Source organism: Sebastes fasciatus, chromosome 4 (assembly GCF_043250625.1).
Source record: "Sebastes fasciatus isolate fSebFas1 chromosome 4, fSebFas1.pri, whole genome shotgun sequence".
Classification (NCBI taxonomy): Eukaryota; Metazoa; Chordata; class Actinopteri; order Perciformes; family Sebastidae; genus Sebastes; species Sebastes fasciatus.
Window position 1 is genome coordinate 33,747,676 of NC_133798.1, and position 576,716 is coordinate 34,324,391.

General features: G+C 40.6%; 18 protein-coding genes, 1 long non-coding RNA gene and 2 other non-coding genes across 57 annotated transcripts; 10 read left to right on the top strand and 11 right to left on the bottom strand.

Moving 5' to 3' along the window:
- The first annotated feature begins 1,455 nt into the window (after positions 1–1,455).
- On the top strand, positions 1,456–38,111 carry LOC141766706 (ethanolamine kinase 1). Of its 3 annotated transcripts, XM_074633771.1 has the most exons (11): positions 1,456–1,486; positions 1,599–1,727; positions 2,454–4,182; positions 9,942–10,204; positions 11,775–11,927; positions 19,689–19,837; positions 20,376–20,459; positions 22,492–22,652; positions 27,262–27,335; positions 37,063–37,175; positions 37,919–38,111. In XM_074633771.1, the coding sequence occupies exons 3-11, from the start codon at positions 4,039–4,041 to the stop codon at positions 37,975–37,977; spliced, it is 1,200 nt and encodes a 399-aa protein (XP_074489872.1). In that variant the 5' UTR covers positions 1,456–1,486; positions 1,599–1,727; positions 2,454–4,038; the 3' UTR covers positions 37,978–38,111. The 3 variants fall into 3 exon arrangements, with proteins under 3 accessions (XP_074489872.1, XP_074489874.1, XP_074489875.1); XM_074633773.1 differs by lacking the exon at positions 37,063–37,175; XM_074633774.1 differs by lacking the exons at positions 27,262–27,335; positions 37,063–37,175.
- A 15,097-nt stretch (positions 38,112–53,208) lies between these two features.
- Positions 53,209–182,860, bottom strand: LOC141766709 (transcription factor SOX-6-like). Of its 4 annotated transcripts, XM_074633778.1 has the most exons (17): positions 182,492–182,845; positions 162,672–162,741; positions 159,447–159,529; positions 135,390–135,609; positions 130,830–131,040; positions 110,471–110,560; positions 98,768–98,940; positions 95,701–95,769; positions 86,339–86,459; positions 84,939–85,018; positions 76,250–76,399; positions 73,744–73,921; positions 70,747–70,967; positions 61,369–61,477; positions 60,014–60,184; positions 56,513–56,726; positions 53,924–54,414 (listed from the first exon to the last, which is right to left on the bottom strand). In XM_074633778.1, exons 3-17 carry the CDS (start codon positions 159,449–159,451, stop codon positions 54,060–54,062), a joined length of 2,367 nt encoding a protein of 788 aa, XP_074489879.1. In that variant the 5' UTR covers positions 159,452–159,529; positions 162,672–162,741; positions 182,492–182,845; the 3' UTR covers positions 53,924–54,059. The 4 variants fall into 4 exon arrangements, with proteins under 4 accessions (XP_074489880.1, XP_074489881.1, XP_074489879.1 ...); XM_074633779.1 differs by lacking the exon at positions 159,447–159,529 and having other exon boundaries at positions 53,209–54,414; positions 182,492–182,860; XM_074633780.1 differs by lacking the exons at positions 159,447–159,529; positions 182,492–182,845 and adding an exon at positions 181,162–181,475 and having other exon boundaries at positions 53,209–54,414.
- A 5,811-nt stretch (positions 182,861–188,671) lies between these two features.
- c4h11orf58 (chromosome 4 C11orf58 homolog) lies at positions 188,672–193,132 on the top strand. The gene is made up of 5 exons (XM_074633775.1): positions 188,672–188,831; positions 190,847–190,930; positions 191,385–191,445; positions 191,670–191,779; positions 192,522–193,132. The coding sequence occupies exons 1-5, from the start codon at positions 188,775–188,777 to the stop codon at positions 192,744–192,746; spliced, it is 537 nt and encodes a 178-aa protein (XP_074489876.1). The 5' UTR covers positions 188,672–188,774; the 3' UTR covers positions 192,747–193,132.
- Positions 193,133–194,698: 1,566 nt separating this feature from the next.
- LOC141766708 (NLR family CARD domain-containing protein 3-like) lies at positions 194,699–202,010 on the top strand. Of its 2 annotated transcripts, XM_074633777.1 has the most exons (11): positions 194,699–194,856; positions 195,730–195,784; positions 196,007–196,149; positions 196,296–196,403; positions 196,885–196,939; positions 197,110–197,335; positions 197,693–199,511; positions 200,448–200,615; positions 200,854–201,021; positions 201,120–201,166; positions 201,352–202,010. In XM_074633777.1, the coding sequence occupies exons 3-11, from the start codon at positions 196,022–196,024 to the stop codon at positions 201,888–201,890; spliced, it is 3,258 nt and encodes a 1,085-aa protein (XP_074489878.1). In that variant the 5' UTR covers positions 194,699–194,856; positions 195,730–195,784; positions 196,007–196,021; the 3' UTR covers positions 201,891–202,010. The 2 variants fall into 2 exon arrangements, with proteins under 2 accessions (XP_074489878.1, XP_074489877.1); XM_074633776.1 differs by lacking the exon at positions 194,699–194,856 and having other exon boundaries at positions 195,690–195,784; positions 201,352–202,007.
- Positions 202,011–203,353: 1,343 nt separating this feature from the next.
- On the bottom strand, positions 203,354–390,675 carry LOC141766710 (pleckstrin homology domain-containing family A member 7-like). Of its 20 annotated transcripts, none has more exons than XM_074633786.1 (30): positions 390,494–390,675; positions 390,292–390,368; positions 390,119–390,176; positions 291,371–291,454; positions 264,007–264,124; positions 253,799–253,894; positions 251,582–251,654; positions 247,538–247,638; positions 236,870–236,991; positions 233,169–233,720; positions 231,531–232,077; positions 228,637–228,720; positions 227,976–228,209; positions 225,840–225,893; positions 225,480–225,563; positions 223,114–223,179; positions 221,063–221,143; positions 219,662–219,811; positions 218,806–218,907; positions 217,887–217,998; positions 216,939–217,069; positions 216,614–216,808; positions 216,329–216,425; positions 214,751–214,842; positions 213,579–213,842; positions 207,489–207,668; positions 206,071–206,204; positions 205,685–205,818; positions 205,362–205,402; positions 203,354–203,920 (listed from the first exon to the last, which is right to left on the bottom strand). In XM_074633786.1, exons 1-29 carry the CDS (start codon positions 390,574–390,576, stop codon positions 205,377–205,379), a joined length of 4,131 nt encoding a protein of 1,376 aa, XP_074489887.1. In that variant the 5' UTR covers positions 390,577–390,675; the 3' UTR covers positions 203,354–203,920; positions 205,362–205,376. The 20 variants fall into 20 exon arrangements, with proteins under 20 accessions (XP_074489887.1, XP_074489886.1, XP_074489884.1 ...); XM_074633785.1 differs by having other exon boundaries at positions 217,887–217,995; positions 236,870–237,051; XM_074633783.1 differs by having other exon boundaries at positions 236,870–237,051; positions 390,494–390,674.
- Positions 390,676–402,732: 12,057 nt separating this feature from the next.
- On the bottom strand, positions 402,733–408,614 carry LOC141767121 (uncharacterized). 2 transcript variants are annotated; one of them, XR_012593780.1, is made up of 2 exons: positions 408,234–408,614; positions 402,733–402,926 (listed from the first exon to the last, which is right to left on the bottom strand). It is a non-coding gene; the product is annotated as an uncharacterized LOC141767121 (long non-coding RNA). The 2 variants fall into 2 exon arrangements; XR_012593781.1 differs by lacking the exon at positions 408,234–408,614 and adding an exon at positions 403,233–403,327.
- Positions 408,615–410,965: 2,351 nt separating this feature from the next.
- On the bottom strand, positions 410,966–415,691 carry LOC141766712 (uncharacterized). Its single transcript, XM_074633804.1, has 3 exons — positions 415,230–415,691; positions 412,748–414,051; positions 410,966–411,901 (listed from the first exon to the last, which is right to left on the bottom strand). The coding sequence occupies exons 1-3, from the start codon at positions 415,393–415,395 to the stop codon at positions 411,692–411,694; spliced, it is 1,680 nt and encodes a 559-aa protein (XP_074489905.1). The 5' UTR covers positions 415,396–415,691; the 3' UTR covers positions 410,966–411,691.
- A 659-nt stretch (positions 415,692–416,350) lies between these two features.
- Positions 416,351–422,152, bottom strand: rps13 (ribosomal protein S13). The gene is made up of 6 exons (XM_074633814.1): positions 422,043–422,152; positions 421,429–421,477; positions 421,244–421,322; positions 418,005–418,174; positions 416,969–417,069; positions 416,351–416,426 (listed from the first exon to the last, which is right to left on the bottom strand). The coding sequence occupies exons 1-6, from the start codon at positions 422,063–422,065 to the stop codon at positions 416,393–416,395; spliced, it is 456 nt and encodes a 151-aa protein (XP_074489915.1). The 5' UTR covers positions 422,066–422,152; the 3' UTR covers positions 416,351–416,392.
- Positions 416,693–416,823, bottom strand: LOC141767159 (small nucleolar RNA SNORA19). Its single transcript, XR_012593812.1, has one exon. It is a non-coding gene; the product is annotated as a small nucleolar RNA SNORA19 (small nucleolar RNA).
- On the bottom strand, positions 418,678–418,808 carry LOC141767160 (small nucleolar RNA SNORA19). Its single transcript, XR_012593813.1, has one exon. It is a non-coding gene; the product is annotated as a small nucleolar RNA SNORA19 (small nucleolar RNA).
- Positions 422,153–423,742: 1,590 nt separating the features above from the next.
- On the bottom strand, positions 423,743–480,108 carry pik3c2a (phosphatidylinositol-4-phosphate 3-kinase, catalytic subunit type 2 alpha). Of its 2 annotated transcripts, XM_074633805.1 has the most exons (33): positions 479,978–480,108; positions 472,239–473,469; positions 458,942–459,039; positions 456,650–456,810; positions 451,000–451,120; positions 448,947–449,058; positions 448,598–448,677; positions 447,723–447,786; positions 445,925–446,071; positions 445,790–445,823; positions 445,347–445,587; positions 442,553–442,675; positions 442,156–442,323; positions 441,743–441,860; positions 440,990–441,132; positions 438,740–438,931; positions 437,568–437,661; positions 437,328–437,422; positions 436,244–436,424; positions 436,014–436,118; positions 435,103–435,195; positions 434,648–434,777; positions 433,304–433,440; positions 432,546–432,715; positions 431,339–431,495; positions 429,829–429,938; positions 428,966–429,173; positions 428,731–428,855; positions 427,548–427,665; positions 427,373–427,445; positions 427,050–427,156; positions 426,801–426,926; positions 423,743–425,853 (listed from the first exon to the last, which is right to left on the bottom strand). In XM_074633805.1, the coding sequence occupies exons 2-33, from the start codon at positions 473,385–473,387 to the stop codon at positions 425,671–425,673; spliced, it is 5,163 nt and encodes a 1,720-aa protein (XP_074489906.1). In that variant the 5' UTR covers positions 473,388–473,469; positions 479,978–480,108; the 3' UTR covers positions 423,743–425,670. The 2 variants fall into 2 exon arrangements, with proteins under 2 accessions (XP_074489906.1, XP_074489907.1); XM_074633806.1 differs by lacking the exon at positions 472,239–473,469 and having other exon boundaries at positions 479,978–480,058.
- A 1,716-nt stretch (positions 480,109–481,824) lies between these two features.
- Positions 481,825–492,663, top strand: LOC141766717 (nucleobindin-2-like). Its single transcript, XM_074633813.1, has 13 exons — positions 481,825–481,985; positions 483,480–483,617; positions 483,968–484,075; positions 484,176–484,308; positions 484,927–485,030; positions 486,765–486,950; positions 487,226–487,316; positions 487,884–487,942; positions 488,037–488,129; positions 488,834–488,923; positions 489,270–489,440; positions 489,890–489,929; positions 491,292–492,663. The coding sequence occupies exons 2-13, from the start codon at positions 483,480–483,482 to the stop codon at positions 491,402–491,404; spliced, it is 1,326 nt and encodes a 441-aa protein (XP_074489914.1). The 5' UTR covers positions 481,825–481,985; the 3' UTR covers positions 491,405–492,663.
- On the bottom strand, positions 491,815–497,712 carry LOC141766903 (uncharacterized). Its single transcript, XM_074634073.1, has 6 exons — positions 497,416–497,712; positions 496,412–496,536; positions 496,256–496,322; positions 494,389–494,602; positions 494,006–494,076; positions 491,815–493,011 (listed from the first exon to the last, which is right to left on the bottom strand). Exons 1-6 carry the CDS (start codon positions 497,566–497,568, stop codon positions 492,841–492,843), a joined length of 801 nt encoding a protein of 266 aa, XP_074490174.1. The 5' UTR covers positions 497,569–497,712; the 3' UTR covers positions 491,815–492,840.
- A 31-nt stretch (positions 497,713–497,743) lies between these two features.
- Positions 497,744–504,556, top strand: LOC141766714 (patatin-like phospholipase domain-containing protein 2). The gene is made up of 9 exons (XM_074633808.1): positions 497,744–498,042; positions 498,904–499,136; positions 499,568–499,633; positions 500,252–500,461; positions 502,129–502,189; positions 502,311–502,517; positions 502,632–502,773; positions 503,814–503,921; positions 504,142–504,556. Exons 1-9 carry the CDS (start codon positions 497,856–497,858, stop codon positions 504,488–504,490), a joined length of 1,563 nt encoding a protein of 520 aa, XP_074489909.1. The 5' UTR covers positions 497,744–497,855; the 3' UTR covers positions 504,491–504,556.
- A 1,069-nt stretch (positions 504,557–505,625) lies between these two features.
- LOC141766715 (patatin-like phospholipase domain-containing protein 2) lies at positions 505,626–516,462 on the top strand. Of its 2 annotated transcripts, none has more exons than XM_074633810.1 (9): positions 505,626–506,058; positions 508,865–509,097; positions 509,190–509,255; positions 510,577–510,786; positions 510,970–511,027; positions 511,111–511,305; positions 511,662–511,803; positions 511,896–511,973; positions 512,175–516,462. In XM_074633810.1, the coding sequence occupies exons 1-9, from the start codon at positions 505,854–505,856 to the stop codon at positions 512,446–512,448; spliced, it is 1,461 nt and encodes a 486-aa protein (XP_074489911.1). In that variant the 5' UTR covers positions 505,626–505,853; the 3' UTR covers positions 512,449–516,462. The 2 variants fall into 2 exon arrangements, with proteins under 2 accessions (XP_074489911.1, XP_074489910.1); XM_074633809.1 differs by having other exon boundaries at positions 505,628–506,058; positions 510,967–511,027.
- LOC141766716 (G/T mismatch-specific thymine DNA glycosylase-like) lies at positions 513,861–521,215 on the bottom strand. Of its 2 annotated transcripts, XM_074633811.1 has the most exons (11): positions 521,084–521,215; positions 519,059–519,130; positions 517,644–517,810; positions 516,909–517,210; positions 516,735–516,804; positions 516,327–516,462; positions 516,008–516,090; positions 515,827–515,921; positions 515,378–515,549; positions 514,982–515,134; positions 513,861–514,657 (listed from the first exon to the last, which is right to left on the bottom strand). In XM_074633811.1, exons 2-11 carry the CDS (start codon positions 519,112–519,114, stop codon positions 514,530–514,532), a joined length of 1,362 nt encoding a protein of 453 aa, XP_074489912.1. In that variant the 5' UTR covers positions 519,115–519,130; positions 521,084–521,215; the 3' UTR covers positions 513,861–514,529. The 2 variants fall into 2 exon arrangements, with proteins under 2 accessions (XP_074489912.1, XP_074489913.1); XM_074633812.1 differs by lacking the exon at positions 519,059–519,130.
- A 1,920-nt stretch (positions 521,216–523,135) lies between these two features.
- Positions 523,136–530,516, bottom strand: tdg.2 (thymine DNA glycosylase, tandem duplicate 2). Of its 4 annotated transcripts, none has more exons than XR_012593680.1 (10): positions 530,026–530,163; positions 528,020–528,339; positions 527,726–527,925; positions 527,468–527,537; positions 525,960–526,095; positions 525,670–525,752; positions 525,466–525,560; positions 525,212–525,386; positions 524,852–525,011; positions 523,136–523,568 (listed from the first exon to the last, which is right to left on the bottom strand). XR_012593680.1 is itself a non-coding variant. In XM_074633876.1 (10 exons), the coding sequence occupies exons 2-10, from the start codon at positions 530,079–530,081 to the stop codon at positions 524,905–524,907; spliced, it is 1,242 nt and encodes a 413-aa protein (XP_074489977.1). In that variant the 5' UTR covers positions 530,082–530,096; positions 530,372–530,430; the 3' UTR covers positions 523,136–524,904. The 4 variants fall into 4 exon arrangements, 3 of the variants coding, with proteins under 3 accessions (XP_074489977.1, XP_074489978.1, XP_074489979.1); XM_074633876.1 differs by adding an exon at positions 530,372–530,430 and having other exon boundaries at positions 523,136–525,011; positions 530,026–530,096; XM_074633877.1 differs by lacking the exon at positions 530,026–530,163 and adding an exon at positions 530,372–530,516 and having other exon boundaries at positions 523,136–525,011.
- Positions 530,220–534,452, top strand: uqcc6 (ubiquinol-cytochrome c reductase complex assembly factor 6). 3 transcript variants are annotated; one of them, XM_074633885.1, is made up of 3 exons: positions 530,220–530,349; positions 532,791–532,910; positions 533,904–534,452. In XM_074633885.1, exons 2-3 carry the CDS (start codon positions 532,803–532,805, stop codon positions 534,024–534,026), a joined length of 231 nt encoding a protein of 76 aa, XP_074489986.1. In that variant the 5' UTR covers positions 530,220–530,349; positions 532,791–532,802; the 3' UTR covers positions 534,027–534,452. The 3 variants fall into 3 exon arrangements, with proteins under 3 accessions (XP_074489986.1, XP_074489984.1, XP_074489985.1); XM_074633883.1 differs by lacking the exon at positions 530,220–530,349 and adding an exon at positions 531,538–531,688; XM_074633884.1 differs by lacking the exon at positions 530,220–530,349 and adding an exon at positions 531,543–531,688 and having other exon boundaries at positions 532,794–532,910.
- A 1,158-nt stretch (positions 534,453–535,610) lies between these two features.
- On the top strand, positions 535,611–538,051 carry efcab10 (EF-hand calcium binding domain 10). The gene is made up of 4 exons (XM_074634359.1): positions 535,611–535,758; positions 537,133–537,297; positions 537,638–537,728; positions 537,837–538,051. Exons 1-4 carry the CDS (start codon positions 535,656–535,658, stop codon positions 537,880–537,882), a joined length of 405 nt encoding a protein of 134 aa, XP_074490460.1. The 5' UTR covers positions 535,611–535,655; the 3' UTR covers positions 537,883–538,051.
- A 1,007-nt stretch (positions 538,052–539,058) lies between these two features.
- samm50 (SAMM50 sorting and assembly machinery component) lies at positions 539,059–545,938 on the top strand. Of its 2 annotated transcripts, none has more exons than XM_074633816.1 (15): positions 539,059–539,221; positions 540,849–540,959; positions 541,264–541,365; positions 541,452–541,539; positions 541,705–541,811; positions 542,123–542,253; positions 542,569–542,656; positions 543,314–543,442; positions 543,717–543,788; positions 543,884–543,970; positions 544,237–544,307; positions 544,867–544,934; positions 545,027–545,173; positions 545,329–545,470; positions 545,755–545,938. In XM_074633816.1, exons 1-15 carry the CDS (start codon positions 539,201–539,203, stop codon positions 545,798–545,800), a joined length of 1,410 nt encoding a protein of 469 aa, XP_074489917.1. In that variant the 5' UTR covers positions 539,059–539,200; the 3' UTR covers positions 545,801–545,938. The 2 variants fall into 2 exon arrangements, with proteins under 2 accessions (XP_074489917.1, XP_074489916.1); XM_074633815.1 differs by having other exon boundaries at positions 544,867–544,933; positions 545,017–545,173.
- Positions 545,939–550,836: 4,898 nt separating this feature from the next.
- api5 (apoptosis inhibitor 5) lies at positions 550,837–559,700 on the top strand. 2 transcript variants are annotated; one of them, XM_074633817.1, is made up of 14 exons: positions 550,837–551,129; positions 552,679–552,840; positions 552,988–553,081; positions 553,405–553,470; positions 554,077–554,228; positions 554,749–554,955; positions 555,441–555,545; positions 556,233–556,322; positions 556,907–557,088; positions 557,241–557,334; positions 558,046–558,102; positions 558,366–558,445; positions 558,559–558,701; positions 559,051–559,700. In XM_074633817.1, exons 1-14 carry the CDS (start codon positions 551,058–551,060, stop codon positions 559,128–559,130), a joined length of 1,584 nt encoding a protein of 527 aa, XP_074489918.1. In that variant the 5' UTR covers positions 550,837–551,057; the 3' UTR covers positions 559,131–559,700. The 2 variants fall into 2 exon arrangements, with proteins under 2 accessions (XP_074489918.1, XP_074489919.1); XM_074633818.1 differs by having other exon boundaries at positions 550,845–551,129; positions 558,559–558,665.
- The last annotated feature ends 17,016 nt before the right edge of the window (positions 559,701–576,716 follow it).

Below are 576,716 nucleotides of genomic sequence, written 5' to 3' on the forward strand. Positions count from 1 at the left end.
TAACAAATATATTTTATTTTCCCCACAAAAACAATGTACACAGTGTACATCCCAACCAACACAAAGTTGCACATACAGTGGTCTACATACAAAACAACAGAATAATTTACTGTATACAGTTACAGTAAAAAAAAACGAGAAAAAAAACTATGCTGCATCCTCTCTTCTGTTTCGGTCTGGCCACAGCACCTCATCCACATCACAAGCAATGTTTTCCCTGGCCAAGCAGTGGGGGAAATATCGCTTAGCATGTCGAATCCAGCCATGAAAAGCATCAACTGTTTGCTAATTGTAACACTGTGTGACAGGTGTTTGCCCATGTGATGAGTCAGTGTGCATAGTAGGGCAATTGTCTTTAGAATTTTGAATGACAGTGTGTTCCTTGTGAAAACGAGATTTTCTTCATGAAAATTGTGCCAAATGCAGAGAATTGTGTGTAGTGTTTTGAAAAAAGTGTGTTTTAGAACTGCAATTTGAGTGTAAAGCAGGAATTGTGCTTGTAGTTTAGCAGAATTGGTTCAGGGGGTTGGTGCATGAGTTACATGTTGTGGTCATTGTGTGTCAAGTACCAGTATTTGTGTGTAAACAATTGAGAAAAACTGTAATACACTGTCAGGAGCCTCAGTAGCAGTGGAAGATCCATACGCAGCCACAACAGCCTGGCACCTCCTCCTCATGCTGGTCACCAACCTGGTCACATGTTGCTGTGAGATGGCGTTCCATTCCTCAACCAGGATTCGTTGCAGGTCAGCCAGCGTGGTTGTGTTGGTCACTCTAACACGTACAGCATGCCCAAGCTGATCCCACAAGTGTTGAATTGAACTCCATAAAAGAAAGAAAATAAATAGTAAATATATAAAGACATACAAATTAATTAAAAATATAATAACAAACAAGAAACAAAGAGGATGCAGATTGTAGGAGACAGGGTTGGACAATATGCCATTGTTCTCAGAGGATGAATCATATTGACTTTTCCTCTATAGTCGACACATTCTCAACCCGTATTGAGACCGGGTTTCTAGTGACACCATGAGGTCCACATTTATGGTTTCGAGTCAAATGTCTCCATGAAATCGATTCTTTATCCAGAAATCTTGGAAAGTGCTTTGTAGCAGTTTCCATAAGAAGGAAAAGTGAAGATCCTTTATCAGCAACAAAATATCTGTCAACAATGAAATCTTCCGAGATCCTCTCCTCCACTATTCTCCATCGACTCATTTTGTTTCCGCGTTTTGCCGACTAGACAGAGCTCATGATTCCATTGCTTAAAGGACTTGAAAAAGACTAATGTCAAGAAGTCCAACTTCCAGCAACATTAACTCAGTTTTGGTGCTCTTTCATACTGTCTTCAACAACAACTGGTGCTTTGTTGATCCTTTCATAAATGATTAATTTTCAAGGCTCAAATGCCCAAATGTTAATGTTATTATTCTACGTTTTAACAATCACAAGGAACAAGAAAGAAAGAGGAGCCAGACATACAGTAAGTGAATCTGTCTGAAAAGTGTCATTACAGTATTTGTGTGCATGCCTGGGTTATTGTGTGTGTCATCTCTTTTTTTTTAAGCAGCCCCTCTTGTTCATCTGTACTTCAGGAGCTGCACGCAGTAACACAAACACCGACTCCACTACTCCATTCTACCGCCTGACCCTTACATTTTTAATCGAGACACTCATCTCTCTTTCAATACACAACATCTTTGATGATGAGACGCTCTTTGATGGCAAGTGAATTTCATTTTCGTCTAAAAGCTTGCAAAGTATTCGGTTCAAGATGATCACCACATTCGTGACTTCTAGGCAATTACTGTAATGATGCAAAATGGTAAACATTGGCCCAACATCTAAATAATTTAACAGACTGAAAACATGCTGCTCCAATGTTTATGAAACTCGTTTTTGTGTTTACAGAGTGATCATGTTGAAATGTTCCATGGCATTGAGCTTGTATGGAAGGTCATGTTTGAATGAACTAATTCTATGATATTTAAATGGCTCCTCTAGATTACACAGTGACTCAGGGCAGACAATAGACTCCACCCGTTTAAAGTGGGTGCTGGTGCGGCCAAATGTAATGCATCTGAAAATTATTATTATCAGAGAGAGCTGTGCTGAAATTGACTGCAAAGAGAGCTCCGTTTATTTGGAGAGAAAATATGCCGAGCTCAATTTGGACACAAGTGTCGCGTCTTTGTGGCTGACGGCGCAGACTGACTTCTGATTTGAATGGATTACAGACATCCCATAATGAAAAGTTAATTAATTCCAGGCCTTTATTCTTGTGTTGCCTGGACACTTGAATAATGTTTTTTATTTATTTAAAGTTACTGTGAGGAACTTTTAACTGGTTACAGTCTCATGTAATACTGATGCCTCTCTGTGACCTACATAAGTAAACAAGACCATCAGCGAGAAGATTGAGTTATTCTTAATGCTTGTCATCGGTGCAGGTTCACCAGAAACTCCTTCAGCTCAGACTCCGGCAGCAACCAGCCCACCGCGGACAGACCGAGATCCGGCTTCGCTGCGGCCTTCGACCTGCAGTCGGAGCTCCGGCGGCAGGTGGAGACCTCTGCGCACGGCAGAAGCGTCTCCTTCCACGGCTAGGAGCAGAGCTTCGCCTCGCTGCTCTGCCTGACAAGACTAAGCTGCTGGAGGACGAGGCCATATTGCTGGGTTTGCCAAAGCAGCCCGTTCTCATTCCCAGGGTGTCAAATACCGAGGCTTTGTCACAGCCATCGGCGTTCGGTACCGTTGCGCAAGGCACCCCTTAGTGCCAGTATGAAACACTAAACACTCTAGAAAAAGTGCGCGGGGAGTGTGGTGACGTAGTTTAAAGAGCAAAAAGAGACACACCGCGTGGGCGGAAGGGGAGGTGGATGGGTCCAACAAACATCCACGCTTTCATCCAGGAGACCACCTCTGTTCGTGTCCCGTGTTCACATTGTTCAGTTTCATTTTCACTGCACAAACATAGCAGTTTTAAGCCCAACCATGTAGTTCTTTCCTAAACCTAACTATAGTGGTTTTGTTGCCTAAACCTCAAATGACTCCAAGGGTAACCGTAGTGGTTTTGATGCCGAAATTATAGTGACGCTAAGGGGTGTGACAAAGCGGCGATATGTGACGAGCTGGGATGAGAAGGTGTTGGCTGGAGGGCAGGGAGGTATGGGAGAACCAGAACCAGGACATGCGGGGCAGACTGTCAGACCTGCTGCAGTAAAGTTTTCAAAAGGGACTCTGGTGCTATGAAAAACTACTGCTTTCGTCCACAGAGACCGCCAAAATCACCGCAAAATAAAGTTCCTCGTAGTAGCTTTAAGTAACATTTTCAAGTACAGTGAAAGGGATTTTTTTTTTTTCAGTGACTTATTTACATCTTTCAGTAAATTTTAGTTTTTATTATATTATTATATTAAGTTCTATTTGCAGGCATATTTCTAATAGCTGTGCCTCTGAAAGACTCGGATGCAGCATGGTTTAATGAGTAAGTGCATAAAAGTAAAAGAGGTTTGCTGAAGCACAAACTTAACATCACAGCGTTTCAAAATCAACATCTGTTTATCCCAATGACTTTTCTCATTGAATTCTGTTTAACACGACATGTGCCTGCTGCAGAGTTCCAAGCACCAGTGGTTAATGTATAAACTGTGCAGGAGTGGGGATGAAGATGCCCATAGGAACATTGGCCCCTGATTAACAAGCTGGACTGCTGAGTCACTGGACACACAAGTGGACAATTTCAGTGACCGGCAAATACCGCCGATGGCTCTCGAGTCGTTGTGACAGAAGAAGACGTTAGAGCTCTGTTGTGGATTGCATCACCATCATTAAGACTTTTCTACCTCATTCAAGTTTGTTTTGTTTATTTTTTTGTCTTGTTTCAAGATTAAGCTCACATGGCCCTTGTTTGGAGGTCGTTTTGATGGTCTTCCAAAAGAGTAGGACTCTGGTCCAAAAGTTTTTGAACAAGTTCTAGACCTCTAACTTTTTGAGGGAAACATCTTTTAGGATTTTACATCTGCTTTTTTGAAAATGGACAGTAGGTGTTCTGGTGCTGGGAACCACCAGCTTCTCCATGTGGACCTCCTTATTGATGAGTATGAACCTCGTAGAGGAATCCTGGATCTCCTCAGCAGACTCCGTCCTCTTTGGAAGTCACAGGACGTTCAGATGAAGGCAAGTGAATGTTTGTGTCTCAGTGATTCAATAATGAGCATTTTATCTCAATATACAGTATTATGTGTTCAAGATTGTATCTTGCTTGTTGGGTAGGTTGGTTGTCTGAAGCTTGGTTGTTCAGATAAACATTTATTTTGTCTATTCCTGTGACTTGTTCACCTTGTATTATACTGATTGAGCATTCAGTCCGTTCGCACAAAAAGGGGTATGAATGCCACGATAATACGCAAGACGTTTAGCGCGCAATAAGTACGCCTTTGTTGATTTCCGCATGTCATTTGTACGCCATGTATCCTGTATTGACTACAATGTAAACGCATCCGCGTATACATGCTATGTTAAGAGTTAGTGATGTAGCATAAAAAGTGAGAAAGACCACTTATGATGGGATGACCTCCAGTAGAGACATGTTCGAGACCATTGTTGACCGGTGTTTTGTGTTGTAAGTTATGTTAGTGACGTTTGTCACGTGTTTTTTAGTGACTTTTGTGACATGGTTTCCGTAGTTGCGTTACATTGTTTCTGTATGTATTTTACTTATTTCAATACTTATTTTAAGCCCAAACGTGACGTTTTTCCTTAACTAAACTTGCCTGAACCTAATTGCAAATGTTTGAGTGGCATGCAAATAGACACACTAAAGACACACATCGGGCGGGTGGGAGGAGAGGTGAATGGGTCCATCAAGGCTTTCATCCAGGAGACCGCTGTTTGGTTCCCGTGCGTCACGTTACAATCAGCTGTTCATTCGTGTCCCGTGTTCACAACATTAAGTCACATTTTTAAGGTACAAACATAATAATTTTAAGCTAAACCATGTTGTTTTTTCCTAAACAACTAAACAAGTGGGTTTGTTGCCTAAACCTAAGTAAGTGTTTTTGTTTAATTCCGAAACATTAAGCACGTGTTTACTGTGACCGAAAGTGACACCGAGGGGTCAGTATGTGACCAGTTGGGATTACAACGTGCTCGTGGGTGGACACAGGTAAACAACAGGGTTACATAAATGGGAGAGGAATGACCTGGACTTCTGCAGAAGTCTGATGTTTGATTGACTTCTAGGAATATACAGAATATGATAAATAAAGTCCACAAAAATAGTGACGTTTATAAAGTCATTCGAGATAAACTGGAGAGGGGATTCGTGCGCACAGTAGATCAGTGCCTAGTCAAAGTGAAACAACTCTGACAACAATATCTTAAAGTCCGCGATTCCCTGCATAGAAGTGGCAACACGATGAAGAAGATCAATTCGCTGCTTCGTACACAACCCCTCAGCAAATAGATTTTTTTATTTGGTCAGCTTTAATTTGTGCACTGTCAGACCGAACCAAACTAAATAGAAAACTGAAAAAGTATAAATTTCACTCTGATTCAGACTAGACAAAACGGACCGTGGCTCGTAAAAGTGCCCTTAGATGTTGATATTGAATGCCACATTAGACCTGTCATTGACATTGTCACTACATCATGGATGTCACTGTGACACTTGTAAATAGATTTAGTGTGTTTGCTTAGTTATCTTCGGGCAAAAAGCTGCATGGATGAAAGAGAAGAAAAACTATGTGGAGAGACAAACTTTCTACACTCTTTTACATAAAACATCCAATTTGTAAAAGTGTAGACTTTTGATGAGGTTCTTGTGTTCACAGGGGATATAAAACTGAATTCATGCTGTTTCACCCTTTGTGGTACTGCAATTTGAATCGTTCCACAGCGCAATTTCCCCTCATGGCTGCTATCAAAGATCCTTCATAAACTGTTGGGGAACTTGTTTTATTATTATTGGAGGAGCATGTTACAAACTGCAGTCTTGACTGAGATTGCTGCGATATAAAACTGAACTTCGCTGCAGATCAGACAGACTGTATTGTCTATATTGTCTAGACACCCACAGCCCTATATTTTTCCTGTTACTTTAAGTGCATAAAGGAGCCTTAATGCTGCCTTTCTGTTTTAGTCAACATTGTTAAGGATGCAGTTGTTGTCTTGTTTGAAGTGGCCGGTCAGTTGATCCGTACAATGAGCTGTAGAAAGGCTGATTAAATGTGTAGAGTGAGTTAACAAAACATACAAGATTATAAAAAGTGTCTGCTTTAGTATAAACCCACACCTGCAAGTGTTCGTGTACTAACTCACCGCAGGTGTTTTCAGTTACAGGCTGAGTCAACCAGTTTGCACTGACCAGGCTTCATTGATGCACCTAGTCAGCAGATTCCTCCTCTGTGATTGGCTGTGCTCAAATTGTTATTTTCAGACCACAATAATTGTGATGTTTGATTTTCAGTTTCAGCTTAAAGCAGCAGTAGTCAGTATATTTTTGGCATCATTGGGCAAAAATTCCATAATAACCTTTCAGCATATTGTAATTCAAGTGTTCTGAGAGAAAACTAGACTTCTGCAAATCATCATGGCTCTGTTTTCAGGCTTTAAAAAATCTACGGGAGACTTTGACCAATCACAGGTCATTTCATTGAGAGAGCGTTCCTATTGGCTGTGCTCCGGTCATGTGACCGGAACTTGGCGATCCTTCAACAGATTTCACAATGGCTGCCGGGTCACAAACTTTCTCATTTCACAGCTAAACCGTGCACTACAAGATGATTCTGAAAACATTTGAGGAGAGAAATAGGCATTAACGTAACATAATATTGATTCATATTTGATCAGCGCTACCTAGTTTGACCGATTGGTCGGAGTTCGCGAGTGATTGACAGATCAGCTCTTACTGCTTGTTTTCCTCCGGTCTGTGAAATCTTGCAGATGCCGTTAGGAGCACCAAAGGACACCAGAAGACACATAGGCACCTGATATTTTACAGGTTACCTGTTTCATGTACTACTGTTACACTATATCGACCGTTTTATAAAAATAACTTATTTTTAATCATATTTGCTCCAATCGTGCCTACTTTAGCATTAAGTGTAAGTGTACAACCTGCTGACAACCTACATGTTTTATTTTTTTAATATTTTTAAATAAAAAAAACTTTATGAAATATATGAATAAAAAGCACACACGGTGATAAAAAGTAACACAAAACTGAAATGTCTCATCTTCTGCAGAAATGGCACTATATAGAAAGACAAGTGTACAAAACCAGCAGAAAAGCCAAGGTAACCGGACAACAAAAGTAGACGATTTTATTTTATTAACCCTGAGAACAGATGCGTATAGTGTTGTCAGAGCATCTGTTCAGAACAGGATAATCCCACTCTGGTCCCATGTGCAAACACAAGGTCCAATCTTTCAGAGAAATAGGGTTTATGTTTGTTAGGTGACAGCACACTGGGTGGGTGACCTCTCAATCTACACCAGGTCCACTAGTGTACACAAAGGAGTCGATGTTTCCCTTCAGCCTCAGACCCCAACAGTCCCTTTAATGATACATTGTGTTCATCTGTTGGAATATACAGACTATACAGGGGTAGGACATACATGTTACACCTGTGCTTTTAACTGTGTTGTATGTGACAGTTTTTCTTTCAAACTACTTTCTGTTATATCTTGTCTTTCATCTTTGTGTCTATTTTACTACTCTTGTTTTTATTCCTTCCAGTACACCCTTTGTAATCTTTCTTGACAAATTAAACAGTAGATCAAACTCAAGGCAGTTTGGGTACTTTGCATGCACTTTAACTACAAAAGAAATTGAAATAAAAAAGAGTACAAAAAAAAAATTGAAAGAGACAATGTCAAAGCTTCACATAAAATAAATAATTAAAATGAATTTAAAAGTGACAAAAAAAGAACAACAGATTTAGAGGCAACCCTGAGTATTTGAATGGCTTGTTTTAGCACTTGTATAAAAGCCGTTTGAGTACACATGCTGTAATCTACATTTCTGTGTACAGAAATGACAAATAGTGAGTTTTCGTTTTCAAATGACAATGAATGAACAACACAGTCTCACGGCAGTTCGTGAAATAGTCACGAAATTTATTCTATTTGATTTGTGTACATCAAACACGAATTTCCCTTTTTTTTCGTGACGCTCAGCATGACTTTCAACAACATGTTTTTTGCGTTCTCCTACGAATGTCCAGAAAACATGTGAAAAAAATAAATAAAACTACTTATCTAGGTTTAGGAAATTATTGACTTGGTTAGGTTTAGGCAACACAACTACATAGGTTTAGGAAAAGATCACAGTTTGGGTTTAAATAACACCAGAAAACGAAACTTAAGTAGCCTACAGAAGTCACGTGACAAAAACTACTAAGTTAGCTCTAGGAAAAGATCGCGGTTTGAACTTAAATACGGAAGTTACGTGACAAATAAATCAACTTTGACTTTTGGTTTCACACAGGATATGAACACCGGTCTCCTGAGCGCAAGTTCTGTGGTTTTGACCCACCAATCCAGCCCGACCTCCTCATATATATATCTCTTATATTTCCTGGTTCACAATTACGTGGATTACATATGAATTGATTTCGTACTGACCCTCACGAAAAAAAAATTTAAATTCGTGTCTACGTACACAAATCAATACTTTACATTTGGGACTATTTCACGAACAGCTGTGCGACTGAGCTGGAATTAATTATATCAAATAAAACACATAAATCACAAAACTTGACTAACTTTCATGTAAAGATAACATGCAAATCAGACACAAAGGGACTTTGATAACAATGTAAAAGCTAGAGGAAAGTGTAACCAAGTGGCCCTCTGTCCACTATATAAATACTTGATAGGATGTCAAGGTGGCCATGTTTGTTCACTTTCCATCTAGATGAAAACCTGTTGTGTGCAGGGCCCCGTCTGAGGCTCAGAAAATGCCGTGGAGACTGGCAGAGAATGAGAGACTTTGAGAAACCACTGAATGACAACAAATGTCCCATAGGGCCTTTCTAGGCAAACAGTGGTCACTGTGGTATTGTTGTGTACACATACAGAGAAGTACAGGCTGTGCTGGAAGTGTGATTTCTAACGTCAACAAGTTGAGACTGCAGCTCTCTACAGCTCAGTCCTTTTACCTATACTGTTGGATGTAAACCTGTATCTGTCTTTCTGCCAGTTTAATTCTACATTCAATTATATTTGGTTGTTTTTTGACACACAGTCCCTCTACAAGACAGGGCCACAACATGCAGGACCCACCTTGGTTAATATTGTACATTAATGCAATTAATTAACATTAACATTACTTTCACCTCACACTAATCAATAAATATAGTGGGCTATATTTATCAGTGAGGGGATGCATTTACTTACTTATTTTAATGTTATGCTACTTTATACTTTGACTCCATCTCATTTCAGAGGAAAATTGTACATTTTATTCAACTAAATGTATTTTCCAGTCATAGTTACCAGTCACTTTTCATATTATATTTGCCATGTAAAAGACTGATCAGTTCCAGGTCAGTCAGACTGATTGCCGGAGTTAGAACAGGTGAGCAGGAGGTGAGGCCACTGCAGGGCTAACGAGGAACAGGTGAATCTAATCAGGGCGGGGCAGTTCAATCAAAACTGACGGGAAAACACACAAAGGCAGGAAGTGATGTGATCTGAAACAAGAGGAGAGATTTAACAAAATAAAACAGGAAACTACATGTCTTCATAGGAAAATGCTCATTTTGGAATAAGGCCTAATAGTGAAATATATGTTAACATGCTACCATTGTTATCTGTAAAGTTACACAATTTATAATATTGTAGAAAGTCAGTGTTGATTTATGTTATAATGTTGATAAGCTGATATTATATTTTTCTGTGTTCATTTCCCTTTTGACTTCCCGTCCGTCCAGAAATTCACAGAAGGCATCACCAACCAGCTGATTGGCTGCCACGTGGCGTCTCTCCAGGAGCCCGGTTGTGTCCTGGTGCGACTCTACGGCAGAATGACGGAGCTCTTTGTGAACAGGGACCGCGAGGTGGAGATGTTCCAGGTCTTCCACGCCCACGGGTGTGGTCCTCAGATCTACTGCAGCTTCCAGAACGGCATCTGCTACGAGTTTGTTAGAGGAACGGTGCTGGACGACGAGCTGCTCCGGCAACCCTCCATCTACAGGTCTCTGCCAGAACAGCTTTCACATTTTCAGTCATTTCTTTTGTACAGTTGATTTGATCAGAGACGGTGTGCTGAGAGCATGTGTGTGGTTTTTGGGGAATGTCCTAATTCACATTTACCACATTTGACATATGATCAAACATGTATGTTTTTGGCTTAAAACAACTACGTTAAGTGAAAATGGACCTTAAGGCTTGTGAACATAAACACAAGTACAAGTTGTTGGTTTCACAAGGGGTGCAAACACCAGCCTCATGGGTGAAAACCCTGTGTTTTGTGTCTCATCCATCGCCACCGACCTTTTCATGCTCTCTATACTACAGCACCCGACTTCCGCTTCTGCTCCTGCCATGACTACTACGGTCGCTAAAGGTCGCTGTCGTGTTCTTTTATACTTTCTTTCAGTGATTAACCATGTGAATAGATGATAAAACCTAATACTGGTTGTAGTAGGCCCTTATTGGCCCACATCTATGGTGCTTATAGCAACTGATGGTCAGATATCTTCGACAGAGATAAAACAAAACATTAATTTTGGACCCGCCAAATTTTTTTAAATGATAAATTCACATTAACGCCTATTTAATAGTCGGACAACAGTCTAATCAGCTGCTATGGAAAAGGTAAATTACAACTACACGATAAATAAAAAAAAAAAAAGGACAAATTTGAACATTCATTGACACTTTATACTATTTAAAATATGTATTTATTTTGAAATGTCTTGTTGTAAAAATTTCCTTCATTCAAATGCGTATTAATTTCTGTTGTAGGAAACAACCATTTGCAAAATCATGAATGAGTTATTATTACATCAATATATAAAAAAAGTATAAAAGTCATAATTACTGTAATGATATAGCATAACATTGGCTATTTATTTGAGTTAAAACATAATATGGCAGTTTAAAATATCAGTTACCACGGCTGCATTTAGTGTGAAGGCTGGCCATACAATGAAAAAGCTACTTAATGTCGATAGCTATTAATTCCACGTCCATTCAGTGGGGAAAGTGTATAAATTCAACAGGTTTATTGAGAGTAATGGGAAACCTTGACCATTTGTTTTCTAAGAAAACAGCCAGTTGTTTGATGGGGGTCATGTGTGTGTGTATATATGTCGAGCATTTCAATTGTGCTGATGCAGGTGTTTTTAAATAATTTAAGTTGTGTTTCATGTTGAGCGATGTTGTTTAGTCATGCCCCCGGTTTCATTCATCATTCTCATGATAACAGGCCAGCATCATTATTCTCACCACAGGACAGTAGGACACAACACAGCCAGCCAAGGCTGAACGGCCAGGGCCACGATACACATCAATCAGCCTTGCTCTGCCTGATACCCTCAATGGGGAATACCAAGAAAACTTTCTGTCACCGCTAAGATGCCTCGAGAACGAGCACTCAAGTAGTTAAAAGGTCACGAATGCAACAAGGCCCATTTATTGAAAAGAAGAACAAGATAAGAAGCGCTAAATGGAAAGGGAGTTATGTTTCTACTCTGATAATGGTTGTTTGTGCAATAACAGCGTCAGCCAGGCTCATCTGAGAAAATGTTTTCACTCCGCAGATTGATCGCAGCGGAGATGGGGAGAATCCACTCCATCCAGCCAGAATGTGGTCGGCCTGTTGAACCTCTTCTCTGGACAAAAATGTCCCACTTTCTCACACTGATGCAGAGCAGTATCAGCAGCAGCCCAGCCGAGCAGCGCTGCACAAAGAGGTACAACTCTTGACAAAATCATCTCAATGTATTTTAGATATCATACAATAGTCATTTCAACACATATGCTCAAGTCAAGAGCACCTCAGCAGTAGCTTTGCTCAGCCACACTTCATCTTGTAAGCTCGTTTTTTCTCTATAAAATTAAGTCCGTAGAATGAATTTGTTGTTGGTGACTTGTTGGGCTCAATCAGCAAATTGGTGGTTGCTTGGCCAAGGGATGTTTAGTTGATGATACGACCCGTCACCTTAAACCTTAACAACTGTTTTAGTGTGCATAGATATGAAATGGAGCATGGGCCAAGCTAATTATCCGAGCTATTTAGCACCGTTAGATTTATTGACAAGAAGATTTTGATGGGCAGTGGAAATCTCTCTGAGGTGTCGGACCACATGTATGTTAAGGGTTTGTCTTTAGGTTCAGGGGTTTACTTTGCCCCACAATCACAACAGACAGATGAAGATGAAGATGAACTTCAAATTTGGAAATGTTTCCAATGTTTTTACTAGTTCGAAAATCAAAATCAAAAACCAAGAACAGCCCAGCTAATTGACTGTTGACCGTTATTGTCCAATTGGGCTTGGTATCTTAAAAATGACGATGCCAGCACCAATACCAGTACCCTTAAAGTGATACAAATACCAACAGAGCACCTTATTTGATTCCCATCATGTGAATGGAAGCTGTGTCCGACTGGCTAGCTAATCGCTGCCGCAGCGATCATACAGTTGGATTTTTCTGAGCTTTTGCACCGAGAATAAAGGCATCAACCAATCATGTTGTGTGGAACGGGATGAGTTGCGCCTCTATTTATAAGGATTATTAAACAACAATATGAAGGCTCTGTAGTCCGAACGGCGAACATTATTACTCAGACCAGATCCACTCCTTTCATTCTTACCTTTCACAGTAAAAGCCCTAGAGATATAATATTTGCAGGCGATGAATTCACATTTTCGTGTTGTTTATTCGTCACGCCCCCCGGTGTGTAATGGCTTTTAAACTCACGATATAATGTATGTAGCCATCAGGGGCATATTTAAGATCCTTTTTGAAGATTCTTGTATTAAAACGAGCTGTAGACTATTTACTGTTGATAGAAATCTGCCTACAACAGCTGTCATTTCTGTCGGCAAAATCAATGGTCGCCAACAATAAATGAGAAGTGTTCTTTTGTCTACCTCTGTCTGAAATCAAGAACGCATTGTTGCAGAAATTACTACGAGTCATTATCTGCCACCATTAACACTGGAAACTGCAGGTGAGCAACAGTAACTAAGGGGGGTGTAGGTGTCCTACCAGGTGCAGGACGGGTTTAAACGAATCTAGTAATACGAGTGAGAGAAGAGAGCCGTCAGTTACATCAGTTTTAAACAAATACCTATTGAGCTGGCCCTGGCAGGCTACCTCAGTGGTAAAATACCTCAGTCATAGATTTTTGCAGTCATCCCTTTGATAGAAACCAGCAACATTTTCCACATCTTTATCTTTTAGGCAGCAGCACTTCCACTGATGCCTTATCATTTTCTCACATGCCAAATGTACATTTCTCAAACCTGCCCTCAGTGCTCCTCTCCACCCATACAGTATATTGTCTTTTAAATAGCTGAACAGTCAGTGCTCAAATAACACATCCACCTCGCTCACTATGCGGATAGAGGACGTCTCCGTGAGCTGTCATTGGTCAGAGGGACGAGGCGGGGGGAGGGGCCTCCGTGGCAGTGACATTGCATTATCTCTGACAGGGGTCACGGGGTGAGAGGTGAGAGGGGCCTTCCAGACACTACAAAGAAACAGACGCTCGGCCACGAGCTTCCTGCAGAGCTCTCCCTTATCGGTCAAACGTTCAACTTTGTTTATGTGTGCGGCGGAGGGGTCGGGAGTCCACGCAAACTGAAGCTGGAAGGCTCGGCGTCTCTGAGTCGCTTTTAAACAACATTGAGTTTCTTATTTGAGTTTTTTAGCACAAGCCGTTTGGTTCCAGAGTGAGTCATCCATTAAAGAAGAGGACTGTGGAGGAGACTGTTATGATGAGGAGTTTTAGCTTCCTGGATTCAGAAAGACGGTTCCATGAAAATCTAAGAGACAGCCAGCGTGACTCAACTTCTTTTTCATCAGGAAGACAAGACCCAGAAAACTTTTCTCACTCTAAGTCCAAACCATTTCTGGTTCGTCTACTATTTCATAATAAATCTATTAATTTTAGAGCACTGCCATTACAGAGCCCGTAAGAAATCGACTGATTCTTTTTGTTATTTTCTGCTGTGGTCCAGGAGGAAATCATGTAGAACTCAAAGTGTAGTTTTTTTTGTTTTGTTTTTGTTAAATCATAGACAGTATCTATTTAAAATAACTAAGGTTTTTGCTTTTAGAAAATATGACCACCTCAAGCAAACATAAAGAAATATAGATTTAGTCTAGTTATTGAATTTGAATTTGACATTTTTTAATCTCATCACCAAGAGTTAAGTGAACATTTAAAATGAACAAACTATTGTACAACTTTTAAAATAGCAATCTCTGCAGCATAATGATGTACTTACACTGCACTTTAGAAATCTGATTTCAAAACCAGACACGGCATAGTCTGCACTATCAAAGCTGCAAAGGTTTGATCTGACAGTCACCACACGGAATAAAAGAATACCCGTATGAATCACAGGACCTGTAATACTCTAGTAATACATCGTTAATTTATACAGGGTCTTAAAAGTCTTGAAAATGTTCCAGTAAAGGACTATTAACGTCTCAAGAGATAATGAGGAGTTGTATTTTATAAACCATTGTTGAATCTTGCATTTAACTCTTTGTTCAGTTTTAAATAGAACAGAACAGTTTATGAGTATCACATTTTGCTATAAAACTCCTTATTTGTACAATGGATGATTTACAACAAGTACCAAAAGTGATTCTGTGAGTGAGTGTATGGATGAACCAGGATATTGCTCCCTGTAACATTCATCTACAGCAGCAGGCTGCACCACATTTCGAGGCCCAATAGATGGTGCTATATTGTGAGACATTTGTGTGACTGAGGGGCTTGACACAGTACACTGCTGCTCAAACACTATACAGACGCACAGAAGAACTAAAAAATGATCAGGAAAATATCAATAATTAGGATATGTTATAAGGACGATAAAGTGAAATGGAAGGATTTCTACAGCATAGTTTATGAGATTTGAGATTCAAGAGGTTAATTTATGGTTAAAACTCATGTCTGTGGTGCGTGTGTGTGTCTGTTTGCATATTCAGTCTCTTGAATGTGATAACTGTGACATGACACACACACACACATAAAAGCAGAGACAGAGAAGAGCAAGAATAAAAAATAAAAAAAGTGATTTTAAACAGGCATCAGAGAAACTTTTGTACTTGAGAATGTACGAGTGCTGGTATGAATGTGATCTTCAGAGGAAATGGTAAAAGAAAAGCAGAGGAGAGAGAGCAGGAAGAGGCTGCACCTGCAGAGGAGGTCTTCAGCTCTCAAGCCACCCGCTGTGCAAAGAGAGAGACAGATAGAGAGAAGAAGAGAGAGAGAGAGAGAGCGAAAGAGACTGCAGCAGCTGCAAGGTTCGGAGAGGGAGTGCACAGTAGAAGTCAGAGATGGGAGAGAAAAGCAATGGAAAGCAAGAGTGCAACCTCTTCCTCTCCCAAAGGCCCCCCGCTACGTCTCCCGTTTTGCACTCCCACCATTCGCATAAAACTGCAAATGGAAAAAAAAGAAAAGAAAAAAATCAGTGCTCGGCTGGTGTTTGAAATCATATGTAAATAAGGCACATTGATAATGAAGCGCCAGAGGAGGAAATTCCACTAATTACCTTACAGAGACTTGACAAGGAGCAGGAGGCGAACGTACTTGACGAACTGTTTCGCATGAAAAGGACAGAAAAGAGAGAGGAAAAGATCTGATGGCAAGACGACAGGTTTCCATTTAAAGTCAATGGAAGTCTTTCATTTAGCTTTTGACTCCGAGTAATCGCTGGTTTTGTATGGTAAAGTCAGTTTGTTAAGTTAAAGCAATGGATGAGTTGAAAAGGAATCAGTGTGATTCACCATCCAACTGTGTGTGTTTTAATTCATATTAGAGAGGAGATAGATAAATTATGCATGTCAGACGGGGGTCGACTTTAAATAACAGAAAGATTTCACAGGCGAGTGGATGTGAATCAAACAGCTATATTCTAGGTCTTATAGAAAATGTTATTTGGATTTAAGATTTACAGTATTTTCACTCAGTTGACAATAAATCAAATATAAAAAAGATCCAAACTCAGGCAGCTTCTTTTTAAAAAAAGAATCTATATGTTTTCATACACTTTCTTTCAGGTACAATAGGTCTCAACGTGTTTTTATTCACTCAATCCATCCTTGATCTCTCTGTCCACAGCATGAAGGAGGGCTGAATGAAGGCTAATACACAAAAATGACTTGTGTTGTTGAGGATGTGTAGGAGGACTTGTATAAGGCAGCAGAAGCCTCTGTGTCATGACTATAAACAAGGCTCTGCTCCTCTGCTTTTATTGTGCGTTCCTAACAGGCCTCACTAAATTACGTCCACAAGTGTGTATAATACCAGAGCATCTGTTTGTTCCCCCCTCGAATAAATAGGTAGTGTTTAAATTACACTGTTTAAATTACCCTCTTATCGTGGCCCGAGGACTGAAAAGGAAACACGAAAAAAATTAATTAGGAGACGGATGCTTGCGCAGCATTTCTTCCAGGTGCATTTTGCACTGACGTCCAAGGACATTAGTGGCTTCTTTGATAGATCGAGCCATCAACGGAGTGAAAACAAGGCATGTAACCTCTCAATGAGGCACGCCGAACTGCTTCAGTTTACAAACATGTTGTTCCCGGAAGAAAAGTGTTGAACAAAGTCGGTTTGACTAACTTTCTTGCTCCCTCCGACAACTGCGCCATAAAAGTCTTGTTTTCCCTTCATTTATGCAAGTTTAGTTCCGATTTGTTTCCCTCACACACACTTTGTTTATATAATGTGTCAAAAAACTCTATCAACCCAAGAGGAATGACAATATTTCAGCCGATTAAACTGTTGTCAGGCTATTAAATCAGTGGCTATCTAATCTTAAAACTGACCCGTTCCTCTATTCTCCACTTTTAACTTGAAATATTTTGTCTATAATTTGATTCATCCTATTTCGACACTTTTAATCGCATGTTTCTTGTATAAATTGTCTTAACATTGCATTGGGATTGTTTTACCCATTGTGTGTAGAACCTTGAGATTTCACTGTATTTTAAAGTGGTATATAAATTAAATGCATTATAATCATTATCATTATTATAGGCCCTATAGATGTGGGTCAGTAGGGCCCTGTTGCACCCAATATTAGTTGTTATCATCTATTCACATGATAGATCAGCAAAAGAAGTTTTAAAAGAAGACAAGAACATGCAGTGATGTTATTTTATGTTTTTCTCTAAATTTAACCAACTGTTTTTGTTGCCTAAACCTGTAGTTGTAGTTCTGTTACCTAAACCTATAGTTGTAGTTTTGTTGCCTAAACCTAAAGTAGTTGTAGTTTTGTTACCTAAACCTAAAGTAGTTGAAGTTTTGTTACCTAAACCTAAAGTAGTTGTAGTTTTGTTGCCTAAACCTAAAGTAGTTGTAGTTTTGTTGCCTAAACCTAAAGTAGTTGTAGTTTTTGTTACCTAAACCTAAAGTAGTTGAAGTTTTGTTACCTAAACCTAAAGTAGTTGAAGTTTTGTTACCTAAACCTAAAGTAGTTGTAGTTTTGTTACCTAAACCTAAAGTAGAAGTTGATTTGTTTGTGTTGAAAACGTAACGGTTCATTCAGTTTTACAACGTATTAGAGTGTTTCTTTTTTGCTATCACTTTTACAACACAGTACAGCCTTAATGACCCACATCCATGGTAAACATTGGCTCACTGAAATATGTGGGTGATAACAGCCTTGTGAACCTACTATTAGTTTAGTAGGCCCCTACTAGCCTACAAACTTGAGACAGATGTTTATCAATAACACCTATTCAATAGCCTGATAACAGTCAGATCGGGTGCATATTTTAAGACTCATGTAACTAACATAGTTTTTGCAAGCAGTCTGTGTTTTTCCATGCTCGGTACAGTAGACAACGGGACACCAACACACTGCTGAGATCCAGACAATTCAAATTCTTTTAGGGTGAACAATTCTTAAAGGCAGGTGAGTCACCATGTGTAAGGGGAAATTCTGGGTTAAATTGAGCCTTTACAATAACAATTGAAGAAGAAGTTAGAAAAAAAACATTCACTTTAGTCACATGAGGCATGCTCACAAAATCTTACAAATGTCTTTCTAGTTACTTTACTTGTTAAGAATGTCTTTTGTTCTCCGTCTCGTCAGCTTGTTATTAAAAAGGATGTCCCATAGTGCTAAAGACTATCCATGCTCAGTGGTGGAATGTAACATGTGTATTTACTGAGTACTGTACTTAAGTACAATTTCGAGGAACTTGCACTCTACTTCTTCAAGGGCTTCTATTTTCAGTTGTACTTTACTACATTTCAGAGCAAAAATATTGTACGTTTTACTGTCAAAACAAAACACACAATCATCTTATGTCTTATTATTTGACATATTGTTACAGGCTAAACTACCAAACAGTTAAAATGAGCTCCAGCTCGACCAACCACAACAACTAAATGTTACTTAATGCATCAGTAATAATATTCCAATCATATAATATTAATGTAACAAGGGATACTTATTTTTACTTTTGACACTTTAAATACATTCTGCTGATAATACTTCTGTATTTTTACTAAGCAAAACTTTGAATACAGTATTTGCACTTGTAATGGAGCATTTTTACACTGTTGTAGTGCTACTTTTATGCAAGGCAAAGATTGGAAAACTTCTTCCACCACTGCCAATAATGTGTGAAAGCCAACACTTCACAGTACAATAAACCATCAGGGCTGCAGTTACAAACTAGATACGTTCTGTAAGTAATCAGAGGATGTTCACACAAACATAGATATTCTTCCATCAAATGTGGAAACCTTGTTAAAGGGGACATATCATGCTCATTTTCAGGTTCATACTTGTGTTTTGGGTTTCTACTGGAACATGTTTACATGCTTTAATGTAAAAAAAAAACATTATTTTTCTCATAGTGTCTGTCTGAATATACCTGTATTCACCCTCCGTCTGAAACGCTCCGTTTTAGCGCCTGTCTCTTTAAGACCCCCTCCTGGAAAAGCCCAGTCTGCTCTGTTTGGCTTTTGAGAAAAATATGGTGCACCTTTGCAAAGGTAGTTCTCAAGCTGTGGGCGATATATTCTAATGAGCCTGCATGTGACATAGGAAGGGGAGTCAAATCTGAATGACTTGTTGAATCACATGTTTTCTGAAATAGGCAGCCCACAAAAAAAACTGCCTGGGTTGTCTTATTTCACAGATTGGTTTTTTTTCATGATATCTCCCCTTTAACCTGCCTTTTATTTAACCCCTTTAATGGATTTCTGTAAAGTTGTAAATCGTAAAATATTGTGTGAGATGAAACTCACTGGTGGTGTATTTTTCAGCTTCAGTGATTCAACTAAAAGCTGAAGCTCTTTGGTATAAAGCATCACACACTGGCAGAGTTGGTAATCATGAATGTTGAACTGGGCCACCGTCACTGTGCCCAATCAAAGACACCCCTCTTTCATGAAACATTCCTCACAGACAATCTCGCCTTACCCATTGCAAAAAAAAAAGAAGTAATTTCATTGGTTTTGCCTCTTACAGTCCCATGGCTCTACGAGAGGTGCCCAGCTTTGAGATTTTGTCAGCTGAAATGGAGTCGTTGAAGAGACACCTTTCGCAGATTGACTCGCCGACTGTCCTCTGCCACAACGACCTTCTGACAAAAAACATTATCTACAACCACAAAGAGGGTGAGGAGCAGCCGTGCACATCGCCGACAGCAGAAAACACGGTTCATATAATACTGAAATAAGATAGAGTGGCAGATCATCAATCAGTAGCAATAAAAGCAATTGAAAACTAAGAATATATGCCTGACTTGTGCTAAACTCTTTAATTGTAGCTCTACGATTGAGCGTCTTGTCACTGAAGCTAATGTAAAAATAGATGATTTCTTTTCATCAGTTGAAATAATGCAGCTCTTCCCCTTTACTTTACATAGAAGCAAACCTTTGCACCACTGAAAAATGTGTTCCCACTTTATGAAATGTCCTTACCTTATTTTGTAGTATCCTCTTCTTGTGATTTTATTTCTCTCACATATTTTACAAGGATACCCAGGGTGACTCTGAGTCAAAAGAGACTCCTTGTTCCTTTGACTCCCACAAGGTTCTGTACTTTGAATAAAAGGAGGGAGAGTCGTCAGTTATACAACCTTACCTAAGACGGGTTTGTCATGTTGTCCTGGTAACCGCTGCTTCTTTTCCTTTCCCTCTCCTCCTCCATCAGGAATGGTGAAATTCATTGACTACGAGTACGCCGATTACAACTACCAGGCCTTCGATATTGGCAATCACTTCAATGAATTTGCCGGTAGGTCTGTGTTGCGATGAAAAGAAGTTCAATTTGCCTCCAAATCTGTGTCATGTCCAGAACATATGAGATAGCCTTAATGTGGAATATTGAGTGAAGCAGAAGTTGTGTATACAGTAAGTGGTATGCAGAATCATTGTCCAGTTTGCGCTGTCTCTTTGACTATGATATCACTTTATCTTTCTGCCATATTATGTACCATGAAACTGTTCTTCTTCTGATGCTGCCAAGACAAATTGCAGTATTCAGTGTGTATTCTGCGTGCCGATAAAAGTGGCTTTGATGTACCAGCTGTGTCACAGCAAAGCTTGACGGGGTTCATTCGAACATTTGTGGAACAATCATCAATTCATCACTTTTAAGATATAGTTTGCGAAGAAGCATATCGCCGCGTCAGTTTTCATGTCAACACTCGCCAACCGTGCAAACTCAGTCCAACTCTTTAAATTATCATGATGCCAAATTGTGGCTGGAATGACCCAAATGTCAATTGTTCATATGTTGGGGCTCTTTAAAAGACAGCGTATGAATCCCTTTTTCATTTCCTGTTAATAAAGAGACAATACAGCTAAAATATAGTCAATTATTAAAACTGCAAAACTACTTTTCCTTCATTTGCACCGCAAAGATCCCTCTAAGACTTTCAAATCAGTTTTCATCTGAAAACGTTTTACATGTCATCCAATTTCCACGCTTCTTACTTTCTGGTACTGTGTGCAATTTAATTTAGAGTATGCAGTGGTGGAGGAGGTATTCAGGGCCTTTACTTAAGTAAAAGTAGTAGCACCAAACTAAGAATACTCTGTTACAAGGGAAAGTCCTGTGTTAAAAATCATAATTAGTAAAATTATGTAAATATTATCTGCAAAATCTACTAAATGTATGAAAATTAAAAGTACTTAATGCAGAACAATGGCCCCTGTGAGTGTTAGTGTGAGTACTATTTTATTGATAGATTGTTATTGCTTATATATAAGTAGCATTAAACTGCTGCAGTTTGACATGGAGCTCATCTTAACTATTTTATATACTGTGGAGTAATTTTATCTGTAATAATACATCATATTCTCTAAGGTTATCATATGATTCCTATGTAAACTCTTGATTTTAAAGTAACTATATCTGTCAAGTAAATGTAGTGGAGTAAAAAGTACAATATTTTCTTCTGAAATGTAGTAGAGTAGTAAAGTGGCATAAAAAGGAAATACTCAAATAAAATAAAAGATCCTCAAGTAGTAATCAATCAATCAATCAATCAATCAATCAAACTTTATTTGTATAACACTATTTCATACAGGTTAGTGCTGTTCAAAGTGCTTCACAGATGACCGACAAGCCGAAAATCAGGCAGAACAAGTGTGGACCGTGAAAATAAGAGAAAAGACTAAAACAATTTAACAATTTGACAATGTGAGACCAATGCATGTGAGAAATGAATGAAATATAATAAAATACAATTAAAAGCTATAATAACAGTAAAACAATGTGAAATAAAAACTAGATTAATAAGAAAATATGTGTAATAAAAAAGTACAATAAGCACAATAATAATAAAAGAATGTACTTAGTCACATTACACAGCTGACAGTATGTTTGTATTTGACATTTTTTACTATTTATTGCCATTTTTAATCCAACAGATTCATTGCAAAAATGCTTGACAAAGTAAAATGAAAACAGTCATTAGCTGGAGTCCTTTTTCCTTTCTATCAGAACTGGCACAATGACAATTGCGTCCACAAAATTTTGGACTATTCATTTGCACCACATCGACCTCACTAAGATTTTAAAATCGGTGTTGAGCTGAAGCTGCTGTCGTCCAGTTCCCGTGCTTCTTTGTTGCACCTTAAGTGCACAGATGGGGACAAATAACTGAAACGATTTATGTGGAACTGACAAGTGTTAGCTGGAGAGTGGAGCTGATGTAGCTCCCTGGCAAAGCTTCAAAACTATCAGTTAGTTTAGGCTTTGTGTTGAATTGTAACACCGACAGTAGTTCCACTGACGTGTGCATATGTGTTTTGTGTCGGAGGTGTGAATGATGTGAACTACAGCCTCTACCCGAGCCGGGAGCTGCAGATGGACTGGCTGACGGCCTATCTGGAGAGTTACAAGCACAGCTCGGGACATGAGGTCACTGTTACAGAGGCAGAAGTTACGCAGCTCTACGTTCAAGTCTGCAAATTCTCACTGGTAAGTGTCTGCTCCCGCCGACTTTGTTGAAATGTTGAAATGTGTCATTATGTAGTGCCTCAACACTTTGGAAAGACTTTGGAAAGTGACAAATCTCTCAACAGTTATTTCCTTTTTTTAAGTTCTGGTTTTGGAAAGACTCAAATATCTCAATATTATGAGATTAGTGTGTGCATTTCAACAATATCCATATGTGTGCAGACCTCTGAAATGACAGGGCGGCAACACCTCACCATCACATTTTAACAATTTACTTTTCCAGCTCCCAGAGAGAAAAAAAAAACTCCCCAAAGAAAACCAAACCCGATCCACGGTTGACCCACCACTGTTCAAAGTTTGATGGACTCCATCTGAGTTGATTAGAAACTGCCGCAGGGAAAAATGAAAGACAGCAGCCAAAATTATTTTTCGTATGACCACAATTTTCATTCTTTGGTGGCTCAAGTGGTGCTGGACTATCTGTGTAAAAATGCTTTCACAGCTCAACACAATATGCAGAATTGTCCCAAGCAATTTTGGGGTGGTGTGAATGTCTCTTGAAATAGCCCCAGAAATGATGAGGAAGCATATTACTTTTTTAAAATAACTTGTGCCAAAAGACGGAGAGGGAGAAGTGCGAGCGGGGGGAAAGAAATGAAGCCTGGAATGGAGCGAGAGAGGCGATAACATCGTGCTGATTGAAATCAGATTTTCTATGACAAACCGAGGAGGACTCTTGACTCGAGGGAAGTGGGAGAAATTGATCACTGACGCTTAACAAGCCAAGTTTCCAACTCGACTTGTTTTGACAAGCCGTGTGTCAAAATGAGGGATACTGAGCCTGATAACAGAAAATCACAGGGTCTATTTTTCATAATTTCGAGGAATTGAGCTGAAACTTCTCCATTTAAAAATATCCACAAATAGTGGCATTTTACCCGCTAAATGTTGTGTTTATGTTCAATACTTCACTTCATTAACTTTTATACTCAGAGCCTTTCATCACTGGTTTTCCTTCATCACGAGACAAAACAAATGGTATAAACAAAATATCCAATAGTTCCCTGTTTATAATATGAAACATATAAAATGATTCCTATTAAAGCAGAGAGGATTAGTGCAACGATGTTGCAATTAATTGTTTATTGTTTTAAGCAGAAATGCCAAAGATTTACTCATTACAGCCTCTCAAAATGTGATATTTGCTGGTTTTCTAATAATAATGATAATAGGCTTTATTGTCCACAAATGAAGAAATTTGCCTTCAGCTTCACAGGTTGGTTAAAACACATCACAGTAAATCACAATACATACAATAAATAGCACAACATGCACAACCTATGATAGTAAATTAAATGATTTGGGGATTTTTTTTGACAATTTTGTGTGATAAACCAATAATTTCATCTTGGACTCTGAAAAATTGTGATAGGGATTTTTATATCATGACATTTTATAGATCAAGAAATCTTTTGTTATTTGCTAATAAAAAAAAAAAAAATTGTTATTTGCATCCCTTTTCCATCACAGACAATTTTCAACCATTTATTTGCACCATGCAGATCTCACTAAGGTTTTACTGTTTCTCATCACATCTGGTAAAACCAGATGACGATTCGGTCTGATGACTTTTAATATTTTTTTATTTTGTTTTCCTTTTTTACGAGTTGTATTAAATGCATTTTTAACCTTTTGTATCACTTTCATACCGCTTGGTAATTGCTTGGAATAATCAAACTACATTGAATTCACACTATAGCTGAGTCTCAGTAGATGAGAATACAGATGAATAGTCAAAAACCAAGGAAACCAGTCTGCACTGGGGGAAGCTGTGTTGCTCCGCTGTGTGGCATCGACAACGCCTGGCCAGTTGCCAAAGCTCTGCGGCGTGAAGCTGCCTCTTTCGGATCTTAATCCCCTGGCAAACTGTGCCAAGACGCGGTGGGGTCTTTACGACTCGCCTCCTCCGCAGGGATCCCCCCGTGATGTCGAGGCTAAAGCCTGCGGCTCTGTGATGTCACTCTGCCCACACGTCTCTCATCTCCGTTTTTCTCAATGGCTCCCTGTCACTGACGGTCTCTGCTTAGTGTTAGACTAATGCTCTCTTAATGGAGAGCAGTTATTAATCATAATGGAAACACACTCAATCTCTCTCTCCAACTCAAGACAGAGATTAGAGATGAAAATCTGCCAGGGAGGGAAAAAAAAGCCGAGGGGGAAACCGCACATTGCTCTTCAAGTATTTCATTCCACCCTTTATTTGATTATCAAATAAAAATGTGATTATATCACTGGGCCACAGAACAGAGGCCTGTCTGGATCTTATTAGGACTTGCTATTAGTGGTCCTACCATGAAGATTTACAATAAGGGTGGAGAACAACAGAAATTTATGGAGGCATGGAAGTCCGCAAGCCTAAGTGAGCAAAGCCATTAAGGAGGGAACCATTCAATACGGAGGTTTGTCATTCTGACTGAGCAGCGTGCAGCTGGCATGCAGCAGCAGCAGCAGCAGCAGTTATGGGAGCAGTTATAACACGACAACTGGAGGTCACTGAAGTGTGTTTTTACAGTTCTGCTCTATGGCACGGGGAAATGTAGCAAAGCATCAAAGAAAAGCAGAGTTGGTGAAACCGTACAGCACCTGTGATGTTTGATTTAGAACAATCAGCACCGCATATTTTCACAAGTGTGCAAATACCACAAATATAATCCAGATTTAAGCTCTTTTGAAACATGTTCCAGTCCTACAGGGGTATCATGGACTTATAGCTGCGTGTAGTTAATGAGTCTGTCTGTCATTCAGTTAGTTGGCACCAATTCATTCTCTGTCAGCCAGCATTTGCTGTGCTGAAGACTCTGACATCTGACCCTGCTGTGACCTGCCTGCAGGAAGGAAAGAAGAAGTGTGCTTCTGAAGCTTTAATTGGATCATAAAAAGGATGCATGATAACTGCATGTCAGTCACACGTTCCTGCTGCCATTCCTTTAAAGACAAGATCAAGTATTGTAATGAGCATGCAAACACATCACAATGTTTTTGGAAAAAAAACAATATTCCTACTAAGCTGTTTACATGGCTAATGAAAATGAATATTCCACTAATATTCCAACGGTTTGTTTGATATCTTACGAAATTTTTTTCCTCTTTTTTCGTTCATTTTGTTACGAATGTCCAGCAATGCGTGTCTATTTCCGCTCGTTACATGCATACAGACTTTTCAAAATAAACTTCTGTCTTCACAGGGAACAACTTTTTAAGGTTTAGGCAAGAAAACTACTGTTAGGTTTAGGAAAAGATCGTGGTTTGGCTTAAAATAACTCCGGAAGTGGCGTTACTTCAGTACGTAACTTACGTGGCAAATAAATCAACGTTGACTTCTGGTTTCACACGGAAAAAACAGCGGTCTCCTGGGTATAAGTCTGGTATTTTTTGACCCACCCATCCACCACGACCTCTTCCCTACACGTTGTTCACTGCTAATTATATTTCCTGGTTCACGATTACATTAGTTACACATTAAATGATTTTGTGGTATATACACAAATTACAGTGCCTTACTTTTCAAAGGGAATAGCTATGAGTCTATGAGACCAGCCTGGATATTCCTGTTATGCAGCCGTGCAAACCCCGATTAAGGTAACCGGTGGCGGACGTGTTTGACCGTGTGAACACAGCCTCCCTCTTTCATTCTTCCACCTACCTTCTTGAAAAGGTCGGCGTTGTGATATTTGCACACATCCAAAAACCTGTTGATATCCAAATCTTTCATAATGTTTAAAAGTAGGTGTGTTTCTCCTTCCGACCAGAAATGTGGACTTTTGTATTTGGCATGCATGTCTGCAAACTGTCGGCTAGCTGGTTTGTGTGCAACGCACAGAGCTGGCCGTAAACATGGAAGAGGCTGCGTGTCGCAAGCTGCCGTAAAAAAATCCAATTGAGTCGCATAATCCGAATGCGCTGTATGCATGTCCGATGAAAGCTCCTAAAACCAGAATAACATATCTCACGTGTCTTAATCACTAATGCTCCATTCTGAATAAGGCCTCGGAATATCCAAACAGAATATGTTGTTTACATGAACCGTATCAAATTCGGGATATTGTCATATAGTTGAATATTAGTGTGCATGTAAACAAAGTCAGTGACCATGTTTACATGTATCCTACATGTCTTAATCGGAAAATGCTCCATTTGTAATAAGGCCTAATTCATAATATCTAAACAGAATATGTTGTTTACATGACCCGTATAAAATTCAGAACATTGTCACATTTGGAAAAATAGTGGAATATTTGTGTGCATGTAATATAGTCACTGTGTTCTTTAATGTTACTGAACCACACACACAACCACACACACAGACACACACACGTTTTATTGTGCTTTAATTCAATGATTTGTTTAACTTCTTCAGCTGCATTACTCATCAACTTTGACAACAATAAAAGCAGGCATGATGTTCACTATTATTTTAAAATAAATGAAAACTAATGGCTGCCTGGAACTGCAACATTTAAATAATTAAAACACTACAACATGCTTTGAAAACTAGTCAGCAATAAATAGTCTAAAGCATGTAAACCTACTGGTATGACCCTTCAGTGCTCTACTCTTTCTCTTTCACCAGGCATCCAACTTCTTCTGGGGTCTTTGGGCCATCCTGCAATCACGGTTCTCCTCGATTGACTTTGACTTCCAAAGGTTTGTGTTTCTGATGGAGGCGGCTTTAAGGCCCCATGAAGTAGAAAGAAAAAAAGCTTTTTCCATGTGGTTACTTTGTAGGCACAGTTGGAGGAGTGTGTCTGGGTGTCACTTTGTATAAACACGGTTCTCGTTTCCTAAAGCGCTCTGGTTGTTGTACATTAAATGCTGCACAAAATAGACACGTTACAAATTGTTCAAATTGAAATCGACGTCCTCCTCACATCCACCACCACCTTCACATTAACACCATACACCTCAGCAACGGTTTAATGTAGAAACAAAACAAACCAAAAAGACCACTTTATTACTTAACATCATCATACATCACTTAAATACTCACAATTGGAAAATATATGTCTTGCACATTGAATTCAAGCACTCACTATTTTATTGCTGTTTTGTAGACAAACAGGATCTTCATTAGGATTACCGGACAAATAATTTGTTGGCAGAGAAATTGGAGTAAAGGAACTTGAGTGTGGAAATATGACATTTTTTTCCCCACCAAGACTTTGTGTATCTAGAATCTGGCATAAAACAGGACATGCACACTTCTTCTTGTCACTTCTAAAAGCAGACAAACTTTATTTACACATGAACTTCTCTGCCTTTCTTCACTCTTAAACCACAAATCACTAAAAGAAGAAAAGCTCAGATTTCACAAAGAGTTTCTAAAGAAATCATAACTAATTTATTTTTATTTCTAAATGTCCTGTGTTGTGATCCACGTAGTTATCTTTAAACAAGTCCAGGAGACATTCCTCACTACCAGCAACCAGACAATAAAGTTCAGGAGGGCGAAATGTTCCCCTTCACCCCCCCCCACTCTTTCTTCCCTCTCTCTGTGTGCCCCACACCCGCCACAGTTGTGATCGTGATCCTAATCACTATTGACATACGGCACCCTCCCCTCTGTGTGGCTTTCTCCGCTCGCTTGCTAGATCAGCGACAGGGCCCCCGCCTCATTTCGATCTGGACCTCGGAGGAAATGTGATCCAGAGGGGTGCCGAGGCACAGAGGCACTATTGTTCCCGTGCCGTCGGTCCTCCCTTACATATACGTCTCTCATCCCTGGCTGGGCCACATGCGCCTGCTAGACGTCTGCTCCTCTAAGCCGCCGGCTGAGGTTGTCCTAAAGTGCATGGCGAGGGTCGGGTTACCTTTCTTTAACTGGAGGGTTAGACTTAAATGAGCTCGGAGAGCAACAGTAACGATGGGGAACCAGGTTTAAAGGCATCACTGGCCTGCCTCTGTCCCCCAACACACATATATAGTATATATCCTAACTCCCTCTGTCAACACGACTTTCAGGATTCTTAATCATTCATGCTGTAAAGAAAGAGCAGCCCATTCTCATTCCCAGGCCGTCAAATACTGTCTGTTTTTACTGTACTCAAATGTGACAATTGTTGCTTTCCTTGGTCTGAATATTTTGGAGCTTTGGTATGTTGGTCTGACAAAACAAGACACTTAGTGATGTCACCCTGTGCTCTGGGGTATTGTGATGTAGCAGCCCGTTCTCATTTCCAAGGCGTCACGGCCGTCGCCGTTAGATACTGACGCCTAAGGCACCCTTTAGCGTAGGTATGAGACACACCGGGCTTTCTATTAACTACAACATAAACTCATCTGCGTCAATGCGAAACACTCAGGGAAAGTGTGCCGGGAGTGTGGTGACGTAGCTTTAAGAGCGAAAAGACACACACACGGGCGGGTGGAAGAGGAGGAGGTAGATGGGTCCAACAAACACAAGGCTTTCATCCAGGAGATCGTTGTTCATGTCACTGTTTTTTCACGTCCCCGTTCACAACGTTCAGGGTCATTTTCATTGTACAAACGTAGTAGTTTTAAGCCCAACCATGCAGTTCTTTCCTAAACCTAGTGGCTTTATTGTCTGAACCTAAACAAGTGTTTTTGTTTACTTGGCAACATTAAGCACGTGTTTACTGCGACCGAGGGGTCTGACAAAGCGATGATGATTTGAGATGTGAACGCGTTGTAAAGAAACAATGTGGATGGCAACGGTCAGCTTTGCCCTCGCTTTCATCTTTTCATTTATTTACTTTTATACACGGAGAGTGAGCACATACCACAGTCATAACCTTATGAGACTGTCCTTGCCATTTGTTTAAATAGCCTATGAAACAACCTTCAATTACATTCAATAGCAGAGCAGTAATTAATGTCTTTGTGACTTTCGTTTTTTTTTTTTTGCTGCAAAAATCTTGCAGAGGAGGTTGAATAGGAGGATGAACAATATATATCATATTTGTAAGACTTCTTTCTCCAATGCCTGTGCGAATGTGTCTCCATGCTGTGTAGCGAGATGAGCCTCTTGAATTTGCACACAAAATGTTTTCTAAACTTTCATTTATTGCCAACGCAGCCTCCGTAATTCTTGACCGGGAAAGAGGCAAAAAATAGGCGCAGCAAAAACAAAAAAAATATTATTTGAGGTGGAATTTTTCCAAACGGACATGGCAGATTCACACGGGATTAAGATCACAGACAACAACCACAATTTACTAGAGGTCTCCAGGTAATAGTCCCGTGCGAATAGAGCTTTACTGATCTTTCTTAAACTCTTGTTTTGATGTTGATTTTTTTATTTTTTTGCTATTAGGGGACTACTTCTCCAAAACAAGCCGAAACACACTATTAAGTACCTGTCTCTTTAGATGCCCGACTTCCTTCATGAGCTAGCCACTAACTTCGCGAGGCAGTTGGCGTACAGTGTTCCAGTGTATCAAAGCCTCTTCGCTGAAAAGCAGAGTTGGGACATAATTCTGTGTGGGTTAATTACTGCTGACATTCTCCACATTAAATTTAGTCAATAGAATTGGTTTAAAATATAATGATGAATGCAGCTTTAACTTGTCATGACCACGACCTTATACCCTCAGCTTCACAAAGCAGTTTTAACTTGAGAGAGAGAGAGCACACGATGCACTGCTGCTTAAGGCTTTTGTGATAAACAAATTATTTTTGAGAAAAAGAGATAGGAAGTTTGAGTTAAACCATGAATGTGTGTGTGTGTGTGTGTGTGTGTGTGTGTGTGTGTTTCCTCCCACTGTTATCCCCCTGAGCCAAATCTCTGCAGACTTCCCAACGAGTGACAGGCGTCGCCCGGGCCTTGTGCTTTAACCAGGCCCAGATGTAGATGTGACAATAGGGAGCCACAAGGGGAATGCAAACCCGCCCTCCCTCTACCGTCCGTATTTACTTATATGATTTTATTCATGTGTTGAAAGTGTCTGCGAGTCAGCGGTTTAGATTTGCGGACGCGTTGGCAAGGTGAGCCGTTATTTGACAAAGACATTATTATGAGGAAATGAACGAGGAGGAGGCCCACTGTTTGGAAAAGCCTGACTGCAAAATTGAGGGAATTGTGCACAAAAGCACATTGTGAAACGGAATACCTGCTTTTGGAGGGAGTTCATTTTCCCCTACTTCTGCTAAATAGAAAAACGTCTCAGTTTCATCTCTGATGATGATAAATGTTAAGCACGCTAGTTTAAGGTGTCAGCTTTAATAAAAATAGGGATGAATGGGATCACCTGTGAAGGTTGCTGTTCTTTTAAATGGGTATACTCAAATGTAATTCGACTTATGAAGGGTGTGAGTGTGACGGGTAATTAGATTAACGGAACAAAAGTGCTATGACCAGTGATTTTTTTTAAATATTTTTTTTTGGACAAGCTGACATTGAAGCTCTTATCACTTTTTAATTTAACCAACTGAATGTCCATTTAATGGCTTTTTGAGATTTACCAAGTGGTATTTAATTGTTTTTCACCTTTCTAGTATAAAAATGTCAGTGTCAGTAGACAGTGGCTGTTTAAATGTAGTAGTCTTTATGGTATTTCTCATGAAGTAAGGAAGCAATCTTTTATTCACAACATTTAGGGGAAGTCTTGCCTTCTTAACTATAAAAGCAGATGATTATCTGACATCCATATATATAGTTAATATGACTATTTTTGACTTTGTCCAGATACTGAAGGTCCCAGCTCATGGGCAACTGTTGAAATTGACGTGATTAGATAGAAAGAAGACATATCACTCTGTTGAAGTTGTTGGAACTACAAAAACAGTCCACTCACAATTGTACAATAGTGTAACATTGTGGAGTTAATTACCTCACAAATGCCCTTCAGCCAACTACAGACACACAAACCCAACAACAGCAAAGTTTAATGTTATTTAGCGATGGGCGACATGATGACTGGCCACCTTTGTCATTTTGACCAGCGAACGCCACTGTCTGGATTAACATGAGAAGCTAATACCTGCTGCTCTTCTTTTAAAAGAATGCGAGAGGAGAGATGCTGCAAAAGATTCAATTAAGGATCCGGTGGCTTTGTGAATCTGTGTATTTCGTTAATCTAATGTAGGTGTCAGAACTCAGAGTCGTAAAAATTGCACAACATTTTAAGGACATTCTGCGTGCCATGATAACGCTTTTTAGCCTTTTTGTGTGTACGTCACATCGTTACCGGGTGTTAGGGACCAAGCAGTGAGGCAACGAGGAAACTTAAGTTGTTGAAGTAACTGGGAATTTTATTTACCCAAAAAATAACAAAACATTATAAACCAAGAATTTAATAACTGGGTCTATAAAAGAAGTTAAAGCAGCACAACTATACCACAACCAAACAAGGTGTTGACTGAACAAAACTGACCTCACACAGTGACACATGAGGGCACATTTGGGCTTGGCCAAACCAAATAGCACGCAAAGAGATGGACACTAACTATAACTAAGTACAAAGCAAAACTAACTAAACCCAAATCCCCCCATGACATGGCAGCACATGGTTTGGCCCAATGAGCTGACTCCAGGATTTAAGAGTCTTCAGCCTTTGGCCACACCTTTTTCCTCCAACAGGAAGTTACCTCCCCCAACAGCCAAGGTAACTCAGAACAAAGAAACCAATGATTAATATAACAAATAGTAGTATGTGTAACCCTACAGTGTTAATGTGTGCATCTAAACCATGTAAGGTTTAACGCAAATAAACAAATTCCGAATCAAGACCACTATGTGATGTTAATTGTTCAGCTGTGGTTGGCTGCAAATTAAATTAACCTGTTTAGGTAGCAAACTAATAAGTTAAGAGAGTGTGAACTGGAATGATATTACCCCATGTAAACTAAGTAAAATATGTAAGTAAACATTGCATCATAAGTAAGTAAAACATGTCTCAAATGTCACTAACGTAACTTCAAAATAACTCAACAACACTTTGGGACACAAACTCCGGTCTCCTGGTTGAAAGTCCTGTGTTTGTTGGACCCATCCAGCTCCCCTCACGCCAACCATAAGCAGTTTTTCTCACTTTTTATTCTTTGTCACAAGCTCTGAGCATAGCATATTCACATGGATGAGTTTACATGGCAGTTAGTACAGACCACATGGCATGAAATGACATGCCTAAAGCCACGACATTGTTTTTGCTCGTGAAACGACTCAAATCAACGTGTCATTCATTCGCCATTTGGGCTCTCATAAACAAGAGTACAGTAAAGAAAGGATTATTATTTTAGTCGATAAAGATCTATTAAAAAATGCCTAAATGGGCCCTGATGCCAATCCTTAGGTTTGGCTTGGGACATCTCTAACTGAACTTTATCATCAGCCCGGTCACGCTAAATTGCATATGAATGACGCATGATGCAAATCATTTTGCGTGCAATAAGAATGCTGCTTTGCTTTAGGCGTGTCATTTGTACCTCATGTAGTCTGTACTGACTGCAATGTAAATGCATCCATGTGAATATGCTACAGTACAGAGCCAGTGACGTAGAGTAAAAAGTCAGAAAGACTGCTTGTGGCAGGCAGGAGGGGAGCTGGATGGGTCCAACAAACACAGGACTTTAAACCAGGACACCGGTGATCGAGACCGGTATTCATGCCCCAAAGTGTTGAGTTATTTTGAAGTTTGTTGCTTAAAACTGTGACCGTTATCGTACATTTGCTGGTGGCGTAAAAATAACACGCAAAAAGACTAAAATGCATTCTCTTGACGCAATGATTACGATGTAATGTCGTGCTATTTATTAGTATTATTTATACGTGATGCTTAGACCGTCTTTTGCCTAACAATTAACAGGACTGTCAAGGAGAAGTTTGCAGCCAAAGAGCCACCATATTATTAATTTTTTCTGTTTGAAAAGCAAAGATTTGACACAGTGACAATCAGGTTTTGCTTTCACCCAATCAGGTTCAGGAAGGCTTCATGTTGCTGTGTGAGGGAATGAGAGAACTGTCAATCATCCACCGTAGCACACGGTTTATTTAAAATTAAGTCTGACCAGAGAAAATGCCTTTTGAGTGTCGCAAAACCACAATGAGGTGAAAATTGTGTGCTGGCTCTACCCGGCCAACACCAGTGATTTCTTTTTCTTCACAAGTATTTATCAACTACTTTCCAGAGGCAAAGGTTAGAAATACTGGACCACGTATCTCTATCAACAAGCTACAGGTTTTTTATCTAAAGTTGACCCATAAGTGAAGCAAAGAAATTACAAGAAAGAAAGAACTCTAAGAAAAATTGCAAAGAGCAGACAACAGAGGTCCGACTCTGACACAATAATTAGAGAGCAGTTTTACCCAGAGATACAGGTGGGGGGGCAGATTGATGGAATACAAGTAACTAAAAGGCATGTGTCTGAATTATGTTTTTGTCTCACCGAGCAATAAAAGGGAGAAAACGGATTCGGCATTGAGGAGTTCAGTGAAAGCACTGATTAAAGGACAAACTCCTCTCTGTGCCTTCATTTTCTGTGCTTTTGAAACTTCACTTAATTTCAAAGGGTATAGTATAATGGCCAAGGGCAACAGCATACTCAGACATCAGATTTATTGAAGCGTTCGATAATATGGTTTGAACAAATACAAAACCACTTTTCTCGCAGTTAAGTTCTGAGGCTTTGGCACAGCTTTCAGACTCGGTGCTTTATTGAATAGAGACTTGATGCTGTATTGTTATGCAAGTTTTCGCAAACAAAAAACATAGTGCCCACCTTGAGCGACAAGCAGGGCCTGCAGGTGACCTGTAACGAACACTGGACAAACACATTATTGTATAGTCACCTCAGAGTCTATATCTTTCAAGATTAAAGTGGCAGTAGGCAGTATATGTTTGGCATCATTGGGCAAAACTTACATAATAACCTTTCAGCATATTGTAATTCAAGTGTTCTGAGAGAAAACTAGACTTCTGCTCCTCCTCATGGCTCTGTTTTCAGGCTTTAGAAATCTAGCTTGTGACGGAAGACTTTGACCAATCACAGGTCATTTCATTGAGAGAGCATTCCTATTGGCTGTGCTCTGGTCATGTGACCGGTACTTGGCTGGAACTTCACCAGATTTCACAATGGCGGCGGCGTCACAAACTTTCTTATTTTACAGCTAAAGTGTGCACTACAAGATGATTCTGAAAACATTTGAGGAGAGAAATAGGCATTAACTTAACATAATATTGATTCATGATACATGATTTTTTTCAGGTTACCTGTTTCATGTACTACTGTCACGATATAGCGACCGTTTTATAAAAACAACTTTTTTTAATCATATTTGCTCCAATCTCACCTACTTCAGCTTTATTGCCATGTTTGTTTTACATCTTTTATATATTACGTACACTGAGGGTTGTTATGCAGACACAACATGTGATGCGTGTCATGAGCCTGATGCTTATAAATAGCATTACAAGTATGTTCTAGCTCAGTGAATGAAAAGCTCTGAAGGCCAATGTCAAAGAGAATTCGAGTAGTTTAAATATCCGCAACAAACAACAAATACAGACTGAATATTTGATTAAGGTAATTATTATTATTACATAAACTACATTTAATATTCTAGCATTATTAGTATTTGTAAAGTGTATTAAGACACATATGATGATGTACTTTAGAGGAGCACTCCCCCCAGACTGATCTCACAGAAATATGTTTTAATGACTACAACCTTGCATTACGTTGTGGTGGTGGCACGTAATGTTTTAAAATTACGTACCGGTCCCACATTAATAATGCAAATGAAAATCCAATTAGGATTCTTTGTTGTGGAGGACACACAAATTCCCAGGTTCAACAGAAATACGTTTTAATCAAAGTCCACTTAGGGATGAGGTTGGGGTGGATGGACGGGTCAAACATAACATTTTCATCCAGGAGAAAAGTGTTCGTGTCCAGTGTGAAACCAAAAGCTAACATTGACTTATTTTAAATTATGTAGGCTACGTAAGTTACGTAACCTTTTATCCTTTATTTCCTAAACCTAACAAAGTATAGTGGTCGCATATCTACGGGTCAAATTGATCACTATAAGTGGATGATCATTATAACCAAATTTGTTGTTGTGCATCATTCCTCATGCAGATTACCATCTAATTAACATTTGTACTGTATATTTATTACATGAATACAAATTAATGAAATAGACCGCTTTGCTATTTACTGTCTCTTTGCCAGTTCTTCTGCCTTTTGGCCCCTTTGCTGGGGCTCCTCCTTCTCTCACTTAGTAGCGGCATGGAGGGAGACGGGCACCGCTGGTCTGCATGAGTGCCGCAGAGCCGGTTGAGGATCGGCAAAGTTTCACTTTGGAGGCATTACGTGACATTATCAATCCACTTGAATCAATCCAAAACAAAACAAAAGTCAATTAGCGTTTGTCTAATGTTTTTCAATATGTTGTCATGAATGAAAACTGAAAATGAACACTGTGAGCGAACTACTTGATTTCTATAAGTGAATTATTTAAACAGCATTTGTATAGGAATGATTCTGTCCCAAGCTTTTTGATCCCTGTAACCATGGTCGCCATAAGCGTCTTGGTGAATAACAAGCCGTAAAAGTATTTGATATTTTCTGTGGCTCTGCAGGAGCTTTGTGAAGTCTGAGAAAATAACCCGTATGATGTCATAATGATGTCATCAGGGTCATCTCAGCTTGAGCTTGAGACTTCAAGATTTCTTGAATATTCTTGAGACTTTGACATTTTTAACATGATTCCCTTGATTTTGACCATTATAATTTGTTTTTAAATCTGTGGTTCACATGTCAACTAACTTTATGAAAGTGCAATATTATATTGTTGTAGTACGCCTTTAAATAAAATTTCTTCACCAGTCACTAGGTGACACCAGTTCTTTTGAGAAAAAGTGATGAAGATACCTGCATTTATTCAGACGAAAATCTACAAACAGGACTGAAAGTGTGCAGATCAAATAATAAATAAAGGTACTCTTATGTCCTCACACTCAGGAGATCAGGGTAAAAATGAGCATTACTCCAATGATCTTACAGGTACAGACAAGAGAGCCTTATTTATGTTGCATACTTAGCTGAAAATGTTTGAACATGACCATGTTGAGTTATTTTATTGTTATTAATGTGTTGACATGTATTGAATATTGTTTTAACCATATGTTTTTATTTGATGATGGAAAGTTATTTTATATGTTTGTGGTGGGATATTTAAACCAAATATACAATGATGTTTATTGTTACACTTTATTTATAGTACACCTTTGATAGTACACCTTTGATACTGGGCTTCCTCCAATATCAAGTAACGACAGTTTGGTTTTAGAAATCAACTGATTTTCAAGTAATTAAGTGTGCAGTGTGCACTTGGTTAAACTGTCTTGGTTAAAGCCTTCCAGCTTGTAAGTGTTGTTCTGCATCAATCTAATTATAATATTTGTGTCTTCAGAAAAAAAACAACCCATCCTCGTCCATTCATCCATCCGTTCTCTTTACCCGCCTCAGGGTCACAGGTGTTTAACCCAGAACACACTGGCCAAAAGACTACATCCTCATATTTCGGTGAAAATAATAACATTTGAATTGCTTCTCTAAATTGCTATCTTTTGATATGTACCGAGTATTTTATTAGGCATTCACGAGGGAAGATCTCAATTCATTTCCACAACATGATACACAGCCCGACAACCAAATCTGACACAGAAAAGATGACGATGAAAGATTATTGAATTATTGGGTTGAAACTCTTTTGCTCCAACTCCATTTCTTTCGCCTAAACATTGGTGAAGTTAAATGGTGATTCAGTTAATACTTCCATTTATGTCCTCTAAACATAATGAATACAAAGTGTTGTATGCCAGAGAATGGACAGAGATTTACTTTTGTGTCATTCACATGATGAAAACATTTTTGAAATCATGTGAGGACAACGCACATGACAAAAAGGCCATCCAAATAAAAGTGTATTTGCTGAGGAACATTGCTTTAGTTCACGCAAGCATTTTACTTTTTGTATGAAAATAAACTTTAACATGCTGGTTGTCTAGACTAGGTTGTCACAGACATAGAAAAAATTGATTTAGTAAAACCCGAGAAGAAAGAGACAAATCAGAAAGGAAGATTACAGTATAAGCAGCAAAAGTCCTGGGTCACATTTGTAGCTGTTACATTGTGATCATGCACCATGAACATCCAAGGACAGCGGATCGTGTATAGATTTTACAACATTTACTAAGAGCTTTGTAGAAAAATCATTTGTGTTCTCTGATCAGTTTTTTTTTCCCTATTCTCTGCTCTCCTCCCAGATATGCCGCGGCACGGCTCAACTACTACTTTGAGAAGAAAGAGGAATATTTTGGATTGACAATAAGCTAGAAACAGAGGACAAAGAACCAGTATTTCAGACCTGCTCTGTGAGTCCAATAAGAGTGATCAATATCCTTCTTTGTATCGTACAATAATGTAAATCCACGGTGGAAATAAAGGCATATAAGGAAATGTGCTCCCCATTGTTATTGTTATTTCAGGCTGTAGTGTGAGATAATATGTTTTGCTATCACTGTGATTTTTAAAATATTTGTTTTACCACAGTCAGTACGCCGATAAGCCTTTTTGGCAAATTGAGATGAAGATCGTGCCAGAAACACATTAATTGTTCCCACATTTAGCCGAGTCGCATAAAGCCACAAAAACTGAGTCTGATCATAAAACCCATAAGAGGTTATTTGCATGCTTATTCAGTGTGCACCGCAGTTCTGAAGGAAAACAAGTTTCCATTTCTTATGTACTGTACCAAGTAGTGCAAAATCTTTATCTCCAGGACTATTGTTGTAAAGCTGCCTTTTTACCTTCAATCATATAGTATACTGCAAATTTGAAAATGTTTTTCAAATTCATATGCATTTCAAGTGCCATGTAAAGACAGTGTAAAACAGTATTTGATTCTGAATAAGGTTTGTGGAGCAATATACAAATCATGTCGTAAATTGGTCCTAATGCTCAGAGAGCCATTTGTCCAAATTATATAAATATTCCCTGTACGAAGCATCTCTGAAAGTGCTGTTACTACACTTCTGTTTCATTGCACCTCCAACGGACCCTTTTCACAGTGCCATATTAAGGCAAACACAACTGCAGCTTATAGAATTAATAATGGGTAGGTTTGATTTACTGGTGCTACTTAATTATATTGTCGACTATTATCAATGCTTTTACAACTAAATTAAACTCACACTTTCACTTAATGAGCTGCGGCTGCTTTTGATATCATAATTCTCTGAAAAGGTTTCCTTGAAGGACAATGTAACTGCATTGTGTACATACTGTACATGTGCTTTTTCACTACATTTTGCTCTGTAACGTATACTATGAGGACATACTGTATCATTTGCCCCCCTTTGATACCTGTTGCATGTCATTAACTTGTCCCAAATATCAGATCAGTAGCCAGTAAGTGTTTAAAATGCAGATAAATGCATAATGCTATAATGGACAATGTACAGTATGCTGTACTTTTTTTTCTTATTAAATATATAAGTTTAAAATTTAAAGTATTAAAGTTAAAACTCTCCAGAGACCTTTCTTTTTTGTAGTTAAAAAAAACATGATTGAAACTTGCTGTGTGCAATAAATGTTAAGATAAGTCATAGTTTCTTCCTTTCAGAATTTATGCAAACCACGATGAAGGTTAGTATCGCATTCAGTCCCTACCCCTAATTTCATAAGGTCACTGGCAGCAGCCTTGCATGTTGTCCATCCATCCATCTTCAACCGCTTATCCGGGATCGGGTCGCGGGGGCAACAGCTCCAGCAGGGGACCCCAAACTTCCCTTTCCCGGGCCACATTAACCAGCTCTGACTGGGGGATCCCGAGGCGTTCCCAGGCCAGAGTAGAGATATAATCTCTCCATCTAGTCCTGGGTCTTCCCCGTGGTCTCCTCCCAGCTGGTCGTGCCTGGAACACCTCCCAAGGGAGGCGCCCAGGAGGCATCCGTGCTAGATGCCCGAACCACCTCAACTGGCTCCTTTCGACGCAAAGGAGCAAGGACTCTACTCCGAGTCCCTCACGGATGACTGAGCTTCTTACCCTATCTCTAAGGGAGACGCCAGCCACCCTCCTGAGGAAACCCATTTCGGCCGCTTGCACCCGCGACCTCGTTCTTTCGGTCATGACCCAACCCTCATGACCATAGGTGAGAGTAGGAACGAAGATTGAACGGTAGATCGAGAGCTTTGCCTTCCGGCTCAGCTCTCTTTTCGTCACAACGGTGCGGTAAAGCGAATGCAATACCGCCCCTGCTGCTCCGATTCTCCGACCAATCTCACGTTCCATCGTCCCCTCACTCGCGAACAAGACCCCGAGATACTTAAACTCCTTCACTTGGGGTAAGGACTCATTCCCTACCCGGAGTAGGCAAACCACCGGTTTCCTGCTGAGAACCATGGCCTCAGATTTAGAGGTGCTGATTCTCATCCCGACTGCGTCACACTCGGCTGCGAACCGATCCAGTGAGTGCTGGAGGTCGCAGACCGATGATGCCAACAGGACCACATCATCTGCAAAAAGCAGCGATGAGATCCTCAGCACACCGATCTGCAAACCCTCCTCCACCCGACTACGCCTCGATATCCTGTCCATGAATATCACGAACAGGATTGGTGACAAAGCGCAGCCCTGGCGGAGGCCAACCCCCACCGGAAACGAGTCCGACTTATTGCCGAGGATCCGAACACAGCTCTCGCTTTGGGCGTACAGGGATTGGATGGCCCTGAGAAGTGCCCCCCTCACCCCATACTCCCGCAGCACCCCCCACAGTATCTCCCGGGGGACCCGGTCATATGCCTTCTCCAAGTCCACAAAACACATGTAGACTGGATGGGCATACTCCCAGGCCCCCTCCAGGATCCTTGCGAGAGTGAAAAGCTGGTCCGTTGTTCCACGGCCAGGACGGAATCCGCATTGTTCCTCTTCGATCTGAGGTTCGACTATCGGCCGAACCCTCCTTTCCAGCACCTTGGAGTAGACTTTACCAGGGAGGCTGAGCAGTGTGATACCCCTGTAATTGGCACACACTCTCTGGTCCCCCTTTTTGAAAAGGGGAACCACCACCCCGGTCTGCCACTCCTTAGGCACTGTCACCGACTTCCACGCGGTGTTGAAGAGACGTGTCATCCAAGACAGCCCCTCCCCACCCAGAGCCTTCAGCATTTCTGGGCGGATCTCATCAACCCCCGGGGCTTTGCCACTGTGGAGTTGTTTGACTACCTCAGTGACTTCCACCAGGGTAATTGATGATGGTCCCCCATCAGCTTCCAGCTCTGCCTCTACCATAGAGGGCGTATTGGTCGGATTCAGAAGTTCCTCAAAGTGCTCCTTCCACCGCCCGATTACCTCCTCAGTTGAGGTCAACAGTGTCCCATCCTTACTGTACACAGCTTGGATGGTTCCCCGTTTCCCCCTCCTAAGGTGCCGGATGGTTTTCCAGAAGCACTTTGGTGCCGACCGAAAGTCCTTCTCCATGGCTGCTCCGAACTCCTCCCACACCCGCTGCTTTGCCTCCGTCACGGCAGTGGCTGCTGCTCTTCGGGCCCGTCGGTACCCTGCAACTGCCTCCGGAGACCTCCGAGATAACATATCCCGGAAGGCCTCCTTCTTCAGTCGGACGGCTTCCCTGACCACCGGTGTCCACCACAGTGTTCGAGGGTTGCCGCCCCTTGAGGCACCTAAGACCTTAAAACCACAGCTCACCGCCGCAGCTTCAGCAATGGAAGCTTTGAACATCGTCCACTCGGGTTCAATGCCCCCAACCTCCACAGGGATGCCAGAAAAGCTCCGCCGGAGGTGTGAGTTGAAGATCTCTCGGACAGGGGCCTCCTCCAGACGTTCCCAGTTCACCCTCACTACGCGTTTGGGCTTACCAGGTCTGTCCAGAGTCTTCCCCCACCCTCTGACCCAACTCACCACCAGATGGTGATCAGTTGACAGCTCCGCCCCTCTCTTCACCCGAGTGTCCAAAACATGCGGCCTCAGATCAGATGATACGATTACAAAATCGATCATCGACCTTCGGCCTAGGGTGCTCTGGTACCACGTACACTTATGAGCATCCTTATGTTCGAACATGGTGTTCGTTATGGACAATCCATGACTAGCACAGAAGTCCAACAACAAACGACCACTCGGGTTTAGATCAGGGAGGCCGTTCCTCCCAATCACGCCACTCCAGGTGTCTCCATCGTTGCCCACGTGCGCGTTGAAGTCTCCCAGGAGAACTATGGAGTCCCCTACTGGAGCCCCATACAGGACTCCATTCAGGGTCTCCAAGAAGGCCGAATACTCCGAACTGCTGTTTGGTGCATACGCACAAACAACAGTCAGAGTTTTCCCCCCCATAACCCGAAGGCGTAGGGAGGCGACCCTCTCGTCCACCGGGGTAAACTCCAACGTAGCGGCACTCAGCCGGGGATTTGTGAGTATCCCCACACCCGCCCGGCGCCTCACACCATGGGCAACTCCAGAGAAGAATAGAGTCCAACCCCTATCCAAGAGTACGGTTCCAGAACCGAGGCTGTGCGTAGAGGTAAGCCCTACCAGATCCAACTGGTAGCGCTCCACCTCCCGCACAAGCTCCGGCTCCTTCCCCCACAGAGAGGTGACGTTCCACGTCCCCAGAGCCAGCCTCTGCCGCCCGGGTCCAGTCCGTCGAGGTCCCTGGCCTTCACTGCCACCCGTGTGGCAGCGCACCCGACCCAAGCGGTTCTTCCCGCAGGTGGTGAGCCCACAGGATGGAGAGGAGGGGGGTGCCACGTTCCTTTTTCGGGGTATCCCCGGCCGGGCTCCGTGGCAAGCCCGGCCACCAGACGCTCGTTGACGGGCCCTCCGTCTGGGCCTGGCTCCAGACGTGGGCCCCGGGCTTCCTCCGGGCCGGGTAACTCCTCCTCTGCCTCGTGTCGTCATTGGGTTTTTTGTGAACCATTCTTAGTCCGGCCCCTCACCTAAGACCAATTTGCCATGGGAGACCCTACCAGGAGCACGAGGCTCCAGACAACACAGCCCTCAGGGTCATAGGGACACACAAACCTCTCCACCACGTTAAGGTGATGGTTCCCGGAGAGATTGCATGTTGTGTTTGCATTATATGCAGTTTTAGTCTTTGTGACAAATGAAGGACTAACTTTTAAATCTGAGAAAAATGTGAATGGAAAGCAAATCTGTCCGTAATCTGTTGATTCAACATAATATCTGAATTTTAATGAATTTACGTCAGTTGGTTTTACATGAGAGAATACTTTGAACTGGCTCAGGGGGTAGAGCAGGTCGTCCACCAATCGGAAGGTTGGTGGTTCGATCCCCGGTTCCTCCGGTCACATGTCGAAGTGTCCTCAAGCAAGACACTTAAAGCGCTATATAAATGCAAGTTACCATTACCATTCATTAAACTTTAGTTCAGTTAACCATCTTTTTTGAGGCAGCAGGAAAAATTTCTGTTTGATGTTGAACCGGTTTAAAATTATTTGAGAGTGAGGAGGCCTTTTCCACAGCAGACTTGTCTTAGCAAGTGTAACTAATAACATTTATGGTGTTCCATAGGTTCCTTTATGTATGCTAGGAAGGCAGCATGCATTCCTGGGCCCTATAACTGAAATACATTTATAGAACGTACTGTAGCCACAATTAATATAATTCTTTATACATAAACTGTATAAAATATGGACGTAGTCTCCGTGACTTCAACCATAGGTTTCTGAAGAGCTGCTGTGAAGCTCAAAGTGGGTGGCTCCGGCCGTCGCTATCTTGGCAGTGACGACACAGTCTAATCCGAAAATGGGCAAAGAGGTGTATCGTCAGTGGAGCTGAGGCGGTGACGCAGCAGAGCGGACAGCCAGCAGCTAGCGACCTGAGATGGCACTCAAAGCAACTGTTTCAATTATGCCTAAAAAACTGCCTAAAAGCCTATTTTTTTTCTACCGGACATTTTTATTTCTGCTGTAAAGTTGTACATTTTAACATGGGGGGGTCTATGGGGATTAACTCACTTTTGGAGCCAGCCTCAAGTGGCCATCTGAAGTTGCCGCATGAGTTTTACCCGTGCTTTTCCCGTAATGATAAATCAAAGTATTTGTCATGAAAAAGGCCTAGTGTCAGTTAATCAGAAAAGTGGCAGATTAATATTTCTATTCCGACCACACCTCCACCATTTGGAATGACGCCAGAAAGAGATCATGATCATGCATGAAAACTGCTGCTGGATGAGATCCAGTACACGGCATTAGCGTTTGAGCAAGCACATGTAAGCGGTTCAAACTCAGCAGAGTAAAATCACGTGGAGGTGTCCTAGATGAACATAAAGCACATAGATCCACACCATGCCACTAATATAGTAAACATCATATGACTCATGTTGTAGCTGAATGTATACAATGCTCCATTTGTTACTGGAATGCAGTTAGGTCATTTATCTTTTAAATGAATTGGCTGCAAATGAATCATGTTTTGATTTATGACAGAAGAGGCCATACTCCTTGAATCTTACGGTATGTATCTAATCCAATCTCCAGGTAGTGACTCTAAGATTTGACAGCAGGACCAATACATCCCCAAACTTCTTGTTGACCAACACCAACTGATGTTTTAGTAAGACGGTTGTGTAATATTATACCGGTATTGATAGTTGATTTATTCCTGGGATTATTATATCATCCTATTAATTAATAATAAATAATCCTATTAAGTGCTCCTCATGAGCTGCTCTCCAAAACCAGAGGTCAAAAAACATGATCCGTCTTCATCTGAAACGATAACAAAATAGATACTGCAACCAAACTTTCTCCCTCTCTTCTGTAAGTAGTGCTCATCAGAAATGCTTTTATGCTTCAAACACACATAAAAGTAAGATTAGAAACAAAACAATATCAGAGACAGAGACATAAATGAGCAGTGTAATTAATAGGTTCCACACTTGTCAAATTGAACCTTTTTACTGGGTGATCTGAAGCTAGGAAGGTATTTAAAGATGAAAAGCTTCTTCTTTGTCTTTGTTTGAAGGTGGCTCAAAGTGATCAAAGTTGTTTCTAATGTGGTTAATGTGACTAATCCCACCTTGGGTATTTTCAAATGAGGCCGAAGGAAAGGTGATTTATACTGACACAATAAAATAAAGGTCACACTTACTGTAGTACAAAGCTGACATTACTGTAACGCAGCCTTGTCTCCTGCAAATGATGTTTATACAGACCGAATTTGCATTACCAAATACATTCTGCAGGAAATGCCACCTGGATTATGTTCGCTGGCGACATGTTGCTCCAATGCAAAGTAGTGCGACCGTGTAATGCTGCAGCGAGCTTTGGATGGCAGAGCGCACAATGCTCATTAGTTCAACTCTCTAATCCTTCAAATCCGCATTGACTTTTTCAATATTGAACCAAAACCGCAAACCTTCTCAAAAGTTAACCAAGTGATTTAGTTGCCTACCCTTGTGATGTATTTGCCATTACCACAATATTTCCAGAACCTTCACCAAGTGCTCGGAGTTGCCCAAACGTAATAATGAAGCCCTTAATCATGCTTTAGTTGCCAGGAGCAGATACTGCAGGGGAAACGAGTGAAAAACTTTGAGAGTTAAAGTTGAACAATCTCACCACAGGGTCCAAGGTTTAGTAGCTCTGCTCTGGAGCTCTTTCACATTACTGTCATTAGAAGATTGCTCGTTTGAAATTGAATTATATGCTCAAATCCTGAAAGCTTTAGGGACTTCTCATTCATTTTGGCTGGACTTTAGTAACAGCAGTTAAAAAAACAACTGAGTGATGATTTTGCATCAAAATCATACATAATCAATGCGTCATTGTGTTTCCTCCATTACATATTAACATTAAACATATTCCATAGCAGATAAACTGCGCGCCACAAAATCAGATAACTCAAACAGAAAGTGTTTATAGGAGAAAAATGCCAAAGCAGGTAAAGAAGTCAGTCAAAATTGTATAGCCTACATAGGGCTACACTATTAGAGATAGCTTCAAAGGTCGAGAGGTTAAAACAGACCGGCTGGGGTGGTGTAAAAGGGGAAGTGACCACATAATCTATAGAGATTAAAGCATGAAATACAGTATATATTTACTGAAATGTTACATTATTTTTACCTCCTTGCATGTAATTGAAGTAAATTCAAACTTTGCCAGTGAGCACTGTTTGATCGTAAACTTTTGTCTTAACCCAAGGCTGTAGTGCGTCATACCATTTTCAATAGTGAACAATACGTTGGTGCGTAGTCAATGAAACAAACACATCAGACTGTGAAAAATGGAGGCAACATGCTCGGATATGTCAATGAGTCCCCTCCTCTGCATAACTGCGTTTTAGTGTTTTTATCTGTGAAGGAAGCACAAAAGGGAATGTGATTGTAAAATCAGTAGAAAGGATTATGGCGGTTGAAATGAGGGGAGGACTGGCAACAATGACGTTCTTTACCTCCTCATGGTCGCACACAGTTCCACTCATCAAGGCTGCAGCCGTGTCTTTGAGTCAAACAATCCAGCTGCTTTCAAAGTGCATTTTTCGTTAAACATATAATATTTAATTAGCGGACTAATGCACTTAAAAAGACCCAAGGACTCTCCCTCAAAAAGGAAAAATTGGCCTTTTGTCCATTGCCCATCCAAAAAGTGCTGTAGATTTTTTCTTTTACTTCTAATTGCATTAAAAAAAAGAAGTATAGGCCTTTATGCAATGTTTCAAAGACATTGAAACACAAACGCAGCTAAAGCAACTCCTTTCAAAGCTTTTTTGTGTGTATGATTTCCTTTTATACAGATATTACATTTAGCTTTTTAGTTATTGTTGAAGGCCGTCCAAGGCAGCTGACCCTTGGAATTCTAATAAGACCCCCTCCCAATTTACGATTGTTATCAATTTTCATTTGCTAAAAACATTGCGACAATGTATTCAAGGGAAGGTTTTACATTACACTAGCTAATGCAGCATATTATATTAGTATATTAGTATAGTATATTAGTATGCAGTATATTACAACATATTTTTAAAAAATTATAATTTTCTTTAATATTGACAACCCTACTTAAAAGACCGCCTATTCAGTTTGTGAGAATCTGAAAGATAATTGAAGTGCTGATGTTATCTGTTCATTCAGACTCATTTCTAATTACCCAGTACATATTGTCTTTATTCTGTAGGAGCTACCAGTGAGGCTTTGGGAAATATAAAATGTATCATGTATCATAAAATGTACTTTTAGCTACGCAAGCTTTATGATCCAGAGATGGCAGAGTTTGTCTGTCTGTCGGCCTTTGTAGATATTCATGGTCCTCAGAGGATGAATCTTCCTGACTTTTCCTTTAGCCATAAGGTTGACAATTGTGATTTTGAGCGAAATGTCTCAAGGACTATTGGATGGATTGCCACGAAATTTGGTGTAGACATTCATGTTCCCTTTGGGATGAAGTGTAATCAAAATCACAATGTGCCTGACCTCACTTAACTATAACCATTCAATGAACTTCATTTTGATTAGCATATCCAGGTTGTCGGTTACAGCTACAGTTACATGTAACCTTAAAAAAAACATAAAAACATTCACTCTTCAAACTCTTCAATTAATAACTTTTTACATGCAAAATGACACAAACTGTGCCTATTGTGAAACAGGGTCAGCTCAATGGAAGAGCGAGGGTCAATTATACACCTTTTGAATCAAGATTAAGCATCATTAGCCCTTAAAGAAGACGGTTGTGTACTACAGCACCGGTACCATTCTGTGCACTTTAATGAGTAGTGGAGCCTCCATGATCATAAACAGGGTGGCTTTGATGCCTCATTGAAATGGCCTACACAACACATCTGAAGGGGACTCCTCTTTTGTAATAACAATTTATAATTCTCTTCATCTTAAGGGCCTGACTGGTGAGGAGGAAAACAGAAAGGATTTTGTTCTCTCTACTCTTCAAGATGTTTTTTATAAAATCAAAAAGTAAATTTGCAGAGAGGGCCTATCCGAGACCAGCCTTTCATGAAGATAGCGTGTTATTATGCCTAATCATCCCCACACGAAATCAAACACATTAGAAGAGAAAGGTGCATTCAAAGTCTGCATTAATATGCCATAAAAAAGTAATAGTTGTAAAAAGTCATAAAACATAAAAATGTGTACACAGCATTGCTTACTGTAAAAAAAAAAACTCATAGCATAGAATGTAATGAAAATGTCATTGATAGTAGAAAAATGTTGTCAAAAAGGTCATAGTGTTGTGTGTCGAAAAATGACCTGAAAAAAGTCATTGTATATTATGTCGAAAAATTTCATTTTTCACATGAAGTCTTTTCATGTCAAAAGACTTCATGAAAAAGAGTCATAGTATGTTGAAAAACGTCATACTGCTACTAGTACTCTTTATTTGACCTGCTATACTATAGCAGGTCAAATAGTTGTGAAATAACTCAGTGTGGTCTGGTTGGAATACTGGAGGTTGTGAGTTCAATCCTTATTCGACACACCGAGTTTTGAGGGCTAACTTCAAATGAAGAAGTCAAATACAAAAGGAAACATTACATGAGTCTATACACAGATAGCTCAGTGTGGTAGATATCTAGTTGGAATACTGGAGGTTGTGGGTTCGATCCTTATGTGACACAGTCTGTTTTCAGTTCTAACTTCTAATGACAAAGTCAAATAAACGAAGAGAACAGTTCCATGTGTGTGTGGCATTGGTGGCTTGGCTGCTTAGTTCCCGGTTCTGTGTGTGGCAGAGCAGCGTTCGATCCCCACCCTCACATTGATGCCAGGTGCCTGACAGTGGAGTGAGACGAGTGTGTCCTCCCAGGGTTTTGGAGAAAACAAGAAATCGTAACAAATTTTACTGCGTATAACATTTATTTAAACTATATTGTATTTAAATTATGTATTTTATTAGCTTGCAAGAGATAATATATTACACATTTATATGAATGGGGAATGGGGCTTCTCTTCAGCCTTGAGGAATGGGATGGTGGTGGCGCCAGCGGTAACGTCCATCGTCAAAGGCTTTAGGGCTGCCGAGGAGATGTTGAAGGAGATGTTGAAGGGATCCTCTACCATCACACAATATATTAGAAAAATAAATAAAGGGTTAGGGTATATATGTTAAGGGTATATATTATATAGGATAGGGTTAGCTTACCCTTATATATTATTATAGGTTAAGGATTATATTTTTATTGTAACAACTCATTGAAAATTGTTACAATTTTCTGTTTTTCTGTTGCATAACCTCCCAGTTGTATGTCTCAGAAACCCTGGGAGGAGACACTCATCTCACTCCACTGTCAGGCACCGGGCATCGATGTGAGGGTGGGGATCGAACCCTGCTCTGCCGCAGCCAGAACCGGGAACTAAGCAGCCAAGCCACCAATGCCACACGCACTTGGAACTGTTCTCTTCGTTTATTTGACTTTGTCATTAGAAGTTAGAACTGAAAACAGACTGTGCCACATAAGGATCGAACCCACAACCTCCAGTATTCAAACCACATATCTACCACACTGCGCTATCTGACCAGATACGCTTATATAGTGTTTGTTATTGTATTTGACTTAGTCATTAAAAGTTAGAACTGAAAACAGACTGTGTCACATATGGATTGAACCCACAACCTCCAGTATTCCAACCAAATATCAACCACACTGAGCTATCTGTAGATACACTCAATGTAATGTTTCCTTTTGTATTTGACTTCTTCATTTGAAGTTAGAACTGAAAACAGACTGTGTCACATAAGGATCGAACCCACAACCTCCAGTATTTCAAACAGATATATACCACCCTGAGCTATTTCACAAATCATAACATGGCATGTCAAAAAAAGAGTACAAAAAAGTCATAGTATAGTTTGTCGAAAAAATTCATGAAAACAGTCATAGTATAGTATGTTGAAAAATGTCACCAAAAAGTGTCATAGTATAGTATGTTGAAAAAATGTCATGAAAATGTTTCATAGTTTAATATAAGGAAAAATTTCACCAAAAAGAATGATAGTATAGTATGTCAAAAAAATTCGTGAAAACAGTCAGATTCTTTTTCATGAAGTTTTTAGACATACTATACTATGACTCTCTTTGGTGAAATTTTTCATAAAAAAGTCATAGTACATCATGTATAGTATGTAAAAAAAAATACAATAACATTTGCCAGAAAAATAAACCCACTACGGTATGTCACAGAAAATGTATGTGCAGAGTTTGATAGCACAATATTTTCTCATTCATCTGCGGAGGTTGTAAAACTTCTTTGCTCTCATCTTAAATGTCAGTTTGAAATGTATACGTACCAGCATGATTTTTGTGACATCACAACTAGTTTGGGAGCTGGTTGTGGTCCAATATGCAATTGAAACAAGTGTGATGTGGGAAAATTAAAATCTCTAAGTCACATACACTGAGAGTGGACTTTCCTCTGAAGTAGGAGACATCTTTTTTCTGGCAATTAAACTTTTCAATAAGCGAGATAATATAACATAATTCATAATTTTTAACTTTTTTCTGTGGAAAAAACATATTTAAGCAGAATATTTTTATACGTGGTAAAAAACCTGTCTGGAGGGGACCTCTTAGGACATCAGTGGGACAACTGATATAGTGTATCAGTTGAATTACCATAGAAAACTAGTCTCTCAATTTGATTTTTGTGACTCTTTTTCAGATGTATCAAGCCCCACCCAGCTCTCATACTCCATGCACAAATTCTCGGTCCCATTTGAATTTTTTATGTTTTTCTGAGTGCTAATCTCTTTACATTTAGCTACCAGTAGCTTTAACAACTGGGCAATCATGCAAACTGAATGGAAAATTCTGGATTACGTCAGTTTCCTCCGGGGATATATGAAGTTTGTATATATGAGTGTATGTATCAAGCTTTGAAACTATGACTGCACTGAAATGAACTACGCTCTCATTTGTTAAGGCGCTGAAAGCTTTACATACGCTCACACAACCATGCACACACAGAAACAAATCTGTCAACTTGCAAACAGCTAAATGTTCATCCTGCAGAAAGGAAAAAGGAAGTGTAAATTATGATGACTTATTTAACGAGATTAGCATGGCAACAGGACAAGTATGATTTCAAACACCCCTCCCAACTAAGAGTTATAAGCACGCACACACACACAAGTGCACACAAAAGAGTGTGTGACAAACTTGCCGGCGCCCCTCGTAGGGTGACGCTACAGTTGATTTGGGAATTACAATTAGATTTATGATGTGGCTGCATATGGCTGAGCTCTCTGTTTCTCTCTCTGAAATGCTGGGATTGGCTGCAGCGAGCACCGGCGCCGTGGCGTATACACCACAGCACAGTCAGAATGTGTGGCGTTACCTCACACACATACACACACACACACACACACATGCACTATGGAACAATAGGCCACATTTGACTGTAATGGGCCACCAAAATATAAAGACCAAGTGGAATAGCTCGACTTTGGAAACAGAAAGCCTTGTGTTGGAAATTATTAGATGCCTGGAAAGTAAGAGCACTCTTTAGAGTAATGGAAATATAAATTCATGCAGCACTACCTGTAACTCGTGCACAGTGCTCGCACACACACAACACAATAGGTGTGAGTGCTTTTCTGTAAATGAACAGTTTTGCAAAAAATATGCAACTCTTACCTTTCCACAAAAGTCAAAGAAAACACTTGAAAAGCAATGATGGAGTGACATGTTTGTAAGGAAAATCTCAAGTCTTTACTTTTTATTTATTTATTTTTTTTGATTGTCTTTCTCACCAAGTTGTACTGACACTTTTTAGAGCCAAAGCTGGCTAATAAATACAATGAAATGTTAAAACGCACAATTGAATTTCAAATACAATACTCATCACAAAATGTATGTGACCAGGAACCTTGTGTTCTGCTTCTGCAGGTCACAACTGACAAGAGCATGAGGTTTCTAAAGAGATCAGAGGCGATGTAACCCCTTTAGGCGGCACTAGAGCTGCAGCAACAAAACGTGCTTCAATAAATGAAATTTTTCTAAAGAAATGGCAATTTTACTTGTGTCTGGCATGTACGAGGCTTCCTATAGAGTCCAAACATGTGACTTTTTGACTGTTCTAATTTATCATGTTGAAAATCAAACAACAACTTCACATTAGTCAATACTAAAAAAAAAAAAAAAAAAAGAAAGAAACATAGAATTTATATCCAGTGCTTAGGATGCGTATGACACTAACAGAAATGTCTATGCATGAGGCTTTTTTTTTTTTACTGTGATGCAAGCAAAAACCAATGTTCAGTCCCAGCTTGTGAAGCTTTCCCAAGTAAAAACTGCCAGAAATATGGAGCCGTGACGATGTGTGAAACAGCTTATGGCTAAACAGAAAGCACCCAGAAATCACCCTAAGGTCACAGGTGTTGAAAATGTTAAAAATGCAGAGTGTGGTGAAAAGAGACATAGAAATAATAGCATGTGTCTTCAGAGAAAGAATGTGACATTTGAGTAAAATAGAGGAAAAAGCGTGCTCACACAGCATGGTGCTGACCACTGACTGGGCCGCACCAAGACCAAAGAGGAACATCTCGGTTCAGACTGTGGAAAAAAAACTTTTCTCTGACTGGGCTTGTTTGACTGAGAAGCTGTTTGAGAACAATGCACCATTTTTTCCTCCATTTTTCTCATAATAATTTACTCATCTTCAAAATATACATGCAACGTAGAAAAAAGGTACCCTTTTTGAAATAACAGACCTCTTAAACCCATTTTTTTGCAACTATATAAATTCTTTTTTTTTTTAAAACACAAGTTTGGTGTATCTCTCCCACGTGATGCTGAGAAGACATTTACAAATATTAACAGGCTAATAAAAATAGTAACATTTTTGTACACTTTTGTACCGATTCAAAACACAATTCAAAATACAGTGAAGGGATCCAGAATATTAGAAACTCTTATCCTACAGTAGGGTAATTCTGGGGCTGCTCGTGCCCCTGTCCTACGACGCTGAATGAACAGAGTTAAAGGGACACTTTTAAGACTTGTGAACTCTTAAAGTGTCTTGGCAGAAATTAAGCCAAAAAATGTCTATACCTTTGGCCAGATTGAAAGGGGACAGACTCAAATACTAAATGTCAGCGTTTGGTTACACCGTGCTGCACTTACAGCACAATGTGCTAAGTGTTTGGCCTCAAGGAACTATGGGCAATGTGGTTCATGAAAGCACCAAATGCAGTGGAATTGAAGAACAGACTCTTCTTACTACATCTCAAAGCTTAGAGGGGCTGCCAGAGATTGAAGTGTGTGTGACTGAGCAAGCGTGATGAAAACACATCCTCCCTGAGCTCTACCTGTGATTGGGCCAGGAGGGGAGCCAGCAGTTACCGAGTACGAACTCATCTAATAGATAGAGATAGAAAAAGCTGATTGTATAAGACTTTTTTGCAGCATTGGAAGTTAAGACTACAACATCCCGAGTGAATGTGAATGTAGGTTTGGCACATTTGAAGTAAATCTGTACAATGACTGGGTACTTACTTACTTACGTAATAATAATAATAATAATAATAATAATAATAATAATAATAATAATAATAATAATGTAATATAAGGGATTTTGCTCCCTTTATTTCATTGACAGTCTAATAAGTCCTACCACTCTTTTTGTATGAAAACAAACAAAACAAAAAAAAACACATTCACAAGCTGGCACATCATACCTGAGCTGGGATATAAAAAAAAAAAAAACTAACAGTAATGTAAATGTAAGCAGTTTGTCAGAAAACAAGATGTAGATGCACTGTATTCGTAAGAAACAAAAGTAAGACTATAAGATTACAATAGCTAGGATTTATATTAAAACTTTTCAAATTTCAAGTTCCGACAGTCCAGAGTTTGTACAGGCAGTGACCTGTCAGAAAAAAAAGTCTGTAGAACAAAAAAACAAAAACACAAAAAAAGTAAATACATAAGGATAAAAACTAAATCACTCCTTAAACATTTAAGACCAAATAGCTGTTGAAGACCAATTCCTGATGCTTCACAATCCATGCATGCTCTTTACAAACCACACAGTAATGTGTTCGTCGCTCATTTGTCCTTTGTCCCATTCTCCCTCATTCTCTCTCTCTCTCTCCTCTATCTCTTATTCGCTCCGGTTAAGATTGTCAAAGTGTAGGATACTGAAGTTCATTGTCAGTTGGTTGTCTGAATGTCTGTTTTCTTGGGTCACATTTTCTTCTTCAAATGGACGTCCGTCGAGAAACTGTCCAAGAACTCTCTGAGCATGTCCGCTGAGTTTGAATCCTGTCCGGGCATGCTCAGTGCACGACGCGACACGTCCTGAAAGTTTGCCTGAAGGTCTCTATAATAAACTGTGTTTTTAAAAAGTGTCTCTGAGTATAACGGGAGTCTTTTTTTCTCTTCTCTTTTTTTACAACCGACACCCTGAGGCACGCTCAGTTGGCGCTGACGGCCTCCCGTGTCTCGTGGTCGCTGCTATAGTCTGACTTGGGCTCCTCCTCAAAGTCCTCGTACATGTCTATGTCGTCGTCTCCGTTGGTGGGGTCTCTGGGCAGAGTCAAGGCTCCGACCACACTGCCGTTGCTGCCTCCGCCGCCTCCGCCGCCGGGCTCGGACTTCAACCCGTACGTGCTCTGTATGACGGGGATGGCGGGTTCGGGGCTGGCTGAGTTGCTGGAGCAGTCTGAGGTCAGGTGTGGGGACGGCGTGGCCGTCGTCGCCATGGTTATGGCGCCCGGGTAAACTCCTACTCCGCCCGGGCTGTTGCCGAGAGGCATCGTTGGCTGAGGCCTGAGAAACGAGGAAAGAAGAGAAGGAAGGAAGGAAGAGAAAAGTGTTAAACAGAGGTTTATAATACACACATTTCATTTATAATACATGTCATACTAGCTCGTGAAGGAGGTTAAATAACGCTCCAAACTTACGCTAATTTTGGCGAGGAAAAACTAGCGATTTTCAAAGGGGTCGCTTGACCTCTGACCTCAAGATATGTGAATGAAAATGGGTTGTATGGGTACCCACGAGTCTCCCCTTTACAGACATGCCTACTTTATGATAATCACATGCAGTTTGGGGCAAGTCATAGTCAAGTCAGCACACTGACACACTGACAGCTGTTGTTGCCTGTTGGGCTGCAGTTTGCCATATTATGATTTGAGCATGTTTTTTATGCTAAATGCAGTACCTGTGAGGGTTTCTGGACAATATTTGTCATTGTTTTGTGTAATTAATTGATTTCCAATAATAAATATATACATACATTTGCATAGAGCAGCATATGTGTCCACTCAATTAGGTCATAGCAACAGTTAACACATCAACTGTACAAGGTGGACGGATCGGCGTTTGATCAGATACTGATTCATTAGAACCTTTGAGCAAACTGCTTTGAACAAAACATTAATTCTGAGACCACTTAAGTTAAAACAGCAGCGCTTCTCATCTGGTCGGGCACGTCCTAACACGGAGCTCTCCCTGCCAACTCACAGCAGCAGCAGCTAAATAACCTGTTAAGATATAGATGGAATGAGAGTAAACGCACATCACTCACGCAGGCCCCTCTGGCTCCTCAAATGAGCCACATAAAGCAGGAAAATCGCTGTCACTTTTCTCACCTAACAGTTTTCCCTCCTCTGTCTCCTGAAACAATTACCGACGTGCGCTCCGACAGACTCATTCTCACATGAAACGCTTTAAAACAACACTAGTTTAGTTATATGGAATGTGCCAGAAACTGGTTGTGTACTGGCTCCCAGTATGGTTATTTGATTTTGATTGAAAGACCAGGCCTGGAGAATCATAAGCTTTTTTTTTTTTTTTGCATTTACTTGACCACACACAGTAAATGTGGCATTCAGCCCGTGACGTCTGCCTCGCTCTCGTTCCCTCTCAAACATCTGCTTACATTTCATATTCCACTATGTCTGTCTGTGTCCAATTTCACTGCCCGCAAGCGCCCAGCATTGTCCTAATTTAATAAATGACAAGCTATTAAAAATCGCTCCTATTCAAAGCCGTGGCCTCTGGTAAATCCATCTCAAGCACAGGCCACTGTGATGGCTTTAAACACATCCATGGCTGGTTCCTATTAAGACAATGCCACTGTTTTTCCTCTCTCAGCACTGACTACAACTCTAAAAAAAATATAATGCTATTCAGCGAATGTTTAAAGGATTTTGCAGATACAACCAGGAGGTTCCAAGAAGAAACCTTGCATGAATGGTCCATAAACCCTGATGGTCACCCCACAAACCTCTAGCGAATGGATGTACTTTAAAATATTTTTTTTTATATTCATACTGTGACACATTAAGAAAAAAAAAAGTCCTTATATATAAAGTGCTAAGAAACAAACAAAAAAATACCTTGATTGAAATGAAACGTGGGTGCTTTATCTTTTATCTAGCTAATTAGTTTTTCTAAATAGTCGGGCCAAGGTGGCTAACAGGATGGCGTGTTCATTAAAGAGCCAACTGAACTGAAAGGTCACAGGTGCAACAGTAAATTAGTCAAAGTGTTCTTGAGCAAGACACAAAGCCCGTGTGTGACCCGAGGCTTGTGGCTGTCAATGCACAATGACCCCTCTTAAGAAATGTGCAGAATTCCTTCTAACATTGTATGTAACGCAAAGACGGAGTGAAAAAATGTGTTGGACAAGCTTTTTTTCTGTGGAATTATACCTTGTAATTAGAAAGAATTCCATGGCAAACTGTACATGAGACACTGTGCAGTCATTGTAGTTCTACACATGAAACTGTCAGGGTGAGTTTGAAACATCTTCTTCATCTTCCACACAAAGGATTCACAGCAGCTTTCTGGGGAGCACTTTCACAGAAAGCTAACAGTGATGATGTTCAGGGACAGCGTCTCTGCTGACCCTGGCACTCACCCCACAAAGAACTGCCTCATCTCCTGACGTCGTGACCGCATCATCTGCTTGTACTCTCCGATGCGGAGCTTCTTGCCGTCGATGATGCAGGTCCTCTTGGGCCGCGGCTTGTACTTGTAGTTGGGATATTTTTCCAGATGGATCTTGCTCAGGCGGGCCTGCTCCTCGTAGTACGGCTGCTTCTCCTGGTTGGTCATGCCTTTCCAGCGAGAGCCTGGGGAAAATGTTTGAGATTTTAGGTTTTTTTTATTGGTGCAATAACATTACAAAAAGACATAGGACAGTAGACCCGCAGTTAAGGGCTGTAAAGCAGGGTTCACCATGGTTTTATTATGGGGCTGTCAATCGCGCATTTTTTATCTATTCAAAATGTACCTTAAAAGAGAGATTTGTCAAGTATTTAATACTCTTGTCAACATGGGATTGGACAAATATGCTTGCTTTATGCAAATGTATGTATATATTTATTATTGGAAATCAATTAACAACACAAAGCAATGACAAATATTGTCCAGAAACCCTCACAGGTACTGCATTTAGCATAAAAAATATGCTCAAATCATAACATGGCAAACTGCAGCCCAACAGGCAACAACAGCTGTCAGTGTGTCAGTGTGCTGACTTGACTATGACTTGCCCCAAACTGCATGTGATTATCATAAAGTGGGCATGTCTGTAAAGGGGAGACTCGTGGGTACCCAGAGAACACATTTACATTTACATATCTTGAGGGACCCCTTTGAAAATGGACATGCCAGTTTTTCCTCGCTTTCTTTTTTTCCTCTCTTACTTTCCAATTCTTTAATTTAGTATATCCATCCAACTAGCCCAGTCTCTATCCTTATTATTTAATTTAATTTAATTTAATAATTTCCACCTCTGGTTTGGGAAGCCTTCCGCCCCGACACCACCGTGCCGGCCTAGCCCACAGACACATGGCCACTAGACAGGGTCCTTTACATCAGCCGCTGCGAAACTTGACTGTTTACATTATTAATAAATATTTTACATTATTAATTAATTGTGTTTCTAATATTATTTGGATATGTTATTAGGATATTCCACCACCATCATCAAATTAATTTGCATTATTATGAAATTGCTAGTAGCCTTTTAAACCAAATTAAAAAAAGAGATTTTGGTTTAGTCTATTTTTTATTTTTTTTTCCGTTTTAATTAGCTTTGTCATAAAACATATATGTATCTTATGAAATCAACATTACAGATTTTAGGGAGTGAAACATATGAGGAATTTTAGGGAGTGAGGAAATTGAAACTTCCTTACATTTAGGGACTTTAGGGAGTGATATGACATGCTTTTCTAAACTGCTTCCATGATACTGGTTGAGCACAGAGTTTGTGGTAAAACAAATAATGAGCACTGAATCAGTGATCAGACCAAGCGGCACGTTAAATCAATCTTACCAAAGAGTCACAGAATCTTGGTTAACTACATAAAAACTTCAGCATTTCTGTTTTTTTTAAGGTTGGATGTTGTCATGTGAACAGACAGCATCAAGTCTTTAACCAAGGAGGCTGTTTAAAATCAGGAGTGGATTACACTCTGCTCCCTCTTGGCTCAAGAAGAATGATACATTGTGTACTTCGTATTTTCCCCGGTAAGAGGACCTTCTGAACAAGTGGACAGGGCCATTACCGCAGGAACGCAGCACATCTGCAAAGCACTCTTGATTATACACACCCCGCCTCGCTTCTCTGTTTATCAAGGTTTATCACAAACTAGTCTTGTACTTTTGTGACACAGGAAACAGAGAGGAGGGTTTTTGTTTTTTTAAGCCTGCCACCCACTCCCCGAAGTCCAGCTGTGTTATTACGTTGGAGAGACGTGCATTGTACACAAACACAAATTCTGCTTTTTGTTCCTATATCGCTAAAGAGGCTTGATAAATTACTGAAAAAATAGGATGGTACTATTCATATTTCACTGCAAACAACTTTTAAATCAAATTATTTCACTATGAAAATTCATCAAAGTGAGGAAATATATATCTGACTTAAATTTAGATTCTCTCAGTGAAACTTCTGCACAAATAATACATCATATAAATGCAGGAAGCTTTTCGTGAAACACAAAATGCCCCTTTATTAGAGCTCCAAGTCAGGAACACAGACCCACTTAAGAAAATTGGTTAATATTGCTCAGGAGGAGCATTCAGCGACCCCTCGAGCTCACGAGAGCCCGTCGCGTCGGACAGTGGAGGTCTTCAGAACATTTCGCGAAACAACCGCCGTGCTGAGCGCCGCGTGAATGGCTATCTGTGTCGAGGAGGTTAGTATCAACACCGCTACTTTATAACTGAATGCATCCATCACACTAGTCAGGCTGACACAGTGGAGCTCTGTGTGTGAAGTGTTCCAGGTTTAAAAGCACACTAGTCCTTCTTATAGTCCGCAGCCTGCTGGTAATAGACCCTGTGAACTGTAGAAAATACAGGCAGAGGAACCTAAAGAGCGCAGAGGCTGACATGAAGAAAACCGTACCATCAACTGTTAAATACTGTCTTTGAACAAGATAGTTCAAGGAGGCAGAAACACTTTTGTAGCCTTAAACATTTTTTTGTCGTGACTTTTGTGTTTGTAAAGTGTTGATGCACACATTTTTTCACTAAATAATACACAGATTTCTTTAAAGATTAGTTTAAACTGATTTTCACCCAGATTTTTTGTTCCAACGCATCATCCAAAAGGTGATGAGTTTTCTGGGAAACAAACTGATTGTTGAGGTTTATAGTACATGAGGTTCTCCTGTGGCAAGAACAGTAAAGTCGAGAGTAAAATGGGGGGAGCACATGAAAATAAACTGCTGATTATCTGCTCAGGTCTCTCTAAGTTACTACAAAAAGTCATTTTATTTTCATACTATTTCTTCCATTTTCTAATATTTAACACAAACACTGATTACTACAGATTTTTTTGTGGGAAAATGAAAACCAAAAATACTCCACCCCAACTACATATGAGGGCGGCACGGTGGTGCAGTTAGCACTGCTGCCTCACAGCAAGAGGGTCGTAGGATCAAACCCGGCTTGGGGCACTTCTGTGAGCATATTCTCCTCCGTGTTCTCTAGCTTCCTCCCACAGTCCAAAGACATGTGGGTTAGGTTAATTGTTGACTCTAAATTGCCCGTAGGTGTTAATGTGAGCGTGAATGGTCGTCTGTCTCTATGTGTCAACCCTGTGATAGTCTGGCGACCTGTCCAAGGTGTACCCGGCCTTTGCCCAATGTCAGCTTGGATTGGCTTGGTGTTCCTGAAATCTCGAGATCTAGAACAATCACGCGATCATGAGAATGGGACGAACAGACGGACCACATGAAAACATAATGCCTCCGACCAAGGCTGTCGTCGGTGCAGCAAAAAATAGGGACAATCCTCCAAAAGCAGAATTTAAAGTAGAAGATTCATGCCTGGAATTTGTAGGAGTTTCGGGTTCATGTTGAACTCTGTCTCTCCTGTCAAAGATAAATCTGCGATATCTCACCTAGGATCTTGCTGATGTTGGAGTTGTGCATGTCGGGGAAGGTCTGCAGGATCTTCCTCCTCTCGTCTTTGGCCCACACCATGAAGGCGTTCATGGGCCTCTTGATGTGAGGCTCGGCGTTGTTCCTGCCCCGAGCCTCCCTGAACACTCGCGCCTCCGTGATATTATTACCTACACACAGGACACAAAGGAATGACATTTATCTTCTCTGTATGCCCGTCCGTCATTGACACATTCATCTTTCATACTTTCACGCTTGAAATGCAGGATACATGCACTGACGTGGATGAGCACTTCCTGTTTGTTTCTTCAGTCCTTGATCCTCGGGAGAGGATGTATAACAAAAGTATAACAAAAATGTGATGGGGGTCTCGCTGGGATGCCCTCACACAGACACACATGAGCTGTACACACCGTAGTCAGTTTGCTTCCGCCTGATAGTATCTCAGTGACGATGCTGCTGCGTTTAGTCATCTGATTCTAAACTAAACCACAATGAGAACTCTTCAACTCCTCATCGCCTGTAAACACCGGTGTTTTATGAGTAACAGGTGGGTTGGGAGAAAAAAAGTCAGTGACTTCATCCAGAGAAGGTTATTTTTTGCAACAGTATCTGCCACCTGCGTGCAACACACGGTACGGGAAGTCCTGTCATCATTCATTAAATAATTGCAAATTCTTATTTGCAGTAAACTTCATTGACCATTTACCACAACAGACTCTTCGCCCGCTTTTGTTTGCATACTTGTACTGGGTGGGATCTTGTGTCACAAACACTCGTCGTGGAAAAAAAGGAGGAGAATTCAGCCTCTTGTCATGTTCTTGCAGGAATAATAACAGTGGAAATATGTTCAAGAGCGTAAAATGTTGACATTGAGCGCTCTGTTTAGCTGTTGAGGGTGTCCTTCACCGTGGCTTCCTGAGGAGCACAATAAATATTTGTACTCCCTGAATACCTGCATGTTCTGGCTTTCTGGAAGATGCCTTCTTCTTTATTGTGGATTTTCTGAGACGACAGAACACCAGAAGTAGGGCCTCTTCTGTGTGGGGCCCACGCAGTTAAGGGTCACTGGTATCAATTTAGTCTGAACAGGATGTGACTGCTTCTGACTGAGCTTCTGCTTCTCAAAACTCATGCAACTCCTTGCTTTGATATCCCTCAAGCCTCCCGTTCTCTATCGTGTCTTTTGCGCATCCACGTACATTTCTGGATTACAAAGATTATAAGCAACCAAAGAACGAGGAGTGCGAGAATCAGGGAAGTAGGAAAAACACAACAACTTCAAGAAAAGCAAAAAAAGGGAAGAAGAATAAGGCACAAAAACAGCACAGAGACAGACTGCGGAGGCGCTTACCATCCAGATCTTCTGGTCTCGTCAGGTCGATGACTCGATGGACCATCTTCCCGGCATCCTCCCCGAGCTTCCCCAGGTGCTGGCTCAGCGTCTCATAATGCAGCCGCTCCTGCAACACAAGAAACAAGAATCGGTCAAAACTGAGTATATGGCTGGACCGTGTATGGTCAGTCTGTGAATTTGTGGCTAAATTGTTACACAAATAGTCAGTGGTCATGTATATAATGTTAAATCCTGTGATACATGTCCCCCAGGTCCGGCGAGGACACTAGGGGACGCGCTGCTCCACTCAACTGGCCGTTCAAGCCAGTTGCATTTTTTTTGCTCGCCGTTTCAAACAGGACACAACATGGCACGTAAACTTTCTGTTATTCCGTCTAAACAATCCACCAAAATCTACTCTACTAGTGAGAAATAGGCGATGCCATTGCGGAGTTTCGTTTCATTTTAGAACTAGATCGCCTAGTTTGACAGCTTTGTCCAAGTTTCGTTGGCCGGATGCGTCGCGCTGGATGGGCTCATTTGCATTAAAAGGACCGTTCCCCACCTTTTCATTTTGAAAGAGCAACGGCCAATGAGGAAACTCGAACACTTGGCCGACCAATCGTGTAACTCCATCGCTCAGTCAGTCACTCAGTGACAGACTTTTGCGTCTGCAGGGCTGGCCCTCTGCGGTAATGAAAGGTTATTCGAAGCAAGCTGCAAATAAATATGATGCGGCTGCAGCATTGCTGAAGTTTGAGCTGCCAAAGAAAAAAAAAGTTTTCAATTCCAATGCAGTCTTTATTATTTAATTGCTGGATCAAGTCCCTGTGTATGCCTGGCATCTTTTAAATTGGGTCACTGGGGATGGCTGTGATGGTAATGACAATAAAACTAATGGCTGGGTTGAGCTGGCATGGAGGGAAGTCCAGCACGGCCTCCAAAATATGGGCAGTTTATGCAGCTTTCTTTACAGTATCCGAGGGAAATGAGTCATGATGTTGGTTATGCGATAACAGACCAGTCAAAGCCCCTTGAGGGCCGTGCTAATCAAATGTCTTCCACAACCTCCCATCATCATGCGCTCTCTCTTGACTCTGCCTCCTGCCTGCCACTCCACTTCTGAGACAAATAACTTCTACAAGCAGCCCGCTTTGGGGCCTTCCAGCTAAAATTACCCCACCACGCTCCCAAACCGTGGTGGAAAACATCGAACCCTCCGCACAGCTACCGCACATCTACACTCCTCCTCTCCTCTCCTCTCCTCTCCTCTCCCCTGCCTTCCCTCCCTCCCTCTCGGCTCTCCTCCTTTTTCTGGTGACAGAGGCATTTTGTTTGACGCAAGGAATGGTTGCCGGGTGAAGTCATGCCGCGGTAGCCGCTGGCAGAGTTGGTGGAACTTAGGGGCCGGCTTGTATGTGTGCATACGTGTGTGTGTGTGTGTGTGTGTGTGTGTGTGTGTGTGTGTGTGTGTGTGTGTGTGTGTGTTTATAGATGAGGAGTCGGCGCGGGCCAATGTCAGCACTACGGCAGGGCTGTAATCAGGCCCACCACAGAACATGTGCCTGGGCAGTGCCATGCTCACCGCAGGAAGCAACCGCCTAACAAAGGACTAAAGAAAAGAGAGAAAGAGGGAGAGACAGAGGGAGATAGAGAGAGAAAAAGGAACAGGAGTGGAAAACTGAAGACAGGAATAAGGGCTTGAGACCACTGAGATGTTCTTTTTGTAGTGCTAAACAATAGCCTGCACGGGGAACGCAGCCATTGTTCATGATGATGCTTTCATACTTATGGAAGTTTAAGCTGTAAACATTAAAAGTTAACATTGATTGACTTTATAGTTCCGAAAAGATGCTAAACATGCTCTATCAGATGCACTGTACTGATTTCTAAACATCCTAAATAGTTAGAGACGTAAAAATGTTCCTGGTAAATGGGAGGAGACCGATGGAAAACTATCGCACAGTAGAGTTAGGCTTTTTCGGAAAATGGACTAAGACAGCATCAATAGAGGTCGACTGATCCAAAATGCGGCTTAACAGCAGACCTGGGTCAAAATTTGCAAATATTCCCTGCGGTTGGTCTACTTTTGGTCTACTTGAAAGTTCTTGTGGCAAATGCAATAAGGAGCTGTCTTTGCTTTGTTTAGTCAAGATTGAAATAGGTTTGGCCCGCACGCCTGCTGGTTTGATACTGGACTGCTGCCTTCTGGAGCAGCATTATAGACTTTCTTTTCTTTTCTCTTTCATGAGACTCCATATTGCATTGTGTGTACACGGCCGGATTGCGCTCCTCTAAATGCTTTTTGTCTTCATCACAGAGGGATTATCTGGTTGAGAACAGTCAATGTGAGAGGTCCTGCATGTTCAGTGCAATTACAGTGCAGAGGACGCACACTTTACAGGGAAGACTTGTATGTGTATCTGAATGGCTTTGAGACAGTAAAACCCACCCATCACCTACCGTGCTTGATATTACTATTTAACACAGGTCTGAATCGGAGCAAAAGAGAGTAGCACTTGACTCCGAAGCCGACAAATCAAGGACTAAATTAATTACACACAATGAGGTGGCAGTGGCAGAGATAAATGAAACCAAGCAGAAGATTAATTAAATATGTCCAAGTTAAATAACAAAAACAGCAGGGAAGAGGAGCGCAACGTTCACTTTAAAACCAAAAAACAAGCACCGGAGGAACAAATCACATGTGTGTATTTTAACACATAGGGGTCTGCAGCCTAATATTGCCGCTGAATGTATATTTCTACATTTAAGAGACACCCGACTCTTTTTGTTCCGCCTGATCTCTCCTCTTCTTGGCGTTTTTGCGTCTCTCCACCGTTGCTAGGTAACGCTCCAAACATCACTGTTTTTTTTTGTTTTTTTTATCCACACCGTATTGAGCTCATTACCACAGTTACAACTCGCCTACCGCCAGCACGGCCTGCCTCCAGCTGACCCGCAACCGTTTACTGTCTCCTCCCGGACCAATCAAGTTTGGCAACCTCCTCAGTCCCGCTCTCCCAGCGCTCCCTCCCTCTCTTCCTATTTTCTTCATCCTCCATGCTCTCTTTCCTTCTTCAGACTTCACTGTGTGCCGATAGAGCTGTCAGTCAGCCCTGTTCTGTTCCCCCCTCCACCCACCCACCCACCCTCCTTCTCCTTTTCACCATTCCTCCTATTCATAGCCCTTAACACCACCACCACCACCGCCACCAGCCCTCCACCCCTCGAGGCTCCAACCCCAAAGAAGTAGACACTCAACAGTCTATTTGCAGGTGCCAGACTCAGCTTTGTAGTATACATTATTATAATGTATATCATTCAGGCTTCAAATACAGCAACATTACGGCGACCTTTAATCAAGACTTGGAACCGTCTGAGCTGTCGGTTTAACAGGCTCACTTCCTACAAAGACCAAACTCAACCGGCAGAGCCAATATAAACTTCTATACAACCATTTCCTCCCTTCCTCGCCTTCCTCCAGTCTCACTCTGCTACTACCAACAGAAAACTGTGAGCACGCCGGCCCACTTCATTCAACAGGGTACAGGCAAAATACATTTCTCTATAATGGGCCTCATTAAATTAAAAGACCCTAACATTTAGAGATCTGGTCAATTTCAAAAACCCTGCATAAGTTAAGAATAAGTCTGAGAGAAATGTATGTTTAAGAAGCGACAGATGAAGGCGATTAATATGACGAACTCTGTAAGTTAAACTCTTAAAACACTTTCATTACCATGTATGATTTATAAATAGTGTGGTAAGGACAATATAACTTCTGTTCACTCTGACGCCTGATGGCAAGTTTTGTATTGCGAGGTAGAAGCTCTAGTTTCAACCTTCACTTTTTTAGTCAGTGACATTTTGTGTCGATTGTGTCAATTCATTTATACAAAAAGCTTTCTTTTTTTTTTATGTGTTGAAGGTTTTTCCTTAATTTCTTACAGATTTCAAATTTCTGGTAAAGCGTCCAAAAATCCAAACACACTTTTTTGTAGCTGCTGAAGGATCTGCTGACAGCTTTAGGATGAAACAGCTGCGATTCAGCCCTTCGGTCAACTTAAAGCTAGGGTCGGCAATGTTGAGAAAGAGTATGCTAGATTTTAAAAATGATCCACCAGAAAAATCCCAGCCCAGTGTTGCCAACTCTTCTCCAATGAAAGTATCTAGCAGCACTAGCTCCAAAAGTCCCTAAATCTAGAGAGAAAGTCGCCAAGTCAGCAACACCGACAGTCCGTCCCTTTAGGCCTCTCTCTCCAAAGCCACTCCCCCAAAATGATCATTATGGACGTAAACAACAAACATGGTTATTTTTAGTACTAACAGCTGTCAAGCTAGCAGCTTATGGAAGTGCTTGTGGAGTGTGCGCAGGTGGGCTTATTACAGTCCAACCACAGATACTGGATTTTTTTTTTTGTCAGAACATATGATTTATTGATTGCTGTCGGGATGTAACGAAAATTTCAACAAATATAACCAAAAATATTTTTGAAGAAGATTACCAACCCTAGCTTTAACTGTTTAAATTTCGTGAGCACAGACACCAAAAACATCCCCGTCATTTAATGTTTGAAATTTTAGAATCGGCTGTCGAGTGATTGTTTGCATACCCGGCATTGCCCAAAGTGGGAAAACAGATCTTGCAGTGATAAAAAAACAGAAGTTTGTGTTCCTGCTTATGTGGCCTATACATTTACCTGCACTCAGTCTGCCATCACCCACCATGTTCACCTCCTATGGAAACAGGAAACGTGTTCCCCTCGTGGCTCAAAGCAGTGTATTATTTTTCATCGAAACTTTACGAAGCTCCCGTGCAGAGCTGTCCCACTTTTTAAGATAACTAAGAATACCACGCAGACTTCTACATGTTGTGACGTTTGTATTTTAATTAGTTAGAGCCCAAGTGAACAACCTACCGGGGACACATGATTGATTTTGGTGTTTTCATCCACAACATGTCAGCTGAGTAATGCACCAATCTCTCAAAAAGTTGGTGTTTTCCTTTAAGTGGCTTTAGGGAGTGTTTTGTGGCTGTTTAGATGAAAAAAAAGGGCACAAGCTTTTTACGCACACACACACACACACACACACACACACAAACATACATGCACACGCCCCCACACAGTCATACGCGGCGGCTATTTCAGTGAGCTTTGGCAGCCGCAGGCCAGCTGGAAGCAACGTAAGCGTAAGGTGATACTCAACAATGCCACTAACTGGCCAGGCCTCTCGTCTGTACACCAGCTATAATGACATTAACATGGCCAAGGCCAACGCAGAGCCAGGACACACACACACACACACACACACACACACACACACACGCACACACACACACACACACACACACACACACACAGACACACAAAAGGAGCCCAGGATCACTTTCAGCTCTCAGCGAAATGTCTATGTCGTCTATGCTTGAAATGAATGCTGCGGGACAAAAATACACAAACAGAAAGCGGAATAAACGCAAACACACACATACTCGGACGTCACCGCGACGAGTCGAATCAGCGCAGGCAATAAATAGCTCACTATTACACTGAGATACCGTTTACAGCAGTTGTCTCATTCCCTCCAAAGAGGCCTAATATGCTGCGTTAGTACAATGCCATAAAACAAAAAAAGGCTTGGCCAGAGCTTCAAAGTTTTTGAGGATTAGTGTAACAAATTTGTTCGACGAACAGAAAACAACACACAAATCCAAGGTAAAGAAAAAGAGCCGGTCTCGCTGCCTCCCGAGGTGGAGCGGGTGAGTCACACTCTCAGCATCCAGCAAGTTCCATCCATGAATTGTTTAAGACAGAGCAAAGCCTTTGAGTGCTTTAGAAAAAAAAACACGCACACACACACACACAAAAAAAAGTTCTCCATCCCAAAGAAAAAATTATGTATTTAAAGCTAAGAGAAAGAATCTTTGAGCTGCTGTTGTTAGGTAACGAATAACAAACTGACAACAAACACCAAGGCCTGCTGTCGTCCTCGAACCGGAAACAATTACTTTGAGACTTTCCAAATGAGCTTTTTATTAGGAGGCATGGAGCTATAAACCAAATTACTGCATTGCTTTGGTTTTGTTCTTATAAAGTTGGAAAATATAGAGCTTGAGAAGCACACGGGGCTCTCCCTGCAACACCTTAATCTGCCATCATTTCAAAGTTAAAGGCACGGTGGGCGATCTGGAGAAACCAGCAAGAGTACAGTAGATTTTTAAAAACGATCCAGCCGAAATGAGCCGGTTGCCAACTCTTTTTCAATGAAAGTAGCTAGTAGCATTAGCTGCTAACTAGCTCCAAAAGTCCCGAAAGTATAGAGAGAAAGTCGCTTAGTCAGCAACACTGAGAGTCCGTCCCTTCAGGTCTCCCTCCAAAGCCACTCCCCCAAAATTATCATTATGAACATAAACATATTACTCCAGTGACGTGCAATTAGTGTACGGGCAGAGTGTGCATAGTCAGGTAGACAGTTTACCTTAGCTTAGCTTGGCTTATTACAGTCCTGCGACAGCCGCAGATACCAGATCTTTTTCTTTTTTTTGTCAGAGCATTTGATTTATTGATTGTTGTCTGGATTTAATAAAAAATTCAACTAATATAACAAAATATGTTTCTCAAATCTTCCCCAACCCGACTTTTAACTTTGTGTAAAAAGCTCTTTTAAGCTCAAACTTATTTGGGAACATTTGTGGTATTTTTCTCCAGCAGACCTGCAGCAGACAACTCAAATTAAATCTTAATAAACAATTTATTAGTATAAGCTGTTGTATAATTTATATTTATGAGCTTCTCAGTGTTTACTAGCATAATCACTTATAAAAAAAAAAAAAAAAGTCAACTTGGGACTGTAGATAAGTACAGCGGAGATATATATTTTGCCCGATTTTAGGATGTTTTCCTCCTGAAGATGCGAGGCAAACAAGTCCAAAAAAAAAATTCAAAACAGCCTATCCTTGGAGTGCACCGATCGTGACCTACTTGGGGGTTGGTGGGTTCAAAGTCTCCACCCCTAAAATATTCATGAGTTCCTCTCCTCCTCCTTCTCCTCATCCCGGCGAGCAGCATGGGATCAATTGCGCAGGAGAGCCGGTCTAATCATGTTCCCTATTTTAGTGAATGTCTGATCCCTGGAATCTGTGATTGGCTGATCAGGCTGATTGAAGATGTTTTGGAATATGGATGTCCCTCTGGATATGAGATCCTGCTACAAAGGCCCTGTCTCCTTCAGCCCAAGGGGGGAGAGATGAGCGGGGGAAGAGGTGAGCGTGGAGGGGGGGAGGTCCCTTCCCAGAGAAAGGCCCTTTAATTGGGCTAAAACCCCGAGGCCGGGATCCCCCCTCCAGGGCAAGTGGAGAGCTGGACTCCATTATACACACACACACTAATGTTAACACCATCTCTTCTCCCAAAAAAACACCCACTCAGTCTCAGTCAAGGCAGGCACACAAACACACACACACACACATACGCTCACACGCCAAAACCATCACTTGTCATTGGCCCAGCTGCTCCCTCTTCAAAGCTGTTGGCTTCTGGGTGGCCGTGGAGATGAGAGGAGAAAAGAGAAGTCCTCAAGAGCTGCAGCCCGAGCCAAACAACGCCAAATATCATCCATGAATATTCTTCAGGCTCATGCACAAGAAACCTTGAACACTCGGCCAACAAAATACTGGAGAAAATAAGACATAGAAGCGAGGAGATCTACAGATGTGTGTCTGTGTGTCGGTGTGTGTGCAAAGGAGCAAAAGAGAATATTAGGTGGATCTGAAGGCTTTATAGGGATAAATGCAAAAGAGATCATCTTCCATTTTCTCCTCCCCACATCACTCTGCATGCTCCTCTAGCTGCGGGCAGTTTAGACGATGTGTGCACATCTTTTACTGAAGGAAAAGTAGTGATACTACATTGTAAAAATACACAAAGTAGCATTCAAAAGTTTACTTATATTTAGAAATATGTAGAAAGAGTACTGCCCAGGTGCTCAAGTATAAGCAACTAAGAGGGTGATATTCTTTAGGAAATGTACAACGGCTTTATATATATACTGTATATATATATATTTATATATCGATTATTTGACATTTTGTTGTGTACTTTTACTTATTTTTTTTTCAGGGCTGTCAAAGTTAAAGCGATAATTACACGTTAACGCAAATTAATTTTAACACCACTAATTTCTTTAACGCATTAACACAACTTGTGATTTTTAGGTTGTAGCGGGCTCAGTTATAAAGCTAGAGTGAAGATACCAGCACCATATAATACTATATAAACCCAATGAATCCATTGGTACCGACCATGTCATAATAGCTTGTCACGAAGGACGCTCAATAACGCTCAATAACGCTCAATAACGCTCAATAACGCTCAATAACGCACCAAACTAACTCAAAATTTTGGCGAGGAAAAACTGTCATGGCCCTTTTCAAAGGGGTCCCTTGACCTTTGACCTCAAGATATGTGAATGAAAATGGGTCCTATGGGTACCCACGAGTCTCCCCTTTACAGACATGCCCACTTTATGATAATCACATGCAGTTTGGGGCAAGTCATAGTCAAGTCAGCACACTGAAACACTGACAGCTGTTGTTGCCTGTTGGGCTGCAGTTTGCCATGTTATGATTTGAGCATATTTGTTTATGCTAAATGCAGTACCTGTGAGGGTTTCTGGACAATATTTGTCATTGTTTTGTGTTGTTAATTGATTTCCAATAATAAATATATACATACATTTGCATAAAGCAGCATATTTTCCCACTCCCATGTTGATAAGAGTATTAAATACTTGACGAATCTCCCTTTAAGATACATTTTGAACTGATAAAAAATGTGCGATTAATCACCATTAACTATGGACAATCATGCGATTAATCGTGATTACTACTACTACTCGTTAACTATTTTATTCGATTGACAGCCCTAGTACTTTACTTATATTTTTTTTATGTTGGAGGTACAGCTTCCTTTAAAGGCTGGTAAATAAAAACTCTAAATATGTTGGTTAAATAAAGTGCAGACAAATATTGTTGCTGAGTTTTTCCTCCACAGTTAAGCAAAAAGACAAAGAAACAAAGTTGCTTAAGATAGAAAAAGAAAACTCTTGAAATTGTACCTCAACAAAGTACAGTGCTTGTGTAAATGTCACTTTCCCCCACTGCCTGCTGGTGTGTGTCACATGAACCGTAACGTTACAGTACATGTGTCTTTGCATTTGTGTAGTGTACTGTATGTTCGTGTCTGCATGTTTGAACCCGAATTCTTTCTTCACATGAAAGAAAATGCCTTTGAAAACCGCATTTACACCATGTGATTCTTATAGACCTTATCAGTGAAGTGTGTCTGTGTGTCTGAGAACCTTTTTTTCTGTAGCCACATGTGATTCCTCTCTAACCTTGTTGCCGTTGTTGAGGGTCATGCCGCTGAGGGCCGACAGTTTGGCCTCCAGACTGTGGTGTCCCGGCTGCTGCTGCTGCTGCTGCTGCTGCTGCTGCTGCTGGTGGTGGAGCTGCTCCCTCTGGATCTGCTCCCTCATGCTCCGGGCCTCCTGGATGGCCTTCATCACCGCGTCCTGGTCCCCAAACAGCGCCGTGGAGTTGAGGCTGGACAGGATGTCTGGGGGAGGGGAGGGGAGGACGGAATAGGAGAGGGGGGACAACTGTCTGTCACTTTGACTGGCAGGAAAGCAAAGAGGCTTCAATACGAGAGGTCAGGGTTAATTTCTGTCTTCCTTTAATGATGCCTTTTTCATCAACATCAAATATGAACGACTAAAGAGTGAATAATTAAAGTTTAAGAAAAAAAAAAACAATCTCAGCTATATTTACTGACTCAAAAAGCAGTTTTTGACCTTCTCTATTAAAAGGGATATTTTTGAAGTTTGGTTGTATGAGGTACTTATCCATAGTCTGTGTATTATCTACAGTAGAAGGCTGTTGGCTCGCCCCCATTTTAGAGAAACAAACAGGAGTACCGACACCGGAGCAAAGCAATGTACTGCTGTGGACGGGGACGAGCAAAACGTATTTTAGCCTCCTTTAAACGCCCACCTAAAAAAATCAATATCAGTTTAAGTGTACGCTATATTTAGAATATTTTCACAGCTTTATCTTGCCATCAGACAGCCCTTCCTTCTCCTTTCCAACGGTGAACTGAACTGAAAGTGAAACTTATCTACACTTATCTCTCTCCAAAGCCAGCGGGCTTAAATGGCAAAAACAGTATAAATACGTTTCACTTTCAGTTCAGTTCGTCGTCAGAAAATATTCTAAATCTAGCATACACTTGAACCGATATAGATTTTTTCTAGGTGAGCCTTTCTTTTAGGTGGCTAAAAAACATTTTTCTACCGCCCCCGTCCACAGCACTGTATTGCTTTGCTCCTGTGCCGGTACTCCTGTCTGTTTCCCCATACTAGGGGGCGTGCCAACTGTCATCTACTGTATGTAATACACTGACTATGCATAAATACCTCACACAGCCCCACTATAATAAGTTGTTTGATCAGATTTGATTGAAAATAGCAAGGCAACATGAGCAAACAACCCCGACTGTCATCAGATTCCGATTCAAAAGCTCTGATTGGCGTTCGTGTATGTGACATCACTTTTTCCCCCAACAAAGCCACTTCAAACTAGTGAGAAGAGAACAGAGAAACCCACAAATAAAGAAACCTCATGTGAAATGACAAAAATCATTCCAACTTTGGCAGTAAAAATTATATGTAAATGTAGAACCCTATCTCTCATACTAAAGCTGAGAATATTTAGGCATCTAACAAATCAGTTCAGGTACCAGGACTTACTGAAATTAAAAAAGTTATGTTATGTTATGAATCCCATTGTAGTCTTTACAAAACAAGTACCAGTTCTTCTAATGGTTCTTGAGACGTCAGAAAAGTGCTATATGGCACCATTGTAAATAAGTTTAATATTTGAACAATGCTTTTATGCTCCAAGTCTGCAGTTCATCTGTATAGCAAAACTCGCTTTTCCAGTGCTTGTGCACATGCATTTGGGTATCTGGAGCGTTTACAGTACCAACCCACAAACTGTGAAATAAGACAACCCAGTCAGTTTTTTGTGGGTTGTCTAGATCAGAAAACATGTGATTCAACAAACCATTCAGACATTCAGACAGAGAGTGAATACAGGTATATTCAGACAGACTTTAGGAGAAAAATAATTTGAACATTAAAGCTAGTATGTTCTAGTAGAAACCTAAAATACAAGTATGAACCTGAAAATGAGCATAACATGTCGTCTTTAAAAAAAAAGAGGGTTTTGATTCGCATGCTGTTGAACCACAACTCTAACCCAGTTTGGTGCACGTGTGTGGTTAAATGCTACTTCATGTGCTGAGAACCAAAAAATTTCAGAATGGCTGCATACAAATTCCTATGAAATAATATTTAAACATCTGTATAAAAAATGGGATATTTTTCCAAACTCTTATTGGGTCCAAATGTTGCTATAAAGTTGTTTTCCGGTCCACTTGTGTCTAAACACGACAGAACCTCCTCCCCCTTGTTTATGTGCCGCGCTTCACACTTTTTGAAACCGATGCACACTTGAAGAATGAGAGAAAAAAATAAATAAATAAAAGGGATGCAAAGTTTCCGTCGCCCTCCTCGTTTAATTAGCAGACAAGTAGGAAGCACTGTATGCTTGGGTGGCCGTTAAAATGGGCAAAAAATAACTTTGCAGGGAACACGAGCGTCGCGTCCTCAAAGCCACTCCAGAGGAGCTGGCGAAATTGTTTTCTGGGGGGATATAATGAGAGGGTTTAGATTGGCCTTAATAACAGATAGCAGAGGTAGGGGCATAAAAGGTCTAGCGCGGGCAGACAATGATGTGAGGAAGCTCTTAAAAACCAAATAACGTGTGCTGGGTTTCACTGCTTCCGCTGCTGGGGTTTTCATTGGGGCTAAATACAGGGCTTTGGACTCCTGTAAAACACAAACACACACACACACACAAACACACACACACACACAGGTCTCCTCGTGGGGTTGAGGTGTCTGCAGTCTATCAGACTCATGCGACGCTGCCTGGTTTGTCTGTGTGTGGCGGGGAGGAGGGAGGTGTTTGGGTGGGTGATGTTTTTGTTTTTCCGGTTGAGGGGAAGACACAGTTTAACGCTGGAGCGAGGACATGTTTGCTCTGGATGGATGTACAGTACAGATGTGAACAATACGCTGGTGTCTTGAGTGTTTGTTTGTGTGCGGGACGGCATGTATATGTAGTCACTGTTTCCCCTCAGATTAGTTTTCTTGGCATGGCGAAGCAGCTTTTAGACCATGTGATTCTTATTGAACATGTCAGTAAAGTCAATTCTAATGTATTTATTCTAGGCAAGGAAACGCTGGTGTAAAAGTGTGTTTGTTACCTACCCAGAGAGGTGTTCCTGCCCATGCTGCTGAGGGGGCTTGGGATGCGGCCCTTGCCCATGCCTGAAGGGCTGGTCTTGTTTCCGGAGTACAGACTGTGCGTCGGGGACGTCGGGGAGCGAAGAGGCTCGGCTGTCTTGGGTCTGGCTGAGAGGTTCAATGGCTGTGTGGATCCTTCCTCCTGTTAGTAAAAAAGGACGCAACAGAGTTTAATATATCAGGATCTGTATCAGAACTGTGGCACAATATCAGATTTTCACACATGATTATTGTGGCCAAAAGAATTAACGATAACAATTAAAAAAAATGAATCTTTAACTTTGATTATTTTGTGTTTTGTCTCTTTTTTAGCAAATAATTTACACTCAAAATACTAGTGTAGGGAAGTGGAGAGTGAGTCTGAAACCATAACTATAAAATGATTTAAGAGGCTCTGCATTATTTACATATTATATGTGTATTATTAACATGATATCAATTTTTCATCTCAAAATAAAATTGATTTAATTTCATTCTTAAAAATGCTGTCAATATCTGTACATTGCAACACCCCTAATCAGAATGTAACTTAAAGAATCCATATCAACAAGCAATGGGTCACAATTTTTTTTATTTTTTTTTGTGAGTGTTTTTGTGCGTGTGTGTGTGTGTGTCATTAGTATGTGGTCCTGCTTATAATTCAGTGTCACTAAGACTTGTTTATACCCTGTGGAGTCTTTGACCACTAGTAGCGCAGTGAGGCAATGTTTTGAAGAGTGTTGTCGGTATGTCGCACATGCATGCAGGTTCGCGATACGCAGGCCTGCCTATGGTTTCCGCTCTATTCCATTGATCAACATCTAGTCACTAATTCACCAAGAAACGTGGTAAGGTCAGACACAGTGGGTTTAAGCACTTTTTGTTTGGGTTGCACACAGTTCATGTTTTGTATCAAAGGTGCCGTTAGCACTCACTTGGTGGTTGCCTAGCAACAATATAAAATAAAAAGATAAAGCAAACTGCAAAAAAAACGCTCTGTGTGATCGGGGGAAAAAAAGGCGCTGCGGTGCGCCGCGAGTTTTGTCCACCTGCAAAACGTGTACTGTGTGATCATCAGGGCCTAATGCAGCAACAAAGGCGAGGAAGACGAAGAAGACTGCTAGCAAACAAACATTCAAATCAAATTCTTCCAAAAATCTACTTTGCAAATGTTTTATGCAGGAAAAAAATGCAGTCAACACATCCATAGGCACGGTAAGCTTTGGGTGGTATATAGTGCAACATTTTGGTAAAACTATATGTTTCTGCTGTGGAAATGGGTCGCCATTGGAAGTGTAATTGATTCAATTTAAAATGACCACAGCCGCTGATTTTCAATTTTGTCCAAAGTATCCCTTGAAGTGCTTAAGTGATGCTCCCACTCACTGATCAGTCATCCCTATCACGTTTTTGCCCTTCAATAAATGAATTCCACTGCTAACCTCTGTGAACCTGACAAGGGGGGAAAAAAACGTTGCCGTGTACCTTCTAATCTAAACAATGGCACCTTTGTGCAATTCCTCTATTCCTAATCAAAGCTTCACGACCACATTGATCCTCACGAGGAATCCCCTGGAAAAGGAAAAAGTGGTGTAACGCACGTCAACGCGGCCTGACTGCGGCTCTGTGTGTTGGCAGCGAACGCTTAATGAACGTGGATCTAATTTGGAGCTGCAGCTTCCGCTGAGGGAAGCGTTGAGAAGGAGAGGAGTTTAGGACGGGCTTGGCTAGGAAGGAGGGAGATGTGGTGGTGGTGGGGGGGTGGGGGATTAGGCTGCGGGTGGCATGCCAAAGTCGGGGGTGGGCTGAGCGTGTGTTCGGGGGTTAGCAGCGGAGGGCGGGGAGCTCGGAGGGGCACGGCACTACTGTTTGAGTGCGGTGAGCTCTGACGCCGGTCTATTGTGACGCCGGTTGCAGCTGTGCCCCACACACACACACATGGCTTCCATTACTGCCTCGTCGTCGAGTAAAGATGAGGCGTACGCTCTCTCCAGTGAAGGGCTCTGGGCTCCTGCCAAACAGCAGCCAGCGCCAGTGTCAGTTTGTGAGTTTGTGTGTGTGTGTGTGTGTGTATTAGTGTGTGACTTTTAAATAAGCTGTTTCTAATTGTCGCTGAAAAGCACGGGGCCACGCGCAGTTTGTTGTTTCAACAACTTCCAAATTTCCAGCCTCTCACTTTTACTTGAACCGATCATTATTATTCTTGTGTGTTTTCCTATCATATATATTCTGGAACTCACTCTTTCCTTTGACTTGTTGTTTGTTACTTTACACCATAGAGACTGCTTTTTCTCCCATGCGTAGCCCTTATACACTCATCTAATTCCCAGCTGCTTGTTTAGTATTATATAGTCAACACGGTGCTGTTGTCTTTGCTGCTTCTTGATCCGTCCTGAATTGCGATCACAAATGCGTCCACCTGGCTCGTGTGAAATCCTGTTGAATCATATAAACAACTTCCACATGAACCATTTTACAACAACGGACTCACCTTGATGTGAGCGACGGGACTGGATGATCGCTTCTCGCTCTTCAGGGCGGAGGGGGAAAGGGGACCGGAGGAGTTGGGAGCCTGCGGGAGGGGAGCCATCTTGGCTCCTGGTGAGATCTGCATGCTTGCCAGCTGGGCGGCATACAGCTGCTGCAAAAAGGGAAGAAACCAGCAAAACCGACAGGCTATTAACATCGCTCGCCAGCAGCTAGTCAGTGGCTTTCCTCTTTTATTCTCTTCTTCTGTGCCCCCCCCCCCAAACCCTTGATCCTGTTGTGTGTTTTTTTCCCGCTGTATCCTCTTGATGGGTGTGTTTTCTGAGCCAAACACACACGAAACTCACACACACCTAGATCTGACAGGAGCGTCCCACACAAATGGAAGATTTGTTTAAGGGGGCGAGTGTTTATCAGGGAGGCAATCCAGTAAAACATTCTTTTTATTTTAAATAAATTAACTACGATCCATCTCTGACACTTATTCTTTGAGCAGATGCCGGGAGCAGCTTGTATATCGATTTGCATCTAGAAATATATCCAGACAATAGCTACAAAAAAACTTTGGAATGCTTCGCTTGAATCCTCCTTAAGTTTAATATTGACTAACTATAAAATTGGATATATATTACTCGGTTCTGCACAAATATGAGCGTGCATGGAAATTAGCTTTTTTAGACAATGCCTGGCTCAGTGCTGCTCACAATTAAAGGCTTTATTTTTCAAAAAACAATGTGAACCACAAATGGAAATCAGCCATGGGGCTGTTTTTGTTATTCTGACTATATAACCTTTTTAGAGTCTTGGCTTTCACAGCAGAGCTGTAATTGTAAATGTTAATAGTCAAATAAAAATAGGATCGCAAACAATACTTTATAAGTCTCAAAAACGCTCAAGACTAATCTTGTCTCATACGGTTAGTCATTGCATTAAGTTTCTTCACTAACATTAATCCAAAAGACAAATAGTGAACAATCATTTTTTAAGTAGGTGTAGTCATACTGCTATTACATCTTGGTCATGAGTCAATTGAAAATAATGTAAAAATAATAGAAAAAAAAAGACTTGGAAAGTATAAGCCATCTGCCTTCGGGGTTGGAGGATAACATTAAATGTTACAAAAAAAAAAACCTGTACTGATTTTCCATCCAACAAAAATCAAAGAGTCAAATGCTCGGCCCGCAGTCCAGGGTCTTCTAAATCAAAGCTAGCTAGCCAGACAAACCGCTGCTTGAAACCACTGTCAACCCCTGTCTAAATGCATTGGAGTGTGAGTGCTGGAGTATCAAAGAGCCTGTCCTCAGGAAAACCACCCAGACGTGGCTGGCCTTCACTTCCCTCCTCTCCGTCTTTCTCTTTCTGCTTTCCTCTCATTTCGTTACTCTCACCTCATCTATACTCTCCCCCCTCGTTTCTGTCTTCCTTTTGTCCTGTCTTTTGATCTCCCGCTGACTCTCTCCCTTTTTTCCTCTGTCTCTCATTTTTGTTCCAAGATGAACTCATATTATCTTCTCCACCATCTCCATCTCCAGCTCCATCTTTCGCTCTCTCTGTTTTTACTCTCTGCCCCCTCAGCCTAAACCGCCCCCAGTGTTGTGAGATCTGATTTCCCTGCAGTCAAAACTGCAAAGCCTCCTGGGACCAGAGATCCAAAAGCAAAGAGTGCTCAATAGAGAAAGAGAGAGAGAGAGAGAGAGAGGGGGATAGAGAGTGTTGCGCTGCAGACACACGAGACCACCGTCGCTTCCCCGCCGAAGCGCCAGGCTCAGCGGTTGGGGCCAGAGAAGAAATTGGCTGGCCCTCTTTCCACTTCTCTCGGAGCGATATTAAACACAAACAGAAGGGGCCTCGCCGTTGAAACAAAGCCCTGATGTCACGCCGCTTATTTTCCTTGGAAGGCACCAGGAGTGCTCGGGCCAACCCTTGGCGATATGAGATCCCCGTAAGAATGTGCCTTGAATGGCTGGTGGTGAGGCCTCTCGCGTCAATCAAGCCGACCGCAGAGTTACTTCTGGTGATGCCTGATATTCTTACAGCTCTGAGGAGAGCAGGGGGCCGGGTGCAGACACACGAGTCTTTGAGGTAAAACACACAGTTAGGATCTCACACTCGTGCCTTCACAAACACACACACACACACACACACTGAGGGTGTTCTGCTGTTAGCAGCGATTCCGTCAGCGATTCCAAATCAGACGAGGGAACTGTTGAACAAACAAAAGACTGAGAATAAGAGCTGGTGCTTTATTTTTTTTCTCTGTTTCTTAAAGACACTCTTGAGATTGATTGGCGACTGGGGAGGCCAATGTGCTGCGTAAACAACCCCAACCAGAGCTCTCGCCGTTCAGTCAACCCTCGAGGGAAGACAATGCCGCAATTTCCTAAATTACAAATTGACAAAGAGGGCCTCGGACCGCGGCGCAGCTGTCCAGACTATCTGACGTTAGTGCTAATTTGACTAAAATCCAAATGATTAGTCTGTCATCTTTGGCCCTCCTGATCATCAGCAGGTTTTTGTTCAATAGCCTGAGCCTACTTTGGCATTAAGAAGAGCAGAGAGAAGGTGATGTTGTTGTGGTCTGGGTGTGGGCAGCACTGTCCAGACTGCTGTATTGTAGCCTGCCAACAGCCTCCTCTATGCTCAGACCGGCCCGTCCCATTAGGACTGAGTGGAGAATCCCTTTCGCTGGCCTCTCTTAGTGTCGAGCTGCTATCGATCCCAGGAGCGCGCAAAACAAATGAGGTTTTGTCTTTTTCAGCAGGTTTGCAGGGGGAGGAGGAGGAGGGTGAAATGGATCGACTGCCACTGAGCTGGACCGCACAGAGGACGGAGACTAAATATTGCACTTGGAGGGTTAGCAGCATCCAAGACAGTGAAAGAGATACACAGCAGAGAGGCCGGCTGCATAAAGACAACCATTATTTCACTTCCAGCTCCCTTTTACGGAGCAGATGCTTCGTTTTTTTTAAGTCGAGACAAACCAAATCTTTCCGATCATTGTCCTCATTTTACGACAAAGAAAGCCATTCTGGCGTAATCAGTGTTTGGGGCGGAAATCATGACTCCGGGGCACAAAAGTTTACTCCAGACACAGAAAACAGAAATAGGCCGACAGACGGCAAGAGATGTCTTATGATTTCAACAAGAATGTCTGCTAAGCAACTGTATTTCACTCGCATTAGCCGCGACAAAGGGGGCCTTTCTTCAGCAGGAATCCACTGTTTGTGAAGGGGTCTACTCTGAGGCTCTGGAAACAATTGGCCCGATCGAGTTCCCACGCCGATAGCACGACACTGTGCTATCAAAACTTGTAGGTCAGGTCATGACGAGTCAAACACAATATGGACAGCTTTGGCCAAATATTTCCTGATTAGTTATCCTGCTTGAGATTTCATAGGTTTCTTCAATTGAAGACAAAAGGAAATGATTATTGCTGTTCTGATTTGGAGATAAACCTCTCGTAGCTTGTGCAGGTTTATTTTCACTCCCTGACATTACCGTATGCTCTTTCTGTATGCCAGTCTATGCCCACTTGACCATCAGTGCCAGCCGGCTGTCTGAAGGCTCGCTACGGGGCACAACATCTGGATGAGTCTGGCTACAACATCTGTCCATCCTGTGCTGAGCACAGATCTGGCATTAAAAGGGTCTGATGCCAGCTGGTGTGTTCTTGACTACAGTATGTAGCAGAGGAGACTGCTAACGTAGAACTAACATGGTGTAAGTGTGTATTTACAATGCCTTTTTTTTGATAGGCTAATGCACAGTTTCACACACTGGCGTTTTGTGAAGTGTAGCGTAACCGAGACTAATAACCAAAAAACACTTAAAAACAGACAAGATCTCAGTGTGTGTCGTGACATCACTGACGCCTTTACAGTAGCGCCTTGTTTAAATCCCAACTGACAGACTCACCAAAAGACGCATTAGTTTGCTGAACAAACAGCGAAGGAAAAAAAAAACGCATTCTATTGATTACAAATGATGATTAATGACCCATTAGTGCATGCAACTACATAAATTGCACCATACCTCACGCTATGATGCGCATTCCATATTGTATCCTGTAAGTGCACGCCTTTTAATGAGTGCAACAGTGCCTCAGTTCACACATCACCGACATGACAAGCTACAAGCAGCACAGAGTCAAAGGGGTCAAGGCTGGAGGCAAAGGCCAGAGACAGTTCTCATGCGTGATTAATACGTTAGCAAGGTTCAGGGTAAAAAAAACATCCACTAACAATAATTTCCGATGCTGTCGTTGTCCCTCAACTCCAGAAAGGCAGAGCCCATAAGGAAAGCAGAGCCAGAGAAAGAGAAAGAGAGAGAAACGCTGTGGCACTATAGCGTAACCACAATGGCGAAATGAAGGCCAAAGTGGCTTATAGTAGTGCGGGATGTTTCTGTTCATATCAGAATCACGTTAATTCAGGGTTTCCTGCAGAATTTTGTAGCAGATGTAGACCACCTAACCTGATATAAAGACCTCCGCTAACATTAGGAGAAAACACAGCAAAGGCCATGTCTGTAATGAGTTAGGAGTTTAGACAACTATACAGTGACCAAATTGAGATGAGATGCATCCATGGAAGCATAAAAGACAACTGGATAAAGTTGGAGGCGTCCATTATGAGAGTTGCTCATTGGCCAATGAAGCCAAAATGGCCCCGACTGCGAGTGATAAAATACTGGGATCATCCGGCGATCTTCCGCCTCCATTGGGCTCATTGAGCAGGCGCAGTAGTGTTTCCTTTAACTCCACCTCCCAGAGGTCCAGCCTCAGTCTGGGGCTCTTTCACATGAACGGAGGAAAGAAAAAAGACTCTGGATTTGGCTATTAGTGCATTTTACAACTTTTAGGACCTAATGATTTAAATAGAGGCTATTCAAGTGTTCGTACTGGGAAATTGATTTACCAAAAAAAAAAATGTGCCGCTGAGTTACAGACGTCTCTTTTCCAATGTAAGTCTATGGGAAAAAGTATTTTTGGGCCCAACGGCATCACGTGACGGACACGGAGGTTGTAATTCCACCATTTGGCCACTATGAAAAGCCTGGGGGCTTGGATGTATCAGGATCAGGGTCATTGATGGATCATCATATGTTCGCTGTATGGTAATTGGCTCAATTACTATAAAAGATTCTGGGGGAAACCCTGTAGTTGTCGTGCTTTCCAACACACAAACACACAGCAAAGACACTCCAAAAAGATGCAACCAATATAATACAATGATACGTCTCCATGCAAGAATACAGGGGTTAATTCAATTCAAGCAGCAGAACCATATCAACTTCACAAAGTAAGCATTCATTGCAAGGTTGTCAGATTGCAAAGCAGCGGTACACTATGCAGGTGTTTTTATTGTATCCATCCAATGTATATTCAAGCGCTACTGTACCCCAGCACAAAGAGCGCTACTGGCACATTTTTGGAGATGAAGATACATAACTAAACAAGCACATCTCATAAATCTCATCGTGATTGCTTTTGGCTTAGGCATTGTTGTCAAAACAATGTCCAAACATGTGCTGGAAGCCAGCGCCTCCGTCTCACAAACATTCCTCAGATAATCACACGTTTTTTTCTCTTCTCTCTATCTCGTGAAACACTTCCCCACGCTCTCTGTCTTCCTCCCTTCTCCCATGTCTCCTACTCGATTTCAGCCAACGCCGCGATGAGAAGCTTCCTCTTTCATTCAGGTTCCTCTCTGCCTCTCATTCTCCACGTCTCAGGCAGTGTTTAAATGTGAATGAGTATGCATCTCCGACACCATTCATCCTCTTACCTCTCACTCGTGCGAGAGGTAAGAGACTCTTTTGATCATTTCAAAGCCAAGAGTGGAGATATGCTTGCGCTGCGCCTCGGCGCCAATCCCCTTGGCGCAGCACGGCGCTTCGCTAAGTCAATAGCGGCTAATGAGGGCCTCGATAAGCGTAAAACCACAATACAGATTGAATAAATTGAGATAAGGATTCTTGTAACATCCAAAAGCCACGCCATGGTAATGACTGACATGATGAAGCAATATTGTTTGCCAGTGAAAAAGCTTTTGAGGGCTTTTGTTCTTTTCACTGATACAGCAGGAGGGGTGACGGGGTCGTGTTGTGAAATTCCAAACCGCCTTTAGGGAATAGCGATTTCATTTTTCCTTTCTTTTTTTTTTGTTTTTGTTTCGCTTTTTTTTTTTTTCTTTGCAAATATGTTCTATGATAACCATTATGGATAAGTGCTATTCTCAAACCACAGGTGTCAAGCAGCAATAAAATATTTGATGAATTGCCTGGGCCAGGTGTTGTGCTGGTGGGGCGGAATTCCTCTGTGATTCATCATAACAGCTTTTGTCTGACACAGCTGACAGGCACCAGATAAGCTGGATAGCATGTTAGCGTCGGCTTATAGAGCTTCATCTTTAAAGCGTCATGTTGTTTTATTGAAAGAAGTTCACTCCATTAAAATTCATTAAGAAATAAGCTTGTGATCTGAGGCGGTTAATGCATGCTGGGCCTCCTCCAGCTTCCATTTCTATTTCACATTGTCATTCTGCTCGTATGGATGTTTTGGGGGGTTATTTATGAACATATACTGCAACATGGAGCAGCTGAGACTATTGGGTAATCGTACAAAGAACCAAAGTCAGGAAATAATAGCAGGCACTTTAGTGGCAATTTTTTTTTCAGCTTTTATTTTGGTGGTTTTATCTTTTCAAAATAAACTTCCGTTTTCACAGGAAACAGGTTGGTTAAGTTTAGGCAAAAAAACTACTTGGTTAGGTTTAGGAAAAGATTGTGGTTTGGGTTAAAATAACTAAGGAAGTGGCGTTACTTAAAGAGGACCTATTATGCTTATTTTGAGGTTCATACTTTTTGTATTTTGGGTTTCTACTAGAACATGTTTACATGCTTTAATGTTCAAATAACGCTTTACTTTTCTCATACTGGCTGTGCTGCAGCATTTCTTTTCACCTTCTGCCTGAAACGCTCTGTCTGAGCCCCCCCATTCCCCTCTTGAAAAGCCCACTCTGCTCTGATTGGTCAGCTGGCTCACTCTGTTGTGATTGGTCAACCGAACCAAACTCTTCGGACTCTGCTCCAGCTCTGCTCAAACTAGCTTTGTTTGAGGGCGTGCCAAACTAGCCGTTATGCAAATGTATTACTTGATGACATCACCACGTTACAGAAGAAAAGGCGGGACTTCAAGCAAGGCGTTTCAGTGTTTCTGTTGGGGAGAATAACTCCCTTTGGCGTGGACTATGGGCTTTATATATGCACAAAAAACTATATAACACTCTAAAGGAAAGGGAAAAAGCACTGTTGCTCGATACGCGGATTGCATACAAATTGATTTTGTGGGATATATACAAATTCTAGTGCATTATAGGTAGGTATAGCTACGAACGGTGTATGAAAACAGCCTGCAGTCACACAGGGTGGCATTACTTCCTTTGATTTTTCTGTTGTTGCAGTCATGACGCTATCATTTCTCATGTAAAATAGCTAGTTCTTCTTCTTTTGTGTTGCCGATGTTTTTCCCCCACGTTAAATCTTCCAGACACTCAGCAGGTCTCATAGAAGCCTTGACCTCCAGAGCTCATATACAAACTATAAAAGGTTTCATGCATCAGGTAAAGATTAAATCACAATTACAGTATGTAGTTGAGTCAGTGGATAATGGAGCATTGAAAAAGTGTTTTTATTTATGAAAGTGTTGCAGGTTTTTGTACACACTTGAACTCGGGGCAAGGTTAGAACATGTAGGAGTTTCATTTAGTTTGCCAATGTTCCTTATCTTTACTGTCTTTTTCTATTTATTTACACACTTATGTACAATTGTCTTGGGTTCTGGTGGGCTGGTTACACCCTCAGGATTAGATACATATACTTTCATAGTCTTTGTTCCTGTTGCTGCTCTGAAACTCTGCTTCTGCTACTGTTGTTTATTTGGTTGTGAAACACTCACTTGAGTTATCATAGATATTGAAGAGGCACTTCTTTAGTTTGCTTTGCTGGCTTTTGCTCAACATGATGTAACTTCTATTTTTTCCCAACACTATGAAAGGATAACAATAAGTTGGACACTTTCTTTAGTCTAGGTTTCAGTAGGTTAAACAGTTTTGTTTAGGTAGTAATAAAGGCAGGTTTTTAGTCATGGCTAAATGTGAAAATATTTTGCGGAAAAAAAAAAAAAGTAATTTTGCTTTTGTTCAAAGATTTTACGAGTTGAGAAGTGAATGCAGGTGACACTGAAGCATATCTCTCACATGAATAGACACACACACACACCCACACCAACCTCCACACCCTTTTTCAACACTTCATTGTCAAACAGTCTGTTCCTACTCTTATCTCCAACGTCTGATCCTTTTGTTGTGTTCATTTTAAAAGGTCGGTTCACACCCAATTACGAAAAAATGCATTTTTTTTACTCCCTTAGTGGTGTTGCAAAACATTCACACTCCCAACTCGTCAATAAACCTCCAATAGTTTTTAGGTTTGACTTATGCAACAAAACTGGGTTTGGCTTAGGAAAAGATCGTGGTTTGGGTGTCAGACGCCGAGGGGCCCTGACCAAGCGTCGGTATTTGACGAGTTTGGAGTGAGAGCGGGTTGTAGCGGCAGCTATATAGGTTCTGGTTTCGTTAGGATATCGTGGTGATTATGATGGAATTTCAGGAGAGCAGGAGTTTTCTTCTTACCTGTAGTTGTAACGGGCTGAGTCCAGATGCTGCTGCAGCTGCCATTGTAGATGGAATGAACTGCATGGGGTAATTCTCACCTGTTGCAAACAGAAATAAAACATATGATGAAGAAAAAAGTGGCGGGGAGGCAGTTTACTGCACAAGAACTAACCTGCTCTTTACTTCCAGCCAGCTTCTGTCCATCTGTCTCGCCCTTTGTCTGCTTTTCTCTTGCTCTCATGTTTTTATTCATGGAAACACCAAGGGTCACAAGTGTTTTATTCAAAGGTTAATAGCGCTCATTGTCGGTACACACGGGTGCTTGAGACTCGGGCGATCAGAGTTCAAGTCCAGCGCGGCCTCATTGGGATGCACTCATAAATGCATATACGAGTACCGTGTACAACCCCCGCTGTTTGTCCCTAAAAGGCTTTCCATGTCCGAGCCTTTGTTGAAAACAGACCAATGTCAAAGGAGAGCGTAGAATAATGGCTTTCTGATTCCCTTTCTTCATCTCGGCCTCTCTTTGCGGTCTCGCGGGAGTGTATGCTCACGCAGTAGGAGTAAACATGGATTACTGTGTATGAAGCACGGAGGACCGGTGGTGCGCGGCGTCAGGCGAGCACCTGGAGGAATGCATGGAAGACAGGAATGTGCGAAGGACGAGGAAAGAGGAAGAAAGCAGGTGGTGCCGCCGCCGATCCTACAATAAGAAGACTGTACTTGAACTGTTCTGCTTGTGTGTTTTCGAGAGGTTTAGTTGAGACTGTTTGTGCAAAATCCTTGTGGATTGCTGGAAACATGTAACAAGCATGCAATCCTTTAAGTGTGTTTTGGGTGAAAGCATGCGTTTGGTCTGTCTGCGTCATCCTTATGTGTACATTGTTGGGTCGGTGCGTACCAGGAGAACATGCTTAAGAGTGTGTGTGTGTGTGTGTGTGTGTGTGTGTGTGTGTGTGTGAGAAAGTGTGAAATTCCATGTTGCAGATGTGTTGTGCAACTGACATGCTTTCAGCACGCCATAAAAGAGACATTCCAGTCCTTGCTGTGTCCAATGTATTGTTCCTGACGTGAACAAGCAGAGCTTGTAAATCTCTCCGCTCATTTCCAGAACATTCCTCACCTGACACACCTCATTAACATAGACTGGGATTCTAGTGTGTGTGTGTGTGTGTGTGTGTGTGTGTGTGTGTGTGTGTGTGTGTGTGTGTGTGTGTGCGCGTGTGTGTGTGTGTGTGTGTGTGTGTGTGTATATGTGTGTGAGAGAGAGAGAGAAATAGAGACTCGCTGTTTCTTTTTTAGTTAACGAGAACCATCAGAGTCGTAGAGCTTTTGTGTGAGCGGGGATTAATGTTTATCCAGACGTATATTTCCTTAACACTCGCCAGTGCGTGCAATTGTTCAGTGTGTTTGTATACCTGGCTTGTAGGACATGCTCGGTGGGAAGAGGAAGCCCTGCTGTGCAGCAGCGGCAGCAGCCAGAGACCGCTGGTCGTGAGGAAACACTGGGATCATCAGAGGAGGCATGTGACCCTGGACCTGAGAGAGAGAAGAGAGAGACGTCGACAACGAGAAAGAGAGGGAGGAGAGAGATGTTTGAAGTCCTTACATGAAACGTGTCATAAAGATAGAACAAGATGACTAAAATCACCTTGACGAACACACAAGCACTCCTGTCTACACACGACGCACAAAAGAGAAAGATGAAACCAGAAAAAAACAGTGAAAAAATATGGAAGGATGGAAAGGAAGGGCTGAAAAGAAAAAGTGAAGGGAAGAAGCACAGAAGAAAGAAAGAATGATGAAAAATAAAAAAAGGGGAAAAGAGTGAATAAAGATGGAAAGAGATGGTCACGATTCAGAAATACTGCTGACACAAACTAAACACGTCTCAAATACAGTAGAAAGACAAAAACATTCACTTCAAGAACGAAATGATCAGCAGGGTTGAAGAGCGAAGACCAGGCAACAAATAAAGACGCACACTCTTTGAGAGACAAGTGTAAAAATGTGAAACAAAATGCCTTTAAAAACAACAGAGAGGCTAACAGCTGCCTTTCATGTCGGCTTGAAAGACTCTTAAAAAGTGTGGGTTCGACTGAGTTAAGGCGCTGAGGGCTCCGACTGAGGAGAGCATATCAAAGATGAGCCTGCGGGAATCTATTAGGGTCGGCTGTACGTAACCACCGGACCGTCTCACTCTCTTTCCCTTCCATCTCGCCGCCTTTATCTCATCACTTTAATATTTTTTTTCTGTCTTGTAATATTGTTTGTGTCTTTCCTCCTCATGCCTCCGTCCGTCCGTCCGTCTGTCTTTCTGTGCTTCCTTTTTCTTTCTTCTCGCTCGTTAAGTTCCAATCTCAAAGTTAGGAACATTTTGTTAAAGTCATTAAAAATCAAATGCAAATTAAGTGCTATTAACCCATTAACTCCCAGAAAAAAAGGATTGACTAATATTTGGATATTCTTGATCGTAGCTAAAACATCTACAAAAAAATATTTTATTCCCTCAGCGATCATCACTTTGAATAAATTTAAATAGTATTGAATTAATCTATCTATCTTGTATCAGTCATATTTCATGCTTGCTGAAAAAATTTACTTTCAGGGAGGACATTTTTTTAATTTAATTTTTGCATTCATATAGCACTTTGCTTTCTTTATTTCTTTATGGATTAGTTATACATAAAATTGTTTTAAAATCTGCAATTTGTATTGATATTTTATAACTGTCCGGCTCACTTTTTCTTTCACTCTTTAGCATTTTCTTGTTTTTATTGGCCTCCTGTTATCTCTTCTCTGTTTCAACTTTTGAGAATAATACTGTTCTTTTCTTGTCTCTCATCACGTCTGAATGTTTATTATTTTATTTTTTTTAATTCTTGACAGTCTCCCTTTCTCTTCTCATCCCTTTCTGTCTCATTGTGCTTCCCATTTTATTTATTTTTTTAGAGTTAAGATTCACCCTCTCACTCCTTCCTCTGTCTTTTCAGCTAATCACACTATCATCTCGGCGTTTAAGTCTTCTTTCTTTCATTATCCATTTCTTATTTTTGTTTCTGCGTCTCTCCAATCCCCTCTTAACCCTTTCCTCTCATTTCACATCTTCTCTTCAAGCTCGTCTTCCTCCCATCTCTTCCTCTCTTTTCTTCTTTTTCTTTCCCGTGTTCCCACTCTTTGAGATGAACGCTTGTTGACACCTCTCTCTCTCTTTCTCCCTCCGCTTCCCTCCTTACCTCCGTTCAATGCCATCTACCTCCATTCATCTCCTTTACTACCAATACATTAACCACGCTGACCCCTCCTACTGTCCCCCCCTGGGACAGTTCATCATTAGAGACTAAATTTACACCATCAGCATGTTGCATGTGGTTACTTCTTTGCATTTGTAGTTGCAGGGTTACGTGGTTGAATTAGATGACCGTCCTCTGGGATGTTTGTGGAGTGTGTGAGGGAGGGAGGGAGGGAGGATTTGTGGTGGGGAGGTTCAAAGAGCATGGCTAAATAGAGAGAGAGAGAGGGAGCGATGAACAGGACTATCTTTGCCTCGCATGTGTTTGCTGAAGGGCTGGAAAGATTAGTCGATCAATGAGGAGATAAACAGAAAAGTAATTTTGATTGATTTGATCAATTTGATAATTGATTAGTCATGGAAAGCATTTAGCAAGCATCTCAAATGTGAGGATTTACTGCTTTTGATTAATTGTAAATTGAATATCTCATCTAGGTCGTGTGTGTGTACGAGCACACATCTGTGCAACAACAGGGCATCAGACATCTGTGTCGCCCACAGTTAACGGGAAGCGTGCAGTTACATGTGTTCGTCACCTGACCAGCTCTTCAGACAAGGTTGTTTAGGTCACACTCCAAAAAGGGCCTGATAGCTTGGGAGGCCCTCATCACACACACACACACACACACACACACACACACACACACACACACACACACACACACAGAAGCTGTCTGACGTCTTGTGACACGGAGAAAAGGGAATGAAGAGAGAATAAAAACGAGTCTGTCCGTCTGAATCGCTAAAAAAAAAAAAAGAAGAAGAAGAAGAAGAAGAGAGAAGTGGGGGATGAGGGGGGGTGGAAGTTATAGAGTGGGACAAAATGCTCCCATTCATTGTATTCCTTTGGGAACACTGGGACTGACTGGGGCTGCTTCACCAGCGCAAACACACAAAGATCTTCTTTTACCGAGGGGAGGGTGGTGGGGTGGTGGGGTGTGGGGGGGTGGATGAATGGACTGGGGAAGGTGGTGCTGAGGGGGCCCCCGCTCTGCTCAGCCCCTAAGAAAACACCAGGCCCCCTTCCTCTAACTGCCCACCAGACACATCGCCATACACACCTACATGTAGGCACAAGGAACATGTGTACACGCGCAGACACACACACAGTCAGAATTAATGGTCCTCTTGTGTACGGGCAGCAGGGTTAGGGGGCAATGAGTACGTATGTGGTGCGTCTGTGTGTCGGTGTGTTTGAGAAGGAGAAAGAAAGAGTAGTAGTAGTCTGGTTATGCAGGTATGCACACGACACTTGAGGTAACAATCTGCAGATTCATACAGGTGAATTATGCTTTGTTAGCCTCAACTGGAAAAAGAAAATCAAAAATATTTGTCCTTCTAGTGACTTGTTCCATGAAAAAACTGAATAGTAATAATATTATATAAATATATCAATTCTATAAATGAAATTCTAGTTAAAAAATTTGCAAAGATAAAACTGTTATTGTTATTAACAAGTGATCTCTGGAAGCACGATTTGGCACTATGGATGGCAATAAAATCTCTATTCTGATTAGTTCTGTCTTTCTCTCTTAAGGCGTTTCCAGACCTAGTTTAATTGCTTTGTTCCAGTCTAGGGACTAATTTGACGCAATTGCATTTGCCCCTCAGTTCATTTGTGTTCACACGACAACGTTCAAGAGCGGCCCCGAAAGTTGTAAACAAATACCACGGTTTAGAAATATTACCAGGAAGATTTGCCTCAAAACTCTCCCTCTTCATCATGAAGCACCAGCAGCGTGTATTGATAATTTAGTTTATATGGTTAATGTAACAGTGTTCATTAAGTGAACAGAACACACCAGACAATAGTTCTTCAGATGCAGCATCAGGTAAACTTGATTAGATTATCTTTATAACCCGGCGTGTTCGTCATCATGATGTATAGTTGAGTATCACAGCTCTCATATAAAACTGTAGGCAACAGCTTCCACAAAAAAAAAGCTCAAACAAGGCAAATATGAGATGAAGTAACATTAAACGAGTAACTATTGAAGAAAGCAATCTACCTGACAGATATATTTTTTTCCCAGGAGTTAAAGGTCCAGTGTGTAGGATCTGGCGGTATCTAGCGGTGAGGAGACTGCAACCAACTGAAGCCTCTCCCGCGTGCCAAGTGTGTTGGAGAGCTACGGTGGCCGATGTGAAAACACAAACGTCCCTCTCTAGAGCCAGTGCGTAGAGTGTGTGTGTGTTCATGCGAAGTGAGTGGTGAAGCAAGAGAGAGAGCGAACGGCGACGACGGGAGCGAGTAACGTTATCGACTCCGACTAAAGTAAAACAAACTAAAGTACAGCTGGGTTCTTTTAGTCTGTTGTAGTGAACCTTTGCCCCCTAGTGGTCAGACTGTGCTTAATGCACCTTTAAGAACGCAATATATATACCTACAAATAATTACATTGCTCAGTTTGTTCTCGCTATACCCATGAGAGCACAACGAAGACGCTAGAGGTGATTTTAAATTGAAGCACACAGAGTTACTGTATGCTTGTAGCATTTTTCTATAGGCTAACACACAGGTTAATTCACTGGAGGGAGGGCCATTGTAAAGTCAAAAGTTAGCCATTCTCCATAGCTGGTGAGTCCAATCCACGTTATGGGCCTTCCATGGCTTTCCGAGTCATTGTGTCTGAAGCGGTATATGCTGACGTAGGTGCTGCTGTCTTTCTAACAGCCATTTGCCTGCTCCATTAGTTCTTATGCATGTGTGTGTACTGTATATGTGGGTGTGTGTGTGTGTGTGTAGATTATTGTGCCTGTTTGTCTTAACACAGGTTTTGCAACCCAGAATATTCAGAACCGCCGCCTCAACGTCAGCACTTTATTGACTAGAAAAAAACTTCCAGCTTTGATTCAGACTAACAGTGATGGGGTGAGAACAAGGGCGCTGTAATTTATCGATACAATATTCATGTTCTTTTTATAAAATAAATATAACCTTTCTTATTTGTGAACAAATATAATTAATGAAACATTATTTAAAAGTGTTTCTGAATCTCTTCTGTTGATTTACAGAACAGTATTTAATTATAACAGCGCAAACATTGACGGAAGAATTAAATGTTCAGATGAAGGCTGTGATATGTGTAAATAATATAATAATTATTGAACTAAAGCATTATCTATAGTGATAATTATGGTCCAAAATGATGTGAAATTGCATAGTTTTAAGTCAAATCTTGTCAAACCCAATATCTCCTGGTATAATAATGACTTTATGAAGGACACAAGGAGAAGGCGTATAGCAGGGTTATGTGGTTGAATAGCGTGTATAAGTAAAAACAGACAATATATACAAAAATAAAATAAAAAATACATAATAAAAAGCAGCTCCCACATGGAAATACATAAGCAGCTGCTTTATATCAAGAATTATTTGACAACCTTTGATGAAATTAAATGAAATATTTTTACTATCTAACTATCAATAGCTATTATATACAGTAGGAACTCTTGGGCGAGGTTATATTTTCTTTTTTTCTTATATTTTCTGTAACATTTTCAGTATCTTTTATTCACTGTAGAAATTCAGAAAGTAATAATGATTGCTGATACCGAGGAGTACTGGCACTTGTTTTGTTTTTTTTTCATTTCAAGGACAAATGACTGTTGAAACCAGAGTTCTATGTCAAAAACTCAGATTATGAAAGTTGGTCAAAACCATATCTTTACCTTAATTAGTCACAGCGTAAAAACACCCAAACCAGTGGGCTAATGGTGTTTCAACAGGGGGCAGCATACTGTAATCATCCACAGAAGAAAATAACACAAGATGAAATTGAAAAGTAAAAACAATCAGAGAACAACAAGAACTCAAAGAGAGAGAGGAGGGGAGGGTAGGGGAAGGAGGGCGGGCGAAGGAGGAGACAGAGGAGTTATAAACTAAGAACAGAGAGAGGGAGGAGGAGGAGGAGTGCGGCTTTGCAGTCATTAATTAGCCCGTTAGCTAGGGCCCGGGCGGTGCGGTTAGGGCCTGTGCCTTTTGTGGGCCCGAAGGAAATGGGCCACATATGAGAGCCATTATAGGGACTGACTTAACAAAGACACATGCCTGTCAGCCACCAGATTGGGCTGGGCCGCTCTGCCTGTATACGGCACACAAAGGGCCCCACCACCACCACCGCCACCGTGTGTGTTAGCATGTGCGTGGGCCCTATATGTGTGTTTTTTGCACGTGCGTCAGGGGAATATATACGAACCGTCCACATGTGTGCAGCAATATCAGCTGTCTGCACTTTAAGTTAATATCAGTTGCCTGTTTATGTGTAATATGTAGTGTGTGAGCTTGCATGCATGTATGTACATTTTAAGTATTAATATCAGCTGTTTCTTCACGTGTCGGTGTGTGCATGCGTGTCTGTACGTGTGTGTGTGTGTAACCATATCTATCAGAATGGGGCCTTTCGGAAGCGTTTCTTTAACCCGTGGACATCCCCCGCTGGCTCTCCACACCATTTAAAACCACATGACAGGAAACCTGGGTCACTTTGAACTACAGCGCGCTCCCCCACCCCCCTCTCCTTCAACACCACAATCGCTGACAAACACACTGACACCATGCGAGGAAGACGGAACGATGAGAGGCAGAAATGGAAAAAACAGCTCCCCACTTTATTGTCTCCGTTCATAAATCAGACTCAGAGAAGACTCAGTTTCGATGCCAATCTATAAAACATTCAAAATGTATGATAATAAGTCATAAAATTAATGCTAATTAATCACCGAAGGTCGGTTAACTTTATTTGATGATGCAACAGCTGGCGCGTGTGCGGCGAACACATCGGGGAGTTGCTGCAACGGCTCCACGTTTTTCCTTCAAAAAACTTCTTTTTTCGGTTCCTTATTTTTTCCATCTGGACAACATTTAGTGTTTCAAATTAAGATATGAACAACAAGCGGCACTTCTAAAAAAAGTGGCTTTACCACACTGAGGCCTTTTCTTTTCAGCTGAAACAGTAGCATTTGGTCAGCTCCTCAGAGTATTGGCCTGAGAGGAGCTCAGGTCTGGATTTGATAAGTGGAAACAGACCGGTGCAGCGCTGCCTGTGTGTTTAAAGCCAACACAGCGTAAACAGCCCGTACTCCAGTGACTAAGCCCTGGAGCTTAGCCACAATAATTCTAAACCTCTGTACAGTAGATAGGCCATATGCTCCTTACTAAGCTGGGTTTGTTCCCCCCAAGAAATGCCATTGTTTTAAAAACAACAAGACGCACACCCAGCTGTGATGCATATAACATTTAAAATGAAAACAAATTCTTTGTTTTGGGTCCCTCTGTGCCTTTTCTAAACAGCAGATTGAAGTAATTCGGCCCACTTTGAATTAAATTGAACATAGAAAATAAGCGTGACACAAAGACGCAGCGGAATACGTTTCACCTGGATTCCAAGCAGATGCTTCTGAAGCTCTCTACATGATAACACGCTGCTCTCAAGAGCTATTTTCTGCACGTCCCCTTCATCCTCTAAACCAAACATGACACAGTATCCGTGCTTCACAGCGTGGAAGAGGATCCGAGCAGGAGCTGGGTTTTTATGGGCTCGCTCTCCCCTGGGGCTCAGAGGCCTAATGAAGTCCGATCCGAGCTTTATTAAGATCCAAGGGTGGGGCCTCGTAATAAAAGAGCAGAAGAAGAAGAGGGGGTGGGGCGGGGGGAACAAGCTCTCGTTAACTAGATCACACCTCCGGAGCACAGGGAGATCCAAAGCTCGGGACCGATGGGGGGTAAACGGGGCGTACTGGCCGAGACTGAACCGGTCGTAGCAGATTCAGATTGTCTCACGAGCCGATTTAATTCAGCAGCAATAGAACCACTTAAAAAAAACATAAACTGATGAAATACAAGCTGGTTAACTTCCCACATGGCCGTCAGCCACAGCGCGCAAACTTTACCAGCATTTGGCTCCCAGCTGGTGGTCATTTGACACGTTATGATTGGAGCATATTGTTTATGCTAAATGCAGTACCTGTGAGGGTTTCTGGACAATATTTGTCATTGTTTTGTGTTGGTAATTGATTTCCAATAATAAATATATACATATATTTGCATAAAGCAGCATATTTCCCCATCACTCCCATGTTGATAAGAGTATTAAATACTTGACAAATCTCCTTAAAGGTACATTTTCAACTGGTAAAAAATCTGCGATTAATTAGTGATTAGGGATGCTAATTTTGAAAAATGTTCTTAACCGATAACCGATCCTCGTTAACCGATTATTAACCGACAAGATTTGTGCCTCGCATGCAGCGGTGCGCCAGTTGCAGTGTATGAGCACAACAGACAACGGAGTCTCCAGTTCACCCATACGGGAGTGTATGCTGCGTTCACTGTCTCCAGTTCACCGTGTTAACTTAGCAGATAGATAACTTAGATGCTGCGTGTCGCGTACATGCAGCCAGTAAAAGTCTCCAGCGCACATTTAGTTTAGTTTAGCAGGTTGTCCGCTGTGTGTCTGCCCGGCGTAACGACACTCTGTCCCGGATTAACGATAACGATTGTCCGACTATTGTGCTATGTTAGCAGCTGTAGCTCTGCTGGTAGCTTCGTGCCCGCTGTAGTCACACACACATACGCTCTGTCAGCGCGGCGAAACTTCAGATAGTTCCCGACAGACCGTGTGTGTGTGGCGTTCTAGCTGTGAACGTAGGTGTAGCAGACAGTGTGTGTACACTTTATTTGTCAGTGAATAAATACTACGAGGCTACAACTCCTCCGCTCAAGCGAGCTCAAGACCCGAGCCAACTTCCTGTATCTGTAACGCCGGCTCAGACGCTCTTAAGGTGGACCAGCTTTTCCCCTTAAAGTGATGAGTTTTTCTCAGCTTTTTAATGAATTATTAACATTTCTTTTAACGGTTTTCACCGATAGTGCTCGATTTATGAAAGCTGCAAAAAGAGTAAACAGAAAGAGAGCTGAGAGGAACATAACACGTTTGGTTGAAACAGACAGAGAGACAGAGGAGTGCACGTCGGGGTGAAGAGAGTAAACACATGTTGATAAATAGACAACTGGAGAGAGAGAGAGAAAGAGTAGGTGGAAGCCCGTAAAGGATGCTGGGATATCGATTGCTGACTGATCAATGCAGCAGTAAATGATCCGGCCATAACCAGGGCAATTACTGGGTCACCACTGTGTGTTATTGTGTGTGTGTGTGTCTCCGTTGGTGTAACTGTCGTATCTCTCAATAGCAGGCAAAACTTAAAAGAAAAGGTCACGACCTCTCGCGCTATTGTTGTTTTCCAATCACACGTGACTCAATAATAGTGGAGCAGGAGGAAAATGGACACTCCAGATCATCAAGACGGCGGACAAAAGGCAAAACACTAACAGCGTCCTCGCAGAGACGGACACAGCAAAGAAGAGACGAGGGGCGTCTGCAGAGGGCAGGAGTCAACTCAAAAATGTGAGGAATGAACGGAAGAAGAGTGTGTTTGTGAGAGTGTGTGTGTGAGTTGGTAGTTGGGAAGGCGTGTCCGCCTGCTAACCTGGATCTGTTGTTGGAGAATGTTTATCTTGTGCTGCTGCTGCAGGAGCTGCTGCTGTTGTCTGGCGATCTGCACACACACATACGCACACAAAGAGAGAGAGGGGAAATGTTCATTAAGCAATAATGTCTTCAATAATGCTTAAGAAGATGAAGAATAAGTTATTTTGTTTTGTTTTTAAAATTAGGCAAAAAATATTATGTTTTTGTTCTGTTTTTTTCTTTTATACTTCTTAATAGAAAAATCTGTGTGAAAATCAGATTATTCATAGAAAGCGTGCATGCACACAGAACTAACGACACCAGACAGCTGTAATGTTTTGTCATTAAATCTTCAACAGGCATACCCCACATGTGCTGTACTTTAACCCAGTGATTCTCAAAGTGAGGTCCAGGGACCCCCAGTGGTCCCTGGACCTCTGCCAGGGGGGTCAGCGAAATTATTTGTTATAAATTATAAAATTGTGCTTTATCATTAAAACGTGCAAAACAACCATATAATGACCATTACTCCCACCTACGTTAGCTTTGGACCAATAGAAACTTTGATATGATTTGTGACGCACAGCAATAAGTCCATTATTATCCCTGGCCCCAGAAAGTTTGAGAACCCCTGCTTTAACCAGCTGTTACTGTTTCATTATTTTTGATAAACCTTGGTCTGATCTGTGTTGAATTGCTGAATGAACTTTTGGATGCATGGGGACATAAAATCTGTTCCAACCGATCTGTGTCTTTTAAAAACTTGCTCATTTTTGGGGTAAAAATTTGTAAAAACACAAATAATGTGTTTTAATATTGAGTGAGAGAGTGAGAAAGACTAGAACATAATGCATACATGCATACATGCTTTATTAATAAAGGCACAAATGTTCAACAACGCTGAAAAAAAAATGATTCTGACATGTGGTGCAGCAGGTTAATGGTCGTGCTGCATTCAAGATCAACATTTTTTTTTAGCAACGTGAAGAGTTTCTGAATAAATCTCTTAACTGACACTGAATTTGTGAGATTGACATGTTTACTAAGAAACCAACAACACCCAGCATGCCTCTGGAACCCCCCCACACACCCATCAACGCTCATCAACAGGAGTGGCGATCATAGTTATTTCTTCCTCTGTTGTTTGTGTGATAAAAGAAAAACGTCAAATGGGCTGAGTCTCCAGCCAGTGACGGGCAACCGGTACCGGCCAGTGGCGTGAGGTTAAAAATCCTTAAAGGGGCAGCACGTCAACTATTTGATCCCGCCCACTCTGCGTCAGGAAAGTAAAGCATCTGCCCTCTCTTTCTTCTGGAGGAGTCATTTAGTATATTTATTCTGAAATGTAATTACAGGCTGCTGAATGGGAGGCGGCGCCCCATTTGCACACATGTCATATTTCATTAAAGGCAGATTTCTCAGGGTTTGTCTGTAGGGCATTATCCTATCAAGTCTCAACAGCCAAATGACTGGCTGATATTGGAATCTGTCTTTCTTTTCACTCTCTCCATCTTCCCCGTTCCTTTGTGGAGCCGTGAAAGGTGGAATGTGTTGTGATGGGAGGTGTGGACTTGTCCAAACAGAGCCTGTCGTATGTCGACCTACAGTAACATGTCGGCAAACAGCGAAAAACAAAGAGCAGCTCACCTAAACACCTCTCTGCTTAGGTTCTCTCTCTTTCTCTGTCACATACTAATGTTTCTACGTCTGACACCTGAAGTCACGCAGCAGCTTCTGGAACTAAGCGTTTGACGCCACACAAACATACAGATACACACAAACAACACAAATCTTGTTGGGTCTTATCTTGGAAGTTTTTGCTGTCATTACTTTTAGTTATGATGACATTTTGCAAACCAACTTCCCCCTGGGAACAGAGCAGCATCACTAGAACGAAATCTAAAAAAGACAATGTGAGCAGTCAGAGAGTCATACAGGTTAAACTCAGAGTTTAAGCATCTAAACCAATGTGTGACAAATCTAATGGCCCTGACACACCGAGCTGACGGTCGGCCATCGGACAGTTTGGGGCCATCGGGGGGCGTCTGTCGGCCTAGTGTTTGTCGTGTGTCCCGCACCGCCAGCTCTAATTTGCCCATGTTGGAGGTTTTTCGGCCGATTCAGCATGTTGAATCGGCCATGGAGCCCGTCGGAGAGAGAAATCACCCCGATTGGCTGTTCAGCTTAAACGAATCAGTGCATGAGAAGTGCTCTTCATCTCATCTGATCATTCCAATACGCGGATATTTTCACAACGACACGGTCATCTGGAATGAACCTAAGTGGTGAGTGAGAGTGGTGTGAAAATGGTCGGCTTGCCGCTTAGTTTCATGTACGTATCATAACACCGGCTTGTATAGCCGCAGTCCTCGGTCTTCCGGTTTCCCTTTTTGAATGATAAATGCAGACCACCGCTAAGGAGCAGTAGGGAGAGTTATTTCCTCTCACGCAGACGCAGAACGTACGTGGTAGTCGGTCGTTGGCTGTAGTCTTTGCGAGTGTTCGAGTGCAACTTTTAGGCCAAGACAAAGGCGACGTGGGTCGACGGAACTGGCGGCCTTCGTCGCCAGTTCTTTGATGTCGGCTCGGTGAATTCCACAATGAATGCCGGTGTAGAAAATAGGAAAACATCTAAACTCTGGTTCACAAAATGATGTTTCTTTATCAGGCCTTTCTTTAATCTTTGTTTATTTCTTGCAAAATGCTGTATAAATGTACCTGTTTAGGCTTTCTAAATGTATACAAAGAAAAGAGAACATCACTCGTCGAATGAACTGCTCACCCCTCATAGACCCTTCATAGACCCTTCATAGACGTGTAATCTATGAGGACAGGTCATAAGGAGACACTGCTTTGCGTTAACGGGTTCTTTTTTCTAAATAAACTTGCTAAAAGTTTATCCAACTTGTCTGATCGTCTGACTGCACATGTTTGTTCTTAACCTCGCTGGATTGCATCCCCAAATCTCAGTGATGAAGTTAGTGATTAAATCGTTATCATAAAGTAACGGAATGAAGGAAATAGAATTACGGCAACACCAACAACACAACGCCCCTCCACCACCAACACTCTCACACTCTCCCTACCTGCTCCTGCTGCTGCCTGGCCAGCTCCATCTGTTGTCTCTGCTTCTCCAGCTGTGAGGCGGCCATCTTTTTCTGCTCGTCGTGGGCGGAGAGGAGCTGCTCCCTCAGACTGATCAGCTGACCAATCATGGTGGAAAGTTGGTGCTCCTTCTCCTCCAGCGACTCCGGCGTACCTGGACAGGTAAAAGAGAAGAGACGGGTTATAATGTGACGTTGAAAACAGGAAATGAGCGCTGACACAGCTGGACGTTAATTTAAAAGAAGAGATACATGATGCAGTACTAAGTTAGTGGTAGAAGATGATGGTCTATAGCCAGAAATACGTGTTGCTCAGAGCGTGGAATTAAAGTCATAAAACAACATGAATAAATTTGGTGAAGGTTCCTGATGACGTCCAACATGCTTCTTCCTGAAGAGAGCCACGACTGGAACAAGCTCTCTTTTTTGACTTGAAGTAACCAAACTAAACCAACATCAACAAACCAAAAGCAAATGAAATGTGTTTGGCCAACATGAACTAGACGAGCTTTAGAAAAACGCCCATCTGTAAATTCTCATAAATCACGCGGCTTGTAGTTACATCTCACTACTTATTATCTCCTGTCTTGTCTCTGCATGCCATCCGTGTTTATCACTTAGTGTCTGCACACAAGAACAATAAAAGCACTTTGAGTTAACCTTTGAAAACAAGTAGCTGTCACACGCCTTTGTCAGGTTTATGATGTGAACATTCTTGGGAAGTTTTAGTCAGGCAGGAAGGCTAAACAGACTGAATGTGCTGGATCACACAACCGACAGTGTTGTATAAGCAACTTTTACTTTTTCATCAGCATCAAACTCCCTTTATATTACCTCTGGCTTTACTCGTCAGGTTTTATAAACCTTTACGCCCTGTTTTCTCCCATTAGTTTTTCTTTTGTGCTTCGTAAGGGGAGATTCTAATGCTATTATTCCATCACACACACTGATCGTAAGAATTGCCTGCCTGATTGTAAACAGTGAATTATTGTAAAGGAGACTTAAGCTTCTTGTGTGTTTTAGCCCAAACAGTCTGGAAATAGCTATTAATATTTAAAACCACACCTATCCTGACTCAATCATAATAACCAGAACTTTCCAAAGTAAGTAAAAAATCAAGTTATAGCAAAGCAGAAATGAGGAGACATGTTATGTCATTACAATGTGAATGGAGTGTTTTTCTCACATGGTTCTGTCTATCCTCCTTTTTCCCTCTTTGCACTGACAATCACACGCAAACATGTTGTATTCATCTAGAAAATGACACAATTATAATCAGCAACACATAAAGTGTCTGGAGCCTTCATGTCCCAGAGGAAGTCGTTGCTCTCCAGAAGTTAATGTTTTTGGCATAAAGCTGATTAGATCAGCCCCAAAGTAACTGAATTTAATGCTATATATATATTTATGTAAAATATCTCACGTTCATAACAAACCAAATTTCATGAAAATCGGTTCATAAGTTATGGTCGATTCTTGTAGAGAAGATTACATCTTGTTTAACTTACCAACTGATCGAGACCTCCAACATGGAGACCAAGCAGAAGCATATCTGCGTTACTGTGTTTGTCATAATTACAAGTAAACAATTCAGATTGCATTGTCTAACGTTGGCCTACAATTTACTGGTGTATTTAATTTAAAATCTGCACCAGCATGAGATTCACTACCTGCTTCTTCTTCTTCTGTTGTGTACCTGGAGGACTACCAACGTCAGAGGTGAATGACTCCACCTACTGTACCGGAGTGCGTCACAACGTGACTTCATAAAGAACATTAAACCTGTTAAATAAAGCCCTTTGGACCTGTGGGCTGATTGTTCGCTAAATCTAACGTTAGAGGGCTAAACATTATTTCAGAAACTAATAATAATAGGCCTAATAATAGTATAATTATTTTAATGCCTTCTGCCTTCAGGTGCTTTGTCTGTCAAAGCACTTTTTTATTTTATTTTATTTTTATTTTTATTTTTATTTTTATTTTTATTTTTATTTTTATTTTTATTTTTATTTTTATTTTATTTTAACTATGACTATTTTATTTTATTTGTATATTTGTGTGTATTTATTTATCTATTTATTTTTGTACACTTGTTTTCCCTTTAGTTGAGTGCCCTCTGGGTATTGTCATGGGTGGGATATCTATCAGTCCAAACAAGTTTGTACATTGGCTTGTCAGAGTTGTATTAATAAAATTCAGAAATAAACTCTGTTAAAAAAAAAGAACCTTGTAAACTCTGCTTTTAAAGGTGCTTTATACATATAGTTATTATTATAGGTGTGAGGCCACACTGAATATTTGTATTATTCTGATTGGGTGTAACTAGTCAGCTTATAGCCACACAGCTGAGCCAATGATTGTGAATCAGGAACGTCTTACTGTTAAAAAGCTAAGTTACTTTGAGTTGCGTTGCTGCTTGTGACTGGAAAATAAAAGCATATCCTATTATTTTTGTATTTGTTGCATTTCAGCCATATAACTGGCCAATAATGTGTTTTTGGCCGCTCTAGCAGGGCATGGGTAGACCTACGCTTCAGCCACAAACGTCTGCACATCGGAAAACTCCTTTTACCTTGAATCCGTGTTGAATGAAGGGAGATTAATTCTCCAGCAACATCCTTTAAGCTCTCTGGGGGATACACATCAACCCTGCCTGAACCTGGAGCTACTGTTGTTATATTTCTCATAGTCTTCTTGTTTAGTGGATGCAAACCACTCACAGAACAACACGATGATGAGCTCGTGATTTTCTATGTCAGTGTGTTTTCTTCTTGTTTGTGAGAGTGTGTGTGAGTGAAACATAAACTTGTACACATCCACACTGAAGTTTATCTTGTTTAGAAGTTCTTGCTCTTGTGTGTGTGTGTGTGTGTGTGTGTGTGTGTGTGTGTGTGTGTGTGTGTGTGTGTGTGTGTGTGTGTGTGTGTGTGTGTGTAAGGTCTTGCCCTGGGGCCATGTAGGGAGATTGCAGGGTGGCCCCAACACTACCTGCATACTAACAGAGTCTCCATTGTAGTCCTGTCAGGCCCCTATTGTACCCCAGACCGGCCCCACACACACACTCACACACTCACACACTCACTCACACACTCACACACACACACTCACAGAAATTACCCCTCAGCACCCCTGTATCAAAGGCAACATTCTCCTCTTCTTGTCTCCCTTTTTTCATGCTTTCATTCTTTCTTTTCTCGGTTTTCCCCAAACGACCTCCCCATCAGTCACTCCACTTCCAAGTCCACGTTCTCCCTGTGGCCTTTCCTCTCCTCTCCTCCTTTTTCCTCTCCTCTCCTCTCCTCTCCTCTCCTCTCCTCTCCTCTCCTCTCCTCTCTTCTCCTCATTTCCATTCCTACCCACCTCCTTTCCTTTCCTCTCCTCTCCTTATTCCTTTCCTACTCACATCTCCTCCTCTCCTCCTCTATCCTCTCCTCTCCTCTCCTCATTTACATTCCTATTCTCCTCACCTCCTTTCCTTTCCTCTCCTCTCTTTATTCCTTTCCTACTCACATCTTCTCCCCTCCTCTCCTCATTTCCATTCCTCCTCACCTCCATTCATTTCCTCTACTCTCCTTATTCCTTTCCTCCTCTCCTCTCCTCATCTCTCCTCTCCTCTCCTCTCCTCATTTCAATTCCAACTCTCCTCACCTCCTTTTGTTTCCTCTCCTCTCCTTATTCCTTTCCTACTCACATCTCCTCCTCTCTTCTCCTCTTTTCTCTTCTCTTCTCTTCTCTCCTCCTCTCCTCTCCCTATGCCTTTCCTACTCACCTATCCTCCTCTCCTCTCCTTATTTCTTTCCTACCCTCCTCACTTCCTTTCCTTTTCTCTCCTTTCCTCTCCACTCCTTGTTCTTTCATTACTGTCCTCTCCTCCTTTTCTCTCATCCGTTCCTTTCTTTTTCTCTCCTCTCCTATCCTCTCCTTATTCCTTTACTCCTCTCCTTCTCTCACTTTTCATCTCCTCATCTCTGCTCTCGTGATCCTTCCTCTCATCCTCCTCTCTCCTACCTTTTCTCTCTTCTCCTCTCCTCCTGCTCTTCTCATCACCTCCACCCGTACCATGATACTTCTTCTCTCTTTACTCGCTCATCTGTCTTTTCTCCCTCTCTCGGCTCATCACTTCCTTCTATCTCCTCTCCTCCCATGTTTTCTCATCAGCTCTCTCAATCAGCCGTCCTGCCCTTTTCCCCTCTTCATCACCTCCTCCTCCCTCGTCCCCTCTTATCTACGCTCTTATCCTCCCTTTTTCACCCCTCCCTACCTCCCCTTCGGCCAGTTCAGTCTTGCAACACTGATGGACATTTTGTAACGCTGCCATGCTCTTACAGTAAAACACACACAGACTTCTTCCTATTCCTCTACATTCCTCTCAGTGAAGTTAAGCCTATTGTGTAATCGCAACAACTGCGATTACAGATCCATGATGATTCATCCTGGTGGATTATGGGTTGTGCATTCCAAACGCGGCGTCTCGCGTTCCTTCAACGCTTCTGGCACCAATAATCATCTCAAGACGTTTTCCTTTTTCCATCCATCAGGATTACTCTCGACACCTGCCGAGGGCCGCGGCCAAAACAGAAAGCCATTAAGTGTTTTCTCACTCTGTTTGGATGATCTGTCTCTGAACCAACGCTGGAGCACCATGTCAAAACTCTTACTGCCGCATGAGCCCTTTGTTAGTTCTCACTGGTTACACAGTGTTTGGATTCATGGGAATCAAATCCAGCTTTTTGTTTTATTGTAACTTATTATAATAATACAAGAGAAATGAATGTATAAATGCAAATGCAATGACATTGTTAGTAATCCAGAATTTTCTTACACCTCTGCACCGACCGATGCATGTATAAAATTGTACATTATGTATTTTTATAAACTCCACATTTGCATTTTATTTTACATTTGTATTTTATTGTATTCATTTTAATTGACTTTATTTTACTTGTATTTACTTTCTCTATAGTTTTACTTGAGTTACTGTGAATCTTCCCAGTTTGTTTCTTTAGCATAAGCCAGAAAGAGTTAATATCCTTAGAAAATCTCAAAAATATCAACTTTTCATGAGCTTAAGAAAATGTTTTGTGACAAAACAAGTGTTTTTATACAGTTCATTTGGCTAAAGATGTAGAGAAACGCTTCCTCTTTTAGTTGATCTGAAACATTTAATTTTTTTAAATTACCAAATTACACCTTATTTGTTTATCTATTTTTATTATAATTATTATTTTTAGTGTGTGTCAGTTTGTATTTACATGCTTGCTATGTGAATGTGTGAGTCATTTTACAGAAAAAAAATGTTATAAAATAAATATTTTATTACTATTATTATTATTTTTTATTATTAAATTTTATGTTAATGTGGAGTCACACAATATATATTATAACATTGTCCCAACCACTTCCACTTCAGCCACAAACACACCTAATGACACACACATGCCATGATACAAACGTACAAACCATCACACACACACACTAACTCACGTCACGACGGCCCCAGACTCCTTGGGCTTTCTGCCAAACCATCACGTTTCATCTGTGTGCCAAACTCCCAGCATTCCTTTGGATGACTAAACCTTCTCTCGTCTCAGTGTCACACCACAACAAACACTCTGACACTTGACTTCCCATCAGCCGACAGGCCCCAAGACAAACACGATCGCTACATTTGGTCAAAACAAGTGTCATGATCTCCCCAGGGCTCGCTGGGTACAACGATATCACAGTTGATCTGCACACATTCACTTTTACTGTAAACAGCTCACTTCTCCAGACAGTCAGCAGCGTATACATGAAAATAAAAAAAAGTTGCAATGGGTAAGACGCCTGATTTAAGTGACTTGCAGTGTGATTATTGCGGCCAGATGTGCCAGCTGACAGTATAATCAGACACTTCCAATCCATCTGTTCTTATAAGCTTTTTGACTTATAAAAGCAAGAAATTAAAAAATACCCAAATGTGTTTAAAAGATTGCACGCTTGGCTGTCGGGGATGAGTTTCACCAAGCGGCGTGATAGTAATAGCTGCTGGAAAATCGATAAAAGCATCTGCACACTCATCTCTATTGTAAATACATAATATGTTATCTAAGTTTTTTTGTAACAGATTGAAGCGGAGATAAGTGTTTGGATAATTTCATCTTTTGTCATTGCTGTTTTGGAAAGTTTTGCTAATATTAGCTAATGATGATGTTGTGCCTGTACTTCCTCTTGTTTTATCATTATTATCTAAAATATACATCACACGAAAAGGCGTATAAATGCCACAATAACGCGCAAGGCGTTTAGCATGCAATAAGTACGCCTTTCTTGATTTCCGTAATGTCATTTGTACTCCATGTATCCTGTACTGACTGCAATGTAAACACATCCACCTATAAATGCTACGGTAAGAATTAGAGACGTAGCATAAAAAGCGAGAAAGACCACTTATGGTGAGCTGGTGGGGAGGTGGATGGGCCCAACATACTGACTTTTAGCCAGTAGAGCGGTGTTCAAGAACGTCGTTGACCGGCGTTTTTAGTGACGGAATGACAAACGTCACGTTTTTTATTGATATTTGTGACGTGTTTTCCGTAGTTGCGTTACGTTGTTTCCGTATGTGTTTTGCAATAGTTTACGTACTTATTTTAAGCCTAATCATGACGTTTTCCCTAATCCTAACTAGGAAGTTTTCTTGCCTGAACCTAACTGCAGATGTTTGCGTAACGTACAAATGCCACGCGTAAATGCGTACTCATGACACGCGGAATGTCAGTGTAATGTCGTGGTATTTATAGGCTACGCCTTGCCATGAGAGTGGGCTGCATAAAAAGGAAAACAGATTAAATGCTACCAGATCCATTTGGACAGAAGAACCAAATAAATTCATGAACATAACATAAATACATGTAACTGTAAATGGGAAGCAGCTATGAACTTTCATGATTTCTTAGAGTTGCTGCTTCTCTTTTAGTTTTGCATCCTCTTGACAATATTTGCAATATTTGATGCGCTATATTTTTTTCCGGCTCAGCGCACAGTGGGTTGCCGTAGAGGAGTGAAGTCATTCTGGGCACATTCCCAGATGTGTTTGTGTAAAGTAAAGATTTAAAAAAACAAAAAACATAGTATATGCTGTACATTGGAAGCATGTGGCAGTGCGTTCGTGAGCGCGAATGAATGTTCCGAGTGGAAAAAAAAAAGGAGGTCATCGCTTTTCTTCACCCTAAAAATAGCTGCGACTGAACAAATAGATTCAGGTTGTTGTTGTGTGAGGAGACACAGAGCAACAGTTGTGTTTGTGTATTTAGGTCAGCCGGACTGGCTTCATGTCAGCCATCGAGAAATAAAAGACTCCGACGCTTCAATTCAATCGGAGCGTTTCTTTGGTCAGGACACAGCTGGACGAACAGAGACGTCTGTGTGATCCTTTATGTACATGCATGTACTGGTACATGCTATATTTATGCGTGTTATTAGTGTCTTCAACTAACACACAGGAAATTGATATACTGCACATTCCAGCTTTATGTATAGGACAAGCACGCTGTTGTCTCGGTTCTGGTTGCCTCTGAGATCATAACAGGGTTTTCTGTCACACAAGTAAAAGAAAAAGTAATGTCATACTAACGTTTAACCGTCAGCAACACTCGATTACACGAAGAGATGCATGAAGTCACGATTTACCACAATAAAAAAAAAATGATCTTGCATCTTGCTAGCCGGTAAAATATGAGCCTTTAATGTCAGCTATTAATATTGTCTGTTAAAGGCTCCCTGGTTAGTGGGTCCCCGTTTTGTTTATCTTGTGCACGTGCACGGGAACATACTTGCTCGTGCATGCACGCAGACAACCAGTGCTGCCAGTGTCTAAACAATGTAATCCAGTCGGTATTATGTTTCCCTCGAAACATATTGCTGTTGCAAATTAGCTGTATATAAACCTAATATCTAGGAGACAGGGTTGCCTGCACACATGCTTCACCAGTCAAAGTAGTGTGTTAAGATATTAAAATGTACTGTATGTAAAGTTAGACATATAGACAATAGGTGGAGTTCTGATGTGCCACTCCCTGTGCAGCGGTTGGAAGTACTGCCTGAGAGGCTGACCTCAGGGCAGCAAGTGCCCTCTATAAAAAAAATTCCCTGTTAATGCAGTGTTAGTCTTTCTCCTTTTTAAGACACGTAAAAGCTTCAAAATTCACAAGTGGGGTATTCATTGATGTATTTTATGTGGTAGAGCAAAACTTTAAAATCTCTTCAGCTTCTGTTAACCACAGACCTTACTTCAGGCATCTAACTAAAAACCCATTGACTTTCAGATGAGGGAACCGGAAGTGCTTAAATGCTCACTCATTTCTGGGTTTTAGGACTCGTTCCTGTAGCTCTTTATAATGTTATAACTTAACTAGCGTGAATAAATAACAACCGCCCTTAGCAGACTTTCTTACTTAACGTCGCATAACAAGCACAAGTCAAAGTTTCCTTTTGGTTTCAGACGGAACACGTACAGCGGTGTCCTGGGTGAAAGTCCTGTGTTTGTTTGACCCATCAACCACCTTTACCTCCAACCCTTAGTGGACTTTCTCACTTGTTATACTCGTTATTATACCACGTAACGTTCAATAACTGTCGCTCGATATACTACCTCGATATACTGCTCAGACCGAATGCAAAAATCTTCAACATTCAATGTACCCGTGGTTTAAAAAACATACAATACCAACATTTTTTCCAGGTCGACTGGGCTAGATTTGAGAGAGGAGAATATTTTCAGAGAGGGAACAAATAACAGGACCTCTGTAAGTGGAATGAAAGGTTCAAAATGTGAGCCGTGAGAAGTGAGAACTAATTAACAGACCTAAAAGAACAGTTTCATTGAAAAACAACTTTTAAGTATCGGATGATCAACACTGTAGTCCATTGTCAAAGCAAAAACACAAACCAGCTGAGTGACATAAGTTTAGCTTTAAAAAGTTGACAGTGTAACGCAGTGGTTCTCAAACTTTTTTTGTCATTCCCACCTTTCGAGGGAGAAATACTTTCTTTTGATTACCGTCAGATTGTCTTTTTCGTCTCAGAAGCATCTTTTTCTTATTGTCCCTATCAAATATCTGTCCATTCTGGAGACCTACCTGTCTGAATGAACACTTTTCCGCCGTGAAAAAGATTACAACGTCAAACCATTAATTGCGCATCACATTTTACCTCGGTCACGTGGCGCGCCCCGCAGTTTGAGAACCATCGGTGTAACCCAACAACAGAGCTTTATTATGATAAAGTCTACGTCTTCATGTAAAATACATCGAAATATAACAGAAAAGGAAACTTGAAGATGTAAAGGTCTGCGAGGAGAGCGATTGAGCACTTGACAAACATATCACTCCTCGGGGAAAACAGACAATCATCCAAAGAGAAGATATTCTCCAAGTGGAAATTATACGACTGACTTTTAAATGAAAAGAAGTCATGTGAAGTGAATTTTCAACTTAATAGTGTAATAGCGTCTGACAAAGCTTTCTTTACATTTCTGTATTTATCAGGCGCTCTAATGCAGACTGTCTCTTGATGAGTGGTCAGGTAGATGCTTAGGTTACGAGCGATGCTTTGCAAACGATGTTTAAGTAGAAATGTATAGTTTCTGTGTATGCATAGTGTGTGTGTATGCAGATGGAGGATGTTAGTACAGAGAGAGAGAGAGAGTCAGATCTCTGTCTTGGAGTGAAAGTCAATGTCGGCGCTGTTCTGCTTTAGAAGGCTCTCTGTCGTCCCTTTTTTTTCTACTTTCCACAGAGGAAATGCTTGCCATTTCAACGGGCGACGATCACAAACGGTTTCTCTCACTGAGCGGAGCTTCGACTGCAGAGCCGTCAGCGACCGACGTTACGGCACACAAACCGAATTCGCTGCAGGAGATGGAAAGTATTTCTATGAAGATGTATCACTTATCCAAAGCTACGTGTTATCTACCAACATCTATTACGTTTCTTTCATTCAACTGGTGGGTTCAAATAATTTTTATCACAATGTTGTGACATTTCAAAACTGAGGAAATTCTCGTGACTGAAGTTATAAATCTGGTCAGTCATGGTTACAAAAACATGAGTGTGACATTTTGGTCCAAGCAGTGAAAGGTTAGAGGGATATCAAACAGATATTGTTCTCTCATTTCTAAAAGCCAGAGAGCATCGCAGGACATTTTTATCCAATTCTTCATCAAAACATACAATACACAAGAATCAAGCTGATTTTGTCCCGATACCTCCCCCCCCCCCCCCATAATCGTCAGCAAAGCTCTATATTTTGACGGTTCTAGAGATTATCTTTACAGATGTTCCTGTGGTGTGACGTTTGTTTGGAACGTTTTTTACACCCCCAATCAGCTCGGAAGTCCATCCGGGCCGCACTGATTTCAAATCGTAAATATTAAACATGTTCAATATTTACATGTTCAATGATCGGATCTTCTGTTGTGTGTGGGGAACCCCGAGGACTATAGCCAATAGAGAACCAAGCTGACTGAAGAAGGAAGGACAACCACCGTCATGGCGGCCGCGGCTAATGCATGAGCTAGTGCAAAAACGCAAAGCATAAAGTAGTAGTAAGATGGACCTCAGAGGTGGAGGACCAACTTGTTGATTCGTGGCAACAACACCAATGTTTTTTTTTATGTGTCTCCATGACTTCATCCATCCTTTGCGAATTTTCAGTACAAAGTAGAGCAAAAACTAACATTGCTAATTCTTCCTGCCCGTCGCCCGCCATGTTTGTTTACACTAAAGTCACGTTTGATCGCGAGAGATTTTGCGAGATTTCCGTTTTTTTTAGTTGGGACTCTTGTCTGTTTATGAATGTAGTCTGTTATTGTGTGGTGTTCTGGCTGTTTTGGCCAAATCGATGTTCTCCACACACTATAGGAACAAAACTGTTAAAGTTATCATCACATGTCGTCATGTGTGGGGTCTCTCACATTTTCAAATTCTGTTAAGATTTGAACTATCGTTTAGTGTGGGCCAGCCTTAAGACAGGAAATATGCTAATTTCTTGGTCAAATCGTTAAAAATGCCTTCTTTGCTTTCCGTCCTGCTGCAGCCGCTGGATGAGACTTTAACATAATATCCCCCACGATGTAACGCTGCTATTTTCACATTTAGATACCAGAGCAGGTCGAGAATACATCTTCCTCAGTGTGATTTATAGCTTCATGAATGTGCAGCCTCTCTCTTCATACACACCCTTTAATCAAAGTTACAGTTATAACCTGTACTGTCTAAACCAGCCTTCACTAGTGACAGGTAGACCTGCTGACCACTTACTCTTACGCTTTAATACGCAGAAGCATGCTGAACGTATACACACGGAGGAGAGAGTTACAGCATGTTTGACCGTTTCTTATCCTTGAAGTTAGTTTTTTGCAAAATGGTGTCCTTTTTTCGTCCATTTGCCTGTTTTGTAACAAGATTCAAAGGATCTGAAGGTTTCAGAAATGTTCGACTTATTGTAAAAAAAATAGAAAAGAAAAGGACTTTTTCTTTCTTTCTTTTTCATACACACCTCCTCTTCCCTCGTGTATTGTTGTGCCACCTGTTGCCAGAAGGCCACAGTGAAGCACAGACAGAGTTAGTCTGCGTCCCTTGACATCTCACTGTTTGCGGGTGTGAAAGTGAATGTAGATTTTAGTCGCCTTGATGTGGACGCTCTTACCTTTGACCTCCCCCAGCAGTTCGCTGGCATTCAGGCGGTCAACGCGCTCCTTCCAGTCCTTTGAGAGGAGCCTCTCCATGCAAGTTGGTTCTACAAAAAAGACGGAAAAAACTTCACTTTTGATGTTTTTTTATAACAGCCCACCACTCAGACACGACCAAGAAGTTCAACATCAACCAAAAAATGCTAAAAAAAAGATCACATTGTCATATTGTTGAGTTGACAATGACAGATTTCTGGGTCGTATTTTGAAAAACGATGCATGTAACACCACATGGGATAAAATTGTTCGCTAAAGGATATTCAGTGTAACCCCACAAACATAAACTGTGACATACATACCAAGAAAAGAAAAGAAAAGAAAAGGAGGAAAAAGAAGAGACAGAGGGAAAAGGACAAGAGAGAAAATAAACCATTCCTATGAAGTGTGAAATGTCAAATAATGAGATAAGGAACCATTTCAAATAATTAAAAACAAAAATTCGCAGCAGCCATCCAGCTGAGCAGTTGAGAATGTCCGCATTGTTCGGAGACGGAGTGGCTGTCCTCTTTCTCACAATGTGTCTCATAGCCTCAGGATAATACACATCAGAGACACGTGGTCTCCAGATTCATAAGGTCTCATTTGTTCAATTGGAGTCCTGCTGTGAACTTTACTTAGACAATGGGAACTTTTCAATTCTTCGTCAGGCGGAGAGCAGAGAGAGAGACAGATATCTGCACATGTGCAAGCATGAGTGTTTGGGTGTGACTCTTCCATGAAAGAAAGAGAGAAATAAACACAGTAAAGTATGCGCGCTGTCAGGTATCAGTGGGGCAGACTGTTCTCATACACTGTGTGGAGCTATACATACGAAACGTAGTGCAATATATCGCACAAAATCTTTTCTAATGTAATCCATGTAATCAAACACAATCAGTTTATAATATATGATGTAGGGCTGTCAATCAATTTAAATATTTAATCACATTCTTTATCTGTTCAAAATGTACCTTAAAGGGAGATTTGTCAAGTATTTAATACTCTTATCAACATGGGAGTGAACAAATATGCTTGCTTTATGCAAATGTATGTAAATATTTATTACTGGAAATAAATGAACAACACAAAACAATGACAAATATTGTCCAGAAACCCTCACAGGTACTGCATTTAGCATAAAACAATATGCTCCAATCATAACATGACAAACTGCAGCCCAACAGGCAACAACAGCTGTCAGTGTGTCAGTGTGCTGACTTGACTATGACTTGCCCCAAAACTGTATGTGATTATCATAAAGTGGGCATGTCTGTAAAGGGGAGACTCGTGGGTACCCATAGAACCCGTTTACATTCACATATCTTGAGGTCAGAGGTCAAGGGACCCCTTTGAAAATGGCCATGCCAGTTTTTCCTCTCTGAAATTTAGCGTAAGTTTGGAGCGTTAATTAGCCTCCTTTGTGACAAGCTAGTATAACATTGTTGGTACCGATGGATTCTTTAGGTTTTCTAGTTTAATAAGATGCCAGCATCTTCAGTTTCTTCTTCTTCTTCTTCTAGCTTTAAAACTGAGCCCGCTACAACCTAAAAATCGCAAGTTATGTTTGTGCATTAAAAGAATTAGTGGCGTTAAAACAAATTTGCGTTAATGCGTTATTATTGTTCTTATTATCTTTGACAGCTCTCATATGATGCATTATTATATTACTTTTAAACTAACCATCTGTTTATGGTCATCAGCTCCATCTCAACTTCAAATGTATCTATATATGTCAGTAATAACCCTCATATACTGTAAAAAGATAACAATGACAGGATTGTTTTGCTTCTAACACTGTGTACTTTTACACAGTCAATACTTCTCCTCCGCCACTCCCAGGTATACAACACCTGTGTGAGTGTGCATGTGAAAACTGCTCCCTTGTTCATATACTGTACATGTCCACACACTCCTTCAACCGTCCCGAGTTTGTGTGTATGCTCTGGTTTTCGTGCCAGCGGACGCACCACAGATGGTGTCACGGTCACGCAGGGCCCCATGCCGGAGCCTCAGTCGCCAAGGACGTCAAAAACACACACACACACACACACACACACGCACACGCACACACACAAAAAGGAGACATTCTTGGGCGCTGTGTGGAAAACATGCGCCTGAGGGCTTGCCTGATTTAGAATGGTTAAATCAGACAATAGCTCATTTGTGGTGCCTTTATCCTGACAAAAGGCGCTATAGGCATTCATAAGGGCACATGGCCTATTGTGAATGGCTTAATGTTTAGTTTGTGCGTATGGGACCATTGTGCGGTCAAGAGATGCCGTCCGCCGGCCGAGCACAGCTTCCTCGTTGAGTCCATTAAAGCCTTGCGTGTTTACAGTCAGATTATGATTGTTGTAAATAAGCTAATGCAGCCGCTCAGATCACATGGGATCAATGTAAACAGGGGGGGGGGGACAATGGCAGCGAGGGAGGGAGGGTGGCAGACAGCTACAACACAAAGAAACAACTTTAAAACTACAGTAATAATGGTGATTTCCCAATATTTGGGAAAATAAGAGCGGGTATTTCCAGACAGATGGTCCACATCGCAGCAAAATAAGGTAATTAACACAATTTCCCCACCCTCGGGACAAAGAAATCCACCCAATCTGTCATAGATTTATTGGACAAGTGGCTCCACTGGATTGTGTACATTCGGTTCAACGGGTGATATTTACAGCCGGTAAAGGGGGAAAGCTGGTCAGGATGTTTTTTTTTTTCCTCATCACAAGACCGAAAGACGCCGACGTGCTCTCGTTCTTATAAAACAAAATTAGGGAGTGCAATTTATGGGAGCACTTAGGGAGGAAAATACAACCTGTAACTCCGAGATACATCTGCATAAGTCAACCGTGTGTGTACTCTGATGCACAATTTATACCCCCCGTACCGATAAACAGATCGGACGCAGAGACAGTGGGGGGTGGGAGGGATGAGCTGTAAGTGGGGAGGAAATGAGGAAGAGGAGAGGAAGAGAGGGATGAGAGGGAGATGTTTTACCCTAGATGGCTCTCTATCTGTCCCCGCGACCGAGTCGGGGATCAAGTGCTGTTTAGATTGGAGGGTGGATAAAAATTCCTCGCCGTCCGAACACCGACTCCTTTATCAAGTGGAGGAGAAATGCGGAAGATGGATGGTTTGAAGGAGAGGAGGGAGGGGGAGAGAGGAGGATGGATGGGGTGAGGAGAGAAGGAAGGGTAGATGAAAAGAAAAAGAGAGGAGGGGAAGTGGGACAGACGGCGTCTCCGGGGGGAAGGTGAGATGAGGAGCAAGATGATGAAGATGCTTGTTTCATTTCATCTCTTAATACAGAGCGTTGAATGAGTTTGAACGGAGGGATGAGAGAGAGGAATGTGAGGAAGTAGGGATATAAGAACATGAAGAGGATAGAGAGCTTGAAAAGTAAGGAGAAAATGGATATATGCTGATGATAAAAGCGTTTTATTTCTATTATTTTAAACTGTCGTATTAGACGTGATACTTTTTCTAACCCTTCGCCCTGAGATTAGAGTTTCTAATTGGTTGTAAAAAACAGACGATTTCAACACCAACAGGGAGGAGAGACAGAGAGAAGGGATGAGTGAGCAATAAAACAAAGTGAAGGAGAGACAGAAGGAAGGTGAAGTTGATAAGAAGTGGATAAAGAGAGAGAGAACGAGAGAGAGAGAGTCGTAGTAAATCAGCGCCGAGGCAGCCAGTGAGCCGGCGAGTGTTTAGGGTAAACACACTTTTATCACCTGTCCCCACGCCAACCTGCCAAGAGACAGTGTTTGGGGTGTTTTACACGAGCCACAGGCAACTCACTGTGTGTGTTACTGTGTGTTTGTGTGTGTATGCGGCAGGCAAGCGTCAACACTCCCAAACAGCCGATGCCAAGAACAACACCGTGTGCCACAGGCTTCCACTCAGACTGAGTCTCCCTCTGTTTCCCTTCTTTCTGTCTTTTACTCTCTCGGTTTCTGCGTGTTTTAACGTTTCTCATGGAATGAACTTTTCAATAAAATGTCCTTAATAGAGCACAGTGGGAGTGTTTTCCCATTTACATCCTCATTGTTTCGTAATAAAGAAACACAGGAGTGTACTGGATAAGTAGGTAACCAGATTTACGTTATGGCCTCCACCGCTTTTACTTATCTTAAACCCCGCCTCTTGCTTGATTTGATTGGCTGTGTGACATCGACGAGTGGTCCGACTCCAGCGCTGAAAAGTTGCGAATCTTGAACTTTCATGCATGTCTAAAAAAACGCTACAAAAAACGTGACGCACTGCGCAAGAGAGGAGCGCACACCAGCCGTAGCTACCGTGGGAAAACAATGGTTTTATCGGCATTTCTAGCGACACGTATCCGTCTGATCAGGGCCTTAGATGTGAAGATTGATACCACTGTCATGCCTTCACGGATACTGATGATTCAACAGTTAGTTGTCCTACTGTCCGTCACCTAATGTCGTCTCATAAAAACTCTAGAAATATGTCATCACATCATCTGTGAAATATGTTACATGTTGTTTCTTTAGTCAAATCTCCATCATGGTTGTATGAGCATTAGTTAGATATATTTTTTTCAGATTTTCTTCAGGTGAATGTGTGAAATTTGGTCATAATTTAAATACATAACGGAACAGTAACAATTCTCGAGAGAAACTTTCCATTTGTTTCCCAACATGCAGTTCATGGGTCTCCATTCGAGAAAGCCAGTTTGTTTGCTTTATAGATTTGCATTTTATATTTGATGACATTTCAAACGTTCCCTTATAATTCACTTGACATTTTGGATGGAAACACAGCGTCTCTTTCACTCTTTCTCACACACACACACACACACACACAATGTAGAGTTGCCAAAGCTCAGGGACTTCTAAGTCTGCAGTGAAAACGCCAAGGTAAAGAGAAAAAAAAAAACATTAATCTGAAAAATTAGTTAATGTTAAAAATAACAAAGAGCGATGCTTTAGAGGGTGCCTGATGTTTGTGTAACGCACCCACGGCTGAGAGAAAAAAAACATTTTGTGTCTCAACTTCGCTACCGAACGTGTGTAAATGGAAGCTGACAGCTACACTTTGCACTTCCAAATTTATGTCAGTGGTGCGACTTCAGCTGCAGACCCCACAGCATCAGAGAGGGAGGAGGAGAGAGAGAAAGAGCGGGATAGAGAGCTACTGAGAGGACGGAAAGATAAATAATACAGGAAGAACGACAGCGATATTAAAGGGGGAAAAAAAGGGAAGAGAAGAGAGGCCGACCGACAGAAACAGACAGATAGGAAGAAAGATAGAGAGAGACAGAGCGAGAGCGAATACAGCGAGAGAGGCACAGAGAGAGCAGCTGTCCTAACAGCTGGCCAGCAGGATTGATGTCTCAGTGAAATAAAACTCAACATATGTCCAAACATGAGGAGACAGGCCGGCCAAGAGGAGGAAAAAGATACACACACATACTCACACACACACACACACTGATATGAGAACACTGTGAAGCACTTGAACATACATGCACACACCACACGCACTGATTAAAGAATGCCAGCACACTGCTGAGACGTTTAATTGCACAGAGACTTTCTAACACACACACACACACACACGTTCAATGGGCTATCACTGCTCGCTCCGTGTTGTAAAACCATTAAACTGCAGAGTGGTTAGCCTGGCTGCGTGTTAGCACGGTGTCCATTTCACACACACTATTTTCATCTGTCAGATGACACCCAGACTCTCTTGTCGCAGAACATGGCCTGAGAAAGCAGCCGGGCCTCCCGGCTGAGGGTGGATGGGGGGGTAGCCCTGTGTAACCCTCTTTTCATACATCACCCCCCTCACACACACTCACACTCACACACACTCACACACACGCACACTCACACACACACTCACACACATTCTTTTGCCTTTGCTGCCCAGTGATATGACCGAGCTACTCCAACAGAGCAGCCACCTGTAGGAGCCACATGTTAGCTCTGCGTGCACCGCAGCCATAATTTTTGATCTAATCCAGGTTGATTTATGACGACGGCACCCAGAGAATAAACTTTAATTCTTCAATTAAAAATAAAAATGAAATATGTTTGTTTTTTTATCAGAATAGATGCAACAAAACGTTCCTGTGAATTAAGATTATGTTATAAAAGTGAGAGCAGCAGCTATTTTTGTAAACTGATGGGCTGCAACTAACTATTCTTTTCATTATAGTTTTTTCAATCTGGCGGTGAGTTAAATGCCACCCCGTCACTACTATATCATCTCTATATCATAATCCCACCCCTTACCTATAACCCATTTTACACCGTTTCAAAATAAAATAATTAAATTAAAAATGTAATTAATTATCAATTAATCTGCTGATTATTTTCTTGGTTTAATCAGTTGGTTGGTTGGTGATAAATTCCCATCACAATTATGCAAAGACAAAAACAACATATTTAAATTGCTTGTTATGTCCGGCGAACAGTCCAAAGATATTCAGTTTACTATAGATGACAATTATTTACATCGGAGAAGCTGGAAACAAGCAATAATGGATGATCAAAATTGTTATTGTTATTGTTTAGGTGTAGATACAAACATGTTGGAGGGAGTTCATGCAATTCAGGTTTCCGCTGCATGTTTGCCTCCTGTCCTCCTGACTAAAACTGTGATGCAAAAGCAGCCTGTCGATCATACAAAAGCATTTGGGTATGAATTTGGTTGATATGAAATCTACAAAATGTCAGTACTACAGTACTGCTCAGAGACGGAATTGTAACAAAATGAATGTTAATTCCTAATTTCTGAAAAAAACAACAGCATGCACATATTCATCTATAGTTTTATCACAATAGAAGTAAAACAAATTATACTCTTAAGAATGTGTTATAAAAAGCACTCAACCCTGAGAAAATGATTTCAGCATTTTGTTTTCCTCTTCAGACAAAAAAGAAACAATTCAGATGCAGGCTGATGATCACCTAATAGCGTTTATGGGTATACATTTACATGGCACACAACCTAAACGCTTGCTCTGACCTGTGAACTTTAACACCTACAGAAGTGAATGACTATATTTCACTTCACTCCCTCCCGGCAGTGTAAAGAACTCAATGTGATATAAGGTGGCAGCGCCGCCAAAGGCGCCGGGTGGAAACCCTGCGGCCCTGAATTAGATAGTGTTTCTACTGGAGGTGTGAGATTAATACTAGAAAAGCCCGGCTGCTGATCCCCGCTGTGCAGCCGGAGAGGTCAGGTCTGTCCTGCATTACAGCTCTGATATCAACAACTACCGCAGTCTGTAAGTTAGGAAATCAGGTTGGTCCGCCGAGGAAAGGTGCGGTGTTAAAAATGACACTCTGCTGCAATAATGGAGGTGCAGGAATTAAAGGTAAAAATCTCAGACTTTAAAAACCCAGACGAGGATGCTCCAACTACCTCGAGACGCCTTTGGCAACACTTGGACAGATGGCACATCTTATTACTGGCTGATTTAATTTCTTACAGTAACTATTACTCATTTTAAGAAGGAATAAAAGCCCCAATTTCTCCAACTTCTTAATATGTAAATATCAGGGCTGTCAAAGTTAACGCGATAATAACGCATTAATGCAAATTCATTTTAACACCACTTATTTCTTTAACACATTGACACAACTTGCCATTTTTAGGTTGTAGGAGGCTCAGTTTTAAAGCTAGAGTGAAGATACTGTGATCATATGAAACTAGAAGACCTAAGGAATACGGATATATAGACAGAATAAAGATAAATAACGCTCCAAACCTTTGTTAAATTTTGGCGAGAAAAACCGACATGCCATTTTCAAAGGGGTCCCTTGACCTCTGACCTCAAGATATGTGAATGAAAATGGGTTCTATGGGTACCCACGAGTCTCCCCTTTACAGACATGCCCACTTTATGATAATCACATGCAGTTTGGGGCAAGTCATAGTCAAGTCAGCACACTGACACACTGACAGCTGTTGTTGCCTGTTGGGCTGCAGTTTGCCATGTTATGATTTGAGCATATTTGTTATGCTAAATGCAGTACCTGTGAGGGTTTCTGGACAATATCTGTCATTGTTTTGTGTTGTTAATTGATTTACAGTAATAGATATATACATACATTTGCATAAAGCAGCATATTTGCCCACTCCCATGTTGATAAGAGTGTTAAATACTTGACAAATCTCCCTTTAAGGTACATTTTGAACTGATAAAAACGTGCGATTAACTATTTTAATTGATTACATATCATCTGTCACTGTCAATATAAATCCTACACGCTGTATATACAGTAAATAGGCATCTTTACATGTACACATACTGTACATAATCATCCAGTCCATTTATATCCATTCAGTGTTTACTTCTTTGCACTATTTGTATCGTTTACAACTCACACTTGACTTATATGTAGACATTTTATTTTATTGTTGGTCATTGGTGCTTTTTATATATATTTATATATAATATCTATAGACACACCATTGACATTTTTTCACTACTTGTGTACATAACAGTCCTGTCTATTCTTTACTTTTATTTGCGCGGCATTGTTGTCCTTGTCCCTAGCTGCTATTTCTATTTCCGTGTAAATACATCGAGAGAGAAAGAGGAGAAAAAGAAACGGACAAATTCCTTGTAAGTGCGCATGCATACTTGGCCAATAAATGTGATTCAGACTCTGTAGGCTCTTTGTGTGAGAGGTGGAGAACAATCAAGCAAGAGTGAGTGATGAGCTTTAAAAACTGCACAAGCTCAGGCGTATGATGCACCGCAGCAGCAACAAGGTCACTTTGGATTTAATTAATTCAAAATGTAAAGTAAAACATCTATTCACTGGTTAATGACAGTGCTTTCATATTTAATTTCTCCTCTCGCATTTTTCAGGGTTTCATTTTTTTCTTCTTTTTTTTTTTAATATATAAACGGAAATGGTCTGTTTATGAATAGAAGTGACCTTTTTCTCTAAGAACAAAGTTTTGTGGGGTTTTTTTAATACAAAGAGAATCCATTTTGTGAAATCCTTGTATTTAGATTGAATGGAACAAAACTTGGTGGCATGTTGGAATTTGTGATGAAAATAAAGCAAAATCGGTGAACTTGGACGCACTTGGGTCTTCAGCTTTTAACATATTGGTGTCGTTTTAGGCTATACAAATTGTAAAGTTTCTACTTTGAGATAAAGTAAAACAACTGGAACTTGAATACACTCACGTCCACGGTGCAAAATTGCTTCTTTGTCAAACGCACGCTTCCAAAACACCAGTTCAAGACCCGAGCTTCTGGTTCCACTTTAGGCATGATATATGAAACCCTACCCTACTTAGCACACACACACACACACACACCGACACACACATACACACAGCGCGATGTGTGGTTCAGACACAATAGAAGCGTTGTTTTGGGTCGGGCCCTCAGGGGAGCTGATGGGCGGACCCTGTGGTTTAGGTCACAGAGGAGAGATGGGGGGGTCAGGGAGCCAAATATCAGCAAAGGGGGGGCCTGGTGGTGAGTCTGGACCGAGTCGACAACCGCTCCGCAGCTGACCAGAGAGGAGAAAGTGGATCCAACATGGCTGCCTGAACCCCCAACCGCCCCAATCCCGATCTTGGCAACACCTCCGTATCAGAAATGCAGGCAGGATGAGATGGGAAAAGAAGCTTCGGTGACTACGTTTACAAAATAGTGTCATTATTCCAAAAAAGACATTGTAAGCCAAAAACCTGTAGACCAGAAATGTGAGCTTTTCTTTTGGGCATGCGTCTCTGCAAACTGTCGGCTAGTTGTTTTGTGTAAAACGCACAGAGGTGGCCGTAAACAGACGCAAACTGCCGTAAAAACCCCAGTTGAGACGCATATTCTGAATGAGCTGTATTCATGTCCCAAAAAAATGCTCCTAAAACCTGAATAATATCGGCATATCCCATATGTCTTAATCGGAAAATGCTCTATTCGGAATAAGGCCTTATTTGGGAATATCCAAACGGAATATGTTGTTTACATGACTCGCATCACATTTGGAATAATAGTGGAATAAATTAGTGTGCACGTAAACGTAGTCGTTGACACAGCTGCTCCTTATATCATCAGTGATAGGAGCTAAAATCAAACGCAATACACTATCAGACACCATACAGACCTAATGCACTTTTTAGGACTGGCCTGTCCATAAAATAGTGTTGCAAAAGGAAAAGTCATAAACACAACAGAAAACATTGATAGTTTGCCGTCAGTTGGAATGAGACAATGCAACTTTTCCTTTTTGCAACTGACCTGTTTTCAGACTTTTATTAGGCCTTCAAAAATACCAACATTTTTAAGGAAAAAAACATTTAGAGCGAAAATCCAAATGTTGCTTTTCCCTGCATCCAGATGACAATGTTCACCATAGTTTACAGTAAAGCTGGGTCTCCAGTTCAGAGCATTCTTCCACTATACAAGAGTGAAGAGAAAAGATGCAAACAAGGTTTCGATTATCCAGCAGAGGCCTTCAGATTAATTTATAAAAGAAATATTATTTGTGCTGCTAATAGCATTTTTTTATATATTTTTGTATTATCTATATTATTTTATTTTTATTTTTAATATCTAAAATAAATAAAGATAAAGTCATTGATTTTTTTTATTATTATATCAATAAATATTGACCCCTAACTTTTCAAGAAAATTTTAAAAAATATCAAAAATCGAATTATGTTGTAAACAAGTGCATGTTTTTAACCAGTTTTGGCATGTTTGTCTTACTTGTTTTAGAAAAAAACAACATTTTGGAACAACTTAATTAGAGATGCAGTATACTGTATATCAAAGCCATGTGTGTGACAGTTCAATAGAGACAAACCGTTCTCCTCACATCTATGGAGAGCCGTGTCAAACACGCTCCACTGGCTTCAAACATGATCTGTCTTGGCTCTGGCACAGGCAGTTTTTTCATTCTAGTTATATCACGTCGGCCTTCGCCAGATGCTAAATTATCAGGTGAACAATTTGGCATTTAACTGAAACCCTAGTAAAAAAAAAAAAAAAGGAGGACTTGATAAAATCACTATTTAATCTGATTCTTTTGGACGACATTCAAAACTGTTCCGGCAAACCACATTGCATGCGCCCGTACCATATGCTGGCTGGCCTGCAGCCAAGCTGAGCAGGAGAGGGCAACCAGGCATAATATCCCACTGACTGTATTTGTAGTTAAGAGCCACAGGCTGTGGCTGATCATTAGTAAAGAGATCCCTATCAATTACAGAGGAAGAGATTGAAACCAACCACAAGGAGTCCAGGGGGAGTCGGCCTGTTGGCAGAGCCGAGGAGAGCAGCACTGACCACCAAACACAGGCATTTATTAAAGCAGATTAAAGAGGACCTATTATCCTTATTTCCAGGTGTATACTTGTATTTTGGGTTTCTACTAGAACATGTTTACATGCTTTAATTGAACACTCTACTTTTCTCGTGCAGGCTGTGCTTCAGCACTTCTTTTCACAGTCTGTCTGAAAAGCCCAGTCTGCTCTGATTGGTCAGCTGGCCCACCGTTGTGATTGGTCAACAGAACCAAACTCTTCAGACTCTGCTCCAGCTCCGCTCTAACTAGCTTTATTTGTGGGCTAGAGCGAAGCAGGTATTATGCAAATGTGTTACTTGGTGACATCACCACGCTACGGAAGAAAAGTCCTGCCTTTTCTTCTGTTACTTGGTGACATCACCATGTTACAGAAGAGAAGTCCTGCCTTTTCTTCTGTTACTTGGTGACATCACCATGTTACAGAAGAGAAGTCCTGCCTTTTCTTCTGTTACTTGGTGACATCACCACGTTACAGAAGAAAAGGCGGGACTTTTACATGCACAAAAAAAACTATATAGCATACTAAAGGAAAAGGGAAAAGCACAAAAGCATCAAAGGTCCTCTTTAAAATCTCAAGATTTTAAAATTAAGTTTATGTTTGGAACAAAAACAGTGCTGCCCTGTTGCTCCTAATATGGCAAATTGGGACAGTGTTTTATACACTAGTGTCCCAAATGCTAATCCACACACACAGAGAGAGACAAAGTTCATACCTGCACACAATCACAGTCTCAAGCTGCCAATCCCATAGAGGAAGGCAAACATAGCGCCAGAGCCAAGACCTTGTTAATTAGCCAATAAGCTTAACTCTCGGGGCCGAGCCCACTCGCCTGTTAAGCTGTCATCACGACTACTTCCACCTGAGTGTATGAATCCATAAGCCCCTCGCACACACAATCACACACAAACGGGTCAGGCTCCACAGAAGTTCTGAGTTTTGGTCATGCTCAATAGCTTCGTGTGCAGCTTAGTTAAACAAGCCTACAGATGATTTAACCTTCAAACAGAGTTACTGACAGGCCGGGGCTAGTCACTAAGCTGTTAACTGGAGGAAAGATTAATTTGCTCCCCTGTAACAAAAGGAATCTCACAGGTAATGTTTTATTTCAGGTGAGGTGTCACTGAGCATTTGCAGCACAGGTGTTGAAGCTGAATACACAGAGGCACACTAGTCGAGGTTGCACATGATTACACATCACTCCCAACCCGCCAGCTAACCAGACCCCCTCTAGAAGAGGACATACTTTCCACAGTTTGAGTGGCGGTAACAGCAGAGATGTTGAAACAGGCTTTCAGCATGCGAGAGAGAACAAAGCGTAAGAAGCCTGGCAGAATGTCTCTATTGTCACGGAGGAGCAGGGTTAGAGGAAGGCTTGGCCTCGCTCTGACCTCCTCCTCCAGCTGGGGAAGCCATTATATGGGTGGTTGGGTGCCTAGCTCTGGCCTGGCCTCCACTCAAGACACAGTGCAGACTCCTCGCAACTGGACAACACAGGCTTAAACACATGGTACAAGGGAAAAGGCTCATAAAACAGCTGCTGCACAAGAAGCTGCAAGAGGTCACAAGACAGTGTTGGTTGTGGAGGATACAGGCAGTCAAATGTGTTTCCCTTTACGGTATATTGAGGGACTTTTGTCCCCTGCAGGTGAGCTCGTCGATCGCTTTCTTTTTTATTCACTTTAATCCCTCCTCTGAACGCAGAGGAAACTTTTCTTGGACGTTTCTTAGGATTTTCCGCCACACTCTTAGCTGCTGCTGCTCCGTCGCTATGGTCTCTCCCCACTTCCTGCCCCCTTTAGCTCCGACTGGTTGACGTAAAACACATCACCGGTGTGCCAGCGCGGGAAAGTCACCACAGACAGACACCACAACTCCGGTATATTGCGAAATAAAGGCTCAAGCATTGTGTGAACTCGTTTGGCAAGAGCTTGAATGCAACGGACCGTCATTTATATGTAAAAGTCCCACATTCCAGCTTTAACTTGCAATGGTTTTGAAAGTAAACTTCAAGGTTTTAACTTTTTTATCTCGATAACTTTAAATATTTATGACTAATTAGTAACAATAGCATTTAAAATTTTGAAAAAAAACTACAATCTTAAAGCGTTTAACACTTAAAAATCTCATCTCATGTGTCATTAGGACAGTGTGTGTGTGTGTGTGTGTGTGTGTGTGTGTGTGTGTCATCAGATTTTGATTAAAATATTGCTGAGCTCTGATTGGTGGCTTTTTATGTGACCCCATTTCTCATCATAAGAGGCTGATTGAGAAAACTTGTTTTCAGGACCTTTTAAAATGGAAAATGGCTTAAGGTTTTGCACCTAATTTTGAGTTTCAGTCAGTTTTCCGCAATAAAATAAATAATCAATTCAAGAAGAGAGTCATGATGACTTGCAAAAAGAAAGCCGGGTTTGTTGAATCACAGAAAAGCACCGTCACATCGCGTTGCCACTGATGCCGGACTGGAGGTTGTGGTGTTTCCTATTTCCATATGACGGGAGGGACAGTTGGTGGTGTTCACAAATAGGAAACAGTATCATTGGTCGGGGGTTTTATGAACACCTAGTGTGTGCCTTGAGGTACCAACTAAATCTTCTGTTTTCTTTTAACAACTGTATGCTTTGTGATCTATAAGAGGTATAAAAAAATATATATATGGAGCTGTGGTTTTAATGCAATGAATTCAATTCATTTTTTTAAAATATATTGTGTACAAATCTCTGAGAGGAATGCCTCTTCAGACTGATGGGTGACTGTCAAATAGTCTCTGACTGCCTGTCAACACCGTAGTGATCATGAAAAAACATGAGGGAGCAATGTCCCGTCAAATCTATGAGTTGTACACTGATTGACTTGAAGCCTCAGTCAGTCTTTCAGTTGTGTTGTTCTTATATCATCCGTAGCACTCAGGAGAAGATATCTCCTGCAGACTTAGTGGTCCCATATTGTAGAAAGTGAGTTTCTGTGTCTTTTTTAATTTTAAAGCAGGTGTAGGTGCTATATAAATACTGTCGAAACGCTCAATCCACGGAGAAATGCACACAGAAACGGTGCCATTAAACGAGCTGTCAGGACTTCGTAAGGTTGTGATGTCACAACTGTACATTCATCAGTAGAAGTGACGCTAAACTCTAAACTAGTTGACACATACAGTGACAGCGACAGAGCAGATGTGGAACACCGGAAAACGCTGACCAATCAGACAAGAGCAGACTTGGCTTTAACGGGAGGTAGCTCTTAAAGAGACAGGCGCTAAAACGGAGTGTTTCAGACAGAGGGTGAATACAGGTATATTCAGACAGACAGTATGAGAAAAATAATATGTTTTTTGAACATTAAAGCATGTAAACATGTTCTAGTAGAAACCCAAAATACAAGTATGAACCCTTAAAATGAGCAGGATATGTCCCCTTTAACTCCGTTTAAGTATTTTAGTTGAATTCATAAATTAGTCACACAGGTGTCGATTTTATATCCCCTCTGCAGCAGTACAGTGCAGCAGTAATTGAGCCCGATCTCATTTGCAAATTAAACACACGAATTGTACAGTAATTCATACGGGCTCGGGCGTAAGCAGGGATTAGAGTGATGTTAAGTGTTTGCCAGGCGCCAGAGCTGCTCTGGGCACATTAGATGGCTGACTAAGTTGGCACGAGGGCACCGTGCCCATGCCAGGCCACCGCAAACAGAGGGTCGGCCCCCGGGAGGCACAACAATACAGATAATGATAATTCAGTCATCAAAACTGGGGGAGCTTGATTGCACACTTCACTGGGTTTAATGTCCGTCGGGCAGCATCCCAGAACGGTTTGGCATTCAGATAAATACGTCCGCATACGAATGATTTTTCCCTTTTTGGTATTGAGGGGCTCAAGGAGACAAGGTGAATTCAGATTAATTATTGCTAAAGAGGCACCCATCAGTGTTAAGAGACGGGTTATTGTTTGGGTTATTCCTCTGTATATTACAGGCTTTTATTTCCCATCCTCTCTGTCTCTTATTTTAGCTACAAAATGACAGAGGATGGAGGAGCGTTTCCATTCCACAGCATATCTCGTGCCCACATTTTTCCTTCTGATGTTCCCTCATACTGGCTTTGTACATTTTATTCAGTAACCAGCCTACCAGTTTAATAAATACTAAGTGCTTTAACAGTATAGAAAAAGCCTTTTGTGCGCAGCGAGTCTTTGTACCTAAACCTTCACACAATGCAGGCGCGACTCAACATAAATGCAAAATTGTCAAGAAAATGTCGGACCTTCGCCCTCTTGGCTCGTACGTTGTGAAAGTCCGGGCAGAAAGGACGCATTTGCAGCAACCAGCTGTGTGGTAATACAGCTAGCTGACACAATCTTAAAGTCTTCTTGATAAAGCTTTTAAGAGCTGAGGCGGCAGTTGGGTGAAAAAAAAAAAAATCCCACATTGCAGAGCGAGGCCATGTCTATTCATTAGAACTGTCACAGGCACTTAGGGCACCTCTGAGTAGCGGACAGCTAACAGCGTGCCGACAGGGGGTGAGCGCAGCGCGAAGGCTAACAACGACATCATCCACACTTTAGCTCAGGGCTACAGTGCACGGAGGGGTCAGCCATGTTAGGCTAAGTGAGCGCTCAGTGGCTAATAGGCTCTGTTCCATTTGATCATACAGCCAATCCAACCTGGGAGAGCTCAACTCACTGAACTCCTTTCAGCGGGAGGTGGAGTACGAGGCAAGGGACGGCATTGTTCGGGCTTTAATGTGCTCGCCATTTGAGTGCGGATGATCAAATCTGGTAAGAGGATTTCTGAACAAAATCATGTTTTAAGTGAAGAGAGGAGAAAAAAAAGAGACTTGGAACAAACGCAAGATAAACCTGTGGAGCTTCCTGCCGTGCAACGTTTGAAACACAAAGTGATCTGTCATCTGTGCCACACCAGGAATCCATATACAAGCCTATTTACCAGGTTGGCCTTGCACTCCTGTCTGCATTACATTCCTTTAACAAAACCAAAAAACAATCTGACAGCTTATGAATTTGGAACGCTTTACCAGTGACACACGACAAAAGCTTTAAATCAGCAAGGTTGCCCGTTGAAGAGGGATGCCAAAAAATGTGCCGAAAGTGATTTCAAAGGTTCAAAGGAAACAGCGATCCCGTCGTCATAAAGTGAAGGAGAGAAAGTTGTAATGAAGCAAAGAAGCATTATTTCAACAAAATTAACAAATGAGGAATAGGAAAAAAAAGGGTGTGCGACGCTTTATCGCTCAACAGTTTTGACTGTAACCGTTTGCCACTGAAGGAGAACTCACTTAATGAAGCAGCCATCTATTGATCACCTCCTCTCATTTCAACTAAACTCATTAGAGGAAAAAAAAAAAAAAGCTGTCAATCTGCGTATGTAAGGGTTACAATAGGCTCAAAATGAAACGCATTACCACAGCAGAGCATGAAAGACATTTTTACAATGCATCTTCAAGGACCACGGGCAATTCACATGAAGGTTTACAAGGCCCAGAGTTATCATTCATGCCAACGCTGTATGATTCAGTGTGCCTGGTTATATTGCACATGTTAATCTCGTTTGTTTTTGTCTTTGCTAAGTGTTTGCAATCAATGCCACTAGTCCTCGGGGACAGCAGCTCCGCTAATTAGCAAAGGAAGAAACAAAGTCAATAGCAAGCTGTGTTTTTTTTTTCCCCAAAGAAGAGGAAACATGTGCCGGGAATCTGAGTCATTTTGGGGGCATCAATGGATGAAATATTTTCAGTATGTATTTACAACAGAACCGTCGTGCCGCTGATGTGAAATCCACTACTGACCTGTTTGTCTTTAAGCATAACTAGAGCGTTTCTGTTCAGACACTAGACGGCAAAGACTCCAATGAAAAGTGAATGCATTTTTTGGTAACACTTTCTATGATGCCCGTGATGTACTTATAATGCGTTATCTGCTTATAGCACTACTACTACTATAGCACAGTATAGTATAAGCACTCATAAATCTTAATAATGCTTTATAACAATAATCATAACACAATACTAATTTTATTATCATAATACTTAATAAGTGACTTTTTGTGTGTATTATAATTTCCAGAGTTGTAATACATTATAATCTTTTAATCATGCATTATAATGTGATTATAAGTTACTCTGGTCATTGTTTGTATGTTGTTCTTGCATAGATTTCATATTTTTTTCACTTTACTTAAAGCAAATAATGACCACTTAGAGTAATTTATAATTTATAATGCATTATAAAAAAATAAAATAAAATGTATTACAACTATGGGAATTATAATATACTATGAAAAGAAAAAAATCAGTGACCAGAAATTCTGAAGTATTATGATACTTGACCATATAAGTCATTATAAAATGCTTTATAATGTCTTGTGATTATTGTTATAAAGCATTATGTGTTCATAATGCTTTTTTTTTTAATAAGTATAAGCAGATAGGATAACGCATAATAAGTATGTTTATAATGCATTATAGACATGGGTGTCATAGAAAGTGTTTTTTCAAATTATTTGTATGTTTTATTATAGTGTTTACAGTTATATTTTAGTTTTTTTGTGACCTCAAAGCTGTACCCTTAATCATCAATAATGGAACCTCCAACTGAACTTCATGCTCATCCTTAATTTTTGCCACACAGTGAATATTTAATAAATAGTCTCTTTGTGTGCTATTTATGACCAAAACCACTTCCAATTCTGATTACAATGTTTTAATGAATACTGTGTTAATAACAAACACATAACACGTACTCTAAAATAAGCCAAGAATCACATGATCACAAAGGATATTGAGAATAGGAAACATGTTGTCGACCATTTTTGTTTAGAATACGACATGTACAGTGTGCATTGGTTTTGCTCATCCAATTAAAAAGCATAAAATATTCAATAAGAGACCTGAAAACATTTGCAATTAAATAACAAAAAAAAAATGAAAAACCTTCAGAAAAATAAATTACGTTTTTGTTCATGTTAACTGTGATGGATTATTTTGGAACAAACTGCAGCAGACAGGAACATTTGTGTGCGGTAACCGGCCGTAAGATTGAAAAGAAGCAGATTCAGAAGCTTAGAAGGGTTAAGTCCGGTTAGTAGTTTGATGGGAAACCCATAGCCTACATGTGATGGAAAACAAAATGAGAAGAAGACACACACTTTAAGTTGTCCCTCAGCATTTCCTTCCACTCATGTCCCCTTTGATTTGACAGGAAGATGTCACAACACTTTTGAACACACACACACACACACAAGTTTCTCCTTTCAAACCCGTTTCCGTACAGTAGATAAGAGGCAACGCTACCGGTCTTTCAACTAAAGACACTGTGTATTCCGCCTGCGGCTGTCCCATTCTGGCCCACTTAACAAAGTAAAACCTTTAAATGAGAGAGATAAAGCACTCCTCTGATATCATCATGATTACTATGTGCACATATAACAGTAAAGAGGGGTGTTAGATCTGGCTTGCTGTGGGGTGAGAAGGGGCGAGTTGAGGCATGCTGGGAGACTGCAGCGCTTTCCTGTGTTAGTGGTGCAGATCAGAGGAGAAAGGGAAACCTGTGTTTTCACTGATTGATATTGTGATCTAACGAGCAAAAGGATCCGTCAGTTGTAATTTTAGATGTTCAAAGATCCTCTGGAGAGGATGTGTTCAGAAAGGGAAAACAAAGTACAGGTAAGGCCGCTCTCGCTTTATGTGTGAGTGAAGGGTAAATCAGCGACAACAGCTTCCTGCCTATCAAATGTGAGGGATTAAGCTGTGATCTGACACTGTTTTAAAAAGCCCATCAGTCCCTTTATATCCACAGCAACACTGTCACTGTTGAAAACCAACAATGTGACAAGCAGTTACAATTAATACCATTATTTCTTATTCAGTCAGAATGCTTTAGCTTTCTGGCTGATGATGCAAATAAAGTCAGTTCAAACCAGAGCTATTGTATGCAAAATTACGTAAACATAAATAAGAGAGAGTGAACTACCTCAATATCACAACATATTCGTCATCCTATGTTACTTTCGAGTGTAAATGTATCACTTCAATCAAAGATGTTGGTAGGTTGAGGATGTATCAATGAATCACACAACAACATGAGATGATATTACAAGCACTGTCCTGGTGCCATCTTTGTTGTAGTTCCAACATCAGCTCAATAATAGATTTCAGCTGTAACACTTAGGTGTGTATTTTCAAACTGCTGCGCTAGTTATTTTAGCCGTACAACAGGACAAAAAGATCTTTGTCCAGCAATTACAAAAAACTGAAGAATCGATCATTCTGAAAAGCACACGACTACTGGTTGGTTGCTCTTTTATTGAACTATTAAACAGTAATTTACTCTGCTTAAAATGTAAAAGTGAATATGCAGAAATGGGCGTTTGAATTAAAGGTATATCCTGTTCCAGTAAGGGCGATCCAAATGGCTAACATGAATGATCACAGTAACATAACTCTTTTATTCAGCATCAAGTCACCCTTGAATAAAGCATTTAGCCTCAAACTACTGCTATCCAGTGAGAACCTTGTATGTCCTATTTAAACATCCTCACCCAACGGTTCATATGATATCTTAGGAAAAGTTATTCCTCATTTTTCGTTCGTTTTCCTATGAATGTCCAGCAACACGTGTCAATTTCCGCTTGTTACATGCATATAGTCTTTTCAAAATAAGTTTGAAGATTATATGGGTTTATATCTTCTTCTTTTTTCCTCCATATGAGCTACCATGATAAAATGTATTCTCGCCAAGCCGTTTAGAGAATGACAAAAATGCACTGAAATTCAACCAAAACAAAAGCCTGTTTTTCTTAGATCTTGTTGAGTTAATACTTTGGAGTTACAAGATGTTCACATAACAACAAATACTTCAGTTCCTAAGTGGAAGAGTGGCCGTGCTTTGCAGCGTCCAGGTCTGAGCTGTTATAAATGTGTGAATGTTAAGTCCACTTTCCTTGGAGCCATTACAGTTAAAACAATACGAATGCACGTGCACACGCATTAAGCTGAAGACTTTGGCCTACCGTCTTGTTCTGTCTTGGTCAGCTCCACGAGTTTCTTCTGTTTCAGTGTGTCCACCACGTCTGCCAGGCTTCCTTTGCGGCGCTCCGGCGTCCCAAAGGCGAGGCCGATCATTGGCTCCCCGCGGTCCCTGGAACACTCCTCTGGCTTGGGTGGAGAGGTAGAGTTAGTCCGGTAGGAGTAGACTGAGCAGCCTTTACTGCTTTCATTGTCCTGGGAAGAGACAGCAAACAAGAGAACCAAGGTTACAACTTGTGGAATATATCGGCACTGATGCAGGTTTGATTCATTGACTTATGTTTGGTTTAGAAAAATACATCCCACAGCTCAGCTCCCACTGTATATGCTTACATTATTATTTGGAATGCTTGCTTAGCAGTGCTTTACCTGGCATGGGCTGGCTGGCGTGACACGGGGAAAGGTACATTTTTGGATTGCATTTTGCTACTGAAAGAATTTCATGTACCGGATCTATCCGTCATTGGGAGCCATGCAATGTCACCCCATTACATTCCTTTAAGTTAGTCTGGTCTACTCTATTATTGTACTGTTAACAGTGTGTACATTGTATGTTGCAATTGAAGGTTGGGGGGGGCCCCTTTGTTGTAAGTTATTACCAATCTCGGTCCGCGTTTCCTGTCATCTCTCTGCTGTCAACCCTCTAATAAAGGTATAAAAGGTCCATCACAAAGAAGTGACCACAAATATTGTGAATCTCAGCAAACCATAGACTGTTTATAAGAAGTGGGCGTACATTTTGCCCGTCGCCACCCTGGGTTTATGGTTGTCACCAACTTGGTTTTTTTGCAACCAGAAGTGACACGAGAGGGTGAAGCTCAGTACAACCGAACGCTGAATAAGACATTTTTAAGCAACTAAAATGTTACAATTAACTTTCATGAACTGAAAACACATTGTGAAAGGGTTAAAGTTCTAAGACCGAAAAAACAGACAACACCCAGACCGGACAACAACGTGGTAGCGACCTGTCAATCACAAGGTAGCCCCGCCCTAAAGCATCCCCTGCTTTATGGTCTATTTGACTCTAAATGGGACCATAATTTACTAAATGGACATCATGCTGTATTGAAGAAGACTTGAAACTAGCGATTGAGACCATAAACTCATGTTTACAATGTTTACTGAGGTAATAAATCAAGTGAGAAATAGGCTCATTTTCTCATAGACTTCTATACAATCAGACTTCTTTTTGCAACCAGAGGAGTCGCCCCCTGCTGGCTGTTAGAGAGAATGCAAGTTTAAGGCACTTCAGCATTTGCTTCACTTTCAGACCCCTGAAATTAGTGAAAATGAAAACACTGATTTGTAGATTCATCTTAAGTTCTGTAAATTTTGTTTTTCTTAATTTCTGACAGCCTGGACTTCTGTCATTCTTAAACTCAAAACATTACACAGCTGTAATTAGAACTGATATTGTATTTGTTGTCATATGATCCTGGGATAATTATGGAATCACAGTCTACCAAAGTTTAAACGGGCACAAAGTTCCACAAATCAACAAAAAACCTTCATGTTGGCATAGTTATCACCAACTCGGCTCTGGCTCTACATTTACAGACCGTTGTCTGAGGTAGTGCTAACTTACTAACTAACTAAATTGATGGGCCTTTCTATTTCCTGCTACATGACCAGAGTGTTCCTGTCCCTCTGCTGTTTTGCTCTGCTGGGTTATGAGTTAAGTGAGAGGCACAAGGAGTCTATATTTACCGAGAAGATAAGCCCTTCAAGACGACCACATTGTCCCACACAACAGACACTTTAGCACAGGTGTTCTAACACCGGGGCTATTCTTGGACGCTTTCTCCTCCCCTTACAGAGTGGGGGGATCTCCGAGAACTTTAGCAGGCTTATGTTTCAAAGACAAGTGGCTTTAACTAACAGCGGGATCTTAAGACGCCCTTGAAATGGCTCCCGGAGGCCCTGTTGTGCACTTTGTCTTTAAGCGGAAGATGCCTCTGTAATAAGGATTAGGAGATAGTGTGTCACTCGTGGATCGTTCAGGTGTGTTTTTTCAGGTCCGTTCATAATGCTGCCAAGGACTTATACAAGCAGAGTGGTGGAGGCAGGAAGGCCTGATGATCAGATCATATTAAAAACCAAAAGGTCACACGTTCAGCCTCTGCAGCAGACAATGCATGTCCATGACTGACGACGACTGAAACTTGTCCTTGAGCAAGGCATTCACCTGAGATACAACGGTATTATTCTCAAATGTGAAAAATAAAATATTTGACGAAACGGATCAAAAGCTTGGGTCAATTCATGAACCTACAAAAGCTTTTCAAAAGTGTGTTACACACAATTGAAGATGTTGTGTATAAAACTTTCTTAACATTGAGGACTTTTGTAATGCAAGACACTTTTAGGAGAAAGCTATAAAAAATAAATAAATTGTCCTTCACTTATTATCCTACTTGTTCCACAAATAAATTGTCCCTCCCTGTTGGAGGCTGGGGGCAAGAAGAAGAGAAGCAGGATAGATGTTTTCGATCCTCAGCCAACACATTCTGACTCCCAAGTCGTCAAATACCGCCGCTTGGTCGGTACCCCTCGGCATCGGAGGCCGACGCAGGGCAACTCTTTTTGAGTTACTTTTGGACAGACCATGGAGTGCGTGTCAATATATGCTCATTACATGCATAGTGTCCTTCCAGGCAACCACTAAGTTATGGTACGTGTCCACAGGCTGCGTCATTTCCACGCTCCCCATTCATTGTCTATGTAAGCAGCCGCGCAATGCATTCTGGTAGCTTGGCATCGCGATTCGAGAGACTAGGCGTCACAACGCCCGCTCCTCATTTGCATAAAGTTGAGGGCTCGTCTACTTTATGTAAATCACGGGCGTCCGACGCGACTCGCCGCCCCTAGAAACTCCCGAGGATCTTTTAAAATAAACGTTGTCGATCCAAAATAAAGACAGATTCATCAACTGCATGGATTATTTCTCGCCTCAAATGTTTTCAGAAACACATTTCAGTGAACTATTTACGTGAAATAAGAGAAGAAAGTTTCCAAACGAGCCTCCATACTGGTTCCGGTTTGAAAGCTGGGAGCAGCAGCCAACGGCGGGAAAGCGTTCGTCCAATCAGGAGCCGAGTGCCTTGTTTCTAGGGACAGCACACCAAGCGTCCAATGTTGGGAAGCGTCGCGTCCCCTTGCGATAAAAAACGCCCCTGTGGACACGTACCATTAGGGTTAGGAAACAGTCGTGGTTGACTTTGACTTCACCGACTAGCAACTCACGTGACTCACAGGACTGACTATACCGACGACTGACGTGACAAAATAAGATGACGTTACTTTTTCTTTTCACAGGGGACACAAACGCTGGTTTCCTGGTTGAAAGTTCTGTGTTTGTTTGACCCGTCCACCATTCTTCCTGCCCGCCCTGCCCGCCCACTAACGGATGACTCTGTGCGTTAGTTTCCGATGCCGAGGTACACTGACCATACGGCGGTATTTGACGAGTTGGGAGTGAGACTTGGTTGCCTCAGCTTGTCCATATTCCATATTATTGTTATTCATTTGATGATATTTTGTGTGGTGTTTATCCTCTTGCTAACTTTTTTGGAGCCAACATTTTTCATTCTTTCAACAGCAGACAAAATCAACATTTTCTCCTTTTCTTCTTCTAATTCGGAACACATTAGATATATACAAAAAAAAAAGCAACTTCTGAAAGCACTTCTTTATTATTGGTTCTTATCAGACTCCTGTGGTTACCCATGGGGAGAATAGTCACATTCACAAGTGTAGACACTATGTGACAACTTAACAAGCTTCAAGTATTCAGGATTTTTTTTTGCCTCAAGGCCACTTTGAACTGAAAGTCAAGTCTTTTATAATATCTAATTGCCTTTAAAGTTCTTATTATGCGCTGAGAATGGTTATGATCTCCAGATAACAACAGAAAATAATTATGTTTTAGTAAAATCAGATAATCCAAAATGAAAATTCCTTTAATAAAGTATGAATAGGACTTTTGTTTGGGAAATGTGAAATGAATTCTGCCACAACATAAGGAAACTTTATTCTCAGAACTTTCCACTTTCCTCAGAGGCTGAAGTCAAACACGCCTCGTCCATTAGGGACCAACAGAACCTGAAGCCAAGTAACCAACACCTCAACGCATACATACACACTCTTTCTCACACACACACACACACATATACATGAAAACAGACGGTGGAGATGAGAAGAACCAAGGGCTATAACTCTCTGGAGGAGAAGCCTCACTGGGCTGCCTACAGCACTGCCTGCAGCACACAGACCAGAGAGGACCACTGGTGTGTGTGTGTGTGTGTGTGTGTGTGTGTATGCATGCTTTCACGTCAATTGTGCACAATCATCATTATGCATGAGAATATGCACACCCTCTGTACTCCCTGCATGTATTTCATGAGTGTTTTATGAGCCATGTGAGAGTGTGTCCACTGTGTACACACACTAACCACGTTTGTTTTATAGATTTGAGTTATGGCAACATATCTCAAGATAAGATATGGTCAATTTCTCAGCTCCGCGCGTAATTCACGTCTCACCATCGCAGCAGGCACCATGTTCTCCCACTCAGCATCCGTCAGCTTCTCCCTGATTGGCTGCAGCTCATCCGGGTGGGGTCGGTCGTGCGAAGAGGGAGATGGAGTCTCCTTCGGGCCCTCTCGCTCGTCGCCGGCCCACGTCGCGTTGTCCTGACCCATCGCTTCCTCTTCCTCAGACGGTGGGTGGAAGGGAGGCGTTGCTCGCATGGAAGACATCATTCTGGGAAGGAGAAGAGGAAGTGGTTTTAATTTTGCGGGCACAGTTTGTACCGGTGCATTACTAATACGAGAGGAGAGGAGAGGAGAGGAGAGGAGAGGAGAGGAGAGGAGAGGAGAGGAGAGGAGAGGAGAGGAGAGGAGAGCTCCAGTGATCCCTGACATGCTGATGGTCTAAACTTGTGCTGCTGATCTCATAAAATAGAGTGAAAGATATTGATCACCAGTGAGACTGTAAACAAAAACCTACTGGGAACATTGGTGAGGTTGCAAACACCCCGGGTGAAAAATAACCACTTTTCCATACATAACATTCCTCTATCATTTTACAGTGAACATATATTTTGGAGAGTTATTTACTTTCTGCAATTATTAAAGGAAACATACATATTTACCTTTAAGTACTTATTAATTGTTTCCTATATTTATTTTAGGTATCCTTCTTAATTTGCTTAGGTGTATTTATCAAATACGTGTTGGTTCTACTGTTTCAGTATATTGTCATTAATTGTATTTTTAGTGATATCATTTCAGAAAAGTACCCTAAAATGTAATGTACTTTGGTGCATTTTTATTTATTATTATTGTATTATTGAACATTTTCTGATCATTTCCTACAAATAATTGCTACAGTGTGCTCATGCCACTTCTAATAACTGAATAGATGGATGGACTTTACAATTATTTCAGATGCTTCAAATATCATCATAGCATTAGGGCTGCAACTAACGATTATTTTTATTGTCGATTAATCTGTTGATTATTTTCTTATTAATCGATTTGGTCTATAAAATGTCAGAAAATGGGGGAAAATCTGTGTTTCCCAAAGCCCAAGATGACGTCCTCAAATGTCTTGTTTTGGCCAGAACTCAAAGATATTCAGTTTACTGTCATAGTGGAGTAAAGAAACCAGAAAATATTCACATTTAAGAAGCTGGAATCAGAGGATTTTGACTTTTTTTCATCTTAAAATCGATCGACAAGCATCATATCCATATGAGGCTTAATAAATTGTGGTCCATGGTAATGTACACTGAACAGTTTCCATCGCTGCAGCCGGGATCATGTAAATCAATATCATACAAAACAAAAAATGCCGGATGCTCTACTTTATGCATGTCAAATAAAAATAAATAAAAATGTGTCCACTGCTGACTACATATTGAAGCCACAAAAAAAAACATTGGATATGTCTGAACAATGCATTTGAATAGTTAATTCAGAGCCATAACATTATTTAAAATGCAGACACATGAATACGACAGTAAAGATGGAATTACAGCTCACTCACACACCAGCAATTTAAAGTACACATGATATTTTTGGCTTGTATCGCTTATTCTGAGAAATGTACAATGACTGCAATACATTCATGCTGAATGTTCCTCTAACACACACACACACACACACACACACACACACACACACACACACACACACACACTAAGCGCATGGGGATAATCTATTAATCTATTAAGCAGCATCAAGGCCACTCATCACCTCAGAGCTGTTAAAATAAAGCAGACGCTGTGCTACTGCGCTTCAGTGGAAAAAATCTCTCTTTTTTTTCTAATGTAAGCCTCCGGCTGGGAGAGTCATTAGGCTAATACATCATTTACTGTAATGACTTCCCTTTGTTGCTCTATACTTATGAGGACTTTCATTGACCACATTTATTCCCTTAACCCTCCTCTCCTGCAGCCTAATCTCAGCCCCAAATTCTTATTTTTAAATCTAAATACAGGCACACTTTCCACATTTTTTCCACATCTTCTTGTCCTTACGTGGCTAATTTGTCTTTGTAAGCAATAATATACACACACACACACACTTGTACAATTCCACAGAGACAAACACACCCACACAAAATTACAAGGTGATAAGTGACAATGCAACTTCCAGCAGAAAGCGCGTCAGAATTATTTTTCCCTCCACTTCGCACACCAGTCACACACACACACAACTTCTGTGAAGTAAAACAGATTGCCACTTCAGTGTTAGCGCTCAGTAAATCACAGCGGGCTGTCCATCTCTGAAATACGCAGCCTCCTGGGTGCCCTTACACGTAAATCTGACCCTCGGTCATACGTCTGAATTGAAAGAGCGCGGGCTATAGAGTGCATGTGTGTGGAGGCAGCAAAAGGTGAAAACACATCATTTACACAGGGAGACTGATAAGATAACACCAAGTGTCAGTGTGAGATAGAACGAGAGGAAGGAGATTAAAAGATGGAGAAAATGTGTAACAAAACATGAATAAAGCAGGAATTGCGTGCGTGCGTGGGTCTGGATGTATATCTGCAACGCTGAAAGAGCTCCTTCCCATGTGGGTTTGACTATACGGTAAAGTGATTCTGAGGGTCATGACGTTCTGTGCATGTCATCTTTTACTACTTGTGTCAGCTTCCACTGACTCCGTTGTGCAGGTTAAATCAGAGGAGGGCTGGATAGTGTCGCGGCATGAAAACCGAGACTCGCTCAACTCTGACCTGAAGATGCTGGAGAACCATGAATAGTACGCCGTCGTAACTTACATCACTTTCTGCTGTAGTTCGCAAACCAACTGCAATACTTAAATCAGATTTGACTTTTCTCTTATTCATGCTCAATATCACATTTTGTTTTCTCTCTCTAACATCATCTTTTCAGGCTCTCTGGATTACTGTGATTCTGACCTTTGCATGCTACACTCTTCCCAAAGATGATAATAAGGGAATTGAAGCTTATTCTAGCATTACCTCACTGTAAGTCGGTCCAGATGAGAGCGCAAGCTAAATCATCTCACTCACAGGGCGTCAAATACCGATGCTTTGTCACGGCCGTCTGCATTCGATACCGCCGCAATACGCACCCTTTAGCGTCGATATGAGACGCACCGGGCTTTCCGTTAACTACAATGTAAACCCATTTGCAGCAACAGTAAACGCTCAGGGAGAGAGCGCCGGTGATGTAGTTTAAGAGCGAAAGAGACACACCGGGCGGACGGGAGGGGAGGTGGATGGATCCAACAAACACAAAGCTTTCAACCACAATGTTCAGTCACATTTTCACTGTAAGAAATGTAGTAATTTTAAGGCCAATGTTGTTTTTTCCTAAACATAACTAAGTGGTTTTGTGGCCTAAACTTAAGCAAGTGTTTTTGTTTAATTCACAACATTAAGCACGTGTTTACTGCGACCGAAAAGGGACACCGAGGGGTCTGACAATGGATCAAATGTCTACTTGTATGTGAAAAGTTGTGAGGACAAATCCACAGATAATTATCACTGAAGTTCCTCTCGGCTCTCAGGAACATTTTAGCATCTTTTAGCAACATCCCTTTTGGTTCACTCTTATGAGTGTCATTTTCAGACACAGCAGGCAGCTGTTTTTAGCTAAGAAGCTCTACAACAGCTCTGTATGCTACCTGCCCAGCACCAAACGACAGTTAGACAAAGTTAACGACTAGCTGGAGAAGAAAGTGCAACATTTAGCAGCTTAAGCGCCAGATATTTCCATGACAGGTTGATGCTCACGTAAAACAGAGCTTCATAATTCACCACTAAGACTGCAAAAGCTAGTAGCCCTCTGCCAGTCTTGGGAATGATAACAAATTGTTACAGTCATTTAGGTGAAGTTTTAGTTATTTTTACAACTTGCCACCGGTACCACGCTCCACATATCGCCTGATTCGCCTGATTGGAATAGCGACAGCTGTTAGCCGGTGGTTTAAATTTCTCCACACCTCCGTTGTTTCACGCAGCGGTGTGAGTACATGAGATTATAAGACCCCAGACAACCAGCAAACAGCAAATCACTAATCCACGATCAACTGCTGCAATCCACACTGGAGCGATGAGAGAGCGATGAGAGAGCGATGGGGGAACCAGCCGGGGGGAGGGAGAAGGCCGAGGAGGGGAGCCTATATTTAGCTGACAATATTGCTGGTGCTGTGTTTATAGGGGGCGCTTAAGACTTAGTTTCTTGGAACTGGTGTCTCATATGGCCAGGAATGCCCAGCCCCATAACTCGCTGCCACTGATATGGTATCATCACGCAACAGTACGGGGGTTTTGTTGGTAAGCATGCCACAAGGCCTTTTGTGATTGGTCGGGGCAGGAAAACAGTATACTTCATGAGCTCATCATCAGGCAGAGATTCACATTACCAGTGTTTAGATGACTCCATTGTTTAACTAACACGGCAAATGTTAACCTCTACTGATTCATTGCTGTGGAATGAGTTTAGGAGCTACTGTAGGTTTGTTTGCCACATGATTTGTTAGATTTAGGATGAATGGTGATTTGTTTTCAATACAGCAAACATGTATTTTCTGCTAAAATTGTCTGTCTTTTTTTTTGCACTGTTTAACCAAATTACAGATGATTTTAAAATAATTTCTCTGCATGTTCATGTATTTTTTGCTACCTTCAAAAGTTGTAAAATTATGGGCATTTACTGTAGTTCACCAACATTGTTGATGGTTGATGATATGATTTACAAAATGTTAAATAAACATGACTTGTTAAATATGACTTTTTTTTCTATACTTTTTTTCAACATCAGATGGGCAACAGAACTGTTGACAGACATGAAAAACTACTTAAAGAGGACATATCATGAAAAAAAAAAAAAGTTCAGTGCTTGTGCACGTACATTTCAGCTCTGTCGCACAGCATTTTGTGAAATAGTCACACAATTTAAAGTATTGATTCATGTACATTGACGCAAATTTTACATTTTTTTCGTGATGGTCAGCACAAAATCAATTCATATGTAATCCACGTAATTGTGAACCGGGAAGTATAAACAGCAGCGAACGCCGCATAGGGAGGAGGACAGGGCAGATGCTCAGGAGACTGGTGTTTGTGTCCCGTGTGAAACCAGAAGTCAAAGGTGATTTATTTGTCACGTAACTTCCGTACTTAAGTTTTGCCACTTCTGGTGTTATTTAAACTCAAACCGCAACCTTTTCCTAAACCTAACTAAGTAGTTTTGTTGCCTAAAACTAACCAAGTCGATCTTTACCTAAACCTAACTAAGTAGTTTTATTTTGAAAAGACTGGAGCTGAAATTGAACACATGAACATTTGTAGGAAAACGCACAGAAAAAATGTTGTTTAAAAATCGTGCTGAACGTCACGAAAAAAGGGGAAATTGGTGTCTTTGTTTTAAATTGCATGACTATTTCACAAACTGCAGTGAGACTGTGCACATACATTTGGGTATCTGGAGTTCCTACCAACCCACAAACTGTGAAATAAGACAATCCGGTCAGGTTTTTTGTTGGCTGCCTAGATCAGAAAACATGTGATTCAACAAGCCATTCAGATTTAACTCCACTTCCTATGTCACATGCAGGCTCATTAGAGAACTACCTTCAGAGCAGACTGGGCTTTTTTCCGTGTTTTCTGAACATTAAAGCATGTAAATATGTTCTAGTACAAGTATGAACCTAGAAATGAGCATGATATGTCCCCTTTAAGAAACTCCATTCACTACAACACACACAGTGCCAGAATAAAGTGCCAAACATCAGGTATAATAATAATGGGTTACAGCGTTCTGTGCAATATCAAACAATAAATCAACGAAATAAGAAGAAGAAATAGAGGAAGAAGTCAAATCCAGCCCGTTTATGTGTTGACAACAGCCTGCAGCTGCTTCTGTCATGACATGAAGAAAAACAGAGATACTGTGTTGGGATGTCAGCCATGACTGCTTTCGCAGAAAAACTGTAACTATTCAGATGGGAAGTTTAAACAGCCTTTTATAAGATAACACTGCACTAAAAAAAATATGAAAACATAAGTATTTATTTGTCTTAATGTCTAAATTAAAAACATTTTTAGGAGATGTGGGCTTTTCCTCCAACCGCAGCTCTTATGCGTGTCAATATCAGGTCCTTCCCTTCTGGGACGTAGGAAGAAATTGAGTGATTATAGCTGAAGGAGCAACCTTCTCCCAACGAGACCAACAATAGAATGAGTTTGGCTACGTGGAAACACTCTCAGGAAACAGTAATATGACGATAATGTTACACTGATAGCTGGAAAAAGAAAATTAATTTTGCACACACATTGCCTTGAGGCTGTCCGAAAAGCCTTTTCATATTGTCAGACATCTAGAAAAACATCAGCTCTTTCCCCTGAAAGCAGTTCTCCTATCTAAAATATTTCTCGGAAAGTGATACTGGTGAGATTGCCTGCTCGAAAACTAAACAGAGCACGCACTGTTGAGTGAAGTGTTTTAATTTTTTGTCGTCATGCATTGTAGAGGGTTGTTTTTATGAGCATGAAGTCAGGTTGGTTAGATCATCCCGCGAGTTGGGTTAACATCTCAGTTGCATAACAGGCCTACAGGCTATACAACTTATGTAATTAATAATCAGAATGAAGGTTTGCTCAGCAATGTTACTTACTGTTCTCTTTGAGCATTTTGGTTTAAGTTCCCTTCCCTCCTTTGTTGCCTTTGGACATTCTTACAGCCTTTAGCTCAGAGGCACATTCAACAAACAAACTGTTGCTGGTGGACAGCTATAGCTAGGTCTCCTTCTAAAACGTGGACAGTAACTTAGAATCCCTTTGTGAGCGGAAGAAAAACGAAAACCGGGGTCGGAATTTGGCAGGAAAGCGTTGTTCAGATCTGGCCTGGAACCTGGCGACTTGGCAGAAACAATCAGGCATTGTGGAGCGTGGACGGAGAGGGACCTGTGACAGATGAGAGCAGGAGAGAGTGGGCCCCCTCTTAGAAAAACAGTACACAAAGCGCCATTCACAACCCAGGTCCCTTCTGCCACTTGTAGAGCGAGAGAAGGGCTCCGACAAAGGCCTTCGACTCGACCAATTGGGTGTAAAATCTCCAGCCGTCCCAGCTGGATAGAACTGAGGAAGTGGGAAATACCAAAGAGAAGGCGAGACAAAAAAAGGAGAGCAGAGAAAGAAATCTGAGGACTTTCCTTGGAATTGTTTGTCTGCTGGACAGTCCCAACACGAAAACACAGGGGCAGGAAAGCACAAGGAAACGGTTTAAATAGAAAAACAGAGCAGTCCTCTGTTTTAGCAACCAGAAACTGTAGAGCTAAATCACGTCTTCATTTTGTTTTGATGTTCCTCTCATCACTTGCTTTCATAACAAACTGAAATGATGGTCAAACCTACAGAAATAAGTTGTTATAAATCGAAATTAATCTTTAAAGGTCACCCGATTGGACTGTTATCAAGCCATTAAACAGGCGTTTTCAGTCGCTATAAGCACCATAGATGTGGGTCATTTGGGGTCTACTACACCTACTACATTGTAAAAGTGAAAGTGAAACTTAAAAGCAACACGTTCTAAGACGTAAAACTGAATAAAGCGTCACTTTTTGAACAAAAGCAGACAGGCTTCTTAAGGTTTAAACAACACAACTACAACTTGTTTAGGTTTTGGCAAAAACTTAGCTAAGTTTAGGGAAAAACATTGTGTTTTTGCGTTAAAATAACTACGAATAAAACCAAACTACACATTGTTGGTTTCACCCATGCAAATTCTGGTTTACTGGGTGAAAACCCTGTGTTTTGTGTCCAATCCATCGTACCCAACCTCATCTGTTGTGTTCTTTTATACCTTCTTTTGGTGATCTACCATGCGAATAAATGATAAAACGTACTAGTGGGTGTAGTAGGCCCCTACTGACCCACATCTATGGGGCTTATAGCGACTGATAACGCCTATTTAATAGCCTGACAACAGTCTGATTGGCTGTAAAGGGATACTCCAGCAATTTTGTGTTGCACTTCCATAAAGTTGAGAAACTCATAAGAGAAAGACTCTCTTGAATAGGTCGTATTAAAAAAGAAATGCTAGATCCTACACTTCCCACAATGCAACTTGATAGCATCTATCATTAGACCCCCCCTGCCTCCTAAATGCTCACGTCTTTCAAGCCCTGAAGTTCATCAGTAAAAGTCTGCGGTCGTACCAGGCAACTCCCAGGTGTGACTGAGCAGCAGGTCATTACTATAAAGAACATGTGTGCTCAGTTACTCTCCCTGGATAAATAAATGAAAAAAAAGAAGAGAATTGGCCTTGTATGAGAACGACTCCTAAATCTTCTGGTCTGTCTGGACGCTCATTAGATCATCGCAGAGCGCTGCACACAGAGGGCACTGTCATAGGTCAGACATGTGGAATGTGAACACACACACACGCTGCCCTGTTTTCTCCCAGAGATTCCCCCCCGTCCCGACTCTTTTAGCCCAAAATAGAAACGTTCAATAGCAGCGCCAGTTACCCCCTGAACCCTGCCCATTTTCGTCAAAGCCTTAATAGCAAGAAAAGCAGTTTTGTTTTCTGAAATTCCGACCCATTAACATGGATTCCGCTGTAAGAGGCGGCTCTGTTGACATCCAGCAGAGCCAACAAGTAGCTGCTCTATTTCAAAGCGCTTATCGCTTGTGACTGCAGGTCTTCTCTGACCTTTTCATGACTGAAGTGAAACAATGAAGGGAGGTGAGCAGAAGGCGGATGCTTTGGTTGAGTTAAAACAGCGTGTACATCAATCAGCCGTCACAACTAAACTCTCAGGTAAACAGAAGTCATTGTGCGACCATGCTTGCTCTATGTATTTACCTCGTTAGAAAGTATTTACAACCACAAGGCGCTCAGAGGGGATGGGCAGAGGCAGCATTCAGGCACGGTACAACTGAATTAACTCGTATTGAACCGAGTGATTAACAACGGTGAAAATATACTGCAGTTTCATGAGAAAAACTTTAGTCATTATTCTGTTTAGTCTGTATTAGCCACTGACAAACATTGCAATTTGGTTATTTTATTAACAATTTCTCAATTAAATTTTCAAAATACATAAAAAATGTATTAAAGTTACATAACAATTTCCATCTGTTTGACCTAGATCAGAAGAAAATGATATCACAGCACCACCCGCACTGTTTGATTGGGCGTTGCAGAGTATAAACACACCACATAGTAGGTCAGTGGTACAGCCACATTGCACTAGATCACACAGGAAGATGGCGCCGAGGAGCGAGGAACAAGCCGGTTTGTTAACGGCTCATTGATATTCCGTGGTAATCAGTTTGGTGATGTCGCTGTCCAACACGTTCTCATCCCAACTTGTCACACTCTGCCGCTTCGTCACTACCCTCGGCGTCACTTTAGGTTTAGGCAACAAAACCACCATAGTTAGGTTTAGGAAGAAACAACATGGTTGGGCTTAAAACTATGTGTAAAGTGAAAATGAAACTGAACGTTGTGAACACGGGACACGAACGAACAGCTGATTGCAACCTGAAAGTGAAACTTTACACCAAGGACATGAACAGCAATCTCCATGAAAGCCTTTTGTTTGTTGAGCCCATCTCTGTGTCTTTTCGGTCTTTAAACAACGTCACCATAGTCACTCCCGGCGCACTTTCTTACCGCGTTTACTGTTGCCACGGATGGGTTTACATTGCAGTTAATGGAAAGCCAGATGCATTTCATTTTACTGGTGCTAAAGGGTGCTAAAGGGTGACTTGTGCGGCGGTATCACACGCCAATGGCCGTGACAAAGCTTTGGTATTTGACGCCCTGGGAATGAGAACGGGCTGTGCTGTCAGCCTAGTTCAGAATATCAGGTCAGAAAGCCTCTAACGCTATGTGAAAGATGAAGCTGGTCGAAAATCTATTCACCAATCATCGGAAAAGCAAAAGAACGAGATTGATTGCGTTACTGGACAGAAGACCTGATGGAAATCATTTGTAGCAGAATCGCATAAATGAAAGTATACTTAGTAATTACCAAATTCATCATTGGCATATAAAAACATTTCAAAAGATGAATACAAATAGTCCTTAAGATTATTTTGTTTTGAAATAAATCTCTTCAAATATAAATTGTCAAACATTTTCCCTCTCTGTTCCATGGAGGAAAATGTGGAGAGACATTCACTGTATCCAGTGTCCACAGAGTATTTCAATACTCACAAACAAACATTGCAATTTAAGGATTTTGTCTCTCATCAGTTGGACACCTGGAGCAAACACAGGGTTTGATGTCTCCATTAATCCCGCTGATGGAAAATCTCAATCAAACCAATGATGGAACACTCAGAAACAGATGAATGCGTCGTTTGTACGGCGGGCGTAAACATGCACTACTATGCCGGGTCTCTGTGTTCAGGGACCCGGACCAAAACCGCAGACCCCAAGAAATCCAGAAGTGCCCTTATTGACCAACACCCTCGCTTGTGCTTGTTATTTTTCCTGGCACGCGAACACACCCCTCGCTAACACAAATACAGTACACATATGCATTTATCTGCTTCATGGCAACGATACAGAGTAAACCATTGAAGAAACCATTGAAGACCAAAGTCAACACTCGGCGGCTCAAAAGGACTGTTTGTCTACTACCTCCCGCCCGAGGTAGTTAGAAGACCTGGTCAGTGTGAACATTTTGTCTCTTGATCCGTAAAGTAGACCACATTGTCCAGGTAGCTACGCCAACATAAAAACAGACAAATTATGCCCATAAAACAGCCGACTTCGTTCAGAAACAAACAATTAAAGCAGAACTAGACATCTGTGTGTATATATATATATATATATATATATATATATATATATAAAACAAAAATAATTATACAGAGCTGACCCTGACCAATTTGGTGCCCATGGCAAGATTTTATCTGGTGCCACCCTATCTCTTTTGGCACACACATATATTAAATCAGACTACATATAGCCTTATTAACAGGTTTTGCTTGAGGCCCAAAGACTATCTTTGGTTTTATCAGCCGTTAACATCATACATGTATGGACAGATATACTTATATACATCAATATTGCAATTGGAAATTACTTGGCCAAGCGTTAGTATGCAGGTTGAAAACGGGAATAAAACAGAACCAGTAAAGAATAGAAGAGGACCAACACTAGAACCCTGAGGAACCCCACAAGTAACTGTAAATAAATGTGCATTAAAAGACAAATTTAACGCTACATCACTATGATAAGAGGTATCAAAGCCAACAGAAAGTGATGGCTCAACATTACATCGGTTAAAATATAACTAATGACACTTAATGGTGCAATTTCTCCGCTACGTATAGACCACTGCCAAACCTTGGCCAGAAAGGTTTCCTAAGAAAGGTCTGAAAAATAGCTGAACTAAAATGTAACCTTTGAGGATAAAGAACTATAAAGGAGGAAATTTATCATGCAGTAAAATATTTCATACATCTTACAAGGGCTGACCTCCCCTTACAAAGATTCCTTTAATCAATTAGTCGTTTTTTATGCTTTAAGCCCTATATCTTATTGAGAGAAGGTAGCTTTAATTCCGTCAAGAATCTCTGGACGCCTGTGAACAGTCAACATCAATTGTTATGCATCGTCTTCCATCTTTTAAATCTCTACACCGACACTCACTCTGCTATCTTTCCCTCTATCATCTCTCTTTCTCCTCACCTCTTTTCACCTCTGATCTATATCAGCTTAAAGCGCAAACAGCCGACCGTTTGACAAACACCTGACTTACAGGAGGTAATACTCTGTTTATCAGCAACCGCACATGTCCTCTCACTTCAAGCCACTCTCCTTATTATTACACCGATTACCTTTGACCTCGATCATGATGCTACTGTGATGCACTAATAAACCTGTTACACAAGTTTTAAGCCTTGTTGTGCTTCATCCTCTCCATATAGTTGACAGAAACTGTAAACAAGCGGAAATCCTATTATCTTAAGAATATAGATGAAGACTATGGATGCACTTTTTCCAAGGATGAAAGACATCATGAAACCATCCCTCTGTATATAAAAAGATCTAATCTTGTTCCAAAACGTTGACGCAACTGGATATTTCCATAACGTACCCAAAGGAACGCAAAAATGTTTACTATGCTTTTGCGTCAAAGCAATTAAGCAGATTAAGCAATCAAAGCGGGTTAATTTTCCATAGGGTTAAGTTTCAAAAGTATCATTGGCGGTTAAGTCTATTTCAGGGTGACATCAACAGTAGAAAGTCATGATAGAAGCCCGTGGCAATACGACAGCTGCCCTCACACATTTTTCAGAGTGATTGCATTAGCCCTGAGGCTAGCAGCAGAGGAAAAAACAGTGAGCTTCAATAAGTCATTACAGAACTCAAGGGTCTCACCGCAACTAAGAACAATCTTCAACATCCATGTTTACTGTTTTTAATGTTGTTAATTTACTTCAGTTGTCCGTTCCCGGTACACGTTTATAATTCAGTAAATGTTGATCTGAGAGGACATGACGGCACAGAGGGACGCAATCGCTCTAAGAACACAAAAGTGAAGGACAATTATGTTAATTGTTAATTAGTTTCAGTTGTTTATTTGGTGACAGACAATGCACATGTTCTTACTTAGAATAAAAATCACCGCAGATAGACAGATAACCTTAAAGAAAAGAAGTTTACTCAAGTGTGCTATTACTATACTTCTTCTTAACTTATAACAAGGTAGTATACTTTCAGTTGACTTTTTATGTAATCATCAGAGATATACTTAACAAAAGTATACTTAAGTATACTGACAAGTATACAGAAAAGTCTGAGTAAATTTGGCTTACAGGCCTACTTGTACTTAATCTTTTGATCGATATATATATACTGTATATATAAAGTGTAATTAAGTATTCTTGCCTTACAGTCCTAGAGAAAGGTTTACTTGGGTTGTAGTGGTGCTTACTTTTTCATAGAGTAACCTATTATAGTGTGTGAGTGTTTGTAAAAGAATATTTTGATATGAATTTACTTCAATTCATCAAGAATTTTCTGAATTTCTTGGATTATCCGTTCACCGTGGAGGAATGAAGAACAACACATTTTATCTAATTTTTTAAATCTCATCACAAATCATAATGTCAAATAGCAAAAGGAGCAAGTCTCTTTATGTAATACGTAAATCATTGGCTAAATGCCATAAATTAAAGTATAAAAAGTGTACTTTCATGAACTAAAAATGACATTTTTGCGAGTCCAAGTCAAGTTTTTTTTTTTTTAAACTTTAAAAGTGGTTCAATTTAGTCCCAATAAGTATTAAAGCAGTATTCTTACAAGTATACAACTAGTACATTGATATTAGTATACTTACTACATAAAGTATTGGGAAATATATACTTGAACTTTACTTAAGTATACTTCATAAAATAAACTTGAAGTACTTTTTTGTAAGGGTATGGTGGACTGAATTAATACATAACTTTTATTTTAGCTAATTCAAATTAATGTTATATTTGTAAACTATATTTGATATGATTGTATCCTCATCATGAAAACACAAACTAATTTAAAACTTTGATGTAAACAAAAGAATTCCAATCAGACGAGGCGCTCTAGAGTGTAACATCATCTGCAGGGGGTGTCCAAACAGGTGGCTTTTAGAGCGCCCAGGAGGCGCGAAAGCCTGCTAATCCCAGATTAGGACTGACAAGTCGTTTCACTGGATGCCCCCATTGTAATCCCAGTTGCCTCTCTATCCTCTGACAATGAGCTTTGTTCCCTATCTCAGAAAGAGCTTTGAGGATTTCCACAGCTTTGTTAGCATGAAATGGCTGCATTATTCAGAGGCATGCTACTCTCAGCCGCTCGCAAACAACATATTTATATTCAATTATTGAGCGTCCTGCATGCGTAATGTGTACAGATGGTTCTAACAAGTCATCTGTGCTCACAACACAGGATTTAATTGATACTCATTTTGGCAGTGCATAACGCTGTCACATATACAGACATGATGTCATGGGAACGAGCGGAGATGTGTAGGAATGTTATTACATATTTTCATGTGACAGTCTGATCCACATGGTCGTAGGGTGAGTGCAACACTATGAACATGAACTCTGTTACTATATTTTATAGCATATGAGTTACAGTATATGTATTTATGGCATATGTAACTTTTCTTTTTAGGATTAGTTATTAGTTATTATTAGATAGGAACAGTGTGTAGCATTTCAGCGGATCTATTGGCAGAAGTATTTAATACTAACATGGGAGTGGACAAATATGTGTGCTTTATGCAAATGTATGTATATATGTATTATTGTAAATCAATTAACAACACAAAACAATGACAAATATTGTCCAGAAACCCTCACAGGTACTGCATTTAGCATAAACAAAATGCTCTTATCATAACATGGTAAACTGCAGCCCAACAGGCAACAACAGCTGTCAGTGTGTCAGTGTGCTGACTTGACTATGACTTGCACTAAACTGCATGTGATTATCATAAAGTGGGCATGTCTGTAAAGGGGAGACTCGTGGGTACCCATAGAACCCATTTTCACTCACATATCTTGAGGTCAGAGGTCAAGGGACCACTTTGAAAATGGCCATGACAGTTTTTCTTCGCCAAAATTTAGTGTACGTTTTGGGCGTTAATTAGCCTCCTTCACGACAAGCTAGTATGACATGGTTGGCACCAATGGATTCCTTAGGTTTTCTAGTTTCATATGATGCCAGTATCTTCACACTAGCTTTAAAACTGAGCCCGCTACAACCTAAAAGTTGCAAGTTGTGTTAAAGAAATTAGCACTGTTAAAAATGAATTTGCATTAGCGCATTATTATTGCGTTAATTAAATCCTACACACTGCACCTTTAAGACAAATGAGCCAAGAATGGACAATAAAACGATCTTAACTGATGCTGCAACAAAGAAAACCAATAACAAACAAATCAGAACACTGATTATCGTAATCTATCTAAAACATGAAAGAATCAAAAGCGCCGAACTTCCCCTCATCAACTCTGGACGAGAAAGTCTAATAAAGTAAAAGTAAAACAGGAATTTGAGTTGCACAATAGATTTTTTTTATCTACATAACAAGTAAGGGTGTAAGAAAATATCAAAATATCCAGTAACACGATATTATGTTTTATGATACTGTATCGTTTCTCAAAAACACTGTTTCGATTTTTAATTAATAGTTCACGTTCAACGATCAACTCAGTCAATACTTTATTAGATTTGCAAAGAGATGCGTCCTCTCAAAGTAGTGCTATGATGTTGGATGTTACAGGGACTGTGATAATGCAGGTCCAGCTGTTCTGATTGCATAAAAAAAATATTTTAATCCGATTTTATGCATATGGTGGTGTGTGGCAGTTTTCCTATTAGATTTAAAAAATCACAATATATCGCCTTGCTTACAGTATCGCAATATATTGAATCGTAACCGCTGTATCATGATACGTATCGTATCGCCAGATTCCTGCCAATACACAGCCCTAATGACTTGACCGCAGTGTAAAGAAGGTAGAGGAGAAGTGAGGGATGTAATGCTGAACCAGCACCGTGAAAACGTCTTCTCCTCTCCAGGAGCAGTTGTCTAGTTTGGCGGTCGGAGGCACGTCAGTGTCCCCCGGCATGTGGAGCTGTCACAATCCAGACTAATCCTTCCCCCTTCCAATCCTGTGTCCCCTGGTCTGGCTGAAGCCACTTGCCATAGAGAGAGTGTGTGATTAGCTGTATGTGTGTATTATGGGAAACAGGCTGGGTGATTTGAAACAGTTATGTGTGAGTCGATGAGACACATCTGATACCGCGGACGAGCGGCCGATGTACAATGAACACATGTAGGGTAGATATAGAGGCTGCTCTGTGGTCAAAAACTGGGCGAGGAAAGTGAATAAGTCACGCTCCACCTCACCTTTCTCTGCAATATGAACATAAGCGAGATGTAAAAACACATGTACACAGTCACATTCTTGAGTGTACAGAGGTGTGAGTGTGTGCCGCAAGGTCAGAGCTACTACACAAGGTATCCATTGTCCTTTAGCAGCCCAAAGCGAATATACATTGTTCACGGTGCACAGGGCCTCACTTCAAACCATGTAGGGTATTAATCCAGCCAATCACAGCCGCCGTTATTCACACGGACTTAAGCCCCAGAATCAGGGCAAATATATAAGACTCAGGTGGGGTTGTTCAGTCCAACATGCAAACTTTCCAACCTGGAGACCTTAAAAATAGGGAGAATTTGAAAACCAACAGGGGTCCTCCCCCAGAAAGAGTTTCAGAGACTTAGTTTCCTGCATTCTGGTGACTTTTAAAGAATGAAAATAACAAATAGAAGTTAAATAGACTGACTTTTAAATTGACTTTAATTCTAAGGAAAGAAAACTAAATAATCGGCCCCTCTGACGTGAACTTCTTATTGATCAGTTTTATTCTTTTATTTATCTTTTGCTTGAGTATTTATTTCTCTTATACTCTCCATTTCTCTCTCCTCTCACTCACTGAAGGTCCTTTCAGACGCAACGCGACAACGGCACTTCTGCGCTCTGAAACCCGTCATTTCCAACGGCTCGTGCCACGCCGCGCCAGCTTTGCTGTGATGCTGAGATCTGTGGCGAGCGCAAGCAGCTCTCCTCTGGCGGGAAAAGACATTTTAGTGTAGCTCTATTGCCGTCCGGCTGGAAACAGTAAAGCTTATGACTTATACGCGCTGTGCAGTGTCAGAAAACAGGTTGAGATAATGAAAAGGAAAAAAACAAATGTGTGAAAAATTGCCATAAATCAGGAGAAATATGGGAGAATTGTGGAGGAAACCGGGGGAGGGCGATGAAAAATGGGAGTCTGCCCCGGGAAAATCGGGAGGGTTGGCAAATGTGCGGACGTGACTGACGTCAAGCATGGAAAGTCTGGCATTTGTGCAACAGTCAGTAAACATTTCATATCAATTATATTCTGCTGCTTAGTTTCAATTAAAATAACGCAGAAGCATTTAAAACAGAAGTGATTCTATTGTGCAGACGGTTCATAAAAGCTTTTATGTTTGTTGTTCTGAGGAGCTGATGCTGGACGGTCTTTAATGAGAGAAACATTCTGGCGCAGAAGCAACGTGCCGCATGTTTTCAGTTAGTCGGGAATAAATAGGATCAGAATTGTTTAGCAACAAAAATAGAGCACCACAAACAGAAACATCAACGACGACCAAAGACACAGAGCTGCTGGGAATAAATTTGAAAAATTTGAAAACTTGAACCGGGTAGATTATTCATTTAAAGTGAATATATAAATATCCCCCTCTCTTCTCTGTGTTGTCGGTTGGACCGTGAGTGGAACGGCTACTCGTCCAGCTGTTCAGATTTTTATCGCAGTAAGAATCATATCTTGACAAACCTCTCATGAGACTCACGCAAGAATTTCACAGTTGCTGGAAGGGAGCAGCGCTTTTTAATAAAGCCTCTTTTTTTTTGCCCGGTGCTCCGCTGGACTACGAAACTCTGACTGCTCTCTCTCTCTCTCTCTCTCTCTCTCTCTCTCTCTCTCTCTCTTTTCAGCCATTTCTCTCTCCATCACATCGCTGGGCTTGCAGGCTGTAAATCACAATTAGGGGCTTCATTAGATATGGTTGATTTATTAAGACCGAGGGCTTGTCTCTGGGCCTTTCGGCCATATATTAGCTGACTACAAGATCTCATACATAGTTATGAGACATGCTGTTTACTGTATGGCTTATAGGGTCATATGCCAATAGACATTAATTATTGAGTAAGACTCTATAGGTTAAATTAATAGCGTCCAGATGATAAATCATTTGTGTATTTCATCTTCAGCGATGCCTGTATACGCAGCACTTTTGACTGCACATCCAAACGCGCATCTTTTAATAACGACAGATTGGCAACGGCATCAAAAATCTGTCTCTATTATCAGCGAGTGATCCAGGATTTGAAAGGGAGCCAAGCATTTTGGAGCCTCATCCAAAGGCTTTGACAAACATACTCCGGAGCTGCTTGCCCTCTTGAACACACATAAAATTGGCTCGTGTTCATATCACAGTTACTCCAGTCTTAAGTGTCCCTGGCTCACATAATACGGCATTGTTTCCCCCGTAAATCAAAGTGCATTTATCGCGCCGCGTATCAGCTACTGTCAACAGTCGCCTGTAAACACAGGGACCCAGATAAGGTGATGTATATATACGCTGTGTGCAAATACGCCCTTTTTTTCTGACCTGCTGTTCCTGTTCTGCCAAAGCTGAATGATTGATTTCAATAAAGTACATTAACATCAGAGATGCAAAGTAAAAACATCCACAAACTGCAATCAACAAGCTTTTGATTTTCCAAAACGGCCCCTTCACGAACTGGGCCGGCGTCCAAAACCATTAGTTCCTTTCTCTCCAACATACCAGCATGCCTGCTCATCCCTTGGCACCTCGTGGAGCCGGATCATTGAACCTCAAGGGGAACTATAGAAATAGTTCTGGATTAGTTACAGCTTGAACAGGTGAGCTACGACTTGTTCAGGCCCACGTATTTATAGTGAGTGTGCAATCCCATTGTTAGCACAGATAGGAGGTTTTACAGATGGGAAGAGAGACAGAGTCAGTCCAAACCCTTCCTGTTCTTAATCTAGACACTGATCTGTTCGTTGGAGAGATCAATTAGACCTCGTCTAATGACATGTACATGCCTGTGAAGATAAACATCACATGTAAAATCTGCCTCATGTGTGTGTTTTTTGCCTTCTTGTAAGCATTTTGTGGTTTACACTACGCTTTACAAAACGTTTTATTAGCCTTTTCATCATCGAATTTTTTCAATTTACAGAGAAGCGTGAACTATAACATCCTTCAACAGAATTTAAAACAACATAACATGAATTCAATCACCAAAATTCGGTAAGTTACAGTGTGAGATTTTCACCTGCTGCAGAGAGACTCAGATTAGGGCTGCACCTAACAACTATTTTCATTATCGATTCATCCGCCAAATTATTTTGTTAAGTAATTGATTAATCATTTGGTTCATAGAAAGTGGGTTGAAAAAGGTCCATGAATTATTTTTTTTGTCCAATCAACCAGCCTGGTCTCACCAAATGGTGTATGAATGGCACGCTGATATCTTAAGTCATTTTGCGTGCAATCACAACACCGGTCTTGCTTTGCCGTGTCATTTTACGCCATTTAGTTTGTACTGACGGCGAAATAAACTCATCCGTGTGTATATGCTACACTCAGAGCTAGTGATGTAGAATAACTACAGCGACGCAGATAGCAAGTGACGTAATATAAAAAGCCAGAAAGACTACTTCCGGTGGGCGTTTGGACGGGTGAAACAAACACAGGACTTTCACCCAGGAGACCGTGTTTGTGTCCCGTCTGAAACCAAAAAGTCTCGTTGACCTATTTACATTAGTGATGTTGGTGACATGTTTTCTGTACTTATGTTACGTTCTTTACATACGTAATTTACACAGTTTACTTATTTCAAGCCAAACCATGATGTTTTTCCTAACCCTTAGTTTAGTTGCCTAAACATAACCGCGACTGCTTTACGGTTAAATGGTACATGAAAAGCTTTTTCACAACGTTAACCCTGTGGTGTGAAATGTAGGGCTGTCCTCAACCAAAGAAATTCTAAGTCGAAAAACACTCTATTGTCGACTAATCGATTAGTTGATTTAATCGAAAGGTCTGTGAGTTTCTCCATAAAAAATAAACACAAAAGCATCACTTTAAGTCTTGTGTTTACCGGAGATGTGCTCACACATTTCTTCAAAGTAAGTCATCCAGCAGGAAAAAAGCATAAAAAAACTATTAATCGACTAAAGAAATCTTAGTCGACTAAGACCAAAATGACCAATTAGTCGACTAATCGACTAAGAGGGAGCAGCCCCACTGAAATGATGAGCTAAAAGCACGTCGTCAAAGTGGCGTGCTATTCATATGCCTTCCCATGAGATCACATTGAACCAACAGTCCAATGATCACAGAGGACTATATGAAAACCCACAAATATTCACATTGGATGAGCTGGAAATGTATTTTTGGGCACTTTTGCTTAACGATTAATCCCTCATCAAAATAGTTTGCATGTTAATTGTCCGTCTATCAACTAATAATTTCAGCTCTAACTCACATGCAACAGATGCAACCAACTTCTCAGACACATAAATGCATACATCAGTTAACAGTAAGTGTAATTAAAGTTTTCAAGTACAGGCATGTATCCTCTCTCACACTCACACTAAACACACGCACACACAGAGACACTTTCCTCTGGCTGACTCCTGGTACATGACTAATTGATGGTGACACAGAACAAAGGAGGAGATTAGGGGGATTGAGTGTGTGACACACAGCCACAGGTCAGAAGGCGGTTTAGTCTCTTGCGGTGATTATGGACGGGCAGGTGTCACCGCAGGACGCAGCCAAAGCCGATACCTCTGCACCCTGCTGGGCCGCTCGCTCCTGTCCCAGTAGGTCAGGGCTGCTGAGCGCATGATGTTCGTCTAGTGTAAAACACTGACACGCCATCACGACTGATTCAGGTGTATATGCTAAGCAGACAAAAGCGCTGCGTTGAGCTTTAGTGTAGAAGGGTCAACAGGCCCCTGCTTGATAAATCTAACTAAATACACATTTAAATCCAATCAAAACCCAAGCACCATATCTCATCGCCTTTATTCCATTTTGAATGAAAAGATTATTGTTAATTAAAAAGCATGTTAATTGTTAAAGTGAAAGAAAAGCCTTGAACTTAAGTCCATGGAAGTGATTCTCATTTCTAAGCCTTTACTAAAAGGTTAGTGCCTTAACAAAAAGGTAATTTGTGATATGAATCACCGCTCAATTGTCCACTTGTGAGCTCTGAGAAACATTGTATCGTTCGTTTACTTAGTTGTCCTGCCTCTTTATCAGCGCAGCGTCTAATTGCCCGGCGGCTCGGCTGATTTTGAAGCTAACCAGGAGCGATGTCATCCCTCCGCTCTCCCCACAATGGGCCTCATTGGATTAAGTTCGAGCAGGCTTTGTTAAAAGCTGGTGCAAATCTAATCAAGGAAGAGACCTCAATTATGCTAGCATGTACTTAAACGATCAGATCGCTAAAAAAAGGAGGAGGGGGGTTGGCCGGTGTAGGAATGCAATCAGCAGCCATTAAGGCCAGTTCATTTTGGCTGATGGCAGCTTTAAAATGAGATGCAGGATTTTTACTGTAATGAGAAAGCTGTAATTATGAGGATGTGATGTTGCTGGTGTTTGGTAGTGAGCTGAACTCAGCGTCAGGAAAATAGCGTTAAACATAAGAGGAGGCTCTCTCAGGAACAGGTGTTAGCACTGCAGCGGTGACATTGTTGCATAGGTGGCGCTTTGTGTCGCGACCTTCCCTCTTTCTACCGACACTGCAGTCAAACACGAGCTATTAAAAAAAAACCTCTGTTTTGTAATGAGGTGTTGAAGGAAGCCAAACAGCTGAAAGTGACCTGTTTTTTTCCACCTATGGCGTGTTGAAGAATGTGAAAAAGGTGTAGAAGCATATTGTTTAGAGAGAATAATGTGTTGGATCGTCCATGATCTAAAGACCAGGTGGCGTCCCCCGTAGCCCCGAGAACAACAGCTGAGATTGACCCTGACCCCTGACCTCCACGACCCATGACAGTTAAAACAGGAAGCAATTATCCTGAATGTCAGCACTGTCTGGTGGCATTCCTCAACGGGAGGCCAGAAGTCCGAGCAGAAAACAGTTGTCACCGCAGAGATGAGGAAAAAAAGACACATGGAGAGACTGTCAGCGTCGCTGAATACACACTCACACACTTACACACTCACACACGCTCGCTTGGTTTCTGTACAACGTTTTTTTTTGTCAATTGTAAAAAGCTATGTGAAAACGTGTCTTTTCCACAATCTATGATGAAATGTAGAGTATCTTCATCTCACAATAAGATTTGGACATCCGGAAATGATGAAATATTGTTAAAATGTTTACAAAATGTTGTTTAATCGAACCGATTTGATATCAATTTCTTATTGTTTCTGTCGAAGTGATGTCTGTCATTCAGAAAAACTTAATTGCTAAAGGATGAGCATCAAAATACAATTGTTTATAGTAGGGCTTTCAAAGTTATTGCGACAATAACGCATTAACGCAAATTCATTTTGACGCCACTAACTTCTTTAACGCATCTACGCAATTTGCAACTTTTAGGTTGTAGAGGTTGTAACGCTCAAAACTTGCGCAAAATTTTGCGAGGGAAAACTGGCATGGCCAATTTCAAAGAGGTCTCTTGACCTCTGACCTCGAGATATGTGAATGAAAATGGGTTCTATGTGTACTTACGAGTCTCCCCTTTACAGACATGCCCACTTTATGATAATCACATGCAGTTTGGGGCAAGTCATAGTCAAGTTAGCACACTGACACACTGACAGCTGTTGTTGCCTGTTGGGCTGCAGTTTGCCATGTTATGATTTGAGCATATTTTTTCTGCTAAATGCAGTATAATAATAATATAAATAATACATTTGCATAATGAGCAAATGTTGATAAGAATATTAAATACTTGACATATCAACAAAAATGTGTGATTAATTTGTGATTAATCGCAATTAACTATGGACCATCATGTGATTAATCCTGATGAAATATTTTAATTGATTGACAGCCCTAGTTTATAATCATTTATCATAGTAGGTGACACAAAACAGCAAAACTTTCCAGAAAAAACTTTAACCCGTCGCTAAGAGTCCAGTGTCACCGTAAGAAAGAATTCAAGAAGCACATTTACTCTCATTTCACTTCTACAATTTTCCCCCGCTCTCCTCCAGTTTCAGTCTTGCCAACTCCCTGTGTAGCTACTACAGTTCACTCCACCGCCAACTCCTTCTCTTGGCCTGGGCTGCGTGCGTGTCGTGTGTTTTATCTGAAGCATCGGCACCAGTGATGAAGCCGCCAGTCGCTTATTTTCATCAGAAGGTTAAAAACTCCAGCAAAAGCTTGTCGTGTGAGGAGTTGATTTTATGTCCCGTTAAGGGAGAATACTCTCATGACAGGCAGAGGAGGGAAACTGACTCTCTGGGCGTCACTTTAGGTTTAGGCAACAAAACCACTACAGTAAGGTTTAGGAAAGAACCACATGGTTGGGCTTAAAACTACTACGTTCCAACAGTGAAAATGACGCTGAACGTTGTGAACACGGGACACGAACGAACGGCTGATTGTAACGTGACACGCGGGACACAAACAGCTCTCCTGGATGAAAACCTTCACCTCCCCTCCCGCCTGCTCTGTGTGTCTCTTATCACGCATTAAACTACGTCACCACACTCCCGGCGCTCTTTCTCGGAGCATTTACTGTTGCCGCGGATGGGTTTACATTGTAATTAATTGAAAGCCCGGTGCATTTCACACAGGTGCCAAAGGGTGCTTTGTGCGGTGGTACCAAACACCGACGGCTGTGATAAGGCCTCTGTATTTGACCCCCTGGATATGAGAACAGGCTCAAACTGATGCAGACACGCTGACCTTTAGGATGATAATCTGGTCTATTACACTCTCGCACTCATATAGAGTCAAGTAGATGTTTCAGAGCAACTTTACATCAGAGACAAAGACATGGAATAAATCAAACTTCACTACTTTGACTATCTTAACCAGGCACCTCGACTATAATCACAGAGAGCAACACAAACAGGGATGTTCCCCCTTCCTGTCTTCCCACTCCTTTTACCCTCAAAGTAACAGACACCATAATGCCCTAAAAGTATATAATTTCTTCTCATTAAAATAGTTGCTGGTCGGAAAACAAAGTCACCTGGGAAAATCTTTACATAAAGGAATAATGATTTCCTCCTCCCTCAACCGTTGACTCATCGCTGGAGAAGACCAGCAGGCACCAGTTGATAACTAGTTGCACTGGCCACCTCCGAGTAGGTGTGGACGTGTACAGTGGCCTCCATGTGGAGCAGGGTGTTGCTGAAAAGGAGCATACATCACCCATAAAGTACCCTTTCCCTGGATAAATCAAAAGCTTCAAATATAGATCCAGAGGCTCCTTCACCTCCCTCCTCTCTCACTCTGCCTCCTCATCTAGCCCGTGCATTACCTCATCAGAGGAGGATCTGCCTAAAGCCGCAGCGGTCACACAACAGACAAAAGCGCTCATCTCCAGGAAGCCGCTGCCGCTGCCTGTGGTTTTGGAGAGAGGAGAAGAGAGGGGAAAAAGTGACTCAGCCGCACGGCTCCTTTCTTCTCTCTGCCGACTTAGGGATAAACGGAGGGATAAAGCACAGGGGGAGATAATATTTAGAGCAGGCCCCATTTCAAGGGCAATAGAAGAGAGAAAGTGGGGTATGAGCTTGGGTGGTTTGGGAAGTAGCCACGAGGGTCGGCCTATACTGTTTCTGGCAGAGGGCCTCGCACCGTGGATTTATGTGTAAGTGGGGAGGAACCGCCGCTGGCCCGGCCCTGCCTTAAAGCCCCGGCCGCCGCCGCTCCACGAGCCTCTTCAAAGCCGACCAGATGGGCCTCAGACGGGATGTTGATGAGGCATGAGTGTGCAAAACACAAACACGCATGCGAGCACAAACACAAATAAATTGATGCAGATGCAGCCTGGAAAACAACTAAATACATAACGCACAAACATATGTATACTCGTCGAACATGTGCTGCCGGCGAGCCGGCATGCATGAACGAATGTGCTGACTGGAAGCGTGGCCGTGGCAGATCGCTGTAGTCCAGCTCTCTTTTCCCACCGTTAAAGGACGTCCCTTATGCCGCAAACTCGCAAGGCATTCTGTCCACTAAGTGGACATTTCATATGTGTGGACAAATCAGATCAATTAAGTAAATGTCCAAAGCTCAAGAGGACATAATAGCTCACTGTAAACATAAGGTTAAGTACTGAGAAACTACAGTAAATGTTGTTAGACGCTGCCCATTAGCACCGGTGATTCGTCTTACACTGTAACGCAGTGAAGTTCACGTACAAAGCTGAAGCAAAATGCAGAGACGGACATTGTGTTTTTTGGAGGAAGCCAAACAGGTAACCTCAGTGAGTTCATTAGCTCATTAGCTCATTAGCTTACCACAAATCAGCCCAACAGCTGCTCGCTGTCTGGTAACTTTTCTAACTCTTTGCAAATGACTGCCATTACAGGAAGCATGCGTAACAACAAAGCTCCGCAAATAGGCCTGTCATGATGCATGAAGCGGCTGAAATCTTTTCTCAAAGTCTTTCTCACTGCTGCTTTACAGACTGCGGCTTTGCAGGTTCAGCATTCCTACATCTATAAATGCCACGCAGCACAGCTAACACACAGCTAAATGGTCTATGATCTGATTTTTCCTTATCGAGCACTAAACCGATTTTGGACGCACAAATAAAAATCTGGATGTGGTTCTCCACGCTCTGACGATAAACACCGTGTAACCAATATAAACCTGTTTCGAGACAGATTTTGTGAAATGTCCAGCGATGTCGGATCATCTAAAACATTAGTCATAGACACACCCGGCTCCTCCGATCAAAGCCATTAGATACAGTACGTACAGTATACAAACCCTCCAACACACAGCGCCCACTTCCTTCCAAAGTCTTACAGTATAACACAAAGATTTGTTCCTGTCACGACACGATCTGCACCCTGTAAAGACTGTAATTTTGTTAGGAGGGTCCACTTGTCATCTTACCGCCATGTAATTAGATTACATTTTAAAAAGACACAATAATGTGATTTCAAGTTTCCAGATGAATTGATGAAATTAAGGGGCGTTTGATGGAATTAAAAGCGGCCTAAGTGGTCCGGTTGTACCCAATAACGACACAATTCATTTCGTCAAATGCAGGGCAATTAGGCAGAGGAAATAAATGTACGAGGCCTCGATTAATTATTGTGATGTTTGTATTGTTTTATTGAGGTTTTTCTCATAATCTGAGCCAGAAATCTACACAAACTTTCCAGTTTCATTCCTATCTATATTCTGAAGGTTTTTAGAGAGGAGTTTGTTCATACATCATCCATAGCCTGATTTATAGAACCTTTTAAAGATCAGACATGCCAGTACTGAGTACCAGCCCATGTCAGGCACTGATACAAAGAGATATCCAAAATTCCCTCTGTTAAAACCTTTGACTCTAATTTGTCAAGAATTTTGAACCCAGCTTTATCCAATGTTCTGATTTCTGTTCTGGAAATGTATGCAAATTAGCACATATTTGATAAGATAATGCATCATTTGCATATTTAATCATAACATCTCAGCTGTCTTAATATAAGTAATCAACTGGGGAAGTTTAACGATGGTATCTATTAGTTAAACATTTGACCCTATAATCTTAAAATGTGTGTAACGAAGCTACGTCTACTTGTAACATCTTGGCACAGGTTGCATCGGTCAGTATAACCCCTTAATAGGGTCTCGATCCCCCTGGGTGGGAACCATGGCTCTAGTTTGCGATACAACACGATTTACACGAGCCATAAATCAAGCCTTTGAAACTGAACTCCTCGACCAACCAGCAGGACACAGATTATCACCCACGGCAGAACACTGAAGCTCGTCTGTCCAGCAGCGAGGACACTTGTTGACCCAGCAGTGACACGGCTCAAGGGCCACTAGAGAGGGCCTTAATAAGTATTCTTAAACAGGGGGGATTAGCCAGATGGTCAGATCGCTCTTTTCTCCAACCTCTCCCATCTGTACATTTCATACGTCTCCCGCCTCTGCTGAAGCCATCAAGATCGGCCACTGCGACCTCACCAGCTTAATTTGGGCTAGTGTTACCTACAGCACTATTTGACTCCAGATATAATCTTTATTGCTCACAGGGAGAAAGTCCATTAAAAGGCATACTGTAGGTCCCGGCGCTGAAAGCTTCCTGGAGTGATGCCTGTGAGAGTCTTTAAAAGACCCCTTTCTTCACCCAAGTGAAAGCAGCTATTGAGGGCGCGCAGGGCAGAATACTAACCGGAGTGGAGGTCTGCATTTGCTGCGAAACAAATCAAAAGCGTTCTGTATGTGCCGATGGAGGGGAGAGAGGCAGTGGACTAGCACAGAGTCAGCTAACATGGACTAACACACACACACACACACACACTTTGCGTGCAGCTCTGCTAACACAACGTGGTGTGTTCAAACACCAGCGCACACAAGTGTTGCTCCGTTCTGCTTCGAGGACACAATCATGTGTTCTCCCTGAAAGCTTATTATCTGCCATTTGGTGGAAGCAATCATCCAAAATAGTGCGCGGCACAAACGCACACGCGAGCTGGCAGCGTTACAGCAAAAGGCAATAAATATCAATCAATTAGAAATGTGAACTTACAGAAATAAGAGACTTCAACTCCGACACCCTCTTCTCACTTGTGGATGACTTTAAAATTCATGAACGTCACCTGGAAAAGAGGGAAACAGAAGAAAATGATCATTGGCGTGGTTATTTCACAACAACTTTTTTTGTAGCAACATCATCATCTACCTAACCACACAGATGTTTTCATTCATTTGTCCAGGTTGCCAAGAAAGCTGTTTCTCAGGTGAAAAGAATTTCATTTTATAGTGACAGTTTTCACTATAACTAGGCCTACAGTACCTTCTACCAAAGAAAGAGCAGGGACACAGTTTCTGGATGGTTTGGGGGGATGTTGCTGGGTTTTTTTTATGGTTATGGGGTGTCAAAACGTCCTCATCCCAACTTGTGACATACTGACACTTTGTCAGGACCCCTTAAAAACTTAAACTTTAATCTTACACAAGCAGCAACCTCCTGGATGAAAGCCCTGTGTTTGTTGGACCCATCCACCCCCCCTCCCACCTGCCCATGTGTGTTTTTTTGCTCTTTAAACTACGTCACAATGCACACTCCCCGACCACTTTCTCTGAGCGTTTAATAAAGACGTAGATGAGTTTACATTGTAGTTACTTGAAAGCCAGGTGCGTCTCATGCAAACCCTCAAGGGTGCCTTGTGCATGACAAAGCATCTGCATTTAACGCCCCAGGAATGAGAACGGGCTGGGGGGCGGCGGCAGATAACTCTGAGACAGATATGTTAAAGCCTGGGCAAGTAAAACCAAAAACGATCTGCATGGCTACATGCCACGAGAGGTAATTTTGGGGTGAACCAACCCTTTAAAGGAAGAGTGTGTTACCTTACACACTGAGGTTTGACAAAGTATGAAAATTTGGATTGGAAAGTGTTTTTGGAGCCCTGTGAACGCTCTCTGGACCCACCTGAGGTCCCTCTGTAGCGGACGTTCAGGACAGAACAGTGGTCCTGTGTGAAGCGTCAGCAGAGCCAACAGAGCATCAGTGTATTTCTCACACAGCGCTTTCACTGCACAAACAACGACACACACACAACGCAGCCACGCAAAGCCTAACGAACGACAAACAGCGCGATTCCTTTACGGAGCTTTGAAGTAAAAAAAAATCGGTCTTAATGCAGTTAGTGATGACAGATATTTTCTTTCAAAAATTGATTCCAATGAGATCAGGAAAAAAACTTTATCAAGTGGACAGCTAATCGTTCCTGGGCTGACTGGCTTTAATAGACCACTCTGACTGGAAAAGCTAACCTGGGGTCAGCCTTATTATAGCCTCACACGCACACAAGCACACACTACAAACAGCCATTTGCTAGACCAGGGGGTCACAGAGAAGAAATACTAACATCAAAAGAGGTCAAACTGCCGACGGAGGGCTTTGAAGGCACCGTGTTGAGGATGGGACCGCCCAGAGAGGGCCCCAAATTGAGAGAGGATAGGAACGTCTTAATTGAGAATGGGAGGCGGCTAATTGAAGAAAGAACTGGATACGAAGAGGACGAGTTCACACGGACAGGCAACAGAACATCCCGCAGCAGCATTTCTCTGACATCATGACGCCGCCTTAACGCAGCATCTAAGTTGTACAAAGAGCGCAACACAAACGCGCCTTTGATTCCACAATTTGAGGCTAATTGAGAACAATGAAGAAGAAAGCAAACACTGGCCATGTATGATCTTTTATTCATGTCTTTAATCAACCAAATGATTCTCTCTTGGATCTCCGTTTCTTCCTCTCAGGGCACAATTAAGGGCAATTCTGACTAGAACAACTCAAAGGCTTGTGCACTAAGAAGTTCTTGCGATAATAATAATGATAACAAATAGTCGGCAAAAACACACTCGTGCGAAACACCCGTGTAAACATTTCTGTTAGATGCAACTTCTTTCTTTCTTTTCTTTTTTTTTTTTTCGTCGAAGAAGCAGTATTACTCAATAAACATTGAAAAGCCAAGGACTCTAAAAGCCACCTTTTCAATCGAGCGCTGACCCGTCTGAACACGTTCCAGATGTCTGCAGAACCAGTTATTCTGTTTCCTGTACTCCTTTTTTTTTTTTTTAACCCCCCCTCTCTTTCCCTCCATTCCTCCACTCTCCACACGCCCTGCCACTCATCTGCAGATGGCAGATCTGACACCTGGAGGATGCTGGGTAATCAGAGAGACAGCTGGCTGCCCAGTAGAGGAGAGCTGCTGCAGAACGCACATGCTTTCTCTCTCTCTCTCACACACACACACACATACACTCACATTCACACTAACATACATGCATTTTGCACAAAACAGCCCATGCATTTCTGCATACACTGACATGCACTGTATGTGAATACTGTATATACACACCATAATGTATTTAAATGTGCACTTCCACTTTGTTAATATGTTGAATTAAAGTGTGGTGCAGGGGAAATGAGGAAAACTCAATCTTAAGTAATAAGATGTTTTGTCAGTTATTGTAACTAACTGTGTGCAGCAACATCCATACATATGAAATGAAGCGACCATAAATTCCGAGTTGTCATCTTTGGGCTTTAAAGGGGACATATCATTAAAAACAAAAAACACTTTTTCAGTGCTTGTACACATACATTTGGGTATCCGGAGTTCCTACCAACCCACAAACTCTGAAATAAGACAACCCAGTCAGTTTTTTTGTGGGCTAACTAGATCAGAAAACATGTGATTCAACAAGCTATTTCGATTTGGCTCCCCTTCCAATGTCAGAACTAACTTTTTTTGAAGACTCCGATGCCACACAGTAAACTTATTTGTTCAGACATCATCGTCTCATCGTGTTTTTTTGGAGTTTTTTTCCGTGAATAAAACACAATACTTTCTTATTCAAACATATGTAGCCTATATAGGAAATATGAAATTGATTAAAATAATTAATTAAACAATAATAAATAAATGGAATCAGAATATGATCATGTTGTGCTGTTTTTTTACAAAATTCAGTCGTTCAGATTAATGACTCCAGCGAACTGCAATAACAAAGTAAGCTGTAAAAGTTGTTGTTTTTTTCTGATGTAAAACATGCAACACACAACTGTGAAACACGGTTTGTGAACTGAATATCACTGTCCTCACACTACAGCCTGTCTGTCCATTCTATGTAATAATGTGATTTTGCCATATTGTCAGATACATTCTCATCCACTTCTGAGGGAAGCTGACATAAGGGACTCATCCCAGGCTCCTCCTGACAACTGCAGGAAGTAACAGCTACCTTTTCTTGGCCCACTGTTCAACTGCTGTAAAATGGCACATGTTACTGTACCGTTGAGCCAGCGGCAAAAAAAGCACCTGTTTGGAAAAGAAACTTAGAGCAGCAGCAAAGCGAAAGGCCCGAGTCTCGCTTTTGGCAAAAGCAAAAGCCGTGACATCACAGCATTACAGATAGTAACAGGAGAGGTAAGAGATATGTTGCACGACAAGGAGATACACTGTCTTACACTGAGAGCGACGCCTGCACCTGCACAATGAATGCACGCATTCACGCAACAAAATATGCGCGGTCCCAAATGTTGTCTTGTTGCAGCTGTCAATGCCACTTGTGCGGACGCGGACACACTGGAGTAAGAACAATGGAACTCTATGAGACAGGAGCTCTCTCTCAATGAGCTTTGCACCACATGAGGCTCTGTGCTGCCACTTCCATGTCTGCACCATAGGAAACGGAGTATGGTTCCAACCAATCATATGGGCAATTAAACCACAATGAGGTTCACTTGACCCATAAACGATGAGCTTATAGCACACGTTGACTGTCTGGCCACGTTTACAGGCCTCGTAATGTTTCTGTTGTTATTTGTGTTAATTTCTCTCGAGGGCTGAAACTCATCTTCCTATTAGCACTGAGCTGTTATTTTACAATATTTCCCACTTCCATCTATCTCTTCAATCACTCTGACTGATAGATTATCAAAACTGAGACTTCTGAGGTTTCACACTATATCTAATGTTTTTGCACTTTGATCAGATTAGGCAGATATCAAGCCTATTACTACAAACAAAAATGTTTATTTTGTTCTCATTTGCTTTGCCAAATATGTTCTGGAGAACATGTAACTGCTGTCTTGATTACATTCACTGGCAATGCTTTTATCAATCCCGACTGAGTGACATCCCAAAGGCCATGGGTGTGTTTGAAACACATACAATGTGCAGTCCGACCACATTTAAAGGAAAAGAAGTTGTTTCTATTTTTTCCTAAACGGCCACACTCAAAAGTTGGGGCCAAGAGCATAACATCATAGAGACGGGCCAGATGCAATGATCAGTCAAATGGGAGAACTCTTTAGGACAGTCTTCCCAAAGTCATTCATGGTGTTACTCTCAGAAATGCAGAAGTGCCTTAAACTTGCATTCTTTCTAACAGCCAGCAGGGGGCGACTCCTCTGGTTGCAAAAAGAAGTCTGATTGTATAGAAGTCTTTGAGAAATAAGTCTACTTCTCGCTTGATTTATTACCTCAGTAAACATTGTAAACATGAGTTTATGGTCTCAATCGCTAGTTTCAAGTCTTCTTCAACACAGCATGATGTTCATTTAGTAAATTATGGTCCCATTTAGAGTCAAATAGACCATAAAGCAGGGGATGCTTTAGGGCGTGGCTACCTTGTGATTGATAGGTCGCTACCACGGCGTTGTCCGGTTTGGGAGTTGTGCGTGTTTTAGACTTACAACTTTAATCCTTTCACACCCTTTTTGTTTTCAGTTCATGAAAGTTAATTGTAACATTTTGGTCGCCTAAAAGTGTTTGGTTGTACTTAGCTCCACCATCTCGTGTCACTTCTGGTTGCAAAAAAATAAGATGACTGACTAAAATGCCGAACTCGAGGCTTCAAAACGGCAGTCCACAAACCAATGGGTGATGTCACGGTGACTACGTCCACTTATATACAGTCTATGGCTGCACTCCAGGGACAGTAGTTGTGTGAAGAATGGAAAAAGAGCAGCTTGAGAGAGAAGTTAAAACATGCCTACTTCCCTCACCTGGTCTAACTCGGTAAGAAGTGGGAGTGACTGTCAGATGCAGCCCCTCAATTCTGATGTCGGAGAGGTGTACACTGTTTGATAATCCAACAAGCATACTGGGTTTGAGACCTCTGTATACTGGACAGAGGTGGAAGGGTTTCTGATTGGTTGGGTGTACATACAGCACAGAACTTTGATCCCATGTGTGGTTGGCTTTAGGCTGATAAAACACTTGCTTAAGGTGGGGGAAAGATAATGTTTCAATATAAATGTTTTGTGGTTATGTTGATAAAAAAAAAAAAAGGACAGGGTTGCAGATATGCATGTGGGTGGGCAAACTGCTACTCAGAACGAGGGAAGGGGATGTTTGCATGAGTGAAAAGCCTTTGTGTTCCCTTCACAAAAGACCTAGGTGAACATTAGAGAGGCTTAAGTGACAACATGTATTCTCTCCCAAGTCGCTGTTAACATGAAATATTGCTAAAGTAAAGGGCAGAGGGGAGGGAGAGGGTTGGTAGGGGCAAGCGCCAGCACATACGTCTAAACCTCGCCCCTCTGCTCACTACTCTTAGGAGATTACATTATGGCGCTCGCCATTGTCCCGCTTCTTCAAGACAAAGCCTGTTCCACTGTGCAAACAGCGCGCCTTGGAAAGATTGTAAAAACAAGAGGTGAATGTCAAAGGCATGAAGTGAATAGGATCTCTCCCTTCTTTTGTCAGGCTGGTAAGGTATGCACAAACACATCGCTGCGTGACAGAGAAGAAAGGAGGGCCTTGTGAGGGAAGGAGCCGGAAAAAGTTGGAGCGTCTTCGCATGAAAAGGCCAATACCGTGAGAAGTCGCCTGCCTGACTCCTGGGTCTATAGAAAAACCCCTCCACAAGTATTTGGATGAAAGACCCCCAAAACACACAGAGGGCATTACGCTAAAGACAAAACACAAGGCCTGGAATGATGACCTATGGCTGCGGAGAGAAACGTTTTTTTTGGAATATATAAGGTCGCAAAACGTTTTTTCTTTCTAGTGAGAAAAAAAAAAAATCAATAGTGCAAAATAACATATTCATCAAGAAAGTAAATTTCCTTCATTTACTGCAAAGTGATATCAGATGTATGAAGACCAGCCAACCACTGCTGAGCTTCCACTGTCCCAGCCTGAAGTCAACCTTGTCACGACCCAAACAAGGCTTTAACTGTCAGGGGCAATAATGAGGCCGACCTCGGCTCCCTCTAATTTACAAGGCCAGCGCCAGCCTGTAATTAATTGCTGCGTGCATAAATGTAAATGAGTCCACTGGGGAAGCAGAGGGAGGGGGAAAAAAAAGAAAACGGCTGTCAGGCCAATATTCCAGCAGGGAGCAATCTGCGAGAGAGGGAAATGATTTAGAGGACAGCGCACAAATCTGCTGCTCCGTAAAACACGGAGAGGCTGAATGTTGAGGGGAGGCTCGTCGAGATGGAGGAGGTGGTCGTCAGAAAAAAAAAAACAGTGGTGGCAATAAATATCAAATGTTTTATTTCAATCTTCTCCTCCCACATATGTCTCCAATTTGTATTCATAAGAGGAATCAAACATAGAGTTTATCTGATCTGCCAGACCCAAAGTCCTCCACCCGACACTGCTCTTACTTGCTGCACTGAGGTGACATGTTTTTATAAAGAATTAATGCACATATTTCATTTTAAAAGCATGAAACGTTTACAGAGGAGGACGACTTTTTCCTTTACTTAATTTTTCCACATTTTTTTATATATATATAAGTGCATTTTTGTTGCTCTGTCCAAGGCTGAAACAGACTCAGTCTGAGTGAGTGATTACATGGCTAACAGTTATTGATCTGATATCTACTACGCTGCATTATGCTACTCACACTCTCAATCTGGAGCTGTTTATCATGAAAGGTTATTATTTTTAAGCTTAAATAATGTTGTTGGAGTGTGTATAATATTTTAAAGAGGATCTATTATGCTCATTTTCAGGTGCATACTTGTATTTTGGGTTTCTATGAGAACATGTTTACATGTTTTAATGTTAAAAAAAAAAACGCTTTACTCTTCTCAGCTGCAGCATCTCTTTTCCCCCTCTGTCTGAAACGCTCTATTTGAGCTCAGTCTGCTCTGATTGGTCAGCTGGCCCACTCTGTTGTGATTGATTAATCGAACCAAACTCTTCGGACTCCCCTCCAGCTCCGCTCTAAACTAGCTTTGTTTGAGGGCGTGCCGAATTAGCCGCTAGGCAGGTATTATGCAAATGTGTTACTTGGTGACATCACCTGGTTACGGAAGAAAAGGCAGGACTTCAAGCAAGGTGTTTCAGGCAGTTCAGGAGCAGAGTTTCTCTGGGGGGAGTGTAACTCTCTTTGGCGTGGACTTTAGGCGTTGTAACTTTGCAGAACTACACAACACATACTAAAGGAAAGGGAAAAGGCACAGAGCGTAATAGCAACACTGACACGATTACAGACATTTGCAGCCAGACATGTACAAGAACGACCCTGAAACAACTCTACAGGTGGGACCGGGCAGATTTTAATTAGTCGGATGACAAGAAAGTTTCGTGGGTACCGACTCAATTTGTATAAATCAAGCAAGTCTCTTAATACATCATTCCTTTAAGTGTTTGGGTTATGTCAGATTGGTCGGATGTTAAGTTCTCTTCTACACACCATGACTCCCTCCATCATCACCATCATTATCTTGTACCTTATCCTCCACCAGCTTAAGTCACGGAGCTGCACGATGACAAAGAGCACATGAAATCAAAGAGAGGCAGGCAGCAGAAATATGTGATCACTTATGACAGCTACAATAGCAGCTCTCATTCATAAAAGTCCTGCACAAAAGCCCGCCGCTTAACTCCCTTTTGTGTGCACCACGAACAAACAGGCACAGGAAACCATTGTCCATTGAAACCTGCAGAAATGTGAGGGAAACACACGTGAAATCCACAATGTGTGAGTCAAAGTAGTGACACTTTAAGACACACACACACGGCGGGCCCCGTAGCAGCCACAATAGCGTCTTTATGACATAAGCTCCTTTTCACTACAGTGCTTTACAAAGGCAAATGAGATTTTTCCTATAGCAGGCCTCCAGCAATAACAATTGACATCACAGGCCGGCCTACGTATGTTTCCCATATTAAACAGGGAGACACAGTGTAAGCTCCTTGAGAATGAGACTAAACAGCTTGCTGAGGCAGCGATTTTCCCTCCTGCAACAGCGGGCCCTCCTACAGGGAACCGTCGACTGGAGGGAGTGTGGCAAAGGGCCATTTTATTCGGTTACACACAGGCTGCGAGCCAAGACAAATTAACTACCTCTAACAATACAGTAGTACCGATTGACCCGATTGGTTGTTTCCAATGTAGTCTGAACGGTAAAACAAAGTTGGCTCCCAAAACATTACATTAGACACACGGAAGAGCCCAACAGGTGGGTCCCACGCACAGTGCTGCCACCATTAAGTGTATCTCGCCTATTCTTGTGTGTGAAACCTTCTGGCACAAATGTCAGCAGGCCACGATGCCGTCGTCCGTCCTACCATCTAAAGTGTGTTGGATTACGTGGCGGAAACCTGAGGTCTGAGCCCAGTCAGCTCGATACCCGAGCCAGTGCCACTCCTCTGCACACCCCGTCATCACTGAACACCACACTCCACACGTCTGCTAATCCAACAGCGTGTACAGAACATAGCATACCATATGAAAAATAGACATGAGCCAGGAGCGTGTCAGGAGCCTGTCATTTATGAATACGTTCCCAGGCGCTATATAGCCCTGGGAACTCCATGACACAAGGAATGAACTTGATGTGTGTATCTCATGGAGACTTTCAGAGCTGCCCGTCAAGCGGTGCGTTTCTATTCTGAGCCCCACAGTCGGTCCCCGGCTCGTTCTCTATTTTTTTGTTTTTTTCACTGTTGCTTCTATCTCTCCACCGCGAGCCAAAACACTCACCACCATCTCATGATGACAACGGCTCGATTAAAGACTTCGTTACGGCCTGGAAACCATGGCAACGCCCTGCGTAGACAAGCTGGACGGCGACCAATTGGATCTGGGCTTCGGTGGGTGGGACCACGCTATCTTGGCCCTCGCTACTCGACCACAGGGTCATTTCTGAGGCCTCGCGCCCCTGAACCCCCCGCTGCCACGCCCCATTACTCCAAACCACTACGAGTGGTGAAGCGAAGGTTAGCCAGCCTGCTTTTAGAGGAGGGTGACGCTTCTGTAGAGGGGAGGAGCAGAATCCAACTGTAAAAACAATGTAAACATGAGCTCAGAGCACACGCATGCCAGGCCTCTTTGCAGTTGTTTTAACTCTAAAGCGATTGTTATTCTATTTCACTTTGTTTTGCCAGGTCAGAACAATGTGAGAACAATGTGAGAACAATGTGAGAACAATGTGAGAACAATGTGAGAACAACGCCATGGACTCGGTTCTGCACCAAATAACCAAAAGATTCCCCTAAAGGCGAGTCCAGGAAAATTGCAGTGCACGTTGTTAAGAGTAGAAACTCTGAACAGCACAGAAGTTAATTTATGCGTAGAGTCTAAGTAGGCCAGACACAGTTTCATAATGAACCACATGGGTTCACGTCTGACAGGTGGATTCAACTCGGCGGGTCAGAGACAACCGCTCGGCGCGGGTGAATCCCCGGCGAGTGCGACTTGGAAAGGCCTGGTGTGAAGGTGACTGAGAGCTTTACTGCACCCCTCACACGGACCTCGTCACGTCCCGGGGCCGTGGTCGGCATCCCACCAACCCCGTCTTGAAACACAGACCCCGTCTCGTTTACCATGCTTTGTGGGTGTGACTTTTGTTGCTGTCATCACCATTCATATCCATACAACCAATGTGTTTATGATTAAATTGTTTACTAGAGCTCTAAATTGTTTATAGATCTTGCCTCTTAATTTTGCTCTCAAAATCCACCAGATTGATGCATTTAACTACGACAACTACTACAACATGTAGGGTGAAAATTCCTGTGTTATATATGTATCTATATAGATTGCAGAAGTCTTTTTTTTCCAATATCGTGCAGCCCTACTGAGTTGCATTATGGGAAATGTAGGTTTGAGCATTTTTGGAGCTTGACCCAAACTAGGGAACTCAACGTTAGGCTATCTGAGTTTCGGCTGCTTCGATTTGGACAATTTGTTTTGTAATATGTCCCTCACAAGAACACTAAATTGCTGGAGTGGCCTTTTTAATGGTATTTTGGCAAGTTTCTTTTCCCACAATGCTTGCATTCTTACAATTAAACAAAACATGATACTGAACATGTCTCCCAGACAACTGTCATTGTGAAGGTTACACACACTCTTTTTCTTATCCAGGCTTTTATTTCTTCCAAATACTTCAAATTACTTTTGAATTAATCTAACCTCGTTTACACAATGCACCGATATCAGGTTGTTTATTGAATTAAATGAGTCATGAAAGCAAAGTAAATCCCTCCTTTGTAAATTTGGAGCTAAGAAAGCCAGCTTCGTGTGAGTGTATACTGTCTGCTGGGTTTCTATGTGTCATGAAATGTGTGTGTTTGTATAGCATGCATGGGAACAGCACAGGTGGCCTTTTCCTCACCACAAACAAAAAATTTTTTTTCTTTTCCATCCTTAAACAGACAAACTTATGGTGGAAGTTCAAAATAAAACTGCAGGTTTGCACTAGTGTGGCACCTGAGAGCAATCGTGCAACATTAACAAGAGACTCCGAATAATATCTTTTGTTTGTTTTAAGCTGCAGGGTTTGGCAGAGGGGTGGGGTTTGTCTGTCATGACAAGGAAAAGTCATCTTGGCTGTCAATAAGACAAAAGATGAGTGAAAGTATCTTCAAACACTTTAATCTGATTGTCAAAACTCCAAGGCATTTACATTGTCTTATGGATCAAACCCCACCCATCTCGTCAAATAAACCAGAAGATATTTGCTAATGACACCCACTGCCCATATTGACTCCCTGTTCCTGTTCTTCTCATTGAAGATAGGAGTCATCTTAGAGCATTTACTTAGAATATTACTGAGGAGAAAATAGTAATAAAACCTTTCTGTAGAGTGAAGAACAATACATCTCCGTCTGAAGAAAGAAAAACAGGGAGGAAAAAGACTGAAAGTCTACAAGCTCCTGGACATGCGGACATGCTGGCATGTGATTTCCCTTCTCTGTAAAATCATCAGGAGCAGTGTAATTGCCAAAGCATCTGCTGCTGCTGCTGCTGCAGCAATCCAAGGCCACAGCTATACTGACTGACAGATAAAGAGCCACTTGAGCACCAGAGTCAGTCACCTGGTCACGCTGTAGTCTTGTTTGAAACAGTCTGCAATCTGATTGGCTGAAACGAAGAGTCCGACCACAACACTTCAATCTGGCAATTTATGTCCACGGATTAGGTGGACATTTTTTCCAGGACTCCTTTTTTTAAACATTTAGTTTTGGCTGCTGTTGCTGGCGAAGCTTAGAGACGCCCGTCAAGTGCAACTGAGAAAAAACAGTCTGAATTATGTCTTTTTACGATGATTCGGCCTCCTGAAAGCGAAACAATAAAGTTACAATGATGGGATTTCCATGACCGAGCAGCAATGAATAATAACCTGTGATGGCTATTCTATTTTCATTCAACATCAGAGAATCTGAAGAGTTGTGATTCTTTGGGGGAAATAATTAGACAAAGGTCAACATTCAGTATTCAGATCAAGAGAACGAAGTACTTTCTATCTTCATTTTATGTTTAATTTAAACACAAAACCGTCATCAGCTTTGTGAATTAAATACTTCACAACTGTTGTCTGTGTGGTAGATTTCATGAAGTGGCTCTTTGTTTGACCTTTTCTCCATTTTAATCTCTGCACTTTCTGATCTCAGTTTCACAAAGCATCTTAACTCTTCATTCCACGACAAGCCAATAGAAAGATTTTTTTTCAGGGCTGTCAAAGTTCACACGATAATAAGGCGTTAATGCAAATTTATTTTAACGCCACTAATTTCTTTAACACATACCACATTCCGGAGATTGTACCGGGCTTTTTTACAGCTAGAGTGAAGACAATGGCATCATATGAAACTAGAAAAAACCTAAGGAATCCATTGGTACCAACCAGGTCATACTAGTTTGAGGTTAAATAACGCTCAAAACTTACGTTACATTTTGGCGAGTAAAAACTGTCATGGCCATTTTCAAAGGGGTCCCTTGACCTCTGACCTCAAGATATGTGAATGAAAATGGGTTCTATGGGTACCCACGAGTCTCCCCTTTACAGACATGCCCACTTTATGATAATCGAATGCAGTTTGGGGCAAGTCATAGTCAAGTCAGCACACTGACACACTGACAGCTGTTGTTGTCTGTTGGGCTGCAGTTTGCCATGTTATGATTTGAGCATATTGTTTAATGCTAAATGCAGTATCTGTGAGGGTTTCTGGACAATATTTGTCATTGTTTTGTGTTGTTAATTGATTTCCAATAATAAATATATACATACATTTGCATAAAGCAAGAATATTTGTCCACTCCCATGTTGACAAGAGTATTAAATACTTGACAAATCTCCCTTTAAGGTACATTTTGAACAGATAAAAAATGTGCGATTAATTTGTGATCAATCGCGATAAAATATTTTAATCGATTGACAGCCCTAATTTTTTTTATAGTGTAATTTTGGGAAACTAATTTAAATCCATATGCTTCCCTCTCTTTTTGTGTCCTATTTGAAAAGGGCAACAGCATCGGTGGAACAGGTCAATGTGCTCCTCAGATCAGCAGAGTCGGATCGATATAAAGTGCTTCAAACACTGAAAGCAGTCAATGTGACTATATGCAATATACTGTAAAGTCATTTAGTTTTTCTTTATCAAAACGACTTCCTTTCAGGAGAACAGACCTTGACCTGACTTCCCAAAAGGGCTTCAGCATTAAAGAAAAATTCCTCCCTTGCAGTACCTTGTACTGAATGTACATACTGTATATGATGAGTTAGAGTGTTCAGCGAATTCCAGGAATTATTTCATTTCAATACAGTTCCTACATTTACAAAACTGACGCTCAACAACCCAGAAAGAGACGGCGGGCGGCCCTTTGTGATGTGCTGCTGCAGAGTGTCATGGTGAGTTTTTCCACTTGAGAAAAAGCGAGAGAGCAGAGAGAGAGAACGATGCTGCGGTTCGCCAAGTTGTTCACAAAACAAGCAGGGGAAAAAAAAAAAAAAAACGACACTCATCGCCGATAATCACAATCTAAGAAAAAAAAGTTAAAGTGGCTTCAGTTTAGTGTGGATTTAAGCCACCCCTTGTTATTTTCTCTCCAGGCAGGAGGCCAGGTTTTGTGACTGTGTTAACAACTGCGGCACTCATTTGTCAAAGGCTCTTGTGTAAACCACACATTTATAAATCTTACTCAATCCTTTTGCAGGTACATAATAGCCATTGTTGTTGCAGCCGTCAGACGGAGGTGACACACACCCTGATGCCTGAAGAAATAAAGAGTCGGAGAGAGAGAAAAGAGCCGAGGAGGAGGAGGATGAACTTCATGAACCTGAGCTGCTCTGTCTATCAGGACGGCCCCAAAAAAAAATACGACAAGGACACGCCACGGTGCTGAACAAAGATGTAAAGACTGTATGTAAAGATGTGATATAAAGAGGAAGGAAGTGAGTGTATGTAGAGGGAATGCTGTTGTCAGTAGGAGCTGGTGTGTCAGGTAAGCTCTTATTCTTGAGTTTTGAAATTGGATGGTGGGGAGCAGGTGCTGGAGGATCAGCGGCAGAAAAGGAAAGGTTAGCCCGACCATTGAGAGAGAGGAGAGAGGAGAGAGGAGAATGGACGCGGCCCCTCGTTATTCTCCGCTCGGTGGTGGGGGGAAGCTGTTTCCAAGGTTATGTGGTGGTGGAGAACAGAGGAGTGATCCACGGAGAAGTACGCCCACCCAGCAGGGCACACACACACACACACACACACACACACAGAGTCAAGAACATACATACATACATAGAGGCAGAGAGCACCCAGTATAGACACACATGTCAAGGGCACATCACAAAACACACAGAGAAATGCTTTTGTATTATACACACCCAAGTGTGCAGAAGGACATGCATGTACACACACACACATACACACACACAAACACTTGTAACACACATACATGCAAAAACACACTGATGTCACATGAGCACACACAGAGGAACATGTGTCAGATTTGTTTACAATCACAAAAGATACAAAAATACATAAACATGAGCACACTAATACAACCACACACACACACACACGCATACTGTATGTGCACACACACCTAAGCTTGCATTGTGGTTGAGAAACTTCTGGGCATCTGCCAGCGTGCTTCAAGTGCTCATTCTCCGGGACCTCAACCTTTCTTTTTCAGCAGCAGCAACACTGCAATTTGGGTGTGCCGTCGGGCCAGAGATAAGTATAGGCTGACTAATATGCACTTAGGACCCAGGGAGAAATACTTAGGGCTTAAATGTTTAATTTGTGTTTGTACAACACATGTCCAATTTGGGGGCTGGTGTCTTTTTCAAAGAGCCCGACAACAAATAATTAGGACTCTCTGGATCGGCCACAGGCTTCAAATGGTGGAGCGAGGGTTTTTTTCCGATGAAGGTGAATATGACATCTTCAAAAAAAAAAACATGTGGAAGCACTTAAATGTGCAACGCCGTGGTCAGATGGGAGACAGGCGTTCTGGGTAAATAAAATAACAGTAAAGGGGTTAAACATGAGGATGCTTCCTTTAATTGTGCACATCAGGGTGTTGTGTGGATGTCTGATCAATTCAAACTCACAACAGTCAAAATCTCAAAATTCAAAGCACTCCTCAGCCTCAATCTCTCCCTTCATCTCACTCTCTCTTTCTCTCTCAGCCGTCAAATCTCTTAATCTTTATCTCTCCAAACCGCTCGTACCCTCTCTCTCTTCACCACTTAAGAGTCCCTCTGGGGCCACACCAGAGGAAAAAGCCTCTCAGAGTCCACCAAATATGTGTGACATATCAGAATAACGTGTGAGCAATGGGTAGAGATTTCTAAGTATGACAATTAGAATCCAAAGTTGGCCTTGAAATGCATTAACAGCAGCGTGCACATTTGTAGGGATTAACGTTGGAGGCAAAAAGAAATAGATTTTTCCAGAGTGGGATTTTTAATAAATGTTTTGTAGTGATTTTTTAATAAACAGATAAACTTGTGCTGAAGCTGGGAAATATCATAAGCACAGTGTGAGTGTGTGTGAGAGATGAAATCAGAAAATGTAATTATCAAATAAGAAAATTAAATAAAGGCCCAAAAATGAAGATGCATTTTATTTTTAACCAAATTATTATTATTATTATTATTATCATTTTTAAACACAAAATGTAACCTGAGAAATGAAAATGTTTTACCAAGAGAAATAATTTTAATTTTTATAAAATTATTTTAATTTATTTAAAATCACAAGTGGAGATTAATTCAAATGTGCCACTGCAGAGATGAGGAGCATTTTACGCACAGTCCATAATAGTGATTTCATGCTGCTGACAGGATCCTAATGGACCACACAGTGACCGGCCGCCTGTTGTCAGCGAGGAGCCCCTCAGAAGGAAAAAAAAGAAAAAGAAAAAAGAAAAGAGCTGCAGGTCTCCCTCAGACAGCAGAGACAGAGGCGACCATGCAGTCCGGGACAATGTGCTGAATTGGCAGCCTATATATAAGTCTGCCATTTGGACGCTCTAATGCCACTTTACCTTATGAGGGAACTTCAACCCAGCAGCACCTGCTCAAAACAAAATGCCATAGGAGATCAACTTCAACGACCCCCCCTTTGCTCGGATTGTTTTTCAGACAGACACTCTCACTTACAAGAGAGAGAGAGAGAGAGAGAGAGTTGGGTGGTGGTGGTCTATAAATTGTTCTGCCAGAGTCCAAACAATTAAACAACTTGTCACTATATGGTGGGCGAATGAGGAAAAAGAACCAAGCAATAATAGATTTTAACAGGTCAAAGATAAGCACAGTTCATAGTAGCTTTGTGTAGGTATGTATAGAGCCTATATTGAATACCCTTTTCCTGCCATTTAGTAAGAGATGTTGTGAATGAGGATATAGAGTGATTTAATATGACATTTGACACTAGTCACAATAGTGATTTACTGCTTGGGCAGGCCGGTGTGGGCACGTCCAAACTGGCAACCCGGAGGATCTGTCAAGCAATTATATAACTCTGAATAGAGGAGTGATTTGATGTGCAAACAAAAAAATGTGGATGCGTAAAACAATTAAAAGCTGCATGCTGGGGAAATTGCGCTAAACTCCAAACGTGATTATTTATTTATTTATTTAATATTTTAATTAAAAGGGACCAGTTTAAAACATAAATGTCACCATTTGATGCACCAGATTACCAGATTATAGCTTTAAACTAATTCACATCTGTAGTCCCCTTGGAAGGTCAAAACAAAGCAACATACTACAGTCATACAAGAAAGAACGTACACAGCTACACACAATAATAGCACATCACAAAGTATGCTTGTCAAGTAAAAGCAAGTCATGAAGACCATGGAATAAAGATCAGTGAGTACAGAGCTGAGCAGCTTTCAGCAGACGTTTTAATTTGGTTTTGAAAATGCTGATAGAGCTGCAGCTCCTCACATCGTCAGGTGGGTGTTCCACTGATTTGTGGCCTTAACAGAAAAGCTGATTGCCCAAATGCCCAAATTAAGATACAACAGCTTTCCCAAATCAAAGGGGACAATTGTGCGTTTCCTCTTCAGCTGTTTTCAGACTCCTTTTTTTTGTCATGCATGCACTGTTAAGAATATCCCAGTAAAATAACAGTAAAGAGCTGGCAGCAGGGTTGCCTTTATGTTACTGTAAAATTAACATTATTAGTCTGTCGCTGAAATTTACAGCTTTGTACTGTTAATGAAAAATACTGTTTTGTTTTTTATTAATTTCACAGTATTTTACAGTTAATTTACTGTTTAAAGATACATTAAATAGCTGTTTTTCACCTTTCTTTTACATTATCTTACTGATTTGTTTTAATGCACTATTTAGGTTGTATTCTTTACATACATTTTAATAAACATTATTTTTTGCCTAGATGAATAGACTTAGTAGGTTACAGACATAGGAATAGAAAATGTATGTCTCTAGCTGGCCACAAGCACAGAATGCAAACCATAATAACATGTGAGTGAAGAACAATAAAGCTAATTCACTGATTTTACAATCATGTACAATGTACAAGCCTCACATGAGCAGATCAGGTCCCAGAATTAAAAAAATACTGCATGAAACTGTTACTGATGATACTTTAGACAGTTGATCAGCAGTAAAGTGATGTTTTTTAAGAATGCATTAGTTAAAAAACGGCCTATGAGCGTAATTTAACAGGTTTTCTTTTGTATTAACAGTAAAGCACTGTTTTTAGCAATAACAGGTTAATACTGTTGAAATCCTGCTGTAAATTAACAACAATTGTCTATAGCATCTGAGATCTCTCCTCCGAGTCGACGCTCTGTTTCTCTAAAAAAGCTCCTTATCTGCAGGCGAGCAGCAGCTTATCTCAGAGGTGTAGTGTGCTTCTAAATGTGGGGAACACCCTGAAGAGAGTCTATCGGTCTCTTCCAGATCCTTGTCCTCCTGTAAACCCGGTCACAACATCACATCCTCACCGTGAACCCTTTCAGATAGACCCCTCTGATTGTCCCCCATGCAGCTTTCAGTTCAGGCTCCTCATTCCGGGACAAATAAAAGAAGTGTCCCTGCGTGCATGGCTCAAGTTCACACTGCCACTATTAACTTCCATCCATAAGCAGAGCTGCCACTGTCACTCTATCACTCTATCAGGCTGCACACAAAGTGAAACTGACACTTTAAAACTTGCAAACTTTGCAAAACTTTTAACAGTTGCATCTTTTGCAGCAGAAGACTTCTTCTACACAAATAAAACTCTTTCTATAGGAACTTTCTTTGACATTTTGATGCACAATTTTCATTTTTTTGGAGCATATTAAATGTATTAGGAGTGTTTTTTCTTTTCTTTTTTTTTTTTACATAAGTTGCACACATTTTTTTCTTTTTTTTAAAAAACATATCTAGGACAAATTGGCATGAAGAGGACAAATCAAAAACCTAATAACCACAAAAACAATTAATCTTTTTGTCAGGGATGGTCAGGACAATAATCATCTGCTTCAACTCCAACTTTCTGATCCACGCCATCAAGTCAACACTCCTAAACTGGAGCAAAGCTGTAATTTCTAAAATGTTCAGTGAGAAATATTCTTCTAAATACTCCCAAAAGGGACTGCACAACAATTATATATTTTCTGCAGAGTATGCATTGCCTCAAATCCACGCAGGCACATCAATGATGGGTAAAAACAAAAGTTAAACTCAATAAAAGCCAGCATGCAAGTGTTTCTTTAAAAACACAGTCTATTTACAAGCCTTATAAAGAAAGTGGAAATCATGTAGGAAAGAGAAAAAAAAAGAAACTTACAGATTCATTTCTCAACTCTGTCGCTGTGCTGAGACACTGTCTTGTTGTCCCTCTCGGTATTGTCTCCTAATGGATCCTTGTTAGGACTCTGTTAGGAGTCTATTTTAATTTATGACTCGCACATTCTTCTAGGGTCAAGCTCCGTGACCTCTGCAGGGAAAGTTAACTTTGGCCCTAAAAGACGCAACACTTTATTTCTCCCCATCCACAGTCTCTATTTCTCTCTATTATATCCCAGTAAACACGCACTGAAATGTGCGCACAGCCTGTCCGGCAGAGCGTCCACGAAACTGGACAGAAAGGCTACCGCTGTGTGGCCGAAGAGGAAACTGAAAGTATCACCAGATTGTATAGTGGGTCTATAATGGGATGACTTCAGGAGTTCATCCGATTTCTTGAAACTAAATTATAAAAAAAAAAAGAAGATGCTTTAAATTAAAGTTCAGTGGCTCTTTAAAAGTTTTTAATTTGTTTTTAAAATCTCCTTTTACGCATGGTGCTTCTCTTACTCTTCCTAAATGTCTCTTAATGGGTTCTGAGCCTATAGAAGCATTTTCTGGTGTAACAGAACCGCTGAACCATACTTCTGTTAATAGTGCATGACACAGTTAAACTGATGCTCTGTTTTTCTTGCGCAATATAGTTGCATCTTTAATGGCTATAATTAACCTAAAATGTTTTATTTGGAATAACAGTTTAAACTTGGAGAGAGAAAAAGATAGAAATGCATTAATTAACACGTGTTTGGAAGTCAGGTTTCTGCTCTTATTTGTGTGGTTTACTGGTGCACAGATTTAATGTTATAATTCTATTTCTTTTTAGCACCTCATCAGCAGCTCTGAGATGAGTCTCAGAGGATGAAAGTGCAAAAATCACAATTCACAACCTTACGGTTATTATAAGCTTAATTGGATATTATAAGGGGGGAAATAACTAATATTTCTAATAAAATAATAAGAATAACAAGTTATTGTTTTATCATGAACTTAGTTACTTTAATGAGTTGTTTTTTTAGAATTAGTCTCATTTATAATTAAGTTATTTATAACATCCATAAATCACTCTATAGAATTTTTTTTTTTCCTACAACACCTTAAAATACAGAACTTTGCTATAATAAAAATGAATTCTGTGAGTTAGTTTTTGCAGGTCATGTCGGGTCGAGCGAGTCTAATCACGGTCCAACTTCAGGTTTAAAGAGCCGCTGCAGCTTTTATCTGCTGCTGTCATCGCTGTTTGTTGTGCAGATAACCGACTGAGTGCGCACCGACTTTGAATAACAAAGTCCCGGTGCTGCTCGTCCACTCTGATGCAACAGGACTTCTCTTACCTGGATTCACTTGATTCTGCATTCGCTGCGTGTTTCTGGCAAAACTTGAAGCTCGTTGTGGATGCTGATGATGATGATGATAAAAGAGTTTCAGAGACCAAAACAAGAGCGTTCAGTTCAAACAGCCTTCAGATCCTCCGTGTGCGTAAAGTCACCATCTCTGGAGCGGAGCGCGTCTGGTAACTTTGGTAACTCCTCTTGTTTGCGCTCCGCAGAGGATCAGAAAGTAGAAGAAGAAAAACACTTCGTCGTCGTCAGAGGAGATTCTGAGCCCGAGGATCTGCCATTCAGAGAAAAAGTGTTTTAAGTTATTTCCCGTCCGACCGGCACTATGTGGAGGTTAAGTGAGAGTGCGGGACAGAGAAGGGTGAAGGGAGAGAAACAGGATAACCCCTCCTCTCTCTCTCTCTCTCTCTCTCTCCCTCTCTCTCTGTTTCTCTCTCTCTCTCTCTCTCTCTCTCTCTCTCTCCCTCTCTCTCTGTTTCTCTCTCTCTCTCTCTCTCTCTCTATATATATATATATATATATATATATATATATCACTCTCTCTCTCTCCCCCTACCTCTCTTTCTCTCTCTCTCTCTCTCTCTCTCTCTCTCTCTCTCTCTCTCTCTCTCTCCCTCTCTCTCTGTTTCTCTCTCTCTCTCTCTCTCTCTCTCTCTCTCACTCTCTCTCTCTCCCCCTACCTCTGTTTCTCTCTCTCTCTCTCTCTCTCTCTTATATATATATATATATATATATATATATATCACTCTCTCTCTCTCCCCCTACCTCTCTTTCTCTCTCTCTCTCTCTCTCTCTCTCTCTCTCTCTCTCTCTCTCTCCCTCTCTCTCTGTTTCTCTCTCTCTCTCTCTCTCTCTCTCTATATATATATATATATATATATATATATATATCACTCTCTCTCTCTCCCCCTACCTCTCTTTCTCTCTCTCTCTCTCTCTCTCTCTCTCTCTCCCTCTCTCTCTCTCTCTCTCTCTTTCTCTCTCTCTCTCTCTCTCTCTCTTTCTCTCTCTCTCTCTCTATATATATATATATCACTCTCTCTCTCTCCCCCTACCTCTCTTTTTCTCTCTCTCTCTGTTTCTCTCTCTCTGTTTCTCTCTCTCTCTCTCTCTGTCTCTCTCTCTCTCTTTCTCTCTCTCTCTCTCTCTCTCTTTCTCTCTCTCCCTCTATCTCTCTCTCTCTCCTTCTCTCTCTCTCTCAATCTATCTCTGTCTCTCTCTCTCTCTATCTCTCTTTCTATCTCTGTCTGTCTTTCTCTCTTTCTATCTCTTCTCTCTCTCTCTCTCTTTCTATCTCTCTCTTTCCCTCCCTCCCTCCCTCTCTTTCTCTGTCTCTCCCTCCCTCTCTCTCTCTCTCTCTGTCTCTCTCTTTCTCTCTCTCTTTCTATCTATCTGTCTCAGTGCGTCTCTGTCTCACTTTCTTTGAGTTGTTTATTAAAACATAAAACAGTTAATTTGCTTCTCCTTTATTCCTCATTATAACTTTCCTCTCATCTTCATCATCCCCTTTTCTCTATGCGTGCATGTTGCCTATATGTGCGTGCGTGCGTGTGTGCACGCGCGTACTGGTCACCTGCTCTTGGCGATAACTTTCAATACAATTTGACTAAATTAGGCCTGTTTGCTTTTTGTTGCTTTTATTTAACCGTAGCCACATTTTTTTTTTATTACAAACACGTTCTGTGCGTCATAAATCACCACAAATCGGAAAGAAGTAGTTATATGTTTGTTTATGTTAATTAAAAATAGCGTGTTTGTGGACAGTTTAAGAAAACAAGTTTTCTCTGTGCTAATATTTTTTGCATAATGTAAATAGGAAATGTATCACCAGTGGTCGTTTATCATTAAAAAACAAATTATTACAGTCAAATTGGGAATACAATTTTAGGAAAAATCTGTGATAAAAAAAACAATCTCCTAATAATCTCCTCTTTTCTCTCCTGTCTTCTCTGCAGCACACCCGATATTGTAAAGTCTTGGAAGTTTTAATATTCCTAATTTTTCTCAAGAAAAAATGCAGTTTATTGAAAATATTAAAGGAATGTATCTGGGCTCACATTAATTTACTATACAAAACGTGTTAATCTTATTAAAAGGGACCACAAGCCCCAAAACCTTTCATTGAATATCTGGATGATTGTGTGTTGCAGAAACTGAGTTGTATCGTCCTGTCAGAGGTGCGAGCGCCTCTGGGTCGCTTCTGTATTACTCTTACTCTTACGCCACCTTTTGGCAGTTTTAATGCAGGTCATCCAATAGAGGGCTCATTTTACACTGTAGCACAAAGTGATGGCTTTGGGAAATGGATTAGAAATAGAATAGAAATAGACTAGATTTAGAAAAGTAAAATAGGCCTATCCAGATTCAAGAATAATATGCTCCAAATTGAAATTGTGCTGCCAGGCTGGGGTGGATTAATGCACAGGGGCCCCATGTTTGCAAGGGCCCCGGATTATTTTGAATTATTTAAATGTACTTTACTTTTTGTTCTTTTTGTTCTTTTTTTGAGTTGATGGAAATAAGGAACTCAAAAGCAAAACTTAAAATGTTATGTTTAATTGCCTAATTTAAAACGTTGCTGGAGTTTGTTGCCTTACAATTTTAAGTTCTGCCCACTTTTTCTTTTTTACACTGTATTGGCCCATAAGAAACATCTTTAAAAATGCAGCTGATTCGTCACTGCTACTGGCGGGAATAGCGACAATATGTCAGAAAGAAAATATGATCAACGGAAAGCACGACAGCCGAAAGAACACCGTGACCAAGATCTACTAAAGAAAATCCCTAAATTGCTCGATATGTCAATGTTTAGAGTAACGGCTGTCTCAGTGGGTGCTCTCCGAGTGTGTACCTGAGGGCCGTGTAATATTCCTATATAGCACACGTTTACACATGGCATGATGAGAAGGGGGCCCCACACAAAGAGTAGCCTATAGGGCCCCTGACCACCTTGATCCGCCGCTGCTGCCAGGCTACTGAATCCTCCACTGAAATGTAATCCAGAACTGGAGGACTTCTGTACATTGGTCAGATAATTGTTCCCAGTCAGAACAAAACATGGTGCAGTTGCTTTTAGTTATCACTGTATGCCGTCCACTGTTGGAACAAATTAAAGGATCTCAGATTTAACTGAATTTACGCTTTATGTTTGTTTATTTATCTAGGTCTCTTTTATTATCATTAGGTCTATAATTATCATATTATTTTAATCTTTTAATTTTTTGTTCTTCCTACCTGTCTTTTTTTTAACCGTCATTATGTAAAGCACCATGAGCTGCCTCTGTGTATGAAATGTGCTATATAAATAAACTTGCGTTGCCTTAGGGATTATTATCAACTAGCTGAGAGTTATTCTTTCCATCCTGAACCTCGGTTGATGAATCTGAGCTATTTCATTGCAAGAATTTGCATTTCTCTAAGACCAGGCTGAATCTATCATTTGAAAAAATTACATTTTAATTTCATAAAAAAGAAAAAAGAAAAATCAGCTTCAGAGATGGTCATTGTGTTTTGAATCACAGATGATTAAATTCCCTCTAGCTCCCCTTTTAAATGCCCCTTGACGTTTACAAGGACGTTCCAACATTTGCCAAATAAAGAATTTCATTAGGCCAATTAGCTTATTTGATTAAATATATCCTACCTGCTGAACGACACAAGGATATCTCTATGTAATCACACATAGCCTATTAATTAAAAAAAAAATCCTCTTATTTGTGGTTTGCTGGGAGTAAGTGCTGCTTTTCCCTCGATAGCCTTCTGAGGACATCTCTAGCCAAAATAGGCTAAATGTCAGTTCAATACACCTCACCTCTAGTTCAATATGCTATATAAGATAAGATAAGATAAGATAAGATGAACCTTTATTAATCCCCGGAGGGAAATTCAGGTGTCAAAGCAGCAACATCAGCAAACAGAGTGAATCACAGGAGAGGTCAAGGTATACAAAAATTATAAAGACAATAATAGAGATATAAAAGATACGGAGTGAATGGGTGAACATAGTGTGTACAGTCCATCAATAAATAAATGTAGTATGTACAATAAATAAATGTAATATGAACATATGTGCACTCTATAAAGTGGTATATAGCTATAAAGTGGTATATAGGATGTGTAGTGTAAAGTAAGTGTAAAGTGCGCCAGTGGTTAGAGTCCAAGGTGGTTACAGATATGTGCATGTTTAAAGATCTTAAGTCCTCATTATATGTGTAGGACCTCCAGTCCTTGTTGCAACAAGGACTGGAGGTCACAACATGATTTTCCCGTGGGTGAAACACCTCCAGTGAAAAGAGCCTTTATTAAAAAAAAAAAACAACGTTATAAACAGACATATAAATGTACTCTGAATCCGTCTCTGTTAATCCCATTCGATACAACATAGCACCATGTGTGATGTGTTTTGTGCAATAATGTTTTAAGTCAACCTAAAAAAAAAAACTTTGTCCATGGGGGCTGAAAACACACAAAACATGTTCAGATTTCAGGATAAAGCTCTAACTAAGCCATTTTAGGCAAAAAAAAAAAAAATCTGTCTGGAGCCACAAAACATATCAGCATTGTGATGAAGGTAACACAGTTTATAGTCGAAGTATATAGTATATAAGTGTAATGCAGTGAGGGCCAAAGAGCAGATGTACTACGGAGTATTAGAGCCACATTGAAGGAAAAACATCTGAGATTTACAGAATAAAGTCGTAATATTATGGGATTACACATAGTGTGTACAGTCTGTCAATAAATAAATAAATAATTCTGTTAGTAGCAGTGTTTCTAACTGGTTTTCTAAATAATATTGTCTCTCATTGAATTCACTTTATTGCTGACTGCACATATGTACATATTACATTTATTTATTTATTTATTGCACATTCTACATTTATTTATTGATGGACTGTACACACTATGTTCACCCATTCACTCTGTATCTTTTATATCTCTATTATTGTCTTTATAATTTTTGTATACCTTTACCTCTCCTGTGATTCAAAACACATCACACATGGTGCTATGTTGTATCAAATGGGATTAACAGAGACGGATTCAGAGTACATTTATATGTCTGTTTATAACGTTGTTGTTTTTTTAATAAAGGCTCTTTTCACTGGAGGTGTTTCACCCACGGGAAAATCATGTTGTGACCTCCAGTCCTTGTTGCAACAAGGACTGGAGGTCCTACACATATAATGAGGACTTAAGATCTTTAAACATGCACATATCTGTAACCACCTTGGACTCTAACCACTGGCGCACTTTACACTTACTTTACACTATACATCCTATATACCACTTTATAGCTATATACCACTTTATAGAGTGCACATATGTTCATATTACATTTATTTATTGTACATACTACATTTATTTATTGATGGACTGTACACACTATGTTCACCCATTCACTCCGTATCTTTTATATCTCTATTATTGTCTTTATAATTTTTGTATACCTTTACCTCTCCTGTGATTCACTCTGTTTGCTGATGCTGCTGCTTTGACACCTGAATTTCCCTCCGGGGATTAATAAAGGTTCATCTTATCTTATCTTATCTTATCTTATATAGCATATTGAACTAGAGGTGAGGTGTATTGAACTGACATTTAGCCTATTTTGGCTAGAGATGTCCTCAGAAGGCTATCGAGGGAAAAGCAGCACTTACTCCCAGCAAACCACAAACAAGAGGATTTTTTTTTTAATTAATAGGCTATGTGTGATTACATAGAGATATCCTTGTGTCGTTCAGCAGGTAGGATATATTTAATCAAATAAGCTAATTGGCCTAATGAAATTCTTTATTTGGCAAATGTTGGAACGTCCTTGTAAACGTCAAGGGGCATTTAAAAGGGGAGCTAGAGGGAATTGCACATTCTACATTTATTTATTGACGGACTGTACACACTATGTTCACCCATTCACTCTGTATCTTTTATATCTCTATTATTGTCTTTATAATTTTTGTATACCTTTACCTCTCCTGTGTTTCACTCTGTTTGCTGATGTTGCTGCTTTGACACCTGAATTTCCCTCCGGGGATTAATAAAGGTTCATCTTATCTTATCTTATCTTAATTAGATGAACATTTACCTATTTGAAGGGTGCTGTAACACAATCCGCCGGCTGGTGGCAGCAGAGAGTTGAGATAACAGACAGCAAAATAAAACGAAGAAGAAGAGGACGGAACCGGAAGTGGCGTCACAGCGGGGGATTGTTGACAAACCCTGCTGCTCTCAGGTCCACATGACATTTCATTGACATTTTATACTAAAGCTTTCCTTCATGATGAGTTATCCAGACGACAGGCATGGGACAAAACGATCAGCGTCTTCAAGTGACGTGAGTAGAATAGTAAACCAGTCTGTAACCTGCAGAGGAAAGCTGTGGGACAGCTGGATGTGTTAGCATGTTAGCCTGTCTGCTAACGGTATTCCTCTTCAACAGCTTTATCCTGAAAGCTGAACACGTTTCTGTGTTTGCAGCTCCAAAACACAAAGTTTACTCTCCTTTTTAGGTTGATTTAAAACGCTATTGCACAAAACATGTCACACGTGGTGCTGTGTTGTATGAAATGGGATCAACAGAGTAGATTAATATGTGTGTTTATAATGTTTTGTTTTGAAATAGAGGCTCTTTTCACTGGAGGTGTTTCACCCAGCAAGGACTGAGGGGTCACAGCTTGATCTGCCTTTTAAAGGGCCACTAACGTTATATTCTCAATTGTAAATAAATTGTTTTTAAACTAAAGTAATAGTACTGTGTAAAAACAAAACGAAAAAAAACAATATGTTTCAAAAACCTGCATTGTGTCCCTTCCTAAAATATCACATCTAAAACAAGTCACCTGTTAGGTTGGGGTATTTCTGTCAGAGAAAAGATAGTGTTTGTTTTGGCTTTTTTTTTTTCTTCAGGTAAAATATAACTGAATATTTTGTGCACAACCAGTGAATGGATTGAGGTTTTGCTGTTGTAAAGATCAAATCATCCTGTTTTGTTGTCTGGGTCCTTTAAAGCTGAAGTAGGCGAGATATGGAGCAAATGTGATTAAAAAAAGTTATTTTTATAAAACGGTTGCTATATCGTGACAGTAGTACATGAAACAGGTAAAAATCATGTGTCCTCCGGTGCTCCTAACGGCATCTGCAAGATTTCACAGACAGAGGAAAACAAGCAGTAAGAGCTGATCTGAGGTCTATGAGAGCCGGCTGTCAATCACTCGCGAACTCCGACCACACGGTCAAACTAGGCAGCACTGAACAAATATGAATCAATATTCTGTTACGTTAATGTCTATTTCTCACCTCTAATGTTTTCAGAATCATCTTGTAGTGCACGGTTTAGCTGTGAAATGAGAAAGTTTGTGACCTGGCAGCCATGTTGAAAATCTCTTGAAGGAACGCCAACTAACGGTCACATGACCGGAGCACAGCCAATAGGAACGCTCTCTCAATGAAATGACCTGTGATTGGTCAAAGTCTCCCGTCACGGGCTAGATTATCTAAAGCCTGAAAACAGAGCCATGAAGTCTAGTTATCTCTCAGAACACTTGAATTACAATATGCTGAAAGGTGATTATGGAATTTTTGCCCAATGATGCCAAATATATATACTGACTACTGCCACTTTAACCTCTCTAGAACAGAAAATCTGCCTCCCCGTTGTTTAAACAACTTTGCAGCACAGAACTTTTAGTGTGTCAGGATTATCTAATTGTAAATTGCATGCTGGTGCTATTTAAAACCATATCTGTTGTTGTATTGGTTAGTGTTGTAGTTTGGGTACACATCCATTTGTGTGGCTGCATTATGTATCTGAGGCTTTGTGCACAGTTTCTTTTAAGTAAAAGCTGCTTAAGTTTTCTCTCTCAGAACACAGCGAACATAACTCCAATGAATCACGTTATGTGGTCCTATGTAGTCATATTACGCCTAATATATTTGACAGTTCCACATATGTAGGGGATCATCTTTGCGATTTCAGTTAGTTTATCAACTTTTAATGGTCTTCTTTCCTCTATCAATTTTACAACCCTGAATGTGTGACTATGCTATACTTACTTCTACAAAAGGCTCACTTAGCCACCAACAAACTCCCAACAGAGAATTCTGAAAATAAACATCATCAAACGTACCTCCAATAGACAGCAGGAATCACTGATCCTTCTGGCTTCAGCGGTGCTTCTCATTCAACCCGACTGTGTGCGTCTTTAGAGGGTGAAGGGATGGCGGCTAGCCCTGTTGGTTAGAAACAGCCTCTAGTGCTCTGTAAAAACAGTCATTGTGTAAATAATCTGGTGACATGAGCATCATGTGTTTTGATATTGATATAATAATAAAAATGTTTTGTCTTTGCAGGATGAGGATACCCAGTGGTCATCAGCTGATCTGGGAAGCAATGAAAGGAAGCAGAAGTTTTTACGTTTGATGGGCGCCGGCAAGGTTTGTTTTCGTGTCTTGTAGATCACGATACTTTCAGTCCACTTTATAGTAGGCCTGTAGGCCGTAGTGTAAAAAGATAAAGAGAAGTTTATATTTGATATTAGGACTGCAACTAATGGTTATTTCATTGATGATTAATCTGTCGATTCTTTTCGCAATTAATTGTTTGATCTATAAAATGTCGGAAAATGGTGAAAAATGTCGATCAGTGTTTCCCAAAGCCCAAGATGACGTCCTCAAATGTCTTGTTTTGTCAACAAGTCAAAAAATATTTAGTTTTCTGTCATAGAGGAGTAAAGAAACCAGAAAATAGTCACTTTTTTTTTCTTAAAAAATTACTCAAACCGCTTTATCGTGTATCAAAATAGTTGCAGATTAATTTGATAGTTGACAGCTAATAGATAAGTCGTTGCAGCTCTATTTGATATAAAATGGGATTGTTTCGGTCTTCCAGAAAGAACCCACCGGACGCCTCGTCATTGGCGACCACAAGTCCACATCCCACTTCCGCAGTGGTAAGCTTCTTCATCTGGTGTTTGTAAAAGGCTGTATTTGTTCTGCTACTGTAAGACAATGTCCAAACTACTGTCCCTTTGCCACTTACCCATGCTGCCTCATCCTTATGCCCAATGCAATTAACCCGGCTTCCCCACTACACATCCGCCGCACAGATCTATCCATGCATGGATAGGCCTGTATTGGCTGGGTGTGCCTGCTGTGACTGGTGTCTCCTCTGCAGGGCAGGAAGATAGGAGGATGAACGAGCAGCTAGAGATGCAGTACCAGCAGAGCATGGATGGGAAGCTGTCAGGCCGGAACCGGAGACACTGCGGCCTGGGTTTCAATGAGGTGAGGGGGTCATCCAGAGCCAGAAGAGGGGATAGACAGATTTTTAAAATCAGATCTTCAATTTATCTTGCCAGACATATTGAACAAGTTTAATAGATTTACCATTGAGGGGTGCATAGACTGCTCACTGTTGGTTACTTACCTGACTTGATTTTGCTGTAGTTTTCTTGTGAAATAGTGTCATTTAATCATAATCCATCATCCCCGGTGGGGCGTTCCGATCGTCATCTACTGTAGGTAATACACTGACTATGGATCAGTACCTCATACAACCAAACTTCAAACCACCCGAACCATCCCTTTAATGTCTTAAACTGTTTGCACAGCGGAGCATGGTGTGGCTGGCACAAAGCACACATATACTGTCATTGTTTCTTATGCAAGTTATAGTCAAACAAAGCGGCAAACTTCTGCCAACACTGAAAAAACGTCCAAGGTGTCATGACATTACTCTCTCTTTAATTTCATAGTCAAATCCATCAGGATCACTACCAACATGTAATCGGTTGTCCTTTAGCCCAAGGCTGAAATATTCACCAAAATCCAGGGACGTTTACTCTATGTTCTTAAGATATCCTGTTGTCAGACAGACGGAAGTATAAGGGTATATATATATATAAAATAGGGCTGTCAAAGTTAACGTGATAATAACGTATAATAAATTAAATATAATTATATATATATAATAAAATGAATATTTTAAGCGATTGACATCCCTAATAAATTGTTCTCTTACTCACAGCCTGACCCGGAGCCAGAGTCGTTGCCCTCAACACCAGTGGACAGTGAGACAAAAGCAACAGATCCGGAGGAGTCCACCAGTGAAGAGGAACCCACAGACGCCCAGGACGAAGACAGCGATCCCAACCCAAAGGACCAGACCTCAGACCAGCCGGAGCCAAGCTCAGATCGTCAGGATAAAGAACGGAAACACGGCAGCAAAGCGGCATTCGTGAAGTCAGCGTAGGGCTGAGGGGCTGTGCGATGGGAGGAATTAGTTTTTGTAATCTCAAATTTGTACATTTTGACGTTTTTTGTTTAATTTCAGTCCTTTTTACTGTGTAGAAACGGGTCCTCTGCACAAGCACTCGACATTGGCCGACATCCTGGAGTGCATGTGGTCAAAGAATTAAGTGTGCAGCTCTTGGTTCATCAAATTGAGATGGCAATTAGTCTCATTTTTATTTAGTTTGAACATTTTAAAAGTCACTGCATTTGCCATGAATTATTATACATGATGATGGGATTGCTTGCCGTTCAGCATGATTGGTATACGCATTGTAAATTTTGTGAATTTTTTTTGAAAACCAATAAAAGAAAGTGTCAGTTTAACATTTGCTGTTCTTAACACTACAGTTGCCCTCAGACAAAGGAGGTGTTTTTTTATACATAAGACTGTTTTTGCATTCTGCATTATGAATCCTTGTGCATACAGAAAAGAAAATTCGCTTTGTGCAGGAAAGCTCTCTGACCAAGGAGGCAAATGCAGAGGATTTGGCCAAAAGATATTCAAACTTTTACAGTTACAGAAACAAGATTCTCTGGTCTGATGAAACCAACATTCAGCCAAGACAGCAGCGCAGGAGTAGTTTGTAGGGTTTTTTAGCGACCTAGCCATCTGCAGAATCTGGGCTTTAACCCAATCAAACATCTCTGCAAAGGCCTGAAATATCTTTCCACCGACAGTCCCCAAACCAACCAGACCCAGAACAAGCCTAAGAGGATCTACTGCAGAAAATCCCCAAATCCATGTTTGCAAAACTTTGAGAGCCGAGGCTGTAATCTCTGACAAAGGTGCTTCAACCAAGTAGGCTACTGAGTCAAGGGTCTGAATACTTAATGCTATACATACACTCAGCAATACTTAGGTGATATTTATTTATCTTCTTTAGTAAATTTGCAAAAAAAAACGTCTAAAATATTGTTTTGGCTTTATTATGGGATAAATTTGCATAAAACTGCTAAAATCCTAATTTGGCTTTATTATTATGGGATAAATTTGCAAAAAACGAATGAAAAAATACCATTTTGGCTTTATCATTATGGGGTAAATTTGCATAAAACTTCTAAAATCCTATTTTGGCTTTATTATGGGGTAAATTTGCATAAAACTTCTAAAATCCTGTTTTGGCTTTATCATTATGGGGTAGCCTACTGAGTGTAGACTGAAGCAGAATTATTTTTTTTTTAAATGATTTCAACATATAACATGAAAAATGAAGGAGCCTGAATGCACTGTAAATATTGTAAATATTGCATTTAGTAAAAACATCTTGTTTATTGAAACCGGTGCTAGATACATTCAGATAGTGTAGCTATTCTGAATAAGTGTGTATATTATATATTATAATTTGCCTCATGGTATTTTTTTATTTTCTTTTAACATTTTCATCTAAAAAAAATAACTTTCTGCGAGAGTTGCAAACCAATTTGTGCATAATATATTCCGATGAAGCCTACATTTTTAAAGCCGAAGAATTGTTTTATGAACCCAGCTGAATGCTGCAGCTGATCAAACAGCTGATTGGCTCTCAGTTTTGACAGCAAACACCACGTGTAGTAGAAAGTCACAACTTCCTGTGTAATAGTAATATTTAACACTAGATTGTATTAGTCTCATGTTGTGCAGTGTTTGTACAGTTTCATCAGTTAACAAACACATCTTGTGTGGTTGATAATAACAATAATTATAATAATGAATATTATCTATATATAACACTTTTCAAAAACGAGTGTTCATTATGTGCTTTACAAAGGCAGACATATAAAATAGTAAAGGATAGAATCAAATATATAATAATATATATATATAATATATAAATAAATCCCAGCGTGGTCTGAAAACTACAAATGGCCTACAGATCGGATCTAACAGGAAGTCACTTTTTTCTGTGACTTCCTGTCATTTCTCCGAAGGCTGCTGGAAACTGTCCGACTGGACCGCAGCTTTCTGTCACCGCCCCCCATGCTGCTGCTGCTGCTGCTGCTGCTGCTGCACGCGAGGCGCACTTCATCTCTAACGAGCCTACAGTATCACTTCAATTCCTGGAAGAAAGCGCACCGCCTTGGCACCGCAGGTAAAGCTCCTTTTCCTGTTTTTGCATAAAGAAATATTACATTTTAATGTTAATTAATTAATCTGGATGGAAATTAGTTTTAAACCAGTTTACTGTGTAGATCAACTAACTAACCGGTGTGGTTATAATAATTAATAGAGAGGCGAACTGTTTTTTATTTGCTGCTTGTTGTCTGAAGTTGCCTAAAACTAGAATACAACATGCTTTATGTGCATTTTCTTTTGAATAGGCTAAACCGGCGAGCAGATTAGATTATACTACCGCCATGTGAACGAAATTATAATGTCGTTCACATGGAGGTAGTATAATCTACAATATATTGTCTACATATTATGTACATTCATTTAATGTATTTATTTATTTATTTGTACATACATAAAACTGCACAAAACAACACTAATGAGAAAACAAAATGAAACTAAACTGAAACTATCAGGCGTCTCCAACGATGTAACGGCTCTGCTGAGATCTAACTAAATATCATGATGTCATGGGTGGATTTAGTTTCTCAGGGTGTGAATTCTGTTATGTTCTATTGATGTGCAACATCAGGTGAACTCGCCTTTTTCCAGTCAAACTGGATTTGGCTTTGCAAAGTTGACTCACGGGTGCCAAAAATGCACTAGAGGTTAGGAAGGTGTGTGGGCAGGGAAATAACTTATCTAACTCTGTCACCATCTTGCAGCTATACAGGTTCCTTCTCTGCTGCTCGTATTGTGCAGCCAAATAAACAGAGTTGGCTGGACAAATGTTCACCTTAGTGTTTTTATTTAGTATAATTATTGTCAACATATATGTTCCTAATAATATAAATTGACACTTTATTGTAGTTTTTTCTGTTCTAATAATGATTTTAATCATCAAATTCTGTAGGCATCCATCCCCCGTTTCCAGATGTAGAAAGTTGATTGTCCTGTTTTGTGAATGGGTGAGTTGAATTTGGAATATTTACATGGTCGATGCAGCTATTTGGGAACATTTTATTCTAATGTTAAGACTTCTAAGTAATAGAGCTCTAATGATTGTTGGTACTATAAGTATTGTGTTACAGAGAAAACAAAAATGTTTCTACATATTGAGCAAAATCAAAATGTAAACTGAACTGAACGACTGTATAAAATATAACTTTTCTCTATAATAAACAAAATAGATATTACCTTCAAAAATGGACGCTGCCGAGGAGACCGAAACGTATCCTGATGGGCCACAGTTGCCTGCGTCATCCTGTTTGTCCATGAAAAGTAACTTCTCCATGGAGATTCGTCATGACTTCACTAAAGAAGTGGCTGACCGGTAGGCTTAGCATAGCTACAATACATATCTTGACAATAATTGACATCAGACTACATTGCCATGAATATTGATGCAGACACCTATTTGTGTCTACATATTGTTTAATGAGAATAAAATACTGTCTTTCTTCTGTCTTTCTTTATCAGCTCGGTTAATGTTGAGAAATCAAACTTACCTACCTCATCCTGTTTGTCAATGAAAAGTGACGTCTCCATGAATATTCGTCATGACTTCACTAAAGAAGACTCTGAGAGGTACATACATGATGTCTGTGTTTTGAGTCATGGTGGTGATGTGGCTCTGGTTTGAATCATATGTGTGTGTGTGTGTGTGTACACATACATGATGTAACAGCTCTGCTATGATCTAACTAAAATATCATGATCTTATAGGTGGATTTAGTTTCTCAGGATGTGAATTTACTCTTGTGTTTTGCAATCAAACCGGATGTGGCTAGTTTTCTCACGGGTGACAAAATGCAGTAGAGTTTAGGAAACTGTGGGCAGGGCAATAACTGTAAATTAGCTCTGTCACAATCTTTGTACCATCTTGCAGCTACAGGCTCCTTCTCTGCAGCTCGTATTATTTAACTGTGTAATCTATCTATCTATCGAGAGAGAAAGATATGTGTGTGTGTATCTATGTGTGTGTATATATACTGTATATATAAAATCAAGCTGTCTGAACTCGACCAGACTTGATTCATCTTAATAATAACTCAATATTTATCTCAAGGGACCAACATGACTGTTCAGAATCGACAGAGATGGATGGCAATGACATATTTAAGGTAGGCTACGTCTGTGTGTAGTCTGTCCATACATCTTCATGCACATAAAGTAACCGTAGTATATATTTTATAGGTTGTTGAGTTTAATTTGTTTTTTTGAGTTGGTCAGAGTATCTTGGATGTGAACCTACTGTATAACAGCTTGAGTCATTCTACTTTCTCCATCGCAGTTGGTGGAAGAACACAGCAAGAACATTTTGCTTAGTGAGCAGAAAAAGTACAAAAGGATGCTGTTTCCTCACCTATCACAATCTGAGAGTGAAAAGCAGGATGAAGACAGTTTGACTACTGCAGATAAAATGCAAGACAATGGTGCCGGTGAGGGCGTTCTGAAGATCACACTACATGTCTTAAAGGAAATGGGCCAAACAGAGCTTGCTGACAAACTGGAGAAACGTGAGTACCAAGAGGAGGAACATGTGCAGTATTTAAAATATGGGTGGTTGTGATGTATTTTTGAAAATGACAATATCTGATATTGTGCTATGTTTAACCAATTTCATGGCGAATTTGAAGAATTTATGTATTTGGTGTCATTATAACTTACTGACAAATGAAATTAAAGCTCGGGGAGGCAGTTTATTTTTTGGTGTTATTGGGCAACAATTCAATAATAAGTCTAGTTATCTCTCAGAACACTTGAATTACAATATGCTGAAAGGTTATTATGGACTTTTTGCCCAATGATGCCAAAAAATATACTGCCTGCCCCCACTTTAATGCACCAACATTTTGTTTTCTTTGTACAACCAGACATTTATGGTGAGCTTGATGTCTGCCAGCGCAAACTCCGACACAAACTGAAAAAGTTTGAATACATTTATGAGGGAGTGGCACAGCATGGGACCCAGACACTTCTCAACAAGGTATACACTGAGCTCTACATCACAGAGGGAGTCAGTGGGACTGTTAATAACGAACACGAGGTCAGGCAGATCGAGGCTGCAACCAGGAGACGAACAACAGAAGACAAGCCAATCAAATGTGAAGACATCTTTAAGCCTCTGCTCGGACAGGACCGATTCATCAGAACCGTGCTGACTAAAGGAATCTCTGGCATTGGAAAAACGATCTCTGTGCAGAAGTTTAATCTGGAATGGGCAGAGGGAAAGGTTAACCAGGAAATCCAACTCCTGATTAATCTTCCGTTTCGGGAGCTGAACCTGATGGAGAGACGCTTAACGCTAACGCAGCTTCTTCACCATTTTCTTGTGGAGGCAAAAGAATCAGGAATTTCAAATTTTGGCAAATACAAGCTCGTGCTGATATTTGATGGGTTGGATGAGTGCCGCCTTCCCCTGGACTTTGACCACAACGAGCCCTGCCACAGTGTCTCAGAACCAGCTTCAGTGGATGAACTACTGACAAATCTCATCCAGGGGAACCTGCTGCCCTTGGCACATATCTGGATTACCTCCAGGCCTGCAGCTGCAAGTCGCATTCCTGTTGATCTCGTTGACCGCGTGACAGAGATACGAGGGTTCAACGACCCCCAGAAGGAGGAGTACTTCAGGAAAAAAATCTCTGATCAAAACATGGCCGGTAGAGTCATCTCGCACGTTAAAGCAACCAGGAGCCTCCATATCATGTGTCACATACCAGTCTTCAGCTGGATATCCGCCACCGTCCTGCAGAGGATTTTAGAAGAAACGGAAAGGAAGAGAATAGAGGAAGATGGGGTCACAGGAGAGATGCCTAAAACTCTGACACAAATGTATGCCAACTTTCTGGTATACAACTCCTTGATCAGAACCCGAAAGTATTCAATAGAAGAAGAGGAAACGCAGCCCCAGGAGAAAGTGGATGAAGAGATGATCTTGAAGCTTGGAAAACTGGCCTTTGAGCACCTGATGAAAGGCAACATGATCTTCTATGAGAGTGAACTGAACGAGTACAACATCAACGTTACTGATGCCGCAATATATTCAGGAGTGTTCACACAGATCTCGGAGAATGACTTCGGATTTCATCTGGCGAAGGTCTACTGCTTCGTGCATCTCAGCATTCAGGAGTTTTTTGCCGCAATGTACGTTCTTCACACATTCATCTGCTTCGGTCAGAACTTGCTGGAACCACAAGAAGCCACCACTGTCCAGGAGGCTGCCAGTGAAGCAACCAACCTTCTCAAGAGTGCAGTGGATAAGGCGTTGCAGAGTGAGAACGGACACCTGGATCTTTTCCTGCGTTTCCTTCTCGGCCTTTCGCAGACCAACAATCAGACATTGCTGAAGAGAGTTCTGACCACAATGGGCAGCAGCTCACCGAGAAATGAGGAGATTGTCGAGCACATCAAGGAGAAGATCAGGCAAAATCTCTCCCCAGAAAGATGCATCAATCTCTTCCACTGCCTCAGTGAGCTGAATGATCAGTCTCTTTTGGAGGAAATCCAGAACTACCTGAGCTCCGGTAGTTTGTCAGAGACCGAACTTTCACCTTCACAGTGGTCTGCTCTGGCCTTTGTGTTGCTGACCTCAAAGGAAGAAATGGATGAGTTTGACTTGAGGAAATATTCAAGATCAGAGGAGGGTCTTCTGAGGCTGCAACCAGTGATCAAAGAATCCAGAGTAGTGTTGTAAGTAAAGAACATATCTTTTTTTTTTACTTTTTAAACCCTTACCATTCTGCCCTCTTTTTTAGAGGGTTGGGGGACAGGGGATGTTCTGGAGGAGATAGCAGGTTAACAGTAGATGTCACATAGAAGTGGTGTACATCATCTGAAAGCTGGGAACCTGAAGATTAATTTGAGATACAGCTCAGCACTGTCAAGTTTTCTAGTCATAAATACGAAATAAAAAAATTATTAATAATTTAATTAGAATAAATTGTGAAAGGGCTAAGAACAGGATAACAGTGATGGTAATTTCCATGCTCTATTGTGGCTCATAAGTTGTCTCAACAATTTGTGGGTTGATACAATTTGTTAGACACATTTGGTGTTACATTTTTACCATTTTTACCAATCAAGAATTGATAAAAATGATCAATAATCCCTCCAATATACCACATTAAGACACCAAGACCTTGAGGAACACCATAGAAAAATCCATGCTGTGATTTGGTATCAAAAACTTTTTGGGGGACATTTGGGGATTTCTGCAAGAATTGCATTTTTCAGCGATTGGATGGCAATAATTCTGTTGTGTAAACTGCTCAGAAACCCCCTTATTGTCAATCTAGCTAGGAATGCCATCCATCCTGTGAGTGCTCTGGGTCTCTAGTTTGTGGTTGTAAAGTTATATTTGCTTTCTCTTTCAACTTCCTGTAGTAGACTAGTGTATCATACACGTTCCATTATTCAGACACTCGTAAGGCTTTGGCTCTTGAGGATTTGTGCTGTAAAGATGTTCTGCAGATTATCCAGTTAAACCTGAACCAGGGAAACCGCAACATAAAAAATAGTGTGCAGGCAGCAGATCTTGTAGGTGATTCTCATTCCTTGTTATGTTTCACAATTAAACATTCAGCAAATTATGCTTATATGTTGAATTCTTTTCTTTTACTTTTGAAGGCTTAAAGAATGCAACCTCACAGAGAAATGCTGCGAAGCGCTTGGAGCCATTCTAAGCAATTCATGTCTGAAAGAGTTGGACCTGAGTGATAATGACCTGCAGGACTCAGGAGTTGAACTTCTGTCTGTTGGACTGGCTAGTCCAACATGTCAGCTGGAAAAATTGAGGTTTGTGAAGATGTGCTGAAGCAGGTTATCTATAAAATCTATTGAAGAACAAAACTGAACTGAACTAGGGATGCACCAATATCGGCCTGTACCCGAAGCCCAGGTATCGCTATCAATATCGGGACTGAAAAAGTTGGATAGGTGCATCCCTAAAGTGAACACATAGCCAATTTGAATCTGCTTTTGGTGAATACCATTCTGTGAATTGCAATAAATGTGTTTAACTCTTCAATTTCAGGCTGCCGTTCTGTGGAATCACAGAGATTGGCTGTGGTTTTTTGGCCAAAGCTCTGAGGACCAACCCCACCCGCCTGAAGGAACTGGATCTGAGTTACAATCATCCGGGGCAACCGGGGATGGAGCTGCTGTCCTGTTTACAGGAAGACATTGAACACCTCACTGTCAGGTATAACTTAGGGTTAAATGTCGTTTTTATTTTGGTTCTGTAAACTATTTTAGAAGACTGTTTACATTTCAAATGTCATCTCTTTAATTGTTCCCCAGCTTGGACGGCAATGCAGAGTGCTACTTAAAATCAGCTCTGAAGAAATGTAAGTCTCTAGTTTTTTTTAACAAACAAATCAATTTTAACGGTCAAGCTGTTCATCCTTAAATATATGAGTATCTGGCTTGAATATTGTGTATATAGGCAAAACTGAAAAATGTTTATGATAACATAATTTTAGGTGCTGGAAAACACAATTTGTAATGTCATTTCCTGTTTGTGTTTCATCAGATGCTCATGAGCTTACTATGGATCTGAATACTGCCCATTCACACTTGTCTTTTTCTGAAGACAACAAAAAAATGATGCGAATGGAAACAGCTCAGCCATATCCTGACACCCCAGAGAGATTTACAGACTGGGGACAAGTTCTTGGTGAAGAGGGTCTGTCTGGTCATTGCTACTGGGAGGTAGAGTGGACTGGGGATTGGATGGGCATAGGAGTGGCTTATAACGGAATCAGCAGGAAAGCAAAAGGCAACGATTGTGTCCTTGGCTACAATGATCAGTCCTGGAGTCTGCGTTACTGTCGCGGCAAATACACGGCCTGGTACAATAAGAGTGATGCAGACATATCTGTCCCCTACTTCAACTCCAAAAGGGTTGGGGTGTTCTTGGACTGGTCAGCTGGCACTCTGTCCTTCTACGCTGTATCCCCAAACGCCATGACGCATCTGCACACGTTCCACGCTAAATTCTCTGAGCCAGTGTACCCGGGTTTCAGGCTGGGGTTTGCAGATTCTTCATTACTTCTGTGCCAGCCAGAATAGCCTTAAATACCCCTAACTATTCAATGTATATGTTCATAAAACATGTGCATAGAATAAATCAAAGGCTGAAAAAAGAATGCTAATTAAGCAAACTTCATGGGGAAAATAAAGGGATGTCAGGTGGCCTTGTTTCTAACATGCTTTTCATCTATATTAACTAAGCTGAGTTCCTGAATCGAGCCAATGTGAGTATGATACATTGTTGACATGTGTGATGTGTTTTCTTACGCTGTGACAAGAGAGTATGGATGAGGCAAAATTGTTAAATTTGATTTTAAACTCCTTTAGCGGCTGGCTTGTTAGTTAGCTAGCTAGCTAGCTAACTAACAAGCTAAGTCCACCATGCTTTCATGCTACACTGGTTACAGAAATTGAGCCAAACAGTGCGCTGGTGGCCAGCGGTGGGGGGGAGATGAAGCCTTTGTTACACTTTTTGCAAGGACGGTCGCACAGACATGAGCTGACGTGGAATCGTGATGAGGAAACATTTTATACTTTTATACTAACGCCCGGGACACACAGGGAACGTCGAGAGTGCGTGGCGTCTGCGTGGCGTGGTGGCTGCGTGATTCATGCATCGGGTGTTCACACCAGCTGCATTTCAGCTGCGTGTCAGCTGCTGCCGTCAGCCCTTTCTACATAGTTTACCTTTTAATGGCCATTTCATTTCATTATAAATGTCATTTATATTTATTTTAGACAGAGAAAGGTTAAGAAACGTGTGGTAATTTGTAAATAGTAGTAATAATCGACAATTAAAACTCCGTACTATATTCATTCATGGAGCTCTACAAGTCACTGCATGCTCTAGAACACTGTCCAGCACACATATTTCAGAATAAAAGCCTTGTGTTAACAAATGAAGGAATTCTGTCCACAGAAAAAACGCTTGAGGGCTTTTATTTTGAAATGAAAGCAGGAAGTGTTGATTTAAAAATAAGTCTTTACTTTTTTCATCTCCGTAACATATTCTATAGATGGACATCGCAAATGTAGTAATCTTGCTGGTATGATGTCAATAGATCACCTTCACTGTCCGTGACATACTCTACAGATGTCTAGACATTGAAACTGTAGTAATATAGCCAGTATGATGTCAATGGATCACTTTCACTGTCTGTTGTTGCTGTGAAACGCACGCGTCAAAAATAGGCGAGACCTCTTTTCTCTAGAAGAGATGCAGCTGAGACGCGCGTCTCACGTGGGCAGTGTGGCTGCTCTAACCTGTTAACACGGACGCCAAAATAAAAAACAACAGGTAATGCAGCCGCCATGCGCTCCTGACGTTCCTGGTGTGTTCCGGGCTTTATACTTGTGCGGGTTTCTCCTTACCGCAAATCAACATTCTCATTATTCTGTTAGTTAAGTTCTAGTTTATTTAGCTTATGACAAATGTTTCGAGTGTATCTGTGAAAAATGGATGTATTACATTTTTGACCTTCAGGAAAACGCACACCAAATAGTAACTTGTTTAAACATTTATTTTCTGTAAATGACTTTACTTTTTTCATGTGTTTTTTTCTTTTTAATTATCAATCATATTCTAATGCATTTTAGTTGATTTGACAGGACCATGATCATTGTTATATAGAAAATATACAGTAGAAGTTGAACAAGCATGTCTAGCCAAACAAGGTAATAAATAAAGGATTCATGTGAAAACATCCCTCCTGTAGTCTGAGTATGTTGGCGTTGGCTTTCTTTTCACTCTTCTTTTATTCACTCATAAAAATACAGACCAAACTACAAAACAGCTAATTGCAGATTTAAAAAAAGAAAAAAGCATTTCACTCGTGTTATAAATTATTGTTGCTTAATTGTGCACAAGCAAGAATTAATTATATTTCTAAACTATGAATCAAAACTACTGAAATGTGTCTTGTTCTCACTCATAATAAACAGATATGTTAGAAGTGAATCAGTTTGTTAACTGCTGAAAAAATGATTAGTTTTCTTCCCCTTCATAAAGAATCTCTTCTGTTTGGTTGTGTTGGCCGTCCCTCTGGGTCAGTGCTCTGCAGCAGCTTTGGCTGAGGAGAAAACACAGGGAAGACATTATTTATTCTTGCTGTCAGGATATCATAAGTGCAAATACACCTTTAAACTAAACACATTTAATTAGCATTTTTGATTTTGTTTTTACGAGGACAAACTGCTCCGAGGAGAAAATGTCTCTTGTAACAGTTTCGTTTTGTGTAGTTTGGCAAATCTGATACCTAAAGGAGACCTGGCTCAAATATTATGTGCAAATATGTGTATTACTTAATATATGTGAACTGACAGCAAAACAAAAAGTAATTTACTACTAAGTGTTTGACCCATGTGATCTAGACTACAGTAAATACTATATTCATGAGGAATACAGGAGCAGCACAAATCAGTAGTATAATAGTGTGTATATATATATACTATAGTATGAATGTCATTCATATGGCAAGAGTTTGATCAGGTTTTTTTTATTTACTTTGAAAACACACACACAACTTGCACCAAAACCCCACACAAAACCACCACATTTCACCAAAACAGCACTTAAGGATACCTGAGCCAAGAAGAAACCTGAAGCTCTTTGGCGAGTATGTCACCCATAACAAATACACCAGGACTGCGCACAGATTTGGTTCAGGGACTTCCAAAACCAAGCTACAAAATGTTCAGTCAAAGGTAAAAGAAGAAGTAAAAGTACAGAAGGTCATCCGCTTTTTTGTTCTCACGGATTAATTTATTTTTCCTGTTCCAACCTCAGATTATGTACAGGAAATATCTGGTTAACTTGCAACCGAAAGTTGCAGGTTCAATCGGGACACAAAAATTCCAACATACTATGTACATCATTTGTAGATTTAAAGGGGACCTATTATGCTTTTTCCCCTTTCCTTTAGTGCGTTACGTAGTTTTTTGTACATGTAAAATGTCTGCAAAGTTGCAAAGCCCAAAGTCCACGCCAAAGGGAGTTACTCTCCCCCACAGAAACACTGCTCCTGTAACGCCCTGCTTGAAGTCGTGCCGTTTCTTCTGTAACGTGGTGATGTCACCAAGTAAAACATTTACATAATACCTGCCTAGCGGCTGGTTTGGCACGCCCTCAAACAAAGCTAGTTCGAGCTGAGCTGGAGTGGAGTTCGAAGAGTTTGGTTCTGTTGACCAATCAGAGCAGACTGGGCTTTCTGAGAGGGGGAAGGCGGGGCAGGTGGCGGGGCAGGAGCTCAAACAGAGCGTTTCAGACAGGTACGAGGTGCTACAGCAGACAAGTAAAGCGTTTTTTTTTTTTAACATTAAAGTATGTAAACATGTTCTAGTAGAAACCCCAAAATACAAGTACGTATGAACCTGGAAATGAGCATAATAGGTCCCCTTTAAAGAGTCCCCTTTGTCACCAATCTGTGCACATTCCTGACCAAAACCAAAATACATATACTGAGAGATACAACACAATGAATTCACACCACCCAAAAGGGAAATGGCAGGTACCTGGACCAGACATGCTCACCGACTCTCCAGCCACTCAGTCCCTGCACACCAGGGACAAATCACATGTTTCTTGTCTGAGATGGCAATCTAAGATGATTTTATTCCTCTGTGTTTTTGTACTTCTATCTTTGTGCGAATTGATTTCAGGTTTACAGGACAGTTCTGTAAATTGAGGACATTTTGGTTGGTCTTTCCTTCATGAGGCTGTTTGACTTGCTTTTCAGGTAAAGGTTAGGATTGTTAAAATTGGAGTATAAGGGTTTAAAGAAAGTCTTAGTGGTGATGGTTGTTGATTATGTTTATTAACGTGTAAGTACACTAACCTGCGACCAGTTTGCTCTTGCGCGAGGCCTCGGAGGCCAGTGCATGGGACACGTTCATGATCCTCTCCTGCTGCTGCAGAGCCGAGTCCAGCTCACCGAAGTCCAGTGATGCAGACGGCTGTATGTTCTGAAAACTGTGAAAGGACACAAATAACTTAAAACCAGTGGATTCATGAATAGCATAGATTACCATTTAGGTTTTAATTTTCTATCTGGGATACAGTAGATTGTACCCCCATGGTGGACATTTTGAACTCGCTGTATGTATATCGGTGCAGAAACAGAATATTTAACTCCAAACATCTTCCGCATACTAACACGGTCCCAGTGTTAAACACCAAAAAATAGAAACCCAACTCCCTTGTCATTATTTGAGTGCCGTCTACCTGGATTTAGCCAGCAGGTTCTTGATGCGCTCGGCCCGGCGGGAGCGTTCCTCCAGCTCCTCTGGACTCAGAGGCTCATCAGGGTCGGACTCTACGTAGCGCTCTGGGATGGGAACTTTTCGCGGTTTGGACAGCTGCGTGTTGGATAGACAGGTAGTCAGTCTTATAGCCCCATAATTTAAAGACAGCCATGGACAGTTTCCTCTAGTTTGTCCATTCCATTGGAGGTATACAACAGGTATTATGTATTTCGCTTGGTAATATGTAGTGTTGGAGCCCTAATGTAGTTGGTTTTTTTTTGGATAACAGAGTGAATGTTCTAGCATTGACCACATGGTGGAACATTATTATATGAAAGTGCATATAGGTAAGCTCTCAGGTGATGAGGATCAGGGGTGTGTAAGACGGGAAGCCAAACAGTTTTTGACCGTGCCGTGTGTAACTTGTTGGCTTGGATTCTGCTGAATGGAAACAGGGGAAGAACAATATGCAGATATCTACATGATTCTATGATGAGATGTGAAACTGTGAATAAATACAACTGATCCAGCGCACTGGACATTGGTTTGTTTTTAGAGCACGCGTCCGAACAAGTTCTCCCGTTCGTCCCTCAGTGGCTTAAAGATATTATTTTGTTGTTAAAAGTCACATGTGGTACCTTTTCCAGAATAACAGTAAAGAATTCCCTCTCAGGTATTATTGGTACATTCATTTTTGTGTTTTATCATTATTTTCCTAATTACCTACTATTACCATCACTATTATTATTTGTCTAATTACTTTTTCTGTATGTGTATATTTGATTTATTTCTGTAATATGTGACCTTGGACGAGAGGATGTGGGAATGTATCGACATGCAAAGATGACTATATTTTGTATAATGAAAAAATACCAATAAAAATAAGTCTAAAAAATACTTTAATCTAAAACTAACCTATGAAAGAACATGAATAGTGTGAATTTAAGTGATGTCAAACCAAACCATTCAAACAATATATCTAACCTGTCATTTTGAAAATTATGCTTTCAAATGAATTTCATTGAATCTTATAATCTTTCATGCAGTGAAATGTGAATGTTTTTATACCAGAAGTGAGCACAAAGTTCATGGCATACCACACATTGGATTTGAAAAAGGCTGCTCATTGATAAAGTCAATGCAGACCTGTTTAAAACCTGACAGCAAATTACTGTTTTCTTTATTTACAGGCCTTGTAAAACAGACAGAGGGGTCTGAGGGTTAAAATGTCACCCTTCAGTCTTTCATGAATAATGCATACTAAAACCTATCTATATTATGAAAGATCATAGAAGGTGTCCAAGATAGACAAGAACTATAAAGTGCAGATTTAACCGGATGGATCAGATCAGTGGAGCCGTTAGACTCTTGTGTTTTTCATGGCTGATGTGCGTCTACCTCTCGGCTGATATCCAGGTCGTAGTCAAGAGGCTCCACATCCGCCTCTCGTATGTGTGTGGTTGTAGTCGTCACCGTCACCCACTCGTCTGATTGGATCCTCCCTCTCTCTCTCATTTGACTCCACCCTTCATCGCTCTGACCCTCAGCAGCGAGTCGCTCCTCCTCCCAATCAAACACCTGGAAACGGCAGGAGTCATGATTACACAGCTAGCTGGTGACTGTCAAAAACAGATTTGCTGCTATCATTTAAGTCTTTAAAAGTTGCAGTGTGTAGGATTTGGCGGCATCTAGCGGTGAGGTTGCAGACTGCAACCAACTGAAACTTAATATTATATTTCATTTCAGCCAATAGACCCCTCTAAATGCTACACACTGGCCCTTTAAGAAAAGTTTATATAAATTAATCACAAAACCTCAGTGTTGTCTGGATATGTGTTTAAAAGGTGTTGGATGTTTTAATATTATTAGGAAAATTAATAAAACAAAAATATTATAGAAAACAATCAAATTAATATTTTTGAGCCATTTATATTATTTCCACAAATTAACCAGATTATTATGAACACAAAATCCTCCAACAGGTTTCTTACACTACTTTCTTTAGAGTGTAAACTATTAGTTGATTTATCAGTTATTCAATTCATTAAATTAATTTGCAATCAATTAATTTTTTCAGCAAAAATGCTAAGAATTTACAGGTTCAGCTTCTCAAATGTGAATATTTGCTGGTGTCCTTCGTCGTCTATGGTAGTAAATTGAATATCTTTGGTTGTTGGGTGTTGATCAGACAAAACAAGAAATGTGAAGAAGTGATCTTGGGCAGACAATTCTCACAGAAAAAGATTAATTGAGAAAAAAACTGGCAGATAAACCAACAGAGGAAGTAATCACCACAGTTACAACCTTAGTATTTTTTATAGATCAGTGAAGGTTAATAAAACATGTTTATACTCTTCAATAAAGTGAAAGAAAAGACAAACCCACACTGGAGCAGTGGGGGGAAGAGCAAAGGAGGGTAGTGACAATTAAATCTCTTTGTGACTCAAAGCAGTGGAGTTTATGGGGAAATATTAAATTGTTGTAAAATGAAAGGGGGCTGTCACCATCGTGGTCTTCCTCGTTTAACAAGGAAATTCTACAATATTGGTGTATAAAACAATGTTATGTCTCTGCAGTGAGTCGTGCCTCAGTTAGAGGGAGACAAACACTAAACTGAAAGAGGAAGACAAATATGAATTTAACATTTCTGTGCAACCAGGAATAATTATAGCAAGAAGTTCATCCAGGGATTTGAAAGGATTATGTTTAGTATCGTTACTAAAGAGGCAGATGATTAGTCTGTGTTTCTGGAAGCTGTAATTAGACACACATACCACATCCTTCTGTCCTACGAACACCAGCACGTTAACATCTACAAAACATACTCTTACACTTTTGCTCTGACAAGTACTAATGTGTGTGTGTGTGCAGCCCAGTCGCACAGTGGTTTGTGAAATAGTTATAAAATTGAATGTATTGATTTGTGCACATAGACACGAGTTTCCCTTTTTTTCCTGTTGGTAAGCACAAAATCAATTTTGTAATCCACATAATCGTGAACCGGTATGTATAAACAGTGGCGAACGCCGCGTAGGGAGGTCGGGGTGGATGGGTGGGTCAAAAAACACCAGGCTTTGCTTATGCCCAGGACACCGGTGGTTGTTTCCCGTGTGAAACCAGAAGTCAACATTGATTTATTTGTCACGTAACTTCCGTACTTACTGTAAGTTATGGTATTTCTGGAGATATTTTAAGCCAAACCGGGATCTTATCCTAAAGCTGAGTAGTTTTGATGCCTAGACCTAACCAAGTCGATCAATTCCTAAACCTAACCAAGTAGTTTTTGTCACATAACTTCTGTACTTAAGTTGCGCCACTTCTGGTGTTATTTTTTAATTTTTATATAAGGTAATGTGAGTAAAGAGATTTTTGTATGTGATGTTTGAATGTATATAATGTGTAAAATTGTGATTTCTGTGTCGGACCCCAGAAAGACTAGCTGGCTTCATGACGTCAGCTAATGGGGATCCTTGTAAACTAAACTAAACCCCACCCGCAACCTTTTCCTAAACCTAACTAAGTAGTTTTGTTGCCTAAACCTAATGAAGTAGTTTTATTTTGAAAAGACTGGAGCGGAAACTGACACGTGCATCAAGTGTTGATGGACATTCATAGGAAAACACACAAACAATACGTTGTTGAAAGGGAAATTTGTCTATGTACACGAATCAAATAGATTCAATTTTGTGACTATTTCACAAACTGCCGTGAGACTGCGTTGGGGTGTGTGTGTGTGTGTGTGTGTGTGTGTGTGGTGAGGGGTACTTGTGAGTAATCATCCAAGGAAGCATCAAAGCCATGCATGCATCCTTCCCACTCCAGTAGCCTGCAGCACGGTCTGATCTGCTGGCGTGTTCACATGCTCTGAGAAAAACACTGCATCCCATGCCTTGTTGTGCTCAGGAGAACCAATCACACACCAAAGAGACAGAGAGAAAGAACACCATGCAGACACAGATTCATCAAACCCCCGACAGATTAGGAAGAACACAGCCCAGAGGAGGTTCAGAAGCAAGAAACTCTTTATTGTCGAGTGCAAATCTCTACATGATAGAAAAAGAAAAGGGAAGAGTTGTGCGTTGCTTCTCGATAACACAGAGTTAGGTGGTGATTAGCAGTTCACTTCTCTAAATTCTCTACTATAGTTCTACTCTTCGACTGAGCGACCTCCTGTAACTATTTTCTCTTTGATCTGATATATTGTACGTATAGCTGTGGAAAGGAAGAAGCAATGTGGCAGAAAAACTCTCGAGATTAATACTGTCAGTCAGAAAAACAAGGAGCGGACAGCAGCGCCAGGAGAACCAAATCTGTGTGACAAGCACGTGGATCTCTGGGTTTTGTGGTTCACAACCTTTGTCCTTAAAGAACCCCTTTTCTACCATTGAGTAAACTGACGACCCCTGACAAAGCGACTTATTTTATTGCTATTTCATATTATATTCAATGCATAAATAACAGTACAGAACAACTGATTAACTGTTGAATAATAGTGAACGCAACAACTGCAGGAAGTTTGTGTAAAACGAGCGATTTGGATGAATTCTGAGCAGATTATTTCCTGTGAATATTGCATCTGAGATGAGTTTTCCTGTTATTTTTAGGAACTTTTAATATAATTCTGTCTATTATTGAATGTATTTTTTTAATTTTTCACAATCATACATACTTAATAAGCTTCTTTTTTGACACATTCAGTGTTTTCTTCTCCCTGACACTTGGCCATTGTTCTATCAGCTCTTTGGTTGATTTCACTGCGTACTTGTCTAATGCAGGACGAGGCTGTTTAGCAGAGAGGAGAGGCTCTGTGAATAGAACTTGTGTTCAGGTTTTCACTGTGCTCTTACAACATCACCTCTATGCTTTAGCTCTGGATTTATCGGCTAAAAACATCATTACATGTTTTAAAAATGCATAAAAACCTGAAAATATTTAACATAAGCACTGCACACACCTGCGTTTACAGTTCACTGGTTATTTTTGGTCATATGCACAGATTCTGTTTACTCATATCCCACAATGCAATGTTACATTGAATGCTAGTTTAATATACATTTAAAAGGGTTAGTGCTTTATGCATATTTTATCTTAAAATGTTTTATACTTCATCATTTGGAAAGACGCATGTAACAATTATAAAGTATTCCTCAAAGGAAATTATTGCACATGTGCAAAATATCCAGTAAAGGCCTGGTAGCAGCTCGGGGTTTTACTCAGCTGCTGACCACCGAGACCACGACCGAGACGTCTTGCCTTCTCTGCACCGATGGTGACTCTTCGGCCAGGAGCAATCTACTTTAACAAAATTGATAATTATCGGTTGCATTTTTTTCGTGCTCATTTGGGCTTTCGGGAATGCATGTCGCTAGCTAACGATAATCGTCATGTGAAATGAATAAATTATTATATATAAATTATTAAGACACAAGAAGCACAACATTTTTTTTAAAAGACATAAATCTCACAATTGTGTGTGTTTCACATTGTGTCTTTGTTCGGTATCCTAAAGTTTAGCTGACTGCGTGTCATCTAAAGACCACAAAACACGTCAACTCGACCATCGTACATGTTGACACTTTGCACGATAAACTAAGTGTGAAGTGAAGCGTTAACTTTACCGTTAATTCAAACTTTTTACAAGTAAACTTTTTTTTCTTTTTGACATTACAGATGCTGTGACGACAGTTTTTGAGGACATCCAAGAGAGACGTGAAGTCTCCAGGATTGGTGGCGGGGGGCTACTGAAGTACTGTACGTTCAAGTACCTTCCCCTCATACAAACATCTATCATACATACTATTCTTCATCTTATACACCTGATGACACACATCTGCCTGCTGTCTTGACCTCATAGTTGCCACAGATGTAGTTAAATACTATCCGGTCCAACGTCTGATAAAGAATTTGGCCACTCTACTGTCCCTTTCTTTCTTTCCACACAGATTTCCCCATGACAAAGTTGTCCGCTCCTTGTTCACACCTATTCGTATCTTTTTTTATTACTTATTTCAGCCCTGTTGCTTGAACCTGTCCTGTATATTTATGATGCATAAAAACAGCACGGCATAGGCCACTTAAAAGTACTCAGATATGAGTACAGATTCTTTCCCCAACTTTAAATGTGGCAATGTAATTATCAACCACTGTCAAACACTAAAAAATAACCTTGTAGTCTGTACAAGAAAAGGCGGTATCAATGAGGATGTTAATTCAAATATAAAATGGCGTAAACATGTTTTATGCTGGTGGAGTAGAGAAAATAAAATATGCTCTGGCGTTTATGGTCGTATGCACTGAGGGTGGATTACATACTATGTATTGCTCACTGTTACGGGGACATTTGAATTCAAGGGTTTATGGGAAATGTAGTCTGATTACAGGCGGATCTCACAGCAGGTGTGTGTTAGTCTGTAATCATAATACCTATCTGGCAGTTATCATGTGTCATGTTCTCTTAATGGAAGACTTTGACATTTTGAATTACTTACTGAATCACTTATTTCACCGAGGCGTGTTAGCATTGTTAGCATTCCATACTGAAACCAAGGGGTATTTAGTTTTAATGTCAAAGTATTCCTTTAGGGGTTAAAACCAGCAGCGTCCCCACATCTCCCTGACTTTCTGCTTCTACACAGAAAAGCAAACTTAAAGCTGACTCCTGCATCATTTCTATGATTCTGAAGTGGAGACGCGTGCTTCAAACAAAAGCACGGTTAATTAAAATATTGATTTAAGGAGGTGCATTTGGGACAAAAGGCAAAAAGATCGTCAGCAAAACAAGGCACTTGAATTTCATTTGAAGAAAAGAAAGCAGGGAGGGTGTGATCATGATTTGTGCCACTAGCATCTGCCTCTTTCTTCATTTCATCAACCTGAATACTTATTTTTCCAACATTTCTCCCACTCCTCTATATGCTCTATATACCAAATCTCTACAAAATATAACTGTACAACTGTATTACTGAAAATATCCCTCAGTAAATAAATAAAAGTGTACAAGTACACGGCGTGTAGATGTACATAAATGGGCTCTTCTCTCTACTTTCTGGTGATTAAAACAGAGAAAGGAAGGCAGAGTGATGCCTTCCATTCCCTCCTTTTCCTCAGTGGATTTACATTCAGAATTGTGTCAGTGAGGTCCCACCAGGGGGCAGTGGTAACAAGGTCAAACCTTTTAAAAAAAATAAAAATAAATAGGGAGCGACTGTCCCAGTCCAAAACTAGCCGAGTATTCGCCTCAACTCCCTGTGCTCATTTTGTCTCCCATTGTTCTTAAAGCATTATCGAGCTAGCTAGCCAGCCATAGTCAGTCCCGCCCTTTTAGCTTGTTAGTGCTGACGTCAACAACCACTGGTTACACAAGGCAGAGAGCGCTAGTGTGTTAGGTTATTATGTGGCCGGGGGCTGGAGGGTGGCATAGCAGCAAGGGTGGTGAAGGTGGTGCTCCCTGTGTCTGCTGCTGCTGCGCGGGGGCGGGGGGTAACGTACGGAGGCCGGAGGCTCGGAGGTGCTGGAGGGCAGTCTGGAGGAGGAGGAGGAGCGCTGGGTGGTGACCGTGGAGGCGGGGAGGCCCGTGCAAGAGCGTTCGCCCTGGCTGAGGTTCCTCTTGCGCTCTCGAACCAGCGCCTTCTGGTGGCGCTTCATCCGCTCCAGCTGCTCCTCCGCGGTCATTCGCCCTCGAGGCTGGCTGCTCGGGAGCGGCAGGGCTTCTGTAGGCGATGACAGACGCTCCAAGGCACTCTTGGGTCTCTCCTGGTGAGACAAGGAAGGAGGAAAGATGCAGGGAGAATTGGACCGAGGACGGGATGGAAATGAGAGAGGTGATGGATAGTTAGTGGGGGAGACAGAGAGTAAAGAACAGAACGAAAGACGGAGGAATATGGAAAGAGAAATAGGCGTCATCTAGCAGTGATGTTGCAGATTGCAACCAACTGAAATTTCTCCCGTGTGCTTCACAGTGTCAACTCCCTCGTCTGCACTTGTAAGACTACAGGTGACTTTCTACCTCATTGTCATCCTCCAGATCATGACTCGACTGATCTGGTCTTTCTGGCCACTCCCTTTCGCTTTTCCACAGGAAACGTGGGCCCTATATCCAGTTCTCACTTTTGATGAAACTCTCAGCTTTCAGACCTCTTGAGGCTTGATCTGCCGGATTCTCAGAGGTGTTGACCTACCTCCATTGATCGTGTTGGCAACAAAGGTTTTGAAACAAGATGTTTACTTCAGTACAGTAGTACTGTCTGTCCAGAAGATTGACTGTTCTAGCTGAACCTGAAGCTCCCTTCTTAGCATCTTGTCGACTTTGACAGCAACAACTGCTGCCGTCAATTCCATTCTGGGGATAGTGATCTGTTTTAGTGGAGCAACTCTGGACTTTCCCATCAGAGAGGAAACGTGTTTTTTCTCTGTCTGTCTGTCTCTCTCTTTTTCTCTCTCTCTCGCTCTCTCTCTCGCTCTCTCTGTCTCCTAAACCTCCTAAACATAAAGACATACATTTTAAAGCACGTGTGAGAGAGAGAAAGCGCTTTGAGTGGTCGGAAGACTAGAAAGGCGTTGTATAAATGCAAATCCATCTATCATTTACCATTATGAGTTGCTACAAGGCTCATACAAACAGCTGATCACAGGGATCAGCAGATGTTGTTATCTGGACTCACCCTGGGTGCGGAGCTCCCGGGGCCTCTCCTCAGGGTGACGTAGGACGCGATGGAGTTGGACTGGTTCAGTCTAGATGAGGGGCCTGACAGACCTAGTTGATAACAACAAGACAAGAATCAGCACTGTTTAGTTTCATCCGCAAAGTGAAAAAGCAGTTAGGTCAAACTATGAAAAACACAGGGACAGAATGCAAAAATAAAAATCTCCGTAAGGGTAAAAAATGTAGAATAAACTTTAGATGAAACAAAAACAGATATTATGCCACATATCAACACTGGTCAAATACATTCCTCAATTTAATTGCTAAACAGTAAACATATTTACAAAATGAGATTCTTTCTTATTAAAAATGTGTCTCAGGATTTAGAAACATTTTAATTAGATTCCAGACGATGGACCGTCTCCTCTTGTGGGTGACAATAAATTCTACTACTGAGGGATCATTTATTAGAAAGATAAGCACAACATTTTCCACATTTTAACGGACGAATCTTCTATTCTGAAAGGATTGGATTTCTAATGAAAATATGTGTCTTACCAAACACAAATACATCTGTCTGTCTATGCATATTCAACGTTTTAATCAAATAAATTAAAGCTTGCTAAGTATTTTTTCTCTACAACAAAACCAAGTTTGTTTCCAATAATGTTGATCTACAGTACGTCCTTCAAGTAATACAAAAATGTGAGCTAAGATGATTGGGTACTTATAATTTATAAATGGTAAATTGATAGGTAATAGACTTAGTTAATAGTTATTTTACTGTTAACAAACAACAAAATGATAATTAATAATGTTTACTAATTATTAATAATGCTTTAATTTATGTTCTTTTATTATCAGTTTGTGTAATATGAAATAATTAGTTTATAAATTTGATATTGTATCATAGCTGATAAGAGCTGATAACGATTACCTTCTGATTACACTAGTTTAGTATTTATTAACAGTTTATTGTTGTACACATTATAACATTTGATATACTATATTAAGCATTTGTTAATGAATACCAAATGATTTGTAAACCTTTAAGAAATCGTTTGTAAATTGTAAATTATTATTAACCATGAATAAAGTATTAGCTATCTATCTAAATAATGTTTATGGACGCTTTACAAAGTATTTATTAACCATTTAACAAGGTATTATAATCATCAGTTGCAACTTGATAATAGCCATCCAAATAATGTTTATAGATGGTTTAAAAAAAACAATTATTAAACATCAACAAAGTGCTACAAATATCTGTATATCTCACAAACAATTTCATAAAGATTTACAAATAATTTTGTAATCATTAACAAATACTTAGATGTATAATATATAAAATGTTGTGTGCAACAATTAACTGTTAAAATAAATTATAGAATTACTAATAATTAGTAAACATTATTAATTATAATGTAATGTGTTAACAGTAAAATAACAACAAAACTGAAATGAACCATCAATTTACCATTTATAAATGGTTATTATTAAGTGTTACCGATGATTGCATTCTATGCTGGGAAATCACTAGTTATAAAAAATAGTCTATTTTCTGTTAAATGTATTTTGCATGTTACTGTTGAGCTACCTTGGCCTTGGAAATACTGGTAGTCAACGTCAGACCCGGTGCTGTGGTGGCTCAGTCCCGGCAGCTCTGGTTCACTCACATATGACCGCAAGTCGGTCTGAAACCAGAAGAGGTAAGACGGAAAATGGTTATTGGTGATTTTGACCAAAACAACTATGGATATGGAAATATGGAAAACATGATGTCTTAATATGAAAATAAACATTAAAATCCCCCCAAACTGCATTCACATGGCTTCATTCCAATAGAATAGCAGGGAGCTGGATTAACTGAAGGTGAGCATACCTTACAGTCTCCATTGACAACATACTGCCCGCTCTCCCGGTCCCTCTTCCTCTCATCTGATTGGCGTTTGAGCCCACGCACCGAAGTGTGGCGGATGACCGAGGCCTCTTTGGGGAGAGGCGGCACCACCGGGGGCGTCTCCTCGTAGTCGTAGAGTCGAGGCAGCGGCGGCCGGGGTGGGGCGGCGTCCTCTGCCTGGACAGCAAACAGACAAGAGTGGGATTCAGTATTTTGTATGTATGAACTCCCAAATGCAATCTGACCAAATCCAGCGATAATTCCTTAAAGTTTAATATGACGTAAACAGCAGAAGGGGGACACTCACCCACTTTGGCACGGTGCTGTGAGGCAAAGTATGGGAGCGGATGCTGGGGATGGAGCTGCGAGGAGGCGGCTGGACCTCCATGCTAAGAGAAGGCACTGCCGGGTCTGACACCGAAGGCACTAATTTCCTCTCTGGTGGAGAAATCAAGGGTTAGCTTTTAAATACAAGCAGTTTTGAAATGGATTTAAAGTCAGAAAGGGGGGAGACATTTCTGACCACATTTACACTGAGAAGAGTACGAACAAATACATGTAGATTTCAATGAATGTAGCCACAACAAGCCATACAATTGCCATTTTCACTCAAAATCTGATCTTTAGAAGCAGAGGTCTAAGTAAGGGATAATGTACAGCGAGCCCGTCATTATTGCAAAATGAAACAGGGTGAGCAGGGGTCTTGAATCAACCTGAAGGGGTTCATTTTGCAATAATGACCAGCTCGCTGTACATTATCCCGCTTATTACACGGCTACTTACTAAAACAAAAATTATAATTTGATGCAGAATATTGATTTAAAAATATAATTTAAATTATTTTATTGCTTCCACTAAAAAAAAATTAGTCCGCTCAGAGCTGCGTCCATAGCAACGGTCTGTTATTCATAGCAACGGTCTGTTATTAATAGCAACGGTCTGCTATAAAAAAAATAATAGACTGTAGAATGCCGTAATTGACCAATCAGAATCAATTATTTAATAAAGCCGTGTAATAAACTGAGATAAGAACTATTAGTGTAAACACAGAGAGTACATTACCCACAACACTGTTAACTGATAATTACACAATATGTGGACAATACAGTGAATATGTATTCAGTAAATGTGTCAGAGTGGTAATTGTTATCGAGTAACGACCTGTATTTCATTGTAAAACTCACTTTTCATTTTGATATTAACTGTAAAATAGATGGTGCAGTTTATTAACTGCTGGGTTGCTGTGGTTACCAACCTGGGTTCTGGACAGAGTCGATGGTGATCTTGTAGTTGGCTTTGCTGGAACTCAGCCCCCCCATCACGTCCTCGATCCTCCACAGCTCGCGCTTCATCTCAGCTTTCTCCTGCTACAGATGAACACATTTGACTCCATTCATATGTTATTTGTTCACTTCTGGTTTGGTTCAGCTTGAGTTTTCAATGTCACAGATTTGGTAATCTATAAAACTGACATTATTAGAAAACTACACTTTTCATATAGAGCAGGTCTACAGAGAGAGAGAGAGATGTGCAGCAACAACAATGATAACACAACAGCTAAAATAATAATAATATAAATATGACTAATAATAATAGTAGCGGTGGCTATAATAGAATAATAATCGCAGTAATAGTAGTAGTAATAATAATAGAAATCCAACTAATATTAATAGCAGCAGTGGATATAATATAAATATGACTAATAATATTAGCAGCAGTGGATATGATGGAATGATAAGAATAGCAGTAATAATATTAGAAATATGACTAATAATGGCAACAGTGGATATAATAGCATGATAATAGCAGTAATGGTAGCAGAAATAATATTAGAAATATAACTAATATTAATAATAGTAGCGGTAGATATAATAGGGTAATTGTAGCAGTAAGAGTAGCAGTAATAATAATATAGATATGACTAATAATAATAGCAGCCGTGGATATAATATAATGATAATAATAGCATTAATAATAATATAACTATTACTAATAATAAATAGTAGCAGAAGATGTGAAGATATATGCAAGATTTGAAATTATCTGAAGGACTTGAGGACCAACTAAATACAGGCTGTTAAAAAGCCACAGATACTGTAAATAAAAGCCAGAAACTAGATGCTTCACGTGGACAAACCAGAGCTGTCAGTTTGATCTGCAGTACCAGGTCTCACCTGAGGGGTGGCGCCGTGGTTCATGTGTGCCTGCAGCGCCGTCCTCAACTGCTCCACTGATCTCTCCAGCCTGCTGTAGTCCTCCCAGGCGAGGGCCATCTCCTGCAGCACACACAGACTTTGGTTACACATACAGTAGAGTTTATAAGATACATGTATAGATGCTTCCTCCAAGAGATCTCTATATGTATACACAAACTTTATTACAGGCATCAGTGCAGTTACACACACGCTCTTTCAAACATGCAGACGTATACTGCACCTGCACAAGTAGCTGTATGCATTCAAACACACATGCATGCCCAGAGACATATACATGCGTTATGTTTCATGAAATTGTGCAGACATTTGCCATTTTGTGACATATACATTGAATACATGTGTGATTTTAAATACATTGATGTATTTTACCGATCCCAAAATGATTGTGTTACAGCAGCAGGTTAACCAGGCAAAGCACCGGAACAGTAAATAAAATGTACATTTCAACACTAAAGATATATATCTATAGAAAACGTAATATTCAGAATATTAGAATAGCAAGAATACACTATACATATACCCGACTAACATAAAAACAAAAATATAAAATATAAACATAGAATAACATACTATATACATTAGCAGAGTGTGCAAGTTAATGTTTTGTTTTTAAATACAAATCAAATGAAGTAGAAAATGTGCAAATGTAGATGTGGGAAATTCAACATATGCAAGGTTATTGCAGGAGCAAAAATGTATTTGTATTTATTTATATATTAGAAAAATATCCTTATTCCTCTAGACTATACATACAGTATGTTGTGCAGAATAAAAAGACACAGACACACACACACTGGCATACATACATACATACCGTGGAGAGGCGTGATATCTGGGCCCGGATGGAGACCAGATCCTCCTGCAGCAGCCTCTGCTGGTAGGCGATCTTGTGGGCGTGGGCCGGCTGCTCCTGGTACTGCTCCATCTGCTGGTGGGACACATCCAGCACACTCTCCAGCTTGTCCTGAAGGGGTGAGAGTCACGCAGCATGAGGTCAAGCAAAGCAACTATTAAGACCTGTTTCCTTCTGATCTGCTCTGAAAATGTGACTCTTCAGCAGATGGCACTCATTCAAAAATGTCTCCAGAGGGCAGCACAATCATGAGCCCCGTAAGATTTAATTCTTACTTAGCTGAGCTGTATATGATCAGACTTTCATTCCAAACTTTATAGTATAATGTATTGCAATTTACTTTACTTCAGATAACTATCTCTTCCAAGAGCCTGGTTACGCTTCCCGTTGACCTTATTATATAGAGAGACAAATTAACCTTCAATTAGTGCATAATTGAAGTCGTTTTGCAGTTTGAGATATTCATATTCCGTCAAACGGGATAATGTGAACATAATTATGAAGTTTCATTTATATAGGATTTTCAAACTCAAAATTTGATTAAAAATATTTAATCGCGATTAATCATTTTCTTATCTGTTCAAAATGTACCTTAAAGGGAGATTTGTCAAGCATTTAATACTCTTATCGACATCTTATCAGTCAATTTAAATTCATGATGATATCGTGAGGCTATTTGAATACATTTAGAATTATATTTGCAGCATAATTATGCTGGTGATTTATCTAGGATTTTCAAACTAAAAATTGCTGCAAAGAAATGAAATACACAAAAATTTGGGTTTGGATAACAGCAGACTAACTGCACCTGACTCCAACGACAAGTCTGGACCACTCGTAAATAAATTAAGAGGAAATTCAAAATATGAGAAAATGTGTGAATGCCTTAAAGCCTTAAAACAGAGTCATGAGGAGGTGCAGAAGTCTGGTTTTCTCTCAGAACACTTGAATTACAATATGCTGAAAGGTTATTATGGTATTTTTGCCCAATGACGCCAAAAATATACTGCCTACTGCCACTTCAACAATGAATCTGCTCGTACGAGTGGTTCTTGCATGAGGCCCAATGAATCTGGAATGAAAACCACTTTGATTCTGACTGACAGTGACGTGTACTGCTATTTACCCTTTGATAGCTGAATCACCCTCTGTTATCAAACTCCACTGTAGCTCAATTGATAGCAGCTCTGTCCTTGAATGTGTCACCATCATGTGTTATTTCTTCTATCTATCTATTCTATTTTCAAACATTTTTTGCCTGCTGACTCATCAGACTGACTGACTGACTGACTGACTGACTGACTGGTAGAATAAGACTAAGGGTGACTGATCGAGAGCCTATATAACTAACAGAGTGTGTACCTTGTCCTCCTTCAGGGAGCTGATCCTGGCCTCCAGATCCTTGAGGATCTTGTCCTGCTCACACAACCGACTCAACTTCACCTGCAGAGGGAGACACAGAGCTGAGTGTGCAGGGAGAGAGAGAGATAAAACACTTCTCTAATGATCACCAAAGTGTGTGTCTGTGTGTTGACCTCTGGTAATTAAGTGGCCCATTTACTTAATTGCAACTTCCCCTTGTCTCTGCAGCTGTAGATGAGTTAGTACGTGTATAAGAAGGTGTGTGTTTGTGAGTATGTATAGTGATGTGTTTGTGCATGTGTTTGTGCATGTGTTTGTGCATGTATACATCTCTCTTTTTAAATGTTTGAGTGCATGTAAGCAGGTTTGTAACACTCCGTATGCACAGTCCCAAAGCTCTGATCTCGTTGGGGTGTAATTACTGTGAGTGAGCCCATTACACAAAGTGGGTGCGACCCACCTGACACTTTTAATTACAGTGCGCGGGAGGCTCTGAGCTCCGTTAATTAATCCCCCATTAAACTCAGCAAACTTCAAGGCAAAGGTTAAATCACTTTATCATCCCGCGGTCAAACAACAACACAACATTCATGTAATGAGGTTGTGACTGAACAGCTTAATGTGCTTCTCCGTATACATTTTCTGCTCTCAACGCTAGTTTTTATATTCCATTAGATAAATTATGAATCCCGTTGTTGTCTCCACGGTGATGTTGTTGTTGGATCTGATCAAATATTCATCGCAGACAACGCTCTCATAAATTGTTTAAACAGCTGCGTATGAAGCTGAACACTGAGAAAGACTTTCACGGGAGAAACGAGAAAAAACGCAGAGAATTATTTGGATTATAAAACTGAAGGAGTTACGGCGTTTACCTATTAACATACTCACATGCTGTTTGCCCCTTGAAGCCAAGAATAATAGTTTATCGTGTCATCCCACACTTTTTCCACAACATCCATATTTTGTTTTGGCTTAATTACCCCTCAACATTTAAGCTGCGCTGGCTGAAAAACACTCCGCTTGTATGATCAACTTATTTTTAGAAATTGGGGCTAAATGAATTGGAAAAAATATCTAATTGCGATAATATGACTGATATTGCAATTGCGATTTGATTTGTTATTTTAGAGGGAATGATAACTTTTACACAGGGCTGTCAATCGATAATTATTATTCGCATGATTGTCCATTGTGTTCCTGATTAATTGCAAATTTTTTATCCATCCAAAATAGATTTGTCAAGTATCTAATACTCTTATCAACATGGGAGTGGGCAAATGTGCTTGCTTTATGCAAATGTATGTATATATTTATTATTGGAAATCAACTAACAACACAAAACAATGACAAATATTGTCCAGAAACCCTCACAGGTACTGCATTTAGCATAAAAAAATATGCTCAAATCATAACATGGCAAACTGCAGCCCAACAGGCAACAACAGCTGTCAGTGTGTCAGTGTGCTGACTTGACTATGACTTGCCCCAAACTGCATGTGATTATCATAAAGTGGGGATGTCTGTAAAGGGGAGACTCGTGGGTACCCGTAGAACCCATTTTCATTCACATATCTTGAGGTCAGAGGTCAAGGGACCCCTTTGAAAATGGACATGACAGTTTTTCCTCTTAACTGTACAGCAGCAGTCAGTGCTGCTCCCCTCAACAAACTAAAATATCATGTTAATAAATTAACTTTTGTTATTTTAATGATAGAAAATGTATAAAAATGCTTGAACTGCATGTGAATATGTATTTGCATCAAACTACATGCAGTAATAGTAAATCGTTGTATACCTTTGCCAGACTTTTCCATTCAAGTAAGCACAGTATATGATGGGGAAATGTGACAAAAACTTTAAAAATGTCCTTCAATTTCTTACCAACAGCTTCACTTTGCACCAAATTCAATGGAAGTTTGTTAACATTCTTTAGATATCCTATTTACCAAAAGAAAACATAACCTCCTTGACAGCGTCAGAAATGGAATTTTAATGCTGCTGTATTTAATGCAGCCAACATTTTAAGAAGCTTTTAAGCTCGTACTTACATCCACGTCACTTTCTGCAACCTTGACAGGTTTCCCTGACTCCTTCAGTGTCTGACTTCCAGCTACCTAGAAAGAGCAAAAAGGAGCATGTCCCGATGTTAGCTGTACGGTTAAACAAAGTGTCTGAGCCGTGGTACAACGGTACTGAAATAAAGGAGATACAGGGAACACAGAGAGCAGCTACAAACTACAGCATTACGAGGCTGAGACACACTATCTATGACACATTCTCTTCACCTCGTCTATATGACAACATGAGTGAGGTTTGGCACACAAAATCAGCTCTTGCCATGAAGAACACAATGGCTATGAACACTTTGAAGCCCTGCACAAATTGACTTATCCATAAAACCTCTATGCAGTACATTATGTATCATACCATAAAGTTGCAGTATTTTTTTTTGTGGAGAGGAAAATATTTGTTTTAGGAACACATGCAGTTCTACGATGGCGTATTAAGGCCATAATAGGTAAAGGGGCTAATATTCTGAGAAAAAAACTCACAATTTCCAAGATTTCAATCGTAAATTTACGGGAAAAAAAAGTTGGATATTCTCTGAGATTAAAATTGCAAATTTACAAAAAAAAAAACACAAATTTGCAAGATTATTAAAACGTAAATTTACAAGAAAACTATTTTCTCTGACATGAAAGTGACAAATTTACGAAAAAAAAAACCTAACAAATAGGCATGATTATAAAGTCGGAAATTTACAAGCAAAAAAATTGGATATTATCTGAGATTAAAGTGGCAAATTTACAAGAAAAAACTCACAAATTTGCGATATTATAAAGTCATAAATTTACAATAATTTTTTTTGGTATTATGTGAGATTAAAGTGTCAAGTTTAAGTGCAAAATCTATTAGATTGTAGCGGACTCTCCATCCATTCATCCATTCTCATCTGTTTATCCGGGGCCGGGTCGCGGGGCAGCAGGCTAAAATTCCAGATGTTCCTCTCAACAGCAAACTCTAACGACATAATTCACCATAATATGTTGTTCAACGCAAGCAGTTATGTTATGTGCCTTTTCTGTGTTGCTTTCCCTTCACCTTGACACAGTGACAGTTGAGCAAGGGTCCCTTAAAAGCATCAGTGTGTTACTATGGTAACGCAGTGTGTTCTGAGTAACGTCTTCTCAACGGTTGTTTTTTACTGTTAGCTGTGCTGAAATAAAAGACACATACCTTCCTGTAGTCAAAGATTGAATTTATTCATCTCTACTTTCCTGTAACTTCTACAATATTAATATCTACTTATGTTCATAAAAAAAAGACAGAAAGAACATGAAAGAAAATGGGTATATGTATCTTTCAGGACCTTCGCCTCGCTCAGAGGCCATTCTCACCATATTAACACTACTTTAGGAGCAATGAAATTCAGACAGCGGCTGGCGTTACCACGGTTTTGCACTATTTTTCTGAGTTTTTGTCTTGTAAATTTACGACTTTATCATCTCGCAAATTTGTGAGTTTTTTTTCCATAAATTTGCCACTTTATTCTCAGAGAATATCCATGTTTTTTTGTCGTAAATTTACAACTTTAATCTCGAAAATTCTGAGTTTTTTCTCAGAATATTACTCCCTCCCGGAGCTCTGTAACTATTTCATTTTCTTACCTACAATGGCCTTATTATGCCGTCGTACAGTTCAGGTGCTCACTTTGAGTTTTACTGGAGTTACTGACAGGGTTCTACAGTGCTACAATAACCTCCTGAAACACTTACGCTAAAAAAAAAACATTTAAATGGAGCACATGTGCAAATTGAACAATGAGAAATTTCCCTGATAAAAGCTCTTTCTTGTGCTTGTAAATGATTAGTTTGGGACCACATGTGCTCCTTTTTGGAATAAAGTAGAGACATGACACAGCAGAGCCCTGTGTTCTTGTCAAGGAGGTGCAGCGTTTCAGAGACGATGGTAGAAGCAGCTGGCTTTTCAACCACCGGGCCACAGCCACAACACATGCACTGCCGAGCCATCCCATGCTCACTTTTCAACAGCATCGTCAACATCACCACGACGGAGGGAGGGAGGGAGGGAGGGAGGGAGGGAGGGAAGGAGGGAGGGAGGAGGAGAGGTCAAAGATCACGTGGAGAGTAGACATTTGATGCCATTCAAGCCGTGAATGCGGTGCCGTAAGCAATGGGATGGTCTCTCTAGAACAAAGTCTCTCTCAAGACGTGAACACACACTCTCACATACAGACTAGACACATGCGTCCCTACTCTGAACACTGGAGAAACATGCACAAGCATACAGTATATGCGCGCGCACACACACACACACACACACACACAGTCACAGACGCACTACGTACAACGTTAAATCTGTTATAACACGCACACAGACACATACAGCTTACGTTCATTAGAGGCCTGAGAGGCCCAGCAGTGCAGTGCAGTAGTAAACTGTGAACTGCGAGGATCAGGGGCTCTAGAGCTCTGATCTGGGAGTCAAAATCACAAAGACACAGAGCCGCAGTCACAAAAAAAGGTGGCTGCTTTTGGTGAGAAGAGTTAGAGGTCTACTGGGGATATTTAGTCTCAACATCTCTAACGCGTGGCCAGAATGTTAAAAGTGGTCGTTAGTAAGAAACACCAAGAGTGTTAGTTTGAGCTAGAGACATTTCAAATCAGAGAAGGCACAGCAGAAACATTGAACACTTGAACTAAAGCAGAAGATTAGTGAAATAACTAACAGGGATCAGGGGATAAACTCTCACCTTCAGGTCCAGATACTCCAAGTCCTTCTTCAGCAGCATATAGGTGTCATCACTCTAGAGGGGGACAAACATGTGAGCGTGGATTATTGATTTGTGTCAACAGGAATTAAATAATTCACTATCTGAATCTAAAGACTGATAATTCATTCAGTAGTGACATTTGCTTGTCGAGTATGAGGTGCGGGCTGCCGTTATGTGTCTGTGCCAACATGCATCACAACACATACAGTACAATCAATTAATTTCTCTACTCAGAGATGCTCCTACTGCAAACAAACAAAACACCAGCCACAAACCAGATCCATTAGAAGCAGCGGATATCGAAACATTGCTGAGTATAATTCAGCTCACATCACTCCACAAAAAAAACAGACTGCCGACAATGGACAGATTCACGGATCAGAAGACCAAAGTGACCGACACATCCACAGCCAGCCGGTTAGCCAAAGCATGGGGATGGCTTTGTGGACGTCGTCGGAAAAGTTAGCAGCACAACATGCTTATGGACAGCATCACTAAGAAGCACGATATGGAAACGGACCAGCCAAGAACAGCACATGGAGGAAAAGAGGCGGATGGTTTCTATGACGACAGCAAGGCCCGGTGTCACACCACTAAAGCACTGGAGCTGCTGGGTAGAGGTTGCCACTGATATACTGGGACTTGGCTATTGACTTGGCTTTTGCTTTATCTATCCTGGGATATAGGTTATTGTTTTTACAGTTGGGAACTACCAAGTGCATGATCAACTATGAGTTACAGGTCTGGCCTAAGAGTGTGTCTGGGGGAGATGTCAGTCTCAGTGAATATGATAACATGTTATAAAACCTTTGTTCAGTGTCTGCTAATAGGAAATATTACAGTGAATTTGTATATATCTCTTATGTGATTAGAGAATCTTTGTGATGACAGTGTTGCTGAAGAAATGAGACAATCACGGTGGAAATTAATGCGGTCCATGTGTTGCTTTCAACTTGGTCAGATCTGTTGGTGGTGGTGGGATGACGGGGGTAAGTGAGGGGCATCAAAGTCAGACTGTTTTAAAGCAATATGTAGCACTGTAGACAGCTAATGTTTAAAATGGGTAACAGCAGTCCAAATTCAAAACGTTGGAGCCGTCGCCCATCGGCTCCTCCGAAGTGACGGATAGCAGTTAGCGCAAATTTCGCAATTTGAGGGTTACCTTATAGACACGGCTGGCTCGGCTATGTCGACAAAGCACAGAGGCTCTCAGACTTCATTCTCTGCTCAGGTAGACATTACTCCTCTATATCTTATCTACATAGCAAATAGTTGTTTGCTGCTAAATAAATGATCTGAATATCGTATTGAGAACCTTAAAGGTATAATAACAGGCATGTCAGATTAGTTTTGAGTTTTGATTTAAAGATATTATATTATATTTTTTATATTTTCAATAGTTTTATGTGCTATTAGGCAGCAAACATTGCTGGTCGTGTGTATGAAATGTTCCTAATTTGAGATCCCAATCCTCCTGCAGACTAGGTGCTGCATGATTAGGTTTGGCAAGACATAGTGATGTACGAACAAGTCGCTTAACAAGTCGCTACAGTTGAAGAATTTAACTGCTTTCACTGGACTTGAAATGTTACTTCATATTTGATTATGGAAATCCATCCGGCATATTTTGAAATATCTTCTGTGCTTGACAACCTGACCTGTTAGTGGCACTAGAGAAAGTGTCAGGAGGTTAAATGTCTTTAGGATTCATCCTCTGACGACTAAAGATTTAGCAAATTTGTAAATCCAGAAATTACTTTTCACAAAATCTTGTTAAAAATTAAAGTGTTGGACAAATTTAAATTGCGATGGTATCCTCAAAAATTAGAATGAGATTAGATAGATAATAGATTAGAATTCCTCAACTGATCAGATATTTCACCCTGGACCAAAATGTTGGACAGACAGATTGACGGAGAGACAAACTGACCAACAAAGAGCCACGAATAATGGACAAAAAGGATTACATTTCCCAATAAAAAAATGTTGAAAATTCATAGTAGATGGTAGATGGTAGATCTGATTTAAGAGTAATGCAGCCCTGCAATATGTTTAGTGGCAACCTCTACGGCCCCTGGTAAAATGAGGGGCGGGCATGCCGCGGTTGGGCCCCACCTGGGTGAAGCAAGGGCCCAGGGTAGCCGAGAGGCTCACAGGTCCGAGGTGGGACACAGGAGAGGGACTGGAGCTGAGGAGGGGACTGGTTCTAGTGGTGAGGAAGTGGTTGTGGTGGTAAGCCTCTTTGGGACCGTTGATCCGCTGGAGCTGGGTAAACGCGTGCTGACGGGCGGAGGCCATCTTGGCCTGATGCCGGCGCAGCTGAATGAGGAGCAGGGTGAGCTCCTCGGGCTGTCGGGCATCACAGGACATTAAATCTGGCATCAAAACTGACCACACCAAACTTCAATGAAACTTCTGTTGAGTTTTAGTAACCTTGCATTCACAGCACTGGGAGCCACTTTGTTGACGGCCAAATTGAACAAGCAGCTAAATTTAGGAGGATTAACGGTGCTGAAACAAAAGGCGGAACTCAACACACATCTACAGCGACACGCTGTAGGTGACAGGCAACGTCTCCCAAATGTTCAGCCACGGCCAACAACAGGCCCGCGCCGACAAAATGTAAATCAAGATTACAGGCCTCTTAAGCCTCCAATCTTTAAGGTTTCTGCTCCAAGTTCCAAATATTGAAATCCATGCCTAATGTAGTGTTTATTAAATATTCTTATTTGCAATACAGTGAAGTATGTTTTATGTTTTTATTTGTAAAACGTACCGTTTTGCCATGAAGGCTGGGTGCACTGACTGTGTGTGTGATGTAGCCAGATGGAGGCATTGACCGTCTCTCGATAGTAGCAGCCTGACAACACATACACAACACATTTTACATACAGTACATACACATATATACACACACACTGGAGCTTAGAATATTAAACAAATCGAATAACAGACAATGGGCCTCACGGAGTAGGAATTGATATAAGAACAAATTTCGTCCTATTTTTGCTCGTATCCATGATTTGTTCTTATTTTTGTTAATACCCATTTTATTTCTGGGATTCACCACAAATGTTTTCTTGTTTTTGCTCTTCTCTCAGGTAAAAGAACATTTTACGAGTGGACGAGAGCACTCTCACCAAGATAAGAGAAAAAACATCTTGTTTTCACAGTCCACAAATTGTCCAACGCAAGGAGACAAAGGTCAATCAAATTTAGATCATTATATGTTTTAGAGTAATTATAAGGATTTTTAAAGACATACTATTGGTCCATTGATCCTAATTAAGATTATAAAAACCCTTAGGTGATATTGTGTGCGTTCAGCTTCTGAATGGCGTACATACTGCTCTTAGATGCTTTTTGATTTTCCAGTAACACCAGTACGGACGCTCTGGAAAATCACATGTTTACTTTGTTTAAGTTTATTTAACAGTGCCTCGATTTCACTACTGCTTAAGTTCTTCTTCTTACAGCCTTTTTTTGGTGGCATCTCTCCAATTCTTGGGAATGTTCCAGAGTATTTGCAAACGCCACAACCCCTGCCCTTATATAGTATATCTGCCACACGCCTCCAATTTATGATCAAGTAGGATTCATCATTCAGCAGCACACCTGGTAAGAGCACATCTGGATGGTTAAGAACTTTTGGTTTATCCGGAGTTGATTTATTCTTATTTTTTCTCTTAAATTTAAGAGAGATTTAAGGGAACGTTGCTGCATGAGGCCCTTTGTGTGTTATAGCAATTACAGAATAAAGACGGTCCTACCACACAAAATAATCTGAATAATGAAGAATCTGCTATCACAACAGAAGTTCACCAACGGCTACAATTCTTCTCCAAGAGGATAAAATGTTTCACATGACCTCGATAATGAAACACTGTATTCTTTATTATCTCTGGGCAAAATGAAGTTGCTGGTGGTTGTGGGAGAGTGGGCGTACATTTGCATATTTGTGTGTTTTTTCACTCAATTTCAGAAATGTGATATGCAAACACTGATGGATTTCTCAGTTTGCATTAAACAGTATATATTAAACAGTATGCATTCATCTTCAGTATAGTTTACAGTTAACAGTTTGGCTGATTGCTGATACAGTTGAGGTAATTTTACCGACTGCTTTAAGCCTTAAGGATATGTCTGCCATTGTGCCCCGAGGCACTGAAACAATTATTCTGTTCAGCGGAGCAGAGTTCCAACATGCAGCCCACGCTGTCAGAATGACTGACACCGTTCTGGATGAGAAACTACTCTATTTGATATTTTGCACTTGGCAGCGGGGAAAAAAAAATTAATGGTCCAATCTCTGGAAGAGCACAAACAACAGGCAACACGGGATCAATCTCATACAACTCCATGCAACAGAGTGCAGTGACAGGAAATAATCTGCTGTCATCCAAAATGCCATTGAATATGTCTAATCTACAATATCTATATACATGCTACCATTACAGGACCCGTCCTTCATACATCACAGCTGCATTCCGTCTCTTTGTCTCTTTTCTTGTATAATTACTTGCTTAAACATTCTGGGGACACTTGAATAATTATTAGTTGATTGATATATGATCGCTGTGGAGCTAGGAACTCGGGTTTACTTTAATTTGAAGTTGTTTTGGATAAGACGGAGTGCGTTTAAGCAGCACGGGGCGGCGTTTTGTAATTTTCATGGAGAGTGAAGCGGTTTGCGAGCCGCTTCTATGTTGCTGAGCATCTCGCGTTTTTTTTCTCATTGCGGGGACTTCTGCTGAATATTCAGAGCTTTATGACTTTACCAACCGTAGTTACCGTGATCTGAACAGAAAACAGCATTAGTGCTGTACGTGAGATTCCAGGCAAGTTGTTTTCATTAACTAGGTACTGTAGGTAGATAGCGTACAGTTCATGGTTTGTATTAAGTAGGGTTGTCGAAGTTAACGTGATAATAAGGAAAATTCGATTTAACGCCACTAATTTCTTTATAGCATTAACACAACTTGCGATTTTTAGGCTTTAGAGGGCTCAGTTTTAAAGCTAGAGTGAAGATACTGGCATATCATGTGAAACTAGAAAAACGAAGGAATCCATTGGTGCGATGTACCGATGTAATGTGCAATTGATTTGCGATTAATCGTGATTAACTATGATGTGATTAATCACTATGATGGGATTAATGTGATTAATGTGAATTAATCACGATTAAATATATTATATATAGACATTATATATCATATATATATTGAATATTATAATCGATTGACAGCCTTAGTATTAAGGTAATGTTAGCATTCATTCTGTGGTTGCCTAGCAACAATAAAAAAGACGCAGCAAATTGAAAAAAGGGGAACAAAAAGCCTCACATTTTCCACCTGCACCTCTGTTTGATCAGGCCATAAGGTAAATATGATACCAAAAACACCAGCCTTGTAAGTTGACTCTCATTCCCCTGATTGAGAACAGTCTAATCTGTCCAATGAAGTTTTAGCGTTGTGTCTGGACACTTCTCTGTGCATAGTAAGAAGAATAGATTACACAATCACTGTCCAGAGAAAGCTGGACTCTGTTTACTGACTGCATTACATCATTACCTATGAAAATAAAAATTAGACTTTCTTTCAGTTAGTTACACCTCCTGTTTACAACAAACATGCAATATTGTTGTTCTACATCTGTCAGACATTATTTTACCTTGAGCATCTGAGATTTGGTCCTGCGGGGGGAAACAGCGAAGGGGATGTCCACCACTGACCTATCACCCACGGGCCTGACTGTCACCCGTTCGGCCGGCGTGTGCGGCCTCTTTGTAGGCGACAGGGTTCTGCTGGAGCCGGGCGGAGGCCCCGGCGGAGGGATGTCTGCAGATGAAGGTGGTACCGACACACAGCGGGGCGCTCCTTCCGACCTGGCTGCTAAGGAGGTGGCAGGCACAGTGGATGGGGGGCGAGGGCCAAACGGGTAGTCCGGGGCCGGAGTGTAGAGCGGCGCCGTGGGGCTGCCGTGACGGAACTGGTGGCGCTGCTGCCACTCGTACAGCTGCCAGACGGTGTTGGGCCCGGGGTCAGGGGTGAGGCGGAAGTGGCTGAGGCGGTCCTGGGCGTACTTGTACTCACCGAATCGGGCGGGCGTGGGGCTCTGGCGAGGGGTCTTTGGCAGGGTCTGATATGCATCTATGGTGGTGAACTTGTGCTGAGTTGGTGGTGTGCGACGAGGGAGAGTGTTCTCTCTGGATGGAGGGCTGTTGAGGAGGAACAGCAGGACACAAAGGCATATTTCTTCATAACCAATTAACAGAATAGAATATAGATTTATCTAATCTTACCTTGAATCTTATTTAATGATTAAATAAGAAGATAAGATGAATGACAAATGAAATTTCTTGAGCTACAAATGGACTTTAAAGGGATACTTCAGTTGTTTTGTAGTGGGGTTGTATGAAGTACTTATCCATAGTTGTGGATAAGTATTAATTAAGTGTATTACTAACAGTAGATGACGGTCGGTACGGACAAGAGTACCGACACCAGAGCAAAGAAATACAGTGCTGTGGACGGGGGCGCTAGAAAAACTTATTTTAGCCACCTAAAAGAAAGGCTCACCTAAAAAAATCAATACCAGTTTAAGTGTACGTTATATTTAGAATATTTTCACTACTTTATCTTGCCGTCAGACGGCCGTTTACTTCTCCTTTCCGACGAGGACCTGAACTACTAGTGAAACTTATCTATGCTCACTCCAAAGCCAGCAGACTCAGATGACAAAAACAGTATAGATAAGTTTCACTTTCAGTTCAGTTTGCTATCGGAAAATATTCTAAATCTAGCGTACACCTAAACAGATATCAATGTTTTAGGTGAGCCTTTCTTTTAGGTGGCTAAAATAAGTTTTTCTGCTGCCCCCGTCCATAGCTCTGTATTGCTTTGCTCCGGTAGTCCTGTCTGTTTCTCCAAACTGGGGTGTGCTGACCGTCATCTACTGTAGGTAATACACTGACTCTGGATAAATACCTCATATAACCCCACTACAAAACAACTGAAGTATCCCTTTAAGTTCACAAGGGAACAGTTTGATCTGTTGTTCCATTTCTAAACAATAACAAGCTCAATATTGTCAGAAATAAAACATTGCGCTGTGCAGACCTGATGTGTTTATGACGGGTTGGTATTCACGTTCATGTTCAATCTGCAAGTAAAGGCCACTATAGGAAATCTACAATAACTGTATGCAGTACATGTGGTGTAAATCTACCCTGTCTGCATGCTGCATAGTCCATACACATAATCATCTGTATTTTCACAAAATAAGATAGGACATATGCCAGTGACGTACCCTTTGTGCTCAGCCTTCTGCACTTTGACCCACTGCTCCACTTGCTCCAGAGTACTTCTCCTGTGCACCTGCTTTTGTGTGTCAGCAGCCGGCTGCGGCGCCGGGGCCCTCTGGTACGTCCCCGCCGCGATCCCGTTGGGCTCCAGGATGGGGCTGGGCGTGGAGACCAGGCCGTTCCTCGTGCAAACGCTGGAGGGCAGGGTGGAGGCGGCTCGCGACGGTGCCCGGGACGGAACCCTGGACACGGGCGCCGAGGCCGACATGTGGTCTAATTGCGGGAGAGCAGAGGGCGCCGGGTTGGAGGGGAGGGACATGTGCGTGTCCATTTCCAGGGCTGTGCTTCCGATGGGGTGCTCCAACATGGGGGTGTCGGGAGAGTCTTTGTGGAAGCTGCAGCGGTCGTCTAGGTCGCGGTGTATGGGCTCCAGGAGGACCTCGTGGACGATGGGTCTCATGAACTCAGAGTCTGGGGTCTTGTGGTGGTTTACGTGGTTCGTCTGCGGGACGGCCTGCTGCTGCAACATGTGAAACGTCTCGAACCTGTCAGATGGTCTGTGGAGAGGAGAGATTACATGAAATGTTAGTATTTTACACTCTTATACTTTTTGTAACTTTCCCTTCAACATTGTGAGAGTTTCATTCCTGAGAGAGACAGGAAAGGAAGGTGAGGAGATAAATCAGACACATCTGTGAGCTGGAAGAGCAACAGAGAGTAAAGTGACACGGGTAAGATTATGATTATTCTCCTGTCTGGCATCCAACTCTTCCTTTCAATAAGGGCTGTCAAAGTTAACGCCATAATAATGCATTAACGCAAACTTAACGCATTAATGCTAGTTGCGATTTTTAGGTTGTAGCAGGCTCTGTTATAAAGCTAGAGTGGAGATACTGCCATCATATGAAGTTAAAAAACCTAATGAATCCATGGATACCAACATGTCAAACTAGCTTGTTGTGTGGGAGGCTAAATATCACTCCAATGTTACACTAAATTTGTGCAAGGAAAAATTGTCATGGCCATTTTCAAAGGGGTCCCGTGACCTCTGACCTTCAGATATGCGAATTAAAATGGGTTCTATGGGTACACACGAGTCTCCCCTTTACAGACATGCCCACTTTATGATAATCACATGCAGTTTGGGGCAAGTCATAGTCAAGTCAGCACACTGACACACTGACAGCTGTTGTTGGCTGTTGGGCTGCAGTTTGCCATGTTATGATTTGAGCATATTGTTTTATGCTAAATGCAGTACCTGTGAGGGTTTCTGGACAATATCTGTCATTTTTTTTTGTTGTTAATAAAGCAGCATATTTGCCCGCTCCCATGTTGATAAGAGTAATAAATAATTGACAAATCTCCCTTTAAGGTACATTTTGAACAAATAAAAAATATGTGAATAATGTGCGTTTGATCGCAATTAAATATTTGAATCGATTGACATCCCTACTTTGAATATTTGGATAAACCTACACTACACAAGAGACCAGATGATAATCAACTACTGCTTTTTCCTCAAACCTCTCCGAGGATTTCAGTGGCTTTTACTCGATAAGCACCAATTCTGTTTCATTTGATCACTTCCCTGATATCCCATGGACGTCGGGTTCCACCATTTCAGTTGTCCTAGTCTTTGTTCTGGTGTGCTGAACTGAATCTGAACTAGACGACTGTCACATAAAAGAGAAAACTTTTAGCCTCACCTCAAACTTTAAGCACAGGGCTAAATACACCACACAGACCACTTTAGAGCAGGGGCAGGTGACAAGCAAAGCCGTGTAACCACAGCTAGAGTTGAAACTCACTAATGAAATCCCCTGTGACAAGAAGCCGGAGGAATAGTCAGGTCTCGGAAAGCCAATGAACCACACACCAAAGTTTACTTTTAGAAAATGAATTAAACAGGTGCTGGCGTGCTCGCTGCCAGCAGCTGAAGATATGCAATATAAATTAGCATTATGATGACTGGTTTGTCCCTATTATATTGTGTTAAATTGAGCATATAAGGCATTATCTTTTAGTTTAAAGGTGCAACGTATAAAATCTGGCGGCATCTAGCGGTGAGGTTACAGATTGCAACCAACTGAAACTTCTTCCGTGTGCCAAGCTTGTAACAGAACTACGGTGGCCAACGCAAAAAACATAAATGGGAACATATGTAGAAATAAACGGCTCATTCTAAGGTGACGAAAATACAACAATTCGTATTTTCAGGTGATTATAGACTAAAGAAAACATGCTTAATAATATTATGTAGCAATTTCTCCCAATAGATCCCCGAAATGCTACTCACTGTTCCTTAAAGAGTAGTGTGTTTCTAGCTATGTAGTCCACCACTCTATAGAAATCTATCTGCATATTGTAAAAGTAACCAAACTCTTGAAAAATGAGTGCAACGTGCCAACAAATAGTAATACTAGTGCTTTAGTTTGTTCAATAAGGAAACGCAGAAACGGGGTGAAAAAGTGGTTTATAAACTTCCGAAGTGGAAGCTGTCTGTCTTCAGTTAGGTTTCCCCCTCCTGTCATTCATTAACAACTAGAGTAGTCTTGTGGGATTTCCCCTTCCAAAAAACTAAAAAAGAAAGCGAAGCAGTACGAGCTGCGGGTGTCTGAGGCTGCCAGTGAATGATGGGACGTATTTGATCTGAGCCACCTCAGTTTACATCAATGTCTGTCCAAAATGTCATCACTTCATCATTTTATCCTGTTAGACATTTGTGTGAAATTGTCATCATTATCATCATAAGAATTCTTGAGTCGTGGCCAAAACTGTGTTTTGTGAGGTCACAGTGACCTTGACCTTTGACCACCAAAATCTTATCATCCTTGAGTCCAAGTAGACATTTGTGTCAAATTATAAGAAATTTGCTCAAGGTGTTCCTGAGATATCGCGTTCACAAGAGTGGGGCGGACGACCAGACAGACGACCAGAAAACGTAATGCGTTCGGCCATGGCTATCGCCGGCACGGAGGCATCAAAAATGAATGAATGTAGTTTTATGTCAGTGAGCAATACAGTGCAACAAAATCTAAATTTATTTATCTAAAAATGCCTCATTTCTAGTTAAACACAGGACAAAGGCCTAAAAGTAAAGAGACTTCTGGTTTATTAACAGGTGATCTCTGGGAAGTGTAGTACAAAAATCGCCACAGTACTGACCGATGAATATGCTTGGCACCGAAGATGAACTGATGGAAGATGACATTTTAAAGGAGCAAGTACATGTGGGTTTGTATGTTTGTGTATATGTGTGTTTTCAGTCAGATCTACACTAGCGATTCCTAGTGTATTCCCAATTAAAGAAGGGACATTAATCGACTTTATATCTCAATGAAAAATACAAAAGATGACTCGAGTTTTCATTTTAAACAACATACTGTATACAGGAATCAAAATACTGGCAGCAAACACAAGGGGGAGCTCATGGCGTAAAGGTGAAGAAATCAATGTTTATCAGTAGAAACAGAAAAAGTAAAGACCTGGAACTTCCTGTACCTACAGAAAGTTTACATTACTTCAGCCTTATTACTGAATAAGTCATGTTTATTGACTGAATGTACTCATGGATCTCTTTACTGTGTTGCTGGCGTTCTACAGCCGCCTGGTTGAAGGGCAATGAATGTTTATAAGGCGTGTGTTCAGTTCAAGTTCAATGAGAGAGAGATACTCCGTGCATGTGTGTGTACGTGTGTGTCCCTACCTGATGAGTGTGTTGCCGTGGTTCTGCATCAGCGTGGCCTGGTTCATGGCCCTCAGCCAGGTGTTCATGTCCTCCTGGGTGTCGGCGCTGAAGTAATACGTCCGCATCCCAGTGTGCTCCGCCTGCGAGCCAATCACAGAGCTCTGCTTGTAAATGTACGAGCGCATACCGGTGTGGCTAGCCTATAGGAAGAAGAGAAGAGGCTCGAGGTCAGCGTCGTGGTTCGCAGAGATCAGCTGACAGCTTCAGCTTTGGTCAAAGAGACAGGGAGGTGTCATGCTGCAGCGTCCAACAAGAGAAACAACATCAACGGGCCACATAAGCATCGACCAATACAGAGAGAGAGAGGCAATGGAGGAAACCACACAATAGAAATACAGACAAAAATGCCAGCCAGTTACGACCAACGAAGCAAAAACTTTTGACCAATGAGAGGAAAGATTCTTCGGTACAATGGAGAATAGAAAATGTGACGAAAAGAACCCCAGAGTCTCCTCACAAACCTGTTTATTTCCTGCTATAGAAACCTACCAAGAACACATAAAAGGGTCAAATGAGAGTTTACAAACATTAACAGTAACGTTATAATAGCTTTTTCATTTATGCTCGCTATATATCTCAACAGTATATGTCGTAAAATGAGGAAGTAACACAGCGGTCTGGCATGGAAAATTAGCTCCGCAAAGAGGCAGAGAGGAATGCAAGCCTGATTAGACACCATGACAAGGTAATTGTACTCTGTGATTTAAGTGCTGAGCTCATGACAGGCATACTTAAACTTGAGATTGATACGTCTTTGTGTGCACAGTAAAAAAGGCTATTAGTCACTGATCTAATACGCTGTTGTTGGTGTGTGACAGTCAAGAGCACATCTGCACCATTTCATCATCAGGGAGGATATAAAAACGCATTGTGTAGTGAATATCAACACTGAATGTACTATACTGAACAAAACATTTGAGGTGTGATGTTGCAGAAAAGCCGACACAGGCGAGACACAATGATACTATAATAATATAAACTGTAGTTTGTGCTCCTGTAGAGGAACTTCTGTTCACACAGTATCTTATTGACTGATAATTGACTGCGTTCTATATGTCAATATTAGAATTTATCAGTTGTTTCTATTTGAAACCCTCCCTGTTGCCCAGTGTGATACATAATCTGTGTTTACATCTGTGTTCAGCGCATTTATTTTGTGCTTTAAAGGGGAAATATCATGGAAAAACTGGAGGGGGGTCTTAAAGAGACAGGCGCTAAAACGGAGCGTTTCAGACAGAGGGTGAATACAGGTATATTCAGACAGACAGGATGAGAAAAATAAAGTGTTTTTTGAACATTAACGCATGTAAACATTTTCTAGTAGAAACCAAAAGTACAAGTAAAATGACTGTTAAAAGTGAAAGGGGTCATTCATAGCGACAAGCCCCCAGAGAATTATCACCCGATTCGGGATAATGTACAGCAAGCCGGTCATTGTTGTGAAACAAACCCTGCCCTGCATCGGGTTGCCGCATCGTCCTGAAGGGGTTTATTTCACAGCAATTACCGGCTAGCTGTACATTTTCCTGCCTATTACACAGCTACTTACTTAAGAAATCAGTAATATGACATAAAAACGGTCCACCAGAGTCCGACATCAGAACTGTGCCCATAGCAACGGTCTGTTATACATAGCAACGGTCTGTTTTACATAGCAACGGTCTGTTATACATAGCAACGGTCTGTTATACATAGCAACGGTCTATTATAAAGAAATAACAGACCGCAGAACGCCGTGATTGACCAATCAGAATCAAGTATTCAACAAAGCTGTGTAATAAAGTTTGTTAATAACGTCTTTCAGCTCCTTGTTCTGATTTCATAGCCCGCAAACTCTCATCAACCTCACTTCCAGCTGCAGCAGGTTGCTGTTCTGGGCAAAAGAGCTCAGATTAACCAGCGTACACTACCTGACAAGCATCAACCTGCCAACTTAGCAACTAGCTGGTGAACATGGACCATAACAAAGCTAAAAAGAGAGTAAATATTGGACTTATTTTCATCAAATGGCCAGGAACATGTCTTCATGTTCATGTTCTGCTGCCCCCAAATGACCAAAAATAAAATCAATGAATGCAGCTTTAACTGATCATTTTTAGAAACTACTTTCTCTCAACAACTCGTCCACCAAAGTGCCTTTCTCTGCATCGACATGAGCAGTAGTTATATATTCAAAAGGTTATTGTGTTTGTGTAGGTGGAGAGAGCAGTAATACTAGCGATAGCACAGTAACTGCAGGAGAGTTTCTTTCCAGATGAAGGAAAACAAGAGCTGCTGCTGCTTCTTTCTCAAAAATCAACATGTTTCTGGCTGCGCTGCATTTTGGTCTACTGAGACTACCATCAGTGGAGACGTTGGCATCTCTCTGCTTCTCCTGCTATGGATTTCTGCCTTTAAGTTTGTGCGAGTCCAGAGAGAAGTCCTTGAGAGGCCGACACCGAGACGTTCGCTGTTTGATAATTCATATAGGCAGAAAATCTTCCTGCGACTGAACTCGTTTCCAGCCGTGCTAAAAATATCTCAACGTGATGTCACTGATATTATAATTGGCTAGCCCATCCACGGGGATGAGAAAACACACCATCAAACAACAGAAATGGCCAAGAAATTCAAGGAACAGTACATCACTAACAGCTGTTTAATTAAAAGCGCGTAAGTGTTTTTGTATCCTTGATGAAGATGTCCTTGCAGTGAAAAGTGGGGTTATTAGAGGCCTTTTTAAAGTGAGTTGCACTCCACTGAGCTCAGATCTATAAATGCCCTACTTTTCCCTTTCCTTCCTTCCCTCCTTCCTTCCTTCATTCAGTGTCTCGGAGGTTGGGATTGGAAGACAAATGAGAGAACCCACTCGACAACAGATGCATGCAAATGAAAAGTAATTAAACGCTAAATCTTCCCTACCCTAATTCATTCACTGAATAATGAATGCAGGATAATAAAGTGTGTGAGGAGTGTTGTGGTGGGATCTTCAGCAGGGCTGCACTCACTTCACTGTGATTTCTTTATTCGGTTTATATTGTGATAAAATCTTGTATGCAGCGTGATGACAGTCGCAAACACCCACTTGCGCAGCTCGATGTACTGTACACACTGAACAACGTTCATGAATAATGCAAACAAAGACTGGCACCCCTGCTGTTCTATCTGTTATTATAAAGTCTGCGCAAACCCCAGCACACAGATGCAGACATGTACACAAACAGACATAAATGCTCCTACATCCCTTCCAGGTTCCTTAACAGCTTGATAAGTCGCCTGCCCTCTGAAAGCACCGCTGCTGAAACAAGCTCATGTTAGTGGCTGCTGCTGTACTAATAAAATGACTTAAAGGGGACACATCCTGCTCATTTCCAGGTTCAACCTTGTAGTTAGGGTTTCTACTAGAACATGTTTACATGCTGTAATGTTCAAAAAACATCTTATTTTTCTCATAGTGTCTGTCTGAATATACCTGTATTCACCCTTGTCTGAAACGCTCTGTTTTAGCGCCTGTCTCTTTAAGAGGAACAGGAGCCAAATCTGAATGGCTTGTTGAATCACATGTTTTCTGATCTAAGCAGCCCACAAAAAACGGACTGGGTCGTCTTATTTCATTATTTTGTTTGTGGGTTGGTAGGCACTCTAGATACACAAATATATGAGCACAAGCACTGAAAGAGTGAGTTTTTCATGATGTGTCCCCTTTAAACTATAATATCTTTCCTCGCTGTGCTTGAGTATCTACTTGATGCTGATGCATATTTAAAGGTCTGAGAGTTGGTTGCACCGCTCACTTGATTCATCCAAGTCCTAATAAACATGAACTAGCTCTTTGGGGATGCTTAAGTAGATGGGGAGTGGGGAGGAGTATGCATGAGTCTTTGTTGTTTAAGGTTATTATAATGTGGAGAGCATGATGGTAAAATGTTTAGTGCCTTTAAATGACTACAATACCACATAATCGACAAAGTGATTTTCCACTGTGAGACACTGCCAAATGGCTGACATTTTCCTCGCTCTGACTGCCGTTACACTCTCCTCTAGCACCGCACTGTTGTTGTTTGCTATCGTCAGGTGACCAGGTGCGATCAGTTCTTCTTCGCTGCTCTAAAACAGTAGTTAACAGTGGCAGCCATGATACACCTAGAGCGACAGCACAGTGAAGGCTACTGTTTTAGAGCAACGAAGAAGAATTGATATCCCGTTAAACAAGTTGATTTTTTTTCTGGGTTTATATATTAAGGTATTGGATCGGTGTATAGACTGGCGTACTCGCCGATACCCGATACCGAATATGGGGCAGTATCGTGCATTTCCGCTACTGGTATTGGTATCGGAACATCTCTACTTGAAATACTAGAAAGACTAGAATGGCACTCGGAGAGCACAGACCTCCGCCAAGGTGCCTGACTTTAAAAACAGATCAGAGCTCAGAGCTCACAGCTGGCGGTACCGTGAGGTGGTCGGCTTATTATTAACACGGTGTGTTTCCGTGTAACGTATCGGTGGATGCCTCTCTCATTCAGAAGCCTTGTTAAGTCTGTATAACGTTACACTACGCTGTCTCTCATCCCGTCATCTACCGCTTTTTTCTTTCTCACCACGGAAGGCCAGCAGCTCCCGCACCTCGATGTCTTGCCACACATCCACACACGTATCTCTCTGCTTTCAGAAGAAGGCTAGGTCAAGCGTCATCAACGCGCCATCAACGCGCCATCAACGCGTCATCAATCCTTAAAAAAATTCCTGAATCAGGATCGTGAGAAGGATCGCCACCAAAATCGCATGAATTGTTCATTGTGCTACACTCCAGCTCGCCAAAAAATGTCATTCAAATCCCTCGTGAACTTTTGGAATAATCCTGCTAACAGACAAACGAACATACAAACCAACGCCGGTGAAAACATAACGGTAATAAATAAAAAAAATTGGTACACTGCAAATCAAATGGTGCTCTCCATCTGTGGGATCATGAGAGAATGTCTGCATGTCCAGTGTTTGTGAACTATATATTTCCTCATAATCATATTATGTGATGTGTGTATCTGCTGTCTTAACACTTGGTGTCTCTCTGAAGGATTTCTGATCAGTTAAATCAGCCAGAGTAATGTTTGGTTAAGATGAACATCTGCGGACTCTTTGACCACAACGCTACCCAAAAGGAAAACAACAGATGTGGACCATACACAGGGCTCCGTCAGCCTGTCACTGTCAGGCATTAGTGTGTGTTTAGAGGACAGGAAACAGACAGGGAAACTATTTAGCAACCACTCATCTTAAAAAACGAACGATAGATGTCTCCGAAAAACGCCCGAATAATCTTGACGAAAGGAATAACAGCATCCTCAGGAAGCAGCTGTCAAAACACGCCTGCTCGCTCACCATCAACATTCTGACAGACGGCCTCTTACAGCTACAACGGGACGGGCTCCTTGATGAGAGACAGAGGACTGCGCCGCTAGTCAGATGTTTTGGGCACGTGCAGCGATATTGGCATGCATGTGTGGTAAACACACACAGTAAGAGAGAGACACAGACACACACTTGTACTGCAAATATGTTGAATAAACTGAATTCAAACCCTAATCTGAATCACAGAAACTTTTTTACTAAAGACTCTAATCTTAACGCCTAATTCTACAATCCTATTCACATTGTGCTTTTCGCCAAAATGTTGCAGACAATGTCACAAGTACACGCCCACGCGACCTCCACCAGACCATACACACATTTAAAAGCCCTGTCGATTTCAATCTCATATCACCAGCCTTGCTTTTTCCCTTTTTTAGTTACATTAGACACACAATAGTGACAAAATCCAACACACACCACCACCAGCCTAAAATAACACTGTGCCTCTCTTTAGCAGGAATGCTGAGTGGGTCATTCAGCTGTGAGTGCGTGACCGATACACCTACACACTGAATTCATGCCCAGCTAAGCCGCTTTTTCTCTTTGTGGTTGGAGTCCGTGTGGGAGTTTTAAGGGTGTTCCTGATTATTTGTTTTCTCCACTATATTGTTTAACGGTGCTTTTATGGAAAAAAATATGAAAAGTCCCTCTCGTTCTGCCCTCGGTTTCACAGCGACTAGCCGTCATGACTTCCTTCCTCTCCGCCTATCGCTTCCTCCCTTTATTCTCCATCCCTAATCACTTCCTTCCCTTTCTGCGTTCTCTCTCTCCTTCAGCCTCTCATTTCTACAAACTGGAAAATATCACTCACTTCTTGCTCTTAGAGGGGCTTACAACGGTGTCGGCTCTTTTACTGTGGACAGACCCAGACAAACACACACACACACAAACACACACACTCTTTGTCACCGCGCTATTTAAAGAGTCATTGTGCTCATAAAGATAAGCCTCAGCAGCCAGAGCACCACAAAGCTCCCGATAAGGTGCGTTCTCCTAAACGTGCAACTGTAGAAATTGAAATTACACTGAAAAACATCCAAATGGAGACAACAATTGCTAGTGGGTGTCGGTTTTAACGCCTGCTTTTAGAAAATCTGTATTTCTACTCTGTTTGTTAAAGAAGCTTGAGTATAAGAGGTTTCTCTGTTTCAAAGTTCCCTTAGGCAGCAGTTGCTTTGGAAAAATCTACAGCCTGCATCTACAGTGAAAGATCTCCTACAGGCAGCGGTTCCCAACCTCGGGTCCGAGCCCAAAGATCACAGGGGGTGTACGCCAGGATTTGTCTTCTCTTGGGTTGTCAAAATTAGATTTACACATGTACTGTACTAAACTAATAATAACACACTTACTGGATAATTTATACAAAAGTCTGTATATAAAACTATTTAAAAGATATATATTTTTGCTACTTAATAGGCGACATTCTGTTTGAACTCGGTATTTCTGCACAGTTGTAGAGAAAGATCAGGCTACACTAATGTTGTTAGTATTATACTATTTCTTGAATTAGATTTCAGTGGTGGTTGCGTAGGATTGTTTCGGACTTGTGTGATCCAAACGTTTCAAATAACTCAGGAGCATTATATAGTATAGTATATAGAAAACAATTCACATGTTTTTATCTAACGAAATATTCTGCTTCAATCCATATTTGTTGGCATTTAGCCTTTCAAAAACAACATTTTCACTTTGGTCAAAAACTGTTTGCTCTCCCGCTTGCTGCAACTGAATTAGCAGGGCGGTGTAGCAGCAATCTAACAACACCATAAATTACATTTATTTTCACAATAACAAAAAAAATCTACTTTGGCCGTAACACTATTATAGTAAATTAATTAAGTCATCAAAAAAATCATAGTATGTATCTGCATTCATTTGGCAAATCCATCAAAATGTCATCACTTTTATTCTGACAAAACTGACGAGTTATATTCATTAAAGAAAGTTGATTTCATAAAAAAAGACAAACTCATTTAATACACTGAATCTCCTTATTCAATTTAAGGATCTTGTTCGAGGATTTGTAACTTTTTTTTTTAAGTGTGACGACATCAGAAAATATGGGAGGGGCTCAGCTTCAAGGAAAATAGGTTGTGGACCACTGTCCTACAGTACATCATTTTTTCTGCTCTTCATTTCTGTAAAAGTAGTGTGAGGTGACGTGAGTTCCAAATAACAGTGAGTGAAGATTTTCTCCACGCCATCAGAAAACTGCATGCCGGTACAGTAGATGTGACAGATGGAGGAGACAGCGAGAGCCAGCACATAGATGAACGATAAGCCCCACGCCAGATAAGCCAAATACAAAGATTCATATTGCGATAAGGAGGATGGAGTGAGAGAGGGGTAATTAAATAAGACAGAGAACACTGAAAGAAAAACACACAACACAACCACGTCAGCCAAAACGGACGTTATTCTCAAAACATGCATCAAAAAACCCAACAGAGGAATATACAAGGTATATTCTGTCATGTTTGGACCCAAAAAGCCACACCAACGGCGGACAACAAGGATATATATATATATATGACGTTGACATCTGGCAGAGTGAGAGGCACGGGAGAGGGTAGAATACCTATTTATGGGAGGGCTGTCACTTGGGCGACGCGACACACTCACAGGGAGAGAGGGAAGTCCCAGTCGGGCAGCCAGCCAATGGGAACAAGAGAGGGGAGAGGATTCAGTGAACAGGGGAAGGGGGGGAGGTGGAGGGTGGGAGGTCGCTTGAAGGTTTCATTTGTGGCGTCATGATGTGTAGCCTACAGGTCCATTTGGTAGTTAATGGGTGCAGCATTCACACAGCAAACCACCGCCATATAATACCCACCCCATCAGGCTGGTGTGGGTTACACACCTGCGTTTAGCAGCATTTTAAATTGTTTTAAATATGAGTTTGTTTGAAACAGTTGGTGTGGTTTAGCAAAAACAAGACTTTAAGCTGCTGTTAAGATGCTCTTTAAAAAGTCTAAACTAAATAAAAAAAGAAGGAGAACATAAACGTACAAGCTTCATAAAGCACAGCCATCATTCACAGCTTCCTGACCATGATGTAAGTACAATATTGTTCATCTTTATTAGTTTATAATAGTTCACTTGGGCTCTGTGAATGGGAAATTGTGATATTTTCCCTCTTCATTCCCTGTCATAATTTCCTTCTTTCCATCGAGGAGAAACGAACTACAATATTTTGACTTATATCATAGCCATGAAGCTACATAGTCTACAATACAGGTTCAACTAGTGCAGCTTTCTAATGAACACTGTGATTTTAGTTTGCACCAGTTGGAGTACTCTTCAGTTATAATGAGGCCTTTAGTCAGGAGCAGACGTCATCAGACGGTGCACAACATTCATAGTGTTTTGACCCTCAAATGTGAGGCAATCCTCGCATGTGCCCCTTTACAACCCTCCTCTCATAGCACTGTAAAGCTCCACCAGGACTATCTTCTGGTCCACAACACAACGTCTGGATGTAGAGAGCTATGGACCACATCTGGATCTGCAGCTTCTGTCTGCAGAATGCTTGTGAAGCTTATCTATATCTATATCTATATCTATATAAGTGCTTGTTGATTGTGATTGGAAGATACCCAACTTGTCCAGTTTGTGGTCACTAAATTAGTGAAAGTCAACATATCTAAAGACCTTTAAGCAGTGAGAAGGTAGTGGATCTGTGTCTTGCTCGAGGATAGATCTGGGGATATGGCGCCGCTGCAGTTATCAAACAAGGCTTTTCTTTAACAACGACGCAAACATGTAATAAACCGTAAAAGTTAAATAAACTTGATGACTTAGTGATGACAAAAAGCAAATGGCTGTGCCTGTGGGACCTGAAAACCTTGTGCGTATATATATACATCTGTTTATTGCATACACATTTTTAATCTATAAATAAAGTGGAAGCCTATTTGCACATGAGGGCAAACACTCGTTATGTACGTTATGCCCGCCTCTTAACTTCACACATGTCGGGCTCGACTCAAAGACTTCACTGCCTCGGGGAACGGAGAAGTTTCATTCCATTCCAGAGGAGCTTGTCTGTCTCAATAAAGACACTGACAGACATTCAGCGGTAATGGACGTCGCTACAACAGGTGCTGAGTGCTGCACAGAGCTGAGGGGTGGCTGGGTGGGTAGGCCGGGGTATGGCTGTGGGAAGATGTTGATCTGTTTTATTAACGGATGTTAAAAAATCATTATAAATATTTCTGTATTTTGACATAATTGCTTTATCAATTAGGCGACTGCTGAAAAACCAATGGTTTGGAGAAGGATTTGTTTTTTTTAAATACTTAATTTAACTGATCTTTGTGACTTCAAGCTGCTTTTTCTGCTTACAGCCTAAATACATGTCATTTCTTGTTGTCTGAGCCCCAGTTATAACAGGCTTGTCTTTAATGGCACACAAATATGTGTTCAAAAGAAATGAACACACAATGTAAAGTTCTATAAGTCATAAATTATGCTTGGAGGTGGCGAATAGTCGCATGCCACCAAACCTGCTGCTCGACATACAGCGCAACAGGTGTGATGGAAGTAATCTGTTGTAAAGAGGCGGCAGGTTTTTCAGTTTTATTATTTCTAATGAACGTCTCTGTCATTAAAAATATGAACCACTTGGTGGAAACTCTCATCAAAAGTGTTTTAAAAAGCATGAAAGGTATACAGTTTTAGCATATGGGCCTAAAGTGGGAATAAAGTATTTCAAAATTTTCCTGAAGTTGGAATTACTTGATGCATCATGTTCAACAGCATCAAATGAAGTGTGCAGGAGAGCTTTGCATTCTCTGCATTGAGTGCACTCGTAGAAGAGTATTAAATACTTGACAAACCTCCCTGTAAGGTACATTTTGAACGGATAAAAAATGTGCAATTAATTTGTGATTAATCACGATTAAATATTTTAATCGACTGAAACAGAAACTTTCATGCTGTCAGGTAAAAAAAACAAAAACAATATTGAACAGCTTTTATTCCTATTCTAGCTTGGATTTTAAGTTTAAAGGGTTGTGTTTGGTCGAATTAGGTGTCATGACCTTCAATCAATCTGTGCTGCAATTCTTCTTCATTTCAGAAGAAATCATTCCTTTCTTTGTTTTTAATCCAAAAGCAGAAATATAGGTGGCTACACACACACACTCCAAACCAAAAAGAAAAACAATCACATCAGAGAAAGTGATTCAAAGACATGAGTCGGCATAAGAGTAGTCTGTAGAACAAAGAGAGGCGTACCTTGAAGGCATACTTGCGGCTGATGTGGTCCTCAGGTCCCACGGGTGAAATGACATAGCTGGGCAGAGGAATACTGCCAAGGACCGCTTCCTCTCTGCTGTCTGGAGAGAGAGAAAGAGAGAGAGAGAAGGAGAGAGAGGGAGGGAGGGAGGGAGTAGATAATCAGGGCGAGGAAGGTGAGAAAGGAATGAGGAGGGAGATATGGAGGAAAGGAAAGAGCGAGAGATTAAATATCACTCATCACCCACTAATTTCATCGCTGCCTGCCACCAGTATCATAACACTCACATAAACACACTCGTATGCCGTCATTCAGACCACGGTGTTGTGCCAAACAGTAAATGACCACTCTGGTATCCCAGTGTCACAGAGTTAAAGCCGGCCTGGTCCAACTGGCAGCCAGCCGCCATTCCTCTGTGTGTCAGCCCCCATCCGGTTCACATGCTGAGATCAGAGCACACACACATTTGTCCTTCTATATTTGTAAGGACCCCTCATCGACAATAATGCAGTCCTCAACCTTCTACCTTAACCTCTGACCCTCCAACAGCTCTGTGAGGAAGAGAGGCCTGCTAAAAATGTCCTCACTTTCCAAAAACATCCTTCAAGGTCTCAAACTCAAATTGCCCCTCACAAAGATATAAAGCACAAACACAAAACACATGCATGCAGCCAGACTATGTCTCATCTTAATTAGTTCACACATCTATGAATTAATATCTAACAGTATTTGTTTTCCACTGAACATCGTGACAGCACGCTAGAATGTGTGCGCGCGTGCGTACGCAGCGATTACCACATCGTAAAAATGTAGTAATGGTATGAAAATATGTGCGCGCGGCACCTGTGCGTTTATGTTTGTCTGAGAGGTGATAAGGCAGCGCTGTGGATTAAAGGGGTAATTGGTTAAAAATAATTCAAGGACCTTTGGAGGAGACATTCCCTAAATGGTGGGCGAGACGGTGAGGTCTTTTTATCTGCTTTGCCCAGTCGGTCTCGCTCACACGTACAAACACACTGAGCCGACCAGACCGTGACAAGTGAAGTTAGATAGCACCCAAACAGCACATGAATGGCAGTATTTTGTCACTCTATTCTGTCCGTTTTGTCCTCAGTTAAAGGGTTTTTTCTTGTATGAATTGAGGGTCTACAGATAGAGGGTGTGTGTATGCTACAGGGCTGTAAAGCAAATAAAATGTCTAAGTCCCCACAACGGACAGACCTCCCTTGGAAAGTTTTGGACCATTGGCAAAAGGAAAAATAAATGTCTGTAAATGTTTAATACTTTATTGAAGGCTGCAACTCATAATTATTTTGATTAATCTGCAGATTTAATTAAGGCCTTTTTGCTTGAAAGATGACTGAGAAGAAATTGAAAGAGTCGCTGATTCTTTGTCTGTCGATCAACTCATCAATTAAAAGACTAAATGTTTCAGCTCTAATTTTATGTATTCAAATAACTCTATAACCCGGCGGCTGAACGGCGGCTGAACGGCGGCTGAACGGCGGCTGAGCGGCGGCTGAGCGGCGGCTGAGCGGCGGCGATGCACTCAGCTGTGTGCAACTCGGGCCCTTGTATTGTGAAAGTGTGAATCACTGCAACCACGAGAGGTCCTTGAGCATGCAGCCTCAAATGAGCACCCAAAATATTCTGCAGTTTGGTGCAGCAGTATGCGAGATTAGCCGCGGACGGACACAGAGATGCACACACACACACGACCGATCTCATTATCTCCTGGTGGAGATAATAAAAATACAGTTTGCAAGTTTTTAATCTTAAAATTAAAACACCAGTTTGCTACAACTCCCAATTTTCTAAAATAATAAACTACAAAAAAAAAAAAACCAAGACATCACCTCTACAGCGCCGACAGGAACTATCAAACAAATGACGGTAATAATAAAAAAACACAGATAGCGATGGGAGGTTTTGTTGTTTGTGTAAGAACATGGGATGAAGGGAGGGGACGAGAGGTGCTGGAGACAGATCAAGTGTTTTCATGTTGAGAGGAGAAACCTTTGAACTGAGAGAGAAAGATGGATAAGAGAGAGAAAAAGAAAGGACAGAGAATTGATTTCCTCCTCGGAGGCAGAGGAGCGCGTCCCAAAAGGTTTCGGTTAAGAATATGGAGATGAAACAGAAAGGCGTGGAGAGGCAGATAAAGACAGCCAGGGCATGGAGACGGATGGCGAGGGAGGCATGGTGAGAGAGGAGAGTGTGTGATGTCGCTGAGTGTGTCTCCATATCTCTCCATGTGTTTGAGCTATAACTCACTGAGAGAGATCAGATTAATGCCGCCCAGATTGAATCACTGGCTCCTTTGTCAGCTGCAGTTCGCTTCAAATCCAGCACCATCAATTCAAACGTTTCAACTTTGTCCAAACCTTTTTTGTTGAAACTGTCACATTTCCAGGACGGACATATATTTTATTCATCTCCAAAGACATATTTCCCCCTGGTAGTCTGCACTTCCCTCAATTTAAAGCCAGAAAAAGAAGAACGTATATATTTATAAAGCTAAGTTTTAGTACGGCAGCGTATTGCAGCCAAGACAGAAAAAGAAAAATGGATCAGCATCACGTTATAACGTGAAAAGTTGGTAACACTTTAAAATAACCATCATTTATAAATGGTAAATTGATACTTAATTAAACTTAGTTAATAGTTATTTTAATGGTAAGTTGTAGTTTAGTTTATTGCTCCACACATTCTAACCATATAAACATTATTTTGGATATTTAATACTTAGTAAACATTATTAATTATCATTTCATTATTATAACAAGATATTCTCACATTACTATGGCAAACAAACTTATCATGTTATAAGAAACTTTTCTTGATATAACAATATACTATTTATCTTGTTATAACGTGAAACATTTCATGTTATACCGTGATGAACAAGGCAAAAGTGAGCATGGCTCACATACCCCCTCTCACTGCTTGACCCCTACTAAAGTAGGGCCAAAGGTTTTGTCCTTTTGAACTAATGGAATGAATGGGCATTAACTAATTAACTAACGGGCACCCTGGACTTTTAAACCCCAAAAGGCACAACTAGACCACAATGTCAACCATCGTACCAAATTTGAAGTTCCTAAGTTAAATAGTTTCCGAGTTCTGCTCCGGAAACGAAAGTGTGACACGCGAACGGACGGAAGGAAGGACGGACACGTGTAGCGCTATATACCGCCCCATAATTATTGTTATATAATAATTGATGTTTTTTATGTGCCGCTTATGCCTTACTTCACTATCTCCACGTGCACACACCTCTACGACGTCAAACTACAACATGGTCAACAATGGAAATAAGTCCTGTGGCCTTTTTTAGTGTTATCCTTGATGTTCTTTTAACTGTGCATGTACATTAGTGTTGTAACAGTGTAAGTGTCTTTTTAAAATTAATTTTCAAATAAACAAAACAAAAAAAGATCAGCTGAAAGGGCTCCAGTGTGGAAGGTTTCACTTTCTAACCAGATAAATAGTTGTTACAACAAGAAAAGCTTCTTGTTATAACGTGATAAGTTTGTATGTCATTATAACGTGAAAATATCTTATTATAATGTGAAAAACATCCTGTAATAACAATAAACTTTTCATGTTATAACATGATACTGATCCAATAGATATGTGTTAACAACTGTAAGATTACTCTAAAGTTAATTCCAATTTAATGGTAGCAAACTTTTGTTGATCTCAGGTGCATCATTTTTTCAAACAACACCAGTGAGACACCTGCAGAACACAATCCAGTCCAACACAATAGCCATTCAATAAATCCAACATGTGAAGCTCATAACATTCAGCCTTTGTTGAGGCTTCCTGAGAGGTGCTGATTGAACGCTGTGGTAATTTTAAAAGCAGTGGAGGTGTTAGCATTTTGAATTGTATTTGATTTTAAGGTGTTCTATGTTATTTCGCTCTTTCCTGAATGAATGATTGCGGGGGAGCAAAAAAACACAAAGAGGCAGGTGGTGGAACAGGTAGTAAGTGGGAATTTAGGTCCGGTCGACATTACACTGCGCATAAAGACTCACCTTTGTAGTAGAACAGGCAGAAATCAGCCAAGACGAACCACTTCCTCTTCCAAAGACGCATCCCAGAGCTGTCCTGCAGAGATAAAGAGGGATAAAGAGTGTAAGTAATGAATGAATGAATAATGAGGCAGAAAGTAGCACAGATTGGAGGAGATAACAAGAAAGAGTAGACTGACATCTTAAATATGAAGAAAGGGGGGGAGGAGAGAAGAAGAGAGGGAGGGAAGGGAGTGATCATTTGTCCTCGTTCACCGGCTCGCTGGGCCTGCCACTGCTGATCCACTGGCCGCTTTGTCTTTAATGGTCCCTGGCTGAAAATGGTGCAGTTTGAGGAGGAGAGGAGATCCAGAAGGGATGAAATCACCACAAACGCAGACGGATACATGTTTCATCTTTGTAACCCCGTATGAGGAGATGTTAGGGAGCAAATGGCTGTCTATTTGTTAGTGATGAAGTGTGTGTGAATATAAGTATACGTGTACATTTGTGTTCATGTGTGTTCCCCTACCACTGCTTTTCTAATTAAAATGTAACTGCACCGCACAAGTAGACTCTATATGTTGTGTGCGCGTTCCCGCCTGTGTGTATTTGTGTGTGTGCGCCTCAGTGTGTGGTCATTAAAGTGTAATTGCTTCGCGGTAACATCACTCGCTGTTTGTCTTGTACCGACGCCAGGCGTCCTCCAGTGGGACGATGCCAACTACAGATATTTTGAGTACGACTTCAGACACTCAGAGTGTCTCCAGTAATAGCCTGTCTGTGATCAACAGCAGGTGCTCTATATTGCCAAAGCAAAAGACATAAATCAAGAAAAAATAGAAGTAGGCCACTGGAGGAAACGTTGCAGGACCATACAAGCTGGATCTCATCCCTGTAGTCGTGTATTAAAGAGACACGAACATCTCAAGACTAAAATTAGCTAATAAACTTACAGTAGTCTATTGCATGTTGCATTGTTGTTTAAATAACTATCCTGTTCATTTTCTATGAAGAAGAGTTCAATTTAGAGTTGAAACTATTAGTTGATTTTTCAAATAGTTGTTCTCTTCTGTTGTTGTTGTTGTTGTTGTTGTTGTTGTTGTTGTTGTTGTTGTTGTTGGTCAACACTTAAACAAGACTTCAAATTCCAGTATACACATATAGAATTGAATTGATTAGGGTAGGGGGGGAGGGTTTGCAGTTCGGTGTGCTGAGGATCTCATCTCTGCTTTTTGCAGATGATGTGATCCTGGTGGCATCATCGGTCTGTGACCTCCAGCACTCACTGGAACGGTTCGCAGCTGAGTGTGAAGCGGCTGGGATGAGGATCAGCACCTCTAAATCTGTGGCCATGGTTCTCAGCAGGAAACCGATGGATTGCCTACTCCGGGTAGGGAATGAGTCCTTATCCCACGTGAAGGAGTTCAAGTACCTCGGGGTCTTGTTCGTGAGTGAGGGGACTATGGAACGTGAGATTGGCCGGAGAATCGGAGCAGCGGGGGCGGTATTGCATTTGCTTTACCGCACCGTTGTGACGAAAAGAGAGCTGAGCCGGAAGGCAAAGCTCTCGATCTACCGGTCAATCTTCGTTCCTACTCTCACCTATGGTCATGAGGGCTGGGTCATGACCCAAAGAACTAGATTGCGGGTACAAGCGGCCAAAATGGGTTTTTCTCAGGATGGTGGCTGGCGTCTCCCTGAGAGATAGGATGAGAAGCTCAGTCATCCGTGAGGATCTCGGAGTAGAGCCGCCAGCTGAGGTGGTTCGGGCATCTGGTAAGGATGCACCCTGGGCGCCTCCCTATGGAGGTGTTCCAGGCACGACCAGCTGGGAGGAGGCCACGGGGGAAGACCCAGGACTAGGTGGAGAGATTATATCTCCACACTGGCCTGGGAACACCTCGGGATCCCCCAGTCAGAGCTGGTTAATGTGGCCCAGGAAAGGGAAGTTTGGGGTCCCTTGCTGGAGCTGCTGCCCCCACGACCCGACCCGGATAAGCGGTTGAAGATGAATAAATGAATGAATGAATGAAAAATGAATAGATTGGTCCCATTGTCACCAATATCCGTTGCCGCTATTTGAGTCGGTATTGACCCGATATCCGTTAATGGTATCGGCGAATTCCTAATGATTTGACTGTACATTATGTTAAAATGAGTGTGTTTCAGTCAGTGTGTGTGTGTGTGTGTGTGTGTGTGTGTGTGTGTGTGTGTGTGTGTGTGTGTGTGTGTCCTGACCTGTTTGTACAGCCATCCTCGGACCACCACGGGGACATTGGGATTCCTTTTAATGGCCTGCTCTCTCTTCCCAAAGCTGTGCACCTTCCGGGAGCCCTGAAACACACACAGACAAGAAGAGAAGGATTTCATTAGATGTAAGAAAATATAATCAAAGTCCTTAGCAATGGCTGATATTGTTACACATGGCATCAACAATTTCATTGCATCTAAAGAATATGGATTACATATAGTTACTGAGAGATGACCGAACACTTGTTTTGCATATTTTTACACATCTAATTTGTTCAGTAGCAAAGTTGTGTGGCATCTCAACATTAGCAATAGCAGAGCTATATCAGCCTGGTTAATTAATAAATATTTAACATGAACATTTATTCTATGTAGCAGAAAAAAGGCTGGGACTAAAAGTGAGACAGTTCTGTGTGTCTCAGTGACGTATTTCTGGAAATAGGCCGTCTGTGCCTCATCAGACCATTCAGTCTGACTTACTACGTTACTGAATGGACCTTCACACACACCATGATTAGCTTCTTTTTTCTGGTACCTTCTTTCTGCTCCAGTTGTTACATAATTACAGCCATTATTTGAGTACAGCCAATTTTCCACTGGACCTCCATGTCAGCCATGGTTGCCATGACATTAGTCAGACACTGACAAAGCCTCTATAGACTATCAGGTAGGAGGTTAGAAAAGTGGGCTTGTGACCTGCAGGTCACCGGTTCGGCTGCCAGACAGACACCTGCTGGAAAGTCTGGCCAGTGAACCTGAACGGCTGCCATCAAAGAGAGGGAGGCAATAACTGCATCTAAGTGTGTACGCTGAAAGCTCAGCATTGCTGATAAGGCGACATGCGACTTTTCCTACATAAAGAAGTCAAGTGAAAGGTTCGTGATAGAAAAGAGGAAACAGTTTGTGCAAAAACACGAGGTGGGCTCCAGTTTCTCAAACTCTCTGTGTACTGTGTATGATTTGTGCATATGTAAGGTACAACGTCATTTAGTGAGTGCACCATGTAAGTATAATATAAACTGAAATAATGAAGGCCTTATGGACAGAAAGGATTTTAACTAAAGGCCCATCTACAAGACGGAGCATTGAGATTATGTAACAATGGAGTTGTTGCCTCAGTGGCCTCTGCTGCCACAAGTGGTAATTACAGGACGCCGGCGCTTTGATTTCTGTTGATGTCTGAGTGGCGAAGGGTACGGCACCATTCTAACAGGAGGGAAACACCATTCAAAAGGGAAACAGACTTCGATACAAGACCATGACTGAGAGGAAAGTAAACATGTCTTCAAGTGAGGTAAAAAACTTTTCATTTTAGTACTGTGACAACCCTTTTCATGCATGTAGCTGATTTGATTGGTGTGATAGAAAACTAGGGCTGCACCCTCTTAGTCGATTAGTCAACTAATCGGTCGTTTTGGTCTTAGTTTAGTTTAGCTTACTTAAGAAGGGACAGTGCAAATAAAAATGCCAGAATTAGCCAAAAGGCTATCACTGGCCAAGGTGTTACAGAAGGCATCCTAAAATCCATCAGAACAAAAACAGGCTATAAGTCATTAGTCTTTTTTTATGCTTTTTTCATGCTGAATGACTTATTTCAAAGAAACTTATGAGCACATCTCTGGTAAACACAAGATTTAAAGTGATGCTTTTGTGTCATTCATTGTGGAAAATCAACTAAGAATTTGTTTGGTCAAGGACAGCCCTACCAAAAGCATCTGAGCAAACAGAAAAAAACATGCAAACTTCACACAGAAAGGCCCCGACCGGCCGGTGGATTAGAATTTACATAACGGTGCATAATTTATTGAAATTGAAAAGTTCTGAACTTGGACAAATATGTGCATACAGATGGACTCTAACTACATCACCGCTGAAACCACACACAATTGAAAATGGACCTGTAAATACAAGAATTGAATCAGTATAACCCAAATATTGATCTCTTGAACCACCGACTTCACATCAATTTCCCCCCTAACTAGTGACAACCAGATTCCTGCCCCATCTTCTAGGTAGCGACTAAGCCTATAACTTATAATTATTTTTGTTAGCTATTAATCTGCTGGCTATTTTTATGGATTAATCAAGTAATCTAAATATGAAGCAAAAAACCTGTCCATCTGTCTGTCTGTCTGTCTGTCTGTCTGTGTGTGTGTCTGTGGGTGTGTCCTTCACATATCTCGAGAACCATCCATCTGAACTACTTCACACTTGGCTGGTGTATTGGTGGGGACCCAAAGCCGTGCAGTGTTGAGGTTGGTGCAATTTGGACCAATGTTCAATATTAATAAACTTTGAATAAACAAGCGATAGCGCTCTATGCAGCAGCGGGCACGGGGCGTTCAGCTCGGCTCTGTGAACTGAAAGTGTCAAAAAATTTGACAAAAGCCTTTAAAGGGTCAATCAGTACACAAATAGGTGAAATTATATTGTAAGGAACCATCTGAGCAGTTTGACTGAACTTGTCCAGCTCAGGTCTATTAGCAGTATTTAACTCTTTGGTAGTATTTACTGTTCCAGCCCATTAAGTTATAATTCTACTGTATAAAAGAACAACATCCGAGGTACTGACGTCAATTCATCGTTCATTGCACACATTAAGGAAATGCATGGGTGCTGGTTGTATATCTCTTTTCCAGCAAACCATGACGTTCTTGCATTATTATTGTGTTTGTGTGTGCGTGCCTGTTGTATAAGCCAGCCAAACATACTTATACACCGTGCCCATATTCATGAAATCTCATTACACCATCCTCTATTCTGAAAGCTCGGAAGGAAGACTACTCCCCATGGCACTGCAAACACACACAAATACCCTGCCACCTTCGTCACACTGTTATTATCATTTAAGAGTTGGTGTGACGGCTGCGTGAGTGTGCATATGAACTGGCAGCAGCACTGGGAGGCATCCACAGCTGGAAAACTGCAAACGTTCTCGCTAATTAGAGGGAGGCTGGTTGGCCAAGCATGATGCAAAGACGCGGAGCGGCTCCAATACTGTCACATTCGAGTCCCCTTATCTGTATCTACAGTATGTGTATGTCCATGCATGTGTAATGTGTTTGTCTCTGCCTGTATGTGTTTGTGTGTGTGAGCATGTGATGCGGTGGTCTATTTTTAGGGCGAGGGTAATTCTGTGGAAAAAGGCTGTGGTCCCTGCTGCAAAGTAGCACTCTGTCTTGTAGGTGAGTGACTCAGGGTGCAGAGCAGCTATTTGTTACATTAATGGAACACGATCAGACAACCTGAAAGCCAAGAGAGACCAGTCGAAGACCTGCAGGCTGCCGGTTCAAATCCCCAGCCAGACAAGAATTACCTGGGCACCTGAAGTAATTTAACATGAGTAGTGCTTTCCCCTCCGTTCAAAAAACCTGGTTGAGGTATATATATACACTAGACACCTAATCCCAATCTGTTCAAGTCGATCTGATCACTGGTTAGCAGCAGCTGAGTGTAGTTGAACATGGCAGCTCCCAATCTGGGTTACTTTTAGCACTGAAACGATTAGCCAATGCGCAAACAGAAAATTTGCATTACAAACATTTGAATGGAGACACACTTAAAGTGATAGTTTGGATGTTTTGTAGCGGGGTTGTATGAGGTACTTATCCATAATCAGTGTATTACATACAGTAGATGACGGTCGGCACACCCCCAGTTTGGAAAAACAGACAGGAGTACCAGCATGGGAGCAAAGCAATGTACTGATGTGGACGGGGACAGCAGTAAAACATATTTTAGACACCTAAAAGAAAGGCCCACTTAAAAAAATCGATATCCGTTTAAGTGTATGTTATATTTAGAATATTTTCACTGGTTTATCTTGCCGTCAGACAGCCCTTTCCCGACGGGGAACTGAACTGAAGGTGAAACTTATCTATGCTCTCTTCAAAGCCACCAGACTCAGTTGACAGCATAGAGAAGTTTCACTTTCAGTTCAGTTCCCCCTTGGAAAATATATTTAATATAGCGTACACTTAAACGGATATCGATATTTTGTAGGTGAGCCTTTCTTTTAGGTGGCTAAAATACGTTTTGCTGCCGGCCCCACAGCAGCACATTGCTTTGCTTCCACGCCGGTACCCTAGTCTGTTTCTCCAAACTGGGAGCATGCTGACCGTCATCTACTGTAGATAATACACTGATTATGGATAAGTACCTCATACAACCCCACTTCAAAACACTGAAACTATCCCTTTAAAGTCAGCTCTTGGAGACTGTGATGGACATTTTGACCATTTTCTTACATTTTACAGACTAAATGGTTCATTAAAAAAAAATGGATGTATATGATAAATTACATCTAGTAATTCACTAAGTGAAACATTTGACCTGCTGGTGATGCTAGATGAAAAGTCAGAGAATCACCAAAGTCATTAGGATTCCTCCTCCGGGCACCATGAATGTCTGTACCAAATACTACCGCAATTCATCCAATAGTTGTTGACATATTTCAGTCTGGACCGAAATGGTGAACCAACCAAAAGACAGACATTTCCAGTCCTAGGACCATGCCACTAGCGTGGCTTAAAAAACGTAATTAAAGAATTTAAAGATTGGGGTCAGGAACAGAAAGTGATATGCCTCAAGCAATGGATTTTCAAATGTGAGCGGCTCAGAGACTCCTTGTGTTGATCTCCACCAGCTTTCCTCTTCTCACAGTGTTTCACTGTGAGAATCTAAACCGCAAAATCACCTAAAGGCATATGGTTAAAAGAATGTGTTGACTGCATTGGGAGTGTTACTTAATGGCAGTAGTTAAGGGGGAGTGTCAGTCAATCTTTTTCCAATTACATTTTTTTGCAGTTAATAAGGCTGCACAATTAAATTAATATTAATCGTGATCATGATTTTGGCAACCCGCAATTTAATGAACATGATCGCATATGATATTGACATTTAAAATGCGTGCTCCTCTCATAGAAATCTCTGCTGTATATCAAATCAAGCGCTTCTTAAACTAGCAGCCAGCCACCAGCCGGCGATCGGGATGTTTTGGCTTCACTCATGGGGAGCTTTCGTCATGCCGCTGAGCAGCCTGTGAAAAACTTTCGTGAATGTTGCGGCTGCAGCTCACAGTACAAGAGCAACATACTGTATATTACTCAGTATATATATAATTTATTAGTCTGCTCTCTTTTGTATTACAGAGAGCAGACAAAGATTTGTAGCACAACATGAAAGTGAAAGCTCTGATGATTTTAATGTGAATAAGTGTGAAAAAGTGCAATAAAAATGTTTTGATCCTAAAATCAATGAATACTCGTGATCTCAAGAGCTATTTTCAAATATGAGGCGGGGAACTGACGAGGCACACAAAGCTGCATAAATTCATAACCGCAAACTGAGAAACGACACGACCTCCTAAATGACATTGACTTTGATAAATCCCAAAGAAGTTGTGCAAACCGGTTATGAACACAACATCACTAAATATGCACCCAGCGACAGGAAAACACAAGCACTCAAAGGAGAAATGTGACACACAACTCGAGGGAGAAACGGGATGATTTCTGTCTCGGCGCTCCCTCTGATGTTTTGTCAGATGCGGAATGGATGTGACTTCTTCAAACTGTGGATTCGTTTCTTGACGGCGGCGTGCTATGCAAGGGGGGACACGAATGACTCATCTCTCCTCTGAGACAACATTCTCTTGTTAAGAGTTTTTCTCATCAGAATGAGGCTTCTGTGCTGTTTCCCTGCTGTTCGATGGCAGGAGGTGATGAGCCAGAGCACCTGGGAGGGCTGCAGGCCAGGAAAACACGGGGCGTGGAAACAGGCGACGGCCGGGCCGTCGTGATAGATACCCTGTCATCTCTGTAACGCACCCGATGACACATGTTCAATCTCAGTCCCGCGGCACCTGTTGATGGGGCAGGATGAGATTTCACGCCATTGTGGAGCTGTGTATATGCGAGCATGCGAATGAGTGAGTGAAAAGGAGTGTAAGATATAGAATGAAAGAGTGAAAAGTGACAGAGTGAGCCAAGGGAAAGAGAGGAAATGAAGAACCAAGACAGCAAGAGAGGCTTCCCAATTCCTACATAGACAACTTTATGTTGCTAAAAAAACAGATAGCAAAGAATGTGACCTCCATTGGATCTGCAGTTGGGATTCGTCAGCATTGATTATGCTGAATCGCTTCAACGAATTCCATCATTTTGGCAGCAACAGCACATTGCCTGAGCCAATGACAGCTTGAAGGACGACCACGCACAAAATTTAATTGTGTCTTGTTTTATTGTTACTCTTCACACGTTTTTCCGGCATCCCTTTCAGTTGATTATTGGTATGTGTGTGGGTTGTATTCAAGAGTAGATGTGAGCAGTGATATAAAGCAAATCTGACATGAACGGCTTTTAAGAATCCAGCATGAAGACCTGCGATGTGAATGGAGCCAAAAAAATCCCACATATATATACAAATACAGTACAAGGCCAGAGAAAAGGTAAAAGAGAGGAACAGAGATGAAGAATTGTACTTTTCTTTTGCTAACTGAGTATACAACAAGGGTCTACAGCCATGAAAGCAGCTCTGTGAGGTTGTATAGCTACTGAGGCACAGCGGTGCTTTGAGCTAAATGCTAACATCTGCATGCTAACATGCTCACAATGACAATACCACCATGGTGATGTTTAGCAGGTATAATGTTAACAAGCAGCAATGCCCGGGTCTGTAAAGTGAAGCCAATGAGGAAGTGTCTTAAACTTGCATTCTCTCTAACAGCCAGCAGGGGGCGACTCCTCTGGTTGCAAAAGAAGTCTGATTGTATAGAAGTCTCAGAGAAAATGAGTCTACTTCTCACTTGATTTATTACCTCAGTAAACATTGTAAACATGAGTTTATGGTTTCAGTCGCTAGTTTCAAGTCTTCAATACAGCATGATGTTCATTTACATAAGTACTCGTTTTAAGCCCTGACGAAGACCTAGTGGTCGAAACATGTTGGCTTTTTTTAATGATTTAGCTGCTATAATAAAGGCTTTTTAATATATTTCCTTTCTCATTTGCTACTTGTTTTAGTATTTTGGAGTGTTTGGAGTGCCTTCCTGTCTATCCTGTGTTTTTTCCATGTTTTCCCGACACGTTTTTGCCTTACGGTTGAGTACACAGAGCAACCAGTTATCTGCCTTTCCATTATATACTTGTTGAGATATTTCAGTCTGCAACAAAAATGGTGGTCCGACCGACCGATTGAATAACAGTCGGATGGACATTGTAATCCCTACAGCTACGCCTCAACCATGGCTAAAAATGTAAGTTGTATTGCTTGTGCATGGTATAAGATATCATGAGAGATTATTCCATTTGTAGTAAGCGGTGTATGTTGTGAATAATATACGAAATTGAGTACTAATCAAGATGGAGTTTAGGCTAATAGTTACTTGAAAGCTGCAGCGACAAGTTGTCAGTTGTTAAGTAGCTGAAAAGGACGAGAGACATACCAAGTTCACTAAATGAATCGCCTAAAACAATGCAGCCTTTTCTGGTAAAAGTGCCCTTCTGTACCCCTTCCTGTAAGACAGACAGGTAGGAGTCAGTTGTAATTACTTCACATCTACCTGCCAGGCTCTGAATCCTGCTTTAATCAAGCCGCTCCACTGCCATCACCATCCCTCCACCTCCTTCTCCTTCTCCAATTAAGCCCCAGGGTTTCATTCCTGTGGGGCCTGTCATGGATATTGGTCAACCGCAGAAGATCTCTGAATCCCCATTCATCATCAGCAACCATCCACAGCTGGCATGAGTCAGCTAAAACAGCTGCTAACCAGGTCAGCAAGTGACCACAAATAAGAGCAATGGCTATAGTACTGCCAATACGACTACTACAACTACTGCTACTGCTACTACTACTAGTACTTTATTCATGTACAGTAGATCTCCGAACATCGGACACAACGAGGAGGAGCAGGAAAAGATAGTTGGACATAATCTTTTCAGCCTATTGTGGTTAAACAAAGGCAAAATAAATGTTAAAATGAATGCAAAACTTTCACAGTGTGAGTCACCTTTTTTTTAAATGTGATAGCGTCTGCCAGCCTAAAGCCTCAGGCGTGACTCCCCACAGTCTGGGGAGGCTGATGGCTAAAGCACACCTGTCAGCTTTAGGACAGAGAGACTGTCAGAAGTGTCTGAAGACCTCAGGCTGTCCTCTGGCTCATAAAGAAAGGACGCTGTGTTCAACATTTTGACAACAGTTACTACATCAGTCCATTTGACTTCACCCATCGAAACAATTAATGTTAGCAAACAAGACCAGTGCCGAGCCGTGTGGGTGTCTACACTGGGTATATTTGTTCTCCTAGAAATACAAATATTTCTTTATGGAGGAAAACAGGAGCTGATCTATCACAGACAGAGCTACGGGTGTCAGAGGTTCCAATAACAGCCAGGGTGGACATATTGAAGACAAGAAGTAAAAAAAATAGACCTCTAAAAAAATGATGTTTCCGACAAAACTTTTAGTCCCTGGAACTACTTTTCAAGGAACTAACAGGTTCCTTCAGCCCACTGTTGTCTGCATTTCCACCGCGGTCTAAAGACCTGCGAAGATCAGGCAAATTAGTCCGCTGACGTGTGAAAAAGCAATATGACATGAGATAAGGGCTGCTGGTGGTCACAGCGGTAAACACACTCTGCAGCCTGTTCAGTGTGTCCGTCTGTTTCATCTGAAAACACGCTGGAAAAAATAACGGTTTTGTCTCTGCGATGACATTTACTGCTGCACGTTGGACGTAATGAATGAAATGCAGAGGAGCGTCTGTCTAAGAGCGTCTGTCTCCACAGTAAATCATCTGTTCGAGTGTTTGATGGTTATCTATTTGTGCTTTAGAACGTTAACACCATTTTCCTTTCTCTCATTCACAGCACCGCCGCGCTACGTATGATCTCTCTCTTTGACTCCATCTTTTTAAAAATGAAAAGGAAGCCGACAACAGAGCCTAACTTTACTTTTAATGTTATCAAACAAACAGAAATGCTCTCCCCTCGTCCTAAAACAGTCCTAAATCAATACTAGAGTACTTCCTTGTTTTACGAATGAAGCGGTACAGTTGGAGCAGCGGCGGAAATGTGTGTTTGACCAATCAGCGACAGTCATCCCTGCAAACAACAGCCCAAAAGTTCCTGTACTTTCAGAAAGTACTACCCCACAACCAGGGCCTTCTGGGAAGGGGGTAAAAAAGGCCCCATAAAATGTCCCAAGCACTTAATTCAGACCCTGGTCCCTGCAGGCAAAACACGATGAGTTCCTCATAAGATTCTTAGTTCCGGGGACAAGTTCCTGCAGTGTAAACGGGGCTTTTGCAACTTTTGACAACTGATTAAGTGTCGAAGCAAAGTTCATTTAGCTTTTGTCATTTACTCTCTTTCCTCTGCTCTCTTCTGTCTTTTTAAACCGAGATGCTAAATGTTTGCCCTATTACTGCGATCTTTATATCCAGCTCAAGAGCTTCTGCTGTGACGTTCTATCTTACATTACTCCCTAGACACTGATATGGCTCTAACCTTTGCACTCCTGCTCGGAGGTTGAGTGTTCTGCTCTTGTAATTTTATGATACTTTGGTAGACATCGACAGCTAACCGACAGAGGTCTGTGTGATAGCCAGGGATGAATGCTGGAGAAGCAGAGGATCAAAACCAGCCAAAACTTTTTAACAACCTGAAACTGTGTTCAATACTTGACGGCTACACTGTCTGCCTTTAAAGAGCTTAGAACTTGTTTCAACTGAGTCCATTTGATCGTTCTCATCACTGGGTAAAGCCATGATCATATGGCAATGATGGAAAGGAGCAGCTGCAGAGAGTTTTCTGATCTTTAGATATATTTTCGCTCTCAATTGGACTGGAATTTGTAAAAAACACACCAGAATAAACTGCAAATGTAAAAGTAAAATGAGCGAGCAACACAGTTTTATGTTTGCTTGTAAATCAAATTGAAACAAAATCAAATATTGATTTGTGAGAAGAATACTGGTTTGTATGCTAAATGGATACAGTGAAAGCAAACCAAGCTACAATGCACTGTTGACTCTGATTTAACAGTAAATTATCAAAATGCACACATTTACACATACTGTACATCTCAGACACACACCTGTGGGTTTAGATGCATCTCTCCCCAACTTGCTGACTGGATTTAAATACAACCACAGCAGAATGACAGTGAACCACACACACACGAGCAAACAGACTGACCTTGGAGGCAGCGGTGGTGTCCACAGTGGAGGAGGTGACGGCAGTGGAGGCCTCGCTGACGGTGGTGCTGGAGAGCTGCTCAGCCACCGATTTGGACATCATGGAAGCACCCTGCGGCCTGGACAAGAACACACACACACACAGAAAGGGTTAACACACCTTTTCCAAATCCAATATACAGTAGTGCTTTTATTAAGGCTGTCAGAGTCAACACAATAATAACACGTCAACACAAATTAGTTTTAACGCTACTAATTTCTTTAACACATTAACACTATTTGGTCTTCCAGAGGTTGTAGCGAACTCCGTTTTAAAGCATCGAGTGAAGATACTGACATCATATGAAATTAGAAAACTTAATGAATCCATAGGTTAAATAACGCTCCAAATTTACACTAAATTTTGGCGAAGAAAAACTGGCATGGCCATTTTCAAAGGGGTCCCTTGACCTCTGACCTCGAGATATGTGAATGAAAATGAGTTCTATGGGTACCCACGAGTCTCCCCTTTACAGACATGCCCACTTTATGATAATCATATACAGTCTGGGGCAAGTCATAGTCAAGTCAGCACACTGACACACTGACAGCTGTTGCTGCCTGTTGGGCTGCAGTTTGCCATGTTATGATTTGAACATATTTTTTTATGCTAAATGCAGTACCTGTGAGGGTTTCTGGTCAATATTTGTCATTGTTTTGTGTTGATTTCCAATAATAAATATATACATACATTTACATAAAACAAGCATTTTTTCCACTCTCATGTTGATAAGAGTATTAAATACTTACATACTTACATACGTACATTTTGAACAACTAAAAAATGATTTTTTGTGATTAAATATTTTAATTGATTGACAGCCCTAGTTTTTATACATCATCTGGAGTGTTTTTAAAGGCTTTTCACTAGTCACTAGTGTCTCACACTCCAAGTTCAAGTCATATACATTTAAATGTACAGATGTACGTCCAGTGTAATGCAATGCATCTGCCCTGGTTCTCTCATCCCTTAAAAACAATATATAAAAGAATAAATAAGAGGCAACAACAATAAGAACAAATTCTACAATAATACATAAATAAATCACCGTGAGTTATTTAAAGTGCCTGCTGTTCAATAGTCAAACCGCCTGGGGGTAAAAACTGTCTTTGAGGCGGCTGGTCCGAGCTCTGAGAGCTGGTTGGCTAAGCCTATTATGCAGCACTACAGCGGGCTGCGGGGACTCTGATATCTGCCTTTATTTCACTTTACTGGACAGTCTATTATTTAGAAAATTACAGAAAGAGAGAGAGAGAGATCCCTTGTGGTCATTAAACTTTTTATATGTGGCTCTAAATTTCCACAATCATCTGCATCTGTACTGTTGGAGAAATCTCAGTCTGACCTTTTCACTCCTTACAAATGGTTTCATGTCACTTTGGTTATTACAGTGTGTAAATTAGAGCTTATTATCATCATCATCATCATCATCATCATCATCATCATCATCATCATCATCATCATCATCAGGTACATTTGTTAGTAAGTATGTAAGGAAAATAAGACATTAAGGAGGGAAGGATGGATGAGGTGCGCTCAAGTGTGACGAGGAAAAATCTGAAGAAAATGTTTCTGGAGATCCTCGAGACCGATGACAGACCTGTGAGTGTGTGTGTGTGTGTGTGTGTGTGTGTGTGTGTGTGTGTTTGTCAGAGAGACAGCAGACATCTAACACTGAGGCCACTGAATGACCTGAAGACAGGATGTCTTAAATTTTCTCCCTCTCTCCACCAAACACACCTTGGAGGGCAATGAATAAAGTCCCTATGTGTGTGTATGTATGTCTGTGTGTGTATGTGTGTGTGTGCGTACACGATCTATTTTCCTTTTGTAGCCTCAGGTTAGCGTAGACCTATTACCTTACACGACCGTTTCACAACAGGAAGCTGATAAATAGACTTACAAACCAGAATCCCAGCAGAAACATAAAAGTGCACACAGCAGCAGGCTGCGTTATGTAACTGTGTACTTCAAGAAGATGAATTAGCACCCGTTCTTAATCCCAATGTAAACTACATAATACAGTCGCAAAGTCTTTGGTAGGATTTTGATGCTTTAAAATGGGATTTGCATTTCCAAATATTTGTATTGGATGTAATCTGTGTCATGTTTTTTAAGATGGGAAATGAAAGCATTTTAATGCATTAAGCCTTTAATGTCTCGAAGAGAGAGAGAGAAACAGAAGATGTGGGGAATTAGAGGGAGAGTTGACTTGTGATGAACCAGAAACATCACAGGGGAACGTTGGGTCAACAGGACAACCCAGAATACCTCATTTTTTAAAGAGATTTGCTGTAATGACCTCAAATAACGGCAGTAAACAAGTTTGATTCTGTATCAAGCACATAACCTTTTTTCAGACTGACCGCTGTGCAATTTAAGGTTATCCAACAGTTTATGTAAAGATTTCATAAGCCAGAAGGACTAAATACTGTTTATCAACCCATTGAAGACCACGTAGCCACGTTAAAATCATAGACCGTATATGATAAATGGACGTACTGTATGTATTCACCGTGATGTCACCCATCGGTTTGTGGACTGCCTTGAGTTCGGCATTTTAGCCGTCGCCATCTTGGTTTCTTGGAACCAGAAGCGTCAAAAGAGGGTGGGGCTAAGTACAACCGAATGCTGAATAAGACATTTTTAGGCGACCAAAATGTTTTAATTAACTTCCATGAACTGAAAACACACTGAAAGGGTTAAAGTCCTAACACAAAAACACGGACAACTCCCAGACCGGACAACGCCGTGGTAGCGACCTGTCAATCACAAGGTAGCCACGCCCTAAAGCATCCCCTGCTTTATGGTCTATTTGACTCTAAATGGGACCATAATTTACTAAATGAACATCATGCTGTATTGAAAAAGACTTGAAACTAGCGATTGAGACCATAAACTCATGTTTACAATGTTTACTGAGGTAATAAATCAAGTGAGAAGTAGGCTCATTTTCTCATAGACTTCTATTCAATCAGACTTCTTTTTGCAACCAGAGGAGTCGTCCCCTGCTGGCTGTTAGAAAGAATGCAAGTTTAAGGCAACTTCAGCGTTGGCTTCTATTTTCAGACCCGGAGATTGCCGCCTGGTTAAAAAAAAAAATTTAAAAACCTGAACCTTTGGCAACAATAGAACAGTGTGAGTCCAGACCAGGCAGGACAAACAGAGCTACAACGTCATCTATGATTTAAAAGGACTGTGAATGAATGAGTCACTATACATAAACTATTCAGGGATCAATAATGACAAAGTGATTTTCACACGAACACCCAGACTTTTCTGAAAACATACAGTACAATGGCTTAATGAATCATGCTCCACTATAAAGAACCACGGAAACACAGGTCACACAGTGCATGTTCTCATTCATACATTGATTTATTTGCACAGCTCACGGCGATCTCCAACAAACTTCACCTTAAAACAGATTCGCTAACCTGCTACTATAAAATATTAAAGACATCTTCTTGTCTGCAGTCTTCTCTGCTGCTTGTTAAGCTTTTGTTGTTTGTGGACACAGATACCGCACGAGGCTTTTAAAAGAACCTTATTTCAATCGTCACATACATACGTGAAATCTGACATCTGCATTTAACCCAATGCAAGCATTTAGGAGCAGTGGGCTGCTGTAAATGTTTGTTTGTTCATGTTTGTTCGTCAATAAAACACTGTATTTTACGGGTTTACTTTTTGGGGCTTTTGGTAATTTTGGTTTTATTTAAATTACTGAGGTTCAGTGTGTACGTAGTGTAACTTCGGCTTTAAGAGAAAATGAACATCAGCATGTGTTAACTAGTTTCTGATAATTGGATTAAATGCCCATTTATTTGTGTATATTTATACTGTTTATACTGTGTGGCTATAACACTAGGAAATGTACAGTATTCTCCCAGCAGCCACTGTGTGTGTGTGAGGGTTTAGACTGGTTCTCATACTTGGATGTGCATTCACCTGCCGATGAGCTGCAGTCATACACAGATCCAGATGACAAGACAAAGACCAGAATTTGTCTGTTGGTCAATGTAGCATCGAAGCACGTCAACACAACTGAAACTACATGTTTGGGTCTCGTGATGGCAGCCACACTAACTGATGAGTCTCTACGTCTAAACGCGACTGAGTGATTTCTTCTGCAGGGCTCATGATGTTTCTGTTAGATTTGACAGTTTTGACAAAAAAAATTTCAGACAGGCTGACATTTTTTGGAACTTGCTGATATAATTCACAGTTTTCACAGTTTTCATCATTTGTTTAGCCAAGAAAATTAATTAGTTATTTGAATTATTCCAGACATGGTTGCAAAAAACATCCCACAATCCTGTCTCCAGTAGTCTCCTGTCTACAGTAAAGGAGTGTTTAAAGGTGCTCTGTACGATATCCAGAGCATTAATATAGCAGCAAACAACTATTTGCTCTATAAAGACATAGAGGAGTAATGTCTCCGCCTGTGTGTGTGTGTGTGTGTGTGTGTGTGTGTGTGTTGTAGTCAGAGCTTCTCTGTGCTTTGTTGACATAGTCGGGCCGGTGCCTTTATAGTGCATGTGAGCGTGCCCCACTGGCTAGCTCACAGCCGCCGCTCTGCACTGCTCTCATACGGCAGTTGCAGCTGATAACGCCGTCCCGACCGACGGCGCTGTCGCGGAAGCGTAGCTCCCGCCCTCCAGTTCCCCCTCAGGTTGTTAGCTGCGAGCCGCCGGCTCAGCCATCGCCATGTTGAGAGCCGTGCGGAGGCAATAGAAACGCTCCCAATCTCGCATTTAGCACCTTTAAAGGCCTCTACAATACTGAAATTGCCTTTAAACACCTAAAGTAGTACTGTATGCATTTATTTATTTCTAATAAAAAAAATAATTGTTCTCTAAAGACCTTCCTCACAAACTTGTCCTTTTGTTTCAGCTTTGTATTATTGTCTGATCTTTTATTAGTTTATTTTATATTTGTCGTTTTCATTTGCAAAATCAGTTCATTTATTTATTAAGTTTACCTTTGCTTGTTAATGTGAATTTTAAATTGCTGTTCATTTTAATCCTTAATTTTCCTTTTTTTATGTGTAACCCTGAAGACCAGCAACAGCTAAGTGGAAGCTACTGAGGATCTAAATAAAGACTAAAGAATAATGAGGAATATACTGCACTGGTAGCAGTTTACTGTGAATGAGATCTACATATTATTATACCTAAAGGTTGACTTTTTATAATGCAGGTTTAAAAAAAAAAAAAAAAAAAAGACTTCACACGCAAATCCCAACACAATGTGAGCGCCTGCTCGCTGGCTCACTCGTGAGTATCTCTTTGCATGATGACAGCCCTGTTATTGCTGCTGTCTCGCCGCGGTGAGACATGTGAGACGTTCCACGCTGGATGTTTTATTGTCAACGGGCTGACACCAGGCGGAGTCTGGGTGTAAATCTGTCTGATTAGTTTCAGAAGGGAAAACACTGGCACTGTAATGCCTTCTTCCATCCAAGAATCCAACCTAATTACCTCACACTATAATTCTCTCTGACAAACACACCACTCTGTCTTTTTCAAATAAATCCATACATTCTTTTTTTTTATTTCCGTGAGGGAGAAGGATTGTTTTAGTGAACATATTATGCTCTAATTTGTTTGAGTTACAAACATTTCTGGAATAAATCTTAATATTGGTCTCCGCTCACATTTTTCTTTCTGCATCTTTGTCTCACTTTTTATCTTTTGATGAAGATTTTGTTTTATTGTTGCTGTCGTCGTTTTCTCCATATTAACAGACTGCACTGCAACACACCAACACAACCACCAGTTTCAGTACATTACCGACTTCTATCTGCAGATGCATAATGTAAATCTCTCGAATGTGGTGTGGGTGGGTTGAGAGAGGGAGAGAGAGAGAGAGAGAGAGAGAGAGAGAGAGAGAGAGAGAGAGAGAGAGAGAGAGACACACATTAGCTGTTTTCATTCTGCCGTCAACAGAATTTCATGCAAACTTTTGAAAGGTCAGGGACTATAAAATGTAAATCAGATGCATTTTCATCAAAGTCAAAGTCAAAATAAAGCATTCACCGGAAAGATTTTAAATGGAACTGATTTTATAATGTGATTTATATCAGGGAAAGTCGTTGTTCTCTGATTAAGAGCTCAGGTTGATTATAATTTAAAAAAAACATGATGGACAGTCACTCAGCTTTTTGTGCTTTTTGTGCAACCTCTCTACTGGCTACTCCACACAAAACTTTTCTTTGCTTACCGTGTATAATAGTCTTTACCCAAACGTCTTTCTTTATGTGTGACTTCTGCTGGATTTTGTCATTGTATTCATCTTTTTGATATACCACCAATTGCAAAGAAGCGAGTGAAGAGCGAGAGAACAATAAGACTGCTTGTAACCTTCGCGTTGAAAGCGAGAAGGAATCAGCAGAGAGAGGTAATAGAAACTGAAATGGAAAGTGAGATGATGTAAAAGACAGAGTCTTTGATTTCTTCACAGAAATATTAAAAAAAACAGACAAATTAAACTATTACTTTCTCTGCTGCGAAGCACACGGGGCTCAATTCTTCTATCGGCCATAAAGGAGACAGATTCTGCCGGGAGTCTCTCTCTATAGGAGTTCGACTTACTTCGCTCAAGTAAAAAAAATAGATCCGAGAGGAGCTCCTGAGTCTTTAGGGGCGCAATTTGCTCGTAACCTTGCTCAGGAGGGCTGGAGAAAGGCACGACCTCTCTTTTCGGTGAATTAATCTATATGTAACAAAGCTCTTGGAGGTCCTCGGGTAACACAACCCACTTATTTACTTCAAATGCCCAAAGACAAAGAGGTCAATGGTGGTAATCTATTTACTTCTCTGCAGCAAACAGAGAGGTAAAAGAGAGAGTGAAACACAAAGGGTCTGAGAGGAAGACAGAAACAGGAGAGACAGAAAAATAGAGTAATCTATAAGACAGAGGAGACAGAGGGCACAGAGAGCGAAAGCAAAATAACATTAAATTCAACTCTCTGTTAAAACGTTGCTTTGTTTACTGATAATTCAGCAGTTCATAATTCATTTATTATCTCCGCTTGTCTGTCTGTCTGTCTGTCCGCGGCTAATCTCGCATACTGCTGGACCCATCCACATAATATGCTTTTTGCTCGTTTATGACTGCATGCTCAAGGACCTGTCGTGGTTGCAGTGATTCACACTTTTATGAAAAACGTATTTTATTAACTGTTTTATACCGTCATTGACTGCTGACTCCTCACTCCTCTTAACCAGCCGGTAGGGGCCGCAAGTGATCAACAACTGCTTCAGTTTGAACTCTTGTTTCTGCTACGGATTACGAATTGTTCCTCTCTTCATTTGCACGCCTGCATGCAAGACAATTGCATTATTGCATGTATGTACTGTATGTATAATAGAGCTGGGACGATACACCTATCTCCCGATTCCATACTATCACGATACTTGCGTGCCGATTTAATATGTATTGCGATTTTTAAGTATTGTGATTCGATATTACGATTAATTGCAATTTTTGTTAACTTTTTTAACACTAGACCATGGGGAAAAGTTGAATCATACACTTCTAGGGACTTTTACTTCGGAAAATATCTAAATTGATACAGTAAAAATGTCCATATATGTATTTTGTTTATACAGTTCCCTTTGTTAACACCTTATTTTGAAAACTGGACGTAGTCACACGTGTATACTTCCGCAAACTTTGCCAAGTCCGGTCTCTTTACTCTGTACATCCATGGTCAGCTCCATCCAAATGTCAGCATATGGGTGCTCTACAGTTGTAGCGTCGGCCGCTTTGACCACGGAGATGAGAGTGATGGCCGGTTTGACTGCACGTTACCGCAATACGATAACATCTCCTGTCCGTAACAGACTTGGCATGCAGCTTTAGCCGTGATGTCCAGCTCTGCTCTTCCTCTCAATGTGTGAAACCCAAAGTGTTTCCATACTCTACTGGGTGTAGTGTTTACCACTTTGGATTTAAAATGTGAGGATGCAGGTCGTATCCAAGTGGACCCTCCGCCGTTTTCTGCTTTGTCGTTTTAGCCGGCTTTGGTTTGTTTTGGTTGACGGATACGGAGCGGATAGGACGTCACGTTACTCTTCGACCTCCGCATAGACTCAAATAAAGCAAATATATTGATTATGGCATTAAAAAATCAATTTCAAAATCGTACAAAAAAAAACCATACATAGGTGAATTGATTTTTTTTCCCAGCCCTAATGTACACCGCTTAGCAAATGACAAACTGAACCGAGATGACCACAATGCAGCACATCTTCTAATGCTGGTAGGAGGAGAGCTAGTTAGCTGTTAAAATGAGAGTGTATCAGTTGCATAAGACATGCGAGTGAAAAATGTGTCTGATACACTCGCGGTCTAGATAGGGGGGCGGTTTGTATTCATTCAATCAAACATTACAGCAGCGGTCATTGCAGACACACCTGGCGGAGCTCTGAACTACTTTAGCATCTTTCTAGTTATCAATGTTTTTGTGGTCTACTTAGAGATTCTCACCAAAACAACAAGCCTCTTTGAATCAAACTGGACTAATCTAATTGAGAGGAGAAACTGAAGAGAAAAAGAGAAAACAGATGAAAGACTGAGTAATTCAAGGGAGACCACATGAAAGGAGACTGTCACACTCCACTAAACATGTTGTCGCTGAAGCTCCATCAGTGCATGTGGTGTCAACAGTAGAGTGCTTTTACTATGAAAGAAGAGCAGATGGAGAAGTGTTAATCTCACTATTGATTTATGGTGATGATTTCATATTTTTTGCACTGTGTAAAAAACATATACCCATAATATTATAATCTGACATTTTATATGATTTGATTTATGGGGTGTGTCTCTTTAAAAAATGCACTGGACATCAATTTCTTAAAGTTTTGGCAGCCTTATTTGCATTAAATGGGCACGTTGCCAACATCAATATAGACATGCTATAGGAGTGTAATTTATTACCATTTAGAGTAGTGTCCCTTCTTGTCTACCGATATATGTTTATTAACTTTTTTTCTTATTTTGGCACACTTAAATGTTATATACTCTTTTGTATGGGTTAGTTTGGGTTGGGAGAGGATTTGAAACTGATTGTGTGAGGTGATCAAATTACGGCTGTCAAAGTTAATGTGATAATAATGCGTTAACGCAAATTTGACTAATTTCTTTAACGCATTACCTGCAACTTGCAATTTTTAGGTTGTAGCGGGCTCAGTTTTAAATCAAGAGTGAAGATACTGGCATCATATTAAACTAGAAAACCAAATTAATCCATTGGTGTCTTACTAGCTAGTCGTGAAGGAGCCTAAATAACGCTCCAAACTTGCATTTAATTTTGGTGAGGAAGAACTGGCATGGCCATTTTCAAAAGGGATCCCTTGACCTCTGACCTCCAGATATGTGAATGAAAATGGGTTCTATGGGTACCCACGAGTCTCCCCTTCACAGACATGCCCACTTTATGATAATCACATGCAGTTTTGGGGACAAGTCATAGTCAAGTCAGCACACTGACACACTGACAGCTGTTGTTGCCTGTTGGGCTGCAGTTTGACATGTTATGATTTGAGCATATCTTTTATGCTAAATGCAGTACCTGTGAGGGTTTCTGGACAATATCTGTCATTGTTTTGTTAATTGATTTCCAATAATAAATATATACATATATTTGCATAAAGCAGCATATTTGCCCACTCCCATGTTGATAAGAGTGTTAAATACTTGACGAATCTCCCTTTAAGGTACATTTTGAACAGACAAAAAATGTGTGATGAATCGCGATTAAATATTTTAATCAATTGACAGCCCTAAAGTTACATTTTGATAATTACACACTTTTAAAAAATATATTAAACATCCTCACCGAAGTTGACTGCCACTACACTTAGGTTTCTTAGTCCCCTACCCTACAGATAAGTATCAATTGAATTTCTTATCACTTCAGTCCACATGTTCTGTGAAGTCCATGTAACAACAAATGCTCCAACACAGGGAATCAAACTGAGTTACTCTCCATCAACTTAGTTTGTCCACATCTGATTTCCAGTAACAATAACTCCCGCAGCTTGCTGTTAGACTGTAAGACATCATTCAATAAGACAACATACAGTAAGCTTTTACACATAGAGCAGCTTTGATTTAAGTGCTCTGCTCAAGGGCAGGGCTGATTGTTGCAGCCGAGGGGGCAAAAGCTTTATTCGCTTCATTTTCCTGCCAAGACTTTCCCAGTCGGTGTTATTATTCAAACTATCAAACATCCCGTCACAATCCAACAATCCTGACCTTAAGGGCATTAGCACAACCACACACAGTTAAACCCAATTTAAACTGATTTGCACTGTTTCTTTCGATGTCATACTGTACATAGAGACATTATTTTGGGCATTGTGCTGTCACTGGTTATTCTTCTTAGAAATCAACAACATCGTCTCTCATCACCCTGAAGGGGATTCTTTCACAACAATGACCCACTAGCTGTACATTATCCCGCTTATTACACGGCTACTTACTGAAGAAATCAATATTTTGACACAAAAACAGTCCGCCAGAGTCCGACATCTGAACTGCACCCATAGCAACAGTCTGCTATACAGAAATTACAGACCGCAGAATGCTGTGATTGACCAATCAGAATCGAGTATTCAACACAGCCGTGTAATAATCTAGAATAATACACCTACATACGACACAATAATCCGCCACTAGCCAAACAGGATTAAGGGCATCAACAAAGCTATGTAAGATTCACCAATTTAATGGCCAAACATCAGTATCGGCCGATTTTCGCCTTGTTGAATGCCATCGGCCTATTGGCAAATAAGCTGATGGCCATGGCCGATCTATCTATTGTGTTGCATTAACTTTGCGCCAGCTAAATGTTGTGTTGGTTATTGGCGGTTGATCTCGGACAACAGTAACCCGCTGCTGATTCAGAGAAGAAGCCACTGGCTGGACACGACTCTGGCATGAAGGCGACTGGCATGACGGCGACTGGCATGACGGCGAGTGCCATGCCCCGTGCGGTTTGTTTACAAATAAAAGTGAAAGAAAAAGTTGGCCGTGTGGGAGGTGAAAGAGGTGAAAAATAGCCCTATTTATGTTTCTAATCGCTTTTACATTTACATTAAATTTAATTTAATTTATGTTTCACAAAACGTATATTATTGTTGGGCTATGCATGTATTGAAACATTCTTGTCATTGAGTAGGTAGTTATATGTTGTTTCTGATTGAATTTGTGCTAATTTAAAGGCAGCGGAATGAAACGCTGAATAACTTTAAAGCAGTCCAGTTGTTTTTCTTTGTTTCCCCGGCACAAAAAGGGGAATAAATAACAACACAAACATTGGCTATCGACACTGATTTGAGTGTCACACTTGACCAATGTTTAAAATTGTTATTTTGAACATCGGTATCAGTATCTGCCCAGAATGTTACGGTCAGTGCATCCTTACACGTAATAAACAGAAATTATCAAGAGGATCAGTAGCCTAATTATAAAAGAAACAAGCTTGGCTGCATCCACTGTGCACAACAATACCAGCAGCAGTGAAGCAGTGAAGCAGGTTTCATTGCTCAGAGCTGAGAGATGTTGGCAAACAGAGAGAAGACACCACTTCTTTCTTTACAAAGTGCTACTGTATATTTCTGTTGTACCTACAAAGCCACCGTCAGCGTCTCACACCTTTTAAATTAAGGGGCACTCCACTGATTTTACACTAAAAGTTCAGTTTACTCGTCACGAGGAGTACTGTTCTACCCAGCTGGTGAAAACTTTTGTATAATATCTTCTGGTGCTGTGGAGGAGCTTTCAAAATTTCACATATTAATTATAATCATTTCATCAAGGAGATCTCAGCTTGGGTTTGACACTTAAAATTCCAAATGCTTCACAAACTGGAGTTGTGAGGTTTGAAGGGGGTGTAATGAAAGATGCAAATGAGTTGTCATCCTGAAGTGTTACTAAAAGGGTACTCTAGTGATTTAGTACTGCTCTCACAATAGGAAGATTAAAAAACAAAATCAGAGCAGCAGATGTCGAGATATCCTGACTTCTAGTCTCTAGTAGGCTATGGGTTATGCTTCAAAAACACTGGATCCTACAATTCCCATAATGCAACTCATTAGCATGTTTCATTACATCACTTTCAAACCCCAACCCCAGGTGTGGGGTGTGGGGTGTGTATATTTTAAACTTGGTCCACTAGAGACTAAAAGTTAGCCGCTTCAATTTGGACAATTATTTATTAATCTGCCTCCTGTGAGTCCCTCAACTTTATCAATAGTGTCCCACCGCAGAGCTCCAGGCTCGGGCCCACCTCCGGCGCTGGGACCATCCTCCATCGCCAGGACCTATGGCGGATGAAATCCACTCGTGTGTAGTATTGTTTACCTTTGTGTTATTGGTGGAGGTTGTGTGGTTTATTCAAACTAATGAACACATGCTATTGTATCCTGATGATCGTCTCTGGCGTACACAATTTCAGACGTCACTTCCTTCTCCAAGCTCGGGACCGGAGAGGGTCAGACGGAGGAGGTAGGCCCGAGCCTGGAGCTCTGCGGCTGGACCCTTCTCAACACTATTTAAGTGTGCCACTAAATCACACTTCACGGACTGATGAATTTTCACCAATGAAAGGAAAGGGTGTCGAGATGGAACCTATACTAATAAGGCAATCATTTCAGAGAAATCAACTTATTTACCCAAAATGCACTGGGCTGTTGTTGCAACCTCAACCCAAAGACAATCCTTTGAAGTGACTTCAAAAGCTAGAGGCTTAAAAATAAACTGAAAGCCTCATACTCACAGCTCATCATTAAAAAATACATGGAAACATGTCATAAAGGATGACGCCTCAAACACAAACACACAACATTCAGCTTCTGTGAAATCTTCCACTGAATGCAAACATGTCATTTTCCTTCTAGCCTTGCTGGAAATATGCCGCACCATTGCTGTTCTCCATCTCTGATGTGAACAGATTATTGTGCGGAGAAGAAGAAAAATGGAAGCGAATAATACTCAAGGACCAACACTTAAGACGGGCACTTAGCCGCCCTGTGAGAGTATGACAGGGCAGCGACACAGATCTAAAGAGAACTGCATATTAATCTCACTCAGCAGCGTTGGCCATGAGTCAAAAGTGAAACTACGGATCGGGCTGGAGGGCATTCATTGGCTGCTCATCAGGAGGAAAAGCAGTTCGCCTCCTCTTGTTATGTCTGTGGGAGTAAAAGGCGGCCATGTTGAGAACAAAGAGGCCACGAAGGAGATTTAATCACACAGGAAAAGTAATTGTCGGAAGGATTCTGACATTTTACCACAAGGCTTTTCCTGCATTTTAATGATACCTCTCACAAGACAACAGGAACAAGTAAGACACTTTAAAACCCCCACCAGCACAGCTAAACACACATACAGCTGCAGCACAATATGTCAAAAATCAACACTCTCTGGCAGCCCACACAGGCACAGCTGACATTTAAACGCACCGCTTGGATTCTGCAGACCAAAATATTCAGAAATGTTAAATTACATGAGAGAAAAACACAGGTACTCTGTCCTCAAACAGAGACTGGAGATGATTATTTCAGCACTGACACATTGTTGAACCCAATTTCTCCCCAATTCTAAGTCAAAACAAAACTTTCTTTTAAATACTGGATGTTGGTGTGGACAGCCAGCGTCTCCATTTCAAAGGAATATTATTGCAATAACGGTTCTCGAAAAAAAATCCTCCTACTGCATCCCTATTTTCCACAACTTTTTTTCCCCCCGACACTTCTGTCTTAACAAATCATTCAGTGTGATCCTCCTCCATGATGCCGATGGGGCTAAATTGTCTTCTGCTGCATGCAACAGAGTCTTTCAGTGAATATATACTTTATATTTGTTTTGCTTGTCAATTGTTTTGCCATTTTTTATTTCAAAAACTTCAGTGTTGATTTGAGCGCCACAGCTGTCAAACTTTTGTGGATTAAAGGAAAAAATTCAACATTTTGCTCCCATTTTCAAAACAGCAGCTCTGCCACAAATTCTACCTTTACGAAGTTTATAATGTTCAGTTTTTCTGTCGGAAATGTGTAAATTCAATTTTATGTTTATCACTGAGGTCATATTTAAAGGTGGTATCGTACTGGACTACATTCTAATGAAGACAGTTTTGTCCGTTCCATTTACGTTCACGAAGGGGGGCAGAATAAAAACACCTGTGAATATAATGTACAACACCATCAATGACCTCTAATGACAATGTCAAACTAGAATTACCGCCTCCGCCAACCAGTCATGTTGCAGTTTACATCCATGTCTGTCCAAAATGTCATCACTTCATCATTTTATCCTGTTAGATATTTGCGTGAAATTGTCATAATTGGCATATGAATTCTCTTCTGAGTTATGGCCAAAAATGTGTTTTGTGAGGTCACAGTGACCTTTGACCACCAAATTCTAATCATCCTTGAGTCCAGGTGGACGTTTGTGCCAAAGTTGCAGACAACCCCTCCAGGCCTTCCTGAGATATTGAGCACAAACATGAGATTCAAATCAATCTTCTTATTTATTAACTGCTGTACCCTCCGTAAGATTATCACAAAAGCAAGAAGCTTAATTAATCCAATTTAAATCTACTGACTGTCTTGGTTACTCAAAATGAGAGCGAATGAGACCACACATTCCAACTGTATCCCCTCCACCCCCCGTTTCCATTCCACACTGCTGCCATGGCAACAGTCAAGCAAAGCATTGCCACGCTGCCCCCCTGGTGAAGCACCATGTGTTCACTCATCACATTGCTGGCGTAGCTTCTCTTAAATCACCAGATCCCATATCAATGAGCAGGGGAAGGGTCAGAGACAAAAAAAAACTATGTGGAGAACAAGACAGAGAACAGAAAAAACACTTCTGGAGAACATGAAGACAGACAGGAAGGGCAAAAAATGGGGGAAGAGTTGAGAGAAACAAATGTGACAAAGGGAAAGGCATGCCGAGTGACAGCCAGGAATTCTGTTTACCTCCATTTATAGAGGGGTGAGTTTTCACCCCGCATGCAAGCTCTGTTTCAGCAAAACTAAGCTTCTATTTGTCCTCAGAATGACAAGTATAGTTAACAAATAGTAACAAGTTGACAAAAAATGTTTTACTCCCCAGATACATTCAACCAGTGAAATGGAAGAGTTTAAAATTACCATAGGATGGGCAATATGGAACTTAATGAGAGAAATAGGATATTGCTCTAAAATTGATCTTGAAACCCAGACGACTGGAGATGAGAGATTTATATCATGTTGTACAACAGCATTGAGCAGTAAATTAAAAAGTCTGGGTAATTTCCTTTATTAGGATTATTGATAAAGCCATGGGATAACACAATTAAAGGGAAAGGGTTATCCCGAACCCAATTTTTAGTGCTTTGAAGCTTCCGTGAGTAATTTCCGAAGCTTTGGGGGATTATTCCTTATTTCATGGGCTATTTTGGGATTTATACTTTATTATTACATACTTATATTTATATAAAAAAAACAAAAAACTAAGCATATGAATACTGATTTGGAGGTTGATTACCATGGCAATGGCCGAAGCTTCGAGTCAGCCCTAAAGGGAACACATTAAAGCTGCTGAATTTGAAATTCAGAGCATATCCGTTGCCTCTCAACGGCTCTCAACATGACGACCGACGGCTGAGCAAGAGGCTCGCAGCTAACGGTGCTATCAACGGCAACAGTGCTGACAGAGCTGACAGTGGCAGCGGACGTGAGCTAGCCAGTGGGGCACGCTCACATGCACAAAAAGGCAGCGGTTGAATGTAGTACATTTACTCAATTGTACTTAAATAAAATTTTCAGGTACTTGAATTTACTTGAGTAAATCGATTTGATGCTACTTTTTACTGATACTCCACTACATCTCACAGGTAAATATTGTACTTTTTACTGCACTACATTTATTTGACAGCTTTAGTTACTTTGCAGATTCAGATTAACACAAAATATAAATAAATAAATAAATGATGATGTGATATTATTGATTAAGTTACCTAGCAGTATTTAAAGTAGCTCAAATCAACCCAGATTTTACCAGCTGTAACATTAAAGTGATGTTCTCATTTAATGCATCACTATTGTAATCCAGTAATATCATATTATTATGTAGTGGGTCTTTCTACATAACAAGAACTTTTACTTTTCATACTTAAAGTATATTTTTATGTTGATTTTGTATTTTCACTTAAGTAAGATTTTGAATGCTGGACTTTTACTTGTAACAGAGTATTTTAACACTGTAATTTTGCTATTTGTACTCGAGTACTTCTGCCACCACTGTTAAAAAGCACGCACGGCCGGCCCGCCTATGTCAACAAAGCACAGAGTAGCTCGGATTACAACAATATAGAGAACCTTTAAGAAAAAATTTAAATTCAACGTATCCAGGAAAACACAACCTTTAAATTCTACTAGTTTCCACGCTACATATTTCCAGGATTTCCATGACCTTAGAGCTGATGACAAGAAGAAGGACGTGGTGCGAATAGACTCAGACACACTTCAGATGCAGACGGATACTGAGACCCAGACAGCAGCAGCCAAGGAAGTTATTCTATCTCTCCTGCTGCCAAAATAAGAGCTGATAAGGCACTCCTAGGAGCTGTAAAGTCCTGACACTTTAGCCACTTTAATCCGCGATAACCCCTGATGAGCAGGCCCGCTGACGCCGGCCGCCACACACACACACACGCGTACACGCCGCACCCTGTTGCTAATAACGCTCTCAGATGGAGTTTCAACTCTGCTTTGATGGGACTGTGAGCTGATTCCTCCATCAAAGTCGGACGTTGACATCAAATAAAAGAATACGGCTGGCGGATGCAGCTCGGAGCCGGAGCTGGAGGTGACAGATATATACACACCAGAGTATGAGCACCAGTGAACTTCCAGCAACTTGTGTGCCAGCATGTGGCGTCGACAGGGTGGCGGTAATCTAAAGGTTAGCTCTGCTCTGGCTGAGAGACTCAGCGGCCGGCAGTAAAAAGGTACGAATGTGTGTGAATGTGAAGCTGAAAAAGAGCAGCTCAGTTCAGCCAAAACTGCATCCTTGGATGAATATAAAAGTTTACAAAAGAGCTCTGGCCTCAGTGAAACCCTCAAGAGCTTCATGCAGGCTGGTAGAAGCCTTAAATAGAACCACAGTGGATAGCGCCGTGGGCAGCAGCTGAAATCCTTTCTCTCGTGTTGTTAGCAGTGGTACGATGGTAATTGGACAATTAGGGTTCACAGCAAACAGAAGGTGGGTACTACATACATTGAAGGTAATTACATAATCTTTGTTTTGAGCGGTACATTGTAATTAGATGAGATGAGAGGAACTGAACATTTACAACCAGACATGTAACTCATGATACTAACATTATCATTACAGCATTTTGAATGGAATTACACAAGCAACGATGATGAGAAAGAGATTTTTTTTATGGTGACGGGCGATTAAAAGTATTAAACTGAAGCCCAACAGCAATAACACACACAAGGTCATTGGACTGAATGGTTATTGGCACCGATGTGCTGTGATTAAAGGAACCAGCCTCTAACAATCTCTGTCTTATTTAACTGATTTATGGCCCCAAATATACTGGACCCTGACATGCTTAAAACTCTAGATACAGTTCTGTATTTTAAGAAAAAATGAAATAATTCCTCTATTGACGCATTTCCACTGCATGGCACGGCACGCCTCTACTCAACTCGACTCGCTCTTTTTTGGTTTTCCATTAGCAAAAGTTGCGGATAGCACCTGCCACTATTTTTGGTATCACTTCAGTCGAGGTTCCAAGCGAGCTGAGCCGATACTAGGAGGTGGAGTTAAAACACCGCAGACCATCGATTGGTCAGAGAGAATCATCACTTGCACGACGCAAGACATCCTGCACAAACATCCTAAGAGGATTCAGCGAGTGTCGCATTGAAGATGATGTCACAGGAGTCTACAAATTAGTACGATCGATTGCAGGTTCTGTTTGACTGGAGAAATTTCGATACCCTTAAAATCACAAATTGTTGTCTTCACATTTCTGTTTGTGTACGAGCAAAACAAATGAGATACTTGTTAGTGAGCTTTAGAGGTTCTGAGAGGCACATCTCTGAACTTTGGTGAGAGCCAGGCTAGCCGATTACAGCCTTTATGCTAAGCTAAGCTAATAGCCATCTGCCTCCAAATCTGTATTTGACACAGAGACATGAAAGTTGTATAAACGCGAATAAGCAAATTTCACAAAATGTCAACTATTCCTTCAGGTACTGACTTGTGTAGAACTCAGTTATTGAAAGTCATCGTCACCCATGATCATGATAATGAGCGACTTTGAAGTCACTTTCATCTGCAGAAAAATATTTTTCTTAAATGTCGACATTCTCAGTGCTGTAACTATGCCGTAAACTTTGTTTTTTTCCAACTCCCCACTCTGCGAGGGCACTTTAAGTTCATTTGAGGTTTACGTCACAGACACTGAAGATAAAATTAGGCTTCTTAAAAAACAAGCTCAGATAACTTTTTTTGGTCCAAGTATCTTATATGAAACAAAGACAACCACGCCATGGGAGTGATCTTAAGATTCTGTTAACCAAAAACCAAGACAACTTTAGAAAAGGGCCAAAAGACAGCCCAAAAGTTGAAGTTAAAAAGAAGCATTGATTTTGTACCCCGAGACAGTTGCTTCAACATCTTCATTAAACATCTTTGAACACATTTTTATATAATAAAAAATAAAATAATAATAGGACCCAGTTAAATATAGACACGTATTTTCAGTCTGATAAATTCTGATTTATGAGTTGCTTTGCAAGTGACCAGGGGATTAGTTAACAATATTTATTTTCCTCTGGCACTTTTTTTCAGTCAGTATTCACGTGTTGGTTTAACTAATCTTCCAGAGCCATAACGTATTACCCCTCGAGGACGTTCTTCACTGCGTGTATGAAGTTCGATGCTGCTGATGGTACTCATCTCTGCGTTGCATAATCACAGCAAAGAATGTCCTCGAGTGTATCACTGCAATAATACACAAAATAATGCAAGTACTCTGCTTCTAAGTGCACATCCTCCATGCACCACTGATTCCTTCCATCTTGTGCAGAATTCACCATCTATTTTCATAACCACACATGTACACACACACACACTAATGGCTGTAGTGCTGTGTGTGTGTGTGTGTGTTGCACTGACACATTATCATAGCAGCTTGGACAGGCCTGCTTCACGCCTACGCAGCTGCTAATAAGACAGATCCATCAGAACATAGCAAGGAAAAATGTAACCTGGTTCCTCCTTGTCTAGAATGGAGAGATGGACTGAAATGAGGGAGAGAGAGAGAGAGAAATACAATGAGGGGGAGTGAGGGGGGGACAAGGAGAAAAAAAGACAGTAAAGAAAGAGAGTGAAGCAGAAATAGAAGAAAAACAAATAAGATAGAGAACATAGTCGGTGCTCAGTGACCAACAGGAGGATATAAAAGACAGAAGGAGGTGTGTATCTGTGTTCAGTGCCAGACAGGAGAGGCTGACGGAAATGCACTTCCTGCCCACATGTGAATATCTTCACTGAGAGAGACTTTAAAGGGAAAATCCTTCAACTTTTATGTGCATGTCAAATCAGTATTGATGGTAAATGTATAATTGAAGCAATACATTCCTCAGTGCGCGTTATATTGCTGAGTTCTCCTGCAAAATCTGTTGTTCTTCCTGCATCCAGCGGCGTCATTTGATGCGACAGTGACGTAGTTGGATGCACGGAAGAAATACCGGCTACTTCAGCTTGGATTTCTAATCTCCACCTCCGGGTAGCACATTCAATCTCGGCGGGTCAGTGCAGCTCTAGTGTCGGCTTGGAAAGGCCCGAATCTAAAATATTATGCCCCAAATGTTGTTTAAATTTATTGAAAATGGTATTAATATCGATATTTTTCAAGGTATTGTATTGAAGTTAGAAATTCCAGTATGGTGACAACACTAATGACTTGGACTTGCAAAAAATGACTCGTGAGCATCTCTGTTCTATAACACATCCATGGCTCTAGATGCTGCTCAAAAACAGAACTTCCTCCTAAACCTGTTGTAGATTAAATTGTGTAAATAAATAAAAAATAAATACAAATAAAAAAACAGAACTTCCTTGTTCTCTTCGCTAGCATTGCAAACTACTTACGTTTCCAACAGTGAAAATGGCATCCCAAAATAAGAGTGCAGAGGATGGTATGGACGGGGATGATATATTTTTTACAGTGTTTTTTGGCTGACTCGGATATTCAGCCGTATTTATTTGTGCGTATTTGTGAGTATACGGTCAAAGAAATGCAGCGGGGCATCAGAAGCTCGCACGCAATGCATCCTGGTACATGTAGTCACTGTCGGCACGGCTCCGTTGACAGGGGAACTCAGTTTCTGGGTCAATATAGCACGAACTGATTGGACATTCACATAAAAAAGGTGGTGAATTTTCCCTTTAAATGCTAAAGATTATATATATGCTAGTATTGCTTCGTTGGCAGCCACACTGGAGTCTGCCACAAAATTAGAAATGATAACATCTGAGCATCGATCATACACATTTCATGCATTTCATTTGCATAATGTTGTATTTTAATCATTTTTTTTAAGTCTTTAAAGTAAGAACTGCTGTTTGTCTCCAACTGCATCCGTCCTTGATTAATTCTCTGAAGTGACAAGTTCACATTTATTGTCTGACAATTTCAAAATTATACAAAAGAGAAAGACAGCAAGAGGCAGGTGTAAGGACAAAAGAAAAAGAGATAAAAGAGTGAAAAGGGGCAAAGGAAAAAGACAGAAGATGAGACGAAATAAAAAATAAAAAAGGAACAGAGGGAATGAGAAAGAGAGAAAATGAAACAAGCAGAGTCCTGAGACAGAAGAAGAAGAAGAAGAAGAAGAAGAAGAAGAAGAAGAAGAAAGAGAAAGCAAAATGGCAGAAGAAAGACAGGATGGGAATAGAGAGAACAGGAAATGGAAAAGAACGGGATGGAGACAGAAACAGAAAAATGAACAGGATGTGAAATGAAAATAGGCTGCTAGAAATGGAGCCAGTGCAGTGAAACTTCATTACATTTTAATGAGTTTCTTCATTACATTAGCAGCTACAAAAGCCCTATTAATTGCTCTTGACTGAATTAGTAGAATTTGTGCAGGAATAATTACAACATGACATGGGTAGTGTTCCAGGATCTCTGCATAAATATATTTTATAAGACAAGGTGAAAAATATTTGACACTAATAATTAAGATGTGAAAAGACAACCAGTATCGTATCTTTGGAAAGGGGGACATATATATGATTAACTGTTCACCAAGAGCTAAACCCTCCTTTAATTGAACTCTGAGGGGGGGATTAGAGTAGAAAAGATTGAAACTCTTTCGTAGAGTCCTTGAGGGGGTCTCTTCAAGAGATGTGGTTTTAAATCAAAGTCGTAGAAGCTATAATGAAAGAAGTGAATCTTGTGACAGAAAAAAAATGCACCTATGAAAGCTGAGTAGTAAAATTTGTCATTTGTTTCCAAAATCCTTTTTTTACGTTGACACTTTAATTTGCTGAGAACCGGATAATACCTTTTAATTCAAGGCAATAAAAGCAACAAGACAATAACCCCCCATTGCTACAAGTAAACAAACCAGCTAATTCCCCCAAGAAATGTGACAAAATCACATCCAAAGGTCATGGTGATGCCTTTTGTTTCCACAATAAACTGACGACTGAACATGTGCATTGAAATAATGTCCAGGGATTGACTGAAAGGGTTGCTGTTTTGAGAAATAGGTAACTAATTATTGGCCTTTAACATATAACATATAAAAATAGCACCTTCAAAACAGCAATTTAAATAAATACATTTTTAATATTTGTTGAATTTTTGATATTTAAATATTGCTCTTATAGTCAGAACCAGAACCACAACGCTGCATGTGAGTTGGTGCGTTTACACAAGCATCTGTTTTAGAGACAATGGTGAAGCTAATTCAGTTGTTTGACTGTGGAGGGAAAAGTTCGACCAACCCGTCAACATCACAAACTAATGTGCAAATTAATTCAACCGACAAAGTACCAGATGAACCTGAGTGAAAAAAACAAAAGGCTAATTTGTGAAGTCTGTGGAGATGGAATTACCGGTATACTGCAAAGCATGTACAACATACACATGACATTTATACATGTCACATTTTCATTATTAAGCTGACGTATAGCTGAATAGTGTATTAAAGCAGCAGAGGGTAGAAATATGATTTAAAAAGTTATTTTAATAAAATGGTCACTATATCCTGACAGTAGTTCATGAGACAGGTAATCTGAAAAAGAAAATCATGTTCCTCAGTGTCCTCCAGGGCTCCTAACGGCTTTTGCAAGATTTCACAGACCGGAGGAAAACAACCAATCAGAGCCGAGCTGGAGCCTTGCCGTCTCTGTGCAGCTGTCAATCACTCGCGGACTCTGATCAAACGGTCAAACTAGGCAGCGCTGATCAAATATGAATCAATATCATGTTGACTATTTCTCACCTCAAATGTGTTCAGAAACATCTTGTAATGTACGGTTTAGCTGTAAAATGAGAAAGTTTGTGACCCGAGCTCTTGGGGAAATACCAAGCACCGCCCACCAGCCGGAGCACAGCCAATAGGAACGCTCTCTCTATGTAATGACCTGTGATTGGTCAAAGTCTCCCGTCACGGACTAGATTTTTTTAAAGCCTGAAAACAGAGCCATGAGGAGGTGCAGAAGTCTAGTTATCTCTCAGAACACTTGAATTACAATATGCTGAAAGGTGATTATGGAATTTTTGCCCAATGATGCCAAAATCAATATGCCTACTGCAGGTTTAATTACTCAAAATGCAACCATATTTCAACATCAACATTAACAGCTGTGAGTTCTATCCAAATAGTAGTGAAGAACATTAACTTCATGAATATGAATGATGAAGACTCATTCATTAAACCTGAAGAGCACTCAGCATATTCACTCTATTGAATGACAAGTTTTGTCGAGGAGTTTAATTTAGTCAAATCAGAAATAGTACTTCAGGTCAGAGCCCTTTAACTATCTGTCAGCTGAAGCTCTGAGGTTGAGTGAAGGACATCAGGCCTTAAATTCAAAGCCAGCAGGTTGATAGCACTGATCTCAGGTCCCTCGGCTCAAGGTGAACTCCTCACAGTCCCCCCCAGCCCCACTTACGGAGCTGTGGGGTTTCAGATCCAGACGGGAGGTGAAGTTAAAAGTTGAAGGAGAGAGTCACATGAAAGCCTCCACTGTCTGACCCTCTTGAATTAAGAGCTATTTGGTCACGGCGGACATACTGTACGTGTTCAGTGTTTCAAGGTCCTGCACACCCACGCACACGTTTTGACTTATTCTGGCTGATAAAACCTTTCCTCAGGTTTTAGAAGAGCGAAGCTGAAAGTGCAGCTTTGCTGAGGTCACCAAACTTCATACACACAAAAGTTGGCGTGCGTCACACATCCACACACACACACACCCACACACACACACACCCGCCCGTTTAAACTAGAGACCATCTTGTGATGGGATCACACCAGCTGCAACAACTAAATCAGACCAGGGGCGTTATGCGTGGAGGGGGCCCTTTGCCCACTTTCCACCCCCCCTACGTCCGGCACCATTGCTCTGACCACACCTATCTTCAAACTTTGACTTCATTTTGATCTCAACCACACACCTGTAAAGTTTCGTAACTGCATCTTGCACGGTTGTGACACTGTCACAGTGACAAAATCTGTCCAGACAGACGGACAGAAATATAAACACCTGGCAAAGTACTTAAAACTTCCTGTGTGGTAGTTCCCGCTACAGTAGGTGTCTCCAGGACCACATTTTACCATGATGATACCACACACATACTCACAAGGTGAAAACAATACCAGCTATACACTGTAATGACTGGTTGAATTAATGGAAGAGGTCATCAAAAGCAGACTGTAACCCTGAGCAGGTCAGGTTAGTGGTGGAGCCAATGGGTGAATACATTTAACATTTAAAATATACAATTCTACTACAATCTGCTTTCACAATTTTCAGTCAGTAATGTAGCAGAGATATAGCAGTCATGATGAGTGTTGTTGTCATGATTTGATGGCAGACCAGGACCATTAAGGAAATAAGTTAACTTTTTGGTGTTTTTAACCCGTGTCATGCACCACTTTTATTCATAACACTTTTATATGTTGTTTACAGTTTGTTTCATTTAGTTTGTTTTGTGTTTCTGTGTGTCAGTCCGTGCTTTACGTTGGTTTGAATCTGAGTGCTTGTTTTACGACAGAATAAAACCAAACCACAGGTATACAAGATGGTATCATCAACATAAAAATGACCATGTCGGAGCCGAGTTGGAACATAAATAGTATTCATGCAAAGGACAGAAATGCACGTTTCCTAAAATTGATCCTTTTGGGATCCCTTTGTCAACATTTGGGGGCTTGATTTGAAACCAAACGCAAGAACAGTTTGAGTCCTACCAAAAAGATAGGAGTTAAAAAAAAAAGGTGTAACCAAATATATTAAAAGCAACTTATCAAACGAAATGCTGTGGTTAATGGTATCATCAAAAGGATTAGACAGATCCACAGCGGGCAACATAATGATGCCTCTTATCAACTACAACCTAAAAAATTATCTTACTTTGACAACAGTACGCAGCTTTAAGACCCAAAATGTGAGGGTCAGAAAAAATACACCATTTTGTTGCCGCTGTTATTTTTGTATCAGACCCATTTTCACGGCACTCTGACCCTTCTATTCCTACAGCAACGATAGCCAAATGTTCAATAGCACCATGACTGCTGCAAAGGAATGAATTCAATTGTGTTTTCATGCTCTCGCCAAATGTATTCTGCAAGCTGACATTCAAATTCAACTTCGCCTCCCTGAGGGTATATGCAGGTAGCTTTTTGAATAGCTGAAAGAAATGGAAGAAGGGGCTGGAATATACAGAGCTGCAGTCTGTTTCTAGACGGCGGACCACAGTACTGAATACATGGGAACACTGTCAATCACTGTGATTTCAGTTCTATTCCACCAAAACTGGTTTACAGTTATTTTTTTCTTATGGGGCTGACAAAGGAACACACCTGCTAGCAAATCAAACCCCCTGTGCAAACGTTCTCTTCTTGTTTTGGATTGTAGTGGAGCGGTCTTCTTCTATATTCAAGCTAGAGGATGTGTTTATGCAAAATTCACAATTTAGGGCAGCAAGAGAAGAGAGTGTCCCGTCTACTGTAACTGAGACCTTAGAGATTGTCTCTATTGTAGTGAAAGTCCGGTGTTGGGTTCAGTCACTGGCAGCAAAGCTCTGCCCACACAAAGCCCTCAGAGTATGATGTCTCCTAAACAGGCAGGAGTGAGTAAGCACTGTGACCTGTTTATTCCAGAGAGACATGCACTTACCAGGTCTCTTAAAAATGATAAAGCATCATCCAAACAAAAAAAAATAGCATCATGACAAATAGTTGTGTTCTTTTTGAGTTGCACACACAATAAGACTTTCTTCAGCTTCTTTCTAAAAGCTGTGGGACTACTGAACTCAGACATCTCCTCAGTCTGACGAGACCGATGTGCTGCCACACTGCACCTTTACTGGACTTTTACTGCTGCTGCTGCTTGCACACTTGTTAGTTGCATTTTATCTAGGGCTGTCGTTTAAGATATTTAATCGTGATTAATCGCGTGATTGTCAAAAGTTAATCGCGATTAATCACAAATGAATCGCACATTTTTTATTTGTTCAAAATGTACCTTAAAGGAAGATTTGTCAAGAATGTAATACTCTTATCAACATGGGAGTGGGCAAATATGCTGCTTTATGCAAATGTATGTATATATTTATTATCAGAAATCAATTAACACAAAACTATGACAAATATTGTCCAGAAACCCTCATAGGTACTGCATTTAGCATAAAACATATAACATAATCATAACATGGCAAACTCAAGCTGTCAGAACAGTGTGTCAGTGTGCTGACTTGACTATGACTTGCCCCAAAACTGCATGTGATTATCATAAAGTGGGCATGTCTGTAAAGGGGAGACTCGTGGGTACCCATAGAACCCATTTTCATTCACATATGAAATACGTGGTACCAATGGATTCCTTAGGTTTTTCTAGTTTCACATGATACAGGTATCTTCACTCTGACAGCCCTAATTTTATCGTTATTGTATTACTCATATTGCTTAGATTTTTTGTACTTATATTGCTCGTGCCTTATTTATTCCTTGTAAATATGTGTGGAGTATTTCATTATAATGCACCATTGGAGGTTGACGCAACTGCAATTTCGTTACATTGCGTTGCATAATGACAATAGTTCTTGTAGTTCAAAGTTCTTGAATTCAGGTTAAAATATAAATTGTGAATATGTTATACTTCCTTCACGGACATACTTACGAACATTGTACCCTTGCACCTTGCACTGTTCCCTCTAGTTTAGGACAAGAGGACTAGTTTGACATTTTGGGAAATACAAGTATTCACTTTCTTGCTGAGGGACAGATGAGAAGATCAACACCACTCTCATATCTGTCCACTAATCATTAACCCGATGAAGGCCACAAGCCTAAACATGTTGGTCTGATAACAAAGTTGCTCTGCATACTACAGGCGTTGCTGGAGTTTGACCTATTCAGACTTTTTTCAGTTTGTCCATGCACCTTAGAAGTTGGTGAAGTTGTGCCGGAAATCCCTAACCTGCTTCCCTCATCATGCAGCTACAGCCAGCAGCCAATGAGCTTAGCTTAGTTAGCCTGAAGACTGGAAACAGCCAGCCTGGCTCTGTCTAAAAGGTAAAGAAATCTGACTACCAGCACCTCTGAAGCTCAGTTTTCTCCTTTCACTTCTCTATTTAAAAAGCAGTGAAATGAAAAGGCCCACATCTTCACTTAAAACAACCCTGAACTTTTCTTGAAAGCTGCCACTCAATAAAGAAGTAAACTTAAAGGGAAAAAAATATGTAAATGATATCTTTAAGGCATGGGTAAGATGTTTTCAAAGTCACAGTCAAATAGAAGGTCAGGCAACTACAAACAACTCTATAACAAACCATCAAACAGTCAGAACTACAAGAGCAGGAAAGAGTTTTCTTTAAATCCTTTCAGATTTGCTTCATTTTCAGCATCATTTCATCACTATAAAATAACTCACAGATGAAAATACCAACAGCTGGAGAAAGTCAATGTATCACAAAGCATCTGACATCAAATCATTATTTCTATTTCAACAGTATATTTACTGTTTGTGTTTGTGGGGCTGCAGAGAAGTAACAAACTCAATCACTCACTGTTCTTGCAGGATAAAATCCATGTTCTCCGGAGAGATCTGTCCGCTCACAGGATGGCGAAACGCCGTGGTCCTCTGGTTATGACTGAAGTGACAGAAGGAGGAGAGAGAGAGAGACAGGAGACAAAATTAGAAACCTGGGCTGCACTGCAAACAGCGTGTGAGGGTATCACCCTGGATTTTCACCCCCGCTGTGTTCACAAGTACAGCGGACACACAAGCCGATCATTCCCCGGAGGAGTAGCGGGCTTGGAAGCTCTGTTCAGCCTCTCCACGCTGATGGGCCCTTCGTCCCTGACTTTCCCAGCCCAGTGTAGAATGTGACCCCACCCCACTAACCCCACCCAAACCGTCCTGTACAGCCAAAGCGTTGGGCTCAGCACAAAATGCTGGACAGTGTGCCGGCCGGGGGCCTCCATCAGTTACAGACTCAGTCAGTCACTCTAAGCCTCAACCGGAGTGTAAAAGCTTTTGACAGGGTAAACAACACGGGGTCGCAGCGTGTGTGTGTGTGTGTGTGTGTGTGTGTGTGTGTGTGTGTGTGTGTGTGTGTGTGTGTGTGTGTGTGTGTGCATGTGGAGCTTGAATGCTTCACAGCAGACAGTTGACAATGACTGCAGTGGTATATTGACTGAAGTTTCAACAGCTTTGAAGTCAATGAACAAAGAGGTTACTGGACTAACTTCAGTGTTCATCTCTAATAAAATGTGACAGCACAGAATTAAAACAAAAAAATACAATGTTTTAAAGGATAATAGGTACAGTATGCTTCCTTGTTCTTGTCTGACAACATGAATTTTGGAAACCTTAATCCTAGCTAGTTTTTGAATATAATAGTGCTGAATATCAATCCTTTAATACGTTTCTTTATTTCACATCATTGTAAATTGCATATCTTTGGATTTTGGACTGTTTGTTTGATGGCTGGTTCAAGCTAAACAATATCAGCCCGGTTATAGCCCGACACGGCCGTTGTAGGGTGTCGGTTCAGATCGGGAACGATAATGATTATTATAATAATTTGTGGGCGGCAATCGATCAATTTATCTTGTCTAATGTGTCATAGTAGACGAGAACTGACGCCGCGTCTGGGACGCCTCATGACAGAAAGTCTAGCATGTTTGATATTTGTTTTTTGCCTTTCACGACATGGTAACAGCCATGAATTTGACCGGCCGAGCACAGGGCTATCTGCAATCCGCAGGCAAGAACAAATCGAAATAGCGGCGAAGCGAAAAAAGGAACAATGTTGGTGCTGTGAGGTTGAATTGTGAAATGGAGGAAAACATTTAAGGAGCTATGGCAACAACACCCCAGCCTTTTAGATGTTCTCTGAGGGACTGCCACAACAGAGGGAAAAAAGCAAAAAAGCTGACATAAAACCGCAGAGGCACTTCAGCCCCCCCGGTGAGTAGGCTACCGCCATAAGCATCAAGCTTCCTTCCTGACGACATCACGCATGTCGTGAAAGACAACTGGCGATGATTGGTGTGGGACCAACGTCTAGTCGGTCATGTTGAGCGGGCAAGTCAAGACAAGAATTGATGACTCTCAATCGCCTAATATGACATAGATAAATATTGTGTAGTCTGAACCAGGCATGAAGAAAACAAGCAATCTGAAGACATCATGTCTTAGAAACTGTGATGCACATTTTTCACTATTTTCTGACATTCTACAGATGAACAGACAAACAAGCAAGCGATTCATCAGAAAAATAAATAGTATTGAAAATAACCCATAGTTTGTTGCTAAATTATAAGGTTATATAAATATGTTTGGGTGAAAAAATATGCCACGTAAACTAATAGCACTTCTCCTGCCAGTTCAATAAATATAAACCCTTTAGATATTAGTATACAGAATAATTCATTCACACCATCGAAAATGTTATATGCAGGGACAACGGGGTGTCGACAACATACAGTATAAGAATAGCGTCAGTGCTGCATGCTGTTTTCCACAGAACTCTGACAGAAACTTCTCGCCCCCGAAGTGCTCCAGCAGAGCTGCTTAGCAGTCTCCTACAGACGCACAGCATTGATGAGAAACACCGTGCACACTCAGCAAACACACCCCGTGTGTGTGTGTGTGTGTGTGTGTGTAAAGGTTCAGAAACCTTTCCCCGTCTCTAACAACAATCAATGCGTAGTAACGCTGCTTTCCATTCTGCAGCGGCTCACATTACTCACGCTGTACAGATTCCTGCTTGATGTAGCAGAAGATCAAACCCTGCAGGACTACAAGGTTTCCCAGAAGACCCGGTGACATGACAGCAGCGGCCCTCCATAACAGTGACTTACAAAGCCAATATTAGCTCTCACAGCAGGAGACCTGGACGCAGGTTGTCACATGGATCTGGTCACATCTAAGTGCACTACCACCTTCTTTTCAGCTCATACTGATGTGTGTTCCCTGCTTTCAGCTTAGCCACCTCTACCACTATTATTACTAGTACTAATAACAGTAATCTTTGTCATTTACTAAAAGGATATATTGCCTTGCAGTTCACGTGTTCATGAATTCACTGCTTGCGACTACCTTATTGTTTTTCCCCAAATTTAGATTTTGGGTTTCATTAAGCGACAGTGAGGCCCAGGAGGAGCTGATGTGGGTGTAATCGACTGACATACTACTCAATCAAATACCCAAGCGTACCACCCGTTGGGCACCGTTAACTTTAAACAGTCTTTAACCAATATGCATTAAAAAACAAGACAAATCTGAAAATTAAAAGCTGAGACCATCATGTGCAATGACTTGTGGTTTCATCAAGTTTTCTTGCAGTCAGAGGCCAAAAGAGGACCTGCAGCTCAACACTTGTGCACTGGATTTTAAATCCAGTCATGCTGGTTTCCTGCATGGATATCATTGAAAAGACATACGGAGCACCAACCAGAAACACAAAATACAAGGTTTAAACCACAGATTGTATATAAGAAGTGGACGTAGTCACCGTGACATCACCCATTGGTTTGTGGACTGCCATTTTGAAGCCTTGAGTTCGGCATTTTGTCCGAAGGTTGACAGGGTTGAAGGGTTGTGTCTAGAAGGTAACCCGCAAATTGCGAAATTTGCAAAAACTTGCAAAACTCTCGCGAGACTCTCTGCCCGACAACCTATCCTAACCTTAACTATTCGAGATCAATGCCTAACCTTAACCATCTCGCGAGAGTTTCCACAACTCGTGGGTTACCTTCTAGACACGACCGTTTTGAAGCTTTAAGTTCAGCATTTTGGCCGTCACCATCTTGGTTTTGTGAAACCAAGAGCGACTTGAGAGGGTGGAGCTAAGTACAATCTAACGCTGAATAAGACATTTTTAGGAGACCAAAATATTAACAACTATAACTTTCATGAACTGAAAACACACTGTGAAAGGGTTAAAGTTGTAAGACGAAAACACAGACAAACTCCCAGACAGGACAACGCCGTCAATAGCGACCTGTCAATCACAAGGTAGCCCCGCCCTAAAGCATCCGCCTGCTTTATGGTCTATTTGACTCTAAATGGGACCATAATTTACTAAATGAACATCATGCTGTATTGAAGAAGACTTGAAACTAGCGATTGAGACCATAAACTGATGTTTACAATGTTTACTGAGGGAATAAATCAAGTGAGAAGTAGGCTCATTTTCTCATAGACTTCTATACAATCAGCCTTGGAGTCGCCCCCTGCTGGCTATTAGAAAGAATGCAAGTTTAAGGCACCTCAGCATTGGCTTCACTTCTCAGACCCAGAGTAGTCCACTGATTTAAACTAAAAAAACATGAAAAATCCCTCTTCATTTTAGTTTCTCCTGTGGTTTGGAGGAGTTTGGCTTTTTCTCTTCCTGCTGTCTGCATAATGTCATTCTCAACTGGTGCCGGCCGTGTGTTCGACTGTCAGGTACCGAGCAAAAAAAGAACATCCGGAACATAATGTAAAGAATTTATAGTTTTCATAAGCCCTGACGAATCACCTGCAGTGGTCCACTGGGGACTGTACTCACATTTACACATGAATGTTTGACAGCTGGCCATAAAACATCGCTACAGAGTGAAACGCATAAAAAAAAGGGTGCTCAGGAGCATGGAGAACCTTTGCACAAGAGAAGAGAGCAGCTCAGTATACTGGAGATAGTGTTAGTCATGCCGTCAGAGTGTGTGTGTTTTACGGGACAAAAAACACCCAGCGCTCCAGATACTAGCTTCGCCTCAGGGGGATACGCTTTCTGTTTCAACATAACAAGGAGCCCTGCAGCCCCGTCTGAGGCGCTTCAAGAATTAATAACTGTCTGAATAGGATGGGATTATAATCGATCAGTTGTAGCACGGAAAGGAAAACAGATCGTCCTGAGAGGCCTACGAGCCGTGACTTATGACTCAGACACAAATTCAACAGCCGATGCTAAACGGCAGCTGCAGTTCGTAAGCGCTGGTTTACCGATACACGACTTCCTGGGTCGATGCAGGTGAAGTCATGTGTGTTACAGATCTGGAGGAAGTCGTTACAACCTGTTGGAGGTAAACCACTGAAGCAAAAACACAGAGTTCATATATTACCATTTTTTGTACCATTGTTAAAACTTTTTCCTTCTTTCTGGCAGAATGTTTGGTGATAACAAACACAAAAAATTAAATACAAATCTATCTATCTATCTATCTATCTATAGTATTTGGCTATGGTGACACTTTTTTAAGATTATTATTTTTGCCTTTATAACATATACAGGATAAATGACAGGGAAAAAAACAGGAAATGAAAGAGAAAGAGGGGACGACATGCAGCCAAGGGCCACGGGTCAGATTGGAACCCCGGGCCGCTGCGGTAAGGACTCAGCCTTGGTACATGAGGTGCCTATTCTAACAGGTGAGCTACCTGGAGCACCCCTGGTGACACACATTTTTAAAAGTTATGAATATGTATGTAAGAGGTCTTTGGTGGATTGTGTAAATGGATTATATTTAAAAAAAAAAAAAAAAAAAACTCAGCTATATGGTCATGAGCTTTGGGTAGTGACCGAAAGAATGGGAACGCTGACAGCCCGTCCCTTTAGGTATCTAAACCCGATTGGACGAGCTTATTGCAGTCCTGCGACAGCCACAAATACCAGATTTTTTTCTTCTTTTTTTTGTCAGAGCATTTGATGTATTGATTGCTGTCGAGACGTAAAGAGAATTTCAACAAATATAACACATTTTTTTTCTAAAAATACATTCACCGTAGCTTTAAATTACATTAATGATACTAACAGGATTAAGACACCATTAACATCATTATTAGTTTAATGGTTTATTATCTTAATGTGAATCAATTCCACTAAAAACAGTGTCATTCAGCGAGGCACTTGTTTTACACTGCTCCGCAGGACAGCGATTATCTACAACTTCAAAGTGTGAATGTGTGAAGCAAAGCATGCTCAAACACCTCTGTTTTAATTAATATCACGCAAAACACCGCGACGTAAATACAATAAATCAAACACGATAAACGTGTTAAGAAATAATGTGAATTACGCCACGATGACAGCCGTAAGACTTCTCTCATTCACACAAATGTGTGAGAACTAATAGATGCATGCAGTATTCATCGAGCGCTTATGAAATTAAATGCAATACGTTAAACCTATTAACTCTGATCTCCTTGCCAGACTATTAAAATGGTATTTATGAGGTATTCATGACCGCTGAGGACACCTCAAATCCTCTCAGTGAGCCAAGCAGTAAATCTCAAGATATTGATCGCAGCAAATTCACACAAAAGGCTTGTTTATGTCTCAGCTGATATGTGAAGCACTCCTCCTGGGAAACTGATAAATCCATGTCTGATTGCTCACACAATATGAATGAGAATAGCATGTCGGTGTCCTGGGAGGTTGTTTATCAGCGGCTGTGATCCCACCTCTGCAGCGAGGTTCAAAAATAGTACGAGATATAATAGACGTGATGGTGTCATTTCAGCGGAGATGAGGCAACGATGACCTGAACTGTGAAGGAAAAACGGATTGAAAGTGGCTCTAAAAGCTTTTTATAAAGCGCCGTTTTAACAATGCCCTTTAATACAGGTAATAAGAGACGTGTTCAGAATGTACCTTACATCTCTGAGTCCATTGTGTCTCATTCTCACAGCGAGAATAGTGCAGCTTCAGTAGCGTTGGATGACACAAAAGTATAAGTGTCTAATACATGAATGGAAACGTCACTTTTTGTGTCAGTTTGCTGCAGATTGAAAGAGCAGAGGGCTTCTACCTGGAGTGACCATTTTTAAACAGTTACTCACGAATAAACGCTGCTAGCACATTGATTGATTTACCCTTTATATATATCTATATATAATTGCTGACTCATAAATTTATCAGAAAAGTTCTGTTTGGTTTTATAACAAGAGTTTCTGTTTGTTCTGACGTGTCCTCTTATGTGGCGTTGTGGGCTGGAGTACCCGGAAAGCTAATACGGTACATTTAACAAGGTGAGAGCTGTGATGAAGTTTGTATAACTCACTGTACACAATCAAAAACTTACAAAAGGCATTCAAAATGTAGCCCATGAAGGTCAGATGAGAATATAAGTGCTCGAAGGCTTTGAATCCAAAAGCTTTCATCGTGTTCATCATGTATTATATCTCACATTATTGTACTATAGCTGACTGAGGCTAAGAGGTCAGTGCACCTGAAACACAGCATCAGCTAAAAGCACACAGTGCAGCTTCCACTCATCCATTCTGTTGTCCCATAAACTTTAATCTGCAAGGACAACTGAGGCACTACTCTACCTTTCCCTGTTAGCTCTCCAGCCATGAGAGACTTACATAACAACCATATATTTATAAAAAAAAAAAAAGCCAAACTCCCACTGATTAGAAAAGAGTTTTGTGCCAATATGAAAATGATACTTTATTCTAAAAACCTTTAATTTTCATTTAACAAAGTAAGACAATGTTCTCAAATGTTAAAGTTAAAGCTGAAGTAGGTGAGATTGGAGAAAAAATATGATTAAAAAAACGTATTTTTATAAAACAATCGCTATATCCTGACAGTAGTACGTGAAACAGGTAACCTGAAAAAAATCATGTGCCTCTGTGTCCTCCGGTGCTCCTAACGGCATCAGCAAGATTTCACAGACCGGAGGAAAACACCCAGTCAGAGCTGATCTGAGGTCTGCTGTCCAGCTGCCGTCTATGAGAGCTGGCTGTCAATCACTCACCAGCTCTGACCAAACGGTCAAACTAGGCAGCGCCGATCAAATATGAATCAATATTATGTTACGTTAATGCCTATTTCTCTCCTCAAGAGTTTTCAGAATCATCTTGTAGTGCACGGTTTAGCTGTAAAATGAGAAAGTTTGTGACGCCGCCGCCATTGTGAAATCTGGTGAAGGAACGCCAAGTACTGGTCACATGACCGGAGCACAGCCAATAGGAACGCTCTCTCAATGAAATAACTGTGATTGGCCAAAGTCTCCCGTCACGGACTAGCTTTTCTAAAGCCTGAAAACAGAGCCATGAGGAGGTGCAGAAGTCTAGTTTTCTCTCAGAACACTTGAATTACAATATGCTGAAAGGTTATTGTGAATTGTTTTGCCCAATGATGCCAAAAATATACTGACTACTGCCACATTAATCCTTAAGATTTTCATGAAATCAAACCTTGTTTTTGAGATGGTTTATGTGTACCTGTCTCTATAGTGGTTTAGTTTTTCTTCTTAGTGGCGGAGTCCGATGTGTTTGACACTGCGATTAGCTCTGCGCTGACAACAATCTTTCATCGAAAATGTGTCTACAAGACAGTACAACTGATTCTACTACAGGGATTCTGATACAGTCCATTATAGGGAAACAGCGGATCAATCAGCTCGTCATTAATAAAAAGATGTCAAGCTTGATGCACTGAAACGTGTTGGCATTAATTATTTGTCTGCAACACATCAATCCAACGAATTAATCAAACTCGCAGAGTCGTTCCTGTCACCATTTAGTGTCAGTTTGAATCCACAAATCTGAAGCCAAACATGTCGGGACAAACTCAGCTCCATCTGCTCCAGCAGGGTTTCTCAGATTCAACTTTCAACCAACACTAGACTGATTGCACCAATCAGCTGAGCTCAGACACGCTGTATACAGGAGCATCGATTTCTTTCTGGGATTCTGGCACCTGTTTCAGCACTGATCCCAGCAGGGAACATATGCCTCCATCAAAACCATCAAAACCATCAAATCCATCGCAGCTTCTCGTCTTGTGTAACTTCTGAGATGTCGACTGAAAAGTCAAAAAATAACTTTTGTTATTGATACAACAGCCTGTGTTATACAAAAGAATCCAGACAAACAGTTCAGATAAAGAGGCTCATCACGTTGACATCTCTCCCTTTCACAGCAGCATCCAGTCTCAGACATTAATTTGGGGTTTTGTGACAATGTAACTGGAAGATCTAAAAGAAGATACGCAACTAGTGATTTCATGCCATGTTATTCTTAACCAAACACAGAAACTCTAACAAGCTGTTCAGACAAAACGGCTAATTTCTTTGTCATCTGAGGAAAAAAGCAGACCACTCTGCCTTTCAAGCCGGTTTAGTCATTTTGTGATTTGTTGGTCTTCTATTGATCACCATTTATCAGTCTAGCTCCCCTGCAGCTCAAGTGGACTTTGTTTCTTCCTCAAAAGGCACGCGTGACATTAGGGAATTAAAACCGAACCTTCCTCTTACAAGACAATATTGACCGTTGACCTGCTGTCAGCTGCTAAGCTCTGGGCCTCTGCGTTTGACTTTTTTGCCCCCGTCGATGTCCGCATGACATTTATGAAGGACGGGGCGGTAAAACCTCCGGGGTTACGTAAACACGCCGCTGTCCATGACAGCCCTCGCACAACACGTCCAACCTCTCATGCAAACACACATGATCACGCATGCACACACATACCACACATGATCTCTCTCATTGGCGTATAGCGCACACACACTGCACCTGCTGTGTCATATGACTTGGGTGCCAGCGTGTCTCTCCAGGAACTCCAGTTGTTTTGCTCCTGTTTGTCCTTGTAGCCAAGTTACAGAAAAAAACTGCTGAAATGATTGATCGACGGACTGAAAAGTCATTTTATTAGAGTATTTATATCACAATAAATTGAATATCTTCACAACACCACCTTGGTTTGATGGACTTGCTCACTATTTTCTGATATTTTATAGACTAAAATCAATGTCAGCTGCTCAGAAAAATAATCAATGGATTAATCAATAATAAAACTAATCATTACTCGCAACTCTAAAACCAAAAAGGCAAAAGTGAACATGGCTCACATACAGTAACCCCGCTCACTGCTTGACCCCTACGAAAGTAGCGCCAAAGGTTTTGCCCTTTTGGAACTAATGGAACTAGACCACACTGTCAACCACCATACCAAATGTGTAGTTCCTCAAGGAAGGACGGACGGAGGGACGGACGGAGGGACGCACGGAGCGTTATGTACCCCCGACTACGTTGTCGCGGGGGTTTAATTGAAAGTCTAATTTGGGTCCATCTTCCTTTTTGTCCTCTTGCCAAAAAGAGTTTCAGAGCCGGAGTGAAACTGTGCCAATAACTTTATAGTCAGACATCAAACTGCCACTGGAGGATTTTCAGACATTTGCTCTGCTGCTAGAGTTCACGCTGAGTCATGATTGGCTGTCAGTGATCTTTGTAATTGCCTATTGATGACCTGATTACCTACAAATTCACTGTTTGATAATGGCTTCCAGCAAAAACCTCAAAGGCCAACGTCTGTTTTCAGCCTTTATTGGTGTGTTGGAAGTAGGGTTGGACGAATATATCAGCTATCGGCTGAGTACATCGCCGGTTGTTCTTTTGTGGGTGATTTTATTTTGCTAATTTAATGGTCTGCCTCCGAAGAACGAGAGAGACGTTACTCAGCAGGCAGAGAGAGAGACAGCAGGGAAGTGTATAGCTGTCACATTTTCACATCTAACTTGATGAATTAAGGGTTTATTTAGACCAAACCAGAGTTGGTGATGGTTGTAACAGTAGAGAGAGTGGTTGTAACAGTGGAGAGAGCCTAACCAGGACGGTTTTGGCAAGTTTTATTTTGTTTCTGTCGAGTTTTAATGGAGTGTGTTTTTTTACGATGCATCTCCTAGCTGAAACTTGGGGGGACGGTTGGTTGATTGTTGAGCTGACGGTGGCCAGTTTTATATTGCCAACCTTAGCTGGCCGATATATTAATAATAAGCGTAAATATAACAAATTTAGAGTTCAAATGGATCTCCAAAATCAGTCACAGTTGCATGAAAGAAACCCTGTTGTTTTTTGACACAATCAGGTTGCTGCTACCTGCTGATGTGTACTTGGATTTATTCTGAAGAGCCTGTGAGATGAAAGGCAGGGAAAGCTCTTGATAGAAGTGTCATCACAGCAAGGTAAACTAACTCAAGGTACAAAAGAAGTCAATAGCGTGTTTTTGGGTCAGCTGCATAAAAGAGGCTCTGACATTTCTCTATATTGATGCTGGACCGATCAATGTGTCACCATCGCCGATAAGCCACACCGCTTCCTGATGGTTTTGCCCACAACTCATATCTCCGATAAAAAAATAGCAGGTATTTGTCTTCGTATCGTTTGCCACCTTGCCCGTGCTTTAACAGATGTGTAGCCGACAGTGTGTTTCTGAATGATTTGGCGAGTGGGTGTTCTCACAGTCAAAGGTCACGTCTATTTAAAGGGTTTTTTCCAGATGAAATGTGTTTGAAGTGCAGCGAGGGAGGGAGAGCGGGCGGGGAGCGGTGCTGCCGGTGCAGTATGGGGAAACACGGCAAGGTCATTGCCATTCAGAGCTCACCGTACATGTTTAACAAAGTATGTGAGTGTGCATATTATGTGTGTGTGTGTACAGTATTACTGTAGGCACGAAGAGAGAGATGCTCGCATTTACAGTATGTGTGGGTGAGGGTGCAAGAGAGCGTAAACTATTAATACTATATTAAAATGTCACAGCACTCTAGGTGAGCAAACATCACCAGTGTTGAAAATCTTTTGTAAAAAAAAAATATTGCTCATAAAAACGTTATTAGAAGTAGAAGTTATTTTGAACACTGTGACCTTTCCAAGTCTGAAAAGCAGAACACCAAGTGCAAACCTTACCTTAATTGGAAAGAAATTACAATAAAAAAGCCAAATGACTCTTCCCTTCTTGGCAAAATGACCCAACACTTCAAAACTCCACATTTGTCCAGTTTAACACGGGCTGGTCTCTAATACAATTCAACTAGAGAGCCAACAAAATGTGCTCTTTGTAAAAAAAATTTAATTTAAAATCCATTGGGGAGCGAGCGCAGACCAGCACCAGTCATTTCCTTTCACTAATCTGATAACAGACTCACATAAACACACACATGAACACACACACACACACACACACGCACACACGCACACACACACACACACACACACACACACACACCTCTGCCAAGAACTAAATGGCACATTGGTGCACGGCCTAATGTTTAAATAAAAACCAGCTAATTGAGTTGCACAATGCCACAGCTGTAAAAAGGGTCCTGATTTGGCCGCAGGACAAAAGGAGGTTAAAACATCATCACGGTTGATTTTTGGCAGCCTGCAGAGCGGCACCGCTGGCACCGCCGCTCTGATTATTTAACAGCCACTGACGGGAAGAAGAGCTCCCTGATGATGCTCTCAGCCTCCAGCTCTCACCGGCAGCATCAACTTTGAGATGGAAATAGTTTTGCAAAGATTCTCAAAGCACAATCTGAATGTATTAGTGCCAATGAGTCGATGCATACTGTAGTTATTTAACAAAACGTAAATGAAAGCCAAACACTGAATGGGACAAACTGCTTGATATTCTCACATTGTAAATTGAATACATACAACTGAGCTCTGGAATCTTTCATTATATTGAATGAAATAGTAGTTTGATTACTGATTATACTACAAGACCAGACATTTTTCAGCTGATCTGTTCCCACAATATAAAATACGACTCAGAGAGGGAATTATGACCTGATGAACTTACTAACACTACCTCTAAGCAGCTTATAATACATATATAAAACAACTAATGCCAAGTTTTTTTTAATCAAAGTAAAGTAAACAAAATAGATGACAAAGTTTCGGGACGGTTGAAATAATTTTTCGGGAGGTGGTGAAAAAAAGTTTGTCTGATGCTTTGCTGTCTATTATAGTTCTTAGAAAGAAAATCAGAATCGGCAGATCAGACTTTTTTAGAAGATCGGAAATCGGAATAGGCCAAGAGAATTGCAATCATGTCTTTACAATATATTTCACTATAAAAAGTAATGAATGTATCTTCTAAAAATGACAGACATTTACAAGACAAATGTGAACAATACTTCATACTGCATTATATGAATTATTAGTCATCCAAACATGCAAACTTTTTATACAAAAAGGGTTATGGTAGATTAAACCCACAAATCACAGCTCAATAGTTTCACAATAGATCAGGCATACTGCCCAAAATTTGCAAAAACAAAAAGAAACTAAAGACCATCTTGCGATGGGATTACACCAGCCGCGACGGCAAATCAGACCAGGGGCGTAAAGAGGAGCCAACGGCCCCTTCGCCACTTCTACTCTCCTACTCACGGTGCCCTCGCTCGGACCACGCCCATCTTCAAACTCTACCTTTATCTTGATCTAAACTTCACACTTGTAAAGTTTCGTGATTGCATCTTGCACAGCTGCGACGCAAATCTGTCAGACAGACATATAAACACCTGACTCAAAACCGCCTCTGTGGTAGTTCCCCCACTACAGCAGGTGTCTCCAGGACCACATTTAGCCATGATGACACACACACAGACTCACAAGGTGAAAACAATACCAGCCACTTTTAATTTAGTCATTTTAGATAGCCAGTGTTTGGTCAGAGCAGGAAAACAAAAAAACTAATGACTTGCCAAAAGAATCATTTGTTCCCTGTTGTAACTAACAGCAAGAAGTACGTGATTTTATGAGAAGCTCATCATTTAGTTGCTGCAGTGCCGGTTGTTTCCCATTTAGTCATTAACAAATCTAGAAATCACAATGTTTTAAAGGTTATTTGACAGAGCAACAAATCAAATCCACTTATCCTCCCACTGACCAGTTGGCGCATTCTGCTGAATTTAAAATAGCACATTAGAGAAGTGGATCATCGGCTCTGGAGGACCACAGTGCTATGTCAAGCTGAAAAGCCCACTATCCTGGACTAGCTGGGCTGCAGAGATACAAAATAAACTTATATTTGCAGAGCTATCAAGCATGCAAGACACTATGTGTTGCACAGCTGGTGGCTGGCAGCAGAGACAGAGCAGCTCAGTAACAGTAGAGCCCACTTCCACCTTGTTCTGCCACTGCAAAAGTAGAACTAGGAAAAGATGCATGAAGTTTCCTCAGCATAACGAAAAGCAGAGAACAGAAAAGCCCCGACTGATTTCTCTATTTATTTTTGTTTACCTGTGTCCACACGGTCACTGCTGCGCCTTCATTACTTTAGCTCCCCTCCGAGCATGTGAATGTGGGCGAACGCTGCAAGAACTCTTCCTGTCTGTAGGAGGAGGGAGCGCCAGCATGCTACTGTAGCTCAGTCCTATAACTGGCCAGGGGGGGTGAAGAGATGGAATACAATCTGACCACTACAAACACACACACATAGACATGCACACACATGCACTCTAGTCGCCCTGCTGAATTCCTCGCAGGCCGCCGCTGCCAATACATTCCTTCCTTGGCCCAGTGAGCATGAGACGGTGACACATTTGGTTCAGCTCCATGCTGCTGCTGCTGCTGCTGCTGCTGCTGCTGCTGCTGCTGCCATCTCTTGTTCAGGTTTCACAGCCATCCGCTACCACCTACCCACCCACACACCCGGCAAACATCACAAACACAAACAGCCTCTTTCATTTGAGTTTCTCACCGTCCATCTCTTTCTCACACTCTCTCGGTCCTCACTCCCACTCAGGCTGGGAAGCATTCAGGATTTGCCCCCCCTTGTTTGATTAAATAAAAGGTGTATAAAAGTCTGCAGAGGTTTTGTCAGGCTAAGTGGTAAAAGACATATCTGCCGCTGTGGCAGAGTGTGAGCTGAATGCTACCTGTGTGACCAAAATCATTGTAATGAGGGTTATTACAAATCTCTTGTGTCCCACCTCAGCCCATCATGCTGACCCATAATGTTTGTCTTTTGTGCCACATTTCCTTTTCAGCGCATGGGGACTGTTGAGCTTTTTTTTATCACAAATCTTAACAGATGTTGAAAATGTGAGAGACCCCACACATAACGACATGTTATGTTAAATTTAACAGTTTTGTTTCTATGCATGGTGAACGATTTAGGGATGCACGATCGTAATTTTTCAGTCCCGATAGCGATACCTGGACATTGGGTATCGGCCGATACCGAGTACTGATTCGATACCGGTGTTGAATTAATAAACTGTATGCCACACTGTGTGAAAGTGACTAGGATCATTTTGTCATGTGTCAGGCTTTACTTATACATCGCTTTCCTAACTTAAAACAAAATGTAACCAATAATTACATAAATATAAATTGACTGAATTGTTATTTAATATTAAAATAATAAATCGTACACCAGGAACATGGCAAAAAAATCTTCAAAATTAACAGGAATTACAATTCAGGTGTAAACCTTTTTAACGCAGCAACAAATTGGTCAAAAGTTAAACAGGAATTACAATTCCAGTATATAATGTTTATGCCTGAGTTGAATAGATCAGCCCAATTGTCACTGATACTCGATCCAGCTTTTTGAGTCAGTATCGGCCCGATATCCGGTCCGGTATCTCATTAACAACAAGAGTCCTGACTCTCCGAAAAAAAAAAAAAATCTCGCAAAGTCTCTTGCAATCAAACGTGAACAAACATGTCGGACAACAGGCAGGAAGAATTAGCGATGTTAGTTTTTGCACTACTTTGTATTGAAAATTAATGAGGAAAAAAGAAGAATCCATTTTACTACTACTTTATGCTTCGCGTTTTGCATCAGCTCATGCATTAGCCGAGGCCGCCGTTAACGGCTGCGGTTGTCCTTCCGCTTCAGTCAGCCTGGTTCTCGTCATCGGCTGTCCTCGGGGTTCCCCGCACACAACAGGATATCCGCTCGATTTGAAATCGGTGCGGCCAGGATGGACTTCTGAGCCGATCGGGGGATGTAAAACACACTCTTAACATACCTCACACAGCAGAGATATCTGGAAAGATAATCTTTAGAACCATCAAAAAAATCGGGGCTTTGCTGACAATTGTCGGGAGGGATTGATTCTTGTGATGTGTGCCCAACATTAGGCGGGAGGGTTGTGCCAATGTAGTTACTAGAAAAAGATACATGCATCACAATGGATCAAATTGGATTTTTTTCCCAGTCTATACAACTGGATCCAGTATCTTAACCAGAGGTGCATCTACAGTTTGCATAATACAGCTTGCTCTTTAGCTCATCACTGACTCATCTCTCACCTATAGCTCCCGTTGTCTCACCTACTGTCGCGGGGTTCTACGTCAAAAACTCCGTGCAACATAAAAACACTGGCGTAGTCGGAAAACGTTGTATTCATCCCCTTTTTATTCTGCCGGCCTCCCAAAGTGCAATCATTGTGGCTATTTACAAAAAGTGCAAAATAGAAAATAAGCTTTGTACAAAACAGTAAATAGTACGGAAATCAAATTCCTTACTAACTCCTTGAGTTCTTTCAGAACAGGCAAAAACAATCCAACTACAATCTATATTTTACCTTCCTGAGTGTCTGAGTGTGACCTTCTCTGTCAACACTTCCAGACCAGACTCCCCCAGGTGGCCAAGATGACCCCCTTTTATACCAATAGCCCCTCCCCTGGGCGTATTCTTTACACAGAAATAACAATTAACATCATCTTTCATCATAACTGATCTCCATAGTCCCTTCAACACAGGCATATCCCACATATAAATGATATATCTCTGTCTAAACATTCCCCCCCCAACCAAAACAAGTTAATTTGCAACATAATCACAATTTCAAAGTTTAAACATATTTAAACTGATCACATGCTCTCAAAACGCGCGAGGGCACCCTTTATAACGGGGGGATTTGTTACGGCCCTGTTTGCTCGTCAATCCCATGAATGGGACATGGCAGGATGGACAGGCAGCGTTTCAGCAACTGGCGAGTGAAAATAATGTTTGTGTAATGTATGCGTATAGGAAACAGCAGAACAACCAAGTGTGCACCTTTGGTCGCACTACTGATAAACAGTTTAGGGGAGAGGGATATGTCGCGATGTGTTTAACTACGGAGTGAATCAGGAAGGGAGCGGAGAAATGTTTGGCGTGTGTGTGTGTGTGTGTGTCTGCGGCGCAGCGGAGAAATGTTGGTGTGTGTGGCCTGAGGTGATGTGTGTGCGCTGCCCACAGTCAGTGACGGCTACTCCGTCACATCATCCCCCTCCTCCCGGAGGTTGGCGATGTGCGGCAACCTGGAAAGGTAATCTGCCACCACATTGGCCTTGCCGGATCGATGTCGGATGGAGAACTTGAAGGGCTGCAGTGAGAGGTACCATCGAGTCAGGCGGCTGTTGTGATCCTTCATGGTGTTTATCCAGGTGAGAGCCCGATGGTCAGTTTCCAGGTCAAACTCTCGGCCAAGCAAGTAGTAACGTAGGCTATCCAGTGCCCACTTGATGGCCAGGCCCTCTTTTTCCACAGTGGAATACCTGGTCTCACGTGGCTGCATCTTGCGGCTGAGGTACAAAATCGGGTGTTCGTCCCCAGGGTCCCCTTGGGCCAGGACTGCTCCAAGGCCGACTGCCGATGCGTCCACCTGTACCAGAAATCTTTTGTTGAAGTCTGGACTCTTGAGGACGGGAGAAGAACACAGGTGTTTTTTCAAGGTGCTGAAGGCTGCTTCACAGTCATCTGACCAAGTTACTGGGTTCCTGTGTTCGTTGCGGGTCAAAGCTGTGAGTGGGGCTGCAATGGTCGCGAACTGTGGCACGAATCGCCTGTACCACCCAATCAATCCCAGGAAGGACCGTACCTCCTTCTTGGTCCGTGGTCGAGGGCAGTTCTGGATAGCTTCCACCTTATCCACTTGTGGCCGTACCTCCCCTCGTCCCAACTGGTAACCAAGGTACCGTGTCTCCTCTCGCGCCCACTCACACTTGGAAAGGTTGAGTGTCAGCCCAGCCTTCTGGATCCTTCCCAGAACAAGTGATAGATGTTGGACATGCTCTACCCAGGTGTTGCTGAAGATCACCACATCATCCAGGTATGCAGCGCTGCAGTTGTCACAACCCTGGAGTACTCTGTTCATCAGTCTCTGGAAGGTGGCTGGTGCTCCGTGTAGTCCAAATGGCATCACTGTAAACTGGTAGAGTCCAGCTGGGGTTCGGAACGCCGTGTAGGGTCTGCTTGTCTCCTCCAGTGGCACCTGCCAATATCCCTTGCAGAGATCAAGGGTGGTGATGTACTTTGCAGCTCCGATCTTCTCCAGCAAGTCCTCGATTCTTGGCATGGGATAGGCGTCAAACTCTGAGATGGCATTGATCTTCCTGAAATCAATGCATATTCGGAGGGAGCCATCCTTCTTGAAGACGATGACCACCGGACTACACCACTCTGAGTTGGATGGTTCAATCACTCCAAGTTTCAACATCTCCTCCACCTCCTGCTGCAGTCTTCCCACCAGCTGCTGCGGAATACGGTAGGGACGTTGACGAATTGGTCGTCCATCTTTGAGGCGAATGACATGCTCCACTAGCGTTGTCTTCCCTGGGCTGGCAGCAAATAAGGACGGCGTCATCTTGAAGACCTGTAGGAGCCGTGCAACTTGTCCTGGTTCAAGATGTGCCAACACAGGATCAGCTGGTGTAGTAAGGGTCTCCAGTCCCATCTCCACCTCTTCTTCACTGTCGACCTTCCTTACCATCAGAACCTCCCCTGGTACCTGGATCAACCGGTCCTTCCACTCTTTCAAGAGATTCACATGGTAGGTCTGCTTGGGTTTCTTCTTGTCTGGGTGATGGACCTCGTAAGTGACCGGACCCATTTTTCGGGTGATGAGGTACGGCCCTTGCCATTTTGCTAGGAGCTTGCTGTTGGATGAAGGGAGAAGCAGCAAAACCTTTTGGCCAGGCTGGAACTCACGGTGCTGGGCCTGTTGGTCATACCAGGTCTTTTGGCTTTTCTGGGCCTCCCGCAGGTTAACCTCTGCCTCCTCCTGGTACCTTGACAGCCGATCCCTCATCTCCAGCACAAACTGCACCACCCCTCTGTCGTCTTGCGAGGTGGAAGGTGTCTCCCATCCTTTGCGGAGCAGATCCAAGGGTCCCTGTACCTCCCAGCCATAAAGCAGCTCGAATGGGGAGAAACCAGTTGATGCCTGGGGAACTTCACGATAGGCGAAGAGCAGGAATGGCAGCCAACGGTCCCAGTCCTTGCCAGTATCATCCACGAACTTCCGCAGCATATTCTTCAATGTCTGGTTGAACCTTTCAACCAGACCATCAGTCTGTGGGTGGTATGGCGTAGTTTTGATTGCTGAGATGCCCAGCTGCTTTTGGAAGAGCTGCATCAACCTGGAGGTGAAGTTCGTTCCCTGATCCGTCAGGATCTCATCAGGTATTCCCACTCTGGAGAACAGTTGCACCAACGCACGCAGCACAGCAGGAGCGGTGATCGTGCGCAGGGGAAAAGCCTCTGGGAAACGAGTAGCATAGTCACACACCACCAATATGTACTCATGTCCACCACTGCTTTTCACCAACGGGCCCACAATATCCATGGCAATCCTGCGGAATGGAGTGGAGATAACAGGTAGTGGCTGCAGAAAAGCTCGGTCAGACTTGCGGGCAATGCATGTTTTTTGACATGTTGGGCATGTGGCACAATATTTCTGAATGTCTGTGTACATGGAGGGCCAATAAAAGCGTGAACTGATGCGCAGATATGTTTTGTTGCGGCCAAGGTGTCCAGACCATGGGAGTGTGTGTGCTAGGTGCATGACGAGTGACCTACAGTTAGCAGGAACTACTAGGCGTTTATGGTCATTATCAACAGTGTACAACACATCCTTTTCCACAATAAACCTTTCCCTTCCCACACAATCTCCCTTTGCTCCCTCCCCCACCTTAGCAAACAAATGTTTCAAAGTTGTATCCCCCCTCTGTAGCACAGAAATATCATCAGGTACTGCCCACATTTCATTTGACAGTGTACTCTTTGTTTTGGGCTCTGCTGACTTCAGCTGCTTCTCAAAGCGGCGTTGGCGACGGGATTTTCTTGGGCCCTTAGTGCCACCATCGAACAGACTACTGTCAAAGTCTGGGAAAGGATGAGCACAAGGTTCCTCTTTTCTTAGCCCCTGAGTGCCACCCTCACACAGACCACGGTGAAGGTCTGGGAGCGGTTGGACCCCAGCTTTCGCCTGGGCACGAGTGATCACAGGACAAGAAACAGTGACATTAACTTCCCCCCTCTGCCCAGTGTCAGTTTCCACTGGCCTGTTCTCCTGCAGCAAGTCCAGAAGTACAGGTAAGTCCCAACCCAGGAGGGCAGCAACAGGTAACTTTGCAACCACCCCAACAGTCAACAAGTAAGACTGTTCATCAATGGTAACAGTTAATTCAGCTGTGGGATAAGGATGCTTATCCCCATGAACACATAGTATGTCCTCTTGTCTGCTGTAATCCACACTGTTTACAGGCACCAGATCCTGCCGCACCAGCGACATGAAGCTACCACTGTCCAAAAGAGCAGTAACCTGCTGGCCATTAACCGTCACAGCTTTGTAGCGTTGTAACCTCACTTCACTATCCTCCACCTCAGGCCGGGGAGCATAGCAAGCGCAGGTGAGTTTAGCTTTGCGTATGGGACACACAGAAGCTTTGTGCCCTGGCTGTTGACAATAAAAACAAACAAAGTCCTTACCGGGTCCTCGTTGGTTTAGGGCCGAGCTGAAGTTACCTGGTGGTTCCTGGCTAAACTCTCTCCTCGTAGGCCGGGGCTGGGGTAACTGAAGTGTAGGTCTGGGGGCTGCACTGTAGGAACGTGCAGCTGGTCCTCCTCTCCGAGCGTTGAGGTACTGTAGCGCCAGCTTGGCAGCGGAGAGTCCACCCTCTGGTTCATGCTCCTTCACCCAGGTCCTCACTTCAGGGGGGAGTATCCGGAGTAGCTGCTCCAGGATAATGGCCTCACCGACCTCCTCCGTGGTGTGCTGCTCTGGCCGAATCCAGCGTCGATAGAGACCCTTCAGGCGGTGGTAGGTCTCTGTGGGGGTTTCACCAGGTGGCACCACTGTGGACCGGAACCGCTGCCGATACGTCTCTGGAGAGATGTCAAACTTGGTCAACAGTGCTCCCTTCAGGTCGTTGTAGCAGTGGGCCCTCTCCTCATCCATCATGGTGTAGGCCTCCAATGCCTTCCCCGACAGCAGTGGAACGAGTCTGCATGCCCACTCATTCTCCGGCCATCTCCATGTTTTGGCAATACGCTCAAAACGTAACAAATAGTTCTCAATATCCTCCCCCATCTGAAACGGGGATAATTTGGGCTCGTTGTAATGTCTCCACCCTGGTCTTGGATGCTCAGGGCTGCTGTTATAGTCTATAGCTGCTGCTATAGGAGAGAACGTCTCTGTTGGTGCCTGCCATTGCCCACGCTGGGGTACTGGCGTCGGCAGATCAATTCTTGGACTGCTTGCTGTCACCGTGCTTGGAGTAGGAGCAGCGTATCTCAGGCCTCGGATCTCTGCTAACAGGCCCTCCTCCCTCCTATTTTGTGCTGTCATAAATTCTCTCATCATTGTCAGTAGTTCTTCTCCTGGCCCCCCAGTTGATGATGGAGCTGCAGGTGCTATGAGATCTTCTCTGTACCTGCTCCCCTCCTCATCTTCCTCTGAGGACGACGTAGTATGATCCGTCTCCCCAGCCGGGTCCATGCTGGCGGCCGCGCCCTCCTCTGACTGCCCTTGCCCTTGGGAACGCAGTCCTGTGCGCTCCTGTGTGGTTATGTCCTTCCGACTAGCCATCCCACTTCTGACACCATATGTCGCGGGGTTCTACGTCAAAAACTCCGTGCAACATAAAAACACTGGCGTAGTCGGAAAACGTTGTATTCATCCCCTTTTTATTCTGCCGGCCTCCCAAAGTGCAATCATTGTGGCTATTTACAAAAAGTGCAAAATAGAAAATAAGCTTTGTACAAAACAGTAAATAGTACGGAAATCAAATTCCTTACTAACTCCTTGAGTTCTTTCAGAACAGGCAAAAACAATCCAACTACAATCTATATTTTACCTTCCTGAGTGTCTGAGTGTGACCTTCTCTGTCAACACTTCCAGACCAGACTCCCCCAGGTGGCCAAGATGACCCCCTTTTATACCAATAGCCCCTCCCCTGGGCGTATTCTTTACACAGAAATAACAATTAACATCATCTTTCATCATAACTGATCTCCATAGTCCCTTCAACACAGGCATATCCCACATATAAATGATATATCTCTGTCTAAACATTCCCCCCCCAACCAAAACAAGTTAATTTGCAACATAATCACAATTTCAAAGTTTAAACATATTTAAACTGATCACATGCTCTCAAAACGCGCGAGGGCACCCTTTATAACGGGGGGATTTGTTACGGCCCTGTTTGCTCGTCAATCCCATGAATGGGACATGGCAGGATGGACAGGCAGCGTTTCAGCAACTGGCGAGTGAAAATAATGTTTGTGTAATGTATGCGTATAGGAAACAGCAGAACAACCAAGTGTGCACCTTTGGTCGCACTACTGATAAACAGTTTAGGGGAGAGGGATATGTCGCGATGTGTTTAACTACGGAGTGAATCAGGAAGGGAGCGGAGAAATGTTTGGCGTGTGTGTGTGTGTGTGTGTCTGCGGCGCAGCGGAGAAATGTTGGTGTGTGTGGCCTGAGGTGATGTGTGTGCGCTGCCCACAGTCAGTGACGGCTACTCCGTCACACCTACTGTTCATTGTTCAGGTATAGGTAAACTGGCACTGCTACAACCCGGCGTATGACCTCAACGCCTTAGGAGCTGATGCACGTAGCATCATTTTGCTCATTACATCACAGCGCTTTTATGTTACCAGGCAGCTCCCCCCTCCCCACCCCCACCCAACACCATCTCTGGTTTCACTGCTGCAACCCAGTAAAATAACCTCGAGCAGCAGCAGCACAGAGGGGATGAGGAGGGGACCGACAGAGCCAGGCCGGTCGCTCAGCGCTGCTGGCAGACGGAGAACGACACGGTGCCAGTAATAACTGTGGCAGACACGAGCATCACTGACATCACTGGCACGGAGACCCTGCTGCCACGCCACGGCCCAGACAGACATACGCTCCGCTCGCCCACCAGTGCCATCTACCAAACAGCAATGTACTACTGGATGACAAAGTATTTAGATATGACCACATGATTACTGTTGACAAGCCACACGTAAGTGAATTAACCCAACTAATGCCAGTTCCACTGCAGCTACTGATAACTGATACTGATACACTGAGAACTAAGAACGATACTGCTGCTGGAAGCAATTATTATGTGTATGGGATGAAAAAGAAAAATTACAAGTCTAGAGGTCTCACGATACGGCTGGAAATCAGAGTGACCGTGTCAACGCAGCATATTAGGGGCATAAATCTTGAAAATGAGTTATTTTTTTAGGGCAATCATTCAATATTAGGCAATAATGCTACTACAGTACAATACTAAATGAAATATGATTCCTCTCACAGTAGTGATAATTGATGAGATCAACATACACTATCAAGCAAACTAATTTTACATTCCTTATTTTTCATAAATTCAAAATGAGATTGCTCGCAAACAATTACTGTATTATGTGACACAACTTCAGTGTTTAAATGACATCTGTAGCTCAAAGTATGTGGAAGCATTTCGAAGGGGAGTTGGTTTGAGAGGATTTGAAGATGTCTCCCACTGACTTACATTGTAAAAGAAATATGGAAAAAGCTTCATAATTTAAAGGAACAGTGTGTGGGATTTAGCGACATCTAGTGGTGAAACCTCTCCCGTGGGCCGACACGAAAATCGTGAATGGTGAATGAGAGTGGCGGCGAATGTGTGAGCGAGCAAGTGAGCTAGTGGAGCAGAAGACAGAGTGAGTTTAGCTCTGAGAATATCAAGTGAATGTTCAGTGGAAGTTGCCGTTTGTGCAGAAATAAATAATGTAGCTCCTCAAGACCATCAGAGGTTTCCTGTGTCTTGTTTCACGGTGGCTGAGGTTAACTCTGGAGCGTGTAATGTTATCGACTCCGGCCCAAGAAGGAAAAGTTAACACAGTGTTTGGTTTGTCTGTTCTGGGCTACAGTAGAAACATGGCGGAGCAGCATGGCAGCTCCGTTAAGAGGACCGAAAAGTATTTTTATTTTCAGGTGATTATACACTAAAGATGAGATACTTATTAATATTATATTCCATTTCTGCCTATGGGTCCCTCTAATAGTTTCACATCGTTCCTTTAAAAAGTATAAGAGTATAAGTGCACACGTGTCCTTAAAGAGCTGAACATTGTGATATTTGAATGGTTTCTGTAGCTGAAGGTACGCAGAAGCAGCAGACGACCAAAAAAACGTACGGAATCTGAAGAATAATAAAGATTTGGATAACAATAAGTCCGTTGACTTCAAATCAAACAGGCAGGATGGAAACTCATACATTTCTTAAAAACTTCATAATACTACTTATTACTCCACGATAATAAAGTTAAATGCATGCAAACCTTTTAGTACTGACAGTGATGATAGTCGGGGATCTATAAACTTGGCAACAGCCAAAGTCAAATCGGTAGAAAAACACTCGTCTCCAGTGAGCAGCTCTCACCCCCCGTGTTGTTGTTGTAATAGTAGCACCTGTCTCACAACATAAACACTTCACCAATATATCCTTCCCTGTGTTGACAGTCGACAAAAAGGTAAAGACTTCACAGAGCTGCTGCCAGAGAAGCCCAGCAGGCTCCCTCAACAGCACCACAACTCCAACGCATCACGTGGAGACAAAACAAGCCCTGGCGCTTTATGAAGGGAGGTTCATGTTTTTATAGCGATGCTATTCGTTATGTGCTGTGATAGTATGCTTAATTGTTCGAGTGATTAACTGCCCACTAGATCATGTAGATGAATTTAGAGCAGCTGAAGAAAAACCATCAAGTTAGCAGAGTTTGAAATAATAAAACTGAAGGACAGTTTGAATGTTCTAATAAATATGTGGAAAAAACAATGTTTCCATTTTTCCTCCGGCGTCCCCCAAAATGGATTTGTAAGATTATCATTCATTATTAAAAACCTCTCAACCTGCGATGGGTGAACAAGCTCGGAGCGAGCAGTGTTCATTACTTTAAATGAGAAATGTTAACAAGCCAGTTTAATTTTCACCTCGCGGTCGCAGACGGCTGGTTTTAGAAAAAATATCTTCAAAGTTCTAAATATCACGGTGCATTTAAGGTCGCAGTGCTTTTCATTTTGGTTATTTACTGCGGCTCTCAGACTTACAGAGTTACAGCTCTCGGGTGTTTTGTTCGAGCTACAAATGTCTCAATACGTCTCGGTCAAATTCAGTTTAGCTTAAACCAGTTTTCTCCCGCTGAATCTCATTTTACAAACTCTGCATTTAATCATGTTGTGTTTTCAAGGTGAACAGATGTGTTTCTAACGTCCTCAGCACTGATTGAGAGCCCTAAAGATGGCTGCAGTGAACAACGGTGTAGACAAACTGTTGGATAGACTGCCGTGATATGTGGTGCAGAAATTCATGTTCCCCTCGGGATGAATTGTAATAACTTGTGTGATTCATCTACAGCAGCATCATCATTAGGTTGAAATTTGTTCATTTGTTTATGCACCACCTGCAAACTGACATCCCCGTTCAGCTCAGCTGTAGTTTGTGTTTAGTGCTAATTAGCAAATGCCAGCATGCTAATGCGCTAAGATGATGAATATGGTAAACATTATTCTTGCTAAATATCATCTTATTAACATTGTCACTGCAAGCGTGTTAGCATTTAGCTCAAAGCCCTAATGTACTGTGATTCGTACAGAACAGTAGGGCTGTAACCGAATGAGAATTTTTTGATTTGACTTGGATTTGTCTGCTCAATACGAAGATTCAGCTACTTGTTATTTATTTTTTCTCTTCATATAGACTATCTGGGCAATCAGAAAATCCAATGGCCTGAGTTTCAGTGATGATTTCGACCACGTTAATGTAGTCAAATGCGGTAAAATGCGGCGATGTCGACAAACCATCCAATCGTCTTGAAACACTGACCCCGTAATTAATCACAAATTAAACGCATATCTTTTATCTGTACAAAATGTGCCTTAAAAGGGAGATTTTTCAAGCAATTTTTCAAGCAATTACCAACACAAAACAATGACAAATATTGTCCAGAAACCCTCACAGGTACTGCATTTAGCATAAAACAATATGCTCAAATCATAACATGGCAAACTGCAGCCCAACAGGCAACAACAGCTGTCAGTGTGTCAGTGTGCTGACTTGACTATGACTTGCCCCAAACTGCATGTGATTATCATAAAGTGGGCATGTCTGTAAAGGGGAGACTCGTGGGTACCCATAGAACCCATTTTCATTCACATATCTGGAGGTCAGAGGTCAAGGGACCCCTTTGAAAATGGCCATGCCAGTTTTTCCTTGCTAAAATTTAGCGTAGGTTTGGAGCGTTATTTAGCCTCTTTCCCGACAAACTAGTATGACATGATTGGTACCAATGGATTCAATAGGTTTTTTCTAGTTTCACATGATGCCAGTATCTTCTCTCTAGCTCTACAACTGAGCTACAACCTCAAAATCGCAAGTCGCATTAATGCTTTAAAGAAATTAGTGCCATTAAATTGAATTTGAGTTAATGCATTATTATTGCATTCACTTAATATCTATACAACCAATGTGTTTATGACGAATTAGATTTTTTAGGACTACTGCAGCTCTCAAGTCTTAAAGATTTACATAAAAACACCACATTCAGAAATGTGGCTGCAACACTAAAGCTGGGTAAAATGCCAGCAGGGTGACATTTACAACGATACGGTATGCATTTATGTTACTATGTACATAGTGAGTTCGCTTGCATCGCAGTCACAAGGTCTCATTCTTCAACATCCATTGTACTTGTGAGAATAAACCCCGTTCTAATTATCCAGACCACATGCAGGAGCATTTCCTGACAGCTCTGTGGAAATCAGATCGCTGCTTGTTCGACACTTGTCCACATTCAAATCAGCTGTGACGTTCAGGCCCCCCCGCCTCACCGCCTGGCTGACTCTAATTATAGCCGCTCTTCAGCAGGCTGAGGAGCAGAGTGCCTGTTAAACGTCTTATTGCAGAGATAATGAAAATATTTGCATTAGCATAAACAGGAATGGCAGCGGAATGGAGCCCTGTGATTCAGAGGAGCATGTAGAGGAGTGAATAATGCTCAGGCTCATTACGGAAGTGCCTGCGCTGACTCAAAATTAGCCCTCACACCCGCAGTTTGTGCCTTCGCAGCAAATAAGATTCATTGCGAGCAAATTGAGAAGCTGCTTGAGAGAGGGAGGATTTTGAGATGCTATTTAGGGGGTTCAGAATGTGTTGCAAAAGTGGATTTTATAATTATAACTACTTATGTATTAGCCAAACATTCTCTCAATTTGGCCTCATTGTTTTGCAGACAATCAGTTACTGGACGAGAACGATGGTTGTAAAGTTGTAGAGGACAAGAATGTAGGACAGAATCAGCATAGCAACAAGGCATCCCATCTGCCGGCTGCTCTTTAGCGGAGGTACAGTAGGGCTACGTGGGCGGGGGTCAACATCAAGAGGTAAAGTGGAGTAAAAATGTGTAACTCAAGCAGTTGTTCCGAGCCTCAAAGCGTCAGGATTTTCTGCCTACGGTGTTCAGGGTTAATAACATAATGTGATACTTTATTGATCCCTGTTGGCAAATTCTCTTTTTGTTTGGACACCTACAGAGGAGCTCTGCTGCAGCGGGCTGGGATTCAGGGATTTGTTGAAGGGTACTTGAACACGGTAATGCTTGCAATAAAATTTAATTAAACTAAAACTTACAGAGAATCAATGCTTAAGACAAACAAGTCCAACTCACACGACACAGAAGATAATCATGTGCCCCGGTGCAGGGTTGTGTGGGAGTGTCACTTAAATGGCCCATTAATGTCGAGTGACTGTACAACGTTAGTACTCCCTCAGGGCTGGGTTGTACAGCTCTGGATCGCCGGTTGCATGATTGGCCACCGCAATGTGACGTTGGGTGCGTTTCTCCAAAAGTTTATTTGATTTTAACTTTTCGCCACAGGCTGGTGTGTTTTTTTCTTTTTTGGCATCCCCTGCGGTCCCCACCGCCGCACCCGAAATGCACGAGCCACATTCAAATGAATAGTAGGACTGGGGTTTTTGCCACAACGCCAGATTTGGTGTGTATGCAGCCTATAGCCCTGTTCAGACCTGGTACTAACATGCGTCCTGAGTGATCGGATCACAAGAGGACAGCTCTAAGTACAGGTGCGATCGCACGGACCACATTTAGAGTTGGTCTGGGTCACATATGATCACATTCTTTTAGCAGTGTTTACGCAAATGTGTCCTGAGCCACATTAAGGACCGCCTACTCAACTGACATCCCGCTGGGATCCGCAGGGTCTCACTGCGCTCCTCAGGTGGATAGACAGGCAGACGTGAGCGTTTGTCTGCTTTGCAGCATGGAAACGGCCTCTGTGCTTTACTGTATCCTGTCGGTACTGTGTATCTTATCTACAGGCTACATAATCTACAGACTATCGGACTAGGCACGCAAAGTGCATTATTATCATACTGTCAGAGATGTGTCGGTGTTTTTGTCACTCAAAACCACTAATATCAACATCAACAAGTCAACAAGTCAGATCACCAAAGACATTTGGACACATCGTCTGGGAATCATCAATGTATGTACGAAATTTAGTGCCAATTCACCAAGTGGATGTTGAGCTATTTCACTGGATAAGTGAAAACTTTGACCTGCTGGTGGCGCTAAAGGAAATGTCAGAGGATCACCAAACTCAGTATGATGCATCATCTGTGAATCATGAATGTTTGCACACAATTTCATGGCAATCCATCCAACAGTTGTTTAGATATAGTGGGCAGACTGATGATAAATAAAAAAATCTATTTTCTGCAATATCCTGCAGCCTTTAACACCAAGGTTGATTTATTATATTATATTATAGTATATCATATACATATTTATAAATGGAGGCAGAATATCTCAAGGTAATGCCGTCTATATGCATTTCTTTTAATGGATCTAAACACGTATTTAATAAGGCTATGGGATAATGTTCTTACAGCTAATTATTTTAAGGCTGGGACAAGCGTGAGCACGGACTACTCTTTAATCCTTTTAATTCTTTTGACGAGCATATTTAATGCTGGCAGAGTACAGGATGTGAGGACAAGGAAGAGAAGAGATATAGAATAATTGATATAGTGAAGTATTTTATTTAAAACACTACCATCATTAAAACTGAAGAGCAGTTTCAGTTTACTTTGATCCCTCCGGAGTGCTGAACCACAACTAAGAGCTTGTTAAGGACTGAATCGGAGCCATCAATCCCGCTGACAGAGCGACAGGTAGCAGTACAGTATCTACTTCCACCATCTCTTATCCTGTCTGTCCTGACAGCGTGTGGACATGAAACAATTCCTCTGTTCACACAAACACGAGGGCTAAGAGTAAACAGAGCGGGACCGGCGGAGCTCAACGCAAATATGCCGACGACAACAAAAAATATAACGGCAGAAAACATAACTGGAGCGGTAGATAAACCGGACTGAATCCCACAAATGATCCTCCCAGTGAGACGTGTATGGTGAGAAGAGTCAGTGCAATTAAATCCGACAAAGTAAGATTAAATAGTAAATAAATGAATAATTCAACACGGAGATTAAAATATTTATAATAGGATAAACAAAGAGAAAAGAAAAATAGAGATATAAAAGTAAACATATTAAAAAATATTCAGTGGTTTTTACTTTGCAAGTCGTTTTAATAAAGCTCAACAGATGAGAGTATCCCAAGGAGAAATGCGTTGGGATTAGTTTTCCGAAATTTTCACTTATGAATAACAGATATTGAAACTTAAGTTGTGTTTTGACTTCCATAAGTGTGAATAGAAAGACAGTCCGTTCTTGATCTTGGAAACAGAACGAATAAAGTGCAAGCTCAACTTTTAAGTCAACATGGACGAGAGGTCCTGGAGCTGCCAAGAATCATAGAAAGATTGAACATCTGAGCGAAGTTTATCTGCTGGTGAAGAATGCATAACAGGGTGGAAAGCTCCAGAGCAAGACCTTGAGTTAAGATCGCTATATTAGATATTTTATGCTGCACTACACTAGCTGAAAACATTATACTTGGTGAACAACACGACACAACCGATCACTGACCAGACTCCATGTGATCTCTAGCTGTCAAACTGACATTGTATTACAATAATGCTGAGAAGTATAAATTAATTTAATATCCGTAATTCCAAATACACTTTTTTTGTGCTGTACATAGTTCTGTTTGGTTCCAGCAATTGATGCCTGCAAAATATGGCATATGGGGAAGGAACCCAATATATTTTCATATGGAAATTTACTGAGTTTTTTTAGAGCCGTCAATCAATTCAATTATTTAGTCGCGATTAATCCCAAATTAATTGCACGTTTTTTTTATTTTTTCAAAATATTCTTTAAAGGGAGATTTGCCAAATATTTAACACTCTTATCAACATGGGAATGGACAAATATGCTGCTTTATGCAAATGTATGTTTATATGTATTACTGGAAATCAATTAACAACAACAAACAATGACAAATATTGTCCAGAAACCCTCACAGGTACTGCATTTTATTTGTGATCCAACTGATCAAAGTGTAAAGGAAAAGTAAAGTAAAAGATTCCCTCAGATAATGGAGATGGCTGTCTTGATGATTAATCTAATGGAAATTGATCTGAACCTGGATGTTCTTTGTTGTTGTTGGTTTGTTTATTTTGGTTCTTTCCTTTAAGCACTTGATTTTGTTGAGATGCATAATTGTCAAAACAGGCATGAGCTGGGGCGGCTGGTTAGCTCAGTCGGTAGAGCGAGCGCCCATGTATTGCCAAGGCTGTGTCCTAGCAGCGGTGGACCAGGGTTCGAATCCGGCCTGTGGTCCTTTCCGTATGTCATTCCTCTCTCTCTCCCCCTTTCCAACACTCTATCCACTGTTCTATCAATAAAATGCTTGAAAAATCTCTCCAAAAAAATAACTAAAAAAAAAAAAAAAAACAGGCGTGAGCTAAAGTATTTGTCTTCTGCCTGCCAATAAAAAACAATATTAAAAAGCTACAAAGAAATCACATACCTTTTTTTTAAGTAAAAAGTATTACCAAGGCTCTGTGGTTCTGAGCTTGAAATAGAAACTTGTGTTCACTGTAAAAACCACATTAATTAAGTCTCATGAGCCACATGAGTCACTGCTGCTGCCCTTCTCTTTGAAGTGATCATATTTTCATTGATTCCAGGAAAATCAACCTTTGTGCCCCTGAAAAGTACATGTATAGGACTATTTATAGAGCTTCCGGCTCGGCTTGGCAAGCTCAGCTACACACAACCTCGCAGCCGTGACCTTTCCTGTCCTTTCATACCTCCCGTCTCCTCTCTATTAGAAACTGAAGTTATACCACTTATGCTCTCTCCAACTCTTTTTGTCTTTGTATCTTCTCTCCATTTCTTCCCACTCTCTACTTTAAAGTCCGTTTTGTCTCTTTCTCATTGCCCGGGTCTGAGTACACTTTTTTTTTCCCCTCCTGCTTTTACAAAAAAACAGTTTGTCTGAATTTAAGATTACATCTTGGACAAACGGCTGCCATCTATTTCATCTTCATCCCAGCTCATGTCCCCTCGTAGCAGCAGCTGCCGCCTCATCCCTCCTCGCCTCCCACCGCGACGCTCCCCCAGACAGACAGCCGGGTCATAAAACGGCCCTGACAGTTAATTGCGGCTCCATCAAGAAGCAAGATTGGGATTCTTCAGCCCTGATGAGCCATTCTGTCTTGATTGTGGCGTTATTTTGGGAGGGTGGGGCGGAGGGACGGTGCTATAATAGAGATGTCCATCACAACCAATCAGAGACAGCAGACCGAGTGGCGTCCACCTCTGTTGCTACTGGCGATGCCACAAGGAAGAGGCAAACTCCCCCCCCACCCACCCCAGCCCTCAAGAGACTGCTTCGGGACATTTTGTTGCTATGGCAACGTCCAGACGGCTTAAATAAGCCCCCACTCTCGTCCATTTTATTGCCAAATAGCGGTGGGATTTTGCAAAAGAAGGAGATTAGAGTGTTTACTGCAAGCAACACCTCTTCTGGAAGTGTGTGTGTGTGTGTGTGTGTGTGTGTGTGTGTGTGTGTATGTGTGTTTGTGTGTGTGTGTGTGTGTGTGTGTGTGTGTGTGTGTGTGTGTGTGTGTGTGTGTGTGTGTGTGTGTGTGTGTGGACGACAGGAGAGCAGCTTTCAGCCGGACAGCGAGGGACTCGGCACGGAGACTGACAGCCTGGCATGCTAATGGAAGACAAGTCTACGCTGCATTCACATTCAAAACACTTCACGGCGTCCTGACGGGCCCCGTCTCACAGAGGGGAAGGGATTTTGTGTGTGTGTGTGTGTGTGTGTGTAAGAATGTGTGAAGGTGTGTGTGTGTGTGTGTGAGTATCAATGGGTGTTGAATCAAAACTGGCAGGAGAGAAAGAAAATGGAGTACATGTAAATGGAATACTGGAAATACGGTTTCTAAAACAGAACGAGAGTTGTTGATAAAAGGTTTAACACCAACTGAAACACACAGTTTATAATGTATAGTTATACAAAATAGTTGTCATTTTGGGGCATCCTGTTGGCCTGGAGCTTTATATTAAGATGCTGACTAATCGCAGTGACCCCAGTTCAGGTCTACGCGAGGATGTTTGTTGATGTCTGTCATCCCACATCTCTCTCCCTTCATTTCTCTTTGACCTCTCTACTATCACTGTCAAATAAACGCAGAAATACTTGTACTACTAATACTACTAATACAGTAAGAATTCTTTACAGTTGAGTCATAGGCGCAGTTTGAATTTTAAGGTTAGGGGGTTCACAAACATAATCTAGAGGGAATGTTATGTGTATATTGCAGAGAGGTCTAATGTATTGGGATGTGTGTAGCCTACATGTTACACCCTCCAAACAGAATGCAACGCAAGTAAGCATCAGGGACAACAAATCAGTTTGATTGCAATTGTCTGACGCCCTGTTTCCATTTATTCTTGTCGCTCGCTTTGAAAGCGCCGCAATGGACGAGGAAAGGCTGATTGGTTAAGTTGAAATGAGGAGTTATCCTTATTTTCACAACCAACACCTAAATAAGGTATACACAGAATAAAACCTGTGTTTCCGGTTTAAAAAAAGCAAACATTGGAAGAGAGCAAGTACTACCCATCTTTTAAGTGGTTACGTCTCCAGTCTGATCTTGACCTCACAGCTGATAGGTACGTGGTTTGTTTACATGACGTAACAGAAGTGCATATTTAACGGTGTGTGGACAGTGTCCAATGTTATTAGGCTATAAGTAAATAAAAAGACCACAAATCTATCTTCTTATCTTGTTGGTTTCTTATTCTGTCAATATGAAGACACAACAAGGTCGATATTATTCATCATTACAATAATGTTGCTACCACGACGGCACCCTCACCGGAGAGACGTCCCACAAGAGGATCCTTCCACAACGAGCGGCCATCCCTGACTCGCCGAATTGAATCCCCCGGGCAGACTGCACGGATCCCAACGGTTGAGGAGTGTAAATATATTTTCGGTTCATTATGAAAGTGTGGCGGAAGATATCTGAATAAGTTACTGTGGTCAAAATCATCACTGAATCTCAGGCCATTGGATTTTCTGATTGCCAGATAGTCGATATTACACAGTGGTTGGACACTCACCAAGTACATTACTTGCCCGGCGCCCCCACCGTCGTTTTGCTTTTTTAACAGAGATAAAACCCATTTAGTTAATTTTGGCGTATCAGCGGCATGTTATCAATAGATAGTCGGACGACCGATGATACAAACTGAAAGTGAAAGTGTCTCATCTCAGAGTAGCAGATGTCACATTTCACACATACGGGACTAGAGAGAGTTGACAGACCGAGAAATTACATAAGATTTCCTCACCGTCACATCCCAAAACATGAGACCCACACCTTTCACTGATTGTAATGTCAACAAGTGAGCAGGTTCCATTAAAGTGCAACATTCAAATGTTTATGTGACTACAAAGCTGCACTGTTTCCCATCTTCAAGTGTAAACTGTACTGTATAACTGAGTTTCTGGTGGAATGACACTAATGAGGGTTAGAAATCTGCTCTGAAAAAGTAGATGAAAGAGAAAATGATTTATTAACAATGATGTTCCCAGAGCTTCGACTGAGATCTAACAGGTCTGTTGCATGTTAGGACCAATGACATGATAGAAACAGACCAAGGTCTGTGTCCTCTGATTGAGACCAGCAGCATCTCCGACAGAGAGATGATGAAGAAACAGAAGGACGATGGAGCAATCTGCTCAGATTTCCTCATTCGCATTTATTCAAATATATCTTCAGCGAGAGTGTTTGATTCATGAGTTTTACCAGATTCAGATAACTGTGAAAGAGATGCATAGATTGTACAGCTTAAGATGCCATGACAGAGTGGTAGAGAGAGACGATGAGCGAGACGGAGATAAAAACAGCACAGTCACAAGGAAGGAGAGAGACACGACCAAGCCCACACAAACACACAGACGTTTCCCACACGAGGCCGACTGACGAGCATCTTATTGATTCAGTTGAGCGTCTAAATGCCGCGCGGCGACACCAAACTGCACCCTGATCTGACACAGCAAGAAAACACATCTCTGAGCATGAACAAATCAAATACACACCTTGGCCCTTGAACATAAGAAGACATTTAGCTCTCTGGGAACAGTTGTGTGAATACAGAGTATATACAGTTAACGTTTCCCCACAGCATAAAGTTAAACCTGCGTAGAGTGGCAATAATAACTCACAACCCCTTTGAGAGAAATTTGAATGTTAAGGTGGATGCTTGAGTGGATTAAATGCTATATGTCAGCAGCCGTGATGGAGTGATGCAGCAGCAGCTTAAGCCAGGCACACGCTGTACGGAAAAACCCATACCGTGGCCGCTCAATTGATCAATGTGAACATAAAAGTTGCAGGTTCTGTCGTGCAGAAAAGCTGATTGCAACGTGTAGTGTGAGTTAACAAAACGTATCAGATTTATAAAGACGCACAGTGTCTTCCCAACAAAAAATGTGTAGGGGATGAGAAAAGACAGCCCACCTTAATGCCAAGTGAGGATGAAAAGGTCCAGGTTCATTCACATTCATCAAAAATGTGATTAAAGCATAGACTGTATATAAGAAGTGGACGAAGTCACCAATCCGTGACGTCATTTAGAGACTGCCGTTTTGAAACCTCGAGTTCACCTTTTTGGCCGTCGCCATCTTGTTTTTTTGCAACCAGAAGTGACTCAAGAGGGTGGAGTTAAGTACAACATCACTGAATAAGAGACTTTTAGGCGACCAAAACGTTACAATTAACTTTCATGAACTGAAAACACACAGGGTTAAAGTTGTAAGACGAAAACACGGACAACTCCCAGACCAGACAACACCGTGGTAGCGATCACAAGGTAGCCCCGCCCTAAAGCATCCCCTGCTTTATGGTCTGTTTGACTCTAAATGGGACCATAATTTACTAAATGAACATCATGCTGTATTGAAGAAGACTTGAAACTAGCGATTGAGACCATAAACTCATGTTTACAATGTTCGCTGAGGTGACAAACAAGTGAGAAGTAGGCTCATTTTCTCATAGACTTCCATGCAATCAGACTTATTTTTGCAACCAGAGGAGTCGCTGTTAGAAAGAATACAAGTTTAAGGCACTTCAGCATTGGCTTCACTTTTCAGAAACGGAGGTTGCCACCTGGATTACATACATTAATGTTCATTGGTGCCACCCAACTGATCACATATAAAGGCTACATCACCATGATTGGTGAGACAAGACAAATATTGTATAATTTGATCCCTGCATAAACATAAATAGAGACCCATATTGTTAATTGTTTCTGGATGACCGTAGCAGCACAACTCCAGTTCTGAGCCTGAACCCGCTGGACTCCGTTGATCTTCCTAAACACAAACGTACTACAAGAAACACTGGAAACATTTCGGACACATTTTTCTGTCCATTAGGAGTCTGTCAGATGGATAAATAAAATACGCTTCCATGTCTCCACCTGTCACTACTCAAGCTTAACCCATGCTTCACCCATTTTTTCCATACGCAACTGCAAACCAAAGCATCTATTTTCACCTCCAGCCCCTTGGTTGAATATTGGGCTGTGAGCTCTGTCGACACGTTTCTGAACTCCGACACCGGCGAAGGACTCGCAGCTGTTGCTGTTGTGCTGCTGACGTGCTTGTGTGCTGTGCAGCCCGTGTCGAGCAAGGCCAGCATTACTCTCCTAACAATCTTGTGAATCACAGTGGGAGGAAAGAGGAAGGCGGAGGAGGAAGCAACAGAATAGGAAATAAATCTCAAGAAATGACTCAACAATTGTAGGATAGTGAGTAAGGCCGGATTCACTGCTTGTGGGCTCTGTGTATCATTCATGACATATTTCTTTTCTCTTCTTTTGTTTTGTTTTGTTTGTTTTTCATGTATTTATTTGTTTTTATTGAATTGTTGTCTATTAATTGGTTCGTTTTTCTGCTTATTTGTGTGCTTTTTGTTGTCATTTATTTTTGCAGAGCTGCCCCCTCTTAGTTGATTAATCAGTCCTTTTTTATCGCTTTTTTCAAGAATGACTTATTTGCAAGAAACTTATGAGCACATCTCTCATCTCACATCTCACATACAAGATTTAAAGTGGTGCTTTTGTGTGATACTTTGTGGAGAAACTCAGTTTTACAGATCTGTCGATTAAATCACCTAATCGGTTAGTCGACATGAGGTCGTAGTTTTTGGAGCCAAAAAAGAAAGATTAAAGGTTAGTGCTCACCTACAATCTGTGATGTTAAAAAGCTCAGACCATGCCAGAAACCTTGGTGTAGTCATGGACTCAGACCTGAGCTCTAACAGCCATATTAAGACAATTACAAAGACAGCCTTCTATCACCTGAAGAATATAAGAAGAATTAGAGGACTGATGTCTCAGCAGGATTTGGAAAAACTAGTCCATGCATTTATCTTCAGCCGACTTGACTACTGTAACGGCGTCTTTACCGGTCTTCCTAAAAAATCGATCAGACAGCTGCAGCTGATTCAGAACGCTGCTGCTAGAGTCCTCACTAAGACCAAGAAAGTGGATCACATCAGTCCAGTTCTGAAGTCTCTACACTGGCTGCCTGTCTCTCAGAGAATTGATTTCAAGGTACTGCTGCTGGTTTACAAAGCACTAAATGGTTTAGGGCCAAAATACATTTCTGATCTTCTGCTGTGTTATGAACCATCCAGACCTCTCAGGTCATCTGGATCAGGTCTGCTTAGTGTCCCCAGAGTCAGAACTAAACATGCAGAAGCAGCGTTCAGTTTTTATGCACCAAATATCTGGAACAAGCTCCCAGAAACCTGCAGGACCGCTCCAACTCTCACTTCTTTTAAAACAAAGCTTAAAACTTTCCTGTTTGCGGGTGCCTTTTATTCTGACACTGCACTATAACTTTTACTCTTTTGAGTTTTATGCAATTTTAGCTTCTATCCTAGCTTTTATTTTTAGCTTGTTTTTATTTTCTAATCTTTAATGTTTTAATGTTTTGTTGAAAACTAGAAAGGAGGAAAGCTGCCTTTTTGGTAAAAGCTAAAAAGAGGAAAGCTGCCCTTTTGGTAAAACTAGAAAGGAGGAAAGCTGCCTTTTTAGTAAAAGCTAAAAAGAGGAAAGCTGCCCTTTTGGTAAAGCTAAAAGGAGGAAAGCTGCCTTTTTAGTAAAAGCTAAAAAGAGGAAAGCTGCCCTTTTGGTGAAACTAAGAGGAGGAAAGCTGCCTTTTTGGTAAAAGCTAAAAAGAGGAAAGCTGCCCTTTTAGTAAAAACTGGATGTTTTGTTGAAAACTAGAAAGGAGGAAAGCTGCCTTTTTGGTAAAAGCTAAAAAGAGGAAAGCTGCCCCTTTTGGTAGAGCTAAAAGGAGGAAAGCTGCCTTTTTAGTAAAACCTAAAAAGAGGAAAGCTGCCCTTTTGGTGAAACTAAGAGGAGGAAAGCTGCCTTTTTGGTAAAAGCTAAAAAGAGGAAAGCTGCCCTTTTAGTAAAAATTGGAAGGAGGAAAGCTGCCCTTTTAGTAAAAACTGGAAGGAGGAAAGCTGCCCTTTTAGTTAGAAAAGCGTTTGGAACGCTGCGCTTGGAGCACTAGAGTAGTGCGCTTGGAGCGCTAGTTGTTAGTAACGTCTGGGACGTTAGAGTTTGAAAAATAGGGGGAGGAAGCTGCCCTTTTGGTAAAGACTAAAAGGAGGAAAGCTGCCCTTTTAGTAAAAACTGAGGGGAGGAAGCTGCCCTTTTGGTAAAGACTAAAAGGAGGAAAGCTGCCCTTTTAGTGAAAACTAGGGGGAGGAAGCTGCCCTTTTGGTAAAGACTGAAAGGAGGAAAGCTGCCCTTTTAGTGAAAACTGAGGGGAGGAAGCTGCCCTTTTAGTAACGAAAACTGAAAAGGAGGAAAGCTGCCCTTTTAGTAAAAACTGAGGGGAGGAAGCTGCCCTTTTGGTAAAGACTAAAAGGAGGAAAGCTGCCCTTTTAGTGAAAACTAGGGGGAGGAAGCTGCCCTTTTGGTAAAGACTGAAAGGAGGAAAGCTGCCCTTTTAGTGAAAACTGAGGGGAGGAAGCTGCCCTTTTAGTAACGAAAACTGAAAAGGAGGAAAGCTGCCCTTTTAGTAACGAAAACTGGAAGGAGGAAAGCTGCCCTTTTAGTAGCGTGTTGAAAACTGAAAGGAGGAAAGCTGCCCTTTTAGTAGCGCAAAGCTTAAAACTTTCCTGTTTGCGGGTGCCTTTTATTCTGACACTGCACTATAACTTTTACTCTTTTGAGTTTTATGCAATTTTAGCTTCTATCCTAGCTTTTATTTTTACCTTGTTCTTATTTTCTAATCCTTAATGTTTTAATGTTTTTAATTATTTCTTAATGTTCTTTTGCATTTTGTCGCAATGTTCTTGAATGTTTCTGTAAAGCACTTTGAATTGCCCTGTTGTTGAAATGTGCTATACAAATAAAGCTGCCTTGCCTTGCCTTGCCTTGCTTTTTGTTGTCATTTATTTTTGCAGAGCTGCCCCCTCTTAGTTGATTAATCAGTCCTTTTTTATCGCTTTTTTCAAGAATGACTTATTTGCAAGAAACTTATGAGCACATCTCTCATCTCACATCTCACATACAAGATTTAAAGTGGTGCTTTTGTGTGATACTTTGTGGAGAAACTCAGTTTTACAGATCTGTCGATTAAATCACCTAATCGGTTAGTCGACATAATTGTATGGTAGTCGTCGTAGAATTTCTTTGGTCAAGGACAGCCCTGTTTTGTTTTTTTTGTATTTTTCTAAATTATGCTAGCTTAGTTTTCTTTTTTTCCCGTATTTTGTCATTGTTTGTTTTTCTCCTTATGTTGAGGGGAAGTCTATCGTATAAACCTGTGGCTTCTTGACCTCTCCTCACATTTTTCCTATTTCTTTCCATCATCTGGATTTTATGAAGTCTTATGTGTATGCAAATAACATGTGTTATCCATGAAAATCACATTAAGAGTCACTCTGGTAACATTTAGGGTATTTAAGTCAATAGTCTATAGTCAGCTGGGCTGGAATTTAAAATAAAACTAGCCTCAAGCCAACAAGACGTAATGAACAAACATAAGCCCCACTCGGCTGGCTTGGTCTCAGAAAACAAAGCAGTGGTGAATTATATATTACAACCCAAATAAGAACCAACATATTAATGCAGACAAGGAAGGATAAAACCCCAAATAAAAAAAGTTAGAGTCAAAAGTTAAAGCCATGCTTCCATAAAATCTCCAAATGAAAACTAACTCAGAAAATCATACTTTCATCAGAGTTAGATTTGCATCGCTGGGTCTGGCCGCCACGGCAACATTTATCACTTCGCTGAAAAGTTGGCTTCAAAGACGTGAACACTTCCTCCCCCACGAGGGACACGCAGATCTGCAGCAGCATTTATTACCCAAGATGCAAATGTGCCTATAAACTAAAACGTTTCAGAACACAGCCGGCAGAGAAAATAATATCCATCCCTGCTTTGAATCTCAAGTTGCACATGTGCTCCTATTTTAATTTACCGGATACAATTGCCTGGATGTATTTATAGGAGCAACTGCTGCTGAAATATTAAAAGTTTGGACCTCTGCGGCCAAACACAGGTATACAATAACACTTTATGCCTCATTAGGAGGTGGAATTCAGTCTACCCACTGACACTGAGGAGAATCACTCTAGTTCTGCTCCGGCCCACGCTTCCCTCGCTGAGTCCACTGAGACCGACGCCAGACAGAGTTTCTTCTTGTTTGGAGTTGCCAATGTGGGAAGTGAAATACATGCCATGGAAATGTGTTTGGGTTGTCCCATTTGTCCTACTTAACTGTTTTCCTCCGCAGCAGATAGTTTCTGCACTTAACGCCTCGCTGCCGTGCCAAACATACTCTACTAGGCTTCACAAAGTCACACATAAAAAGTTACTATTACTATGTGAGTAATGGTTTTGTAGGGTCTCCAAAGCCTTCCAAAATAGACAGTTCGTAGCTATATCTACAAAAACTAGTGCAACACGTAAGTTACGTACTTAAGTAACGCCACTTCCAGAGCTATTTTAAGCCAAACCACAGTCTTTTCCTAAACCTAACTGAGTAGTTTTGTTGACTAAACTTAAAAAAGTTGTTTCCTTTGAAGATGGACATTTATTTTGAAAAGACTGTATGCATGTAACGAGCGTAAATTGACCGACGCTTGGGTTAAACAAACACAGGACTCTCACCCAGGAGACCGCTGTTCGTGTGAAATCAAGTCAACGTTGACTTATTTTACTGTAGTTTTGTTACGCAACACGCATACTTAACTAACGGCAGTTACGTAACAACTGTTTTTTTCACCCAAACCACAATCTTTTCCTAAGTCTAACCACCTACTTTTGTTGCCGTACCTTGGTTGTTTTGTTGCATAAACCTAACCAAGTAATTTTATAGCGTAAATAGACCTAAAAACTACCCTAAAAAAAGTTTTTTTTAAAAGACACATACATGTGACGAGCGGAATCTTACACGCCATCCCTGACTCGTCCAAAACTGAGGCTAGAGGGTTACATAGCTTACACAACTTTCAAATCATCTCAGTGAACTAAAGAAATGTGATCACGTCAGGCAGTAGGTGAGTTTATCTTTGTGATCCAAACCAAAAAGATCCAACAGTTGGGTATAAACTATGCTCTACACCAGTCCTGGACTGGGGTTTCAAATGTCTATATGCATGTCCAGCAAGACAATACCCATCTGTCTCTGGGTTTTGATGGGAACCATATAGTGTGTAACCTGTATCTGTGTGTTTTTTCCATGCACAGCCCCTCCTCCTCATACATGTACAGTGGATGCATTGATTACACACAAAGCTGTCTCAGATTAGACAGGGATTAGAGCTGTGCTGCCCACACGGACTGAGCCAGCTGGGGCGTAATGTGAGACCTGAGAGACTGGCAGAGCTCAAAGGGTTTCAGTGACAGACAGATGGAGAACGGGGAGCAGGCTGATATCAAAATCCTACACATCCAGCTCTGGAATGGAAGTAAGGGGCTTGTTTCTTCTTCCGCAGCCCACATCACCGATAAAGCTGCTACTTAAAACCTGCTGCAGACTCTGTAGACTCAATCCACATTGACGGTGTCTGCAAACAGCACTCACTGTTTAATAAGATAATTACAATAGAAAGAACCAACACAATTTCATCTAATTTCCCCTGAGTGCATCAACACATTATCATCCTGATATGAGGAAGTACTCCGTTATATCATAATGACGTATATAAATAAATAGGAAAGCTCCTGTCCTCCAACCTAATGGCCTTTGGACACGATAAATGTGCATCCAGACTCAGAAATCAGAATGACTCTACAGACCGTTATAAATAGCGAAAACAAATATACCAATTAAATACACTGGATCAGCATCGGTGCCATTTATGACCTTATTAAAAGTTTCAGGTGTCGCCCAGACATGATGACTCAGTCAGGGATGTTATAAAAACAACAACAATTCATAAACCTGCTTGAGCAAAATAAATAAAATTCCCAAAGTTTTAAAAGATATATTGACGTTAAGTTATGTGCAGTTACAGCCTCATGTTATCGCCAACACATTACCCAATTGAGTTTCACACAATGCAATACAAAATATTTTAAATTTAGAAAAAGAAAAAAAAATTCAGATTGGAACTCAGTATTTGCCCAAATCGTGACAGTTATTGGGATCAGTATCAGGAGATAAAGCGTGGGATCAGTGCATCCCTAATACACACTAAAGCCAGACTGATACAGGATTTGTGAGGATGATGCCAGAAGTATCATTTGAGAATAAAAAAAAAAACAAGTACATCGATCAATATTTATTTTTCTTATTTCTTCTTTTTAGGATCCCTTAAATTGTTCTTTCAAATTTGCAATAACTGATTTTTTGGCCACTTCGGGGCAGTGGACACACTGACATATCACCTTTTAGGGTGATATGGTTATACAGTACATCTTAGCTATACATGAAAATCAGAAGTCCTTTTTAAAAAAGATAAAATAACGAAACCATGTGAATGCTATTCCCAACATTTTACATATTAATATCAATCTAGAAGACAACGCATTATTATGAAATTTGTCATATCAGGCTTTCCAAATTGATGAAATTAGAAATGCAGTGTAAATTGCTGTGTTATAAATACACTAACGTACATACAATCACATTTAGTTTTTGTTGATAGAGATCTCATACAGTACTTACTATACAAACATTGTACGTGCATCTTCACTAAAAACAATTTTGTAGAATTTTGTAAAAATATATGTTTTTTATTTATTGTTTTATACAAGAAAAGGTGCTGAGGAGTTTGCGGTATTTTCAGGTCAAAGCACACATAACAAGACCCCCGCTCACTGCTTGACCCCTACTAAAGTAGGCTAAAGGTTTTGCCCTTTTGGAACTAATGGCATTATTCTATTGAGCACAATCTAGCTTGTTATTATCAAAAATGTTGGGCAGCCTTGAGTTCTAACCCCCAAAAGGCACGACTACACCACACTGTTAACCATCATACCAAATTTGAAGTTCCTAAGTGAAATAGTTTGCGAGTTCTTCTCCGGAAATGAGGACGGACACGCGGCGCGCTATATACCCCCAACTACGTCGTCACAGGGATATAACAATCGAAGATAACTCAGATGGGCATATCTTCATTTTTATCACCTCTTCTTCTTTCATCTGGATTTTGACAGCTGGACAGTAAGAGGATATCGTTGAAGAGATTTAAGTGAGTGAATCTAACTGAAACTGTACAACTGATGGGGACAAAAATAGGACATGCACACCCCGTTCCCAGTGGAAATTACACTTTTGATCAAAATATAATATAAGGCTGCAATGCGTCATTTCCTACAGAATACACAGTTATAGAGCCGTGAATGGATGAAATGATATGTGTGGGAATATCTAGCAGTGAGGTTGCAGATTGCAACCAACTGAAAGCTAAGCTTCCGCCATTTTGGACTGAAACCAACGACCGGACGCCAGTAAAACGTCCACTTAAAAAGTGGCGTACAAAAATAATCAAAAAACATGTCTATTCTATTGTTATATTCCACCAAAATGGCATTACAAATATAATAGGTGTTTTCAATCCAAATTGGCGGCAGCGCCTGTTGTCAAAAAAAACACCGGAGTTTCATCTCTTTGCTTCTATACTCTTTGATGTAGATATAAACGGCTCATTCTAAGGTAACGAAAACACAACGATTCTTGTTCTCAGGTTATTATACACTAAAGAAAACATACTTATTAATATTATATTCCATTTCTGCCAATAGATCCTCATAATGCTACACACTGGTCCTTTAACAAATGTGTCTGTCTTCGACCTTTCCACGATACGCCCACTGTCCTCATTCAAGGCTGTTCCTCTGCTCACCTTTTATTGTTACTGCTAACATTTCTTTTACATAATTGTGTGCCATAAAGGCAGAAGAACTAATTTCCAGCAGTGAATGTTGTCTATATAGCACTGTTGTTCAACAATCCAGACTACTGTTACTGTATGCTCATAACACAACACATTCACTGAGACAAGGACAACATCCTGACGTACTCATATTGCTCTTGACAACATAAGTGGCTCTGATTCTCTCCTACCTTCGGAGGCCGAGGCCGGTACAGAAACCCACACTTCCCCAACAAGTGCTCAGCATCTCGTCTCGTCTCCGATTCAGCCAGAATCAACAGAGGTGAAGTCTTTGAAGTCAGCACCCTTCGAGAGGCGCTCTAGGCTGCTGTCCGGTCTCCGCACTGTTTGACTCTAATGAACCCATATCCAGTGAGATTTTAGCAGCAATTTTACGGGATGGTAGAGGTATCTTCTCATCTCGCTGTAATTCAAACTGCTCATGTTCACACAGCTATCCTTCTATCCTCTCAGCCTTGATCCTCTCACTCTCACTGCCACAGCACACACACACACACTAACTATATCTGATGGAACCAACGTTTAAAAACACAGATTACGCTCACCACCAACGGCTTTCTAGGCTGGATTTAGCCTCAACTTTCAGTGAACTCTCCCGTGTCCCCGCTACACAGAGAAAACAACTTTGCTTGTTTTTATTTCCTCCCACTTCTCGTGAATTAAGCAGGTTGAGACAAGGACGCGTCTAGAATTATAAGAAGGGTGACATTTGGACACTGTGAGTGTGTAAAATGTAAAATGAGCTTGTTGGGTGGTGGACATCATACTAATTTACCATCCTGGCCAAGCAGAATATACTGTAGATACTGAGATGAGTTAATCTGGATAAAGAGTTCAGGGACGTTGCTGACATTACAAACAAATCAGCAATGTCTTTTTATTCTGAAATTTGAGTTTGCATTGTTCCCCTATAGGCTGAGACAGTTCTATGGCCCTTTGACTTACATAAAAACAATGCTGTCACTGAAATGTTGACAATCTGGCGACGCAAGCTTTTCAATCCAACAATAACAACATGATGCCATGAAACTATAACACCATTCTGATTTTGCAAAAATGAATTTTCAGACTGAGAGGCTGCTGAACTATCCACATTGTGAAACTAATATAAATCTGCATTGTGTAAATTCACAATCTGACAATATACTGATTAAAATCTCTGCATTGCATCAGTCACTACATTAACATGCACACTAATATTCCACTATTATATTCTGAATTTGATACGGGTCATGTAAACAGCATATTCCGTTTGCATATTCTGAATTAGATCTTATTACGAATGGAGCATTTTCTGATAAAGACTTGTGGGATATGCTGATATTATTCAGGTTTTAGGAGCATTTGTTTGACATGTATACAGCTCATTCAGAATATGCGCCTCAACCGGGTTTTTACGGCCACACGGCCTCTTGCCCGTCAACGGCCAGCGCTGTGCGTTGCACACAAACCAATTAGCCGACAGTTTGCAGAGATGCATGCCTTGGATATTTCTTGACTTGGATTTCAACAGGTTTTGGATATGTGCAAATATCACAACTCCGACCTTTTCAAGAAGGAGGTTGAAGGAATGAAAGAGGGAGGCTGTGTTTGCACGGTTGAACACGTACGTCACCGGTTACGTTAATCGGAGTATGCACGGCTGCATGTAAACAGCTTAGTAGGAATATTGTCTTTTTCAGAATAAGGGCAAAAGAGGGAATATTTTGTGCATGTAAACGTAGTCAGTAATATGGTCATATAATTATGTTGATAATATTTCTGATAATGTATATTTGACTAATGTATGAAAAAATCACATTTAAAAAATCAATATCCACTGTTTCAACTACTTTAGATGACAATTTTTTGTAAAACGATAACATGATTGGAGCTATAACTAACATTTTCATTATTGATTGACTTTTATATATTTTGTATTAAATAAATGAGTTTTAAGTTGTTTTTGTTCTCATTCCCAGAGCCCAAGATGACTTGAATGTGCTCGTTTTGTCTCACAAACAGTTCGAAATATGTGCAATTTACAATTAAATAAAACAAACTCACATTTGTGAAAGTGGAAACATTAAATGTTTGCCATTTTTGCTTGATAAATTACTTGTTTTATCAAAGTTGTTCTGTCGACAGACTAGTCTTTCATCACTAAAAACAGCACAATCATATCCTCCTGTTATGAATCCAATAAAAGACAAACAATAATTGTTACCTTCGATAGAACATACCTCTGTCTGAGCAGTATCTTCTTATAATGTGTTCTGGAGTTGGTTTATCAACTTTTGTTTTCCTGTTCACATAACAAACCAGGATAATTGCTTTCCATGTGGTTTCTATAGTGAAAACTGACATCAACAGTTAACCCACCATCTATGCCACCGACAAACCACAATGTCGAAGAAACCACAGCCATGACAGTTCTCTCTCTCTCTCTCTTTCTCGCTCTCTCTCTTTAGTGTTGATGCAATCCTCATCCAAGTCTGCTGCCGTGACAGCCCGACACTTTATGACATAAGGGCGCCCTCCCTGAGAGTGACTTGTAGGGAATTCATTTTGTCAAAGTGTCAGACGCATCAAACATCCAGCCGCAGCCGGGTGTCAACACTCAGTGGGAGGAGAGGAAAAGCTGCAGAGACTGAATGACAGATTCTCCTGGAGAGTCCCAAGATAAGATGCTGGGTCAGAAGCTGGTACCGTACTGGGCCATTCTCTTTCCACATTTCCTGTGCAATTCTCTGTTTTAATATAAAAACAAACACAAGACGCATTCAAGTGTGCATGTACCAGGTTGGTTAATCAACTTTAGGACACATATAATCAGATTTCTGGTTGATTTTAGAATCTTAAATTAGTTTTATCTCCGTTCTCGGTACTAATAGAAGCTGCATGCAGGGTAATTTCCCTCTTCCTTTGTCCCACAATAATCTATACTCCAACCCTTTCAGTTTATGCAGGCTGGTAATGTGAAGTTGGCACACTCTCTAATGACTGGCTGAGTGGTGCCAACATTTATCTTGCTTCAGGCTATGTATTCAGTTGCTCTCTTATTAATAACTATGCCATTCTTCTTGCCCAAAACACAAGAATATCTCAAGTCAAATACTGTCTTTCAATCACTATACTGTACTGTGCACACTTCAGTACTGCAATAATAAAGCGCAGTTACATTCAAATGGTAAAGCTGCAAGAGGAACTTTAATTTTGTGTTGTTTTTGGCGGTCCCTGTGGACAAAAGCAGTAGTGTTTCCAAACACCAGGGCCCCTTTAGAAAACCTCTAATTTTACTGCAGCAGGGTCTGACAGTCTGCTCCGCTCAGTCCTGGTTCTGGTGCCTCCTTTACCTCCAGCGGGCCCAGCAATACGGCCTGGGTCTCCAGCAGCGTGGTGGGCTGGTTGCCGCTGAAGGAGTTTCTTATGAACCTGCATAATTTTGTCTGATTTCGTGGAGAATCCGACAAGGTGGCACCGATGTCAAGCCTTAAGAATAACCATATAGAATCTTCTCGCTGATCTTCTCGTTTATTTATGTCGGTCATATAGAGGCATCAGTATTAAATCATAACCAGTTAAAAGTTCCTCTTAGTAACATTATTTCACTGAGGCAAAATGTGAAGAGACTGAAATGTTAAAACGAGTCCTCCAAATTATCAGAGGCATCAATTTTACCTTCACAAGACATTTTATGAACTGCCAGGGACATTTTCTTCCTAAGAGTCAATTAAGTTTTTTGCCTCTGAACATACGCAGACGTCTCTTTGCTACTCGCTCACATTATAAACCCTCTTATACCATTACGGTGTCCTTCCCTTTACAGTTATTACCCATCACAGTTATCTCTGCTTTGGCTTCGGATGAAGTTTAAACACTAAAAGCTCATCTTTAGTTCTTCACCAGCAAGGAATCCTTTTTTTACGCAAATGTATTTAATTAGCTAAACTAAAGATGAGGAGAAAAGGACGCCACCGCAATAGATTTTCTTGCCAGGTTTCATTTGTCACACACATTATTCAGTCCACGTTTAGAGATTAGTGGGGCCGTCAGAAACACACACTTCGCCATCTAAATATTTGAGAAAGGTTAAAGGGCAGCTCTTACGTTAATCCAATTATGAGTTGGAAGTTGAATTGAAACGACTGTGTACGGTTTATACAGGTGTAGGAACCAGTGTGGTACAGCACTTTAAATTCCATATGTGTGTGTGTGTGTGTGTGTGTGTGTGTGCGTGTGTAGGTGTGTGTAAGTGTGTAGGGATGAGGCAAAGGCTTTCAGACAATCTGCTCCATTCACCCCCCGCTGGGCCACCAGCCCAAATCCATTTACGTCCCTGAGCTGTTGTGAGGTTGACAGCCCCGCGCACACAAACACACACACACGCACACGCACACGCACACACACAGTACAGTATATAGACAGTGAAATCCTTACATGCAGGTTAAGTGCACACCTCTGTGGTGTCTGTAACTCGGCACATGCAGCGTCGCGAGTGTGAATCTGGGTCGTGACCTTTGTCACACTTCACTCTCTCTCTGTATTTCTTCTGAAAACTCTCCGTAATATGATAATACACAAATAAATATACACTGTCTAACATATTTTATCTCCAACTCATTAAGTCCTTGCACTTGTCAAATATGTTCACCCTATGGACACCTTTTATCAATAGGTCAACGACAGCAGATACGGCCACTCAGAAAACACGACACTCAATTACCAGCCCTCCACGCAGGCAATACCCCACACACACACACACACACACACACACACACACACACACAATCAATACTGTGAGGCAATCACAGGCAGTCCCTCATTAAGCTTTCACGCTCACCTCAAGCCTCGGCGGCTGCTGCCTTATGCTGGATTAGTGGACCAAACAATGGAGTCTGGCTAAGGACTTCCTCAAACAGCGAGTGAGCACCTTGTCATTTGAACGTAAAGAAACGGGATTAAGCAGAGGAGCGGACGGGGGCGGAGCCCAGCGGCCTGTTGACAGGCGAGGGAATCATTAACTGGAGCGGCCTCGGCAAAAGGATCGCTGAACTTCTACTGAGTTCACAGAGCGAGCATCATTATGATGCTTCTGTCTGTCTGATGTGATGTGTTATTTTTCATTTTTATTTCATTATTAAAAAATACATGAGCAGCCGTTTGACAGTTCAGAAGGATGCTCATAAATAAAACGGTTGGAACACTTTATTATTTCATTGGAGTGACAAATGCAATATTGACGCTTTATCACTTCCTCCTCCGAGGAAAAACAAAGATCTAATTTCAGTGCTCTCTGCTTCCTCCTATCCTGCAAAATGTTCCTTTAACACCTTCGCTATAAAACCAAAAAGCCTTTTGCCAGTGAGATGTAGGTGTTAACTTTCATATTTTACTCAGCAGTCAATCTTCCAATAGGGAGGCAGGTGAACAGAAAATCCCTCAGGAGGATTGTAAATCCAAAAAGAGGATTAAAAATCGAGATGAGAAGATGGGGAAACGGGGCACAAGTGACATTGAAGCAACAAGGAGGACGCCGATTTGTTTAGAAAAATAAGCACCAACAAAGAAGAAAAATAAAGCTGAGAGTGAATCTCCTGCAGCTATATACAGTTTGTTTCTCCTGCATCTTAACTAAGCATGTCAAACGTTGCATTTGTAGCAGCAACATGTCAAATTTGACTTGAATACATGGAGGTTATTGGGCAACAGGTGGAATATTCATAGCATGAGTCAGAGCACTTCACCATGAGAGACTAGAGTGGGAGTGAATAGCGATGGTTAGTTTGTTTTGGAGCTCAGGGCTATTTCCTGGATTCCTATGTGTGCTCTCTCTCTCTCTCTCTCTCTCTCTCTTGCTGCTATGAGCCAGCTGATCTGACAGGTCATTGACCTGCCCACTGGTCTGAGGTATGACTCACTCATCAGCTAAATCCCTCTGCCCCCCCGGTGCAGACCACCCCTACCGTTCCTGCTGCTGCTGCTGCACCAACCATAGAAATAAAAGAGGAGAAGAATGGACATTGAACTGTTTTATCTGGTCATTTGACTAGTACAAAAGAAAATGGCGATTGTTGCTAGTTGTTATGGTTACAACACATGTCAGTGGGCATAAAGCGTAAAGTGTGGTCGCAGCTATACGGAGACGGATGGCTGTCTAGTTAGCTAGGTAGCTTGTCCTTCTTCGGAGTGGCGGGGAGTGAGGCGGAGGGATCGTAAGACCAGCCTTGCCGCTGTGCGATTCATTTCCTGTAACCAGTGTAGCATTAAAGCATGGCAAAGTTAGCAAGCGAGCTAATTCGCCAGCTGTCCACTAGTTCAACGTATTCTCATCCAACAGTTCGTATGATATCTTAGGAAAAAGTTATTCCTCCTTTTTTGTTCATTTTCCTACGAATGTCCTGCAACACGTGTCAATTTACGCTCGTTACATGCGTAGTCTTTTCAAAATAAACATACATCTTCAGAGAAAACAACTTTGTTAGGTTCAGGAAAGACAGCTTATTAGCTAGGCTTAGGAAAAGATCCACTTGGTTAGGATTACGCAACAAAACTACTTAGTTAGGTTTAGGAAAAGATCTTGGTTTGGCTTGAAATAAGATACGTAACAAATTAATCAACGTTGACTTCTGGTTTCACATGAGACATGAACGCCGGTCTCCGGTGCGAAAGTCTAGTTTTTTTTTGACCCAGCCATCCACCACGACCTCCTCCCTACACGGCGTTTATTAAACACAAATTTATTTTGTTGGATATACACAAATTACAGTGCATTACTTTCTGTATGTATAGCTACGAACAGTGTCTGAGACCAGCCTGGCTAGTTAGCTTGCTAATTCCACCATGTTTTAATACTACACTGGTTACAGAAAATGAGCCGAACACAGTGGTCACTCATCTGAAGATAGCAATGTGCTTTCCAAGGCTGTGCCAAGAGTGTGTGGATGAAGCATTTTACTAATTTACTCTGGCTCGCTGTGCTTCGTAACATTACTACAAGTTTAGTCGTTACTACAAAACCTCACCTCAGTGGGTTTAGTTTATACGGAAGTCATCCTGCTACAACGGTGGCAAATGGTACATATAAAAGTGGCCGCCGCTCTGACCATCCTGCTACGTTGATTTGAATGGGAATCCACTCTATTCCTATTCTATTTCTGTGGCATCAACACTAGCTACTTCACATCAACTAAATGCACAACATGGAGAGATAACAGCTACTAAGCTTTTATAATGCACTTACACACCCACATACACACTTGCACAGAAGTACAGTTAAGTAATATGTTTATCATTCATCACGCTATTCATTTCTAAAAAATATGTCCTCCTCATTATGCTCAACCACACAGCGATGTTTCATAAATAACTAGTAATGGTGAATCAGTATTCTGCTGGTTGAGCTCCAGCAGCCTTTAGAGGTTAGAGACTATTACACTTTCTGACAGATAAAGAGGCGTAGGCAGGGGTCTGCTCTCCCCTCAGGGAATGAGGATTGATGGTGCTCATTTGAGAGTGGGTCACATCGAAACCTTGTGATAAATGTAATGATGTCATTACTGCTGTGGTGTGGGAGGGGAGGGGGGGACCAGAGAGATAATGGAAGAGGACCAGTAAAATGTTATGTAATCTGTTTTAACCTAGTGTTTTTAAGAGAGAGAAAACAGGTCATTTGTTTGAATACAGACCGGCTAATAAGCTCAACATCCTAACTGTAGGAGTGTTTTTTAGGTAACATGATGACAGCCACTATTGTAACACTGACCAGTAAACCTGCCTATTCACTAACTTCTATTATTCTGCACAGGCAAAACCAGTTTCCTGGTTCTGTTAAAGCCAAACAAATATTCCTGACAAACCAGTTTGGTCACAACCTCAGCTTTGGGAAAGACTAAAACCCCTAACACCTTGGATTACGTTACAATGAACAAGGATGCATTAAATCAGACTCGCTGGATCAACAACTGCATAACAATTTTCCGAAATCCAAAAAAAACCAGCCGGGCCGAGCATCGACCCCTGAGGGACACCGACGAGTGAAGTGATCAGAATCACTTTCATCACACATATTTCTGTCCCAGTGCAAAAACAATAAAAACTTAATGAGACACAACACCTAAAGGCAAGAAGTAAGCAGCGTTAACAAGTCACACAGCGATGGAACTGCACTGAAAGCAGAAGCAGAGTTTGGGTACACGTTCTGGGATGTGATGGCGTACCTGCAGGGTGCATGGTAGAAGGGATATCCATGGTGAGGTATGTGATTGCAGTATCCAGATTGATTCCACATGGTGCTTCTCTTGATGACAGTTCACAAGTGCCGCCGCTGTTTCGTTTTGCTTTCTATTTCTAGTGCGGTGGAATCAGTCGCGGGCTGCTGGGAGTCACATTAATCAGCGTCTCTTCTCTCACCTCTCCAGCGGTTCCATGGGGAGGAAACAAGAGGTGGTGGCGGCGGTGGTGGTGGGTTTGAGAGCTGTGCGTACTGAGAAGATGAGGTGAGAAAATGAGCTGAGGGGCTGAGCTCAAAACAGAGAAGGGATGATGTCAGGTGAGTCAAGTCTGGTGTGGTTTACACACCTGGAAATTAAGTCTTGCTGCTGCTACCGCTGCCACAACTACTCAGCAGAGTCTCAGACGACTGCCCCAGGTGAAGTGTGACATCACGGGTTATTCCTTTAATCCTGCCTCGAGACAGTCGTTTCCCCTCGGGTCTCAGGTGTGATCAGGTATAACAGATGTCGTTGAGGTTAACCTTGCTGAGCGGTGTCTTTTGCCTGTTAAATCACGCGTCCCCACCTCACATCTCAATGATTTAACTTCCAGGGTTTTTCGACCTCTCGGGCGCAGATCTACATCAGACCGTGTTCAAGATTTCAGAGACCTTCGTTCCTCCTGATGACAAACAGGATCTGTTTATGTCTTTTACACGTGAAGTACATTCTCTCCAAAGTTCACGGGCTCCATAAATCCATCTCTTCTTGACATGAGCAGGTTAAAATCCACAGCCCCCCTGGGTGCTTCCGCTCTATCTAGTCTGTCTCCGAGGTAGCCGACTCCAGCACAGGCGCTTATTTTCCCAATCACAGGCTTCCCACCGGCTCTCCACCCTCACGAAACAGCAGCGGTGCACGGCGCTGAATGACTGAGCATACTCACAGAAAGAGAGAGAGAGAGAGAGAGAGATAGAGAGACAGAGGGGGAAGAGGGAGGTGGCAGAGAGAGAGAGAGAGTGGATGTGTCAGGAGTGAGAGAGCAAGAAAACGAGGAAGAGGTAAACAGAGCAGAGCTGCATTCCTTTTCCCGCCTCATGCTCATCTGGCAGGATACACACCGCTGCGAGGACAAGAGAGAAAGAGAGGGACAATGTGTGTGTGTGTGTGTGTGTGTGTGAGAGAGAGAGAGAGAGCGAGAGAGAGAGAGAGAGGGAGGAAGGACGAGTGACAAAGTGAGGAAAGAGGGAGAGACCATGACGTGTTTACATGCATACAAAAAATGTGATTACAGTGTAATTTAATACCTGAATGCGAACCTGGCAGAGCCCGTGTACATAACACCTTTACCTCACCTTTACCTCAGGGCCATTATGATTGTATAGTCAACTGTGGTTGTGTAATCACAGTGAAGTATGTGAGGTACTCTGGTTCTGTAAACAGAGGCCAGAAAGAATATGTATGTATAGCCTTAATTGTATTTCTGCACTGCACTGAGAACAATTCGTGCAGAGCGCTGACATACATCATGTTCTCTCCATCTTAATAAACTCATGTCACGACAGGTATCAAAAAACAATACACAGCTGAGTCTCTACACTACCAAAACAATATTTATTTTTGAATGCCTTACTTTGAGATACATGTACATAAAAACCTTGTTTTCCCAGGAAATTGATGTGTCAAACTTCAAATTTGTTTTAACGCCACTAATTTCTTTAACGCAATCGATCTTTCGGAGGTTGTAGCAGGCTCGTTTTTAAAGCGAGAGTGAAGACCTCATATGAAACCTAAGGAATCCATTAGTACCAACCCTGTCATACTAGCTTGTTGCGAAGGAGGGTAAATAACACTCCAAACTTGTGCTAAATTTTGGCGAGGAAAATCCTGCTTGGCCATTTTCAAAGGGGTCCCTTGACCTCTGACCTCCAGATATGTGAATGTAAATGGGTTCTATGGGTACCCACAAGTCTCCCCTTTACAGACATGCCCACTTTATGATAATCACATGCAGTTTGGGGCAAGTCATAGTCAAGTCAGCACACTGACAGCTGTTGTTGCCTGTTGGGCTGCAATTTACCATGTTATGATTTGAGCATATTTGTTATGCTATATGCAGTACCTGTGAGGGTTTAGGGACAATATTTGTCATTGTTTTGTGTTGTTAATTGATTTCTAATAATAAATATATACATACATTTGCATAAAGTAGCATATTTGCCCACTCCCACGTTGATAAGAGTATTAAATACTTGACAAATCTCCCTTTGAGATACATTTTGAACAGATAAAAAATGTGTGATTAATTTGCAATTAATCCCGATTAACTATTTTAATTGATTGACAGCCCTAAACTATACATAAAACATCTTTCTTATAAGTTTTTTTTCATACATTTTTACAATATTTGCAATAACATCATGATATTGATATTATCCAGCCCTAAAAGCAAGAGGCTCAGCTGCACTGTTAATCAGAGTATTTGCAGGAGTCACATTATTGAGTGCAAGTAAACAGAGCCCATCTGGAAAAGAGTGAAGGATTAAAAGACTGAAGGAAACAGATGAATAGAAAGGAGTGCTAATAGCAGACACAGACAACAACAGCAGGTTGTTCCCAGCAGCCAACAGTCTGACTCAAACCTCCCAATCAGCCCATGAAGCCTGCAGGTGAGAGGTCACCTCTGTGCAGCTAAACAGAGACGTGCTGCTGTCTCCCCCGGAGAGGTGGACTACTCCAGTGCCCTACTAAGCATAGCACAGCCGTGACCCCCGCCGCAAGGACGACTCGGCTGCACCTGGGGAGCGGCTGGTGACACGGCCGCCACCGCCGCGGAGCTGGCAAAGTGACAGCTTCACTCACTGGGGGTCAAAGTCCAGACGTGTAACCTGATATAAAAACAGAGAGTTCCCACAGGGAGGTCGCGGCTTGAAAAGCTAATGAGCCTTTGTTTTCTTTTTGTCTTCACTAAAGGGATTTTTCACTTTCACGCAACCCCTGATAATTCGATGATCAAAGTTGTAAATTGGTGCAGAAGCGTGACATGAACCGTTATCAGATAATACATGGAGAGAGAGAGCGTGTTTACTGGCTGGGCTTTTCCCTTCAGAGCATGTACACTCATTCATTTATGACATCTTACACCCTGTTATGACACTCTTACTATCAGCTTGCATCACTGTCCCGAGTGTGAAGTGAAAATCCCTCAGCCTAATGAGAGAAGATGCTCATTTCACGAGCCTTTGGCGTTCGCGTCTGCTAGAAAACGGTTTCCGATCAGCAGCGGAAAAACACCATCACAGCCTGGGAATGTTTGGTCACGTTTGTTCATGGCATTCATCACCAACTAAACAAACTTATCAGAAAGCATCCTGCTGTTCTGATAAGCGTACACTCCGGGCAGAATTCAAATTTAAATCTAATATAAAAACAGATTGACTGGTGAGGTCCGGTTGCATTTGGAGCTTTCACTCGAGATATTTTGCAGTAACTCGAACCAGACAGAAGTTAAAGTGACAAGAGCAGGATAAGCTCATATCACGCCGGTCAATTTATTAATGTCACAAGCAATTAACAGAAAGGAACACAAAAGGCCAGACTCCTCTTTACATAGTGGCTTCTGACCTAAAGGTCATAAGCTGATTAACAGGATAAGAAAGAACAAAAGAGATCACTCTTTGGGTGGAACTGTTCACAACTCACTTGGTAGCGACCTGTCAATCACAAGGTAGCCACGCCTGAAAGCATCCCCTGCTTTATGGTCTATTTGACTCTAAATAGGACCATAATTTACTAAATGAACATCATGCTGTATTGAAGAAGACTTGAAAGTAGCGATTGAGACCATAAACTCATGTTTACAATGTTTACTGAGGTAATAAATCAAGTGAGAAGTAGGCTCATTTTCTCTGAGACTTCTATACAATCAGACTTCTTTTTGCAACCAGAGGAGTCGCCCCCTGCTGGCTGTTAGAAAGAATGCAAGTTTAAGGCACTTCAGCATTGGCTTCACTTCTTAAACTGTAAGGTAGCACCTGGTGTGATACGGCAGTCGCAAGGAGACGTTGCTTTTAGAGCCAAAAAGATTAGTTGATAGACAGAAAGTTATTCAGGATAATTGACTAATAATGGTTCTCCTCAAATGTGAGGATTTGCTGCTTTTCTTTGTCATATATGATAAATGACAGTAAACAGACCATATTTGGATTTTCAACTGTTGCTCAGACAAACCAAGCAATTTGAAAACATCATTCTGGGCTCATCATTAATTGAACTAATCATCAACAGATTAATTAAATAACTGAGTTACAGCCCTAATTGCTTCTTATAAAAAGGTCAGAACATATTCTGCTAACATCTTGCTTTCACGTATTCATATCATACTACAAACTGGACATTTCATTTTGAGACAGATGTTTGATTAATACCACTGGTAGGGAAGATTAAAGCCAGAAGTGTGGACTGTGGATTTGACTTGACAAAATCAGATAAGATTTGCAATTCTACTTGGACTTTAACACCAATGACTCGTGACTTCACTTGAACTTGAGCCTTTTGACTTAAAAAAACTTGATACCCCCTCTACCCAAGCCCAAAGATTAAAAAGTATGGTATTTTAAAAAGCATCAATCAACTAACATTAACGCTACTCATTCCCAACAAGTTGACACTTAATTCACTTAGTTGTTTTTTTTATGATAATGTTCAGTCACACTTGTTTTAGCAAACTTGATTTACCAAATAAACACACATTTTAAAAAGCATTCATGCTTTTTGTAAATTTTATATATTATTACTCTGTTGTTAAAATGGCATTATATTTGGCGAAGAGCACTTTATGACTTGATTAGGACTCAAAACTCAGAGTGCAAAGACTTGAGAACTACTTGTGACTTGCAAAACAATGACTTCCCACTTCCCACCTCTGGTTAAAGCCTGGTAGCTGCACTAAATCACAAGACACATTTTGCCAAATCATGTGTGGGGTTAGGAGTCGCACATCCCTGCCTGGCGACCTCTGACGTCATACAGACTTGAATCTATTCACACAGCCTGAGGCAACATCATCATGATCTGTGGTTTAATTGGCTGGTTACATCAGGCCTCTTTGCTGCGGCGAGAGCACAGAAAGAGACAAAAAAAAAGGTAGGAAAAGAGAGGAGGAGAGGGAGGGGGTGAGGGATTGGGAGGCATAAGAAGAACAGAGGAGATGGGAGGGAAGAAGGAGGGCCTGCCCGTCTCCCGCTGTTTGTTTTTGTTGTGAAATTTAATTCCAGCACAATCTAATCAGGGCTGGGAAACACAAGGGACCCTGCTCCTTCCTTTTCTCCATCCTCCATCCTCTGTCTCTGTCTTTACTCGCTGTGTTTGAAGAAGCAGGTGGACAGGCTCCACCTTTGCTCGCCTGTCCACCCCCGCAAACACACACACACACACACACACACACACACACGCACACGCACACACAGACCTGAGAGGTGGACAATCTACTGCAGAGCCTCTGACGCACAGATGTGATGTACACATAAAAGATATTTATATACACATTCATGCATACATCCACGGTCAGACGAGAGACACACACACATGGCCATCATACAAATACACAAATATATATATATGGGCGTAATGCACACGCACACACACACACACAGGCAGCGGTTGTCGTCTTGCAGACAGTTGACAGCTGTGTTGAATCATTGTGTCAGTGGGTGAGATGGCAGGAGTGTGATTTGGCCTGCAGCTCGGCTTATCAGGCTTTTACAGCCTAAACCCTTTCATAGTCGCTCGCTTTTTAAATGCACACACACACACAACCTCCTAACACACCGCCGCCGCCTCCTTTTGCCTCCTGTCAAGGTCACATCTGAGCCCATATTTCTGAAAATCCTTGAAAACAACACTCACCAGCACCTTCTCCATCTCTCTCTCAGCAGTGCAAACTGCCCAACAGCACAGACATAATAAACCCAGTTGTTGGTCAATACCATTGATTTCCTCATAACTTGAAATGTCTGGCTTTAAAAATCTAACTCTGCAGCTCCATTCTCTGTTTCAGACGTAAAACCTGCAGGACACCTGCTAACATTTTCACCTCAAGGATGACGCTGAAAATGTTTTCTACCCACAGGAAGGTGACAAATTAAAAAACAAAGCTGTTAGAGAGCACCTCGCCCTTTAAGATACACATAAGTAAACTTCTACACAGTAGTTCCCAACATGGGGTCTGGGTCCCCCTTAGGGAGGCTCCAAAGATCACAGAGGGTTGCGCCAGGATTTGCTCTGAGGTTGTCAAAATTAGATTTGCTCATGTACTGTATAACTACAATCCTAATAAGACACTTACTGAATAATTTATACCAAAAGTCTCCATATAAAACTATTTAAAAAGATACATTTTCTGCTACTTGGTAGCAAAATCTAACAAAATATTCTTCTTCAATCCATATTTGTTGGTGTTTAGCCTTTCAAAAACAACATTTGCTCTCCAGCTTGATGTACACAAAGTGAGGCAGCACCTGTATTAACGGGGCGGACTATCAGCAATCTAACAGCACCATAAATAACATTTAATTAACCACAATAACAAAAAATCTATTTTCGCTCTAATGCTATTATAGTCAATAAATGATCTCATCAAAAAAATATCATATTATGTATCTGCATTGTCTTAGCAAATCTGTCAAGACGTCATCACTTTATTTATGTTGACGAAACTGACGAGTTATATTCATTAAAGAAAGGTAATTTAAAAAAAAAAAAACTAACTCATTTAATACACTGAATCACTTTATTCAAATTGAGGATTTGTCATGTTTTAGGGTGATGATGTTGGGCTCCAAAGAAAATAGGTTGGGAACCTCTGCTCTACTCTATCAGTCTCCTCACCTGCAGCTAAGCTACAACATTTTGCTGAGGTCGGGAAAGTTTTGACAATTATTCTCAGTAACACCTTAAAAGGTTGACAAGTGCAAGTTTAATTTTGGCCCCTTTTTTGTGCACTTTCTCCCACGCACACACTTTCTCTCGTTCTAAAATTAGACACTTCCTCACAATCTCTAGCTCTCTCATTTCCTCCGCCTCGCCTGTTACTGCCTGCTGGGACTCCATATTAGTTTTCTCAGGAGGACTCTATCGATCATACAGCTGGTCGGAAATCAGGGGGAATCAGTAATTCAGAACCAGCAATTGCAAACTGCACGTCTCCAGATGAACTAGAATTATCACCTCGCGGTTGTACGCCTCCGTCAACCAGTCAAGTTGCAGTTTACATCCATGTCTGTCCAAAATGTCATCACTTCCATCACTTTATCCTGTTAGACAAGTGTGTGAGATTGTCATAATTTTGCATATGAATTATTGAGTTATGGCCAAAAATGTGTTTTGTGAGGTCACAGTGACCATATGGAGAATATCACAATATTTTTTACCAAATACCTCACTATGAATATTGCAATGATGTCGTAGAGTTGACCATTAGTGCTTTCACAAAATATTTACACAACAAGATTTCTCATCATCAGTAATGTGGATATAATGACTAAGTGGGTAAAGGCAAATCAGTCTGGTAAGTTCAGAAAATGACATCACTATACTGTAAATGCAGGAAAAGACTTGTCATAATACGATATTATGATATCCAAAATCTAAGACGATATCTAGTCTCGTATCATGATACCGATATAATATCGATATATTGCCCAGCCAAGCGTTCCTGAGATAACGCTTTCGTGAGAAGGGGAGAGACGTAAGTGTCCTTTGACCTTTGACCACCAAAATCTGATCACTTCATCCTCGAGTCCAAGTGGAAAGTTTGTGCCAAATTTTTAAAAAATTGCTCAAGGTGTTCCTGATATATCACAAGAATGGGACGGACGTAAAGTCACAGTGACCTTGACCTTTGACCGCCAAATTCTAATCAGTTCATGCTCGAGTCCAAGTGGATGTTTGTGCCAGATGTAATGAAATTCCCTCTAGGCGTTCCTGAGATATTGCTTTTACGAGAATGGGACGGACGTGAAGTCACAGAGAACTTGACCTTTGACCACCAAAATCGAATCAGTTCAAACCTCGGGACGTTTGTGCCAAATTAAAAAAAAAAATGTCAAGGCGTTCTCAATATATCGAGAGAATGGGACGAATGTAAGGTCACAGTAACCTTTGACCACCAAAATTTGATCACTTCACCCTCGAGTCCAAGTGAACGTTTGTGCCAAATTTGAAGAAATTCCCTCCAGGCGTTCCTGAGATATTACGTTCATGAGAATGGTACGAACGGACGGCCAACCCAGAAACATAGCGTCACGCCTGCAGCCACAGCCGTCGCCGGCGCAGAGGCATAAATATAGACAGATCAGATCAGGAAAAACAGTCAAAACAAATAATCTATGTATGAGTCCATAGAGAGATTGTGGAGACAGGAGCTTTATATACACATTTACATGTATATGTGAATGTTGATGGGGGGTTGCTTGTGTTCTAAGTGAAGACGCTGGATAAACTCCTCTGGTGGGTGTACTATCATCTGGCTCATATGATTCAAGAACGTGCTCGTCTGTCCTGGGAGAAGCTTTGCTGGCTTGAATGACGCAATCACTTCTGTGTGTATCCGTGTGTGTTTGTGTGTGTGTATGTGTGTGTCAATATCCCCGGGGATCTTTTGATCCAGATTCTTCAATCTCCAGTCTCACACACACACACAAACACTCAGTCCTACTATTAATACACCTCCTCCTCTGAGCTCATTCCTTTCATCATGCCTTCAGGCTTCGCATCTCTCCATCTCAGGAGCTACAAAATATGACACCACAATGAGAAGAATTCTTTCATAATCTGGATCAGATCCAGACTTAAGAGGAAAGCAAAGATCCCTTTCTTCAAGGCGTGCTTTGGTGCTGAACAGCAGGAGTCAAACTGAGATTCATCACAGCCCGAGGCGCGTGTCTTTGCATAATCAAATCAAACAGTGAAAGAATATTAAAAGGAAATTTGTCTGCTGGCAATATTTTAGCTACTGCCCTTAATGCCAACTGTCATTAACGGGACCAGGGTAAAGTAGAGCTGAATGGTTTAGGGGAAATACATATTCTGACAAATATGTTTTCAATTCAAATTGTCATCATTTACTGTAATCTAATCGGCTATATAGTCGTCCACATACGGTAATAATGGCAACCTGCTGTTAAGGCTTTGATATCTGACTGATGACAGTTGACAGCTCTATACTTTATAGCTGCTTGAGCTAATGTTAGCTTCACCGACTGACAGGACAGACATCTTCCAGCCACTTCAGAGCTTTTAGGTTAAAAGCTTACAGCCGTAACAGTGGGATTCCCACTACTGCTCACTATCTGCCAACTCTCTGTCAAATTAGTTCAGGCTGTTCTCCAACACCATTCGTAGCTATACCTATGAAAAGTAATGCACTGTTATTCGTATATATATCCCACAAAATCAATTTGTATGAAAGCCAGGAAGTACAAAGAGCGACAAACACCACGTAGGGAGGAGGTCCAGAAGTCAATGTTGATTTATTTGTCATGTAACTTCCGTACTTAAAAGGTATAATATGCAAGAATTTCCTAAAAAATAATGTAGACTAATACAAAAATAGTCCCTCTCAATCATCACTATGATCCACTAGAAGTGTGTTGGTGGTGTCTGTTTCTGCAGAGACCCTGCAGCCCTCTGCCTTAATTTTCTGTCTTCTTCTTATTTTGCTTTGCTTGGGACGCTTCTGGGCATCTGTAAACAGTCTTTGGGCCCCACGTGGGGCCCCAGGTGGTCAAATATCGCTTCTGATACTGACTCACAAGCCCCCCTTTACTCTGTTAGATACAAAGCAGCCGTATTTCTCAGATGAGAACGGGTTGTGTTATGTGCTTGTGTTCCAGTGATCCCCCTGCTCCTCTCTGTGCTGTGAGTGCAGCTATGATCGGTGTGTATCTGTAGTTTGACGAGAGCAGCGCTGAGCCACAGCCAGCAGACAGGAAGCCCGCATTCATTCAAACTCCGGCAACTCTGCACCTTCCCGCAAGGTTATGCAGAGTTATGCGAAGTTAGTTGTGTGTTTATTTGTGTTTCAGAACGTAACCGCCAGGAAACAATCAGAAAATATTTTTTTATTTCTCTGATCCGCTGCTTTGTTCTCACTAACGCCGCTCTCTCTCTTCAGTCACTCTATAGCTAGCTTGAACATCGCTGCTCTCTCTCTCCCTCGCTGCTTGTTGAGCTGTGGGGGTGTGGCCAACTTTGAATGCAGCAACCGACAATAGTTACATACATATTATGACATAGTTGGGTCAGCTTGATTGTTTATCGAAGAAAGACTCTTTTTTATAACCATTTCTTTTGAAATCAAATCAAAATGATGCAGACTTACTCAAGAGAGAGTCTTAAGGAAACAAACTTTGAAACCAGGAACTTTGGTGGAGTCTTTATTTCCGACACCAGCACGCATAAAGCATACTAACCAGAGTTGTATTTTGTAGTTCGTCCAAATCATGATTGATTAAAACTGCAGCTGTTTTGCAATTTTGCTCTTTCACACTGTCATTTTAATTTAAAAAAGATTTATTGTTCAGCTCTAGATTAAAAAGAAACGTAGCTTATCTATTTTGCTTTTTAAAGTTTCATTGTCTCTATAATGTTTTTCTCTGACGGGCAGAACTGACTACAGGCTCTGCTAACACACACACACACACACACACATGCACACACACACACACACTGAAAAGCCCTTTTGGTATGCAAGGCATGCATAATCCACACAGACAGAATGAAACTGTAATGATCCCGTTGCAGCAGTAAATACTAATGACGTACAAGGAGGGAAATTGAATATCAGCAGCAGCGTATCGACCTGTGGGTTATGTAAATGTCTACGAAGGATAATTGTATTACTGACACCGCAAATGTAGACATGTATGTGTGAAAAGGTGTGCTTTATTAGGTATGGACTGTCATAATGAGATCAGCTGCTGGCACAGTAGCAGGCTAATGCGCATCATATTTATCCAGTCCAACACAAAACACAATACTTCACTAAAAAAAAAAAAAAAAAACACATCCCTTTATGCATTGAGAATATAATACACAAAGGAAAGAAGCAGCATTAGTCTCCTCTTTTGTAAATCAAAGCACATAAGCTCATTCTCCGTCTACGGAGAGGCTCAGGTTCAAAGCCGGCAGTTTTTACAGCCTCACAGACAGACGAGAGGATTTCACTTTTTTTACACACCAAAAAAAATCTTTAACTAAAGAATTTTCCATTACACAGAGAAACGTCAATAACGAAGAGCAAAAAAAAGATGAAAGGAGTTACTAAACAATCCTTAAAACTCTCTGAGTTAAGACTCTTTTTCTGTTTTTCTCTGAACGCTGGCTGTCACTCAGAGCTTGACTGACGGGTCGGAGTCTGAAATGACAGGTCGCTAACTGGGCGTCACAAGATCCTGATCATCTGTCTGAAGGCCAAACCCCCAACAGATCTGTCTGTTTCTGAAGATACAATACTAAACCTAAACTACTAAACTTAAATTAAGTCTGAAAATTAAGAACTTGAGAAAATATGAGGAAAGAACTAACACTATATTGATCCTTGTATGAAAGCTCTGGAGCTTGTGGGGAGCTGATAGTGACATTCGGCAGGGGCCAGTCGACACTGCAAACTAATCCTGTTGGAGAAAGACGGACACTTCAAGACACCTAGCACCATTTCTGTCATCTTTTCTTCTAAATACATGCCACATGTATGAATTAAAGTATGGATGATAATAATTAATCCATGATTTTTTTTGTTCCCTTTCAGAATTTGAAGTATTTGTCAGTATTTGCCGATAAAAACTGTAGTGATTAATATCTCGGGCCACAAAAATGTGCAGGTTTCTATCTAACTTTAGGTGACAAATGTTAAATTTGAATCCAAATGGATTAAATAAGAGATATGAAAGAATTCAGATTTAGGAAAAGGATAAGATATTAAATTCAATAAAATGCAGTTTTTGGTATTATATCGATCCTAAGGGTTTGGGATGATAGCGGTGTGTACTGCTGTTAAAGGGACATATCATGCTCATTTCCAGGTTCATACTTATATATGTATATGTATTTTGGGTTTCCACTTGAACATGTTTACATGCTTTAATGTTCAAAAAACACATTATTTTTCTCATAGTGTCTGTCTGAATATACCCGTATTCACCCTCTGTCTGAAACGCTCCATTTTAGCGCCTGTCTCTTTAAGACCCCCCTCCTGAAAAAGCCCAGTCTGCTCTGATTGGCTTGTGAGAAAAATACGGTGCACCTTTGCAAAGGTAGTTCTCCATGGATGTATTAAGAGAACTGGATACAGCGTTCCTATGAAAGTTGCTCAGTGGCGCATGAAGCCTAAATGGCTCGACTTCCGTCTGGAAAAGTACCCGGATCTTGGGCAAATGGGACATGCGCAGTAGCGTCCGCTCGGTCACAGGGTCCCAACGTCACGCCGTCGTCACGGCTTGCGCTCCAGCCTCAGTCTGGATCTCAAGGGAAATAACTCTGGATTTGGCTATTAGTGCGTTTTACAACTTTAAAAACTTAATTTTTTAAATAAGGGCTTTTAAAGTGTTCATACTGGGAAGTTGATTCACCTCAAAAAAAATGATCGACTGAGTTACAGACGTCTCTTTCCCAATGTAAGTCTATGGGAAAAAGTATTTTTGGGCCCAACGGCATCACGTGACTGACACGTCGATGCAGTACCGCCGTTTGGCCACTAAGAAAGTCCGGATCGACGACCGGCGCACTTCCTGGGGGCTTATAGTTCTCATGTGACATAGGAAGGGGAGCCAAATCTGAATGGCTTGTTGAATCACATGTTTTTCTGATCTAGACAGCCCACAAAAAACTAACTGGGTTGTCTTATTTCACAGTTTGTGGGTCGGTAGGAACTCCAGATACCGAAATATATGTGCACAAGCACTGAAAAAGTGAGCTTTTCATATGTCTCCTTTAATCCTACCATTGGCCGGTGCAAAAGTCAGAAATCCAATTCCAATCCAGGCACACGAAATGATAAATAACCAATTTACTTGGGATGTTTTGCAAAAAAACAGCCTCTCAACTTTTTAAATAAAGCTTTAATTGAGGGGGGAAAAAACGTGCATTTTGTATGATTTTAATAACTAATCAAATATAGATCAAAATGGAAATTGCTTAAAACATGCATCCCTTGGTCAAACCACTCTTATTTGGTGAAAAACTTGCAGCCAGCAGTTCTATTTGAGGCCTTGCTCCTTGCAGCGTGACAGTGAAGCTGATGAAAGTAGAGATTTGCAGAGTTTATATGCCTCAGGTGACAGTAAGGGGATGATCATTAGTGCAAGGCTGAACCTCCTAGATATCTACTACCAGGTTCATACATCCCTATCAGACAGTATTTGCTGGTCTGGACTATCTGTAACCCTGTAGTTCTGCTGAAGACGGAGCAGCAGAGTCTCTTTCTATCTTCCATCACTGACTGAAATCTCTTTAAGCACCTCATATCACCCTCTGGCTCATAAATCATTTTCATCCTTATTTCACTCCTCTATTACCTCGAATATGATCTTATCCTGAAGAGAAAAAAAACCTTAAACCACTTAATGTATCATAGCACCTATTTCTAAAAGATATTTTACCAACACTTGGCTTGCATAATAATTCTAATCATACTGCCAGGGAAATTCAGCTCTACTTGCTGCCACTGTCCTGCCAATTTAGTGATAATACTTAAATTAAACTGAAGCTAATCTTATTCTATTGTGGACTGACTAATGCTTATGAGTGTCCACTAATAACTGGAATATGAAAAATCCTTCCTTAAAAAGGTACAGTGTGAAGGATTTGGCAGCATCTAGTGGTGTGGTTGCAGACTGCAACCAACTGAGTACCCCTCCGCTCACTCCTCCCTTTCCAAGACTGCGGTAACGTGAGACGCAGTGCAAAACCGTAGTCACGCCGTACCCCTCGCTCAGAGGCAGCTTCAGCCCGTTTCGTCAGCGTCACCACCATATTGTGGAGGTTAACTGATTTCAATGAGTCGTTTTATATAACAGCTTTGTCTTCAGTTTCTTAAAAACTCGTTACAAGGCTATAATCCCTCAAAAGCATGTGTATCAACGTTAGCTAAGCTTTACGTTACATTAACTGAATTACTTACGTGGTGGAAAATAATTAATTCAACGTTACTGTTCCAAAACCCAAGACATGACATCAGCTTTATTGTTTGCGATATTAGACGCATATCGTAAATTTCAAGATTTGAACACAATATTATGTTAGACATGAAGATCTATAAGCTAACATGATCTTTGGTGGAGGATTAGCTAACAATAACAAACACTGTGTTGTTTTGTAAAGATGCAACTTAAACTGTAATGTCGATGACGTGAAAAATTCTTAACGGAAAATGTGTTATGAGAGTACGACCTTTTAATACCACATCAACAGACAGACCGGCCTGTGATCCATGAACCAGAAGCAGTAACGTAACTGAATCGTTTTTCACCAAAAGTTTATTTTTCTGAGGGTAATCTGACCTACAGTACTCCACGTAAATTATAAACACTTGAATATAAAAATCACTCATTGAAACCAGTTGAGAAATGTCAACGTTATAATGATTCTTAGTTTCAGGTGATTAAACACTAATCAAAACATATTTATTCAATTTCTGCTAATCGATCCCCTGAAATGTTACACACTGTTCCTTCAATAGGAAGCAGACATTCAAATCAGGCTTCCCAAATTATTAACACTAACTGCTGCTTTTCCCACTAATACCAGTGATTGCACGCTGAATATTGGCTCTGCAGGCCCATGGAGAGAAGTTAAGAAAAAAATGAAGATTCATTAGCTCTCGTAATGCTTATTGACTCTGCAGTGGAATCTAAAAAATCATGCCCTGCAGTGTATTTGATCTAAATTGATATAAATTGCAGTCCATTAGCTTTGCCTCTGAACTACTACTACGAGGTATTTCATCGTGTATATATTTATCTCCTCTATTCTGGTTCCTGAACTGGATTCACTTGGATTCTGATTGAAATGGTAATGATCAGTCCCTCGCCGCTTCTCTGTGACTGAGGAATGAGGCCGCTCAACCTCCCCACCCAAAAGTGACCCCTTTCAGTACAGCCTTCAAAGGGCAGTGACGGTGAAAGGGCCGACAGTTACTGCCAGGGAACAGAAGAAGAGCTCACTGTCTGTCCGTCACTGGCGGTGGTGACACCAAGGCAAATTCAAGGTTATGCTTTACTGTTTTTTGCTTGAGTGCAAAAACGTGTCGCTGAAAAGGTCAGAGACGGACAGATGTATACGGGTGTCATCAGATGAATGATAAAACAGGACAATTGAGATTAAAACACAAAGCATGCAGAGAGACAAAATAAAATTAACAAAGCAGATGCATTAAAAATAACTCTAAAAGTGCAAAATGTGCACTCATACACTGACAACTAAGAGGTATTAAATACTTTGCATGTGTCTTAGCTTTTAGTTTCTGTTAAGTGGTCTCATTTTTTTTACTACCATTGAGTGGGTGCTATAATGAGCTTCTTTTTGGGTGGTTGCTGTTGTAATGAGGCATTCAAAATTGCACTACAGTAAGAGAAGGCAGGGAGCGTTCCGCCTGAACAAAGGCTGGGAGTGTTTTTAAGGGCATTCGGGCTCAGCAAAGCCTTTTGCTTTGTGGAGAGAAAAAAAAAGGGAAATTCTCCACATGCTCATCTTTCTGTCATCGCCTTCCCGTTGTTTGGAAATGTCATATGTTCATACAGTGAAGGTCAATAGTTGACTTTTAATCACAGGTAAATTGAAAGAGCACAAGTGCTGAGTGGAAGAGTCTTGGTTCATTGCTTTAAATGTCTCCAACAGTCGCCAAAAGACCAACAGCCCCAAAAGACATCTGTGCGTTCTCTGAAAATGCCAAGGACCGTGACAAACGCGTATCTGTAGCACGCAATACATCATGAAAATGTATTCTGCTTTTTGCTGTATTCAGAGCTAATCAAAAACACCAGCATACATTACACAGAGATACAGGTAGCACATCTGCACCTTCAATTCTTTAAAAGATCTTTAGCTCTAAAATCACATCATACAGACAAAATGTACATAATTTAAAGGGGACATATCATGCTCATCTTCAGGTTCATACTTGTATTTTGGATTTCTACTAGAACATGTTTATATGCGTTAATGTTCAAAAAACACATTATTTTTCTCATACTGTCTGTCTGAATATACCTGTATACACCCTCTATCAGAAACGCTCCGTTTTAGTGCATTTCAACGGAATGGCAACAGAATTGCATTGCTAGGAAACAGCTTGGGTCCATGTTTACTTCCTGTCAGTTGATGTCATTCACTTACACTGCAACAGGAAATAAACTGGGACACATTTAGAATGTTTACGTTTAAAACTGTGAAATTTTCTAAATATTGTAGATTTGTGACATCACAAATGGACAGAAATCCTGACGGCTTGTTTCAAACGCACAGTTTCTGAATACGGGCTGTGTGCGTTTTGATACTTTCACAGTATTTATATATCACTTAAACCTGCTTTATAATATAAAAGACATGAAAATCTCACTTTTTACAATATGGGACCTTTAACAGGCTCACAGTATAAGATAAGCAACATTTAACATTTCTGAAATTTCTGTAAGACTGTGTCGTATGACCAAGAGTTTAATCACATCTTTCTGCGGCTGGGAGGCATGTTCAGGCATTTCAGGGGGGGAAGAAATTCTTCGTAACATAGGTCAACGTGTAACAGGAGTCACAGGATCTGTCTCTGGCCACACGTCGCGGTTACAATTTTAACTTTTCCCAACTTTTGTTAGGTCGTACTTCACTGAAGAAGCCAAAGCTCGCTGAGCTTGGGAGAAGCCGCCGCAGCTTTACTTTGACACTACATGGCAGCTCACCGCAGGCCGCCCTCCGGCGCTGCTCTGGCGTGAATTCGGCACAAGGCTGCCCCATCGTACCGGTAGAGGTTGTTGTCGGGGCTACATGCAGCCTGAAGCAACATTACTCAGGGCTGAATAAAAAGGTAATGCAAGCTTTGTTTTTCGGTTAATATTTTTTATCTACAGCTAATATTCTCCTAAAAAGGCGAGACAAGGCAAGAAAAGGTGCAAACACAACATTATCTACACTATCAAGAATCTATAAAGGAAACTAAAAATGGTTTAGGTTCATGTAGCATTTACATTTTGTGTTATAGAGATAGAGAGAGAGAGTCTATGATGATTTAAACCAAAAGATATCAAAGCCAATCTAATATTGCAGAGTCCAGGTGTCTGAGCATAAATTACTTTCCAGTTTGCCGCCTCCTGTGGGGTGAAGAAGTGACCATAACACACAAGATAGTTTAATTAAGACAAATCAAAGGGTAAATCTCCAGCACCTCAAATCAATCTGAGAAAAGGTTTAGCCTCATATACAATTTCTGTGTAACATCAACAAATTAATACACAATGAACCTGCTAACCCATCTATTACATAATGTCTTTAAACAAAGACTTTCTCTACTGATCTAATTAGGTTTACATGTGAATGAATTGTATGTGCTCCATTGTGCTCATTGAAATGCTGATAAACATTTGGTCACAAAACACAACAGCTGCATAAACCATCTGCATCTATAATCATGATTTGCATATATAACAACCAGTTAGTCAGACACATTATTTCTAGATGACTCCATAGCAGAATAGCAGAGTGAAGGTGGCACCGCCACAAAACTAAAGAGAAAAGATACCTTACATATCCTCAACAGGAAAACTGATGACTCAGACGTGGAGTTAAACAACCATCTACCTTAGATACAACTCTATTTTAGTCATGTGCAATAAACCGATGGTTCATTGTGCCGGTAGTGTCCTGCTGTCCAAGATCTCCGGGTGGGTGCTTATCTCATAAAGAATGTTAAATGATTAACAGCGTGAACTAGATTTGGTATCATTGTGTGTTGGATGAATAGAGGAGCAGGAACATTGCTCTACAGCTGAAACTGTTTGCTGGTGTGTGAGGATTTGCTGCTTTTCTCTGTTTTATATCGTTGTAAACTGAATATCTTTGGGTTTTGGACTGTTTGTCAGATAAATCAATATATTCACCTTGAACGCTTCACAATGTTTGGACATTTTATAGACAGAACAATTGATCAATTAATCTGCAGTTTAAACAATGTTGAAAATGGTCATTAGTTGCAGCGCTACATAGAGTGCTGCAGGAATAAGTCCTAAAATCCTGAAACAAGTCTTTTGCACTTCCGGTTCCCTCCTCTGTAAGTCAATAGATTTTTTTGAGTGGGTTTTTAGTTAGATGCCTGAAATAAGGTCTGTGGTTAACACAAGTTTAAAAGGTACAGTGTGTAGGATTTGCCGGCATCTAGTGGTGTGGTTGCAGATTGCAACCAAATGGGTATCCCTCCGCTCACTCCTCCCTTTCCAAGACTTCGGTAACGTGAGCCGCCAAGCGCCGTTCACCACCATAATAACACAACTTTAGCAGCAACTGAAGTCAAACGGCGGCTGGCGGTACCACGGTTTGAGGCAATGCGGTTCACGTTGCCGCAGTTTCACAAGCGTGTCAGAGAACTATGGTGGCCTGTAAGTAAAGTAAAAATGCAAAATGCTCTCTCTAGAGCCAGTGTTTGTAGATATGAAGGGCTCATTTTCAGCTAATGAAAACACAACGATTCTTAGTTTACACTAATGAAAACATAGTTATGAATATTATATTCCATTTCTGCTGATAGATCCCCCAAAATGTTACACACTGGACCTTTAAGAGATTTTAACGTTTTGTTCTACGACATAAAATACGTCAGTAAATATCCCACTCGTGAATTTAAAAAAGGCGGTTGCTAACAAGCGGCTAAATGACACTACTATACTCGTCCGGCTTTAACTTAGTGGTGGTGACATGAAGTTATGCGACCGTGGTGTAGTTCGTTTATAGCCTAACGTTAGCTTATTACGTCTGGCAATTGCATTTTCTTTGCCACAGAGTTTATTTTCTGCAATAATCCAAAATCCAAAGGAAATGTATGTTTAGGAATGTTACAAGCTGTACAATCAACATGATGAAAACTCATCTTCCAAACATCCTGTTATTGGTCTTGATGATTTCTTAGGTGTAAAAACTATCCACAAAACAGGAGCTTTTTCTTTCTAACTGGCTGCCGCCACAGTGTGAGGTTTATCATTACAATACACCAGGAGGTCGGACAAAAGCAGTCCTTTTACTAATGGACTGCTTTCTACTGCTAACCTGATTCAGTCAAACACACAGGGCTTGGTGGCAACCAAACAGCCAATTCACTACCTGAATACCAAACAGGCTGGCCAATGAGTAGACAGCCTGTCAGGCAAAAAAACACTGACAGAAGCGTGTGACTGAACGTGTCCCAGTGGCTTGGCAGACTATTTTGAACCGCATACATGGACTGAATGCACTGGGTGCTGCAGACGACACCAAAAATATTCCACCATTCTCTGCCAAGACTACAATAATACTGAAACCTCCTCTGCAGATGATGGTGATGAATATAAAACAGATATCTGTTAATCTTCCAGTACCTTCTTAGAAACTTCTAATAGCTGATAAGAGACAGTCATTCAAACTACCATCTTATTAATATCCGTTGTGTGGTAATAACTTACACATCTTTCAAAAATATCTCACAACACTGCAAGAAATCTAATAATGAAATCAGATCTAAGCTCTAATAGCCACATCAATAATAAAGTCTGCCTACTATGATCGATTAAAAGACAGGTGTGTTTCCTCTCGTTGAACTGGGCGCTCTGCTAAAGTGTCAACTTATTAACTAGAACACGGTTAATGTGTGATACACCGGATTGGTAATGGCACCGATACTGACCTCATTAAGTGGATCAGGTATCGGCTATGACGTAACAAATCCACATTACATTCCGTGTTTGTAGGTTTTTTTATCAATTGAATTTTAAATTTATTTATTTTTTTCGTAATCACGACAGGCCACTGACTGTTATTATTGTATTACTGCCGCAGCACCACTGCACACACACGCACCTCTACACACAACAAACAGCGATATCCGTCTGAGAATAACTAATAATACTTCATGTTTAATATTAATAATGTTGTGGGATTATTTCTTATTTCATGGACTATTTTGGGGATTTATATTTTATTATTACATACTTATATATATTTAAATATTTTTTAAAAAACGGAGCATTCGAATACTTTAATTTGAAGGTTGATTACCATGGCAACCGTCGAAGCTTTGAAGCATTCGGGTCAGCCCTATATTATTGGTTACTTTACTCCATTTTATTTTTGTATTATTTTAAATTGTTTGATTGTATTTGCCTCATTGTCCGTTCAGGAAATGTTTTAATCCTGGTTCGACCACTTAAAACCCTTTGTAACTTAGTTTTGCTGTATAAATTATGTGTATGACTCCACTGAATTCTACATAGTGAACAGAGATTTTAAAGAAACAGCGTTTAACATTTAGGGGGATCTATTGACAGAAATTGTAATATAATAAGTACATTTTTTTTAGTGTATAATCACCTGAAACTAAGAATCGTTGTGTTTTTGTTACCTTACACAATGCCCCCTTTATATCTAAATACAGAGTGGGTCCTCTTCACGGAGCGGGCCACCATGTTTCTACAGTAGCCCAGAACGGACAAACCAAACACTGGCTCTAGAGAGGGACATGTGTTTTCACATTGCCCCCCGTAGTTCTCCTACACGCTTGGCACATGGAAGAAGTTTCAGTTGGTTGCAATCTGCAACCTCACCGCTAGATGCCGTCAAATCCTACACACTGTTCCTTTAAAAATGGGGGGAAATAATTGGTACTTAGTTCGGTGCATCCCTAATGACAGCACTCCAAAAACACAAAATATTGCATTTCTTATTGTATGAAATGAAATGGTAAACTGAGGCCATAATATTGAGATTTGTTTTTCTGCCAACTATGATCTTAAAACATATATCAAGGAGGAGGAATCAGGGGATTCACAGCAGAAAAAAAGATAGAAAAATGTATCCACACTTCTATTTTAAGTCAAGACAAAGACAAAATTCGCAGGACTCTACATTGACATCCACTGTGTCAAAACTATTTCTGTTTATGTATCTCTGATTGTCTTCTGCATATGAACCTTCTCAGCCTCTCAGTTCGTCTGGTAGCAGTCTGCTGAACCATACAAAACATCAAGAAGCATCATTTACTTATGAAACACAGCAGGAGCAAACATCTAGAGAATAAAAGTATTGGTCATCTTTAAAAACAGATTTAAAAATATAGGATCTTCAATACTTTTAACTCTGTCTGAAGCATTTGGACCACCCTGCACATGCACTCTCTTTTTATTTCTCTGTGGAGTCTTTAGTCTGTTTAAGTTTACGTTTTGAAAGTCTTTTCTTGTATTAAACATCTTTAATGCAGTATAAACATCACTGAAATGTCTTTGTGTACGAACTGCCTTTGGAGAAATTAGAGAGTGAGCAACTGATCTTCCACAGGAGTTTACCGTTTACGAGACAAGACCACAGGAGTGACTGCATAAACAAAGCTGACATCTAACCAGGTTAAATCCTTCAGGGAGACTTAGTGACAACCGCTTCCCATTTCTGTCACAATTAAATCAATATTATTACCGTGGGTGAGCCAGAAAGGACACCGAGGGGTGGGGGAATGTGAGGAATCGGAAGGCAAGCCCTTCCCATTTTGATTCTGCGGTAATCAACGGTGTCACATCAAGAGAGCATTAAGTAGCTGAATCCTCCTCCTCCTGAATAATTGACTACATCTCTAGATACAAAAGAAACAGCCCTCCGCCCCTGACAGACATTACAACTGACAGAATTAGACGCCTCCAGAGGGATACTCCCAACACCTGTAAACGCACGGAGAACAAAGTGCTTCCAGTGTCAAACATGAAACCATCTTGTAAGAGCAGTTAGTCATATATTCTTATAAGTATTAATACCTTGTGTACTATCAGGGAGTGCTGAGCAAGTTTCCGTAGACCGGTTTGTCAGCTCAACGCCTACAAAGTAAATTGGGTTTGTGTGTGTTTATACAGTATAATATTATAGCAATAATTCCTTCAACACCATGCCAATGCCTCTCTTCTGTTTCTTTCTCCATTGCAGGGTACTACAGCTTCACTGATACTTCAATAATAGAAAGAGGCTGAATAAAACAACAGGAACATTTTACAATCCAATACACGACTCTACAATAACACTTGATTCGTTTATGATGTTCAATTTTTATGGACTGTGCAAGAAAGCTCTGTGATTATGTTTGAGGCAGTGCTTTGTGGTGTTGTTGAACACGTTTGCATTATAGACTTCTGACCACCCCCACCTCACGCCTCAGCACCATGGGAGCCAGGGCATTCAGCTGCTCTGCTCCCAGGTTATGGAACTCACTCCCCCCACACATCCGGCAGTCTGACAATATCACATCTTTCAAATCCCTCCTGAAAACCCACCTGTTTAAACTGGCCTACTCTCTCTAGAACTCATCATCACCCATCCTATGTGTTTGTACAAATATGTCTCTGTCATGTCCTGTTGTTTTTATATTGTTTTTTATCTGTCTATGTTTTAACAGATTTTTGTAAGGTGTCCTTGGGTGTCCAGAAAGGCGCCACTAAATAAAATGTATTATTATTATTATTATTATTATTATTATAGAGGACTATTTCAGCAATTGTAAACATCAAAAAAGAGTTAACTACTCACAGGGAGTACCTATTGTATAACGTCCTCTGTGGCTCTGAAGGGAGCTTTGTTAAGTCTGAAAAAAAAACTGGCTGCTAACCACTATTCCTTGACCTCGATGGAAAATGTCATGAGGTCAAGGAAAGATGAGAAGGAGAATTCAGAAGGACTTAGGGAAAGACAACCGCGGTGTTAAGAAAATCCGACTGCACTTTCACTAGGCTCCGTAACTATGATGCAACGGCGGCGGATGTTAGTGACGCAGGTCTGTTGTGGTGAAACTACAATGTTCTGAAGATGGACTACAAAAGGCGCTTCTCCCCCCGGTCGTCTTAAATAGGTCTTTCGTGTGTTGTTATTATAGAGGTCGGGTGACGTTATTATAGAGGAGGTGGTCGGGGTGGATGTACGGGTAAAAAAAAAAAACATCAGATTTTAACACAGGACACCAGGGTTTTTCCTGGCTCAGAATGGGCCTGTATCCATGGCAAAAAAATCTCCCCTAACATTACCGAAGCAATAAGTTTAACCCTAACCACGGTGTTTCCCCGAACCTAACCTGGGTTGTTTGTGCCTAAACCTAACGTAACCTAACCTTAAGTAACATAAACATTTTGGAAGGCACAGATAAATTATGTCTTCCAGCTGATAGGGGCGTCAGATCACAAAACACTTCTGTCGTTCTAGAAGGCATGGATGGACAAACAATTTTTCTGCTTAATTTGGAGGACATGTTGAGCAAAAGACACTATTGAGTTGCATTGCGGGAAGCTTAAGATCCATAGTATACTAACATCTTAAAATTCTCTCTCTGCTGCATAGGTTTTGACTGTAGAAGTGCAACATTAATTTGCTGGATGTAGGTCTTCCTATAATATTGTCCACCCTCTATGTTAGCGTTGAGATGTTGATAACAGCACATAGTATGAGATGATGTGGAGAAAGCCACCTAGACTTACGGTGGCAGTAGTCAGTATATTTTTTACATCATTGGGCAAAAATTCCATATTAACCTTTCAGCATAATGTAATTCAAGTGTTCTGAGAGATAACTAGACTTCTGCACCTCCACATGGCTCTGTTTACAGGCTTTAAAAAATCTAAGCCCGTGACGAGAGACTTTGACCAATCACAGGTCATTTCAGAGAGAGAGAGCGTTCCTATTGGCTGTGCTCCGGTCTTGTGACCGGCAGTTCCTTCAAGATATCTCATCATGGCTGAAGGGTCACAAACTTTCTCATTTTACAGCTAAACCGTTCACTACAAGATGATTCTGAAAACATCTGAGGAGAGAAATAGGCATTAACGTAACAGAATATTGATTCATCTTTTAACAGCACTGCCTAGTTTGACCGTTTGGTCGAAGTTTGCGAGTGATTGACAGCCGGCTCTTATAGACAGCAGCTGGACAGCAGACCTCAGATCAGCTCTGACTGCTTGTTTTCCTCCAGTCTGCCGGAGGACACAGAAGCACATGATATTTTTCAGGTTACCTGTTTCATGTACTACTGTCAGGATACAGCAACCGTTTTATAAAAATATGTTTTTTTACTCATATCTGCTCCAATCTCGCCTACTTCAGCTTTAAATGTAAAAAAAAAATGTAGTAGTAAAAAATAGTAGTTTAATTCACAAAAGCATATGAAGCCACATTACAAGCGTGTTGAATTCAAAAATGAGCAATTGATGTCATTTCAAGGTCTGAAAAGTTATTACTTCCATCACATATTTTCATTTGGCGTTTGAAACCTGCTTTTGAAATGTGAATCCGCTCCACACCGTGTTTTTCTCAGAGAGAATTTACATGAATCTACCTTTCATATCTGGAGAAAAAAAATAAAAACATTGCAGCTCTCTACCACGCTTTCATTTCCAGCCACGGCGTTTGATTAAGAATAAATAAACACTTGAGTCGGGTCATCAAGCCGGCTGGCATATTTAGCTTCTCAGCCTACATATTTACCATGTTCAGCTCTCTAAATGTAAAATAGTGTTTCTTGGGTTTGATGCAAATCCTCACACAGGTGTATTGAAATTCAAATTGTTTCTGGGGGCACATGTGGATATTTCTAAGATCCCATCCGGCCCACATGTTTGTCTTCAATTGTAGAGCAAGCAGTATCTATTTTTTAAGAAAAACATCCAAGCATTGCAAACAGTAGCAAATACTTTGGGTTTGTGCCAATCTGATGACAGCTCCTGTCTGTATTTAAGAATAAAGTCACAACCACAAGACAACGGGAGATTAATGTAGCAACAGTTTATAATTTCTAGGGACAATAAATCCTCGTCTGTCGCCCCCGTTTCCTCAGCAGGAGGCAATCCAGCTTCTTTATGGTCTGAGCAGCTGAGTGAGGCTGAGGAAAGTGCTGAGCGTGCCGGTAAAACTGTCATACAGCTCTTGTCAAGCCGAATTAATCTCATGTTTGCATTCAGCTGGGGATCAGTGTGTGTTTACAGTAAAACCCCATCGTGCCAGACTCAGCCACAACTGGTGTTCAATGTGTGTGCGTGTGTGTTGTGTACATCTGGAGCCACATAGCGCTCACTAACAGACACACCAACAACTTGCACAGTGTGTGTGTACGTCTACTTTTATGTCCCGTTACAGTCCCATAAAGCTGACAAACTACGCCACACACAAGTTGTTTTACGACGTGCCAGCAGGGCGATGTACTGTACCGGAGGGAGCTGTGTTTTCTCCCGGAAACAAAGAAGCTAACGAGCTGTGATCCACTTCATGCTCCTCAGGCACAGCACAGAAAACTATACCGCCACCATAAAGAACCTCAAACGGACACGACACCACCACGCAGAGGTCAACGCTCAGATGTCGTATTTCACGACGGGCTTACCTTGTGTCACACGTCAGATCCCATGTGGAGAATTCATGATCACCAACGCTGGTGACCACCTTGGTCGTCGCTGGCCAGGCCGAGTGGCGTTTGATAGAAACCAGCTCGTGACCGGCCTCCCGTGTGGGGTCGCGGCTGCAGCAGGTACCCATCCTTCCACGACAAAAGGACCTCTTTGCTGGTTGATTGGAGTCTTTATCTCTCTGAAACCTCACTTGATTTAGCTCCTTTTGACCAGATGCTCGTCTATTGTGAACATCATTCTGCTACAATGTCCTACGACCTTCCACTGCGGTCTCTCTCACTTCTCAAATTTGAAGTTTAGGAGAATCTCACTAAAAAGTCACTGAGAAGGACAAGAGAAAAGCAAAGGTTTCAGACGTTTAAACTTTTCTCTTCATGCACTCCTCTCAGTCCATTGCTCGCCATTGTCCCAACCAGTATCACCCCTTTCTCCCCTTGTCCTCTCCGTCTCCGACCTCCCCGGTGCTCCTCACATGATCTCCCTCTCTCCGAGCTGCATCGCTAATGTTTTGGTGGCCCGGCCCTGGCAGCCTCGCCCTCCCTCCTCACTCTGACAGAAGTGTTACTGTCTCCCACGACCAGCCAGACTTTAAGAGCCACAACATTGTATCAACCATCTTGTTGTTCCTCTCGCTCGCTTGTTTGCATCTGTGTCCTTCAATCCCTCCTTTGTGTCGGTCCTCCTTTGCTCAGCGCTGAACACAGATGGACGCTCTCCCCCCCTGCACTTTCCAAACCCAAGCTTTTCCTTTTGGTCCTCAGACAACAGTCATGTAGAGAAGAGCGAGACGGGCCGGTCCTACGCTGTCGAGATGTGTGGGCTTGTCATGTGGAGAAATTCAACGAGTGCAGCACGCCTTTGGTTCATGTTTCCATTTGTAGGCTCTGCATTTCACGCATTGTTCCATATCTGAAGTTTTAATAGCACGTCATGTGCTGCCATAACACCTCTGATGGAGATGATCTGGTACACACTGTACACATCTAAAATCAATCAAAACACTTTGCAAGATGGATTTTGCATTTTTTTTTATCCTGTGCTGTATATAAAATTTCAGAATTTTGTGCTTTTAAATTAGTTTGCAATTTCTTTAAAAGGTGCTGAATATGGGACTGGAAGCATTTCTATTGCCTCTCAACAGAGCCGGCAGCTCACAGCAAATGGTGCTAACAACGCTAATAACGCTGAAAGGGCAAACAACGCTAACAGGGCAAACAATGCTAACAGAGCAAACAATGCTAACAGAGCAAACAACGGCAAAAGTGCTGACAGAGATAACAGTTTTTACCTGAGGGGGGAACCGGAGGGTGAGCGCTACGCATTCGCAACGAAGCCATCGGTCAGGACGCCGTTATCGGCAGTAACCGTCGTATGAGAGCAGTGCAGAGCGACAGCCGTGAGCTAGCCAGTGGGGCAGCTCACTTGCACAAACATACACTAAAAGCACGCCCGTGGCCGGCCCGGCTTTGTCAACAAAGCACGGAAAAGCACAAATTATAACACACCGAGGGAGAGTGACTTCATTCTCTGCTCAGGTAGACATTACTCCTCTGTATCTTCACATAGCAAATAGTTTTTGCTGCTATATTAATGCTCTGGATATCGAATTTAGCACCTTTAACTTGCTGCCCTTTCCTGCCCATTTTGTGGTTTATAAGAACTGACGACGCTATGCTGTTTCTTGATATGGATTTCTGATTCAGCCATTGACTTTGATTGCATAAATCATGTTGATTTGTCTACCGCCACACTTCCTTCGTGAACTGTGAGCCTGTCTCATGCTCGTCGCTCATAGCGTGACTTGCTATTCTGAGAGCCAGATAAAAGAGGGAAATTGAACCAGGGAAAAATCAAAGGACGGAGGAAAACAGAGCAGTCATTGGTGTGCAAAAGAAGAGGTGTCTTTAATCCCTTAGGAAGTGAGGCTGGGTAGACAAAAGACACTTGGCTGGAGGGGAAGAAAAAAACTCGTACAGGAAGCTCGTTAGAAGATCAATTCCATATTGGCTCTATGTAAGAGTCAATGGTATATGCTGAGGTGGATGTATACCTGATGTATACCACCTGATCTGAATCTCATCCACTGTAGACAGTTTTAGCGATCTCATGTCAGAAGAATAGCATTGCAATCTCTACACGTATACGAAGCCAGTGAGGTTTTTATCTGTTGTCACAACAAGCTCACAATGTTCCCGTAATGCAATAGATTTCCCAGACTCATTGGGATTCTAAGAAGCTCCCCTTTTGCAAGTTTTTGCAAGTTTATGCCCCAGACTGTATATAAAGATGGACGACATGTTAGCAGATGGGACATGAGCCAAACTAAAAAGTCTCCCAAAGATGGTTTCCGTCATTTTAGGCAGTTCTTATCACGCTGATGTACGTTCAAGTGTTCATTTATCTGATAAGTTCAGTTTTAATTAGTTATTTGATGCTATAGTAGTCACGCAGCCGGAGGCTCAGGAATTGTACGAGAGAGGAGATGTAACTTTAACTTTCCATAACATGGTTTATGGTTTTTGCTTTATTTCATCCATTACTGACCGCTAGTTTGCCAGACAACGCATTGGCTACGAAAACATTGGCTACGCTCTGTTTCTCTTCCCGCTTCCAAATGGGCATTGCAAATCTACCTGCAACAGGTGACATGCATCAACGCAGGCAATTGGTTGAGTCAAAGAGAGAGAGACATTATTAGGTAACATTTGAAAATAATCCAACCCGAGCACAAAGTGTTCAAAGTGAAATTTAAGAAAATGACTTAAACTAAACCCTAAAGTGACAAAAATGTGTAAGAGATGGTCTTGAAGGCAATCAGGATTTAAAGAAGAAAAAAAAACAGATTGTATGCTGTTGGTGTTGAGGCAGGCGTAACCATAGCAACCAAACAGGCAGTAGGGCAGGTGTATAGATGGGGGGTAAACCTGTAAAAAGCTCCATCCTTTCATCTCTCCAGATATCTGTGCTTCGTGCTCATGAGCACAATAATAAGTCTGTTTTTTAGTATTGTGAACACGACTGTTTCTTTCACAATCCTGTTTCCAATTTGAAATAAAAGATTAACCACTCACTGCTTCCCGTATGCGCACTCCTAATGTTCTCTGAAATGTAAAATAACTGTAGATAGAGTACAGTGAGGGGGAATGACATGCAGAACTTTCTCCCCTTAATGTGCAGGAAATCAACTGCAGCTGTTCCCACTCCATCAAGAGAAACGCCGTTGAAGATGTGGTTGACATTTTGATAGATGTGTGAGAGAGAAACTTCTCTTTGTGTGGATGTGCAGGAGTGACATTTATTCGAAGTACAATTTGTCACAGAAATTTGACTTCCACTAATATTTAAAGTGGTATGTTTTGTTTTTTTTGTTGTTTTTTTAAACGAGAGAAAGAAGCCACTCAGCTTTTGAACTATTACACATTGATTATGACAAAGAAAAGAGGGACGAGTGAGAAAGGCAAGTGTGTTCAGAACAACAAGTATATTACTGATCACAACAGGATTAGTTCACACACAATACCAGGGTGCTGCCACCCTGCGAAACAGAAGCCTTACATACTGGACACATATCGCCGTTTTACTTGTTGGATTTTCCACTGTGTAATATTGCCAAATGTCTGACATTATCCTCACTCTGACTACTGTTATTGTTACACTCTCCTCTAGCACCGCACTGTTGTTGTTTGCTATCGTCACGTGACAAACTACCTGCGATCAGTTCTTCTTCGCTGCTCTAAAACAGTATTTGCCAGTGGCAGCCATAATACATCCAGAGCGACAGCACAGTGAAGGCTGATGAGCGGCAAAGAGAATTGGTATCCGGTTAAACAAGTTGATTTTTTTTACTGAGTTAATAAATTGTGGTATCGGATCGATGCATAGACTGGAGTACCAAATTTTGGGCATTTCTGATAGTGGTATCGGAATAACTCTGAGGATTACCGTATGAAGCTACAGTAGAAGTTTGGTCATAGTTGGCATAGTTCTGGAGTTGTCTTTTTAAAACTGTTCACATGCACATTAATCCTTTTGCTGTGTTTCTTTTTAATAATGCATTCCTCGGATGAGGCTGGAGGGCTCTTAATTACTTTCTGATTAACTTTTTGGATGCTTTTTTTGTGGCCATTTGTCTAACAACCTCTGTTCATCTATTTGTTCATGAAAAAAAGAGCAAACCCAGCACTTTTACATCCAGTCTGACGCCCTGCTTTGTCTCCGCTTCACATTCCCACGGAGCATCGTAATAAACCTCATATCAGCCTGACAGATCTGTGTTGAGAGACTCTGTGGATTAATACTGCAGCCTCGGGGCAAGGTTAAATATTCAAGACATCCATTTTCAGACTAACTTCAAAGGTGGTATTGAACACACACATACACTGGTGCTGAAATGACACCCAAAGACTAATCTTTGCATCTATTAACAGTGTGGGGAGAGGAAGAGATAGAGGAAGAGGGACAAGACAAGAGGGAGAGATTTCTCCCAAAAATAACATCTCAGTTTGAAGAGGATTAGAGATAAGAGCGATGAATTATCAGCTACTCAGGAGGTGTATGGTTCGGACAAACATCCCTTGATGTGAATGTCAGTGTGTGCAGAGGATCATCTAAAAGTCAGAACAAATGCTCCTAACAAGTGTAGAGAACTAGTACAGGAGTCTTTTATATCAGCACGTTTCCACTTCCACAAAATTAAACATTAAATAGAACCATCTGCACCGAGACACAGACTAACTAACCAGACAAGACTTTAAACACCACACCACTTAGAGCACGGAGCTGAAAAGTAGCAGCTAATCAGTAAAGAAATTAATTGTGGCTGAGAGGAAAAGTCACTGACACAACCCTCCATCCATGAGCTCAATAATTACACCACCTACTCAGGAGAGATTAATCGTGTCCAAGTGGATTTAGAAAAAAGGGGACGGGGGGGACAGTAGAGATTTATCTGACAGTAATAAAAAGTACAAATCAAACTGCAATAATTCCCTCTTAAAGGTACAGTTCGACAATTTGGGGAAAATGTTTATTCACTTTCCTGCTGTGTACTTTTATTGCGATTCTTTTCTTTAATGCAATTGCAGTTTGTCTTTGCACCAACATCGCCAAGATAAAACACTCACAAACACCCTGTACAGAATAATGTGCCATTCTCACCATTGTAGGTCTTCAAACTTAAAGGTCCCATATTATAAAAAAGTGAGATTTTATTATAAAGCAGGCTTGAGTCCTACGTAAATACTGAGAAGGTATGGAAATGCTGTATCCACAGGGAAATACATACTGCCCGTATTCAGAAACTCTGCATTTGAAACAAGTTGTCAGGATTTCTGTCCATTTGTGATGTCACAAATATACAATATTTAGACCCTTTACACAGATTTAAAGGTAAACATTCTAAATGTGTCCCAGTTTATTCCTGGTTTCAGTGTATGTGAATGTTATCAGCTGACAGGAAGTACACATGGACCCAAGCTGTTGCCTAGCAACGCAATTCTGTTGCAATTCCGTCAAAATATGCTAAAACGGAGCGTTTCAGACAGAGGGTGAAAACAGGTATATTCAGACAGACTTTATGAGAAAAATAAAGTTGTTTTTTTTTAACATTACAAAGTAAACATGTTCTAGTAGAAACCCAAAATACAAGTATGAACCTGAAAATGAGCATGATATGTCCCCTTTAATAATACTACTTGAAGAATACTAACTGTGTATTTACATTTCTGCAAAAGCTGAAATACATGTCACAGTTTCGCCTGAATATCAAGATGATTTGTTACAGTACAAATGTGCAGTGTGTGGGATTTGGCGACATCTAGCAGTGAGGTTGCAGATCGCAACCAACTGAAACTTCTCCAGTGTGCCAAACGTGTAGGAGAACAACGGTGGACGACACAAAGACCTGAAAATGCTACAGCTATGTCCGTTCGGGGCTGCTGTAGAAACATGGCAACCGGATCCATCAACAGGATCCGCTCTAGATATAAACGGCTCATTCTAAGATAACAAAAGCACGATTCTTATTTTCAGGTGATTATACACTAAAGAAAACATACTTATTAATATTATATTCTAATTTATGCCAATAGATCCCCCTAAACGTTACACACTGGTCCTTTCAGCGGGGAATAAAAGAGATATTATGCACCTTATAGCGTTACCTTTTATGAAGCTGGTAAAGAAAATGTATGTGATTTTTTTTATGTCAGCTCTGAAGTTAACTTTCAGTGAGTGGAGAGAGAATAAAAGAAGCCTTTCATGTCGAACACTTTCTCTTTTATCTGAGTTTGTCCGGTATTATGAACCAATGAAATAAGAATGTGCTTAAACACACACACACACACACACACACACATTGAGCTGTTGATAATCATTAGCCAGTGGTGATGCTGACTGAGTTCCTGAGGGGGTTTCTGTGTGAATAGAGTGAGTCAGGCATAAACACTGACTCACTGCTCTCATCTCTCTTCTTACCTGACGTCCCTCATTGGTACCTGCAGCTGCAGCTTCAATTCAAATTTGTGATTCATTTTTAGGTGTCTTAGAAACTTTTTCAAAACTTCATTCATACTTCTAAAACATGAATAAACCCAAAGAATCTGATTCTCAGCGATCTGAAAAACACCGTACTTTTGCAATCTTGTTAAAAACCTGTCTGTTTTTGGCCACATTGTCTTCCCCTCACACTCACACTCAATGCTGATATTGTGTCGGACAAGGCTGTTTTTTTTCCTTTATGAATCAATGGCCAAATTGAGCAAGATCAAGATCAAAGATCACTAATTACTCAGCACTTTTTCCTGATATCCAATCAACATGGATTTAAGGACATTTTACTTTATTAGGGCCTCATTATCAAATAATCTTATTATTTTTTCAAGTATCGTTTAGGTTATACAATGTCAAAAAAATTGACCTCTTCTGACGTCTTCAAATGGCACAAAACTCTTCTCGTTAACGTTTTCGGCTATAACCCCGGCCTTCTAAAGGGCGGCAAGTCAGCAGAAAAAGTGGTGAATAAAGCATGGCGTACTATAGAAGTGTTTGTGCATCCATATAGACTATATATAAGAAGTGGACGTAGTCACCGTGACGTCACCCATTGGTTTGTGGACTACGGTTTTGGAGCCTTGAGTTCGGCATTTTGGCGGTCACCATCTTGTTTTTTTGCAACCAGAAGTAAATGGATGAGCGGAGCTAAGTACAACCAAATGCTGAATAAGACATTTTTAGGTGACCAAAATGTTATAATTAACTTTCATGAACTGAAAACACACTGTGAAAGGGTTAAAGTTGTAAGATGAAAACACAACACCACACAGACCGGACAACGCTGTGGTAGCAACCTGTCAATCACAAGGTAGCCGCACCCCTAAAGCATCCCCTGCTTTATGGTCTATTTAACTCTAAATGGGACCATAATTTACTAAATGAACATCATGCTGTATTGAAGAAGACTTGAAACTAGCGATTGAGACCATAAACTCATGTTTACAATGTTTACTGAGGTAATAAATCAAGTGAGAAGTAGGCTCATTTTCTCATAGACTTCTATACAATCAGACTTCTTTTTGCAACCAGAGGAGTCGCCCCCTGCTGGCTATTAGAGAGAATGCAAGTTTAAGGCACTTCAGCATTGGCTTCACTTTTCACAAGGTTGCCGCCTGTGTGCAACGTGTTTTAGTTTTGATGGATTTGTATTGAAGCTCACCAGTGGTCTGCACATTTCTCTCTAACTGTCTCACGTTCTCTTGACCTCTCAGAGAGACACAGAAAAATAAATGAAAAATGGAGGTGGAGGTTGAGAGGTGAAGGTACCGCAAGAGACATAAAACTGGGAGAACGAGAGTGAAAGAACACGACTGACCAAAATCAACTAATCACATCGAGAGAGTGTGAAAAACAGAGAAAGAGTGAGTGAGCGAGAAGCTGCCTCAGCAGATGCTATCTCTTGGGAAGCCTCCCAGATTAGATGAAAATGTACTCATCTTATTTCCAAAGTCATTCACTACAAAAAAAAAGCCCTCATCCTTCAAAAACTTCTACTTTCTTCAACTCACCTTCGGAGGCAAACAAACATGAAATATTCACTCCACTCAAGAGTCGACATTCCTGCAGAGGGTGTTTATTCTTTTGGCTTTATGCAGACCAAAGTGTGCTGGAGAAACTATTCCACCAAGCCAAACCACAACCGAGCTTTAACAACATCAATACACAGCTGTGATTTCTCAATTTGCCAAAACATGTGAAGTGTTTTCCATTAAGTGCACCTGACATCCCAGCTATGCAGCAGGTGACAACCTTCAAGCTCTATCAAGTCACATTTGAACAAAAAAAAGAAATTCTGGCATTGTTTCTGCCAAGGTCTTCCAAAAACGTAAAGCCTTGACATGTGTGAAATGAAACCAGAACAGAGAGAGGAAATGATTTACCTCTAAACACCTCTGGAAGTTACTAATTTACCATCTTAATCTAAAGTCTGCAGAATGACAGTCAAAAGAGGCAAAAGCATGTTAAAGAAAACACTTAATATAATCCTGGCATATGTTGCTGAGCCTTTAGTAGAGAAGCAGGTGTTGGAAGGAAATATCTGGAGGGAACATCATTATACAGCCCGTGAAGACAACATTGGATATTTAAAACGCTGTCCTTGGGCTGACATTTACAAGAAATAATCTTTAACTTTCCTGCTGTTCCCAAAGCAAACACAGAAACTGGTTAGCACCTTCAACCAGAGAAAACAACAGAAAAGCTATTGTTGACAAAGCTTTCTCTTGCAGCCTTTATTTGTCTGCCAGGGAACTGTTGGTTCTTTGGTTTAGCCACGGCGCCACGGCAAAACAAAGCCTCTTTTTCATCTGAGGACAAAGAGCGTCAGACGGCCAGCACAAACCAGCCCTATGTTCTTACGCCTTTAATATGAGCCATCGGTTTTATTAGCAGGTTCGCAAATATTTTTCCATCAAGATGGAAAATACCTTTTGCATGAAGTTGTCCTTTCTGTGTGAGCAAACAACCTCAGAGCAGACATTCAGGTGGATTCCATCTGATGCCGGGTACACACTGCACGAGAATCAAGCCCATTTTGGGCCCGATAACCCCTCCAGACAATCGTTAGCAAAGCCTTGATTTTTTGATGGTTCTATAGATTATCATTCAAGATATTCCTGTGGTGTGAGGTATGTTAAGAGTGTTTTTTACATCACCCGATCCGTTCGTAAGTACATCCTGGCTGCATCGATTTCAAATCAGTGTTCAATATTTACGATTGGATCTCCTGTTGTGTGTAGGTAAAACGTAAAGAAGCAAAGAGACGAAACTCCGTTGTTGTTGGTTTTTTTACAACAGCTGCTGCCGCCTGTTTGGACTGAAAACGCTTATTTGTAATATTTTTATTGTTCATCACAGGCCATTTCGGTAACTTCATTAAATATGACAATAGAAATAATTTTGTTTTACTTTTGTACGGCACTTTGCAGGCGGACGTTTTACTGGAGTCCGGTTGTCAATTTCAGCCCAAAATGGCGGACGCGTATAGCTCTGCTGCTGGGCGCTGATGCTGCAATGGAACGACCAATTGACTTTCACTTCTTGGCAATAATACGTTCTTTGGTGTGGGGATCCCAGAGGACAGCCGATGACGCGTTCACGTGGGAAAGAACGATAGCCAAAGAACAAGAACCAACCTGACTGAAGCGGAAGGACAACCGCCGCATGAGCTAATGCAAAATGCGAAGAAGGGCTGCATGATATGAGAAAATTATGCGATATACGATTACGTTGTTGAATATCGCGATAACAATATTACTTGTGATAAATAAGCAGATATTAAAGTGTCCTTAGTTCTGCCTTCCTGCTTTTTTCAGTATTCTAAAATACAACAAATTGTTTGTTGAATTAGAAGAATTAAAGGAAATTATTTCCAATATTGTTTTATTGAACAAATTGAACATTGAACTGAACACAAAAGACACAAAAAAAGAATGAAAGTTGCATTTTTAAGTGCACTTTTTTCACTGATACTCTCATTCAACTAAAAAAATTCCAGAGTGCAATGTCATAGCGATGTGTTTATTGCGCAAGCTGATATTGCGATGACGATAAATAAAAACAATATATTGTGCATCCCTAATGTGAAGCTTAAAGTAGGAGTAAGATGGACTTCAGAAATGGAGGACCAACTTGTTGATTTGTGACAACAACACAAACGTTTATTTAAAGTGTCTCCATGACTTCATCCATCCATCCTTCATGGATTTTCAGTACAAAGTAGAGCAAAAACTAACGTCGCTAATTCTTCCTGCCCCTCATCCGCCATGTTTACACTAAGATTTTGCAAGATTTACGTTTTTTTTTAGTCAGTATACTCTTGTTGTTCATGAATGAATCTGTTAGTGTGTGATGGCTGTTTTGGCAAAATCATTGCTCACCACACACTATAGGAACAAAACTGTTAAATCTAATATAACATGTCGTTATGTGTGGAGTCTCTCACATTTTCAAAAATCTGTTATGATTTGAAAAGTCTTTTATTGTGTGGGCCAGCCTTTATCTACTGCAGAATGGCCTTCTCTATACACGACATCTATATTTAGGTCCATTCAGTGTTCAACGGCGGACACCTCAAACATTCAAATTTGAGAAAAATAGCCCTTAATACGTCAGCCAGCTCACATCCGTCAGCATCTTTCTGCTGTGATTCATCAGTGGTATTCTTATTCTTCCTGCCGGTGCCTTGCGAGGTTGGTGAAACAGTGATTCAAGGTTGTCCTATACTGTATGTGCACTGAGAAATCAGCTGCTGTATTTCTTCAAAATATTCATGGAAAGGTCTTTTTAACCAAGACGTGTGTCCGTGCTGCTGGGCAGTTTGAACGACGAAAATGTGACAAAAATGTGAACCCGCTCTTCGCTGACAAAGAGCCCACCTGCTCGGCAAACCTTTTAAAAAAGTTTCAACAAAGACATTTATAGAAACATTACAGGACAAAAACTCCTCCAGTGGTCTTGATGGTATCTTCAGTCAGTATATAACACAGAGCCTTAAAGGGTTTAAGTCTTGCAAGGCCATACTCCTGACATTACCGTAAGCTTCTTTGAGATAAGCCTCTTTGTCACGGCTTCGTGATACTATCATTGCGCTTACGCTGCCAATCATGCAGTTCTCAAATCACTGCACAACCAGCAATAACAAGTTTCTGCCAAGAGCATCACCCCCGAGTCCTTCAGCGTCACGGTCATTCATTACGAGCGGAGAGGAGTCAGAATGCTCTAAAACATTATTTTATTGAAGAATCAGAAGCAAGCTGATCTGCTCACTTGATGGATTCACTTTAAGAATTATAACGCACTACATATGTTTTGAGATTCCTTGTATATGTATTGCTGTTTACCAATCTAACATCATCTTTTTTATCTTCCATCTTTCGTGATTCTTGATTATTGTCTTCATATTTTAAATAATTTATAAAAATATATTATAATTGTTTTGTAATATCTACGTTTTATGTTTTTGGGGAGAGATTTCATCTTCCAGTAGAGCCTTATCCTCCCCCCGTTACAGACCATAATACACAGATTAAATAAATTACCTCCTATAAATATTAAAAAGTATTTATGTGGATGCAACCATATCTTGGCGTACGCATATAGATTACATCTGCAGCAAGATACAACAACAACATTTATCATCTTAGGAGACTGAAGTCACAAAGATTCTGTTATTTATCAATGTGCGGTACAATTGTTTTTCTGAGTGTAAAAGTTCATTCTGGACCCTGGAAACAAAAGTTTGACCCAATTAGAATAATGTTTCTGGGGTTTCCAACCACATCTCATCAGTATTGAGTTTGCTCAGTTGTCATGGAGATCACTCAGGTGTGTCATCACATGACCTAAGTATGGCACTTTGGTCATGTGATGACAAGGTGGTTTTATATTAGGGGGAGTCCTAACTCCTGTCTTGGATGTGAATGGCCTCCTTGATCTAATGAAGACCATGAGATGTGGTTGAAAGATCCAGTAAAAAGCTAGTTAAGTAGCTCTTGAGTTTTTTTTACTGTGGCGCAAACTCAACTGCATATACTAAAAGACTGTTGTCTCTCACTGGTAGCTTTACATCGTATCCCTCTCGTGTTTTATTTGGTGATTATCAGCTTTTCCCCAGTAGCAGAGGATTTAAAGACCAACAGGTCGATCCAGCAAACTGTCGAACCAGTACATGAATGAGATGTAGTCGGGGTTTTAAACTGTTGTAATTTGTACCTGTGTATGACACACACTAAATGCACTGGAGCAGTTTTACTGTAATATTGCTCTGTACTAGAAGGATTGTTGTCTGTGTGCATCGCTTCAGAGGAACCTTGTTGCAACTCGTGATTATTTTTTTTTATTACTAATTACTCTGTTGATAATTTTTGTCTATCAATCCTTTATTGTTTAGTCTATAAAATGTTTAAAATAGCGAAGCATACCAAGCACAATTTCCTAGAGCCCAAGTTGACTTCTTCACATTAGGGGATGCACGATTATAGCCAAAATGATAATCACAATTATTTTGATCAATATTGAGATCACGTTTATTTATCACGATTACTCATTGATTTTAATGGGATTTTTTTTGCACTTTCAAATTTAAATAAACAGTACAGCTTTCTCTTCCATGTTGTGCTACATTCCTGCTAATGTACAAATCTTTGCATCAAAATAAGACCGGTCCTTTTGCACAGTGCATCTCTTAGAAGCAAATTGTACCAAAAGTTCTTACCCAAAACTAAATCAACAGATCTTTCACTTTCACGTTGTGCAACATTCCTGCTAATAACAAGTGTTGGCATCAAAATAAGACTTAAGATAAGGTTCTTCTTCACTTGAATTCAGTGCATTTTCGTCCATCTGCTCTACAGTTTATTACTCTTCTACTCTGGACTGCAGAACATTCAGAAAAGTTTTTCACAGGATGCCACTGTAGGGTGTGCGCACGCAGCGGGTACGACAGCTCCTCAAAAGTGAAGCCAAAACATCTCGATCACCGGCTGTTAGTTTGGGAAGCGCTTCATTTAACATGCAGCAGAGTTTTCTACGAGCGGAGCACGCACTTTAAAACGTCAATATCGCAGTTGATCATGTTCATTAAATTGTGGGAAGCCAAAGTCGTGATCGCGATTACTTTTTTAATTACTTGTGCAGCCCTACTTCACATCGCTGGCTTTGTCCGACCAACAGATATTCAATGATATAAAAGAGAAAAGCAGCCAATCCTTACATCTGAGAAGCTGGAACCCAAGAATGTTTGGTATTTTTGCTTGAGAAATGCCTTAAACTACTTCTCAGATATTAAAATAGTTGACAATTTCTTTACATGTCATTTGACTAGCACAAAGTGAAATCTGGTGTAAATGTAAAATAAATGGTTACTACGGTTACAGAAAGTACCTCCAAACAGAGTCAATGGTTCATTCAGCAGTGACTGTGTGTCTCACACCTTTCTAGATTACAGGATAATGACTCCAGACAGGCCAACAGGACTGAACCAGCTGTCTTCTACTACCAACAGACAACACTGACGTCTCTCAGTCTCTCACTTTTTGTGAGAGTGCGTGTCATTCTTTCTCCCTCTCTCGTGCTGCCTTCCTTAAATCCCCTTCACTGAAGCCAGCCATGCAGACGTTTATCCCTGCTCGGATCTGATCGGCTCTGCTCCCCACCTCCCGGTACCAGCAGCACCCTGCTGGGAGTGGCTGCAGGACGGGGAGGAGGAGGAGGAGGAGGAGGAGGAGGACCCATCTGGAGGCCCCTCAGGGTTAAGAGACAATCACACATCATGTCTGTTTGCTTGTGCGTAGGTATGAGTGTGTGCAAACACAGACAGAGACAGACAGAGAGGCACGAATAAGAGAGTTAGAATGCACTTAGACAAACAAACGTCTTACGCACTCTGAGTACTACGTCTGAAGAGAGGTATGGGAGAGTGGGTTTAGCCCTGCGGAGGTGGAAGTCGTCAAACAAACCAAACTCATACTTACGTCCCACTTGTCCGTAAGGGGACATAAAGAGGGATTATAACAGCGAGCCCAGACAGAGAACTACTGAGTGTGAACGTTGGGGACGGACAGGAACAAACAATCTAACTGCTTCTGCTACGTCTACAATGAGCTCATCAACAGGTCTGGTCACATAATGACACTCACGTGGCATATTTAGATGTCATCATTTAGCTGGAAACACATGGTGTCAGTGCCCTTGGGATGTGTTCACAACTCAATGATTCAGACTACCTCAGAGGCTTTTGCCCTTTCTGGGTATCTAGAAGAACTACAGAAGTCATTCCTTTTGATAATTAATCATTTAAGTCATTTATTAAAGAGGTCCAATTATACTTTTGTGCTTTTTCCTTTTCCTTTAGTGTTTTCTATAGTTTTTTGTGCATGTTAAAGGTCTGCAAAGTTACAAAGCTCAAAGTCCAACCAAAGGGAGTTACTCTCCCTCACAGAAACACTTGCTTGAAGTCCTGCCTTTTCTTCTGTAACATGGTGATGTCACCAAGTAATACATTTGCATAATACCTGCCTAACGGCTAGTTTGGCACGCTCTCAAACAAAGCTAGTTAGAGCGAAGCTGGAGCGGAGTCTGAAGAGTTTAGTTCAGGTGACTGATCATAACAGTGAGCCAGCTGACCAATCAGAGCAGACTGGGGGAGCTCAAATGGAGCATTTCAGACAGAGGGTGAAAAGAGGTGCTGCAGCCCAGCCGGTATGAGAAAAATAAAGCATTTTTTGAACATTAAAGCATGCAAGCATGTTCTAGTAGAAACCTAAAATATAAGTATGCACCTGAAAATAATCATAATAGGTCCTCTTTAAGCTAAAATGTCTAACATTCACTGGTTTCGGCTTATCAAATATGACAAATTGCTGCTTTTCTCAGTTTTATATCTCTAGTCAGGTTAACGTCCAAATGTAGCGCAGATTTTAACCAAATTTCCACAAAAGCTGCACAAGCAAATGTGAATTAATGTGCTGTTTTTCTCCCGTCCGGTGCCATTAAACCATTACAGAAGAAGAGGATGCAGTGGAAAACCATGTGGGAAATATGTTGTGAATATGGCATTTATGTTTGTTTCATGTATTCATTTGAGGAACGTCTCCTCATCATCGCTCCACACAGATTTGATGTTTCTTCTACCACTATTCTCTCTAGTCAAGTGGACGCTTGAGTGACAAAATAAGTCACATGTACGTCATTATTTATTCGCCAAGTCTGTTTTCATAGAACTTTTCGTTTGTTGATACACCAGCTATAGCCAAGCGTAAAAAGTACTCAAATTTCCAGCGTTTCCACTCCATTTTTTTATGCACAAATTGAAAATGCATAAAAACAGTTGGATGGAAGAGCACTTGATATATGAACTGCTGCGTATCTTTGGGTTTTTAACTGTCAGACAAAACAAGTAATATGAAAACATCACCTTAAGCTCTGCAAAGTGCTTATTAGAGGCGCCTCGGCTAACGTTAGAAGAATGTGCTACACTTTTATGACATATACTAAGCTGTGGCCACGTATTTAAGAAGTGAGCCAACTGTTTCGACAAACATCAAGCAGGCCAACAATCACGTACGTGCACGAATCAGTGATTGTGATCAGACAGAGAGTTAATCTAAAGAGGAAATCTGCTTCATCTTGTGGCTGAAATCCTCCGCTTAATAATTTCCTGGGGGACACCCGGCACTGAGAAGTTGCGATGGGCAGCTATACCATTTGCTGACATTTTACGTAACAAGTCTCAAAAAATAATTAAGTTTCCCACTCAATCGACTGCAGCACTAACAAGAAGCTGTGCTCCATCTAGTGTCGTCACTTTAACAACAATATATTCCTCTGACGTAAGAGATGAATAAATCTTTCCAGGGGTCCCTGACTTTGATGTGCTGGGTTTGTGTTGGTACTAAGCCACAGAGGATATTTCTGTTAACAGCATTAAAAATGATAAAAAGCAATCCACTGTAAAATACAACATCATAAACAGATACCGTCCCGTTTCAGGAATGAAACTTCTCTTCTCAGAATAAGCTGATGCCAAGAACTCTGTGAGCATCCGGAGACAATGAAAAACACGCAGAGACACAGAGGGAGCCGTGTTGCTCTTTTTGCTCGTAATAAAAAACATGAAAAACATTTTTGGGATAGAAGAGGCTCCAGATCAGACAGTGGTGGAGCCCTGGGGGGCAGTTACATAAACATGGCCTCCAGATAAATAGTTCCCCTCCGATGTGAATAGGATATTGGACTTCAAGGTTGTTATTACTTCACTATATTATTTCTGTTCAAGAAATACCATTCATAGGCCAATTAAAAGTTTGGAGAGAGAGAGACAGAGAATAAACAAACGTCCCACTCTGGCAAAGGAAAAGAGGGTTTTGTCTCTACTCAATGCAGAGACGTTTTCCTTTCACACCTGTGTGATGTGTTGCAGAATAAACCCTTAATGTCAGTTCTACGTTCTTTCTCTTCCATCTTTATTATTTGAACTAAAAGTTTATATCATTAACTATACTATAACTATAACTAACAATCACTTCCTTTTCGATTAATCCGTCAATTACTTTTTCAAATCATCAATTCATATCAAGCAAAAAATACCAAACATTTGTTGGTTCAAGCTTCACACGTGTGGATATATGAAAGTGAATATATTTGATTTTTGGACTGTTGGTCTGATAAAACAAGACATTTGAAGGTGCCCCCTTGGACTGTGGGACATTATAACAAGTATGTTTCACTATGTATGTTTGACATTTTATAGACAAAACAATTAATCAATAATGAAAATGATCATTATTTGTAGTTCAAACCAAAGGATACTTCATTTACAGAGATATCAAAAAAGAAAAAAAAACAGGAAATCCTCACATTTGAGAAGCTCAAACCTGTAAATGTTTGGCATTTTTCCTTAACAAATGCCGCCTAATGTATCCAGGTGGCAACCTCCGGGTCTGAGAAGTGAATCAAATGCTGAAGTGCCTTAAACTTGCATTCTTTCTAACAGCCAGCAGGGGGCGACTCCTCTGGTTGCAAAGAGAAGTCTGATTGTATAGAAGTCTATGAGAAAATGAGCCTACTTCTCACTTGATTTATTACCTCAGTAAACATTGTAAACATGAGTTTATGGTCTCAATCTCTAGTTTCACGTCTTCTTCAATACAGCATGATGTTCATTTAGTAAATTATGGTCCCATTTAGAGTCAAATAGACCATAAAGCAGGGGATGCTTTAGGGCGTGGCTACCTTGTGATTGACAGGTCGCTACCACGGCGTTATCCGGTCTGGGAGTTGTCCGTGTTTTCTTCTTACAACTTTAACCCTTTCAGTGTGTTTTCAGCTCATGAAAGTTAATTGTAACATTTTTGTCGGCTAAAAATGTCTCATTCCACCCTCTTGTGTCACTTCTGGTTGCAAAAAAACAAGATGGCGACAGCAAAAATGCTGAACTCAAGGCTTCAAAACCTCAGTTTACAAACCAATGAGTGACGTCATAGTGACTACGTCCACTTCTATCGTCATATCACAAGCTTATCACCTGCAGTGGGTCTACCTTTAAAGCATAAAGGCTGAAAATGAATATATTTTGGGGAAAATTCTTATTCTTTCCAGCCGAACACAACATTATGTGTGAAACACCAACGACTGTCTGCTAACAGCTTGATAGTCAATTCAAATACTGATTATGTTTGAGTTACAGTTTAAGGCTTGACAAGAGAAAGTGTTGCATAAATTAAAGGTTTTATTTAAAACCAGAAATTCAAAAAACACAGTAATTGGCAGTTTCATGTATTTTTCAATGACTCCATTCAGGATATTTTTTTTAGAGTGCCAGCAAAAAGACACACAGTTTGAGTCTGAGTCACAAATTACTGCAGACAACGACAGCCCATCAAGACTGATTCTGATTCATTCTAATCAGCGTCTAACACAACAAGATATTTTGCAATAAGCCTGAATTCCGACAGCATTTACTCAAAGTCGAAAACAGCTTTCACCAAAAAAAAAAAAAACAGCTGTTTGTGCTGAAGCGATTCCAATTACCAGCAACATAAATGACCTTTGCCCTCTGTTATCTGCAATGCCACTTAAATCTCTGTCAGCACAACAGCTCAGCACAAGTCGTAAAACACTCAATCCCACGGAGAGCATTTTAAAGGAGACTACAAGACCTCAACACAGATGATTACTGACCGACTGAGTCGACAAATCAAACAGTCAGAATGATAATTTGCCAACTCGCATGCGCTTTAGAAGAAGTGCTGTCTGTATATATGAATATTCAACAACCGGAGAAATCAATTATCCACCAAAGAGTCCAAAAAACAACCCACACACAGACAAAAAACATGAACGCCAAGAAGGTATGTCGAGTCCAAATTTATACTGAAAAATATTCAACTCACAGGATCTTTCTGTACCTGTGTTTCCTCTATGATGTGAGACATTTTGGTCACCAATATATAATAATTTATGGTAGTAAACATTAGCCAAATATTGATCGAACAGTGTTCCATCAGCAACCTATGTCCCCTAGATCCTGGAGGAACTAGATTTAGTAGAAGAAATGTTTTAGATTCTAGTAGCAAATGATCTTTACTGTAGATGCAGTTTAGGGATTTCACGAGAAACGATACTTCGGTACCAAGTCAATGCCAAAATTTAGAAAACGTGACGGTACTCGTTTTTCTACAGTACCGCAGGTACCGGGGATCAGGGCCCGGGACTAACGGCGTCTCATCAATAGAAAATGTCCTGATAATACTACACTGTGAACAACAAGTCGGTGTTGAAACCGGCAGGAAGAGAGCTCGTAACGTTAGCTGTTAGCAGCTGGTGGGCCCAGCCTGGATAAATAACGGAGCTAACAGCTAATGTACAGAGGTTGCACTGAGTTACATTATGATGCGTTCAAACTCCATTCAGTAAAAATTCGAGTTTTGGGCAAAGTTAAATTATAACGTTATCATGATGTGTTCAAATGTAATCTTGTAAAATTTAGTTTTTGGCAACAAACTTGAGGCGAATCATCAGAGATTAATAATAAATTTACTAAATCCAGTATGCAAACGGTAATAAAGGAGTGGATGTTGAAGTACATGGGGTTTATTGTTTGTTTTTTGTTTTTACCGTGGTATCAAATTGGGTATCGAGAATCGTGGAATGTCACTGGTATTGGTATCGACTACTACATTTCTGGTATTGTGACATCCTTACGCAGAGAAAGAAATCCACCCAAACACATTTAAATACTGCCGATAGTGTTCCTTCCATTCATATTGTCAGAAGCGAGACAAAGTCATTGTTTTGTCACAAGTGAGTCACAAGTTTTGGCTATGAAGTCTAGAGTCAAGTCCCAACAAGTCAAGACTACAAATACAAAGTCAATTCCAAGTCCCAACACTTGTTTTTCAAGTGCTAAACAAGTGTGTTATAAGTCTGCTGCTCTGCACTGCCAACATGTGACACTAGTCCACACTGTACTGTTGTTGGGTGGTTTATTTGGTGGTGATTCATCATTTTCTTCACTGATATAAAACCTCAAGGTCAAAAAGAAAGAGCTTCTTTGTAAACCGAGCATTGTGCTTACATACTGTATAGAAACTTAGATTAAATGCAGAGAGACAGATGACAGCTTCAATAGACCAGAATGCAATGCAAGACGTTCTGACTTATCTCATAAAATAAAGCAAAGCTCGAGCATCTGATCGTTGGGATTGTGAAATTGTTTCTGTTGCAGCAAAACTCTCAACATGAACATAGATATATTATTTAGTAAAGTGATGAAATTACACAGCTCTTGTTCTGTTCTGTAGCCTGGACAGAAGCAACACGACAAATCTGATCAATATTTGTCAACAGCAGAGTACAGAAAGCATGTTCAACAACAGCAAATGGACAACTGATTATAGATTTTTCACCACATTTACATCATAATGAACCTCAACTCTCCTCTCCATCTATATGCACTCAATTCAAAAGATACACCTCGCTATAACTAATGCGAATATAATACAACAACCGTGCAATCTATCCTATAATGTTCAGTTTTTGTTGAAAGTCACACATAATGGGTTATTAAGGTAGATATATACCAATATTTTTAAGACATATTGACCTTAACTTTGACTATTCTAGTCAAGTCAAGTCTTGTATAGCACGTTTAAAAACAACCAGAGTTAACCAAAATGCTGCACAAGCCAAAGTGAAAAGCGAGTAAAATATCAACAAAACAATAAGTTGCAATGGAAAAATACGAGGCAATATTATAATATGTGCACAAATCTAAAACAGAAACAGAATAAAACTTGTAAGAGCAATTTATCAAAATAACAGTTTATGAAATACTAAAACATTAAATCCGTTAAGAGCTACCAAAGGCCATTGGAAATAAATATGTATTTAAGGTTTGTCTTAAAGGTCCCATATCGTGCTCATTTTCAGGTTCATACTAGTATTTTGTATTTCTACTAGAACATGTTTACATGCTGTAATGTTCAAAAAAACATTTATTTTCCTCATACTGTCAGCCTGAATATACCTGTATTCACCCTCTGTCTGAAACGCTCCGCTTTAGCGCATTTTGACGGAATTGCAACAGAATTGCGTTGCTAGGCAACAGCTTGGGTCCATGTTTACATCCTGTCAGCTGATGTCATTTACATACACTGCAACCAGGAAATAAACTGGGACACATTTATAATGTTTACGTTTAAAATTGTGTCAAGGGTCTAAATAATGTATATTTGTGACATCACGAATGGGCAGTAATCCTGACGGCTTGTTTCAAATGCAGAGTTTCTTAATACGGGCTGTGTGTGTTTATCTGTGAATTGAGCGTTTTGATACTTTCACAGTATTTATATAGGACTTAAACCTGCTTTATAATAAAAAAACATGAAAATCTCACTTTCTTATAATATGGGACCTTTAAAAATATTGGTCAATATCCACCTTAATAGCCCATTATGTGTGACTTTCAACAAAAAACTGAACATTACAGGATAGATTGCACGGTTGTTGTATTATATTGCATTAGTTATAGCGAGGTGTATCTTATGAACATAACAAAAAAACATGAAAATCTCACTTTCTTATAACATGGGACCTTTAAAAGTGTCAATGGAGATGTCTTTTACCTACATAGCCTACATTTTGAATGCAGGACTTCCACCACTGTACATCTCAGTATAGACCTATCACAAATTAAACCTCAAAGAGCACCCAAACAATTTGCATCAATGCAAAATAAAACAGCATATGCAGCCTAAATGCCAAAAGGTCGAAGATGAGAAACACATGTCAGATGTCTGCACCTCAAAACACAGCAACACATGAAAGCAGTGAGGTCACCAGAGGGTCAACAGGTAGATTATAGTTGCAGCAGTCACAACTCCATTTAAATCCATTCTGGGTCATTAGAGAGAGCAGCCATATTAAGCTGCTCGGTAACTTTAAGTAATGCGCAGGTGAGCGTTTAATAAGACAGGTGACAGGTGCTTACTTTATGAAGTAACTGCCTCCTTCGTCTGTAAATCCTTCCTCCCATCCTCGAGGCAGGTCTGTGAAATAAAAACCAAAAACACAGACTTGTTGGTGACACCTGAAAGTTTCCTCCCTCTTAGCAGCAGACACAGTAAAGTCAACAGGTGAACTAGCTCAGTTAGCTATCGTTACCTGAGCGGATCATGTGTCCGGAGTTTACAGGTTCACCTGAGCGCGGATGCAGCCAGGTGGTAGTCTGAAGCTCATCACTGCAGAGAGAGAGAGAGAGAGAAAACACCTGTTACACCACCGGAGAGGAAACAGCAGAGAGACTCCGGTAACTCCCGTTAACCCGGTAGAGACGGAGCTATAACGCGGTTATTCTCTCTCTCACCTGATGAAGAAGACCCGGCCGTCCCCGCAGACTCCGTAAGACCAGTGTTCAGGTAAAGTGTCCCGGCCGAGAGGCGCCGCCATGATCCGGTATGAGTCTCTAGTTCATCTCCTCCTCCTCTCTGTCTCTCTGTGTCTCTCTGTCTCTCTCTCTGTCTCCATGGATCCGTGGATCGGTGACTCTCTGGAGACTCAGCGAGCACCGCTAGGGCCGGCGCTGCCTTCAGGGACTCACTCTCAAGCCCGGAAATATGTGTTACCACCTCACAAGATGAAATGAAAACAACAGGATCTTCTGAGCTTGAAGGAGATTTTTGTATTTTTTTGTTTTTTTATTGCAGACTGCATTGGTCCTGTTACATTTCTGCACTTTTAGGCAAGGCAGGCAAGGCAAGGCAGCTTTATTTGTAGAGCACATATCAGCAACAGGGCAATAAAAAGTGCTTTACATAAACACTCAACAACATTGCGATAAAGTGCAAAAGAACATTAAGACATAATTAAAACAGTTATAAAAACATAAAACATTAAAGATTAGAAAATAAAAACAAGCTTATAATAAAAGCTTTATGAATTATAATGACATAAAGAAGAGGTTTATTATTTAATCATACAACACTCTCTCCCTCACAAAAAGTGCAATAAACAAGTGTAATACTTCAATCAATGAATACATTGATTATATATATATATATATGGGAGCAGTAGAGGTTGCATACTATACAAATATTGCACAGGCATTTTTCTTTTTTTTTAGATTGCACATATTGCATTGATTGAAGTATTACACTTGTTTATTGCACTTTTTGTGAGGGAGAGAGTATATATATATAAATATATATATATATATACGATTGTACTTGTATAACCGGTGTGACAATAAACATCTTGAATCTTGAATCTTGAGGTTATATTTACAATTCCACACATGCTGTATTTTAAGCCTGATTGTATATATATATATTTAAATGGAAGTAATTTTCCACTAGAATTACATACCTGGTACCAGACATTTATAATGTGTCGATATAGAATTTATGGAATATATAATTAAATAGTTAAATTAACTTCTTTATTAAAATACTCAGAATTTGTTATTTTGTTGTTAATTTGTTATCATATTTTATTGTATTAAATGGATATTTTTATTTCTTCTTATATTTTGTTATCACATTTTATTGTATTATATTTTACATGTCCTTGTATATATAAAATATAATACAATAAAATATAATATAATAACAAAATATAAGACGCAATAAAAGTATCATTTTTTTCTTAAATGAATATTTTTATTGCTTCTTATATTTTGTTATCATATTTTATTGTATTATATTTTATACGTCCTTGTACTGTATATGTACTATTTATTTTCTTTCCTTTATGAGCCTCCCAGCAGAAGCATTTCACACGACTGTACTTGTATAACCGGAGTGACATAAAAATATCCATTTAAGAAAATATAATTGAACAGTTGTACTCAGAATTTTTTACATTTTTTTCTTAAATGGATATTTTCATTGCTTCTTATATTTTGTTATCATATTTTATTGTATTATATTTTATATGTCCTTGTATATTTACTATTTATTTTCTTTCCTTTATGGAGCCTCCCAGCAAAAGCATTTCACACGACTGTACTGTATAACCGGAGTGACAATAAACATCTTGAAACATCATCCTGAATTTTAACAAAGTTTGGTTGGTGGCTTGTCAATCATTTCTGCCAGGGGACTAACTTTGTTCTTGTGACCTCAATATGTCTAAAATCCAGGTTACAGCCGTAGTTATGTGAGTGAAAATCTGAATAAGAGACAGTAAAATTTGACAATAGGGGTATACTGGTGGCCTAGGGGTTTGCAGCTTACCCATTTCAAGGCCAGCCAAGGATCTTTGTTGCATGTCATCCCCCATCTCTCTCTTGGTTTTGTTGTACCTGTATCTCAGTATAATAAGGGGAGTGCCCAAAAGCAATAGAAGTAGTAATTTGTTGATATACCCATGTTTGCCTCCAAACCTTCACAGACTGCTCAGGTGGAAGAACAAGTTTTTCGTTAATCACAAGGTTGGGGCATTGACTGCCAAAATTTGCTTGCTCTGTCGTTACTTGATGCAAAAATGCAAAGGTGAAGTTAGATTCAATTATAGGGCAGTTTTCTCACCTTTTAACACCTGTCATACCTGTTTTTTTACATAGTTTTGTAATTTTCACAATATTTTCGAACTATAGTTTGAATGCAGTTACTTTTCATACTGTTCTCTTAGTGCAACTGCATCTCAAAACTGAATTGATATAATTTACATTCAGTTTTGTTTTGTGTTTACACGCTGGATAAATACAATGCATGTCTTCATCTCCATCCAAGTGTAGGCTTCAGTAAATACACATAGTTGACAAATTGAGGGGCTTTCATATATATCAGTGAAACGATACGATACGATACGATACGATACGATAATACTTTTATGGTCAGACATGTCTGAAATTTTTTTTGCATCACAGCAGCTCCATTTGCAACATCACAGAAAGGACAAAAAATCAAGACAAGAAATAAGGATACATACATTTAACATTACAATCACAGAAGACAATATTCAGGGCCCTTCAACGTATATTTTGATATGGGATTGTACGTCGAGAAACACAGTAACACATGTTAAAATTCACCCCCAATCACATCTGTACTAATCCCACCAGTCATGTGTCATATTTTAGGGGTTATTAATGTGTGTGATTCATAGTTACGACATATTTATCAGTTCTTAAAGGCAACATAACAGCCAGCTTCTACAGTGAGAAAGGAGAGGAGGAGAGGAGCTGCTCGGCCAGTGTTTTCCTGCCAGTAATTGGGGTAGAGTGAATGAAAAATGTGCTGATTTCGGACTCTTTAAAATATGTGCCACCTTAGTGTTTAGGTGATTTAACCGGGAAGAGGCTGATTATGAGCTTAAAGACTTCCTTTAACCAATTAGGAATCTCATTAAGAAAAGCTTTGATTTTAATTACTCAACGTACACGTTAATTCTCATCCAAGTCAGCTTGCATTTTGTTGGGCACTTTATTTAGTTGCAGCAGAAGTACTAAGCCCATGTGTGTATGCTGTATATACGACACAAACGGAGACCCATGATGGATGCAGTGCATTATTATTCTTAAGATATTCTTGGGGGGCAAGGGACCAGGTGATGCAACATTAGCCCAACTGGATTTGTGAGGCTGATACTGATAAAATACCAACTACTGACTCAGTTTTTGGATATCAAAACATGTGTAATGATTTTGAACAACACATTTTTACTATCGATATAATATAATAATTGATGGTAATGTGGGGTCCTGATGTATTTCAGATTCTGGCCAAGTGATTGCAATGTTTGAGTGTGAAGATGGGGAACTTTGTTGCATGTCATCTCTTCTCTCACTCCCCCTTATTTCACTACTGTCTGTTATCAAAAATAAATAAACAAAAGGGAAAAAATGCACTAAAAAAATACTTAAAAAAGGTTTAATTTACTTGAAATTCAATCATTACAATATCTAATAATAAAAACAATAAAAGTGATATTTATAAAAACAAAACCGTGAATAAAATAAGGGTCAAAAGTACATAAAAATGCAGACTACGATTGGTAACACTTTAGTACATTATTTCCTAATTCTGTTCTAAGAAGTTTCCATGAAAGAACGATAATGAGATATTAATTATGGAGAAAATGTAGATAAAGTTATTTTAGTTATAGGATTAGTGGGCTACCTGTGGGTCTGTAAAGTGAAGCCAATGCTGAAGTGCCTTAAATTTGCATTCTCTCTAACAGCCAGCAGGGGGCGACTCCTCTGGTTGCAAAAAGAAGTCTGATCGTATAGAAGTCTATGAGAAAATGAGCCTACTTCTCACTTGATTTATTACCTCAGTAAACATTGTAAACATGAGTTTATGGTCTCAATCGCTAGTTTCAAGTCTTCTTCAATACAGCATGATGTTCATTTAGTAAATTATGGTCCCATTTAGAATCAAATAGACCATAAAGCAAGATTAGGATTTAGTTACTTGACTTTATAAGCAGTTGTTGATTTCCAGATAAATATTTATTCATGATTCATTTATTATTGGTAACTATCTCCATATATGATTAGGTCTAATTGTATATGTTGACTGCAGTTAAATATGGCATATTTGCATGTTCTGTTGACCGGCTGTACACTGACTATAGACATTTCATTAACTGATTAATTGGAAGTCTACCAATTGAACACTGTCTCAAGTAATTTCCCTGTAATTAGTACCAAATCACACAGTTCTTTCCAGGAAACTCCAGAGGGCCGTTTGGTCCTTCTGAAGCATAATTATGGGAGTGATAACAACTGATAACGTCCATTTAATTGGCTGATAACATTCGAAGCGGGGGAAATTAAGAGGAAGTTACAGATCTGTGAAATAAAGCATTACCAAAACATTCAGATACTGCAGTTTCTATCTGTCACCGATACTAATATATCTGTGATAAGCCTATATCAAACAATGATATCAGCCTGCTGGTATGTCAGTCAGGCTCTAATGTTTACATGCAGCAAACGTAGTGTTGGTTTTTCTAAATAAGAGTCCCCCGTCAGCTGTCAGACACAGTTTGCTCTGAGTCACTCGTCAGGAAGTCTGAGCCCCCTGGAATTTAGTTTTCCAAAGAGACTCCACATCCAGGAGACGTGTGGTGGCGTGCTTATGACAACATCCTGACACCTTTTCCATGCAGACCTATTATTTTGAAATCCACACTTGGAGGAAAAACAGTTGACCTGAGTTGTTGTTAAGTTCACAGTCGGCAGGAATTTCCTCGCCAAAAACAGTAATTTCCAAAAGGGTGGAGCGCAGTGTGAAGAACACCGTTGTTATGCATCAGCTGTTCTTCATATACCAAACCCCAGAGCATGGGATTTTAATAGAAAGACTCATTTTCTAACACTAAAGCATGTTGAACTTCCCATGGCTTTTTTGTTGTGATTTCCTTGTTATGCAATCATCTCTCAATTCCAACAAGACTCCTGCTTCCAGTGGGCAGCGCTGACAGATTTCTCGACAATCTTGTCATCAGGCTCAATTTGACCGTTTATCCAAAACACTCTGAGTTTGCCAGAGGGGAGCATATTTTTCACATCTGGTGACTTTTGTGTGCATTTGCTCGATTTTCCTCTCAGCCTTGTTTGGTTTCAGTTGGCAGCACTTAGTTTGGAAGCATCTCAACATCAACAAAAGAAATTCCTGACGAGGCAGAAGGAGCTGAAGGGCAGGTAGAGGTCGGCACACACAGCCTCGCCACTTAAAGCCCGGGGGATTTCTCTACCATTTGAGGTGGATTTGTGTGTGAAGATAAAGTGCTCACATAGTAAAAAGAACAGTGAAGACTTTTCCAGCCAAGGTATGATATCACTGGTTAACAGATCAGTAAATCAAAGCTACAGTAATAGTACTGCAATGTGTGTGTGTATGTTCAGGTGCCTGCTGTCCTAAAGCTGAACTTACACACATGCTGCAGATCTGAAACAAAACACTTAAACATGCACACAAAATGCATATGCAATTGTTATACTTAAAGGCACAGCCTGTGATCTGAATCTAAAGAGTACTCTCGCTGTTGGGTGTGGTCAGAAATACGCTCTGTTGCACCTGTAAACACACACAACAGGGATTTCCCACAGTCCTGGAGTACACCCATAGACTGTATATAAGAAGTGGGCGTAGTCACCGTGACGTCACCCATTGGACTGCTTCTGCATATTGTTTTTTTGCAACCAGAAGTGACACGGTAGGGTGGAGCTTAATACGACCGAATGCTGAATAAGACATTTTTAGGCAACTAAAATGTTACAATTAACTTTCATGAATTGAAAACACTCTGTGAAAGGGTTAAAGTTGTAAGACAAAAACACAGACAACTCCCAGACCGGACAACGCCGTGGTAGCAACCTGTCAATCACAAGGTAGCCCCGTCCTAAAGCATCCCCTGCTTTATGGTCTATTTGACTCTAAATGAGACCATAATTTACTAAAACTCATGTTTACAATGTTTACTGAGGTAATAAATCAAATGAGAAGTAGGCTCATTTTCTCATAGACTTCTATACAATCAGACTTCTTTTTGCAACCAGAGGAGTCGCCCCCTGCTGGCAATTAGGAAGAATGCAAGTTTAAGGCACTTCAGCATTGGCTTCACTTTACAGAAGTGGAGTTTTTCCACTGAGTACACCTATACATACATCACTGCAGCAAGGTGCGTCTTGAAAAAACCCACGCTAACACGGGGAGAACATGCAAACTCCACACAGAAGGGCCCCAAGCCGGATTTGAATCTGCGACCGTCTTGCTGTGAGGCGACAGTGCTAACCACTGCACCACCGTGCAGCCAGCAGAACAATCAGTAATAAAGTTATTATAAAGTTTTGGCCTTATTAAGTTATGGCAAACAAGTTAGAAAAGAGTTGCCTATTTACACATCCAGCAGACACACGGCAACATTATCGTCCCATTGGAGTCGTGCTTATGTCCACCTGATTAAGTCCAATAGTCACTCTCGTTTAGCTCTGTTTTGTGTCTCTACCAACTCCTTTTGGCCATATCTGGCTCAACTATGTTCACCAGCTAGTCACTAACTTTGTCTGTCTGCCGTCTGGTGCTGAACATGTACCATATAGTGGATTTATCAGAGCTTTTTCACTGAAAACAGCTGCCTGCTGCATCTGGAATCAACAGTTAACCAAAACAATGAAGTTGGAAAGGGCCGGAAAACCAAAACAATTGGCTGAAAGACACTAAAATGCTCCGTAGACCAGAGGAGAACTGTAGAGTCGGGTGATAAATCTCTGTGGGTTCGTTACTACAAGCAACACCGTTCACATTACACATAGTCATTTGATCCATTGTTAATATAAAATATTGATTAGTGCAGCTTTAAATAATATGTGGGTATGTATGCAGGCACATGCACACTGTTGATGAATGAATAATGTGCACATAACTCAACAGTATCCAGATAGAAATCCTGGATGCAGCATCTTATCTGATTCTCTCTCTCTCTCTCTCTCTCTCTCGCTCTCTCTCTCTCTCTCTCTCTCTCTCTCTCTCTCTCTCCCTCTGCCTCCTTCCTTTCTTTCCTTCTTCGACATAAGAGACACACTCATGATCAAATAATACCATCTCTCACTGATTGCCACACTCACTTCCCCTATGACTTCATTTCCTGGATTAGGGGCTATCTCAATCATGCTGAATTTCATTTGTCAGTTCGTGCTTTTTTATTGTACTGTTTTCCATCATGTTGACATTTTTATTTTACTGTAGACATGTCCGCTGTGTTTGTCCTTGTCGTGTTCAGCCGCTGTAATTTCTTGTTACTTCACACCAAAGTGTGCCAGGAACAACAGTTTGATTCCTTTGCACTTTCACTGATGCTGCGGAAACAAAAAACAAACCAGCAGGACACACAGTGTCTTCAGTTGTGTGTGTGTGAGGAGCTGCTGAAAGACACGAGAGAAAACAAAGAGAAAGCAAACACAGAGGCAAGGAGCAGGATTCAGGATGGAGGATTTAGCCCCGTCCTACCCACTGCAAACACTGTGGGGCCTCTTTTCACAGAACTATAAAAGACAGAACTATAGATGTATGAAACATCTTCTATTTCCTGCTGTATGGACAGGTTCTTGGCCTGACAATAGTCGTGAGAAATGTGCAACAGAGCACAGAAAAGATAATTGACAACAGAAGCAAAATTGACATCTATGATCAGGATTTTTCATGACAATGGGAGCATTCTTCATTAAGCTGTGGACTCTATGAGGGTCTCTCGCTTGAAGAAACAGTGACAAAAGTTACCTTGCAATATCTATATTTCATGCTTTCAATATATCTATTGTATCAAAAAGTTGTAAAACTAAACTCTTATTTTCAATTCAGCGAAGGGCAAATGAAAGTGAGATTTTCAGTGTCATACCCAGAAATTATGGGATGTCAATAACACAAAAAAGAGGCTAAAGAAACCCAGCTTGTCTTTTATGCTTTATACCAGCAAGGTTACCCAGAAGCACCTGGTGCCACGCTCAGTCAATGTCACTAAAACATTTGGACCTTCAAGTCGGGACCTGCATTTCCCGTACAGGCAAGAAGAGAACTACCTACTGCAGTTCTGACATTTCAATTTGGAAATTGTGCCACCTACAGTACATACAATTGATGTTACGACTGTAGTTTTTTTGTCGTTGGATTTAGTCCTTTCTTTGGTGCTGGATACAAAAGGTGCTAAATGCAAGATTGGGAGCATTTCTATTGCCTTTGCACGGCTTTCAACATGACGACGGCTGAGCAGGTGGCTTGCAGCTAACGGTACTAACAGGGAAAACAACGGCAACAGTGCTGACAGAGATAATACCGAACCGGAGGGTGTGTGCTACGCTTCCGCAACGGCCATATGAGCTCAGTGCAGAGTGGCGGCCACGTGCGGCCAGTCCAGCTATGTCAACAAAGCACAGACAAGCTCAGATTACAACACACACAGAGGGAGAGGGACTTCATTCTCTGCTCAGGTAGACATAAATCCTCTACATCTTTACATAGCTAATAGTTGTTTGCTGCTATATTAATGCTCTGAATACCGTATAGTGAACCTTTAATTAGTAGAATAGGTAGCTAGGAACAGGTGACTGTCTATTGGTCAAGTGCCTGAAAACCTTTCATGTTATGTCCAGTTCATTGACTTTAGCTAAAAGAAATAGATCATATTTACAAAAATGTTTTATAGCCACAAGTTCCGTGATGTTACTCATCCATCAATTATTTGATTTTAGCCAACTGGTGGGACAAGTGACCTTTAACTCTCACACAAAGATCCCAGATGTATAAAAAGAAAGCTGCAGTTTTGACAGTAAATGCCAGCAGGAGGCGACATTCGCAGGTCTAAACTGCTGCTGCTGTTATGTTCCTTTCCTATCGGTCACACAGGTTTGCAAGTGTAATGACAAATTCATTACAGGCAGCGGCTCGCAAACATTTTTGTGGAGCCGGGAGGCATGTGTTTCAGGCAATAAGAAATTCTTTGTACCATGGGTCAACATGTCACAGGAGTCACAGGATCTGTTTACTGATTGGCTGCAGGTATTCTCTGGCCGTACTTCGCCACTATAAGTTCAGCTTTTCCCAACTTTTAGTTTGGCTGCACTTAGCGAACGCAGACTACTGAGCTTGGGAGCGGCCGCCGCAGCTTTCCATAGACAATGCAAGGCTGCACTTCGCCGCTACTTTGGTGTGAATTATGCGCAACAACTGCTCCCACAATCACTGAACAGCTCCTTGTTGTGGTTCAACTGCAGCCTGCTAAACGTGAATGAGTGAGTGTATGAGTTAGTAAGAGAGGAATGGCTGCCTAGTTCATATCCCTCTGGACACAACACACGCTGGACACAGTTCAGATTTTCTTTTTAAATTTCAAATAGCCATTTCCTGTTGGCATGGAAGCATCCAAACCAAAGCCAGAATTTCAATTTGGTGAACAGGGTTAATCTGCAAGGCCTCAGTCAGCGGAGGATGTTTTCCTACAATTTGACTTTGTGATTTAGAAGTGTTTTGCATAAATATCTTGCCCTGTCTCCTTTTAACAGCAGTGTAAGGGCTGAGTGTTGGTGTCAAGGCTACCCGGCAAAACCCAGCAGCACAAACAATAATCATTTGAAATAATTATTATTTGCATGCACTGTGTATTGTGGGTCTGCTGCTGTACAATAATAAGGTTTACTGGTTTTCTGGATACATAGAGTTCATGCACTTTTATCCAAATTCTTCCCAATTTCCCACAAAGGGAAGCAGTGATTGCAATATAAACCTCTTAATCGTTATTTCTTGGAGCTCCATATTACGCAGCAGAACTATTTCATCATGGTGAAGGAATTCTGCAGTAATTCACGGCTAATCCGACCTGTGTTTATTTAACAATAGCACAAAGCCCGGTTTGGCTTCAGGCCCTCAGCAAACAGAGACTTCAGATAGAGAGAGAGAGGCAAAAAAGACAAATGTGAACAGCAACAATATCATTATTTATCTGTCTCTGGCTCTCTCTCTCTCTCTCTTGTTGTAATAGGTAACCAAAGCTTTCAGGGATTCACTGAAGAGTCTCAGGGTCTTTGCCCTCATCCAACATCCGTTGGAAAAGCAGCCAAAACCTCAGGTGGCAAAGAAATTCAGAGAAACTCTGACACACGCCGTACGCTAGATATGCACGCACAGCTCAGTCGTACATGTCTGGCACTGTTCGCCCCATTGTGTCTTATGTAAATGTGGGCTGAATAATGCATGGCTCGGCTCCATACGAGAGCTTGTGACTTGTGTAACAGTCTGCAGGCCTGACGGAGCTTCACCCTTCTCTGCTCCTAAATTTAAAAAAACTATATTTATCACCTGAGGGAGACGGGTGGGTTTCAGAGTCCAAGCTTTATACTCCAAATAACAATCAGAGAAAGAAAAACACTACTGCACTAGTGAAGAGTTCTTCTCATCCCAACTTGTCATATACTGACGCTTTGTCAGACCCTTGGCGTCACTTTTCCGTCGCAGTAAACACTTGCCTAGTGTTGTGAATTAAACAAAAACACTTGCTTTGGATTAGGCAACAAAACCACTTAGTTAGGTTTAGGAAAAAACAACATGGTTGGGCTTAAAACTACTGCGTTTGTACGGTGCAAATGTGACTTGACGTTGTGAACGAAGGACACAAACGAACAGCTGATTATAACGTGACGCACGAGACACAAGCAGCAGTCTCCTGGATGAAAGTCCTGTGTTTGTTGGACCCATCCACCTCCTCTCCCACCCACCCGGTGTGTCTCTTTGGCTCTTTAAACTACGTCGCACTTTCCCTATACGTTTACTGTTGCCACGGATGGGTTTACAGCCGAACTTGACAGCCGTGACCAAGCGTTGGTATTTGACGTATTAATGAGAACAAGCTGTACTTTTGTTCGGTGTAGGTTTATTGAGGTGATTAGCTCAACCTCTTCAACCACTTCAATTACTTTCAGCACCTGAAAATGTGGTTAATTGTTGCTGGAACTATTTTAAAGGGGACGTATCATGCTCATTTTCAGGTTCATGTTTGTATTTTGGGTTTCTACTAGAACATGTTTACCTGCTTTAATGTTCAAACAACACATTATTTTCCTCATACTGTCTGTCTGAATATACCTGTATTTACCCTCCTGTCTGAAACACTCCGTTTTAGCACATTTCAACGGAATGGCAACGGAATTACATTTCTAGGAAACAGCTTGGGTCCATGTTTACATCCTGTTAGTTGATGTAATTCACATACACTGCAACAGGAAATAAACTGGGACACATTTAGTATGTTTACGTTTAAAACTGTGAAATGGTCTAAATATTGTAGATTTGTGACATCACAAAGGGACAGAAATCCTAACGGCTTGTTTCAAACGCAGTTTCTGAATACGGACTGTGTGTATTTCTCCATGGATTGAGTGTTTTGATACTTTCACAGTATTTATATATCACTTAAACCTGCTTTATAATATAAAAGACATGAAAATATCACTTTTTACAATATGGGACCTTTAACTTAATTACATGAAATACATGATAAATACTAAATATAAAGGTGAAAATCAGCATATTAATCTTGTGATATACACATGAAAAGAAATGAGAGTACATGTTGAAACCTCAAAGTTCAAGGTCTGCAATTTTGTTATCAAGCGACCAAATGTATGTATTTAGATCAGGTCAGGTGATGACACCTCAGCAAGTTCCATTCACTGAAGAAGGCCAGGGGATATGGTCAAAAGCTCCAGAAAAAGCTTGAAGGTGAGACTATTTCTGTCACAAATATCAGTGTTTCACTGTCAAAGTAATACACATGGAGTTTTCTGTATCCAGCTAAGTCAAGTCAATCGGAAAATGCTTGTTATGTTATTGTCTCTTAACTTTAATTTATACGTCTATTTCTATAGTGAGAGAGATCATCAAGTTGAGCCTCTACAGAAGACTCAAAATCTACAAAACATGTAAGGTATTTTCTGTATTACTCTGTCTCCCTCTGGTGGACACATGATGTCAATTCATCCTCCAGCTGGCTGAGAAACAAAAGTATACAGGACTGATGTTTTTTGTTGCATCAGATTTCAGTTCAGCTGTTCACTACTGGACAACAGCATCAACAAACCAAGACGTAAATAAAATATTTCTTGTCATGGGAAGTGCTGCGTACCAACTGAGTTTTGGAAGCTCATGAAAAGTGCAACATGACCGAGATTTACTGCGCTGGACAGCACAAAAAGTCCATATGATCAAGTGTTTAAAGTCAGTTTTACTTATTGAATTATCCTGATGTCGAAATGCAAACTCTTCCAATGTTGTTGAACCGTCCCAGTAAATCACCTCTGGTCCCTGCGTCACAGGGAAAACACATTCAGATTATCATGTTTCAGGGTTGTCGGAGGAAATCAGAACAACAGGATTATACTATTGTGGATTGTGAATAAATAAAACAAGGAAGAGAAAAAAATGTAAAGTGAAATACATAAATCATTATGGGAAGACAAAACACACAATAAACATATTTGTCTGATCCATATTTACAGACAGTTATGTTGCGATTAGTTGAGATATTAGCTGTAACCTTATCAACACAAATAACACAGTTCTTGATGCTAATTCATGGATCACGTTGTAAACAGTTTATCTGAGAACTACCTTCTAACAAAGTACATCAATGTCTGGACAGAAAAGAGAGAAAGTGTTCTCTACCAGGTCAGTGAATTACTGAGAGCTTCTGTGTTATTGAGCACCGCTAATCAAATGCCACTGAGTTCCTTTGTACTGCGTTGAGCCACAGTCGATATCATCCAGCCTTGGCAAAGAACAACTTAACTGGATGCACCAGATTGAACTCTGGGTGAGCATGAGGGTGAACTTTTTTTCTTTGCAACTGACCTGGAGCACATTGTTTCAGAAAAGAGCTTTTAACAAGGTGCAGCAACAATTGTGTCTCCAAATTGACTGAATTACGATGTGGGTTAAAGGTCACCCACTGAGTCTGAATGGTGAACGTGAGGAACATTATGCAACATAATGAGTGAAGACTGAGGACTGAACTGTTGTCTGCTGGACTTTGAGCTTTAATCATTTGCTGGTTCTCTCCACTCCCAGTCTGATGGATATAGCATGAGGCTGTTTGGTGAATAACATGAGGGCAGACCATGTTAGCATGGACAGCGGTGGAAGAAGTACTCAGATCTTTTACTGAAGTAAAAGAACCAATACCATCAGTGGCAGGTAGTTACAACAAGCATATATATTTAACCAACAATGTGTTGGATTTTACAGAGTTACTCGTGGCCCTTTAAGATAGGACGCTGTGCTCGCTGTTGGGTTCAGCGCACATTGAATAGTTGAACTTTAGGCACATACAGTGCTCGACGAGCGGCGTGCTGCTACCACGCTTCGCTTGACGCAGCGAAAAGCCGTCGTGGCGCAAGCTATTGGAAACAATGGTTTTCAGATCGCAGGGGTGCTGTCGGCGCTTTAGGTTATTGTATAGGGAATAGCTCTCCCCCCCACCCCACGGGCCCCAGTGCAACCGCACGGCCTGCACTGTCGATATTTACGCCCCTGAATACCATGATGTATAAGTACCCCATTACAAGCAAAAAGTCAGTCATTTAAAATCATACTTTAGTAAAAGTACAGAAGTATTATAATTAAAATGTAATGTTCTTTGAATTATACATTATTATATTTTACATGATTAGACTCTTAATTCTAAATAATTGCCCCTCCATAGGGTCACTAGATAATTCTGAGGGGTCGTGAGATTAATAATGAAAGAGGAAAGATGAAACACTGCACACATTTCTATAAATATTTTTATAGAATTTTTTTCTAATCTTTGATTTTTTAGTGAAATATTGGATCATTTGATCTCGCTGGGTTTCAAACATTTATTTAAATGAAACCATCTGAAAAGTTAAGAGACCAACAACTCATAGATATCTAAGACATAATAATGGGGTCCAACTAGACCAGCCATCGGTTTAATCTTTTATATATTGCATTTTATAAATTGATCATATATTGTTTTTTAATATAAAATCTTAATTTGAAAAGTTACTAGTAACTTCAGCTGTCAAATAAATATAGCGAGGTAAAAAGTACTATATTTCCCTCTGAGATGTGGAGGAGTAAAGTAGCATAAAATGTACAGTACTTGAGTAAAAGTATTAAGTTACAGCCCCACTGACAATAGAAAGTGCTACCAGTCTGAGGGTTTAACAGCATCCTAGAGAAACTTTGTTTATTAACACAGACCGATGGGAATATAGCAGTGATGTCACATGGAAAACTAATTTCATTTTGATGATTACACATTCCTCTCTGGGCTGAGAAACCTCGTCAGGATCATTTGTCTAATGAAACACTTTAACATCCCACCAGATAAACTCCTGAATGCATCTTAGTTTCTGAAAAGCAACAAGGATTTTTTTTTTTTTTAAAGAGCAGCAGGTTTAATGCCTCGTCCTCCCAGATCACCCCAGGAAGTTCAGAAACTTAAACGTATAAAGCATTGTGATCATAAGCTCAGTTCCTCAATAAGAAGACCACTGCTGATGCTCCATCAGCCGGATCAGAGACATGAATCCCCCTAAAGCAGCTTAGCGGATGATTGGATTACAGTGTAATTGTTGTTCTGCTTCAATACGAAGATGATTTCCCTGTTTACCTTATTTTTGACCTTATCTAAATGTTGTTTTCCCCCTTTTCAGTACTGTAATCGTTGCATACACAGAGGAAGCCAGATGCTTTGAAGCTGATTGTATATTATCGTTATATCACCTCATTTCTCTGAATGCATCTACGTCACCAGGAGATCTGTGAGTGTTGAAGCCGTTGTGCAAGTTGTAAAATATTTTTTTATTTAAATGTTTATATGACAATATCTTATTTATTTTGTTATTTTGCACCCTGTTTCCTCTTTTTAAATAAATATCTGTCTACTCTGTTGTCTCTAACAGACACAGGTAAATAATCAAGAGGATGAAAAGCTTTCACTGGAGCTGCTTCTGTTGTTTTTCTTACTCTAAAAGGGCTGAATTGAAGGTACAAATGACCAGTAAATAACTGAAAACCTTGATGTTGTCAATTTTACCACATGAGGGCAGCAGAGTTACAGCTCAGTGGCTAGACTGGTTTTTGTTTTTTTACTTGTCTGAGAGACTTGTATGACACATTATGTCCTAATATGGTCCTCTGGGTGTGGAAGGAAGCTCCAAATACTTCCCACACTCTGTTACAGTAAATGAGGTTATTCTGATGCCATGGTAACGAGGAGCTGCATTTTTCTCAAAGACCAAAACAAGCCTCCTGTTTTCATTTTCACAGCCACAACAAATGTAGTAAACCTATTTATATATTTATGAATCATCTGTTTTATCACTGTTGAGTTACAGATGAACATTTCAACTAAGCATGAAACTGTTTCTGGTTTTGATACCACTTTAATCAGTGGTGGAAAGTTACTATGTACAATTTTGAGGTATTTATACTTTACTTTTGTATTTCCATTTTATGCTTTATACTTCTACTCCTCTACAATTCAGAGGCAAATGTTGTACTTTTTATTCCACTACATTTATGTGATATCTATTAGTTACTTTGCATGTTCATATTAATGACAAAATATAATCAACAAACAGATTATGTCATATTATAGGTTAAGATAAGTTACTTTATTGATCCGCGAGGGTAGATTCACAAACTACCCAGAAGTATATAAAGTGATTAAAATGAGCTCCACCTTTCAGCTGTACCATTAGTAATGTACACATTATCAATAATAGCAATCAAATATTATAATATGATAATATATAATATAATATCCAAATCCGAATTTCACCTAGGGCTTCAAAAGGCCTATTAAATTCATAGAGAACAGTTGTTCTAATGATCCCTGGGGTAGCCGACAGACATTTGTGTAATAAAATCCCACAGACTCACGCAGTCGCGCATGTGGAACAAATAGATAAAACAGAACTGTTGAAATGGGCCAATCTGCATAATGAGTACTTTCACTTTTGGTACTTTCAGTATATTTTAATGCTAAAACATTTGTACTTGTAAGTAAGAGTTTGAGAACTTTTACTTGTTAGAGAGTATTTTTATACTGTGGTGTTGCTACTTTTACTTAAGTAAAAATATTACTTTCTTCCACCACTAATGTAATCAGATATTTAGGACATGTTAAGACAGTTATTATTATTATTATTATTATTATAATTTTAACATATTAACTGTTTATATTTTAGACAGTGACACCTTTTACTTGAATATTAATTAAAATACAATAATTCGGACTCTAATACGATCACCTGTTTTTTTAATGGAAAAAGTTGACAATGATTATTGTTGATTATTATTTTGACTTACTTACTTATTTACTAACAATTTAGCAAGCTATCAAGTGGGTAACATAATGCAGTAAATGCAAAAGCATAATAACAAGAAAAAGATGAGACCGTTGGGAATATCTGCATTTTCCTCAGACCCATTATAAAATTACGAAGAAAAAATATATACGTCTAAAATTACAATATATTAACTTATTATGCAACGAAAAATTAACTTCCATGGCCTCCGCCATTTCTGACAACGTCAACAAACATGTCATGAGTCATGAACTCTTGAGCTTTCAGAAACTTTCCACTTAGGACGTTATGAATACCACAAGAGGGGGGCGTTCATTTGGACACTTGACCCCATTTGAAGGCACCATATGGTCTGTTATTTCTATGTTTAACAGACCGTTGCTATGGGCCCAGTTCTGATGTCAGACTCTGGTGGACCATTTCTGTGTCAAATTATTGATTTCTTAAGTAAGTAGCCGTGTAATAAGCTATTGTTTCGTGGCCTTTTTCTTGCTGTTCCCCCTGAGTAAACATTGTTGTGTGTGTTTTGTCACGTAGTCGACCAGACAGGAGAGGTTTGTCTCCCCCCCACTGGCTCAAATGAAACACTACAACTGTTGAAACTCACCCACTGAGCAGTGTACGTCAGTGCTCTGTGTTTAGCCTGTGTGGGTGTTGGTCAGGCATGCTAATCCTCATGAGCATATGCTGCAATAAATAACTGTTTACCACATTATGTGTTCGTCACACACTATTCATACTGTCTGCTGCATAATTACTGGTATGAGCTGCACATATGGGGACATTAAGGGTGTTGAGAATGATAGTTTTTTGATTGTTGTTTTCATTCATTCTCTTAAAGTGAATCATTGTGTATTTTGCTGAGGGTTTCTGGAGCCCCTTGAATGCACCACAAGGGACCTTAAAGTCCATTTTGTTAATCCCTGAGCCAGACCAGATGAATCTAAGTGAAAGCATTAATCCCCTGTGGATCCTAAAGGTTAAATGTGCACACAGTAAGTCATAAAGAGAATATATAAATGAACAGAGCAGAAGTATCATGTGGTTATTCCTGGTATTTTGTACATAAAGCGTTCTGTTTAAACAGGGAGATTAGCTTTGTTGTCTTTTGCATTTCATGCAGTCTGTCTGCGTGAGCTGGTGTCAGACACAATAGCTGCTGGTAGATTGCATCATCAGCTAATTGTGACCCAGGAGATACCCTTCACTGGCAGGCGAGCGAGAGGGGCAACCACATGTGTGTGTGTGTGTGTGTGTGTGAGTGAAAACCCACTGCCTCTGCTGATGCTGCTGCTGATTCTGCCGCTGCTGCAATCACCTGCAATCCTTTCAACGCCTCGCCACTCCTGCCGGTTGCCTGGAGACGGGGTCGCCTAGGCCACGGAGCTAACGATGCTGGGAGAGGATGAGGAGGAGGAAGAGATGGAGACAAAGATACAAAGAGAGGAGTGGGTTCTACAAAAAAAAAGGAGAAAGGACGGGTTAATGGAGGAGATGGTGGCGTATTCATCCATTTCTGATGGACGTTTGTGTCTTGTTGTAGGACGCTGAACCCTCAGACAAACTAAATGCAACCACCCATCACCCTGTCCTCTCACACACACCGAAGAAAACAAATATTAGAGTTTGTTTTTCACGTCTCAGCTCTCAGCTAATGTCAACAGGTCAGCTTTTAAAAGCCCCAGCAACAAAGGCATCTAGATATGTACACTCTCGACAAAAATGGTTCTTCAGGCTTGCATCACAGAAACCCTGTGTTATGATGGCTGTAAAGAACTAAAGATGCTTTAAAAAAAAGCTCTGAAAACATCAGTAATAGAAGAACTTTGTCAGGTAAACTCAAAGTCCACTTATTAGTTTATAGTCCTGGAAAAATCTAGTGAAATAAGCCCAAAATCGCAAATCACACATTTACCTCAAAGGGTTTTACAACCTGTACGACACCCTGTATTCAAGAACCTTGGTTCAAATGAGGGGAAAACACACAATAATACACGCAATAATAACGCAAATTTGTTTTAACACCACTAATTTCTTTAATGCATTAATGCAACGTGCGATTTTTAGGATGTAGCGAGCTCAGTTTTAAAGCTAGAGTGAAGATACTGATATCATATGAAACTAGAAAATCAAAGTACATGTCACGAAGGGGACTAAATAACGCTACAAACTTGCGCTGAGATATGATTTGAGCATATTTTTTTATGCTAAATAAAGCAAGCATATTTGCCCACTCCCACGTTGATAAGAGTATTAAATATTTAACGAATCTCCCTTTAAAGTGCATTTTGAGCAGGTAAAAAATTTGTGATTAATTTGCGATTAGTCGCGATTAACTATTTTAATCAATTGACAGCTGTTTCTTTTAAATACATAACATTTCATTTAATCGCTCTGGCTTCATTCTTATATTCTGGACTGGACTTTGGGCTTATTGGTTGGTTGAATGTTTGGTTAAATATCATTGGATGTTGTAGCTATCGTCAGTTTAATTTAATAGGATTCAGACTTTTAATTTATTGAAAACAGTTCCTTTAAAATGGTCTCCTTGAGCAGAGATCTTCTATTGAAAGGTTTTCTGAAGAGACATGCTCCAGTGGTTCCAAATAGACCCTCCCTGATGCTGTGAAATGTCTAAAATGCAATATTAAAGCATAACCAAACTGAGCTCTTTTCACACATTTTTTAAAAAGGGGTCTTTGAGGTTTTTTTTTGTTCCATTTTGAACCACTAAACTCACCAAAGAACCTTCATTTTTTCTGTGTGAGAAGAGCAGCAGGAGCTCAATTACATCCACAACATGTGGGAGGGAGGGCAGGGGGGAACACCATCAACAAAAGACCCCCGCTGGGTTGACACAGCAACAGTGTCAGCAATTGCTCACCTTTGCACCATTCTCTGTGTGTGTGTGTGTGTGTGTGTGTGTGGGAGGGGTCGGGTGGGGAGAGTGTGTCGGAGAACTGCTAATTGATTTCATCTCTCTGGAAAGTCATTTCATCATACTTGGTGTTTTTAACCCTTGTCTTACGACAGCCTTACAGCAGTTAGTCTGCACGGAGACTCACGGCCCTCTGGGAAATTATAAGCTCCTGTGTGTGTGTGTGTGTGTGTGTGTGTGTGTGTGTGTGTGTGTAGAAGAGAGAGAAACAGAGAGAGAGACACTAGGTACATGAGAAGGAAGTGATCAAGGAGCCCTAAAGATGAGACAAGGATGGGTTAAAGCAAAAACCAATGTGTATTTTTTAATAATTTCTACATACTACAGACATTTAACTGGATCTTAAATATTTGAGACACATTAAGAAGGAGCAGACATTACCAGACTGCATACAAACTGTAAAACACAGTACACACTGATTTGTCTTTTGCAGCTCTAGACGTTTAGGTTGTAACTGGGTTAACCGTAGTCTCACCATAGGTGGATGTCACACACAGGTATCACTGGAAACCCAGACAGACTGAACTCACAGGGTGTGTCCCAACTGGGTGAGAGCTCAAACTGGTTTGTTTCACCACAGTGAGGCTAAAGGTGCTGCTTTGTAATGCACTAGACATGTTATCAACTCCCCTGACTTTGGTTTTAAGATCTGCTTCTCTGCGGTTTTGGCAGCTGAAATCAGACTGCGGTTGTTCTTGTGACTGCAGTATTTTAAGTGATTTTCTAAACATTTGAATTGATTTTATCTCACCTTTCCAGCCTTTTGTAAAGACATTTCCCAAAGAGTGTGTCCTTACAAAAGGCTGTCACAGCTGATACGTGCACTATAGCACAAACAACCCACTGAGAAATGTGACCTAGTGTGTGTTGTTAACACATTGCTGGGACCTTGTGTACCGTCTCCACTTTACTGTTGCTCAAGGCAGGAAATGTCAGATGGACGAGTATTTCCAAGAACAGATAAGAGCATTACTAGGAAACAGGAAGGTATTTTTTGTTAAATAAAACCGTGTGACATCTTGAGCCACGTTGTAAAACATGCAGCTACGAAACAGAGAACAATTATATAGTGTAACAAATTTTATTGATTTGGCAAAGCACCTAATGACAAATTTGCTACCAACAATTTTTTGACATATTTCCGGCTACATGACGTTACCATGAGAAGCTGAGTGAGTCACAAAGGACAAAGTGTTTGAATCTTTCCAGTCAATATAATAATAAAGATATTCATCTCCACGCTGCTAATATGTGCCATCAAACAAGACAAAACGTAAAAATCAAGAACTCAAATATTTGAACAATAAAGACAAAAACCGCACCAGAACTTCATATCTACACAACATGCTTAAACAAAACACTTTTCAAAACACTTTGTACTGTAAAAGCTCTGCTTTCTTACGATATCATCATAATCTACTTTTAACTTCTACATTCACGACTGTGGTTTTCTTCACACAAATAGTTAAAACCAACGGTAAAAAATAAACAACAAGCTCCATAGGGCATAAATAAGTTACATTACTAGGTCAGTGTATAAGGCATACAAAAACAACATCCCACACGTTAATGCTGAGGTTAATATGAGAAAGTGTCAGTCAGTGCAAGAGTCACAAAATGTATAAAACCTTTTGAGGTACAAGGTTGTTCAACTTGACACCGAACATTGAAGTTGGCCTAACATCAAATTTTCTAATTGGCCTAAATCAAAAATCACTGTTGCATTGCAACCAATCACGAGTCCTCATCCAAAAAGGAAATAAAACATTCAGTGTCCAGGACTTTTTTTTTCTTTATTTCAAGGCACCGTCCAGAGACGCCCGGATCCTCTCTCTGTGGGGCTGAGTGAAGCAGTAGCCGATGGCCTGCTCCGTTTCCCGGACCCGCTTCCGGAAGCGGTCCCGGTCTCGTACCATTTCTTCCCAGTGTCCTTTACGAGACGCCTGGCGGGCAAACGGCCAGGTCCGCATGACGTGGACTTGGACCAGAGGAGAAAATCGCACCTGAAATACAGGAAGAAAAGAAAACAACAATTAAACACATTTTGTTAAAACGATACAGATGTGTGTGCTTTTTGGGGGGTTTTAATCTGCTACTGATGTGAGTAAAGAGGGATCTAAAATTCAAATAAAATCCACTAAACAGCTGGTTATTACCACTCGCGGCTAAGTTTTAGTGGCTGTGAAAATACCCCACAATGCACAACAAAGACCACGTACTTTCCAGACAGGTGTGCACTCAGAATAAGGCTCTGAGGCAGAAAAACAAGTCTGATGCAACATTGTGTGTTAAAATAACTTTGCAATACTGCTGCAACTTTACATGCACATTTTCATAATGTGGAAGTCTAACTCTCTGCTGACTCGCCGGTGTCACATGACATTGCTTAGTCATGACGACCAGCGGCGTTGCTAACCAACAACAAACAACAGCTCAGTTTAACACTGTGCGGTACAGTATGTTTCAGCTCTGTGGCAGGAATAAACCCTTAGAATTAACCCTTAGAATTAACCCTTATCTTATCACAAGAGGCTGCAACAGTCAGCAGACGACACTCCTTTGATATTAAGCTATCACATGTTCTTCGGTATCTACTTGGGCCAAAGAAACTGACGGGGGAAAGTGTCATCACTTGACATCACTGTCTATATCACGTCCTATTTAAGCTGTTTAGTCTACCAGAGAATAAAGTGGAATAGTTAGGTTTAACCTTTTGTCTTGATGTATACAATTCTCATTTCAATGCTCTGTAGTATTTACAGAGTACTAGAGACTATTTTTACTTCAAATCCCACAGGGGTTTCATTTAATGCTTCATGTAATCCTGTAAATTATTATTAAATAATTACCTTTTTCTGGGAGGTGGTGGCCTTGCTTTCCTTCTTCTCCTCTGGCAGTGGCTGAGGTGTTTGTCCAGGTCTTTTCCAGGGCACCAGTGTTTTGTCTGGATGGGAGTGATGCTTTAACTGCCTCTCTGGCAGCGAGGGCTTGGTGACTCTGGATTTTTGGCGTCTTTTTGCCTCTTTTTCACATTTATTTTCCTTTTTGGGTGGGTTTTGTGTGTGGTGGACATTAATGGGATCTTCAGACTGCAGTGTTGTTGTCGGGGAGCTCTGGAGGCAGGCCTGGAAGTTTAGAGGGTGGTACGGGTCGTCCTTTTGGCAGAGAGCTTTCCACAGCTGCTCTTCTTCGTCATCCTCAGATGAAGGAGGAAAGCTGCTCTCCTTCTCCTCCGTGTCGGTGTCTGACTTGGAGGGAGGTGCAGGGAGTGAGGCCTGTTGTTTAGAAACTGTGGTGGTTTGAGGTGATGTGCTGCTGAATGTGCGTGCAGTGAAGCACATGGGATTGTAAGGGTCTTCGGGACTGCTGAAGAACTCCAAGAGCCTCTCGCTCTCCTCGTCGATGTCGGGGCTCGAACCCTCCGAACTTGCCCAGCTGCTCCAACTACTTTCGCTGTCAGAACGACTGACCCAGACGTTCAGGCCCAGAGGCCCCAACATCTCCTCGCTGGACTTGCTCACTGACATGACGTCAGCATCACTGTCCATCGCTTTGCCTTTACTTCTCCCCATATTTGTGTTTGTTGAAATGCACGCAGAGAAAAAGAAGGGGTTGTAAGGATCACTAGATTTTGACAGAGACTCCCAAAGCGCTTTACTTTCCTCACTGTCAAACTCGACTACGTTCTGGTCGTCTTCGCTACTCCAGTGGATACTTCTCTCCTCTTCTGAAACTTCCTGTTTGAAGACCTTCTCACTACTTTTATGGCAGCCGTCGTTTGAGCTGTCGCTGCTCGATACAAAGATGTTCCAGTCGCCGGGGAAGCCCATTTTCCAGGTGGATTGGTGTCCCAGAAAGATGCCGTCTTCTGTGCCAGACACGAAATCGTCCACCAGTCCGCAGCACAGGTCGTCGGCGCGCAGAGTGGACAGCAGGGCCTCGGCGGTGGATTTCCCGGCGAAGGAGTCGCCCACGTCGGCACAGAAGTTAGAGAGGGGGTTCGAACCTCCAACCATCACTCCGTTGTCTCCGTCAAACAACGAGGAGAACAGGAAGGATTCAGTGGGGTTTGCTGCCGTGGTCATGTGCTGGATGTGTTGACCCGTCTCGTCTGTGATTCTCACGTGAACCTCAAATCTGAACATCTGGAAAACTGGAAAATAAGGAGAAAAATGTTAGAGTGGATTGTAATTCAAAAGAGAATGATATAAAATTACATTCTGTTTAATTGTGATCTCCTTTAGGTCATCATGACATGAAAATCTACTATTCAAAAAATAATTGTCCTTGATTAAAGACCATAATAACAACCATCAAAGGGCTGTGTGACATGGTAAAAAATATAATTAACAGAAGTTTACTTTGACATGTACATCCAATATAAATTCATCTGTGTCTTTGTAATTTCTTTTCCCCATGTATCTGTTTTTATGTTTTTTTCCCACTCACAATGTTGTTTGAAGAAGTCTTTATAGATTTTTAAATCAATATCTTCCTCACAAACACTAACCATACACTTCCATGCAACACACACACACTTGTCTTTTTTGATATATTTACTGTATTGTTATTGTTATTGTTATTATATATATATCTTGTTCCAATTGTTTTCTTATCACTATTATGTAGTCATATTATTCTTTATATGAATCTTGTCTCTAGGTGGAGGCTTCAGATAAGACCAGTCTTGTCTTTTTTGCCTTTTCCTGCACTGTATATTATTCGTTTATTTTTTTGTTATGTTGTAGTCTTAAATTGTGCAAAACAAATAAACAAATATAATCAGAAGTACATCTGGTAATACAATTTTGTCACAGATGTCATTTTCAAAAGATAATCCATGCAAATTGTGACATAATACTTACTTTGACCTGTTAATTCTGATAACAAAACACTGCCCATTTTATAACATAACAATCCTTCAAAATAAAACTCACAACGGGACTTAGGACAGAGGAAGTACAATAGCTGAATTAGGACGTAAACAAGACCAAACTAGTTAATGTCTCTAAAAATAGATAACTAAACACAACATACACCTAATTAGACTTTTCATAAGGGTTATTATGATAGAGTTGTATTGTTAATTGACGTTATGTCGTCAACGAAACTAATAACAAAGGAGAGTATCGACTCAACGGCTGCCGGACTTTTGAATTAACATACAATAGCAACGGTCGGTCAACGGCTGCCGGACTTTTGAATTAATATACAATAGCAACGGTCGGTCAACGGTTACTCAACAAAGTAATGGAGAGCCGTTACCGGCCGTTACACGCAAATAAACAAAGAACCAGACCAACACCAACAAAGTCAGAAGTTTATTCTTACCGGAGATGAAGGTGTAGTATATGACCTGCACCAGCAGTCTGAGCTGTTCCCACAGTACGGTGAGCATCTGTTTAGTCCAAGGCAGAAGCGCCATCCCTCCGCTACCGAACCTCTCCATCGCAGTCCGCTCAGCAGAACCCTTCTCAGAACCAACAACCGTCGCCATTTTTTGTGTTACTTCTTTTTCTTGGATTATAGTGGGAATGTTGACCTCACGTATTCTGATATTCCTCGTCGAAAACCAACGGATTTCGCGTATTTGTCGGTGGCAGATATGCGTCGATGTGCTGTCGCGTCATTTTCCGGCAAGTAGGTGCCATTTTATTGGATCTCCTTCGTCAAATAGTCTCATATATTTTCTCCATGTTTCTCAGTGGTGTGTTGTGTCGTTGTTGTAGTAGTAGAAGTGAATGACTCCAGATTGCAACACCATTCGTATTTAAAGAAAACGAGCGTGACGTCAAGCGAAGCCGTGATTGGATGTCGTGGCTGTCACTCACGAAACGCCACGCCCCTCACGTAATAAACCCCTCCCACGCGATACGTAACGTAATGACGCATGGAAACTACCAGTAATTTCCCTCACCTCCAGGAAAACCCTTTATATATAAATTAGATTATCACCTTCATTTAAAGATCTGAAAGCGAAATTAGGGAGATTAAGAAACGATAGGAAGTTTTCAAAGACAAAGGTAAAGCGAAATTTACCTCAAATTATGCAGTTTCAATTTCCCTGTTTCACAATTATTATTTTTTTCAGTTTACATTCCCATATACAGAAAATGTCTGTTATAATTAGATATAGTAACTTTATTGATCCCGAGGGAAAGTTTCCAGCATCACAGTTCCATAGTGCAAAACGTTAATGTTAGTAAAAAAGTTAGTACAAAAAAAATATACCAGATATAAAAATACAAGATGAAGAAAACTTAAAACTGAATATAGTGCAGGGTAACAGCTGTGATACATGATTATTAAAAAAGTGAATAAATTAAGTCAAAACTAATAGTTTATCACTAAATTATACATCTACATTTCTTTACTCAACCCCATAACTAATTTTAAACACAAGATCTGGAAAACACTTTGCAATTTAAAAAAAAAAAAAGACAACAGAACAATTTCCAATTTCAATCTTTTTATTAATCCAAAAAGTGAGGCGTTTATGCCACCAGAGCAGAAGCTGTAGAGGACTCACTGTAAACAGAGAAAACATTACCATTAGAGGGAGCACTCCTTAAAATTACCACCACAGAATATATATAAAACTTCTCTACTGAAGGAAACAATGCAGGACTAGGAAAAATAGTCAATATCAAGTGTCAGTGTTTACTATTATAATAATCAACAATCAATATATTTGGTTATATTGACCCAGAAAAATAAACTCCAGAACGGCAGTTAGTCCAATGCCTCAAATGTGAATGAATATGGCAGAAAACACCTAACAAAATGTATAATTTAATTGTGTGAAGGGGACTGACAGATGTGGCACCAAGTAGCCACTCTGGTAATTTACCTCCAACTTTTTTCTAGCACAACAGAAATATCACTACTCTCAACAAAGGGAAGAGCAGGACAATGATTTGTGCATCTTTCATGCATATAGCCCATGTGGGTCAGTTAGTAGCAAGTCAATGACATCATTGAGTTCAACTGTCACCATTTTTCATAATAAAAAATGGAATTGAAACATAAAAACAACAAGGAAAGCTTCCCAAAGCAGAACCAATACGTACTACTTCCAGTTGGGGGCCAGTACTCTCTTGGTCTTGTAGTACCGGGCCAGCCTGTGGATCCTGCTTTCGATGAGAATCAGGCGGAACTTGGCATCCCTGTCCTGCAAGTATAGTAACAAAATGTTATGAGTATAAAGTGTAACAAATTTTGTATTACTGAATATGTGCACCCACCCATGTAAACCCCAATGACTGCCTATACCAATAGCACATTCACCACTGAGGTGGCTTCTTTTGAATCTAATGGTGCCTTCAAATCGGGTCGTGTTTACCGTGTTGACAAGAGTACTTGTGGTATTCATGACCTCTCAAGTGGAAAGTTTCTGAAAGCTCTGAGTTGTGACAAGTTTGTTGACGTCAGAAATGATCATGGAAGTTCATTTTTTCAATGCATAAGTTAATATATTGTAATTTTAGTCATTGTTTTTTTGTAATTTCATGTCTGAGGAAAATGTTGATATTCCCAACACCCTCATCTTTGCACACTAAATTGTTAGCCTATGTGGCTTCTAGATGCAGACAGTAACATTAATATTGCCGTTGCTTAGCAACGGTGTTGTAAACAACTTATCCACTTGAACGCCAAGCATATCGTTTACCCCATGTTGTAAACATGAGCTCACGAGTTTCATTTGAAGGCACCATTATTTTTTTTAGCATTTTGATTTCAATACAATTTTAAAAAGTGAAATTTTATTTAAAAAAAAAAAATGCATTTCCACTAAAACGCAACCAAATTGTCATCTTAATTTTAATAAACTCAAAACAGCTTGCTTATCCAAGTTATGGTGTTCAAAGCATTTGGTGGCACTTGCAAATTATTTTTATGTAAACTACTCACTCAAGAGCATCATATGGGTAGAAATGTACCTCCAAACAACTGAGACAGTGTTTACATAGAGGCATAAAAGCTGATTTTCCAAGCCTTCAGGGAAGGGCAGCAAACTACACCAGATGACACTCTAAATCTTGTTGACCATTACAAGGTGTCCAAATATTGGGTACGAGTTAAGTTTTGGGCCATGTCTTGCTATACCTTTCTGTTTCTCTCCAGATGCTTCCTGACTGCCACAGCCTTCTTGATAAGGTGGTAGAGATCCTCGGGCAGATCAGGGGCCAGACCTTTGGTCTTCAGGATCCTCAGGATCTTGTTGCCAGTGACAAAACGTACTTGGGCAACACCATGGGAGTCCCTCAGAATCACACCTAGACAAGGTGACAAACAGGTTAGAAACTTGGACATTGTATTTTGTTCAAAAGCTTTCTTAAAAAAAAATAAAATGAAAAAGAATAAAATAAACATTCAAAAAAATTTCTGAATCAATAGCTGAACTTTGATCATCTACTTCCACCATCTTAACTATCTGAAGTGATTCATGTTTCAAAAGCAAAAGTGAAAAAACTCCAAGGTTGGTCATGAATGCTGTTAAACAAGATTTGCAAACGCAACAGATTATGTCAATGATTTTGAGTTGGTACCAAGCTAAAATAAGCTTCTTCAGAACTAAATATAGATTAGAGCTGCAACAATTACTTGTCAATTATTCAATTAATCACCAATTATTTTGATAATGGATTTGAATATTTCAAATGTGAATATGTTCTGGTTTCTTTACTCCTTTATGACAGTAAACTCCAGAATGGCAGGTAGCCCAATGCCTCAAATGTGATTGAATATGGAAGAAAACACCTAACAAAATGTATAATTTCATTGTGTGAAGGGGACTGGCAGAGGTGGCACCAGGTAGCCACTCTGGTAATTTACCTCCAACTTTTTTCTAGCACAACAGAAATATCACTACTCTCAATAAAGGGAAGAGCAGGATAATGATTTGTGCACCTTTCCATGCCTATAGCCCATGTGGATTAGTTAGTAGCAAATCTGTGACATTGAGTTCAACGTTGTCACAAGTTTTCATAATAACACATGCTGCAACGATTACTTGTCAATTATTAAATTAATCACCAATTATTTTGATAATTGATTTGAACATTTCTTTTTAGGAAAAAAAATAGGTAAAAATTTGCTGATACAAGCTTCTTAAATGTGAATAAGTTCTGGTTTATTTACTCCTTAAACTGAATATCTTTCAGTCTGTGGACAAAACAAGGCATTTGAGGATGTCATCTTGGGCTTTGGGAAACACTGATTCACATTGTATCACCATTTTATAGACCAAACAACTAAACTACAAATCGTGAAAATAATTAACAATGAAAATAATTGTTAGTTGCAGCTCTAATGTAGATTCAAGCCTTGAGCAAGATATCAGATCAAACATTTTCACTCTCACAAAAGATGGAGAAGTTCTTCAAAACAGATTATATGAATCCATTTCTGTATATTTGTCAAAAAGCTTAAGTCTTAAGATTAACAATTATCTTATCTTGTAGTGTAAACAGCCCTGAAAAGACTGATTTCTAACATGTTTTGCTTCTCAACGGGGGACTTTTCATTCTAGTTGAGCCAGTAAAGCTGCCCACATTTCAACTATTTGTAAGCCTACACCAGCCAATGACAGTTCACATACAGGAGGGAAGAAAAATATTTATAGACAATTTTTAAACTTATTTACACTTATATTTTTTCTATTATTTTATTAAGTGTTCGTATCTTGTTTGCACCTTATGCGCAGTCTGAATGTATGCTTCACTCTCACTGAATGTTGCATCATTTGTTCTTTTTGTTTTGCACTGGGGACCAGCTGAAAAACAATTTTGTTCCTCTATGTACTGTACTGAGACATCTCTCATTAAAAAAATGAGAACTTATCTTTCGTCAGAAAGATTCCCAACCTTACTCTGTGCCCTTGATAAGCTGCAATATAATTGTATAAAAGTATAACATAACGTTGAAAAAATGTAAACCTTAATGAGTCCACTTAAGTATGTAATTAATACAGAGAGATGTTGCATCCAAAACTGCATTGTGCTTAAGCAGTCCCTTGTTTTCATGCAAGGCACCCATTATTTTCCTGTCAAAGAGCTGACAGATTGCTGACCAGACCCTGTTCTTCTGTGCTTTAGTCTGACCTGTACTGTAGTCCTACAGTTAACATGCCAGTGGAGTAGGCCTGACCTGAATGCTTTGAACACTGCCATGGTAAAACAATCGCCAAATGCTTATTTTTTTTAAAATACAAGTATGTAATAATAATGTATAAATCCCAAAATAGCCCATGAAATAAAGAATAATCCCACAACATTATTCATCATTGATATTCTGCATTAATTATTCTCAGGCAGATGTTGCTGTTTGTTATGTGTAGAGGTGCCTGTGTGCATAGTAGTGTGGCAGCAGCACTGTCCCGGAACTGAAACGGGGGAGATGGAGATAGACACACAGAAGGACATGTCAACCTGTTGCTCCACGAAGCTTCGAATACTTTTCAATATTTCTCAACAACGCTTCGAAGCTCAAAAAATGGTGTCTGGGACAGCTCTACAGTGGAGCAAGTTCATAAAACAGCTAATGCAATAGGCTAGTCCTCCAGAAAGTACCGTGCCCTATAGTAGATTAACACAATAGCATGTAAGCTAGATACGCAAAATATATAGGTACATGCTATCATTTTTGGCTTTGTCCAACCTAATTGTTAAATTAGTGAATCCCTCAAAATGTGGCCTATTTGGATATAGACAGTGCACTTTAATAGACAGCTACTTTTTAATTCTGCACACTACAAACAGCTCTACTCTGCACCATCATAGACTGGTTTTACTGAATTCTACAAATAATGTACAGCTTTATTCTTTACTTTAGTCTATTTTTAAAAAACTTCTCTGCCTTAGTTCTTATCCCGCATTATATTCCATATTTGACATTTCTTAATATCTATATCTCCTATATTTTATTATCCAGCACTATATCACTTTTCTCACTATATTCACATGTTTAATAGTCCTATATCTCAGTTATTAACCCTGCACTTTATTCATTTTTAACAGTTTCTTCATCTCCTCTTATTTTTATATACTCTATTACTTACTTGTGTCTTTTTACTAATATGTTTGAACTATGGAACTGTGATGCTGGAAACTTGAATTTCCCTCGGGATCAATAAAGTTACTATCTATCAATCGACTCAGCTAATTCTACACAAATTTAAATTTGATTTATTACAGCCAAATGATGCTACTGGTGAAACTGCGGAGGATGACTGCATCTTTACTTACTTCGTGTTGCCATGTTAACCATTCGGCATAAGCATATATGATACAACAATACGTGGTTAGTATATTTCTAGACCTAAAGTCTCTCATAAAAACACTTACCAATCTGAGAGGGGGTCAGGCCCTTTTTGGCCAGCTTGAAGATCTGTTCTTTGACATCATCAGATGTGAGTTTCAGCCACTGTAAATAATGTTTAAATGATTTACCAACTGATCAAATGGGTTCAGACACATTGTGATACTGATAATGATAGATGGATGAAAGATAATGTCTAGTTTATACTCACAGTGGGAACACTGCGCCTGTAAGGCAGAGCTGACTGGGACAAGCCCTTTCTGTAGGAAACACAGACATGCAACTAGTTAGACACATGGCAGGTAGACGGAGCAAACAAACGGTAAAAGGCATGTTTAAAAGCATGAATTTCTAGTAGCTAACTCATCTGCACACCTGGACTGTTAGTGAAGGTTGATAGCTGTGCTAATAGCTACTTTAGCTTCATACTCGTGTTAGTGCTAACTACTGTACATCTTAACGTTAGGTGCTTTTGTTACAAATGTTTGATTTCTTCGTTAACAGCACATAACAAATCTTTCATTTCGGCTGTGAATGTGTAATATATTACTGTCCAACTTGGAAGACAAAGTCCAGCAGCAGAAGCGTGGTGTGGTGTGGTTAGCTAAAGCTAGCTTGTTTGCTTAAGCTAAGCTAACGGTAGCTAAAGAGACGGATGCTGACATGAAGGAACGGATATTTAAGTTATTTTCTCGCTTCTCGGCTGGATTAAAAAGCTCATTTTGATCCTCAGACATCCCTAACATGTTTACAAGCTGTATTGTCCCACTAAAACCGACCTGAGGACGTGATATTTTAACTTTATGTGATAAAAGGAGAGCTCACCCGGGAGCGTGCATGCGACCCATGATGGCGGTGGAGGAAGAGAGGCCGCACACGAGCCAGAAGAGGGTATTTTGCGCCTGCGCCGGATGTGACGCAACGACGTAGAGAAAAGCTGTATTGACGCATTCAAGATGAAGGCATTGGTATGAACTATACTGTAATATAATGAATGTATGCAATATCTTTAATGTTTTAAGTGAAATTATTGTCATTCTGTCGCGTGTTTTTTTTAATTAATTTTTTTATTTTATGTTCTTTTATGTTTGGCATAGCTCCTTGTTTATGTTTTCGCTATGCTTCTTCTGTATGTAAATGTTTTAATGTTTTCTGCTGTTACTATGGATACTGTCATTTTGAAATAAAAAAAACAAACAAACTATACTGTAATATACTTTAGGTACTATTATACAAAGATGAAGATGTGCTAACAAAGACTATTATATTTTAAATGTTTTTATTATCTTCCCAAAATTTCACATTCACACAAGTTAATTCTGTAACAGAAAACATTTATTTAAAGTTTTTATAAATGAAATGCAACAGTATAAACTATTCAGCACTCTACATACCCCAAAGACAATATAATATATGTACATTTAATAATTGTTTGAACAGCTGAATCCTTTCTTTTTCATGATATAATGGTATACTGTATACTGTATGTCTATTGTATGTCTATGTTCTATTCGTTATTGGAATTGTTTTGCAACACAAATTTTTTTTATGAACTCAAACATGTTCATACCTCATACCGTGTGAAAAAAAAAAACTAGGAAAAGACATGAATGATCAAATTAATCATTTCATTTTGTCATGTAGGAATCCACTGGAGTGTCATCGAAGTGAAAGAAAGTCAAACAGATTCTGTTACAGATTTTAATGTAGATCATTTTTGTTTTTACTCTGGTTAGATGACACTAAATAGGCATCATTATTCACTGAATATTCCTCCCCAGTCTGCTTAACCGTACATATTTCATATTTATTTTTTTATTAATCTTTCAGGTTTAAACTTTGTAACAATGCAACTCTACAGTTATCATTTTTTTTTAAACAATTACTGTATTATTATTGCAGAAAACAAGGCTGGATTACTGACTGAGCAAAGCAGGCTGCAAGGTTACTGTGTTTCACAGTTTGTAATTTGGGGATGCAACATTTTACAATATTGCAATGTTGTACAGTAGGCACATATTAAGTTACATTTTAAGGAGGCCCCTTTGTTTGGTCTTGAGGCTCTGTCTTGTGGAGGGGTCCTGCGTCAAAATCTATTCTTAAAGCCCCAATCAATTATACAGTGCTTATTTATGCATATCCCTTAACAATCTCAATTTAATGAGATTACCTAACAGATGATGAATTTGTGGCCAAGTAGTGTTCCAGTGTATGGCTGCTGTATGGTGTCTGTGGCTCTCGGGGAAAATATATTTTAATTTTTTTTTTTTTTTTAACCAAACTACTTAGAGTAGCACTATTTCAGTTTCATGCATGGATGGACGGTGCGGCTGTAGCTCAGGTGGTAGAGAGAGGTTGGTGGTTCGATCACCATCTCCACGTGTCCACATGTCCTTGGGCAGACAGCTGAATGCAGATGGGGAATTCTCCATAAAATACAACTTAAGCAGACGGCCGGTGCTCAGTGCCTGTAATTCATGCAATTCAACTACACCCAACACATTTTATACAGAACAGAGACAAAGTTTTTGTTCCAAAAACATTTAATTTGCTTTAGGAAAGAGGGATTACAGTACACACTGATCCATTCAGGTTACAGGTCACCAATTAAGAATAAATAACTGGCCATGTTAATACAAACTCTGCTTGCTTTCTCTGTACAGTCACTAAAAGAGTGGATCAGGTCACTAATATTCATAGTGTGAGTGATGCTCTTAGATCATAATCGTCTTGTAGATCTTCTCTTAAAAAAACCTTTCAGATAAATTCATTTTCTTTATTAAACATTAATAACAACTTTAGATTTATAGTTAGCGAGTGGAGAAGGAAAGCAGCTCATGCTCAGAATTTTGTTCCCTTTTTTGTGAAGACGTTTTAAGTTAAAGTTGCCTTTTCGGCGCTGATCCGTGTTCAGTTTTCCTGGCATTTCCTCAAAATTCAGAATGTTTTCTCGCTTAAATATCATAAAACCTGGCTGGATCTGGACTTCACCGGCAGTTTAAGCTATTGCTAACATTTCACCCAGTTACTCATCATGGCGTCATTACACCACTCTTAGGGTGAGTGTGGTACTGCTGCCTCAAGACAGCCTCACGTCCAGACTCCAGTTTTAACTCAGTCCATAAACTGCATTTTGAAAAGTCTGAACTGTGGTTTTGAACCACCTGAAGGAAACACCAAACTGACTTGTGATCAGCGTTATTGGGCAACCGTAATCTCTTCATCCAGAGCACAGACAAGAGCGTGTTCCAAAGTTTATGATACAAATTCCCCTTTAAGGTGTGCTGTGTGAAAATAGTCAAGTAATAACATGAGAGAGAGACCTGGTAGTGTGCATTTAGTGGCGGTCCACTGTTACAAAAAACCTTTATGGTGCCGGTCCGGCACCAAACTTGCTCTGGCAGAACTACTGATATAGAATATAGATTTTTTTTTTTTAATAAGGACATATCACATTGTTAATAAAACATATATAGCAATAAGGCCAAGTTGAGCATTAAAAAGGGATTGTGAGCACAAACAAAGGCACCCTGTTCAGCTCCCTACTTGGGAGAGTGGTTTGATTTGCCGTCCTTCTCATTACATTTTGGCACATTCTTGGGGAATCTTACGGTCACTGTTGATCTCCTGGAATCTGGTGTGTTGGACTACTCTACCCAGAAGTGTCTGCTGCAAAGCAGGAAACCCTGACGCCTCCTAATTGTCTATATGTAGAAAATAAACAAGGAAAATGTAAAAATGAGCCCCCCCTTTTCTATTCCTTAAAAAATAAATGTGTCAATCTATATATACTCTTCTGAAAGTAAGCCGTTTTGGTCCTCTAATATCAAAATGTACAAAACATTACAGCTCTTCGTTATAGTTTAGGAAAAAGAGAGACAAAATAAGCGGAGATTGTTTGTCACAGAAACAATCTTGATTAGTTAAAGAGGGAGAAATAGTGAAGAGTGGAGAGCAGGCTCCCCTTTGAGGGTCTGTGAATCGGCCTGTTCGGTCGCCCTTTCAGGGTGCGTCTGAAGGAGTTTTTGAGTCTGCATTCATGTCATATGGGAATAACCGCTTAAGCAACATGATCATTATTATAAGCAATGACTTGATGGTATTCAAGCTTGATTGAAGCTGTAAGGAAACCATGATGAAATTCAGAAGAATCAAGTTGTTACTGATCAGTGGTTCAGCTGTATTCTGCCATGATGTCTTAATACTTATTAGAACATGTATCTTGTAAAAGAAACGGTCCATTTGGTTTATTAAGTTTGAAATGAAAATATCACTGCTTATACTTCAAATTTGTCAGAAATCCTCCATCCTGAAGTATCATTTTAATGAACTGAAAACTGCAGTGACCACTATTTTCCAGTAATCTGCCACCTTTCCCATATGATTAGAATGCAGCGTTTGTGTGGAGACGCGGAGTCGTTCCCGGCTTCGGGAGAGGCAGGTGGCGGGGTTTTTAGAAGTAGGGGACGGCCGTGAGTTTGTACCACTTGACCGTCTCCTTAGTGAGGTCAAAGTCTTTGAGTCTGAGCGTGATGCCGCCCAGAAAGTAGTTCTCACGCAGCGACTCGGCGCTGAGCACGCTCAGTTGAAGCTCCCGCAGGCCCAGGGTCTCCTTGCTGTAGCCGCTGTACACCAACTGTGGAGGAAGAGGAGGGGAAAGTGAATAAAGTGTCATGATGGCCATGAAGTTATTATTTGGGTTCAGCCATAAAGGAACCAGTTAACAGAATGTTCTTATCAAAGAAAAAACTCTCTGGTTTACGTTTACATTTTTAAAACCAAAACTATGGTTCTTGAGTTCAGGAATATATTTGGACTGTCAAAGTTAACGCAATAATAACACGTTAACGCAAATTTGATTTAATGCCATTAATTTCTTTAACGTATCAATGCTACTAGCCATTTTTAGGTTGTAGCTGACTCAGTTTTAAAGCTAAGAGTGAAGACTGGCATCATATGATACAAGAAAACAAAAGGAATTCATACCAACCATGCCACGCTACCATGTTTGGAAGAACGATAAATTTGCTAAATTTTGGCAAGGAAAAACTGTCATGGCCATTTTCAAAGGGATCCCTTGACCTCTGACCTCCAGATATGTGAATGAAAATGGGTTCTATGGGTACCCACGAGTCTCCCCTTTACAGACATGCCCACTTTATGATAATCACATGCAGTTTGGGGCAAGTCATAGTCAAGTCAGCACACTGACACACTGACAGCTGTTGTTGCCTGTTGGGCTGCAGTTTGCCATGTTATGATTTGAGCATATTTTTTTTATGCTAAATGCAGAACCTGTGAGGGTTTCTGGACAATATGTGTCATTGTTTTGTGTTGTTAATGGATTTCCAATAATAAATATATACATACATTTGCATAAAGCAGCATATTTGCCCACTTCCATGTTGATAAGAGTATTATATAATTGACAAATCTCCCTTTAAGGTACATTTTGAACAGATACAAAATGTGTGATTAATTTGCAATTAATCACACATTTTGTACAATTTTAATTGATTTACAGCCCTAGAATATATACATCAAATATATAACAGAGGCAATACTTTTTTAGTATTTCCTAACCATCTCATTGAAAGTAGGGTTCCTGGTTTTCCTCGAGATCTTTGTCTTGCGTTTGGAAGTCTTGTGTGGATCTGGAAGCAGGTAGGTTTTCACATACGGGTTGGGATCTGTTCCATCTTCAGAAACCTGAAGGGAAGCAGAGGGATTAATAGTCTGACAACAGACGGATAAACAAAATGAGAATAAAATAGCATAACTGGTTGTCAAAGCAGTTAACGGGGATCTGTATTAAATCCTCTCTGTGTTTACCAGATCTCTGATGTGCATGACCATGATGAAGAGATTGCTGTTCCTGTAGGAGATCGACAGCTTCACTTCTCCTTCCACCCGACCAGAAGTGGGACTCAGTGGAGGCTCTGCAACAGTCAAATACCACTCATCACATTCAGGCACACATTCTCAAATGAAGGTAACAACATACCCTTTTCTCTTGGGTAGACACTGATCAACATTATCAGCTTTATAGCAGAATTGTTTCGTTAATAATCTACCTGTGTCACACTCACTGTATCTGTCAAACAGCGAGTGTGAATACTTGAAGGAAGGGGATGAAACATGCAGGTTTTATTTACCTGGTACTTTAGGTAAGCCGTCAGTCTTGTCATGCCGTGCAATTGGATGAAAGAAGGTGTAGACCAGGTCACACTAGAAGCAGATAACATGAGATTACTTCTTTGTCTGGTACAGAATGCTAACGTTGTCCTGCTGCGTTTAGTGATAACTGAGTATTTGCGCGCGTATGTGTACCTGTGTGACCTCTGTGGAGCTCCTCATCAGGTTGTGGGTGTAGTTGTTGAGCTCCAGCTTCCTCTTGGCAGCCACTTCTTTGATGTGGGTGCGACCGAGCACCATCTTGTTAGGGAAACTAGAGATAAGGAGAGAGACAAGGTGTATTTACTCTTCCACAGAATCAGATGTTACTCTCCTCTAAGCGACAGTACTGAGGTAGCGTCTGCATAGCAACCTCACATGATCATAGAGGGAAGGTTAAAGGGGCAATAGTGGGCTTGTAGTATAGGAATATCATTAATCCAGAAGGTGAAGGTGAGGTTCGTTCTCTCCAAAACATGCCAAGTAACTTGCAAGTTTGTGCTAAATCCTGAGATGTCAATTTTAAATGGGGTTGTATGAGGTAGTTCTCTATAGTCAGTGTGTTACCTACAGTAGATGGCGGCCAGCACGCTCCCAGTTTGGAGAATTTTAGCCACCTAAAAGAAAGGCTCACCTAAAAAAATCAATATCAGTTTAAGTGTACGCTATATTTAGAATATTTTCACTGCGTCAGACAGCCGTTTCCAACGGGGAACTGAAGCCTTTATATCCATCTATGCTCTCTTCAAAGCCACCAGACTCCATTGACAAAAACAGTAATTTTACCTTGCATTACACGGGGGTTGCTGGTCTACCACTGCCTCAACCAGTTTGTACGTTTGTGTGACTTTGGTGAATCCGATCTAACCAAAGTCACACAATAACATAAACTACCGGTAACCAGTAGACCAGCAACCCCGTGTTCTGCGAGGTAAAATTGCTGTTTTTGTCAATGGAGTCTGGTGGCTTTGAAGAGAGCATAGATAACGACTACAGTTCCCTGTCGGAAAGAGCTGTCTGACAGCCAGGTAAAGCGGTGAAAATATTCTAAATATAGTGTACACTTAAACTGATATTGATTTTTTTAGGTGAGCCTTTCTTTTGGGTTGCTGCTGCCCCCGTCCACAGCAGAACATTTCTTTGCTCCCATGCCCATACTCCTGTCTGTTTCTCTAAACTGGGGGCGTCTCGACCGTCATCTACTGTAGGTAATACATCGACTGTGGATAAATATCTCATACAACTCCACTTCAAGAAAACCGAACTATCCCTTTAAGGAAATCAGATCAGTAATCGAGACATTAAGAGGCTGAGGGCCACAGCGGAGGAGATGCCTTACCTCGGCAGCTTCCAGAGGGGGAAGAGGATGGAGAGTTTGTTGTGGAGCTCCTGAAACTCATCAAAAGTGCGGAAGAGAAACTGGGGCTCATTCTGACCTTCCCTCAGGAGCCTCACCACATACGTCTGCAAAGAGAGGTCAGGGAGGGACACAGCCATGCAATCAGGTGTCAGTGCTTTTCCAAGTTTACACCTGGAGATGTGATGAAACATGGACGCGACACGGTGAAACTCACATAGTGCTTGTCGGGGTTGTATCTCTTCTGGAAGGAGAAGATGGAGGCGTGGATGATGCGGCCCTCCTGTTTCAGAGTGTACGTCTTGGGGGAGAAAGACAGGATGGGCTCGTCGTTGGCCGGCAAACCAGAGAATCGCAGCTGGGCGAGGTTGTGGATGAAGAAGTTGAACTTGGTGGCCACGCTGCCCAGACTGGACTCTATCAGCCTATCAGAGAGGAGGGGGAAATAGAGGGGTGAAAAGAAATAATATGGGGGAAATTAAAGGAAGGGAGAGAGAGAGAGAGAGAGAGAGAGAGATAGATGGAGGTGAAACAATTATCAATATGCTGTTTTCTCTTTGACCTAAAGCTGTTAGACAAAGTTTTCACAAGGCACATTTCTTTTGTCAACAAACTTAGTTACTAACCCGACTGGTTTTTATAAAGACAAAGTCCACCTGATACTATTTCTCATGTGTCAGGAGTTTTTGTTGCTGTAATGTGAGACAGCAGCTGTTCTTTTCCTTCCTATGCTTATATTGCCACCTGGTGGATTTTCAGTTTGTAGCAACAACAAAAAAGAAAAGGAAAAAGAATTGTCCTTGAACTCAGTCTTCTCAAACAATAACAACTCTGGCCAAAATAGCATCTGTGTACATGGGAATACTTTAGAAGAGGGGAAAAATCTTGGAAGAGTGATGGATTACTCAATTTCTTGAGATTTTTCCAGTGTTGAGGTTGTCCAAGAGTTGGGGAAATTACATTTAAAACTTTGCCCAAGCTGCCAATTTATTTTCTTTTTAAAAAAAACTGAAACGACAGTGGAGACATTAGTTTGGATCAGCGCTGCCGGGAGAATAGATGAGAAGTTAATCCATTTACCTGGTGAAGAAGATCGTTGCCTCAGCGTCTGTGTTGTGCGGCTGCAGGGCATCAAACACATACTTCAGATCCTGAGAGCCGGTCAGCTCCGGGAGGCCTGAAGACGTCATCTACGACACATAAACACACCACAAAAAGAGATGAACACACAAGCAGATTTACCCATTTATTATGATTATATTATATAATTATTATCCACATTATTATTTATTATTATTACTTTCTCATTTAATCCTGCATTAATACTGTACATTTAAAGAAATATTCTTATTTATACCATTCTTGCATTTATATTTAACACACTTAATAGTATGTATTTACTTATTTGCACTGTGGTTATACTTTATGTCATATATTGCATGTCTTAATGCAAATATTTGTACATATTTCTTGTATCTCATTTCTTTTTTTTATTTCTATTTTTTACTTATATTTCTCTACATATATTGTGTTTATATATTGTAGCATTATGTACATCGTTTACATATTCTTTTATTTCTATTTTCTTACATTTCTTTATGTTTATATAAGAGCAACTGTAACGCTCCAATTTCCCCCCGGGATCAATAAAATATTTCTGATTCTGATTTCTGATCATTACCCAAAATACTGTACATCCATATTAAAGGAAATTTATTGAATTAAGTTAATTAATAGCACTCATAACAGCAAAATAATGCCATAAAAGTACTTTGATTATATCATTTTGGTTTTCAGGCTGTCAACCGTTTTGTATGATGGATCTATCAGTTCAGAATAAAGCCAGTTACAAAAGACAATGTGACATAAGCTAAACTCATGTTTACATATATTATATTTTCCCTCATTGACTTGTACATGTTGTTTTAATGCATTATTATAAGTACACACAGGATTTGACTCTGTTTATTTGCATCTCTCTCAATGTCCACAGAAATAGAAATAACAGCTAGGAACAAGGACAACAAAGCTGCACAATGAAGATAAAGAATAGACAGGACTGTTATGCACACATTATATAAATACTTACATATAAAATATTTAATTATTATTCCTTGTGTAAAGCCCTCTGAATTGCCTTTGTATTTGAAAAGTGATACAAATGCCCTCGCCCCTTTAGAAATATAATTAACAGCTGAAATTATTTTGAGAAACATCAAGAGGCCATATACTACAGCATATTCCATAATCCGACATTTCCAGGACAACAGTGAAGCACTGATTTATTATGAAGGCAATTTTTTCCTTATTTTGGCTCCTGCAGGTGCAAAAGAAATTAGTTCCGCTCAACAATGAGGACACTTTAAAAAGGAGGTCAAAACTACTAAAAAGACTGATGAAGAAAAAGAAGCTGGAGGTAGAAATATGAAGATAGAAAAACAAGTCAGCCGCAAGATGCAAGAACAAGAATCTAGAACAACGGCACTACAACTAGATCGATTAGTGAACTGACATCAAATGAATCTGTTTTGTTAATTGATCATTATGAACTGAATATCTTTGGGTTTTGTGTGCGTGTGTTCTGTCTCACCAGTGACAGCAGGTTGAGGAAAAGCCCGGAGTGCTTGCGGATGAGGTTGTAGGCCTGGCTACACAAGTCTACAAACAGCTGGAAGCGACTGGTGGGACGCTCGCCGCCGTTGATGACGTACGCCATGTCAGAGGTCAGAACGAACGGAGCGCGGTCCCTGATGGGAAAAGAAGGAGAGAAGACTTTGTCAAGAAGTTATTAAAAAAAATAGTGTTTGTGGAGGTCTTTAGTTAAAATCTGGATCAAGAGAGAGAATGCACAACACTAAAAGCACCACGGGGACACCCCGAAGCAAGTTCCTACAAAAGCCTCTAAATATTTCAGTGGAGATGCTCAGAGGCTAAAAATAGAAAAGCGTGTTTGTCGGGCAGCCCACCAGCTGGGAACGAAGTGCATTGTGTGAGCTTTGAACCAGGTCATGCTTGAAAATACACATTAATCTTGCTGAGTAGAAATACAGTAAATCCTACACCTGAAAAAGTGAATTTCATAGAAACGTAGCTAATGATGAGAACAAATTATGACGAAAATCAAAGCGATACATGTGTTGTTATTTCCTCTGGTGGTCTATTGTAACGCTACAACTGGGACACAAAGCTTTAGTGTCTATGTTCTCATCACATTCCTTTATGATTCTGGGTTAGCATTCCCCACTGAAATCAACTGGAACAAGACCTTTCACCTATTATCTGATAACTACCTGGCAATAAAAACAAAAAGACAACAGTAAACATCCTGATTGTCACGTTATCAGATTTTCCCTACACAATCATCGTGCCTAAAAGAATTCCCGATAGCTATATTATCATGATATCTATAGAAAATTTAAATAATAATAATAATGCTATCAGTCAAATTCATCTTTAACTTTGTTTAATGTGCATTCTACACTCAAAATACGAGTGTAGGGAGGTGGAGAGAGAGTCTGTAACCATAACTGTACATATAAAATGATTTAAGAGCCACTGGATTATCTACACGATATTATCATATATGTGTTATTAACATGATATCAGTATTTAATATCTAAATATCACGGTTACCGTCAATACCGGTATATTGCGACACCCCTAATTAGGGCTGTTCTCGACCAAGGAGCAGCCCTACCCCTATTCCCGACACACCCTTATGTAAAGACCTTTAAACCCTGACTGCACACCACAGCATGTTTTATCTGACACGCACTTTCTTCATATCTGATTTTCACCTTTTGAAGCTGCCAAACATCTGGGCGTGTCCCAGGAACTTGCCGAAGTCGATGTGGAACATGTGACCAGTGGAGCGCAGCATGATGTTGTCATTATGGCGATCGCAGATGCCCAGTACGTAGGTCGCCACACAGCATCCTGCACACGAGTAGATGAAGTTCTCTGATGCCTTAAAAAGAGGAAGAAGAGAGACACACAGAGAGAAGGGAAGAACAAAAATGAATACTCAGAGTGAGGTACAGGCTTTAGGTATTGCTTGACTGGCTACATAGCAAGTACAGCCATGATGTAGTGTAATACTGGCTGCAAAAAAACTAAATGCTTGAGAAGGAAGTGAAGTTTGTGACCAGAGACTTAAGTGTCACCAGAGCTCCATATAAGCGTGAATCTGATGACATGTTTACTCCTTTGTCCTGCTGAAGTTCAGGGTCAAACTTTATGCGTTAGATTTTTAGGGTCAGAGGTTGTGAGTGAGGAGTAAGGTTTCACATTTATAGGCGTCAAAGGTCACAAAGTTGTACAACTGCTATAAACTTCAAGAGTACATAAACTGTGTGTTTTTAACTACTACAGAGGCAAATCGTTGTCAAAGGAAAATTACGGTTTTAATATTTGAGCCATTTTCCCCCCAACTAGTTTAACCCACAAGACATTAAAAAGCAGCTCTGTGGTGTAACTGAGATTCATAATATATGTGAAACCAATTACAAATAGTTTCACAGCTTCTTTGGCTTTAAATGCGAGCGTGTGTTTTTACCTTCTCATATTCGTCCTCAGCAGGGTTGTACTTGCGGAGCCACTCTGCCAGCGGTTTGTCCTTGAAGGATCCGGTGACGCCGTACTCCACCTGGATCTTTCTCAGGGTGTCGGAGGACGGCACCAGCTCCACCATGCCTTAAAACAAAAAACATCACAATGACAATACCATTACACAGATGTCTGCTCATGAATCATAATCAGCTGTTAGACGTTTAAAAGAAGTCGGTTTCGATTACAAGACAGTAGAGCTGTTATATTTACCTACTATTTGGATAATCGATTAATTGTTTTTAATGCAAAAATGGCAGAAAATGCTGTTTTCAGCCTCTCAGATATGGAGATATTCTGCTTTTCTCTGTTTGACATCATATTGAACTGAATATCTTTGGGTTTTTGGACTGACAAAAGAAGACATTTAAAGGCATCATCTTGGACTTTGAGAAAATGGGATGGACATGCTTTCAAATTTTATGACATTTTATAGACCAATCAACTCATCTAGAAGATAATCAGCAGATTAATGGATAATAATTGTTAGTGTCAGCCCTGCATGACTGGACTGGAGTCATCATTTCCGCCTGTGCCATCTGACAACAACTGAGTACTTCCTTCTTATAAATGAACACTGCAGTACAGAGCTTATCTGATCTTCCAACGGCCACAATGGTGTTTTTAATCTCAGAGAGAAAGGTCATTTCCTCTCTGAACATTGTAGTAACTAAACCTCTAAAGTGCAGAAGTTCTTCTTCTTCTAGCATTTTTGTAAGTTACCAATCAGGTGCCCCTCCCTCTGGACTGGAGGTGGACCGACCCAGATTTGCATGTAGCCCATGAAAACAAAGACGGATTGCAATCAGATTTGTGATCTGGCCAACAGAGACGCATATACGCACACTCAGTTGCCAGTTTATTAGGTACACCTTGCTAAAACTAATTCAGTCTGATACAACAGTTCTGCAATAAATCCAACATTCATGATGGTTGTAATGTTTAGAGAGGTGTTGAATTAACTACTTTATATGGTCATTTTGGAGTTTGTGGTGCTGTTGCATTGTATTGTGTTATACTGACAGGTGTTTCTATTATTTCTTTCTTAGTTCTAAATAACAGAAACACCTATTTAATGCAATACAGACCAAGAACACCACAAACTACATCCCCCAAAATGATCAACATATCGATTCAACACCTCTCTAAAACAGAATTTATTTCAGGACTGTTGTATTAGTTTTAGCTTATAGTGTATATGGCTAAGTGTCTTAAATCTCATCTGGGATTTGTCAAGATACGAGACACTTGAAATGACGAGTAAATGGGGGCTCTGTATGTGTTTGACTGGTACCTTTGTCCTTGCCGGTGGAGATGCATTTGAAGTTGACGATGCGGAGGTCCAGCCCCTCTTGCAGCCAGATGCGGTCCATGATGCGGATCATCTGGAGGGCCAACATGTCCTGCCTCAGGTCCTCTCCAACCTGACGCAAACACAGACAAACAAAGAGACGAATTACACAACACTTTATTATTACTGGTTGGATTTCACTTCAGCCACCAGGGGGCGCAGTGTTCAGAAGAGAAGCATGTAAACAACAGTTGGTTACAGCAAGTTTTGATGTGCCTGATGACAACTCCCTTTAAACTAATGGAGCATGTGCAAAAGATACACAAGAACCAGTTCTCAGGTGTACGTACAATAAAACAATGGCTGTTCATGAAGTTTGTTTTCAGCGTTTTCCATTGTGTCTCCATGGTCAGCTTTTTCCATACACAGTTCATAGTGTTAGTGTGTGGGTACAGTACCTTGAACATAACATTGATCTCTTCTCCCAGTGGGTCGGCGTTGACCAGGGCCAGCTTCAGGGGAACTGCGTTGGAGTTGAAGAAGGAGCAGGCCTACACACACAAACAGATTTTATTCTTCTGATGCTCTACATGATGCTGTTCTGTTTGTAAGATCCAGCTTTACAACAGCATCTAATCATGTCTATCTTTGCATCTTTGATTTATCTTGAGATATGATTTTAGAGCCACTTGTTGTTTCGTCTCACCTACCCAGAGGCCACATACCGTATGTCATGATGACACGTCTCCAAAAACGTCACCATCCAATGACTAATACATCTGGATCATATCCACATAAGAGACGTGTCTAACTGGGGTCATCGTTTAATCACCAATTAAACTATAAATGACTCTATATAACCCCTGAGGTAAGCAAAATGATAGATTCGCTAGAGGAAGGTCTGATTAGAAGCTCCTTTATCTCCTTTTGTGGCGAGCAATGTTCCTCCTCTTACTTAAGAAAATACATACAGATGTTAGGATGACATCAGAAGTATCTCATTATCTGTGATGAAGATCTTTGAGAATATCTGCATGCATATGTTCTGTGTTTTGGTGGAACTGCAGCCTAATGAGCTCATTTCCTGGGCGGTTTGAACCACAGAGGTTCTACAAAGAGCATGTGGTTGTTTTTGTGTTTAACTGTTCTGTTGAGATTTTCTTAATCTCCTGCTCTGCGTGTTTCTATTCAATGTTACAGATATGAAATCACTGCTGCTAATTCTTTGTGGATCACGTATATCCAGTGTGGTGAGGGAGTTGTATTTAACTGAAGATTCTTTATAATTAAAGAATAGCGGAATCATGCTAAATTGACAACCTCTCATTATTCATGGCCTGTGTGTGTGTGTGTGTGTGTGTTGTGTGACCTTGAAGTTTAGCTCTTTGGCCACCAGACTGGGGCTGAGGGGCAGCCGGCAGCTGTTCCTCTGGAAGAAGTTCTGAACATTTTCAAGGCCCTCCTGCAGCGCCACCTGAACACACATGAAAATACAAAAACACACATAGAAATGTTATAACACACAGACACACACACACACACAATACACAATACAGTAACGTACAATATTACAGCCAGATCACACAGACACACACTGACCTGTCGTGCAGACCCCCCGGCCTGTCGGACCCTCTCGGCCACGGCTCCCAGCAGGTTGACCAGGTGAGTCTGCTTCTCCAGCTCCGCCCTCAGCTTGACTCCACAGACACACAGCAGGGCACCCAGCACCCGCTCGTAACGCTTTCCCCAGGCGGGATCCTGGACAGCGTCCTTCAGCAGCCTGCAGCCATGACACACACAACAACAGGCAAACTTTACCGGACACTATCATCCTGGACACTCGCTTTTCCTTAAGACTGTTTTTATGTAATCAGCATCAAAGTGCTTAAAGTGGCAATAGACAAGTTTTTTGCTTTAACTTATCATTATGAAGTGAATGTTGATTGCACAATTTAATGGCTATAGAATTAGGGCTGCTGATGTAAGGAAAACATACGAGATGCGATAACGTTGAATATCGCGATAACGATATTACTTGTGATAAATAAACCAAGATTTCAGTATACTGCTGAAATACAACAAATTGCTTGTTTAATTAAAAAATGAAAGGAAATTATTTCCAACATTCTTTTATTGAACACAAACAAACATTTTAAAGTGCAGTTTTCTACTGATACTCTCAACTAACTCAAAAAACTGCAATATCACAGTCTTTCACGATGTGTTTATCACGCAAGTTGACATCGCGATGACGATTAAAAACAATATATCGTGCAGCACTGATAATAACACTGTCAGCATTTAGATTGGCTTCCTATAAGCTTCGCTTTTCACTATGCAACACTTAAGTAACATAAAGGACCCCTTTAATGAACAGTACTGTATGTTGTATGACCATTCATACAAGCTACTGAATAACAGGAAATCAGATAAACTTGTGGTAAGGTATGTTTGATAAATAATGCCATAAACAGCAATATAGACACATTACCAAGTGTATTTTTTTGGTGACCAAGTGCTCATCGCATCTTGAAATACCACTTTTTTTTTCGATGGATGTTTTTTCAGATGTTCTGGAAGCCTCTTCATTCACTTCAGCATCTATCAGACTCTTTATTTTGCAGCATTTCCTTTCAGATGTTTGTTTGAAAACAGCTACGACAGCTGGTTGCTGCGAACTCACCAGTAGAGGTAGTGGGCAATGTTGATGTTGCCTTGCGCTCTGGACAGCAGGAACATGACGAGGGCGTTCTTTAGGTGACACTCAAACTTTAGTGCCTGAGAAGAGTCGACAGAGAAAAGTAACTTAGAATGATAGACGGAGGAATTGTGAGTGAAAGGGAGTGAATGCATGAGAGAGAACCGTTGAGTGATGAGTGACTGAGTGGGTGACATGTGAGAGTGAGTATATTTTTAGATGTACCTGTACTAGCTGTGGCAGGTAGTCAGCCAGCTCATCGTCACTGCTCTTCTCAATCCAGCTAACAGCCACATTTCTCACTTCTGTATCTGCAAACCTAAACACACACACAACACACACAATTAGACACAGGACATACAACAAACAAAGATCTGTAGAGTTAAACAGAGAAGAAACATTTTTTCCACAATTCAAACTTGACTTTGGCTTCACCAAGAAAAATTAAAACACACATACATACATATAAGTCACACACACCAAATTTAAACAAAGTTCAAATTTAATGATAATTTTAATGATAAAAGAGAACAAACAAGTCAATGTTAAAAAAATTAAGTTTGAATATATGAAGACACGTGACCAAAAAAACCCAAACAAAAATAAAAACTGTACTAACCCTATGCTGTATTTTTTATTATTATATATTATATAATTATTAATTATTTATTAATTATTATATATTATTATTATATATATATTTTTTTTGCATGCTAAAATGCATTCTTCAAATAAAATTATTCACAACTTTTTTTGATATTTATATAAATTTCAGATTTCTTAAGAACCTGCGACCAAATGTCTGTTTAAAGGTACTACGAGGAACTCTCATTTTGCGTTGAAAGTGGCGGTCCCTGTGGACAAAAGCGGTAGTGTTTCCGAGCACCAGAGTCTCTTTAGAAAACCTCTCATTTTACTGAAGCAGGGTCTGACAGTCTGCCCCGCTCAGTCCTGGTTCTGGTTCTCCCGTGCCTCCCTTCCCTCCAGCAGGCCCAGCAATACGGCCTGGGCCTCCAGCATCATGGTGTCGGTGTTGACCCCCACCGGGGACCGGCGGAGCAGCGAGGTGAAGCTTTGCTCCTGGCCGGAGGAGGAGCCGTGCAGAACTCTCCACCTCCCGCTGGAGGTCCGAATGCAGGTGGAAGGCGGCAGCGAAGCCGGATCTGGATCTGTCTGCGGCGGGCTGGTTGGCGTTTCTGGTGAACTTCTCTAATTTCACGGGGAATCGGACCCGATGACAGGCATTAAGAATAACTTTATGGCAAAAGCCGCTATTCTCGCTGATGGTCTTGTTTCCTTATGTAGGTCGTATAGAGGCATCAGTATTACATTGAGACTGTTTCATAACTAGTTAAAAGTTCCTCACAGTAACTTTAAGTCTTGAGCACAGTGCATACTTTGAGTCGAGCAGCTCCAGCGCAGTGACGGGGGGCAGAAGGGGCCAGTGGCGCAGCAGGGAGTGGATGTGAGCCATGCTGGCCCAGTCCCAGCTGGGCGCACTGGCCAGCACTTTGGGGAGGCTGCTGGGGTGGTCCTTCCGACAGTGGAGCCGATGGTCCCATAGAAGCTGGTGATCTGCCCGCTTCAGCCTGGAGACGGAGTGAAAACAGACGGAGAGGGAAGATGGATGAGATGGTATTTACAAAAAAATAAATAAAGATGTTAATAAACTGCCCCCCACAAATGTGTTTCTTCACCTGGATTTTTGAGTTATTCATCTTTTCAGTCATATGTAACCAACTGAAATGTGTCATATGTTTAAAAACGACTTCTAGGTTTTAACACTGTTAAATAAACTAACAGAAAATATTAAACATCTCCAAAATGAGGAGTTTACTTGGCAGGGTCAACAATAATGTTTAAAACAGACAGACAACAGAGAGAGAGCACTAAAACAGAATCACACAAGAACTTCAGAGGAAATCTTCAGTGGTCCAGAGTGTTAGACTTGTTATTCAGGATAGCTTGGAAGTGTTTGAGTTTGTAAATGTACATCGAAAAGAAAAGAGCTGACATGTTCAGATAATCTTTCCTGAGCAAATAAAGGTACAAGAATACAATCATTTCATGAGACTTTAGAGTCACATAACACCGGTGACTTAACGAACCACACACAGGAAATAAAATGTCTTTAACACCATTGAATAAGTGTGAAATTTCTTGGCTAGTGTCCTGTGAGACCTGTGAGAGAGTGAACTGTGAAACTCAAGGTGTGGCACATCACACGACGGGTCCCCCGGTGGGCCCTGGACACCACAAGCAAAAAAACACTGATGTTAAATATCTCTGTCAGCCAGCTTTTGCCTCTCTGAAGTTGCCAGAGCTGTTGACCTCCTTGTATTAATAAAAACATTTCTCCTTAAGCGATTGATGGAATATCACACACACTGAAACAGCACACGACAGATCCACTAGTCCTGTGCCCACAGAGGCTGGAGAGATGAATGGGCAGGACAGGCAGCAGGCGGTGAGAGCCCAGTGAGAGAGCGCTCTGTGCTAAAGTGCCGGTTGAGTCTCATGCATGTTGGCAGAGTGGAGGAGATTTGGCTGGCAGCAGGCATAAGAGAGCATTTAGCTGGGCCTGGAGCAGCTGGAAGAGAACAGACACGCTGGAGCAGACAACATACAGGCGTTTATGGGGGAGCTGGGGCTGGCAAAGTCAGGGGCATCTTTTAAAATCTCTACGCAAATCTAGTAAGTCCAACGGATTTCGGGTGGTCTGAGCGACGGCCAAAAAGCTGTCTGCTGAAGGGGATAAATCAAACAGAAATACTGTTTCTGTGCACGCTTCTGACTCCCATAGCAGTAAGTACTGGAAGTTTACAAAAAGCCTAACTAGCAGTCAATAGACTACAATCATAATTCAGAAGCACATAGATTCAACATTAAACTACACACCCTTTAAAAGTGTGGTTTTGATTCCCCTGAGGTGAAATATATTTCATATATAAAATAAAAAAACTAGTTTTTTAAACAACATTTAAATTTGCATTGTTATCAACAATAATAAACACAAACTTAGAGATGTTGTCTTGCATACACGGCCTTCAGATGCCGTCACATGATAAGAAATTTGCTCTGTGCAAGGAACATTATTCACCGTTTCTAAGCAACAACAACAACAACAGTTGCAGCTGTTATCTCATTGGTTGCGCTTTGAAAGGTCAGCGGCAACGAAGGTCAAAGTAATTTGAATCTTGAGCGCAGCGCTCTGTGGCAATTACAAGTGGTGCGCCACGTCAAGGGTAGCGCTTCCGCCTAGTTGGGCGGGACCACTCTTCCCATAGCGCAGAGCGATTTTTACCACCGATCACGTGTGGGTGGCTTTTGACTCATTTATCCACATGGTGGCAAGTTGCAAAGAAAATATCGTATTTTGTTGTTTTTGACTCATGCAGAAGGACATTGTAATCACAAATTGAGAAGTTCTTACACACTCCAGCAGTTGCTTCAAGCCTCTTGTGTTTGTACAAGAAGCACGTCTGTTTTGCACATCAAGCTGAGCAACATTAAGACCACCTCTCTAGTGGCATTAACTGATGTCAGTGCTTTTATTTTAAATCATTCCTGCAAACCAAATTTCCCTGACAAACTGAAGAGACGAAAAACAGCAGAAAAGGCTGAAAACATGGGGGAGATTCTCGTACCCAAAGTTGGAGGCTCGGCTGCAGATTTTCTCCAGTTTGCGTCGCAGATCAGGATCCAGCTCCTCCAGTGTGTTGGTGTCCGGTCTGGGTTCTTCCTTGGGTCCCACATATAAAACATCCAACGCTGAGTTGGGGAAGTCCACCTGAGGGTTAACACAAATACCAAAGTTGGTATCAGGTTATTGCTCTGAAGTAACTTTAATTCAAGAAGACACATTTCATAAATATACTGTTCTTTCTTATTTGGAAGAAAATGAAAACTAGGTCCAAAACAAACTGCAACGTTGTCGATATCATACGCAGTTAGACAATAACTGGTATTATTAAAACCATAGTACTGTTTCCATTATGAAACCTACCAGTACTGCTACCTCTACTACCATCAGTACGATGAGTATTACATGTACAATAGACGATGTTGGTGTACTATTACTACTGATAAATATAGCAATAGTTGTAGCAGTCATAGCGCACTGGTTCTCAGATGTGAAGGTAGTGCAGTAGTAGTACTGTAGCTGTCATAGTAGTCACGATAAAAGGCAGAAAGAGAAAGAATACTGCTGCTACTACTACTGCACCACTACGACTATCTCGGTTACTGTCTACTACTACTACTGTAAGATCACTATAAGTGCTCCCACAAAGTCTAACAATACCACTCTGATAATGAATTCAAGTACAATTGCTACTATTAATGCACTATTACTTCTCACTACTAGTACTATTACAGATGCTATTAGCACCACCACATACCTGTAGTACTATTCTCTCTGCGGGCATCCTCTTGCGGCTGCCAGTGGAGCCGGCGGCAGCAGCAGCTCCCTGGGCAGACGTCCACAGACACAACAACCTGCTGCCCCTGGCGAGCACCCTGCAAAACACAGTCAGCAATGAACAACAACTACAACAACAACCAGAACAACCAGGGTAAGCAATGTAATAAACAGCATTCCTTTCACTGTGGCAAATGTGTTAACTTTCATGATCTTTTAATGACTTTGTATTGTTAGAGGTCCATCAAATGACCAGAATGCATAAAGTACTTAAATCCTGCTGACTGACCAGTGAGAGATAATTCATACTCCATAACAAGTGGGACATCTACTGTACTTAAATGACTTTGCAAAATCATGACCAGCCACCACTGGCTGTTCCTCTCTCCTCACCGTCTAAAGTCAAAGAGCGGCATAGAGACTTTGCCCAGCATCTCTGGAGCTTTCCTCTGTTTGTTGGAGTCTGGAGAGCCGCTGGCATTCTGGTTCAGCACCCCGAACAGAGTCAGACTCAGTATGGACTCCAACGGGAGAACAGCTACTGCTATGGGGAAGTTGATCCTGGGAGAGGTGAGGACAGTGTTAGCGTGTTAGCAGCGTGGAGGACAGAGCAAACAGCATGTTGTTGGTATGGAAATGTCAGAAAGGAGAAAGTAGAGAGGAGAGGAGAGGAGAGGAGAGGAGAGGAGAGGAGAGGAGAGGAGAGGAGAGGAGAGGAGAGGAGAGGAGAGGAGAGGAGAGGAGAGGAGAGGAGAGGAAAGGAAAGGAGGAGGCCAAGGCGATCACTCACAGTTCGTCCCATTTTATGTGGTAGAAGAAGTTTTTGTATGTGCCCACTCTCTTGGACTGGACCGGTTTAAACAGGTTCTTGCCGTTGTGGGTGAGGGAACACATCAGGAAGTACTTCTCATAACTGCAACAAAACAACACAATAAGTATTACTACTGTGTGTGAGCACACATGTCTTTCAGTAAGCCCTGTGTGGCTGATCAACGGCTCTGTCAGATACTCATATGGCCAGTAGATGTGACAAAACCATTAGAACTCATTTTTATTTAGTATAAATTTGACAATGTTTGTTACGTGAATGCTTACCGGTTGCTGGGATATTTCTAACAAACATGTCATTGTTTGTTAACAGTAAAATAATTAATTAATGTTTCATTAACTATCAATTCACCATTTATTAATGATGGATATTATAAAGTGTTGCCTATTGTTATTAATTGCTCTTGTGATTTGATATGTCAAAATGTCTACTGTAAAATAGGCATACAAGTATCATAACAGTGTAACAAATAAGATATAAGGGAGTCGGTACACTCCCACACGGACCTGCAACATAAGTGAAAACACCTGTGCGGGTCAGCGATGGCTGCGTAGAGGCTTTAAAACAGCTATTTATAACCTTGCCTCTATATGCTTGCATGAATTGAATTAAAGAGTGTTGCATGCACATTTTGCTGTTTTATATTCCCAGATGTGATGCAATAAAATGGGAACAAATCAGTCACATCCAGCAGCATTTAGTTTAGTTGCACAACTCCACAACATATCCAAAAATAACCTCTGTGTTTCTATTAAAGATGCATGTGAGTGGAGAGTGAAAATACATTTTACAGACTTTCACTACTACAGAACAGGCCTGATCCACTCTGCTCAGTGCCATCTGTGCTGGCAGCTCCACCGCTAGTCACGGTGTCTCAATATGCTGGCAATGCCGTGGCATGTAGTGAGGCTCCAGATGGATGACACACGAGCCACAACAACGCCAAGGCAGCATTATAGTAACACCACAACACACAACAGATAATGCCTAGCTACCCGACCGGGCTGGAAAATAGTACTGTACTCGCTGTGTCCCTCTGGCCTCGGGTTCAGAGGAGCTAAATATTTTTGGAGGTGTCTTTGGAATGACTGTCACTGCAGAAATGTTTGGCGGTGGCTTAAAATAGCTGCTGGAAGAGGCTGCGCTGGCGTAAAATAGGCCTGTTATTAAGCAGTTCCTTTCTTTATGAAGGCCTCGCTGGCCGACCAGAAAATTACCATGCAAGGACGGGACTGCCGCCTCCATCTTACAGTCAGGGTTACAGTTCCTTTAAAGTCTTTATTTCAAGCTGCTGCACTTTTAATCCGACCTTGAAGTGAATCAGTCAACCAAGTTAAGCTAGTTTACTAAAGGGATTTCAACTCTGATGAACAATTATATAACAAACATGACAGATGTCAGCATTTAAAAGAAAAAAAAGGAAGCTTTGTTTCATCTTTCGTGCAGCTTTCGTGGCGAGAGGAGAGCGCCGCCATGTTGCAGTACTCAAGCCTGTAGCGTCACCAGGTTGGTTGGCTCGGCTGAGTTACACAGATAGAACTGTAGAGACCGTGAAAGACGGAGACTGAGGAGACACGGGACAGAAGAAAACAAAAGGGGGGGACACTATTGTATTGTTCCTCAGTGAAAAGATGTTTTTTTACAACGTTAACACCAAGGATGAAACAGCCCGTTTCATAAACTGCGAAAGATGAAACAAAGCTTTTTTTCTTCTTTTAAATGCTGACATTTGTCATGTTTGTTATATAATTGTTCATTAGAGTGGAAATCCATTTAGTAAAAACCATCTTAACTTGGTTGACTGATTCATGTCCACTTTAATCTTTTGACCATAATCTTGGTTGGCGTCTTATAAATCTATATCTGAGGACTATTCTTCATGATGACAGTAGCGCCGGTGGCACTGGATCGTCCCCTATCACCCAGACTTCCTCTGAAAGTTCAAAGTCTTTCAACTCTCTATCTTTTTTTCCTACAATAAGAGAATCAAAATCCTTTCTTATCCGTTTTAGACGTTACAAACCGATGCAACCGTGGAAGGGCTTGTCAGAAATGTAGTGATCCTGGTCACTGATGCGTGACAGAGCTGGGAATGGAAAATTTGTGTCAGCTCTGTGGCCCAGACACACGCAGGAGATAGGGTGAAACCGGACACTGGCATGGAAAATGAAGACGAGGGGAGCAACACCGGAGCCGTTTGTTTAGTAGAAAAAAACAAGAGTATGTGCTGTGACAGCGCAGCCCGCCGTACTGTGTTGTACCGTTGTCACAAAAACACTCTCCTTGGTCCTCGCTGCTTTACAATAAACTGTCATCATACAACCTTAGTCTTGAGACAAAACCATGTTTTTTGACCATCATATTGTTTCTTTTGAATTTAAGCTGCTGTTGCACTAATTGTATGCACTTGGCAAACAAGCTGATTAGAATTCTGCACTGCCTTCGTCTTCATCTATGACCCTATCTTGCAGAAGAACAATTAAGTTAAGTGTGGGTGGCACTAATAATACAGAACAAGTGGGCGATCATGCAAGAACAAATGCATGAATAAAGGCGTTAATTATCCTACAGTAAAGAGGATAGAGTACTTCATCTATTAAAATTTACAATTTCATAGAAAGTCTTGAAAAGACTTGTGGGAAAATCAAACGTTTTGCTGCAAAATACATCCAACTACGTGCTTCATGTGGTCGTATACCCTGAGTGTTAAGTGTAAGTGTAGAGACCAGAGGATTTTCATCGTGTGACCGTTTACCTGCTGACCCAGTTGCCCGGGATGCCGTGCAAGGCGAACAGAGTGAACTGAAGGTGGTCTGTGGTGCCAGAAGCTTCTTTGCTGCTCCTCCCCTCGACGCTGTCTCCGTCTGCACCCTGGGGCAGCGGAGTTGAGTTGAAGGAGGCGGATGGGGGGCAGAAGGAGCGCAGGTAGAGCTTGGCCAGGTCGTAGACAGCCTGCGTCAGTAAGGCCATGCCCTCCTCCACGGGACTGCTGTGACCTGTCAGAGTCAAAACACAGTTATTAGAAGTTATAAGGGGTGAGAAACACTAGAAAAGCGCTATATAAATGCAAATCCATTTATCATAAATACATGCTGCCACTCACAGGTACTCAATTAATAAGCTGTCCATGATGGGCAACACACACAGTTTAGTTGAATGAGTGGAGGTTGAGAGTGACTGTGTGTGTACAGAACTTACCATTTGATGATTGACCCGGCGATGTGGACCCCAACTACAAAGCAAAACATGTTGGTTTTAGAAAGAGATCATTACATCTAAACAATGCTATGTATGAATGTGTGAAGCATGATGCAGTATGTGTCAAGAGCCCACCTTGGGTGAGCGCGTCCTGGGTAAATTGATGGAGTGTCGCAGCCTTTTGATGGCCTCTGTAATGGCCTGGGTCTCCACCTCATCCAGAGCGCAGCATAGGTTCTTCATAGTCTGCACCACCCGGTCCACCGTCTTATACTGGGTACTCTGAACACAGAGATACAGAGCAGGTTGGTATAGCATGTGTGTTATAACTGCATCACTCTTCACATACTCAAACGGGCCTGTTGTGAAAGGAATATCCTCCTGATGTGTAACTTTTGTTTTCAGCTTGTCTTTAAACAGTAAAATCCCCCATTGTTTAACACGAGTGCAACACAGCAGGAGGTCTCCACCACCACCAATTCATCAAACAGACTCTCAACTAAACAGTAAACTGGAACCAGCCTACTGTGTGTGTGTGTGTAACAAACAATGCTCAAAACAACACACACGTTTGCATGCTACAAGTACATTAATTGCTGTACATGCTATGATTTCTGTCACGGCACATTCAAATAAATCTTGATGCCATTATCAGGTTTAAGTTGGGGTTGAGGGCGGAGCGTAGTTTAGCTACGGTGCAGCCTGCATTCAATTACTCCACAAAAACCCACACTGGCCGAAAACCAGATGTGCCGTTTCTAGAAAGCCTGCCTTCCAGGAATGTCCTAGTATATTAACATTCACGTGTGTGACGTATTTGAATGGAGACAACAAGGTTTGAAAACAATGGGCCTCAAGCAGGAAACGATATTTTGTTCGTATCTACTGATTTCTGGGATTCATCAATGTTTCTTATTTTTTGCTCGTCTCTTAGGTAAGAGATAATTTCATGGGTGGTTGAGAGCACTCTTACCAAGATAAGAAAAAAAACATTGTTTACAGTCCACAAATTGTCCAACGCAAGGAAACACAAGTTTTAGATTTGAGGAACATGAAAAACCGCATGAATATCATATAATCAAATTCAGATTATTATATACATATTTAGAGTAATTACAATGATTGGATTATTAGATTTGTGGGCTAAAGAAATACTATTAAATGAAGATCATAAAAAGCCATGGGTGATACTGCGTGCGTTCAGCTTCTGAATGGCTTACACGCTGCTCTTAGATGCTTTTTGATTGACCTGTAACACCAGTACGGACGCTCTGGAAAATCACATGTTTACTTTATTTAAGTTTATTTAACAGAACCTCAATTTCATTACTGCAGAAGTTCTTTTTCTTACAGCCTTTTTTTTTTTTGGTGGCATCTCTCCAATTCTTGGGCATGTGCCAGAGTATTTTCACATGGCACAACACCTGCCCTTACTGTATATAGTGGTTAGGGGGGGTTCCCAATGCTAACAATAAAAAAACCAATCAGTCACACGCCTCCAATTTATGATCAAGATTCATCATTCAGCACAGCTGGGTAAGAGAAGATCTGGATGGTTAAGAACATTAGTAGTTGACTTCTCTAAAGAAACTATAAGATACATTTAAGAGAATGTTACTCCATGAGGCCAAACGTCTGGAGACTTTCCAGTGAAACTATTCAGTGAAAGAGTGTTGTATTAAGGTGTAGCATCAGAGGTGGGACCAGAGTCTAAATGAGTCTCAATATAAAGGGCAACTACACAAAATTACATTTTGAAAATCAATACCTTTCTACACAGTACGGTGCAGATAGATCCTGTGGATACATAACTAGCTGGTCTACACATATAAGTTAATGTTGTCATTAGCATAACAGTAAACAAAGGGAGAGGCAAACTATCCAAACTAAAGACCTACTTAACTTTGAAGACCTGCAAAGGAACGACATGTACCTCATTTTGTAGGCAGATGTTGACTTGATTGTGATAGCCTTCTAAATAATCAGCCAGGCCTTGTCTGCAACAAGACACACAGAAAAGAGAGAGATGAGTGAGGAATGAGAAATGACAGAAGCACTTAGACTGTGTTTCACTTATTGTTAGTGCTAATCGGATCAGGACAGAATGTAGAAAGTTCACTTTAGTTAAATGAAAGTAACTCCAGACCGCCATTAGGTCTTTAAAATGTTTTAGGGTAATAGAAATGACAGTCGTGCATGTAATTTAGAGGCAACACACAGAGAGAGTATAAAACAGATTATAGGGCTGGGCAATATGACGATATGTATCGTCAAAACAATGTGAAAATGTCTATTGTATATATTTTTCTATACGGTTTCTATCGCAATATTTCACTTAAAACTGTTATGTTCATTTTACACTCAAGTTCTTAAAATGAGAAAATACTCAGTAGTACTTTAATTCACACAGGAGTATACAAAAATAGGTTTAACCATGTGGTTATTTCATATAGACTATTTATTTATTGAATTACCAGAAAACACGTTATATCGTCACATATATCGTTATAAAGATATGAAATGACCTACTGTATATCGTGACAGAAGATTTTGGCCATATCGCCCAGCCCTAACAGATTATAATATAACTACAAAGACAACTTCCAGAGTCCTCCTTATTAATTAATTATGCATCAATCCAGCAAACTAAACTAAAACTACACATTTAACTCAAACTACCATTTTGAAGACCAGACAAGAGATGCAACTAAAAGAAAACTGAGTCTATTATGTTTCTGCATAACATAATTTCTTGACAAGAAAACAAAATTGATAACTACATGTTCTTCCAGCGTAGGACCCTCATACCTGGTGACATTCTCCTTGAATGGCCTGTCCACTTGGCCCAGGTGCTTCTCTAAATCTACCACAGAGTTGTCATCTTCCACCTAAACAAAAGAAGTCAAGATTTACCAACCAAGCACATAAGATGACAGGTAAGCAGGAGCCTAAATATCAGTGATACATTATCATCATAAATCATTGAGATCATCATTTCACCAAATGAATATATTATATGTTGTAGGTCTCCAGTAGTGGGACTGAAGTTGTAAATGACTCTTAGTGGCATAACATGAAATGCATTATGTCACAGTTCAGTAAAATTCTACTATAAAGTTCACAGGAGCTCATGCGTTAGCTTGATGAAGTGACTTACGCTGCGTGCCAAGTCTCGTCTCATGGTGGAACGAGAGAGTAGTTGTAATGTGATCTCATTCTCCCACTTCCTGCAGTTCTGGACGTACTCATGGCTGCCTAAGCTGTGTTTACTGTGGCACGGGACAACAGAGAGGCACGATTTAGAAAATCATAACATATGTCAAGGATAATAATGAACAGTTATTGAAAAAATAAAATAAAATACACGCACAGAGTAAAAACTCCTTCAATGGAGAGGACTGTGTTATTGTTCATAACTGAAGTCAGAGTGGATTATCCCTCTTATACTTCCCAGAAATGTAAAATAATATTTGTTTAGTCTATAATTTTGGGGGGAAACACAATATTTACTTTGTGTTAGTATTATTTGGTTTGTTATTTTTTGTCACTGAGGTGTTGAGTTCACTTGTTAGAGCCACGTGGTTATTTGAAAAATAATGGGAACCCAACACCCAATCAGAATCAAACGTTTTCTATATGGTGTAATGCAGAGATAATACCCATAACCAGTGTCCTGAATTGGCTTTTGGGCACATCTACGTCACTAACGTTTCAATTTAAGTGTAAGTATACAATTTCACTTTGCTATAGGTGTGATGGTAATGTGTAATGTAGGCGTAATATATTCTTTAAATTAGTTCAGACTTTATGATTCTCAAGAATAATCATTTGGTCACATTAGGTTGGTACGGGTTACCATGGTTACGGGTTTCTTTTTCCACGTTTTCCAAGAGCACCAGACACGTTTTTTGCCTTACGGTATGTATTATGATGATCATGTGATTGCCTCCCATTGGTTGTCGATACCATATATAAGTGAGGCCACATCCGGTTTGTTTTAAGCCCCGACGAAGATCTACAGTGGTCGAAACATGTTGGCTTTTTTAATGATTTAGCCGCAATAATAAAAGGCATTTTAATACATTTCCTTCCTTGATTGCCACTTGTTTTAATATTTTGGAGTGCCGGCCCGGGACTGCCTTCCTCCGTCAGAAAAAGATACATGACCAGTGATTATTCACACAAAAGTATATTGAACAATAGTACACATATCGGGTGTGCAGTGCATAGTATGTGATTTTGGACGCAGCCCTGATATGTATTCCTGCCAAGAATATTTCTTAACAGCCACGATGATAAAAAGAAGGTGAGAATGTTATTCTTTGGATATACTGTCTGTCCAGGATTGCTCAAGTTTAGATGTTTTGTGTAGAGTCAAAGTTAGCTTTAAACACAGAAACCTCTGATCACAGTCAGAGAGAAGCTCGCAGACAAAAGCCTTTATACAAGGCATTACTGTTTTAACAAGTTATTACCGGTGTGGCTGCAGACTCTCACTAAATTACCAACATGTGGGATTTGGCAGATGATACATAGCTTCAGGCCTAATACCGAAAGGGCTGTCTACTATGATTACAGGTGAAGCAGAAATTATGTAATTATTGATTGCAAAGCATCCATAATAATCAGGATTTACAGGTTTTCATACAAAAACCTCCTCTCAGTGTATGTGGAAGGTTTGAAAGTAGCAGAGAGCAAAAAAAAAATAATCAAAAAGTAACAGAGATCTCAAACTGTCTCCAGGATTAACATAAGAATTGACAAAAAAACATATGCTAACAATGATTTATGTGTATTTTGGTTGTAAAGATCAGTTACAGTATATGATCACACAGCACATTCCTCTGTTCAGCAGTTACAGTCACGACAGATTCATTATGCAACTTTGAACATTTGGGTGTACTGGGCCTTTAAGTCCTGGTATGGGAGTAACCATTCCCATGCATCCCAGATTAGAGGGAGAAGAGAATTTCTATGGTGGAGGAGGGCGCGGGGCGAGATATAGAAACATCCGCCAGTCTCCTTTGTACAAGATTTTGAGAGGATGCCAAGAGAAGAGTGATAGAGAGAGAGAGAAGAGAGAGGAGTTGAGGGCATAACGAAACAAATGAAACCTATTCAAAACCCTGTGCATAATTAACAAAACTGCCAAGTCAGCCTGGGAAAAGTTTTGTTTTTCAGCAACTTTTTCTGTTTGTGTATGTACTCACTTCTGCAGCACCTCCTCCTGGCCGCAGACTTTGAGCAGGTAGCTGGAGAAGTCGACCTGGTCCAGGTCATCGTGGACCCAGCAGAGAGTCTGACTGATCAACAACTCCACTGGAGAACTCACTGAGGAGGGCGGAGAGGATGGAGAGGGAGGGACGGACGGAGGGGTGATCGGGGATATTGATGGAGGAGAAGAGAACCACATGGGACCGATGTGAGGGAGGGGCAGTGGAAAGGAAAAGCCAGAGGAGAAGGGAGGGAGCAGTGGTTGGTGAAAAGAGAGAATTAAGAGACAGAAGGAGAGGATATGATGGAGGAGAGCAAAAAAAAGAGAGAAGACGTTATGAGAATGAGGTAAAATGCTTTTAAAAAAACAAGATTATACGTCAATTACAGGAAACTAAAGTTGGAACACAATACAAGGTATCAACAAAAAGTGGCTTTGTGATGTTTCAAGTAGGAACTGAGGAATTTGGAGCACCCCAAACAACGTATCCCACACAGGCACACATTTTATCAGTGGGATCCAGGGCCGACTTAGGGCATAGGCCATATAGGGGGTCGCCTAGGGCGCCATCTTCTTGGGGGCACTGGTCGCCCTCTTAATAAATAAATAAATAAATAAATAAAATTAAATAAAATTAAATAAAATTAAATAAAATGCTGGTGGGCGCCCTTCCCCATTTCTGCATTGAAACAACAAATTTACAAATAAATAAAGTAATACACTTTTCACCCCTGTAACTCTCATTGTAGTGAAAATTACTAAACACTTTTAAGCCAACATTATCAGGGACCAAATGTTTATTTATATTATAATAAATACAGTTATTTACGAAAATCAAAATTAAATTATTTTTTGTCTTAAAACCATTGCGACGTCTGATGTGTGTTGCGGTTTACAAGTGCCGATCATGTCAAGCTACAATATCATACAATTTAAGAGTGAGACTTATTCAGAACAGACACCTGTTTGCTGCTGTGGGAACTGAACTCTGGATTTTACATTTATCAGAATTCCTCTCTAAACCGCAAACCTTCCTGCCGTGTTTTGACCGGCGAAACCTGTTCTCGAATCAAAGGAATTACAGCGCTGTGTTGTGGAACGATATGAAATGGGGGGGATTTGGGATCAGCTCTAGTTGTTTGTGTATGCTCTGATATCTGATGTGTCTGGCAAGGGGAAGACTGGGCGGAGAGCGTAACCTGATACACGGCAGATTATTCTGATGTTTAGCTTCCTCTAAGGAGGTTTTAGCACACTCTTAACCTTGGCAATATACATAAACACTGATAGACAGATACAAAGACAGACACTTTATACACAGACACATCTCAGCTTTGGACTAAGCACACACACACTCAGGTTACTTAACAGACACACAGGGAGGGAGACCACCCCTGGCTACGGCAATAACAGATCTCCACCCTTCAGAGGAATGGTGCGTCTTTTCTTACCGCTTTACACCAGAAGCTTTAGCCTCACGGTCCCGTATGCCTGTTCGGCCGCGGCGGTGGTCAGCGGGGTTATACATGCGCTGCAGTGTTTTGTAGCAAAGCAATTAAGACAGGCTACGCCTCATTTTGTGAGCGCTCTGAGGTGGTGAGGGAATTCCCAGCAGGGCATTTTTGAAGGCACCACTTAAAAAGAGGAGAAAAATTCCTCCGTCGCATGCCGTTTACCATTTCACACATGGTTGGGGAATGGTGTTGGCGGGGTCACATATGGATACACGCAAAAATATTGATGGTCAATTTGACACAAACACACACTCATGAGAGGATGCCATGTCTAAGGACTAGGGAGTAAAGTGGGATGTTAAATAAATATACCACAATAACTAGTGTAATAAGTAACTTATGGAGCACATTTCAGGTCCAGTCAGTGTTGTGTAGGATCCACAATGGGAGGAACTGGCGACATAGCAGAATAAAGTTCTTGTTAAATCCACCGGACCAACATGTTTCAGATGTAAAAGAGGAATGATCTAATTCCTGCATGACTCCGAGCAAACAGCTTCTGTAACAAGTCCAACTGTCAGACAGATTCAGAGACAAAAAGAGACAAAGAGGCAAAAGGAAAACAATAATTACAAGCAAAAGTACAATGTTAAAGTAGAAGAGTGTAGTAGAAAGTGTAAGAGTTTATGGCTGAAATGCATACAAAGTCATGATTAAGGCGTAGTGTAATAGCTTCAGAGACTCCATGATGTAAAGAACTTATCTTTTTACTGCTGAACTCTCACCTACAGCTGAAATCTCCAGCATGTCGCGACACGTCACATGAACTCAGCATGTTGTCCTTGACATAATAACATAGGAACATCTTGAAACAAACTGTAACAAGATGCATCATTCCTTTAAGTTGTATCATGGCAGTTTAGCTGTTGTACCTTTTGAAAATCTTTACTTTAATTTACACTCAGTTGCCAGTTTATTAGGTACACCTGGCTAAAACTAAAACAATTAGTCAGTGAAGTTCTTGTCAGTGACATCATATATTTATTACGACTATAACATTACTACTTTGTCTTCTTTCTCGCCGCCACACAACCTACTCCTTACTCCACATACCAACGTGTCCAGTGTCCCTAAACACGGATCCATATCACTGCCTCTCATGCAAACATCCCAACACATACCCACACATACCCTGCTTAATCCGATCTAATCTCTACTCCCAGACTCTTATATCATCACATACATCATCATAACTGCTCTGTTATCGCCTGTATGTCTGTCCATTATGTCTGTCGTCTATGTACATATGTCAATGTATATTGTATTTTGTCACGTTACTTCACCAATAAAAGAAAAAAAAAGTGAAGTTCTTTCCTTTACGTCTGAAATGAGGAACATGATGGTGTTCCCTCCTCTCCGATATCCTCTAAGCCGCAGACGGAAACCCGAGCCCAACAACACCCAGCATTTCTTTCCTCTGTCATCAATTTTACAATGTCTTAATCTATCTCGTTTTAATTTTTCTCTGCACCTTTACCACTTTCTCTCCCTCTGTATTTCTCTACTCTCCCTTCCTCCTCCTCCTCCTCTCTGCATTCTCTCTCTTTTTTTGTACTTCGTTTTATGCATTTCTGTCTTTTTCCCCTCTCTCGCTCCTTCCATCTCCCCTCTACAGCCACAGTATGTTAGGAATCCCCAGAATCCAAGTAGACACAGCCAGGCCCTGGAAGAATCGTGTCTAAACCCTGTCTTAAACGATACAGATAATCATAAAGATTAAAGGCAAAGACGCAACTACAGAATGACACCAGCAGTAACAACAGATGTTTGAACCTAATCTCCTTTTTGAACTGTTGGGCAATGTATTTCAACTAGTCATTAAACCAATCTTGTTAAACTACATAATGCTTTACTCAACAGCTTTTTTAACTTTTCACATAATTACACAAGATAATCACCCACAAGTAAATGGAATAACCTTTTGCAATATTGAGTAAATGTTGCACAATTTAGCATCAGATATCCACAGCAGATTAAAGTTAGAAAGAAACAGAAGAGTGAGATGGTAAGCTTAAGAGAAGATAGAGGGAGAAGAGAAAGTGTGTGGGAGAAATGGTGAGAAAAAAAAAGACAGAAGATGACAGCAGAGAGAGGCAAGAGAGAAAAACTGACAAGGAAAGAGAGGAAAGTGATAAATGTCTTGTGTCTCATGTTAATCTGTATAGTCTCTGAAGTGATGACAGGATCAAGAGACTTAGGACAACAGTGCAAAATGAAGACTGAGAGGAGTGAAAGAGGGATGAGGAGATCCAACAAGGAAACAAGGGTGGAGGAGAATGTTGTCATGCAAGAAAAGGGAGGGGAGACAAATTGAGAAAAAAAAAGAGAAACAGGCGATGGGAAGTGTTTGACAGCAAAAGTAAAATGGAAAGAAGCAACAGAAATAAGGCAAGAGAACAAGCGAGAGAGACAGACAGAAAGAAATGAAGAATGTACCCTTCCTGTCCTCTATCTCTCTCTCTCTCTCTCTATCCTTCTATCAAAGCTTTGAGTAGAACTGAGGCCTTTTGTTTCCAGAGAGAAGATTCCAGCAATGACCAACCAGAGCAATCCAAACACCAACAATGTGGGTCAACAACACGCTGCTGACAACATAGGAAGTCAAACAGGAAACGACCAACTAGACATCATACTAGGAAAGAAGGAAACGCATCTAGGAAGTGACCCCCGGGGCAGCGGGATTACTGGAGGTGAACTCAGCAGAAGCAGGAAGACTAGGAAAACTAGGAAAGTTCAATTAGGATGAGGAAAGTAGTAAATACACTTCCTATAGGTTGTTGCTGTTGAACTGGGCTATACAGAGAGGTGAATGGGTCAGTGGGACAGTCTGTTACATACAGTAGGCACACTAGAGAGTGCTTAGGGCTTGACTACGTTTAAATATATGGGTTGGCTGTCACACAAGGAAACATTGTCAGTGGGGTTGTTAGATAGATACAGACAATAAACTTGGACTTACATCAAGACACAAACAAAAACACACACACACACTTTGTGGCCTAAAGGCGCTGACACACCAAGCCGCCAGTTGGCCGTCGGTCAGTTTGGGGCCATCAGTGAGCGTCTGTCGGCCTAGAAACTGTCCATCTGGAATGAAGCTAAGTGGTGAGTGAGAGTGGTGTTAAAATTGTCGGCAAACGCTGATTTGTTTCTCGTATGTATCATAACAACGGCTTGTATATCCGCAGTCCTCGGTCTTCTGGTTTCCGTTTTTGAATGAGGAATACAGACTACCGCTACCTGCTGGTAAAGAGCAGTAGGGAGAGTTATTTCATCTCACACAGGCGCAGAACGAACGTGGTAGTCGGCCGTTGGCTGTAGTGTTTGTGGTGTGTCCCAGTGCAACTTTTTGGCCAAGACCCAGGCGACGTGAGGCGACGCAACGGGCGGCCTTTGTCGCCGCTAGCTCTCTAATGTCGGTTTGGTGTGTCTGGGCCTTAATGCTGATCCTCAGGGACCCACATAGACAGCGGTGAACTTGGTCACACAGTTGGGATAATATGCCTAACAGAAAAGCCCATAGGACTGGCTGACAGCTTCCAGTGTGCTTGGCTTCAAATCCCAAAAGACATGTCAATCACAGTGGTTGTAGTTGTGTGTGAGTATAACGAGGGGTTAGCCAATAACAGCTCCCAAAACACCCAGGCAAGGAAACCAAAGATCTTAGTTGGCGCTTGAAAAAAAACAAAAAAAAAACAAGTCTCCTGCCCTTTTTGCTCAACGTGGGTACGCCATGGTGAGGGGACAAACCTTTATTTGTGCGGAAAAGGAACGTAGTGTACTTCCCACGATAGAAAAAAATGAAAAGAAAAAGAAGAAAAAAATGAGGTGGGGAGGGGGTAAAGAGTTTGGCAGCTGTGCATGTCGTTTCCTCCTTCAGAGCTCTCATATCTGCAATCTGAGCTGCTCGCTCTTAAAGGCAAAGGGGGCACAAGGTTTCGGCTTTGGCTGACTTCAATGTGATGATGTATCAGCTGTATTTCTTAACACTGGGCCATTCTTGCAATTAACTGTATGTCTATTCTAGAAAAAAATAAAAGTGTAAAATCTGCCATATGCTTCTTGTTTATTCTGCTGAACTGTTTCAAAGATGGCTCACATGATAGACACTTTTATTCACTGCATGCTTACCGTCACAGGTGAAGGTTACGGGCTGCTGAGACTCTGAGATTTCAATAGAGACCTTCACAGAGCAGCTATTGTCCCCTCCGCTGTCTCTCTGGGTAATGACGGGGCTCAGGACGAAGCCGGGGTTGGTGAACATGTCGCCATGAGGGAATTTGGAGCGCATACTGGTAGAAAAAAAAAAACACAACAGAGAAGAGTCAACGCTTTTTTTTCAGTATTTTGGCCTACTTGGCCAGAGAAAACCCGTCAGGGGCAGCCAGAGCCAGCCTGCCATATGGATCAGATTGCTTGGATGAGAATATTGGATGCATTCTGGGCAGTATAACAGGAAACTGGATGGAGGGGAGAAGGAGAGGAGGAAAAGCAAATGTGAATGAAAATAGTATTTATATGTAAACTGATTTATAAAATCAATTGAAATTTACCATTATGACTCGAAATAGCCTCCACATCACTCTGCCTCTAATGCCGTCTCTGTGATACTGTTGGCTTGGGTAGTTGGGAGGGTAAAAGATGACGAAAACGCTATGGAATTATTTTAATTATTAAATTTTCTTCATTATGAGAGGTTACTTGTAATTGACTATGTAGAGCGAGAGTTGACCAACGAGCAGGCCGACGGCGGGCGTTGACTCCGTTATCGTAATGGAAGTGGATTCCCTGAGCGCAGCTTCATCATCACTCCACCCAAACTTAACTACTGGAGTCAGAGACTCTGTACGGCCTCAGGAAACGAACGGAGCTGCAAAACATGCAATTATGTGTATATATGCAGGAAAATGTGTATGTGAGCATGCATTTATACAAACAAGGGAAAAAATGATATTTTTAGTCATGGTAGCGTCATGCCTCTGGGGACGTCAACGTTGGTGTGTCGGTCCACCACTTTGGTTCAGACTTAAAATATCTCAACAACTACTCAATGGATTCGCCGTGACATTTTGTACAGACATTCGGGGTCCCCAGAGGATGAATCAGATCAATCATCATCAGATCAAAATTCCAATTCGTACAATATTTGGGTTTATGGCAAAAAAACGGGAGATACGCGGTTTTAAACTGAAAGGTGCTCAGGTTTAATACTTAACGTACAATAACCCCAAAAAAGTTATGATGGGTGTTAATCAGTGTTATCAGAGTGTCAGATGGATGAGGGTGATGAATGAAGAGTGTTGTACGATGTAAAACCTAAACTAGACTCACTGCCAAAGCCAAACAAACAAGAACAAGTCCTTGTCCTCCCCCAGAAAAAATATTTAAAATAATTGTCCTGTATTTCTCCACCACCTAGCCTCTTGGATTAAGTCAGGAAACAGCCACCTGCACTGGTCTAGCTTAGTTAGATTGAGGGTGCTATGAAAAACCAAGAATCCATCAAGAATACGCACTGTCACTGACCTAGTACTTTTTAAATCTAAGCTCAAGACTTTTTTATTTAGATTGGCTTTTAATACCTAGTATAGCGCTGTGACATTTTCCCTGTGCTTTTTATGTACCTTTTTATGATTTTAAGATGTTATGTTTTTTTATTCCTGTTATTTTTTCATGTTAATGTGAAGCACTTTGGGTACCTTTCGGTTATTGTAAAGGGCTATACAAATAAATGTTGATTGATTGATTGAAGAATAGTACCGTATATCTCCAGAAAGTTTCAGAGTAACAGAGTAACAGAGTAACAGAGACACAGAGCATCCCCGTAACCATATTAATTTACTCTCACTCCTGCCCTGCATGCGCACGCAGACTGAGATTACTCTAGGCAGCATGCATGGGAATAAATGACAGTATAATAGAGTTGCGTATATTTCTCACTTTCCTCCTGATGGTCTGAATAACTTGTTGTTGCGCTGTGCTGCTCTGTCTGTCTGTCCGTGCGCGATCAGTGTCCTCTATTTTGCGCTGTAGCGTTATCGGTTATGAATTTGTTTTTCACTGCGTGAGAAAATTAAGGATTTATTGTGGTAAAATTTACTCACGTGATTTTTCTTCTTCACATTTTACATTTTATTTATTTGTAATTGTTAAGCGAACCGATCAGCGTGCAGGTCTGACTTGATCAGCGGACGGAGTTGGCCCGCTTGTCGCCTGTTGATTAGGCCTGATCTAAACTTATTAACTTATTACTTTCCTGTCCTATAGGTGGCACAGGTTGGCAGGTGTAGAACTGAGTTTGTGCATCTATAAAATGTCATTATTAATATCAATTAATGTTACAAAGCACTCAAACAAAGCAAAGAAGGTCAAGAAGTGTCAAAGGAGGGGTTTATTAATTCATGCCAACAGGAAGGATCTTACGTTGCTACGTCTTCACAGAAGGCGACAACCTCCAGGTTTTGAGCGTCCGGTTCTTCCAGGGCGGCATTCTTCACCAAACCTTTTCCTTTTCCCTTGTCCTACGGGAGCAAAAGAGTCAGACACACACAAAGAGTCAGGGAGCTAGAAGAATACATATGAGTAACACGCGTCGCTTACATACGTCAAACAGAAGCAGGCCAGATGGAGTCAGGCAGGACACAAAGACAATGAGCGGCTGTGTGTCATTTATAGTGTGTCCAACACATATGAAGTCTTATCAGTTTAACAGGATGACTGTGGACAACAAGGGCAGTTTTATTAAAACACCTCAGAGCTATGAATCCTACAAAGTCAATAAACACGTCAGAGTCAAAGGCTTAACACAAAGAAACACACACAGAGGTCTCCAGCTCTTTTAGGCCTTTGTCTCTTAAATTGTGAAAAAGCATTAGTTTAACATTTAATTAAAGTTTAGTTTTCTAATCATAAATTTAGAATAAAACAGTCTCTCTGGCACACACAATAACAATTATACAGTCCAGAGGCCGAGCTGGCGTTCTCTTATATATTGGAAAAAGTGTGGCAATACACGGGGAACATATTTTCCTCAAATCTATTTTTTACTCATAAATATTTTAAGAACGGAGTTGAAAGAGTGGTAAACCTGTCTCTCTCTCTCTCTCTCACACACACACACACACACACACACACACATTCACACACATATATAACCTGAGACAACTCCCATAGGAGTCGCTCTAAGAGGTTCCTGGAGACCGGCCTGCTGCCGGGAACTCGCAGTTACACTCTGTTATTTTTTACTGCTGTCTTACTGTCAGCGGCTGAGGAATGTGCTTCCTGTGGCACAGGAAATGAGAAGTGAAAGGGCCCGCCCCTTCCTGCACCAGGCTCTGGGCTCTGGGCTCTGGGCTCTGGGCTGTCTGCAAAAGTGCTCTGTCATGGCTTGGATATCTGGGACTCTGACATCACTCAGGAAAGAAAAAAGGGAGCGACGGGGGTCAAGGAAATGTTTGGAATGTCATAATGATAGTTTATTCCTCCTCTCAAAGGCTTCTGGGAGATTTTGAACCCAGAGGTTTTTTTTGAGCTCAGGGGGATGTACAGCTTAATTTTCATGTGCAGTGACAATGAAATGGGACGACTAGAAAAACTTCCTAAAGGTTGTTTTTCCACAGCTTGTGATGTCAGGTCAGCAAAACACACACTGCTTCAGATTATCAGTTGCTCTTGCGATACATTTAGAGGGTTAGATACATTCTCACTAGTGATCATCCAATGCATAAAGGGCCCAGTGCATTTTGTAGATCCTTTTCTGTCCTCACATTCATTTGTTTCGCAATCACACCGCAGCCAGTTTAGACGGACTTCAAATTATTTTATTTAATGAATTTAAAAATACCACAAGGCCCTAAGAATCATCAAAAATATCATATGGATTTTGTTAGTGATACAAAATTAATGCTGCAGCTAACAAAAATATTCATCGTTGAATATTCTGTCAATTATTTTCTTGATTAATCGACTAATTGTTTGGTGTATTATATCAATGCCAATCGCAGCTTTCCCAGAGCCCGAGGTGACTCTCAATTTATCTGACTAACAATCCAAAACCTAAAAATATTCAAATGACAATTATATTAAAGAAAGAAAAGCAGCAACTCCTCACTTTGGAAAATCAAATAATGTTGCTTGTCTGCTTACAAATTTTTTTGAACAATTAATCGCTTACTAAAATGAATGCCAATTCATATTTTGCAGTTTGATTAAGTAATCATTCCATCAATCGTGCTCTTCATAAACTAACCAACCCTGGGTGTCCTGGTGGCCAAGTGGTTAAGACGTTAAACCCCCTTCTCTGTCACTCCCTTGTTTCCTGTCAACTGAAGGCAAAAAGCCCCAAATAGTATGTTAAAATGAGAAAAAAAGGAACGCCAAACCTAATTACCAAGATCACAACATCCAGCAGATTAATCTGAGATATCATTTAGACCATAACTGTGCAGCCCCAAGAGTTTTGTTCAAAGTGCTGACCTGACATAACACCAGGAGATAGAAATCTCTAAGTCAGCATGCGGTGCTTGGAAAGGAGGCCGACTCCGACACCAAACCACCTGCATCTCCCAGCGAGGGAGAGAGGAGACCGGGTTCCTGCAGCCCGCACGAGTTCCGTCTCAAATAGTTTTGCAGACAATAATGTTAGTGGTTCAATATGACTATTTGCGCAGATGATTTGAAGATGAACAAAAACAAAACAGAGAAATCAATAAACAGAGTGAGGCGACAGAGAGACGGGGAGGGACAGAGAAGGACAGAAAACAAAACAGAGGGTCAAAGAGGGACAGGGAAAGTAAGGATGATAGAGAGACCGGGAGAAAACATTAGAGAAAAAGAGACATGAGCGGTGTTTATGTTTGGAGAGAGGATTGCTTCAGCAAAAACAAACATGGGCAGATAATCCAACCAGGCCGTTCTAGCTGATGGTCACACTACAGCACACACACACACACACACACACAAACACACTCAGCAGGCGGCACAGCGGGACAGGCCCGTCTTTGTTTCACTCTATCGATTTCGTTGGATGCGGAAGAAGATCTCCTGGAGTCATGGGAACGGCTTCATATGATTCAAACGTTGACTAATCCTTCATCCTTTCTCCACTTTTACTGTGATGTGTCACGGTGCTGACTGTAATACCGGGAACACGCTGTACAAACATAAAGGAAGATTATAACCCTGATTGTGGCTGGTCATGCAGAGTGAAATGTGGTATGTGACCAGTAGTTTGAGGATGACTATACAGAGATGACTCTATTCAGCTCTAAAGTCAGTTTTATTCTTCCAACTTTCTCATGATGGATTCCCTTAATGGATTTTTCCAGACAAACGAGACATGGAACTTATCAAAAGTCCATTTTACCACACTTTCCAAACCTGCCGAGAGCTGTGATGTAACCATCCTGACACATTGTCTATATTGGCAAGACTCAAGTCTGGAAAAGAGGTGTTTTTGTCCTGGGTGACCTACATCACTTAGCTGGCCACATTCTGCTCCAGAGTGAGACATAATCAATTATGAAACATGCGACTCCTGCTTCTACTAAATGACACAGGCAGAAAACTATTCATGCTATTTTTCTTGGGTAACTTAAACTTGTGGTTGACTGAGAAGAGAACTGTTGCACAACGTTTTCGACATACTGAATGATGATTTACATGCATATACAACATTTTAGAAATCTGCTCTTCAGTCTGCAGGTTGCGTTGGAAACGGGGATTAAAGGTGTCAGTATGCTTCAGTGCCTTTAAGAGCACTTTGTCCTGCCCTCAAGTGTGGCTGTTCAGAAACACTTAGGCCTTCAGACGTAGAGGGAGAACTCAGTGTACCCTGTGGGATTTTGCCCACTAGTAGCACTATGGAGCAATGTCATGAGCGGGTTCCCGTTGTTTGTTCTGGTGCACATTAGGGTTGGGCAATATATCGATATATAGATATCGTGACATGAGACTAGATATCATCTTAGATTTTGGATATCGGAATATTGCATAAGTCTTTTCTTGGTTTTAAAGGCTGCATTACAGTAAGGTAATGTAACTTTCTGATCTTACCAGATTGTTCTATTGCTTGCATTTACCTACTTAGCCATTATATCCACATCGTAGCAATATCGATATCGAGGTGTATGGTCACAAATATAGTGATATTTGGTTTTCTCCATATCGCCAAGCCCTAGTGCACGCACACAATCATCATCACAACGTCCTATACATTTGGTAAGTCTAGAAGAGCTGTATGATTCAATTATTTTGTCCCATTCATGTGTGCAGGGAGCCAACAGGAAGTCTCAGATCAGCTCGGATGGAGACGGACTCTACTGAGCATGCTCAGTGGGTTTAAAAATGCAGAACCGCGAGGAAACCCACGGAGCTATTTCATGTGCCAAGTGAGCAACTTGCCGCCTTTGAACGTGGTATCCAGTTCACCCTCATACATCCATCATATAAACGATGCAGGTGTCAAAATGTAAAAAAAAGAATCATCTTTGATAACGTTTAATGTGGAAGGAAATGTATTCCAACACTTTGTTTGACCTGAAAGATACACACAAGCCGCTGTGGCTCCGTGTTTAGAGCTCCCTGCCCACCCGCCGGGTCTCGCTGGCAAATGAGCGGTGAGCTCCAAGCGCCAGCAACATGGAGGGAAGCCAAACATCGTTCATTTGCACATACCACCCACAATGCAACGATACAAAGCCGGTTGAAAATCTGCAAAGTTTACCTTTAACAGAATCTTTGTTTACAAGAAAACTCCACAGGGCACCTTTAAGGTATTGGATGTTTAACACCATGTTTTTGCAGCATTCTGCCTCTGTTGACTTCACATTATTTGTACAGTCTTAGATTAGCACTTTACTATGTACTTTGTTTTGTACTCACAACAGTTCTATATTTTATTATTATTATTATTATTAGTAGTAGTAGTCCCATTAAAATAAATTAGTAGAATTAATTTAAAATATAGTGCAAGCAAACAATGACATGTTGATGCCAACTTCTTGTTTATCAATCTAACTAATTCGTTAAGCTTGTGTTCATCAAGGTTGTCACTATCTGAATCAAGGCCTGCCGGCTTCTACTCTACGTCTCTCAAAGACCTTGTGTGCTCGCTGCTGATAAACAAGATAGCAGAAAGGTCTTTAGCAAAAAACTGTTGTGTTGTCCCTCAAATTTAACAGACGCACGAGTTAGAACATGGTCAGCTTGGGGAACTTTGTGGTGTCTCCCGTGGGACACAGACACGCAGGAAGCCTGACTACGGTGGCAGAACTGAAAGGCTTCAGCAACCACAGTCACGACTGGTGGCTGGTGGTAATTCCAAGCCCAACATCAGTATTGAGTTACACTACACATCTAGACATTAGACACCCCTTTACCTCTCTGTGCCAGCCTAATGGACATTACCCCAGACTGTCCACATGAAACCTGCACTCAAATATTCACTAGCCACTGTCACTATCTGACCAGCCTACGAGTTTTTAAAATCGAGAAGCTGTACAACAACATATGGCGGTTAGTTAACTGAATATTATATTTCTTCAGTGCTCAATCTTTCATTTTTTTCTGACAAAAAATGTTTTAACAGTAGCCTAAATCGGTAGAGTGTATATATTTTTCTCGTCAAAATTCAGGCATTTATCAGACACTCAATCTGCAAATGACTGCAAGTATCAACACAGTACAAGCCAGATGCACTACAGTTGCTCAAGGCTTAATGTTACAATGTGGGAAATGCTGAGTGATGCCGTCATGCTGATCCAGCACTTACTGAAGAGGTGAAGATTGATTTCAATGGGTTGTGAATACTCAGCAGCTCATAACTTTCAGCTAAGATGTTTTTGGCCGCGTGCGTGAAAAACATTTTCTGAACACTTCTGTTTGAATACGGCTTCATCGCTGAGATTTAGTGTCTGCGAGAAGCTCCGTGGTTTACATCAGAGGAACCAGCTGCTCAGAAAACACAAATCAACTTCTTCTTTCGATCAGGAAATGACTGATGGCTACCAAACTTGCACTTCCTGTGATCAACTGAAATCCCTGGCTGAAAAAAAAGTCTGGTTCTTGGGACATTTTGTGATTGGAGGAAATTTCCCAAATCTGTGAAACATTGCGTAAAACAACTTATTCCTTAAACACTTGTTAGCAACGTTTGTATTATGTGCATTAGCGTCTGGTTTCTACCTGCTTCCTCACTCCATCTTCCACAATGCATCTCCTGTTTTCTGCCAGTAAACAAGGTCAAAGGTTAGGAGACACGGAGCCGTTTGCCCAGTGAGTCACAGTTAACTGGAATCCGTGCCACGTCCCTGCACTGCAACATGTTCTAACCCTGCAATCTGTCTGGTGGAACAAAATTCTCATACTTGTGCTTCAAGGTGTAATTAGATGATCATAAAAGAAAATGGGGCAGACTCTGGAGTGGGATGGTATGGAGGTGTGAGAGATGTAAAAGAGCTGCTGGAGGTCTTTAAATCTGCGTGGGAAGGACAGATCTGATTGTGCATCGGTGCATGCTGGCATGCTGTATGTTTCAGTTTCACACATACACACTGTGATCTTGAAGCACAACAACATGTTTAGATAAAAAAAGGGCCATTTCAGACAAAAATCAGCCCCGCAGGTCATTTTGAAAGAACAGTGCGAGAACAAACAGGCTCAGACATGCTCACTCAATCTGCAAGGAAAGGGCAAGCGAAATACTTCAGGGTGTGTTTTAACACTACTACTCACAATTTTATCTAGTCGACAGGTTTATCTGGCTCCTTACATAATCATAATCTCCATTAACCGCAGTCATAATGTGCATCAAGAGTATTATGTTACTGAAAAACGAGTACTAGCCAGTTAGTCAAACAAAAAAATGTGCATCACATTTTCCGTCTCTTTGCATAGTTACATACTTTGTGGCTGGATTCGGTCACATCTAACTAAAATCCTTACCATTTCTTCTCTGGATTTGAAGATCTACTGCACGAACCAAAACACAAGTAACACTGAATCAAGTGGAGCTACACTTCTTGAAACAATTGTGAAGATAAGTATTATGACCCCAGACATGGCAACGTGTGGTAAATGACGCATTAACTTCCAGAGTTGCTTTGCAAACAGTTAGAGCCAGGTCTGAGCTGGCATTGGTGCTGTGAAGCGTGACGGCTGAACTGCAGATAGAGCTATTTGTTTGACTGCTGATTATCGCTAACCTACAACTTTATATCCAAAGGCAAAAGCAGGGAACAGTAGCCAGGCACCACGGGCAGCCAGTGAATGGAAGGAGGGAGACTGATGGAGGGCAGAAGACAGGTAGACAGACACCGGTGAAGTGATAGAGGTGAAGAAACTAATTCAGAGACGAAGGAAGAGATAGTAGATACAGAAATAGAAAGAAAGGAGTGAAACTGAAAGAAAGTAAGAGACAAAAGGAATGATAGACAAATAGGCAACAAAGACTAAGGCTACATCCACACTAAATGCATAACATTTGCTACGTTTAGGCCTTGCGCCCACACTACTTCCGCGTTTTCGAGCACCTAATACGGAGACGTTTGAAAACGCTGCTGACCCAGTTTCAGTTTTAAAACTCCAGGGTAGCATTTTAGTCAGGACGGGCAGAAACTGAGACCTTTAAATACGATGACTCAGACACCCACGTTCCCTTCTTTATTGGGTCTTATCGACCCTGATTCGTCACGCCCCTATCACGTGAACCTTTTCCGGAAGAAAACAAACGACATCTGTTGTGTTTTCCGCCGCGCTGAACGCCTTACACTCGTGTGTTACTTTCAGTAACAGCTCCACTTCGTCGTCGGTCCAAGCAAAGAGTCCCGGGTCTTACTTTTCGCCATTGCTGTACTTCTTTCGTAGTATTTTCTGCAACTGAACAACCAGCCTTGCTGCTACCTGTTTACACCGGGACGTGCATGCCCAGTGTACGTGAATGGTCATGTGATATGCGTTTTCAGGCGTTGTAGTATGGACGGAGATTGATTTTGAAACTGCCCTAAAACGCTTGTCTTGACGGAGATCGTTAAAACGCATTAGTGTGGATATAACCTAAAAGAAGAGAAACAGAATGAGCCATCGAGAGAGATGGTGTGACTCCACTGAGCAGATAGCCCAGTTCTGACTAAGTCTCCAAGTTCAAGCTCAGTTGTTCCATTTTACACCCCTCTGCCCACTCTACCACATCTTACACTACAATCCTGCCAACCACAACAAGGCCTGGCAACTTCAGGCTGACTTACTGCCATCCGAACACTCATCTTGGAAATAACGGTATTGAAAAAAAAACTTCTTTGGACACATAATTGCGAGTGAAACAACAGGGCAGAGACATTACGATTATGCCGAGGGCAATGCCAGGTTGAGTTTGGGTAGATAGAAAATTGGTTAATTTTAATGCACACAACTCCTCAAAGACTTCTGCTGGGCCACATGCTAAGCCAAGTTTGGCCATGGATGGTAAGTCGGTAAGTCTGACCTCATTAACATGTGACATTATATGAAACTCGGAACAAAATTGTATCCAGAATCAATTTCTCCTCATTTGTCAACGTTACGGCCAGCAACCAAGCAGTGTTTGTTTCCTCAACTAGACTCAAATGAAAATGTTTTCTTTCCAGTTCTGCTAGTGCAGATGTAATGTAAACGTATCAGTTTACACTTGCAACCCCAATATGACTCAAAGCAGTATTTCAGAATGGACAGCGAGGCCATTGAGTATTTCATGAAGCTTTTGAAGTACGGGTTAAGAGGTGTCTGATGTTTGGATCTGTTCTGTAACTCAACACCAGTGTCTCTAAAGCCAAGTTCACACTACATGACTTGCTGTCTTGTAATCGGGAGTTTTGAAGTCCTTGTGGTTTTCACACTACATGACTGACCGGCGACAGGGAGTCACACACTACAAGATCTTTCACCGGGAGGAATCCCAGATGAGTATGTCTGGTCTCCAACAGACTAGGGATGCACCGATACTGATTAGGCTTGTCGCAGTCGTCAGTGTTACCGGTGTTACACTGGGGTTGGGCTCACACCGATTGCATAACGTACCCACCGCCTCAAGTACTGCAACATGTACAGTAAAGTTCCAAACTGTTACAGGCGACCCCTCCCCCAGGTTTCCCCTCAACTCGTGTCTTGCGCTCTCATTGGCTGTAGCTCCCCGACAGGTCCAGATATTCAGCCTGCTAGATATCTAGGATGTGTCTGAGATGCATCTTGTCTCGCATCTCCAGAGCAAACACCGATTTGCCTCTGATCTGGGTCTTTTGTCAGGGAGCTTACAAGCTTACAGCTTACAGCTTACAATTAGAGCAAAGTTATTTGTATCTGTTGTAAAAAAACAAAGGTGGGTGTTAACGGTCATCACTGACACTAATCGATGTTATAAAGTAATTACTCTACAATCAGCCATTAAAATAATTAAGTATAATGGCAGTCCAACAAGACTTGGCTTCTAACAACACAATGTTAAACTTCCTGTCAACCTGTCAGATTTATATTATCCTAATATCCATGATTGCTTTTTGTATGTCCTCTGGGGTTGATTTTCTTACACAGCTCATCTCATGAATGTGAGGCTCTTTGGGAACTCACTCACAATGTTATATTTCTGGATTCTTTAACAGGATGATGTGTTAATGCACCACAAGTCTACATTTTTAACAATATTACCACACAATGACAAAGTAGCTTTAACAATAAAACGAGATGCATTCACAGATACATGCTCAAGCAAGTTTCAAGCTCATCTAGTTCACTCCATAGTGAAATGAATTGAAACCAGAGAAATGGAAGGAAAACCACTCAACCATCTACAGCATAACTGTACGCTATGAAATTTTTTTTTGCAGCAATGTAAATGCATATGTAAGAGGAAACCATGCAAAACATCGGTTTGGCGAGACAAAAACTATCCTCAGGGGACGCCAGTATCTTAAGGCTTTCTTGGAAAGCAAGGCCAAACCTCAACAAAGCTCAGCCCTAAACCAAGCTGTGTCATCACGTTAAACTGATGGGCTCAATACGTGTGGTCCATGCAGAAAGCACCCTTTTTAAAATACTTGTTCTGTGGTCTGAAGTGAAAGTCTAATTTCACTGCCATGTTCCTGTTCATACACTACAATCCTGCAGCTGTGCATACTCCGATTAACGTAACCGGAGGTGGACGTGTTCAACCGTGCGAACACAGCCTCCCTCTTTCATTCCTTCAACTACGGGGCGTTGCGATATTTGCACATATCCAAAACCTGTTGATATCCATGTCTTTCATAATGATTAAATGTAGGTGTGTTTCTCCTTCCAACCAGAAATGTGGGATTTTCTTTTGGGCATGCATCTCTGCAAACTGTCAGCTAGCTGGTGTCCAAAGAATGCTCCTAAAACCCAAATAATATCGGCATATCCCACGTGTCTTAATTTGAAAATGCTCCATTCGGAAGAATGTCCAAACGGAATATGTTGTTTAAATGACCCGTATCAAATTCAGAACATTGTCATATTGCATTAAAGTGTATGTAAACATAGTCACCGTCTTCTGATTCTTCTCTTTTGGAGCTATAGTTGCTATATAGAGTGCTGCAGGAATGAGTCCTAAAACCCGGCAATGAGTTAGCTTTTAACTCTTCCGGTCCCCTCGTCTGGAAGTCAATGGGTTTTTTGAATTGTTTTTTCTAGTTAGATGCTTGAAATAAGGTCTGTGGTTAACACAAGCTTAAGAGATACATCAATAAATACCCAACTCGTGAACTTTGAAGCCTTAATGTGTCTTAAAAAAGGCGCTTGCTAAAAACCGGCTAAATGAGACCACTAAACGTCATCACGCCGACTTGTCAAGCCTCGTTGTGTATACACGCGCTCATGCGACCGCGGTGTAGTTCGATTATAGCCTAACGTTAGCTTTTTACTTCTGCCGATTGCATTCACACTTCAAAAATCATAAAAGTGGTGTCCATTTGTGCTAAACAAACTGTATGTAATGCAATATTATCAGCAATAATCCAAAACCCAATGGAAAAATCCCATTGACTTTTTGTCCAGGGAACCAGGGTAATGCTAACTTCCTGGTTGACCTACATCATCCCTGGAGCACTCTATCAAGCTACTGGTATTGCAAACTGAACGTTTCAAGCTACTGCTTCGTATTAGAAACCACACAAACTACTGTAAATGATTTGTTTTGAATCAGAAATGATTTTCTTATTTGCCCTTATCATAGGATCTAATCACATTTGCTCAAAGTACGGCATGCCACAGGTATCCAAACATTATGAAAATACAGCATCGCTCTCCCCTAAGTCTAAATGATAGGGGAGTTGGCAGAGCAACGTATGAGGGCGATTTCTTTGGTCATTCTGGTGCTGCTGTGTGGCATAGGGGAGCTGTTCCTGTTTATAACAACATGGGCACCACCGACTGCCAGGCAAGCAGATGGAACGAGGGGAGCAAGCAAACGCACATCTCAACCTCACATACACAAAGACTGCAGACATAATGGATGCAGATAAAAAGAGTGAGAGTGTTGTTGAAGGATATAATGTGATGAACGCTGAGCTAAACAGGCTCAAGTTACACAACACGGTTGTCTGACCAGCAAACACAAGCTTGAACCTAGACATAACATAGGCAAGAGTAAACAAACAGTTTCATCCTTTAAAGGGAAGAGACATTCCTCAACCCTGGAAGACACAGCTGGGTGTACAGACTGGACCGACTGCCTTTGATGAGTGGTAAAGTATAGGTCTGCAGAGTCCCACACAAAGATCTACTGGAACGGTACGTTGGAACTGCCCTCGGCCGGTCATGTTTATGACCCGTTCCACAAAGTTTCTTTAAATAATTTGACTCTACTGTACCGTAATCTTTCCAGACATCGTGCTCAAATGCCACTGGATTTCCACAACCATGGGGGAATTTGGGAAATAAGGGCCTTGTACAGTGCTTTAAGGTTAATTATCACTCTGGTGTGAAACATACCACAGAGACCGATTGTTTGGTCATGACACACAATGAGCAGGAAGTGGGCGTCTTGAAAACTGGAAAAAAAAACGGACACAATGTCCAACAGAAGTCTGTCCAGACCTGAAAGTACTCTGTGGAGTTTTTGATCACTGGTGGCCATGTAAAACAATATCTTAATGACCCAGTATTGTTTTGTATCTTGTACTCTGCCAGGACGTGTACGGGGAGGGATATGCATGCCTCAAGGGTGACTAAACACATTTCTACCAACATCAGAGGGCGGTAACACATATTGACGGCCAGACTTCGTCACGTTAAACTTTTCACTTCTGTCAGAGTATCTGAAAAGCTCTTCTGAAGAAGCATGTAGTATTGTTTATTCGATTCATTTCCAGGCAGAAGATTTACATCTTCTGGTTAATTTGACTCTCAAATACTGAATAAAGAGGAAGACACATGGAGATAAATTCATGTTTAGCTGGTAGGCCTCAGTATGGTTGTACTGCTGACTCAGATGCTCATCTAGTCTCAGCTCAGACCTGCCAGCCAAATGACAGATGGTTGTTTGGTTTTAGGGGGGAAAAAATGATTTAGAGGCAACAATATCCCATGCCACTTGCCCACAGCACTGTCCCAAATGAACACTCTAAATATTCATCACAAGAAATTAGATCACTCACGGCTTGCGTGGCAAAATTAATCACAAAATGTGGTTGAGAGGAGATGGTGGGGTGAAACAGTGGGTAGCTAACCGCAGCCAAATACTTAATTACAGGGAGTAGAAGTAAAGAGGATGTTTTTGCTTGTGCTAGTGAAGGGATGAGGAGTATACATGCAGTTGCGAGAAAGACTTTGATTGGTGTTTTGGGTGAACGAGATGATCCACCATCATCTGTTCTGACTAAACTGTACTACCCACTCGCTCGTGTTGTAAGAGTGGTGGTTTTATTTTGTGATTTATTCTGCATACTGCTGTCAATTGTGTGCAAAGACAGATTGTTGTTAGTAAGTGGACTTTTCAGGGTGGCACTGGACTAGCATGTAACGCATGTTAAAATCTCTGGACTGGATAGTTGGGGATGACAAATGACTGACACTGGCCGAGTGGAAAGGTAGTTGACTATAGGTAGGTTTAGGGTTAGGGGTTAGGGGTTAGGGGTTAGGGTTGGGGTTGGGGTTAGGGGTTAGGGGTTAGGGTTGGGGTTGGGGTTGGGGTTGGGGTTAGGGTTAGGGTTAGTTGACTATAACTTGTCCCAAACTAACAGCTAACAGCGCTAACAGTGAAAACTACGGCAACACTGCTGACAGAGCTAACAGTGTTAACCTGGGGGGGCGACTGAAGGGTTGGTGCTACGCTTCAAAGAACTGTGTGGGGGTGGTTTGATCAGATTTGATTTACAGTCGTCTGGCAACGTCAGCAAACTCTCATTACATTTTGATTAAAATGTAGCTAAATCTTGATGTGGTGCACAGAAGTATGTGACTTCGCCTTCTTCCAACTGACCAACTGCCCACTTCAAACCAGTTACAAGAGTACAGACAGACATTTCTGATGTAAAATTACAAAAAGCTTTGGCAGAAAAATGTGTGTTCATGTAGGACAACAGTGCACATAGTAAGAAGCAGATTGAGGAAGTTTTCCGGGCCTTTCGTGTTAATCATTTTCCTGCTATGACGCGCCAAAAAGTGTATTGTGAAATCTAAAAAGGTAAGAAAAGATTTTTATTTTTCACACATTTCCTTTTTACTGCGATCCTACCTGATTGTTTGGTTTGTGCTGGGAAGAGGTCCCTGGGATGTTGAGCGAGTGGCTCCTAGTGACAGCCGCTCCCGTTGATGCTCTCCTGAGCTGTGTGCGAACTGACAGTGATGTTTTCACCTCCTGCGGGGGGCTGCTGCTCCTGCTCCCTTCAGTCTCAAGCACTGCATCCCAAGGATCCCCTGCGACTCCTGGTACTGTCTGCGCAGTGCTTCCTGATGCCAGGGGCGCTTCCTCATTCTCAGCTTTACGCTTTGTAAGCGGGTCCAGATCCAGCCAATCGAAGCGGCTGATGCTAGAAGGTTCCACCACTGCTGGCTGCTGAGGCGGCGGGTTGGGTGCCAGAGAAGCTGTGCCCACTTGAGAGGAATCTAGGTCAGTGCTGGCCGATTTGCCATTCTTCAAGTATTCTGAGGTGCTGGCAATCTTGTCGAACAGTTTGGCCATCCCTGGGTCTACTGTTGGCTGTGGGAAGACCATGGCAGCAGCGGGCTGGATGGGAGTGAAGGCCATGAAGGACGGCTGCTGTGCCGTCAGGGTCATGAATGGCGACATGGTTGGAGTGAAGCCATTCTGAAATGTGCCTGGTTTGGGGAATGGAGCAGAGGGGAACATTGGGGCTGGCTGATGGGTGGGAGTGGACCCACTGGAGTTAGACGGGGTGGTCAGAACAGGTGTCCACTGGCCGCTCTGGAAAGGAGAGCTACAGGAATGGCCTCCGGGGTAGGAGGCACTGAGGTTAAACCCCAGTAGTGACGAGGGGCGCGACACTTTGCTGTTAACCCCAAAGTTTTCATCCAGTAGGAGCTTTTCAAGTTCCTCATTGGTCAGCTTGTCCACATCAATATCCCTGAACGTGTCCGGCTCTGCCTGCTTCTTGGTCTCTGGGAAGACAATGAGGTCCTTTTCGGGTCTATTAGTACAGGGTAAAGGTCGAGGAGCAGTAGTGGTAGATTTAGATGGTTTTGGTTTTGAGGTGGATGCTGCAGAGGGAGATGAGGATGTTGAAGCTGGAAGAGTGTGTCTCTTATCCCTTTGCAATTTTGCTAAAGCCTCTTCCTCCATGCGAAGGGCTTCCTCTTTACCCACAACCCCCTTTGCCTGGGGGACATCCACCTTGAACCCATTACCACTTGATATCTGGGCCATTCTGTCAACTGGAAAGTGCCATGAGTGTGACGGCTTTTAAGTCAGTGTGGCTCAAAGGGTTGCGTAGCAAATCTTTAAACACCTAACAAAAAAGAGGGAAAAAAACATTTGGATTAATGAAATCAAGAGGTGATCAAATGGATTCAAAACAGCCTGTATATCATTTAGAAAAAATAGAGATTATACTAGCAAATCAGACCAGAAATATTATAATAATTATAATAACTAGGGCTGTCAATCGATTCAAATATTTAATCACGATTAATTGCATGATTGTCCATAGTTAATTTGATTAATTGCACATTTTTTGTCTCTTCAAAATGTACCTTAAAAGGGAGATTTGTCAAATATTTAATACTCTCATCAGCACGGGAGTGGGCAAATATGCTTGCTTTATGTAAATGTATGTACATATCTATTATTGGAAATCAATCAACAACACAAAACAATGACAAATATTGTCCAGAAACCCTCACAGGTACTGCATTTAGCATAAAAAATATGCTCAAATCATAACATGGCAAACTGCAGCCCAACAGGCAACAACAGCTGTCAGTGTGTCAGTGTGCTGACTTGACTATGACTTGCCCCAAACTGCATGTGATTATCATAAAGTGGGCATGTCTGTAAAGGGGAGACTCGTGGGTACCCATAGAACCCATTTACATTCACTGATCTTGAGGTCAGAGGTCAAGGGACCCCTTTGAAAAGGGTTTCCCTTCGCCTTGTTGCTGTAACCAGGCTTCGTCTGCTTATTGATTTGCTGCCATTTGACACATATGCACACCCAATAATTACTTTGGCTTGTTTTAGAGTCAAGGGCACCAATTGGGTCACATAACCATCACGGGCTTTATTACCAGCATGTTCATGTCATGACATGTAGGCTAAATTGATCATCTCACACACAACAAGCTCTCCTCTATCAGTGTGCCTCTACTGTATGTTGTTCACCTTGACATTGCAAGGTGCACACAGTGCAACTGTTTACCAAGCAGCCGGGCTGACCACATACCAAAAAAAAAGACTTAATCAAACAATGGTGCAAAGAGATTATAACTAGGAGGTGACATATGACTCACAGCACTTATTGGCATGCAGTTAACACACACATATGTGTGCTTCTGTGAAGGACAGCAACTAACAATTCATTTGCATCATCAAACTGTTTTTTCCAACTCAAAAACATGTTGACACCAAACAACAGCATCCTCCATTCTTGATAATCCTAACTATTTATGGTTTGCCTACAACAGGAAGGAGCCAAGAGTACCCCACGTCTGTAAGATGAGAAAAACATTGCTGCAAAGAGTGTCTTGTGGTCCTAAAATGACACAGCGCCTTCTCAAAGCGACCATTCATTGACCGATCACAGCCCCAGGGTTGAGTGAGTTCCTTCCCTCCCCAGGCGTCACCGGCCTCTCCTGAGCTTCCCCTCCCATTGTGGTGGAGAGGGCTGGCTGTGCTGGGGCTCAGGCTAGCCTAGCACTATTGTGCAGCTGAGGAATTTGGCATGCTAAGCAGCCCAACGGGTCTCTCTCTCTCTCCTCCTCTGGCTTTCTCTCACTCTGTTAGCATTATGTTAGCACCATGGCCCAAGATTGTCTTATCAGCTGTGCTAACACCAGCGGACGGTGACAATGTGGCCGCATTCATTAAGCATTGGACTAGGAGAGCACGGTGCCAACTTTGCCAAGAACACAGCTTTGGGACACTAAATGCATAAAAGGTCGTCGTGTTTTAGCGCCTGCTGTCACTGATGGCTTAATGCTGTGCAGAAATGTCACATGCTCGCTGACCAAAGTAGTTCAACCGTATATTATTGATTTTGCACACAGTTAGAATGCATGCTAATGCAGATTGAAGCATTCGTAGTTAAAGTCACTGTTCTGTAACCAAAAGGTCAGAGCCCCTGAACTGCCAACACTGAGACTAACACTAAACAGCAGCTACTTCCTGATTCTGTATGTAAACACTGGGTCATCTGAGAAACCACATAATGTGATTAAAGTTCATAAACATTTAGTTTTTCTTTTGAACTGTTTTGCACTGTAGATAATTGGGCAGGTAATCCAATATACAGTAGTTCCAATTCAAGGAAGTCCAAGAAAAGGTCAATGTATGCTGTATAACAAAAGGAGGACTCAATCTAAACTAAGATAACTAAAACCACGTCTAAACACAGACGATCCTGAATCAAGATAGCCATATGCTTAAAGTCCATATATGGCAACAGCAGACATAGAAAGGAGGAATGCCCCACTTGTGGAGTAAACTGCAGCCAAGACAAATACTCCGTTGCACAGCACCATGGCAAAGGATGGCAGAGCCCAGGTCCTGTAAGAGCTTAATGCAACATGACATTCAAATATTCAGAAAACAACAGCTACCCGAGCCCCGAGCCTCCAGTGAAAATGCTTCACTGAGTGAAAAGGATGCAGAGGTCACACTAACAAATAGGACTGGAGAGTCTGGAGACTTCCCAGATCATCTGCTTGATGGTTTGACGAAGACAAAATCATGTTTTTTTTTAACCCCCTTAACATACAGTTTATTTAAATGTTCCCTTTAGGCAGATTAAAGGTTCACATATATTCTATATCAGCTTGTTCCAGATTTTCAATTAAGCTAAATTATGTTTAAATTGGGGCTGTCAAAGTTAATGCAAATTTTATTTAACCCCACTAATTTCTTAAACGCATTAACGCAACTTGCAATTCTTAGGTTATAACAGGCTCAGTTTTAAAGATAGAGTGAAGATACTGGTATCATATGAAACTAAAAAACCTAAGGAATCCATTGGTACCAATCATGTCATACTAGCTCGTGAAGGAGGCTAAATAATGTTCCGAACTTATGCTAAATTCTGGCAAGGAAAAACTGGCATGGCCATTTTCTCAGAGGTCCCTTGACCTCTGACCTCAAGATATGTGAATGTAAATGGGTTCTATGGGTACCCACGAGTCTCCCCTTTACAGACATGCCCACTTTATGATAATCACATGCAGTTTGGGGCAAGTCATAGTCAAGTCAGCACACTGACACACTGACATCTGTTGTTGCCTGTTGGGCTGCAGTTTGCCATGTTATGATTTGGGCATATTTTTTATATTTCATATTATTTAAAAACCCTTACATTCAAGAAAAGAATGCCTAAAAAGACTTTAACTTTGGAAGATATCCACTTGTCTCACTTACTCAGACTGTTTCAGATAAACTGTGGAATACATTTTTGCACAGAACGAGGACTGTAGATTTGACCCCTCTCTCTTCCATTAAAAGCACATTAAGAGGGAATGTCTTAATGGCAGGAGGAATTATTGCAGCAAGCAAAACCTGTTTCATTCTTCATATGGGCACCTGACTATTGTTTTAAGACAGACTTAAAAAATGATGAACCTATTATGACCATAGACTCTTTATATACAGTCTATGATTTTGACCTAATGGGACTGAGTACGAGTTTTTCCTTGTAAGAGCTGTGCAAAAGTGCCGATGTTAGCAATACACTATACAGCCGATCAAAGTACAGGACAACATCTTTAAAAAAGGAAAATAAGTAACCAAGACGTTCTGTGGTTGATGGAATGGGAAAGTTAGCAATACACTAAATCTGCTAAATCACTATTTTTTCTGTACTAGCTTTAGGAATGCACCAATCCAGCTTCTTTTAGTCCCGATACCGATACCGAGTACCGATCCACTACCAGTGTTTAAGTAATAAGCTGTATGTCTCACTGTGTGGAGTGACTGGGATCACTCTTTGATGTGTAAGACAACATCAGACTTAACTTAAACATTGTTTTCAAAACTTTGAATTGTTATTTATTATCAAATTGTACACCAGCAACTTGGTAAAAAAAATCTTCAGAATTAACAGGAATTACTATTCAAGTGTAAACCTTTTTAATGCAGCAACAAATTGGTCAAAACTAAACAGGAATTAAAATTCCAGAACATAATGTATATAGTAGTAAACACTGTATTGATTTTTATAATATTTAACATGCAAAGATTAACTCAGTCAATACTTCATTTAATTTGCAAAGAGATGCATCCTCTCAGTGTATGTGTCCTCTCAACGTAGTGCTATGATGTTCGATGTTACAGGGACAGTGATAAATGCAAAGGCAGATCCCACTGTTCTGATTGTATTAAAAAAGTAAACTTATTTTACTCCGATTTGATGCATATGGTGGTGTGTTCTTTATACTATAACAGTTTTCCTGAAATTAGATTTAAAGAATTGCAATATATTGCCTTGCTTACAGTATCACAATATATTGAATCATTACCCCTGTATCATGATACGAATCATATCGCCAGATTCTTGCCAATACACAGCCCTAATATATAGTATAATTCAATTGAATAGATCGGCCCCATTGTCGCCAATATCCAATCCAGCTGTTTGATACATCGGCCCGATATCTGATCCGGTATCGGTGCATAACTAACTGGCTTGTCTATTGCTGAGGCAATCATTAAGTCTATAAACAAAACAAAACTGACAGGACAACTGGATGAGTGAAATCCCAAGTATTTGGTTTAGCAGACAACTATTTTATTTAGAAAATGCATGCACAGTAACAACACCTCCAATCTAACCCTATCTTTTACATTGTAGGACCTTTAAAAGGTCCCATATTGTAAAAAGTGAGATTTTCATGTCTTTTATATTATAAAGCAGGTTTAAGTGCTGTATAAATACTGTTAAACTATCAAAATGCTCACTATACGGAGAAATACACACAGCCCGTATTCAGAAATTGTGCGTTTGAAACAAGCCGTTTGGATTTTTGTCCATTTGCGATGTCACAAATCTACAATATTTAGACCATTACACGATTTTAAACGTAAATATTCTAAATGTGTCCCAGTTTATTTCCTGTTGCAGTGTATGTGAATAACATCAGCTGAAAGGAAGTAAACATGGACCCAAGCTGTTGCCTAGCAACACAATTCCATTGCAATTCCGTTGAAATGCACTAAAACGGAGCATTTCAGACAGAGGGTAAATACAGGTATATTCAGGCAGGCAGTATGAGGAAAATAAAGTTTTTTTTTAACATTACAGTAAGTAAACATGTTCTATCAGAAACACAAAATACGAGTATGAACCTGAAAATGAGCACGATATGGGACCTTTAATTGAACACAGAATTGCACATTTGGTGATTGTCATAAGCAGAGTAACATGCAAACATGCAATCACTAACTCACACACAAGCAGTTCCTATATAGTGTGAACTGCTGTTGTGTTCACAGCAGAGTGTGGGTTTCCTCTTTAGTTAGTTCTCACCTAAAGGAGGACTTGTTAGCTAGTTATTCAGACTTTATAATGCGATTTTTAATTGTGATTAAATATCTTAATCAATTGACAGCCCTAATTTGAATATATTCAAACCATAGATGCCATATTTTTATGGCAGCATTATTATTCCATCAAATGTATAAATTCTACATATTTTAGCATCATTTTAAAAATATTTACCCCAAATTCAGACATATTTTATCTTTATCAGCTATACATACACTATACATATTAATTTGACTTAGGGGGGAAAAAACACTGTCTAATCTGATATAAAAGAAATATAAAAGATAATACAATATAAAATGTAAAAATACAATATGTATATTGATGAGAGGACAGTTTTGCAGACAGATTATTTCTATAATGCTCATCCCCGCATATTAATTTGACTTAGGGGAAAAAACACTGTCTGATCTGATGTAAAAAAATATATAAAAGATAATACAATGTAAAATGTAAAAATACAATATGTATATTGATGAGAGGACAGTTTTGCAGACAGATTATTTCTATAATGCTCATCCCTGCATATTAATTTGATTTAGGAGAAAAAAAAACACTGTTTGATCTGATCCCAAGTGTTGCTGGTTAGCACTGGGGTATTGTATAATGCCATCTTGGAAGACATTCAACAGAGATCCAACCCACAGAGACAGCTATATGTTGTAACACAGCCCGTTGGTGGAGCCGTTACTAACTGTATCTGTACACAACTCTACAGCTAGTTAGTTAGTTAACCTGTCGGCTGATGCTCACCTGACACCAAATGATGCGTTGTGAATTGTCAATAAGTCGTTTTTCCTCACATTGTAACGTTACACATCTTAAAATAGCACCTAGCTGATTGTTCATATGAGATATCAGTGACTTTCAACCGATAACAACAGAGAAATCAAGCTCAAAACTGCCACTTCTTCATACTTCTGATAGGAACTTTAACTTAGTTGGATGCTAAGTTAGCCGCTAAACCTAACAATAAGAAACAAAGCGGAAAAACACACAAATATGTGGTTCATAAGGAACATAAAGCTCAACCGAATTCAGCAAAACAACATTAACTTCCTCCGTACTTTGAGGAACACTGATTTATTAATTTAAAAGTACCAAAGACAACTAACTGCTCTGGTTCTGAACACAACAAGGAAGAAATGCAGGTTTTAGTCAGACGGTAAACGGGTCAGATACTCCGGAGAGTCACAAACACTGATTTAAAACAACTACAAGATAAACTTTAACATCAGAACATTTACTGTTAACAGGGTCAGTTTCTCACCTTTTAGCGGTGCGCTGTTTGGAGCCATTTTTTCCTGCAGCTGCATTTTTTTCCATCCACTTGCAGCGAAGAGACGTCAGTTCCTGTTGAGGTGGTTGGATGTGGAGTTGGTGTTGGATACAGCGTTGCTGCTTTACGGCCCATTAAGTGGTGACGCAGCGACACCGTGTGGACGAAAGGAGTCAGTGTTGAAATAAATAAACCTGTTAATGTTTAGTTCTGCAGGGATGTGCAGAAGAGTTCAGGATGAGTTCAGCATGTTTTATGCAGCATTACAACATTACAACACCACCACTGAAGGAAGAAGAACTCAGATATTTAATTTAAGTAAAAGTAGCAATGCCACAGTGTAGAAATACTCCTTCTACAAGTAAAAGTACAGCATTCAAAATCTTATTTAAGTAAAAGTGTTAGCATCAAAATATACTTATACTTATATATATTATACTCATATACTTATTATACTCATATATATATATATATATATATATATATATATATATATATATATATATAAAATGGTCAAATTAGTGTACATTTATTAAATAAGTGAATGCTTGTGTAGTTTTAAAAAAAACTTCCATATAATTTTACTGCTTAGTTTTTCTTTTTGTTGTATTATTGTACAGTTTTTTTATGTATCATCTTAATAATTTCAGCATTTATTTAATAATGCATCTTATGTTAAACACAGGAAGTGAGTATAAGCTTTAGCTTCAGTGCTAACAACCATAATGACAGTTAGGTAGTAGAAGGTGTGATGATGATGACGAGTGGCATCGTTTCGGGTCCTCCAGGCAAGTTAGCTGTTCATTGACATCCTTGTCAATCATCACAACTATATATATATGTATTTGTATTTTCATTTTCTTTTTTTTCACTTTTTAATTATTTATTTATTTTTTGTATATAATATGTTTTTCCTGTATCTATACTGGCTTATTTTATATTAATATTAGGTTTGTTAAGTTTCTTTGTGCAGAGAATGTTATTATTGGGGACGGTTGTGAATGTTTGTTCTGTTGTTTCAAAATGAACAAAAAAACAATAAATATAATATTGGAAAAAAAAAAAAAAAAAGGTACCAGAATGATGCAACAATCAATACTAAATAACACACAAAATGTGCATTTTTAAATATAGATTTTTATATGGGCTTTCGGACAACCTAAAAAACAATTTCTCATATTTCGCAGCATTGATAAATCAGGTGTATTTACCAATTTTGGCCCAAAACGCGAAGAGGAATCACATCAATTCCGTTAAAATGTTAAATATGTTTGTACTAAATGTTTAGAAGGAAGGGGTACTCTGTTTCACTGTGTATGGGACTGGTTTTTTTTGTTCTTCTTCTTTGAGGTATTTATTTATTTTGTCTTATCTTTTATTTTATTTGTTTTCTTTGTTAAATATGTGAAATACATGAAATGTCATGTCTCTCTTTCTTTGAAATTCTGACTAAACCATTGTATAATTTAATTATTGATATTGTTAGTCTGTCTGTATGTGTATATGTGTATATATGTTTATATGTAAAATTCAATAAAAATATTGTTTTAAAAAAAAAAGTTAAATATTTCCATCTTAGTTAGCACTGCACCTGTGCTGTTGTGCACAAATACATAACTCATTATGTGTAATTCAGTTATAAAACATGCATAATAATGTTTTTCTTGCATCAAACACTAACTCCGCCCTCGTCTGGGTTCATGAACGCCACGTACAGTTTGGCTCAATGCACCTTAAGCCACGGTGTTGATAGTTTGAGATACTTTGACTGACGGGTCGAGCGTCCAATCAGCTCTCAACGCGACTGTTTTACAAAGAAATCCTGGCCAATCAGGAGCATTGGGGGCGGGGCGTTGCTATGGTGATCACAACCTTCTTTTTCTCCTGTAGGTTGTGGCCATAGGAGGCTTGTATTGGTGGTGGATGACAGCTGTAAACAAGCTCCAGTGGCACTTTGAGGGGAAACTAAACGCTTAAATCAAAAGAAGAGGAGCTCAAAGTAAGTCTCAGTTTACAAGTAAATGTTACTTTACGTGAAATGTGATTTATTGTTGCAATTTACTCCATAATAAGGCTTGTTTTGTAGCTTTTTCTGCAGCTAATGGGTAATGAATTAACTAGCTTCCATCTTCACCAAACAACCTGAGCTGCAGGCTCTCAAGTTGTAAGGCTTATGGTAGAGGAATTGTTTTAAAGTGAGCTCTTTGTGTCTTTATCCACTAAACACGTGTTGCTTTTGAGATTAAGACACATTTGCATAACCTCATCCCATGTAGTCTGCAGGTCAAGTTGTGCTTTGTAACCTTTTTGCAATGCTTGAGAAACTGAGGGTGTTATCTTTTATTATCATAAAGCACCTGCACTCACTGTACTGGTGGTACAATTTAAAAAAAAACTCCAAGAGAGATGTAGCATATTTTTATTTTTATTTTTTTTAAACAATATTTTTATTGAATTTTACATATATACATATATACACATACACACAGACTAACAATATTAATAATTAAATTATACAATGAAATGTTTAGTCAGAATTTCAAGGAAAGAGAGACATGACACTTCATGTATTTCACATATTTAACAAAGAAAACAAATAAAATAAAAGATAAGACAAAATATATAAATACCTCAAAGAAGAAGAACAAAAAAACAACAACACAACAACACACAACAATTTCATAACAGCACTCAGCAACACACAGCAGTTTCAATTTTAAACACGTGTTGCTTTTGAGAATAAGACACATTTGCATAACCTCGTCCCATGTAGTCTGCAGGTCAAGTTGTGCTTTGTAACCTTTTGGCAATGCTTGAGAAACTGAGGGTGTTGTCTTTTTGTTATCATAAAGCACCTGCCCACACTGTACTGGTGGTGCAATTAAAAAAAACTCCAAGAGAGATGTAGCATTTTTATTTTTTTAAACAATATTTTTATTGGATTTTACATATAGACATATATACACATACAGACAGACTAACACTATTAATAATTAAATTATACAATGAAATGTTTAGTCAGAATTTCAAAGAAAGAGACATGACACTTCATGTATTTCACATATTTAACAAAGAAAACAAATAAAATAAAAGATAAGACAAAATAAATAAATACTTCAAAGAAGAAGAACAAAAAAACAACCCAAAACACACAATAATTTCAACAACAGCACTCAGCAACACACAGCAGCTTCAATTTGACTTTGCCCCTTGACGTCCAAGAAACTCCAACAAAGGTTTCCAATCGTTTTCAAATTCTGCTGCTTTTCCTCTGGTTATATATGTAAGTCTCTTTTTTTTAAACTTCGGACAGTCCCATACACGGTGAAACAGAGAACCCCTTCCTTCTAAACATTTAATACAAGTGTCTGGGACGTCAGGGGACCATTGGTTCAGTTTGGCCGGGGTAAGAGATGTAGCATACTAATGTGCATCACAAAATGATGATTTACCCAAATAACTCCTGTTTGTTCTCATTTATGTGTCTAACCAGATGGTGAGGGGTAAAGCTATGGCCCAATGTGGGCTGGTTCTGCTGAGTTTGTGGCTGTGTATCCAGTCGGTGCCTATCAATGTGGACAAGACCAAAGAAAAGCCTCAGGAGGAGGAGCTGGAGCCACCACAGAGTGCTGTGAGTCAGTGTCAAATACAGCAATATCATGTTTAAATCTGGGTCTTACAGCTGAATACACCAAATACCTCTCAGCCATCCCGAGGGGGGAGTCATTTAGGCTTACAGGGTCTCAGCAAGGGGTGTTTCACATGGAGAGTACACTTGCTTGTGGGTAAAAGGTTGCCTGGAAACTCAGTGCATTCTAGAGTATTTGCTCAAAACAAACAAGTGAATTAGCAAGAGCTAAGTGAGACAAAAATTCCCCATAATGGCCCTAAGTCAAGTTAGACATTAGTTAGACAAGATAAATGTAGATTTTAGTCCTCTATCAACAAACACTGACGTGTGTGCTCTGGTTTATACTTCAGGAGACTGGACTGCACTACGACCGCTACCTCAGGGAAGTCATTGAGTACCTCGAGAAAGACCCCCACTTTAAAGAAAAGCTCAAAAATGCCAACATGGATGACATCAAGGTACGTCTGCACTCTCACTAAACATGCCGTTGTTTTGCAAGCTCTTTGTTGGCACGAACACTTTGTATTGAACGGTGGCGTGTTGACTTTCTGCTTGCAGCAAGGCAAACTTTCCAAAGAGCTGGACTTTGTCCACCACAATTTTCGGACTAAGCTGGACGAGGTGAAGAGGGAGGAGATGAACAGGCTGCGGATGCTCATCAAAGTCAAACATGACGTCCAGGGGGGGAACGGTAAGTGTCCCGCGTGTCTCGCTGATGTGTCACTTACAAACTTGTGCTTCTTGAAGTTGCACAAGACGTTTTGTAATACACAGTTTGGTCATCGAATATAGGATGTGGCTCTTAATCACAGGAACCAGATGTCAAACAGCATCTACCTCCTGTTAGTGTGAGCTGCTGAATGAAAAATCTGTCAAATTAGATTAAATGTAGTTAAAGACCAGAAGTACAGGTTGAAGTCACATCACTTTTAAAAACATAACGGTCAGAGACATCATGCAAGATGGTGCAGCTTGGACAGGATGTGTGGAAACATTTTAGATGTGGTGTCCCTTGACTCTTTTCCAGTGCAAATTTGACCTGTAACTTAAGTAAACAAAGCCGGTGCTCGCCTAGCTGTGAATCAGTAAAATGCTGAAGAACTACTGAAGCACGAAATGTGTCGGGTAAACACATGGGAAAGAGTAACCAATGAGTTAGTTCACTGAATGACACAATCTCAGTTTCTAGTGAATGCAGTCTAAAATAAGTAAAAGTTTCACATTTTCAGTTTTTACAACTGCAAACGCTTGATCTAACTGCTTTACAGTTGAATAAAACTTTTTTTTATCATTCCCGGCTTCCTTGCAGGCCGGAAATTGGACCACCAGGCCCTGCTGAAACAGTTTGACCACCTCAACCACATGAACCCCAACACTTTCGAGGTGGAGGACCTGGACCGCCTCATCCAATCGGTACGGGCAGTGATAAAAAGAAACACCTAAACATTGTTCACTAAATAGATCTTTACTGTAGTAGGTTTGAATTTTTTGTGAAGATTTATTTCCTTGGCTGCTTTGGTTGAGTCTCCTCATTACTCCATTAATAACATGACATAGCATACCCAAATGAGAGGGGGAAACCCTACATCAAACACAGCAGAAATAAAGAAATGACTAATTTCAGAGGAATAACTGTTGTTGCCTCGTGGCATAATGACTGCTCAAGTAGCACAAAAAGCTGAAAGTTGTAGCGCAGCCTCCCACAGAACTCACACTTCCTATTTGTTGTCTTAGACCCTTAGATGGACTTTTTATAAGCTTATGCTGACCATGCATCTCTACACTGTTTGTGGGTACTGTAGTGCTGCTGTGTGTATGTAACTAGATCACAGTTATACTGTACCTATAATCACAGTAAAGAACACCTTGCCTCATATTATTACTATAATTAGGATGGATGAACCTGTAGAGCATTACAGGTGTCAAACAGTGAGCCGTGTTTGTCACGTCGGCTCTATTAACCAGTCTGGTATTTTTAGATTTTAGATGTAATAACTTGGAAACATTAACTGCTTTATGTTCTTATGTTGGAGAGAGATTGAAAGAGAAACATGTTTCTTGTGAACTAAAAAACAAACAAAGGGGAAGTCAGCTCACTGGGTCTGCATGTCTCTCTGCTGTTACAGTGGCGTTTACAATCAAATGCGTCCGTCCTGACGATATTTTGTGTAGTTGTGTGTAGCAGTGCTGTAGTCAAGACCACCTAAACCGAGACCAAGTCATGACCAAGACCAGAGTGTATCGAGACTGAGACAAGGCCCAGGACTTAGAGGGGTTGAGACCAAGTCAAGACCAAGACCAGACCAGTGCGAGTTCCACACTGCATGACACACTTACGATAAAATGTGGAACATGCAAACCACAGGCACTCTTCAAATTGACCTGAAAGACCCACATTCATTTCCATAAAAACACCCACAGAAAACAAATGAAGATTCTTCTTCGTTAACCTCTTTTATTGCACCTATACTGTATATAATAATTTAGTGATAATCCCGCAGTTGTAATCTTGACCAATCTTAAATCCTCTTTGTCTCAGGCCGAGACAAGACAAAGTAAAAAATGCAGTCAATTCCGAAATGAGACCATCAAAAAGTGATCTTGAGACCGGTCTAGAAACCAAGACCGATCTTGAGTACTACAACACTTGTGTGTCGTGACATTTATTTGCTGTTTATGCCTTGGGACTGCTTGGCAAACGATACTGATTTATGAGGGTTTGCTTTGTTTGTGAGACTTTTATTTGTCACATAACTATCAGCGGCCTTAACGTTTCCATATACTGTTTAGCAGGCGAGTACTGGTAGGGCTGTCGAATAAAGAATTACCTGCAAGTTCTTGTCACAAAAATCGGTCCAAAACAATAGTTTCAGATTCCCAAGGATCAAAAGGTATAGACTATCCAAGACATAAAGGACTCTCAGTTTTAGTACCGAGGGTATAACTGCTCCTGAGTGGCTTTGAAGGGCAGAACAGAGGTGTATTTGTACAAGATCATCACCCAGCAGGTTGCTTTATCATACCCAGGACAACTCTGATTGCACCACATGTGTTCGAATCAATTCCAGAAAAGCGAGTGCACCATTATAAGCTGTACAATCCAGGTGTGAATTTTCCCCTTCTCACCTTTTTTGTTTTCATTTGTAGGCGACCAAAGACCTGGAGAACTTTGACAAGGAACGCCACGATGAGTTCAAGAAATACGAGATGACGAAGGAGCACGAGAGGAGGGAACGTCTGAACTCCATGAATGAGGCGGAGCGCAAGACGGAGGAGCAGCACTACGAGGAGTTGAGGAAGAAACACGCCGACCATCCTAGAGTCAACCACCCTGTAAGACTCCCGCTGTGATGAAGTTCATTAATACAGATAGAGATTACAACTCATTTCATAAAATAGGAGTAAGAAGAATTCTCCCTTATTGCATTTACTATTCCTAGTCAGTAATTAGCTGATACTCCCATTGTTTGAGAAACATATTGGAGGACAAATAACGGAGTCAGTTGAGCAGGTTTTATTTAAATGGTCAAGTAGAAACCCTGAAGGAAACTGTGAGGTGATGTGCTTGAAGATGAACTGACGCTGCTATGTTGTGTGTTTGTGTGCAGGGCAGTGAAGACCAGCTGAAGGAGGTGTGGCAGGAGTCAGACGGTTTGGACCCAGACAACTTTGATCCCAAGACCTTCTTCAAAATGCACGGTAACCAAGAACGACTAACGGCTATCAGAGGTTTCCACTCTCATCTCTTAAATATACAGCCAGTTCTGAATCTAACATGTGATTCTACAATCTAGTGACAAAAGTCACAGTTTTGCCCCAAACTGCATGTGATTATCATAAAGTGGGCATGTCTGTAAAGGGGAGACTCGTGAGTACCCATAGAACCCATTTTCATTCACATATCTTGAGGTCAGAGGTCAAGGGACCCTTTGAAAATGACCATGCCAGTTTTTCCTCGCCAAAATTTAGTAGGTTTAGGTTTTCTAGTTTCATATGATACCAGTATCTTCACTCTAGCTTTAAAACTGAGCCCGCTACGACCAGAAAATCACAAGTTGTGTTAATGTGTTAAATAAATTTGTGGCATTAAAATCAATTTGCGTTAACACGTTATTATCCCGTTAACTTTAACAGCTCTAGTTTGATCCAATGAGCAACATGTATCCTAACACACTGTTGACGTGATATCTGATCTGATATGCCTGCGACAAAACCATCTATAGATGAAATGATGTGTTCATTCCTTTCATTTGTTTTGTGTCGCAGACAGCAATGGAGACGGCTTCTTCGATGAGAGCGAGCTTGAAGCTCTCTTCACTAAAGAGGTATTTATGTTAATGTAATGCATGTTTTAGGATCATGTAATACATAAATGAAGACGCCTTTGAGGTTAAATTTGCATCTGTATGTGTCTTCAAGCTGGAGAAGGTGTACAACCCCGAAAATGAAGAAGACGACATGGTTGAGATGGAGGAAGAGAGGCTGCGAATGAGAGAGCACGTTATGAATGAGGTGAGTCACCACAATAACAGATGTGGAGCCTCTCCCATGTGTGTCATTGATACAGTAATGATCAGGCCCCACAAATGATACAGGCATCCTTTGAATGTAATCAGTAACAGGATTCAGACTTTTTTCTATTGGAAGTTTGACTATTTAGCAACAGAACATTGTTCCAAGTGCATCGCCCCGCCACGTTTTGTCAAAAGTGCAGTATTGGTATTCGAAATATTATGATTTAATTAGAAATCTTCCGTTATAGCACCCCTATTTGATGAATCTGTCTGTTTTTTAAACACTAAATTACACTGCAAAAATACATTATCCATCCAAGCAGTGTCAAAATCAGAACTGTGTCAGACATCACTTGAATCGTCATTGATGGAGAAGTGGACGCTTAAGTGGTAAATTGTACACAAACTTGTGCAGACATTATTAGTGGTGTGAGATGGGGAAAAAAATATGTGCTGTAACAGTAACAGTTACAGCAGTGTTCATTTCGTTAAGAAAAACTATGACGAAATATGTTCGTCAACGACCCTTTTTTCCATGACTAAGACGAGACAAAGACCAGACGGCACCGACGTCATTAAACCCAATAAAAATGTGTTGTTGTCAAGCCAGGAGTTGAAAGGTTGAGGCTTTCCTCTTTCCTACAATAAATCTTGAAGACCATTTTTATGTTGATTAAAGCAGCTTCATGTGTTGATGTCCAGGTGGACACCGATAAAGACAGACTCGTGTCACTAGCCGAGTTCATGGCTGCAACTAAGAAGGAGGAGTTCCTGGAAAAAGACGAGTGGGAGGTAAGAGCTAGATTTAATAAAAGTTTCTGATAGTTGCAGACAGAAATGTGAGGTTTCTCTTGAGAAGATGATGTTTACGGAGTCAAAATTAGCTTGACCTTGCTGTCATGTTAGTGTATTTTATCAATGTTAAATTCAGCAAACCATCAGTTGGAGAGCTACTCTCTGTTGAAACTCCAGTCAGCTGGTGAAATGATCAAATAAAAGTCGTACAAATGCATGGTAGTATTTCGCCTAATTTAAGACAAAAATCCACCGTGTGACACAATTTGGTGCTGCTATCATGAGAAATTCACCCTATTATTAATTAAATTCATTACATCCTATAATTCCCTGCCCTACACAGACTTTAGAACAAAACCCCCTTTACTCCGAGGACGAGCTGAAACAGTACGAGCAGCATCTGGTCAACGAGGAGAATGACATCAACAAGAAGTCGGTGGAGCTGCAGAAACAGAGGGAGGAGCTGGAGAGGAAACAGGAAGAACTGAATGCTCAGAAGTTTGGGCTACAGCAGGTAAATACAGTCAGGAATCAGGATTTCTTACCTTAATAGTCTGCAGTCGCTTGACAGGTGCAGCAGATGGAGTAATATCCACACAGTAACCCATGACTAATTGATGATATGCATGACTTGTAGGCATCAGAAACACTTCCTTCCTCGTAGCAGCACTGTTGAACCGCACCCAAACATTATTATTGTATTCTGTTGATTGTGTGCACGACGTGCAGCACCACTCACTGCTGCCAAGTTTGAGATGCAGTGGGCAGGTTAAAGCAAACAAGACCAAGATTCAGCTATTTGTACCACGGTTCAGGGGATATGAAAGCATGTCAAACTGTAACTTAATATTCAGTTATGGTACTGTTATGTTCTTATAAAAATATTTACATAATGAACTGATCTGAGGTTCCCATGTTATTTTGTGATGCTCTAATGTTTTCCATCTCATTTTCTCCTCTCAGGCAGTAGAGCAAATGGAAAGGATAAAAGCTGAGGCCAAACGTAAGTATCACATTGCGATAATTGTTGTCTAATCTTAATTCTCTCCAAAGAGAGTTGACACAGGAGAACACACACAGTTAAAGGGGTGCTTCAGCCATTATTATTGCACTTCTATAAAGTTGGGGGACCCACAGGAGACATTCAAGGTTAATTAAGTTAATTAACTTTGGGTATTTTTCAACCCGGACCCTTTTTTCCCATGTGTTTGTGTCTAACTGACTAATGGAGACAACAGTTTCTGAAACTGGTCCAGTATTGAGGGAGAGCGCTGCAGACGGCAGCTGCTCACAGGCTGCAATATGGTGCTATTGGGGCAATACTGGACCAATTTAAAAAATTGTTGTCACCATAGTCAGTTAGACACAAAACATTGGAAAATAGGGTCCAGGTTGAAAAATACCTAAGTTACCCTTTAAAAAGAATGCTCACAATCAATGCAGCAGAAGCCAAGACATCCTGACTTTTAGTCCCGAGTGGAGTTAAACTCCATAAATTGAACCTACAATTCCCATAATTCCCCAAACTTTGGAAACCCCCTGTGCCACGGATGAAATTATACAACTGTTTTTGTGAAAAGTGAACTGAATTTTATTTGTAAAATCAGTGGAGTGCCCCTTTAAAGGTACATAATTAAAACATTTTCTGCGCCCCCCAGTGGTAGCATCCGAAAAAAGACCCCAAAACTCAGCTGACATCAGCAGAAATTGTGCGAGCGAAAATTATCCTTTTTTAAAATGTCATCATTAAAGGTACTATATGTAACAATTTATTTATGTATTAATCGCTTTATATTGCCAATGTGTGTGAGGATTGTAACATAACTTAAAAACTGAGACCTTCCCCGACTTTCTCGGTTGCCTATAACAGCCTGTGGTCTGATTTCTATGTAAGGGATTCGGGACTGTTTTGCTGGGAAAATCCAAAGAATATGACAGTTATGCGCGCTCCCGAATGCCTTGCCTCTCTTCAGCTCCCCTAAAGTGCCAACAGTGTGCAGCTAACGTAGCAAAATATTGCAAAATAAAGCTAAGGTTGGCCAGCTTGCTGTAACTTACAGAAGCTATGCATCATAACATTAGCTTATAAAGTAATTTGCAAACTGCAAGCTAGTTAGTATCATGAAGACAATGGTTCAAATAAAATATAGGAACATTACAGAACATTATGTAAGGGATAATGCCCGACGAGCTGTTCATTATCAGGAATTCATGGACGAAGTGAAGGGATGTCAGGATGCTGACTGCAGTTCACTTAACGGCCACAGGTGTCACTAATAATAAGGATCTTCTGAAAGTTACATACAGTACCTTTAAATTCAGGATCATGTAAATGCAATTGTGCCAATATGACTCTCTGTTGCAGAGCCGGGCGCTGCTGTAGCTGGAGGTGAACCAGCACCAGTTGTACCAGGAAACAGTCAACCGCTGCCCCCTGCTCACCAGCAGCAAGACGTACCAGTGCCAGGACACTCTTAGCAGAAGTCACTACTCTGTGTGCTGTGTGGATGAGAGTGAGTGTGCGTGTGTTTGCCTTGTAATGATTCAAATTTTCCATTTTTGTTCAGGATTTTTATGTGAAAACGCCACTTGACAAAAAAAAACATCTGCCTAAATATTAAGAGCACATAAGAAAATCTGATTTCAGGCTTCAGATTTGGTGCCAGTGGGCTGCATAAATCAGAAATGTGGAGCTGGTCCAGTGTTCTTCGGGAATAATCGGCCCTTTTGTTTTTGTCATTTTGATCCTTCATCACAGCAAGGACTCTGTTCTCCATGGGAAGTGTTTTGTAGTGAAATGTTGGGGGGGCTTTTGGCCTGAAAAGTGAATGTTTTGTTTAGTGCACACTGTAGTTTATTGTCACTGATATTGTCTCTTAGAGGAAATACTTTGAAAATTATTTATTTATTTTGATTATTCCATAAGAATGAATGTCAGAAACGTAACTGTAGAGTTGACGTGCTGCTGGCTAAAGAATGAAGTGGTCCTATTGACGTTTTTCACGTAGTAATATATGAATGATATATTCTGCACATTTACTGAGAAGAGCGTTATTCTTTCTTTAGAAACTTCCATTTCAACTTGTTAATTTTCACACTGGTTTAATTTTAAAATGTGATCATGTACTGTATATGTAAACGTAAGCTATCAGACTGTTTTATAGAAGCTCTTTGGAGGACGCCAGACTGCAACGGTTACCCACAATTCTCTGCAGCCATCATTTTGCCAACCCTTTTGCCGTGAAACTCTTCTCGACTCTGAACTTTCACAAAGTTTATTCTTACATAAAATGCATATATACTTTGGACCGGATGATTGAAGAATATATTTACTTTACAGATGAAGTTACATAATTATATATTTAAATCTTTTAATTTAATATAACTGTGCTGATGTTAGAGTGACGATTGTATGGATTCTATGTGTGTGTGCGTACAGTGAATTTCTGTCATTTTTTCATGATAGAATAACGTTTAATATATTTATTCTCTACACACCACTGTAAATGAAACCGCAGCAGGTTGAATTTGGCATCGTCTCTGTCATAGGAGATGAGAAACTTTGATTAAACTCCAAAAAGGGTCAAAATTGTGTTGATTATAGATTAATAAAACAGATCAGCGATAGAATAAATGACTGAAAGATATAATCTTTTTGATATTATGTCCGCCACCCAGGAATTCATGAAACTGTTGTACAAGGTTTGAATGTGGACAATAAAGTGAATGAGCTCGCAGGTTTGAGTCTCTTCTTCTCGTACACATTGGCTCACTGATTTAAAAACACAATCATTATTCATAATGTAAAAAAAACATGTGATCTTAAGTGACATATTGATAAAAAGTGACTATGATAAAAAGACATTCCAGGTATATAATAATCAACATTGTGTATGAATGAAGTGTCTGTTTTTTTAATATGATCTACTAAAGCGCTCGGTGATGTAGTCGCCTGCTGTAACTGGCGGGTATTTGTTGGAACCGTCGATGCAGGTTATCAGAGCCTCGTCATCAGGCTGGACGAAGAAAGCCATAGACTGACGTGTGCTGGAGTCTCCAGCAGGGGGCAGCAAAACCCTGTGGACCTGAGGGAGAGGGGCAACTGCAATTATATATACATCCTTTTTTTGGTGTCACTTAATGAATTTATACGCTTACTTAATAGTTCTAGTTAATTTTTTATTATTATTATTATTTATTTTATTTCACTTTATATTTAATTTTTTTTGTTTTCCTTTATTTGTGAATATTATTTGTTGTTTGTTCCAAGTGGGTAGCATTCTGACTCAGGTCACATGACCCCGCTGATGAGATTTTAAATTTGAACACCTGTTGTCGCCACGCTACACACCCTGATTAAGACTTGTTGAGTCGAAAGACGTTGGTGTTATCCATGTCTCAAAGGATTTATAATTTACAATTAGAGTGCCTCGGATGTTTTCCAGACTGCCATCTCTTACCAAGGACTTCCTATCAAAGTAAGCTGGACAGTCACTGTTTTTTTTTATTGTTATTTGACGACTTGCCCCATCCTTGAAGAGCACCTGTTTTTGTTTTTGTTTTTGTACTTCAACATTACCATTACAGAGTTTCCTGACCCAGTGCAGCACTTTTTTTCTTCATTTATTAACAGGGCTGACATCTTCTCCATCAAAAAGAGGTTAGAGTTAGTTGAATATGTACTGTTTATGCACCTCCATGCACATACTTGTGCACCTTTTTATAATTATAATTCTTATATCATTGTAAAACAAACAGTTAAAAGGTACAGTGTGTAGGATTTGGTGGCATCTAGCGGTGTGATTGCAGATTGCAACCAACTGAGTACCCGCTCACTCACTCCGCTCACTCCTCCCTTTCCAAGACTGTGGTACCGTGAGCTGCCGTGGCTCGTGGTTAAGTTACAGCAAGCTAGAAGCGGTTACACCGCACTGGAAGTAGCGTAACTTAAGTACGGAAGTTACGTGACAAAAACTACCTAGTTAGGTTTAGGAAAAGATTGTGGTTTGGGTTAAAATAACACGGGAGGTGTTTATTCATTCAGATGTGTATATCTGCAGAAATTTCCTCTCAACTCACCACAGAGATGAAGTGATCGCTGGTCCAGCGCTGCATCAGGTCAGCGACATTGATGAGGACCGCTCCGCTTCCTTAACTGACGCTGAGGAAGTCATACACAATGCTGCTGTGTGAGAAGACTGTTTGCTCATGTAGGCTGCGTGTGTGATCTGAGGGTTGACAACTTAGTGAGGAAAGTTTGCATGACTAGACCAGCTGGGACCAGCTGCATGGATGATGCTACACTTCCTTAGAAACTATCAGCACTGCCTGCTCAGCAGAAAACCATTTCTTGAATGTGAGATGTCCTGATAAAAGTCCACACATGCTCAGACGACTCCATGCAGATAGACAAAGGATCACGGGGTTGTCAGCAACATATCAGCTGATCTAGACTCACTGACCGACGTCAGCTTGAACCCAACAACAACAACAACAATGCAACGCTCCATGAGTTAACATACTTCCTATTAGACGGTGCGCGCTCAGGAACACCTCCGGGTCCAGACCCAGACTGTGGGCCATCACCTTCAGCACACGCAGACTCAGCTCTTTACAGCGCTGGAAGAAAGACGTCTGGATCTCCTGGAACTCTTTCACAGCACCTGATGGCCATTTCTACAGCAGAGGAGAACTGAGATGGACACTCAACATTTTCACCATTTTCTAACATTTTCTGACATTTTTAGAAAATAATCGAAAATGAAAAAGAAAATCACTTGTCACATTTTATGTTTCCTGTTCATGTTTGAGCAAAATGGGGTGATATGAAGAAAAGTTATGACGAGATCCAGTGGTGAAATGTAACTAAGTACTGTTGTAGCCGCCCATTCCCTGGTGCTTGCTGTCATTTACCTTTTCCCTGGTGTTGTTTTGGTTGAGTTGCTGAGTGATTAGAGGGTTATTCAGTTCACCTGTTGCGCAGGGTGTGGGGACTGGCTCTTAAATGATAGTTGAGAGCAGCTTGGTGCATTCCCCTCTTGGCCAATCAGGGTGTAACGACGCCCTTTCTGTAGAGCTTAAAAAAGGACCCAGTGTCACCCAGTGACACCCAGTCTCATTCTGATCTCTCCCTCACTAAATGCAACATGTGTTATCAGCCAAACCAGATACTCTGGTCTGTTTCAGGCCCTTTTGAGATTCTGTGTTCTTTGTGTTTTGTTTATTGAGAGTGTTGACTATCCTAGTTGGGGAAACAAAATAAATACCAATCAATTGGGTTACCTGCACTGGGACGTTTAGGGGCTATTTGTGTAACGATCTGGCTTGCCTCACGATAGCCTAACGCCTGCAGGCTTTATTTTGTTATTCTAGTCATTTGTTGATTTTCACTGAAACCCTTTATACCTATTTCTTTTAGTGTATTTTATTTGGGGAAACTTTAAAGGAGGGTAAAAGGAAAAATAAAAATATTTCAGTTTCCTTATTTGTTTGTTATCGAAGAGGCATTTGTTCATTATTATTATTAAGGAGGCATTTTATTTTATATTATTATGTGGATGGGAACTGTTTTTCAGTCTTTTGCCCGAACAACTAAAGTCTGGGGAAATCAGTACCGCCACAGTACATTTACTCAAGTACTATATTTATTTACAATTGTGAGGTACCTGTACCTTTACGTGAGTATTTCCATTTTATGCTACTTTATACTCCACTACATTTTGGAAGCCAATATGTACTCTTTACTCCACTACATTTCCTTGACAACACTAGCTACAAGTTACTTTACAAATTCAGATTATTAATACAAAATAATTAACTAATAGAGCTGCAACGATTAATCGATTTGTTGTCAACTATTAAATTAATCGCCAACTATTTTGATAATCGGTTAATCAGTTTGAGTAATTTTTTAAAGGAAAAAAAAGTCTGAATTCTCTGATTCCAGCTTCTTAAATGTGAATATTTTCTGGTTTCTTTACCCCTCTATGACAGTAAATTAAATATCTTTGAATTGTGGACAAAACAAGACATTTGAGGACGTCATCTTGGGCTTTGGGAAACACTGATCAACATTTTTCCCCATTTTCCGACATTTTTTCAGACCAAGCAACCTCAACAGATTAATAGACCATGAAAATAATCATTAGTTGCAGCCCTAATCCGAATCAAGTGTCTAAGGATAGATGGTGTTGTACTGTATGCTGTACTGATTTTAAATAAAACAAATCATTCTCTGGTGAAATAAAACAGTTATAGAGTAACTTGTACTTTGAACTTTGATTCAGTGGGATGAATCTCTGATATGTAAAAAATGAACAAAGTCATTACAATGTCGGGGTGAAATGAAGAAATGTTGAACGCCTCCTTTAGGTCTCCTGGTCGACAGGGATTCAACCTGAAAATAAAAAAAAAACATTTAATTAAATTTAAAACGGATAACCTGTGCAGGTGAGAAGTGTGCTTTGATAACTCTCTGATTGCTACCTCTCACTCTCCGAACACACCCAGCCGTGGTTGGGACTGATGGCGAAGGTTGATCTGCTGAAGGGTCGTTTCACTTCATCTGGCTGCAGGAAGAACGTCTTGGATATGGAGAGCACACGATCCACCTATCCAAACACACACCAGGGGAAAAGACACGTTACACTTTAAAGTAGTTATCCTTAAGATTTCAGTCCTGCTTGATTTAGAATTTATATTTGATTGAAAGTATTTTTTTTGTTGATGAGCAGAAATAGAATAGAAAAATTCTTATGTACAGGAGCTTCAAGTTTTCAGCATTGTGTGCATATAGTCAGACATATAACAGACATTTATTTTAATGCAAATTGAAAATGCACTTTTTTAGTACTTATTCGAGATACTTTTACTTTACTTGAGTATTTCCATTTTATGAAACTTTATACTTCTACTCCACTACCTCTCAGAGGTAACATTGAACTTTTTACTCCACTACATTTGTCTGACAGCTTTAGTTACTTTTCAGATTACATATTCCTGTCCAGTGAAAACAATGTATCCCCAAATTTGAATATTTAGTGATAAATTATAGGATGAAGTGTCCCTCTATGGGTTGAGAAAACCCCTCTTGGATTAGCTGGAAAATGCATCATCACAAAACAGGGCAGTTTTTCCTCATGAAAAGTTGACTTTTCAGATGATCTTATAGAATATGATGCATTGGTTTAGATTCAAAACAATAGGCTTAAAGGAGTTGAAATTAGCACGACCTTAAACCTACAGCAGTAAATTGCAAAATATCATTAATGCAGCAGTCATATTAATCCAAAACCATCATATATAGATAGATAGATAATAGTAGTAAAACACTGACATTTGCATTTGATACATTTTGCTGATAAACATTGCAGTTTTACCTTTAGTGCAGTATTTGCACATCGTGGTAGTTTATACTTGTACTTAAGTAATAAGCATTCAGCACACTGCAGCACACTAAACAAAGAATCATTCTATCTGCTTTTTCTCACCTCCTCCTGAGTGATCCCAGTGTTCTTCAGATAAACAAAACCAACTTGTGTAAAAGCTGATTCTAACTCTTTGCTCAAGTTGTGCATATGCTCGTCAGAAACATCTTCCTCACTCAGGCTGTATGCACCAAAGTCCACCACTGGGATGCTCATTTTTATAAACTAAAAAGTGTTTCTGAGAGGATCTGGTCTGCAGAGTTGCAGGATATAGTCTTACTAGAACTACCTACACATTCCTCTCTGTCTCTCTGTCTGTCTCTCCCTCTGTCTCTCTGCGACCTCATTCTGCTGCTGTCATGTGACCTTTTTCCAGCCAGTGGTAAAAGAGTTCCTAATTATACAACAGTTGGTTATCTTGTCACCTTTGGATGCTGTTTGTGCAGGTGTTTACGAACGTGGTAGTAATTATAAATGTTAACTCTTAGTGGCCCTCTGAGGAAATGTTAGATTTGCAGAAAGACTGGAGCATCTCGTTTGCAGGATGTGGTTTTATGGGCATTTATTATGTTGGAGCCAGCAGTTGCATCCTTGAACGTTCCCCTCGCTTCATACAAGACGCCTCTAAGATCTATGGAGCTTCTGCAGGAGCTCTGATGGCTGCTGTGCTCGCTGTGGGAATCCCTCTGGGTGAGCTTCTCGACTCACCAGACTCCATTCAAAAATGTGCCATTTTAACGCTTAGTTGCAATTTGCAAACATGCAGGATTAAATGAAACAACATTTAAGATGTCATTTAAATCACTACATTTTATTTTATAATTCGGCATAGATATAATGCACCAAAAAGCATTGTAATTTGATAAATCCCCAAGGCTACTTTCTACATATTTTTGTTTGTTTGTTTTGCCTTAATTACTGTAACATTTTTAATTTTGCAATTTGTATTTCCAGATGATTCCTCTGTCTCATCCATGACAGATTAATGTGTCCACTTCATACCACATGCTTGTATCCACACTGACCTCACTTGTCTCCTCTTCTTTGACATATACCAGAAAGCTTCTGCTGACCTTTTGAACTGTTGAGTTGTTGCTGTGGTTGCATCTCATTTGGACACCTCAGATTTTCTGAATTCAAAAACAAAAAAGTAACAAACTTTTGCAAACTTGACATCAATAGATAGAACTACTTTTAATAGTTTCTATCCAATATTTGATGCAAGTGACTACCAGTCTACTTTTGTACATTTTTAATTGCACAAAATGCAAAGAAAGCATGATGCTTTTTAAATTAAACGAGGTAATCTAACTCAAGTTGTTAGTTGACAGCATCACTCCTGTTTTTAAGATCCTATAAAGATCGTTTAGAGTCAGGATTTCTATTTTTAAATTTCAGGATTTCTCTATTTTTTGCATCTGTAGTGTTTTGCAAAATTAAATCCTGCAATTGAACAGATCCCTAATATTGTTCTTTCTAAAAAATCACAACTGCCTCTAGTCCAGCATATCTACCATGCATGCACTGTAATTATTGTGTCCCTCTGTGCAGAGAACTGCTGTTCTGATTTGATGTTCATGGCCAAAGAGGGCAGGAAGCACAAACTGGGGCCCCTGCACCCGGCTTACAACCTGGTGCAGATAGTCCAGGACTCCCTGCGGGGGGGCCTCCCAGAGGACGCCCATGTTCGAGCCTCTGGGAAGCTCTGTGTGTCCTTGACCAGAGTGTCTGATGGGAAGAACGTACTCGTGTCTGAGTTTGACAGCAGAGAGGAACTCATCCAGGTATTATTTCTTTTACAAATTTGGAGTTAAGCTGACCCTTTTATCCAGATGTCAAGAGACAGTTCAGTGTCTTAATTGCCAACATGATAAAGAAAAAGAGTAGAAAGGAACTACTGTACGGTGATACAGTCACCATTGATTTGCTTACTAGACAGATGTAACTTTAAATTGAGGTAAATGTGGGAGGAATTTGTGGGAGCCGCACACTCCTTTACCAGAAGTGGTGATTTATTTTCATCAAGTTTACCGTCATATCTGACGTAAGTGATTTAATTTTGTATTTTTAACCAGCCCTTCCTCTTTGAAAATAAGACTTTAAAATGTACCCTTTTCCAGAATTTTAAAGAAAAAAAAACGTTTTTCTCTAGTGTTTGTGTCTGCACAGTACGTTTTATTGTAAGTTGTATTGCAGTAATGTCTTCTTTTTCCAGGTCCTCGTCTGCAGCTGCTTCGTCCCTTTCTACTGCGGTGTGATCCCACCTACTTACCGTGGAGTGGTGAGTTAACCAGCATGCTAGGACATGCAAAGTTTTCTCTTAAGCCAGGACGTTTATGTTGAGCTTCACTCAGTCGTTCGACGTTACAGCTCAGCATCATTTAGTACAGTTTACCTTGAAACTGCATCTGAGTTCAAGAGGCAGACATTGAATGAATTCAGCCTCTCTGTGCTTCAATTACAACTAAATTAAAGCAAGATATGAACTGTTTTTGAATCAGATTTGATGCATTTCTTACCCTCAACTCTCTGTATATTGTGGCCACTAGTCTCGGTGTGTAACCAGAGTGCACAACCCAAAATGTTTAAACCTCCCTAAAAAAGTAGTTGGAGGTTTAGGCATGTGCACATTGCTACACGGATAAAGTACACAAGCACTGCAATAATACTACCTTACAGTAAAATAAAAAAAACTTCTAGAGTTGATTCAACAGCTCTTTGACAAGTGTCAACAATTACAAAGTGTCACATGGTTGTATTTATGTTGTGTGATTGCATTCTAATACAGTAGTATTGTAGTTCATTCAAACTTCCTCAAGATGAACCTGTCAGGTTGATTTAGTTATTGCATGATCTGTTAATAAACTGAATAAACTTCTGGTGCTCCTCTTCCTCTCAGCATTATGTGGACGGCGCCGTCAGTGACAACCTGCCTCAGTGTCACCTGAAGAACACCATCACGTTCTCCGCGTACGCCGGCGAGAGCGACCTCTGCCCCCGAGGGAGCACGCTCAACTTCCACGAGGTTCGCTTCAACAACGTCAGCATCCAGGTCAACTCGGAGAACATGTACAGAGTCACCAGCACCTTCTTCCCCCCGCAGCCCGAGGTGAGACACCGAGGGGCCACGTTTCAGACGCTACTGACTCTCAGCTGCTGCAGTTACAAAGCTTTTTATTTTATTCATAACAGACATTTTGAAAGTTTAAGTATAGAATTCTATGAATTCAGTACTGTACTTGATGTAGTCATTTTCTGTAAACTTTACAGTTTTTTTTCTCGAGTCAGCTAGAGGTAGACCGATTTAATCAGTTTGGTCCAAACTTTACAAACTATCGTTATCGGCGGACCTGGGCTCTGATAGTGGCTGATGGCTGCACAGCCGTACATCACCATTTTGCATGGAGGCTCCACACAAAGTCAGAGGGAGTAGAGGGGGAGAAAAAAGTTATCTCTAGGATATATAACGCAACACTATCAGCTTTTTCTTCCAGATACAAGACAGGCAGACAGGGAGGAAAATAAATAATTCACTGTTTCTTTAACTTGCTTAACAATTTGGTGTTCTCTCTTCCAAATAATCCAGCCACGTAACCATCTATTCATGAAATGAAATCACACACTTCCTCCTTAACAGCAAGTAATCCTGGCCAGTCATACTGTAAACCACAGAACGGCGCATCGCCCATTGCAAATAAACAGAACATTTTCCAATGATGTAATCCACCAAATCACACTTCAGGACATTTTCTTACGAGTTATTAAATTCAGAGACAAAAAACGTATTATTAAAAACGGCGTATGCAAAAGTAGTTGACTAGGCTGCTGCAGAAGTAAAGAAAATATTGGCCAATTAATCGGCTATCGGCTTTTTCCTGCTCCAAACTATCGTTATTATATCGGCCTTTAAAAACCCACTATCTGTCAACCTCTAGTTTCAGCCCATTCAAGTCAAGTCAATTTTATTAATATAGCCTAATATTACAAATGACAAATTTGCCTCAAAGAGCTTTACAATCGGTACAGCATACGACATCCTCCATCCTTAGACCCTCGATTTATATAAGGGACAAACTCCGCCAAAAAACACCCTTTAACTTACCACAAATCACACATATTTCATATTACTGCCAGCCTTCTGAGGCATGAACCTAAAGATGCACACATGTTCCTTTTTAAACAAATGTATCCTCCATTTAAGCAGCCATTGTTTAGTGTAGTTTTGGTGTCTAATTCTAACCCAACTGTGACTGAAAACTGAAAATAATAAGTCAACAAAGTGATAAAACAGGCTTCTCACAGAACTCGAACCCCAGTCTCTATGGCGAAAGTCCTGAGTGTGACCCATTCATCCACCACAACGTACCCCTTACATGTGTTTTGTCGCTCTTTATATTACTACTACCATTACCAGATGTAAATAGCCGCATAGCTGCCGTGTGACTATTCCCACCCAGGCGCAAATAGACACTTGATGATTCTCAACACTAACTGATACCCACACATACAGGCCACCTGTTGTAGCTTCTTGTCCTCTCCAAAGGAGATGAACACATGTTTCCCAAGTTAGTTGTGAAAGTCCTGCATGAACCAAAGCTCGGCTGAGAGATAACATGACTCTGATGTCTGCTTTCTGCCTTCTGCTGGTCAGAAATTGGTTATTGCAACCTTAAATATACACCAACTCTCCATTTATTTTGATACCAATGGACCGTAAACTCATGCAATATTGTATAGATGAAGCATATCTAGCTTGCATCCTTTTGTATTTTACAGACAATGGCTGAAATCTGCAACAATGGCTACATAGATGCTCTCCGCTTCCTACAAGAGAACAGTAAGGACACAATTACTGTTTAAATATTCATGTAAACAGAAGGTGGTCCCGACTGGCTGATGGAGAGTAATCCAGTGCTTCTTATTGCAGAAAAACGTCTCAATTTAAATGCCCATCACAGATCTGATCAGCACCGAGTGTCCTCTGAGGAGTTTGGAGACGGACGCACCTAAACCTGCTTGTTGTGAGGTGGTGAGGGTGAAGGAGTCGGATGAAGCTGAAGAGTCCGATGAGAACACACAACAGGATGGGATGAAACCACATCAGGAGGAGCACCGGTGGCTGGATCCACAGCTCATAGAAAACCTCCCAGTTAACATCAAAAAGGGTAAGGAGGACAGGACATTTAGGACTATGATTCAAACCAAAGAAACAATACTTTACCACTGAACAGTAACTGTAATGCAGTAAAACTAAATATGTAATGTTTCCTTTTTGCCAGCGTTGTGTGAGGCCTGTAGAGAGACGCATACTGCTGGAGGTCTGTTGTCCCACATGACCGAGTACCTGCCAAAGAAGATGACTTCCTACCTGCAGATCCCCGGTACTCTGCCCGTGGAGTCGGCCTGCTCTCTAGCCCAGAGGTAAAGCGTATTAACCTGTATTCAACCTGTTGCAGTACCACATCCAGATTATTTCTAGCATTCTCTTCAAATCATCTGACACTGTCTTTGTCGTCTTGATGCCAAAAGTCCTAACTGTCTGGTACTGTAGTCCAAACAGGCTACAACAAATGTCTTTGACCTAGATGTATTAATGACTATGAACCACAGGTGGATATCTGAAGGATGATAATAGTCTTAAAGTTATTTTCCAGGATAGTCTGCTGCCACATCTAAGGAGTTCAATCTCTTCAGTCTACGACCATTAAGCACATTGAGGCTTCATACTTTTACTCCGCTATATTTCTCTGACAGCTGTAGTTACTTTGCGTATAAAGATTTTTTAGTAGACATAAGATAAGCTGCTGTTGTAGCATCATAGCACCACTTACTGTCTGTCTATTCCTTCCCTCCTTCCTTCTGTCCTTCTTGTCCATTTTCAACTAATGTGAAAGCACGACAACCCTCAAAACCAACCAAGATTTCTGTCTATTTTTAGTCTGTTTTTCACAATGAGAACTTTCATTCTTGACTAATAATAATAATAATAATAATAATAAACTTTATTTGTATAGCATTTTTCATTCAAGAAATGTAGCACAAAGTGCTTTACAATAAAGGAAAATAGAGTTAAAATTAAAAATAAAAACAGGAATATAAAACACTTGATAAAAAAATATATAAATAAGATTGAATCGAATGCATAACATAAGATGGAAAATAAAACTCACTGAAAAATAATAATATTAAATGCAGTACCCATATTTGCAGCATGCACACACATCAATAAACATTGCAGCAGCAGCTCCGTAACAAGTATTGACTACAATTTATTTCTAATATTTGCACTAATACTAATATTTTTCTCTCAATTCAAATTTTAATGTAGAATTCCTAATAGATTATTTCCTCATTAGTCGTAGCGTTGATTTGATTCAAGTAGTTTTTTCTACCACTGTCAATATATAACAGACATATATATGCAAATTTGACTCTCCAGGATTTTGACTGTTCCTTTTCAGACTTGTGGACTGGATCCCAGATGTACCGAGGGACGTGAGCTGGCTCTACGACATGGCTGGAGACATTTACAAACAAGCATGGAAGGACAAGATGACGGACTATGACAGGTATGCAGCGTAATAATCATTTCAGAAATGTGCAGATTGTGCCACGCAAATTTCAATGCCTTAAAAATCATCACGCTGTACTTTGAGCTGAATGTTAATGTTGTCGTGAACTTAAGAGTTATACAAGTGTAACTTTTGTTGGAGCAAAGTGGTGCACGGATACACCAACACCTGGCACTCCTCTCTTTTAAGATGAATACTTGTCTCATGCTTTTCCCAGTGAGTCGTCACTGCGCAGATGTACAAGTCTGCCATTAGGCCTGAACCTGTGGAGTCAGAGAAAAGAAGACATAAACACTCTCCCGGTGACCCCAGCAGCCACCCCCACCTCCAGTCTTACCCTCACCTGGGACTCACATGGGGAGCTGGACCACATGCCTCTGACTCCACCCCTCACACCCACCGTCAGCTCCAACTCTGGGTTTGGAGAAGCCGCCGCAGAGTCGCCCAAAAGCACAGGTAGAGGCTGGGGTTTGGGCAGAGCTGTGGGGTGGATCCGAAATATTGCATCCGAGCAAACTTCAAACCTCAAAACGGATGAGTCGGCGTCCTTTCCTGCATTCACGTAAATCTATTTAATGTTGCACTGAAAGAAAAGAAAAGAAAAACAAGTAGAATAAATAAATGCAAAAAGATCCTGTGTTTTTGTGGTGTCACTATCAAAGAAAAATATCAGTGGGTTCCTATAAATTAAATCTGTATCGGGTACCGTGAGGAACTGTGTAACTCTACTACTTCTCTTGAGGTAAGGTGACATCTACAGTATGTCCTGCTCCCTCTTCCAGCTCCCTCCCATTTAGTTTGAAAATGTTCCTGGGGTTCTATGTCTATATTGAAGTAGTAATAAGTAGTAAGTAGTAATCCATGATTTTATATCAACAATAAATCATTATACTGTGTGTAAAATATGTGGTAGTACCCAATCTATTAATGCAGCTTTAAAGCTTAGTCAGTATATTCTTCTTTATTGGATTGTAGAATTTGAGTAGCACTTCATTTTAACAAAGATAAAACAAAAATTGTTTTAGCATTCAAGAACTTCATCTCCTGTGAGGCTTTGATAGCGCATTGATGGTTAAGACAAAAGGACTTATGGTTACTGAATGCCAACAAAATACCTATAATATTGAGGTCTTCAAATAATACTACAGAGTACAGTACGGACAGAAAACCACAGGAACATATTTCAGTTTTTCAGAAAGATGGAACAACTAAACTTCTAATTAGTCACCACTGGAACAAAGTTAAAACAGCACCAGGTTATAAATATAATGTATACATTTAATTCATTTATTTTTAATGATATATTTATCATCTTCTACTGATATATTATGATGCACCATTCACAGTTTATCTGTTATCACATGTAGTCCTCCATAATCATCCTACGAACAAACAAACATAAAAGCAGCAGGATCTAGAAATAATGATAATCCATTGATTATATTAATGTTAATGTTATTAATTGTTTTAATATGGTTAGTTGCTTCATATACAGCTTTTTAAACCTATTTCTCTCTGTATGATGATGTGCAACAAGTCAAAAGCTGGAATGTACATTTGGAGTAATCCCCCTGAATGAGATTGTTGTTCCCCCTTGACCTCGTTTCACCCTCCTGTAGTGTAAATAGTACAGTACTGGTTATGGAAAACAAGTTATATAAAACAGGATCACATGTCATGCAGCTGGCCCAATTACACTTTCGTAAGTGAAGTGACTCCAGCCTGTTTACTATTTTGAAACATTTGACATCTGAGCCTAGTAAGTTGCGCAATACCACAGCCAACGGAAACACTGCCCCCATTTCACCTGTGAATGTTGTGGAGATAAGAAGACAATGTGTGCATCTTAGTGCAATATTGAAAAGGGAATTCCAAAAAGGACCAGCTGATGGATGATTGAAGAGACGACAGAGATGTGGTTTTGAGTTGATGGAAACCTCAGAGAAGATGTTTAACTGGGACGAGGAGTGGAACATCTCTTTTGCAGGCTGTGGGTTCAGGAGTATTTACTACCTGGGAGCGTTGAGCTGCATCCTGGAGCGAGTCCCACAGCTGGTTCACGGAGCCTCCAAGATCTGTGGAGCTTCATCTGGGTGTCTCGTGGCTGCAGCTCTGGCCGTTGGGCTTCCCATCGGTAAGTTCACTGAACATTACAGACTTTAAATCATCATGGTCGATGACTTTTATTGGGTATATAACTAATGCTTTGAGGTTACAGCTTATGGCCCTTTACCTTACTCTATTATGTAATGAAATCCTCTCTTTATATTTGTCTAAAATGAGGAGTCGCGTTATAACGGTATTGACAAATATTGATATTGTGTTAATAATATACATATGATCTCATTGTGTAAATAATCCAGCACCTTTTGTATAGCTATACAGTAATGGTTACAGACTCTCCACCGTCCTATACTTGTATTTGTTTGCCAAATAAGAGACAAAACACACAATAAACAAAGATGAATTTGACTGATAACATTTTTTTATTATTATTTATAGATATTTCGATGAAATCCTTATCATGAATTCTTTGGTCACAATAATCATGTAGTGAAAATCTGATATTGTGACAGGACTGGTCTAAAATAAACCAAATTTGACCCCATCTTTGCAAGTAAATAAGTAATTTCTTTATCATGTTATTTCTCAATGGGTTTCAGTTATTTCTTAGCTCTTTATTGACAGTGTGGCAATATGGATCTGGATAATGATCACATCAAAGAACAAATAAAAGCTCTGTGTTTAAAAAAATCAAAAAAATCAAACATTGTCAAAGTAATATGATAGTAAGGTTGTTTTGTTATAAAAAAAGATAAGACATATAATCCCGAAGGAAATTATATTGCCCGAGATTGCAACATAAGAATAAAAAACACAACAGAGTAATAAATATAAAGTGTATAAGAAGTTATATTAATACCAGTACAGAATAGAATAGCATAAGATAAATGTAGTAAAATAAGTGAGCTAAGATAGAAAACAACATAAGAATAGAAACAGGAGTAAAAATATAAAGTGCATAAGAAGTAATACTAACACCAGTGCCTATAGAGTAAAAGTAAAATAAACTGACTGACCTGTCTTGTACAGAGCCTGTTCGTTTTTAGTCCAGTTTTATAGTTTAGTTCTAGTTTTAGTTATCCACCACTTAGGCTTATTTGTCTAACACATTTACTACATGTTTTCATTTTCTTCCAGTACTATCTGTAGTACCTGACCATTCAGAAAGGTCAAGGATATGTTATCTCAGAGCTGTTATTGATACTGGAATAAACATTGTACTTGGCAGGTTCACTAACACGCAGAGTTCATTCAGTAGTGAGAGCAAATTCCAGAGGTCACATGGAGTTTAAAGCAAAGGGAGGCCCAGCGAGGGAAAACACTCACTGTCTCTCATTCACTAACTCAGAAACACATAAAAATAACAATAAAATAATATCCAACGCATTCTCATCCCAACTCGTCATATACTGACGCTTTGTCGGAACCCTCGGCGTCACTCTTTTCGGTCGAAGTAAACACATGCTTAATGTTGTCAAGTAAACAAAAACACATGCTTAGGTTCAGGCAATAAAAGGTTTAGGAAAAAAACAACATGGTTGGGCTTAAAACTACGTTTGTACAGTGAAAACATGAACGGGGACATGAACGAACAGCTGATTGTAACGTGACACACAGGACATGAACAGCGGTCTCCTGGTTGGACCCATTCACCTCTCCTCCATGTGTGTCTCTTTCGCTCTTTAAACTATGACACAACAGCACTTTCCCTGAGCGTTTAATACTGACGCGGATGGTTTTACATTGTAGTGAATGGAAAACCTGGTGCGTCTCATACCGACGCTAAAGGGTGCCTTAAAGCTGAAGTAGGCGAGATTGGAGCAAATATGATTAAAAAAAAATTATTTTTATAAAACGGTCGCTATATCGTGACATTAGTAAATGAAACAGGTAACCTGGAAAAAATCATGTGCCTCTGCGTCCTCCGGTGCTCCTAATGGCATCTGCAAGATTTCACAGACCGGAGGAAAACAAGCAGTAAGAGCTGATCTGAGGTCTGCTGTCCAGCTGCTGTCTATGAGAGCCGGCTGTCAATCACTCGCAAACACCGACCAAATGGTCAAACTAGGCAGCGCTGATCAAATATGAATCAATATTATGTTACGTTAATGCTTATTTCTCTCCTCAGATGTTTTCAGAATCATCTTGTAGTGCACGGTTTAGCTGTAAAATGAGAAAGTTTGTGACGCTGCCGCCATTGTGAAATCTGGTGAAGGAACGCCAAGTTCTGGTCACATGACCGGAGCACAGCCAATAGGAACGCTCTCTCAATGAAATGACCTGTGATTGGTCAAAGTCTCCCGTCACGGGCTAGATTTTCTAAAGCCTGAAAACAGAGCCATGTGGAGGTGCAGAAGTCTAGTTATCTCTCAGAACACTTGAATTACAATATGCTGAAAGGTTATTATGGAATTTCTGCCCAATGATGCCAAAAATATACTGACTACTGAAGCTTTAAGCGTCGGTATCTAACGCCTACGGCCGTGACAAAGCGTTGGTGTTTGACGCCCTGGCAATGAGAACGGGCTGTAATATCACAATAACAAAAAACAACATAAGATAGACTATTTTATTATTACTTTCCAGGTATTTTGATAATGTAGAAACAACCTTAAATTGTAAGTAGACATGATAAAAATGACTCACAGCAATAAAGAAACAACAACATGCATTTTGCATTTAGCTCCAAGAGAGGGAGCTCAGTGAGTCAGGGGTACAACGTTTGCTTCTTTAATACATCAAAAATCCAACATAATCACAAAATTGTTAAAGAAAATATCAAAAGTTGATTGTTTGAAAGGTTAAATGTTATTAATTCTTTCATAATAAATGCAGCTGTAATTCATCACTATCTTCCTCTACATTTTCCTCCTCAGAGCAGTTCTGTGCTGATGTGTTGAACGTGGCGAAAGACGCCAGAAAACACACTCTGGGAGTTTTCCACCCGACCTTCAGTCTGCTGCGGACGGTTCGGGACTCCCTGCTGGTGAAGCTGCCAGCTGACGCCCACCTCCGGGCCTCTGGGAGGCTCTGTGTGTCCCTCACCAGACTGGCTGATGGGAGGAACGTCCTGGTGTCAGAGTTCGACAGCAGGGAGGAGCTCATTCAGGTGTTTTTTCAGCCTGGTCTGATTTCACAGCATCTGTTCTGATAGTAATTCTGATATCTAAAGTTTTTGTTCTGCATTGTCTATCTTTGCAGGCTCTGATGTGCAGCTGCTTTTTCCCTGTTTACTGTGGTTTCATCCCACCTTCATACCGTGGAGTGGTGAGTTCCATACATTTGGAAAGTGAAGTTTTTGTGAGAGGATTAGAAGGAAATGGTTATGAATATGGTTTTACTGTGTTCTTTTAGTTAAAGCCCCTATAATCAGAATGTTTTAAAGCCTATAAATAGGGGCTTTAAGTAAACAATCCGAGTAGGGATTTATGGCACAACTTCACCTACTTCATGGCGCATGGAGAAGGGAAACAAATAGCATATCTGGGCCCTTTTTTTGGTAATTTTACTCCTGAGAAATACTTGTAAGACAGCTACGATGGAGTATGAAATATATTTTCTTTTAGCTTTAAACATAATTTTTATACAAACTTTTGGTGTGATGAAAGAGCTGGGTGTTTTTTTAGAGCTGCCATTCTGCATCAATGTTCAACAGTCATACAGGGACACAACCATTATAGAAAAGTAGATACCAGTTTCTTCACTGACAGTATGCCTCAATAGACCAGAATGCATTGCAGCCAGAAGACATGATATTTGAAGTTAGGGGGCCCAAGCTTTTTTCTCACCTCTAAAGATTGCTTTTTCTTTTTTTTTTTATTATTATTTTCCTCTTTACCGACACTTTAAAGTTTTAGCTAAACGTTCACACTCCTTCTTTAAGAGTTGCAGAAGGTACTCAGAGTAATGTAGGAAAACAATAATTGAGGTAGAATACACAGGTAGAGGGGAAAGCACACCAAAAAAGAAGTCAACAAAATTTCTTGAATGCACTGAACAAATGTGTATTTTCTGGTAACACTTTATAATAAGGGTACAAATCATATACCTAAGTAATGCATGACTCATATTGCAGTGATTTAATGCATGAATTAATGCATGATGTATCATGAATTTCATGTCGCTCGCTTTTAACAAATGATGAAGTCACTATGACTTAATGTGATTAGTTCACACTTTAATATATCATCAGTTAAGGAATGCACTTCATACATTAATTGACATGGCACCAAATTAGCTGGATTCCTCCTCTATAAAAGTTTATTTCAGAGCCATGCATTTGCTCAGCCTAAAAAAAAATAGCTCTGTATTTCTATGAGAATAGACACAAAGGTATTTTTTGACAGATTTACAACATAGTGGGTGCAACACGAGTTGTTTTAAAAAAGTGTAAGTACATGATTTGTACCCTTATTATAAAGTGTTACCTCTTTACTACATGTTGTAATTCATTTCCATTGTAACACTACACACGCCTCTTATATAAAGACAAAGATACAGTTCATGAAATACATGCATACATGCACTCAGCAGGGTACTGAGTTTGACAGTCATCTACATCCAGTCGTTTCTCTTCCTTTCTCTTCAGCACTACATGGATGGAGCCCTGAGCAACAACATGCCTCTGATGGAGCAGAGAAACACCATCGCCATGGCCCCATTCTCCGGCGAGAGCGACATCTGCCCCAGAGAGGGTACCTTCAACTTCATTGAGGTGAACTACGGCAATGTGAGCATCCAGGTCAACACCGGCAACGTGCATCGGATCTGTACGTCCTTCCTCCCTCCCACACCTGAGGTGGGTGCTTCTCCTTTAAAACAGTGGAGTTTAAAAATGTTTTTTTTACCTGGGGGGGAAAAATCTCTACTTCTCTACGTTGTCACACCGAGAAAATACAATGTAGTCAGTTTAAAAGTTATCTGTATTGTAAAAGAAGAGCAAAGAAACCTTCATGATTTCCACTTTTGTCTTTGACAGAAGCTGGCTGAGATCTGTCACAACGGCTACGTGGATGCTCTTCATTTCCTGAGAGAAAGAGGTGAGCTCCTCCACCTTCATCCTTCACCATCCTCCTCCTAGTTACAACTAAAACATGCTATTATAGTAAACTGTTTGTTGTAGATCTGCTTGGAACACAGTGTCTTCCCCCCAGTTTGATGGCAGAGACGGACGCAGTCCAACCTGTTTGTTGTGAGCTGGTGAAGGAAGCAGCAGAGTCCAAGAAGACTCTGTTGAATGGATCAAACCCTCATCAGGAAGATCACTGGTGGCTGGGCCTGAAGGTCACAGAGAACCTCCCAGCTGGCTTTAAGAAAGGTAAGGAAGCAGGTCACAGGTTTGTAAGTTAGAGAAAGGGATTAGCTGTACGACTAAATTAAAGGTTTTGGTTTATTGAAAGCAAACGTGTTCCTGGTTCAAATGTCTAGAGGAACAAAAAGGAAATATAAAAGAGAATAATGATTGCCCTGCCTGCCCTAAACCTTTGAGCAAAGCACTTTGGGGTGGACATGCACCACTTTTCAGGTTTTTAATATTTTTTTTTTCACTTCACCAATTTTGACTATTTTGTGTAGGTCCATTACATAAAATCCAAATAAAAAAATCTTTTAAATTAAGGAGATGGGGGGTGAATAATTTGCAATCACCGTACACATTATTTGTGTGTGTGTTAGTGCTGTGTGAGGCGTGCAGGGAGAGTCATGGTGACGACACTCGGTGGTCCGAGCTCACTAAGTTCCCTCCAGTGAGAGTGATCATGTATCTGCTGACCCTCCTACTGCTGCCCATTGAGCTGAGCTTCCTACTCACCAAAAGGTAAAGTGGTTTGATCATCCAGTCACTTAATACTGTTTCTGCACTAGGAAAATGAACTTGGATACTTACATATTGGTATTTTTTTGTAACAGCATGATTTTATCACTGTCGACATCGACTGCAGATCTCTGCAGGCAGACATGGAACAGCGGAGGCGACGACCCCGACAGGTGAGTGCACTTGCAAACATCATATTTTGAACTTTTTTTTAACCTTGAGATTATCAAATTAATTATTTCAATGCTATTGGTTTGGTAATTATTAGTTATTCTTTACAAGTCTTTGCCAAACTATCAACACTTTATAAATAGATAATATCATTGCAAAAGCCCTATTAAGATGCTAATTTTTGTCATCTTTGTTTTCTCCAGAGCATTTCAAAAGCAGTCCTGCAGCAGCAGCAGCAGCAGGTCCTCTAACTCAGACCTCAGTAACCAGACAGGAGACAAAAACATTCAAACTTTGACCTCAACAATCACCACAAACTCCAACAAAACTCTTCACTGGGACAACAACGGTAACCTCGACCACTTTTCCCTCACCTCTACATCTACCTGTTCATCCAACTTCCCCTCCCCCGACACACCTGCATATGGTAAGGCGACTTTAAACCACAGAAGTAAACGGACACTTCATCAACCATAAACCAGGCAGAAAAAAAGACTGTTTAAAATTTTCAAATGTAAAACCTTTTATGGATGGAATATAATATTTATTGCTTATGTTGGATCAATCAGAAATAGAGTAGCTACATTGATATTTATTTATGAAATCATTCCAGAGACTGAATTTGTTCAAGCGCTGACAAGAAATCTAAAGCTATGTTGGTCTCCAGAGTTATCTGCTTAATGCAGCCACTTCATTGCCAATATTTGTTTTTCATTTAACTGTATGAAACTACATTTAAGGCTTTTTTCCAGGTTCAGTTCACAAAATATCACTGCTATAGTATTACAAATTCACAATTTTGTTGTTACAGAAACATTTTCATTAGATGATGTGAGTTTAGTACGATAACAAACAAGAATTGCAAGATTTTTGTATTCATATGAAGATTTTTTAACTTTATTTATCTAGTATGTGACTTGCAAGTGCAGAATATGGTTTTGTCTGTGGTATAGCAGGATACGGTTTTGTCTGTAGTATGGCAGAGCAGTAACAAGCTCCTACGTAATGCTGCTGGAGAGTTCTTGAGGCACTGAAATCTTCACCTGCAGCTGGTTTTGACCTCTGACCTCATTGAGGAGGATCAGAAACAGAAAGATTCACTGCAGCCCCATGACCGGAGAGCAGGTATATCATAACTGACTTTACCTGAAAGGTTTGGCTGAAACTAAAGGCCTAGTGTGTTGGATGCTTTTGTTTTTATAGAAATAAAACCCATTTAGTTAATTTTTGCGTATCAGCTCCCACATTCATCAAATACAAAATGTGTAATTTGTAAAATTCTAAGCGTGTTATTAATGCATACGACGGATGCTGCAAAGTGAAAGTGTCACACACATGGGACGAGAGAGTTGACAGAAAAGACGATGGCTTAGAGCTTGAGGATTTGGTGTCAAAATGAAAAGCAAAAGCGTCTATTTGAACCCAAAGCTATAAAGGAAATAACGTTAATGAGGCGATCGCCGTGCGGAGGACGGAGGAGTCACAGCTGCTGTGGTGCCAGGTGGAAACCTGCGACCCCACAGCGAAAGCTCGACCGGAGAGGCAAGAAAATCCTGTAAATCTTTTCAAATGTACATTCGAAGTGTCTATTTAAAGATATGTAAAAGTCACGTAGTTTGGTCATAAGATAAGATGTTGAAGTTATATGTCTAACACGGTCAAATATCTGTATTTATTTCTGCTGAAGCATCTTGGGGGGCGCAAAACCATGTTACAGGTTTCATAATCTAGTGCTCAACCTTTGTCATTTCCCTCTATGTTGTTTTATTTACTTGTATATTCTCTACAAAATAAAACACTTCAGTTTTCCTCACTATACTCTTAAGTGTACCCACAAGGTTGTTTGACATGTTGAATAACTGAAAGGTAATCCAATAATGTAGAAAAAGCATCATCAAGACATTTTAATGGACAATTGTTTCATAAAATTCCTTGTGAATGACATTTTCATAAACATAATTCTAAAATTCCTAAAGCAAAAAAGAAGTGATGATAAAAGATTAAAATATAACCTGTAACATTATATTGAAAGGCTTGCCAGGAATTCCCTCCGTGTGGAATCTCTATTGTACATGTTGAGTCTGGTTTCATCCAGTGATCACTTTGCATCGTGGTCAGTTCATAGCACCATGAATGTAAAACATTAATGCTAGCTCAATCCTCAATTAGAGGATCTTATAGGCTCACACTGATCAATCAAGCTTATAAAATGACCATCTGGAGTTTCATCTACTGTCAAACAGTAGACGTGAATGCTTACACTTACTGCATCACAGTGCAGTATAGTACAGTACGAAGGCAACACAAACGTTTAAATACATGACCTTCTCCCAGGGCAGTCGAGCATCATTGTCAAGTCCCTGATTTCACATATTTAAAAAGACTGCCGTGAAGATGATCATCATACATGAATACAAGAACCACAAACAAAATGAAAAGTGCAGAAAGAAGATTCTGCAAAACCTCTAAAAAAGTCCATCTATGTGTGTGTGTATAATCCACTCGGACACTAATAAAAAAGGAAAACGATCTAAAACCTGACGAAAGAAGTCTTTTCCTTATACGCTGCCGTCCTTTGGTCCCCCGCTGATGTCTGGGATCTGATCTGCGAAGGACTGGGTCATCCACTGTCCGTCTGGGAGCTGGCCCTCTGGTTCTTGTGATGTGGTCGCCTCTTGTGCTCCTTCTGAAGACAGACAACACACAGACTGAAGCCCTGTGCTGAGGATAATGTGACACAACTGATGTCTATTGTGTTTATTCTAGGGCTGTTAAAATGATAGTTACGCGTTAACACATTTGTTTTTACGCCACTAATTTCTTTAACGCATTAACGCAACTTGCAATTTTTAGGTTGCAGCAGGCTCGGTTTTAAAGCTAGAGTTGAGCAAGAAACGTTTCGTGTCTGACTCTGGACATACAACATCAGCATGCAGCACCCTCATCATTACCATGGCTGTTTAATTCCAACAACCTAAAATGGATTTAATAAAATGTGACTGTGTGTTACCTGTGTTTTCTGCAGTTGAGAATGTACAGTGACCGTTGGTCTGCTTTTCAGTATTTTCCCCTTCAGGTCCTCTCTCTGCATACACTCCACCGTAGGCGTCTTCATAACCAGGATCGTACTGCTCCTCCTTTATCGCCGCCTTCTTGGCATCCTCTGTTGATGGGGTGGGGGGGGAAGAAAAGGCATGATTTTAATATCAGGATGTACTGAAACGCATAAGGTATCAAGCCAATGATGCTACTACTGTTAATGCCTATTAGACTTTATACAGTATTTTAATACACTAGAAGGGGTTTCACTTTAAAAAAAGTTTTTTAACTGCCATGCCACTTTGTGGTTAAATACAGATTGGATAACTTTAATTCAACGCGTCCATTCATCCATGACCGTGCTTACCCTTTGCCAATTTCAAGTCAAATTTGTAATCAATCTCCTCGATCTCTGTGGCTTTTCGGAGACCCTTCAGCTGATCTCTGAGCTCCCTCAGTTTGATGTAGAAGTGGACTTTGTCCTGAGCGCGAGGGAACTGAGCACAGCGAGCGCTGGATGAAGGCATCAGATACAGAGCCTGTGGAGGGGAAATGACTTTCAGATCAATACTTTAGATGTCCTGCCGTTGACGGTTTTGAGAATGCGCTCCTGTCACTTTTTCGGTGCCGATACAGATTTCGACCGGTACGACAAGTACTGATCTGATGCATTCATTTTACTTAACAGATAAGACTTGAACCATTAGTCTCTGGGGTCAACCAAAACTATAGAAAATAAATTCATTTTTGAGAGGCTAATTAGAAAAATGAGGCTTTAATCAATATTTGAGGATAATGAAGCAGTCGGGTACTCACCACGTCACAGTCGGGGATCTTGTGTGGCTGCAAACCAAAATCAAGTTTCTTTGGTTTTTTACCAAACATCTCTCTGCAGAACATTTCATAGATGCCTTTCGGGGAAAAAAACAGAATATTACTACTTTAATTCACTTTAACGAATCATTTCATTGTAGCTCTGTAGTTGAAGATTGCTTACATTTTCCATTAAAAACAGCAATAAGAGGTTTGAACTTCTTCAGCTTCTCTACAAGAATTTTGCCTCCTTCTCGCAACTCTGTACTGTTGAGATGAAAACAAAAGAAACATGGTTACAATACAGCGTTACAACAAAGCGAACAGAAAATCTGTCTAACAAACTCGATGATTCCTGTTTGCTCATCCAACTTCAGCACAACTCAGGATGCCCCGTTTGCCCGAAATATAGATTTTCATCATTTAAAGCTAGCTATTAAAGCTATCAGCGATGCCACTGATATGTCTTACATGTTTTTTTGTCCAACAGTCTACAGGCCTACCTCGAGAGGTCTTTGCTCCCTGGCGTCGCCCTTTCCACCATGTTGGTGAAGCCCATTTTGTACTTGACAGGCAGGCTGGTGTCATGCATATGGTTGAGTTGCTCCTCAGTAAATCCAGACAGAAACAGGCACTTCCCTGAAATGTTAAAGTTACTCAGTCATTCATCTTTCTGGCTAACAAAAAGTTAACAGCATACTGCGAGGTAAAAATCAATTCTAGCCAATACATGTTTTTAATTTGAACCTCACTTCACAAAAAATATCGTCACTCTTAAAGTCTAAAACTCAAACTGGGTTGAAAAGATAGTACACACTCTTCTATAAAACTTCTCTGATCATTTTTGCAGACCAGCACATGAACCATTTTACTACTACACAACTCAAAATCATTCTTATCAGGTCACTTACAAAAATGATTTCCAGGACCTGGAAACCACCGTCCAATGAAAGCTGCCATCAGTCCTGGATTGATACCAATCTGGAAAAAAAGCAGTGCATGTTTTTGAAGCTTACAAACCCAAATTCATCCATGATAGCACAGTGTTTGGCTCCACTCTTTAACCGTTGAACAGGGATTCTTACAATGACATAGTCCAGGTTGTATTCCAGCAGGTCTGGTAGAGTTTTCGTCATGACTTCCTCCTCTGACATTCCCTTGAAGCGGTCAAATTTCCTCTTCACCTTCTTGAAGCTCTCATCAATCTTCTCTTGCTTGCCATCTCCCTGAGCCTCAGCAGCCTTCTTGGGCTTAGGACCGGGTTTGGCTTTAGGTGCCTTTGGGTCCTTAGGTGGCTTGGGTGGCTTTGGTGCCTTGGGGACTTTTGGTGGTTTGGGTGCCTTGGGCTCCTTGGGTTGAGCTGCTCTGCCTCTCTTTTTGGCTGGGGCTACAAGAAAAGTTCAGAGAGGTGATATCAAAACAAAGAACTGTCTGAGACTTTCACCGTGCCCTTGCAGACAGACTCCGTACATATCTTACTGTGCATTAATACATTTAATTTAATTTTTGGAGTTTCTCGAAGCATATCAAAAGTTCATGCAAACCACAAGACTACAAATCACTTCAAAAAGCCAAATATAATTGACAAGGCTGTCACTAACTTACAGAAATATTTTCTTCAAAAGTATGTTTACTAGCAAGCATGCTAATGTCATGCAGTATTATAAAACATTCATCAGATCTTATCATTTAGGTATAACTGTGCAGACCTATTGTTGGCACACTGAGGCAACACTTTATGGTAAATTAAGAAATCTGGGATCTGACCCAGAACCAGCTGATCTATATACATTGAGGGTGCTCAAAGGGGATCATAGTACGTTTTGCCAGTTTGGCTGGTTCCTGCTGATCCATCATGGGTTCTGGATAAGCCATGTGTGCCATGGCTGGCTCTCCTGGCGGCCCCTCCGGGTAGTGAGACTGGTGGTTGTGGTTCAAGCCTGAATATTGAGCCTGGAGAGCTTGAAACTGCTGTGCAGACTGAACCCTGTGAAGAGGAACAATTTAAAAAGAAACAGAGTGATGTATTAATACGACAAGTGAAATGGCAGCGGGGTGTGCTGCAGGGTTAAAGCTGAGTTAGACCAGTGTGTTATGTAACTATACTATGTTACACAGTGGTGATGCATAATTTAGTTTGATATATTAATAAACATAACTGATAACACATACAGTATAACACATCTTTATTTATACTTCATACTGTGAACTTTTGCACATCAGCTGGACAATATTTTGCACATTTCTGCACATAACTACTACTTCTAAACTATCGAGCTCTTTCATTCTAAAACAGATATATTGTACATATTTTATTGTCATTTTTTCTACTCTATATGTTTCTTGACTTTTCTCTCACTATGTTTGTGATTATGCACCAATATGCTAAAGCAAAGTCCTTGTATGTGAAAACCTACTTGGCAATAAACCGGATTATGATTCACTCTCCTAGTCAGTTAATCATCATGAAAGACAGGTTCCTTTATGACAACTTAACTCAGGTCCGAGTTCTTTACCAGATTATTTTATGAGGCTAATATTAGGTTAGTGTATTCGGTGGATGTATTTTAGTGAGATGTTTGTGGAGCTTTGTGTGAATGAGAGTGATCTATATACTTAAAACACTTCTTCATCCCTCAAACTACATCCTTCAAAACCATAATGTTGAATCAACACCTGCTTATAACTGTTTCTGAACATTATAACCTCAATGAAGGTAGAATTTATTGCAGGTCTGTTGTATACGTTTACATTAGTTTTAGCTAGGTGGACCTGAATAACTGGAGTGTATATCAGTCCTGAAGATGTGGAATGTGTGCATGTTTATGATTCAAAAAGGAGAATAAACAGATCACTCGTGCAACTTATTTTCACACCACATGGAAAACCGACACTGTTAGTTCCCAGTCAACAACGGTTAGAGACTCGAAGAGACTGTAGAAAAGCTTTACATCATATTAAGGGAAAAGATCATTCCACCAACACGATGTTTCCCTTTTGTTCTCCCTGTATTAAACCAAAGTACAATGCCATCGAGCTATAACAAAACAATACACACAGCACTGCAAATCCATCATTCACGGTGCACAACTCAAATGACATATTATGAAAACAATGGTAAACTCAAAAAGGGGGCACACATGCTTTCATTTCATTTTTCATCACACTTTGCCATTCAGAGGTTATATAACTGGACTCATGTATGGCCAACACTGTGGTGAGGAGGAAGACTCACCACTGCTGAAGATACTCCGGGGAGACAACAGGGAATCCATTCAGCTTGTCCTCCATCTTTTGGGTGGTTTGACTTTATTAAATAAATCAATATGCAACATTGAGGACACATAGCTAGGTGATGGTACACGAGATTTATCATATTAAGAGTCTGGCAGTGTATGAAACTGAATGCATGTGCCAGGGCATTGTACACAAACTGTGGAGTTAGCAACAAAAGATAAACCATGACATAAACAATACCAACAAAAGGGATAACTTAGATGGCGCATTACACAATAAAACACATCTATGCAGGCCCTATTTTATGAAATAGTAGTATAACAACAGTAGATATCCTAAACATACTGAAACTGTGAAGTCACTAGGAATCATCAGCAAACTAAGAAGTTTCATAAATGTTTTTTTGTTTATAAACCTTACATTATTCCATGATTTATCCCTATTTGATTTATGGTAATATTGTTTGAGCAAATCCATACCCCTCCAATCTTTATAAACTTTATTTTTATCTTTGACAAACTCTAAGGAGGCCTCTGCTCCACTGTTCAGGAAACTGAACATTCTTTCAGTTTATGACATAAATATTCATCAGATATGTGTGTTTATATATAAATATATGTTCTTGCCTTCTTCTTTACCATCATCGTTTAGCAACTTCTTTAAATCTAATTAATTCACATAATACTAGACAGGTTAATCATCTTCACCTTCCTTTTTACAAAACAAAACACAGTACACCCTCAGATATCATGGTGTACAAATATGGAACACCAAAATACACGTTATCAAGAGCTCGTTATCCTTACAACATTTTAAAAGGAAATTATCATCACATTTAATTAATGATGTCTAATTATTTTTTTAAATGTTTAGATATATTTCCTTTTCTTCTATACTGTTTTTTTGTATGTATTTCATTGTTTTTATTGGATTGTTTTCCACTGTTTGGTTAGGTTTTTCTGCAGTTTTTGTGTAGTTCTTGTTGTTGTTTAACTTTTGTTGTATTTTTAAAATTATGTTAGTTTAGATCTTTCTTCCTTTTTTGTTATTGTTATAGTTTTTTCCTCCTGGGGTTGTGGGGAGGTCCTTTCTAGAAGCCTGTGGCTTCTTGACGTCTCCTCACACATTTCTTGTTTGTTTTTTTCATTGACTGGATTTTGTGCAGTTTTTTATATGTGCAAATAAATAAATAAATAACATCCAGAGAAACATTCTCTTGAATGAGAAGTATTGTGTTGAATTTGAGTAAACAACTTATACAAAGGACCTCCCCACAACCCCAGGAGAAGAAAAAAAAACAATAACAAAAAAGGAAGAAAGCTCTAAACTATCTGTTTGGTTAGGTTTTTCTGCACATTTTGTGTACTTCTTGTTGTTGTTTAACTATTGTTGTATAAACCTGTGGTGGCTTCTTGACCTCTCCTTCTTGACACATTTCTTGTTTTGTTTTTTTCATTGACTGGATTTTGTGCAGTTTCATAAATGTGCAAATAAAATAAATGAATAAATAAATAAACATCAGATTCTGCACATCAACACCTGCAGCTTCCTCTTCTTCCATGGCTATGCTAACTATCAAGCTAACCCCAAATGAATTATCCATTTTATACCAGTTTTAGATTACACTGCTTGCAGATAAAGGTAAGTGTTTGTTACCATCGCATTTCAATAACAGATGTTTCGTATTCTGGGTGATAATATGAATGTTATATTATTAAAAGCAGTTCTGTAGCAGTGCCACAAGTGCAGCTAATGTTAGCTCAACAGCCAAGGCCTACAGAAAGGAGGCTAGGGCACGTTGTGGGGTACAACGCATGCGTAGTGTGACTCAAGAGTAGGCCAGATTCTACTGCGCATGCGCAAACCCCTGAAGATATGACGCGTGGCGTCGACTCCTTCTTATTGCCTTGCCAACAGCTAGCTGCTCAGCTAATATTAGCATGGATGAATGGCTTCGATTCCACTGAGTTTAATAGCAAATAAACTGCACACAATTAACCAGTATTTAAAAACTAACACGTACCTGTTGTGGGTGAGTTTTAAATTAATTTCTTCTGTACATATAACCCGTTATTTTCCCATCTATCCCGCTCTATTCACAACATATGCCGAGTAACAAGAGAGGCAACAAAGACATGACAGCACTGCCGGTCAACTTTGACACCGGAAGAGCTCAAGTCTACGATATAGGTGTTCAAAAAGAAAACAATATTTGACTATAAAAAAGAATAATGACTCCAAGGGGAATATTTTGGTTTATTAAATAATGTCACATCTTATTTAATAAATCTGTTTGAATATAGTGTTTTGTACGGTAACTTACACCATAAAATCGAAAACAAACCAAACGGTACACCCCTATTTTAGCATTGGTATGAGCTGCTCGAGTTTTAAAGTCTGTGATACTTGTTTTCTATTGGCTGACCGTTTGTGACGTATGTTTAAAGGGTTGCGTGTTTGCAGCTTGGTGTAGTTTTTAAGTATTGAAACTATTACTAGTACTCTTATAATGCTAAACATAGTAGGTTAAAGGGTGTTTTTTTGTTTTGTTTTAGCACAGTATTCATTAAAATAAAAACAATAACACAGCTCCACTTAAGGCTTTTGTTTCAGACTTTCAACATTTTATTGCTGCATATGACAGCCTTAAAGGGACTGTTTGTAAGAATCAGAAATTGCTTGTTAACAGCAACACCTGTGGCCGTTAAGTCAACGAAAGTCAGCGTCCTGTTGCTCGGGCTTGCGTTGTGCTCGCTCTACATAGACATGAACGAGCTCAAAACAGTGAGGCGACACATGTCAGCTAAAACCACAATATCACTCTATATTTCACCTGCTTGGCAGTAATGTTAGCTGACCAGACGAAGGTCTCTCCATGAATCACTGCTGATCCTAGTGTTGGCTTTTCCTGCTTCAGCCTCCCGACCGCGGCCGGTGGGAGACACCGGAGTTTTGGTCGGAGACGATAACGTTTCTCGCTGCGGAGCCCCGTCACTTCACAAGACACGGGAAACCTCTGTTGGTCTGGAGGAGCTGCACAAACGTCCACTGTAAATTCACTAGATATTCTCAGAACTAAACTAACTCTTCTGCAGTGTGTAGTCTGCGCGCATGCACGTAAGAGTGGAGCGAAATAGCGAGAACTAGCGCGGTGTGTGAGTGAAGGGAAGCAGGCAGGCAGAGGATCGGAGTACAGCAAAGACTTTGGCCCTGGAGACCAAAGATACAGTCTCCCCCCGCGTCCAAAACTGTTTAGCAAGACGGGCTTCACTAGATAGAACTTTGCAGTTTTGGTGCTTCCGTGTAGTTTGTGTTGGAGTCTGAGTCTGAACAGCGTAGCCACACGCAAGTGCGCATGGGACACCGACCCGGATTGATTTTTACGTGTCAGAAGTTACAAACAGTCCCTTTAAAGGTTCAAAAGGGGCGATTTTATTGACCTGTATTTCTCCTTTGTTACTAAACCCAGGTCTCAAACAGATGGATGTGCAAAAATAAATCAATGCAACCTGATAAGACATCATTGGTATTTGTGTTTTTTACTTTTTTTTTTACAGCAGAAAATATGAGGATAAACAGTGAGCTCTCCATTTTTGAAAATTTAATTTATAATTTGTTTTTAATTGCAGATTTGTGCAATGTACAATTGCATATAAATGATAACGAACGCTTTAATGTAGCCTGGGTTCAAAAACAGTGAATCTGTCCTTTAAAGTATTCAACAAAGCAGTTGCCCTGCATATATTGTAGCCAGAAATTTGTAAAACTTGAATGCTTTCTAAAACCATTCAAACCATGTGTTTTTAACCTTTTAAATGTTGGTGTTTATCTGCAACTACACGCTTAAATTAATTATGCACCAGTGTATTTGATACACGACTGCTGGTAAGGAGAACAAGTCAATTAGCAGGTGAATCATCAAAATAACCAAATCTTCCTCCTCTGGTAATGGAGCTTTGAAAATATGACTTTCCACTCAAGAGGAAGCATTCATAATGTTTTCTGATGGCTTGTGTGTGTTTCCTTACATTACAGGTTACATATTACAGCTTCATGTTACAATGAGACAATAAACATGCCAGCTTTAGAAGAGATTTTAATAACTCTGTAATTACAGATTAGAAACTCCAGAGTACAATTAACTATTTATACGGCTGATAAATCATAAAATGTCATTCTTTCAAAATACAAAAATAAGTCACTGGACACACGTACCATACAAAATGCAATAAATAGTGATAAAAAATAACACCAAGGACATGCACAGTCTGTTTGAGAGTTAGAAAATGTAACCGTTGTGGGCACTTTGACCCTTGTGCGTCACATTGCGAGGCCTCAGGAAACTGTGTGACTTCTCTTTTCTTGTGGTGTCATCAGAGGGTTTCTCACCCTCATGATGATGCATCATGCTACTAGTACAGCTGATATCTGGTGTCTGTTGAGCGAAGCTCTCCAGCTGCATTGGTTCCGTGTCATGTTGTCCGCTGCCTGGCCTACACTGTCCATTTCTGCGAGATACCACAATACAAACCAAAGAGATGGATTGTGCTGCTTGCAGAAGGCATTCATATGTCATTAACCGATACATTGGTAATAGTTCGGCAATATATTTTATTTCTATAAACCATCCAAAAAATAATATTTTAAAAAGGACCATGTTTGTGTTTTCTGTCATTAACTGCAAATTATGTGAACTTAAAGGGTAACTTCTGTATTTTTCAACTTATTTTCCCCATGTTTTTGTGTCTAACTGACTAATGCGGACCACAATTTCTGAAATTGGTCCAGTATTGAGAGAGAATGCTGTAACTGGCAGCCGCGAAACAAGCTGAGAGGGCAATTCAGCAGTGTCAATGTAACATTACATCCACTAAAAGTGCTTGTTTTTGCCACTGGCAGGCTCAGATTGTTATTATAAGTGTCTGACAACATTATGAAAAGGACCCTACAGAGAAATAAAACATTTTTCTCAATGTGAAATGTGAATATCCGTATACTCTAGCTCAAATAAATAGGGGTTGCCATCAAATTCATCCACATTGTCGAAATCATCTAAATATTCAGCCATGACACTGAAAATCTTTTAGATAACACTAAGCTACTCTTTCTGTACTCCAACACAACAAACTCTGCCCGTCTGGCACTCGTGTTTCCACCATGGATGTATTCCACCGTTGTCTTCCGGCAAAACGTCACCTCGCCAGATTTCAGAGCGAGACATCTCCTTGAGCGAGACTCTTTCCATAATGTCAGACACTTGAAATAACAATCACAGCCTGTCACGGCTAAAACAAGCACTTTTATTGGACGTAAATGACGGTGCCAGCTTGCCCCGATAGCACCATATTGCAGCCCGTGAGCAGCTGCCGTCTACAAAGCTCTCCCTCAAGACTGGACCAGTTTCAGAAATTGTTGTCCCAATGAGTCAGTTAGACACAAAAACATGGGAAAATGGGGTTGAAAACCGGGTTGAAAACAGCGAAGTTAACCTTTAAAGGTGCCCTGTGGAGTTTTCTTGCAAACCAACGAATGTGTTTACATTCAGTGTTTCCAAAAATGTAGTGTGTGCCTAAAAATGTTTTTTGGACTGACAAATCCATCTTTACTTCCAGGATGGTTGAGGTCATTGGTTCATTGTTGTATGAAAATCAACAGACTTCTTAATAGCTTTAGAAAGGTAGTCAGTCACAGTGGTTTGGAGTCATTATAACAGTTACCATCTGAAATTAAGTCCACTTCCATCTAGTTCCAACTAAATATAATTAGAACTACATGGTAACTACTACGCTACCTGTGTGCTACAGCAGACAGGCCTGTTTTTTTCTCCTCTCCTCGGTCTCTTTTTTACTTGAAGGAGTTGCTGCTTTGCCTCGCGTCCCCCTGCAGCACACTGTTGCTTTCATACTCTGGATCCACCTGCTCTTCTTTGATTGCCATCCTCTTAGCATCCTCTGCAGAACAAACATAACATCAAGGAGTTAGATCTTCATTTAAGATACAGTTATGTCAGTAAAGATGTACCCTACTTATGTTTCAGAAAATCCCAATAAGCAGGTATATCTTTGTATCCAAACGAGCCACAAAGTGAATTGCAATCCGACACCGGATGTTTCAGTCGTGCTACACAGGTAAAGGGAGTTGTTCTGTTTACCTTTAGCTAGCTGCAGATCGAACGAGTACTGCGTCTCTTCCACCTCGAGCCTGGGGGGTCCCAGGCCTTTCATCTCGTCTCGTAGCTCCTTCAGCTTGATGTAGAAATGCACCTTATCCTGTGCACGGGGAAACTGGGCACAGCGAGGGCTTGATGACGGCATCAAGTAGCACACCTAGGTGAAATCAAATACGCCATGAGGATTGTATTGTTGAGTGTATTTTAAGAGTAATCCAGGTACTGTTTCAACATACCGTTTCAGTTTCTGGGATCTTGTACGGCTGTAGACCAAAGTCGAGATTCTTTGCCTTCACGCCGAAGGTTTCTTTGCAGAAGATTTCATAAATACCTGCCAAAATGAACAAATGTCAGTACGCTGTTCAACTAACCCCGTGGCTTTATGATTAAGCCATCTAAAAAATGAAAGTTCAGTAGTTTCAGTGTTTTAATAATTGTACCTTTTCCATTAAAAGCTGCTATTAATGGTTTGTATTTCTGCAGCTTGTCAAGTAGCTGTCGACCTCCTTCACGAATCTCCTTACTGGGACAAAAACATAAAACCAGAAAAATATTACCGATGTTTGTTTCAAGGGACACACTGGATTACATCGGGTGACTTTTACCAAGAAGTTCCTCACTGTTGGTGATCTTAAAAATTCAGTCTAATGTTGCATCAACTCTGAATCATTCTGTATAAAAGCTTTAACTAAAAAGACTAATTTGTAGTCTTATAATTTTTCTTATTCACCTGGAGAGGTCCTTGCTGCCAGGTGTGGTCCTCTCTACCATGTTGGTGAAGCCGATGCTGTATTTCTCCGGCAGGCTCTGGTCATGCATGAAGTTGAGCTGCTCGTCAGTTAGACCAGAAAGAAACAGACATTTCCCTGAATAGGAGAGAAGAGTTGAACATTTAATTAACCAAGTGGCTATCGAGACACATCCAATACATTTCAAAACACTGGACCCAAACTAGTTTTTTTTTAATACTTTAGGACATTTTCAGTTATTGTAACTGCACTGTATCTACAGGACTACATCAGCACACACAGCTGGACGATGTGCAGGTTTGTTTTCCAGCATAATTTAGTGAGTTTTGGCCACACAGTAAAAATATGTTCATTGTAAAACGATGTGCCATAGTGATACTGGATCTGCTGAGGTTAAGGCAAAGTGAACCAGTATCAAATATGTTTGGTTGCCTTACCAGCATAATGATAAACTATGACCCAAAATGTAAAGGGAAATAAAGAGCCTATGTTATACATCTAAAAGATTCTTTAGAGAAGAGAAAAATTGTGCGCACATTAGGTCTGCCCCGTTTTAGTCGATTAGTCGACTAAGATTTCTTTAGTCGATTAGTAATTTTTATGCTTTTTTCATGCTGAATGACTTATTTCTAAGAAACTTATGAGCACATCTCTGGTAATCACAATATTTAAAGTGGTGTTTTTGTGTGATTCGTTGTGGAAAATAGATTAGCAGTGTTGCAAATGAACCTTTTTGTCCACCTGCCACTGTGGATTACAAAATCTACCAGCCAACCTCCATAGATTACCATTGTTTTTTGGCTGGTGAGTGAAACAAACCTAGCAGCCACTTGCATATTTTACCAGCATTTGGCTGGTGGCTGGTGGCTGGTGCTAGTTTCCAGTGTTAGTTGACTAAGAACTTCTTTTGGTCGAGGACAGCTCTAGTGTGGACTAAGACTAGGACTAGTGTGATGACAAATATCCTTGAGGAGCTTGACGTAAAAGTTTAAGAAAATCATAGTGCACCCTGATTTCAGCAGCGTCTCATTGTGAAAAACTGTCTGGCAAAAACCTCCATTGATGATACATTTGAAAATGGCGTCATAAATCTTCTATTGACCCCTTAAATGTTGACATTCCCTTTTAATGACCCCTTAAAAAACATCAAAGTTATAAGGTAAAACATCCTTCAGTGTGGTACCACAGTGTCACACATACTGTCTGCTCGACTGCTTGCTGCAGTGAACACTGAAGCTACATTATTTATATACTTAGTTAAATATTCAAACCCAAGACACCATTTTTTTTCTGGCTGCAGACAAAACAAAAGCTACCTCATTTCATGAATTTTCTTTGTAATTCAGGTATGAGATTGAACAAATCTGAGCTGCATGACAAGTGTTAGTAATGACGGAGCCGCGGCGGGTCCAGCACGGTAGAAGCAGTTAAAATGGGAAAGATGTTGTGTATTCCCTGTAGTCAGTAATGAAATTGAATTTCAACATACAGAAATGGTTTCCTGGGTTTGGGTAATGGCGTCCTTTGAAGGCTGACAATAGTCCTGGGTTAATTCCAATCTGAAGAGAAACATGAAGGTGTTACCATGGCAACAGACTGGAAAATTACATTTTTTTTGTGACTGAAACCTTTCAACATAGACATGGCGTGCAAATCTCTTTTTTTTTTGTACAACTGACACCAATTCACTACTTATTCAAACAAACAAATACATAAATTCTTAATAACTCTCCAGTAAATAACTCACTATCAAAATGTCAAGGTTGTAGGTAATAACGTCTGGCAGGGTTTTGGCCATAACCTCAGCCACTGTCAAGCCGCCGAAGCGGTTGAGAGCCCTCTTGGCTTTTTTGGCGGCCTCAATCTCGTTCTCCTCCTCCGGCACCTTGCCCTCCTCTGTCTGCTGCTTAGGAGGCCGGCCTCTCTTCTTCTTCACCGGTGTCACAGCTAGGACAGAGAGGAGGAACGTGTAAAAACTTATTTTAAAAAGCTGTTTTGGGTGTAGGGGGAGAATTATTTTGATCATTAACGTCTTCCATACCTTGAGTTGGAACCGCAGGCTGAGGTTGGTGCTGAACACTCTGCTCTTGCTGCTGTGTTGAATTTTGATGCTGAGGGTGGTGCAGGTGTGCAGGATGCTGCTGCTGCTCCCTGACATTCGACTGGTAGGTCAGATCATGGTAGTGATTTTGGGCCGGGGGGTTATAGTTCTGGTAAAAAGGTTCCGGGTAAACAGTTGGTTCCCGGTGGACAGACAGCTCGGCCATGACGAGTTCATCTCTGGGACCTTCTGTGTAATGGCCCACGTTGTGATACGGCATCACATACTGCGCCTCGGGGTGCTGCTGGCTGGACTGGTACCTAGAAAAGAGAGGGTGCATGAGAGAAAAAGGAGAGGAGGAAGAGGAGGAGGATAAAAAAGTTAAAAGAGAGAAGGAAAAGGAAGGAGAGCAAAAGACGAAAAGGAAACAGGACCCAGACAAAGCAAGAAAGGACAAATTATGTCTGGTGCTCAATGGGGTGCGTGAAGAAGTGGGTGAGGCAAACTTACAAGACAATACTCACAAACACACATGCGCTGATATATATACTTGTCTGCATTTCATTCAGTGTAGAGTGTGTAAGTCAAGCTCTGGAAGTATTTTTCCTCACTTTATTGTGGCTGGTTTTGAGTATATAACCTAGAACACTCACTCATTGCACCCAAAAACAGGGTCTTTTAACACCAACATTGTTGCGCGTTCAGGTAAGGCTGACCAGAATGGAATGAAGATAAACAAACAACTGCAAAAACACTGTGATTGTGATTGATATGAAGTCAACCACAGGTCAAACGTGAAGAGTTTGTCCATTCTACAGTTGGCAAAAAGGCTGAGTAAGAAGTCACTGCAGGTGTATTTATGAACCCTGAAGCAAGGGATGGTGTAATAATAACTGCTGGATAATGTCCCAGCCAACATTCGTATGTGGGGCCTATGTGGGTAGTAAATGGGCTGAAAAATGGGCCCTATATAGGAATATCCATCGGTTCCATAATGGCCCCATTCTAATTGCCCTTGTGGGTTTCATGCAGGAGTACACTTGGTGTTTTATGGGCCCAATCTGGGCAACATAAACCAAAACCCATCTCGGCCCCAGGTTTAAGTTCTATGTGGGAACTACATGGGGGCTACATGGCCTGAAATACGGGTTGTAAGTGGGTTTGTCCACAGTTTCCATGTTGGTCCCATGCACTAATTTCCTATTAGTGACCCACCTAGAACCCACTTGGTGACCAACTTAGTTGATCCAAGTGGGCGCCAGATAAGATGCCCATTTTGGGCCCATACCCACTTGGTTCCTCAGGTACCCCAAGCATAACCCATGTGGGGCCCACATAACCTCGTTGGCTTGGGTAGTGTCAAACTTTTAAGAAATATCCTTGTTAATTTGTCAAACTAGCTACAGATAACACAATACAATATCATCATAAAAATTAACTGGCAATCACATATGCTAGTTAATTATATTTATTGTTATATCTGATTCAAGCCATTGGTCACATTCCCATTTAAAGGTATAACATGGTTATTACCCTTAATAATTACACTATCACTTGATACAAGCCTAAATATATAAAAGTGCACAGGTATGTATGATGTAATGTGTCAAATGCTGTGTATTTTTTCTCTGGAAGCCTGAAGCAAGGAATGGTGTAATAATAACTGCTGGATAATGTGTCAAACTTTTAAGAAATATCCTTGTAAATTGGTCAAACCAGCTACAGAGAACACAATATAATATCATCATAGAAATTAACAAATGTCAGTTAATTATATTTATTGTTATATCTGATTCAAGCCATTGGTCACCTTCCCATTTAAAGGTATTACATGGTTATTACCCTTAATAATTACACTATCACTTGCCACAAGTCTAAATATATAAAAGTGCACAGGTATGTATGATGCTGTGTATTTTTTCTCCATCATCTCATGCATGAAAATGAAGAGAGATAATAACAGGAGAAGTTTTCTTCATGACCTGCCACCTCCAGCACCAACTCACCACTGCTGGAAATAATCCGTAGGAACCGTCAGAGATGTATACTGGTTTTCTTCCATCTTTAAACTGTTGGACTTATTTGGATAAATGAACATTCATTGTGCTGCTGCCACCAGAAAGCATCATCAGTACAGACTGGAGACACAGAGAGCTGTGTGGAGATTATAGCACACAGACGGAAACATAGCTGGCACAAAGAAGAGACGGATGGACGCAGCTCTACAGGACGATGATGGAAGCTTTCAGCTACAGAGAAGCTAGAAACATCAGAAGGTCTTACAGCTGACTGGAAACCGAAAGTAACCTCTACGTTAACGAGACATAAAGGTAGATGAGCAGACTAACATACCTGTCATACATTTTTGTTCTTTAGTTTTCAAATAAGGAGACGGGGGGCTGGGAATCCTCCCAAAACAAAGACCATTTAAACGCTCAATACTTCCTTTAGTGAAGGTTCAGTGAAGACGTACTGCCTCATGTTGTTAGGAGGTGTTACTGCAGGGGTCAAACTAACATGATTAGTTTTTTGTCATTATTTGAGAAACCTTTTTTAAATTTTATTTTATTTATTTATTCATTATTATTATTATTATTATTTTTTATTATTATTATCTTTTTTTTCTTCTATTTTTTATATACATGCATGTGTGTGTGTATGTATGTATGCGTATGTGTATGATATTATTACAACCAACGATTGATAATTAATAAATAAAACAGTATATATTATTTATTAATTTAAACATGATTAAATAGAGGGATGATTATAGGAGTGTGTACAAACCACCACTAGATGGCGGTAGGTCCCGGATGTACGGAAGCAGCAGCACGAATTTACACTGCAGAGGAGCGTGGCAGCCAAAGATCATGTATTTCTGTAAAGCGCATCACTCTATAGTGAAAACAGGACCAGTTGAAACTACACACAAATGCGGAAAAGTTCACATCTGAATCCTCCAGATTAGCCAGAGTATTATTCACTCTTTTTCAACTTTCCCCAATGTACTTGTCTTAAATTGAAAATAAGTTATTTTTCCTTTTTTAAATTTTATTTTATTTTATTTATTTATTCATTATCATTACTATTTGTTATTTTTTTCTTCTATTTTTATATATATATATGTATGTGTATGTATGTGTGTATATATATGTATATGTATATATATATTTATATATGTATGTGTATGTATGTGTGTATATATATATATATATATATGTATATATACATATATATATATGTGTGTATGTATATGTATATATGTGTGTATGTATATATATATGTGTGTATGTATATGTATATATGTGTGTATGTGTGTATATATGTATATATATATATATATGTACGTGTATACATGTGTATGTATGTATGTGTATTTTTCTTTTTTTTGAAAATAAGACCAATTACAATCCACCCTCAACCAATAAATTCACAAAAGCAGTGTCCATACTAGCACAAATAGTCAAACGGGTGACAGGAAACGTTGTGGTGTCAGCAAAATACAGGCGGAGTGAGAGCTCTGTTTTCTCCTAACTCATCTCCGTGTTAGCTAAACAGCATGACCTGCTTGTGTGTCTCAATGACAGACATTTAGACTTTTAGGTCCACTATGGTGGAAATAAGCTTCATTTTGCAGTCTTTTATTTAAGTGACAGTGAAATAAACAAGGTAAGGTCTTACTAGTGTCACTATATGTCAGTTTGTGTCTATAGCTCAGTCAACTGTTTCTGTTTTTCTAACTTTTAGCCCTGGTAAGTGTAACATCAGGTCTAACAGTAGCAGCTTAATCACATTGAATACTGGGATCCTGCTACTGGATGTGCTCTGCAGGTTGTTAACAATCTATTCAGTACATGCATGATTAGTGTGCATGCATGCATATGATATTAAAATGGAGTTTTAGTCAGTTAGACAGCCCTAATGGTAATGCATACCCATAGCTATACAGCATCCTAGGATTCAATATGATTGATTATAAACTGTCAAATTATATGGTGCATAGTCCTGATTATGAGGCATTATTTTACAATTTTTAACTTAGTTTTTATTGCAGCTTCAGCAACTTATACAATCATCATCACATTCTTTCCTCCTGTATTTTCATTTTACAGCTGTCTCTTTGTTTTTACACACAATTTCACAACTTAAAACAGGGGGGGGGGAACACACAAAAAAAAACAAGACTTCATCTTAAACTATAATTTCAAATGAATTCAGAGAAAAGGGGAGGACACATACTTAAACAATCCAAAGAATTAAAATAAAACAAAGTAAGATAAATAAATAAATACATTTAAATAAAAATAAATGTGGTGAAGGGTCAGAGGTCAGGTAGGGGAAGTGTTTGGAAGGGTATGTGTGTTGTATAGGTGTGTGTGTGTTGTATGGGTGTGTGTATGTGCTTCGAGAGATGATATGGGTCAGGAAGACAAAGATACAAGTACGATCCAGGATATATAAAAATATTCAGATCACCGATCACTATTAGTATAATCATGGCAGGGCTTCGTCTTTTTGGAGTCTAAGGGAATAGGTTATTTGTTCCATGTGGTAAATGTCCCATACCTTCTCAATCCATAAATTGTATGTTGGGGGCTCAGGTATTATTTTACTATTTTAACAGACAATAGCACTTTTTATTTAGCAAGAAAAATATTTTACATCACATTTGCCTTAGGGACTAGTAGGGGATCAGACTAAAAGATTAGATGCTTCTTGATGGCATACAGTTTTGAGTTGTTTACTAATCTCTTCCTCTCTTTTTTTCCAGAAGTGTGTGAAGATGCCAGCCGGTGTGTCCTGGCCTCGGTACCTGAGGATGCTTGGAGCCAGTGTACTGGCCATGTTTGCAGGAGCACAGGTCGTCCACCAGTACTACCTACCTGATCTGGTGAGGGACTAAATTAACCCCTGTTTCCACACAGTGACCAATTGTTTTGAAAGGTTTGGAAAATACAATACAAAGTCTTGCAGTAGTGATGAACATACAACTGGCTGCTGCTACTGTTATTACACATAGGATAGTATGTTACACAGCTGAAATATTTTTCAGCTATATAACAACACATGCTACAGGTTCAAGGGTCTTTATTTGTCATATGTAAATGCCAGCAAAGCAGTCATTGGCAATGAAAATCTTTGGTCTCAATGCTCATAAAATATGTATATACAAAAGGGGAAATCACACAAGCAAATGTAAAACTAAAATGATAATGTAGGGCATAAAATAGTGCAGTTAAAATAAATATAATTATAAGTAAATAAAAAATAGTAATGTAAGCGGAAATTTGTAATTTAGTTAATGACAGTATTTCAAACAGGATGTAGTACGTTTATGCATGATGAGAAGTAATGTATGTACACAGAGGTGTAAACAGGATTGTAGTATGTAATAATGAGTAGTACTAAAAATATATATACAGAGATGTATACAGGAATGTAGTATGTATAGAGAAATAGTAAATACATATATATATATATATATATATATATATATACAGTTTGTAAAACACAGTATACAATATAGTATATAATACAGTATACTGTATGTGTTAATATTTTCCTGCATTTCCCATAATGCAATTTGACAGCCACCACACGGCAGATGTAAAAGTGTTGGCTTTTACTCAAAGATGGTCATACATACTATACAGTAGGGATGAACCAACCAGGACTTTTAAAACCAATTCAAAATCATTTACGTAGCACTACTGTGTCAGTATTGGCCCCAAAAAACCTCCAATGACACTAAAGCCAGACTTTTACTGCTGATGTTTTAGATTGCTGAAAGGTTTAAAAAAATAAAAATACAACACCATCCAACTATTCAGGCCCAATCTCTCTGTGTGTGTTTTAACAGTCTTTCCGTTGTTTTATCTTTCAGAGTGTACCAGAGATCCCACCAAAGCCTGGGGAGCTGAAGACAGAACTGATGGGCTATAAAGTCAGAGAAGAAGCTGCTGCTGCTGCGTTACAGCAGCTGAAAGCAGAACAAAAGGTGGACTGATCTGGATTACACATCCTATGTGTGATGGACACTTAATCAAGCAGACTATGTCTAATTTTTGCCAACAGCTAGATGCTGCTACACGCCTGGGAGTGAAGTCATTTCTGGGACATCTGTAAATGGATATTTCCTGTGTTTCGTGTTTTCTTCTGATGGAGCAAACAGGAGTGGAATAAAATGCTACACACTCGGGATAAGGATCTTATTTGACACAAGATCATTTGGTTTATACAACCATGTGTATCCGTCTGTTGTTAATACATCTCTTCATCCTTTTTGAATGTGTTCGCATTTTTACACCAAGTGATGAAATATGTAAGGGAACGCTTTATGAACACACAGTAACTTCTATTCTATTCAAAAGAATATATTTTGCTTGTTTTACCCCTAGACCAAATTTATTTAAAATAAAAATATCAAACTAAACCTTTGTCATTACTTTGTAGTAAATGTTAGTGTTATATATGGAAATACTGACTTGCATAATTAATTGTCAACAATTTTGATAACTGATTTCCAGCTTTTAAAATGTGAAGATGTTATGCTTTTCTCTGTATTGTACTGTTTGTAAATTAAATATTTTGGGGTTTTGGACAGTTGGCCAGACTAAAGAAGCAACGTCAAAACATCACCTTTAGCTCTAGGAACTTGTGATTTGGCATTTTTCAGTATTCTTTTGACGTTTTGTAGTATAAACTACTAATCAGTCAATCAATAATGAAGCCCTAATATATATATGATATATATATATATAAAATACATATAAATATATATATATATATATAAAATATGTTTCATGTCATTGAGGGATCTCACAAGTATAAACAACTACAAACGTGTGTGTGTGTGCCTCAACCGTTGGATGTTGGCGTATCATAGCAACAAGTTTAAACAATAAATATTAAATATATATATATATATTTATAAATAAATATATATATAAATAAATATGATTTATAAATATATATATTATTATTTATAAATACATTTATTATTTATAATTATATTTTTATTATAATTATAAATTATAATTTATGATGATTATTATTATATTAATATTTATAATTATATATATATACATATATATTATATATTATTTCTAAATAAAATAAATATATATATATAAAATATAATGTTTCATGTCATTGAGGGATCTCACAAGTATAAACAACTAGAAACGTGTGTGTGCGTGTGCCTCAACTGTTGGATGTTGGCGTATCATAGCAACAAGTTTAAACAGAATAAATACTAAATATATATATATAGAAATAAATATATATATAAATAAATATTATTTATAAATATATATATTATTATTTATTATTATTTATAAATACATTTATTATTTATAATTATATTTTTTATTATAATTATAAATGATAATTTATGGTTATTATTATTATATTATTATTATTTATAATTATATATATATATTATATATTATTATTTATAAATAAAATATATATATATATTTTATATTTTTTATATTTTATATATATATGATGTTTCATGTCATTGAGGGACCTCACAAGTATATACAATTACAAACGTGTGTGTGTGTGCGTGTGCCTCAACCGTTGGATGTTGGGTATCATAGCAACGAGTTTAAACAGAAGTGAGGTGGTAAAGATGGCGACGCAGAAAGAACAAGACGCTGCTGAGTATCTCAAGAAACACAAGATCATCGAGCTGATGGACAACCTGACCAGCATGCTGTTCTTCTACAGACCTGGTTAGAGCTGATCTCAGTTATAGACACAACAACAACAACAACCAAACATCCTCTACTGAAAAACAGCTATGTTTGCAAAAGCTACCGTTAGATAGCTCAAATAGAAACTAACTAATGAAAAGACCTTTTTAACTTTTAGTCTAGTTGTTCAGTCCCTGTGCTGGACTAGGACTGCATCCTTCTGTTGCTAGATAGGGTTAACTAATACCCTGTAATAAACATACATAATAACCTAAATAACGTTATAGGTTATTATTGTTTATAATAACATAACTGTGTTTGAAAAGGGACACAATTACACATAATGCACTATACTCACTTTTTAATAGTCGTGTATCACAGCTGTTACTCTGCACTATATTCAGTTTTAACAGTTTTCTTCATCTCCTTGTATTTTTATATCTGGTGTATTTTTTTGTACTTTGCACTACTAACTTTTTTACATGTTTTGCACTATGGAACTGTGATGCTGGAAACTTGAATTTCCCTCGGGATCAATAAAGTTACAATCTATCTATCTATCTATTTAATGTATCTATCTATCTATTTAATGTATCTATCTATCTAATCTATCTATCTATCTATCTATCTATCTATCTATCTATCTATCTATCTATCTATCTATCTATCTATCTAATCTATCTATCTATCTATCTATCTATCTATCTATCTATCTATCTATCTATATCTATCTATCTATCTATCTATCTATCTAATGTATCTATCTATCTATCTATCTATCTATCTATCTATCTATCTAATGTATCTATCTATCTATCTATCTATCTATCTATCTATCTATCTATCTATCTATCTATCTATCTATATCTATCTATCTATCTATCTATCTATCTAATGTATCTATCTATCTATCTATCTATCTATCTATCTAATCTATCTATCTATCTATCTATCTATCTATCTATCTATCTATCTATCTATATCTATCTATCTATCTATCTATCTATCTAATGTATCTATCTATCTATCTATCTATCTATCTATCTATCTATCTATCTATCTATCTATCTATATATATATATATCTAATACACTGTCTTTTGCTGTGATGTGTCTTACAATGTTAAGTTACTATTTACAACAGTTAACACAGCACAAATCATACTGTTCTTGAACGTACCCTAGTGTTGTATTGTCTACAAAGTGTATTTAAATAAAATATCAGTTTTGCATTGTCATATATTTCACTGATTATTGTTTAAATTACCTTTTATTTATTTGCTATTGTTGCTCTTAATATTTTGGATGCTGCAAACTTTTCCTTAAAGAGTTCCACTATTTAACTTTTATTACCAAAAACACAATATGTGCCCCTTAATAGCAGTGATTAATTGTGATTTATTCTTTCACTCAGATAATCCCAGAGAGTTTCTTGTTGAGCAGCTGAAAAAGCTGAAGATTTCTCAGCAGAGTGGTTTGAATGGGCCGAATCTGTTCAACGACACCAACCTGGATGCAATCTATGGGATCCTGGACCCTACTAATCAAAAATACATCACTTTTGCCCAATACAAGGAGGGTAAGCACAGGACATAGACACTATTAGGCTTTACTGGGCAGAGAGACTGACACTGCACACACTTTCTATATGATTAAACACATAATTGATATTTATATTGGCAATATAATTCTATGGTCAAATAATAAACAATATTTACATGCATGTATTTGTCAGGTATTCAGTCAGTTTTTTCTTCATTAGAACCAATAAATGATAATTATAATTATATTTAATATGCAGTATAGCCTATTTATTCATGTCACCAATAGGTACTTTTAACTCACCCAATTATTACTTCATACAGAAAAATGCTAAATGACACTGTGGATAACTAATCACAGAACCTTTTCCCTCACAGCTCTGACTACACTGGGCATAAAAGACATCAATGAATGTCCCGAAGGTGTAAATGAAGACAGAATATCCCATAAAACCTTCAAAACAGAAGCGTAAGAGCACCTTGTAAAATCTGAACAGCATGACAAAAACAATATTCACCAGCATTTTAAAATTCACCCTAATATGAAAGTAATTTTTGTCTAATTTTGTTGTTACAGGTCTCAAGGCCTGCAGAGATGCTCAGCAACATATGAACAAGAGTGAACTTATGTTTGATGATTTTCATTCAGCTGTTATTTATTCCATGACATAATGTTGATATGCATTTGGATGTTGTCATTGGGACTGGGCCTTACAGTATGTGGAGCTGTGTTTTGTAAAATGAGCACATTTTATATAATTATTGTTATTAAACTTCTATGTTAATATGTAATCTGATTCAGGTAGTTTTCATTCAAGTGTTCAACAGCCTTTTAACACTAAAGTCAACAGTTGTATATTGTTGTGGAATGTCTTCTAAAAACTGGAGGTTGCCGTGCTTCAAGAAATAACACCATGTCAAGGTGCAATATGTGATGAGATACAACTGTTTATTCAGCGCTCTCATGCAAAGAAGTAAATGATAAAAGCGTACAACAGGTATTATGTATCCTAAATTTACATCCAAGTCCTGAAAAGTTATTTTCCCCCTTCTAATCTGATATTAAAATAAAACAAAATTCTTTCCCAGTGGTTTAAATTCACACCATCGGTCAGTTTATTAATGTCTTATACATTGAAGATGCATTATGTTTCCAACCTAATAAGACAATACTTTAGTTTACTCCTTTGCCTAAAACACAAGTGCTATTGTTTTATTTTTGATTTTGTTTATAAGAAATAGTACCTATTACAAAAAACACAACTTTTAATATGTCTTTTTTTTTATTAAATTAAATTAAATTAAATTAAATTAATTAACAAAATCAGGAAAATACATTTTAAAACAGGACATGATCTTTGGCAATCTGAATTTTAAAAAAGCTCTTAATTGTATTATAATTATTATTATTATTATTATTATTTATAAAAACATCATCATCATCAGTAGCATTTACCTTGAATACCTTGAATGATGATGATGATAATGATAATAATAATACTATAAATAATACATATAATAATAATAATAATTATTATTATTATTATTATTATTAATAATAATGATAATAACAATACAAATTATTATTAATAATAATTATAACAATAATAATAATAATTATTATTATAGTATACAAGTATAATTATAACAATACATATAATAATACATATAATGTTGTATCAATTCATATTAAATAATTATAATATTATTAGTAGAAATAGTGTTATTATATATGTGTTCTTTTCTTGTCTTTACATTTTGCAGCGTCGTTGTCCTGAATGCTTCCCAGCAGAGGGCGTGTTCAGGAAATGACATGTTCTCCTCCTTCTACGGAGCCTCGCCGCCTCTCTCCGGTTCCTTCTAGGTTAAATTAGTTGCTCTTTTTTCCTCTCAAAGTTTCCTTCGTATTCACCGGGAGGACCGCGCCCTGTGGAGCTCAGCATGGGCACCGTCCACGCCCGGGTAAGTAAGGAGCTGTCCGGTGACCGAGTTAGCTACAGCAGGACTTTGACCTCTCCGTGTGTGCAGCCAGTTATCTGCTGTGCTGCAAGAAAAGGCCCATACTGCACATACTGTACATGCAACAAGGTCCAACAAGAGCAGCTTTGTGGCAACACACTCAGTTTATTATTCCCTGCTGCTATAGTTAGTTTTGAACCTCACCTTTTAAACGTAGAGACTGTGTGTGTGCAGCTGTAGATACATCCCATTGACAAGGATGACAGATGCTAGTGGCTCCTCCACTCACTGTAGTTCTGCTGCAGTCAGCACACTTTGACAACAGCTTGTGTTTACTGCACTCTCAGTCTTGTTTACACTATTATCCAATAGATCGTGTACAGGGCTGCAGCCAGGGCCAGATTAGTCAATAATCAATAAATATTATTAGTTATATCATTCAAATGGAGTGTAAAAGGAAATATAAAGCTTTGTTATTGTCCTTTATCCTCCAATTACTTGGTTCAAAATCTGTTGAATGAAAAATTAGATGAGTTCACTGCCAAAAAAAAAGAAGGAAAAACTTAAAAAAATAAAATGAGCATGACAGATTAACAGAACACATTTATTCATACATCAGTTTATTTTCCCGTGCTTTTCCCATTTTTCTAATGCATATATGATAATAACATAGAATAGAATAGAAAGCTTTATTGTCATCATATTAAATACAACGAGATTCACAGTTGCCACTTCTGGTCAGTGCTTTAAAACAAATACTTGGCAGGTAAAACATGTAACAGGTAAAACACACACCGTTATAAAGCAAATAAAACCGGTAAAGTAGATGTAATAAATAAATATAAACAGGTATTACACTTGAGGAATAAAATAGGTAAAATAGATGTAATGTAAACGGAGGTAATTGCACTTTAAAAGAGGTAGGGTAGATGTAAGAAATAAAATGTAAACAAAGGTAGTTGCACGTGAGGTATATATTGCATCAAAGGATAGACATGGATGTGTCACCAACCAAACTCAGTACAATTTTCAGAGTATTTTTTAAAAAATGACAACAATTTCACAATTTATGTCGTTTTTTAACAGTTTAATGATATTTTATGTAAATTATGCCTGTATTACGGTGTGGTGTAGCTCTGAAACAATCAATTGCTTACAATTGATGAGTCAGTCGACCAGTAAGCAGCAACTATTTTGATTATCGATTAATCATTTTCATTTCAATAATTTTATAAGCAAAAATGTCCAATCATTCTCTCATTCCAGCTTCTCCATTGTGATGATCTGCTGCTTTTCTCTGTTTTATATCATTTTAAACTGAATATCTGGGGTTTGGTCTGTTGGTCGAACAGTAAACAAGACATTTGAAGTTGTCATCTTGGACTCTGGGAAACTGTGATGGACATTTTTCACAGTTGTTCTTACTTTTATAGACCAAATGATTAGCCTTACTCTGCTGCTGGGCATATAATGAATAACGAGAACACCCAACAACATGTATAACATGTGTGTAATTATAGAATTTTAACCCCTCTTCATGTCATAATCCACTCCAATTTATTTGATTGGTAAAACACGGTATGACCTTTGATTGTGATTACATATTTTTTCCTCATATTGTGTGTTGCAGAGCCTGGACCCTCTGCCCATGCGAGGGCCAGAGCTAGGAGTTCAACCCGACGACATCGAGGCTCCGGACATCGAGCACGAGCAGAAGCAAGAAGTTCTTGAAAACAAGGATGTAAGATTTGTTTTGTTCCAGACGGTATTTACACCAGACACTCTCACATTACCAGACCTGTACCCACACACTAGGTTTGTGCTTTGCCAGCATAGAAATAAGAGATTCCTTGGCTCATGTCCACACCACAAGCTGTAAATGAAAGAATTGAAACAATGAAACACAACCTGAAATGCCAGGAAACTGCAGCTATAGTGGACATTTTATAGAAGGGAGAAACTGCATCATAATATTTGACTGAGTGTTTTTTTTGGTTGTTTTGTGTGTTCTTAATGTTCCTAATGCTGTTTGTTTCTCTTATCAGGTTGTAGTTCAACGAGTACACATAGATGGGATCGGAAGAACGAAGGAGGACCTGTTGACTTATGAAATCGCAGGAGTTTTCCGGGCAAAGAACCTGATTGATGTAGGTGCATGTTGATACAGCTGTATTAATCAATACTTGTGAGTTACCGTTACTGACGTCAAAACATGGTTTAATTTGTTGTGCAGGTGATGCGAAAGTCCCATGAAGCCCGACAGAAGCTGCTGCGTCTCGGTATCTTCAGAAAAGTGGAAGTTGTTATTGACACCTCACGAGGTAATGTCAGTCTCTTCAGTCTCTGCACGCTCTTATGATTACACATATGCAATTTCCAAATAAATGTACACATTTTAAAGATGCATTTTCTGAAATCGGGTTGTTTATACATCATCTGGCTTATTGTTTTAAACCGAACATAAAATAATTAACTCTTCTCTTCAGGTGAGGATGCTCTTCCTAACGGCCTCGACGTGACGTTTGAAGTCACCGAGCTGAGACGGATGACGGGCAGCTACAACACCATGGTTGGAAACAATGAAGGAAGCATGGTGAGCGCTACGATGGCTCATGTCACCATCTACTTCCTGAAAGGCTACATACTGATTTGGATCCAAATCAGAGCTTCAATACACTGGTTTACCAATTCCTTTCTATAAAGACCATTTGACTTCAACTTTATTTTGTAGCACTGGTATAAAGTTATTTCACCTTGACCCAAAAATCTATCTGTTTGTGCTTTTTTATGCATTTTTTCAGACATATTGAGTTGAAATGTCTTTTACATTTTATGTTTTATTAGTTAGGTTGCTTCTAAATACAGAATGGAAACCATAATAACTTCCCCCGCTTTAATTTTCAGGTACTGGGTGTGAAGTTACCCAATGCATTAGGTCGGGCAGAGAAAATGACCTTCCAGTTCTCCTACGGCACCAAAGAGACGTCCTACGGCCTGTCCTTCTTCAAACCCCAACCAGGAAACTTTGAACGCAAGTAAGATATGAACAGCTACATAAAATACACTTGTTTTCACCTTGATACATGGTATGCATGTGCATCTACTGTATCTGCAGGAAGGCTTCTTCTTTTGCGATAAGTTCTGCAGTTCAGTTTAGCATGGTGGTTGAGGTTTGAAATTATGCAGATAAGGTGACTCTCCTGGTAGTTGAGCTTTAAATTTGGGTCCATCAGTGAGGAGGTAAATGTCTGAGCAATCTATGCAGTAACTAGAATAGATGGGTATAATCACAAAGGATCCTAGCAGGGTTTTTGACATTTCTTCTTCTTCTTCTCTTTTTTCACTTCCAGCATCTCACTCAACATGTACAAAGTAACAGGTCAGTTTCCATGGAGTTCACTGAGGGAGACGGATCGAGGCATCTCTGGAGAATTGAGCGTAAATATTTGTTTCATTTACTGTATATGCTTATTGTTTTGTTCATTTTGTGCAGTTAAAAATGTTGCTGTTAAGTCTTTGCACATGGATGAAGTGAATTAACACATTTAGGTTGTATTTTAACAAAATAAGCTGAAAGGAGTCATAATAGAAGGCATCAAAATGTTCTGTTAGGGACCATAAAGTCAAGTTTTGGCTGGAGTTTTGTTACTTTACAAAGTAAAATAATTGTATTGCACTAACATTAACATTATTTATGGAAGGATGATGAAAGAAGGCTTTGACAGAGCCATTATTTTCCCTATGTTTTAAAGGTATAGTGTAGCATTTTGGGGGATATACAGTATTAGCAGAAATTAATATAATATTTAGATCTGTGTTTTCTTTAGTGTATAATCACATGAAAACTGAGAATCATTCTGTTTTCGTTATCTTATAATCAGCATTCTTGGAAGGGGAGGAGTGAGCGGAGGGGTACTCAGTTGGTTGCGCTCTGTAATCACACCACTAGATGCCACCTAATCCTGCACACTGAACCTTTAAGGAGACAAAAGTTGCTATGTTACAAACAATGCATGCTGTATGCTCATTTACTGCATGATATCTGTGCAAACAAAATAATAAACTGTTGTCTTATTACCAATTTATCCCCCACAGTTCCCAGTGTGGAAGACCAACCAAACCCTGAAGTGGGAGGGAGTGTGGAGAGAGCTGGGCTGTCTGGCTCGCACTGCCTCGTTTGCTGTCCGAAAGGAAAGCGGCCATTCCCTCAAGTCCTCGCTTTCGGTATTTGTCTCCTATTTTACATTGGAAATTTGACTATGGTCTTTGAAATAGCTGTGTGGTTTCATGAAGTCTGCTCTCAGAGAATTAATAGCAAAGCTGGTATTCAGTGCTTACATCAGGGTTTTCAGATGTTTTTGCACAATACATCCCAATAACATTGTGTGGGGGAAAGTGAACGGTGGATATGAATTATGTTGAATAGTGAAAAGAGACAGTGTAGTAATAAATCAGTATTTAGCAGTAGTTGTGTGAACAGTGCCATTTTGTTTTTCAGCATTCTATGATCATCGACACCCGAAACTCCTCCATCATCCCCAAGAGAGGTGGCCTGTTGAAGATCCATCAGGTTTGTCATTTAACACTAAGCCAGTCAAATGCTATATGAAAACAATATGACTGATCGTGTCCACCAGGTTGACGTTTTGTGTTGTGGTTGTTTAGGAACTTGCTGGTTACACCGGGGGAGACAGCAGTTTCCTGAAGGAGGACTTTGAGATTCAGCTCAACAAAACACTCCTCTGGGACTCGGTGAGATTCTACATTTTACATTTCAGCCATTTAGCAAATTATCTCATCTAAAGGCACTTAATGCAGTTTAACTTTAACTAGGTTTACTGGGCCAAAGTACAAGGTCCTAGTAAAGAATTTAAGTAATATACTCAGGCTTTTGTGAGGATGGTGTCAGCAGAAAAATTAACTAAATGACCAACAGACTAATTTCCCAAAACCTTGGTGTAGTCCTTCTTTAGCCAGGCATACATTTCTATGTTAAAAAACAACATCTTCTCTTCCAGGTTCTTTCTGCCTCATTGTGGGGCGGTTTGCTCCTACCCATCGGTGACAAGCCAACAAGCATAGCAGACAGGTAAAGAAATACAATGCACCACTCTATTACCGTTATCCACAAGACCAGGGGTTTTTGAAGTCTGGAAAACTTGAGTCCTTTTTTTTGTGCTTATATTTTGTTTAAATTTTGACCATTAAAAGTATGCCGAATTAACTATTAGCAGTTGCTTTTTGCAATGTAGCCATGCATGTCTAGACAACTATCACTGGATTACTTTGATACTGAAGAAAACTTAAAAACGTGAAGGTTTTCAGGCAAGTTCTGGAGTTATAAGAAGTGTCTTTTTTTCCTAGGATTTCTAAGTGGTTTATGCAATGTCCATCGCAAATATCCATGCATAAATCCATGTTTATTTGTGATGGACATTGCAGATATCATATACATCCTCGGAAAGTGTAGGTCACACTGAATCTAAAATATTTCAAAATAGTTCAAATTTGACTCAGAGATGTACAATGTTTGATGCAAATTGCTGCAATTGTACGAACTAAATTCAATTTAGAAACTAACTGTAGGGTTCTTTCTGTATTCACAGAAAGCTCATATAACATATTGTATGTTTTATGTGTCTTTCTAGGTTCTATCTAGGTGGCCCCACCAGTATCAGGGGCTTCAGTATGTACAGTATGGGCCCACAGAGTGAAGGTGAGACATTAACTTGGCTGAGTTGCTGGGTAACCAGACTGAAGTTTGATGGTTAATTGAAAGGTTGTGTGCTGGAATTATTGGTATGGCAGGCGACTACCTGGGAGGAGAGGGCTACTGGGCTGGAGGCCTCCACCTCTACACCCCTCTACCCTTCAGACCAGGCAAGGGGGGCTTCGGTGACCTCTTCAGAACACATTTCTTCCTCAATGCCGGGAACCTTTGTAACCTCAACTATGGTGAGTAGTTGGAAAAAGAACGAGCATATTTGTAATAAATGTTTGGACAGAGGAATGCTGTGATTGGACGAAGTAGAGCTCAAACTGTTGATGCAGGACTTTGCAGACACCCTTGTTTTCTGTCTGATTGAGGTTATATGTTTGTTTTTACTCAGGTGAGGGGCCACGAGCACATTTGAAGAAACTGGCAGAATGCATCCGTTGGTCATACGGACTGGGAATTGTGCTGCGTTTGGGGAATATTGCCAGACTGGAGCTGAATTACTGCATTCCCATGGGAGTTCAGAGTGGAGACAGGTAGGCTGCTTAGGTTAGCTAGTTTTAGGTAAGATGAATGATTAAGTTAGAGACGACCAGAATACACCAAACAATCACATTGAAACTGCCTGTACAGGTGGGTCTCTCAACTCAAGCAATGTAACTCACACATCTGTTTACATGTGTGAAATATACACTTAAGGTTTTATTAAACCAAAAGCAGTAAATATTGAGCAACATTGAGCCTTTTCTGTACAATCATGTAGATACCTATGTTAACATTACATACACTCGTTCAAGAAGATTTTCTCTGTTCCTTGCAGGATATGTGACGGGTTCCAGTTTGGAGCCGGAATCAGGTTCCTGTGAAATCACATTTCTTGGATCTGGAACTTCCTTGTGTTTCAACATTAATTTTATGCCCGAAACATTTTATTGGAAGAGGAAATTGCTTGTACAGAATTGTTTGTTGCGATTAATTAGTTCAATAAAAGTGTTTGCACTGTCTTTCTGTTTTTTATCATTTATGATCAGAGGTCAAATACAGTACTCCTAGTCAGATTTTACTCTGGACACATTACTGTGTATGAACCTGAATCTGCCACAAGATGGACATATAGTCATCAGTGTTATATCTTGAAAAACATCAGTGGACACTATTGAGCAGTAAGCTCACCAAAGGAAATAGCCGGTTGGTCGTGCTACGGTTGCTAAAAATAGTAACACACTACCAGAATATGTCTGATGATCCTCGCCTCGAAACCCGTGTCACCCAAACCTCATGCCATTAATATTTAGCAAACACACATGAATAGATGGTTCTAAGGTGGATCTTTTATCGTTGCCGTTATAATGACGGTCATTTATCATCATTATCGCTATTTCCTATTGGCTTTATTATCGCAGATCGTCGAGCTATTAATGCTATAAATAGTAACATTAACGCGCTACCAAAACACGGCTGATGATCATTGCCTCGTATCCCGTGTTGTAATGATATGAAAGATGTAATTGGCTTTATTATTAAGGCGGTTCAAACGGTGTGTTAATATTGTCTGTTGTGCTTAATCTATGGTAGAAATTAAGCAGTGTGTGCTGTATGTAAATATTACAATATTTTGTTTATCACAAGCATTGACTATTAACTTTATACACTTGCCATTGTGATTAATTAATAGCCTATCATTTAGGAACAGGACAGAATAGTTTATATATAATATTATAATATAATTTAATATAATGTAGACTAATAAAATAGATTATTATTAATACTATTATTACTAGAAGAGTATATATATATTTATTGTATATAATATAATTCAGTGGTATGCTATACATTGTATTTGAATGAAAAAGAACACTTGTATTGAGTCATCTTAATAACATATTTATTATAAACAAATTTTAAAAAACAGTACAGTAATAAAATCAGTGCAATCAGTGGTATATACATTTATCAACAATAAAATCAACAGGAATACAATGTAATGGAACAAAATAGAACAGAATATATATATATATATATATATATAATACAATAAAAAATATATATTATAAATACTATTGTTACTAGAATAATATATATAATATAATGCAATATAATAAAATATAATATAATATAATACCATATAATATAATATAATACCATGTAATAGAATAGAATAGAATATAGTATCGTATAATAGAATATAATAGATTATTATTAATACTATTATTACTAGAATAATATATATATAATATAATGCAATATAATAAAATATAATATAATAAAATATAATATAATACCATATAATATAATATAATACCATGTAATAGAATAGAATAGAATATAGTATCGTATAATAGAATATAATAGATTATTATTAATACTATATTACTAGAATACAATACAGTATATGAAATAGTATATAATACAATACAATATAGGCTAATGTGAACAGAGTTATCAGGGTCGAGTATCTTTTTTTGTGCCATATCCCCGGGCTTCAAGTGCAGCCCTCCACTCAGCCAGAGTCACGGTGGCTGTGGCCTGGCAGTACCAATTCCCAAAGTACTGTTGGTGGGTGGCAGGGTCCCGCTCCCTCTGACACTGCTTGCAGGTGATGGCGTCACTCTTCCTAGAGTATTTCCTCTTCCTTTTGCCACTCTGTTCCTCCTCCTGTCTTTTCCTCTTGTGGTAATTTTGAGTGGTGTAAGGCACATCTGTCAGGGAAGAACCTGCAGGAACCACAGATTGGAAGGCAGGCAAGAGAGGTTGTGGTGCAGGCAGGTGAGGTTGGGCTGCACACAGGAGAGGTCTGGGCGCAAGCAGGAGAGGTCTGAGAGGTTGGGGAGCTGCCTGGAGAGGCGGCTCGAGAGCTGCAAGGAAGGGCGGCCTAAGACCAGCAGATGGAGTTATGTTCAGTCTTTGTTTTAGCTGGGCCATCCCTGCAGTATTAGGGGGCAAAACAAAGATGTGGGGATTTGCCACACTGCTGTTAGGCATACAGGGTCTTCCTTTCCTTTCAACTGCAGGAGGCAGGCTCTCTGGGCTGACGAAGGTGATTTTTGAGGTGGAGATGGCCTGCTCGCAAAGAGGCTGAGGGCCGTGGTGAGCTGGAGGGCGGCTGTGTGGTGGTTGCAGCTCGTGAAGAGGCTGAGGGCCGTGGTGAGGTGGAGGGCAGCTGTGTGGAGGTGGCAGCAGCAGCAGTGGCAGGTTGGCTCTGGCTTCTAGCGGATCTCACCTCCCGCTTGACCTGGATGGCATAACGGCCTGCCGGATAATGTGAGATGTACCCCTGGAAGGCTCTTTTGTTGACGAGGTTGTTGTGTGAATCAGAGTTTCCTGACTCCTCTGACATTGATGCCACCACATAACCTGCATACCCCAACGCATTTTCTGCCACCCATTGAAAAGTTTGGCCCCTGAATATCCCAAACTGCATCTGATGTTGGCCCAGGACATGCTGCATATTCTCCGGGTCTCCACCGCGACGCAGAACAGCCATCTTCGCAGACTCTTTCACCCTCTCAGGCGACAGAGCCCGCACTCATGGCCTGTTCTCCCTCTTAATTCGTTTTGCTTCCTCTGTGTCAAAGAGGCTAGCATGGCCATCCCCCCTCCTCCTAAATTTAGGCTCCATTCTGTATGATTGGGGGAAAAAAAAAAACACAGTTAGAATATGCTTGGTCTGTCCTCTTATATTGTAAAATTATGGCCTGCTATATGTTATGTTATAATTTCTTTCTTCTTTCTTAATTTCATATTTACTTTTAGTATATTTCACTACAGAATAGTGATCCAGCAAACTAAGAATGTCATTGCATTGATAACTTGTTTATTTATGCATATGACAATACATCCTTGTATCCTGATCTCCAATCTAGCTAAACTAACATAAATTACACTCTGTGTCCATTACTTCTCATGCAAAAGAGGTTATGCAACATTTAGTTGCCTCTGTCTGTCTGTGATACAGTGTTTTCTAATAATGTACTTACTATACAGAATCTGTAAACAATTTAATTTTTTAAAACTAGTTACCAGGTGAGTACCTTACTGGACCTATGCATTACATGTCTTATTCTCAACTGCTTTACAACCTGTAACTTAACACTATAACATTCTGAAACAATTCATATACACAGGGGCTACATTAGCATACTCAGCAAAATACCAAATACATAGACTGATCCACACATAAAGAGTGGAAACATAGATTACGTTGGTAAACTGTGGACTACGTATTTTCTGTCTTGTACTATTGATTAACGTTAACGTCGGTGTTATTACCAGATAGCCAGCCCGTTATTAACTGTAGGACTACATAATGTGCTATGTAAACAGACAGGCTAACACACTAGTGTTGTCAGCTGCCTAAAATAAAGCATAGTGTCATATCAGCTGACGTCAGCTGGTTATGAATGGAGAGTCGTTCGCGACTTCAACTAGTGTGAGATAGCCAGGTTACGTGGATATGACATTAGCTCGCTAGCGTGCTGGCTCGCCACCAATGTAAACGATGAACTTACCCAAACTATAGCAAAGACGTCGGGTCGAAAAGAAATGCTGGTGAAGGACTTGACTTTCCGTTGAAGGGACCTGACGTTGATTTCTAGGGGCGTGGCTTCCGGCGTCAATCTTGGTAGCGATAGCGAGTGTGATTGGTCAAATCTTGGTAGACGCAACGGACGGTGATTGGCTGTCGCCATTCTTGGTAGCAGGGCGGCCTCCGATTGGTCAAATCTTGGTAGAATCTTGGTAGCGATACGCAAGATGATTGGCTCTCAAATGATGGATGAGCTCGACCGACAGGCGACGGGGAGCGCCCTTGGTGTCCGAGGTTGTGAGTTCGAGACCCAATTGAGGCAGAACGAACATGCTGATGCTTTAAAGGTTTCATGATGATGGACCGTTTTGTATTTTTAGGTGGTTATTGCTCGCTGGGTAGAGTGGACATCTTTCAACTGCAAAAACGGGGGTTCAACCGATTCCTACTGTCTACACGTCTACAAGTGTCCTTGAGCGAGACACTGAACACCAAGTTGCTCCCCGGGCGCTTTAGAGCAGCTCACTGCTCCTTAGGATTGGTTAAATGCAAATGTCAAATTTCATGTATGTACCTGTATGTGACAAATCTAAAAAAGTTGTAAGATTTTATTGATTTTTGAGCAAAGCTGTGACTTTAGAGACCAAAACTCTTAAATACAAAATCAAAACCTGTATGTGTCGTGCAGGTGGAAAGACGCTTATCTAACAAAAATAAAGTAGTACATACAACAAGGATCAACAGGGTCACCCTAGCATTATAACATGGTGTGTGTGACTTGCATCTATTTAGATGTTGTGTTTTTTTTGGGGGGGGGTTTAAAATTGTATTGAAGTTTCTTATACAAACAATTACAGTATATTGTACATTTTAGGAAATGATAAACATTTCTTATCTAATTAACTTTATATAGTAAAAAAAATGGATATACAGTATATATAATATTATATATATATTATAATATATATATATATATAATATAATATATATATAGATAGATTATATATATATATATATATATATATTATATATATATATATTATAAATAAATATATTATATAAATATATTATATATTATATATATATATTATTTTTTACTATGTAAAGTTGATTAGATGACAAATGTTTATAATTATATTATATATTATATTATATATTATATAATATATAAGCATATGGGAGTACTGTAAAATAAAAAAGTAGAATACTTCTAGTTTAAATACAATACATATAATAAAATAAAGGGAGTTCTGTCAGTATAAGGCTGCATCTGTTTACATGTCATGTTGAACATATTGGTAACATAAGTTTTTTTTTACTGCGCACACCAGCGGTCACGTGTGGTGTGAGCCTCCCAGTGATTGGCTACAGCAATGCACTCATTGTTCCGTAGCATCGTTAGCCTCCACACCAGAGACTGCGGGAAGACAGCAGACCGTCGTTGGGGGTGTTTCATTCAATTTCATCTCCCCGTTCCCTTTCCGAACCACATATACCCAGACAACACGGCGGTTGTTTGAGCTACGGTCCTGTAGAACAGAGCAGAAGCGAGCAGAGAGGGTTTTTATCGTGTGTGTTTCTGTGTAAGCGGCACGCTGATGGCGGTCACTATCGAGGATCTGTACCGGAGCTACGGGGTGCTAGCTGATGCTAAGGACAACCTCAGCCAGGTACATAAAACACTATTTACTCATTTTAAAAACATTATTAAATCAACAGCTTTGTTGCTTTGCTGCATTACCTTTTTTTCACGTCCACAATTGTTAACTTTGTTGTAACCACTGAGCTACATAGCAATGTTGTGTGCGTGCTAGGCTAGCTGGTTAACTGTAGCTAGGCTAACTCAAGGCCTATTGAAGGAGGATGGAACACGCGTCATATCTTTTGGCGGTATTGCGCATGCGCAGTAGAATATGGTCTACACTACGCATGCGTAATACCTCGTACTACTAGACGCATATCCGCCTTTGACCTAGCCTCCGTCCATAGGCCTTGGGCCAACTGTAGTGACCGTGCTAACGTTAATGGCCTATAGCCATAGCGACCATCGTGAGGCGGTACTAACTCAGTATTTATTGTTTGAGTCAACTAAACGGTTTATTTTACTTAACCAGCGAGACTATTTTCTTTTAAACTAGTTAACTACTTAATTAAGCTCAGGTTGTTTACTCAGATTCAATGCAATACTTCTCATTCAAGAGAATGTTTCTGACACAATTGGAAAAATCACTTACTTCACCTTAAATCTGAGTTTCAGTTTCTAGCACATAGAGCACATGGTTAACATTCACAGGTTAGTGATCATGCAGGTTTCTTTTGGCAGTTTGCAGGTCGGGTTACTCCTCCCTGTTTAACAGAGGCACACTGGTTTGTTTTGTTACTGTGACTGAAACTACCCAATCTACATGTGTATCAGAAACATAATGGCACCTCCTCCATTGTCATTTTGAGATATCTTCTAGTAAATGAACGAAAGACACACATATCTTACCAGGCTGCCAGTTAAAGAAGGTATTCAAGTGTGCATTGTTGCCTTTCCATAACATTAGGGGACTTACAGGAGACACATAATAAAGAGAAGTCGAGATCAATGCTGCAGAGCCTGAGATTTCCTAACTTTTAGCCTGTAGTAGAAAACCCACAATGCAACATAGCCATATAGCATCTTTGTTATGGTGCCTAGGTCCTTGCTAAATACTCTTCTTCTTTCAAAATTCTCACCCCCAGTTTGTAATGCAGGTTTTCTGGTATCAATTTCTAGTCGCCCAGTTAAAGCATGGATGAAACTACCAGGGTTATTTTCTCAACTGTTTTCACAGGCTGAGGGATACACTCCATAACTGCTAAAATTACATTTATTTGTAAAAACATGCATAGATGCATCAAGTGATGATCATACACCAGAGCAGAATGTCCCTTATTCAAGCAGGGTAGTTTCAGAAAACATGCATAAATACAGGCATTTCTAAATAACCAGGTGAACTGTAACACCCACTCACTCAATATCCCACATTTAAAAGGTTCAACTGTATGCACGTTGCACCACTGTTCCAGTGACTGCCACAAAACAGTGAGCTTTGGACCAAACAAGTCACTTTCAATTTGGAACCAACATCATATTATATATTGTAATGTGAGGTTGACAAGGAATTACAATACAATAGTTATACATCTTGCACATGTTTATTGATTCGCTCTTTTTTTTTTATTATTCTGCAGCACAAAGATGCCTACCAAGTAATCTTGAATGGCGTAAAGGGTGGCCCGAAGGAGAAGCGCCTGGCAGCACAGTTTATTCCCAAGTTCTTCAGCAGCTTCCCGGAACTTGCCGATTCAGCCATCAATGCTCAGCTTGATCTTTGTGAAGATGAGGATGTGTCGGTGAGTATTAAAGGGCACAGGTGTACCTAATAAACTTGGGTTTATTATATACATTGCAGGTTCTATGTGTTAGATTGATAGTGGTCATTTTATTTTATTCTATCATAACAATCCCCTCTGTGTGTATTTGTGCTTGCCTTCGTCCAGATCCGACGGCAGGCCATCAAGGAGCTTCCACGGTTTGCAACTGGCGAGAACATCCTCAGAGTTGCAGATATTCTCACCCAGCTCCTTCAGACAGGTATTGGATGCCTCAAGCTAAACACTTAAGATACTTACCTTTTTTGGTATTTGATTATTATTATTTTTTTATATATATATATACAAGTGCCCTCACTGAAAAACTGAGTTTGGGTTATACTATAAATACAACCATGTTGTTTACTTTACTTGCACAGCTAGGATCCATTCAGAATATCATAATCTGTTTTTCAGTTAGTATAATTCATTGGATATCCTGGAAATCAGATTTGCTAGTCAGTCCGAACAGCACATTAGTCTGTTGAATTTACTAATATTAAATAGAATGATTTATGGAGAATCTGTATTTTTTTGTGCTTTCAGACGATACAGCAGAGTTCAACCAAGTGAATGGAGCACTTGTTTCTATCTTCAAGATAGATGCCAAAGGTAAGCGTTGCTTTCCCCCACTGTTGAGACAAAACCGTGCACTTGTATGCTTGTCAATTATTCAGCTCAGTTAAGAGCTGTGCAGAAAGAGGACACTGAAAAATGACTTGCTTGCACTTCCTCCTTGGGGTATTTATTCCAGAGTGAGATTTCTTTCTGCTTGTTGAGATGGTTTATTGTAACCCGTGTTGTTTTGCTAAGGGCTGTCTCACTGGCCATGTGAATCAAAGGACGTCATTAGGCGTGTTTTAAGTAATTGTCCATGGTCCATACTTTTATACAAATGCCTGTGTGTATTGCCCCTACTGACTTCATCATTCATCCATCACAACAGGTAGATCTGCCATTGGAATTAATCTAGATCTGAAGGAGTTTATTTCCCCTCATAATATTTAGGACTGGGACCAGAATATAATCTAATCCTGTATGTCTTCACAAATGGTCTGATTGTACTGTTTAGTAAACATGAGATATCAATCAGTCAACTTGCTGTGTATTTAATGATCGCTGCATCCTTAATTGAGATTTGGGTTGTAATCCCATTGAGTTTGTAATTATTCACTTGCATTAACACAATCCCATCTACTGCTGTCTTTTGTCGTCCAGGTACTCTCGGAGGCCTCTTCTCTCAGATCCTGCAGGGAGAGGACATAGTGCGGGAACGGGCCATCAAGTTTCTGTCAACCAAACTGAAGACCCTGACAGAGGAAGTCATGACAAAGGAGGTGGAGGATTACGTATTTGCGGAGACAAAGAAGGTTAGCATATAATGTAGAATTGACAAGTGATCTATGATCATAGATGAGTGATCTTTTTCTGTGTCAGTCTGAATGAAACAGGTAATTTACATCAAACTACACCACACCATATAATGGACTGGAATCAGGATGTGTTAAAACTGCCGCTTGGATGTGGCTGGTCATTTTGCTGACTTCTCTATGTTGGTGTCGTCTGAAACTTTTTTTCTGTTCAAAGACTTGCGTTTATTTTGTTACTGCATAAAACTGACTTATGAATTTGTAGTATAATCGATCTGATTTAAAGGCCATGGGGTTAGTTACCATTTAAAAAGTGGAGATGAGCTTTTGTCTTATGTGCTACATTGGCTGAAACTCAGCTGACTTATTGCTTACTCTGTGGGGAAAAAAACATCTAGTTTTTACATTGACAATAGATGGGAGTTCAAACAATGATGTAGTATTTGGTGGATGTTAGCCGGTATAAAAACAGACAAGAACATAGGTTGATAAAGAGTTCCATTCCCTGCTGCCTTCTCAGGTGCTGGAGGATGTGACAGGAGAGGAGTTTGTGCTGTTGATGCGTGTCGTGTCGGGCCTGCGGGTGCTGCAGACAGTAAACGGGCGGCAGCAGCTGGTGGAGCTGGTGGTGGAGCAGGCTTTCCTGGAGCAGGCCCTTAACCCAGCCGACCCTGACACTGTAGACCGCCTGCTGCAGTGCACACGCCAGGCCTTGCCACTGTTCTCTGTGAGTACAACCAACGCACTTTACATCAACCAAGTTAACATTCATTCATAACATTCAGTTAAGGCTTCAACTAACCATTATATATTTTTTCAATTAATGGTTTAGTTTTAAATGTAGTGTAAATGTCACTGTTTTTGCTAATCACTAACACCCAAAGTTGGTCTTCGCATCGCTTGTTGCAAAGATATTCAGTTTAATATTACACAAGACAAAGAAAAAAGCAGCAAATCCTCACATTTCAGAAGCTGTAGCCAGAGAATATTTTGCATATTTGCATGAAAAGAGGCTTAAACGATTAATCGATTATCAAAATAGTTGCTATTTAATTTTCTGTTGATCAGTTAATTGACAAATTGCAGCTCTACACGTAGCACACATTGTCTGTTTTTACATTTATTCACATCATATGCATACATTCATGACAAGTAATTATGGTTTGCTATAATTAAAGTGTGAATTAATCATAGTTCTCTCTTGTCTTGTAGAAAAATGTCCATTCCACACGTTTTGTAACCTACTTCTGTGAACGAGTCCTGCCCAACCTCAGCGCTCTGACAAGTCCTGTGGCTGAGCTGGACATTCAGTTGGAGGTGAATTTTTGCTTTTTATATTTATTGCTCACACCCTTACCACATCCTAAGTCAGATCTAAAAGAAGATTTGTGAATTTGTGAATTTGCTACTGCTCTGATTTGCACCTCTGACTGGCCTCATCTCCATTCAAAAAGCGGCCGAGGCTCATGGGTATTGTAGTATTTACACCCGTTCGCCACGCCAAAATGACAGATAAAACCCGATTTCTCAGACACAAAGATGAAATGATTAAAACTGGGGGTCATAACATAAACCTAAAGGATTGTAACTTTATCCTGGAGAGTCTTGTATTTCTATGTTAAATAACATTAACACCGCTCCCTCTCCCACTTCGCAACTCTATACCTGGTCAGTGTTTCAGGTTACAAGCCAGTGTGGCCATTAGACAAAAGACTAGTTTCCCGACCTTCATTTATTCAGCTTGAATCAGCACTTCCATTCCCGAGAGGCCTGACGAATATGGCCACTGGTGTGAGGTCGATACTCCTAATGTTTGACATTTGGTGAGCGGTTGTAGTAGTAAACAAAGTCAGCGTGGCAGCCACCTGTCAGAGGTGTCAGCCAACTGCATGTTGTTAATGGGTCATTAGTCTGCACCACGCAACACTGTTTCTCATTAGCAATGCACATTACACTGTGTGAGGGGATCTGCTAAGCTGTGTGTGTGTGTTTGTGTGTGTGTAGGTGCTGAAGCTGCTGGCTGAGATGAGTCCGTTCTGTGGAGACATGGAAAAGCTGGAGCCCAACCTCAACATGCTGTTTACCAAGCTGCTGGTGAGAACGGCCTGTCATGTTGTCGTTGGACATGGAGGAATACACTTAAAAATCAAAATACACATTGGCAGATTTCCCCTGATCCATTCTGAGATTTTTACTGCTCTTTCTAGTATTTCTTTGCTTTACGTTCATATTTTTGTGCATCATCTCAGTCAGCTTTCTACTGTGGGCCCCTGGCCAACTAAGGATTCATTTTCTGGTGAAGGATACTTTAATAGCAGTTGTTTGGACATTCAGTGAACGTGACTTATTCACACAGTTTGTCCCGTCTGGGTATTTGAACCAACGACCTTCCTTTTTTAAAGCCTACATTTTTACAGCTACGACTGTCAGAGTTGTTAAACTCAAAATAGGGGAGAATTTATTGAAACATGTCCTCATAGACTGATCTATAAAGTACAAAGAGGTCTAATAGTAGTGATTTATTGTAGATGTAGTTTCAGTGCAGGCTCCAAAATAATTGTTAAAATAAGGAAGACTAAACTCCCATAAATCCCTTTGTTCCAGTAAACCCTAATGGTCTAAGCTTTTTGACCATAAAGGAGGCTAACAAAAAGGTTCTGGTCATGATTTTTGTGTAGGAGTTCATGCCTCTGCCACCAGATGAGGCAGAGAACGGCGAGAACTCGGCGAGCGAGGAGCCCAAACTGCAGTTCAGCTACGTGGAGTGTCTCCTCTTCGGCTTCCACCAGCTGGGCAAGAAGCTGCCGGACTTCCTCCTCGAAAAAGTGGACGCCGAGCGCCTCAAAGACTTCAAGATCAGGTGAGAGAGTGACGCACAAAGAAAAGTCTCCTAGAGTACAATTAGTAAAATAAGTGAGCATGTCGGGTGTGTTTGATGGGTATGTTCTTGGTCATGTTATCCAAAAACTGACACTTTTCACATGGAATTGAATGTGCTTTGTGTTTCAACAGGTTACAGTATTTTGCCAGAGGCCTGCAGGTTTACATCAGACAGCTGCGAGTAGCACTGCAAGGCAAGACAGGAGATGCTCTGAAGACAGACGAGGTAACGACTGCTCTGTATAAACTTAATGCCTACAGTCAACAAAAATGCAAACTAGCAATGTCACGAGAACCAATACTTCGGTACCAAGTCGATGCCGAAATTTTGAAAACATGACGGTACTCGTTTTTCTACGGTACCACAAGTAGCGTCAGGGCACGAGACTAATGGCGGGACGATAGAAATGTGTTTGAGATGCAGTGAACTCACTAACAGCTAACGTTAACTAGCTTTCGTCCTGCTGACTTCAACATGGGAGTTGCCATTGATTTACATTATGATGCGTTCAGGCTCTATTCACTAATAAATGGTATTGGGCGAAGGACGGAGGATTCTAATGTTATCATGATGTGTTCAAATGTAATCTTGTAAAGTTTAGTTTTTGGTGAGAAACTTGAATAAATCCAGTTGTTTGAAGGAGATGTTTTCAAAGCAATATAAACTAGATAATAGAGAAGGAATTATGACCTGTTTAACTTTCTAACAAAAACCAGGATGCAAAGGGTGAAGAAGGAATTGCATGTTGAAGTACATGGGATTTATTGTTTTACTTTTACCGTGGTATTGAATTGGTATTGAGAATCGTGAAAGTGCACTGGTATTGACTGCGAAATTTCTGGTATCGTGACATCCCCAATGCAGACTGAGCAGTGTAAATTGTTTGAATTCTGCTGTAAAATATCTCGGACTAACTCGTGTTCTCTGTGTAATCAGAATAAGATCAAAGTGGTGGCCCTCAAGATCACAAACAACATCAACGTCCTCATCAAGGTAAGGTGTTTTCATACTATATGGTGTTATACTGAGCTACAATATGTTAAAACGTGAAGACACCCCTTACAATAATAATAAGATCCACTGCAACAACACAAAACTAAACACAGAACTTTTCTGACAAGGGAGATTATTATAAGGACTGCATATTATTGCATTACAATGTACATGGTTTCTATTTTTCTGGTATCTTAGTGAATCAGGAGACTAAAATATAAACTCTGCATTGCAACCAATAGTTCTATTTTTTTTTTTTTCAGGATCTCTTCCACAACCCTCCATCATTCAAGAGCACAGTCACTCTATCCTGGAAACCTGTCCAGAAGGCAGAGGCAGTAGCGTAAGTCTGCTCCCACTGATTTAGCGATCAGAAGTCGTACATACAGCCGAGGCAGCTGAGTGTCCTTGTTGCTCCATTAGGTCTTCATCTTCTTTTCTTTTGTGTTTGTGTAGGGCCAAGCGCCCGTCCGGTGAGGAGATGGGCTCCGGCGGCAGCACACAAAAACAGGTTTCTCCTCAGCCCCGGAGGGACGCGCGGCAAATCTACAATCCCCCCAGCGGCAAGTACAGCGCCACCATTGGCAATTTTACTTATGGTGAGGAGCACTGTGACATTTTTATTTTGTTCTATTCATTTTTGTAAACACTGTCTTGCAGCATGTTCACCTTTTTATTTACTTTATACTGCACTTTAAGTTGTTTTACATAGTTTGTCACCAGAACACCAAGTTTATTTTTCAACTACAACTGTCCTGCTCAGCACATATCCTTTAGCATTTAAACTTCTGTTGTGGTTATCAAACATGATGTTGAATATTGATCTATATAATTATTATTTTTTAATTCTCACATATAGATATCAGCCTCAAGAATGCAATGTTGATCAGGTTATAGTCCATAATATGTACACACTGACCTGTTTGTTTTGTTTTTTTGTAACTCCAGAGCAGCGTGGCGGTTTCAGGGGCGGCCGAGGACGAGGCTTCGGAGGCCGAGGAAACAGGAGCCGAGGCCGAATCTATTGAGACGCACGCACACACACATACAGTACATATTGCTCATTGAACTGCATCGCATCAGGATCTTTTCCGCACCAAGACGGACTATTTGTCACCTACTCTTTTTTTAACTGGTCTCCACGTCTTTTTCACTTTCCAACTCGCACATCCCGTTTTTTTGTGTTGTTGTTTTTGGAGGGGTGGGGGGGGGGGTCGGGGTTTGGGTTTCAGAATATCAGACAAAGGGCCCAGACTTTTCATCATTTACTCCCCATAATCCTCTTGGCCACGGCGATAGTTCAAGTAAATCTAGATGTTTTTCCCCCCCTTCGTTTTTTAAATATTATTCTGTGTATTTTTGTGGAACAAAAGACTGCCAAGTTGTAACTGATAAATATTTTTGTCGGATTGTTGTAGGAAAAGATAAAGATCCTCTTGTTTTGGAACATGTTGATGAATGCATTTCTTTCTACCTTTTTATTTAATCTTGTTTTCTTTTTTTATTAGAGCTTAAGTTGAATTGGCTGACTATGCTACTTTGTATGAATCAATGATGTTTCATTGGATTTTTATCATAAACTTGTATGGAAGTATGAACTTTTGTCCTTATTTTACTTGCTTTATGTAGAAGTTTGCTGTAGTTAAGCTGAAAACTAGTCTGGTACCAAGACAAAGATGCAATTCTGCTGCGTCACAATTCAAAACTTGCATGTTCAAAAACCTTTTCCAAACTTACCTTTCTCCTCCCATTCACGATCCATTCACATTCTCATTCATCCATTTATCCTTTCCACCCTCCCGTCTCTCCCTTTCCCTCTTCCTTCTATTTGTACTCACCTATATCCGTACCAAAGCAGAGTGAGGAGGGTAATTTTAGCTCACGATCTGGCATCTACATTTAGAATACACACACATACACAAACGTGCCTTCCCGGCTGTCTACATGTCTGCATCAACACTGCGTCTCCCCTCAGCCCAGAAAGTGTGTTTGTGTATGTGTGTTGAGGTGCTGGGGGTGCTAGTGAAGTAGAAAAGAGTAGAATCTGGCTCTCAATAATTGAACGACCTATAAATAGTTGCTGCCATGTTTAGAACACACACTTTATTTTACACTCTGCTGTTAGAGGCTCTACTCTGATGCTATAATACTTGTGAGGGCCTTCTATCCATTCATTAATGTAAAGTGAACTCGAACCTTATAAATATAATCTTGACTGTTATTCATAAACTTCATGTAATTCTGATGAGACGTACAGACATTAAGCTTTACCAAATTCCACTTTTAAAATGGATCCTTTAGCCACCAACTTTTTTTTTTTGAGTTTGCCTCATACGTGTTTGATATTTTCAATATATCTGTACTTTTATTTATAGTATTTAACCTTTATTTTACCAGGATATTCCCATTGAGATTTAAAATCTCTTTTTTGAGGGAATCCCGGCCGAGATGTCAAAAGTGTTGTATTCCTTACTCGTCTAACCCAAATCTTTGTCCAAAAACCGTGAGTCTTAGCTGAACCTGTTCTAATTATAATACTCGCTCTAAAGACAAATCTTATTTTTAAACTTCCCAGAAATAGAAAAACATGTCCACATGCACTCTAAAAGTTCCAACACTGGTTCTCATAAAGACTGAAGACACATGCACAAACACACACCCAGCAGCTCTCTCAGTGGGTGCTGCTGCTACAGGTCTGCATGTGAGGACACGTGTGTGTGTAGGTGGATGCTCTGCAGGAGGAAGGGCGCTCAAACTCAATTTTCTGAATCGACTGGAAGTGTTTCACAGAGAAGCAAGTGTGAATAGTTTTAACTCGGAAAAACTAAAAACACCCAAACCATTTATATAAAATTATACATCATGCATCAGCTTTAGCATGATAACAAACAAAAAAAAAAGCTGATTAATAAGCTACATTCCTGCTTGTAATTAAGGATGTGCATGAAGATGAACTCATTTTGTCCTCTTTTTCATGCAGAAGGAAGTTTAGATGGACATTATGTTAAATACATAAAAAGAAACTAATTACAATTTAAATAAGATAAACATGACTGAGCATATCAAATTATTGTATTTGCAAAAATAAAAGTGATCCAAATTGATTAGAAATAAAGGTGGCTGTTGCTTTACAATAATGTTGAGCAATAAAACACCTTTTTTTATTGAAGAAAAATATAAAAGAAGCAGCTCATCCATGCATAAATTGTCTCTTGTCTTGGCAGAGTCTCCCCTCTAGAGGGCGATCCAGACCAGGGTTTTCCTCGCAGAGCAACCAGGTCTATTTTTATCCCTCAACCCAACGAGTCACTTAAAGCTTTCATGATGTCTTTTTGTCTCTTTGTGTTTGTGCTCGGGTTAAGGCGCATAGAGGAGGAACACTGCGATCCTGGCGAGCCATGCAAAGGAAAAAAACACATCATATCCTCTCTGCTTTTCTGAGAATAATTAGTGATTAAGAGCCTGGTGTATTTGTCAATTACTGGTCAAGTACAGTTCAGTGCTGTAATGAAATAAACCTGCAACGACGAGAAAGCATCCAAATGCACCATTAGTTGGCTGCTTTTGACGCAATGTGTGTCAATATATGATGTGAGTTGCACAAACTTCTTCATAATGCATCTCCCATTTTCATTTGTTTACTACTCATTTGATCTGTAATATTCACTGAGTTGCAGGCTGATGTTTTTTTGTTGCAGAGATACTGTACATCTTTTGGCACAGGCACCATGGTGCGTTTAAGGTCTAACATTAAGTTCTCATTTGAGGACAGTAGAGGGCGGTATGCAACCAGGATGAACCCTCTCCTCATTGATCGTGACCAGGTATTTCCCAAACCAGCCAGTCAGCCAGCCAAAGCCTGGCACACACACACACACACACACACACACACACACACACACACACACCCGGCGGAGCTGAAAATAATCAAGTGGTGGAGGAGGAGGAGGAGGAGGAGGAGTGGGAGGAAGCAGCAGCAGGAGAGGAAGAGAAGACGACCCTCAGAGAGAGAGAAAGAGAGAAGGAAGGAGCGACTGTACGAGTCCATGTGAGAGTAGAAGTGAAGGTAAATCAATAGTCCTGAAGCACTTGGTGGAACTCGATGGGTTTTCCTCACTTTATTACCAACCTTTGAGTGTGTTGGTGCTGATAAAAAACCTGTAACCCCCAACAGACACGAGGCCAAACCTACACTGAACATCTACTGAACATGCATGATGATGCTGGCTGGTTCCTGCTGCAGTTAAAGCTCCCAAATGTCCATTTTTTGTTCATGCTCTCGTTGCCAGTGTTTGTGGTGATTTAGGTCTCAGAAATGAATGTTTGAGGTCAGCTGGCCACACTGCTGTGTTTGTGGATGGTGGTGCGTTCACTTGTTAGCTAGTTGTTGTTGTTGTTGTTGATGTGTGGTGCGTTCAGTGCTACTATTTTGTTGGAAAAAACAGTCCCAAGATTTGTGTCCTGGATAAGATGATGAAACTTTGGTTAACATGCAAATGTAAAAGTTCAAACAAATATGTATGGTAGTTTTATACCAAACTTCTGCTTTCCTGATCTCATATGTTTAAACTGTAACCTGCAATACAAACTCATGTAGGGAACAGTAGCTTGCACATGAAACATCAACACAAGCTAGAAGATACATACTGTACATACATGCATAGATAGATAGATAGATAGATAGATAGATAAGGGGGAAATAATTATAACATTTGGACATGTGGGGGATTGACAATATAAGAAAATATAAACTTAAAAAATGTGAGCAGCAAAGACTATTGTAGCCTGCACTACTATACAGTGTCATTGCTTAGAGTTCCTGTTTTTAGGCCTACTTGATTTTGCACCACAACTTCTGGGAGCAGATTGCAACATTTTCTCCAATGTCAATATTGTTCAATGGTGATGGTTGTACTGGATATTGTCCTATAAGCTGCATGTAATCAATATAATTGAAGAGAGGTTTCCAAATTGGCAGCAGTCATTTTCAGATCATAAATGATCCATATGAATAATTAGAGGGATTGTAAGACAATATTAATATACTTGTGATATTATGTTTATGTGATACTGTATCAATGCTCATAAACGCTATCAACTCATTTTATTGATAGTTTACATGCAAAGATTAGTGGCTCAGATTGCACAAAAAGTAGTAGTGCTATGTTGGATGTTACAGTCACTGTGATGAATGCAAAAGCACATCCCGCTGTTCTGATTGTATAACAAAAATTTCGCTCAGGTTTTATGCATTTAGTGGTGTGTTCTTTTTACTATGACAGTTTTCCTAAAATTAGATTTAAAAAAAAAAAAATCTTGATATATCACCTCGCTTAAAGTATTGCAATATATTGATTAGTTACCCCTGTAACGTGATACATATCGTATCGCCAGATTCTTGCCAATACACAGCCCTAATATTAATAGCATGTCTATATGTATAGACAGAGAGGGAGAATTGATCTGCTGGAGGCCTCTAATGGAAATATATGTCACACTTTGAACTGAGCTCTCTTTACTGACCACCAAATACTTGTACTTCTGTGCATTCCGGTCTTCTTTAGTCTAGAACCATTATGTATGAAAGGACAGGAGATGCTACTGTCACTCTGTTCATTGTTTCAGCTATTTCTTATTAGATGGTGCACAATTTTTGCATCAATCGCAACTGGCACTACATTAAAGTTCTGCCCAGTGAAAGTGCAGCTGCGTGTTTTCTTAGCACCAAAATCTTCTCGTGAATTGTGCGCTTTACATCCGCCCATGACGTTTTCCATCCATGTGCAGGAAAAGTTGTTAGGAGAGGGGAAAGGACAACAGAGAAGTGATGAGTGCACAGAGCCGTCCATGACTGTGAACCTCTCTTTGTGTGTGGATCAGTCCTGATGGGAGCTGTCCATGGTGCTGAAATCACACTAGACTGGAATCAGGCAGTTAAAACAGCACAGAGTTTTCCCAGAATGCATCCCAGGAGAGCTTTACTTGACAAAAAATTTTTGACAAATTAATTTCATAAGAGTGGCAGCAGCATTTGACTGAACCATACATGACCCCAGACTCAAGTGTATAAGGTGTAGGGCCGACCCGAGTGCTTCGAAGCTTCGACCGTTGCCATGGTAATCGACATCCAAATCAGTATTCGAATGCTTGGTTTTATTATTTATCTTTCTATATGTATGTAGTAATAATGTTTAAATCCCAAAATACCCCATGAAATAAGGAATAATCCCACAACATTATTCATTATTCATATTCAACATTGATTATTATTAGTTATTCTTAAACGGATATCGCGTGTGCACAGTATAGTGCGACAGCTGCACTGAAACGGTGGACATAAAGGAGACAGAAAGACAGAAAACCACGTCAGTCTGGTGCTCTGAAGCTTCGGATATCTTCAAATATTTCTCACCGAAGCTTCGAAGCCCATCAAATGGTATTCGGGGACAGCCCTAATAAGAGTTTAATAGTATTATGGCACCACTATGTCCAGACTTAGACAGCTTGAAAATACTTTTGTTAAGATTGCTAGTGTGAGGAAATAAAGCCTCTTGCTCCCCACAGAGGTCAGAGGTCAAAGTCAGGTCTGACTTTTGCACCCACTATTATCATCAGCTGTTTCTTTTCAGGCATTAATTCATCACCAATCAAACCCTTCCATCACCCTTCATTCTGCCTTTAACTGCAGCATCCCTGAACTATAGTGAGGTATCAGTGGCAGATATAGCAGTACCAGGATGAACGCGGGAAAATAAATCAGTTGTGAAAAGGGAACTTTTTCTTCCCTTTTTTTTGTGAAAAGAAAAAAAAAAAAAAAAAAAAAGCCCGCACCGTCCGCCCCCTCATGTACAATGCTGGGAATAGTAACAGCACTGTGAGGCTGGGCTAAATATAGCAGCCAGTGAGTGTTAACATGTCAACTTCAGCAGGAGTGCAGGGAAGCGGCTGCTGCACGTGTGACCGCTGTGGATGTACACAGCATCACTATAAATACCACTATATTATATTATATTATGTTATATTATATTATATTATATTATATGCGTATTAAAAAAACGCTGTAATTCCTGCAGTCGCACGACAGAAACGCACAAGGGAGCCAGTAGAGACAAATAATAAGCAAGAAAAATGTAAAATATTTAAACACCACTTCTCAAAAGGCAGATATTATAGCAAAATTACCTCATCAAGATATTCAGGAAATAAAATATTTTGATTAAACTGATTTCTGGACGTGTTTTTGCCCCTAAAATCATAATTACTGTCGATAAAGACGCATCATTCTCCTGATAATATATTTACTCTGTTGATGAAGGATGGGTTTGAAATTCATCTTTTGTGAATCTCAGAGTGGGTGGGGGTGGATGATGGATTTTGGGAGGATGGAGGTGGTGGTGGTGATGATGATGGGGGGGGATAGTTTATTTTTATCCCGTCCGCCTTTCAGAAATAGAAGGCAGTCTAAAAAAAACAAAAAAAAACAGACCTCATGAGTTCTTCTCAATCGAAGACGCTTGTGCAGCAAAGCGTGCATTTATTTGCGATGGAGGGAGACTTTAAACACCCCCACCCTCCTCTTCCTCACCTCACCTCCACCACCACCACCACCACCCCCCAACTATGTTACGTAATCTAGCATGTGAATGTCAAGAGACAGAACGAGTCGTGGGGAGAGAGGAGGAGGAGGAGGAGGAGGATGGGGAGTGTTATTTGGTCTATGCATAGAGCTCCCAAAACTCATACCCAGGGAACACTGTGTACTCTTGTGTGTGTGCACCCCCCCTCTCCACGCACGCGCACAAGTTCAAGTTGGTGATTCCTCCAACTATATAGGAGAAAATAACCCAAACTGGGGTGCACCCAACAGAACAGGAACAGGTGGCTTCCTGCATTCATCCCATTTTGTGCGCCCATTCACAGACTTTTGCAGGAGGATTTGTTTGAATGAGTGAAAGTGATGAATGAATGAATGACTGACTGCACGGAATGAGTGAATGAAGAGCAGCAGCAGCAATAGAGGAAGAAGAGGAAGAGGAAGACAGGCAGGGGGCGCACATCTCTCCTGTTCCTCTCAATGGGGTTTTCTGTTTCTTTGTGCTTTTTCTCCTGCAGAGGGAAGTATGGCTGCACGGGCAATAACCAGGCAAACACTTAGTACACACACACACACACACACACACACACACACACACACAAGGAGGGGTGATGTGACATGTGACGAAGCCGTTCATAAATATTCAGCAGCTCGATTCATGCGGATTCTTCTCTTGAGGTGGTTTATTGTGTTGCAGCAGCAGAGCTCCCAAACAAGCATGTGATGCTATAAGGGTGGTTGGTGTTGGGTGTAGGAGGGGTTTGTAAGTGGTGGTGGTGTGTGTGTGTGTGTGTGGTGTAGGGGGGTGGTGGTGGGTTGTTCTATAAATAGCACTATAGCTCTGCTTCCATTGACATCATTTAGGCAGGAGAGATGGAAAAATAAATAGGGGGAGGGGAGGGAGGGAGGAGCAGGTTCCTTAATCTGGGCTTGAAATTCAAACAAAACCTGGCCAGCCATCCCTCTGTACACACTCTCAACAAAAACGGTGCTGCATCATAAACCTGGCAGTGGTTCTTCTACTTTAAACCTATATATATATATATATCTATATATATATATATTCAACCTTCTCTTAACTCTTGCTTTAGTTTGAGATATGTTGTCCATTATCATATAAAGCCAAACAAGAAAAACAAATGGGACAAAAATAAGTCTTAAATTATCCCACATAGACTTTAATAATGCATGAAATGCTCCATATCAACTCTTCCCTTTTTGTAATTTAACTTTTTAAAGAGATTTTAGACTTTTTTATTTATATTTTGATTTTAATGTTTATAAAACCTTTTCTTTTCACCATTAGTGCAGGGCTGCAACTAAAAAGTATTTTCTTTATTGATAAATCTGCCGATTATTTTCTAGTGTTGTCAAAAATACTGAAGTATCGATACATAATTATCGTAATACAACATTATTTCGGAATATTGGAAACCGTTTAGTCATTTGCCACAGAACCGATACACGATACTCTTCTCTCTGACAGCGAGTTGACACACACTGCTATTTATCTTTTAAAACAAATCTTAAATTTAAAGCCCTCAATGTTGTTTCAACTTTTCCCCGTGTTATAAAAAATGGTATCGAATATCGTTATTTTTCAAGGTATTGTATCGAAGTTAGAAACTCCAATATCGTCATGACACTATTTCTAGATGAATCGATTAATCGTTTGTTCTAGAAAATGTCAGAAAATAGTGAAAAATGTCCATCCCACATTCTAAAGTCGAAGGTGATGTCTTTTTAAATGTCTTGTTTTGTCAGTCCAAAACCCTAACCCTAGTATATTCAGTTTAATGTGACATAAAACAGAGAAAAGCAGGAAACCTTGAGCGACAGCGACGAAAGTAATTATGTTTCTGTGAATCGACTATTCGATTAGTCAACAAATCGTTGCAGATCTAATTTTGTGTTCCTTCTTTTAAACAAACATTTAAACCATACAGTAAAGTGGGGTTAGGTTACCAGTTTATTAAGCCGGTTTATGAGGAATCAAATTAGCAAAAAAGAAATCACACATTAAACCAAGTAAAGTCAACAAAGACAAGACATTACAACCCTGATATTGTCCCCCCTCTGCAGGGTTTCTTTTTTCCGTCATAATGGTTCAATACGTTAAGCATCACATAGGATCCTTTGTATCTCTTCTTCTCTGAGTGTATGCTTGCCCTCATCTACTGGGGCCCAATAGTAAACATCAGACCAAAACACCCACTGTTTCCTAGAAAGACGCAGCCTACGAGTCGGAATGGAAAGCCACGAGGCAGATGGGAGGGGACATCAAACAAATTAAAAGGACCTGTGTGTATACGACACACACACATGTACACACACACACACCTGCAGAGATCCAAGTGGAAAAGACGGGGGCCATCACACACCCAAGGCAAATGTTTTGGAAGGTATTATTATTATTGTATTGACATGCTTAAAAAAAGGACAAGGCGGAGGGTTGAAGCTCAATAGGCCGTATGGAGGGAGCGACATTTTCATTTCGTTATCAAGACTAACATTTCCGCTCAAACAGGCCGACTGACTCGTGTGTTTATGTTATTATGGAGGAGGAAAGCAGGAAAGTGCAGTGTTTTTTCCATGGTCGGAGTGTCTTAGTCACACCCAGGATCTCTCTCCATCTCTCCCTAAGTCTGTCGTCAGCTTTGGCACTGACCCCTGAATGCTGCGTGACTTCCATCGGAGCTGATGACGTCTTCTATGATACATTTCTCCCCCCATGTGGGTCCCCCGCCTGCTGCTGCTATCACACATCTCCACGTCCCACAAAGCGTGTATACCTGCAGCAACACTTGTTATTGTTTTCTTATTTATTGTGATTACCTTTTATTGATTCCTGTCTTTTCCCCTTCATTCACAGAGAGGTCAGAGGTCACCAGCAGCTACAGATCCTCCTTGAAGGGCACTTCAGCGGGCCAGACATTTGCTTGAACCCAGCCTCGACCTGCCAGCTTGTCCTCGCAGTAATCCGAGCAGGTTAGTGGTACATTCATGTATTTTGTTGTTGATCACACTCCTCTTCCTCCTCCCAAACAACACTCACACCCTTTTTTTAGTGTGTTTGGTGCACAATTCTCACAGCAAAAAACCTGAAAGGTGTAGTGCTAAATGGCTAGCAGACGTGAGATAGAACATCCTACGACATTTGAAATGTGTGTCTCAATTGAAGAGGATGAATCATAAGGCCTAATTCAGTCCTAATGGTGAAGTATTTTTGTCACAGTCTCTCTCCCTCCCTCCCTCTTTGCATATATCTCCCTCCCTCTTCTTCACTCTTTTCTTCTCCTCATATATCACAGTTTCTTTCTGCACACCCAGAAAAACAAACCAAATAACAACCCAGTGACTAAACTAGGTTGGGCAACTTTTCAAAGTGAGCGAGTCTAAAAATTCATAAACAGATGGACAGGTTCCAAATCAGTAGCCAACATCTGTATGTACGACGTTTGTTTGTTTCGTAGCAGTGCATGCATCGATGACAATGTGTGTCTTGGAGAAAGGTGCAGGTAGTTATTTTCCAAAACAACATGTCTTAGCCGTATTAAACTAAAGACGGAAAGTACTGATGTCGCTCATACACTGTGCATATAAAGATAACAGCCTTTAATTCTGCTGTTTCTTAATTGAAATAACTGGCTACAGACAGGAGACTACCAAATGTAAACATATTTTTCTGCTGATGCTCACTGGGAAACTCAGTTTTTTGCTTTCTTAACTCTACAAGTGGGTCAAAGGTCAGACTGAGTCAGCGTTCCCCTAGAGCTCTAGATTCTTCAGTGAAAACACATTGACAAGATGGGTAAGTCCACACCAGTTTGACCAGTGATCACTTAAAGAGGACCTAGTTTGTATTTTAGTTTTCTACTAGAACTTGTTTACACGATTTAATGTTCCAAAAAACACTTTACTTTTCTCATACCGGCTGAACCAAACTCTTCAGACTCCGCTCCAGCTCCGCTCTGACTAGCTTTGTTTGAGAGCGTGTCAAACTAGCTGCTAGGAAGGTATTATGCAAATGTGTTACTCGTGACATCAACATGTTACGGAAGAAAAGGCGGGACTTCAATCAAGGCGTTTCAGGCAGTTCAGGAGCGGTGTTTCTGTGGGGGAGATTAACTCCTTTTGGTGTGGGCTTTGTAACATTTTACATGCACAGAAAACTATATAACACACTAAAGGAAAGGAAAAAAACACAAAAGCATAATAGGTCCTCTTTAAATACTGTGATATACAGTATATGTGAGTAAGCTATACATACAACTAAACTATAACTTCCAGACAGAGTTTAAACAATAATAAGTCATACTTTCTGAAAAAAACATTAATTTTGTACACTCTCACATTTATTTCTTTATATAATGTACATCAGTGTCGTGTACTTTGATGGATACTGAAACAGTTGCTTCTCTACTGCGATCACCAATAAAGTGAATTTTGTAAGTAAAGGTTAGATTGGATGGATAACTACTAGTTTTTTATGGAATAAGAAAGATCCTTTATGGAGTTCCTTCAGGTTTTTCCCTTTCAAAAATTCACCTAATTCAGAGATGCATTGTTTCCTTTGTGTATAATTTCTATATTATCTCCAGTAGCTTGTGAATGAGGCATGTAAATTGTAGTGATTCTGGTGTTTATATTGCCACTTTGCTTCATCAGCCCATTATCAATTTTCAGTCACGATATTTTCTTGGGCCGCAAATGAGTCAGAGTCCTGTCAAAAATAATAATTGTAACACTATTTTATGGAGGCCACTGAAGAGTTTTCCAAAAAAGTGCACTGGATAAATTAGTAAAAACCTGGAATAAATTTAGAGATTAACAGTAAAATCGTGACGTTTTTTTGGCTTGTAGTGAGATTTCGGCACCACGGACAGCTCCAGGAGGCAAACCCCAATACTCAACAGTGAACTCTTTCTTTAAATCCAAACACAATTTTACAGACACGATATATTAAAACCGCCTCCCTGTAAATTCAACCTCTACAGACTCAGAGTGACACCACAATCTGAATAATTCGCAACTTTGATTTCACCATTTCTGCTTCTGTCTCTATCAATCTGAGGGTGATTCGGTGGCTCATTACAGGTCTGCTATCCTAACAGAAAAAAACCCTGAAGAGCACAGCATCCCAACAACCTGTAGAATTACACTGTCTGTCTGCCTCCTGTCTGTCTGCCTCCTGTCTGTCTGCCTCCTGTCTCTCTGCCTCCTGTCTGTCTGCCTCCTATCTCTCTGCCTCCTGTCTGTCTGCCTCCTGTCCCTCTGCCTCCTGTCTGTCTGTCTCCTGTCTCTATGCTTCCTGTCTGTCTGCCTCATGTCTCTCTGCCTTGTGTCTCTCTGTATTGTGTCTCTATGCCTCCTGTCTCTCTGCCTCCTGTCTGTCTGCCTCCTATCTCTCTGCCTCCTGTCTGTCTGCCTCCTGTCCCTCTGCCTCCTGTCTGTCTGTCTCCTGTCTCTATGCTTCCTGTCTGTCTGCCTCATGTCTGTCTGCCTTCTGTCTCTCTGTATTGTGTCTCTCTGCCTCCTATCTCTCTGCCTTGTGTCTCTATGCTTCCTGTCTGTCTGCCTCCTGTCTCTCTGCCTTGTGTCTCTCTGCCTCCTGTCTGTCTGCCTCATGTCTGTCTGCCTCCTGTCTCTCTGCCTTGTGTCTGTCTGCCTCCTGTCTTTTCCTCCTGTCTCTTTGCCTCCTGTATGTCTGCCTCCTGTATCTCTGCCTCCTGTCTCTCTGCCTTGTGTCTGTCTGCCGCCTGTTGCGCTCCCTCCTGTCCGTTTGCCGCCTGCCTCGTGTCTGTCTGCCTCCTGTCTCTCTTCCTCCTCTCTCTCTGTGTCTCTATGCCTCCTGCATGTCTGCCTCCTCTCTCTCTTTGTCTCTCTAGCTCCTCTCTCTCTTTGTCTCTCCTCCTCCTGTCTCTCTTTGTCTCTCTGCCTCCTCTCTCTCTCTGTCTCTCTAGCTCCTCTCTCTCTTTGTCTCTCCTCCTCCTGTCTCTCTTTGTCTCTCTGCCTCCTCTCTCTCTCTGTCTCTCTGCCTCCTCTCTCTCTTTGTCTCTCCTCCTCCTGTCTCTCTTTGTCTTTCCTCCACCTCTCTCTCTTTGTCTCTTCTCCTCCTGTCTCTCTTTGTCTCTCTGCCTCCTCTCTCTTTGTCTCTCCTCCTCCTGTCTCTCTGCCTCCAGTCTTTCTTTGTCTCTCTGCCTCCTGTCTGTCTGCGAGGTGTCTCTCCTCCTCCTGTCTGTCTGCCAGGTGTCCCGGCTCCCTCGGCTCTGAGGTTAAATGGGGAAAAGGTTTTGGTCAGCTGGAGGATATTTTTAGACTGGAAGAGACCGAGAGAGACAGAAAGAGACAGAAAGAGACAACCCTGTTTGACCTGTTTACTAAAGCTACTCCTTATTTTTTTTTATATTTATCATCATCATATTTGATTTATTTATGTCCTTGTTTTTCATAGCCTGTGTGTTTATATATTTGCTTTGTGCAACAATGACTAATATGTGAAATATCATTAGAATTAGTTATTTTCTGTGTGCTGTTCCCAGTGAGACTCCAAATTGAGCTCCGGGTCTTTAGGCTTCAGGTATCGATGTGTCTGGTCCAGCTCTCCACCCCAGTCGGCTTGGAAATGGTGGAGGTGGCGCGGGGAAGATGTGGCGGGTTGTTGGGGGGGTAGAAATCTCAGAATAAAACACGATGTCCCCCCCCTCCTCCTCCTCACTCCTCCTCACTCCGCCTCACCCCAAACACCCCCTTCATCCCAAACACCCCCAAACACTCTCAAGCCCAACCCCTCTCTGCTTGCCGGCTGAATTAATTTGATACTATTTTTGAAAGTCAGTGTTTCTAAGGGAAACCTAATGACGCAATGACGTCAATGCAGGTCAATAGCACACTGCTGGAGAAGAGGACTAGAGAGAGAGAGAGAGAGACAGAGACACACAGAGGTGGTTGCAGGTCTCGTTGCCACAGACACTTTTTTTCCAAATCCCCGTCCCTGTGTTGAGACATGAATGCTTCTCTGCTCCTGGTTTTATAGATGAATTCCCAAATCCCATCCACGCGAGCTGATGCTTTTTTTTCTTGGTGCCATTGTAAAATTGTGCCAGATTTATTCCTTCCTTGCGCCGATAATAGCTGCGGACTCTCTCTGTCTTCTCCTGCCCCATTCATGCTTTCCGTCTCTGTCTGGAAGTCATTCATGCACACACACACACACACACACACACACACACACACACACACACACACACACACACACACACAGACACAGAGAGAGAGACGCGCACAGCCAGGGAGAGAGATAGTCTATGCAGTGAGAGAGACAGTCTATGCAGTGAGAGAGACAGTCTATGCAGTGAGAGATACAGTCTATGCAGTGAGAGAGACAGTCTATGCAGTGAGAGAGACAGTCTATGCAGTGAGAGAGATAGTCTATGCAGTGAGAGAGACAGTCTATGCAGTGAGAGAGACAGTCTATGCAGTGAGAGATACAGTCTATGCAGTGAGAGAGACAGTCTATGCAGTGAGAGAGACAGTCTATGCAGTGAGAAAGACAGACAGTCTATCCAGTGAGAGAGACAGTCTATCCAGTGAGAGAGACAGTCTATCCAGTGAGAGAGACAGTCTATGCAGTGAGAGACAGACAGTCTATCCAGTGAGAGAGACAGTCTATGCAGTGAGAGATACAGTCTATGCAGTGAGAGATACAGTCTATGCAGTGAGAGAGACAGTCTATGCAGTGAGAGAGACAGTCTATGCAGTGAGAGATACAGTCTATGCAGTGAGAGATACAGTCTATGCAGTGAGAGAGACAGACAGTCTATCCAGTGAGAGAGACAGTCTATCCAGTGTGAGAGAGACAGTCTATCCAGTGAGAGAGACAGTCTATCCAGTGAGAGAGACAGTCTATGCAGTGAGAGAGACAGTCTATGCAGTGAGAGAGACAGACAGTCTATCCAGTGAGAGAGACAGTCTATCCAGTGTGAGAGAGACAGTCTATCCAGTGAGAGAGACAGTCTATGCAGTGAGAGATACAGTCTATGCAGTGAGAGAGACAGTCTATGCAGTGAGAGAGACAGTCTATGCAGTGAGAGAGACAGTCTATGCAGTGAGAGAGACAGACAGTCTATCCAGTGAGAGAGACAGTCTATCCAGTGTGAGAGAGACAGTCTATCCAGTGAGAGAGACAGACAGTCTATGCAGTGAGAGAGACAGTCTATCCAGTGAGAAAGACAGACAGTCTATCCAGTGAGAGAGACAGTCTATCCAGTGAGAGAGACAGTCTATGCAGTGAGAGAGACAGACAGTCTATCCAGTGAGAGAGAGACAGTCTATCCAGTGAGAGAGACAGTCTATCCAGTGAGAGAGACAGTCTATCCAGTGTGAGAGAGACAGTCTATCCAGTGAGAGAGACAGTCTATCCAGTGAGAGAGACAGTCTATGCAGTGAGAGAGACAGACAGTCTATCCAGTGAGAGAGACAGTCTATCCAGTGTGAGAGAGACAGTCTATCCAGTGAGAGAGACAGTCTATGCAGTGAGAGATACAGTCTATGCAGTGAGAGAGAGACAGTCTATGCAGTGAGAGAGACAGTCTATGCAGTGAGAGAGACAGTCTATGCAGTGAGAGAGACAGACAGTCTATCCAGTGAGAGAGACAGTCTATCCAGTGTGAGAGAGACAGTCTATCCAGTGAGAGAGACAGACAGTCTATGCAGTGAGAGAGACAGTCTATCCAGTGAGAAAGACAGACAGTCTATCCAGTGAGAGAGACAGTCTATCCAGTGAGAGAGACAGTCTATGCAGTGAGAGAGACAGACAGTCTATCCAGTGAGAGAGAGACAGTCTATCCAGTGAGAGAGACAGACAGTCTATGCAGTGAGAGAGACAGTCTATCCAGTGAGAAAGACAGACAGTCTATCCAGTGAGAGAGACAGTCTATCCAGTGAGAGAGACAGTCTATGCAGTGAGAGAGACAGACAGTCTATCCAGTGTGAGAGAGACAGTCTATCCAGTGAGAGAGACAGACAGTCTATGCAGTGAGAGAGAGACAGTCTATCCAGTGAGAAAGACAGACAGTCTATCCAGTGAGAGGGACAGTCTATCCAGTGAGAAAGACAGACAGTCTATCCAGTGAGAGAGACAGTCTATCCAGTGAGAGAGACAGTCTATCCAGTGAGAGAGACAGTCTATGCAGTGAGAGAGACAGACAGTCTATCCAGTGTGAGAGAGACAGTCTATCCAGTGAGAGAGACAGACAGTCTATGCAGTGAGAGAGACAGTCTATCCAGTGAGAAAGACAGACAGTCTATCCAGTGAGAGAGACAGTCTATGCAGTGAGTGTCTCTCTCACTCGCTGTGTGCATGTGTGTCTCTCACTGCATAGACTGTCTCTCTCACTGCATATACTGTCTCTTTCACTGGATAGAGTAAGAGAGACACACACAGAGAGAGACAGTCTATCTTTGCAGTGAGGTTGAATCTCGTGGCACGCCTCTCCAAATTGCGTAAAGTCCCTCTGATTTGGTGGGCTCTTTCTATCAGCTGGCTCACATTTGTAACTCTGTGTACTCTCCTGCTCCTCTCCAACACCACCAGCAGCTCCACCACCAACAGCTCCACTCCAAAACCCTTCACCCCTCCCAACACCTCCACCACCTCCACCCAACCGAGCAGCCAACCCACTTTTCTTTTGAGCTCCCTGAATCCTGAATGGCATCGCCAAATATTTCAGTCAGCGACCAGAACAGGAGGAGGACGCACATCATCGGACTGACCTGCTGTCTCCATCCTGACGCAGGAGGAGAAGAGGCTGCCTCTGCTTTCTACACCTCTCTGGTGTCTCCTCTTTCTGCGCAACAACCTCTTCTTAATAAATAGTTTAAAAAGAGAATCTAAAAGGTAAGTATTTTCTTTTGTATAGATGCATCAAACCAGAACGTGTTGTACTATAGCTGTGATGTGTAGCAACTCAATATAGTGAGGAGGAAGTTTGCAGTCAGACCATGCGGAGATATTTTGGGGACTTAGAGTCTCGGTGATTACAGGTTGATCTCTGCACGAGCAGGGATGTTGTGCCAAAGTCAGGTTTCATAGTCTGGAAACATCCTTTTTGACACAAATTATCTAAATTATGTGAGGATGTCGGTCTTTTGTGCGCGTTTTTGTGAACATTTTTATGGATTCATGCCTTGTAGAGATAACTGAAGCTCTTAATTAACCATCTTTTCATCCAAGTGTGACTTTATTTGGGTTCATCGCAGGGCATGCTGCTGTTTGCACGCGTTACTATCTCTGGGAACGATCAGATTAGGATATAAACACAGGAATAGTGTATTCAGGAAGGTTTTTTGGGGGTGTTTTGTGTGTGTGTGCATATTTACAACGGAGGGGATTTTGCAGACACTCAAAGAGAGCTGGCTGCGGTAGTGCGTAGGAGTATTCACGTGTTGGGGATCCTCTGCTTTAGGCTGCTCTGCTCTGCTCAGATGCCTAGTAACAACTAACAGAGAGGCAGAAAGAGGGGGCAACTTTGGGGAAAATGTTATACCCTGTTTCTAATATCTGTGATATATATTTTGTTTCTTCCACGTCGTGCCAATAAAGCAAAATGTGAGAGACCCTCATTCTTAATGTGTTACAGATCATCTTTAGAGGTAATTAAGGCGCCTTTAGTTCTCTCCACTTGTAAACAACTTTCCGCAGCGGACTTGCGTCAGTCCACACGTGTTGCCAGCCACCTCACACATAACATGTTGTCTTGTAATTGCATTTTGCAAATCATGCATGTTCTCTTAACTTTACCATGCATTCGCTGAAGCAACAGCATCAGTTTCAAGTGTGTTGTGGCTGCTTTTGTGCAGCAGGATGGAGATTATAGACACGACAGACGGACTGAGCAGTTCAGCACCACGGACAGCTCCTATAGCTCCTCAGTGCAGATTTCAGCTGCGTCCACATTATCACCACTGAATAGGTAAAGTTGATTTAAACACAGTCGGTTGCAGCTTACTTTTAAAAAAG

Bases quoted from the DNA above. Each gene is read 5' to 3' on its own strand.
- c4h11orf58 (XM_074633775.1), top strand. From the start codon at position 188,775: ATGATGAGTTATCCAGACGACAGGCATGGGACAAAACGATCAGCGTCT. The intron at 188,832-190,846 runs GTGAGTAGAATA...TTGTCTTTGCAG, and splicing joins GATCAGCGTCTTCAAGTGAC to GATGAGGATACCCAGTGGTC. The intron at 190,931-191,384 runs GTTTGTTTTCGT...TCGGTCTTCCAG, and splicing joins GTTTGATGGGCGCCGGCAAG to AAAGAACCCACCGGACGCCT.
- LOC141766714 (XM_074633808.1), top strand. From the start codon at position 497,856: ATGTTAGATTTGCAGAAAGACTGGAGCATCTCGTTTGCAGGATGTGGT. The intron at 502,518-502,631 runs GTAAGGAGGACA...CCTTTTTGCCAG, and splicing joins CCCAGTTAACATCAAAAAGG to CGTTGTGTGAGGCCTGTAGA. The intron at 503,922-504,141 runs GTATGCAGCGTA...TGCTTTTCCCAG, and splicing joins AAGATGACGGACTATGACAG to TGAGTCGTCACTGCGCAGAT.
- samm50 (XM_074633815.1), top strand. From the start codon at position 539,201: ATGGGCACCGTCCACGCCCGG. The intron at 539,222-540,848 runs GTAAGTAAGGAG...TGTGTGTTGCAG, and splicing joins TGGGCACCGTCCACGCCCGG to AGCCTGGACCCTCTGCCCAT. The intron at 543,789-543,883 runs GTTTGTCATTTA...GTGGTTGTTTAG, and splicing joins GCCTGTTGAAGATCCATCAG to GAACTTGCTGGTTACACCGG.
- LOC141766716 (XM_074633811.1), bottom strand. From the start codon at position 519,114: ATGGAGGACAAGCTGAATGGATTCCCTGTTGTCTCCCCGGAGTATCTT. The intron at 516,805-516,908 runs GTAAGAATCCCT...CTTTTTTTCCAG, and splicing joins ACAACCTGGACTATGTCATT to ATTGGTATCAATCCAGGACT. The intron at 516,091-516,326 runs GTAGGCCTGTAG...TCATCTCAACAG, and splicing joins GGGAGCAAAGACCTCTCGAG to TACAGAGTTGCGAGAAGGAG.
- LOC141766709 (XM_074633778.1), bottom strand. The intron at 95,770-98,767 runs GTAGGGAGAGTG...GTGTGTGTGCAG, and splicing joins CCAGGCAGCAGCAGGAGCAG to ATCGCCAGACAACAGCAGCA. The intron at 85,019-86,338 runs GTATACAAACAC...TGTTTGCAACAG, and splicing joins GAGCATGTCCTACAAGCCAG to GTGAGAATTACCCCATGCAG.
- LOC141766710 (XM_074633783.1), bottom strand. From the start codon at position 390,576: ATGGCGGCGCCTCTCGGCCGGGACACTTTACCTGAACACTGGTCTTAC. The intron at 390,369-390,493 runs GTGAGAGAGAGA...CTCTCTCTGCAG, and splicing joins GGCCGGGTCTTCTTCATCAG to TGATGAGCTTCAGACTACCA. The intron at 291,455-390,118 runs GTAAGCACCTGT...CTGTCACTTCAG, and splicing joins GGAGGCAGTTACTTCATAAA to TCATAACCAGAGGACCACGG.
- LOC141766706 (XM_074633771.1), top strand. From the start codon at position 4,039: ATGGACAGTAGGTGTTCTGGTGCTGGGAACCACCAGCTTCTCCATGTG. The intron at 10,205-11,774 runs GTCTCTGCCAGA...TTCACTCCGCAG, and splicing joins CGGCAACCCTCCATCTACAG to ATTGATCGCAGCGGAGATGG. The intron at 37,176-37,918 runs GTGAAAATAATA...CTCTCCTCCCAG, and splicing joins GACTACATCCTCATATTTCG to ATATGCCGCGGCACGGCTCA.
- api5 (XM_074633817.1), top strand. From the start codon at position 551,058: ATGGCGGTCACTATCGAGGATCTGTACCGGAGCTACGGGGTGCTAGCT. The intron at 551,130-552,678 runs GTACATAAAACA...ATTATTCTGCAG, and splicing joins CTAAGGACAACCTCAGCCAG to CACAAAGATGCCTACCAAGT. The intron at 552,841-552,987 runs GTGAGTATTAAA...GCCTTCGTCCAG, and splicing joins GTGAAGATGAGGATGTGTCG to ATCCGACGGCAGGCCATCAA.
- LOC141766903 (XM_074634073.1), bottom strand. From the start codon at position 497,568: ATGAGCATCCCAGTGGTGGACTTTGGTGCATACAGCCTGAGTGAGGAA. The intron at 496,323-496,411 runs GTAGCAATCAGA...TTTTATTTTCAG, and splicing joins GTGTGTTCGGAGAGTGAGAG to GTTGAATCCCTGTCGACCAG. The intron at 494,603-496,255 runs GTAATGACTTTG...CCTCTGCTGTAG, and splicing joins CTTCATTTCACCCCGACATT to AAATGGCCATCAGGTGCTGT.
- tdg.2 (XM_074633876.1), bottom strand. From the start codon at position 530,081: ATGGAAGAAAACCAGTATACATCTCTGACGGTTCCTACGGATTATTTC. The intron at 525,561-525,669 runs GTACAATTATTA...TCATTTTGGCAG, and splicing joins AGCAGCTTTTAATGGAAAAG to GTATTTATGAAATCTTCTGC. The intron at 525,012-525,211 runs GTAAACAGAACA...TTTGTTCTGCAG, and splicing joins CGATCTGCAGCTAGCTAAAG to AGGATGCTAAGAGGATGGCA.
- pik3c2a (XM_074633805.1), bottom strand. From the start codon at position 473,387: ATGGCCCAGATATCAAGTGGTAATGGGTTCAAGGTGGATGTCCCCCAG. The intron at 451,121-456,649 runs GTAAGCATGCAG...CGCCCTCCTCAG, and splicing joins CGTAACCTTCACCTGTGACG to TGAGTTCTCCAGTGGAGTTG. The intron at 448,678-448,946 runs GTAAGTCACTTC...TCTTTTGTTTAG, and splicing joins GACGAGACTTGGCACGCAGC to GTGGAAGATGACAACTCTGT.
- LOC141766708 (XM_074633776.1), top strand. From the start codon at position 195,704: ATGATTTTAATCATCAAATTCTGTAGGCATCCATCCCCCGTTTCCAGA. The intron at 195,785-196,006 runs GTGAGTTGAATT...TAAACAAAATAG, and splicing joins TTGTCCTGTTTTGTGAATGG to ATATTACCTTCAAAAATGGA. The intron at 200,616-200,853 runs GTTTGTGAAGAT...CTTCAATTTCAG, and splicing joins TGTCAGCTGGAAAAATTGAG to GCTGCCGTTCTGTGGAATCA.
- LOC141766715 (XM_074633809.1), top strand. From the start codon at position 505,854: ATGGAAACCTCAGAGAAGATGTTTAACTGGGACGAGGAGTGGAACATC. The intron at 511,028-511,110 runs GTGAGCTCCTCC...TGTTTGTTGTAG, and splicing joins TCATTTCCTGAGAGAAAGAG to ATCTGCTTGGAACACAGTGT. The intron at 511,974-512,174 runs GTGAGTGCACTT...TGTTTTCTCCAG, and splicing joins GGAGGCGACGACCCCGACAG to AGCATTTCAAAAGCAGTCCT.
- uqcc6 (XM_074633885.1), top strand. From the start codon at position 532,803: ATGCCAGCCGGTGTGTCCTGGCCTCGGTACCTGAGGATGCTTGGAGCC. The intron at 532,911-533,903 runs GTGAGGGACTAA...TTTATCTTTCAG, and splicing joins AGTACTACCTACCTGATCTG to AGTGTACCAGAGATCCCACC.
- rps13 (XM_074633814.1), bottom strand. From the start codon at position 422,065: ATGGGTCGCATGCACGCTCCCGG. The intron at 417,070-418,004 runs GTATAGCAAGAC...CTATACTTGCAG, and splicing joins ATCTGGAGAGAAACAGAAAG to GACAGGGATGCCAAGTTCCG. The intron at 416,427-416,968 runs GTACGTATTGGT...CTCTGTTTACAG, and splicing joins CTGGCCCCCAACTGGAAGTA to TGAGTCCTCTACAGCTTCTG.
- LOC141766712 (XM_074633804.1), bottom strand. From the start codon at position 415,395: ATGGCGACGGTTGTTGGTTCTGAGAAGGGTTCTGCTGAGCGGACTGCG. The intron at 414,052-415,229 runs GTAAGAATAAAC...CTTATTTTCCAG, and splicing joins ATACTACACCTTCATCTCCG to TTTTCCAGATGTTCAGATTT. The intron at 411,902-412,747 runs GTAATTATTTAA...CCTGTATTTCAG, and splicing joins CCACCACCTCCCAGAAAAAG to GTGCGATTTTCTCCTCTGGT.
- LOC141766717 (XM_074633813.1), top strand. From the start codon at position 483,480: ATGGTGAGGGGTAAAGCTATGGCCCAATGTGGGCTGGTTCTGCTGAGT. The intron at 484,076-484,175 runs GTACGTCTGCAC...TTCTGCTTGCAG, and splicing joins CCAACATGGATGACATCAAG to CAAGGCAAACTTTCCAAAGA. The intron at 484,309-484,926 runs GTAAGTGTCCCG...GCTTCCTTGCAG, and splicing joins TGACGTCCAGGGGGGGAACG to GCCGGAAATTGGACCACCAG.
- efcab10 (XM_074634359.1), top strand. From the start codon at position 535,656: ATGGCGACGCAGAAAGAACAAGACGCTGCTGAGTATCTCAAGAAACAC. The intron at 537,298-537,637 runs GTAAGCACAGGA...TTTCCCTCACAG, and splicing joins TTTTGCCCAATACAAGGAGG to CTCTGACTACACTGGGCATA. The intron at 537,729-537,836 runs GTAAGAGCACCT...TTGTTGTTACAG, and splicing joins AAAACCTTCAAAACAGAAGC to GTCTCAAGGCCTGCAGAGAT.